We start from the raw sequence: 576,716 nt of genomic DNA, 5'->3' as shown, positions 1-576,716 counted from the left end.
GAAGATAGTAAAATCTAAAAAAAAATTTTTTTTTGATCAGTAAATAATAATATAAGCCATAAATGCTACATCTTCATTGTTTAGTATAGATAAATAACAGGCAATAGTGTCCAATATAATTAAGATTCTCTCTAGTATATTACATTTTATACCATTGGTACATTCCAAAAAATATATAAAACCTATCCCTTTTATCTAGATTTAGTTCATAATCTCCCATTCCTTCATGGTTTTAGAAAATTTAATCTTACAAATGCAAAAAAAACTCAGTCTCCTTTGGCTTAAAATTCAGTTTTTGTACGCTAAGTCTTAGCCAAATTAGGGTTTTCCCACTGCTACTTCTTCTTGCGTCTTCCCTATGTGGCATCTAGATTGGGAATAAGCCTATGTATAGTCTTATGCATGAGTAGGGGAATGTACATTTGAAAATCAATAAAGATCACTCAAATAAGAGCAAGCAAAGGCTATTTATGCAGGGCTTTCTATAGCAAAGGAGCCAGCTATCATCACTTAAATTTGGCAGAGACTCAAATGCAGGCAGGGGATTGGAAAGCTCTATAGGGGAAAAAAGAGAGACTTCAGGTAGGCTATGATTGGAAGGTGTTGGCATAGAGGGGACACAGGGGGGCAGACTAGAAGTGGGGTATCCGACGATTGCTCAGGGAAGCATACTTGCCTTTTTCCTAAGTTAGAAGCAGAGGAGGGTACAAAAGCTAAAGAAGCTGGCAGTTATCAAACCAAATCTTTACCTCTCGGGGCTGATTGCTACAAAGGTTGGGTTTGGTTTCCTTGACTGGTTGCTGCAGAGATTACGGGTCAGAGCTCTTCTTTTATGTATGGTCTGGCCATTGTCCATTTGTACACTCACTATTTCTACATTTAGCCCAGGAGGGTATAGTGCCATTTCTGGTTTCTGCTGAGTTGCTCTTTGTTGCTCTGTTTTGGACTAAGTTATTTACCCCAATGAAACATATTTATGTTTGCCATAGTCCTTAAGCTCCAGCTGTCAGAAACAAGCATGTCATGAGGTCCCTTCCAGGCATCCAGCCCTCCTTCTCATTTCTAAACTCCTCCTAGGAGTAACAATGGACATGGAATTGGTATCTGGGATGCTGCTCTCTGACGTGCTAGATTCTGGTCATCTCAATAAACTCTCCCCTTTAATTTTCCTCTGATTCTTTTATCATTTTTTAATGGGAAAATGAGACTTTTATAGCCTCATAAGTTTCCCCATTCTATAGCTTATGGAGTATATTCTAAGTCCTGGGTTCTCTGGATTTGGTGCTGAAAGTTTAAAGCAAAAATTTTAGAAGTCAAAGCAGGGGCTAACAAGCATATCTTTTCCCAGTACATGGGGCATTCCCATACAAATGAACACCATGGCTCTCAGTGCAGGCCTTTCCTGGAGTTTTCTTAATCTTCTTAATCTTTTTAAAGAATCAAAAGTCAAAAACTTAATTCTTTGTTGACTTTGTACTGTCCCTAGCTGCAGGCCATGAAGAGAAAAATCATCATTTCCTCATTATTGCTTGAATGGAGCGAAGGAGAGGAAAACAGGCCAGAGAGTCTATTGTAAGTAGAAAGGAGAAGAGGTTAATAAGAAGCCCAAAAATACTATATTAAAATCTTTCTCATAGCTCTTTAAAGTACCATTTTTGTATGTGCTTTCAAATATATTGGTTAATTTGATTCTGAAGCAATCCTTCATGGAGATATAGCAACCATTTATACTAATAAAGATAATGGTCCAATGACTTAACCAAAGGTCATACAACTTAAAAATAGCAGTGGAAAGATTAAAATTCCAGGAAAAGAAACTCTTTTTTAGAATATACAACAAGAATACACAGTAATAAAAGTGTTTTGTGTTACAGGCATCTTTCTTTCTTTTTTCCTGCTTTACTGAGAAATAACATACATCACTGTGGATGTATAAGTTTAATATATACAGCATGATGGTTTGGTTTTGATATACTGTGAAATGATTAACACAATAGGGTCAGCCAACAGCCATCTTTTCATACAGATAGAGTAAAAAGAAAGAAAACGAAAAAATTCTCCTTGTAATGAGAACTCACGGGACTAATTCTCTTAACAACTTTCCTATATGTCAGATAGCAGAGTTAGCTTTAGTCATCATGTTGTCCATTATTCCCAGTCCTTCTTTATCTTCTAACTGAAGTTTCTGCCTTTTGACTACCCTCCTCTGCTCTCCCCTCCAGCCTTCATCTCTGGTAATCACAAATCTGATCTATTTTTCTATGAGTTGGGTTTTTTGTTTTGGGTTGCTTTGGTTTTTGTTTTCTTGGGTTACACATGTACATGAGATTAGACTGTATTTTTCTTTCTTTTTCTGATTTATTTCAGTTACCATAATGCCTTCAAGGTCTATCCTTGTCGCAAGTGGTAGGATTTTCTTTTGTTTTCTATGGCTGAATAATATTCCATTATATATACAATATAGATATGTACAGATATACACACACACTATAGTGTAGTATATGCTATAGTAGTATAGTATGGTACTATAGTACTATACACACACGTACAGGCTCACACACACACATATACACAACTTCTTTATCCATTCATCCATCAGTGAACATTAGCTTGTTTCCATTTCCCGGCTACTTAATGCTACCATGAACATGGCCATGCAGATATCTTTTCGAGTTAGTGTTTTCATTTCCTTGGGTATATTCCAGAGGTAGAATTGCCAGGTCATATAGTATTTCTTTTTAAAATTATTTCTGGGTCCACCATACTATTTTCCATAATGGCTGACTCAGTTTATAATCCCACCAACAATGCACAAGAATTCTCTTTGCTCTACATCCATGCTAGCATTTGTTATCTTTTGTTGTTTTGATGAGGGCCATTCTAACAACCTTGAAGTGATATTTCATTGTGGTTTAATTTGCACTTCCCTGATGATTAGTGATGTTGAGTACTTTTCATGTACTTGTTGGCCTTTCACATTTATTTTCTTCGGAGAAAGGTCTATTCAGGTCTTTGGCCCTTTGAAAATCACATTGCTTTTTTTAAGCCATTGATTTGTATGAGTTCCTTATATTTTGGGTACTAACTCCTTACCAGGTATATATTTTTTCCCATCCCATAGGCTGTATTTTCCCATTCCATAGGCTCTATTTTCACTTTCTTGGTGGTTTCCTTAGCTAGGCAGAAGCTCCTTTAGTTTGATATAGTCTCACTTGTTCATTTTTTACTTCGTTGCTTATGCTTTAGGTGTCATATTGATAAAATCATTACCAAGATACATACATAGGGAGTTTACTTATGTTTTCTTCTGGGAACTTGATGGTTTCAGGTCTTACATTTAAGTCTTTAATCCACTTTGAGTTAATTTTTGCAAGTGGTATGGTTCCAATTTCATTTTTTTATATGTGAATATCTATGCCATCACCGTTTACTGCAAGACTATTTTTCCTCCATTGATTATTTTTGGCTTCCTTACAAAATATTAGTTGACCATATATGGTTGGGTTTATTTCTAGGTGCTTGATTCTGGTTTATTGATCTATTTGTTTTTAAGCCAGAACCATATTAATTTGATGTTTATAGCTTTACAGTATATCTTTAAAGTGTGATGCCCCCCGCTTTGTTGTTTTTTTCCCCTCAGGATTTATTTGGCTATTCAGGACCTTTTGTGGTTCCATATAAATTTTAGGAATGTTTTTTCCCTTTTCCTGTAAGTACTGCCATTGAAATCATGATAGGGATTGCTCTGAGTCTATAGATGGCTCTTGCTAGTATTGACGTTTTAGCAATATCAATTCTTCTGATTTTTGAACAAGATATGTCTTACCTATGTTTTTTTTTTATTCCTTTCATCAATGCCTTATGCTTTTCAGACCTCCTTAAACATATTTTAAATATTTTCTTGTTTTAGATGCTATTGGAAATGGATCAATTTCTTTCTCCCTTTTTTTGGAAAAAATTGTTAGTGTATAGAAATGCTACTGATTTTTATATGTTAATTTTGTATCCTATAACTTTATTAAGTCTAAAAATGTTTCTGGTTGAATCTTTAGAAGTTTTTATATAGAAAATTATGTCATCTGCAAATGGAGATAATTTTACTTCTTTCTTTCTTTCCAGTTCTGATTAGTTTTATTTCTTTTTCTTACCTGATTGCTCTAGCTAGGACTTCTAGTACTATATTGAATAGGAGTGCAAGAATGGGCACCCTTATCTGATTCCTGATCTTGTATGAAAGCGTTCAAACTTTCACCATCAAGTATGATGTTAGCTGTGGGCTTGTCATATGTGACCTTTGCTATGTTGAAATATTTTCCTTCTATACTTATTATTTTAAGAGTTTATATCATTAAAGGATGCTGAATTTTGTCAAGTGCCTTTTCTGCATTTATTAAGATGATCATATGGTTCCTTTCTTTCATTCTGTTTCACATTGATTGGCTTACATATGTTGAACCATCCTTGGATGCCAGGGATAAACCCCATTTGATCATCATGCATGATTCTTTTATTGTGTTGCTGAACTCAGTGTGCTAGCATTGTTCAAGAATTTTTCTATCTACATGCATCAGATCCAATGTTCTATAGCTTTTGTTTATGGTGTCCTTTTCTGGTTTTGGTATCAGGACCTCATAAAATGAATTTGGAAATCTTCCATACTCTTTGGGTTTTTTGGAACAGTTTGAGAAGGACTCGTATTAATTCTTGAAGGTTTTGATAAGAGTCACCCATGAAGCTCACTGGTCCTGGGCTTTTCTTTGTTGGGATATTTTTTATTATTGACTGAATCTCCTTACTAGTAATTGGTTTATTCAGATTTTCTATTTCTTCCAATCAGTCTTGGTAAGTTGGAAGTTTTTAAGAATTCTAATTCTTAAAAAAAAAAAAGATTATTCCATTTCTTTAGATTGACCATTTTGTTGGCATCTAGTTGTTCATAGTAACCTCTTAGAATCCTTTGAATTTCTGTGGTATTGACTGTAATGTGTCTATTTCATTTGTAATTGTTAATTTTTATCTTTTCTCCTTTTTCCTTGGTTAGTCTAGCTAAAATTTTAACAGTTTATCTTTCAAAGAACCAACTTTTAGTTAATTTTTTTTCTAAAGATCCTATTTATTTATTTGAGAGCGAGCATGTGTGTGTGTATGAGAGAGAGAGAGAGCATGAGCAAGGGGAGCAACGCAGGAAAAAGCAGGCTCCCCTTTGAGCAGGGAGCCCAATGTGGGTATTGATCCCAGGACCCTGGGATCATGACCTGACTTAGCCACCCAGGCACCCCGTATCTCACTTTCTAAAAGAAAGGTAATAAGATAAATGAATTTAGAAGAGAATTATCTTGAACAGTAATAAACACTTGTTCATAGTTATATGTCTGACAAGTTTTACAAGATAAAGTTAAATATTAGAAATTACAAATATCAACCATTTTCAGTTTTTAAAAAGCAGTACAATGTTACTTTGATTCTTCTTGTATTCTCTCCTGATAATTATGATCCATTTCTCTTTCAGATTCAATTTTATTCTACAAAGTGTGCTCAGTGCAGAGTAAGGCAAAGAATATTAAATGCTTAGTGAAAGAAAACCTTTGTAAACCCATTTTTAAGAAATGGCTGTGGACATGACCAAGATGGCAGTATAGGTTGTTCCTGACTTCACACCCACTCATAAGAGGAACAACTAACAACTACTCAAGGACATGATACCACAGAAAGAATCCTAGGGTGTGGAAAAACCTAGAACCTTCTGTACTACAGAGACTAAGAAAGACTGCATTAGAAAAGTAAAAAGAACACACACCTGTTGACTGCATGCTCTTCACTTGGGCCAGTGCAGCACCATGTGGTGAGGTCTCCCCTGAGCCTCGGGTTCCTCCTGCTACAGTGGGGAAAAAGTAACCCTGGGAAACAACCAACCTCCTCACCTCTCCAGCAGGGCATTTTTTGTGTTGCCTATCTCACCCAAAGATTATTGACAAATTTCTCAACAGAAGCTTTCCAGCCAGGAGAAAATATAATGACATATTTAAAATGTTGAGGGAAAATAACTGTCAACCAACAATTCCATCCTTGGTAAAGCTGTCATTCTGAAATGCAAGAAAGATAAGACTTTCCCAAACAAATGAAAGCTGAGTTTGTGACCAACAGACCTGCCTTACAAGAAATGCTAAAGAAAGTAGTTTGCGTGAAAGTAAAAGAACACTAATAAACATCATAGTTACATTAAAAGATAATATAAATATCACCTGTATATATGTAATATGGTAATAGTGGTGTATAATTCACTTACAACTCTAGTTTCAAAGTTAAAACAAACAAACAAACAAACAAAAGAATGTAGTAAAAGTAACCATAACCACAATAATCTGTTACTGGTTACACAGTGTGAAAGCATATCGATTGTAACAGTAATTACCTAAAATGTGAGGGAAAGACATATAAAAGTATAAAGTTTATGGATTGAAGTTAAGTTGTTATCAGTTTAAAATAAGGTGTTAGAAGTTAAAGATATTTTATGTAAGCTTCATGATAACCACAAAGGGAAAACCTGTAGTAATCAGACAAAAACAAATAGTAACCAAAAAAAAAAAAAAAAAACCCAAACACACAAAACTCAGGGGGTAACTATGCTTACATTAGACAAAAATACACATTAAACTAAAAATGGTAAAAAGACACAAAGAAGGGGATTATAAAAAGATAAAAGGGTCAATGTATCAAGAATGTATTAATATTTATATGTCCAATATTGGAATACCTAAATATATGAAACAAAAACTGACATAACTAAAAGGAGAAATAAACTAATACAGTAATAGTTGGGGATTTTAATACCCCATTGTCAACAATGGTTAGATCATCCAGACAGAGAATCAATAAGGAAATAGCAGATATGAATAACAGTATAGACCGAATGGACCTAACAGGATACACAGAACATTCTGACAGTAGCAGAATACACATTCTTCTCAAGTGCGTATAGAACATTTTCTAAGATAGACCATATGTTAGGCCACAAAGCAAGTCTTAATACATTCAAGAGAATTGAAATTATACCAAGTTTCTTTCTGACCAAAATTGCATGAATCTAGAAATTAATAACAACAGGAAAACTAGAAAATTTACACATACGTGGAAATTAAACAGTACCCTCCTGAACAACCAATGGACCAAAGAAATTGAAAGGGAAATTAAAATATTTCGTGAGACAAATGAAAATAGAAATACCACATATCAGAATTTATGAGATGCAGCAGAAACAGTTCTAAAAGGGAAGTTCACGGCAATACACACCTATGTTAAGAAACAAGAAAGATCACAATAAACCACCTCAGTCTACACTCTAAGAAGTAGAAAAAAGAATAACAAATTGAGACAAAAGTTAACAGAAGACAGGAAATAATAAAGATCAAAGCAGAAATAGGTGAAATAAAGTACAGAAAAAAATAATAGAAAAGATTAACAAGGGGTGACTCGGTAGCTCAGTTGGTTAAGCATCTACCTTTGGCTCAGGTCATTATCCCAGGGTCCTGGGATCAAGTTCCACAATGGGCTCCCTGCTAAACACATAGCCTGCTTCTCCCTCTCCTACCCCTCTCCCCTGCTCATGTGCTCTTTCTCTCAAATAAATGAATAAAATCTTAAAAAAAAAAAAAAGAAAGTGAAATACAAGAGCTACACAACTACATTTTTAGAATTTAATTTCTATTTTAAGGTTCTTCTCTATGAAAATCTTCATTCACACTTTAATCACAGCAATCATCAAATAATTGTAAATTAAATTAATAATTATATAATACTTTTTTTGTAACAGGTTACTTGATTTTCCAAATGATAATATTTATGCCAGGAGAGGAAGATGAGTCAGGACTTAATATGGAACGCTATTGGAAGTGTAAATTGGCAAAAACTTACAAAAGAAAGCTTGTATGTTTCATTGAATAACTATATCCACTGCAGCACATTCTTTTGGATTATCATATTCCATTCTCATTCTTATAGATGTTACTTTGCAACTCTTCGTAAGTTGCATATAGATATATAAATGTTATCCTGTCTGCTAATGATCTGAACTGCCTTACCCCACTCTGTGGAAAAACTAGTTGTCTATTCATCTCGACATTCCTCTATTCCATAGAAATCTGTGCCATTTTGACTTTTTCTTTGAAATGTTTATAACATTTGACTGGTTCCCTCATTTCTTATAAATAATTTGTTTAACATGGGTCCATTTAATATCTGTGTGAAGTCATGATTTTACATTTTCCTGAAAATTATCTTTTAATAAACCTTTCTGAAAGATTATTTGGCAGTAGTTACTAACAGTCATAAAAATCTTCAAACTAAGTGCTCAGATAACTCACTTCTAGGAAATTGTCCTAAAGATTTAGTAAGAGACAAATTTACAATGATATTTATTTCAACATTATCCACATAACAAAAATTTAGAAATACTTATTTAAAAATTAGGAAAACCATCAAATTTTTGTTGCAATATTTATTATAAAAACAATAAAAGTTGCATACTATTAAATAAATTCAGAAAATTAGCAGTGTACCATCTGAAAAGTAGATTAAGAAAATGCATTTACAATAGCATCAAAAATAATATAATAAAAATAAAATTAACCAAGGAGATGAAAGACTTATACATTGAAAACTACAAAATGTTGCTGAAATAATTGAAAGAAGATAAAAATAAATGGAAAAATATGTATGTGCATAGATTGGAAGACTTAATAGTCTGAATATCAAAACTACCCAAACTAATCTGTAGATTTAAACAATTCCAATCAAAATCTCAGCAGCATACTTCACAGAAATAGAAAACTCCATCTTAAAATTAATAGGAATTCTAAAGTGACCTTGAACAGCCACAACAATCTTGAAAAGGAACAAGGTACAGGTCTCACACTTCCCGATTTCAAAACTTATTGCCAAGCTGCAATCATAAATACAGTGTGATACTGGCATAAAGACAGACCACTGGAACAAAATAGAGAGCCCAGAAATAAACTCTCACATATGTGGTCAAATGATTTTTGGCAAAAATACCAATACTATTCAATAAAGAAAGGAAGGTCTTTTCAAGAAATGACATTGAAAAAACTGGATGTCAACATATAAAAAATAGAGTTGAATACTTACCTTAAGTCATATGCAAAAAATTATCTCAATGAATTAAATACCTAAATGTAAGAACTAAGACTATAAAACTCTTAGAAGAAAACATAAAGGAAAAGTTCATGACCATTAATTTTCCAAAATTTTTAGCTATGACTCCAAAAGCACAAGAAACAAAAGAAGAAATAAAGTGAACAACATTGAAGTTTAAAACTTCTGTGCAAATAAGAACGCAAATAACAGAATGAAAGATAAACCATAAAATGGGAGTAAAATATTTGTAAGTCACATATATGATAAAGGTTAATCTCAACAATATATAAAGAATTCCTACAACTTCACAATCAAAAAATCAAATAAACCAATTAAAAAGTAGGCAAAGGACTTGAGCATCTATTTCTCCAAAGAAGATATGCAAATAGCCAGTACACATGGGAAAAGATGCTCAACATCACTAATCACTCAGGAAATGCAAATCAAAATGACAATGTGATAGCATTTTATATCCATTAGAATGGCTACTATTAAAAAAATATGATGTTCGCAAGGATACAGAGAATTGGAATGCTTGTTCATTGCTGGTGAGACTGTAAAATTGTGCAGCCATTATGGAAAATTGTATGGTGGTTTCTCAAAAAGTTAAAAATAAAATTATCACATGATTTACCAATTCCATGGTCTTGAAGAGACATTTGTATGCCCATATCTCTAATAGCATTATTCACAATATCAAAAAGGAAGAAGTGACCAAAGTGTCCATTGATGGATGAATGGATTAAAAAAAAATATAGTATATACATAAAATGGAATATTATTAGCCTTTAAAAAAGGAGAGCGTTCTGATATATGTTGTAATTTGGATGATCCTTGAGGACATTATGTTAAGTGAAATAAGACTGTCATTAAAAAAAAAACCCAAAAAGTAGTTGATTCCACTTATGTGAGGTACCTAGAATCATCAAATTCATAGAAACAGGGAGTATATAGCAGTTGCCAGAAGCTGGAGGGAAAAGGGGGTAGGGAGTTATTGTTAAATGGGTATAGAGTTTAAGTTTGCAAGATGAAAAGAATTTTGGAGTTGGATGGTGGTAATGACTGCACAACAATGTGAATGTACCCAATACCCCCAAAACTGTACACTTAAAAATGGTTAAGATGGTAAATTTCATGTTATGAGTATTTTTTCACAGTTAATTTTTTAAAAAAGAAGCAAACTATTGAGTAAGTATTATCTAATGTATGTTTCCTCTGTGCATTATCCCATTTAAAATCCTTATACGGAGGTGTGCAATTTCAATACCATGTGGCAGTATAATGCCGTTGGTAAAAGAGCACAGGCCATGGAAGCCCACGGTCTGAAGTGTGATTCTAGTTTCACCATTCTCTAACTCTGTAGCTTCAACCAATTACTAACTTGTCTATGCCTCACATTTTTCATTCGTCAAAAGAGAATCATTGATTTAATTTATGTGAAGTGCTTGGAATAGGGAGGCAAATAGCAAACATTCAACAAAGGTGAACCATTACGCTCTCCAACAATTCAATAACTTGTCCAAAATCATACAACTAGTAAACTGTGGAGCTTCAATATGAATCCACATGCATTGGAGTCCAAAAGTCAAGCTATTAAAAATCAAGAGAAGCATGTCAGATGTCATTAAAATAATGTTTTCAAAAATTTGTGATAGGAGTATGTGCATGTATCATTATCACTCATGTGCATTCCTGTTATGTACATATTTACACATCTATTGGAAAAATAGGGAAAATAAAATTCATATTTACGTGAATAGTTTCTTGATAAAAGGCACATTCATGAAATATGAAAGCTTATAAAAAGAGCAGATCAGATGGTGTGAAGTTTCCCTACAATAATATAGAATTTCCCACAGAAAAATTTGATCAAGCACATAATTAGTTTGTATTTTTAATTTACTCTTTATAATATTTTCATTTCACATATAATAATTTGTATTGCATAGAAACAATTGAATGACAATGTATGATTATTGATCATAAATAAGCCTTAGGTTTTTTAGTTCCTTCTTTGAGAGCTTATAGAAATTCTTCTGTCATTTAAATGGAGAGCTCCCATAGAAAGCAGCTGGATTTAATGTTAGTAGTTTTTTGTTGATGTTTTTGGTTTTTAAATTTTCATGTGCTTAGAGCACAGCAAGACCCCAAATGTCTGATGTAGCTATTCCTCCTTTTAAGAGTCATCAGGGGAATGCATGAACATATGGTTGTACCTCTAAAGTCAATTGGTCATTGTTTGAGTCAGAGAAGCATCCAGTCTGTGTCTTGCAGTCATTGTCTCTATAGTCCTATGAGACACAGATTATTTCCAGAAGGTAACTGTGGTTATACAGTCAGAAGAAAGAAATTAAGACATGGGGAACCAGTATGGGAAGAAATCTGATGTTTCGCTGAAAGACCTTTTATATCTTCTGAATTCTATAACACAGTCATCATCAATCTTTTCTAAATAATAAGGTGTTAAAAATTTTGGGAAAAAAAATAAAAGGTTGTTTAATCATGCCAGAAAATGAATTTTTATGCCACAAAATCTTCAACATATAAGTATGGAGAATTACACAGACATATAATACATAATATCTAACTTCAAGAAAATGTATTCTGATTGGAGAGAAAGAAATACATATTAATACAGATTAAAATCACATACAGTGATTGACAATTATGTGCCAGGCACTATTCTAAGTGTTTTAAATGTTTTCATCATCACAATAAACCTATGAGATGGGTACTATTATTAGCCCTAAAGTCCAGATGGGAAAACTATGGCGTAAAGGATATAAGTAACTTAATAGTCACAAAATCAAAAAGTAGTAGAGAAATGTGAATCCAAACTTGGATCTAAAGAAAACTCTTCTATTAGCTAAAGTACTTTCTTACTTCTGAGATGTAAATGTTAGTTGGAATGTCTCTGACATAGGAGAGTTAACTAAGAGACTTTCAATATTCCAGTGTTGTGCCCCTGTAAGACTAGAAACTGTTGTAGATAATTTTTAATACCTAAAGGCTTAGGTTCCTGTGATTCCCTCAAATTCTGGGCTCTAATACCCCTAAATTTTGTTTTGCTCCTTAGCTAACATGGATGCAAAAGGTAGCTCACTCTCAAGTAAGCAAAAAAAAAAAAAAAAAAAGAAAAGAAAGAAAGAAAGAAAGTCTCTAATCAATTTTAATAAGTTAAAATCTTTAACAAAGATATAAGTAAAAGTCTTAGAAAATGCAGTGTACAGGGATCCCTGGGTGGCTCAGCGGTTTGGTGCCTGACTTTGGCCCAGGGCATGATCCTGAAGACCTGGGGTTGAGTCCCACATTGGGCTTCTTCATGTAGCCTGCTTCTCTTTCTGCCTGTGTCTCTGCCTCTCTCTGTGTGTGTCTCTTATGAATAAATAAATAAAATCTTAAAAAATTTTTAAAAAAGAAAATTCAGTGTACAATATTTTCCTTTTTTCTTTTTATTCAATTCTCCTCACTTAATTCTCTCTTTACTCCTGTGTTCCAAGTAGTCATCAAGCCATTTTTATGAAGAAATATTGTGTTTTCCCAAGAATTATGATCATCAAAAATTATCTTCACTCTGCTTTCAGTACAGTGTAAAACAATGCAGAAGTTATTAACACGCATCAAACAAATATTTATTGAGCATCTACTATTGGCCAAGTCAGAAAAATTTGTATTGGTAAGGCATTTAGATTTTGCTGGAAGAAGAAAGATAACTAACAAATAAATAGAAAGAAATCATAGAGTCACCAGGACTTTGCAAAAAAAATTAAAGGGTTCAACTCAGACTGTAAATTGGTACTCAGGTAAAAAAAAAAAAAAAAACCCTTCTCTTAGAAGAAAATATTTGCATTGCAAACCTAACGAAAGGAGTCAGACAAATCCAGCAGAGGGAAAAGCTAACGCAAAACCCTAAAGTAGTAAAGTCATTATGTGTTTTAAGGCCAGTGTGGCAAGAGTGGGGACAAAGAGAAAAGTGCTACATCACAAGGTCAGAGATGGATGCAGAACTATGTTAAAATACATTTTATAAGATAATTTTAACTAGCTTAACTGTAAGTACAGTTTATAGCTAGAGAAGTTTGGTTTTCATATGAAGGTGTATCAGGATCAATCAGAGAAACAGAACCACTAGAAATGATACAGTAAAAGGAATTTTAATGCAATTGTGGGAATTGGTTAAACAGTTTGTCTAGCTGTTGCTTCTTTGTCTGGCTCTGAACTTGAAGTCATCAAAGCAGACATTTGAGAAGAAAAGATAATCAAAAAATAGAAGTGAAAAAGGAAAAACTGGAACCAATGAGGATGAGCAAGGATGAGTTGGCAACCACAAGTGTAGGCTAGGGCGAGAGTATCTGTACATTGACTTTCAGAGAGTAAGTATGACTGTTTCGCTTTCATCTTTCAAGTATCACACAAATTTCTTTTGTGGCCAAAGCAAGCCCAGAGCCATATTGGGAAAGGAATCCTAAAGATAGAATTCCCACTTGGTTGACACAGTACAATGTTACCACAAAATTACAATGACAAGGCATTGGATCATTTTTTTAAGTTTTAATTTAAATTCCAGTTAGTTAACATACAGTGCAATATTAGTTTCAGGTGTACAATATAGTGATTCAGGACTTCCATACCTCACCTGGTGCTCATCAGGACAAGTGCCCTCTCAATACCCATCACCTATTTCACCCATCCCCCACCTACCTCCATTCTCATCACCATCAGTTTGTTTTCTGTAGTTAAATGTCTATTTCTTGGTTTGTCTCTCTATTTTTTCCTCTTTACTCATTTATTTTGTTTCTTAAATTCCACATATGGGTGAAATCATATGGTATATCTTTCTCTGATTTATTTAGCTTAGCATAATACTCTCTAGCTACATCCATGTCTTTGTAAGTGGCAAGATTTCATTCTTTTTTATGGCTGAATAATATCCCAGTGTATGTATGTATGTATACATGAATAACATCCCATTGTGTGTATATGTGTGTATGTATGTGTGTGTGTGTGTGTATCATATTGTTTTTATCCATTCATCAATCAATGGACATTTGGGCCATTTCCATGATTTTTAGATAATGACACTAAAAACATTGAGGTGCATGTATCCCTTTGAATTAGTATTTTTCTATTCTTTTAGTAAATACCTAGTACTGCAATTGCTGGATCATAGGGTAGTTCTATTTTTATCTTTTTGAAGAACCTCCATACTGTTTTCTAGAGTAGCTTAACCACTTTACATTACCGTCAACAGTGCAAGAGGGTTCCCCTTTCTCCACATCCTCATCAATGTTGAGTATAGTATCATCTGTGACTCAGTTTCAAACATCATAAATTCATTTCCAATTAGTATTTTTCATCTCTCAGCTAGATTCTGTTGTGTGCTGTAGCTAACTGGTACCAGCATGTGAGAGCTAATTACTAAATTTTTAGGAATTTGGTGACCTGGTTGCTAAATCATTGCTATCTTGACATTGGCCATGGCGTGTGGTTTTATATCACAAAACGTGGCAAACATACAAATAACCTCTCCTAACAGGTTCTTAAGCCCATTTCAGAATACCATTGGCTAGACTTGACTCCTAACTTGCCTTCCTGCATCCGTCTTTGAACTGCCTCTCCAAATTAATTTATTACCCCTACAATAGTCACGGTGATGATTTTTAAAAATCCAGTTATGTCATTCCACTGCTTAAAACTATCTAATGATTAGTAATTCCACTAACAACTGGAAATGAGTTTCTAGTATTTGAGACTGAGAAATACACCTGATATTATATTCAACATTGATTTTTCTCTATGCCCCTGAGCAAGCTCGTTTACCTTGATTTTGTCTGTCTTGAACATGAGATACTTTCCTGGGAGGTTCCTTCCACATCCCTGAAAATAGATCTCTCATGTACAATTTCAACAGACCTGATAAATATTATAAATCAGCTTCAACTCAAGCAGGATCTCCCACTAGAAAAGATGAAATGAGGCACGCCTTATTATGTTCAGCCATTGCACACTGACTAGATTTGGGAGAGAAAAAAAAAGTCTTTATCTCAGTGCAACAGACATAAGCTTCTCACATCAGTTACTTACCTGCAATATGAACAAACTACAGCCTATGCTTTGGTCCACAGAATCATAATAGGTAATCCATACTCAGAGGCAGCGTTTGAATTAGCAACTTCATATTTGTCCTTGAGACACTATTTTCTGACTAATCTTTGCCCCTTATATCACATCCTCTTGAAATGCAGAGTTCATAGAAAAGCAATTAAATGCAGAGTTGATCTAAGCAACAAGGGTACAATTAAGGTAGGAAGAGAAGTTTCCTATTCTACAAAGAGAAGCAAATAAAATAATAAATATTGTCTAGGACATAGGAAAACATTAATAGTGAATGTCTCTTCACTAAATGACATCCATCATTCTTTATTTTTACTTACCACTTAGAAAAAAAATATGATGTTCTATCGCAGAAAAAGTAGGAAAAAAACGAGATATAACTTGTAATTTTATAGCCGATTTAACATACAGTTCCATCACTTTTCTGTTGGTTACAAAAAATTTCTCTCTCACTCTGAAACAGGAAATAACCCAATCCTGTGGGATCCATGGCTCTTCTTGCCCTCCTTCATCATTATTGCTGATAGAAGGTACATTACTTTAGTGATTTCTATACAGGAAGAAGCCTATTAGAAACTCTTATAGAAGACACAGAATTATTTTTGTGAACTGATTTCTTGTTCGGTATGAATCCTAGTCTTTGAAGCAGAATGTTACACAACAAATCTCAAAGTAAAGAAAGTCATTAAAAGGACATTTAAGCACAAAGAACTTACACAACTCAAGACCAAAAAACAAATATTCTGGCTAAAAAAAAAAAAAAAAACAGGCAGAAAACGTGAATAAACACTTCTCCAAAGAAGACATACAGATAGCCAACAGACACATGAAAAAATTCTCAACATTACTAATTACCAGGAAAATGTATATCAAAACCACAATGAGATATCATCGTATACCTATCAGGATGGCTAGAGTCAAAAAGACAATAAGTAGCAAGTGTTGGTGAGGATGTGGGGAGAAAAGGAACTCTTCTGCACTGTTGATAGGATTGCAAACTAATATAGCCACTGTGCAAAAGAGCATGGTGGTTCCTCTAAAAATTAAAAATAGAAAAACTACATGATCCAATAATTCCACTACTGAGTATTTATCCCCCAAATTTAAAACACTCATTTGAAAAGATATATGCACCCCAATATTTACTGCAGTATTATTTATAATAGTCAAGATATGGAAGCAACCCAAGAGTTCATCAAGAGATGAATGAACAAAAGAAGAGGTGATATGTGTATATGTATATATAGGTATGAATATCATGCACACACACAGACACACACATACACACACTGGAACATTATTCAACCATGAAAAGAATGAGACCTTGCCATTTGTCACAACATGGATGGATCTTGAAGGTATTGTGCTAAGTGAAATAATTCAGAAGAGAAAGACAAATATGATTTCACTTATATGTGGAATCTAGAAAATTAAAAAAATTAAAAATCAGAAACAGATCCATAAATAAGGAGACAAATTGATGGTTGCCATAGGGGAAGGGGATAAAGGGGTAGACAAAATGGGAAGGGGATAGAGGGGTAGACAAAATGGATGAAGGGGAGTGGAGGATACAGGCTTCCAGTATGGAATGAAAAAGTCCCAGGGAGGATAGGGACAGCATAGGAATATACTAAAAAAAGTGGGACATTTAATTTACTACTCCCATCTAATGTTTGCACCTCTATAGAATCTCTCTGTACCCTTGAACATTTTCAAGGCAGTTACAAAGTAAATGCAGGTTTTCCAGTTCCTCACCATTTTTTTTTTTACTACAAGTGTTCATTTACATGTTCTTCATTCTTTAATGGAAATCACAAAAACACACACATAGATACATACACACATAAATACACACATAAATACATACATAAATAGGTAGGTATGTACATACGTACATAAAATTATGGGTAAATGGATACTATGGGTAAATGGATGATATTTTTAAAGCCCTCGGGATGAGGAGTTCATCAAGTCTATGCTACATACTTTGTACACTCGAGGTGAACATGCTTGTGGCAGCCAAACAGTCACACCAAATTAGTTGATTGATGAAGTGGTAAGAGTAAAGTAATTAAGATAATGATCTTGGTAATTAGTCATCCAGTAATCCAGAATTAGTAGACAGATGGCTAAAGAATGACTAAAGGATCAGGAGGTTGCTGAAATTTCTAAGGTCTTTACTTGTGGATACCTCAAATATCAGTCGATCAAAGAATTGAGCTATTGGCCTGTGAATGGAAACGAGATATCCCAGTTACTATAGCAGCAAAACAAAACTCCGCAAACTTAGTGATGTAAACTACCATTGAATTGTGCTCACAGATTCCTTTCGTCAGAGAGGGCAGAGCCAGGACAATGTTCTTTCCCCACCCCCCGCAATGTCTGGTACTTTGACCAGGAAAATTCGAAGGCTGAAAGTAAATAACATAATGTCTGGGAATTGAAATCATCCGAAGGCTTAAAGGCTTGTTAACTCATATATCTGATAGGAAATGCTGTCAGCAGGATCCAATCTTGGCTGGGACAATTTTGTTTAAGTCTTAAAAGCATCAGTCCCCAAAAAACCAAGCTTTCTTGCTTTTTATTACCTAGACTCAGAAGTGACATGCACGTGACTTCTACTCTAATCACAAGTACACTCAAATTCCAAGAAGAGACCACATAGATTCCCCTACTTCTCAGTGGGAGGAGTATTAGGGACATGTCATAAGAAGAGCATGTAAGAGGGAAATAGGTTTGGAACTATTTTTGGGAAACACAATTTCCCACTGTCTGCCCTCTGGTCCCAAAATTTATATATTCATATGGAAAGTGTATTCTTGATTTGCCTCTAAAATCCCTAAATCTAATCCAACTGTAGCATCAGCCTCATGTTAAGAATCTTATTATCTAAGTCAGGTCCAAGTGCAGATGCAGCTAAAAATACTAAATGTGATCACTTGGCTATAGCACCTGTAATATAATTTCTGCCAATCTGAAAAACTGAGAACTAATAAAGTTATCTCCCCAACACATACCCAACAAACAAAGGTAGGATATTTATTGGGTACCTCCTATAGACAGCCCTATTTAAAAGGTGAAAACAGAAGTGCCTGTTCAGTAGGTTAAGCATCTGTCCCTTGATTTCAGGGGGCTCGGGGTTCAAGCTGCCCTGCACTGGGCTTCATGATGGATGTGGGGGGGGATCCTGCTTAAGATTCTCTCTCAGTCTTTCCTTCTACCTGTTCCCATCTTTCCCTATCCGTCTGTATTTAAAAACAAAAAAAGTGAAAACAGGAGACACATAGCAAGTACGGCAATTTTGAAATCCAGCATGTTTCTTAGTTAAACTAAGTCCTGCTGCCTGAGAGTTGATCCCTGTGGCCCTTACCTCTTCCCACTAAGCTCCCTGTTTCACTTTCTGGACTCTTGGATTTGCCTTCTAAGTCTTGCTTCCTTCCTGTCTTCCTTCCTTCCTGTCTTCCTTCCTTCCTTCCTGTCCTTCCTTCCTTCCTTCCTTCCTTCCTTCCTTCCTTTCTTCTTCTTTCCTTTCCTTTCCTTTCCTTTCCCTTCTTTCCCTTCCTTTTCTTTCCCTTCCTTTTCCTTTTCTCCTTTTCCCCTTCCTTCCTTCTGTCCTTCCTTCCTTCCTTCCTTCCTTCCTTCCTTCCTTCCTTCCTTTCTTCCCTGTAAGTTTCTGTAAGTTTCCTATTAGCCTTCTATAAGAGGACTAGTCAGTCCTGTCAGCCTCCTTCCCCATAGCATAGTGACTAGGTTCTGAGGGTGTTTCAAGAAAAAAAAAAAAGGTAAAAACTGTATTGGCTTTTATAACCCAGCCTTGGAAATTGCGTAGCATTATTCATGTTATGGACACAAGTTCTCCAGTGTTAAAGATAAATTTTAAGAAGAACTTGTGGGATTGCACATAATATTTTAGGCTTTTGGAGAAAATATGATCAGCCACCTTGAGCATTTGGGGGATTTGTTTAGCCATTTTAAACTGAATGGTTTTACTGGATCCTTAGAATTTTAATCCAGCATGGCTAATACTAAGCAAATGTAGGTATAGAGGCAGCCTTACTGGGAGGTAAAGTGGCCAGGGACTTCCTATGCACAATAGAAAGCTCTATTCAAAACAAAACAAAACTTTTACCCCTATCCTCTTATATGGGTAAAGATAAGCTAGGATAAAAAAGGAAAAAATTCCTCAAAATATGTAATGTCTAAAATATAGTAATCTATTTCATGTTTTCTTAACAATTCTGAGTGATTGGGTGATTTCTGTCACTACCTCTGTTCCATAGAGTTATTCAGAGACCCACACCTCCAAGAGCAGTCTACCATCCTCAAAGATCAAATTCCAAAGTATTCTTGGAGGAGCAACATTTGATACAGCAAAAAAGTAGAAAAGAGCTTAGGACAAAGTTCATACAAGGTTTAAATGGGCCAGATCCAGAGTGGTTTGAGTTTACTCTTTTTCTGTTGCCAGAACTCTTTAATATGGCATAATTGTAAAAGAAAGTAGGAATAGTAGCACAGTTTGTACCCAGAATGAAAAAGTCTTATGTTTTCCCCAAAAGTAGCATCCAATTTCCTTCCAATACATTCAGCCAACTCTCTACCAACCACCATCTTCCCTTTGTTAGGCTACACTGAATCTCCAACTGTGAAAATCACATGTGCTCCTCACTCTCTCTTCATACCCCCCGTAATCTATAACATACCCTTCTCTGTGCTGGTCTGCGCCCTGAAAGACTGACCTCAGGGCTGTATCCTCCAGGCTTGCTTGCCTTCTGGTTGGGTCTGGCAATTGGGAGATGGACAGAGAGGGTCTAAATGTAGGAAGAAAGAGGTCAATGTATGGATTCCCTCACCCTACACTCTCCCAGCTTTGCCTCTGCTCTCTCGGCTCCATTCTCAGGCGAGAGCTCCTAGAGGATGGCCAGTTTGCCAAAGCTTCAGTCCCTCTCTGGACTCCAAGAACACGATTCTCTTTCCTGGTGCCCTCAAATCTACAGTTAATAACAGCTTCCCACTAAAGTCAGTTTCTTTTTGCTTCACTATCTTCTGTTGGTTCTCATAATTACTCCTGCCCTTCTATAAATGGTTCATTCATGAAAGTGTTCTTAAACTCTCTGAGATGGCATCTATTTCCCACCTTGCCTTTGAATGACACAATCATTCTGTGGACTTAATTTGGTTCAACATATAAAAACAGAGTACCTAGTTGTACAAGTATGGGATTCATAATAGAAATAAAAAGGAATCGGGGGATCCCTGGGTGGCACAGCGGTTTGGCCTGCCTTTGGCCCAGGGCACGATCCTGGAGACCCGGGATCGAATCCCATATCGGGCTCCCGGTGCATGGAGCCTGCTTCTCCCTCTGCCTGTGTCTCTGCCTCTCTCTCTCTCTCTCTCTCTCTGTGACTATCATAAAATAAAAATAAAAAAATTTAAAAAAAGAAGAAATAAAAAGGAATCATCTTGGGGGCACTTGACGGGATGAGCACTGGGTGTTACGCTATCTGTTGGCAAATTGAACTCCAATTAAAAAATATACAAAAATAATTAATTAATTAATTAATTTTAAAAAGGAATCATCTCAGTTATCCATTGTATGTAACAAATTACACCATACTTTAGTTGCTTTTTAAAAATAGTATTTTCTAAGGGTATTTATTTAGTATTTCTGTAGGATAGGTATCTGGAAGCAACTGAGATGGGTTTTTTGGCCCAGGATCTCTGTCAGGCTATAGTCTAAGTGTCAGTCAGGGCTGCAGGTCACCTAAAGACATGACTAGCAGAGGATCTGCTTCCAAGCTCATTCATATGTTAGTCAGAGGCCACCCTCAGTTTCTTGTCATATTGGCCTTTTACTATAACAACTTGTAACATGGGAGCTGGCAACAGTCATAGAAAGCAAGTGAAGGAATAAAAGAGGACAAATAAGACAGAAGGAAGAATATTTTTGAATCCAGTCTCTAAAGAGACATCTTATCATTTTTGCCATACTGTATTCATTAAAAGTACATCACTGGGTCCAGTCCACAGTCAAAGCAAGGGGATCGCACATGGACATGAAGATCAGAAGGCAGGCCCCATTGGGACACAGCTTAGAAGCTGCCCCCATATTCCCTAACCTTGTCAGTGTGCCTGCTAGGTCTCTCCCAACAGCTTGTAAGAACTACCAGGAGAGGGATCCCTGGGTGGCGCAGCAGTTTAGCGCCTGCCTTTGGCCCAGGGCACGATCCTGGAGACCCGGGATCGAATCCCACGTCGGGCTCCCGGTGCATGGAGCCTGCTTCTCCCTCTGCCTGTGTCTCTGCCTCTCTCTCTCATTCTGTGTGACTATCATAAATAAATAAAAATTAAAAAAAAAAGAACTACCAGGAGAGACTTTAGAGAATATAGCCTACACACTCTTCTACCTCTCTTTTTCCACCTCGGGAAATAAGAAAAAGCTAACTGTCCCTTTTTAACACACTCACCACTAAGATATATATCAGTTAGAATTGTACCATATGACTTTTAAGTGAAAGTCACTACATAAAGAAAGGAAAAAGAAAGAATCTGGGTTATATGCAAATATCTCAATGACTAATTTCTTGTTATTAATATTAATTGCTATATGACCAGTTCTACTCCACATTCTAATGGAATGCCTAGCTGTGTGCAGTCCCTTGCTCTGTAATGGACCCCAGTATTTGTGTTGGGCAAAATGATTAACTCATTTGGATATGGATTATTTAGTGGTCCCAACAGAGATTTATGTCCTTAAACACAAAGTTAGAATATTTTTTTTTCCTTTGTTATATTCTACTGTGGACACTTGACTTCTAAAGCTATGTCATCTGTTCCTCGAAAATAATATTTTTGTGATGGAAGGGATTTATTGAGTAAAACTAGATTTTCAAAGGGATCAGCAATAGATGTAGACTTCAAAGTAATATAATTTACGCCACTGAGCTTCTTTTGACCTGTAAATTTACAACATGCCTGCTGTCACTTTCTTGCTCAGTCCTGAAGATGTGGAGCATCAGTCTTTGAAGGAAGACAGATGACCTCACAACACACCAGGCCTCCAGGGCTCCTCAACAATAGGGTATCAAAAGAAATTGCATTTTGGTTTTGCAGTGCAGGCCAATAAATGACTCTGTCCTTCTGACTTCTTTTTTAATTCTCTTAAATCTCAAAACCAGCTAAAATATCAGGACTCTCTTAAGAAAGAAATAGTGTAATATTGAACAGATTATAAATTAACAGCAAGTTTAATGGAGCCCACATTAACCTAGTGAGCCTAATGAGATATTTTTAAAGTACAAAGAAAAAAGAAGAGGAAAAAATTATGCTCACTAGGCCAGCTTTTCCCATCTCTCTAGGCATTAATCTTGTCCTTTTTAATAAGAAATTCCTATTAGTTATTGCATTTTCAAATGATACAACACCACACTCACAAGAGCTCATTTTAGCACTGATTTTTATCTCCTGAGTTCTTAATAGAAAAATTGGATTTAGTCCACAGTAAATCACACCATTCTACAAGAGTGGTAGCTTAACATCACTTCCGATACTACCTTCTTCCCCCTTTATTTTTTCTTAAAATAAATTCAAATTTCTCCTCTATTTAAACATATGCATTATTCTGAGACTGGCCTATATCTCCTAATTCTCTTCTCATGGTATTGACTCCCCATGTCATTAAAGAATTAGTCTTGACTCCCTCTTTAAGCTGCCATTTTCTATTTTATGCTATCATTCTGCCAAAACTCTTAGAAATTTAATGGTACTTTAATCTAAACCAAGTGGAATTTCCAATTTTGCTCCCAATCTTTGATCTTTTCTTTGCATTGATTATACTTTGCCATCTCTTAAAAGGTGCTTTCTCTCAAAGAGCCTTCCTTTCCATTGAGTGGTTTCTTGCTCCACTCTTGCATCATCTCCTGAGCTTTCCTCCATTTCCATGCCTCAGTCACCATTTGGATCCATGCTCTCAATGCTCTGTCTAGAGTAAGAAACAACCTCCCAGAGGATGTCCTTACCATTCGCCCCTCCCTTACTTGTATGCTAGAGCCAGTTTGTAACAATTTATAAGAGCAGTTTATTAACTTTTTAGGAGTTGTGCCAGCTGGTTTTGAACAAAGCAGTAATTACAAATCAAAATATATAAACTTACATAAACATAAATAATTTTTAAAATAAAGGTAATATATATCAATATCTCATGACTTCCTACTTTGCTACCTTTTACTATTTCCTATTGTCTTGAGTTTATTTACATCTATTATATCTGTAGAGTGGAAATATAATGAAACACTACTACATATCTCTTCCAATTCTGCATTAAATCATGTTTGAAATTAGCCATGGTGGGACTACTTACACCACAGAAACTGGAAAATACTAGAAATCAGGACTTTGGTTTTTAGCAGTCTCCTCTGCTTTTATCTTTTTGGAGAAGAATCCATGATTGGAGTGGATGCTAAATCAGTCAGCATTCTTGGTAGAAACAGAACCAATAGGACAGATATAAATATACATATTTGGAGACTTATTATAAGAATTGGGTCGGGGATCCCTGGGTGACGCAGCGGTTTAGGCCTGCCTTTGGCCCAGGGCGCGATCCTGGAGACCCGGGATCAAATCCCACGTCGGGCTCCCGGTGCATGGAGCCTGCTTCTCCCTCTGCCTATGTCTCTGCCTCTCTGTGTGTGTGTGTGACTATCATAAATAAATAAAAATTAAAAAAAAAAAAGAATTGGGTCACATGATAGAGCACCTGGATGGCGCAGTTGGTTAAGTGCCTGACTCTTGGTTTTGGCTCAGGTCATGATGAGAGTTGTGGGATCAACCAACCCCACATTGGGCTCCATGCTCAGTGCAGAGTCTGCTTGAGGTTCTCTCTCCCCTCTCCCTATGCACTCCCATCTCACTCCCTCGCTCTCTCAAATAAATAAATCTTTAAAGAAAAAAAAAAAGAACTGGATAACATGATAATGGAGCCCAAGAAATCGCAGGAAATGACATTTGCAAGGAAGAGAAGGAAGTCTGAAGGTCTGAGAACCAGGCCACCCAATGATAAAAATCCCAGTCTAAGTCCAAAGAGCACTGATGTTCAAGGGCAAGAGAAGATGCATGCTTCAGCCTAAGCAGAGAAAGTGAATTCACCTTTCTAATTTTTGTCCCATTCAAGCCCTCAATGGATTGGATAAGGTCTAGCTGCCTTAAGGAGGGCAAGCTTCCTTACTCCGTCTACTGATTCAAATGCTAATCTTTTGGAGATGCTCTCACAAACACATTTAGAAATAATATCTTGCCACCTATCTGGGCATCCCTTAGCTGGGGCAAGGTGACACATAAAATTAACCCTCACAGTTGCAGTTGGCCAGTCAGTGAAGATTTGAAGGTCCAATACTGACAGAGAGAATGTCTCTGACCTATAACTATGGCTTCAGGTAAAATATCAATACAGAGACAAGAGGCAAGATGGAATAGACGAGGTGATAAAGTTGTAAGTCTGAGAACAGGATCCAATCAAGAAGGCCTGAGTCAACCAAGCTCAATAATTTGGAAAATGAGCTTTCTCAGTTCAAGTAATGACTCTATCTCATCTAAACTGTCATACAGAAGATAAGATAAAAAAATGAAGATGTGTTTATTGGATAAAGGATATACCACTCAGAATATCCAGGGCTTATGATAGAAAAGCCAGAAAGTCCGTGCACTTAGCTCCAAAGCAAGTTAAAGACCTTCTGTGCTAATTTAGACTGCCCCAATTTTTCTTGATGTTATGAAAATTCTCCAGGCATTCTTTTTTCCCCCAACTCCTATAGTTAACTTTAAACAAAATCAAGAAGATAGCTTTAAGTTGTGACTATAATTAAATTAGAAGAAATACTCTGTGGCTGTCTCTTGAAGTAAAATCAGTGATTTGAATTGGAAAATCCCCATTCAATGAGTGTGCTTCCATCTCTTTGATGTTTACTGTATAATTTCTCTGTCTCAAATGCAAGATGGTTAGGACTTTCATCTTTCCTTCTTTCTCATTATTTGTGATTCATAGTTTTGGATTGAAAGTATTTTTAGCAGAACTTTTTAGAAAAGTTTTTTATATTAAACCATAATTCTAGTCATTTGATAGTGATTTTATTACCTAAAGGAATTTCAATAATTCTGAATTGTTATTATATTTCATACATAATGTTATAATAATTCTTTTCTAAATAAAATTACTTATCTAAAAACTATAAAGACCAAGTTATTATTCTGTAATATTTTAATAAATTGCTTTATCAAGAAAAGTAATAATTACATTAAATGTTTTATTAAAAGGGCTTCATACATAGTGTTATTGTTAACTATTGTATATATATTTCCTTTTAGTTTGTAAGCCCTGATGAGGCTATAATATTAATTATATTTCATAGTTCTAAATTCAATATCTGTGTTTTTCCAAATTTTTAAAAAATATATTTTTTTATTTATTTGACATAGAAAGAGAGAACATGCAGTGGGGAGCAGGAAAGGGAGAAGCAGGCAGGGAGCCCGATGGAGGGCTTGATCCCAGGACCCTGGGACCATGACCTGAGCTGAAGGCAGACGCTTGAGCCTGAGCCACCCAGTGCTCCTGTTTTTCCAAATTTCAATACTTATGCTCTAAAATCAATTTTCCTTCTTCTACTTGACTATTATACAAAGAATGAATTCTCCAGAAATAAAGATGCAGAGGGACGCCTGGGTGGCTCGGTGGTTGAGCGTCTGCCTTGGCTCAGGGCAGGATCCCGGGGTCCTGGGATGGAGTTCGGCATCAGGCTCCCCTTAGGGAGCCTGCTTCTCCCTCTGCCTGTGTCTCTGCCTCTCTCTCTCTCTCTCTCTCTCTCTCTCTGTGTGTGTGTGTCTCTCATGAATAAATAAAATATAAATAAATAAATAAATAAATAAATAAATAAATAAATAAGATGCAGAAAGGATGAATACCTACCATTTGCATCAACATGGATAAAATTGGAGGGTATTATGCTGAGTGAAATAAATCAATTGGAGAAAGACAATTATCATATGGTTTCACTTACATGTGAAATATTTGAAATAGTGAAGGAGTACATAAGGGAAGAGGGGAACTGAGGGGGTAAAAGTTAGAGAGGAAGACAAACCATGAGAGACTCCCAACTCTGGGAAACAAAGGGTTGTAGAAGGGGAAGCGGGTGGGGGGATGGGGTAATTGGATGATGGGCATCAAGGAGGGCATGTGATGAGATGAGCACTGAGTGTTATACTATATGTTGGCAAATTGAATTTAAGTTAAAAAATTAAGATGATACAGAAGCAGAAACCATTTGCAATTAAATAGTTGGAGTCAGCAAAACAAAAAATTTTTCCTGACTTATTCAAATTTGTTATAATGAACATGCACCCAAAAAAAGGAATTAAAATGTGATTGCTAAAAATAATTATTATTTAGATAATTATATCTATGATGTATTATTAAGGGATTAGCACTAAACTGGTGGCCTGGTAGCAACCAGAAAACAAATTAGTAGCATATCTCTTTCTGCATTTCTTTCAAAATCTCAGCACCATTTTCTTATTCGTTTGGAGAATTATAGAACTCCACTTTTTATCTCCATCCACGTGCACTTTAAATTTGCTTGCCTTTCATATTTTCTTTAATGAGAACTTGATGTTAGGAAGTCTAACATCTTAGGGTCAATTTCCACTGAAGTTTATTTACACTTATGGCCAGAAGCCTCCCAAGTTCTCTGGACCCATCATCTTGCCACATGCATCTTAAAAAGTTAAACATGGAACCCAGCAAGAGAGTGGAAGTGAATAAATCAACATCCACACATCTGTAATCTAAAAAAGAAAAGAAGGGAAAAGAATGAAAGAAAGACACAAGACACAAAACATGTGCCTTTGATAATGGTTCAGTAGCAACAGAGTGTTATGCAAATACGAAATGCAGCATAGCAAGTAGGGTAAAAATAACCCAGGTGTGAAGCCTTAGATGGGCAGCTTATAGCTTCATGATTTCAAATGAATGATTCAAACACACTGGTCCTTGTTTTAAAATGACATATCTGCCAGGAAGGGATGTTGTGTATTTTAATTTATATAACACAGAAATATCTGCTCCTAATAATAAATGTTAATTCACCCAAACCATATAAATCTCTTATTTCATCCCACAGAAGTTCTCCACAAATGCCACCTTAACTGGAACAAGCCTTTGCTTTATTTCAGGATTTCACTAGGATACAATTGTATGACCTCACTAGTCTATATTAAATAAAAAAATAGAAGACCTTTGTCAGATCTTTAAGAGAGAGATCACTTCCACTTAATGAAGGTAGTGAGGAATAGTGGAAAGAATACTAGACTAAATGTTCTGAAGACAATGAACTTAGCTGCTTTGGATAATACTTCACTAGTTGACCGTATCATTTTTTTCCAATTCATCAAATAATTTTCTGCATCCACCAGGGACTAAGTTATTCTGGGTTCTAGGGATACAATGACAAGTAAGAAAATATATTCCTGGCTTTTCTTCCAGCTTAGAGTCAAATGAAAGTAACAGCCAATTAAACAATTATCTTGTTTCTTATAAAGGTAAAATAAAACCTCCATAAATCTAAAAAAAAAGTAATTATGGTCAAATGTGATATTTATAAAAGAAATAGAGACCATGGTGGGAATGCATAGTGAGGATGCTCAAGAAGGTCCAGCAGATGGGCTGCAAGAAAAATTTCACAAAAGAAGATTTTTCTGGCCAAGCTCCCCATAGCTCACTATGTTCAGCTCCACAGCCTTCTTCATATTCCCTGATCACTCAGGCTTTCCTTTGTGAAGATACTATTATTCTAGTCTTTCCAGGAACTGGCTCCTACTCATCACTCCATCCTCAGCTCATGCCTATTCTTCAGAGTGAACATTCTAAATCCACATCTTAAGCAGTCACTAAACTATCATCCTGCCTTATTCTCATCATTATATGTACAGGGACTGAAATGATCATCACTCAGTATGGGTTTAAGTAGATGTTCTCCATTTGACAGTCGGATAGAAGGTCTAAGGCAGATGCCCCTGTTTAATGTAATCACTGTTGATTTATCAACACTGCTGATATCAGAAAACACTGTGGACAAATTATTATTCATGAATGAATGAATGAATGAATGAATGAATGAATCTGCCTTGATTATCTCACAGAATGTTTAGATCAGATAAATAGCAACAATGGCAAAAGCCCTGATATTTATATACTACTTTTTAAGGCTACAAAATAATGCTATATATAGATGTATATATCATGGCATTTGAATCTCTTGTTATTAATGAAAGAAGGCTGGCAGGACTGAGGAAGCAGAAACTTACGTAAGTCAAGTGACTTCTTCAAAGACTCAAAGATAATATGCAAATAATAGCAAGGCTAAAATGAAAATACAGATCCTCGGTGAACGATTTGACTTTTTCACCACGACACATGGAAATGTGAACATTTTGTAGATATGTTTGTCAATGGTAGACCTGTACAGGCCAGAACCCTAAATAAACACCAAATTAGAAACTCATCAGCCGGCTCTTAATTCAGTTTGACTGGAAAATAACCCCTAGATTTCAATGATGAATTCACGCATTTGGTTCCCGTCCCCCATGCAATGTTATTATATTCTGACAACAGTAACATATTTTTACCACGAAAAAAATTCTTTAAACTGAATGAAGAGAAAAAGTAATTATTCATTAGCTATTAGTCTGCACAATTATGTAGCTGCTTGTTACATGTCAGATGCCTAGATGAGAGTTGGCAGAGAAACACAGAATTGAATCGAGAACTGAAAGAGCAATGTTCTTTATAAATATGTGAAGCTAAGTAAAGGCCTCAGCAGCAAGGCAAACTGATGAAAGAACAATGCAGATTATTATATGAAGAGAGGGTCTTCCTCTCAACTGCTCTTAATTACAAGTAGCATTTGGGACAAATTAATCAATATGCACTCTACCCATTCCCTAGGCATACTCAATTTGAAGCCATTTGGAAATCTAAAAATATAATTCACATTAACTTTCTGAGAAGTAATGCAAACTTATGACTACTGAGCCTTTTCCCTGAGTACATACCTTCCTACTATGAAGATCAGCAATTGCGGAAGGGAAAGAGGAAGGCAGACCTGCAACTCCATCTTTTAATCCATTATGCACTCAGAAACAAGGATAAAACTTTACATAGAAAATACAAAGCTTCTTTTAGAAAAAAAAAAAGCCCTATCTTACTTTGCTAGATTAGTGTTACTAGGAAAAACATTTTCTCTGAATCACTGAAAGAAAATATTCCTCCTGGAGTCAATGAAAAGTCAGACAATTAGTGTGATCACAGCAGAAGCTCATACAAAAATAAGTAACATAAGTAAAAAGCACCTAAATGTATCCATCTGAATCCAGATTTGGAACTCTGCAATTTTTAAAATAATCTTCAAGATCAGTTTATAGCATTTTCATTGTATTTTATGAATATCTCAGTAGTTAACCAATATTGGTCATATTAAACATGAAAATGTAATACAATATTTATTTATCTATTTCCATTGATAATTACCAAAATAGGAAGGAGGCATTTACTCAACAACCATTTAGAAACTTTATTTCTAATATGAAATAAACTATCAGTAAAATTATGTCAAACTTAACTCGAAAGTATACAGTAATACATAAAATATTTTTGATGTCACTATGTTTTCAAAATTCTTTAAACATGGTATACTTTTAATAAAGTTCAGTGAGCCTCTGTAGAAAACATACAATATGCCTGTTATAGTCCTTAGGATACAAAGGATTCGAAGATTAAAAAGATGTTGAAGCTGTTCTCAAACACAAAGTTTAAGAATACCTATAATTACACACAAAGTTGCCCCCACCCCAAAAATGTAATCCTGGTGAAAAAATTTTACCTGGTGAATTTAAGTAAAGACAAAAAGAATCTCATTTTAAAACAGATGCTATCTAGAACCTCCAAAGTTTCCTTGAGATATTTATTTTCTGACTAAAGTTGTCCAGCATAATTATCTTCAGCAATAAATATAATTTTCCTAAGCATATGCTGATCTATCTAAAAGAGAGAAGCTATATAGGTAAGAACACAGAGTGAAGCCAGTGTTTATACATCTGAAAGCATTTCATAGATCTTCTCTAATGGTGTATGCTGTTACTTCCATTTCATACTCCCTCAGGATTTGAAATAAATACACTTATTACAGTATAAGTCTTTTCTAGAGGAAGAATATTAAACCATTATCATCTCTGAATAAACTAGTATAGAGGAATTAAGAAAAGGAAGGGCACTTAAAAAACAATTTGGCCACTTTCCAATTGATCACATGTTCTTATCCACATATCTTAAGATTTAGGTTCTTACACACATGTCTTAAGATTTTGACGAAGTATCAACATTTCATAGACACTCTAACAGATTCCAAACTGCTTTTTAAAATTTCTGTTTAAAATTGTATCTTGGGACACCTGGATGAGCATCTGGCTGTTGACTTCAGGTCATGATCTTGGGGCCCTGGGATTAAGCCCTTTGCCAGGCTTCTGGCAGCAGGAAGTCTCTTTGTCTCCTCCTTCTCCCCCTCCTCCCACTTGCACACACTTTCTCTCCAAGGTAAATGAAAAAAAATCTTAAAAATAAATAAAAATAAAATTGTATCTCGCCTTCCAAAGAATGATTTAAAGTGCTTAGAATAAAACAGAAACATATACACACACATCTATATTTTTAAGTACGTATATATACATACATATATGTACACATAAATACATGTCTAACTATATGGTCACATCAGGCTTTTAAGAGAGAACAAGAAATCTGAAATTCTATACACACGATGGATGCAAAAGATCACTCTCTTGAATTCATATAATTACCAAGATTAAGACTAAGTTTTGAGTGTACTTCCCTATTTATTTCCCCATTCTTAAAGGGGATTATGTATTACATAATGCTATTATCTTAAATTTAGCAGTATTAAATTCTAAAATGAAAGTATTCTATGAATCTTTATACGAGTAACATTTAACACCTAATATATCGTGTCTTGAAAAGTTTTATAGCATATTTAGGTATATTTTTCATAGTGCTGTTTCATGAGTCAATTCTCAATGGGAATCAAATATACAACATTAATACAATTCATTGAGATACTACATTAAGAAGATAATTTTTTAAAGATTTTATTTATTTATTCATGAGAGACACACACAGAGAGAGAGAGGCAGAGACATAAGCAGAGGGAGAAGCAGGCTCCTTTCGAGGAGCCCGATGTGGGACTCAATCCCCAAGTCCCAGCATTAGGCCCTGAGCCGAAGGCAGATGCTCAACCACTGAGCCACCCAGACATCCCAAGAAGATAATCTAAATAACTTCTGGTTTATCCATTTATCCATGTGAGGTTTTTTAAAGATTTATTTATTTGAGAAAGAGAGCGAGCGAGAGAACACAGGGAGGGGCAGAGGGAGAGGAAGAAAGAAACTTTAGTAGACTCCTCTCTGAGCTTGGAGCCCAATGCAGGGTTCCATCTCATAACTCAAGATCATGACCTGAGCTGAAACCAAGAGTCAATCACTTAACTGACTGAGGCACACAGGCGCCCCTAAGGGTAATTTTTTTAGTTTGCAGGGGATATAGAATATATATTTCCTAGTACTAGATATGGTGAAACTGGCAGCTCTTAGACCACAAATAAATAGTCCTGATTTGTCTGGATAACATTTAAAATTGAGAAACTTCACATATCAGTGGTGATTCACCAATGCTCTTGAAAACAGAAGATTTCTACCCCATTGGGCCTGTCTGTGCACCTGCATTACCACCATGTGCTGGAGATCAGTAGAACCTGCACCATTTAGACATTCCTTGGTGCTGTCCCTTTTGTCTGTCACCTGGCCCCCTTCACTCATTTTAATTACCTGCCTGGATCTCATTCTGAGAACATTTAATGGCTCACATTTCAGACTTTCTCTGGCAAAGTACACTTACAGAAGAAAAAGTGTGAACTCAAGTTATACGGCACTCAGGAGCGTTCCAGAATTCACCTATAGCCCCAAACAGACTAGTTTTACACACTTACTTCTCCAGCATCTTGATTGGAGGTAAAGAAATGTTCTTAAAATCACATAATTTTCATAAACTATTACAAGGCATGTCTTTTACCATCTCTGAATGTGTTGTGCACACACATAAAAACAAATCAAAACATGCTGCTAAAATAAAATGGTAATTGCTCGTGAGTGGGCAGGGAAAAAAAAATTTCCTTCACAGGACTCTAATTCATAAGATCATTCCCTGAGTATAATTCAGAAAAGTCCAAATTTATTCATTTTTTTTAAAAGCAATGAATAAAAAATTCTGCTCTTGGGATGGCAAAAATGGAATTTTCACACTTCTCAGAACTTAATGTTTTTAACATAAATTTTTCTGTGTTGTGTTGAATTGAGCAAATATGTTTCTTTTCACCCTTGCTTGCTAATTTCTTAGAAGGTCTCTCTACATGATTCAAATTCCAAGTTGATTGTTATAAAGGACAATTTTAGAGATGGCACAAGAGCTTTAAAGTACTTGCAGCAATTTGGCTATTTTAAAATTACAACGGCATTTCAATAGAATTGAAATCTCTCCTGGTTTCTTTAGCTGAGTAGAAATTCCAAGAGGGAGCCAAGACACATTTCTCCTTCCTTCTCAAAGTGTTTATATTTTTTGTTTAAAAGGTTTATACAAGATACTCTGATTAAAATAAAGCAAAAACAAACAGAAACACCTTTTGTCATAAGCTCAGAAAATGTTTTTGAAAAAACGTATTTCAGGGAGTTTTTCTGTCTTCCAGCGAACATTGATACTGAAAACTTGGCAGATGTCTAATTATTATTGCAGTTTTTCAAATAGACTTTTTATGAGTCACCAAGACTATGAAATCAGTTCCATTAAAAGACTTTTCCTATATGGTTATGTCAGAATATCCTGATTTATATGCTATCTTCTGAGGCTCATTGTGTTCAATCTGCCTTTGCTGCAAACATGGCAATAGATCTTGTTCTCATAACTCGCTCCTGCTTCCCCCTTCCATCCCTTCCTCCATCCACTCATCAGAGCCTCTGAGGCAATAAATATCAATTGTTCCCTTTTAAGAGGTAGATAGAATAACTATATTTCCAGGAACTCCCAGGACAGCTAATGTCACCACTGTCCATTTGTAATAAATGGATACTTCGTTTTTTGATACTTATAAGGCCAAGTACAATGTGTAATGGAGTTTATTCACAGATATCCAATTAAAATATCTAATGAAATTATCCATCTGTAAAACTCAGTTCTGCAATTACCTGTTTCTGTCCTTAGCGTTGGTCTCTGAAAGAATATATATGCTTTTCAAAATAAAGTTAATGCAACTTAAATCTGCTTAAAATGCACAAAATAATTGTTAGAGTTTCAAATGGATTGGAAAGCTGAGCTTAAATTCTCCTCCAAGTATTTTATAATCAAATGGGGAAACTAAAGATTTCTGTTTAAGGAAATTTGGAGAGAAAGAGAATCATGAATTCAGCTACCTTGATAAAAGCCACATACTTTATTATAAATAGCTACAGAAAACTACTGAATTATTCTAAAGTAGCATTTAATCCATACTGCCACATGGGATCAGATTGTCCTATCAAACTTACAAGAATCAGAGATCTTATCCATACAAAATAATATAAAAAATGTTCAGAAGGAGCAGCGGAAGATTTAGAACATTGAAAGCAGTTTCTCAGGTCCTTCTTTCCAGCATCAGATGTTCTCTTTTGGCCCAGAATAGATGTGGTCTCTAAATGAGTTTCTTGAGTTCTTCACACAACTTGGGTTATTTCCCGTAGGTTTCAGTTATAAAACATCTTCATTTTCTACCCTAAAGAATCACATGGCTTACATGGCACTCTCCAGGGACTCGTGTCTTCTAAATCCTGGACTCTATTTCCTATAGGTAATTTTTCACTGAGGGAAATACTGCAAACAGCGTTTCAGATATAAACTCTCTTCTTCCTAGCAAATATCATTAGTCTGTTTACCCAGAGAGCCAGCAGACCTGACATGGACCACATCAACGGACTCCTTTCTGTTCCCTGGAGAAAGGAAATGAATGGATACCAGGCCAGCTACCTTAATGCCCTTCTTCCAGGGACCTAGCTACATATTGCAGAGACTCCAAGTTTTCAAAATTAAATGACTCATGAAAAATTCCCATCTCAAACTTGGTAAGATTTAAACTTTAAAATCATAGGCTCATGTAAATGATGACAACACAAATGTGGAGTTTCAAATGACTACAGCCCAAATCCACATATCAAATTGTGAATTATCACTAAATTAATTTTTTAAAAAGTAGTAAAACATACAAATATTTCCCATAATAAACTTCATTGTCCAATGACTAAGTTGCTTTTATTATCTAGTTTTGTATTCAACAAGTAGATTTAAGTACAGATTGCCTGAAAGTTCATAAGCCCCTAAACTTATCAGAAAGAACCCAGGCAAGTATCTTGCCTTCATTTAGCTTATAATTTAAAATGTCATGGGTATAAATAAATAGTATGCATGGTGGGAGAGGAATTCTGACAAGGGAAGGCTTGAATGCTGTTGAGAACTCATAGCAAGCAACAAGGCCTAACCCAGATTTAATAGTTGAAGAAAAGTCTCATAAGGAAAAACTGATCTAAGGAATTTGTAAAAGAAAGTCAAAAAAGGTTAGATAAATGAGTGTTGAAGATCAAGAAAACAATGGATGAAAAGCCCAGAGTTCATAGAAATACAATGTGTTCAAGAAATTGAAAGCACTTTTGTCTGGCACAAGGCAAGGCTAGAGAACTGGGCAAAGGCTTGATGAGGGGTGTTTTATAAATTGTTAATTTGAGGTTTAGTATAAAAACAATTGCTGCCACTGAAGAATGTTATGCAGAAGTATGATATGATCAGGTATGCCTTTGGGGAAGATAAGATCCAGAAAATGAGATGGGGCAACATTAAAGGTTGAGAAACAACTGAGGATACTGTTGCAGGAATTGAGATGAAAGACGGTAATAGCTTGAGTCAGTCACAGCTATGGTGAAAAACTGACTGGTTTGAAAATCGTAAGAGACTGTGATACAACCAGGATATGGAGATTGAATGGTCACGAGCCATGAAAAAGAGGGAAATCAAGAATAACACTGGAGTTTATGGTTGGGAATTGAGTAGAGGATTTGCTACTGACTGATGCAGAAAACACAGAGAGAATTGCAGAGGAAAACTATGAATATGTTTTGTTGTCTGTTAAATTTCAAGAATTGGACAGAATAACTACATGTAGTGTCTATAGGAAGTTGGATGAATATGAGTAATGATATATCTGACTCTAATGACAAGTATCTGGTTGGAATTATTTATCCGGAAATCCTTAGCATATAGTTGGGAATTAGAGTCATGAAGTTGGATGCAATTTTTTAGGGGAATCCCATCCCCCCGCCAAGAGAGAAGAGAATGGACTATAAAAATTACATTTTAAGTGGAAGAAGAACATGTAAGGACATGGGTTAAGAGCAAAAAAAAAAAATAAAAATAAAATAAAAAAGCTAGTGTGGTGTAATGGAAGCCCAGAGAATAGAGCATTTCATGAAGGGCACACTCAACAGCAGTAAATGATGCCAAAGAGACTGAGCAATATTCACTGCATTTTCTAAAATAGAGGTGGTAACTTTGACAATAGAAGTAGTAATGAAATGTGGGCTTTGGGAGGTTAACAAACTAAAAAAGTAGAGAACTCTTTCAAGAAATTTACATGCAAAGAGAAATAGGGAGGTAGACAATAGGTCAAAGGATAATGTTTCATTTTGCTTAGTTTATTTAGTTTTAGAATAAGAGAGTCCTATATACAGATTAACGCAAAGGAAAAAAGCAGAGGAAGGAAAGGAAAAAGAGAGGGAAGGATCTATAGAACATGGTTCCTAGGACAAAAAAATGGAAGGACTTGGAAAGGAAGAGTGAAAATCAGAGAAATTGAGTGTGTTTGTCATTTCAGTGGTGGAGAAGAGAAAGTTGCAATTTTACATCATCCTGTTCTCATTAAAATAGGATATCCAGCTATCACCAAAATTGAAGGGAGGGATGGAGGATCAGAGGTGCCAGGAGAATGGAGGTTGGAAATAATATTTTGCAAAAAATAAGGGAGAAGACTATTGACTGGAGAAACAAATAGGAAAACAAAAATGTTTGGAAATATTATGAAGCAACCCACTGATAGGATTAAGGAGCAGAGGGATTATTAAACTCAAGAATGAGTCATTCCTCGTTGAAATATTCCTTCTTGGCACCATGAAAAGTTTCATTATCATATTTTTAAAATCTTATATGAGAATAGCCTCATTCTATAGCTCAGGATTTGTGATAACGTAAATTGCAAATAACAGTTTACCAGAACCACTCCTTAGAATTCTCCTGCCTCTACACAAGTAGCTTTCCAGCATCTCAAAAGATCTCTCATAATTCTGTTAGAAATATGGAGACAATTAATTCTTTTCCTTCACAAATTCCTAATATTTGGTGTTCCTGGGTGGCTCCATTGGTTAAGCATCTAACTCCTGATTTCCACTCAGGTCATGATCTCAGGGTGGTGAGATCGAGTCCCATGGCAGGCGTGTGCTCAGCAGAGAGTCTGCTTGAGGGTTCTCTCTCTCTTCCTCTCCCTCTGCCGCTCCCCCACCCGTGCATACATGCTCTCTCTTTCTCTCTCTCAAGTAAATACATAAATCTTCTAAAAATTCTAATATTTACTATGACCCTCTCCACTTTGCTCTGTGCTTTTTAACTCAGTTTTTCACCCCAAAGCTATATAAACTCTTTAATTATCAAATGGCTTTACTTTGTTAGGGTCAAATACAGATTTTGACTCGAAAATGCCTGAGTTCAGACCCAACTTATGCCACCAACTAGTGGGTGAATTATACAAGTTACTGACCTCTTCAGAACCTCATGCTTTCATTTGTCAAAGGGGAAGAATAATATCATAGGAGATTATGAGGATTTAATACATAGGAGGCTCTTAAATCGATGCTTAATACTTCGTGAGCTCTCAGTAAATGTAAATTATTATTATTTTGCCGTATCTGGGGGATAGAACAGGGGTTTATGTTACAAGCTGTGACTGCTCTTCCCTGTAAACTCTTCTTCAGGGAATATATTTTGGTTCGGGCCATCGTTAGGTGCAGCCAAAGTTCCACATTGTAATATTAGAGCCTGTCCCACCAGTTTAATAGGCTAAGGCTTTTCAAAAAGGCTGATTACCAAGAAAACCAAAAGGAAAAGTTCTGGAAAGTAGAGAGAGAAAAAAATTAAATTGTTTTATTCCCTTCCCATTTTAAAAATTAGATCCATTGCCTATCTTTTTCTGGGACCACTGTACCTGGGCCAGAGACTATTTTCAGGGCTGGGTTAAATAGCAAGCAGACCTTACTGACTATAAAGGCTGGCAGGCCTGGTAATGACTTACAGAAGGAGACTGTGGTGCCTACTTGTCTGAATAATTTTAAGGACTTGGCAGATAATTCTTGAGGACTTTTTAATTGTACCCCTCAGAAAGCCAGAAGACACGCTAATGACCTTTGAAGCTCTCTTTCATTCTTGACTCTATGAGAGCAAATTCTTAGTTTACCTTAGTATGATATATTTTACATATAATGTGAATATGATTCATTCTAATTGGACAGAGCATTACTGCCAAGGATGGTCGTCTTCTATATAAGGCAGTGGCCCTGCTGTTGTTTAAATTAGCCTTTCATGCAACCACTAGCTCAAGTCTAGTGCTGATTCAAGCCAGGAACGGTAATTTTATTTATATGATGTCTTGCATAGAGGGCAGGCTAGTAAAAGAAAAACAAATCTGGAACAGACAATGAATTAAATCAAAGCTGCTTTGTACTTGGGATGTACTGCAGGAGAGTACGTTAGAGTCTATCTACGGAGGTTTATAATGACTGCCAATATTAATTATTCACATGCAGCTTACCCATTTTCAAGGAAACCGGGCCATGCTAGTAGACGTAATTCTCAGAGTAATACCTTCCAGCTGAATGATACAGAGCACAACAGCTTTAGCTGTCATGTTACTAGCTGAAAAGAGCATTTTCGAGGCACTATTTCAGTGGATAGAATAAGTTCAGACAGTTCAAAAGTTCATAATAAACATACTTCATAGGTCCATTTGAAATGGCGAAGGAAGGCTTACTTAAGGGAAATACTTATGTCTGATTCCATGGGGATGGCCCAATATACACGGTGGATTAAATATAGTTAGCCTCTGTCTCCTTGAAGCTTTCTTCTCTTGCTCTATACCTATAAATGATCTCACTGACTGAAACTGCATTTTACATTAGATGTAAAATAGGCCGACTTGTTGGTTGGGTTGGCAAAAACATGTTGCCACTTATTGACGGGAAACCAAAAGCCTGTTTTCATGAATGAAGTCATAAGTAATTTTGTTTGATGGGAAGGAGTCAGTTTGAAAGTAGCATTCAAAAAGACTCTGGGTTTTTGATGGATGTTAATAACAGCATGAGAAAAAGTCTCTTCCTCGTAATGTTATATTGCTTTATTCTATCCTCAGGATCTAGCCTTTCAAAATGTGATACATGTGCCTGAGCAGTCGAAAGGACTTCTCCCAAAGAGAAATGCCATGACAGTCTTGTCTTTGTTCATTCAGTGAAATCCTGCTTGGATTGACTGTGGGAATATAGCTTTAGACGTGGCATTTTTACGGTGGAAATAATAATAATGCTTTGTTTTCCTAAAGCCTTTTTCTTTACAACTAACTGTCATAGAGAGCTCCAAAATATAAGTGTGATGATTTTGTTTTTAAATATCTAAGCGAAGGACTCTCTTCCATTAGCTTATTTTTGAAAACTTTAAAATCCTTGGCTCTTTAAATTATCTTGCCATCACTCTGTACAGTTTGAGTGGCTGGATGAAAATGTAAATGAAATTCATATTACATTTCCTGTAGATGGACTTTCACTCATCTTAACTGTATTAACTAATCATCAGGGAGATTCTATTCTTCGAGTCGGATTTGATTAAAACTGTAGGGAAGTCATTCTCAACAAAAAACTAAAAACCATTTCCATGTAAAATATATCCTTGCACCTAAAACAGACATTAAACAGGATACTCTGGCATTATTATATGTTGGAAAGATGTATTAGGAGATAAGATGTTATCTAAAAAGTCAATGGTAAAAGTAAGAAATAGGAGTAAATGAGCTAAAAGGGAGTTTTAAAGATAACTTAAAATTCCTCATAATAAGATGGGAAAAATTAAGCATTTTGAGGAGGAATATTAAAGATATTTCAGTTTATTTCACAGAAAGAAGTAATCTTTAAAATACTACAATTGATACTAAGACCTATAATCATAAGATTTTGGAACAATGGAAATGATCACATTGTCCAAAGATTTTTTTAGCCTTAAAATTCGTGCTGAAAATAGATGTAGGAAATGTAGATATGCATTGGAATCTGTTTTTATGATTTTTTAAGATCAGCTTGCCCATTTTATAAATGCTCAAATATGAAGAAAAAAGATTTAATAATTAAACAGAAAATGACTGTAGTTAAGAGTCCTCAACACCACAATTACCTAGATTTTCCTAATCTGAAAAATATGAACATTTTTGAAAACTCATGCTTTTCATGCATATCCACATGGCTGAAAAGTTATGTAGAATGGAATGAAGAAACAGTCCATATTATGGGATTTGTGAAACTAATCACGAGTTAAAATATTGACTTTGAATAATTTGAAACCTCCTCCACTGACACTCCAGGTCAAAGCTCTGATCAGGCAAGTATTTCTAAACTATCATTGTATTTGACCCCAAATGTATTTCCCTTATCTTCTTTCCTAAGCTAACACACTGTGCCTCACCACGGCGTGGAGGCATGATGAATATACACAAGTGAGACTGATCACTGAGAGCCAACCGGGAAACATTTATCTTTGGGATTCTTTAATATGGCAACGATTAAAAACATTTGTAACACAGTTAAAACCCTGTCAGTCACATCCCAGAGAGGTAGAAAAAGCAAGAGGGCACCCAGCCAGCAATCACAGGAAGATGCTATAATGTTCCCTTTCCATCCTGTTCTTTTCATCCCACCTGCCCCCACCCTTAGCTCCTGCCTTATTCAACACATAGAGCCCCATTCGCTCTTGTACCCATAGATGTGGGTTAATGTCAACTGTTCAGACTGAAGACCCCCAAACAACAAACTCCTGTTTACTCTCTGTGAGGATCAGGAGTTAGCAAGTTACATTGTTTTCAGGTAAGAAGTTGCTTTTTTTTTTCCTACCTATTGTGTTGCAAGTCCACTGGCATTGGGATATAGGCATTACATGCTTTGCAATTTTTTTTGAGACAACTAATCAGGACAAATAACATTTATTAAGTACTTTATGTTATCTTTGAACACCAGTAATGAGAGGGGAAAGAATTGTGTACCATTCCCAAGCAATGGCATATTCTCTTTCACTAATAACTCAGCAGCATTGGCTATAGAAGAGGTGATATTTTATATTACTTAAATACTTAAAATTTCCTTAGTCTATTTCTTACATATTTTTCATGTGCATAGTATGGATTATTAGCACCTACCCATGTGTATCAACTAGAGGCATATAGCACTGTATTAAATGCAATAGAGAATAAGTGCAACGACAAATACCCACCATTTGCTCCAACGTGGATGGACCTGGAGGGTATTATGTTGAGTGAAATAAGTCAATCAGAGAAGGGCAAACATTATATGGTCTCATTCATTTGGGGAATATAAAAATTAGTGAAAGGGGATACAGGAGAAAAGGAGTGAAAATATCAGTGAGGGTGACAAAACATGAGGGACTCCTAACTCTGGGAAACGAACAAGGGGTAGTGGAAAGGGAGGTGGGGGGTTAGGGTGACTGGGTGATCGGCACTGAGGGGGGCACTTGGCAGGATGAGCACTAGATGTTATGCTACATGTTGGCAAATTGAACTCCAATAAAAAAAATAATAAAAAAAAAGAGAATAAGTGCAAGTAGATAATACGATCCACACCTGCAAGGAGTTTTCATCTTCTTAGGGAAACAACAAAACATATCCATGGGGAAAATGATTACCCATCCTGTCAGTAATGATGAATATAAACAGTATTTCTTATCTGATCTGTATACAAACCTGAAATGTTAATACTGTGTAGACACTATAATATTATACACGTAGCAGATTTAAAATGTTAAAAAAAAAGTGAGGACTTATGTCATTTGTTCCAAACAGTTGCCACTAACTTATAAAAATTAGCAGGTAATTCCATTTTCTGAGAAGAGATACATACATTTTCTGTCTCTTACTGTTTTGTTCAAGTTATTAATATACTATGTATATGCATATTCATATCTGTGAATGTCATTAGATGATTCAAGATATTTCTACTAATGTAGTAATGTTCATTCTAGGTTTCTCCACCAAAAGTGAGAGAGAGAGATATCTTTTTTTCAATTTTCCAATTAATTCATTCATGGATTTGTTTGTTTTTTTTTTTCTTTTCCCCCTTATCTACCAAATAAATAAATCAAATTCTTAATTTAAAAAAAAATGGAGCTACTTCTGGGCTTCAGCTTTAGAGTATACCATTGCTGATTTACTGGTGCTCAGATCCAACACACAGCCTCTGTTTTCTCCAACTACTTTTTCTCCAGCTGATGTCTATAGAGCTCCTTTCCTGGAATCACATTTTTAACAATCCTGCCCAAATTCTGAGTGCCAAATTGCCTTTCCTTGAAGAATGTCTGAGGTCTGTATATGTAAGATAAGATAGTGGAAGATGACATAGTCTATGCAATTTGTCTACAGAAATCTTCACCAAATGATCAATGACTACCTCTAATGGAAATATGGTTTCAATTCTCCCTTTGACAGATGGTCTAGCCTACACTCCCAAGAGATATGTTTTCCCTGTCAACCTCTAAAAAAAATAAAATAAAAAGGATACGTGCTGGTATTTGGGGCCAATTTAACAACTGTATTATCCTGTTGGTGTTATTCCGAAGTACCACATCTGCTTTCACACTGAGTTTGTATTTTTCCTATAAGTGATATATATAGTCTTATGCCAGAAAGTATTTTCAATTCAGATTTCATTGTGGTCATTTCAAATCTGGAAGGAAAACATTCAGAGAATTCAATGTGCCTTCTTTTACCACTAAAAACTGCTTTGCATCAACAGTCACGCAGATAGTTTAAGTTGGTTGTTTCAAGAGGATATAATGGTCCTATCTTTAGGACATAATCCGATCAAAAAGCTTTAAGATTATTTATTAGGCTGTCAAAAATCACTTCTCTCCTACTGTCTCTCGACCACAACACTCAAACACCCAATCTGACAATCAAACTAGTTAAACTAAGAATCAGGTCCTGCCTCACGGATCCAGAACGTTACTACTCTAGGACAGAGGGTACTAGTTGTGAAAAATCGTCAGGTTATTGCAGCTGCCTTTCTGGTGATTTATCTTGCTTTATATCTCAGCACCTACATGTCACTTGTGTATCTGCCTAGAATTTTTATTTCTCTCCCAGTTCCCAGCTGTCTAGACTTAGAATCCTCCCCCTCTTCTATTTCTTGGTAGTCACTACTCTTTTACCTGGTGTTCAAAACTAGAATTGCATTTTTGGAAACCAAAGGTAGGGATATGATTTGCACGGTGCTTACTCATTATCAGATACGATATAATTCCATTTAGGGGAGATATCTAATTTAAGGGAGCACCAAGGTGTCTTGCTAATAAGTTGTTTTGTTTCGGTTGTCTGTTAGTTTCTGTGTAACATTAACAGTGGGTGACCAATGGGATGGCTGTAATAAAGTGTGAGGACAGCTAAAGGAAATATAGTACTAGTGTCGATATGAAAAGAAAAATGATCATTCCTCAGATAACTGTGACATAATCAATTGCTGTTTGTTCAATGATATTTAAATCTTCCATAATATCCCTACCTGATCCTTCAAACCTGCCTCAACTTCCCTCAGATCAGCTGCGTGTTCCTAATGGTTCTTACCTCCATGCTTAGAGAGATTCTGGTTCATACACTATACCAGTGGTTTCTCAAGTCTAGCTGAGCAAAAGAGTGACCTCATGAGGTTTTTCAAAAATAGGAGAAGTGATCAGAAACCATGCTAAATCAGAATTTCTGTGGTGGAATCCAGATACCAATATTTTTAAAAGCTCCCTGGGCTTGAGGACTGCTACTCTATCCAGTATACAGCTCTTGCAGCATAAATGACATGACTGCAAGGGAGTTATCTCTCTGAAAAGATGGAATTCAATGTGTTTTTCTACACACACCGAATTTTTTTTTAAATTCAATGTGTTTAAAAAAAAAGTCAGTGACCACTGAGAGACAATTTGGATGAATTTGTTAAAGCATGTACTCCAGAGTCAAAGAAATATGCATTCAATTTTTGGCTCTGCTGCTTACTAGATATGTGGCTAAGAGCAGGTAACTAAATCTCTCAGAGCCAATCGTACCGAGCTGTTGTAAGAATTAAATGAGATCATGTAGGTAGACCTCAGAAAAGTACCTATCAGGAGGCATTAGCCAGCAAATTAGAGACAGTGTAATGTCTATACCAGGAACTAACAAATAGTTATAGTAGAAGGAAGAGTCCAATGAACGCTGTTAGGTGAATGGAGATCTTAATATGATCACAAAGTATGTGGAAAACTTTCCCATAAACTTAACTGTAGCTGTCCCTACCTAGATTTATGGATCAATAAGGCTAACTATTGACCAATTAAGTTAAAGCACCTGCTGAATTGCTATTTTAACAGAATTTACCTCTCAATTGCAGGGTTTTATATATTAACTATGAAGCATACTTTTCCATGATTTTAACTGAAACATTTAAATCACATTCTTGTACAAGGATAGAATTTCAGCCAAATGTTACTGGAAGGGTGACCAGCCATCCCAGTTTCCCTGGAACACAGGGCTTTCAGTGCAAAGCAAACTGGGACTGTTGGTACCATAGATGCTCATCATCAAACTATTGCCTCCTTAATCCAGTTTTCTCCATATAAACTACCCATGATCCAGATCAGGTCCATCAGATATTGGTTCTGTATCCTGCAGCTGAGCTGTGTTTTCTGATTTCTTCAGCTGGGTTTTGGGGACTTCTAAAGATTCTTCCCATCATTCTTCCTTTTCTAATTAAGCTGAATTAGTTTCTGTTACTTGCAACTAAGAATCTTATTAAAATAGCCAAATCAACAAGGAGGATTCTGGAATACTATAATTATTATGAATTTTTCTAATCCCTTCCATGTGACTGCAAGCATGTTTTATGAGGCAGTAATGTCAAATGGGGTCATTGCACATAGTAGGTGCTCTAAAAGCAGCTTTTTGGTGATTAAATAAATTTTCTCATTCAGAAAATTTGATACCCACCAGCTAGGGCAGGACCAAGACTGTGATACATCTTCCTCATGGCAGGGAGGAAATCAGGCACAGAGATGCTGGAAAACAGCCGGAAAAACTCATTATGTATTTAAAAACTAGCTGCATTTAAAATAAGAACCAGAATTTGAAGATTTAGAAACAGCTATGGAAAAACTGAAAATGAAATGCCACTTGTAAGAAAAAAGTCGTGTGTTTCCAGGTGTTAGAAAGATTGCAGGGATGAGTAATAACCGAGACAATCAAAGAAGCAAACTTTTCAAGGTGTGGTTCTTTCTCTAGCTAGAACACTCACTAAATATGCCATCTACCTCCCTGGAGTATTATCTAATCATAAATTCCTGCTAAAATACATTTAGCCATCATTCATTATTATTTTTTTCCCTTGGAAGAATATCGCCTGCCCCTTAACTGTGCTCTATCTTTTACAGACTTATTTGTTCTCAGCCTTTTTTTTTTATTTTTTATGTTTTTTTGGTAATGCTATGGTTCAATGTCCAATCAAGGTTTGTGTCTGTCAGGTCACTTTTATTTTTAAGTTCAACCTTTCAAAACAAGAATGCCAGGACATTTCCATTTTTAACTTCTTTCAAAGCTCACAAACTATTGGAAGTTTCTGGATTCTTTTCTCCTTCAGTGAGTTTATTTTTAATTTACTCATATTGTTTCAATTAAAAATGCTCATACTTTTTTTCCAAAAAAAAAAAAATTGGACAGGATATCTCTCAGTCGTTAGCCAGATGAAATCAAGAAATCCATGTATTCATTCCTTTCCCTAGCAAAGATTGAAAAACAGTATAAACAGCAAATGTAGATTCCAAAGACGCTACTATTGATTGCCGTGAGAGAAGAATGCTTGATTTGAAGGGACAAAGTGGTAGACATGGAAACTAAAAATATATTCTGTATTTTAACTTTATTAACAAAAAGTCACATAATTAATCCAATCCAACTATATTACCCTGATAAATTATCATGCATTTTACCCTGGTTTTAAAATAATCTGCATAGCTACTGTTTTCCTGGTTCAAAATTAATAGTCTCTTTCTTCCCTCCTTAATGATTCAAAGAACCATGAGAGGGTCCCAATCAAGGAAGAAGAAAGGCCTGGCAGGGGGTGAGGTCAGGGGAGCAGCCCATGGGTATTCGGAAACTGAACCAAGAAACAAATAAATTGAGATTTCTCACAGAAAGAGAAACAAGTTACAAATATGAAAAGGGAAACACCTGGATGATATATAGCCGCATAAGCACTGGTTCTGGACACTGAGGAGATCCTGGGAACAGTAAAACCCCAATAGCAATTAGCATATGCATCACTAAGACTTACCAGGTCTCCACCAAAGTTAACATTACCAATGCTAACATTACCAATGTTTTGTCCCATCATTACCATTACCAATGACGGGACAAAACAACCCAAAGTGCCATTTGATGGAATACAGTGAAAAAGGCACACAATCACTACTGTGGCATTAATAGCCTGAATCTAATCAAAGGAAAACATCAGACGACTCTAAATCCTACAAAACAGCCTGTAATTTTTAAATGACTTAATGTCATGAAGGTCAAAGAAAGGCTGAGGAATAATTCTAGAGATAAGGGGATTGAAGAAACCGGACAACTACATGTAACCTATGATACTAGATTGGATCCTTTTGTTGTAAGAGTCATTATTGTAACAGGTACGGAAATACTGAAACTGTTTTTGTAAATCAACATTTCAGGGGAGCTTTCTTTACTTCTAGAACTTTTCTATTGGTTTAAAATTATTTTTTTTAAAAAGCCCAACTTCACATTTTGTGGATGAGGAAGCAAAGGCGAAACACCTGCCAATGTCAAAGAGCTAAATAGCATCTGAGTGTGCATTGCAATTCCAAATCACCATCCCAGTATTTTTTCCACTCTTCTCTCTGTCCTCAAGTAGAAAAAAATATCATCCCTAAGTCCAGAGGCTTTGTTTCCTACCCTGCTGGATCCAAGCGCGCCTACCATTGTGGCAGGCTCACGTTTGATGCTGGCAAATACACTTTGGCTTACCGAATTGCACTGTACGGTACCAAAGGACTGTATTTTGGAGTATTGTGTCTTTAAGCTGTGCTTTTAGTGCTCTAATTTTCATTTCAAAGTTCATATTCCTGGTCATACTCAAACAATAAGGAAAAATGCTCTCCTGCTTTCGATCTATGCAACTTCTGAAAACTAAAAAGTAAAAACAGTTTTCCAGTGTTTTTCAGGAAGCAGAAGTAGATGGTGTAAACAGCCAAAGGTCTTACTGAGTGTTCTCCATCCTCACGCCCACCTCTGAAGGCTATGCCAATCCATTCATGCACTCCACAGATGTCACCCTTTGCCCTTTGCGATCTGCCGTGGCCTCTGAGAGTGAGTCTAGACAGGTTAGCTTTCTCATTCCTTCATGGAGAACAGTATCTAAGCACCATAGCAACTCATAAATGCTTTATGCTAACCCTTATATAACTGCAAAACCAAAACAAACTCATAAATTAAGTATGGAAAGACACTGCATAACCATTAAAATTCAGTTAATAACATCATTTAATGTCATAGATCATGTTCTATTCCTGACACTACATCTCCAATTTTGAATTTTAAAATAGAAAGGTGTATTTATGAGTTTAATTGGTTACCTGTCAACTTGATTCTTTAATTTGGGGCAAGAGAGGCCATTTATCCAAAATACAAATGCTGCTTAGTGAAAATTCTTCTGATGAGTATGATTGACGATGGTAATTTACTGCTTCATTCATCCATCTAACAAATATTTATTTAGTGTCAGTCACTGTTTTAGGTAATGAAACTATTGCCAAAGAAAAAAAGTATATACAGAAATAGAATGTGATAAGACAGCTGCTGATACGCTGAATACGGTGCTGTCACAGGTTCTTTTTGAGTCCAGGGTGCTTATAAGCTTTAGCACCCACTACTTTCATCAAACTATTGCAGAAACTTTATTAATGTCGTACTTCATTAAGTCAATTGGCCTCCATGCTGGGGGAGTTCTACTTTAAGAACAAAAATAAATCCTTGGCTATCATGACAATTATATTTTAGACTTAGTAATGATATATATATATGGCATAAAGTATGGACACATCTTATTCATACCTTAAGTTCCAGCAGCTTACACAGAGCATAACAGATTATTGATAATACTTATTGAATTAAATAACAAAGGAACTAACCAATAAATGCTGTGTCTCTCCCATAGCTCTAATTTCTTAATTAGAAGAGTATATCTAACCAAATTGGAAAGCTGTCATCATATGACTATTTTTGTTAACATTTGCAAATATAAGTGAGGAATCACATTGCTATGTGGCTACTAGTCTCATGACTTTTGAGAAGTTTTTAAGGATACAGGAAACCTCATACTTTTACTAATTTCTTGGGACTGGATTTTTCATTGGCTGGGGCCACTAATTTTAAAAGATTCTTTCCATGAATTACCCAAATTGCCTTTCTTTTTTATTTTTTTGTTAAGATTTTATTTTAATTCCTTTCTTTTGATGCCAAAAAACACATAAAATAACCAACCCAGAGAGAGCAGAGTGGCCAGAGTGAAAGGACTCACAAAATCTTAACACAATTTAAATTAAAAAGGAGACAATAACTGATGGTATTTTTAAAGTCTAAAGTAAATTGTTGTCCACAGTTTAAAGATAAACATTATTTCAAAAGTATATTATATGTTTCATATCAGGAAATCAATTACCCATGTAGATTAGACATAAAACAAGTAGGAGATCTTTTTTTTTTCTTCCATCCTGATGGCTCAAACTCACTTCATTAAAAAGAGAACAGCTTCCAGAAGAGGTTATGGTTTTGAAAAATAACGGTCTCACTTTAGGGCTCCATCTGCTCTCAGAGTAGAACCAATAAGTGGCTACTCTCCAAAGAATACTAATCAGATTTGTATATAAATAGTGTTGTGCTCCAATTTCTGGCAGTTTGGTGACCAAACATGTTACTGGAAGTACTATAAGCTTCTTGGAAGTGTTGGAATGGGGGCAAGGGAGGATGGGTAGGGGAAGCCTTCCTTACAGTAGGAATTATAAATGTCCAAGGTGAAAAGATAAAGTTGCACTTTATCTATTCCACTGTTTTTGTAAGTATCAACCCCCCTAATGCCATCCTGTAAGAGCTCAATTTATGTAGACACTGTATTTTGAGGATCAAAGCACAGGATTTCTCTCTTCCGCCCTGATGTTGTTACAAGTGGTGGAGTTAGAGTAGGAAAGGGGTCACTTTTCATGGTTTGTTGTACTCGAAATGCCAATATAAACTCCAATAAAAATTTTAGAAATCAAAGTCATGTTGATCTTTTCTGTTGGTGATATCTACGTGTTAAGCCAACTACTGCTGTAAGTCAACCTCCTGAGTCACTGAATACTGATTGTATTATAAATACACTGTATATAATATATACATCTCTATATAAATAATAAAAGCAGTTTCTTTTACTCACAGGAGTACAGAACCGGACCAGCCCCCTGACTTTCACAGGTACATAACTATACCAACAGGGGCAGATGGTTATCTACTTGCTTCCTCCTCTTTTATTGTTGAGCTTTCCTCCCTTTAATTTCTACATTGACAATCTTGTTCTACTGCATTCTCTCTTTTTAGCTTTACTGAGGTATAATTGACAAAATATTCTATTGTATTCCTACTACAAGCATAGCCAAGCAATTTCTGGATGTAGGTGAGATGTTAAAAACCAAAATTAAAGGATCATTTCTAAACAGCTTTTGGGACAAAATATTTACTTATTTCCACAGTCACATTTATTAAGCTTCTATTTTGGGTCTGCTACATTCCTACATGTTCTGCTTCCTCTCTCAAAAAACCAGGAAATCAAAAATAATTTTATTTTCTCATTCCACAAAACTTTGTAACAAATTTTAATCTAAGTATAAATCTCCATCAGGAAGTTACATAAATAGGGGCACTTGGGTGGTGCAGTTGATTGAGAAGCTGACTCTTGGGTTTCAGCTCAGGTTATGAGATCAAGTCCCAAGTGGGGCTCCGACCTCAGGAGACTACTTGAGACTCTCTCTCCTTCTCCTTCTGCCCCTCCCACCATGTGCACTCTCACTCTCCCTCTCTCTCTCTAAAATAAACAGACAAATCTTTTTAAAAATAATTTAATATAAAAAGAAAAGCTACACAAATTATCACAGTTTAGGGTACGAACTATAAAAGTGAGTTATAGCTCTAGCGAACACTCAAAATAGTTTGGTAGCATATTGGTGATGTTTAAACTGAAGAAGAAAAAAATAAAATGACACCAGTATTTCCCCTTGTCAGACTATTTCAGAGCATTGCTCATTCAGCCTATAGCGAGATATGTAATATTGAATCTTTTGCATATATATTTTTAAAATCCAGTCTCTCATCTACTTAAATTCAGGTTCTCACCTAGATTGAGACAATAGCTACCTAAATGGTTTTCTGACACCAGCCTCACTGTATTTCAAACTGTTTCTACTAGTGTTACTATCACTAAAAAAAAAAAAATGTTACTTTTATAAAGTGCAAACTCAGTCATAACATAGAAGAAAGAAATGGCCATGAGCTGACAATTTTGGAAGCTGAGTGATAATCAGAGTTCATTGTAAAATAATCAGGACTTGTGTAGATGAAATTTTCCAAAAACATAATTCCAAAACAACCTTCTAACCCTGGTATGAGAAAGTAACAATTCCATATTGCAGACAATGTTTCTCAGGTATACATTAGTGTTAACACCTTTGCAAAGAGTCAAGCAGAAGCAGGTATTTTGTATCCCCGTTTTGATTTCTAATGGCATCCTGGTCATTCATATTACTATATCAAATTTCAACTTTGAGAAAATTAATCACTGATGGGAAAATAGGAGTAGGGAAGAACAAGCAAAATAAGAAGTCAAAACAGAGTTTCTATTTCATCTCAGCCCATGTGAATCTCGAAATGAATTATTTAACCTTTGAGAACAGTCTCCCCATGCATCGAATTATAGTTATTATTTATTCCAAACACCACTGAAAATTCTTCCTCCAGTGGCATCATTATATAAGTGCAAGTTGCAGTTAAATAAAGCAAAAGTGAAACACAGTTTGGTAAAACAAACTGAGCAAATTCTTGTAAACTGGCACATGTTCAGGAGATGACTAAAAAGTACTAGGAAGAACAAGTCAAATTTCTGATAATTTTGCTCAGTTAGCACCTGTCATCTACTTACAAGAATATAAATATTGCTGACTCTTAATTTTGATAATCCTTCAATGATCTTTCATTAGGCTGGTTTAGATGACCTTGGAACCTATAAATGACCTCATGAGGTTATTGAAGGTAATCAATAAAAATAATAGACTTTTATTTTCATCTTGCCTTGCATCCAGTTCCCCTTCTAGCAATAAGAACACCTTTTAAATCTTCTTTAAGAAGCAATTCCCCTCTCAGCTTTCAGTCCATGAGTTCAGGTGGGACCAATCCTACTCTCTCCATGATGTATGTTTGCCCAATTGGTAAATCCCATCCCACTGGTTCCAGCAATCAGTTCAAGGGCAGCATCTATCCCAGAGCATCCTAAGATTTATGTGGCAACTACTGGGGAAGAGAATGTCTCTTTCCACTGAAGTTAAGAAGCTCTAAGGATGTGAATCTAAAGCTATCCAAAGCCACCACCATAAGAGAAGATTCAGGAGATGGCAGTGTGGGGGAGAGCTACACTGAGAATAAATCCAACACACAGGAACGGAAAAGAAGAAATTAATGGTTATATGATCTCACTGAAGAGCCTGAGCTCAGCCATGCTTCACATTCCCTGGACTCTCCCACTCTATGAGCCAATAAGCTTCTGAGTGAGTTTGGCCTTTGTTGCTAGCAGAGTCCTAACCTATAAGCTGTTCTATGGCTTTCTAGGTCTTCATTTTCTTATCAGCAAAATTGGTATAATACTAATATTGCAGAGAGGATCAAATGAATTAATCTATTTAAGGCCTTATTACAATGCTTGCATATAACAAGTGCTTAATAATATTACATATAATCATTATAGTTATTGTTTTTTAAATGCTCACATTTGACCCCCAAAAACAAATTTAAAAAAAAACCACTATTTTTTTACCTTCTTTTTTCTCTTCAATCCTCCATTACTTTTATTCCTCTTCTCATTCTCAAACAAAGGCCTGGCTTCATGTTTAATGGAAAATAGAAGCAATCAGAAGAGAACTTTCTCACTCTCTTAGCACCAAAACAAAAAATCCTACCTCATTTGCATGCAAATATTTAGCCTTCTGTCCTATCACAATGGATGAACAATCCCTGCTCCTATCTAAAGCCTAACTCTCTATTTATGTAATGCATTTAGATGCTTTCCTTCATACTCAAGGAATTTGCTCCTATAATCATTCTCCCCCCCCTTATATTATCAGATTTTCCTTATACTAACATTCTCATCAGTATATAAACTCCGACATAGAGATATCCTGTACCACTGAGAGCAACAGGGTTGGAAGGACTGATTCTGGAGAATGCTATTGATTCTGATGACCTGGGTTGAATTATCACCTGTACACCTTACTAGCTGTGTGATCTTAGGCAACATAGTTAATATCTCTGTCCTCAAATTTCCACCAAAACAGAAATAGCAATAGTGTCTCCAACCTAGAGTTGCTTTATTGAATTAGATGTTTATAGAGCATATAGCAGAGTGTCTGGCATATTGCAACTGATAAATGTGTTTATTAAAATAATAGTAATCAGGTAATAAATCCTGCCGGTAGTACACTGGCTCCAGCTCTTGCTCAATTTATCTAAAGCATTGCACCGTCCTCACTTTCATTTGCTCATCAATTCCCATGACTCAGGCTTCAGTATTCACCACCTCACCAATACCATCCTTACCAAGGCATCACCTCCTCCATGTTTCCCAATCCAGTAGTGAGTTCTGTCTTCACTATACTCTAATGAGACATTTGAATCAAATGACCTTTCCTCCTTTTTTGAAATACTTTCTTCAGTGAGCTCCTGGTATTTGTTCTCTGGCTTCCTACTAACTCAGTGTTTATACCTTCTCAGACTTTTTAACTGGCTCTGCCTCTTTTTTTTTGACCTGTAATCTTTGTGGTGCCCTAGAGCACAGTATTTCTCTGTCTACCCTCATTTCCTAGGTGAGCCCATCCACTCTTGTAGCTAAAATACTACAACAGGGTGATAACTTCCAAATGCATTCCTTCCTCACTGATCATTCGCCAAAACCCAGACTTGTAAACCCTCAACTTAAAATGGCAAAATTAACATGCTACAATTGAACTCTTATTTTTTTTTAAGTCTTCTCTCCACTCAACCTCTTTTTTTTTTTTTTACCATTTTCTCCATTTTAGGAAAGAGAAGCAACTCCATGTTTCTAATTTTTCAAGTCAAAAACCTGAAGTCAGCCTTCACTGAATCTATCACATCCCCACTCAACCTTCTAATAATTACCGTTCATTCAACTTGCAAAGTATATCCACAATATTTTTTTCAAGATTTCCACTGTCACTAACCTACCTAAAGTCCCCACCATCTTTTGCCTGAATTATCACCATAGCTTCTTAATTCATCTACCTTTTTCCGTTTGTTGAAGTCTGAGTTCTTCAGGACACAAACACTGAGATGGAGTTAGAAGTGCAATGAGCATATTGGTGGGGGATGGAGTAACACCTGTGAAAGGAAAAGCAAGGAAGCGGGGCTGGGCAAAGGTTCCTGTTGGACAGTGGTGCCAATCCAGCAAAGTGTCTGCCAGTCCAACGAAGGGCTCTGAAGCCAAGTTTGCCCATGAAAGGGGTCCTGCATTGGGCAGAAACGGTTGTGCTATTATATCACCACCACTTTGCTCAGTGATTGTTTGGGGCCACTGTAGAAACTGAGGCAAACCTATGATGAAGCTTACAACCAGATGCTATCTGCTAACCATACTCTTCATTCCTGGGCAGCAATTCCCTTCTTGAAGGGGACTGGATTGGCATAAATCTCCATCTTCCAGAACATCATTGCTCTTTACCATCTAGTCTTGCCCCTCGACTGTGTATTCTACACACAGCAGCCAGTGTTACTTTTAAAATGTGAGTCAGAGCATGATATTCCTCTGTTCAGAAGCCTCCAATAATCTCTCAAGTCACTCAGAATAAAATCTATGGCCTAGAAAACCATTCACCACTTCTGCCCTCATTCTCTCCCTGACCCCATTTAACCACTTCCTTTTCATTCACTCCCAGTCCAGCTTCATCTCAGGAATATGCTCCATCAGGGCCTTTGCATTTGCTGCTGCTTCCTTCTCAAGCTTCTTTCCCAAAATATCTGCATTTCCTTCTGGTCTTTGCTTAAATGTTACCTTGTTTAGAACATTCTCCTTGACCCTTTGTAATGGCCATAAGTATATGACCATACACCTTTGCCACCTCTTTCTATCCCCATACCCTATGTATTTTTTTCTACATTCTGATGCTTAATAAATCATATGTTTATTTTCACATGAGCTTCAAGAGAACTGGGACTTTTTAAACATTCACTAATGTGAATTTACTTCCATTCCTACAGTAGGCATATAATAGACACTAAGTAAATGTTTTGAAAGAATGAATGTTCTCCTCACTTCCTTCCATACCTTCTAAAAGTCTAGTCTTGACACAGGAACCACAATAATATCTCTAAATTTAAATCAGGTCAGTAGAGATCAAAACCTAATAACTGCTTGCAGTTGAAATAGAAAGTCCTTATGAAGCTCTACAGGACCTAGACCTTGTCCACTAACATAATTACCTTCTGCTTTTCCTTTTTCTTGTTCAATGTCAATCACATGAGCTTTTTGTTGCTTTTTGAGCTCTCCCAGCATATTTGACACTGTTTCAGGGCCGTGGCTCCTCCTCTTTCCTTAGCTAGAATGCTCTTACACAAAGATACTCACATGACTCTGCTCAGGTCTTTGCTCTAAATCTCTACCTTGGGAAGGACTCGTGAATCCAACTACCTATAATAGCACCCACTGCCATCTTCTGGTCCTCCCAGCACTCGTTACTACTTAACTTTGTTCAGACTTGTCACTACTTAATACACACATTTATGCTTATTTGTGCCCTTCCTACTAAAATGTAAGTTCCTGAAGGCAGAGATGTTTTCTGGTATCTAATGATTTTTTTTTAAAGCAAGATATACATTGAACATGTATACATGTCCTCATAAAAAAACATAAGCTTGAAACATCAGTCCAACTTTTGGGGAAATAAAGCCTACTGGTAAGAATTAAGGAGATTAGTATTTGGTGGAATTATACCATCTGAAATGTGTGGATTGTTAAAAAAAAAAACACAATTTTTTTTAAGATTTTATTTATTTATTCATGAGAGACACAGAGAGAGGCAGAGACACAGGCAGAGGGAGAAGCAGGCTCCATGCAGGGAGCCTGATGTGGAACTCGATCTGGGGTCTCCAGGATCATGCCCTGGGCCAGAGGCAGGCGCTCAACCACTGAGCCACCAGGGCATCCCTGGATTTTTTTTCTTTTGATAAATTTTCCCTCCACATTAAGAATAATTAGAGCAAATATTTTATTCTCCCCCAGAAAATAAAGAGGAATCAGCTCACAAATCCCACCTTTTTGAAATTTTGCTATGCCTTTTATATCAACCAAAGGAAGCTAATTCTAGATCTCTTATGAAATTAAATTAATAATTTTCCTTGTGACTCTAATTACCTAACACAATATAACACACTATTTAATCACTAATGGGTTTGAATTGATGTCAGATCTCCAAGACTTTAAAATATTAAAGGCATACATGTATTCTTTACCCCACAGATTTCCGTGTGGAAAGACTTTGCGGGAGTATAATTCATGGTCTTTATCCTTACCCTTTCCTCATTTTTCTGCATGGTGGAAAAATCGCTCATCTGCTCAGGGAGTTTGGAAAAAGGAGTCCAATGTGCTCCTTTGTCTTTCGCTTCTCTTTGTGAGAGGCAGCTGTCTACAGAAAGCACATAATCTATACTCCTCCTTGCCCTAAATTTTACACAGTCAGGTGCCCAGATGGGAGGTCAGTGACTTTGTTGGTAGGTTAAATTCACACATGAGGTAATAACAGGCATTCTTTGCTACAGGCAAAGCCATATTTTTCCAAATATGATTTCCAGACACAATTCTTATGTCTGTTTCTCCGGGGGCTTTCAATACAAGCACAGAGAAAGTTGTGTTCTGCTTTGGCCTACAAAGATACTAACAATCCCATCAATTTTCCTTTCAATTTGATAAATGGTATGGTGGTTTGATTAAAAAATATTTGCATGTTTCCTTATATCAAAGTACTGTGACTTTAAAATACTTAAGGAATTTCCTTTTCCTAATCCAGTTTTTCTTGCTGAAAAGTTCAAAAGCATTTAAATAAAGTAATAACAATGAATTTCGAAGATGAAGCAAAGACAGGATTCGATAACATAGAGGGTAGCCTCTTTAAATACTTGCTTTCTTTTCTTCTATTATAGGTTGATAATCTCCATTCAGAAGAGAATAAAGAAAAGCTGTCCCTCCCATGAAATTCCCAGCTCACCTTCTCTAACCTTGAAGTCCCACATCCCTCATATCAAATCAGTGTGATGAATGACACTCAGCCCTGCTGACTCTTAGTAGAATTTCAATTAATCATACCTTTTAAGTTCCATGATTCTCTCAGTCCTTTCTTGTCCTGTCTCCTAGAAAATTTGAGATACCTCAATAATGCTTAAAAGCTGAATTTTTCATGGATATTTTCACAGTCATCTCAATAAACCTGCCTACTATTTTCAGAGTAGAAGTGTGTCTGGAATTACTGCCTATTGAAAGAAGAATCCATTCAATAAGCATTAATTATAAAATGAGTGATATATAACAGGCCTACAAAAAAAGGTTGGGGGGGGGGGTCATTTGCTACAGTAATGACCCTGGTAGCAGACTAATTTGTCAGTAAAGGCTCGTAGGACATTACAAAGCATCAAATTTCAAACCAAAATCTATAAGAAGGTGAGTAGAAAATGAAATACGTATATATTCTTTTGGGGATGACTACACTTAGGCAAGTAGTTTTAAAATGTGTATTTTTCATGAGAGGCATTAATCCTAGATTAGTTGTGAAGTGACTTGTAGTAGGCTTCATTAGGAAGATGCCCTATAACACAGTGGATGAACACTATATATCTTGAGGTGTTTTTTTTTTCTTCCTCTCCAAAAAATATCCACATTTTTACTGAGTTCAATTTCCCCCAACCCACCACCCAAAAAAAGCTCTGATTTGCCAGGACCAGCAAAGAACGAATATACCAAATTTCAATATGTTATCATAATGAGAATTCACATATATTAGAATTCACGTGTAAATTATTTGGAAAGTGATATACACAGTCATAAAGATATAAACATGAATAGATGGGGAGAGAATTTTTTTTAATTCAAAACTTCAGAAAAAATAAAAACAAATAAATTTAGAAACTGTAAAGCAAAGATCCATGTTTAATAAATACATATTTAATGAGTAAATGAGTGAACAAATGGATGAATAAATGGCATTGAACATTATTAATATTAAAGATTTTTTTTTCTTACCATATTTTATTATGTGTGTGTGTATGTGTGATGGAAGAGAGGATATACATAATGCATATTTTATTGGTGGCTCTAATTCCAAAAAAATTATTTGAAATGTCCTAATAAAATGGCATATAATATACATGCCCTTCATCTATATTAAATATTCATTTACTTTATGAAAAGTATCATAGTTTGATAAATAACTTTTTACAGTAAAAAATGCCCTATATATGTGACTGTCCTACACAGAAGATATTAATTTTCATTTTTTAAATGCCTGTTCAAATACTATGACCAGAGTATATGGAAGTTTCTAATCACATGAATCAGTATCTCATAGATACAGAAAAAATACTGTGTTACTGATTATTTTACAGCCACAAAACAACTGGAAGAATTTACATTTTTCATATCATCAGGACGCTTGCTATCAAATTGATTTTATCACATGAACATGTCTCAAAAGAGCAGCATAAAAGTTTATAGGATCTTATCTGCACATTTCCCTAATTTAACATTAAAGATGATATGGATACACTGGGTCATAAAACACATTCCCAAGGGAGCAAGGCTATTAATAATCAAAGAAAAAACAACCAATGACAAATTATTAAAGCAGCAATTAAACCCAGGAAGATCACATCCAATAGCAATGCAATCACCATAAATTTACAAAAACTAGTTACAAATGTGACCCCAAACCTCCTCCCTTAAATGGGTACTAATTGCTATTTCAGACCACCTTCTCTTCTGTTGGTAGGGGGCAGTAATGAGGCTATAGATTAGTAAGAAATGTTTCCTTAAACTTAACTAATGAGACTTTAGGTTTTTGTCTCACCATATTGAAATATTTTCTAAAAATATTTATAAATTTCTGTAAAATATTAATAAAAACCATAGCATTTGTCAGAGGTAACTTTTGCTTTCTTCTCAAGAACTACACAGTGTACAAAAATGTCCTTTACTAAGATAACTATAAATAACCTGCCAGTGTCACTTTCTACTTCTGGTAGAGCTACTCTGAGTTCTCACAAAAGCAATAAACTACTCCATACTCAGTTATTACAAAATGGTGACTTAAAATTCACATGTATTTTTACCTTTTTCCTAACCACCTCCGATATTAGCTTATCCTGACCTCTGAAGGGCCTTGGAAAGTATATAAAGTGTGTATTTTTATTCCAATGTTAAAGGTTAGGAAACAAACCAATTTATAACTCTCTAAATGGGGCCACTTAGTCAACTGTTTGGGTAAGAAAAATAACACTTCACTGTATGTCTAGATTCATTCCAAATGCAAGGATTCCCATGATTTGGGATTTTTAAAATATGATTTACCTTAGGGGTCTATAGTCATTTTAAAAAATTCTAGTCTTTTTCTATTTCTGATCAGATCAACATAGCTAGCCTGAATTGCTTCTTTTTAATCTGTGTACATCTTAATATTTTCAGATAGGCAGCCCTAAACACAGGTATATGCATGCCAGTTTATGTTTTCCCTCAAAGAGTCACTGCAGTTTTGTGGTTAAGAGACTACCCTGTCCCTCCTGACTCTGTTCCTTCTATCCCTTACGTGTCATATTTGCATACATATAATATTTCTTGCATCCCACTGCCAAGCTGCTTTTCTCGTTGAAAGTCAAATGCAACGACAAATTTCCTATTTTCCTATATATTCTATTTTCCTCCAAAGACATTCCTACTGCATCGACCCAAATGGAAACAATAATTCATTATTTCTAAATTCCTCAACCTATACAGGGTCACAGGTTAATAGCAGAGGAGAAAGAGCATTAGATTGAGAGAGAGCCAAGCCTCCTAGTTCTACCCCTAATTGGCTATGAGACACTTGGCAAGTCACTCAGTATCTCAGTTTCAGAAGGCATTCAGCCAGAAAAACACTAACTCTTCTAGCTCTAACATTTTATGATTGTTCAAAATGAGAAGAAATTGCTTATAGAATACAAGTGTTATTTACCTCTAATATGTAAAAAGAAGAAGAGACAACATAGAGTCTGTGCTAGGAAGAAGTAGGGTGTCATTAATAAAAAATATGATCCTCAGATTGAAAGTCTGTCTCTGCCACTCCATTTATCATTTAGAAGTTTTCATCACCATCTTATCTAACCTAGAGTATAAATCAAGACAAATATCCTAAGTATTTCTAAACTGATGGTCCTAACTGAAAAATTTTAACAAGGCAATATAAATCTATTTGAAATTATCTGTCTATCTATCTCTATATCCACATCATTAAAAATAAATCATTATGTATTGATTGTTCTTTCACTATACCACAGAAAAACCTATGCAGATTGTCCCTCCGAATTGGAGTTTTGAGGTCTGAAAGGTCATGTCTTCAGCATACACAAAATTCTCTTGGGATGTCCATGTTAGGCGCCCCCAAAAGGTAGACAGTTCTTCAGGACACTTAGGTACATAGCAAAAGCAGTACATCTGAACTACCAATTAAAATAAACTTCTCACACATTTTAAGTCAGAGAAAATAAGAGTTTCTATTTTGAGAATCAAGTCAAAATTATAGGGCAGACATTTGAAATTGGGAAAACTTGCTATCAAAATCTTTCTCATACGGGAACTCTTGGTTGCCTCTCAAAAGTTAATAGAAATGTAATTTTATACACTCAGTCAATGATGATTCTTGTAAACAATGGAGAAACAGCTGGTGATCAAATATTAATTGCCCGGAAATTATATAAATTTCATGTCAAAACATACCAGTTCTAGTTTATTCTTCACCAAAAATTTTTGCTTCTGGGAATAAAGTAAGACAAACTGCGTTATTGAGATAGAGAATAAAACAAGATGTGTAATTGTACTTTTATTTTTATAGAAAACTTTACCAACTATGATTTTTATCTCATACCAGAAACATGTGCAAATGAAGTAGATCAATCTGGAGTTTCTTTGGCAAAGCAAGAATATTAGACACTAGAAATGAAAAACAATATAAACATGTCCCTTCAGAAGATTTCATCATCTCAACAACACTGGCTGTGGGTTTAAAACTTGTTTAATGGTCTGAGCAAAAACTCAAATACATTCAGAAACTGGGTCACCTAAGTTAGAGTTATCTCAAAAAATATTCTCAGCAATGACACAAAAAGTAATCTTAATGCAAAACAATAACATCAAAAATTATAACTATTAGAATCAGCTAGAATAACAAGTGACCTAAAATCTCTGTGAGTTATGACAACAATGATTAATTTTCACTCAAGCTTTATACTTGCCAAGGATTATTAAGGCTTGGCTACATGTTGTCTTTTTCTAGAATACAGTCCCCTGTCTGGAATATTGATGATCTTTGGCAGAGAGAAAACAACAACAATGAAAACCACACACAGGCCCTTAAAGCTTCTGCCTGGAACTTACACAGGTCATTTCCACCCATGTTTCTTTGGCTAGAGAAAGTCATGTGACCATTCCTGTGTTCAGCAGGACTGGGGTATCCTCCCATAGGATGGGGACACCACCAAGGGGACCCCAATGGGAAGAAAAGTTGATAAAGAGGCACATCCTATGTAATGCCCATACATTTTTGTATTGCAATGTTGTGTTGAGTTTAGGATATGTAAGCATAAGTTTTTCACTGGCCAAAACATGCTGTACATCCTATAAAGTTGATCATTACAAATCAAAAGGCTTTCTACAAGAAAAAGGTGACCTGCACTGATGTACTACGCCTATGTTTTGTGAAAAATATTCCAAACTACCCCAAAATTCCAAACACATTTCCTCATTTTAACCATTCATACCCTTTTTTCTTTTGTTATGTAATATCAGACCTGAGGTATGTTTGTTTCCTTGCTTGTTTTTAGAACTAGAAAAATACTCAATTTAACATAGGAGAATAAATTGAACAAAAATAGCTAGGATATTCAGGGGGAATAAAAAAAAAGAAAATAGAGGGAAGGTGAAAGTATGTAGCTTTGGAGTATAACACGTTATAAAAATAGGTTGGTTAGTGGCATAGGAAAGAACAGAGATTTAAAAAAAAAAATGAAGATAGGCCCAATCAGTCATACCTATAACTCTGGTTTATTTTCTCTCCAGAGAATTTTGCTTCCTGATGCGAACTTAGAGTTATGTTGTTGAAAGATCATGCAGTTTATGGTAAAGAGCTAGCCACACTTCAGGTTTGAGTAACCAAAGGAAAAAAACCTGTTCCAATTAATATCCTATTAATAAGAAATGCAAAAGAAGACATCAAATTTCCTTCCTTTACCGCTGAAAACCTTAGATATGAAAAATTCTCAAGTTATATGCCAGAAGAAACCCATTGTACAAAAATAAAACGTAGAGATCCAGTTCTGTTCTGTGATCATTTCATTATTGGCTCTAACTGAGCCATTTTGAATGTCTGAGTCTGGACAATCATGCCTACTACACAGAGAGTTGCTAGCAACAAATGCGACAACTTATGTGAAAAACACTGAGCACCATACCTAGAAAACATGAGTGTTCAGTGTGTTGGTTTGCTTTGCACATGGTGATTAATGTCCAAAATAATTCCGATTTTCTAAAATCTGGTGTTTCTTAGAAATGAATTGGACTATATTCCTTTCAGTTTCCTTAGTAAACCAAATCTCAACTCTGATATGTCTGAGTTTTCTTTGGCACATGAAGTTCATTAGTTTTATAGCAAACAGATTTTGATGACAGTCTTACAACCTTCAAATTTTTGACTGAGAATATATTCTGCTGAACAAAAAAATAATAATGCACAAAACTTGTTTATTCAGCAGTATAACATCAAGAAGCTTTAATAGCCTACCGACTAAAGTATAAACCTGTTAGGTTTTACTTATGGAATCTGTTATCACAGCTTCTAGTTATTACTCTCTCAAGAGTCTGGCAAAGCATTGTAGTATGTGATCATGATTCATCTTCCTCTGTGTGAACAGTTAGTGACAAGATAAAAAATATGAGCTTGAAAAAGCAGCTGAATTTTCAGTGAAAAGTTTAGCCTTGTTAAGCATGCAATTGGCATAATTTCAGATAAAGAACAGAACAGTTCGCTTCTTTGCATAAATAATTTAAGAATCAGCCTCTATGGTAGCAGCCACAGTGAATGTAAATTGCCCCATCTGCAGATTTAAAGTTCTCTGGCATCAGTAATAGACTTTCGACCATACAGATCACTTCCAGGCAAAGCTTAGAAAATAAAGTTTCCAAATCAAAAGTATCTCTCGCTTCTTTCAAAGAGTGGTTTTTAAACACTTGGTCTAAATGTTCATATCACAAGATCATTTGTTATATAAAAAGTTAGAGTGGCAGCAAATGTAAGAGGTCACTGAGGGGTTAACAAACATAAAATCAGTTCTGCATGGTTTCAATAAATCTTTGGTTTATTTGGATATTCTTTCCTGATTGTTTTTATCTTTTCTTTTGAATAAGAAAGTGAAAACTAGCTCTCTAGAAACTAGAAGCTTACAGAACTAGAGCAAGAAGTCAAGGTGAACAAACTCTATGTGAAACCAGTTGATAAAATTTAGTAGTACACATCTCTAGTGTAGAAGGGAATGTAATAATCTTGAGTTCATGAAGTATTTTTTCTTTATTCCTTTATGCACCTGTCATTCTGATAGTAGACAAAATCCTAAGGTGATAAATGAATTATGATTCATAAACACACACATACTCTTTTCTTGTATTGTTGAGGGATAGTTTACCCCTATCTTCACTCTACCCCACCGCCAATGGAGGAGCTCTCGGGCATTTTGTGCATTACTGGACTGTACTACACTAAGCTTCTCTGGTCCTTACACACTGACAGTATTGCTCCCCTCTTGGTAATGATAAGCAAACAACAATCCTACACGTTTATAAACAACCTCTCTCCCCAAGAAGGTAGAGCGAGAATCACATATAGCAACCAACTTGTTCACTATTAGATACTGCCTAGAGGGACATGGCATATATATGCTTGGAGCTTCTTAAAAGGTGTCAGCTGTTTCAATGACTGCCATTTTGCTGAGTACTTTAAGGACGAGCAGAAACAAGAATCTGTAGCACTCACACAGGAAAAGAGAGAGATTTATGTTTTCCTAGAGTTTACCTCTTTACTGATCCCCTGATTTCTTCTAACTTGAGAAGATGATGTGGGAATCAGATAGCTGGACCATTTCCTTCCTCTTCTTCATATATCTATTACCTCCCTGATGATTGCCTAAAGCTTCCCCTTTTTAAATCTTTTTTATTATTATGAGACAGTTCAGTCACATAAAAATATAAGGAAAATATAGCGAATTATCACAAACTCACTATTCGGTTTAGAAAACATTACAAGTAAAATTGAAGACACTGTGCCCTCTTCCTCAACCCATTCCCTCCTGCTTTAGAAGGTGGTAACCACTAGCTTACACTTGGTATTGTTATCCTCTTCTCTGCTTTTTATTTTCATTTTACCCATAGTATCTTTTCATACAACAATCATTTTTATCAGTTAAACTCATTAGTCCTTCCCTTTTTGGTTTGTTGTCTTTAAGAAATTCTCTCTTCTAGTATCATAAAGATTTTCTTTTTTTTTCTAAAAAAAAAGTAATAGATACCTTTTTTCCCCTGAGACTTTTAAACTATCTATCTTTAAGAGTAAGAAATAGTTTTCTCATACAAATAACTGTTTCCACATCATCTTTTAAAATATCCTTATTTTTTTGCCAAAAACTTATTGCAATTTTTCTTGAGCTCACCAGTGGAACAATGGCAGAGGCTACATGGCCAAGACTCAGAGAAAGTTGTGGTTTTCATACAGCTAATCATGTCTTGATTTAAACTTTATAAATTTCCAAATCTCATCTTTCATGCTAGAATCCTACATAATGTTTAAGAATAATTATTAAGGATATTATGTGACTAACATCAGGCATATCTGAGTTTGAATCTAAATTCTGAAATTAGCTAGTTAATTCATGTTAAGGATACCACCTAATTCTCTGAGCCTTAATACCTTTGTAAAAAAAGTCAGAATAACAAGTTATTGATTTATAATGAGAACTAAATGAGCTAATATGTGCAAAACACTTGATACTAAATATTGCACAGAATAGGGACTTAATAATTGACAGCTGCTATTATTTTTGTGCTATGGTTCTTATTCATCTGGAGAAAAGTAAGCAGGGATCATTTTTTTTTCATAAACATAGATTTTGAGCCCTCCATCTATCCTGGCACACAACCCATTCCTTGTCTTTTTCATTGACCGTAACAGTTCCTTGTTCTAGTATCCATCTTACGCTTTACAAAAAAGACAGAGAGAGGATAAAAAATTATATGAAGAAAGATCAAAGGAGAAAGACCAATAATAATGAATATTAGCAATAATCATCCCAGGACAATAGAAACTACCCTTAAAAGAACTTTATAGGCATCATACCATCATTTAGTCTTTGCAATACTCTATAAGATAGTTACCATTATATCAAAAGTTAATACGCTTCCTCAAATATGTAGAAAGAAATTAGGAGAGAGAGAGAGCACGCACACGTGCCCTATAACAGGTTTGACAACATAATCCTTGTTCTGATCCTATGTACAATAGTTTACGAAGACAGGATAGAGGATCAGAAGCCATTCCTACTTCCTCAATAATGAAAGAACTCTATTAAACAAAAGTACACTCCAGGCTTTATATTCCCTAATGCCCCTTTCAACCATTGACTTTGATTTAACTGCACCATCAGTTCAGTTAGAACAGTAGTCAACTCCAACACTAGACTCCACCAATTACTTTTTATTTCATTTACCAGATTTGTAGCAAAGTTTGAGTGAAAATAGTACAAAGGGCAGCAAACAGCATTGTGGTTTTGTACTTGGAATCTTTTCACTGTGCTAGAAACCCAAACAGCCTTACCTTAGCCACAAATACACACATATACAACATACAATGAAATAAAAACAGTTGTGTGATAAATGGGAAGTCACTTAAACTCCCAGAATCTTTGCTTTCTCATAAGCAAAATGAGGATTTGGCAGAAGGGTCTCTAAACCTAGGATTATAGGATACGAGAAGAAAAAAAAAATCAAAACAGAAACCTTTCTCCAGTGTCCTTGAAGGCAACTCTACTAGAGAAGGTGGTGAAAAGCTGAAATACTAAAAGGCAATATGTTTGTCACGCTTTTTGTGAGGAGAAAGAAGGCACTTTGATGGATAATAATTATATATTTCATTTGAAGGAATAAAAATGGGGGGCCTGGCTGACTCAGTCAGTAGAGCATGCAACCCTTCATCTTGGGCTTTTAAGTTCAAGCCCCACATCGAGTATAGAGAGTACTTAAAATCTTTTTTTTTTTAAAGAGTAATAATAAGGGTCTTCTATCTTTTTTCCTATAGACATTCTCTAAGTAGAGTTTATCATTTCTTCAGCTCCCTTGGAACCTATAGTACTATATGCAAACAGAGCGGAAAAGTTAATATCACAATAATCTTAACTCCAAAGATCATTTTTATTTTGTTTCAGATCAACATAGTCCTTCACTGGTTGACTTTGTCATTTCAGGAATGAAAAATAACATCCATTTATATAGTTCTTAGAAAATTTTTATTTTCTCTATTTATATACCACAAATTACAACAATGAGATTTCCCATGGAACAAAAGAAAGACCTTTCAGACCTCAGCAATGGCTTCAGAGGATGAACACATGAGAAGACAGCTCTGCACAGTGGAAGTCTCTCCAAGGCCTGCAATGTGATATATGGCAAGTCACCTTCTTCCTGGCATTTTAGAGTCCCTAGATGCCAATAAGGAGTTAATAATGCTTATCACTGATCCCCTTCAGGCAAGGTTAGAAGGCTAACTAGAAAAGACTGTAAACTAGTGAGCTATCAAAAGTATGCTCTGGAGATACAGAGCTTCATGCTACTCTTAGAAATAAAATTACACAGAATGTAGTGCCTATTCCTGGTCCAGCCCTACCCTGTATCACATACGTGCCCCCTGCTAGTGGTGCCATACAATGTCCATGCACAATTACCATCAGACTTTCATACAGAAAAGTCCCTGCAGTATGGTCAGCCCAATCAGATGAGAAAATAGAAGAGTTCAATCACCTATCTATTCTAATTTTTGTAAAGGTATAAATTGCTGACTTGAACATCAAACCATAGGGTATGAAAATCCACCACATAAGCTGATTCTGGTTAGTGGTTTGAACAGATCCAATTAAACTGACATTCTAGCTCCTTGCATCTGCCCTTATATCTCAAAGGAGACATACTCTGAACAGGTATTGCCAACAGAAGGGAGGGCAACTGACTGAAGGAACAGAGTACTCTCTGTTATAAAGTTTACCTGGTGCATTAGTCAGAGATTTCCAGAGAAAGAGAACCATGAGGATGAGTGTATATGTCTAGAGACATATTTTAAGGAATTATTTGATTGGTAAAGACTAGAAGTCCAAAATTTGCAAGGTGAGCCAGCAGGCTGGAGACCCAGGTAGGAGCCAGGGCTGTAGTTCAAGTCCCAAGGCTGTCAGTGGCATAATTCTTTCTCATGAGAGGTCAATCTTTTCTTCCATCAAGACCATCAACTAAACAGATGAGGCCCACCTGCATTATGGAGAACAATCTGCTTTACTCAAAGTCCATTGATTTTAATGTTAATCTCATCCACATAAAACACCATGGCAGAAACATCCAGAATTATTTTTGACCAAATATTTGGGCACCATGGTTCTGCCAAATGGACACATGAAATTAATCATCACATCTTGTAATATGTATTTAATATTCTGTTTCATCTGTTATATTGAGGAAACAAGGGGTATAAAAGTGACTTTGCTGCCTTTGCTTTTTTAAAAATTTTATTTATTTATTCATGAGAGGCAAAGAGAGAGAGGCAGGCTCCCAATGGGAGCCTGATATGGAACTCCATCCCAGGACCCTGGGATCATGCCCTGAGCTGAAGGCAGACACTCAACCGTTAAGCCACCCAGGTGCCCCTGACTTTGCTGCCTTTGAATGTTAAAGTACCTAGTTCTTGATCCCTAACAAGTGCTCAGTAAATGTTTATTACACTGACATACTCTGGGCCTTGACTTTGTACTTTTTTAGACTATTGTACAGAATAATGTTAGGATTTTTCCTTGTACAGTTACCTAGTAAAAGGTATCCATCATTTAGGGACTGAATTGTGTCTTCCCCCAATTCACATTTGAAATCCTAACTCCCCATATGACTGTATTTGGAGATAGGGCCTTAGAGAGACAATGAGGGCTAAATGAGGTCCCCAAAATGCAGCCCGAATCTAATCTAACAGGTGTTCACATAGAGAAAAGGCCACATAAGGACACAGTGAGAATGTAGCCATCAGCTAGCCAAAGATAAAGGCCTCAGGAGAAACCCAGCCAACACTTTGATCTTGCACTTCTGGCCTCCAGAACTGTGAGAAGATACATTTTTGTTGTTGAAGGCACCCAGGCTGTGGTATTGTGTTATGGCAGCTGGAGCAAGCTGATCCACCCTCCAATGTACCCTACACTTCCTCATTTACAAACTATTCCAGACCTGGACCATGGTCAAAATAGAGACCTGGAACAGTGATGGTGAAGAAAGTACAGTTGGTTTCAACTACGTGGAGAAGATATGATGTGTGGGCTAGACAGAAACTGCTATGAGGCCCCTGGGAGGAAACTAAATGTTTAAAAGAGGTGGATGCACACAGATCAGCTTCCTTCCCAAGCCTACAGAATACTAGGTAAGCTTCCATTTTCTCAAAGAAATAAATGGCACTCAGCTCCTTCTCTAAAGTGCTTTTATTTTTTAGATGTAAACACTCTGGGAGAGTTCCAGAAATATCAGTCATCCACTCATCAGTCTAAATTTGTTTTATCTGCTTTCTCAAATAACTGAAATCTAAGGAGTAAGAAGAAGAAGAAAAAAATCTGAATCAACGTTAGTGGGGGTGATTCAGAGGATAATTTCATGCAATCAGAATTCAGAAACCTACTGGGGATTCTAGGCACTTCTTTCAAAATTTATTTACAAGGGTTGGTCTTACTGTCCTCTGCATTCATTTAGAGACAAACTGGAGTTAAAGGCCATCAAAGAAACAAGTTTTCCTGACCATTATATTTCTGCCTTTCAAAATAAAACCAGTGAGAACCTCTATGCTACTGCATCTCCTGTAAGCATGGTTTCTTTTCTCAGTATTTCTTTAAAGTGTATTTAGCTTCTCTGTATCAGCCCATTTGCCATTCATAGTATTTTTGTCAACAACTACTTTTGCATCCCAGCCCTCCTTAGCCACCTAAATCCTGTCATCTTTGAAGATACAGAACTACTAGGAATTCTGCAAAGCCGTCCTTGGTAAGTTCAACTGGAAGTTCTCTTCCCTCTTCAACCTCTTTTGGTCCTTTCCATTCGTTTCACACTTAAAATGTAAACACAAAAGCCTTTGCCTTTTCATATATTAGTCCTAATCCACTGTTTAGATAATAAGTCCTTTTACATCAGGGAATATTTTGTATGTCTAACTGTGCACACCTAAAGCATTGACTGGAACTGAAAACACACGAGTCTTCAAGATCTCTGCACTGATTGATTCGTGGGTGAGTGAGTGATTAAAGAGCCTGCCTATTCTTTAAGCATAATTGTCATGCTCATAATGATGTTTGGTATGTGATGGTGTTATGGCATGTCTGGTATACAAAGAAACAGGGCATCAAAGAATTCATAAAGGTCATCAAACTGCCTTTATTACTTTTGGCTTTTGATTTTATACACGATTTCTGCCTCCAACAGGGAATCCTATGAAAAGCTGATATTCTCTGGAAACAATCCAGTCATTTAATCAAAAAAATTTATCATATAACTATTAGTGCCATTGACTCTAAGATATCCTGGAAATACATATAGTGTGTGTGTCCGGGGACAAGGACGGTGACAAGTATTAGCAGGACATAATATCTGCTTTCATGGAACTTGCAGTCAAAGGAGACCAGAGCCACTAATGAAAAGTCATGTAAATGAGGACAGTAGCCTATGCCGTTCTCTATTGCCTTTTCCTCAATCCATGTAGCAGTGCAATCATGGAAATCCTACAGAGGGAGTTGTAGTGATATGTAAGAGCATGAAGCAGTGGGATTTGTAAGGTGTTTGGCAGCATCTAATGTGGCCCTAGAGGGGTAGCCTGGATGGCTCAGTAATTTAGTGCTGCCTCCAGCCCAGGGCATAATCCTGGAGACCGGGGATCGAGTCCCACATCGAGCTCTCTGCATGGAGCCTGCTTCTCCCTCTGCCTGTGTCTCTGTCTCTTATGAATAAATAAAATCTTTTAAAAAATTTAAAAAATGTTTAAAAAAAAAGGAATAAAAAATAAAACAGCCCTAGTGCTCTTCACCTTTTGGTGTTCATGCCCTGATGCATGAGTTGATCTAGGGACTCGTACCTGATAAAGAGAACACAGCAAGTTTGAAAGACTATGCCTTCCCTCTGACTCATGCTCTTTCTCTGGCTCATCTTGCTTGCTCACTTTGGTGAAACAAGTTGCCATATTATGAGCAGCCCTGTGGCAAGGAATGGAACCTCCCAGTGACAGCAACAGTTGCCCCATGTGAAGAACTGAATCCTACAGAAACCGTGTGGGTGTGCTTAGAGGCAGATCCTCCCCCAGTTGAGCCTCGAGGTCACTACAATCCTGACCCACACCTATATTGCAGCTTTGCCGTAGCCTTTGAACGAGAGGATCCAGCTGGTTTGCACCTGAATTCCTAATCCACACAAGCTTTGAGATAATAAACTATTTTTGTTTTAACCAAGTTTGGGGATAATATGTTATATACATTAGAAAACTAATATGCAACAATGTTAGAGAAGAATTTTCTGAGGATTTCCTACATGTATTTTACCACAGGCCTTAATATATAGACTTCAACAGAAATAACTTTTCACTAAAAATGAAATGATGTGGAGTAAAGAATTCAGGATTCCAGTTCTAGCTCATACCCTAAATAGGTATATGACCTTGGATGGACAAATCATATTGTCCATATATTTCTTTTTTTTAATTTTTGTATTTATTTATGATAGTCAGAGAGAGAGAGAGAGAGAGAGAGAGAGAGAGAGAGAGAGGCAGAGACATAGGCAGAGGGAGAAGCAGGCTCCATGCACCGGGAGCCCGACGTGGGATTCGATCCCGGGTCTCCAGGATCGCACCCTGGGCCAAAGGCAGGCGCCAAACCACTGTGCCACCCAGGGATCCCTGTCCATATATTTCTTCATCTGAATTTGTTCCTTCATAAACTAAAGGAAAGAATTAGTTAAGGCCTCACATTCCTCCCTGAGCTAAAAGTCTTGCTCACATGAAATTTAAAAATTGTTTTACTCACAAAGCTGATTGTGTATTTCAGTTCAGTATATATATTATTTTGAGTTGGACTCTCTTGTCCTGGGTGCTGGTCCAACTTCCTAACTCCATATTCTCCCACAGAGCAGTTTTTGTGGGTCTCATCTTATTCCTTTTGCTTAGTTTTTATATTCACATTGAGATTTCAAACCAACAAATTATGACAAAGAACCAGCATGCCTTGCCACAATTGCTTTCAAAAATAGTTTTAAAAATCCACTAATGTACACTAAATCTTAGAGAGGTGGGTTCTATATTCAAAGCATTCATTTTCTAAAAACAAGAATTTAGATCTTCAGTTGTATTGCCTTTAAATAAAACAGATAATAGAAACAAAGTGGGTGAAATGGCATAATCTACTCACAACAGATGCTTTAACATATTTTAACAATCTTGGTTGATATATCTTTTTGTGCTATTTTAGATAAATGAAAACACAACTGAATTATTATGCTAAAATGCCTTATACCAATGCTTTTGAAAGAAGAAAAAGGTATCTTCTGGGGCTAAAGGTAATAATTTAGATTGATTCAAAAATAGCTTAAGAGAAAACACCTGGGGCACCTGGGTGGCTCAGCCAGTTAAGCATCTGACTTTGGCTGAGGTCATTATCTTGGGGTCCCGGGATCAAGTCCCACCATGGACTCCTTGCTCAATGGGAGTCTGCTTCTCCCTCTCCCTCTGCCTCTCCCACTAGAGCTTGCTTTCTCTCTCAAATAAATAAAATCTTTAAAAAAGAGAGAAAATACCTAATCCTTCAGCACACAGCTCATTCCTTTCTATGTGAAAGGCACTTATTTGTATTTCTGTTTTTTCCAGTACATCAGCTGCAAGATATACGGCAGATGGTTTAATCCAAAGACTTGAATTTATTTATGAATCTTAGTATATAGTTAGGCCAGGAAATTCTGTATACCCAATTCCCCATTAGTGTCTGTACACTAGTTAGAAGGAACTCTGTTAGAACTGGTTCATCTCCTTAGCTGAATAGAATGGAGCAAATTAAAAGTTGATGCTACTACGTCATCATGAAGAAATTAATGTGTCATCAAAATGTCTCCAAGTCTGGATTCAATCCTGGTTCTAATTAGAAGTATTTGCTCTAACCCTTCCTTTCCTCTGCATACACATACACTTCTCTTCAAACTCACAAAGTTTCCGCTGAATTGGCAAGACAGTTCAGTATCAAATGTTATTTTATAAATATTTTTTGAGGGATGCCTGGGTTGCTCAGCGGTTAAGCATCTGCCTTCCACTCTGGGTGTGATCCTGGAGTCCCAGGTTCGAGTCCTGCATGGGGCTCCCTGCATGGAGCCTGCTTCTCCCTCTGCCTGTGTCTCTGCCTCTGTGTGTGTCTCTCTCATGAATAAATAAATAAATTCTTATAAATAAATAAATAAATAAATAAATAAATAAATAAATAAATAAATAAATATTTTTTGAATTGCAATATAAAGAAAAACCTAAGAATGCACTTTGGTTCCCAATTAGTCCTATTATCAAGTCCACATTAAATTTTTGGGCTATCAATTAAATAATGAGTGTTGGGAATATTTTGCAATAATTATATTACATGTGTTCTTTATTACATCAAATCAAATGTCAATTTAATAATGGATTAAAATGGTAAAAATGAAAAAGACCATGGTTCTTTTACAAAGAAACAATGTAAAAATATAAAAGAACAATTTTAGAGAGGTCTTTGTCATACTTCATTAGCTTTGATAATTTTCATGAGAACAGAATTTAAATGGTTTTACTACATAATATGCTAAAAGTTATTCATACCTCCGTTACAGAAATTTTAGGAGCATAAACACTCCATTAAGTGGACTAAAACATGAAATACTTAGAGCAAACAATCTGAGGATCATCCCTCCCCCAAGCCAAAGGAAAAGTTGAATGGAAAGACCTTAGACATGACAAGACATTAGATGCTAGCAACAGATGGTACAGCCCATTTATTTATTCTCTCATCCATACATTCATTTATCCACTTACTCATCAACACTGCCTTTTCTGTACCAAGTACTGAGCTTGGTACCAGGGTTTCAATAGTAAGTCTCATATTTGGTCATAATTAAAGTCTAGTGAGGAATATATGTATTCAAGTAAACCACATTTGACGCAGAAACAATTATAGAGATATTGGAGATATTGGAGAATCTGATAATAATTATAGACTCCCTTCCAAGAAAATACATGTTCTAATTATTCCAAAATTTAGTATGCAATTTCAGAGGTTTCCAGGACCCTCAAACATTCACCCACAGACCACTTAAACGTTACCACAGAGTAAGAACATCTGGTTTACAGAGTCTCACTAATTTGTATCCGTGGTGTCCAAATTCAGGACAGCAGCATAAAAAAGTTTTCAGTGACATGTGAACATTTTCTGTAGGTACAGTATTCGGTGGATAAACACACCCTTGCCATGGCCAGCTGCCTGCCATGCAAGGGAAATTTTAGAGACTCACACATTTAGCCTGAACTTCAGCAATGTTGGCCCTGCTGTGTTTATAGAGTCATCTGTTTATAAACAGCTGGCCCAACAAGTAAAAAGATTATTTTTATTTACCTTATTTCCAAACCAGGTCTTCTACTAGAAGGATTATAAATTAAGAAGAAAGACAGTCAAAAAAAAATTGGCTATTGTAAAGTATCTCCTTGTGGTAGAAGTAAATACTTCATTGGTATTTCTGGATTCATTCAAAGCTAAACTGGGATTTTTTTTTTTTCTTTACAGCTTAAGTCTCTATATTTAGACATATTTAAAGTTGCCAATATGGAGCCCATTAATTTAAAAAAAATAACCAAAAAACGCTTAAATAACTTTTCAGTTATCAATTCAAACCTCCCATAAATTTAGTTAATTTTAAAAAGAAGCTATCTTTGCCTTATTTTCAAAATTAATTTTAAAAATCCAATTGAAATAAATTTAGGTATAGATTTAGTCACTTTTGAAATTTAGCTGAGGTTTCAATCTAAAATATCAAGGAATAACTGATTTAAGCAAATGTTTTTTTCTGAAGGCAACTGATTAAAAGGAGATTTATTTTATAGAATGAGAAATTATGACTTGAGTTCATAGAAGAGGAACCTGAATCTACAGGAAAAATTACATAGTTCCAAAGACAAAGTTACCCAACTCTATCAAGCTTACTATTTTTACTATCAAACATTTTTATCTTTAATTTTATTTAAATTTGATTCATAGGCATAGCGTTAAAAAAATAAATCAAAATATTATTTCATTTTCACACCATTCAATAACTTATCATTCATTTATCCATCCATCAACTTTAACAGGTATTTACTGAGTAACTTCTCTACAATGTGTTCAGGAAATGGCAAGGAGACCTGGCTGGACTAGTGAGCTAAGTAGTCAATCCTAAGACATGAAAGACGTAGTCAAGAGCCCCTCCAAAATGTCTTGCTGGTGTAGAGCAAAGTTCATAATTTCTTACAAATGCAAGACTGACCTATTCAAATGTTTTAAATAAAGAAGTGATACAAATAGACATATTTTAAGTCAATCTACTCTTTTAAAGCTGAACTTTCCGGGGTACCTGGGTGGCTCAGCGGTTGAGCATCTTCCTTTGGCTGATGTCATGATCCCTGGGTCCTGGGATTGAGTCCCGCATCAGGCTCCCTTCAGGGAGCCTTCTTCTCCCTGAAGTCTATGTCTGTGCCTCTCTCTCTGTGTATGTCTCTAGGGAATAAATAAATAAAATCTTCTAAAAATTAAATTAAATTAAAGTTGAACTTCCTACTCTAGTAAAGCTGCTCAAAAGCTCTATCAAAACATACCTTGAGGGGCAGCCCAGGTGGCTCAGTGGTTTAGCGCCACCTTCAGTCCAGGGCCTGATCTTGGAATCCCAGGATCCAGTCCCATGTCAGGCTCCCTGCATGGAGCCTGCTTCTCCCTCTGCCTGTGTCTCTGCCTCTCTCTCTCTCTCTCTCATAAATAAATAAAATTTAAAAAATACATTGAATTTTCCTTTCTCTGTGCTCACAAATTGTTTTGATTGGAAATCCTGATTTTTAAAGCAATTAACCATTTAGTAATATGAAAGTTTGAGGATTGAAAAAATTTTAGCTTTAAAAATAACTTAGGAAAAAATTTATCTGGAAGCACACTGAAGTCAGAAGATTTTAAGAACAATCCCGTTGCTATGACTAAGTAAGTGGCTGTGAAAATTCATTTTATGTGACTGTCTCTAAGGGCCTGTTGAATTGTGACTATCTCTCCAAACTAGCTACAAAGCCATGCTCCTTTAGTTATATACTGTCTTCCTCACACTTCTCCCAGGGTCATGGTATTGTCTTCCTTTGTGCTGCTGCTCCTTGTCTCTTATTACTGAAATCAGCAAATGTTTCATGTAGCCAAATTCATTAAAGAATTTCTTTGTGCTAAACACTATGAAGGATCATGCAAACAGTACAAAGAAAAAGAAAGTCTCAGGAAGAAACAGAGAAAGGAAAGAAGTCACAATTAAAATATAGTTTGGGCAAAGGAGAAGACAAGAAGAAAATAAATGAGTAAAACAATATTTACTGTGTGGCTACCATTGCCAGTAACTTTATAAGGCAGACACTCGTGTGTTGAACACTAAATATATGTTACAGCTACTAGCAGCTAACATTACCCTATAATTACTAGGCACCAAGCAATGTGTATAGTAACTCATGTAATCTTTCTCACAGCTCTGTAAGTCAAAGAGATGGGTACTGTCATTACCCCATTTTATAAAGGAGGAAACTGAGGGAGTCTGGCTCCAGAAGCTGAACACTTCACCTAGACTCTTCTCAAATGTCTGTAAGACTAAAAATCACTTGTATAACATGTTAAACAGAAATATGAGCATTACATTTTTGGTAGATTCTGAGGTGAGGCCAAGGGCCATGAATTTTTACAAACTTCTAAACCACCATCACTACCACCATATTACCGCTACCAAACCATCATGATAATCCAAATTCAATGATTCAGATTCTGATATTAATGGCTCTTTAAATATATTTGAAGAATCCTGTGCTATGATACCCCATATCTTCCATCACTGTGTTAACTAAATTCTATGTGCACGTACTCATCTAGAGATATTGATACATGCATATTCTAATTTAATAGTTCTAATATGGACCCTAAGTGCCTATGTTTCTAACAAACTTAGAGGTGAGGCCAATGTGGCTAGTTCAAGAATCACATTTTCAGTAGCCAGGACCTAGTACGATACCAGAAAATTGAGGATAAAATGATACGGAATATAATTCTTCTCCATAAAAAAATGTATAGTCTCCATCAACAAACTGAAAAGGCAACCTACTATATGGGAGAGAATATTTGCAAATCATATATCTGAGAAGGGGCTAACACTTAAAATATATAAAGAATCCATACAACTCAATACTGAAGAAAACGATCTCATTTAAAAATGGAGAAAGGACCAGAATAGACATTTTCCAAAGACATAGATGGCAAACAGACACATGAAAAGATGCTCAACGTTACTAATCATCAGGGAAATGTAAATCAAAACCACAATGAGGTATTACCTTATCAAATGCCTATAATCAGAAAGACAAGTAATAGCAAGTGTTGGCAAGGATATGAGAAGACTGAACCTTTGTGCACTGTTGGTGGAAATATAAATTGGTGTAACCACTATGAAAAACATTAGGCTAGTTAAAAAATTAAAAATTGAATATCTTATGATCTAGCAATTCTACTTCTGGGTACTTTTCTGAAGAAAGTGAAAATATTAACTCAAAAATATATATGCACTCTGATGTTCTAGGCAGCATTATTTACAATAGCCAAAATATGGAAATAATTTAAGTGTTCACCAATGAATGAATGGATAAAGACAATATGGTGTATATATACAATGGAATATTATTCAGCCATAAAAAGAATGAAATCTTACCTTTGCACAACATGGATGGACCTTGAGAGGATTATACTAAGTGAAATAGATCAGACAAAGACAGACAAAAACTGTATGATCTTATTTTTATGTAAAATAAATAAAAAAAACTAAGCTCATGAATAAAAAAACAGATTGGTGGTTATAAAGAAAGGAGCAGGGCTGGGAGCAGGGCTGGGCAAAATGGCTAAAGGAGGTCAAAAGTTACAAACTTCTAGTTAAAATAAGTCATGGGAATGTAATATACAACATGGTGACTATAGCTAATTATACTGTATTGCATATTTGAAACTCACTGGAAGGATAAAAATATACAAATCAAATCATTGTGTTGGATACCTGAAACTAACAAGGTTACATGTCAATTACACTTCAATTTTTTTAAATAATTTTATCATCTAGAGAAGCAGATGGAGATATAACCATGTTTTGGGAACATGAAGCATATTGAAAGGGAAGTGAGAGGAAATTTACTAGAAAGAAACCCTTAATCTGAGATTTGAGGGAAACAATGTTCAGTTACACGCTCTTCAGGAATTTACTTACTAACATAAGACATGAGACAAATACAAAACTAACTAAAAAAAAAGTAATGTAAGGCAGTATCTCTATAATAGAAATACTGTAGGCCTTCAAGGAAAAAGAGATTACTTCTGTTTCTCTCTCATAAATATCTACTACATTTACCAATGGTTTTATATCTGTTTACCAAGATGTCTTCCCCAGTGGATAGAGTCCCTGGGAAGCAGAAACCATCATAGTAATAATATCATTAAAATCCATCCCATTGGCTCATATATAACACACATTTTATATGTTAAATGATCACTGAAGTCTTCAAGGAGGTAGGTTTGTAATCCATGTGAATATTCCAAATATAAAGGGGCTTAAGCAGCAATATTCCAAATTACAGAAACAGTGTGAGAGGCCATGTTACTACTATAATTCTATTACTTCTCATTCTGAACACTTGTGGATGTCACAGAATGAGACCAAACTCTTTGTGCTAAGCCTCAATAACACAAGTATAGATCAAAGACAACAGCACCGAACTTTATTTGATGAAAGGCCTTAAAAGACCATGCCTTTTGTTGATTTGTAGGACAATTGTATTGTTGTTCAGATAGTTCAGTAGTCAATCCTTTCTTATTCAAGGCTTCAGATAAAAGTATAAACCCTGAACTGGCATTTTTGTTGCAATTTTTTGAAAGACCATAAAGGAGAAGATGCAACTACCCCATATAAATTGTGATATAATAAATATGTATTGTTTTAAGTGACTAAGTTTCAGGCTAATTTGTTACACAGCACTAGGCAGCTAATACAAACGGTTAAGGTATGTAAAGCATATTCTCTTTCCTCATGAATCTCTCTTCATAAGGACTAAGGTGACAAAGTTTCTGTTACTTAAAAAAAATGGTGGGGAGGGGGCTACAGGTGAGACACCGAGAAGAGAGGAGTTATTTCTGCCTAAGCACACACACACACAAAGTTTTTTAAAAGAAAAGGACACTCATATTGGAATTTATAAATAGGTAGAATTTTACCAGGTCAAGGAAACACAAGCACAGCAAACAGAAGAAAGAAAATGGTCAAAAGCATAAAAGTAGTAAGCTTTTCAACATTTTATTCCTTATTATTCAGGAAATGATATATAACCCCACAGTGACAAGAACGGGGGAGAAGCATCAGGAGAATACACTGAAAACTTCAGTTTAGAAATAGGATTTTAACAGCTTTGAGACAGGCTAAGGAGATTAAATGTTTTTGTTTTTGTTTTTTAATAACAATGAGAAATCATTGTTCATGAGATCAGGAAAAGACATTTCTAAAGTAGAATTAGGAGGATTTGCAGTGGATACATTGAGTTAGTAATGCAGTGGGAAGAATTGATGATGACTAGCGGTCTCCAGTGTGGTTCCTGGATATTTGGAACAAAGCCAGCTTTAAAAGGTGGGACACTTTGAGTTTGAAGTACCCATCTAGGTGACAATATCCAGGAAACAGAGAGAGAGATGTTTTTGGTAGTATTGGCATTTCAGAGATTAAGTGAAGATATTAAAGGGGGTGAAATTTTAAAGTGAAAAGAGACAGAGGATGATATGGAAACTTGAGATACACCAGTAACTAAAAATAGATTCAAAATAGTGTGCTGAGGATGCTGAAAATAAGCCAGTATGAGAAGCATGGGTAGCAGCTGTCTGAGGGAGGTCACCAATATAACTTCTGTCAGTGTCAAAAGTATGGCTTTTGAGGAAAGATCATCAGATGCTATAACTGGGGTAGTAGCTTGATCACTGTGAGCAATTTCAACAAAAAAGTAAATTCAGACTTCTGTACAGTGAGGAACGTCTCAGGCACTGAGGTGGGCAGCGGTGAGTGAAGTTAGTTGTTGTTGTTTTTTTTTTAAAGAGGTTCATGATAAATAGAAGGAAAGGGAACTTGCAAACAAATAACTGTAGGGCAAGGGTATCTTTTTTCCTTAATTTAGTTTGTGTAACAAGAGAGTGAGTTAGAGTCTAAATCAGAAGAGAAGGAATCAGCCCAGAGAAATGGCAGGTGTTATAGAAGGGGGCAAAGCCACAGAAGAGATGGGAGTAGATGAAAAGGTCATTTTCTTACATGCACTGATAGAAGTATAGATTGTTCATGGCATAGTTTGGTGTGGTGGATACTGGGAAAAAAATCTGAGCGAGCCCATGTTATTCAACAAGACCGAAAGTTCATCTTTTGACAGTGAAGGTTTAAGAATGGTTTGAAGAAATTAAGAAAAATGGTGACCATTCCTGTCAGAAGCCGGAAAAGAAACTGAACGGGCATAAAATAGCCAAGCAAAAGTGGTTTTAAAATAGATTTTACCAGATTGCTTTACCAGGGTTAGAAGGGAAAGCTTTGCAGACTTCTGGTCCGAAATTAGATAAATCCAAAAGGGCAAATTATTTTAAAATATGAAAATGTCTAAGAATCTTAAGAGCCATGTTTTCTTAGGTCTCAAACACCCTCAATTACAAAGCACCTCATTAATTAAATGACAGCTTTAAGGGATAAAATAAATTTTAATTGTGTCTGGTGAAATTCTTTTGTAATCAGATTCATCCAGGTTATAACAATAAGAAAATGTGTTTGAGGAAATGGATGCATCTCCTTAAAGAGGCATGTCTTCTCCTTGACACCCTTTATATTCTCAGCAGATCCTAATACTGAGTAGTAGCTTTCTAAATTTATTTTGATACATAAGTTCTTGCTGATCCATAATTTTTCATTCTAATAAGACAATCCTGATGGTAAATAACAATGAATAGAACAGAAAAGAAATGTCATTTCTCCTATTTTAGAATGGCAAACAACTGTTTCTAAAGAAGGCTCATGTCGAACTCTAGTAACTGGAGATTTGTGATCATGTACTTAAAGCATTAAAAGAAAGTTGATTTTTTTTTCCACAACAGACAGGAAAGGCCTAACTAAGCAATTGTCTAAATGCAATCACAAGGCAAACATTTTACCTGAGTGGGCACAAACCATTTTACAGTGCCTTCCATGCAATAATGAATATGAAAACACATTATGTTCTAATTACAAATCCATGGCATGTATTCTTTTTTAAAAAAGATTTTATTTATCTATTCGTGAGAGACACAGAGAGAGAGAGGCAGAGACACAGGCAGAGGGAGAAGCAGGCTCCATGCAGGGAGCCCGACGTGGGACTCCATCCTGAGACCTCAGGATCACAACCTAAGCCAAAGGCAGATGCTCAACTGCTGAGCCACCCAGGCGTCCCCATGGCATGTATTCTTAAGATTATTCATAACAGGTTACTATTGGACAATAATTTTGATATCTCAAATTGAGATATGACAACAAAGACTTAAAAGTAATAAGACCATTTCCATTTCCTTACAGTTTACTGTGACTGAGTCTGCATTTTATTTCAGAGGCTTTCCCCCTGGATTATTCTCTATTAATAAGAAGGTGAGTTCTTCCCAGACAGTTCAGTGCCCTGAAAGATCTTTCTCTCTACACACACACGCACGCACACACCTCCACTGGCCCCAGACCCTGTCCCATCTCTATCCTATTGTCCAACCCAAACGCTGCCATAATGGCTGATAACTCTGGCATGGTCTTGTGATCTCATACCTACATTCTGCTTCTCGGTCTTACCTCATTTGTACTATCTTCCTCAAATTTCTTTTTCACGTTTTTGCCCCTCAAAACTATTTTTTAGATCTCACTGGATAGCATAGTCTAGGGTTCTCAAGTTCTGTAGATCTGTCCTGCCTACAAAGGATTCAGACCAGGCTCACTTAGACTGTGAGCTCCATGAGAACACAGACAATGGTCGCCGTGTAAGAGAAACTCAATTAATAATTAATTAGCAAATACATCCTGTCTGGGCCCAGCAACCAGGGTAGTTGCTCGTCCAGGGAGGAAATTGAGACAAGTTCCCCCTTTTCTAGACTACCATGCCCCCTGGTACAAAATCAACATTGACATCTATATTTAGAAGACCACACTGCAATTAGGTTAGCATGATTTCTGGCCCACTTAGCTTCCAATAACTCCCAAACAGATTTAAGGTTTTGATATCTGACGGTGATTAGCAACACAGCTGAATGCCACTTCCAAGAGACAAGAATATCAAAATCCCTGAAAGAGTAGAGCAGTGGGTTAGTCCTTCTGCTCGTATGACCTGAAAGGTTAACTTTGTGGGATGTAAACACTATCTGCTTTTAGATATTCATGTCCTGATCCGCCATTTTAGGACCCAAATGAAACCTTTGAAGCTTCTCCAACAAACGTTTCCTGGAATTTTTCAAACAATTCAGAATGTTAGTGTCTTCGGTGAACTTTATAAAGAGGGAGAGATGGGGGAGTGGGGGCGTCATGTAATTCAGTGCTCAGAAACTGATGAGTGCTGTACTTCAAAGAAACCATATCTCTTCTGATGAGCCTGACAGGAAGCACCAGGATAGTAATCTGGTACCTGGAAATGTGGTTAGTGAAACAGACTTCAACTCGATTTCTTCCCCCAAAGAATGTCGTCTCCATCTGGAGCCTAGAAAAGCAAGCTCTTCGTAGAGAATATCTTTTTAAAGAGCACAACAATCAGGGTAAATGTCATCTTCATTAATCATCCTCTCATATAATACAGTCAACTGTAAAAATTGTATCAAGTCTAATTTCCTGAGGAGATGAGGGGAACCGTGGAGTCTAAGCAACTATCAGACCTAAATGTGAACTAAAGCAGAGCCTTTCCTCATGCATCTCAGATGGGATGGCTCCTGCCATCTTCTCTTTTTTTCTCCATTCTCCTCTCCTTCCACCACACCAACTGGAGGAACAAAAGCAAGGAGAAAATGGACAATCGTCCTTAAATGAAAAGGCCATTTTATTTTATTTTTTTATCTCTTTTCAATTTTTTTCTTTGTAAATTTATTTTTTTATTGGTGTTCGATTTGCCAACATATAAAATAACACCCAGTGCTCATCCCATCAAGTGCCCCCTTCAGTGCCCGTCACCCAGCCACCCCCACCCCCTGCCCAACTCCCCTTCCCCCACCCCTAGTTCGTTTCCCAGAGTTAGGAGTCTCTCATGTTCTGTCTCCCTTTCTGATATTTCCCACTCATTTTTTCTCCTTTCAGAAAAGGCCATTTTAGAGAGAAAAAAAGCAGTCATATATCCTCTATTTTATCAAACAGGATCCACTATTCAGTCTACCAGAACTACTGTAAATTTCAATGTAAAAATAATCTATGACAAATTATAACTTCTATATTATCTTGTGATCTTAACGATAAGGAAGTAGTCTAGCACAACTGCTTGGAACTGGGAACACCTCTTCAAGCCACTGACAGTGTTTTCATGGACAAAAATACAAATTTTATTTAAGCTAATTCAGAGTCATCTTTAAATAGCATCAGGACAGTTACCCATACATTATTAGCTTTTAAGTTCATTGACCAGTTACCAATTGTTTACATAATGTAAAATCAATAGAAATATTAGCATGGAACAGAAAAATAGGTTGAAAAAAATGGACAAAACAAAGGTGCCAAGAAGACCAAACATCTCTCTCTCTCTCTCTCTCTCTCTCTCTCTCACACACACACACACACACACACACACACATACTCAAGAGCAACACCTACAACAAAAATGATTATAGTGCACTAAATAAAAATCTGCGACAGGGACACCTGGGTGGCTCAGTGATTGAGCACCTGCCTTTGGCTCAGATTGTGATCCCAGGGTCCTGGAAGTGAGTCCCCATCAGGCTTCCCGCAGAGAGACTGTTTCTCCCTCTATCTGTGTCTCTGCCTCTCTGTGTCTCTCATGAATAAATAAATAAAATCTTTAAAAAAAATCTGTGACAGACTCAATAAAATGAGTATATACCTAAAGTATATGAGTATATACATACATTTGCAACTTTTTCCTGTAAAAGATCAGATAGTAAATATTTGTGAGTCATAAGCTCTCTTAAACTAGTTAACTCTGCACCGTAATGTGAAATCAGCCATATGCAGGCACCCAAAATTGTATGGCAAGGTTCTAAAAATCTTTATTCAAAAAATAGGCAGCAAGCACATTCGGTCTGGGGACCATAGTTTGCCTATCCTTGATTTATACCCATGCATGAAATTGTCAGGAAAGTAGTACACACTTGGTAAAATCTGAATGAATAAATCAGTACAGTAAGAACTCCTGAACACATACATACATGTATTTCAACAAGGAGGATGGTGTCATTTGTTATAACTAAATAATAGAATCTGACTTTTACAACTGGAAGTAACTTTAGGAATATCTAAATATCAACCCATTAATTTTAGTTGAAACTGAAGCCAAGAGCATTCAAATGGCAGGTATCATGTTACACTTTTAAGTAAGAGCGCATATCAAAAAATCCTAAATAATTATTTTTAAATGCCAAAATGAGACTTCCCTAGATGGAGTGATATGGAACAAGAGAGACATCATTGTCATGGCATTTTTGTTTGTGATAAAGGCAAGCAACAATTTAGTGTCTCTGTTATGTTTTTTAATGACTCTACCACATTTGCTATAAACTATATTACTTAGGGAAATGACTTTTATTTAACAAAAATAAACTGAGCTTCAGTCAATTATCATCACGAGAAAAATTGTCAGACACAGTAGAAAGACAAAGAGGCTCGATTTTATCTGAGTAAGATAGAATCTACTAATGTTTATCACCCATTTTCCCACTTCATGACTGATTTGTTTGGTTATCAAACATATAAGCCATTTTATCTACCATATGTTTGTTCTGTTTCTCTAAAGGGGGTGCTGCATAAAAATAGAGGGATTATACAGATACAGATAACCTGTATCTATAGCAATAAAAGTGTTTATATTTCTATTTAATGACTATCAAGGAAAGGAACCTCAGTTACAGATGAAATATTGGGAGAATTTTAAGGATAAATGCACACGAAAACAATGCTATTCTATCATTGCATTAGTGTTGTATGGTATTTTAGGAAGACTAGAGGAAGATCTAAGGACTGTTTACTAGGGGTGGAACAAAGCCCAGTCTGGTCTTGTTAACAACAGACCGAGGGATATCAGATGTTAACCCTTCTCCTAAAAAACTATCGATATTTCAGTTCCTTCTTTAAAACATTTCATGTTAGAATGTTCATAGGTCGTGGAAAGACAGGGAGGCCAATCAATTAACTAAAAGGAGGTAAACATACTAACAAAGAAACAAATATGACAAAGTCAAGGTTAAGAATATGCATAAATTTAAATAAATCTGCTTCTCTTAAAAAAAAAATCTGCTTCTCTGAAAGAGAAGTAACCCTAAAGATAAAACATCACAATTTGGTAGAAAAACAGTTGTTTTTTTACCAGTCAAGGTAAACAACCTTGAACCAATCACTCATTCCTCCTGTTCTTCAGTTTTCTAGTTCCTGAAATGCAGGTTTGGACTAGATGTTCTGTAGGTTTCCTGAAGGTCCATCTTTTTTATTGTGTGTGCTTAAACACTTTGCATTTTCTAAATAATTACCCAACCAAATTAAACCTTATCTGAACTCCATGGTCATATGAGATCGTGGAACGAAGAGACGTGAGGCCATTGAGCATTTCACATTTTTCTTTCATGAGAAAATGACTTTTAACCAGGATAAAATTCGATAAGAATTTTAAATCACAAACTAAAGGATAACTCAACATAACATTTTAAAAGCTATGAATGAATTAATCATGTTTGGAGAACTTCCTAAAGCCAATGGGTAATGCTTCTTTTTGCAAGGTAACACATTCTTCTGATTAAAGCACCAGACAACGAGGACTGCATGATAATAGAATGCAATTCTGTTAGTCCATTCAGGTATTACATTGTCATCGTAGATTAGAATGCTAAATTTGGGACAGAATAGCTCTGAAAATTTTTAATTGAGTAAGGTAGTGATGTTTTTTCTCTGCAGAAGAGTTACCTCCTATGTACTCTTGGATTGACAGCTCTAAAAACCAACATGTATCTTCCAAAGTTTCCAAAGTCAGACAATTAGTACAGACTTCTAATACTTGCCAAAATCAATAAAATACAAAACTATTAACTAATCTGCCTACCTCTTATAAACTACTATTTCTAAGGGGACTTTCCCAATTGCATTTAATCAAGGGAAGAGTTTTTTATTAATTTTTGTTTTCTCGTTCAGCAAATGTATGTTGAACATAAATAGGTGCCAAATCTGTATGGTTTTCTGATATCTGCTACAATATCCAGAAAACTACTTGGGGAAAAATGGTTTGTTTCTATTAGAACCATGTATTTAGTCACATGATAGGGTTTGTTTTTCTTTTCTTCTGATCACTGGTTTTCTTACCATTGAGCTATGCTTTTGCTTAACAAGGACTTCAATTTACGAGTATCCTTAAGACATAGTTGGAAAACTATACCTCCATAAAGTGGTGAAACAAAATGCCTCATAGTTCCAAGGACCCTCAGTCCTCAGAAATGTGATCCCCTGATGCCCTGTTTCTGGCCTTCAAGGTTCTCATTTTCCTAATCCAAAATCCTTGGATCTCAAAGCTCAAATCCATAGCTGCTTGCCTCAAGACTTCATAGGCAAGAGTTCCACAGAGGATACGATGTGACGGCAGAGGTACAGACACTATAAAAACAGAGATGGTGGTAACAAAAGCCAATGTTAAGTGCCTCTCCTTCAGGCACTATGGTGGTCTCTTTACATACAATATTTCAGGTCATCTGACAACCAGCCCGTGGAGAAGGTATGATTACCCCATTTTGCAAATGGAAAAGCTGAGGTTCACAGTGAGCTCAGAACTAGGTTTAATACAATTCAGTCTGACCCTGAGTCCTCTGCCCCCAATATTCCATAAAATTAAATAGACCAGGAGCAGTGGAGTGGAGGGAAGCAACTCTAAAGAAAGTCACAGATGTACATATGACTCCCTCAACCTGCATCCGGTGAGGGCAGGAACCTAGTTGCTTTTGCTGTTCACAGCACCTCACTGGGGATATTGTAGCCACTTCCTAGACATCATTAAATAAATGATAGTTTATAGGCACATTCTTTTTTCCACCTTTACATGGTGGTGACTTTTATATTTATGATAGACAAAAATCAACAACTAAAATGAATAGAAAGGTTTATATCTGTATTCGGGTCATACATTTATCACAATAAGCAATGTTGAACATTACAAAAGTAGATATAAGAAACTCTGAGTTTGAATAATTTTAAATGACTACTAATTGGCCTCTGCTTTGAAATTGTCAGAGAAGGATCATGTATAAATATGCGAAGCAACAAAAAAGAACAAAGACTTATTGCTAATTATCTCAGAAGATTCTTGGTTAATATCACCCAAATCATGCACAGTTGGATTTATCATTTACATGATCTTTCTCCTTTATTTATTTTTTTAATAAATTAATTTTTATTGGTGTTCAATTTACCAACATAACAGAATAACACCCAGTGCTCATCCTGTCAAGTGTCCCCCTCAGTGCCCGTCACCCATTCACCCCCACCCCCGCCCTCCTCCCCTTCCACCACCCCTAGTTCGTTTCCCAGAGTTAGGAGTCTTTATGTTCTGTCTCCCTTTCTGATATTTCCCACACATTTCTTCTCCCTTCCCTTATATTCCCTTTCACTATTATTCATATTCCCCAAATGAATGAGAACATACACTGTTTGTCCTTCTCCGATTGACTTACTTCACTCAGCATAATACCCTCCAGTTCCATCCACGTTGAAGCAAATGGTGGGTATTTGTCGTTTCTAATGGCTGAGGAATATTCCATTGTATACATAAACCACATCTTCTTTATCCATTCATCTTTCGATGGACACCGAGGCTCCTTCCACAGTTTGGCTATTGTGGACATGGCTGCTAGAAACATTGGGGTGCAGGTGTCCCGGAGTTTCATTGCATCTGAATCTTTGGGGTAAATCCCTAACAGTGCAATTGCTGGGTCATAGGGCAGGTCTATTTTTAACTCTTTGAGGAACCTCCACACAGTTTTCCAGAGTGGCTGCACCAGTTCACATTCCCACCAACAGTGTAAGAGGCTTCCCTTTTCTCCGCATCCTCTCCAACATTTGTGGTTTCCTGCCTTGTTAATTTTCCCCATTCTCACTGGTGTGAGGTGGTATCTCATTGTGGTTTTGATCTGTATTTCCCTGATGGCAAGTGATGCAGAGCATTTTCTCATGTGCATGTTGGCCATGTCTATGTCTTCCTCTGTGAGATTTCTCTTCATGTCTTTTGTCCATTTCATGATTGGATTGTTTGTTTCTTTGCTGTTGAGTTTAATAAGTTCTTTATAGATTTTGGAAACTAGCCCTTTATCTGATATGTTATTTGCAAATATCTTCTCCAATTCTGTAGGTTGTCTTTGAGTTTTGTTGACTGTATCCTTTGCTGTGCAAAAGCTTATCTTGATGAAGTACCAATAGTTCATTTTTGCTTTTGTTTCTTTTGCTTTCGTGGATGTATCTTGCAAGAAGTTACTGTGGCCAAGTTCAAAAAGGGTGTTGCCTGTGTTCTCCTCTAGGATTTTGATGGAATCTTGTCTCACATTTAGATCTTTCATCCATTTTGAGTTTATCTTTGTGTATGGTGCAAGAGAGTGGTCTAGTTTCATTCTTCTGCATGTGGATGTCCAATTTTCCCAGCACCATTTATTGAAGAGACTGTCTTTCTTCCAGTGGATCGTCTTTCCTCCTTTGTCGAATATTAGTTGACCATAAAGTTCAGGGTCCACTTCTGGGTTCTCTATTCTGTTCCATTGATCTATGTGTCTGTTTTTGTGCCGATCTTTCTTCTTTAGAGAGGAATATATTTATTAGAAAAAGGATGCTTATGATTCTCATTCTCTTCAAAACTGAACATTCCCTCACTTTGTTATAATGGGGCAAAGACTACATTTTGAAATAGACCACAAGTTTTGGGTTATATGTATGATCTCCTCACCAAGAGCAAAGGGGCTGAGAAAAGGTCAACAACAAGCAGAAATAAGTAAAAGAAAGAAAATGACTTCCCTACCCAAATATTCAGTTGAGCAGAAGGGTGGAGAATCAGAATATTCGGAGCCTCTGTGAAATAACAGGTACACAGTTTAGTTCTTTGGCATTCTTCTTTCTTCCTTCCTTGCCTTCGTCACAGGAACTTTGTTATGGATGCCGTGCAATATATCAAAAAACAAAACAACAACAACAACAAAAAGCATGGAGTTTGGAGGTAGTCAGTGCTCAATTCAGGCTTTATGACTTAATACAATTTGACCTGAGGAGAGTAATTTCTCCAAAATGCAATTTCCCCATCTCTAGGTTAGAGCTAGTACCATAAGTCACAGGTTGTTGGGGGGGGGGGGTTAAATAATGATTTTAAATGTCAAGAATTGGCATAAGATGACCACTCCTAAATGACGGAAGCTACTGCTATTTTTGTTATTAGCAGTAATACTGGTGGTGGTAATAATAGTTAATAGTAGCATGAGCAGAAAACTACTTAGCTAGTAACATTAGAATACACTCTCCCTTTATTATGTAAAAAGAGACTTCAGTGGGGGCTAATCTAACCGTGTTCCGGCTCTTTCTCATTCCTATATGTGAAAATTATGGTGTCAGAGCCTTGAGTTCATTCTTCTTAGACAAAAACCAAATTCCCTCAGTCTAGCTTAAAACTGGTGACTTAATCACATAGTCCGAGATCACTTCTAGTTACTCTATCCCAGGCGATATGTTGCTCAAACCAGTTCTACTGATAACAAATGGGCTGCTGCATGTTCAGACCCAAGTAGGGCCACACTCCCCAGTGATTCACCTTTCAACTGATAGAATGATAGTGACTACGAGCAAAATTTCAAATTCCATTTTAATTCATGCCTTTTCTTAGGCCATGCCTTATCTTTAAAGCTGCAGAAAATTGTGGCAAAAATAAAATCAAATTAAACATTGATGAACACTATTAAATCTACCCAGATTTAATTTTCTACTTTAATAACAAGTGGTCTTAAAACTTGTAAACCAGGGGCACCTGGGTGACTCAGTTGGTTAAGCATCTGCCATTGGCCTGGGTCATGATCCCAGCATCTTGGGATCAGGACCCCTTATCAGGCTCCCTGCTCCGTGGGGAGTCCTCGGCCCTTCCTTTTGCCTGTGTGTGCTCTCTGTCAAATAAATAAAATCTTTTAAAAATTGTAAAATAATATATATATACTGTATAATGGAATGGTGTACAAGGAAAAGTTTGATTAGAATTCCACCCTCAAATTCCGAAAGTGATAGAAAAAAAAAATGGCCAATACACATTACTGCAGAGGGTAATTTTAAACAGTTGTACAGCACATAAGGTAATTTAAGGTTCATTCCTAACAAGACTGAGAAGCTTGTAAACTCTTATCAGTCCACTGCCTTTGCAAAACTGTGATAGGCAGCACTTCCCACTGAATTAGAAACAGTCTGACCTGATGAATCCACAGCCTCCCACTTTTTTTCTTTATAATTGCTTCTTTCTTTCTGAATTAAACAATCAGATCAAAGGATCTCAAAGAGGCTTCCCCACCCTACTTTGCAATGTGTGCAGTCCTTACTTTGAATTTGTGTCCTTTGATGCTATGGAGAATACACTCCTGGTCAGATGACCAAAATGACAGCCCAGCTTTGTGATTCTTTGGAGAGCAGTGTTTGCTTTCTGTGAAAGGTGAATGGGTCCACCTTACAATCTCCCCTAGTCCTCCTTTAGGATGCATTGTTTGGTTATAGGCATTATTTCTTTCTCTAGATGCTTGAAACTTTGAGATGAGTGGTTCTCAAACCAGGACCCCAGAACTCCTTGGATCAAAACCAGGGGATATTGCAGAATCTGGAGTTATTTCTGATTATCAAAGTAGAGGGTGCTCCTGGGATCTAGTGGGTAGAACCCAGGGATGCTGCTCAACATCCTACAATGCACAGGACAGCCTCCTACAACAAAGAATTACCTGACCACAAAGGTCATTAGTGTCACTACTGAGAAATCATGCAAAAAGGAAGCAAGGGATACCTTAAGCTATTTTCAATAACATTTAGAAGCTTACAAAATGTGTGCTTATCTAATATCACAATGCACAAGCTAACCAGAACTTTCTGTTTTCAGCTGAATTCTTAAGAAATTGGTATGGTGTCACTTTGTACTTCATGTTCATGAGAAATTCTGATGGACAATTGTCTTATATTTAGTGAGATATGTGCTATTATTAATAAATGCAATTGAGTTAGCAATTTTTTTTTCAAAAATATAAGCTCAGTGGAGGAATGGAGAAATGAAGGCAACACTCACTGCTGATAAGCAGATAATCAGTGACACAGGTTTTGGTTCCATAAAAGAATAATCTTACATGAAAGATAAATATTTTCTGAAAAAAATTTTTCCAAATTTCTTCTTTTCCTATCTCGAATTTGATGATAGTTTCACAAAGTAGCTTATACCTGTAGTTTTAGTTTTAATTATTCATCTTCCAGCTCAATTTTTACTGAATGTATGGGTCTTTTTATGAGACTTTGAAACTTGAAAGCATTTTCTCAGTTCTGAGTAGGAAAACCATTTTCTTGACCCAACCATTCCGCTCTCTTACATTTCTCTCTCCCTTTCACTAAACTTTTCAAGTGCAAAGCCTTTTCACTTTCTTTTGATTAGCTCTTTCCTCCATCCTTCTATGGTTTGATTTTGTTATTTCAGATCCAAAAGAACCACTATGACCTAGGTCAACAACAATCTTTCTCTGACCGTTCATGAGGTGTCTTCCATCTCCATTTGCCTTGATACATAAGGCTAGAGAAGAGCAGTGGGAATGGTAAGGACATTTGGTGACCCATTTTTAATACTCACACATGTCAAGCAGCATTATGCTATTTCCAAGTTACCATCTGTGTGTTACCCTTTCTTCCCCAGAGCCTATGTTCATCTTACTCCTGCTGAGACTTTGCTACGTTCCTTTACTTTGTGTGAATCATATTTTTGTAAAATCCTGAAATATATTTTCCTTTTGTCATCCTATTCTCTGGACTATATAAGTATCTTAGAAGAGCAGAGTGGCTACCTCAGCCTCAAAAGAGAATGAAATTCAAGAGGTTTCGTGTCTAGAATGCCTGCAATTTCCTTAGCTTCAGAATCAACACAAAAGCAGCCTTTTGAATAAATGACAAAATCACACGGTCACTATCAGTGTGGTCATTCCTGAAATTTAAAGACCATGGATTATAAATCTTCATTAAATCATTTGAGAAATTGGCTGAATTCAATGCTCCAGGACTTAGCTTCATGCTAGTAAAATAAACATGAATCTCTTTCTGATGCTGCTACAGGAAACCTGTAGGTAAGCAAATGATTGCTAATTCAATGTGACGTGTTATGCCAGAGATATGCACAGATACAGAAATATATACAATATAACGGAAGCATAAAGGGACAATGATCAATCCCACAGAAGAGGAGAAGGTTGAGAGGAAGAGAAACCGAATTGGGTCTTGGAAAACTGCAGACAACAGAGAAAAAGGCTAGGCTCATAACATATTGTATTTAAAATTTTCTGTAATGCTATACTATTCCCTCATTCTCTGTGTAAGGTACAGTATGCTCCCTAAGTAAAAACTGCCCAAGTCTCTTTCTTCTACTTTTTCCTTTTGCTCCTTAGATTCTTTCCCATTTCCTCAATTGCTTATTTTGTCTAGACCCTTTCTTTACTACTCTTCACTTACCCAGAGACATGTTTCTCCATTTCTAACCACATAACTGATATCTCAGTAGCAAAATGCCTGATGGGGTACAATTTGATCTCCAGAGTGCTTTTGCCGAGTTGTCAGAGGAAATAAATTTAGTTTGGAGAGAATTTTATTCTTTAGGTATTAATTCTCTTTGTAGTGTACTCCTCTAGAAGGTTCATAGAGAGGATCCAATTTTCCAGCTGGTTATTTTATCTTTGTCTCAACATGTGTCTTAGGAAATCTTCAGATAGAAGGAAGACACCAAAGCCATAGCTAAGGCAAATTTTCACTAAGAAAATAAGACTTCATGGGAACAGCCCAGCTTAAACTTTGCTTTTATTTTATAAATACATTCAGAAGTCACTTGATCTTCCTTTGAAACTTTCTAGCTAACCCTTTTGCAGAGTCCCTCTGGAGCTTAAGCAAATGGTTAGCACTAATTGTTTTCCACCTTAGGGAAAACGTTTATTGTGGAAGAATTAACTAGATCACCAAAGTAGCCACTTCCTTTCTTATCTTGGACTCCTACCATCTCTAATCCCCACAAGGTCCTGACCCTGAAGCCCATACACACTGGATATTTTCCATATCCGTCCCCAAAATACCCTCTGAAAAGCAGTTTAGTCAATTCAGAAATATATCTGTTACATGTATTTGAACAATAATAATCACATGTGTATACACTCTACATATACACAAATACAAAATTAAGTTAAATTCAAGTTAAAATCAAACAATATAATAGCTTATAAGGAAATTAAGAGAATAATTTATCCTAGCCACACTCTCATTTTATAGATAAAGCAACTAATGTCCAGAAATTTTTAAGTCCAGAAACTTGAAATAACTATTCAAAATCATATAAACTAGTTAATGCAGAACCAGCTTGAACTGATATTAAGAACCCCTCAATACAAATCAAAACCACAATGAGATACCACCTCACCCCAGTGAGAATGGGGAAAATTAACAAGGCAGGAAACCACAAATGTTGGAGAGGATGCGACTCTTGCACTGTCGGTGGGAATGTGAACTGGTGCAGCCACTCTGGAAAACTGTGGAGATTCCTCAAAGAGTTTAAAAATAGAGCTACCCTACGACCCAGTAATTGCACTGCTGGGGATTTACCCCAAAGATACAGATGCAATAAAACTCCGGGACACCTGCACCCCGATGTTTATAGCAGCAATGTCTAAAATAGCCACACTGTGGAAGGAGCCTCAGTGTCCGTCGAAAGATGAATGGATAAAGATGTGGTCTATGTATACAATGGGATATTCCTCAACCATTAGAAACAACAAATACCCACAATTTGCTTCGATGTAGATGGAACTGGAGGGTATTATGCTGAGGGATGTAAGTCAGTCAGAGAAGGACAAGCATTATATGGTCTCATTCATCTGGGGAATATAAAAAATAGTGAAAGGGAATAAAGGGGAAAGGAGAGAAAATGAGTGGGAAGTATCAGAGAGGGAGACAGACCATGAGAGACTCCTAACTCTGGGAAATGAACAAGGGGTGGTGGAAAGGGAGGTGGGCGGGGGGTTGGGGTGACTTGGGTGACGTGCACGGAGGGGGGCACTTGATGGGATAAGCACTGGGTGATATGCTATATGTTGGCAAATCGAACTCCAATAAATTTTTTTTAAAAAAAGAACTCTTTACTTCTGCTCCGGTGGCTTATACACATTACATATTTCACTATCGACTTATGGGGTAGGCAGAGTGGTTTTCATTATCATCCTTTTGCAGATAGAACAAAAAGAAACACACAAGTTTAGGACTTTGAGACATCTGTAATGTAGATAAAATTAAATGACACAATGCTTGTAAAGGATGGTGCTCAGGTTAGAATAAATCATCAATGTCATTGTTGTTGTTGCTATTGTTTTGGCGGTCATTAACACCCAAATGTTGTAACTACTATAAAGATAGGTGCTAAAGAATTATTTATGATCCAATCATTCATCCAGCTTCTTAGACACCAAGGATTTTTTTTTTTTTTAAGACAGAGAAAGAGAGAATAAGCAGGGGAGCCCAACCAACATGGGTCTTGATCCCAGGACCATGAGATCATGGACTGAGCTGAGATCAAGAGTTGGTTGCTGATCTGACTGAGCCACCAGATGCCCCTAGACTAGTATAGTCTTGTTTCCAGTTTTAAGATTAGACAAACCAGGGCAGTGAAGCTGTACCATAAAAATAATCATTTGTAAAGAGGAGTAAGGGCACCTATTTGTGTATGTAAAATGATTTATTCATGTAAGAGAATATTAAAATCTCTACTTGTATTTTCAACTAAAGGAATGAGAAAAATCAATATTTTCTGGTACTTAACTATCAATATGATTTTACACTGCTGTCTCATTCAGTCTATGTCCAAATATATAATTCAGATAATTATGTCATGCAGGATTGCTATACCAAAGAATGAAAGGAAGCTTCGCTCTGCAGAGTTTCCCATAGTGGTCTCACTCATTTATTTGCTTTCAACATAGAGTGCCTTTCAGTGAACAAGTAACCAAAGAGGAGATTTATGTACAATGGTATACAGTTTTAAGTAAACTAATTCTTATTAAATTGGTAAATAAATACAGAATATTTTTGTAAAAAATCATGAGTTGATGATACAGGAACAGGCTAAAATTGAATGATAGGAAAATTGCAAGACTAATTGTTTTCCTATTCTCTAACATATGCTCCTCATCAGCCATATTCAAAGATAAGCCATGATAATCTAATCATACTTGACAATAAGTTGTCCAAGATATTGAAATTATCTAGAAAGCTTTTGAAATATGAATTTTTATATTAATTACAATGAACATTTGTATAGAGAGTAACTTTAATAACATGTGAAATAGTAACTTGTTTCCAAATAACTTCATGTTACAGAGAAAGCATATCAGAGGGGGAAAAAATTGGAAGTATCTGCTTTTATGTGCAGTTACTGCTAAAATTTATGCATATCAACATTGAAAAAGAAAAGTATATATCTGTACACTTTTATCCAAAGGAAGTGTTTTGATAGTTACATTTGTTTGACATCCAGTATTTGTTTACAAGAATAAATTATTGACTCCCAGAGGAGATGAGAAGAAGATGAATTTCATCTACAAGTTTTTGCATGTTGGTGAATTCAGTTTAAAAGTTAATATTGGGGATCCCTGGGTGGCTCAGCGGTTTAGCACCTGCCTTTGGCCCAGGGCGCGATCCTGGAGTCCTGGGATCGAGTCCCGCATCGGGCTCCTGGCATGGAGCCTGCTTCTCCCTCCTCCTGTGTCTCTGCCTCTCTCTCTCTCTCTCTCTCTCCTCTCTGTCTATCATAAATAAAATAAATAAATCTTTAAAAAAATAAAAGTTAATATCATATTGTACTAACTGCAGCAGTGAAGTATTTTTCCCATGTATTTTTTGCAGCACTGTTGAAATATAATTGGTGTATAACATTATATAAGCTTAAGGTGTAATCTGTGATGATTTGATAAACAGATACATTGTTTAATGATTACTATCATAAGGTTAGTTAACACCTCTATCATCTCACATAATTGCTACTGTGTGTTATGTGTGTATGAGGAGAACATTTAAAATCTACCCTCTTAGTGTTGTCAGCTAACCATGCTGAACATTAGATCCCCATAACTTACTTTAACTGGAAGTTTATACCCTATATTTCTTCCATTATGAAAATTAAAACTAAAAATCAAAATAAACTGAACTCTGAACCTGTTAAGTCACTTTATCAGATGTAATTTAAACCAAGAGTTTTAGAGGTGCCTTGGTGGCTCATTTGGTTAAATGCCTGCCTTTGGCTCAGGTCATGATCCCAGGATCCTGGGATCGAACCCTGCAATGGGCTCCTTGCTCGGCAGGGAGCCTGCTGCTCCCACTGCTTGTGTGTCTCTCTTTCTCTCTCCCTCTGTCAAATAAATAAAAATATTAAAAAAATAAAAATAAGCCAATATTTTAAAAAATAATAAAGCATATTCAAATGCAGTGCATTCTCAGAAATGTTATTAATAATTGTTTCATTGGTGGAAGTTTGTCCTACTAATAAAAGTAAATAAAATTACTTTAAGGTGTTATTATTCTATATTAACCTTAAAAACTTCTATTATGAAAATAGCGCATAAAAATTTATTAATAGGGAATTTTAGATATATTGAAAGTATTCTCCAAGTTGTCTACTCATTACAGTGTGTTATCAAAAAAGTTTGGGGTCACTGCCTTAGAGAATATTGCATGCCATAGGTTTATTACTCTCTGAACATGCTTTATGGTACATAATCATTTAATATAATAGAAATAAACCAGCATTTAGTGATCTAGATTCTAGTCCAATTTAAAAAGCTGTAAAATCCCAGGCAAGTCAACTTACCTCACTGGGACATTTTTGCCAATCTGTAAAATAAAATGTTTGGCCTGACTGATCCCTACTAACCCATCCAGTCCTAAAATTCTGGTTCTAAGATGTTCTTTCTGTGAGATTATGAATTTACAGCTTCATATTTTTTAACCATAATCAAATAATAACTCCTCACAGAACAAGGGACTTTAACAATAACAAAGACAATCAGAAAAGCCAAAATGAATTTTGAGAAAATGAATATAAATGTATATTAGATATCTGATCTCAAGAGTGAAAATCTGATTGATCATTTTATAAGCATTATTGCCTGCAAATACTAGGCTTGGTGTTTTGTTTTTGGAGGAGACAGGAGGTTGAATATAATGCTGCTCCTGACATCCCAGAGTTCTCAATTACACTCTACATAATATTTGATAAATAAATAATACCAACACTGGTTGAAAGCTCATATCATTGCTTAATTCTCATTTTACATTTATTTATTTACATTAATTCTTTTTTTTAGTAGAGTTACACCCTCATATGCAAAGGGAAGGCAATAAAGCAACCTATTTAGATAACCTGAACAAAAATGCATTAGAGGATGTTCTTGTTTCTGCGTGAAATGCAAAAGAAGTTTCATGTATCATTTATCTAGGCTCTGTTCCAAAATCACTTCCTAAATCATACCTTTGATTACAAAGAACTAAATGTCTGCTTCTTTTGGTCCTTTAATGTTTTCAGTCTTCCTACTGAGAATGATCAATAAGTAGTCAGGACTATAAAAAATGCCACTCAATAATAAAAGACAATGTGCCAAATTTACTATAGTTTGTATTTGTAAACATACTCTAAAAAGAACATTCACCCTAAAATGTGCATGCCTCTGAGATAGTCTTGGGGAAACAACCTTTTAGTTACATAACGAAATCATTCCTACCATGGAGACTGAGCCTGAGGGCAATTCAATTCAGCAAAAGCAGATGTAAACATAATTAAAATATACAGCTAACCTGATGTACATTTGAAAAAAACTCCATGATTCACTGGAATTACTTTATTCACTCATCAATTCAACAAATACCCACTCTACACCATGCACTGTTGTAAACTAGGGAATCACTAGTGAAGAAGACACAACTCTTGTCCTTCAAGAGTTTCCATTCTGGAGAGAAATAAAGTTATGAATCAAGCAAATCAATAAAAAAATAATCCTTGATAGTGATGAGAGATCTAAGGAAAAATATAGCAAGATTTTAGGAGTTTGAATGGCTATAATGACAATAAGGGATTTTCAATGAAATGATAAAGATAGAAATCTGATGAGCTATCCAGAAGTTTTAGTCATGAAAAGGATTGAAGTCTGGAATTTCAGGTATTTTCAGAGTTCTAGATGATACCATGTAATGAGTAGAACATAGCTTACAGGATTTGGAATAGAATAAGAAATTCTAATGTGAAAGCATCAATCAGTTGGTCCAGCAACAGGAATATTAAATGTTGGGGAGGGATGAAGAGAGAGATTCAGGCAAGAAGCAAAAATCTTGATAAATATGAGGAAGTAACCGTTGTTAGAAGACAGTCACTTTAAACAGTAGGAAACAAAGCTGGACTCTATTAGCCTGGAATGATGAATGGGTTTTACTGAGAAATTGAAGAAGAATAATTTCACTGCAATTGCTTTAAAAATATTTAAAGAAAAAAATATTTAAAGAATGCCTAATTGATCTAAAAATATAGTAAATCTAAAAAACTATGCCTATAGGAGAATGAGCAGTATTTAGTTTAAATGACTTCATGGGCCAAATTGTCCCCAGTGGACGAAGGAGACTAAGTCAGGGAGGAGAAAGAATGTCATAAATATTTTGTGAAGAAGTAAAACAAAAATAAGAGCCATCACAAGAGTTGGGCCAAAGGTTAGCAATGGAAGAATGAATCCTGAGATAGAGGAAAACCCAGAATAAAATGAAGGTTAAAGTTTTTAGGAGAATAGGGTAGGTGTGTCTAACTGGCTTAGTGGGTAGAGCATGCAACTCCTGATTTTGGGGTCTTGATTTTGATCCCCACGTTGTACCTAGAGATTACTAAAAAATAAACACATTTTAAAAACAAGGAGAAAAAAAAAGAGAAAAAACAAAAACAGAATAGGATAATCAGAGGGACTTCTATATTGTGTTCATGAATGATAGGAATATAGAGTAAAGAGATACAAAAATATAAAGTCAATTCAAATCACTTATAGTAGCAAACAAAGTTCTATAATATACAGTGTAATTTATATAATATATATCAGGCATATATAGTGTTATATATGCTGTTGAACACAGGTTTGAACCAAACAGGTCCTCTTATTCATAGAATTTTTTTTTTTACAGTACAGCACTGGAAATGTATTTTTCTCTTCTCTTAATAACATTCTTCTGTTTTCTTAATAACATTTTCTTTTCTCTAGCTAATTTATTGTAAGATACAATGTGTAATACTTGAAATATACAAAATATATGTTTATCGACTGCTTATGTTATCAGTAAGTCTTCTAGTCAATGGTAGGCTATTAGTCATTATGTTTTGGAAGAATGAAAAAAATTATACTGAGATTTTCAACTGTGTGGAGGTCAGTGCTCCTAATCCTCACCTTGTTCAAGGATCAACTTTTTTTCTTCTTCTTCTTCTTAGGACGTTTAAGAAGACCTCATTTATTCATTTACTATTTCAAGAACTATTTTTGGAACATCTACTTACTAGTCAAAACCATAACCAGGAATAGTCAGGTGAACATGAACACACAAAAACATTCGATAACCACAAGTTTCATAACAATTGTGCTAAAACAATGAAGAATATATTCATGCTAAAATAATGACATCATTTGGGTTATTTCCCTTTCCTAACCCAGATCCTTTTACTGCTAGCTGATTGATTTATGGCTGAGAAAGATTGAAGTGTACGCACCTATTCACAGATCTATAACGAGAACTTTTACTAAGTCCTTAAGCTTAGAATCTTACACTTAATGGTAACATAACCAGGGTGGGCATGTGAACTTGTATTGTTAACCAGTATATTAAGTTTAAATCTGTTTTCCCATTTTTTTCTTTATCTTTTAGAAATTATAAGAACCCTTTCTAAACATCTTGATGGTATAAAAATAGGATTGTCCCACAGTCCAAATCAGTCATCCAGTGGCTAAAACTCTTTAACACGATACCTTCTATTTCCTGAGTGTTAAAAACAAGACAACAGGCCCAAAATGGAGCCACTTATATGAGCCCATATCACTAAATCAAAACTTAATTATAATGCTGAGCACTAATCAGGTAATCTAGCTAATAGACTCCGGATCTCCTAAAGGAAAGTGGCTTTGACAGAACCAATCTACTTTTTGCCTCCTTGTTCTGACTCCCTTCTATGAAAGTTTTCATTTTGTACAGCTCCTTGGAGCTGCTAGATGGGATGCCGCAGAGTCCATAAATCACCATAAATCATTGAAAAAAATCATTAGGATCTTTGAAATTTACTCAGTTGAATTTTGTTTTTTAATTGAATAATTTATTAATTTACTAAGTCTATTATCAATAAATTTCTTTTTTCTAGGTTTTATTTATTTATTCATGAGAAACACAGGCAGAGGGAGAAGCAGATTCCCTCCCGGGAGCCCAACGCAGGACTCTATCCCAGGACCCTAGGATCAGGACTGAACCACCCAGCTGCTCCTGTTACCAAGAAATTTCTGTAGAAGTAGTCACAGTTAATATGCCTTAGTACCAATGCTTTTTTCATCTTTAGGTTTTTAACTTAAACATCATGATGTGCTGAACCTCTGAAGGTGAAAACCAGTTTGAAGTACTCTTCATTGAGAGGACAAGACAGATTGTTACCACCAGCCTACTTCCCTGAAAATTCTACAAAAATGATCAGGATAAAATCTGTCCTACACTAAGAAAAAAAAAAAAAGAAAGAAAGAAAGAAAGAAAGAAAGAAAGAAAGAAAGAAAGAAAGAAAGAAAGAAAGAAAAAAGAAAACAAAGAAATGCAGAAAACCAATCAAACAATAGGAAAAATAAAATGAATTATTTGATCATGTCAAACGACTTACATTTTCAGTAAAAATAGCTAATTGTCTCTTTTTCTTTTTTTGAAAAGTTTACCTTTTCCAGTCACTGTCACCAGAATATCTGTAGCAACGTAAACCTGTGTTTATGCTGAAACTGCCTATAGAGTAGTAGCAGTTGATATTACAACTACTCCACAAGGAAATTTCAAGGGATATATTTTTTAGGGGGGAAAAGAGAGACAGAAAGAGAGGCAGAGAGATAATTTACCACAAGAACCATTTCCCCTTTAGCGTAGTCCAGGTAAATAGCTTAAAACTAGTGTAGCGTAACAAACGATCATTTTCTTTTTCTTTTCATTCACTCAGTTTTCACTGAAAAAGAAAAAACTTCATAAAGAAACTTCTCTCAATAAACATCTAAAAAATATATGAACTCTTCAAGGCAACACCATCCTGTAGGCTTATACAGGCTTTGGGATCTTAAAGGAAATTTTACATCTTAAAAGAATGCACTGCTAATTAAATCAACCTTTATGCTACACTCAGGAATAAAGACAGCAAAATGTAAGAAAGACATTTCCCAAGATCACTCTCTCCGCACACAGCAGTTCCTACCATTCTGTTAGCAAATATATCACTCTTTTGTTAACTGCAGATAAATTCTTGGTCTTCCTCCTTGCTTGCTTTTTCACCCTTTTATTCTGTCTAGAGGGTTGGGTTTGTTTTTCCTGACAGCACTTGAGATTTCTAAGCTACCACAGCGGTGCCAGCCCATACTGTGCACAGTAAGTGAAGAAGAAACAATCTGGCTGTTGTTTTAACACTTTGCAAATAGCAGCTTATTTCTCCTGCTTGATTTTTTGCCCCTGGACATCCGACAGAGCAATATTCAACCCACCAAATAAAAAACAGGTTTCCCCTTCAACTTCTCCACATGTAAATTTGGCAATTTGAGATGAATATTTAAAATTCAAAGGAAAGTTTTGTTTTTCTTAATCATGCATTGGGATTCTTTTATACAATAAGAAATCTGTTACCTTTCTCAAAAATTTTCACTTAATTCTAATCACTCCTTGGAATTTATGCCAACTGCAAGAACAAAAGCAAGAGTCTTTTTTTATTTTTTTTAAATGGGACCCAATGACAAGGCCCTTGATCTACATTGCTAAACTTCATTGCAAACAGAGGATAAGAACATCGTTTTCTCCATTTTGTTGAGTGCAACGGAAGTATCAGAAAGAGTACTTATTAAGCTTGCATTTATACACAGGAGTTTTAGTAAGTGTTCAATAAAATAGTTCCTCTGTTACAAACTACTGATTTTCCCCAGCAACTCTTACTAAGTATTTTAGGTTACTATTCTCAATATTTGGTGTTCAAATCAATCACCTGGTCTGATTAAAATTGAGATTTTTGCCCCAAACCTAGAAATTTTGTTTCAGTAAATATGTGAGTGGAACTCTTAAACTTGCATTTGGTCAGATCTGTTGAACAGAGGTGGCTTAGAAAGTGGATTTGATAAACACTGTTGGCTACTCTTATTGGCTTATAAGCTTACTAGGAGACACACAGTATTATGAAGGGAATTGAGCATCCTTCTTTCTCCTCCCCTCTCTACCCAAAAGAAAATCTTATATTGAAGTCCTAACATTCAGTGCGGCTGTGTTTGAAAATGGGGCCTCAGAACACCTGATACCTGGGTGACTCGGTTGTTGAGTGTCTGCCTTCAGCCCAGGACATGATCCTGAAGTCCCGGGATCAAGTCCCACATCGGGCTCCCAGTGGTGAGCCTGCTTCTCCCTCTGCCTGTGTCTCTGCTTCTCTCTGTGTGTCTCTCATGAATAAATAAAATCAGAAAAGAAAAAAGAAAAGAAAAGAAAAAAAAAAGAAAAAAGAAAAGAAAAAGAAAAAGAAAATGGGGCCTCTAAGTAATTAAGGTTAAATGTGGTCATAATATTGGGGTCTTGCTCCAATAGGATTAATGTCTTTATAAGAAGAGACAGACACCAGAGAGGGAGCTCTCTCTCCATGTGCACACTACTGAGGAAAGGCCATGGTGGGAGATAGCAAGAAGGCAGCTATCTGAAAGCCAGGAAGAATGGCCTCACCAAAACCCAAATCAGCTGGAATCTTGAGGTTGGACTTCTTGCCTCCAGAACTGTGAGAAAATTAATTTGTTGTTTAAGCCACTCAGTTTGTGGTACTTTGTTAATGGCAGCACAAACAGATTAATATACACAACTCGCATCAGAAATTAGTTATTCCAGGTCTCTGGAAACCATCTCCGGCCTCCTCCTCTTCACCCCTCTGCCTTTGATAACCTACCCCCTTGGACTAGCCTTAGTATTCCTCAGTGCACTCATTAACCTACCTGGTTCCCTGAATATTTGATTTCATCTTGGGTATATAATACATGGGGTCCAGTTTTTAATACTTTAAATCAGAATAATAACACAGAGCTACAGAAAGACCCAGAGAAGGGGTAAAAACTGCTTAAGTGAATCATTTACTCTCCTTGTAGCCCACTTTTTTCTTTCTTTTGACTTTCAAACTTGATTTATTTGGTATTGGATTATTAGGATATATTGAGCAGAGGTTCTTAACCTGAGATCAATGCATAAATTCCAAGAATACCCAAATATCGTTTGCAAAATTTTGGTTACAGAATAATGTCCCTGGTGAAAGAATTTCAATGGGGTCCACTGATACGACTTCCTTTAAAATGTAAAAACCTACCTACTTGAATTAGAGGATGTGTTTTGCCAGGTTCTTAGTGTATAAATAAAAGTTTCTTTTGCCAAATTAACCTGGTAAAATAACCCTACTAAAAAAGAAATAAAATCACCTATAAATGTTTAAAGGCTTGGGTCTTAACATGGAAAAGAAAAAAGTACAGTAACTATAATAGACTATTTCAAGTCCTATCACTTCTTGGATCTTTCCTGACCTCTCCAATTCAAGCACGTCAACCTTTTCTCAAATCCTCTACCTTCCTATCTGTGCTGCCATTGGTGCTTATACTCTATATCTAGCTATCACCAGTTTATCTTTCCTTAGCAGACATTCTTTGCCTTTTGTAATAACTATGAGTTGTTGATGGAGATTGGAAACCAAGCTGGAATTGCAAATAACACAAAAACAGTCTTTGAGAGAAAACCAGTACAATAGCCATAGAACAGGATTTCTTTTTTAACGCAAACACTAATATATGTTCCCTTTTAATTGGATTTACAGGCACTATTTATAAACTGGTGTGTCTTACCAAGCAACCATCCATACTGTCACGGAAAGAAATGAATGAAATGAGAGAATATAACCTATTAGATCTAAGAAAAAGGAAAGTTTTCAAAAATGGTAATATTTAAAAAGCAATAATTACCTTCTATAACCAAACTGGCAATAGTATTGATGTACATGTCATGAATTTGACAATTTGAGACCACAATAAAGTAGGCTTAAAGAAGATTATACGTCAACTTTTCTTGGTAATTGGAAGAAAAGTAAACTATTTAAAAGCAATATAGAAAGTAGTTTTTAACAATTACAAAATATCAATCTGTTCACTTGAAGAGATAAAAGATACGATTTGAATTAAAAAGACTGACAAAAAAAAGACTGACAAAACTTTAGATCTGCCTTATATGGTACTGATTCTACTCTATAGGAAATGCTTATGGTGAAGTTCATGAAATCAGTCCATAAAAATAGAAAACTTAGGCTAAAGTAATTTTTCCAAATTGAGATTCTTTTAGAAATGTTAAAAACACAAGAGACTTTATCAATCACTGAATTAATGACACTAATTTAGACTTAAAGCTCTAAATGAACTCAATCTGACGTTGCCTCTTAAGGTCTGCAAAAACTGGCAAAATAATTTTAACCCTTTTTTTTTACAACAGAAATGAATTCAACACTCTGAAAATATATAGTTCCAGGTAATACCCACTGAACTTAAAATCGACCATGTCATATTAATCATTTTCCTGAGGAACATACAAAATAATTTTTACAAGTAATTCAAACATTGCATTTAGATTAGTTTATGATCTACAACTATGACAACTCACAATAATAACCTTGGATTTTGACCATTTACCTTAATTCTTAAGTCTTCCTTACTGACAAGAGAACTTTACTTAATTTTTTTTATAAATAAGGAAATCCTAACACTCAAACTATAATTCAACATTTGATGTCTCCTATGTCACTTTGTTTTCATTGGAATGTAGGTGATTATGAATTTATGTCATGTTATCAAATCTTCTTCCTCTCAGACTGAATGTCCCTTTAACTTCCTGAAGGATATCTTTTAAAAGGGAAGAAACAAGAAAAGTGATACAGTAGTGGTCCAATTGAAAGCGGATAAAAGCAGCCCCTTGGAAACTTAGTACAAACAACTTGGTCTGGGAATAACTTGGCTTTCTCATGTGAAATAAAATTGAGAAAGATACGTGTGCTAAGGAACAGGAGCAGCTAGCTATGAGTAGGCGTAACATTTCAGACTCTCAAAATGAGGGAACTACCTAGTTTCTTCCTCAACCTGAGGAGCCACACTAGAATATGAGCTAGTGACTGGGGTCAGAATAGTGTCTCAAACGCTAAAGTTGACTTCCAATTTCTACAATGCATCAGAAATCCTCCTGGTACAGAATACCTAAGAATAGTGCATAAAATGTGCATTTTAAGAAAACTTTTTTAAAAAATGCATTGATGAGCTAGTAGAAAAAGGGGAATTCTCAGAATTGTGAACAAAGTACAAATCCAGCAAGTCCAGAAGCACTAAAACTGGCATCCCCAAGGCTTTGAGTCTAACTGACCACAGACTGATTTAGAAAAGCATTAAAAAAAAAAAAATGGCTAAGTCTCCTGCAAGTTGGGAAATCAGAACATCATGCTGGACACCCAAACACCTCTGACCTTGGCGGATGTGACCCAGACAATATTACACGTTCATCATAACCTTTCCCCTTCCTGGGCATAGAGGAAGATGCTCTTTCCCAGCCTCCCCTGCAGTTTGTTTGGGGCCGTGTGACAGCATTCTGGCCAGTAGAATGTGGGTGGAAATAATGTACTCCATTTCCAGACCTGGCTCTCTGGAGGTAATATGTTCCACATATTAAAGTAAAAAATGTGGGAAAGCAGCCCACTCCACATCAGACTTGGCTTGGGGAAAATAAGCCATCATTTTCTTAAGCCACTGAAATTTTGCGGCTTATTTTAACTACACTTAGTCTAATAATTTTGATTATTATAATCATTGAATCAGGAGGGGAAAAAAACTTTTAAAAAAAACCTTGCTCTGCAGAGAAAAATAATAGGAACACCTGCCTTCAATAGGATATAATGCTGGAATTAATCCTAATAGGTATGATGGGGGGAAAATTCAAGCAAAAAATTACTTCAGAGTGTCCCAAAATTCTTAGAGGTCCCAGGCATGTTGCAGATGAAATGCAAAATTTCCCTCTGGAAACAAACTGTAAATCCAAGATTAAATATTCTCAAAGATACAATTCTAGGATTATATTACAAATAAAAATATCAAACCACAAAAGGAAAAAAGCTACATGCATGAGAGCTGAAGCAATAAACTGCAGAAGCAGAAATACAAAAGCTACATATATTAGAATTATCACAGAGTTTATAAATGTTTATATTAATAAACTACTATAGTAAAAATCATAATTAAGCAGTAACAGAATCCCTAAGTTTCCCGTGTGGATTTGGAAAGAACCAAATATAACTTCTAGAAACTAAAATATACTAACTGAATTTAGAAATTCCAGATTAGACACTAATTACATCATGAAGATAGAACAAATGAACTGAAGGAAATGAAAATAATATTTAGAATGTAGCACACACAGAAAAAAACAGAAAATATAAGGAAAGGCTAAGAAATCTGTAAGCTAGATTCAGCTGTTCCAAAGTAGGCTTATAAAAGTTGATGTCGGTAATTAGAAATAGGACCAAACAGAAATTCTTGAAATTTAAAACTCTTCGAATGGACTTAACAGAATAAATACAACAGGGAAACCAGTAAGCTGGCAGATAGTCAAAAGAAACTATCCCAAATACAACTTAGAGGGAAAAGAAGCAGCAAAATACAGACAAGAGAGTAAAATATTTAGACAGTATGGTGAGATGATATAATAAACATTTATCTGGACTTCCAGAAAGAGAATTAGAGAGAAAGACATCATAATATCATACATAATGACAAAAATTTCCAGAACTGATAAGAGAACTTTTAGATTCAGGAAGCTGAATACATCTCAAGCAAAAGAAAAAAAAATAGTCAAATAAATAATCTATAATCAAACCCATCCAAAGAAACTGAAGAATACCAAATACAAAAGAAAATCTTAAAAGCTCAACAGAAAGGACAGGACCCTTAGAAAGGACTAACATTTAGACCGACAATGTATTTAACAATGGAAGGCAAGAGAGAGTTGAATTAAATCATCAAGGCAGAGAGACAAAATTTTCAGTATATACCCAATTAAACCATATTTCAGGAACTGGAATGAATTAAAGATGCTTTAATGCAAACATTTACCAAGACTAGTATCATCAACAAATGCTCATTAAAGGAATTTCTAAAGAATGAACTTTAAGAAATCGATTTAAAAGGAAAGCTAAGATGAAAAATGCCTTTTAAGGCTAGAAAATGGCAGATATAACAAATCATTGAAAGCTTGACTTTACCAAACAATAATATTAACAATGCGTAATTGATGGAATTAAAACTAATGATGAGGGAACTTCTGTTTTAGAACAGAATAGGTCTATATAGGAAAGGACTGTGGCTGCAAACGGGTCACAACCAGATAAATTATAAACATATTTTTAAAGCATCAGAGAAGTTCATAAGCAATACACTAAAATTCCAGAAAAAAGAAAAACCCTTTTATGTGAGCAAGGATTTTTACGTTTTTTCCCCTACGGGTACTTTCTGATTCGGGGTGTTTGCTCAAGAACTGGCTTGATCAGTGGAGCCCCAGCTTTGGAAATGAGAAGGCAGCAAAACAGTGAGAGGGTCCACATGACCAATAGGACCAACTGGAAACCAGCGGGTTTCCAAATGCACAACTGCTCTTCTTCACAAAACATCTGCTATCTTTTGGTGCTATAGAGGAAGCTGTGGACTAAGCCAAAAGCTTCCAGAAGGTAAAGTGCAATCTCCAGGAGTCTTATAGAAATGGCCTAATTGGGGGCGCCTGGGTGGCTCAGTCAGTTAAGTGTCTGCCTGCAGCTCGGGTCATGAGCTCAGGGGTCCTGGGACCCAGCCCAGCATCAGGCTCCCTGCTCAATGTGGGGAGCCTCCTTCTCTCTCCCTCTTTTTGCCCCTCACCCCTGCTTCTGCTTTCTCTCTCTCTCTCTCTCTTTCTCTCTCTCTCTCTCCCCTAAGTAAATAAAATCTTTAAAAAATAAATTAAAAAAAAGAAGAAGAAAAAGAAGTGGCCTAATTCAAACATACTATCTTACCTTCAGAGAAGTCACTATATTTTGAAGCAATTTTAAGTAGGAGAACCGGAGAGCTGGGCTGATCCCCTCTGAAAGGCAGAGCTGAATTCTCTGCAGTCTTCCAAACCTGAGACAGAGATCCACCAACCTAGAACCAAACCCCCATGCAGGAAGAGAGAGAGCACTGCAAACATGAGCAGGGGGCAAGCAGAAGTGGCCTGAGTTTACTAATACTGAAACCCAACCCCCAGCCTTGATTAGTGTCTGATTGGATTCATGTGCCCCAACCTTCATTCTACTCACCAACAAAGGAAGATGGTAGCCTCTAAAGCCTCTGGTGTAATATTACATACAATGTCTAACATGTATTAAGAAATTTCTAGAGGAGTAACCCAGGTGTGGCTCATTGGTTTAGCATTGCCTTCAGCCCAGGGCCTGATCCTTGAGGCCCAGGATCGAGTCCCACATCCGGCTCCCTGCATGGAGCCTGCTTCTCCCTCTGCCTGTGTCTCTGCCTCTCTCTCTCTCTCTCTCTCTCTCTCTCTGTGTGTGTGTCTCCCATGAATAAATAAAATCAAGAGAAACCACAAGACAGAAAAGAAAAGAAAAGAAAAGGAAAAAGAAAAGAAAAAGGAAAGGAAAAAGAAAAAGAAAAGAAAAAGAAAAGAGAAATTTCTAGAAATGTAGGGATGAGGAAAAATGCCCAACTCATGAAGAAGAAGAAGGAAGAAGGAAGAAGAAGAAGAAAGAAGAGAGATGACCCAGATAATAGAGTTAGCAAACAAGGACTTTCAATCACCTCTGGTTAATATGTTAAAAACAATAGAGAAAAAAGAGAGATAAAACAGCCCAAAGGGTGGAGAATTTGGGAATTAAAATCTATACAAGAGGATCATATGAACATTCTGTAAATAAAAAAGGAAAATATCTGAACTGAATAAATTAAAAATGAGTTGAACAGCAGACCAAGTGTAGCTGAGAACAGTGAACGAGAACTAGGTTCTAGTTTTTTCTCTCAACTAAGAAAAAGGTTTTGAAAAATGGAAGCAAAAAGAAAAAAAAAACTGGGCAAGAAAGCACACACCTGTACAAAAATGTAAAAGGTAGTAGGCCATTGTCTTTGTTCAGGTAGCCCAGAGAACCGACTCTGATGAAAAGACCCGCATTCGGATGTGATCGGTGAGAGCTCTCGGAAAATCTCTGTTGGGAAGGGAAGCGTGACTGAGCGGAGGGAGAAGTGGGAGAGGCCTGGGTCGATGCTGTGGGAGCTCTGGAATTGAGATTGGCCTTTAGAGATGTCCCCGAAGGAGGCAAAGCTGCTGGGCATTTGTACCTCCTCACTGACCTGTCATTGAATGCAGGTGCCTTTGGGGAAGACCTTGGCCAACAACCCTGCGCAGCAGGAGCTCAGCTGTGGGTTGTCAGAGTCAGCATTCCGGGCAGCTGGGGGAAGCAGTGGGGCGTCAGGGGTCCCCCCAGGCCGGTTCACCAGGCCTCCACCAAAGCCCACACGTCTGCGCTTGAACCCACCTGCTTTACACAACTTCACTCACCTGGGAAGGCCTCCAGGATTCTGGTTTCTCTCTTTTCCTGTGTCAGTTTACAAGGACAAAGTTCTGATGTTCATAGTCTCTCTCCTCTGCCAATCATTCCAGACTTTGCCCTGGGCTGGCTCAGGGTTAGCTGGTGTACGTGCTAGGGCGACACAGGCGCTTATTCTGAGCCTCTGTTCACCGAATCTTTCTTTGGCCATGGCTGCCCCCTTCATCGATTTACCATCCAGAGTGGGCAAAGAAATATCCAAGGCAACAGCACAAGGTCATTCGGGTTCTAAGAACATTCTTCTCTCCTTTTACTGTGTAACAGAAGCTCTGTCTTCTCCTAAGGAATAGAGTCCATTATTGTTGCCAATATAACGACTTTTTCTGGCCAGCTCATCTCTTAGAATGAGGAACCATCAGTGATCACATGGCAACTGTGGACTAAAATTTCACAAGACTCTGACTCTGTCCCCCATCGGAAGCGTTCCTTCTCTGGGAATGAGGGTGTCCATGAGTTTACGGTTCCAGGTCCCGGAAATACAAAATCCCAAGCAGATAACCAAGAGGGATGGTAAATGAGGCTGCTCCTATGTCCAGGCCTTGCTTCTGGTTCTTTGTATTCGAGCTACTTGAGACAGAGCATATTTTCATATTTCTGCTCAGGCTGTATGATGCGTTCGAGAGGATGGTGCCCTGTCTTTGCAGGATATCACTTCCAAGCAGGCACTTCGGTTGCACCTTTAAAAAATCCATGCCATTGGGATGCTTGGGTGGCTCAGCGGTGGAGCATCTGCCTTCAACCCAAGGCGTGATCCTGGGGTCCTGGGATTGAGTCCCACATCGGGCTCACTGCAAGGAGCCTGCTTCTCCTTCTGCCTGTGTCGTCTCTGCCTCTCTCTCTCTCTCTCTCTCTCTCTCTCTCTCTGTGCGTGTGTCTCATGAATAAATAAAATCTTAAAAAAAAAATCTATGCCATTACTTTCATCAGACCAGCAGTTTCTGTGTGCTGTGGTAGGTGAGAGGACCAATGGATCCCAAGTCATGTACCTACTGCTACAATCATTTTGATTAAAGGGGCAGAGCAGCAATTCACAACTAACTGGAAATGGTAAAAGATAGAGTCCAAAGCAAATCTTCAGGCACAGGGAAGTTGAATTAATAGATGGCTCAGACAATCCTGCTTCATTGCCCCATCCCCTTGAATCCATACTTATAGCCTAATAAGATTTCCTTACAATCGATTGGCCACGAGAGAAAAACAACAGAGGCTTAGTTTGCAGAAGATGCCACAAGATATCACAGTGAAATGGTTTATGTTTATACAACACTATTCAACACTAAAAAATGAATGAACAATAACTATATACAAGTGACATCACCAAGGTGGTGACATAGGTCATTCCTGATTTTCCATCCTCTTGTAAGAAGAACAACTAACAATGATTCAAGAATAAGCAAATCCACTTGGCGAATCGCAGAACACGGGGGTAAGACTGAAGCGCCCCCTGCATCACAGATACCAAGACACACTGCACTTGAGGTGAGAGGTTGACAGCGTTGCCCTTCTCCCAGACCAGCACAGTGTCACATGGTGGAGAGCACACCCCTGAGCCTGCAGCTCCTTTGGTGGGAAGAGAGAACTGAGACACAACCAGCCCTGCCGTCACCAGCACTGGCTCAGGAGGTGTCACTACTCTCAACTTGCCCCATGGGATTGCAAGGGAATCTGCTGGGCTCAGTCAGTGGGAATCCGGCTGTGATGGAGAAAGGGGGAGAGGTTAGCAACAACTAGCACACGAACTCTGGCAGAGTTTATACCACAGTGTCCAAGTAGAAGGCCCCAGCGGTGGTTTAGCTCATCTGCAGCACCAAATTAGTGGTGCCCTCTGACCAGGGAACTCTGTAGAGTGAAGATCTGCTTGATTCAGATCCTCTAATGAGGAGTTCTGCTATCCCGAGGGCCTGGTTTGCCCACACCCAGGCCAGAAGCTGAGTCACAGCCCCACCTCCTGTGGAGAGTGCCTCCCAGACACATCTGACCAGAAGAGCTATGTAGCAGATCATGCTAAAACCAAGGGGTAGGTGGGCAGAGCTGATCACCCCCAGAGCAAAGCCAGGACCAGGCATGGAGGGTTTCTGTGCTGCACACAGGCTGGGGATTGATTCATACCCAAAGCCATGGGTAGCTAGCTCTTGGATCCTTCCAACTGGAGTGTGTTTGAGAGTTGTCTGGAATGGCCGCTCCCCTTCCCACCCAGGCGAGGGAGCTGAGGCAGCTCCACCCACCCACAGTGGCTCCCCATCCCATCTGCCTAGAAGGGCTGGCAAGAACATCCGGAAGCTGTGTGGCCCAGAGGCGCTGGAGCTGAAGGAAGGGCAGGAAGGGTCAATAGTTTGTAGGGCAAAACCATCGGACCTATTTGGCCAGGGAACTATCATGTCACATGCCTTCAACAATGATATTTCTCAGTAAAACTGCGGGGGGGGGCGGGAGGGAGTCTATATGCATCAAATGGATTCACCTCCAGAAGTTAATTCAGTGAAATATATTATAGAAGACATTTTTTAAAATATTTTATTTATTTATTCATGGGAGACCCAGAGAGAGAGGCGGACACACAGGCAGAGGGAGAAGCAGGCCCCATGTGGGGAGCCCACTGAGGACTCCATCCCAGGACCCCAGGATCACCCCCTGAGCCAAAGGCAGACGCTCAGCAACTGGGCTACCAGGAGTCCCTATAGAAGACTTTTTTACTAGTGGCTCTCAATCTGGGCTGCACAGTACATTTCTCTAAAGAGCTTAAAAAAATAAAAAACAAAAACCGATGCCCGAGCACCAATTTAATTATCCTGAGGTGTTTGTATCAATATCTGTAGGAGCTTCTAATGATAACTAGGCTTGAGAAACATCACTTTGCGCCCTTAATATACCCTTTTGTGAATATTTTGTATTTCATAATTTTTTACATTTTTTTTATTTTTTATTCGTGTTCAATTTGCCAACATATAGAATAACACCCAGTGCTCATCCCATCAAGTGCCCCCCTCAGTGCCCATCACCCGGTCACCCCCACCCCCTGCCCACCTCCCTTTCTACCAACCCTTGTTCATTTCCCAGAGTTAGGAGTCTCTCATGTTCTGTCTCTCTTTCTGATATTTCCCACTCATTTTTTTGTATTTCATAACTTTGTAAATGATCAAAGAAATAGGAAATAAACCAATTCTCTAGCAGACTCGCTCTGATGTATTGACCCATTTTGCTCAGTGCTTCATGGCAGCCAGGTCATGTGTTAGTTTATTGGCCTTTAGAGACAAGCCATATAAATGTTCTCATGAGGTAATGACTGCTCCCGGCCCAACTCAGTCAACTCTGTTTGCTCTTTCTCTTTAGTCACCACCTCATCCATAGATGAAATCCACCCGGGCCTTGCAAACTCCCTGCATCAGAAATACAGGCATTTTTCATTATGCTGTTTGATCTCTGATTTTTTTTATATTTCTCTTTTCTCTCTTCTTGTTGCATTTTCCCCTGACTTACGCCTTCAAGTTCTATCACTTTGGCTTTCTTCTTTCCTTCCTGACAATAGCTTTAGGTACTTTTCTTTCCACTACTTTGCCTTCATGGAAATGTCTACACATTCCCAATGAAGTTGACAATTTTAGATAGAAAAGAAGAATTAAAACTCATTAACTGAGGACCTTGTCTTCTCAACTGGTGAAAGAAAAAAAAAATCTCATGAAATGAGGGTATTAATTCTGAAACCCTACCACAGGTTTTTCTCTACTTTCATAAGTTCCTAAGAATTACACAGGAGTGGGATCAACAGTCAAGTTTTTAGATGTCACTTCGTCAGGGTAGGGCTTTAATATCCCATAGAAACAATATATTTTAAATATCCCTGAATTCAAATCAAAGATATCAAATGTATATACAGGGAAGTAGGATCATCCAAGATGAAACTCAAGGAATCAAATCAAGTCTAGCTTTATTTTTATCATCTAAGCAAAGTCTGAAAACTCAAGCAAGTAACACTTTGGGGACATTTAAGACATGAAACATTTCAAATTCCCATTACCGAATGTGAGATGCTTAAATGTTAATGGTATGCTGAGAATAATTGCAATATTTCATCAGTACTTTAGAGAATTATACTGGGACATAGTAAAGGTTTTTGTTATGCGAGATCTTGCAAATGAATTATTTTTCTAATACCTTTGAAGGGCTGCTTTGTCACAGTATTTAATTAAAAATAGAAAATAGAATATTTTCTGAAATATCTCTAATTTTTCGGGTATTTTAATTTATTTCCAGGAGGCATCTTGAAAAAAATAAGAAATATGCTAGACTTATTCAGATGTTTATGACATTTTCCAAAATATTTTCTTCGTATAATTGTTAATAGAAACAAAGTTTAGAGATCACAATTTCCCAAACATGGTAACAGAAAAAGACAGAAAAATATCAGTTACCAAGAAACTAACATTAGAACTATTATGTAAAAGTAGTTAACTTGAAAGATAAAAACTAATTCATTCAAGTATATTTCAAAAGATTCCTAGCTTCCAAAAAGGAAACTTGCATAGGTCAAAATAGTCTTTTCAGGAAAGAAAGTAAAATTAGGCAATTAACCTTTTAATCCACTTAACATTCTAATTCCCTTCATTTCCGAGTTATGCAGGCAGCACAAGGATAATTGTTGAAATTTAAAGGAATGTGAGAGAGAGAGTATGGTAGGGTGTGTGTGCATGTGTGTATATACAGAGGAATTTGATAATAAAAAGTAAAAAATACAAAGACTATATGAGGAGATTTTAAAACATTCTTCTATAAGAATATATTTTTATGAAGGTCAAATTTGAGGTTATTATTTTTATACCTCAATAACTTAACATGATGATAAGTATTATATCCTGGATTTTTAAAAAAGAAAAATATATATAACGCTTAGAAAAATAAAAACATCTACTTAATACCTAGTAGAATCCAGTTAAGATAATTGTACAAAGCTGACCTAGGGCAGAACTAGAGCACATAATGTACTCTTGGAAGTGACTGTGAGAAGAAGGTGGATTTATCAAATAGGGACAATGAGGAAGCATCAGGATCTTCATGCTTCTATCCAAATGGGGATACTTGAATTTAGCTTGGGTAGAAAGCAAGCAGGAACTTTTCAAATTTATAGAACTTTAAAATAAGCAATCGCTCCCATAATACAGGGGCTAAATTAGCTTAAAAATCTAGGACATAGATTATTTCACAGCATATGACATCCAGAGGAAAAGCAGACCCCATATTGGTTGATTTGTGAGCACAGTTACATTATTCAAGGGTCAATTTGGGATGTAGTTTTCCTAAATCTTTTTGTACATCCATCCTTGATCTTGTCTTCATGCTGGTGCTGGTGGTAGGATAACTGTGTAACTTCTAGGTTTGGGATCCAGATCCAGCAACATGCCTGTGAAGAAGGGAACACACCTCTTTCAGTGGTTCTTCTAAGAGTAAGAATATTTTCCCCAGAATTCCCCAGCACTTCTCACATTTCATAGGTCAGAATAGCCATCCTCTTTTTGGAACAAATCACTGCAAAGGGATAATTTAATACCATGTAACTGGGTCATCAGTGGGGTCATCAACATAGATAGATGTTGAGGCGATAACACCAGCTTGAACTCTATTGTATTGCTCAGCACATACAGCATGTATCATTCCATTTATTTAATAAATATTTCTTAGGTGTCCATCATGTGTCAAAAGAGATATAGTAGTAAACAATGCAGTGTTTGGCTTTGATCTCATGTAACAGTCTACTGGAATTTTGGAATAATTGAATAATTTTTTTAAAATACTATTTTAAAAATACTATGGTACATAACAAAATACGTACCATATGACTAAAACTACAAAACTCTGATACAACAAATTTTTAAAAACTAAAAAATGAAGAGATATTCCATGTTCACGTATAAAAGAGTCAATATTGTCAAGATGTCAGTTCTTCCCAACTTGACCTATATATTCAATGCAATCCCAGGCAAAATCCCAGCAAGTTATTTTGTAGATATCAACAAACTGATTCTAAAGTTTATATGGAGAAGTAAAAAACTTAGAATAGCCAACCCAGTATGAAAGAAGAATAAACTCAGAGGACTAATACTGGCTGACTTTAAGACTTACTGGTAATCAATACAGTGCAGTACTGTTGAGAGAATAAACAAATAGAGCAATAGGACAGAATAGAAATCACAGAAATTTGATCTTTGACAAATGAGCAAAGGTAATACAATAGAGCAACAATAGTATTTTCAACAATGGCGCCAAAACAACTAGACATCCATATGCAAAAAAATAAAAAATAAAAAGAATCTAGGCACAGACTTTAAATATTCACAAAAATTAAAATGGATCATAGACCTAAAGACAAAATTGTAAAATTCCTAGAAGATAATAGTAGGAGAAGGCCTTCATACCTTCATGACCTTGGATATGGCAATGGCTTTTTTTTTTAAGATTTTTTTATTTATTTATTTATTCATGAGAGACACAGAGAGAGAGAGAGGCAGAGACACGGGCAGAGGGAGAAGCAGGCTCCATGCAAGGGAGCGCGACGTGGGACTCGATCCTGTATCTCCAGGATCATGCCCTGGGCTGCAGGCGGTGCTAAACTGCTGGGCTACCAGGGCTGCCCGGCAATGACTTTTAGATGCAACACCAAAGACATGATCTATGGAAAAATAAATGATAATCAAGACTATTAAATTAAAACTTCTGCACTCCAAAAGACACTGTTAAGAGAATGAAGGGACAAGTCACAGACTGGTAACAAATATTTGCAAAAGATATATCTGATAAAAGACTGTTGTCCAAAATGTATAAAGAATTCTTAAAATTCAATAATAAGAAAACAAACATCCTGTCTAAAGAATGAGGCGGACTTTATAGATACCTCACCAAAGAAGATATACAGATGGCAAATAAGCATTTGAAAGGAGGCTCCACATCATACATCATCAGGGAAATTCAAATTAAAACAATGAGATGCCGCTGCATTCCTATTAAAGTGCCAAAATCTAGAACATTGACAACACTCAAAACTGGTAAGGATGTGGAACAATAGGAAATGGAATGCAAAATTCCATTTTAGAAGGCAGTTTGGCAATTTCTTAGAAAACTAAACATCCTACCATATGATCCAGCAATCATGCTCCTTGGTCCTTAGCCAAATGAGTTGAAAACTACGTCCACACCAAAACTGGCACGCAGATGTTTATAGCAGCTTTATTCATAATTACCAATACTTGGAAACAACCACGATGTCCTTCAGTAGGTGAATAGATAAACTGTAATACATCTGGATAGTGGAATATTATTCACACTAAAAAGAAATGAGCTATCAAGCCATGAAAAGACATGGAGAAACTTTACATGCATATTTCTAAGTGGAAGAAGCCATCCTTAAAAGGCTATATGGTATATGATTTCAATGATACAACATTCTGGAAAAGGCAAAACTGTGAGTATAGTAAAAAAGATTAGTGGTTTCAAGGGTTGGGGAAAGGAGGGGGATGAATAGTCAGAGCACAGAAGTTTTTAGGGCAGCAAAACTATTGTTTCTGTATAATACTATGGTGGATCCATGTCATTATACATTTCTTAAAACACATGCAACGTACAAGACCAAGAGTAAGCCCTAATGTAAACTATGAACTTTGGGTGATTATCAACATAGGTTCATAAACTATTATAAATGTATGCACTGAGGCTGTGCATATATTGGGGCAGGGAGTATACAGGACTATTTAATAGACTAAAGTCTATTAAAAAATACTAAGAACCCTAATTAGGTGCTGGGCTAGGAGTATAGAAGTTGGGCGGGGGCAGTCAGAGAAGGATTCCTTAAGGAAACGGCTTCAGACTGAGACACATAAGGTGCTTAAGAAATGCCAGGCAAAGAGGGTGGGTAACACAAGGTGGCAGAGGGAGACAGAGAGCCAGTGTATCCCTGGCTCATGTTTATGTTGTCTATCCATATCCATCTTCTCTTTCTTCTCAGGTAGTAGGATGATTGTCTATATTCTGGAGCAGAAATTTAGACACAACATGGGGAGGAATAATAACCTTTAAAGAAAACTGTCTAACCTAAATTTTTAGCTGCACCTGAAATGAAGATCACATTTCCCAGCATTCTTTGCATCCAGGGATAGCCATCCAATTAAACTTAACAGATGGTATGGATACAGAAATGCTATTTGGTACTTTGTCTTTTTTTTTTTTCCATCCTGCTCCTAAGTCAGAGGTACCACATAGACAGTGAGGTTGAAGACACACATGGTGGAGCATCAAGATAGAAGAGTCATGGGTCTCAGCCAACATACCCCTAGAAGCATACTTGAACTTATATGTAAAAGAGAAATAAACTCTCTTCTTTAAGCCAGGGTCATTGGTCTTTCCATTACACAGCAGACCTTAATTCCAACTAATTTCATAAGCAATGACTTAGGGAGGAGAAGAATATGGCATATGGCAGGAACTGAAAGGAGATCAATGTGGCTGGTGTAGAATAGGCAGGAGACTGGAAAGGGTTCAAGAGGAGGTAGGTAGCATTTATACGAAGCCCTGTAGGCCATGTTTAAAAATCTAGACATGATCCTAGGAGCAATGTGAAGACATTAAAGAGTTTCAAGCACAGGAAGGAAGGGATAAAATTCATGTTTGAAAACGATTTCTCTAGCTATCATGCTAAGAAAGTATAGCACGGGTGGCACACGTAGATGTAGTGAGCCTCATTAGGGACCAATGGAAGTCACCCATGAAAGGGATTTGTTAGCTTAGACTCGGGAGGTGGGAATAGGGATAGAAAGAAAAAAGCTGACTTGAAGAGTCTTGGAGAGAAAGAAAAGCATTGGTGATGGATTGGAGATGAGTTGAGGAATCAGGCATGGTGCCCAGGTTTCTCAATTGAGAGACACCTATGTACTAGGTTAGGGAACCCTGAAGGAAGAATGGCTATGGGATACGTTGCCACTTTTTGAATATGTCCAATTTCACAATCGTTTGAGACATTCAAGGGGGAAAACCGCCAAGTAACTAATATCAGATGGAATCCTACTTATAAAGGAGACTTATAAAGGGGAAAATTGATGGGAGTTACAAACCTGGAAGTCACCGATTAGAGATAATAAGTGAAGTCATGAGAGAAAATAGTGTGGACCTTCGTTTTTTAGTCACAGTGACCTAGGGGTCTCCCCATCTCCTCATTTCCTCAGTTCAGCACAATATGATGTTTATAAAAATATCACATTTTAGGGGCACCTGTGTGGCTCGGTCAGTTAGGTTTTCCACAGTCTAACCTTAATCTCTTCGTGGTGAGTCCCTAAAGTCAAACTAGATTCTAATAACAGCTTAATTAATCACAGAATCTCAGAATTGGAGGAAAACTTAAGTGTCTTGTGCAGAACTATCTCTTCCAAAATAAAACTGTAAACAAATTTAATCTGAAAATTATGCTGTCTGCATTTGTCCAAACATGTAAAATGAATACAAAACAGCCCAGGATAAGCATCAATAAACAAGAAAGGCTCATAAAAAGTCAAATAATTATTTTAGGTCTTAGGTGTAGTTCCATAAGAAAGATTTTTTTTGTTATTTAAAATAAAAAGCAGTGCACAAATGGCATCAACAATTATGCTGAAATATTTTTTCACATTCTTCTGACAAATGTGGGATTTTATATGCAGGACAAATATCCAGTGAAAATACTAAAGGGTCCCACAACATTTCAGGACCTGAAGCACATTATCTCTCGGTGACAGGTATAGAATGGGCTTAAATACATTTATTAAAACAAATGATTATATGAAATATTAATCTTACTCTACTTAATTAACATGCTAATGGATTAGTTCCTCACCTTTCTTCTTATACATAAATTACCCTTCAGCTTGCTCATCATTTTTCATTTCCCCAAAATACATAGTATTAATTACTTGTAGCCAAGATGTAGTCTCTTCTTAACTCCCATAATTGAAGTCATATTCAGACATAGTTCAACCCCTGTATTTAAACAAAGTATATGCTGGATTCAGACAGAGATAAACAGTAAGTACATCTTAAAATGAAAGGAAAAAAGATTTTTGAAATTTAAAAGAATAAATGTTGTATGTTGATTTGCAGCCTGGAAGCCCTAGCCACAGAGAAACCCTTTCTTTAAAGCCACACTTGGATCAGATATGAGACAACATGGTTGTTTCAAGTAATTTCCTTTGAAAAATCCAACTTCAAATATATTTTTTTTCACTACAGTGAAATGATCATGGAAAAAATGATTGTGTTGTTCCGTTCGATGTGAGAGGGATTGCTGATGCTTTGGTACATCTTCTAACTGGACTGTGATGTGTTGACAAGCAAGGGAAGTACCACCTTTGACAAGCCAGGTGTAGTTCGACCAAAATGTTCAAAGAGGAAAGGAGGCAAAGAATGCTGCATAATTCTTATAATCAGTACACTGAAATTTGACTCAGGCTGCCCTTTATTGATTATATGAGCTGAGGTAGCTGATGAAATGATGGAGAAATCATCCAGTTCCTCAGCTTATCTCTAAAAATCAGGCACTGCAGGCAAGCTACAAATAAAAACAAACTGCCTTCCATTTTTCTCTCTTATCAGAATTCAGTTACTAAAACCATGGGTTTGTGAGAATGTGAGAAAGTGCTGCCTCATTCAGAGGGACCTACATCACCCTTGCTTTGTCCTTGAGAAGATCCTCATTTAATAGAAAATTAACATGTGGCTGCCTTAAAATGACCACGTCTTTGTGAATATGAAAATGCATTTAATTAATAGACCTTGACCTTTATGCATATGAAAACCCATATGCATATGAAAACTCATATAGCTGAACCAGGAATATGAATGTACAAAATATTTCAAGGAAAACTCCATTGTTTTAAAGAAAAACTTGCTGTGTCTCTGATCTGCTATTTACTACTGGTTTCAACAAGTGAAAGCAAGGAAGTTTGTCAAATTTTACACGTACATATACATATTTCACTTACTCTAATAACTTCTCTAAGAAAAATTGCCCCCAATTTCTCTTTATTTCATCCTATACTTTTAGAGCTAGAAAGAACATTAGACATCATCTAATTCAACTCCATCTTTTATAATCAATAAAATTGAAAGTAAAGAAAATTGCATATCTTGTCCAGCCTAGAATGCAGGATTCCCAAGTATCAGTCCAATTTTCTACATCTGTAATTTAGACTAATCTGTCTCTTTTTTTAAAATCACCAGTTATCCACTATTGTACTCAAGTTGTTAGAGAAAGAGAATAACTGTCCAGTTGCTCAAACTTATATAAAATCACCACAAACCCGGGGGCCTGCCCTTGGTTTTCAGATTTAAAAAGTCAGGGGTTTTAGATTATTCAGGGGTCACCTCTTAGAGGGATCTTCCTTTTTCTTTTTTTTATTTTTTTATTTTTTTTATAAATTTATTTCTTATTGGTGTTCAATTTGCCAACATTCTAACATCCAGTGCTCATCCCATCCTTTTTCTAATACAAAGCAGCTCACCCCTCAGTAGCAATACCCTTCACGTTACTCTACCCTTTTGCTCGTACTCAGTTTTTTCAGAGCAATTATTAGTATGTAACCTTTATTATTCCAAAGGCTGTTCCAAGGATCTTTGTAAAAGTCTCTTGATGCGCATGTTCACCAGTTTCTCTGATTAAGAATCTTGAATATAATGTATCATAATAATTGTGGTGAACAGTGTTTGTTTAGGTTTCCTCATATGCTTCACCATTTCCTTTGCTCACCATTGGTCTCTGCATATCAATGTTCCTCCTGGTGTGTGTCCCTTATTGTTGAAGTATATGTCATAGGTATTCCTCTAGGAATATATCTCTTATCAATAAAGGCTCTTAATTTTTGAAAATATCTATATTTTATCTTTTCTTCTTGAAAAAAAATTCGCTGAGAATATAATTCCAGAATGGCAATTATCTCTTAATATTTTGACCATTTGCCTGGATTTCTTGATTACGCTAATGAGAACTTCTTCGTTGTTATTGATAACTTGTCTCTTGATCTAATTGTAGTTCCTGTGTAAGTAATCTCTTCCTCTTGTGTTTAAGATCTGTCTATTATTATTATTATTATTATTATTATTATTATCATTATTTGAGATAGAGAAAGAGAGAGAGCCCCTAGCCGGGGCAGAGGCAGAGGGAGAGGGAGAGGGCTCCCAGCCAAGCAGGGAGCCTGATGCGGGGCTCCATCCTAGGACCCTGAGATCATACCCAAGCCAAAGGTGGATGCTTAACCAACTGAGCCACCCAGGTGCCCCTAGATCTGTTCTTTGTCTCTGGTATTTAATATTTTCACTCTGTTGGTTCCAGGTGTGAATTTCTTCTGTTTATCCTACTAGATACTGGAGTGGTGTGGTGCTTCTGGAATCTGGGACAAGAAGTCAAGGACAGTCCTTTTCTAGTTGACCACGCCTTTTTCTAATGCCAAGGACAGTGATGTCATATAACACACACTCAACACAAGTTTAGAATGAATACATGTCAGGCACTGTGCTACTTGCTACAAATAGAACGGTGACCAATACACAGTAAACACAATCCCTAGTTTCAGGGAACTTACAGCTGAGAAGATGAATAATAAAACAGCAATAAATGTGACAAGCAACATGATAAAAGGAATATAGTGTTCAATGCTTTTTTTTTTTTACTTTGTCAATTTATTTTTTTCTGATGCCAGTGAAGCAACTGATTTGCAGTTCGCATTGCTCTATAAATTAACAGTAATGACTCTCATCGTAGTGGACCCCAAAATATTTGATGGTCAATATTATTGTTTGTTGCCTTTCCTATTTGTGGTTGCTCTCACCTCCACACCCCATGTCAGTGTTGTATATACAATACCTGAGACACCCAATAGGCTTACAACTAATGGATCTTACTATTGATGACATCTAAGCAATAACATTATGATGGGGATGTTACAGAGGCCACTTATAGGACCAATGATAAGGATGGGCTTGGCTTCCACATGAAAGGTTGATGTTCATTCAGTTGCTACCATGGTTTTGGTTTCTTTAATTTGATTGAAAACTTGCTCACATGCTACCACTGGTACGTATTAATGGCCTAATGAATATTTGCTAAATAGATGTATTGATACTCTTTTTGGTATCACATTGTAAATACCACCCAAGGAAAGGGGAACTGGATTCAATTCACTTCTGTTATTAAGCACTCCTTTGATTAATAGTGTGCTGCCCAAGTAGCATAATTTAGAGTATTTAATCCTATATTGTTGGCATAATACTTTGGCTGTCTTCCAGTACTTGTGTTCTTCTAGCAAGCTTAAAATCAATAACAGGAGGTTAATTCTGGAATCTTCTCAGTACTGAAACTGAAGCTGACTGCTCTATAATGACAAAAGTCACTTTTGTCCACTTATTTATTTTACCTTTTAGGAAACGGTGCTTCAGAGAGTGTATTTTATATGTTTAGTGTCTACAAAATTTACAACTGTCTTTGCATATGAACAATTTCTTGTACAGCTGCTCAATTTCTTTCTTGTTTGTTTCCATAGAATATTTGTGCCCCAGGCTCAGAATATTTTTCTTCTTTCCCCCTTCATGATACTATTTAGAATACCAAGGATGTTTGCCATGATAAGAGGATTCCAACAAGGACTTGTCATAGTCAATAGCATGCCGTTTGGTTGAGTATGAGGTTGAGTTGTGTGGATTTTGTCCTTGACATAGCATCTCTGCAAAATTACTGGCAGTAGTTTGTGGCTGTTACGACTGTTCGGGAATATCAAGCCCTGAAATATATTATTCTCTTCTTTTTGATGTCTGGAGCACCCACAGGAGACATAATGTATACTTTCTAAATTATTCTTGCCCTTTCAGACCCTTTTCTTGTCTCAAGTGCTCTTTTTTCCTTTCTCATCTCCTTGTTTCTTATTCTCCGCCTTAACTATACTTTTTTCCCCACAAGGAAAGAGGCTTTTCCCTTCATGTCTTTCGTTTGTAATTCCACAAAGACCAAGGGCTATGAGATCGCATTTTCCGAGAATGACCTAAACTGATTTGAACCAGGTAACTTCATCTCTCTTATCTTCTTTTATGTAAGCTTCAGTGGATAGCTTCCTCCAGAAATTTCAGATATTTTCCTGACATTATTCTTAACTTCTTTAGCGCTAAAATGAATGTCTAATAATAATATAATAATTACAACGTATCTTTTCTCCATAATTTTAACAAAAATTATCTGATTTAAGTAAGCACACATGCATATATTATTTTTTTGAAATTTGAAATACAATTTGTATCTTCCTTTTCTTATTTTATGAGTAACTGGCCTTTTAAAAATATTTGCATAAAAAAATAAAAAATAAAAATATTTGCATAGCACTTTCCTAAGTTCAGAAGTAGTTTTCATAATACGTGCTAGACCAGTACTTATCAAACTTTAATGTACATATGAATCACCTGGGAATCTTGTTAAAATATGGATTCTGATTCAGGACGTCTGAGGAGGGCCTGAGATTCTGGATTTTTAACAAGCTCCCAGGGGTTGCTGATGTTACCAATGAGCATTGCTCATCAAATGGCAGAGTGTAGGTAGTAAAAGCTATAAAGAGCAAAGAACCAGACTACCTTGTTCACCCCTACATCTGTTTTATCTACTGTAGTGTCTGTTACATGCATGATTTATTTATTTATTTATTTATTAATAATAAATATTTATTAATTATTTATTAATAGTGAACTCACTGAATCATGCACACGGCACCATGAGACATTCACGATAGCCACCCATTTTACAGAAGTTTCAAAAAAGCAAAGTGGTTTGCCTGTGGGGTTACACAGTAGCAGAAGCATGGCTTAATCTGATTGTTTAGTATGTATTAATGAAAGATGGTAACAGCTCCATTCCCCAATATCTGCCTACTTATTTTTCTCTTGAAAATACTAGAGGTTTCCAGTGATTTTTGAGGTGTGTAGCTCTGCATTTGATTTCCATGAGTTGCAGATGACATGGTCTAGGAGGAATCAAATTTATCTTTGAAGTGCTTCTATACCCCCTCCTGTACAAATGCTCTTGGAAGAGTCGGCCTGCATTTTCCCAGAGACCAGTTGTGCCTTTTGCTCTTTGAAGGTAAAATTTGGGAATATTATTTAGGATGGAGGAAGATTTAAGATTCTAATTTACAAACAGGATTCCTTTAACATCACCACATCACTCCTCCTAAAAAAAATTCACAAAGCACAAGAATTCAAAAATGTAATCACCTTGTTAAATTTGGAATTGCAAAGACATTGTAATCAAGAAAGAACATGAAGCTGTTCTGTCAAGATTGTGATTTAGGAGCTGCTATTAGCAGCTTCTGAAGTGGTGGGAGTAAATCATTTTCAAATGTTGGAAGCCAATTAACTGTAATGAAATATAGTTGAATAACAATTAGTAATTCTACTTCAAAGTATAGTAATGGGTAGAAAATAAACTTTCCAAAGAAGCACATTCGTTGTGTGATTCTTTAAAAAACCACTTTAATTGTCAGGTCCCTTTTGAGTCAAGGTGTTCTAAATCATATTTTAGCAGGAATTCTGACAGCTGGGGAAAATCCACCTGCTGAGTTATTACCTTTTAATTATCCAAATAAAGAACAAAGTAGAAAGCATGACAAACTTGAATAGAAAAAAACGAATATAAAATTAAGAAATATATTACTCATGCATTTCAAGATTAACTTAGCTCTCCCGTGGATATGAGAAGAAAACCAAGTTTATTATTTACAACACTCCTTACACCTTTCCCCATAACTCCCTAAGGAAAATAGATCTCAAGGAAACTCATTTGCTCTGCTGGGTAGAGCGGCAAGATAATTTTGGAGAATGCAGGGGTGTTGAGAGTCAGGAAGAGAAATAAGCCATTGCTAAATTGTTTCAAATGAGAAAAGGAAGTGTAGCCTCTGAGAGGAAGGGTGGAGTATCCCGAAGATTGGAGTTGTGGAAACAGATGTGACAGCTGCCAAGGATAGAGAGTAGGGGCAATTAAGATGCATTTTAAGAAAGTTGACAGGGTGAGCAGTCTTGTAAGCCCCCTTTCCATCCAATCTAGGGTTTCTCAACCTGAGCATATTGACACTGGGGACCAGATAGTTCTTCACTGTGGGACATTCCAAGGCATTTTAGAAGCTTAGCAGCAGGTGTTAGCCACTAGAGACAATAGCCTTCCCCACTAACTGTGACAACCAAAGTGTCTCCAGACATTGCCAAAATGTCTCCTGGAGGGAAAATTACTGTCACTTGAGAATCACTGATCTAATCTCAAACTTTTTTTTCCCTTTATTTGAGGGGTGGGGGGCAGAGGGAGAGCAAGGGAAGAATCTCAAGCAGACTCTACACTGAGCGCAGAGTCCAATGCCCGGCTGGATCTCAGACTCTGAGATCATGACCTGAGCTGAAATCAAGAGTCGGACACTTTATCCTACTGAGCCAACTAGGCGCCCGCGAATTTCAACCTTTTGACAAAGGTCTACATTAGTTTCTGTGCCTTCAAGTTCAGTAGGTATTATATGTGTAATGTATTAATTTACATTAGCATTCACATTTGTTTGTTTCCTTGAGTGTGCGGATTGGTTTCAGTGCAATCCAAAGCAAGGGCAGAGGTTTCCAGGTGGGTCCAAGGTTATACATTAACCCTTGAGGGTTTCTGTCTAGAATATGTGCTCTAAATGAAGGTCCAGCTGCAACTGGAGTTGCAAGTTGAATTATCAACTTAGAATTAAGTTAAAAGTACATCTCTATAATGACCGTGAAGGGAGAGTCAGTGGACATTGAACTGACAAGAAATGTGATGACAGATCATGTCAAACTTAGAATAAGATTGTGGAAAACCACCCCCTCACTCACTTTTTCAGTTTTCACAGATGACAGAGTTAAAATGGTGTTCAACACTGACCATTTCTATTGAAAACACGTATGCATACAATGCCATAAAATATTTCTCTAATGAAGTAATTCAAGAGAATATGTGAAATTCCAGATGAGAAATTGTATTTTTACCCAGTCCCTCCAGACATGGTGTGTCTCAATAAATTATGATGTTTCCTGGGGGTGCCTGGGTGGCTCTAATCAGTTGAGCTTCTGACTCTTGGTTTCAGCTCAGGTCATGATCTCAAGAGTTGTGAGACTGAGCCCTGCTTCAAGCTTTACACTCAGTGAGGAGTCTGCTTGAAGATTCTCTTCCTCTGCCCCTCACCCCACTTGCACACAAGTGTTCTTTCTCTCTCTCTCTCTCAAATAAATAAATAAATAATATTTTTTAAAAATTGTTATTTCCTGGAAAAGGAAGATTAAAAGAAAAAGATCATATATAAGCAAATGTGTGCTGACAAAAATGTTTTATGAAGGAATTCAAAACAAAAGGTACTGATTTGTAACATATATTTGCCAATTTCTGTGGCATAAATACTCCCCCTATGGCCAGTTTCAACTTTGATATTTTCACTACCATGATATCACTAAAAGCCAGGCTGGGAATAGTTGCTCACAATTGGCTCTCCTGAGTCAACAGGTACAGGCTCCGACACACCACTAGGTATGAAGCATGAATGTGTGAAGTGGATCAGAGCCTTGCTCTATTTACCCGCTCAAACAATGATGCATTGGATGGAGAAATATCTGAAGGCCAAGACGTGTATTATCAAGGAAGTTTTGAAAACACTGATCCACCAGCCTCCTTATCATTTCAAAATCTTTCCCTATTCTGTCTCTTATCTTTTATTTTGTAGAATAATTTAGCGACCTTTATCACTGAAATCTCTGGAGGTATTAGGATCTGGCTCAGACTGACTACAAACCTTGAGCCTCGGGAAAATATTTATTTTGGTACGTATCATTTATAATCAGTATGTTAGACACCTAAAAAGCTGGAACTTGAAAATACACACATACATGGAATGTTACCTTCTGTGTCACGATTAGATCCTAAATCTGAGTATTGTATTGGTATATCAAACCTCACAAGTAGACAAGTAACAGAGAGGACTTAGGAATGTATAGGATTTGAGTACTATGATTATATGGGAAGTCAGTGCCCCAAAGCTCTGTGTCTATGGAAGAAAATTGCATTTCATTTAAAAGAGCTTAAAGATGAAGACGTGTAGTTTCTTATATTTATAAGCATGTATAAACACTAGAGAGAGTTGTTCTGAATATTTATACAGAATCAAAAGATTTTTGTAACAAGATTTGGAAGGTTAAGTGGGGTGCAGTTTGAAGGATTGGAAATGAGTGGAACAAGTCAGAATAAATGAAGTATGAGCACATTGGCATGAGTGACTGCAAAAGCTTAGGATTCCCCAGAGCCTACATAGCTCTAACAGAAGTTGATCAGAAAGAAGAGGAAGAAAAGGAGAACGTGTTTGCACTGAAGAAATAAGAAAATCATGCAAAGCACCAGAACAGTAGGCTGATGTAGGCCTGCTTTAGCAGCCCAAGGTTGGCTTCTTGACCACTGAGGTCTCCAGGATGGAGGATCAGTTTCCAACCCAAGCCAAGGGCTCCCCAGAGCCAGCCTGGGCCCTCAGATCTGCATTTAAATATGTTGAAATATGACACAAGATCACCATGATCTCCCAGGCACTATTCACCTAGAACCAAACCACAGACTGACAGGAAAAAGTTTAAAAAGTAACCCAATATTGCTCAACTATTGGGAGATGGAAATTCTCCCCGAATTTCAGAGTCAGAAAGTAACTCTGAGAAAACCATCTGATCCCTATTGAAGATATAGGTGAAGCTAAGAGCTGATGTATGCAGTTATTTCGCTCAGTCCCATTGAAATTCTGATACCAATGGATTTGCCTGAGTCCCAAGGTCAGTATATGCTAGACAATAACAATCCTGGAGGTTTTGGTGATAAAGTGGGGAGTAGTTGGACCATTTGCCAGAATAAATAGTACCCCCCAGCCGAAGGAAGTATAAGAAGATTTTTTTTTTACTAAAGAAACTATTATGGGGAAACATATTTATGTTATGCACCTAAAATTAAAAATACATTTGATTACAACTTAACACATATACACACAACTGAAGCAAAAATTTGTAAAGCTTATTTATTTTCTGATCTATTCTACTTCATTCAAAACACTGGTATTACCCATTACATTAATCTCAGGATCCATTAATGGGTGAATACCTACATTTTGGAAACTATGTTATATAAAACATTCTGTTTCAAGGTGAACTGATCCTCAGGCTAAGTATTTCTATGTGATAAAAGATTATAGATATCTGAAGAGAAAGAAACAAGAAAAATCAATGTAAATAAGGTATTGTAAAGAATATCTCAAAATTTGAAGAGCTTTTCAGCTAATTCAGGGTAATTAAATCTTTAAAGATAAAATAAGGTCTAATCCAATATAACTGGTGTCCTTATAAGAAGACATTAGAACACAGACACATACACAGAGAGGAAAGACCGTGTAAGGACAGAGTGAAAAGCAATCATCTGCAAACGAAGGAGAGAGGTCTCAGAAGAGGCCAACACTTTGATCGTGGACTTGCAGTATCCAGAACTGTGAGAAAATAAATTTTTGTTGTTCAATGGCCAGAAAAATCTAGGCTTGAAATCTGGTTCCAGCACAAAAACGGTTTATAAATTGGCCAATATTTGCTCTAAATATTCAGAGCAAATCTCTCTCTAGTGTTTCTATACGCTTATAAATATAAGTAACCACACATGTCTCCATGTTACCTGAGCTTCCAAATACCTTTGGTTTTAAAGGATCGGTAATAATACCTACTAAAAAGGAGTCATGAGAAAATATACCTGAAGTACTCAGGAAATTTAGTTACTATTAAAAATTGTTATATCTTTTGAACCCTAATTGAACCATATCTGAAATGCATAAAAATATCTCCATCATGAGGTCCAATAATTTTACCCAATAGAAAAATAATGCAGACACAGATATATATCACAAGATACTGATCACGGTGTGTTTCATATTAACTGAGAGTAGAAATAATACAGGTATTTAAAATTAGAGTAATGTAGGTAAATTACGATATAACTATAGATAGAATATTTTGTAGTTTTTAAAAAGTACTGTAACAATATATTACACATTAAGTAAAAACAAAACTTAATATTCTAGTATGATCTTAACAAAATAAAATATACCTAGAAAAAAGATTAAAATGATACAGAGTATGCCAAGTTACTAATAGTGTTTGCCTTTCCCTAAACGTATAATGGATGAGATTTTTCCCTACTTTTCTTTCTTCTCTACTCCCCAGTATCTATATAGTTAAAACTTTAAAAAAACACTTTTTATTAATTTACTATTTCTTTTTTTTATACATGTATAGATAGATATGCATCAGATACAGATATATTTGTCTATCTATCTGATCTCAATTTAAAAGGAAACTCAGTAGTACAAACAAAATTCTCAGTAAAAGTATTGACATGGTCTCTATGCCCTTCCAACATTTGAAGATGTGAGCTCTCCAAAGATAAGCAATATATATTTAATAATCTTCTTTATTTCCTTATTAAAGATTTACTTACTTGAGAGAGAAAGAACATGAGCTAGAGGGGCAGAGGGAGAGGGAAAGGGAATCCAAGCAGGCTTCACACCGAGCGCAGAGCCCGAGGAGGGGATTGATCTCATAACATTCAGATCATGATCTGAGCCAAAATTAAGAGTCTGACTGCACCACAGAGGTGCACCTTAATAATCTCTTTTAAATCACCTAGGACTCAGGGGTGCCTCGGTAGCTCAGTCAGTTAAGCATCTGCCTTCAGCTCAGGTCATGATCCCAGGGTCCTGGGATGAGCCCCACATTGGGCTCCCTGGTAGGCAGGGAGTCTGCTTCTTCCTCTTTCTTACTCCTCCCCCAGCTAGTACATACTCTCTCTCTCTTCCTCTCATAAATAAACAAACAAACAAATAAATATCTTTTAAAAGATCACGCACGATTCAGCTCAGTGAAATATCCTGAGTAGTTGTTAATAAGTGGTTGAATATATGAATATGAATATGACTATTCAAATAAGCAAGTATTTGTGATACAGATCTGATAAAGTACCATTGTAAAGGATTCTTAGAGCTTGCCCTACACTGGTCTTGTTAATCCAAAAGGTAGAAAAGGGATAGATTGGGGCACATGGGTGGATCAGTCAGCTAAGTGAAAGACTGTTGATTTTGACTCAGGTCATGATCTCAGGGTTGTGAGATCAAGCCCTCCATCAGGCTCCATGCTGGGCAGGGAGCCCGTTTCAGATTATCTCTCTCCACATTTGATGTGATGAGCACTGGGTATTATATTACATTTTGGCAAATTGAATTTTTTTTTAAATTTATTTATTTATGATAGTCACAGAGAGAGAGAGAGAGAGGCAGAGACATAGGCAGGGGGAGAAGCAGGCTCCATGCACCGGGAGCCCGATGTGGGATTCAATCCCGGGTCTCCAGGATCGCGCCCTGGGCCAAAGGCAGGCGCCAAACCGCTGCGCCACCCAGGGATCCCTGGCAAATTGAATTTAATAACATATTAGAAAAAAAGATTCTCTCCCTCCCTTTAATGACCTTTAAAAAAATAAAAATAAAAAAAATAAAGTGTATAACTCACTCATTAAAAAAGAGAAAAGTGATAGATTTTGCATGTATTCTCTAGCCTTTGGAGATTTAAACAGTCCTGTGCTAACAGAAATTAAATATTTTCTAAGATTTTTGTGACATTTATAAATTAGTTCAGTGTAGAATATATGTGTGTAGATAATGAACTTCTTCAAATGTTGAGCTTTTAAATGGCTGTTTAAGATGGAAGCCTGTCACTGAATTTTTCTATCAGTGACACATTATGCAGTGATAGCAAATAAATAAGATGAGAAAAATAACATTTGATATGAACTGCAAGTTTTAAGAGATTGGTACATTTTGGGATATGAATTTTCTTATTAAACTGGTAATAATGACCAACATATACTGCATTCTTCTGGTTGATATGAATGTCATTCTAAAGAGGCCAGGAAAAAAATTAAAATCCTCTATAGATCAGTTAGATTTTCTTTGTTCCATGGCCACAGACTTAGTTCATACACTAACAAACACATGCCATTACACCCAAGAAGACTAGGTAAAAATATATGGTCAATTTGCACAGCATCTTTCCTACCCCCTGGAAAACAATTTAGATTTTTAAGCAAACAATGTCTTAAAGCAGTATGACAGATTATATAGGAAATTCAAAAGAAATATAAAAATTATTTCCTCTTGTTTCCAATTCATATCTTACTACATAGGCTAGAAGTCCTAGATCAATGTCTAAAAAATAATAACAGTTTCATCAAATTAACAAATGCCAAAGTTTGGTCCACAATTTCTTGATGAGATAGAGAAAAAGAGAATTTTTATATATTGCTAACCGAAGTGTAAATTGGTGCCATTAAATCTCTGTAGAATTTTCTGTTCAACTTAAAATGCACGCAGCTTTTGACATGGCAATTCTATTTCTAAATATTTTGTGTACAGATATACGTGCATGTGTGAACACGTACATCAATGTTCAGTACAGCAGCGCTATAGTCTCTTTATGTCCCCACTACTTAAAGAAATCCCTTATAGAAGAGACCCCAAAGAACTCCTTTGTCCCTTCTTCTATGATGAGGACACAAGGAAAATTCTACAACCCAGAGGAGCGCATGCTGGCTGGCATCCTAACCTTGGACTTCCAGCCTCCAAAACTGTGATAAATAAATTTCTGTTGTTTATAAGCCACCTAGTCTGGGTGATATTTTGTTATAGCCATTCAGATGGATGAAAATAAGCAGTGTTATAATAAAATATTGAAAACCACCGAAGTATCTATAAATATAGAAGGAGTTAATCCACTATTGCTGCCCCCTTCAATGAGACACTATGTAGTCATTAAAAGAATGAGGAGCTTTCCATCTATTATTATAGATGTAAGATATGCTGAAAAATGATAAAAGCAAAATATCTAACTAGCAGAAATCAAAAGAACATGCACACTCACCTGGATTCTGTAGAATACCTCTGAAGATATGCAAGAAACTGATGATAACAGAAATCCCTGGAGAGGATGAGGTGAGACCGATGCAGCTGGAGAAGAGGTTAGAAAGAAGTTTGCTTTTTTCTGTATACACTTCTATGCTTTTGACTTCGTAACATGTGCACCCCAAACCAAGTAACTCTAATTATAAATTACTAAAGATGTTATTGATTATCCTATTTTCATAATATAAAAAAAGAAATAATTCAGATGTTTTGATAATTCCTACAGCATAAAGCATAAGCATTGCAAGACTGAATAATAACTAGAAGAACTATTTCACTTCAGATCAACAAAATTACATTCGGCTCCTATTAGGTGATAGACTCTTACATACTTGGAATGCTGGAGATGTGTTGTGTCTTCATGGGAGAGCTATGAATATTTCAGGAAATGAGACAAACACAAAAGAGAGACAGCTCTATATTAACAGGGCCTGAGCCTAAGTAATCCACTCTATATCTAATATTGAAAGTATGCTATAATTTATTATTATAATATGTGAACTATCCAGAGCCATATTTCTTAAGGCATTTAACTTGTGTTACCCACAAGTTTTCATTAATTCCAAATGATATGTAAATGAACAAAGATAATTTTTATATCTCCGACCTTCTTTTTAATAAGTGTTTATAAATATAAGATTTATCATCATTATGTGATGCTAGATCTTATATAAAAATAAATAAGATCACAATGTAATAGGAAAGACCAAAACTAAGTAAATTATTTCACACTAAAACTAATGTCAATTTACCAGCAGATTTTAGTACTTAGGCCTTTATGAGTGAAAAATTAATCAAAAGGAATACAATTGTTTATTTTTCAGAGTACAAGAGTCAAAGTTGAATGGTGTGAAAAATTGTTAGTCATTAAACACATTACTAATTAAAATTCTTCTACAACTTGCTATATGAACGACTACTAAAATAGAATTGGATTTGGTCTAATTAAGAATTTCTCCTTTTATGGTTTTTCATAGATGCATGGTTTTAAAGAATGAAGAATGAATATAATAAACAAATTGCAAATTGTTATCTTAATCATGCCAATCTTTGCATAATTGGTAATAGCCTTAGACACATTATTGATAAGAAATGTCAAGACATGCCTACTGCTTTCATTTCCTCAATATTTTCAGGTTGCAAAATAGAAAAAAGTCATAATAACTAGGCTGATTTTTTTCAAGTAATATTTAATGAGTTACACAATAAGCATGAAGATGCTAAGTAAATGAAACTAACAATCTCTTGCCCTTAATAGAGATGCCATTCTAGTGGGTAAGTCAAACAATAAATAAGAGAATAAAAATACGGCCAAACTAGAAGTTCTGGTTAAGTGCTGTGAAGGGAAAAGAGGTGGTAGTAAAATACAAAAAGAAGTGAGAAAGTACAATCTAGAGAGTAAGATAAGTCATCTCTGAGAAAAAGATACTAGAATTAAAACCAGGCTGACTTTATGGTCAGGAGGGAAAGTGTCATGGTGATACTGGGGTTTTGGGAAGGAGCAGATCATGCCGGTACTTGGCTTCCATGTGAGATACTATAGGAAGCCAATAGAGGCTCCAAGAATGGAGGTACCATGATTGAATTTGTGTTTCACACATTACTCTTGGTTTCATTTTGGGAATAGTTTGGAATGGGACAAAAATTAGAAATAGGGAAAGCAGTAAGGAGGTTCTTACAGGGATCCAGGAAAGGTTTGACGGTGGACTAGGGTGGAAGCCTTGGGAATTGAAATCTCTGAATGTAATTTGATCAGCTTGCTGATGGATTAAATGCAAATAATGAAGAAGAGGAAGAAATCAGGCAATATTCCTAGATTTCTACTGGAGCAAGTCGGTGAATGGTGGTGTTATTTCAAAAAAAAAGAAAAAAGAAAAAATAGGTTTTACAGTCATTTGTGTGAGTTTGAAATGCCATAAGATAACCAAATGATTCCATATAGGACATTGGATATGCTACGAGGAGAAGATTGGGATATAGATATTATCACAGGATCACTTGTATTTATTTCAATAATTGACTAACATGTCTGTCTTTCCCGCTACAACAAGAACTGCCCGAGAACTGATACATTTCTTGTTCAACACTGCTCCCCAAATTTCTTATACTCACTATTCAATAAAAGTATGAGTGAATGAATAAATACTATGACCTTAAACCCCAGCTTGAGCATGCACATTTTACATTGTGCTATGTAAGAATTAATAACCTTAACGATATTTAGCCTCTTTTTTTAATGCTGCCAAACAGCTGTATCAACTCCTGAAACTGACATTCAGATCTGGAAAATATTTTAAAAGTCACCTAATAAAACTCCTCTTTTCACGGAATAGGAAACTAGGGCTCAGACAAAGAGTTAGTAAAGGTTATAGTTGTTAGTATCAGAGCTGAAACTAGAACCAAGTTTTCTTACTCCACAACTGGAGATCATTCTATATCCTTCTGACCAAAATCCAGCAAAAATGCTTCAAGTAGTTTGCGTGGCACAGATATAACTAAAAGTTTCACAGAAGATCACAAACGCCATAAATTATAAACTTGCTTATAAAACAAATTCTCAAATGTGGAATACGAACACACCACTTTTTAATTTACTCGCTCAAAGGACTTCATAAATTAAAGAGAAAAACACCCACATACACACTAAATGACTAAATGTTCTTTGGTTTCCAAGGAATTCTCTCACCAGACCTTAGAGTAGAGACATTTATGATGGAAGATGAAGTCACTTTTAAAAAGAAAACATCGGTTCTTTTGAATATATGGAAAACCAAATGTGTGTCAATCTGCTGCTGAGTCAATCAGACCACAGTAACCATACTAGAATATTCCTCGGTGTTCTCAGACTTCTGGATACCTATTACATTTTCCCATATTAAAAGTCTGCCGAAATGACAACAACAATAAAAATGGGTGCAACGTAAACATTGCTACACTCTAGAGGCACATCGCAGATCTCTTATTTCTAGTAGAGCCGATGAAACCTGTGTCACAGTCTATGTAACTGTTCATAAAAAAATGGTACTCTTTTCGTCTCACATTGTCATTTATAGAGAGCTTTGAAATACCCAATTGTTCCTTCAGTGCTTAAGAACACAACAAACTTGGTAGTTCATGAATGACTATGAAACACTTAGAAATAGCTAAGCTTTACACTATCGACATCATATAGGGTTTTCCAACTACGCTGGACACAGTTTAAGAAAATAGTGTGGGTTCCCAGAAACTGACCAGTGCTTTATACTGACTGTAAATTCAGCCATGTGTGGCACATCTGGAAGGGTAGTCTGTCTGTAGGAGAAAATGAAGAGACTCTTGTGCAAGAATTAATCCAAAGAGGATAGAGTGTAGATACACAGTGTGGTCCAAGGAGATTAGCATCACCATAAATCCAAATTCTCCAAACTCAGCTTGGAACTAAACAGTGACAGAAATTCTATGTTGTTTCCCTACCTAACATTCCTTCCAATCCTCCCCAACAACCATTGCAAACTCTGCTTTTCTAAAACCTCTAAGTCCCTCAGATGTTTTTACCTCCCACCTCAGAGAGCTATCAGAAGCCATCAGATATGAAAACCCTCAACTTCCCACTACCCAAATCAGTAAACCTAGTGACCTCCCCAGACATCTCTCTTCCCTTTAACACTGTTTCAGGAGAAATGACATCCTTCTTCACGTTTGTTTCTTAATTAATTCAACATCAAATCATTGTTGAATGATTTGGATTTCACCCTCCAAGTTTTTGGGGAACTCACCCACTAGTTATCTTCTTTGTCCCACATCTTCAGCCCCTCCCTCTTTACTGAATCCTTCCCACTACCACTTAAGTCCAAATTTGTCTCATCTTAAGGAAGCAGATATTTGAAAAAATGAAGCACTTATTCCTTTCATCCTACCTCTTCCTAGACCTTCAGCACCTGCCTATTTTGTCCCTTCCTTCCCAAACTATTCCACATGTCTGTACATCTTGCCTCCATTTCCACTCCTCCATTTAATTGTCAACCTACCCTACATAGATAGCTTTTAGCCCAAACATTGTTTTGAAAATATTCATATATGTGTATATGTATGTATGTATTTGAAGTACGATTAACATTAAAAATGCTCACTTCCAGATTACCAATGACTGGTACATAGCAAATTACAACAGATACTTTTCATCCTTTCTCTTGTTTAAAGTATCATCAGCACTCAAAACTCACAGCCACAGCCTTTTTATGGAAATTACTTATTCCCTTGACCTTCCCGAGTCCATATTCCCCCTCCCTTTTCTCTGATTTCTATGGCCTCTCCTCAGCTTCCATTGCAAGCATGACATCGTAGTATCCCAAAGGGCTCCGTCCTAGCCCATATTTTCTCCAAATCCCGTGTACTCTATCCAATCAAAATTAATTACTTTCCACACTGTATGCTGATGACTCACAAACCATCTTCATTTCCAAATTTCCTACTGACCATTAGACCCAAGTCTATATATCTCTGACATCTCTGCTTGGGGAAAGCAACCCAAATTAATTTTTCAAAAGTTGGTTATTACCTCTGCCCACTCCCAAAGTTGTCACCCCAATCCTTGTCTTCTGTATCAGTAAATAGAAGGGCAAGTGACCAAATTATTCAAGCCAGGAACTCAAAAGTCACTTGATTCTTTCCCATCCCTCACACCCTCATAGCTCAACACCATATCCTAAAAATTCTACTTTTTAAATAGCTCTAGAACCACTCTACTTTTCTCACTAATCAGAGTTACAGTCATTGTTCAACTACCCTACCAAAATAGTTTCCTACCTGGTCTACCCTGGTTATTGCATTCTCAAGCCTATAGCCAGAGTGAGCTTTTAAAAAGCAGTATCTCCCTGCTTAGAAGTTTTTAATGTTTTTATATTTTTACTACATATATCTGCTTCCATAAATAAGAGATACTATTTTTTATGCTTTTAGATTTTTCATACATGAAATATATACTGTGTATTCTTCTGGAACTTGCCTTTTTAACTAAGCATCTTATTTTTTAGTGTTATCCTAATCAATTCATAAGATGTAAGGCATTTTTTCAACTGATGTATAGGATTCTATTGTGAGACTAAACCAGGATTTCTTTATTCATCTCTCTACTGAGGGCTATTATGTTAGTCCCACTTTTTATTGCACTGAACTATGCGGTGTTTAAGTTTCTTGAAAACGTCTCTCATGTGTGAAGGCTTCTCTAAAAAAGATAGCAAGAAGACAAATTGCAGGGTCACATGGATTACATATTTTGAGCTTCACTAGATACCTCATCATTGCACAAGAATGATAAACTCTAATTTTAGGATTGTGGTTATTTGGTAAAAAGGGGAGGGAGGGAGGAGAAAGGATATGGATTTGAGATTTTAGCTGAAATGAAACATTTGTACAAAAAGAAGTGAAGCAAAATAACAAGCTCCATGATGACTAGAGTCATCTAATGCATTGTTTTTCACATTATTTTGTATTTGTAGAATATTTCACAATTTAAAGTTTTTTAAGTAAGGTTTTCAATGACTTCTCATTACCTTAGAACAATATCCAAGCCTTTTACTGTGACTTAAAGGCCTGCCCCTGCCCCCTCCCACCCTGATCTGGTTTTCATTGACCTTTCCAGTCTCATTGAAGAAAGCATACTGCTCTTGCCTGACCTCCTCAAATGGGGTTCACTCTCCGGGGGTATAGGATCTTATACATTTTACCTCTACTTGAGGCATCATTGCTTTTTTCCCAATTTCTCCCACAGCCACTTACCTATTTAATTCCTTCTCATCCTCAGATCTCAGCCTAAATGTTATTTCCTCAAGGATCCTTCCCTGACTTTCTGAGATTAATTTTCCCTCTTTATACCTCCTCATGGCACTCTCTACTTCCCTTTTTGAAACAATGTTTACATTTGTGATTATTTCTTCAATATCTTTCTTTAAACAATAATTTATTGATTGGTTTACTTATTTGTATCTGTCACTCCCTAAGGCCCCTGAGGGCAAAGATGATGTATTGTAAGCCTCCTTAGGGCAAAATGATGTTTTGTCCAAAACTCTGTTTTTAGCAACCAGCACAATCTCTAGTACATAGGTGCTCAATAAATTGTCACTGGAGAATGAAACAGTCAGAGAAACATTTGTGAGTAATGTTAGACAGTCCAGCTCCCAAACCCCAATAGACCAATGGAGATCTAGGGCAAAGGCATGAAAGTTTTAAAAATAATAATAAAATGAAAGTCATATTACCATAGATCCGTAAAAAGCATAGAGCAGCAAGGTGCTGTGACCCATGGAAGTGCCTGTGATTTGAGATGATATTAAGTCAGCTCTCTATTAAGTCCTAATTGCTGTAGGATGGAACAGGGACTGGACACACAATGGTCTAAGCCACAAGCAGGACCAACCAGATCTGGAATCAAACACTAGACTTTTGAGGGGCAGGAGGCATCACTGGGAGAATCAGAGAAGTGATCAGAATGGGAGAATATCATGTCTAGGACAGGAACTCCACAGTTAACAGCCCTTGTGAGAAGGTGTCAATTTATCAGAGTGGGTAGGGGCAAAATCATAGAAATCAAGAAATGTTACTCATATCACTATCCTACCATACGAATATGAGGATTTTGTTCCTAGATCACAAAATAAAGACTTGCTGAGTGAAATATTGTCACGATTCCATGTGAGGTGACAAAGCTGGAAACCATAGGTATATGCTACTTTTTTTTTTTGCATTTGCTATTAGTTGTATCTAAAATGCAGACATGCAAAGTATGTTAGATCTTCAAATAAGGGCAGATCAAAAGCAAAGAGAGGTCAAGCTTTGCAAACGATCTATGGCTTTCCATTAAAACATCTGTCTTCAACTTCGTCTATGCCTTAGCAGTGGCTGCAAACGTCCTACTTCTTAAGAAAACACTTCTCTATGCTACGTTATGTGTGCAGAGCTGAATAACCACGCCTGGAAATATCTCTCTCCCTAAAATTTGATCTTGATAAAATTCGTTATTTTGTCTAGCTGATCCTAAGTCACTGAACGGACTGAATTCCCACACTGTGGCTTCTTGTTTTAGCTATTCTGTTAATTATTTCACTGCCAAAATATTTCTGAATATCCATCTGGCATAGACCATGAAAATGTAAGCAGCCTAAAGAGGCCGCTCTTTAAAACTACCATCTCTCTCACTTTTCTTGTTCTTACCCTAGTGTGGTTATAAAACATATTACTTTCCTGCCCTCCTTAGAAATTCCTTGGGGCCAGTATCCTAGACCCCATAATTCACTCAAAAGCTATGTTACTGTCAAGGCAGCGGTTATATCCCCAAGAGTTTTGATAAATAATTCATTGAATGCATTCATTTCCAGAAGACCCACTCAGCTGTGAACCTGGTTCTTCTTCAAGACAGAGCAAATATTGCCTCAAAATTGAAGAGCCAGTTCAGCATGGACCAACTATTGGGAGAGCTAACGCGGAAAGACAATTTTTAGTATCTAAACATTGAAGTAGATTGTAAATTCCTGTTTACTTGCAAATTTATTGCTGTCTCCCAGAGCAGCATCTGCAAGAACAGAGTGGAAGGGAGGAAAGAATCCTGAGACTGGGGCCAGGGGGGGCGGGGAGGGCAGTTGCAGAATAAAAGCAGTTGCTGGCAATGCCCTGGGGAGAAGCAAAACCCCAGATGGCTGTTGCTTCGAGAGAGGAAAGAAAGATCCAGGATCAGGGTTTCACCTATTCCCTTCTCTCCAGCTGATAGGCATTCACTTTCTTCCTGTGTAGCCTTACTGAAATCAGAGTAACAGCCCTGCTGCCTGTTATTTTTAAACAAGCAGAACTCTAGTCAACCTAACATTTGTCATCTGAGGAACACGATGTATTTCAGCAAAAATGACGGCCATTTGTGTGGCTGTAGCACACCCCCAGCTTTTTCACTGAGCACTTACCTCTTCTTGACACTCCTGCCCATCATCTAAGCTGTGGCATTGATCTTCCCTGGTTACCGCAGAGATACATGCCACCCCAGCAATGTGGTCTCTGGGGTCTGGAGACTTCTGCCTCAGAGTCCCTGCTGGGGTTGGGAGCCCTTTAGAAAGACTAGGATTCCATTTGTGCTGGTTACAAACATCACCAGGAGGGGCACTCAGGTGAAATTTTTGCCTCGTTGTTGAACCTAATACAGTGTCTGTCCAAAGTATCTAATCCATCATTCTTTTTCAGTATTCTGTTTTTTCCCATTTTGAATATAATATAGCAACATAACGGAAGAAACTAAATCTTTCTTGCTCGTTATGTACCTGGAACACGGTAGAGATTTAAGAAGTATTTGTTGAATGAGTAAGTGTGTTGGACGGATGGATGGGGGATGGATAGGTAAGAGGTGGTACTTTCTCATAGATCTTTGGGTCTCATAAAGTTCAGTATTATCTGAAATGAATCACCCTAGTACAGCATTAAGGATGCCGATCCCAGAATGAGGAAGAAAGTCTTTTTAAACCTTCACTTTGACTCCACTAGGCACAATTAATGAAAGAAAAGGAAGGAAGAACACTTAGGAGCTCTGTGTTTATTCAACTCACTAGGGCTCCTAATCTGAATATTATTTGCATTATGTAATCTTAAAATTTTTAATTCTAGCAAATTAATATGTGAGCATGTTGCTAGAGGAGAAACTATTTGCATTTTTGCTGCGATCTGCCCTGCCAATCACATCTCTAAATGCAATTATAATAATTAGTGCTTTTAATCAATTTCCAGACCTCTTTGCTCCATAGACCGTAAAGTGCAGTTAAAGAGCGTCATAAGTGAGACGATGGCAAAGACTCAATATCTTTCCCAGTGGTGGGTGTGTGTGTAAGGCAAGAGAGGGAGGTCCCTCTGTTATTGGGCTTTCATATTCTTTCAGTGGGGCAGCAACATAATTAGAACGATGTCTTTGAAAATCTAAAACATAAATTAGTTCTCTCTCGGATGCCTTAGTGCCACGACAATATTAGCTTTGTGGTCTAGGGAGGGAAAAGAACTTCTAAGGCATTTTATTTTTTGTGAATTTGGGGCTACACATAAACACATTATTATTATTTTTTGATGAGGTGTCCCTGTCAATATTTAATAATGGGACCCTGTGCTATAAAAATAGATTCCTTGGTTGAAGAATGGACATAGGCAACACTCTACACAGCAGGCAAGGCCAAAACACAACTTTCTTTTTCTTCCTTCTCCTCCTCCTCCTTCTTTTCCTTGTTATCATTATTATTTTACCTCATTAATACTGATCTAAGGCAACTGGTTCCATGGGAAATGTGTGTGGACCTGCGCATACACATAAGCACTGCCAGAAAATGGCAGAAATATTGAACATCCATTTAAAGACCATAGAAGATAACTGTTAGACTAATTAATCATATACCACTCAGGGTTACTGCTTCTTGGCAGATTGGCTATTTTAATTTGTTCGCTCTTCTTAGATTTGTCAGAAGTTATGGTGGAGATTCTTTTCCCTGTACAGGGAAAGGGAAAATAAGAATGAAGAAGCAAGGTCTGTATTACCACCTTGAAAAAGAATAGGAAAATTGTGGTCTAATGAAACATGGTAAAAGAATCTGGAAAACTGGGTAGTGTGCTGGAACTTGGTGGCTGTTTTTCCTAAAATGAAATAAAGAATTCACGGAAATGCGAGGTGCCCTTTGACCTTCACCACCCTTAGAGTTCCAGTACACTGAAAAAATCTGTTCTCCTAATTTTGATCTTCATCTTCAAGATTGCAATTGCCTCCCAGGACTTTGTTTTATACATAAAGTTATTATCCCCTTTTGAATCAGGTCTGCTGTAAATGTTCATTATAATCACTGCTGCTTAATTTAGCAGATGGTTGGAACTGAACAATTCTTCTCCGAGGAATTAAATATGGTTATGTCATTTCCCAAGCTGATTTAAAAGAAGTAATCCGAGATCAAGTAATGTTTCATTTTCCCTATTAGTTCAGAATTGTTGCCATAGATGTTTTCTTTTCCTCACATCTATAATTTTGAATATCTGTGATGAATTCCATTGGTCTTGCATTTTTTTTTAGCTCTTGATGTTTTTCAATAAATAAATAAAAATGAATCAGTCATTGTACCCAAATCTCACATTTTGCTACATGATTCATCTGGAGCCCCAAAAGGGATTTTCCTATTATATTTTTGCAGCACTGTTTCTCATCTTTTGTCAGCAAATTCAAGGTGGATAGAAATTATTTCTTACATCAAACTGTTGATACATGTTAGTTCCAACTCCCATGAATACCCTGGACTGCTCTCAAGATATCAGCGATCAAATACAATTAGCATGAAACAGAGAAGCCTCATCTAAAAATATTCTCGGTATCCCCTACCTACTCAAAATGCCACCTATGTTTTTGTTCAATGGATGTTCAATTGGCCAAGGACTGTTTTAGCAGGATCGCACATTTTGAAAGACAAGAAACTAAAAAGGCAGAGATTGCTTGTAGTTTCAGATCTGTATCTAAGTAACAGGGTCACTTCTTTCCACCCTAGGGCTCTTCCAAAAAAAAGGTGGTTTTTCTAAACCAAGATTTCACTATTCATAAGGGCTTATTCTTATATGTAATTCGACCTTTTTGAACTTCCAATTTCTATGCTCTCCCAGCCTCCTACTGTTCCTGTTGATCTTCACTGTGGACGCAGTAGGAAGCCAAGGGAGGGTAATATTTGAGGGTGTGCATAGATGGTTGATTTAGTCAAGGGAGCTCATTACTATGCCATTATGTTTTGTATATAGAAGCTTTCTTCTGAGGAAGTACAGGATCTTAATTTCAAATAGGAAGTAAGCTTCGCAATTCCCCTGTGGAACTGGCAAATTGTATTAAAACAGACAGATGTCTTCCAGGGAGTTTTGAGATTGTAAGAGAAAGTAGTTAGGAGACCTTGGTTTGTGTCTGCGTCTGCACTTGCTAGCTCTTTAGATCCCTCTGTTTTTGTACCCGCTTCACAACCACAAATTATGGGCATGAAGATTAATGGGATTGTGCGTGTGCAAAATACAAATGTATTTAAAATGCATATACATGGATAATCTCTATGAAGCATATACTGGTTGTGTGTAAGTTGTTTTTAACATTATTTTTGGCAATAGCCTCTCTTCTCTCTGCCGAAAGCTTGAGAAAAAGGAGTGATAAGATGCCATCTGCGAGCACCCTTGGGACCTGTTTAAACTGCTTTCATTACTTCCCACCTTGGCATCCCCCTGAGGAGATAGAGGAAGAGATGCAAACTCTTCCCCATGCCTGGTCAGCTAAACCCCTTGTATCCCAGGCCCGAGGGCAGCCGCCCCTGTGGTGGTGATGAATGGCAGCAAGGCTGGCTGAAATCAGTTTGCAGTTGGCTCCCCAAGAGAAACAGCCTCTCAGCCTGGCAGAGGGGAAACGGTAAAAGTTTTACAGTCGAACAAACTCATTTTCTAATCATGGTATATCTACTTATCTATCAGCAGCTGAATCCTGAACAATTACTCAATCTTTGTGGTAGTTCTTGTACTCTCGGCTCCCTCCTGCTAAACTAGAAAGAATTGAACAACTTTTCCAAATGATGAAAGAGTTAAGGGGGAAAACAGAGGGGAGCATCTGACACAGTTGCAGTCACCTAGTAGGTCTTCAATAAATGGTGCATCGTGTCTCTATCCCATCCCCATTCTTCTATTCTGTTGACAGCATCTAGTTTTCGCAGACCCCCTCTCCGTGAACCCGGTACTCCCCACCCCATCCCACAAAGCATCATCTCCCCGAGACAAAGAATTCTGTTTTTCTTCCTATAAACTTCAGTGGTGCTCACTGGAAAAGTTATCCTTTTGTCATGATTTCTTGGCATACAGAGTAGCTTTCTAATTGTTTATTAGAATTATTGTTGCGTTTTGTAAAACAGAAAATGGGAGAAAGAGCTAGAGAGCTCTTATGTGCTTTTCTTTTATACTGTAATATTTCCATTTAAGTTTTTGTCTCAAATTTAGTTTCATCCGAAAACAAGGCAAAGCTTTTCATCCGTAGCCCATTCTTTTATGGGGATTTATGAACTTTTACAGTCAGTTTTGCTGAAGGTTTGTATTTATTTTGCTTTGGTTCCCTAATGGATAAGCCAAGAATGCAATCAGTTGTGTGATTCTGAGATAAGTTCTTCTAGCAAAACTTATAAAAAAGAGTAATTGCTATTAACATTTCATATGATAAATGAGTCAATTGAAAGGATCAGAATTTAGAACCATATGATAACTTAAAGATCCCTTACTTCAATACTTTATTTTTAAACAGCTCCCATTATAGAACATTTTCAAGTGTCATGGAGCGTTCTTCTCAACACATCACATATATTGTTTAAGTTCCACATTATCTCCATTTAACAGATTAAAAAACTGAGGACACAAAAGGTTTAATTGTCCAAGGTTGGATGGCAGGGAAAAATTTAAAGATTATTGATTCTTAACCTTGGCTCTTCTCACTTAATAATGTTGTGTCCTTTTATATGAGAGGACACTGAGACCGAGCGTTCCTAGTTGGTTTGTAGAGGCTTATAGAGCTGGAATGAGATGTTGGGGCTCCTGGAAACCCAGTTCAGTCTTCATTCTGACCATGTTGTCCATGAAAATCATAAGAGAAGGACTTCTGTTATATTTTCTCCTGAGGATTTTCACTTAATACTGAGGAATTAAGCAAAAACTTGGTTCCCAATCTTTTTACTTTGTCTCAATTTTCCATTTGTATTCATGTTTTCTTTCTCATAATTCTTCACTTCAGTTTCCATTGTATCATTTCCTTTCGTTACATACAAAACTTCTTAGACATAAATGCTATTGCACACTTAATAGACTACAGTGTAGTGTAAAAATAACTTTTATAGGAACTAAGGAACCAAAAAATTCATTTGACTCCCTTTATTGTGACATTTGCTATACTGGGATATTTGCTTTATTGCGACATTCACTTTACTGTGGTAGTCTGGAAACAAATCCATAATATCTCATACCTGTGATCCACGAGCAAAATTTTTGCTTCTTATTCTTTCACCTTATGCTTTACTGGCCTGGGAGTTTTAGTTCTAGTGGAGAAATCCTTTTACTAGGGGATATGACAATGACTCCATTGAACTGAAAGTTAAGAATGCTGCTTGTCCACTTTAAACTCCTCATGCCTCTGAATCAACAAGATTGGCTCAGGTGATCGATCCTGACCACCAAGGGGGGAAACTGGACTACTACTCCACAATGGAGGTGAGAGGAGGTCTGTCTGGAATAGAGGAGATCCTTTAGGGTGCCCCTTAATAGGACCATGCCCTGTGATTAAGGTCAATGGAAAATTGTAACAACCCAATCCAGGCAGGACTACGTCAGGGATGGAAGTTTAGGTCACCCCACCAGGTAAAGACCCAAGACCAGCTGAGGTACCTGATAAAGGCAAGAGAATACAAAATGGGTAATAGGGAAAGGTAGCTATAAATACCAGCTATGACCATGTGACTAGTTACAGAAACAAGGACTGTAACTTTCATGACTATTTGCTCCTTATTTTTGTTATGAATATGTGGGTACGTGGCATATATGCATACATACGAAGCAAATATTGCCTTCTTATATGCTTATATAACGTAAGATGCATTGACTTTATATCATGGGATTTCAGTGCTGTTAATTTGCAGCAGAGTATTTAAGTTACGGGCTATCAAGGAGAAGGGTTTAAACGTCACTTAAGGGTCTTACCTTTTCTTCTAGGGAAGGGGTTACTACATTTATGGTCGTTTGTGAGATAGCTGTATCATGTTCAGTGGAATTATGATCTTGTTATTGTCTATATCTGGAGATTAAGTATGGCTTAAGCAGGTGCATATTGCCACCAAGATAACAAGAGGTGGACTTGTGGTGGTTAATTTTATGTGTCAACTTGACTAGGGCCACGGGTTTCCAGACATTTGGTGAAATATCATTCTGAGTATGTCTATCAGAGTGTTCTGGATGAAATTCACATTTGAATTGTTAGACTGAATAAAACAGAGCATGCTCCCAACGTGAGCAGGCTTCATCCAATCCATTGAAGGACTGAATAGAACAAAAAATTGAGTAAAGGAGAATTTGCTCTCTACCTATCCTCAAGCTGGGGCAACAGTCTTCTCCTGCCTTCAGACTCACTCAGATCACAACTTAGGTCATTGGCTCTCCTGGCTCTCCAGCAAATCCTGGAACTACTGGGACTTCTCAGCCTCCATAGTTTTGTGAGCCAATTCCTTATGATAGCTCTATCTATGTATCCGTCTCTCTCTTTTGAATCCATCTCTCAATCTATCATCTATCCTATTGGTTTTAGTTTTGGTTCTATTCCTCTGGAGAATGCTGACTAATCTACCTGCTTATGCCTAATCACTATTTGTGATTAAACAAACAATTATTTGTGAGATCATTTATGGACTGATTACATGTCCTCTGAGTGTAGGAATAGTAATAATAGCTGTGATACTATTATTACAATATAATAATTACAAAATCATCCACAACAACAGCAATAATTATATCCAACCTTTGTTTTACAATTAAAATATTCCAGGCACTGTTTTATTTTTTTTTTTTAATTTTTATTTATTTATGATAGTCACACACAGAGAGAGAGAGAGAGGCAGAGACATAGGCAGAGGGAGAAGCAGGCTCCATGCACCGGGAGCCCGACATGGGATTCGATCCCGGGTCTCCAGGATCGCGCCCTGGGCCAAAGGCAGGCGCTAAACCGCTGTGCCACCCAGGGATCCCCCAGGCACTGTTTTAAGTGCTCTTACAAGCATTAATTCGTACCATCCAGATGGAAGTGGAGGGTATTATGCTGAGTGAAAAAAGTCAATCGGAGAAGGACAAACATTATATGGTCTCATTCATCTGGGGAATATAAAAAATAGTGAAAGGGAATAAAGGGGAAAGGAGAAAAAATGTGTGGGAAATATCAGAAAGGGAGACAGAACATAAAAGACTCTTAACTCTGGGAAACGAACAAGGGGTGGTAGAAAGGGAGGTGGGCAGGGGGTGGGGGTGCCTGGGTGACAGGCACTGAGGGGGGCACTTGATGGGATGAGCACTGGGTGTTATTCTGTATGTTGGCAAATTGAACACCGATAAAAAAATAAAAAGAAATTCGTACCATCCATACAACACTTTGAGTTAGAAATTATTATGATCCCAATTTACTAAAAAGGAAACTGAGGCACAGAGAAGTTTACTAATATACTCAAAGTTATACAGTACATGCTACAACCAGGACTTAAAACCTAGCATGCTGGATTTAAATCTCCCACAAACCACATCTTACACACCTTATGCTATTATGGTTTGGAACCCCTAACAGAGGGTAGTGGTTTTCTTCATACTGCATGTATTCCCTACATGTAGTGTATCAGAGAAGCAACTTGAAAATAGGGTGTGAGAAAATAGGTAGTATCCTGGAACTAGGCCTACTGGATATGAATTCCAGTCCTAACTCAATCACATCATCGTGTGATTTGAGCCAAGGTACTTAAACATCTCAGTGTCTCGGGTTTTTCATCTGCAAAATGGGGATGCCAACAGGTTTATTGTTGGGATTAAATAAATCAATACTTGTAAAGTGCTTAGAAGGTATCTAGCATTTCGTAAGCACTCAATAAATGCTAGCTTTTATGATGATGCTGGTTTTACTCATCACTTTATCCCCAACACCCAGAAAAGGTCATAGAATATGGCACTGAGTAAATATCTGTTAACTTAAAGAATATGCTTGTTGTCTCCACATTGTATTTGTTCATCAAACAATTGGCTGCTGCCTACCGTCCTCCCATTCATTCCTTCATCACCTATAATACATGAGACACTGTACTACATGCTAACATGCAGAGATCAACGAGACATGCTCTTGTCCCTAAAGGCATCCAGAGCCTAGTATGCAAACTGACATAATACACATGAGGTAATGAATGGAAAAGGCCCTCGAACCTAAACATTATAGGAAAATAGAAGGTAGAATGTATAAGTCTAGCAGAGGGGAGGTGGGGACAGGGAGTAGGGTGCCACTACCAACACCCATGTAGATGACCTCCTGTTATGAACTGTTTGTAATGACAAAGGAAAACAGAGTGTTCTCAGTAACCTTTCCCCGGGTATCAAGATAATGCCACTGGGGAAAACCAGTTTGTTAGGATGAGCAAATGCAAGTGTGACTTTACCTGTGGAGAGATTAGGTGGCTATCTACTTACCGCATTTTGCAAAAATACTGGGAAGTGTCCTCTGGCCTGCATGACTCTTCTTATGCAACTGAGAGTGAATAGGTTCTGTCCCTACAGGAAAGAAAGAGGAGGGCCTGTAAGTGAGGAAGATATTTGCCTGCAGGGAGGACGGAATGCCCAATGAAGGCCGCCTTACAGACCAGGGTAATTTTTCTCACATAATGGGAAGTCTGGCAGGAAAGCAGGTATTGGCCGTGGTTCAGTTGTTTAAAAATTTTATCAGGAACTCAGGGATCTTTCCTTTTCTTTTTAGGGTGCTGGCTTTTGCTTTTATATTCATCACCCCATGGTTGCAAGACGGTTGCTCTCATATCCAGATTTCACTTTTATTTTCAAGAGCTGAGGGGCGTAAGATGCCAGCCTTTTATGAAGAAAGCAAAGTCTTTCCAGAATTTCCCCCAGCAGACCTCTGCTTGCATTTCATTGTCACATGGGCACTGCCAGCTGGATTGGAGCCTGGAAAAGCAAGAGACAGGACTATCACAATTGGCTTCGACCGGGGGTCGGCAAACTTCTTCTGTAACAGGCCAGATAGTAAATATTTTAGGCTTCGCAGGCCATACGGTCTCTGTTGTAATCACTCAATTCCACCATTCTAGCACGAAAGCCGCCATAGATAATCCATAAATGATTGAGTGTTGCTCTTTTCCAATAACACTTTATTTACGGACACTGAAATTTGATAGAACTCTCTCATATTATGAAACACTATTCTTCTTTTGATTTTTTTTTTCAACCACTCAAAAACGTACGAACTAATCTCAGTTCCCAGTCCGTATAAAAACAGATGGCAGGCCTGATTTGGCCCATGAGCCCATAGTTTGCTGATCCCTGGCTGGGACCAATGACAACCCATCAATTGGATCTGGGCAGAAAGCTATGACAAAGTTGGTCTTCTAATAATTGTCTCTAAGGAAGAAGTGAATGCTGCATAGACAACTAACAATGCTGCAGTTAAGGGTTGGTTTTATTTTCTCCATGCATGGACTTCATAGAAAGTACTTGGTATTACGATCAGGCTAAAATATTTTCATTCCTTTCTCTTTCTTCCACTTTAATCTAGAATTTTTTTTCTTATTCACAAAAAAAGCTTTTCTCTACTCTTATTAGAGCAGCTGGTATCCAGACCCTGGTTTTTAAGTAATTAATATTAGAAAAGTCTTTGGTAGGGATATCTTTCAATCAATATGAGATTGATTACTCCGTTGCCACACTTTAGGGGAAAGTTGGAGAACCCTAAAATTATGAATTAGAAACTCTGTTCAAGTTCCATAAATGTTTCACTGTTTTCTTCCTGGACTTCCAGTGGTGAGGGAAATGCAAATGGAACCCCAGGATTCTGCTTGGGCTCAATATCATTATACATTCTCCACTTAGGGAGAGAGAGGGGAAAAAAAAAAGATTTGCAGCAAGCAAAAAAAAAAAAAAAAAAAAAGGCTCCCTCTTTATACATTGAATTACAAAGGCAATTTCCTTTATAGCCTACTTACAGGAATCCCTCTTAGCATGTTGCCAACAGTATCACAACTTGTTTATTCAAAGGTTATGTGTGAATGAGAGCTTTTTGATATTAATCAAGTAATTTGCTAGCGTTGCTGGGAAAAGGAAAATGTTAGCTTTATCCTGAAAAATGAAACAGCCCATTAATCAAGTTCACTCTATTGAAGACAATTATGGGGAGAGAGAGGGCAAATAAACCCTTCAGATAAGAAATTCCTAAACTGATGAAACTTTTAATAGGGTTTGGCATAGATGTCTGCACAGAAAGTGATTAACTTTAATCACCTTACAAATTATATAGATCAGGTATTTATGGATTCAAAGTTTTACTGTTTATTATTAATTGAAAACGAATCTTACTGAATGTATCAAATTCAAAAACAAAACTCTGGCATATGGACTATTTTGTCAGTATTCATTTATTATCTCCAGTTAAAGTCAAAAGGTGAAATAGAATATGCATGTTCTTAAGCGACTGTTTCTTTTTTCTTTTTTTGGTTCCCTTAGCAGCAAACTCTTTGTAGGTTTGAGCCTGGGTCTCCATCAATCAAAATTAAATTCTGCAGTAGGAGGCATTTAAAATTATTTGTATAAATGTAGCTGAATGGGATAAGGTTGTGAGATAAGGGATATGAAAAATAACTCTGTTCTGAGGCAATCTGGTGCATAATAACGGGGGGGGGGGTGATGTCTTTTTTCTTTGTTCTAGCATGATGAATTGCAAAAATCCATTAGTCAAATACCAAGAGAGAGTTAAGTTTTATAAGCCAGGCATTATCTGAATTAGTTAATAATATGAAAGCTATGTAGGGAAAGAGAAAATTAGTCTCTTTATCCAATATTTTACAATATTGCCTCTTATTTCCCCAATTCACTTGCAAATTTATTGTTATTAAAAGTTTAAATTTTAAAATGATGTTAGTCATCAGGGAAATGCAAATAAATACCACGATGAGATGCCACTTCACACCCACTAGGATGGCTGTAATCAAAAAAGCAGAAAACATCAAGCGTTGGTGTGGATGTAGAGAAACTGGAATTTGTGTACATTGCCAGTGGGAAGGTGAAAAGCCATGAGAGAACAGCAGAAGCAGGGGGCTCAGAACCTCAGGATGTGAGAGGCAGATATTCACAAAAGCCAGGGAGTAACACCAAACACCCCGTGGAAGATGGGATGGCCAAACATCAAGCTGAGCTCAGCTGACACCTGGATTGCGAGAAAAAGCTTCAAGAGGCCCAACTCTTTAATAAGAAGCAATTAATACCAGACCTCCAGCACCAACAAGTAAAGGTAACAAGGTGTCTGGAAAAAAACTAAATTATTTTTGTGAGCCCATTCATTCTTATAATTGAGAATATAATTGATTGTTCCCCAATCCTCTCACCATATAGGGATATAGATGGAATCGGTCTCCAGTTTTGAGTGAAAAATCTTTCAGATGGAAACACTCCTCAATCCTATCTGAGCCTTAGAGACTAAAAGAATAAGAAACGGGAGCAAAACACCCCTAGTGTATTGATTATGTCCATATCCATTAATGCCTGCCAGGGTTTAGACTAAAGTCATAAGATTAGGAGAAAGACCTCTTTTCCTTCTGAATGTGATCTTGTGCGAGTTATATGGCTATTCTGATCTCTTCTTCCTCATCTGGAGTTTGCATTTGAGGATAATTATGTTTCTCTTGCCAACTTTTCCAACTTGTTTTCAAAGCTAAATGTAAAAAATATGAAGCCTTTTGAAAACTCTAAAATGCTCTGCGTACAGAAAATATAATTACAACAGGAACAAAATATTCAGAATGAAAGGGTGAAATGAAACTCGGTTCATTCTGATTTAGATCTCTGGGCCAGGCCCCAGAGCCCAGACATCTCAAGGAGCAAGCTGAATGGAGTTGCCATGTATGAGACACAATATCACCTGGGGAGGGAAAGCCAAAGAAGGGTGACACAATTTGGAGTGTCCCAGTGGTCACTTCATTTTCATCAGTGCTCAGAATTAGTGTGTGGTTTTCGGTACTAGAAAATCCATACTGTTTGATCATTTGACTAATATCTCCAAAAAGAAATACATTTTAAAATAAGATATTTAAAGATCAGTTTGGTAATTAGTCTTATTCCGAAAATGGAGAGCAACTAATCTACATTTGCCATATCTTCTCTTTATCTGAGTGGCGTTTCTTTTGCAGAATAAGGACAGGAAAGTGCCTTATAAAAAAGAGTGATTTGATGAATCACAGCAGCTGCTTGATCGTGACAGGCGGAGGAAAGTGTGAATAGAGATTTGCTAAGGTGTTTATAACAGTATCTTAAGAAATGTCTGCCCTCATCTCCTTTTGACTCCTGCTTGTCTGGATTTAAGTCACTCACCCAAGGACAAAAGCTTTGATCTCACTTTATTTCCTCTGTTAATCAAAACACCTCAAATTATGTCTCATTCTTCATAATGACTTCCTCTCTAGAGGATCAAATGTTTGGACTTACGTTTAGTTGCAGACTTCCCAGACAGAGTGTGTATGTGTGTGTGTGTGTGTGTGCACATGTGCATAACAGGAAGAAAGTGGACGGCTGAAAGGGAATCAAATAGATTAGCCAATCATCATAAAGGTTTTTAGCAAATACATTTACTGTTGTTATACTGCAATCAGAAGAGGACATGCTTTACAATTATTCTCCGGCCTATAAAGAGCTAGTGTAACTAGTATACTCCAAAATCCTTGAATTTCACATAGAATAGACTCAGTTAAAATAAAGAAAAAAACTTTCTAGTTTCTTCATGATCATCATCCAACATGTTCACGTCTTCTGGAATCTTACACATTGCACCTGCCACAACAGGCACATGAACTTTGGATCACTGATGCACCACGGCTGGGTCAGAAGAAATAACCAAGCACTGTCATCAGATGACAGGAATGGATCTTTGAAAATATTTTAATTTACCCAAATACTTCCGTGTACCATTTTTACTTAGACCAGCTGTGTTTGGTTAGATATGCTTCATAAACTTATTCTAAAATGAAGAGTTCATGTCTTAAACGAGGTACCCAAACTGAATTTAGTGACATAGGCGTTTCAGACAGTAATATCTTCCATGTATGCAATCCATAAAGAATCCATGATCAAATCTTTCCTGGCAAACTTTGTGTCTACCCTCTACTCCAAAGAAGAGATGTTTTCACAAACTCTGGATGGTTGGTTTTGGGCCATGAAAGATGTAACCTGCAGCTGGTACTTGAACATGTTATCTGCTACCCTGGATCCACTGTGAATGTGTTAGTTTAGCTAAGTCATTTGTCTCAAACTATAGCTTTCTCACTTATAAAGTGCAGAGGTCAAATCTAATGTTCTCTCTTGCTCTCTGATGTCACTACTGTAATTTCTACAAGGATGACTTTGTGGCCACTTGAGAAATAGCAGAGGGCTAACTCATCTTCAGCATCATTCACAAAGCAAAATTTTGGAACAAATACAAGTCCAAACAATAATTAGTTCTATAAACAGAAGTGACAACAAAGTAGCCAAAATTTCCTTGACTAACTTTGTAGAAGGAGATAGGCACTGCTGGTATATTCACATTTTATAAATATCACTGACAGGGTAATTGGGAGAGTTATACCCAAAGGCATATAATAAGCATGATATCGAGGTACTACTTTTCCATATCATGTAATATAAAATTATTCAACTAGATATTAATAGAATGCTGTAACATCTAAATATTGGCAGCATAGGACAGATTTCCAAAAATATACTTTGAAACACCATTATTCCCAAGTGAAATTTCCCAAATTGTCATTATCATAAAGTATGGGCAAAGGCACATTTACAGAAAAGTAGCCTATTGCAAAGGAAACATAAACTAGCCAAACATTAAGCATAACAACGTATTTAAAATAACAGAAAATTTTAAAAATGAAAATGGGGCAGCCCTGTTGGCTCAGCGGTTTAGCGCTGCCTTCGGCCCAGGGTGTGATCCTGGAGATCCAGGATCGAGTCCCACATCCGGATCCCTGCATGGAGCCTGCTTCTCCCTCTGCTTGTGTCTCTGCCTCTCTCTCCCTCTCTGTGTGTCTCTCATAAAGAAATAAAATATTTTAAAAATAAATAAAAATGAAAATGTATTGTGATTATTAATTTGTTCTATGTAATTTGATAAGTTGATGCCTGCAGAGTTAAAAAGCCCATTATTATTGTGAGAATTGGTTTGGCCATTACTTGCTAAAGGAGATTAGAACAAAAGGGCCTACAGGAAAACCAAACGTAATTGCACTTGTTTCTGTTCCTCACGCACGTATCCTCATCTCTCTCCTTCCTCGCCAACCCTGATTCTTCTGGTAATGAATGATCTTTTATACTATACGAGAGAAGTATCCAGATGCAAAAGGCATTTTGATGCTTTTATGAGATTTTTGGTATTTCTGAAAACAAACTAACTTGCTTGATTTTTCAGTACACATTTCCAACAACATCATTATAGTCTCTAGCTGCCTAGCGATACCACCAAGAGAAAGTTCTCAGAGGAGTTATTTTACTTGGAGTCTTCTAAGATGAAAAAGGAAGAGACACGATAGAAATTATTAGAAAAAGCATTTCTAGAAGTCTTGAGCTATTACTTGAAACATAGAACTCTATTCTCTCCATCCGACTGGAGACCAGCTGACAGCTTTGTCTTGAATGAGCACAACTCCTGTCAAATCCAAAAGGGGCAGGAGAAAATTTCAATATATTTCAGATAAGAATAGATAGCCAGTTCTGGTCTAGACTTCAATCAGCCGAACCTGTTTTCAGCCTCTGCTGTGGTTGTATTATAAACCACTCTCTTATTTTACCACTTTTTCCCCTTACAATATAGTGATAGATTATTGGGCAACCACAAAGGACACAGTCTCAAGCTGTTCTAATCAGATTCTCCACCTCTATGACAAAAAATTTAATTATTTCCAGTGGCAATTAATGGTCAATTCCCCACGTGTCTATCCTTTCTCTTTCCACCTTGACTTTCTCCTTTTAGGATCTCTAGCAACTTTTCCCAAACACCATTTGAGATCTTATGTTAAATTCTTAGATTCCTATAGGTATATATTAATGACCCCTTCATTCATCTCAAATATTTGCGACTTTTATTCAACCCAACAATTTTCTTGCTAAACAAAAGCTCTTCTGTCCATTCTTTGGAAGTAGACAAATAACATAGTAATGTCAGAGAGCAGTTGTAAAAAACTGAAGAAGTGTTTTGAAAAACTGAGGAGAAAAATGTCACAGAAATTTCAAGTTAATAGAACTTCAAATCCCAGCAGTGCTTCAGGGAGAAAAACACATCCCAAAGTTCTACAAATAACAACAGAAGGCCAATATGTGGTGAAGTGGCAGATGGAATATGAAAGCCGACTCGAAGGCCTCTCTGATTACATCCTGCAGGAAGACCACCCAAAATGACACGGCAAGAAGGTTAAAGTCCTGGTACACATGCCTCTTTCTCTACTACAAAACTAAGCATAACAGAGTTAGTACAATTGCATCAGCCTTTCAGCTTATCCTTTCCTTCTAGTGTGTGGCAGCTCTAAGACTTAACCCAAAATAATCTAGCAATACCCATGAGTTTTAAATAGTAGGAGGCAACTTCTAGAAATTGAAAATATGTAAATTAAGTGGCATCTCATATTCCAAAGGTACAAACAAATGAATTGGAATTACTGGAATTCTTAAATTATCCCTAGAAACCCAGTTTCTTCCCTTGTAATAGCAAAAATGACCAAGACTTAGATGCATCTTTCTTTTGTACTAGAATTGGGTACAGTGAGAAAATACAGCCCTAAGGCGAAAATATCAAGTGAAAAGAGTTGCTGAATTCCCAGTCTCAACTTTTTTAGAAAGCGATTTAAAAAAAAAAATCAGGTTGATCATGAGCAAATAAAAGATGGAGTTCTTTCATTTACAGGGTATTTACGTGCTACTCAGCAACAGTGTGCCAGGCTGAAGCAGCAGTGCCAGAAAGGAAAGACATGGCCATGACGGGTTTTAGAGCAGAGGGCTTTCAATTCCGCTTAAAACTGTGGTTTGAGGGATCCCTGGGTGGCGCAGCGGTTTAACGCCTGCCTTTGGCCCAGGGCGCGATCCTGGAGACCCGGGATCGAATCCCACGTCGGGCTCCTGGTGCATGGAGCCTGCTTCTCCCTCTGCCTGTGTCTCTGCCTCTCTCTCTCTCTCACTGTGTGCCTATCATAAATAAATAAAAATTAAAACAAACAAACAAACAAAAAAAAAACTGTGGTTTGATTTAAAAATAGAATGATGTAATTAGTTCAGGTAGCCGGCTCTCTTAATAATTGACATTTCTACAGCCGGTTATGTAACTGCCACTAACTAGTTCTGGGAGCTTAGTTGAGTCACCTCATTTGAGGGCCTTCTGTTCTTCAGGTTGAAGGTAAATGGGTTTAACTGCCTGTTCACTGAAGTCTTTTCTGGCTCTCACAACCTAAAATTCTAAGACTTTTTTCATGTACTACCTCTGTCTTAGTCCGTGTGGGCTGCTGTAGCAAAGTACCTCGGACGAAGCAGCTTATACACAACAGTGATGTATTTCTTCCAAAGGCTGGGAACCTGGATGAGGGGGCCAGCTTGGTCACGGGAGGAATCACTTCTGGATGACACGCTGCTCACTGTATTCACCTGGAGGGAGGGGTAAGAGAATTCTTTGGTGCCTCTCTTATCAGAGTGTTAATCCCACTCATGAGGGATCTGCCCTCAAGAACTAATCATTGCCCTGATCCCCCACCTCCTACTAACATAATCTATGGGCACATGAATTTTGGGGGGACGGCAATTTCCTTCAATCTTCTTACCTGCAGTGTGAGAGGTAGAGAATGTGATTTGGGGAAAATGGAATAGCTAGACAAATGCCAAGGCGGATGAGAAACTTCATCTCTGGACTTGGGTTCAGAGCCTGAGCACTCACATGACACAAGATATGTGAGCACAGGACACCACGGGGACAGGCTTGCTAGCTTTGTGACCCGGACAAGTGATTTCATACCTCTGAGCCCTGCTTTTCTTAACTATACAGCTGGAATATAACCATGCACATCCATATGATGTTTAAAAGTAAAATCCTTATAGCTAAATTTATCCTTAATAAAGGAATTAGGCAATATGTAATTATGTGGTTATGTAGTGACAATTTTAACAAGACGATCAAATTTCCTGCCAGTTTGCACCTTGTCTAGGACTCAAGATTTTTTTTTTTATAGCTGATACCCGAATGTGCCATACCCATGTCTCTCAACAGAACAGGGTTGTGCTTTCTTCTAAGATCAGAACTAGAGCATCAGGGTCTTCTAGATATGGCCATTTTAACCAAATGACCTATGAAGCAGAGAGAATGGGCTGTGCTTGGGCTATTTCCTGACACTTATCTATAGTCCATAAATAAAACAAAAATTACGTCATCTTTTTCGGAAAGTGGCAAATCTGATGTTATAGGCAACCCTTAATGTCATTATAACTATTACAAATTGATGATGTGTCTCTTTGACTCTTAATCTCCACCTTTTTTAAAAATTTTTTCAATCTCCACCTTTTAAAAACTTTTTCCAATTTCTGTTAAAATCCACGAGAGCATCAAGTATTGTTGCTATAGAAGATGTAAAAAAGGCTTATACGACACATTTGTTATCAATGCTTTATTGTTGAAAACAAAATTGAAATTCTCTGGCACATAAAACAATTATTTCTACAAAAGGAAAGCCTACAAATCTTGATAATTTATACAAATAACAGTTTCTCAAAAAATAAAACTTTAATTTAGTAAACTTGTCTTGTGCTCTATATTTTTAGCACTGTCTGCAATAATCCACCATAAATCCCTGAGCGGAGACATTTTTTGACCGTGTTCTTTAGCGCCCCCCCCACCCCCCCAAGTTGGTCAGTTACTAATAAGCCAGCCCTGTAGTGAAAGGTGTCAGGGTCATTTAGCTATTAAAGATCCATGCATTTTATGACACAGGCCCAATTATTAATGCTACTTGGGAACTGGGTCAACATGAAGTGCCTCTACTGTGTGCAATCAGCGAACCTATTAAGAACCAAGTGTCTGAAAGGAAGAACATTAACAACAAAAAAGACATAAAATGTTAAGACTAGGAAGTCATCATAGGTCAATAACTATTTAAATAAATAAAAAATGTTAGACATTGAATTTATCTCTATATCCTTATATTAAATTCCTTATTTATTTACTTATTATTATTATTATTTTTTTTAGCAATTGCCAATGTGCTAGAAGATGAAAAATACACTTCAACCCACACTTTTGGTTTGACCACGGGTTTGTTGTTGTTAAACGTTAAATATCATTCTGAAAACACAGTGATTTAGTTATAATTTAACTTTTGGCCCTTCCATGAAATGTTTACAAGGTAATATACATATTAGGAGGGCCTTTCTTATTAATGCCATCAACAAACTTCTTTCACTACTTCTGGCCTTCTCACAAAAACACTACTGCCATAGGAATACTACTTTAAATTCTTTATCCCACTTTATTCGGATATGTAGCAACACATATAAGATATGGAGAAAACATAATATGATCCACTTGTATGGCATACAAGTCCAGCTTCCTTTCAGTGGGGATGCTGGTCTGATATTTACAGGAAGTATTAAAGGAAAGAAGAAGAAGCTAATTTTCAGTTCCAAAGAACTGAACTTCATGAATCAGGCGTTTGGTTATTTTACTATGGTAGAATAATAAATAAATAAATATGTAGGGTACAGTCTAGCTACTTTCTCTATGAAGAAGTTGATAGTGAACTGCTTTTTGGCAAAGTTAATATTTAGTAGCAGAGTTTGCAAGTCAAAATAATGTTCAATAAAATGCTTTACTTCATTTTCCCTTGTATCATGATCACTGGAGTGGTTACTAAGTGGTAGAGAAATAAAATATCAATATGCTAGTGAAGGATAGTTTTCAACTGTGAAAAAAAGCACTTGGCAAAAGACCTAGAAATACACAGGCTGATGCTGTACTCCACTGCAGCTTAAAAGAAGTCATTTTCAACGTCTTTTAGGAAGAGCAAAATACAGTAAAAATAATTCCTTAAAAACATCAGCATTGCTGTTTAGGAACCTATCAGAAAGTAATTAGCATTTTATACCAACTCTTTCCAAAATATACAATCACTGGCAGCCGTTATTATACACTCCTTTGTGCAGACTTGATTTTTTAATCAGTAACATCTGGGAAGCACGTAGCATCTTCCCTTTTGTCTAATAGCTGCTGGTTAGTTATGGAACTAGAACACTTTTAAGCTCTTTAGATTTAATCCTTATATAAGCATGCGCATTAACCAGGAATAGCCATTTCCAAAGCCTAAGCATTAATATAATTAATTCTCCTAGGCAGTTTGGGGGAAAATGTTGGTGACATTAAAATTAAAAAAAAAAAAAAATGACTGCCTGACACGGATAAGGTCTCCCCAACCCCTCCTGCAACACCAGTGTGAAGCACGGTTAGCTCAGCTCACATGAGAAGCAAACGTTGTCCAAAAGAAATGAAGACTGTGACATCCAAATCATAAAATGTTATGTGCATTAATCAAGAAACAACTATAGATTGACAGATCCTGATATACTAAAAAAAAAAAAAAAAAAAAAAAAAAAATTCCCTCTAAGTTTCAGAAATTGATAAGCAGGCTGTCCCAAAGAGGGAAGACAGCAGCGTCAGGACAACCGGCCAGCTCACTGGGATTCACACACCACACTTTAATCATTCCCTATTAACACTTGATCTTAATTGTTTATCAGGGCTGAATGGACACTCTGACTTCCTCTCACAGTGTTTAAGGAACAATATAATTTCTAAATTAGCTTTCAAAAATGAACAAAATTTGTAACTTGGATTCCCTCCCTGCCCCCACCCCCCTCCCACCCCCCAATGCCATAAGATCCTGTTTTAAGTGCTCTGGTTTATAGTTCTATGGGTAACAATTACATCCTTCAGGAAGTTTCCAATGTTCCCCTTTTTGGTGTTAACGGCTGTGCCAACAGCAAAGCGAATACTCCCAGAAGTGGCAGTGACCTCAGTGACCTCTGCCCCCGTCCTGAAGTCCTTACTAGCTCTTGTCATAGCACTGCTGGTAAGTTCTGTTCATTAATGAAGCCAGCTTTAAAATATGGAGGAGGACGAGGTACTGCCCTCCTGTGTCAGGTCTTGGAAGTCTTTAAACCTTGCTTTTCCATGATATTCCACAGTTTGCGGAGATTGGACTGCGTGATGACGTCATCAGGCTTGAGCTGCAGAGCCCTCAGGTAGTTGGCCTCAGCCTTCTGGAGGCGCCCATTGAGATGGAGAATAGCCCCCAGGTTCATCAGAGCCGCCGGATACTGGAAACAGAGAGGGAGGAAAATGATTAAGAGGCTTGTTCCAAGCCTTCCTTCCTTCATGGAAGACAAAAATCTTCATCCACTTATGCAAATGATTCCCTTATGTCTGGAGGCATTTTATGGAAGCAATTTAGCAATTTATACAAATAGACCAAGATAACTAGAAAGAAAAAAAAAAGTTTTCAAACAGCTGGTGTACTTTGTGCTTTAAACAGGGCAGGCAGCTAGAAAAATATTCTTCAGTGAGAAAGCATGGGTTACATACAAAAACCTAGCAACCAAGTCAGACTGTACTTTTCGAAGAAAAATAAGTGAGAAGTCCTACACTGTCAGAAAGAACTGAACTTTCTTTTTTCAACTCAATGCCAAGAAATACTAAGTTGGAGAAGTTGACAAATCTACGTCCACCCACTCTTTGTTTCCTCTTCTTAGCAATATTCCAGGCCATTTAGGCAAACATAAGTAAATAAGTTAAGAAACTGTAAAATCTTACTGATGTTTTCAGGGTAAAAACCCTGAAGAAAAATTCAAATGTAACCGCTAACATCCTTTCCAAATCTAATCCAAGTAGCTTAATGAGACAAAGTTCTCATTTTTAAGTCAATTTTTAAACTTCTAATGGCAAATATTTATTATAAATACAGCAAATAAAAACATACCGAAACAGATAAAATGTAGTACAGAAAAATATAACCTCTGTAAGAAAAGTTCTATATTATTTGTTTAAAAGTAGTTGTGATTTCTTGAACACAGATTTTTTTTTTTGTGATGTGTGATATTTGCAAAACAAACTTATCACATGAACGGCCAAGTTAAAAAACAAATTTATGAGTTATGTACCACTAGCTTAACACAAGGGTCTCCAGCCCAAAATTCTCAGACATTAGTTAACAACAGCAGAAGTCTGTTGTTCCTTGCTATCTACAATATGTTCCTTGCTATCTACAAATAAAGGCTGTTCTGCTCTTCTCTTGTTGCTAGAACTTTCTGGCTAACTCAGAACAGCTAATATTTTGGCAGTTATACAAATGCATATTTCAAATATCAGATAAAACTAAAAATGTTTATGCTAAGATTGTGTTTTTGTTTTACAGATGGTGTCAACTGTTAATTGTCCTGGCAACTCTGATGCAGTGTAAAATAATTCACAATTATTTTTAAAATTTACTATTTTCACAAAATGTGTGCATTTTTCAGCTGAGTCCATGTGACTCCACTCTTTTCTGTAAAAACAATTACTTCTGAACCAAAACAATGCTGAGGGCAGGATTGAATAGCTCAGAGTAAACCAACTGTAAAGAGATGATCAGATTTGGATTTTAAGAGGTCTGGATTTGAATTCTTGCTCAACCACTGACTGTGACCTTGGGTGAGGTCCCCTATCATATTTTTCCTCCTTTTTTTTTTTTCTACTTGAGGTATATAGCATATGCATGCTTGTGATTTTTATGCTGTTATACATACTTTAAAATTTTTATTTCAATGGCTACGTAATACGTCTCTGGATGTAGAGCAAAATTCTCTTAAGTCCTCAACTATGGGGTATTATTTTCAAACCTGTCTACATCCTTTTTTCTTTTCCAAAAATAATGTTGCAAATATAAGCTATTCCTGACCTTCAAAAAGCTTTTGGTCAGGATGACTCCATACTTATCAAGAAAAATACAGATGATCAATTTCTAATTTTAAGCCCCAATCCAAATAAACATAGCTCTAAATGACATGTACAATGAAGCTCCACCCTGGAAACCTAAAATAACACCACCTACTCTATGTTCCTAAAAGGACTTTGTTATCATTCCACCCATTACTATCTTGGGTTTCTTGATGCCTAGACACATTTCTGAATTATATTCCCTCATAGAGCTTAGCACAATGATCAGTAAACAGCTACTAAATGGATGGCAAAGTGTGTTCACAGCCTGAATTACTAGAGATGCTAAATAGATAAAATATTCAGACTTCCGCTATCCTGGGTGGGAGGAGAGGATATGGGGAGGGAGGACCACGGTTGGAGACCATTCCTGGCTCACCATAAATAGAAGAGGCCCAGTGATGGGGGCTGAGAGAAACCAGATGGCTCTGTGGGATAGTCATTATTTCTTGAATCACTTTATTATCAAAGTATCTGTGCTTAACTATAATTACAATTCAAAGGGATTATTAAAAACCCTCCAAAGTTACAGAGTCACAATGTCTAGGTACCAGTGTCAGTTCTGCCCAAGATGTGAGCACTTGGACAAGTTGATTGAACACTTGAGACCTCTGTTTATTTTTTTAAGATTTAATTGATTTATTTAAGAGAAGGGAGCCTGATTTGAGGCTGGATCCCTGAGATTATGACCTGAGCTGAAGGTGGACACTTAACTGACTGAGCCACCCAGGAGCTCCGAGACCTGTTTTTTCTAGAAATGGGATGAGAACAGTATTTGCTTCATAGATTTGCTGCTGAGATTATATGAGACTACAACTTTGTTATTGTCCTTTTCTTCTTTTCTTTCTCCTTATCATCTCAAAAACACAAAGGAAAAATCTCCTATCAGTAGGCCTGAGTGACCACTGAATGTAAGCACTGTGGATCTGTGACCTGGCTCTACCTTTCTAGCATTGTGGCCTTTTCTCAGGCTAAACCTGGAAGGAGGAGATGTGAAAACACGTGGTAAAGTATGCCCAGCCACATAAATAGGCTTTACTATTGTTACTGAATGCAGCGCGGGTTCTTCTGTCCTTGGAATACTTTGAAGACACTTTCCTGCCATCAAATGATGAAAAAAGAAAAGTGGATATTGTTCTAAAAAAAACCCCACACAATTAGGAAGTTAAATCTGTCATCAAAATGAGTTCTGAATGCTAATTATAACAGCATTTTTGGAATTACTTTAGTTTCGTATTATCTACCCTTGTATGTAACTCATTAAACAAAAAATAATCAAAAATTGACATTATGAAGTTAAAATGGGATAACAGATCCCATAAAAGTTCACATATATTCATTAGCTGTGTTCTTTAGAATAAAAATCCAACTGAACTAAAAATGTATTTAAGACATAATACATATTTTTGAAGATTTTTATTTTATTTTATTTATTCATGACAGACACAGAAAGGGAGGCAGAGGGAGAAGCAGAAAGAGAAGCAGGCTCCATGCAGGGAGCCCAATGTGGGACTCGATCCCCAGACCCCAGGATCACACACTGAGCCAAAGGCAGATGCTCAACCACTGAGCCACACAGGTGCCCCCAAAACATAATATTTTTAAACCTCTAGAGATTTCTATGTTTGGATGTAACATTTTGGTTTGATATTGTCTAATCCTCCTATCGTAAAAATAAAAAAAAAAGTTTTTTATTTTAAAAACCTACAAACATACATTATTATGGAATGCTTTTCAAAACCTCACTATAGTTTCTTATTTGAGTGAGTGGAAACTGAGGAAATTTGCACGTATGCTCAAACGTAACCTAATTAACAGGTACCACTGCCTTAGGTAACTTAAAGTGTCAACAGTTATTTTGACATAAACAATTTCATGTGTTTGTTAAAAATTTACGAATAAAACTAGATATAGACTATTTTGCTATATGGTTGTTTTTTCTCTTCATAGACAAGCCTTCCCAGCAGTGACCAGGGGGTAGCTTACTGGATGCCCAAGGGACTGAGTGCCTGCAGGTCCCCTAGCCTTGCCTCTAGCTCAGGGAGCGACACAAGCATTCTCTGGAAGCTTGGTAGAAATGTGGAATTTCAAGTGTTAAATGAGAGAATCAGAATCTGAATTTTAACAAGATCCCCAGGGGGTTTTGTACGCTCATTACAAGGGAGAAGCACTGTCCTAGAGGTTTTTTCCTGATCTTGGATCATATTATTTTCCAACTTTTGAGTTTCCTACAGGAGGATGAAGTCCTGTATTGAACAAAGAATGTCAGATCAAATGCCTATTCTCCCACAAAGTCAATTCTTTTGGCCACGCAGTTATTTATAGTAAATGTTCAAATGAAACTTTATTAACAGAAATTGTAAATGACTAAATTTGACAGGAGAGGACATAAAAAGCCTTTTCATAACCAAATGGGGCCATGCAAAAGTTTTTAAACAGAATTAAAGACTACCTAGCTCTGTCACTGAAATGCAAGAAACCCAGGTGACTGTCTGAAGCCACACTGGTGTCCTTGCTCTGTGCCCCCTGTGACTCATTGGCAAAGGAAGAGAAACCCAACCACAGCGGCTGATGTCTTCCCTCACACACACATTCTCTTTTATTAAAGACAGCTGATGAAATTTTCAGCATGTTAACAAAAGACAGTCTGCAGCTTGCAACCCAGTAAAATGGAGCTTGTGGCTCCGCACAACCAATGATACCGCCTCCCACTTCACAGCCCAGAGACGAGAAGCAGATCTTTCTTGTTTCTTTGAAGAGGACAGATGCTTCACATCCAAGGGGCTGACTGGTAACCCTACTGCGGTAACAAATGACGTTTTTTTCAAGTCTCTAAGGAATTATGACTTTATTGTTATTGGACTGTGGTATTTGGCTTCTTTCTCCAACACTGGAGGAAATAAGTAAAATTCAAATAATAGGTATATATTGGGGTGGAGTAATAAGCAAAGGCAAGTTTATGCAGGTCTGATTCTAACCTAACACCTTTGAGGCTCCCAGGGAAATCAGCTGGGCTCACTGGACATCCCAAGCACACAGGATTAGAAGACAAAGTTATTTTCCTGGCCTTTGCCTGGAAAGATACCTATGGAGGAGGAATCGTAAAGCCACAGGGGGAGTTAGGATTGGGCACTCATGTTTCCATTGAGAACAGGACTAAAATGTAGAACTCTGGACAGAGGATTTGGGGAGAGCCTAGGAAAAGGAAAAGGGATTGGCTGAAATGGTCTTGTTAGGCAGGAGTTGGAAATCCACACAGTGTTTGGGTTTTCTTATCCCATTAGTCCTTGTGAAGCACTTCTGTTTTGTGAAGGTAAATCAATAGGCAACAGAAGCTTTGAAAAAATGAAAACAGAAATATTTGATCAATATTCCTAATTTTATGGGGATCCCAGGGTTGCTAGGCGGTTTGGCACCTGCCTTCGGCCCAGGGCTTGATCCTGGAGACCCGAGATTGAGTCCCACATCGGGCTCCCTGCATGGAGCCTGCTTCTCCCTCTGCCTGTGTCTCTGCCTCTCTGTCTCTTTCATGAATAAATAAATAAAATCTTAAAAAATTTCTTCTAATTTTATAAATCTAATTCCATTCAAAGTGTTGCTGAATTTATTGATATAGTTGTATATTTATTGTCATATGAACGAAATAACTTTTGAGGAAGGATTTCTGAAGTTATCCAGCTATTAACAAACACACTACAAATTTGGGGGACATTTGCAAGATAACCACCTTTAACTTCTCTTCTGAATATAATTTGCAAAACTTAAATGACTTTACTCAGTCTGAAGTTTTTAATGGTTTCACACTTTTTTCAAATAGTTACCGAATAAGTTAACGAAGGCAACGTACTGCAGCTCAACTGTATTCAGTTGAAATTGGCTTACCCAATTGAATTTACTGGAGCAGTAACTGTATCACGATGCTTAAAAAATAATGGTAAAAAACTTTGAAAAAATTATTTATGAAAAAGAGTATTTATGCATAAATTTAAAATTCTCTATTGTGCCTTGTACATGGCAGATATTTAATAAATAATTACTGAATGAAAGACTATCTGTCAGGCTTTTGGATACCATAAGAAGTGTACCATGAACTCAAAGCTTGATACCTTATTCCTCCTGTGTTCCAACATCATTCCTCCTCCTTTGTCTCACTGGCATGCTTATCGGTCAATGCCAAGCTAGAATCCTGAGTAAACTATCCTTGATTCCTTGCCCTCCTTCATACACACATATATATGTACATCCAACTATTAAGTCTTGACACCTTTACCCAACTATCTCCCTTAAACTTGTCTTCTAATCATAGTCCCTTTCTTCCTACTTGGTTTATTTTTTTTTTTAAGATTTTATTTATTTATTCATGAGAGACACAGAGAGAGAGGCAGAGACACAGGCAGAGGAAGAAGCAGGCTCCATGCAGGGAGTGCGACGAAGGACTTGATCCCAGGACACCGGGATCACGCCCTGAGCCAAAGGCAGATGCTCTACCACTGAGCCACCCATGCATCGCTCCCTACTCGGTTCAAGCCCTAACCACTATTTCTTGGATTACTTAAATAAAATTAATTTGAGAAAGAAGAATAATAAGTGAATGGGTAGCTGAACTAATTAACAGGTGACAGATTTAATGAATGAATGAATGAACACATGAGTAAAGCCATATGCAGGATTTTTACTATAAATATTGTAGTCATACAAACAAAACTTTCAGCGAATACAAGAAAAACTGTGTACTTGCCTAGCAAATGAAAATTTATAAAGACAACTGAAACCCCCAAATGTCTCTCACTATCCTATTCCTGAACTCACCTCCATTCTCCCAAGAAAACCACTATCCTGGGATGTCTGGGTGGCTCAGTGGTTGAGCGTCTGCTTTTGACTCAGGGTGTGATCCTGGGGGTCCTGGGATCGAGTCCCACATCGGGCTCTCTGCATGGAGCCTGCTTCTCTCTCTGCCTGTGTCTCTGCCTCTCTCTGTGTGTCTCTCATGAATAGATAAACAATATCTTAAAAATAACCCCACTATCCTGAAGTTGGTATTTATTATTCCATCATTCTGCATATCTTACACTTCTGGTTTTTTGCATACCCATAATCAATGTATGATCTTATACATTTACAAGTTTTAATTTCATAAATTTGTCATCACCATCACCATCATGCCAAGCAGGCAGATGAAACTTGGATATTTTGCTCATCATTTTGTCTTTCAGACTTATCCATGTTGATACAGGCAAGGTTTAGTTCTTTTACACAAATTCCATTCAACGACTACCCAATCTCTTAAGGATGAACTTAAAGACTCTTTACAAGAGGGCTTCCATCCATGTTCTTGTCACACATGCCTATCGGGAGAGTTTTGAGGATTGGAAATGATGGGTCACAGAGGATCTGCAACTTTGCAGATATTATCAAATTGCTCTTCAGTGTGGGTGTATCAAAGGCAGCATCAGCATGTAACAGGGGCCCATCCCTTTATTCCATGACCTTAATGACACTTGACATTGTCTGACTCCTTCATTTTTGCAAATTGAAAGTTGTAAAACAGTATCTTATTCTGCGTTTGGTTTCTTTCTCTCTGATTACTACCAAGGCCAGTAACATTTTCATAAGTTTATTAGCTTTTTCCTTTTTCCTTTCAGTGATCCTCCTGTTCTTTAACATCTAGATGGAATAAGTTCTATAAGGGTTGTCATCTACATGGTGGTACTTGAAAGGTAATTACACAGAACTCCTACTACCTCAAAACAGCCCTAAATACAACTGTCTGGCCTAGTGTTCTCCTGGTCAGGCACTTTCCCAAGACAGACAACCAGGTAAGTAAGCACTGTTTCTAAGATGAAAAATCTGTTAAACACAAAATGGGAAAATCCTTGATAGAGGTGGATTTTCAATGTGGGTGGGAGGAGGACAGAAATCTGGGCAGTGGAGAAGGGCAACAGGACCCACGACAACATTTCACAGCCAACGCTGGGGAGTCTTGGATGACTGTCTGTGGGAGAAGGCTGGTGGCTCCTGGTTAGCCCCACACAGAACCGACTTTTCTTTATAGTCTGCTTATCTGTCTTTATCTGTTTTCTGGCTTTCTTCTCATTGTTCTTAGGAACAACAAGAAAATCTGAAATGAACAATATTTTCATATTCTCCCTCTTTTTATCACCCTCCACTTCTACTGGCACTGCCTTGTCTGGAGCATCTCATCCATTCCTAAGTTTTTGTCCATCTCCTTTTGCCCTCCTGTCTTCAACTCCTGCTTTACCTATCACCCACAGACCATCTATCTCTTTTAAAAACACAAATGGGGTTTGGTTTTTTTTTTAAGATTTATTCATGAGAGACACAGAGACAGAGAGAGAGAGAAAGAGAGAGAGAAAGACAGAGACACAGGCAGAGGGAGAAGCAGGTTCCCTATAGGGATCCCAACTTGGGACTTGATCCTGGGCCTCCAGGATCACGCCCTGGCCAAAGGCAGGTGCTAAACCGCTGAGCCACCCAGGGATCCCTCACAAATGGGGTTTCAGAAGGTCAACCTGCACCTACAGAAAAGAATCCAGGCTCTTCTGCTCAATGCTAAGAAACTGATTATTATGTGGCGCCCAAAAAAAAGCCCTCGGTGTGTGTGTGTGCATGTGCATGTGCGTGCGTGTATCTGCATGAGCCATAAGAAGAGAAACCTTCTCTTTCTGCCATGTGCAGTTTTGAGCACTCATCTTTTATCAGACTGTTTCTCTGACAAAGCCCTTCTTCCATTTTCTTTTCAACAAACTTCTGCTCATTTAAAAAAAGGAGTTTAACAATCTCTTATTCATAGCTTACTTCTCTGTGTTCCCACAATACTGTCTACATACATTAATTGCAACACTTACCACAATGAATAACATCTACTTGTTATAAGCATCTGTCTTCTTTACTGGAGACTGAAACAGACAGTGAATTTATTTTAGCTGTCTTTATAGTGCTAGTGCCAGGCTTTGGCATATGAAAGACATTCTCAATGAATGCTTGCTGAAAGAAGAAAAAAATGTTACGATTTAGCAGAAAGAGCTGACCTAGAAGAGGTATATCCTAGCCCGATCTTAAAGTAACTTAATAAACATTTACTAAGCACCTACTATATGTCAAGGTTGCTGTCAGACACTCTAGCTAAGTGCTGAATAAGAACAATATTTTTTCAGTCTGTATATAGTTTTAGCTAACATTAACTGCACGGTTGGCATTTATCACAAACCATTAGGGGGTGTACATACCTCTCATTTATGTGCCTCAAACCTACCGGGTCAGTGTCACTGTTACCCATTCATTGTTCTAGGCATTGTTCTAACGCTACAGGAGAGTTTACAGACGGATTTGCTGCCCCCACGGTGTTTATAGTGCAGTGCATGAATACAAATTTTTCTACTACAGAGAAGAAATCAGACACGTCTAGAAGGGTGAGATGTGGAGGAGAGGAGAGGTTACTTCCTATGGTCATGGGCCTATGAGACACGATGAATTGCCAGGTTGCTTCAAGTCTTTAATTCTTCCAAAATGAGAATGGCATACAAACTTCTGAAATTGGTTGTCACATCAAAATCAGCTTGTTAACTTTTGAAAAGTGTTTTTAGCCAACTGCTGACAACACAGCCAACAATGGACAGAAGTCCTAATAAAGAAGAGTCTGCATTGTGATTAGTTCGGAGATGAAGATGTCCACAGTGAGAGCCATGCTGCAACCCTTTTGCGATCCAATCAAAATAGACCCCCCCAAAAAATCATATTAAGAAATGAAATATTGATACAATAACGGAGAGATGTCGGAGAATCCCAAGATAAAACAAGAGTCCACATGCACTGCAACGGTCTCAATTCAGCAGTGGTAGTTTTTCATAGTCATGTTTTGACTACAGTCATATTTTGAATAAAGTATCTCCGCAGAAAGATTTACCAAATTGTACACACAACAGGGGAAAACAACATGGGGAATCTAGCAATGGCCTGGCAAACTGTGACAGATAATAGAGATGATTCATTGTTATTCTCAGTTTCAACACAGTGTTTGCGTTTTTGAAATAGCCTTGAATAAAACAAAAGAGCTACAGGTGACAAGCAAGACACAACGCTGTATTAAGGGACAGTTTCAAGTTCTCAGTGACACATTTTATCCTGTGTGTTCAATCCTTCTCTCCTACACCTGCCCCATCCCAGAGGCTGTTGCAAGAATGCTCATTTAACTTTTATGATGGGTGTGATCGCCGCAGCGTGGAGTGCTATCCATTTCTATGGTGATCAAAATGCCGAAAGCTGTGGTTTGTGGGACAGCAAACAGTGACTGGAACAGAGTCATTTCAAAGGTGGTAGTTATTTCCAACAGACTTTAAAGTGCACGTACTAAATTAAGAATATGAACTCAGATATTAATCTTTACCGGAGATGATCCTATTTCAAAGACAGGTTTTCCTGATGTCCTTAATTTCATAAGAACATCTCCCACATGATCCAAATGGGGGAACTTAGGTCCCAGGCCACACAAGTGTCCCTCGTAGCTTTTAAGAAAAGGCAATCAGTACACCATTTATCTTGATTTGCAATGAACATGTAGCTCGTCACCTGAAGCAAAACTACAAACAAAAGCTCTACATAAAGTGAGAAAAATACATGACCTAAATTAGTGAATGCAGATTAGAAGACTGAAAATAAGTAGAACTTACTGAAGGTAAGGACATTAAAGGAATGAAATTTAGGTAAGAATCTGTACAACAGGCAAAATCACCTCTATCTCTAAAACACCAAGAGCTGTCTGCCCTTACTACCGTGGATAGCTGCTACAGGAACCTACAGCATCTTCTCCCTTTCTTTGAACCAAATTCCTTGTCTGTTTCCAAATATGATTTAAACAACATAATTCACTCTACACTTTATTCGTTTCTTTCTGGTATGAAGGGGAGGGAAGAACATGTGCACGCTTTCTCAATCATAATCGTATTATGCAGAAGGATTTCCAGCTGTATGAGCCATTCACGTGTGTATGTGTGAAGCATGAGTTTGAATAAAACTCATCTAATAAAATGATGCTCATCCCAAGGAGTTGAAACACGTCCCTGGGATAATCATGGTGTTATTAAAATGTATCTCAGAGATATGCTGGAAGTTGAGATTTGAGTTTATGATATTTAAGAACTTAATTGTCATGGGAGGCAGAGAAAAACATTTTTTTCCCTTTTTTTGTGGGGGGGGAGGGACTGGCCCTTTGTGATGCAAATTAATCATCTTACTTTTTAAAAACACAATGCAGCAAGAACTAAAGGCATACTACATTGAGTGCTGAGTTTGAGAAGTTGATGAGCACTGGGTGTTTGTTATACGCAACTGATGAATTATTGAACATTACATCTGAAACTAATGATGTACTATATATTACCTAATCGAATTTTTTTAAAAAAAGACATACTGCACTGGCGAAATCAAAGTTACCATTGGAGTAAAGATTCAACATATACTATGACAATCAAATGCAGGAAAAATGTTTTTAACCTTATGTATGTATCACTTCTCCAACTGACTTCTGTGTTTGCCAATAAATAGCTGTAATCAGGTGGAGGTCAACTGAGAGACTCCAGTTTGCATATTGTTGAAATGACAGACTTGTTTCTGAATAGGCCTTATTGAAAATAATGATTTTTTTTATGATAGTCACAGGGAGAGAGAGAGAGAGAGAGAGAGAGAGGCAGAGACACAGGCAGAGGGAGAAGCAGGCTCCATGCACCAGGAGTCCGATGTGGGATTTGATCCTGGGTCTCCAGGATTGCGCCCTGGGCCAAAGGCAGGTGCCAAACCGCTGCGCCACCCAGGGATCCCCTGAAAATAATGATTTAAAAAAACATGGACATGAGTATGTTAGAGACCTCAAAGCAGTGGATGAAATGAAATTTAGGGTCAGTATACATGCTTGAAAGATGGGTAAGACATTTTTTTCCTCTGACAATGTGGATGGAGTGAAGAAGTAGGGTTCATTCAAGGGTGACAGTGTCATTTGGATCAATTACACTTCAGCATGACATTAGAAGGCAGCAATTGTCCACCCACGGAACGAATATGAAGAAGCGTGTTTCACAAAGAGAATTCACTACGGGCTTCACACATATATAGCAAGTGGCAACTTTTGCTAACACTGTTAGGATGGACCAGATCAAACATAATGAGCAGAAACAAAGCAATTCCTATAGAAACTACATATCTTTCCAGGGACTAAAAATAAAATGTAAACATACTGTCTGATACATGGCATTCTATTTGCACTTTTATAAGACCAAGACTTTGTTGATACATGCTTGGAAAAATAATGATGCAAGGTCTTCACACATCATTTCAGAAAATATTCCATCAGGACACACCAGTCAAGGTGAAGCCATGCTCTACGCCAAGCCAGTACACTTGACAAAGTGTCACACCTGCTGAAAATATAAAAATAAACAGGGGTTGTGTGTATCTAAACTCATGGCAAATCAAGGGAGGCTTAACGGCAGAACTTTTGCCACTCACACAGTATAACCTCACGTAGTATCCTCAATCTCTCTACATTCAATCACATGTCTTGCCTTTATTTTTGACATGTTCGTACCTGAAATTGCCACATTCAGACTACATCTGTCATCTAATGTAGAACCTGTACAGTCAACATATTTTTATATCTTTAAGCTTTTAAAGATGGGCTTGATGACATTTTTCTACATAATAGCTTCCTCAATTATGCACAATACTGATTTTGTATTGCCTTTACCTACTCTAACAATGTCTTACCTTCTCTCTGAGCAACTCCATCTTTGAAAATGTATACCCTTACTTTCTTGCCTCCCTTCCTTGGTCTCTTCAGTTAATATAAAACAAGGAAGCAAACAAATAACAAGCAATCAATAAAACAATCACACGGACCCAGAGTCCAAGAAATTGCTGGCCTCAGATATATTTTATTGGATACTTATCCACCCATATACCACAAATAACAACCCAAACAAGACTTGAAAAAGAAGGAAGAACAAAATAAATTATTTTGAGCCCAATGATTAATACTCATATGCTAACTCTGATTTCTTTTAGACTCATCTTCAATACTGAGTTAGGGAACCATAATGATTATATGATACGTGTCAACTATGTTTACAAAGTCACACAGAAATACATTTTACCTCCTCACAAAAACATAAGTTTGTACTGGCAATGCAATGGACTTCAGAAAAGAAGTTAACACAGAAAAACTTGACCACATATCACCTCTACCTATGATTCATGTTGAACAAATAAAACAAAAAAGTCTTTTCTAGAAGTACAAGGTACATCTTTTTAATTCTTTCATGTAAGAAATCAGAAACAAGATCTTTTTCTGTTATTATGTATTTGTTATTCTTAAAATAAATTATCTTATTAATACTTCACTAACTAATTAAATTGTAAGCCATTTATCTTATACATGTTTAATGTCCATTATATATAATAATTAAAATCCAGTTCAGTACCTTGAAATGGTTCACAGAAATTAAGCCATGCTCTAATGCCTATAATTTAACACTTGTATTTACTTTAGTCAAAGACAGAAGATCAAGAACATTGTTAATTTCTTTGGTTCATCTAAGAGAAGTAGGAATGAAATGGTAATTATGAAGACAATACTCTTAGAAAATTAAGTTCAGGATTCTATGGAATATGATCACTTATAGTGGCCATTTGAAAAAGCAGCCTGCAGCAGAGAAGCAGGAGTACATGTGGCTAATCTGTAGGTTTATTTGACTCCAGAACCTAAGGAACAATGAGAGGCCAGGAAGTATGGCCATCCCATGAAAAGAGGAATTGATGCATAAAGGTATCTCTTACTAAATAAATGGGATTTAGCGGAAATGAATAGATTATTTATAACAAAGACATAATAATGAAGAATTTAATGAGAAAGTCATGGATGGGCACTGAGGGGGACACTTGACGGGATGAGCACTGGGTGTTATTCTGTATGTTGGTAAATTGAACACCAATAAAAAATTAATTTATTAAAAAAAAAAGAAAGTCATGGATGGAGCCTTTTGCAGGCTGCAAATGGTCAAAATGATATCTCTCCTGTGTTCCTCGAAACTGTAATTTCTAAAATAAATTTGAGTTCTTCAATGATTTCAACCCCCATGGCCCATTTTCTTTTTAAAATATATTTTTTTCATTCATTCAACATTTAATTTTTGAGCACCTACATTGGGAATTCAGCAGTACACAACATGGTTAAAAATCCTGGGCCTCATGGAGCTTGTATCTTGTTCCTAAGACATAGATAATAAGCTCAAAAATATGAGCCAAATAGATAGTATATTATATTGTGATATATAGTATATTAAAAAATACAGCAAAGAAAAGGGTAAAGGGATGTATGAAAGGAGGCCAGTCAACAAACTATAGCCTGGGAGCCATATCTAGCCTAGCCCTTTTACTTAAAAAAAAAAAAAATCACAGCACATGAAAATTACATAAAATTCAAATTTCAATGCCCATAAATAAAATAAATAAATTTTTATGGAAAAAAGCCACACTTAATCATGTATGTATCATCTATGGCTGCTTTCTTTCGTGTTACCACAGCACAACTGAGTAGCTGTAGAGAGACTTCATGGCTGCAAAACCTAAAATATTTACTGCCTGGTCTGCTACAACGGAAGTTTGCTGAACCCTCATATACAATATTAAACAAGAAGATCTCTAAAGGTCTTAAGAGAAGACAGCATTTGAGTGTAGAAATGAAGGAGGCGATGGAGTAAATTGCACAAGGATCACCGCTTGTGATCACTCGTTGGTCCGACATGTTTTGAATGTTGTATCAAAAGCAGACTAATGAAGGAGTCAACTGCTATATTATAGATCAGCAGTGACGGTGATGTCTTTGACAAGGAAAGAAGCAGTGGAAGTTGGCTCATGCAATTAGAAGAATGAAGCAATTTGCTGTAGTGGGAAAGACTACGGGATGAGAAGGTGTGGGAAGAAGATCATGAGTTCCATTCTGAACTAGTAGCTTGAGGGGTCCGTACTAGTACAGATACTAAGTTAAATGCCAGGTAGATTAGTCTGGAGTCCAAAGAAAAGACCCCAGCTGGAAATTTAAATTTGGGAGCCATCAGTATATCAATGCTATTTAAAGCCACGAGAGAGGATAAGATCTCTGAGAAAGTGACAATATAGGGAAAAGAAGGTCAAGAAAAAAGAAAAAAAAAATCAAGGTCAAGAGATTGGATAGATGGGAAAGAACAAGCCAGAGGGATGAAGGTCAGGAGGAACCAGAGCTAAAAATCTGGAAACTAAGTGAAGAAAGTGTTTCCAGGAGGAATGAGTAATCATCTGTGTCAAACACTACTGATAGGACAAGTAAAATTAGAACTGAGAACAAATGGATTTAATGTTGTTGAGTGTTGTTCCAGTAACTTTGACAAGAGGAGCTTTGGTGACATCACTGGAGAAAAAGCCTGCTTGGAAGAGGTTCAAATGAAAATGGAAAGTTATGCTATAAAGGGAAGGAGGAAAATGGAGTGGTAGCTAGAGGCATAAACAGGCTTGAGAGACTTTTTGTTTTTCAATTTGGGGAGTGATAACATCATGTTTAAATGTCGATGGGATATTTCAGTAGGAAGGAAAAATCTGTTAATACAGGAGAGGCAGTGAAAAAGAGGGAGTGAGAGAGAAAGAGAGAGAGAGACAGGAGGCAAGTAGCTGTGGGACTAATGTCCTTCAACAGTTAAGGAATCTAGAGAAGAAATTGAAGAGGCCGCTTTGAGCTAGAAGTATAGACAGTTTATAACAATGGGAAAAAAGTATCATTGGCACAAATGCCAATGGATGGTTAGATGTGAAGATGGAAACTTGTGAAACTTCTTCTTCTTCTTTTTTTTTTTTTACTTGTGAAACTTCTAATCATGTTTGCATTCTCAATGAAAAAGGATGCAAGGCTGTCAGTTGAGCGGGATGACGGGGAAAAAGAAGTTGGAAATTTTAGATGAGTAAAGTGTGAGGTTATCTAGGAAAATATCAGAAAGAATGAGCTAAAAAATGATAACATGATCGCCATCCAGCCCTGAGGGCTCACCTGAGGCCAGTGTTATTGAACTTTAAAGCAAGTTGTGTTTTTCTCTAGCTATGTCTAGTTTCAAGATGCAGACATGGAGCAGGCAAAGATGGATGTAGCCAGGTGTTGATGTGGCTGACAAGTATGATGAGGCAAAGGGACACCTGGGTGGCTCAGTGGTTGAGCGTCTGCCTTTGGCCCAGGTCATGATTCTGGAGTCCCAGGATCGAGTCCCACATCGGGCACCTCGCATGGAGCCCGCTTTTCCCTCTGCCTGTGTCTGTGACTCTCTCTCTCTCTCTCTTTCATGAATAAAGAAATGAAATCTTAAAAAAACAAAACAAAACAAAAAGCAAACAAAAAAAACATGATGAGGCAAAAACAAGCAAAGGAATGATTATCATGACTGATGTTGGCATTTATTTAAATAAGGAGGTATGTGAGGCATAATGTGGTCTAGGACACTGAAACGCTGGTGATTTCTATGGACTGTAGATCTTGGGTGTGGTTGGAGCATTTGGGATGTTGGTGCCACAAGTGGAGACGGCAGTCAGGTCATGGGATGTTTGAGTGAAACTGTGAGTTTCAGGAAACAGCAACCAGGCAAGAGGGCTCCCCTAGGAGACCAAGTCAGTAAAATATTTCAAGAGTTGGAAGGTGATAGTTGATGCAGGCAAAAGAGGGATACACAGAGATTTATGGGGATTAGATTCTAGGCGTAATGGACGACCTGTGAGAACTGGGCTTTTGGGGTGACGCAGATAGTCGTGACAGCACCAAGGAGAAAACAATACGACAATTTTATTAACAAATACTAGTAAAAATGGGCTTTCATTAGGATAACGGTTTTAGTAAAGTTAGAGTTTTTAAAAGATATTCTCCACTTGTTAACAACTCACCTTAAGCACAAAAGTAGCTGCTATTGAAGACTCTGGAACTTTCACCAAGAAAGCAAGCAAGGCACCAAAAGCATATCCTAAGATGTTTCTAATAATTAACACATTTCTTAATTTTGTTATTAGATTGTTCTAGGGGCTTTGCAGTTGGTGTTTTCGAATCTTAATTCTCCTTGTACTTCAGGGGCTAGCTGAAAACAATACTGATCACATTTTATTTGGTGTCCACTAGAATTTAATAAATGAAAACTAAATGTATATGTTAAGTAAATTAAAAGAACCATGGATTTAGCATAATAACCAGTTCTATTATTTTAGAGTTACAAACTAAATTTCAATATTCAGTGTGGTGATTCAAATAGTGATTATCTCTTGTGGGGAGAGACTAGTGGATGGGTTAGGAAGCACAGAGGTAGATGGAAGTTAATGGCAATGGTTAGTCTTAGAAAGTTCCATGATGTTCACAAGCACAGATTTCATTGTTTATTATTATGCATCTTTACTACAAAATATGTTAGTATATTCTATGTGTTTAGGTGTTGTATTTGAAATATATCGTAACACCATGCTTCTGTTGGGCTCTTCTATTAGCAAAACCAAAAAAAAAAAAAAAAAAGTTCTAGATTTCCAGAGAAGAAGTTCCCGCCTGCCATATACCTTTGTCTGAAGTCAAGTAGGCACAGGTGAATGAGATGCCACACCATCCTGTGATCCAACATTAAACACACAAAAATCATCACTGTCATTAGATTACATAATGTTTATTTAGATTTATATCTGTGTTTGCTGTTTTATCTGCTTCCCACTCCTTCTTGCATCTGAGCTTCTCCTTTTGGAACTTCTATTCTTCCTAAAGTAGCTGTTTTTTAGAGGTGTCTTTAGTAAAAGATTATTGACGGTAATATTTTTCAATTTTTGATGATATGATGTGTCTTTATTTTACCATCACTGCTGAAAAATATTCCTGGATGCTAGAAGAGTATTATTGAAATTTTCTTTTAACATCTTAAAGAGATTATTTCATTATCTTGTGTCTTTCAGGGTTGCATTAATTTTATGTGATCTTGGTCAAACTAGCTTTCCTTCATAGGTAGGTTTTCTTTCTGGCTGCTTTTAGGTTATCATTTGCTTCTGGTTTCCTATAATGCACCATGCTGAGCCTGCATATAGGTTTCTATGTATTCAATTTGGGACATATTGTGCAGTGCATCTTCTAATTATCTTAGAAAATTCTTGGATATTCACTATGCTATCCTTAATGTCTGGGGCTCTGAATAGATATTACATATTCTCATTGTATTCTCCAGTTTTCTTAACTTTCGTATTCTTCATTTTCCCTTTTTTAAAAATATTTTTATTCATGAAAGACACAGAGAGAGAGGCAGAGACATAGGCAGAGGGAGGAGCAGGCTCCCCACAGGGAGCTTGATATGGGACTTGATCCCAGACCCCAGGATCATGCCCTGAGCCAAAGGCAGATGCTCAACCCCTGAGCCACCCAGGCGTCCCCCTCATTTTTCTTTTCTGAATGGCAGTCTAGGTATCTTAAATTCCATTAATATTCTCATTTGTGACTAATCTATTTACCCCTTGGGCTTTGAATTCAAGAATTCTTTCCTTTTCAAGACCACCCTATTATCTACTTAAATATTTCATACAAAGCAATCCTGTGTTCTGTTTCTGACATTTCAGTATCTGTAGTCTTTGAAGGTTTAAATATTTTGTTTTTGCGGGCTCTCACTTGTGGTTACTTCCTTGGGGCCTTAGTGATCTTTGAGTTTTCTTTAACTAATGAATTGTTTGATCTTAATCTGAGGAATCCAGAAGGATTGAATTAGGGATGTTTTTCTCTAGAGAGGGCTTGCATCTACAAATAGAAAATACCACCAACCTAAAACTACCACATTCTGCCTTGAGGGTCCTGACTCACTTATAAGCTCTGTTTGCACCACCTTGGTGCAAGCACAAGATTCATTAACCAGAAGGCAAGGCCGCTATTGAACTCCATACTCAGGATAACCCTGCTCCTACAGGTGACTTGCCATTGAGAATCCCAAAGTCCAGTTCAAAGTTTTCTTTCTTCTTTGTTTTTGCTTTGCTCCTTAACCCCTACCCATTACTTTTTTTGAAAGAATGGTTATTCTCGTCCTCTTGAAAGCCCAACAAAGGAAAAATATTATTTTATCCTCTACCTGAGGAGAGAATTGCTGTGGTCTGTTATGCTAACAAGAAGTAGGAATCTTTGTGATTACAATGAAAGTCATTGAAATGTTGACAGTTTTAAGAGTTGGCTTCAAAATTCGAGAGCATATGAATGAAGAGCTGGTTCATGACTATGTAGCCTGAATCCTGTAAATTATACCATTCTAAGTAACAGGGGAAGGAAAGTGGATCTTGCTCTCAGAATGGTTTCAAATTCAAGGGAAGGGAAGAAGTAGCAAATATAGATAAGCAACATAAACAAATAAAAGCATACAGAGAACACTTTGACATCCTCCTGGAATGTTATCCACTTTTGGCAGGACTCTACTTTGTTTAGCTTATAATTGAGAACCACTACACAACCAAAGTTTATTTATCAAAAAATATGTAGTACCTTAAAAGAAGTACATAGTGCTTTTCTTATAAGAACACTTACCATCATGGGAATAAAAGGCACAACATAGGAAATAAAATCAATGGTACTGTAATAGGGTTATATGGTGACAGATGGTAGCTACACTTGTGGTAACCACAGCATAATGTATAGAGAACTTGAATCTCTATGACGTATACCTAAAACTATCGGAATATTGAGTGTAACTATACTCAAATAAAAAAAATTAAAAAGAGCGTGGGGGTACCTGGGTGGTTTAGTGGTTTAAGTGTCCAACTCTTGATTTCAGTTAAGGTCATGATCCTAGGGGTTGTGGGATGGAGCCCCGTGCTGGGCTCTCTTGTGCTGAGCATGGAGCCTGCTTAAGATTCTCTCTTCCTCTCCCTCTACCCCTCCCCCATACAAATAAATATAAATAAATAGCACTTATCACATGCTTGACTACTTTGCATTTTGGCACAATCCCTTTCTTACAGTTCATGGAAATTTTAGTTTCATATTTTGTTGTCAGCAGAGCAATTCTCACTCTTGCTGAAATAAAAACTAATTTCAGACCCACAAAATGAGAACAAGGGAATTTCCTTCATCTATTCTCTCTATCACTAAGCAGCAAATTAGAGTAGCAACTACTGCTACTTCACAGAACACATATATTTGTTCCTTTCTTCACCTACAGAAAGAGTTAAAAAAAATAGCCTACTTCCTGTGCTTTTAGGACTGAGGTTCACAGAATGGATAAGGGATTCATGTCCTACTTCCCTTGCTGTCTACCTCAAATCAAACTTTTTCTCATGTGAGGACAAATGCACCTACAAGCACATATGCACTCTAAGGGACTGCAAGGGGCAAAGTTGTACCCAGGTGCAAAGAACAAATGTCAATAAAAACCAGTCACTTATGGATTACTGTCAGCTGAAATATTTAGGAATTATTCATACAATATTAACTTGTTATCTGCTTTCTACATGTAATTTCCTAAGTGAAAACAGCATTAGCTGGCTGTTAACTTATACATGGAAAATCATTTTCAATCTCAATGCAGCTACTTAGTATGTATTGTACATAAAGCCTCTATATCTTCTTTAGTCTTAGTTTCCTAATGGGTCAGAAAGTCTATCACCATCATCATCATGATGTCATTATTTATACTGCAGGTACTTTACATTTGTTTGCTACTTTTAAATCGTTCAAAGCACATTCACTTCCATGGTTTCATTTCATCCTTGCAGGTGACCAGAGATATTTGGATCTTGAAGGATAAAGTAGGTAGTTCAGGGTAACACACCAGTAATCAGTATTTCTGGGCCCAAGCCCCAGTTTTCCACTCCATTTCCACTCTACTATTCCAATTTATTATGACGGTGCCTGTTTTCATTTTGGTAAACATAGGTAGTTGTTCATAATGCTTGTCATAAGCATATGGGTACATTGGGTTGACAAGACCCTATAACCATAATTTAAGGCCATATGGTTAACTAAAAGATAGAGATAATGACAGACAGAGTATTGACAAATAGAGAAAATCTATTTGCACCAACATGAATTTTGTATGATTTTTCTGAAACATACTAAAAAGCATTTGGGTCATAAAATTATTCTTAATTTAGCTTTTATTTCTTCATGTACTCTGAGAATAAAAATAAATATCTACTTGAGGAAAAAGAAAATATGTATCTTTATAGTCGGTCCACTGTTCACAAACAGTATGGTTAAAATTATACTGCTTAGGTATTGAGAAACAAAACACTGCTGTTCAAGATTATTTAATTATACCAAATATTCTATTGAAGTTTTATCTTTGCAAAATAATGTCACTAGCAATCATGCTAAATGCCTGTTATTTTAATGTACTTATAAATTTATAAATTTGCTTTCCATGATGTCCTATTGAATGAGGATTGATTAAAATGTGATCAGTATTATTAAACATGAATTATAATGCTGCTAAAGCAATTCAGTAACAAAATAATTGATTAATCAATTAGAAGCATCGATATGTGCAGGTAGAACCATGCTTACTTTCTGAGATTAGGTTCCAGAGGTTTTGTAAGAGCTACTTTCAGTGTTTATTAGGTGTTAGAGATGAAAAGATTACCTTAATTGCAGCCTATTCTTACTAGCATTTGTTAGTTAAAAAAAAAAAAACAAAACATTTTCTAGATAGTAAAATATAGAATAGCTCCATATACACTAGTTTAGGGAGCATTAACAATAGGGTTTTTCTCCATGATGTTTTATCTACATAATTACACTTTGTTCAGACAGATCATTCTTGCTGGAAATAGGAGAAAGACCTTAGATTATAAAGGGGTTGATAAATTTATTTCCAAAAGAGGAGGAAATGTTTTAAGATAAATATACCAAAAGCCATATCTATATCTATCTATATAGGTCTATACATATATCTTCAAAATGGCAAGTGGAAACAGCTCTGGATTAGCAATAGAAGATCTGGTCTTTAATCCCTACCTTCCCATTTCCCACCTTTATTACTCTGGAAAAATTACCCAACGTTGCCCACGTCAGTTTCTTGTATGAAAACCCAAACCAAACCAACCAAACAAAAACCCCAGCAGAAACAGCTATCATTTTTCTTATTGGATATTATGAGGAATAAGTAATAGAGTAGGTATGCAAACAATATGCAAATGTGCAAAACTCTACAGAAATGTTAGTTATTATTTTGCAGCATGTTACCAAAAAAAAAAAGCTGCAATATTTCAGTGGTAATTTGCAAACTTTGAGATGGTACTTCCTTAGCATGCATGCACACACTCACACATAAATACATACATACATACATTGTTTATAAGAGGAGGGTAATCTAAAACTGGAAGAAAATCGACAATATTTTTTTCTAGTGATTTGAAGAATATAAATTCTGTTTTGTGAATTCTTCAGTTGAAGAAGAACAGTAATAGGCCTTGAAGAATCTCTTAATCTAGCTTACTCTCAAGAGGCATCTGAGGAAACATAAATATCTGTGCATATATAACTGTGCATAGAGCATATACGCAAATGTATTTCTTTTTCCTTCCTAATGCTGGAGGAATTTGGAATCTAGGAAAAAGTAAAATTTATTAATAGTAGCACAAAGAAATTCAAAACAGCATATGTTTAAATGTTGACTCTAAATCACAAGTGTACACTTAAAATCCAAAATGAGTAGACTGTGTCAATATTGTACACAGTAAGACTTTTATAATAGAAAAAAAATTAAATTGTACTCATTTTTTTGCCTATGGGGTTGTTTCTATTTAGTTTGGAAAATTTCATTACTGTTATAAATCTTTACCATAAATGCCAAAGAATAACACCTACTGTGTAAGAAAAGAGAATGAAATTAAGCTTTTAATCAAGAAATTAGGAGCTCCCTGGGAAATAGTTGAGAGAGTATGTCATATTTCATTCTTTTGCAAAGTAGAAAAGTCTGAAAAAATATTGAACCCTTATAAAAGGATATTGGCTTTAAGAGAATCTGATGATTATGAAGCAAAATCACTACCTCTCAGCAAAAGAAATGGATCTCTCTTCGTAGAGCATATTCATTAAATACATCATTAAAAATTTGACAGTGTCTAATTTACTCTAAATTCATTAAAAAGATATGAAATACCCTAATCTAACAAGTCTCCTCAGTGGGTATTTAGGTTGTTTCTATTTTCCTTGTTAATAGAAACAATACTACAATACACAGAAATATTTGAGATAGATTTTTAAGGATTAATTCATGCAGCTGGAGAAGAGCAGGGCAGGATGTATGAGCAGGAGATGAATTTCAAAGGAATAAAGGGTAAATTATATGGAATTTTAGAGTATGTTGAGTTTTTGGATGGCAAGTAGCACTGGGGGTTGGAAGGTAGTAACAGCTAGTACCTTGTCGTACTATGGTTGTAAGCAGTGAGACAAGGCATAGAACATCCTTTCCTAAGGAGGAAATATGTGCATCTTTCACATATTTGGTTCTGCTAAAACTTTTGTTAGAAAAATGGCTTTGTCTCTAGCAAAAACTATGGGAAAAGATTATCAGCAATGAGAAGTCAGAGAGTACTTTTAATAGTAATTTGAAAGTACTGTGTTTAGAAAGATGCAATTCTTGTCACGAGACTGAAGAATAGATTTGAGGGACTGAGATATGAGGCAGAGAGGGTAGTTAGAGACCTCTTAAAGATTTCATGTAAGGAATTAGGAAACCTAAGCTCAGGCAATGAAAAGAGAAATGAAGAACTATTAGATCAAGTCATTTGGGATTAATCCTAATCTGGTACGATATAGTGATCTGCTTGCTGATCAAGGGTGAAGAAAAGGAAGGAAAAGTGAAGGTAACTGAAGTTATTAGTTTGACCAACTTGAGTGGAGGGTAAATGTGATAACCAATGTGAAGAATCCATGAGGAAGGGATGTTCTGAGACAGGAGAATGGAGTCAGTTATTCTGTATTTTCCATTTTTTTCCATCTCTACCTAGGACCAAACCATCATCATCTATAGCATGGACCATTTCGATGGCCAAACTCTGCTTCCAGCTTGCTTCTATAATTAATTCTCCACACAGTAGCCCCAGACAGCTTTGTAAAATTTATTTTTTAATTATTTTTTTAAACTTCTATTTATTTATTCATGGAGATACAGAGAGAGACGTAGAGGCAGAGGCAGAGGGAGAAGCAGGCTCCCTGCAGGGAGTCCGATGTGGGACTCAATCCCAGGATCCCTGGATCATCATGACCTGAGCCAAAGACAGGTGCTCAACCATTGAGCCACTCAGGTGCCCCCAGCTTTGCAAAATTTAAAGGAAATTATTTTACTCTAATATTTAGATCACCCAAAAGGTTTTCTTCTGTACCTAAAATAAAATTCAAAGTCATCCCTGTCTATCCCTACTTACCTCTCCAATGTCGGCTCTTGCCCTTCCCTCTCTCACTCATATGCTCCCTCCACTTTGGCCTTCCTTCTGCTCCAATCTTCCTTCCATTTTGCTTTCAGGCCTTTAAATGAGCTGCTTCTCTTCCCACATTTTTGCATGACTGGCTCCTTGCAAGATCACTCCCAGATTATATCTCATTTTTTTAGGGAAGCTAAAAAGTGATTATCCAACCTAAAATACGGGTCTTGTTTTCTTACAGCTTATGTTTTATTTTACTCGTAACATGCATCATTCAATAATATTTCGTATTTGTAAGTTCTTTCACCATCAGAAAAAAAAATTCTTTTTATAAACAGAAGAGACCTTATTTACATGGTTTCCTGCTAGTTCCTAATATCTAGAGCAGAGACGCTGATGAATGGGTATTCAACAAATATTTGTTAAATGAAAGAATGCACACTATGCTTGAAATGGCCCGTGGTACATCCATGTAGAGAGCTGGAAACTACTTGTGAGTGTGGGGAAAGATCAAGTCTAGAGAAACAGAGGAAAGAGATACAGCTGTACTACAACCGATTTATATCTTGTAGGCTCAGCTACTATTTATGTTTGCGTGTTGTGTGTGCACGCGCATGTTTGAGAAGGAAGATTTTTGCATGACAATTACTTTTAAATAACTTCAGTATACCCTTTCCAGGACACAGAATCAAACTGAAACTCCTCTATCCCTAATTTCTCTCTAGATGACCAGTAGTCTAAATTGAAACCTTGGCTGTGCCACTAGTTAGGTGTGTGACTTCAGGCAGATCCCTATTTTTACAGATTTATTCAATAACTATTTAGTAAGTGCTCCCCAGGGACAGACACTGCGTTGGTGGAACGGATGCACCTTTGAACTAAACAACCATAGATTCTGTCCTCGTGGAGCCTACACTCTTTCAGGGAAATAAACAATCAAATAATCACACAAGTAAATAAACATCAACTATGGTAAGAACTATAAATATGAAGCAAAGTGTAGGGAGTAAAGTGGTTCAGAGGTTTCCTGATAATGATTGCCAAGTTGAGATCACATAAATGAGAGAAATTAAGAGATCTTCATCAGAGGTGCCTTCACTCAGAAGTAGAAGTTCAAAGCTGTGAGTTGGGACTGTGCATGGCATGTTCAAGACCTTGATAGAAAACCAGGCTGATAGGTGCTCAGAGAGCAAAGGAAAAAGAAATGGAAGATAAGACTGCAAAGATCACTCAAAACCATATCGTAAGGATTTTAGTGAATGAAGGAGCTCCTACATGTGGTCTTTCATTGGGAGCGCCATATCTCTCACCATGGTAAGACCACTTGTACTTCGGTGGATGATGCCAATGGTAAGCTTCCTAAATTGGCATGGAACCTATTATTTCAAACCGTGACTCTAAAAAGTAGGAACTGTAAACTCTCTGATATGTAAAAGACATATTTGAATAATCTGTGAAGTACCTGTAAAGTGAATCGAGTAAAAGCAACTGGTATTTGTGTTGGTTCAAAGGGTCAAATCTGTGACATTTGCAGGGTTTTCATCTCAATCACATACGTGCTCATGATGTCAAATTTTTATAATAGTAAGAAGTCATCAGTTCTGACTTCAGATCTAGAGGCAGTCTTCCTCATCTGAGTTTAAATTTCCATTTCTAATATCTAAGAAGAAAGAACTTGTTAAGCAAATTAATATTGTGAAGAGGGTTTCCTGGAGGCATATTTAACCTACTTGCAAGGCCAACTACTTTATAATGCATGGTTTACATGCAAACGGGAAGCTACTAAATGTAAATTAGTTTGTTCATTACAACGGTCTAGTAAGGCTTTCAAACACATTATCATCAGTTAAGTCGCTGTGATAAAGTTTTAAAGCTGCATTTCTTTTAAAAATCATTCATTCTTTATTTCTTTCACTCATTCACTTACTCAATGAACCTGCTCCTTGGGAAGTCTTTCCCAGCTCAGGATATAGCAACTCCATCCTTCTGAAATTTGCTCAGGATAAAAAACATGGTGTCTCCTTGACTTTTCTCTCTCACACCCTACTTCAAATCCATCAGCCAATACTGCAGGCTCCAGCTTAAACACACATGTACATATGGGCACAGACACATATGTACACATATATGTGTATAATCATCCCACCTCTTGAAGAATATCCCACCTCTTGAATCTCAGTCATCCTTGTTAACGTATCTTCTGAAACTAATATATCAAGTTTGGAAATCAAAGAAGTGCTATCTTTCCAAGAACTCTAGGTTCAGACCATTTATTCTGTGTTCTCTCTGGGTTTTGCCATGACTTCCAAACTTGGATTTCCAGTCCTGATTCTCCCCTAATCTTCAGGCTCATATTTAGTTGTCTATAGGAATTCAGGACATCCAACTTAAATGCATTATCTTGCATATTGATATGTTCATCCTTCAAGATTCCTATTTAAATAAGTGCTGGAATCCACTTGGTCATCCAACCTACAAGCTCCTCTCTCTTCCTTACTCCCATGCCCCTATCAAGGAATCATCAGATACTGCCCATTTGATCTCCTACATATTTCCCAAATACGTCTCTTCTCCCTTCCCTGCTTGCAAGTGCCCTAGTTTTAGGGAGCTTATTAAAGTTCTCTTCATTTCCTGGACCTTAATTTACCTCTTCCTTCAGGCAAGAGGAACAGGAGGGGAGTTTCCTCTGCAGAGATTTAGTGGGTAAAAGCTTAGCATAAACCCATCGATCACAATCCCTTGCTACTTTTCAAGACTCTCACAGCAGAAACAAACCCAACAATAAGCCGACAACTTATTTAATACACAGAAAAAATTTGAAGCAAGAGTTATAAAAATATTTTAGTGCCTTTTCTTCCCTGTTTTATATGATACATTTGGGGATTCATTGGAGGTAGTGTTTCATTTGGTGAACTTGGCAGTTTCAACTCTCAGGCACAAAGGAAATGGAAATGTCTGGAGATGTCTGAAGGGTTGTGTTTTACTTTCTCTTTTCCTTTTCTTCTTTTTCAGGAAAGCTCTGCCACGGTTGAAGATATAAAAATATAATATTTAAAACACAATTTTACAGACTTGATGACAATAAATTTAACTGTGCATCTTACATTTGCAAAGATTATCTTCTGTAATGTTTCATTATTCATTACTTGTTTAACTATTCCACATGTTCCCAAGGTAAAATAGACTTTGATGAATGTGTGTGCGTGCACGCGTGCATGCGCACACACACACACACACACACACACACACACACACACATCCCTACACCCCTGAACTAGCAACAGTTATTCACATGCCTCCCAAGAGACAATGTGGGGATCCCCAAAGCTTTGGTATTTAACACATTTATCTTAAAAATCCTGCCACATTACCACCATTTAATTTCAAGTCAGTCTGCAAATAGCCATGTGCATAGTCATAGAGGGGTGAATGCTTTATGCTTTCACTTAACTTTGCCCCTTATGTATTTCTTGAGACCAGAGAAACCCAAGTTTTTCTTGCCTCTTTACAGTTGTCATAAATACAACTTGATAGTAGTTCAGAGAGATGCCTGATAAGGGATCCAGGATAAAATGGTTCTTTTTTAATCACAGGAATAGCAAAAACATGGATAATATTTTTATTTAAGCAAAACAACCTATTATAAATAGAAACTCGTAAGATAGAATAGCAAAGCAAGAGTAGACAATGAAAATCATGTAAATAATATGGTGATGACTGCTGATTGTTCCCCTAGTACAATCTGGGTTTCCCTTCTTTCTGGGTACATAGTTGAAAGCCACAAGCAATATTTCCCACTTTTGCTCATGGCTAGGTTTGCTCATGTGCTTAAATGCTCATCAATGAAACATGAGTAGAAAGGACATGTATAACTTGCATAAAAAGAAATCCTTACCCTGAACTGCTTTTCTTTTAGGCTCCATACATTAGGGCAGGGGTGTATGTGCAATTAGCTGTGACCATGCAAAAGAGGCCCATGCTCTTAGGGATGGAAGAGCAACAGAATAGAAAATGGAGGCCCTAAGACTCTGTTTGAGGCTGGGAGCTGTTAGTCCTGTTTTTTGTGTAGGAGATATTCTGCAAAAATATTTTTTGCAGAATAGGCTGTAGGGTCATCTCTACAGCATAGCGGCAACCATGAAGACAGGAGGCTCTTTGGGGCTGCCCTGTGAGAAGCGTGGCTCTTTCAGGAACACAAATGTGTTTTTCCAAAGAAGGCTCATAATTTCCATTTTTCCCTTCCCATCCAAACCAATATGTATATGTTACTACTTTTTCTCTCTTATTGACCCTTTTAAAATTTATTTTCTTATTTTCACTTAGTTATCCTTTCATCCCCCTTCCTCTGAGTGTATAAACTGGGGGTGTTAAAATATAGTGACAAATCTACATCTTGCATTTTCACTAATCATATATCTGTTTCCAGATGACATCTTATAAACAGAGTATGTTCTTAATAGCTGTGCAACATCTATGAACTCCGACCCAAAACCATAAAAAAATAAATTCCATATGAATTAAAAATCTAAACTGAAAATTAAAAAACAAAACAAAATCTTCATGTGAGAGAGGCCTTCTTCAGCAAGAGAGGAAACTCACATGTCATGGTGGAAAAGACAGGTATCTTGGTAAGAAGAAAACCCAGCAGAAAAAAATGGTCAAAAGATCTATGAGAGGCAAGTCTCAGAGACTGGTAAAGGATTAATTTATAAATATCTAAGATATGTTAACTCAGTAGTAGTCAGAAAGATGCAACTTCAAACAATGGATAGTAACTTTTGCTCTTCATGCTGATGATGATATAAAAGATGGATATTATTCATATCAGCAATGGTATTGGTGGGAATGTGGATCATAATAACTTCTAAGGAAATATAAAAGTAGCACTGTAACACTGTTTATAACAGAAATTAGGAAGAAAAAAAAAGAGAAACATGTAATGTTCATCAATCAGGTAAAATTTGACAAAATGATGGTAATACCCTGAGTTAATTTTTTTCTTTCAAATGACCTTTGGTCACATTCCAGCACCTCTTACTAAGTTTACCTACAAGTCAAAGAGTAGAGTCACTTGAGCAAAAGGTAGTTAAGGAAGGGGATATGAGGCATGGCATGCTGGGAAAAGAGATGGGAAAGGAGCAGTGAAAGGAGGTGCTGGGCTTTAGTGCAAGGAGGGTTTGGACAGAGAAAGGCTTTTTTTTTTTTTTTTAAGATTTATTTATTTATTTATTCATGAAAGAGAGAGGGGCAGAGACACAGGCAGAGGGAGAAGCAGGCTCCATGCAGGAAGCCTGATATGGGACTTGATCCTGGGTCTCCAGGATCAGGCCCTGGGCTGAAGGTGGCGCTGAACCACTGAGCCACCCAGGCTGCCCCTAGAAAGGCTTATTATAGTAACTAAGAAACCACCCAGAGACTTCTGGAAAGCAGACAACCATTTTATGGGGGAAAACTCTGAAATTATGTGAAAGGTTAAGTTCAGTCATATATTAAAGGAAATGTAACTTTATTTGGCAATCACAGGATTTGAGGTCTTGGGTTATATCTGATATGACTGAATGTATTTGCTGATTTTATGACTATTTCAATAGAGTCTCAGAGTACGAAAGGAAGTCTTGGAGTACTGGGCATAAGAGGAATCTGACAAGTGTGGACTTCGTTCAGGAAATTAATATGACCAGATTTACATGCTAGAAGTACCACTCTCCAAGAACCTAAGAAATAGGTCTAAGAAGGAAGCAGACAACTTGTACAACGGTAGGATCATACTGCGGATCTGTATGAGGGTAGGGTTGGCAGAGATAGAGTAGGGGAAGGCAGATTTGAGAAATGAAAGATGAAATCCCTAGCAAAATGGCAGACTTGGGGCTGCTTTTTAAGTCTCCTGCTTCATTGCCTAGGTAAGATGATGGCACCATTCACAAACTGAGAATTCCAGAGAAAGAGTCTGTCTTAAAGAACCATCTTATTGAAACAGGTTAACTTTTTGCAGACGACTTGTGATATGTCAGCTGCATGACTCTTAATTCATAATAATGGAAATAGAAACTTCAATATTAAATTACAGCAAATGAGTTTTCTCTCTAAAGGGCATGAATGTGACACTCTTTAGTAGGATATGATGTTAGAATAAAGTACTGTAGTGATTATATTTCATTTGATTTCTCCAACTGTAATTGGTTTCTTTCTTTTCTCCTTCACTCAGTGCATGGATTGAAGTAATTTCTTCAAGACACAGACTAAATATAGGGAAGTATACCTACATCAAACCTTCCCCTTCTAACGCTTCTGAAAATTAGATATCTTAATGTCACCCTTAAAACATCTAAACCATGGTAACAATCTTACACTATAGTAGGACTGTGCATAGTCTTTCTAAAATATATTATCAAGAATTTGGTGTGAAAATAAAAGCATAAAAATGCTAAATATGGAGACAAGAAAATGCTTTTTTCTCTACATGTCTCCTATTACAACTGAAGTTCAAGCCCTTGAGCCCATGCTGACTATAATCCTAGTGTATATACATTGAATTCTAGAAAATGTACATAGTAGAAAGAACATATACAGAAACACAAAGCATAAAAATATGTCCCCCTTTTTTTAATATTGACAAGCCAACTCCTTATTTTACCTTTACCAAGTCAAGATATATGATTGCAAACCCCAAGAGTTAGCACTGCCTACTGAAAGGTCGTGACTTACAAGAGGTCAGCATTTGGAATTTCAAGGATCTTCTTTGGCTTGCCACCATGCAATACTTCAAAGTGATTCTCAGGATGAGACTGTAGAGATTTTAAGGATTTAAAATTTAAGGATTTTATGGCTTATGTTTCTGTCCTTATACGTCATAGCTAGGCACCATGATGGCTAAAGAGAGTAGGTGATTAGAACTTGTTTGATTTAGTTTCCGAGTGCTTATTATGTCTATGTGATAGCTTAGTTTGGTTACAAGCACATACAGAATACAAAAATATATCTGCCATACTGTGAATTAGTTGTCTTCTGAGACATCACAGCTAAGAATAGCAATAGTACCTAATAAAAGCAATATAGTAACATTCATTGAGTGCTTACTATGTGTCATTCAATTTTTAAAATTAATTTTCACACAAACTCTGTGCAACAGATATAATGAGAAAATCGAGTTAGTTTGTGCCAAGTCATACAACATTTAACTAAAAAGCAAAAGTTTCAGTGAGTTTTATAATACAGGCATACCTCAAAGATATTGTGGGTTTGGTTCCAGACCACTGTAATAAAGTGAATATCGCAGTAAAATGAGTCAAATGAATTTTTTGGTTTCCCAGTGCATATAAAGTTATGTTTACACTATCCTGCAGTCTATTAAGTGTGCAATAGCATTATGCCTAAAAGAAAAAATAACAATGTATATGCCTTAATTAAAAAGTACTTTATTGCTAAAAAAAATGCTAACCATCACTTGAGCTTTTAGTGAGTCATAATCTTTTTGCTGACTGATGAGGGTGGTGGCTGCTGAAGGTGACTGTGCCAATTTCTTAAAATAAGGCAAAAAATTAAGTCTGCAGTATCAACTGACTCTCCCTTTTACAAATGATTTCTCTGGAGCATGTGATGCTGTTTAATATAATTTTACCCACGATGGAACTGTCTCGAGTACTTGAGTCAATGCTCTCAAGCGGTGCCACCCCTTCAGTTTTATCCACTAAGCTCATGCAATATTCTAAATACTTTGTTCCCATTTCAACAATCTCCAGAGCATCTTCATCAGGAGTAGATGCCATCTCAGGCAACAACTTTCTTTGCTCATCCATAAGAAGCAACTCCTCATCCATTCAGGTTTTATCATGAGATTGCCACAATTCAGTTACATCTTCAGGTTCCACTTCTAATTTTAGTTCTGTTGCTATGCCCACCATATCTGCAGTTACTTCCTCTATTGAACTCCTCAAAGTCATCTCTGAGGGTTGCAATCAACTTTTTCCAAACTTCTATTACTGTTGACATTTTGACTTTTTCCCACAAGTCACAAGTGTTCTGAATGGTATTTAGAATGGTGAATCCTCTCCAGAAAGTTTTTAGTGTACATTGCTTGGACCCATCAGAGGGATCACCATCTATGGCATCTATGAAAACACATCTATGAAATGTGTTTCCTAAATAATAAGACTTAAAAGTCAAAATGACTCCTTGATCCAGAGGCTGCAAAATGCATGTTGGGTTAGCAGTAATGAAAACAACACTAATCCCATTGCCCATCCCCATCAGAGCTCTTGGGTGGCAAGATGTATTATCAATGAGCAGGAGTAGTGTGAAGGAATTTTTTTTTTCTTAAATAGATCTCAACGGTGGGCCTAAAATATTCAGTAAACCATACTGTAAACAGATGTGCTGTCATCCAATCTTGTTATTCCATTCACAGAGCACAGGCAAAACAGAGTTAGCATAATTCTTTTTTTTTTTTTTTAAGATTTTACTTATTTATTCATGAGACAGAGAGAGGGAGAGAGGCAGAGACACAGGCAGAGGGAGAGGGAGAAGCAGGCTCCATGCAGGGAGCCCGACGTGGGACTTGGATCACGCCCTGGGCTAAAGGCGACGGTAAACTGCTGAGCGACCGGGGCTGCCCCAGAGTTGGCATAATTCTTAATGGCCCTAGGATTTTCCTAATGGTCAGTGAACACTGGGAACTACTAAACATCACCAGCTGCAATAGCTCCTAACAAGAGAGTCAGCCTGTCCTCTGAAGCTTGGAAGCCAGGCATTGATTTCTCTTCTCTAGCTATGAAAGCCCTAGAAGGCATCTTCTTCCAACAGGGCTCTTTCATCTATACCAGTTTGTTTAGGGCAGCCACCTTCATTAACTCTCCTTGCTAGATCTTCTAGAAAACCTGTTCCAACTTCTACATCAGCACTTGCTGCTTCGCCTTGCACCTTCACGACCAAGAGATGGCTTCTTAATTTTCTTTTTTTTTCTATTTATTTATTTATTTATTTATTTATTTATTTATTTATTTATTTATTTATTTATTTATTTATGATAGTCACAGAGAGAGAGAGAGGCAGACACAGGCAGAGAAAGAAGCAGGTTCCATGCACCGGGAGCCCGATGTGGGATTCGATCCCGGGTCTCCAGGATCGCGCCCCGGGCCAAAGGCAGGCGCCAAACCGCTGCGCCACCCAGGGGTCCCGATGGCTTCTTTCCTTAAACCTCATATGCAAATCTCTGCCACCTTCAAATTTTTCTTCTGCAGCTTCCTCACGGCTTCTCAGCCTTCAAGAATTGAAGAGAGTTATGGCCTTACTCCAGGTTAGGCTTGGGCCTGAGGGAATGCTGGGGCTGGTTTCATGTCCTCTCCAGACCACTAGAACTTTCTCCATATCAGCTGTGTCACTTTATTATTATTATTATTATTATTATTATTATTATTATTATTATTATTTGTGTTCACTGGAATAGTACTTTTAATATCCTTCAAAAACTTTTCCTTTGCATCCACAACGTGGCTAACACATCAAGAAACCTAGCTTCCAGCCTATTTCAGAGGCTTTCAACAAGTCTTCCAATATACATAATAGAAATCTATTTGGCAAATAAAAAAACTTTGAGAAATCTTTGGCAAATAAAAAAACTATGAGAAAAAGGTAAGAAATCTATATACACTATCCTTAATCACTTTTAGCTTTTGATTTAAAGTGAGAGATGTGTGACTCTTCTTTTTACTTGAACACTTAAAAAGACCACTGTGAGGTTGCTAATTAGCCTAATTTCAATACTGTTGTGTCTCAGGAAATAGATGAAGGACCATTTGAAAGGACCAGACATGAAAGACCGGTCAGTCAATGGAGCAGTGAGAACATATACATTAAGTTCGTCATCTCACAGGAGCACAGTCCATGGAGCCCCCAAAACAATTTCAATAATAAAATCAAAGATCACAACACAGATCGCTGTAAAAAATAATGAAGAAAATGTTTGAAGTATTGTGAGAACTACCAATATGTGACACTGAGGCACGAATGGAGCAAATGCTGTTGGAAAAACGGTAGGCTTCCTCGATGCAGGGTTGCCACAGACTTTCCATTTGTAAAAAATGGCAGAGTGCAATAAAATGAAGGGCAATAAAATGAGGTATGCTTGCATAGGGAAAGCACAAATGCACAGATGTTGCAGAAGAACACAGGTTAAGAGGTATATATAAGGAAGCAATTCAAAGCCTGATTATTATCATTGGCTTTTAAAAACTGAGATGATAATGCTGATGACAGCTAACCTGTATTGCACACTTATTATGTTTCAGGCACTATTTTACACTTTTAAAATTCAGTAACTCACTGGATTCTCAAAATGATTTTATTTACGATTTAAGCAGTATTAGCGCCCTATCCTACAGAAAAGAGAATTGAAAGAGAGGTTAAAGTACAAACCCAAGATCACACAGTAAATGGCTTAGCTACAACTGAATGATGGAAGCAAAGCCTATCAAGAACAGAATGGCCTTTAAACTAGTGGTTCACAACCTTACTACACATTAGATTACCTGGGGAACTTTAAAAACTAGGATGATGAGCTCCGTATTTGACCAATTAAAATCAGAGTATCTGGTAAGACCCAGGCTCAGCACATTACAAAAGCTCCCTTGGTGATTCTAATGGAGGTAGGGCTGAGGCCCTCTACATTACACAAAGGCAAGACTGGTATTTTTATTCTCAAGAAATGACATTTGGGTTCAAGGTCAATGACAGGAGGTAGATTGAAAAAAAAAAACACAACACAGTAAATAATAGAACTGTACCACTGTTGCCTTTGCTGTGGTAGAAAATTTATTAGCATTGATTGTAAGCAAGAAAATTATAGATAACTTAAAGAGTCCCAGAGTGGATGTAGGATCTCAGGTTTATTTAATGAATGTCAAAGCCAACTTTCTTATCAGTTTTAATTGGATAGTAAATTCACCCTGTTGTTTCCAGGAACAGTTCAGGAAGATCATGTTAAGGGAGGCTTTGCAGGATCTTTTGTTAATTGAGCTCAAGCAGATGGTGAATTTCTAAAATGTTCATTTCTTTCTGTGGGTTCCATTTTTCATGCCACATTATTTTTTTTGTTAACTTTTTAATTTTCATTCCAGTACAGTTAATAGTGTTATATATAAGTTTCAGGTGTACAAGACAGTGATTCAACGACTTTACACCGTGCCACTTTATTTTTGATAGATATAGGGGGCAATATTTCAAGGCATGCGAAACATCCCTCTGAATTCAAATAAGTACACACCACTATTTTCCCACTGTTTTATGAATAGGGTTTCAAACAACAAATGAAGTCCCCAAGAGAAGTCTAGGATGTCAAATTGTTTGTAGCATGATGGAAACTATTTGTGACCATAATTAAAAAACTATGTGCTCTTTCTTTGGCAAAAAAAAAAAAAAAAAAAAAAAAACTATGAGAAAAAGGTAAGATAGATGAAGGATAATGGTTGGCAAGCCTTATCTGTTGGGGAAAATGTGGTCAATACTAACCTCGTTAAGACATTTTCTCAAAGTCGTAATTTAAGAAAATGTAACCACATTCCCTGATCCCCATCGTCTTATTTTAGTTTTCATCAATCAGTGGAACTCCCTGGACAACAAACAGCAAATCTAAACTGTGGAGGAGGCTAAAAGTGGGTGCTCTTTTCCAGGGATAGGGTGTTGTTTCAATGATCCCATGAAAGTAAAAACATCACAGCCAAACCCCACAGAGGAGGTGCAGTTAGCGCTCTGGCCCTTGCTTCTGACCCCAACAGACTCCCCACCAGGCTGGCCACAGTAAAGGCAGAAAGAGTCTGGAAAAAGTCTCCCGGGAAAGCACACATTCCAGTTTAGCTGATTAGTTATACTCATCTTTAAAATTATTTCTTGACCACAGTCAGTTTTCTTAAAGCGTAGGCTACTTTTCTTTTACAGACTCTGGCTTTTCTCTCTAAACGGCTGCTGTGAACTCACTGGTCCCCAGGGCCGTGCCTTGTCCTGGCAGGTCCCTGGGGCGCTTCCCCTCTCAGGACAGGTGCCTCACCTGTGATTTTTGTCATTTCCTTCCCACTGGTGTTCTCCTCCCGTTGTGGCGGGAAGATGTTTGACAAACATCAAAACAGTCACCCAGAGTCAGAAGCACAGGGAACTAAATTACAAAATGCAGGGGTTCTTTTCCCTCATAAACTTGACTAATGGGGAGGAACACTTCTTGGCTCCTTAGTCACATCCTAAATTTTCTCACGTACTCTTATTTCCAGCATTGCATTATTTCTGTCCTTTTTTTTAAAAAAAATATTTATTTGTTCATGAGAGACAGAGAGAGAGGCAGAGACACAGGCAGAGGGAGTAGCCCGATGTGGGACTTGATCCCAGGACTCTGGGTCACAACCTGAGGCAAAGGCAGACACTCAACCACTGAGCTACCCAGGTGCCCCACTTCTGTCATTTTTTTAAAAAGAAATCTTTTATAGGGTAAATTGCCTCTTGGGAGGGAGGTATATGCCCTGTCAGGGGTCATTTTTTTGAAAACCATGGAAAATTTTTCAGTCAAGTCTGAACGGATTCAGAAAATGCACCTTATTATCTAGTTTGTGTCTTTCAGAGTACTCTGAGGCCTGCAAAGAAGCCAAGCAGAGAAGTTTAGAGTTATACTGCTTTCTTGATAATACATAGCAAATGCATAAATAAGTTTAGAATGTAGAGCTGAGTAGCAGCTGTCCCAAAGGTTTATTTTATAGGTTTATTCTATTAGGTTTGTTGTCACTTCTATCACAGGCTGAGTTTTAGAGTCTGAATGTATGAACACTTGATAAGACACCCAGCCAGCTACCTAGTGACTCTGAATTTCATGAGAATATGAACTCATTTAAAAATAGAGCTCCCAGGGACGCCTGGGTGGCTCGGCAGTTGAGCACCTGCCTGTGACTCAGGTCATGATCCCGGGGTCCTGGGATCGAGTCCCACATCGGGCTCCCCATGGGGAGCCTGCTTCTCCCTCTGCCTGTGTCTCTGCCTCTCTCTGTGTCTCTCATGAATAAATAAATAAAATCTTAAAAAAAAAATAGAGCTCCCAGGTCACTGTGATCACTGTCTCCAATCCTCCAGTAGAGAGACCGAAAGAACCAAGAGATCCAGGGGGATGCACGTCAGGGATAAGGAGAGAAGATTTCAAGTTTCCACATTCATTGAGAATTCACAATCAACATCATCTTTGAAAATCTCATAAAAATCACTCAAATGGCTCTTCAGCTACCACGCAGCCTCTCAACATGTTCTTGGCATTCAGCCTTATGTTTTGGTTTTAGTTCTAGCATTGTAAAAGATCAACGTGTTTTGTGTGGCGCAGCTCCTGCTGTGGTTGGTCTGCATGTAGAGGCCAGGTTTTACCGGGGGAGAGGAGGACATACGCAACATGTTTAGAACAGGAGCCTCCCATGCAGTGCTGCAAGATGCCCACAACGGGGAAGGACAGGAGCCCCCTGTGAATTCCTTCACACTAGTGACCGAGCACCTGCTGTGTCCCAGGCACCACTTTAGGTCCTAGGGAAAGCATGGCACAGAGAAGAGCACCCCTGCCAGCCTGGGGCTCACGTACTGGAGGGTGGAGGCAGCTGATGCAAATATATCGGAGGGAATACATAGACCATAGTTGATGATATGTGCCAAGGGGAAAAAGCAGAGCAGGATGAAAGGGAGGGCCTGTGAGGGCTGCAGGGCTGTTTCATATTGGGCAAGAAGGGAAGTCTTACTGATAGAAGGCACTATGGGAGCAGGCATTTAAGATAACACCTGAACAGGCCAGGCCACCATCTGCAGGAAAGCAGGAGCGCGGCAGGAAAGAGTAAGCATCAACGTCCTGAGGAAGGAGTGTGCGTGAGCCTGAGATGGGCAATGCCAATCTGCTCACTGTCTACATAGCCTGGCAGGTGGAAGTGACTTCTGTATTTAAAATTATTCTATGTTAAGAATACAGAGATGTATTCCTGTAATGTAAATAATTTAGCACTTCCTATGGACCGTGCAGCATTCTAAGTGCTTCTTTTAAAAAAAGACCTTATTTATTTATTCATGAGGGACACAGAGACACAGGCAGAGGGGGAAGCAGGCTCCCCATGGGGACCCCGACTTGGGATTCGATCCCAAGACCCCTGAGCCAAAGGGATCATGACCTGAGCCAAAGGCAGGGGCTCAACCACTAGCCACCCAGGTGTCGCTCTATGTGCTCTCTATATATTAAGTTCCATAAAAAACCCTCTGAGGTGTTTATTGCTAACTCTGTTTACAGATGAGCATATGCAGATTAAAGATGTAAGCAACATACCCAAGATCCTAGAGCCAGAGGAGGGAAAGCCTGGGTTAGTGTGCTCACCATTTGATCCCGGAGCGCAAACTGCCAAAGGTCTACTGCCTACCAGGGCGTGTGAATAAAACATGATTCCACCACGAGTTGCCTGCAGAGAATGCTCTTCTGAAAGCAGTGAAGTATACAACTTCTTTTTTTAACTGCTGTCATATCATGAGAATACAGTTGATGTCCAAACACTTACTAAATTTTGATGTTATTAATATACATGAAATACATATTCATTATTAAGATTTATACTTTTTTTAAAAAGATATTATTTATTTATTCATGAAAGACATACACACACAGAGAGAGACAGAGAGAGGCAGAGACACAGGCAGAGGCACAGGCAGAGGCAGAAGCAGGCTCCACACATGGAGCACGACGTGGGACTCAATCCCAGGACCCCAGGATCACGCCCTGGGCCAAAGTCGGTGCTAAACCGCTGAGCCACCCGGGCTGCCCAAGATTTATACTTTTGAAATGCAACATAGAAAGGCTAAACTACTGCTATTGCTAACAACATATTAAAATTTTTAAAAATTGATGTATGTTTGTAAAGCCCTGTCTACACCATATCAAGGATCATTTATCATGCACTGTTATTTTATTGTCCTTCGATTGTCAAACTTCAGGGATGGTATGAATTGTAGTGTTCCGTCAGTATTCCTGCCTTTACCAAAGAACCCTGACTTGTTCTGAGGCTCCTGCCAATGCCCATCTGCCAGAGCTTTGGTTATTCCCAGGGCTTAGCATGTTCTAATAGGCACATGTAGTGCTAAAGCATGCACGTGTTTGAACAGGTAATAAACTTCCATTAAAACAGAGCTGAAAATTCAAACCAAATTTTAAAAAGAACTGAGTCATAAAATACCTTCCTGCAGTATTCCTACCAAATAAACATATCCAGTAACTTCAATTTAAATTTATGAGACAAGTGCTAAAATTAGTTAAATTAATAGTAAAGACTAAAAGATCAATTCTGAATTACTTAATAAAAGCTTTTTGCTGTAATACTCTATTGATACAACTTCATTAAATAGTTTAAAAACCTACAATCAATTTAGCATATTTCTAAGGGAGTTATTTTTTTTCTTTTCAAGGTATATATATATAATATATATATAATATATATTTTTTTTTTTTTTTAAAAGAATGGATATTGGGTTCCCTGGGGGGCTCAGCGGTTTAGTGCTGCCTTCAGCCCAGGGTGTGGTCCTGGAGTCCCGGGATCGAGTCCCACATCGGGCTCCCTGCGTGGAGCCTGCTTCTCTCTTTGCCTGTGTGTGTCTCTGTCTCTCTATCTCTCTCTCTGTGTCTCTCATGAATAAATAAATAAAATCTTAAAAAAAAAAAGGAAAGCATATTGCTTTTTTTATATGTAGGGAAATTTTAGATTCTGATGTATTTGAACATTTTTTTTACAGGACATGAAATCACAATAACCTTAATATATGAACTTTTTCTTAAATATATCTCCAGATCATAATAAACATATATAGTACAAATAAAATAAATCTTTTATGATGTACCCATGTCTTTCTACCACAACTCTTATTTTAAAGACCAATTCGGTAATAGCAAAACTTCCCAAAGAAACTGCCAAGAAAGTAAGAACCTATTGTCCAAAGCGGCTTTCCAAATCTTAAAACAACATATCCCTAAATCATTCTGCTTTCTCCAATTTTTCTAAGGACTTACTAAAGAAAAGGAAATAAATTTCTTTTTATGAGAAAATGAGCAGCATATTCTCTGTGATCGTATGAAACAGTCAAAGGCAAAGTAATCAATACATTTCAAGCAATACAAAATAGTAATTTGCTACGTTTCTGGAAGTCCCTAAACAGGCTTTCAACACACAAAATGACAAGGTGATTGAGTTCATGGGTTTTTAGGCATCGTTGGATAAGCTGTAGAAGATGCAAACTTTCAAGCCTCGTAACCTAGATAAATCACTCATGAAAAAAAACTAAGGAAGAATTAAATGCTAAGCCTACATCTGCTACATCTCTAAGAGGGCAGGGATCACAATGTCTTTGTTTCTCATCATAGCCCTGGAGCCTATTTTAGAAACGGACAAATAGGTCTGCTTCTCTACATTTAAAGTCTATACCATTTCACTTCTCCAAGCTTTCTCCAACTGGGATCTATAGGCCATATGAAGAGGGGTGGATAGAAGCATACGTTCAAGGGTCTACAACTGAACTTTAAGAATTTGTCAATTTTGCTAAACAGCACTTTTCAAAATGATTAATACACAAACATTCTAGGTGATTGGAATTACCACATTTTAAATAACTATCCTTTGATCTCAGTGTCTGAGGTTTTATTGGTGGGCATTATTGAATTTTTGGTAGGCAATCTTATAAAAGAAGCAGAAAAGCTAAGAACACAGGTTCTGAAACCAGACTGCCTGGCTTTGTATTTTGGCTCTACCACTAGCTGTGGCATCCTGGACAAGTTAGCCTGTCGCAGTGTCCCCATCTGTAAAAATGTAGTAGAACTTAACTTTGAATGTTTCACAAGTATACATGTCGTTAGGCTGACATTTTCTAATAGAAAAAAAAAAAGACTATTTTCTGGTGTCCAAGTTAGACAAAATTTTCAAATCATTAATAGACATAATACCTAGCAATATGGACCTAGAAGAGTTATCAACTTTAAAACCTCTCAATATTATTATTCCCACTTAGGTGAATGCTCTTTTTTTTCTCCTTTTTACATCATTAGGTGTATGTGAAAAAGGTACCTAAATTCCAAACATGGAAACCCAGTTTATACACACAAATGTAAATAGGTTTAAAGCAATGATATGATGTATAGTGCTTAAGGGTATAATGCATCATCTGCTTTCCATAAAAGTTCCCTAAGAGTAGCAAATGTTTGGGAGTTACTGTGTCAATCAGCATATTGTAAAATAAAATGATAATGTCATATTATTTAACGAAGAGAAAACTCAGCATACACACATGTCTCCAGTAAAGATTTCCAAGACTAATTAAAGTGCATAATTCTTCGGTAGCAAAATAATTCCATCCTCAAGACCTGAGGAATCTACTGCTCTCAATACAAGCCTGATAATGCTGTATCAAAAATGAGATATTAAAGTGGAGTCAAGTAACTGAATATAGGTGAGAAGTTATAAATTCTTAATAGGAATATTTCTCCATAAAAATTAAATTAAAATAGATGTCCATGTATTTTGAATTTAAGTAGAGCAGACCTACCTTTAAGTAGGTCTATCGAAATACATTTTAAAAATCCCTTATCTTTTATTAGTGTCATACTGATATTTTTCTGAGTAGTTTTTTGTAATGTCTGGTATTTTAATAATGCATCTAATCATGGATGAAGAAGTATCAACCCATATTATGGGTTTATTTATTATTGCAGGTCTGATTTGCTGATAGTTTGATAGCACAGTTGTGTTGCAAAAGAAAGCACAGCCAATGAAATCAGAAGAAACCTATGATTAGGGGCACTGGGTGGTATAGTCGGTTAAGCAGCCAACCCTTGGTTGGGCTCAGGTTGTGATCTCAAGGTCCTGAGTTCTAGTTCCATGTCTGGCTCTGTGCTGAGCATAGAGTTTGCTTGAGATTCTCTCTCTGCCCTTTCCCCTGCTTGTGCTCTCTCTCTCTCAATGAACAAATTTTAAAAATCTTTAAAATAAAATCTGTGATTACAGAAACTTAACAGACAGTATAACCCTTTGGGAAAAGATAGTTGAATCTTGTTAAGAGAAAACAATCATTGGTTCCTGGAATTTAGGTGGAAAATGCACTATATTTTTAAGCAAAAGAATTTGTCACACAGGAAAGTAAATTATAACATATGTTGAGGGTTTTTAGGTGTTTCCCTTAGTGGGTTTTATTAGCATTCTTATATAAACAACCAATGAAAATTAAACCACAATTAAGAAATAACTGGTATAAGAATAGATTCCATGAAGAAGATTCAGCTGTCTCTTCTTTGATGAAATATGAAGTAGTTAAGGACAGAGTACCTTAGATCGAGCAATAAGAAAAAAAAAAGTGATGAACAAAGCTAGTAATAACCTTTAACATCCATTCTTGAACTTGTTGAGATCTGTCAAATCACACTTTCAAAAACACAGCAGATTATTGCTGCATATCATTTAAGGACTTAATTTTTTTTTTTTTTTTTAGTCATGGATTGTTAGAAGTAGCTTATATAGATATTTGGTGAATCATTCTAACAAATTTTTTCAAGTTTGCTGATCTTTAAAAATTCAACATTTCTGGGATCCCTGGGTGGTGCAGCGGTTTGGCGCCTGCCTTTGGCCCAGGGCGTGATCCTGGAGACCCGGGATCGAATCCCACGTCGGGCTTCCGGTGCATGGAGCCTGCTTCTCCCTCTGCCTGTGTCTCTGCCTCTCTCTCTCTCTCTCTCTGTGTGTGACTATCATAAATAAATAAAAATTAAAAAAAATAAAAATTCAACATTCCTAAACCGAGCAAGTTACTTTTCAGGTGAAACCAATTTAATCCTCATGTGACCATTTCAAACTATCTCATCACAGATCTCTCATGACACCACACTTGCCCTCACTAACTTGCCATTCACTCTTCAAAAAGAAAACGTGTATACATTGTAGAGCTGCATTTCTGGCTGTTATTTCAGAGGAAATCCTTTAAGAAAGTGAAAACAAAAAAGTGGAGATGAAAACCAGGGATGAACAATGAGAGACTTGGTCTCCCATTCTTAAGAAATTCAGTTCTCTACAGTTTTAAGTTTTGATGTAACCATAATGTGGGTGCAGGATTCTTTTAAAACTCTGGAGTATCACAGTAGCCATTTGTTGGCACTGGATAGTCAAGGAAATAACCATTGATTATAAGATGAAAACTGAAAAACTGTGTAGCATCCACATTTCCCCCCCTTAAAGACATCACTCCTCTCATACTATTCTGCTTATTGGCAAAGACTATGTTACAGCCATATATTTAAAGAAATTCTTCTCAAGTGCTAAAGAGGAACTCTTGATTCTGATACTATCCAGTGATAGGAAACAGCATTTTTAACAACTTGGTCGGGGAGAATGATGTCATCCCAGATGAAAACATCACTCCCTGACCAAAAAGAGACAGGATCCTCCAAGCCCTCTTTTTGACTAAGGCCTCATCCTTGGGCCTTGTCTGTGGCCTGCCGAGCCCAGCTAGAGCAAAAATCCTAAGTTCATTCAGTGAGACTCTCCTTACCTTTGGTATCTGATCAAGTTCTTCATCCTTCCTGCTTGTTGGCTATAACCCCCTACTGTTTTTATTGTTTTTGAGGTAAAACGCCATCTCTCCCCAAATTGTGACTAATCATAATAATCCTGAATAATGTCTTGCTTACCTTTTAAAAAAGTGTTAATAATTGTTTTTCTTTAACAAGGACTTTTCTTTAACAGGGACTTTGATAAGTTAATCTACCCATTCACTAATTTTTCAGGATCTGCCAAACTTTTACTTGTCTTTAGGGTAAAGGATACTATAATTTTATCTGCAGATATAAGTGAGGGTTCTGATAGGTATCAAGGAGTTAGAACTAGAGGAAAAATAAGGAAACAAACAAAAAAAAAGGAGGTGAGGAAAATCAGAAGAGGGAGGGAATAAAGATTCATAGACAAATATAGCTTTTGGTTAATGTTTCAGTATACATTTAGAAAAACATAACCCCATGAGATCAGCCAAGGATCAGAAACCTAGATGCCTAAAAGGATAACAGAAATGGAGGAAACCAGCTGTGAAAATAACTGAAGGGGATTATAAAGAATGTGATGGCTGGGGTGGGGGAAGGGCACATCCTTCCAATGGTGGCACCTCCCAGTCCACCTAGCTGATACTCCCAGGTAGGAATGTGGGCCAGTGTGGTTAGATTAGCTGAGTTTCCCCCCAAAAAAAGCCAGGAATCCAGTTACTCTGGAGAAGGAACTAAATGCAATTTTAGTGTGTGGTCCCACAATTCAAACAATTATAGTTATAAATCCATGCAAAGGATACCCCCATGAAGAAATGTGAGTAAAAATAAACATGCTTGGAATCAGAGAACATAATTAAGTGGAATTGCCCAGAGGTTTTGATGTTCCTCAACCCAAAGTACTCAAGCTGATTTTCTTTATAGCCAAGAGCCACTTACGTTCCTGTCTGTGCCTCACACCTCCTCCCCACCCCATCCTTTTCTGGTTGTGATTCTGCAATGCACACACAGTGCACATACATACATTCAAAAAATACTGTTTGAGGATGATTGCATGTGGATTGTGATGAATAACAATGCCCCGAGTATGGAAAAACTGTAAATACGGCTTCGTTTAGCCCAACTGTATGATCCCAGGCTAGGCGAAAACTGTCACCACAGCAACAGCTAGTAAACAACTGGATTCTACTAATCATCTTTGTCTTCTAAGCATGAAGACTTATACAAGATAATAAACAGAAAAAAAAATAGCAACCACTTCAAAAGTACATTTTTTTTTCTGGCTTATCTAACATTTTCAAAATAGAAGTACAACACAAAACAAACTCAACTGTGCAACTTGTTAGATGAACAGTGCTGCACATCTAAGTGATTTGGGAAAAATCACAGTGGAAAGTTGTCTGAAGACAGGTCCAGGTGGGATAGGACTAAAGGTGGGATAAGTTCCACCTGGATCTGGTGGGATAGGACTAAAACTGATCCTGGAGTAACAAGCTATCAGGGAAGTGAGCATCTATCTTACAGAAATTAGACAAGAGTTAGATACCTTCTTTCTCCTGATGTGTGCATATATATACATATTAATGTGATGAAGCTTGTTTAGGAACTAAAATAGAATAAGTGTTTGTTGACTTAATTGTGTGCCTGTGAATAAACAAGAGTCTCATTTCAATCATATCTCTGGGCCCATTTAATAAAACCAGGTTAAATGTGAGGGAAAACGAATGGCAATTTCTCTCTTGATTGAAACCAGTTTATTCTGGGTTTGTCAACTTCCCTCGTTCCATTTTCTTTTTTTTTTAATTTTTTTTTATTTACTTATGATAGTCACACACACACACACACAGAGAGAGAGGCAGAGACACAGGCAGAGGGAGAAGCAGGCTCCATGCACCGGGAGCCCGATGTGGGATTCGATCCCGGGTCTCCAGGATCGTGCCCTGGGCCAAAGGCAGGCGCCAAACTGCTGCGCCACCCAGGGATCCCCTCGTTCCATTTTCTAACTGTAAAATATAAAGACATATTTGATACTGAAATAAGTAGTGAGAGTGGGAAATACATGTGCGATATTAAAGCACGTTTTACTCATGAAGTCAATGTGGTGATTCTGGGATCCGTATATTATTAACGTCTGAAAGTCAACAGACACATGGTATATAATTTTCCCACATCACAGAAGCCTGTGGAAACTTTCAGAAGAGGCCATATGGTTCCTCCTCCATTTACAAGCAGAAATGTGGTTTAATTGCTTCCCAGACAAATTATTATTAACCCTTCCTTTTCCTCCCCCGACAAAATGACAAGCTCAGTGACCCCCACCCCCCCAAAAAAAAATCTCTTATATGGTCAAATCTCAATCTGTCCTGTTTAACTTAATTTCAAGGTCCCTTGTTCTAATTAAGATGGAACAACAACTTTCCCATCAGTAAACAACTATATTCAAAATATTTTCTATCCCTTCCAATAGTACAGCCCAAATTATTCTTTTTAAGATTTTATTTATTCATGAGAGACAGAGAGAGAGTCAGAGACATAGGCAGAGGGAGCCTGATACAGGACTTGATCCCAGATCGCTGGGATCATGACCTAAACTGAAGGTGGATGCTAAACCACTGAGCTACCCAGGTGCCCCCCCAAATAATTCATTCTTAACTGCTCCCTCATCGCCCAATCCCAGCTTTAGTGGTTATTTCTACTGAGCAGTCATCTCCTCTCATCGTCCCTCTTGTCCCACACTTAGGATAAAAAGGGCAGTCCAAATTGAAAGTGATACATTGTGGAATATGTTGACTATCCCATAGTGCAGCTGCAATTCTTATATAGGAGGCTGATTTCTTTGAATCCCATATTTCTCATTTTATCTGTGACCTAACATCATTGCCAAAGAGCCCAAATAGAGAACACGGACTTTGATTTTATAATAACTCTTCGAAATAATCTACGCTTTAAGTGCCTAGGAAAGTTATAATGTGTATATGACATTTTTTACTGGATAATCTGATCCTTGAAGCAGATTACCCTTTAATTCATATATAATAATTGTCATGATAGAACATTTATAAAATACTATACATCGTAGAGATCTCAATCTCTAATATAACGTCTAGCATAAAAGTCAGAGAGGATGAATCAAAATGAGAATAATCTATTGGTGACTTCGGAACTTCATTTAGAACTATTGCAAAAGGGGGAGCCCAGGTGGCTCAGTCAGTTAGGCATCCAACTCTTGATGTCAGCTCGTGGTTTTTTTTTTTTAATCTTAAGTTAATTAGAATATAGCGTATGATTAGTTTCAGACATGGAGTTCAGTTATTCATCTCAGCTCAGGTCTTCATTTCAGGGTTGTGAGTTCGAGCCCCGTGGTGGAGCCTACTTAAAATAAATAAATAAATAAAAATAAAATGATCACAAAATGACAAACGGCTTAATAACATATCTCACAAAACTGTACCTCTATTGGCATTTATCACATATAGATAGGCCAGACCTAAATCAATTATGACCTACTGTGCGCCTCAGCACATTAGCTGTCCACAGGTCTCTGACCTCAAACTCTCTCCTTCTTCTCATAGCAGCAGCAGATAAGCAAATACCTGGGACAGAAGTAATTTGCTACCTCAGCTTCTGCTCCCTATATTTCTAATTTTTGTTTTTTCCTCCCCTTTATATCTTCAGCCTACTTTCTGTTCTTCAGTCCTTGGGGAGAAAATGATCTTTGAAGATTTTCAGTATTTCTTTGCTCTCTCCTCTATGAAGACACATTCTTAATCTCATATTTAGACACATGCATGTTTCTTAACACCTACCTTTAATATTTAATAAACATATACTTAATATTTCTTTGTAGTTTTCCTATTTCCAAACTTAACTTACAGAATAATTTTACACTCTCTGTTCCCACTTCTCCACTTCCTTAACACAGTACAACTTGTGCCCACATCAACTGCACAAAGGTGTACCAGGTAGCCGAGGACAGCTGATTCTCTGAAGTCACTGGACAGTCTCAGTCTGTTTTCCTTTACCTTTAGCAGCAGTGAAAATTGCTCATTAACACAGACTTCATTGTCTCATATCCTACATTCCACATGTAGAGTTTCCCAGGTTTTTTTTAAGATTTTATTTATTTATTCATGAGAGACAGAGAGAGAGAGAGAGAGAGAGAGAGAGAGAGAGAGAGGCAGAGATGCAGGCAGAGGGAGGAGCAGGCTCCATGCAGGGAGTCTGATGTGGGACTTGAACCCAGGTCTGCAGGATCACGCCCTGGACTGAAGGCAGTGCTCAACTGCTGAACCACCGGGGCTGCCCGTTTCTCGGGGTTTGAAATGGTCTCCCTTCTCTACATCTCTCCCCAGTGATATCTCTTTCTTTTTTTTTTAAAGATTTTATTTATTTATTCATGAGAGACACACAGAGAGAGAGAGAGGCAGAGACACAGGCAGAGGGAGAAGCAGGCCCCTTGCAGGGAACCTGATGTGGGACTCGATCCCAGGACCCCGGGATCACAGCTTAAACCAAAGGCAAGCACTCAACCACTGAGTCACCCAGGTGCCCCTCTCCCCAGTGATCTTAACCACTGCTTTGGCATGATCTCCTTTCTGCAAATAATCCCACATCTCTATTCCTAGCTATGGCCTTTCCCTGTGACTGCCTCCTTGATAGGAATGTCCCCTGGACAGTGATAATATCCTCTCATTTAGAAACAGTTCAGTCCAAACTTAACATTGTTTTTCTTGAAATAAACATGCTCTTCTGACTGACTGCCCTGCTTCTGACTGGGGTCCTTGTTTTTCCTTTTTCCGAGTTACCTATATTCCAAATTTTGGAACATTCATCAGGCCAACCGATTTTCCTATTCACATCCCATCAAATAATCCATTTATTTTCCCTGCATATTCTTTTCCACTCCATTGTGTTTCTGTACTTTCAGATTATACCTTCTGCTTAAACTATTACGGTATCTTTTTATTTGGTTTTCTCAAGGTGGCTTCTTGCAACTCTACTTTCCCCAACGCAACCCACATTCCTCATTACATCTTATAAACGGCCATCCTAAATTATCACTTTCATTACGTCATCCTGTTAGGTAGGAATGCAAACTCTAATTCTTGGGAGGTATGCAATGCCTTTCATCTGGTTTTATCTTCATTTCCAGTTCTATCTTCCCCTGCTTGTCTTCTCTGCCCCTAGCCCCAGGGCAATATAAACTCTTGTTTACTGTTTCTTGAGCCTATGTTCATGTTTTCTCAGCACCATCTCCTTATTCACACATATGCCTCTACCTGCCTCTTCCCCAAATTCTCTTCTCTCCTTCTCTTGCTAAAATCTTCACCTATAAACATTCTATCATCTCGTGATTATCTAACTTTCCTACTCTGACACAATGCCTTCTAGGACCAACCTGTTGAAAGTAATTTTTCTCTCCTGCACACTTTTCTAGCACTACCTTCCATCACTCACAAAGTACTTATAACATAGTATTATTTGCTGGCCTGAATTGTGAGAATTTGGATCCACGCGTTCTCTCCTCCATTCCCTCCCTGCATTTAGATAGTACATTTCCCAAGGTCAGGGTTAATTTTTCATAACTTTGAAATCCCTCTGCACTTGGCATAGAGTCTTACACAAAGCTGCAACCTGATACAAAATAAATTAAATGAAATCAGGCTAAAAACAACTACATCCGGAAAAATACAAGATATATAGACCTAATCATTAGTAATTACCCTAACTTCTAGAGTTCACTAAAAGCCAAGTACAGTGGGGGTGACTTTGTACTATGCAAATTACCCATTCTTCACATTAGAAAAAAAATTAAAAATCTATAAGTTAATGCAGAATTTGGCTTAATTCCCACAGGAGGAACAAAATTGTTTCATTTAAATGTTCCCTCTAGTCCTCAAGAGTCAGCACTTTTTGATGTTCATAAGTGAGAGGGAAGACAAGAGTGTTATCTTTTTAAAGTAACCTCCACAGAGAGATCAATCTTATTTACACAAATGAAAAATGAAAGTGGAAAAACTTAAAATCGCAATTTTGGTCAAGAGTTTTCCCATTATAAAACTGTACTATGTTTTACTGTACTATGAGGAGTAAGTCTAGGGTTTTCCCGTCTACCCCCCAGAAAGTCAAATAAATAGGATTAAAAATTTAATGGTCTCATTTTAGTAACAAATATATTTCTCTAGCTGTATACTTTAATAAATGACAATGTACTGAATATCCCTGATGAAACAATATCATAATCTAACACTGAAAATTATATGTGCATGCTAATTTAGACTTCTATTACTTTAGCATTTGATCACCGGAATTCTTTGCATATAAAATTTTTCAAGGAGTCCATTTGTAATTTTAAAGCAAATTGTATGAAAAAATAGGGCTTTTGTAGAATAAACTAAATAAAGAAATTCACCACGGGATGTACTGAAGAAGTGGAATAGGTTTTTTATTAAGAGAGAAATATATTCCACAAATAACAATGCTTTCAATACGATGATAATAAGTGGCAGTGCACAGGGTTACAGCCGCATATTTTACTGTGGATAGTCACGATCTGACATGAACATTGCTAAAACACCCACAGGGTCCTCCACATACAGCTACTGATTGTGAAAGTTGGACATTCAAACAATAGAAGAAAATGCCCTTTTGAAAAATAAGATTAGATTACTGTGTAGACAAGAGAAATGAAAAGACAGTGAAACTACTGCAATAGAGGAGAATGGAGGTCTGTTTACTAGGTCCTTTTATAAGCAGGGAACTGAAATTTATTCAGCAAAAACACAGAAATAACATAGAAGGTTCTTAGGGCAAAGGGAAGAACAACTATGATCAAGATAAATGTTAGATGGATGCTTTAATTTGGATCAGATGCTAATCGCTAATAAATCATTACGGGGACTATTGTTTAAACAGGTCTCCTTGGTTCAGAACACAAACTTCTATTATTGCCCGTGTCTTTATGAGTCTTGCCACGGTGGCATCTTGCTTATTCTATATACATACAGGAAACCCAAAACACAATTCATAAAAAAGATTAGGGAAAGACCCCATCTGCCCATCGGGTGACCCACAACTGTAGCATCGTTTACTCACTGTTAAATTTGAGCTTCCTAATCTAACCAAATCCATAAAATACTTATTGTTTTTAGATAAAGGAAGTAGCATTTGAATAAACGTGTTTTTCAAAAACAGTCTGCAGCATGTTTATGAAGAAACTTTTTGGGATTTCAGAAAAAATGGCTTTTAATTGGAAGATTAAATGTTGATTTTATGATTTGGCTGGCCATTTAAAATAAACAGTCTCATGAGTCTGGTTTAAATCTGGGGTGCCTCAGTGTCTTTTTCATTTTTTTTTAGGTCAGGTCAGACAGCTCAGATAGCTCTGTGCTCACTATTCTGTTATAATGTGTTGAAGAAGACCATTTGATCAACCACTTAACAAAAATAAAAGTGACATTTAAGTGACTGGTACTCAATGAGTAAAGGCTGAACAGAACGTCATTATATTCATCCATGTGAAGGGAACAACAAAAAAAGGAAAGAAAGACAAAAAACCCTGATTCTTGCCCTCGATGAAGTTATAATAAAGATCTTGGGGGGCTTGGGTGGCCCAGTCAACCGGTTAAGCGTCCTTCTCTTGGTTTTTGGCTCAGGTCATGATCTCAGGGTCTTGAAATCAAGCCCCACACTGGGTTCCATGCTCAGGTACAGAGTCTACTTCTTCTCTTCCTCTCCCTCTGCCCCTGCTCCCTACACAGGTGTGCATGTGCCCCTCCTCTCTCTCTAAAATAAATCTAAAAAAAAAAATTCAAGAACTCATATTCAACCATTGGAAATGCTATACAAAGATGCCCATCTTGGGCATTTATAAAGCTATGCCTCCTGCCTGTCTCCCCACTGCACCTCCTAAGTAAGTCCCTTATCCTGCCATTTTTCCCCAAAGCACTTATCACTGTCTGATACCGTATATGCTTTACTGGTTTTTCTACTTCGTCTTCTCAGACTAGATGGTAAGCTCCTAATGGTCAGGGACTCTAGTTAATTTTGTGCCCTTCCGTGTATGTAGTGCCTGGAATGCTGCGGGCACTTCCCAGGTACTCTAAATATTTACTGAATACATAAATGAGAGGATGATTATTATTTTCGCTTCCCAGTCTTCTGGCTTGCATTTCCTATGATGTAACTGCATTTCCCCTCAAGCTTTCTCTTGTGCACCGAGCAGCCTGAGTTACAATGGGATCCCACTTACCAGCTGGGGTGATGAGGGACTTACTAATTTCTCTGGGCTTGGGCAGAGTGGGGACCACAGAAGCACCTGTGGGTTGTTCTGAGAAATGAATGCGGGAATTCACGTGAAGTACTTAGCACGATGCCTGACGCATAATCAGTGTGCAATAAATTTGAGCTGTTATTGTTCTTACCATTATAACTATTAAATTATTTTCTTCTGTTGCAAACAGCTCACCAATTTCTGAAGTACCTCATAAGTAATGAAACCGGGGACACCAACATTCAGGGCAAAGGTTACATGTGGTTTTATCTGCTTGGGGAAAAAAAAAGCTTCTCCCCCTGTGGATCGGGTTCAGGGAGCATTAATTCTCTTCTTTTGTGTTCCCACAGGACTGTGTATACCTCTGTGTAGGAACTGCCACATCGTATTTCAACTAGTTGATTATTTTCAGTGTTCTCTGCTACATTATGTGGTCTTTTAGGGAATTAAATCTCTGTATCCCATCACAAAGCAGGCACTCTAGATGTTTGCCCAGTGGGATGAGTTACTGTATAGAAATGAGACTTATCCCACTATTTGTAGTCACGTCACACATGCACTTTCATTACTGTTTCAAAATTACATTTCTCAATAGATGGTCTAGACCCAGAGAGTAAGGGGAGAAGGTTTTAGTGTTGGAGGGTGATGCAGAGCAGTGCGTATGAGAATAAAAGCAACGCGCTGGAGGTCGGTGATGTGCGGCAAATAAAAAAGTGCTTAGAAGACAGATATAAAACCAGTTCTGATTTTCTCATAAATGGCTCCTCTATTTCAATAGTAATGATCTAATTTATATCCATCCCACTTTATGGAAGTGTGACTACCCAGGGAAAAATTCTAATAAAAACATACTTGATAAGGTTGAAAAGCATCGTTATTAGAAATGAGGACTGTGGAAGAGGAAAGAAGCCCAACTCGAGGTCTGAGTGTATATAAGGATCAAAAAAAGAAAAGAAAAAAGTGTATGATGTTAGGAAGTCCTGAGGTATTTAACACCACAGCGAAAAACACTTTCAAGGAACTGCTTTGAAAAGCCAACCAAATGCCAAGTATTTGATAATGCTACAACCTGTATTCAAATGATAAAGCCGCATGGTGCTTTTTACACAGGATAGAAAAACAGCAATTTGTACCTCTGCAAAAAGAAAGAAGCTTGAGCCGGGCAGATGTGATTGTTGAATTAGCCATTTAGTGAGTATTCAAGAATAGGAGATCAGAGGGAAAAAGCCTAGTATCATGAGGCTTCTGTATCTAAAGCTATCACCTGCTGTGAATCCATCCCTTTGAGTAATGTTTCTCATTAGAAAAGTACTTACATTAGGTCTTAGTCTGGCTGCCAGATCATAATACTTCTCGGCGGCTTCGTTAAGGCTAGCCTGTCTGTTGAAGAGTTAAAAAAAAAAAATCAAACTCTACCATTTATTTTAAAATTGTACAGCGGTGAACCAGAATCACTATGTAGCAAGCTAATATTAACTTTTAAAAAAATATTACAATCATACCAATCAAACCATAAGTTGCCCCAAGCAGAAAAAGTAGTACATTAAATTGCATGCAAATACTTACTGTCTTTAAGGCATTATAAATAGTAGCTCAACATAATCCTATTCAGTAGTTATTATTCATTTAAATGTACATATTAGGAATTAGAAATGTCATTTTTCTTTTCCAAGCTAACCCAAATAATGCTCTAAGGGTTGGGATTCTCCAGCTTCAACTATATGTCTCAGAAACATCTTGATTTTTAAAAATAAAATGTTAAAAAGTTATATATCTATCTAGAAATCCACTTTCTTTCAAATCAGGTGGGGAACCTTCCACTGTGTATAGCCTACAGGGGAAAAAAGGCTAGATTTGTCCTCTCCCTGCTCTCTTCACCAGGGTACACACACCTATGGCAAAGCCTCAGCTAACAGGATGTTCTTGCTTGGGACTTTCATTGCTGAATAAGGGACAGAAAGTTGAAAGGATGGCTAGAGTTCATGGACAATGGTGGAAGCAATAGGCAATATCCTAGTCAGATTCCTCCTGTAAACAATGCTATTGCATGTCCTGCTTCTAGACTGTTCCAAGGCTACCTTGTTTCCTGCTCATTCAAGCTATGGTCTCTGGAGTTAGCAAATTCTGAAGTTCCCACATCCTTCAAATAGCCAGTTTCTCTTGACTATCACCAAATACCGCAAGTGGTGCAACTGACTTATACAAATAAGATGCACGCTGAATTTTAATAAGTTTATGCATTATCTATTCTTGCAATTCAGAGCAAACCCCTAAATTCAGCCAACTGGGTAGCAGGAAATCAAATGTCAAGGTCAGGTGGAAGCCTGGCCAATTAGCCATCAAAACAGAGTATGTTTTTCAATCATGCCATGCTGCTTTAGGAAACCTTCAAAGATGGTAGATAACAAGGGCTAGAAGCTCTTGCAGTTGTACTGTAATCAGGTGACTATATTTGCAGAGTACTGAGATGCTACACAAAATGTCAAATTCAACTTCAGATGATGTATACAGCATACCTATAATGTGAACAATAACAGTAAATGGCTTGGGGTCTGCTGTTAAAATGGAGTAGTTTCTTTTGAAACTGTGATTTTATGAAGTCTCTGATGGGAATTCCATGGAATATTACTCAGCCACAAAAAAAATGAGATCTTGCCATCTGCAACAACGTGGATAGATCTAAAAGGTGTAACGCCAAGTAAAGTCAGAGAGAGACAAATACCATATGATTTCACTCATATGTGGAATTTAAGAAAAAAAGGAACAAAGAAAAAAAAAGAGAACAAACCACCTCCCACAAACTCTTAAATACAAAGAACAAAGTGGGGGTTGCCAGAGGTGAGATGGGTAGGGGGATGAGTAAAATAGATAATGAAGATTAAGAGTACACTTACCCTAATGAACACTGAGTAATATATAGAAATAGTTAATCATTATATTTGTTATATTGTACACCTGAAACTAACATAATTATGTTGCATGTTAATTATACCTGCATACAAATAGATAAATATGAAAACAGGGTGGGCAGGGGAGGGGGAGGGAAGAAGCTTTTGAGGTGAGAAGATGCAGAGAGGTCAGGAATAAAGAGAAGAAACAAAAATCAACTCTGTCAATTAGAAAATCACATTCAGGTTTTAAAAGAGTAGGTTCACTAGCCTATAAAATTGAATTTGCACTTTGGTCAAGTGCAAATAAAAACTATAAAGACATATACTATGCAACCATATAAATTTTAGGAATAAGTGAAGATAAAATCTCTCTGGAGACCAAGTCATATTTTTCTAATTTTTAAAGGAAAAATAATTAAAAACACTGCTATTTTTAATGGGGTTATAGAGAAAGTAAAAACCCTTGACCTAAGGCTCTACTGGACTCATGACAGTTACAACGTGCTGTTGCAATTTATATTCTCATAAATGTTGGAAGTTCAATTTCAATATGTCAAGAAAAGTACTTTAGTCTGGTATAAAACAGTAAAAATTCCCTTGCCAGGGTATTTAATGAAGGTTCCCTCCACCAAATTATAGAATCACTTTGGTTCAAATTCACTTGGAAATTTGAACCAGAATTCATTAGGTCATGCCCTGGAAGGGTTTTCTCCAGAGGAAAATAAAAGGCAGGGAGGTAGGAAATTAGAGGAACTTAATATTACAAAGGAGTTAAGTTACTTTGAAGCAAAATCAACCAATGGATGTCTAACATGGAAAGTATAGCAAATGTTACTATTCATCTTTATGGACATCCAAATTCATCAGGTAGGTAAGAATCAAAGAGAAACCGAAGAATTCACTAGATGACAAGCCTTTAAAATAATAATCAACACAATTGAAAAAAAAAAGTTTTCTCCCCCAGAAGGGTTGTTAGCTTTTAAAGTCTTCATTGTCTTTAGTGACTTAATCCCCAAAGGAAATATCTAGTTTAGAAGGCTTTGTTTCTTAAGGTAGAAGTAGAATTGATAATAATCTAATGAAATAGAGAAAAAGTAGAGTTTATTAGATTTGTCATATAACTGTGAAAATTAATTTTCAGTCTAGGACCACAGGGAAAAGAGTGTAAATTCTACCCACCAAATGTTCATTTATATTCTTGTTTTATTCTCTAGGCAAGAGAGAAAACTGATGAGGAACTGTCCAATGTCCACTTTACAGTGTATGCTGTATTTCATACTCGCCTCTCAAGAAGCATCATGGACATGCTTAATAAATCTTAACTGCAAAGATGACTGTATCATTAACATTTGAAAACTGAGGAAATTATCAATATTCTGCTAGTTGCTTAGAGGATTCTTGAAGTGTCAAGAACCTCAACCACTGAATTGTTAGGACTGACCGCAGGACTCAGGTTGCCAAGACTATTAGAATAGAATTATTTAAAGAAGCTGATGAATGACTTTTCCTGAATATCCACATCCTTTCTTTCTTCACTATTTCTTTTCTGGGACAGAAAATTTCTAAAACCTATTTGTCACTTATAAAATACCAGGGATTTATTATTCCATGTTCCAACAACACCATGAAATGCTATTACTATCCCCATTTTACAGATGGTTAAAATGTGGTTTAGAGAAGTTGATAACTTCCCCAAGTTTATATAGCTGGGAAGTGACTGATCTGGGAGTCACAGACTCTACAGCTAAGTGTTTGAACCACAAGATCATGCTGATATTGCTGTGTATATGGCAATGTAGTAGAGTGATACATGGTACGTAGTTCTCTGGCAGATGACCCCAACAGTTTCTACATCAAAGACTAAGAAAAGAAGAAAACCTGCCTTTTGATTATAATATTTAAAAACCACAATTTAAGTGTAAGAGATGAGATTTGAAAAGAGGAGGATATGGAGGACATTTGCAATGACAGGTTCTACTTCTTGCTCACCTCCATCTCCCACACTGATAGAAGTGAACTTCACTAGACCAAATTTAGCAGATGACAGTTTTAAGAATGAAATGAAATGCACTACTGTGTTTTGCCTCATGCACCCCCAAAAAGGGGAAGGGGAGGCTTTGAGGGGAAAGGCAAAGAAATAAGGAATGAGGAAAAGTGAGAATACTGCTGGATACTCACTTTCTTACCCTCACCACATCCCAATTTTAGGGGAGGGTCACAATTAGATATGGAGAGCAACCATAAGTTTCCTGTATGTCTAAGTAGAAGACGTGGAAAGTAGGCAAAGGGGAAAAGGTCGGCTCTGCCAAGAAATCTCCCAGGTCAAATGTACACAACCTTGTGTTTTGACAACACACTTTACAAAGCCAGGAATGAATGAGATAATGAGTAATAAAAATCATCATAGCAGGAAGCTACACTAGGTCCAGACAGGTGACTAGCCCCATCTAGAATGCCACCCCTAAGAGTCATCATGAAGTTATGTTCCATATCATCTAGGCCAACAATGGACTTTTCAACTGGAGACTCGGATGGAGGCTCCTATCTCATTGCCAGCTCCTGTCACTCATGTATGTAGGGCCTTCCCCTTCTTCACACTATCTGTGGCTTCTCAGGACCAGGAAAGGTGAGAAGTAAAAAGAGCCTAGATGGTATTTGTAAACTCGACTATGACGTAAACCTTGAACTCCCAAGAAATCACTGAATTGTGCTATCTTTTAAAAGTTTTTAAATTCAGTTTTTAAGCAATCAGTGAAAAGGTGTGTTCAGAATGCAAAACACAATGAAAGTCACAAATGTCATTATTTGACTACCAGAGAACTCTACTTTGCACATGAGACTGAAACATATTTGTTTTTTTAATTTTTTAAAGATTTTATTTACTCATGAGAGAGAGAGAGAGAGAGAGAGAGACAGACAGACAGACAGACAGACAGACATGCAGGGAGAAGGAGAAGCAGGCTCCATGCAGGAAGCCTGATATGGAACTCGATCCCGGGACTCCAGGATCACGCCCTGAGCTGAAGGCAGGTGCTTAACTGCTAAGCCACCCAGGCGTCCCGATTTCTATATTTTTTTTAACAGATATGCATTTTACATATCTAATTCCTCTCCCTGGTCTTATTTTATAATAGAAAAGTATCTTTTGGAACACAGTTTTATGGTCCAATATTCTTAAAAGATATATATATATATATATATATATATATATATATATATATATATATTTGATTTGTCTATATTATATAAATACATAAATATATATATACAGTTATATATATCTAATTTTTTTGGTTCTCCCTCATTTTTTAGGGAGGGAGGCAGTACCAAGTTACATTGAGCTGTAATTAAGGAACATTCTGTATAATTTATGAGACATTTCTATACTTGTAAGAATTCTATCATTTTATGGACATAAGAGAAAAATGCCTTTTTATAAAATTCCATTTTCTGAGGAAAAATATATATCTTTATATATATAAAAAGGAAATTTGGGAACCAATGATATTGTGAAATAACATTATATTCTGTGAAATGTTTGAGGGGAATCTGATTAAGAATCATTTATAATTACTGACATCTGTATGTATCCTGTGAGAATTATAAAATTAAAGGTTGCTAAATTCAAAATTACTTCCTTGAAAATATAAAAAATAAAAATGTTACTGGCATTTAGAAGACTACAGTTATTAGCAGCTGTGAATTGTCAATTTTACATTAAAAGTTATTTAATATGGATAATAACCACTGACTCATACAAAAGATAATTTTTTATTAAAGTCTTGGTGATTATTCTCAAAGATAACTTACAAGGCTTCTTCTTCTTCTTCTAACTAGAAAGCTATCTGTTCTTATATCATGAAAGTAGAATAAACAGTAGCTGAAATGTAGCTTAAGTTACTCAAAACGGCACTAAATTTTAATTTTAATTGCTAAGCATATAGTAAAAATAGAAGGAGAATTGAAATAATCGAGGACATAAAAATGTGTGGAAAATCTTAAAACAGCAAAACCAGTCACACATATATGAAAACAATGAAGCAGAAAAGATCCGTATAATGAAACTCCTAGAAAATATTGTTGATGACCATCAAGCCATCTTAAATGAACATCTGTCAAGACATCAAAGCTAGCTTCATGATCTGCTGGTATCCATCTCCGTTCTAAACACAAAAGATGGTCAGGTAAAGCAGAAATGTAGCAATCACAGAGGAAAAGACTAGGCTGATAGTACAATTCACAAAAGATTCCTCTGAGTTAGAAACTTCTTGATGCCCCATGAGAGTCTGAGCTCATTTTTTTTTCATGGCCCTGAATCATTCAGGGCTGCTAAGGACAGGTTAAGCCTATGTCCAAAAAGACTAAATAACAAACGTACTGGGAAAATGAAAAGGGGGGAAATGTTGATTGGCAATGTCAATTATTATAATATCCATACATAGTGAATAACTCCTCATGTTCCATTTGTGATGCTTGGGTGGGGAGAAGGAGTTGGGAGGGATGGAAAGAAGAGAGGCAAAAAGTAGAACTTGCTTGCAGGAGTGGCCCTAGAACCAACAGTAGAAGTATCACCTGGGACTTGTCGGGAAGCGTAAAACCTTAGACCCTGTTCCTAAACCACCATTTAACAAGATCCCCAGGTGATTCACACGCACAGTGATGTTGGAGAGGCTCTGGGTGGAAGATGCTAACCTTCAACTGCATCTGCCACTGCGCTTTGCTTTGAAAACCTTACAACCATTATAACCCAGCCCTCTTTGGACCAGAAGTTGGCACTAAAGTGCTATTTATAATTGAAAAATTGGGGCGCCTGGGTGGCTCAGATGGTTAAGTGTCTGCTTTCAACTCACATCATGAGCCTGGAGTCTTGGGATACAGCCCCGCATCTGGCACCCTGCTCAGCGGGGAGCCTGCTTCTCCCTCTCCCTCTCCCCTTCTCCCCTGCTCATGCTCTCTCTCTCTCAAATAAATAAATCTTTTTTAAAAATTAAAAGAAAATAAAAATCCAGTGACTTTTCAAGAGGTTTTTGGTGATTTTGGAAGTATTGAAGAAGAAAGGTCTAGAAAACTTTGAAAAAAAAATATATATCCCATACAATGTGTGTGTACATTCCCAATCCGTTTTGAGGAATGATCTGATTTGGTTCCTTTCTCTATTAAGAATTTCAATTTTAAGACACTTCCAGTGGAATTTATAAAGAAATTGGCACACTGAAATTCTCTATTTTTAACATGTTTGATTTTGTAAGATTGTGTCAAGCACAGAGATTTAAAGATAACTTTTTTTTTCTTCCATATATTCACTTTGGAAGAAATCAGAAATCAGGGGAAGCAAAGGGAACCAGTTGGTGCAGTTTTGCTTTCCTTACTACCTTGGGGATCAGTGACAACCTGGGCCCTAAGTCTTGGAAAAATTCTAAGTTTATGCTTAGCTCAGCTTTAAGTGTGTCCTTTGTCAGACTGTACCATGCTAAAAACTCAATATACCTCGAGAGTACAAAGATGGCATTCTCTCTCCTGTCAATGTAAATCTACTTTCTATCATTTATCATAAAGTGGTAATTTAATAATATTGGAAGGGCCTCACTCTTTAGAATTTACACATTTGATAACCTGTTACTCTATAAATCCTTTCTCCAACAATACATTTAAGAATCACAGCCTCTGGATAGTCACCCAGTTGTAAAGACATGAGGGAGCCAATGTGACACAGTGAAAACAGTATTATACTAGGCCAGAAAACACTAAAATCAAATCCCAGCTTTACCAACTGTGGGAAACCCTCTTCTTTAAGCCTAAGTATCTTCAAATATAAAATGGGAATACTGTTGTCTACCTCACATAGGTGTGATTATAACTAAGAGAGTGACAGATACAAGATGCAAAATATAGGAGGCCGACAAGAGATATTTAAATAGATGCTACTTCTGATCTTCCTTTATCCTGTGAGTGGATTAAAAAAAAAAAAAAGATTCTCTGAGAGCCCAGGAATGCTACGAATCAGGTAAAGTTTGAGTGCCTCTGGAAGTCCTCCTGGGATCCAGTATCTTTCTGCTCTATCACCTAGTTTTAGGAGAACACTGAATGGCCTCATTCCTACAAAATGCTAACAATAATTGACTCAATACGTTCTTCTTACAACTCTATAGTTATAACTCGACTGGAGTTCTAGCATTTTTAAATGCCTCTGATATTTTCCTTTGATGATAACCAATCTTCTTTCTTAGAATACCCTCATCTGGAGTATAGTACTCTTATCTAGTACTTTCCCCATTTTATCTGAACTACTAAAAATGTCAACACATATAGTTAATGTCTGTAATGTGAGGCCACTCAACCTCTGTGATCACCCTCTCTATAAATATTTTTGGTAATTAGCCACCATGTGGAGCCCACCTTCTGAAGGCAGAAGCCAGAAATTCCCACTTCTTCCGACTTTCTGGTAGCTGAGATTCCAGGACATGACACCCATTCCACCAATCAGATGCAACCTCAAGACAAGTCAGAAGCCAGCCTAGCCCAGAGGCAGCTGCATCCAAGAGAATAACTGAAGCCATGTGGCGCTTGCTCGGCTTGGTTTCTTGGGAGTGATGGTGATGGTGGTGGGGCTCAGGACTATAAAATCTGCTCACTCCCAGGGAAAGCTAGATAGATGGTTGGGTATTATTTCTGACAGTGTAGAGTGCTCTCAAGCCCGAGAATGAGTCTGTGGGCTATGGAATACTCTTTCATAAATCCTGTTTCTGCTTAAACTGGCAAGGGTGTATTCTTTAGTTGGCAACAAAAAAGTATAACCTGCACATGGAGACAAGTTTAGGAACCAATCTATTTTCAGCAGTTTTGTTTTCAATATGATGATTGAAGGCCTTCATCCTAGCTGGGAAATGTCCTGTATTTGTTGATAATTGCTTACGTGTTCTATGCTTGCCTCCAGAAATTTCCTATTTATATTGATGCTCATATACAAAACCAAAAGAAGCTATATATATGTATAAATCCTAAATATAATTATATACACATATATAGCATGTAAATATGTATTTATGTATATACAAATAAAACTATATATCAGATACTATACCACATATATACATATCTATATATTATATATATAATTATACTAACACATATGTAATGTTGAGTGTTTATATAATGTTCTCAATCTAGCCTCCAATCTTTTATCCTTTCAGGTGTCATTTTGATGTCTTTAGTACTTTCCATTAAATTCTGAGAAGAGATCTACAACTTCTATTTAAATTATCAGCCTCTCAATGATGTCTTGTCTCTGCTGCAGTTACAAACTCAGAGATTCTGTTAATCTCTTAGTAATCTTTTCTAATGTCATACTGTTCCTCTTTCAAGCTCCCTATTTTATTTTTACAGATGTATTCTGTGTCAGTCAGGCTAGGTTAGGGTACACTGTTGTAATTTAAATACATCCTAAGTCTCAGTGAGTTGAGAAAACAAGGTTTATTTCTCACTCACTCAATGCAGATGAGTAGGGAGGTTTGTCCCTCTGGTCATTTCAGAATCTATTTTCACAGTTTCCAAGTCAGAAAAGGAAAGAGCATGGACTCTTATAGCTTTGGCTCAAAAGTGACATACATCATGTTCACACACATTCAACAATCCAAATAAGAACCATGAAGTTCTTCAACTTGAAAGAAGGCAGAAAAATACAATCCTACTATGTTTATTGAAGGTGGAAGGCCTGCACATTTGGTGAACAGCACTGATATTTCCATACCACACAGCATTCTTATGAATCACCTTGATAACAGGAAATACAGATATTCCAAGTGGCTCTTAGGTTTTAATGTAAGTCTCACCTCATTGATGAGGGCTCTTTACTTGGATACATCTGATTTGTCATTCTTATCTGAACTGTCCATTTGAAGGCTTTCTATGTGCTGATTATACAGAGAAAAATCATTCATTATTCACTATTGAGAGTTGAAATGGGTCTGTTAGAAACTTCTCAAATTTCAAGCCTCTTGAAGGTCCAAACACTATACAGATTTGTCCCTTGATGGCTAGCCCCAGGATCTCCTCGTCTCTTCCAGTCTAGTTTTAAGGTGGAAAGCCTTTTTTTTTTTTTTGCATTTGTAGTGAGTTTTTCTTCCTTGATAGAGTCTATGAGTCATTTCACTAGGAATTAGCCAAATCATTTCTTGAACTCTAACATTCCCTCAATTGCCGATTTTGGATATGAGGGTAGCCAATAATCCAGCTTACCAAGACACAACCAGGGAGACAGCTATTCTTTCCCTCATCCCCTGCCTCATACTCTTTACCTCACAAACTGCCAGTTTTGTCTCCTAAGTATCTTACAAAAGAAGTGAGCTCTGAGGGAAGAATTAATAACAAAGTCAATTTACAATAATTTGGCATCCCCAGAGGAAATCACATGTAACAATAAATAAGCAAAATCTTGATAGCTAAGGATTTTGATAAGGTTGCTTTCAAGGTAAAAACCAGTAACCTTCTTACTCCTTTCAGCAAAGTCCTAAATGCTCTTGACGAATAAGGAAAGAGGCTGGTGTACAACTTGCACGGTTAAGTGCTCAAGAAATAACAAGAATTTAATAAAGTCAAAAAACAGAAAAATTAAGGAAAAACATTCATGGGGGCTGCCACCACGTGGAGTAGGACATAGCTGGGCTGCTGTGGTCATAATTGCAATCAAGATTAGGAAAGTGCTGATGGCAGGATAATGAGGAATGTAGACTGCAGAAAGCCAGAAAGAAGGTTCTGAAAAACAAACCCTAAAGAGTTCCACATCGCCAGTGTAGAATAGAAATTTTCCACTGGTTTCCAGCACTATGGTAGCTAAGGAAAAGTTGGAAGTGATCTATTTAACCAGGACTTTGTTTGGTAACTTTCTCCTAATGGGATTCCATTGGTAGACCATGAATTTCAGATATTGATTTAATATGTAGCAAAATGCCTTGTTGAGGAAAGTACCTGCTGTGTTTAAGAGAAGTTGTTAGCCTATAGAAAGTTGTGCATCTCCATCCTGGCAAATAGTTTACTGTGACTAAAAGCACAGTGTTTTATTCACGAAGAACAAAAAGTCCTCTCCCTAGAACAGCACCTACACCTGTCATGCAAATGCGGGATCTTTAAAAAATTATCCTTGCATTAAAGGTTCTTGAGATTGACTATGGTTTGTTTTATAAATATGCCAATAGTTGATTGAATGCTCGTTTCTCTTTGTAGATACCAGCTTTAGGAATGTGAAATGTTAAATGTGGAGTGAGCGCATTCAACTGAAACCTCAGAGTGAACTTTGCTCTCAAACAAGCTTTGAATTTCCTCTTTGAAACTTGTAAACAGTTAAGTAGGAAGCCATTAGGTTATAAAAGGACAACACAAGAGATGCTTGTGGTATTGGAAATAGTCTGTACTCTGACTGGTGATGGATACACAAACCTACATACATGTGATTTAAAAAAGCAGAGAATACACACACACACGCACACATAAGCACATGGGTACAAGCAAAACTAGGGAAACTCATTTAAGACCAGTGGATTGCATCAGTATCAATACCCTGGTTTTGATATTCTGTCATTCTACGATATATTACCATTGGGGAAACTGGATAAATGGTACAAGGGATCTTTCTGTATTATTTCTTACAACTGCACAAAAATCTACAATGATCTGAGAAAAGTAAACAAAACTACTTTTCTTAAAAGTCCATTTGTTAAGGCCATCCAAATGTGAAGAAATTCTTCTGGCATTTTTCTTTCCTTGTAAGAGAAATCTACATAATTACAATCCTATTCCTAAAGCCAAGCACAGAGCCCACAGTGTGGATGTCAGCTAATGAAGCATTTAGGTGGAGATTTAATCGAATGAAATTCAGGTAAGAGTATGGGAGAAGGGGAACACATATGGCTAACACAACAAACAATGCTTAAAAAAAAAAAAAAACAACTGTAGAAATCATTTGAGTTTCTTAGAAACATTCTCCTTTAACCTAAAACATCACTTAAGATGCATTAACTTTCTTCTTATATTCACAATAAAAATTGTTGATCTACCTTTTAATTGTTTTTGCTATTATTATAGTTAGCCTTCATAATATCATTCTGAATACAGAAGTACTAAAAGGTCTACAAAGATGTAGTTTCCATACATAGCAACAGTGCTAAGTACAGTGCTATCCCGAGACTTTGATAGGCTTTAGGTATATTTGTACCTATCAATCCTCTCTTCCACCAAATATAATAAAATGCATTCACATACCACATTCAATATAATTAACATAAAACACAAATACTGAGATGCAGTTGACTAGTCAACCTGTTTTGTTTTAGACATTTACTTAAACGGTTATTAATTTTAATTTTACAATTTCCTTTTTGCATTTTATAGTCATTTCTGAAAGGAAAGGAAAATGATTTTCAATACTTTTCAGAGTCCTGAATGCTTATATGTCCTACATACTGGGCATATAAACTATAACGAATAAAATACTCCTAGTAGATTTTAGCATGGTAAAACAGCATAAATCACTTCAAGAATGTGGAATAAAGCAGTATGACAGGGGAATCAGTCTACCTAACTGCTTTCCCCAAGCCACAATGTCAGTCTTCTACGGTAAGTAGCAAAACTCACCTGAGCATGTGGGCAGCACTGAAGACCACATCAAACTCTGTGCTGTCCAACTCAGCTGCTTTTTTTGCCATCTCAGCGGCTTCTATAAGGCGAGCTTCTTCCAGGAGAAACTGACCTGCAGAGCACAAAACTAAGTGAGCTTCAACTTGGAAACCACTACTTTAATCCTATGAAACAAATAAAGTCACTACAGAGAAAAACACAGAGATCAACATGATTTGAAGCTAAGATATACGTGTGCTGTACATCTACATCTCATTATTTGGTCATATTTTTTATGCCTTTTCCTTCATTGCAGGATATCCCAATGTATCTGTCTGGTGTATTCACAGAGTTGGTTTTGTTTTTTTTTTTTTTTTTCTTTAAAAAAATCTTGCATAGACTATTGAACCAAGAAATAAAGCAGATACAGTTAAACATATATTACAATTAAGAGTTGAGTTGATTTTCATTATTGGTCATTTAAAATAGCTTCTCTCTCTGAAGCACATTAAAAACAAGGCTATCTGTATTGAGATGTATTAATTTCATATATTTAAGCAGCACTAAAAATATTGAAAGAACATACAAAGGTCCATTTAGCATTTGCTTAATTAGACTAATAAACACGGAATAAATATTAACAAGTTCACATCTCTGAGGTTACTTTCAGGTCTGCTTTGCAAGGTTAGAATTGTTGCAGATAGAGCCATACTATTCTTTGAAACTATACTTCAAGAAGTGATATGCAGTGCTATCCCAGAAACATACAAAAAGCCAAAAAAAAAAAAAAAAAAAGAATTGGGTTCAATTTTAAGGCTGTAAATAGGTAAACAGAGCGAACAGCCTGTTTCTTTGTTTTATACAGCTAGGGATTTATTAACAGCAAAAATAATGATGTTAAGCCCTATCTGACATGCATATTCAAATGAAAACCAAATCAACGTATAACAGAGAGATGCTGAAATCATTCTCGTAATTTTTGTTCTTGTAGACTTGTGGTCTAATGATTATTTCTTTTTGCCTTGGGTTTCCTGTTTGCTGGAAGTTCAAGATTTTAACAATATGAAAAAAAAAAGTTATACAAATGATTTGCAAGTCCTGAGCTGCACAGGGAAAAACAAATTTTAAAATGGTAAATGGTAAATCCTCCCTGATGGTGCTGGTTTGAAAGAGCCCATGATTTACTGCTTATCTAATAAATATTACAAATTGCCTTCTAACCCAAAAGGACCAGTCCTTAAAACACAAGAGGGCATTTTCTGTTTTAAGGATTTATGATAAGCCGTAGACTCTGCCTGTATCTAAACTTCAATTGGTAAGAATGGTGAGTAAAGATAAGCCGACTTATTAAAATGAAGTGACAGTTTTTACACCAGGACTAAGAGACTTCTTAGCTATTTCTATAAAAAAATCGTCCAACACTTTCCTAGTTTATCACTCACATTCTGTGCCTTTCTCAGGTCTCAAACATAATCGTTAGGTCAGAAAATTATTAAGAACATTGATTTGTAAATACACTTGACCTTTGGACAACACAGGTTTGAACAGCATGGGTCCCCTCATATATAGTTTTTACAATTTTTTAAATAATTATGGTACAGTACAATAAATGTATTTTCCCTTATGATTATCTTAACTTTTTTCTGTAGCTTACTTTAAGAATACAGCATGTAATACATATAACTTACAAAATATGTGTAAATGGTCTATGTCATGAGTGAGGCTTTGAGTCAACGGTAGGCTATCAGTAGTTCTGGGGGTGTCAAAAGTTAATACACAGATTTTCTTTTTTCTTTTTTTTTTCTAATAATACAAAGATTTTCAACGGTGCCGGGATCAGTGCCACTCACCCCCATGCTGTTCAAGGGCCAACTGCACTTACGTTTATAAATAGAAAAACATTAATTATGAAATTCATGTATATCTAACTATAAATATGCTGATAGGAGATTCAACTGAAAGTATATGCTGTGTTTTTTTTTAAGATTTATTTATTTATTTATTTATTTATTTATTTATTTATTTATTTATTTATTGAGAGAGAGAGAGAGAGAGAGAGAGAGAGAGAGAGAGAGGCAGAGACACAGGCAGAGGGAGAAGCAGGCTCCATGCAGGGAGCCCGACGTGGGACTCCATCCCAGGTCTCCAGGATCACACCCCGGGCTGCAGGCGGCGCTAAACCGCTGCACCACCGGGGCTGCTCATATATGTTGTTTAAAAACAGTTAAACTACAATCAGATACTCTATGGCATGCTGAGAAATTAATATCTCATCATATATATTTTAGTAAAGGATACTAGACTATTCTTTAGTTAATTATTCTAATTATAGGTTTTCAAAATTAAAACATAATATTAATTGCTACCTGCCCTCAAAGAATAATGTTTGCCTAGGTAAATGCATTAATAAATATGTTAATTACTTATGTGATATTTAAACAAAGGATAATGTAGGAGTTTATCGATTGTTCTTCTTCCTTTCCAGACAGCTATTAACTCCGAAATGTGTTCTGTATTAGTAGTTAGGAAAATGCAACAATTAACTGAATAATGAAGGTTATTTAGTAAAATTCATTACTGCAGACTGTAGAGGGTAAAGAAGATATACTAGCTCTGGTAAAAAAAAGAGAGAGAGAGAGAGAGAGAGAGAGAGAGAGAGAGAGAGAGAGAGAAGAGGGACATGGTATCTATACTGTCCACATAGAAACAGGACCATGACAAGAAGCTTATGTGATGAAGATAATGATGCTCAATGGCATAAGAGATCAGTTTATGTGCAATGCCCCAAGGGCAAAGCCTTTCAAGCTTTGTCAATACCCAACACACCTTTAATGCTCAACAACAGCAACAAAGGATAACAACCTTAACTAGTCGCATAAAATCAAATATACAATTTTATCATGATTTTAAAACATTTATGCTTTCTTTAAAACAGCTTTGTCATGCAAAACGATTGCGTACACTTTGCAAGGTCCCAAAACCACATGAAACATGTAATTTTTACTAATCAGCAACAGAAAAGAAATCGCCATATGATCATTTTCAACAGAATTCATTCATCATATTAACATTCAGAAAAACAATATCACAACATATTAGTTAGGTATTTGCATAATTCTCCCCATTCTGTTCTCGACAGGCCATATATCTCAATACTCCAGCATTACTGTTCTGCTATGATAAAGGCATAAAATATTATGCAGTGTAGACCATTTGGTATCTTTTTTTGAACTGAACTTGAAAACGTGAACCAAACTTGAAATTGAATTATTATTCTGCTATGTTACACAATGATTGTTTGTTTGAAATATAGTCCAGAAATGATGGAAAATGGAGCAATAAGCATTTCAAATACAGAGAGCCAACATAAATAGGGAAACAAAGACATACTAGGTTTCTTTTTAATAATGATCCAAAGAGCCTATATTGATATTATATTGGGGGAACAATGAGGAACAAAATTTGCCTTTACTTTTTCTGGAAAACGTTGCCTTAAGTCACTCTGCCACCAGCTTCATCTATTTTTGTTCCCACCAGACACTGGCTCCCGACTTCTTGAACCACTTCATCTTCCCTTAATGTAACCTGCTATTTCACATCCTTATTTATTCTGAACTCTCAGGCTCTAAGGTTTCTCTAGTCTCATCCCAAACACCAGTCCCTCGTGCCTACCTATTGTCACTGGATACCATTTATTTGTAAGCCCTAAAACATTTGCTTCTCGGGGAGTCTTTCTTTGGCCACTTCCCAATGGTATTAGAATTACTTCTGATTTCAGTTCACTGCAATATAATTTATCATCTAAACCAGAGCACTTATGGGATTATTCATGAGGCAGGAATAAAAGGGTATAAAGCAGAATTGTCTCAATCTGGCCATCCCGCTTAGCGCATATGTGACAGGACGTGGGTATCAATCCTCTCACCTTTATCACTACTGAGCAGTGAATCGTTTAATATACTGTCTTTGACTCACTGTTGGCTGAAGTGATTGATAGTAACAAAAGAGACACAGCTGCTTTTTCCTGAAGAATGTACACATCTATAGAGAGCCCACCAAGACTGAGGCAGATGCTCAGGCTCAGTGGGTTGGAGCAGCTGCTTGGGCTTTGACGGGTGGGGGAAAACTACAAGGAGGGGCCAGGGCAGTATGGGGAGTAGACAGGAAAGCAGGCACTTTGAGGAGTCGTCCACAGTGGTTGATTCTGCAAGATGTGACAGGTTACATTTTTCAGTGGTTCATAAGCCTTAGCACACATCAATATCACCTAGAAGATTCGATAGAACAGAGAGCTAGGCCCCATCCCCAGAGTTTCAGATTCAGGGAGTTTGGGGTAGAGTCCATGATTTGCCCTTTTTTTTTTTTTTAATATAAGTGTACTCTTCAATCCCATCACCTATTTCACACATCTCCCCACACCATCACCCCCTTCTGGTAATCATCAGTTTGTTCTCTATGTTAAGACTCTGTTTTCTTGGTTTGTCTTTTTCTTTTGCTCATTTGTTTTGTTTCTTAAATTCCACGTGTAAATGAACTCATATGGTATTTGTCCTCTGATTTGGCTTAGAATTATTCTCTCTAGCTCTAACCATGTTGTGGCAAATAGCAATATTTCCTTCTATTCATTTATGGCTGAATAATATTCCATTATAAATAGACACCACCTCTTCTTTATCCATTCATCTATCAACGGACACCTGGGCTGCTTCCATAGTTTGGCAATTGTAGATAATGCTTCAATAAACACAGGGGCATATACATCCTCTTGAATTCGTATTCTCATATTCTTTGGGGGAAATGCCAACTAAGGTAATTACTGTATCATATAGTAGCTCTATTTTTAGCTTTTTGAGGAACCTCCATACTGTTTTCCACAGCGGCTGCACCAGTTTGCATTCCCACCAACAGTGTAGGAGGGTTCCATTTTCTCTGCATTCTTGTCAATACCTGTTGTTTCTTGGGTTGTTGATTTCAGCCATTTTGACAGGTGTGAAGTGATATCTCATTGTAGTTTTGATTTGCATTTCCCTGATGATGAGTGATGTTGAACATCTTTTCATTTATCTGTGGGCTGTCTGGATGTCTTCTTTGGAGAAATGTCTGTTTTTTGCCCATTTTTTAATTGGCTTTTTTTGTTTATTGGCTTTTGAGCTGTAGCAGCTCTTTACATATTCTGGACACTAACCCTTCATTAGATATGTCATGTGCCAATGTCATCCCCTATTCAGTGGCTTGTCTTTAAGTATTTTAGATTGTTTCCTTTATTTTGATATAGTCCCAATAGTTTATTTTTGCTTTTATTTACCTTGCCTCAGGAGTCATATCTAGAAAAATGTTGCTATGGCTGATGTCAGAGAAATTATTGCTTGTGTTCTTTTCTAGAATTTATATAGTTTCCAGTTTCACATTTAGGTCTCTATCCATTTTGAGTTTATTTCTGTGTATGGTGAAAGAAAATGGTCCCGTTTCATTCTTTGCATGTTGCTATCCAGTTTTCCCAACACCATTTACTGAAGAGATTGTTTGTCCCCACTGTATATTCATTCCTCTGACAAATTCACTTTACAAAGGAAGAATGAACATGATTTGCATTTTTAACAAGTTCCTACTGATACTATTACTTCACTGTCCAGAGTCTGGAAACAGTGTCTGATGGAACTACAGGATTATTATTTTGTACCATATTCTGGATGCCCTGCCTGGGATTGGCTCCCAGTTAGATTAAGCTTTTCTGGTCAATCAACTGCATGTGGCATGCCCTTCCCTATATTACATGGATTAATGATCGGGTTACACATAGATGTGTAGATAGAAAGATACATCTGTATGAATAAGATATATGCAGTAAACAGAAGTTGGCTCTTTCAAACTCTTAAAGATACTTAAGAATTTTATCTCTCATACGTAGAAGAGTTATGAGAAATCACTTCTTTTCGCATATAGTAAACACATTCTTTGTGTTTGGTAATTGAGCAGAATTTCAAATAAAGAAACCACGAAAATCTTAAGTAAAATATATTTTGCTCTCATGTATATCTTGTGCTACCACACTTTCTCATTATTTGTTTGGTTTATAATTTGTCTTATCCAAGTTAATTATCATCATCTTATTTAATTGTCTTCAATCAAAGGGAGAACAAAGGCAAAAACAAGACGAGAAATTACAAAGGGGAAAAAAAGTAATCTGAGTAGAGAAACACAGAGAAGGATATTTAAAGAGAAAGCATTCTCTAGAGGTCCAGACACAAAGAATGTTAAGTCTCCCCTTCCCAAAAAAGGAAGAGGGAAAAACCAGTTGACAATTCTAAAGTTAGTGCTTCTGTATTATAGTTATACCAATTCTTCTCCAGAGAATTCTCTAACTGAACCATTTAACTATGTGGCAGATTTTTACCAACATTTCAATATGACAAGCTGGTGCAAATCAATCCTTCATTAATTCCTGGCTTTAAAAAACAGCCTGAAAGATAGAAATCCATAACGAATGTAAGCTGTCTTTAAAGCCTAGGTTCAAATACTGCTTTGTAAAAATTTTGCATATAAACTCCCCAGATTAGTTGGGATTGGCATTTCTTACTAAAATATATGAAAAATTCACTATTCTGATCAATGCAACTAAATTAAGGAGCTAACACAATCTGTAATAGGTGTCATGATGATACAATTCTCTTTGAGAAAAATCATTCATATGTAGCTTTAAAAAAGTGTTCAAAGACAAATGAAAATCTTACTTGTAAAATAACTAGAACTTAACATTTGCATTAAAATAATTCTCTTTGGCAGAAGACATCAGATCATCTAAATAGATCCAGAATTGTCTATGGCTACCACCTTGTCTCAAGCCATCATGTCACTCTGGATTGTAGCAATAACCTCCCAGCCAGTTTCCGTACTTCTGCCCTTGATCCTACAAGGTATTCTCAACACAGCAGTCAGAATGATCCTATTAAAATGGGACTCAGAGCCCATCATGCTACAGCTGACTTAGGGAAAGCGAATTCTTATACTGGGCTACACAGCCTGATGTAGTCAGCAGGGAGTTCCTCCCCCTAACCTCTTACCTCATTCTCTGACCCTCATCTTCTCGGTCTCCTACTACTCTCCCTCTTGGTCACTTATTCAATGTATACGGGCCTATTGCTCTTGTCTAACACATTGGAGAAACAAAGCCCCCTGCTTCAGAGTGTTTGTCGTTCCCTCCACCTGGAGTGCTCTTCTCCCAGATACCACAGTGGCTCACTCTCTTACTTCTTAGCACACTGTGGGGGTTTAATACATACACATTCAATAACAGGACTGAATTACCTGTATCCCCATGTGGCTACCTTCTTCATCTGCAAAAGCAAGCTAGCATCTAGCCAGCATAGGTTACCAGGCACTTGTCTATTCATATCCTCTCACCTTAGAGTAATTTTAGGCAGGGCTGCAGTAAATGGCCACAACGTGCTGGGTATTACAAAATTTCCAAGGCTGCCCTTTATGGTGAGGTCTCTTTGAACCGTGCCTCCTAAATAAAAGCAACATGGCAGCCCTGGTTTTAGATCTCTACATTTCCCTTGGAATATGACAAATAATCCAGACATCAATCATGACTTCAAAGATACCTTAATTCCAGAACAGTTCAAACTACACAATTTGGCTGAAATCTATTATACCCCATTGTGCTTTGGAAAAAATTCAATAATTTGGGAAAAGAAGAAGAAGAAACTATAGATTAACGTATCCAGCCCAAGAAATGTATATTGTGCCTAATACACATAAGATGTGGTGATACTTGCAGTGTAGGAGGGGGAAGATAAATGCAACATTTACCCTTAAAACAGTTCCAACTTAGTCGAGGAAAGAGAAGATTTAACCACAAAAGACATATACGTTTGAGGAGATGCAAGGTCTCACAGGCTAAGCACATCTTATCTGGATGGAGGTAGATGTTTCTTTGGTTTTGTTCAACTTATAATTAAAATTGAATATACATAGAATAGAGGGCACACGTGAGGGTACCACTCGAATTTTCACAAAGTGGCTATGTGATAAAACAGTAGCCAGGGCAGGAAAAGGAGTATCAATAACTGGAAGCAACGGTCTAAACTTTTTCAAAGATCCAGATGACTGGAGAGGGAGGAAAAACCTGGAGGATGGTGGGGAATATGTGGGGGGATTGTGGTGACATCTGATGGCAACAAGACAGGGGGGAAGGGGGGTAAGGTGGAATGGAAATGTTTTAATATTATTAAGGAAGGTGAATAATGCATGCCTGATGAAACAGGGTAGGGGGTTATGCAACGATCAGGATTTAGACGACCTGCCTCAAGGAGATACTGCTAAAGAGAGGTTGTTAATGTACGTTTATTAGACCTGGGAGGATTAAAAATATGGAGGGGAATCATCTCCTCTGCTTCTCTGACGGGAGGCCTGTTGGATGTCTTTCCAAGAATCCCTTGCATTTTTAGGTATGTTTTTCTTTCTTTCTTTTTTTTTTTTTTTAAAGTAATCTCTACACCCAACAGGAGATTTGAATTCATGACCTTGAGATCAAGAGTCACACGCTCTACTTATGGAGCCAGCCAGGCACCCCTGCTCTTACTCTTTAAAAACAATCTCTCAATCAAACAATCAATCAATAAAACCAATCTATCTCTCTCTCTGTGTTCTTCCCCCACTCCCCTCTCTCTCTCTCCACCTGAGCAGCTCAGTTGGTTAAAGGGTTTTAAGCATATGACTCTTGATTTCAGCTCAGGTCATGATCTTAGGGTCATGAGATTCAGCCCAGAGTCAGGCACTGAGTGGAGTCTGCATGAGACTGTCTCTCTCCTTCTCCCTCTGCTCCCCAACCCCTGCTCCCACACATGCCTTCTCTCTCTCTCTCTCAAAACAACAAAAAAAACCAACCCTAATCTCTCTCTCGTTCCCTTCTATTAGTTTTGTTGCTTTGTGTTTTTGTGCTCTTGGCAGCCTGATTTAATAACAGCTCTGGTTTATTGAGACAAACCCAATGTGATAAACGTGCAGTAGTTACTGGCCAAGAAAACAGGTGGGCCAGATGAACACAGAAAGGATGCCCAGGAGAGCAATCCAGACTGCTCACTTTGAGGCTGGGAAGGCCCGAATCTGTCCCTATGTGAACATGAGACCAAAATTTTGCTCTGAATTGGACAGGTGGCAAGGAAGGTGTCTACCGCAAAGGAGATTAGAGGAATGCAGGCCAGGGCTCTGTGCTCAAGCGAAGAGGAGGTCAAGAAGGCTAGGGATGCTTTATTGCATTTATTTCTCCCCTGACTCTTTCCAGAAGGGTTATGAGATGCCAGAAAACCATTGAGGGAGTTATGAAGACTGTCAGATGGCAGGTGGGAAATAGAGGGAGGCAAGGAGGTCAACGGGGGGGGGGGTGCTGGGGAGGAAGTAAAGACAAAGAAGGGAAAGGAGGAGTGTGGGGAAGGGGCAGGGAGGGAGGAGCAGCCTAACCACTAAAGGTGTCAGTAACCTACAGATTTAATAGAGATAATGTGCACTGTATAAAGGAAAACCAGCTCATGCGAGGCTTCAACCATCTGAAGAGTCTTGAAACATGAAAGGCAAGATGTAACTAGATGAGGAATGGGACCTCATCAGAGACACAGGGATGAGTAGTGTCAGTCCCTAGACAAGGGCAGAAGGAAAGAGCTGAGTAGGCATGCAGCCCAGACACAGGGCAAGTAAGGGAGTGCCTGGGGACTCACTCAGGGTGCGAAGGGGAACCAAGAGCCCATGCTCCCACCCTCTGTCTCAGAAGAGCTCCTAGTCTTCCCATCACCCTCCAACACCAGGTCCTTGGGCTCTTCTGAGGGATTCATTTACGGATCTGTCACTGAGGCACACAAGAGCTAATGACAGGGTAGCGAACTTCTGGGAACAATTGTTTTCAATTAAGTGGAGGGGAAAACATAAACAAGAATCTCAAAGTGTATTCAATTGCTAAATCGAAATAGCTAAGACTGGAAAAACAGTATCTCTTTTTTCCCCTCTCTGCCTTCCTCACTTTCCCTCCCTTCTCCCTTTTCCCCCACCCCCTGTTCCCAATTACTTGTTACTTATAATACTCATTCTTCTTGCAAGCCATTATTCCTTTTCCATTCTCTGTCTGCATGTTGATGGATACAGATTCCTCTTTTTCTTAATACCTAGATTTTTATTGTCTCTTCTTTCCCTCATTTCTGTCTCTTTTTCATATGCCTTATTCAAAACTTTTTCTATAGGATTCGTTCCTCCTCCAAGATAATTCTTACGGGCTCTCTTAACATTTTAAGAATAAAAAATGGCCATTGTGACAACTTACTGAGCACATAGGACATGCGAGTTATTTTATAAAATTGTAAATGAGTCCTCGCAACCTGAGGCAGTAACAATGATCTCCAGATTAAGAAATTGAGGAACAGAGAGGCTAGCAAAAGGTAGACCATGCTCAAGGAGTAATCAACAGAGGGGCCGGGAGAGCCTCCTGCCAAAATCCACTGCACTCTCTACTCTGTAATCTAAAGCTTAACTCAGTTCTTACCCTCTTGCTTTTGTGGCTTCTTGAGTCCTGTACAAAGGCAGATTCAATGTAGGGGCACCTGGGTGGTTGTCAGTTAAGTGTCTGCTTTTGGCTCAGACCATGATCCCAGGGTCTTAAGATGGAGCCCCGAGTCGGTCTCCCTGCTTGATTGGGAGACTTGGTTGAGAAGCTCCCTGCTTCTCCCTCTCCCTCTCCCTCTGCTGCTCCCCCTGCTCATGCTTGTGCGCGCTCTCTCTCTCAAATAAATAAAATCTTTTTTAAAAAATGTGTATATGTAAATTGTCGCTATAGTTTGAATGTTTGTGCCCCCTCCCTTCCCCTCACCCCCAGTTCATGTTTTGAAATCCTGGAGCCCCCATGAATGGGATCAGTGTCCTGATAAAAGAGACCCCGGAGAGTCACCTTGTCCCATCCACCAGAAGCAGAGATGAGAAAGGGAAGGAGTAAAACTAACTAAAGGTCAGTCCATCCTTCTGTAGTCATTCTTTTATTGCCAAAATACTGATGGGCTGTCTTCTTTGTGCGAGGCACTGTGGCAAGTGCAGGAATCATGATTCTTTGATTCTGAGCCATAGTTTCTTCACTTTGCAAACAGGGATAACCTTGCTGTGGATCAGAAGGAGTAAGTGAGACAATGTCAGTGCCTTGGGCGGGCTGAGGTCTGGTGCCCTGTCTCCTCCTGGTTCTTTTCACTCCTCTTTCCATGAGCTCCTTCCCTCCCTCTGTACCATTAGGGCTCTCTTTGTCTTGATGACATCAAGCTGCCCTTCCTTCCTGAGCCTGGTAAGTACTTGATTATGAGAGCTCCATGGGTTTCTCCACCAGCAGTTCTCCAAAGCCTCTGCATTCTGGGTCTTTGCCACCACTGGGGACCCACCAGGCCTACACTGAGTAAGAGTGTATCTTTAAAAGTGCAAGACAAACCATCAACACATCACGGGCTTAAGAGTCAAAGGAGGTTCAAATCCTTCCTCTGCCAACTTGCTGGGCCTTCAATATTGTCACATACGCTCTTGATACCTTAAATCCCATATCTGCAAAATAGGGGCAATATTATTTCTGCACAGTGTTGGATTAGGGAAACGACACAAGGTATGTAAAAGCACCCGGCGTTGGTGCAGAGACGTAACTGTTGAACACTGAGCTTCAGTAACGGCAGTAGCATTAATGAGCACAGATGTGCCCAGCAGGACACCAAACACCTTTTTCATGTAAATTTGTAAAACTCTGGAGTCAGGTCATACCATATTACTTGACTCAGTCATCCTAATATTTAGTCATCCTAATATTGTGAAATATCTTAAAATCCTCGTATATTTTATAATAAGAGTATCAATAGTATTTCTTTTTAGAGTTATGATAAAATACGGTGGGTGGTATGGTCTGAATGTTTGTGCTCTCCCCAAATCCGTATGTCGAAATCCTAACACCTAAGTTGATGGTAATTAAAAAAAAAAAAAGGAGGAATGATTCCCAGTTTTCAGTGTATTTGATACGTCATCTTATGTATCATTAAACCTCCCAACAGAGCATGTATGGATGGAAAACGCTCTCTGTTAATCTCTTCTATTGAATAAGAGACAGTGTAGTGTAGTAGTCAGGAGGGCCCTGGGTCAAGTGCTGCCTCTACTATTAACTGGCACTGAAACCTTGGGTAATTTACCTTACAGCTTGCTGACTGCACTTTCCTCATCTGTGAAATGGAGACCATCAGGTAACCTCCCGACTTGGCTTTTGTGGGGATTAAATGAAAATTCCATGAGAACTGCTCAGGACACAAAAGTCCCATGTAAATGCTTGTGATATTGTTACATTTGATGAGTTCATCATCATGGAATATGGTATTTAATAGAGAATTATTTTTATTCCTTTCTTATTTAATTTTTACATATTACATGTTGAGTTCAGTTAAATAATTTTAGGATAATTATTTGTTTAATTTTTCTGCTATCCTTTCTACAAACTATCTGAACGATAGTTTAAGACATTTTCACATTTTATCAAGTATATATTCCTTTATAATGTACTCATCAAAGAAAATATTAGAAATTAAGCCCGCAAAAAAAAGAGGCTAGAAGAGTCCAAAAAAAGCTAAAACATCCATTATTAACATTCTTTTCTTTTCTTTTCTTTTCTTTTCTTTTCTTTTCCTTTCCTTTTCTTTCTTTTTTTTCCTCAAGAGCATGCATGTGTGTGTGTGGGGGGGGTGGGGGCAGAGGGAGAGAGAGCATCTCAAGCAGGTTCCACGCCCAGCACAGAGGCTGACACAGGGCTCAATGTCACGACTCTGAGATCCTGACCTGAACTGAAATCAAGAATTAGACACTAAACTGTCTGAGTCACCCAGGTGCCCCTTGCTTTGCTTTACTAATGATGTATTTTGTAAAATTTAATCACCCTTCATGTACAATAACATAGGCAGTTGTCTCTGTTATTATATATTCTTTAGAAATTTAGCTTAGGATGTTAAATATTTCATCAAATGGAAATAACAGTAATTTATTTAATCATTTCCCTTTTTCCAGTGCATGTAGAGGTTTTTTTTCCATTTTTGCCTCTAACATTAAATAGCAAGGCTGTACTCCAATTATTACCTTTTGTGGATAATCTTAAACAGAAAAAAAATATTTTCTTAACATACATTTTTAAGAGAATTACTGAGAATAAATGCTAGAGTAACTTCAGGGAATATATTGTTATTTGAATGTTAATTTCTTTATTTCTAATGAAATTCTCTATTTACCTATCTTTTAAATTTTGTTATATTTCCTCTTTGGGGAATTATTTGTTCATGTCCATTGGTCTTTATATTCTGTTTTCCTTGTAGTTTTACAACTTCTCATGTCTTAGGTACACTGATGTTTTATTTTGTGATTTTATGGAAATTATTTCCTAACACTTAACTGTTCTTTAATTGTATTTCTTTTGGAAATACATTAATCCTTTAATTTTTCCTTTACTTTTTATTTATTAGCTTAGAAAAACCCTTTCCTGGTTTTCCCATTTTATTCATGATCGAGTTTTAATTCTAAAAGGCTTTTGAAAATATCTCACATAAAATACACACAGGTGTGAAGATTGAATAATAATAACCTATTATATGCATTGTAGAAATAGCAAATTTTAAAATTGCTAAATTTAATACAAAAAATTGTAGTTAAGAAATGAAATAGTTTAGGTAAGAAATGAAATGACATTTAGAAATATATTCTAAATAAAAGAAATATATTCTAATTACAATCTGTGAACTGTCTGTGCTGTCCTTGGAGCAATAAAGGGACACAAATACTGATATTTTAATAAAATATTTTGGTCTTAAGCATTAAACATAATCGTATCTCAATGTAATTTTTGCAAAAACTCGCCAAAAATGTATTTTCACTTTGAATCAAGGAAATACCATTATTTAGTTCCTGATTTATTTTTTTAATTACTCTTGGGGAGTTTATGACGTGATTAAAACAAAATGTTCTGATACAATCAACCTCAGTTCACTTCCATCTACTGACTAGCTTTTATTATGATAAGAAAAAATAACTACGGACCTCTTACGAATTCATCCTATCACATATTTTCAACTTCTGTTTTTAGTGTTTCTTGACAAAATATCAAATATAACATTTTAATTTTCTTCCTGACCTACTTTTTAAAAAAGTTTTTATTATTTATTTGAGAGAGAGAGAGAGAGAGAGCATGAGTGAGAGAGGCAGAGGGAGAAGTGGAGAGAATCTCAAGCAGACTCTGTGCTGAGTGTGGGGCCTGATACCAGGCTTCATCTCATGACCTTGGCATCATGACCTGAGCTGAAACCAAGAGTTGGGTGCTTGCTTAACTGACTATGCCAACCAGGCACCCCCAGGACTTACTTTTTGAAATGAAATTTAAGAGCATGCTGAAGAAAAACAGACTAAAATATTCATAATAGAAAGTTCTGGACTTAGAAGTTGAAAGAGCTGGACTCTTTGAGTTCTTTTCCCACTATGTATATTGAAAATTTCTGATCCAGGGAGTCATTTGGAAATCCTGAACTTCCATTATTTCAGTCAAATGGAGTTGAGATCTATTCCTACCTCACAGGAGTTACATAATGATCAATAAAGATCAGGATAAATGTAGTATGATATTTTCAGGATTCTAAAATTGTTAAGTAGAGCCAAATAATAATCCAGATAGTCACAATTTTAAAAATTCTATACTTCTCTATGGGTTCAAGAGGAAGTAGGACCAAATGACTGCTCCTCTGTATTAGAAGTGATTTCATGGTTGTCTGGATCAGCCCTCTTCCATTCCCAATGCTTGAATTCTTTCTAACATTCTTATAAACCCACAGTTGAAAGATCTTCAAAGGGCATTTATTTCATAAGCTGGTGGCTCTCATAAGTTGTATTTTCCTCCTTCTATGGAACTAGGATGTACCTTCTGAGTTTCTAGCTATGGTCCTAGTTCTGTCCTTGAACTATCCTCCAGACATATGTTGTGCCTCCTGCATCCAGCACTTTCTGTTTTATTGTTCTCCAACATATCCCCTTGTATCTATAACTTTTTCTGGTGACTCCTACTACTCATTAAAATATAGTTTCCATTGGAGCCATAGGAAATCCATGAAGAATCCCTTGATTTACAGGCCGACATGACATACAAAGGCACCAAATCCTCATCTTTGACATTTATAAACTAAATTCTATAAAGACTTCACATGATTTGTTTTATACGGACATGGGATACACTATAAGCGTGATGACATATGAATATAACATTATACTATTACTGATACCATAGTCTGAAACCTGCTTTCTACACATTCTTTAAATTTTTTGATGAAAGATCAATGAGAAATTTGAGAATATATTAGCAACAACATGAAATCTTAGTACTGAAAAACATTTTAAAAGGCCACATCAACTCTCACACTTTATGGATAAGGAATCTTAAACCCAGAGATTACAGGCACTTAGAAAGCCCTATGTTTAACAAGCTTATTGAATGAGTTTTATAAACCTATCCTCTTTCTTTGTTGCAAGCCAACCTGAAGAAAAAAAAGACAATCTGCCACACATCCCTTCCTCCAAAACACAAATCTAGTGGATTAAATATACAAATAACTGACAGTACTTTTAAACACTGCCTTCTAATGGTCATTGCAGCTAATATAGAGTCTATAATTCCCTGTCTCATCCCAAATGGACGATATTTTTTAAGTCACTTGTATCATTAACAAGTAAATTAAAAGCACATAAACACCCAGGAGAATGAATTTCTAGTAGAACAAAACTCACTCATGCTGGTATTTTCATGGGCATTTGCAAAAGTATTGAAAAAAAAAAGACACAAACAACATGTATATTTTATTTAAACATTTGTTTTTAAGCTGAGAAAGTATTATTATTCATTCAATCTGTGGGTATAAATACCCTAAGAATATCCATCACCAGTAAGTTGATGGAGAACTGATAGGAATCATAATATGTACTTTCTTGGACAAGAAGTAATAAAAATGCTAATGGAACAACTTTTTGGTCTATTTTGGAACCTACATTCAATTCTAAAATGGAAAACATCTCTAACTGAACTTAACCAACATTTATTGCACATTATCCTGAGTAGGTCAATATGCTAGACATTGATAGTGCAAAAATGCAAATCACACTTACAGATTCCAAATATCACCTCTTCACAAATGTTCTCCTTGACTATCTGTTGTCAAGAAGCACCCCATCTCCCATCACACCACCTTCAAAAAATGACACCACCCTATTTATTTTGTACATAAGCACTACTCACTTTCTGAAAACAGAACAGTACCTTGCACCATCAGACACATCTTACACACATTAAAATGAATAAAAATCCTTCCCTAAACATTTTAAGCTGAGTTATGATTTATATGATTTGGAAAGGACCTACTAATCAAAAGTATCTATCTACTTTCCTACCTATGTATCTGCTTGTGTATCTCCTCATGTTGTGAGAGAAATGGAACATATATTAGAGAAGAAAAGGCAATAGCAGTTATCAAGGGACCCAAAGGTTAGTTACTTTCAACTAACTAGGGCAAGCCAATTGTTCCATTCTCTAGGCTTTGGTCGACTTACTTGTACATCAGAGGGATTCTATAAGACCATTTAAAAGAACTTTTCAGTTCTAAAATTCAGTCATTTGAAGTAGATTTCCCCAAATTAAATGTATATTTTTTATAACATGAGCACCAAGCACTTAGTTCTGGGCTTCCTGTCCATTTGTAGATTATTTTCCCTTAACTACTACTTTTTGATACTTCATCTAGAGTCTTTCTTATTTTCCACTCCAGAGTGGGAATAAATATTGAAAATGTTTCATAAAATTACAGGGAATTATATAGTCATTCCTCCCATAGAAGACACGTGTACTTCTAGTAGTGTATGTGTGCTAAAAACTTTAAAATAATCCAGGAGTGCTAAGAAGAATCTGTTTTGCCACATACATTTACAGAGTGTGTGTTATCACTATTTTTCAAATAACCTATACAATACAGAATTTGTTGCACTTTCTGTTAAAACTAAATCCAAAAATTTCTCTCTATGGGAAAAAAATCAGGAGGATGATGTAATATTAAAAAAAAACCATAAATAAAACAACAGAGTGGGTAAAGACAGATAAATGAGAATAATAAAGAGGCAAACTCTAAAAATGAACACGTGATTTTTTTTCCCATTGCAATTAAAATGAAGCAATAATGAAATGTAAAGGAATAGACTGTGAAAAACCTAAAGCATATAATAAAATTATAGGAACAAGATTAGAAGATGTATTAAGTAGAATTAGTTTGAGGTAATGGAAGCGCAGAAGGCAAGATGGGGAAAAAATTCTACTTCAAAAGATTCAATAAGAAGAGGTTCTTTAGCACTCAGAAAAATAATCATGGGCCTACTTTAACGCACAGTAGGGGTGCCCAAAATAGCATGCATGAGAAAATCTAATTTAAAATACTTCATATGAGAAATCCTGTAAAAATAAAATAGATTCTGCAGCAAACTTAAATTAGTTGACTGCCAACTTAACATGGCAATAACTGCATCGTGAAACAAAATCCGGAGTAGTTATGCAATAACCTGTGTGAAATTATAGGCTGCATTATGCTGGAAAGATAAAGCATCCCGACCCTAGGATTATAAACATACATGCAAAATGTAAATAAACAAACGGACCTGTGGTTGGTAACGTGTATCCTCTGTCTTACTTTTTCCATTTTTCCACACTCACAGCCTGTCACTGAATTTAGTTTTCCAGTTGTAAGATGGAAGAAAGAATTATCTTTAAGAAGAAGGATATTAGCTTTATTTCCTCAAGATTTAACTACCATCTATCCTTCAGTTTACTACTTGATGATAACACATCAAAGCTAAGAATGGTTAAAAAATCATTTTTCCCCCAAAGGATCAGTAAAATTAAATGCTTTTTGGTTCCTTGAAAGCCATGCCAACTACAAATCTGGTAGAAATAAGTACATCTTACCCAACATCAACCAGCCATATACTTCACCTCGTTTAACACATGACTCACTACTAATGACAGAGTGGAGTGTGACAGAGCTGTTATTTAAGTTTATTCTGGACTGATTAAGGCCAAGACTAAACTGAATGAGAAAGTTCATTTTCTTTTATACTATTTACAGTTTATCCTTGACCCCAATCTCAGGTATCTAGAGGCCTGGATACATTTTTCTTTTCTACAAAGCAAGGTTATGTGGTCAAAACTTCAAAATGATATGGCCAATGAAAAATACATTATCATTTACAAATAAAAGAGGGCTAATACTCTGGTTCCATACCTTGCATCAGGCAAAGAGCAAGATGCTTTTCTGATGAGACCTTATTTACCCTTCACACTGGACTTGAAAGAAACAGCTGTGAAAATGCCTCTCCTCTCTGAAGTCCTATGAAAACTACTAATGGAAAATATAATGCATAGCCCTTGATAACATGATTGCTTTGAACAAGAAGCTAAGACTACAGCATGAGGCAAAATCTGCAACAATCAAGTCCATGCCCTCTCAAAATGTTCTTTGCCAGCAAATCCTAAAACTTACATCAACATTAACAGTAAACGTGGGGGACATGGAAAAAACACTCAACCACTCACCATAATGCATGTAACAGTTTCCTTTGGTGGGATCCAGCTCAATAGCCTTCAAGAAGAACTTTTCAGCCTCACTCTTACGACCCTTGAAAAACAGAGAAAATGGATGATTCAGCAGTAGATCATGAAGGATTCTTTACCTCCTGGGCCCAAATAACGTAAGTAGACTGAGGTCTACTTAGTAATCATCACACACACACACACACACACACACACACACACACACACACACAGTGTGTTTTTATCTAAACAAGGATGACCAAGGAGAGTATTTGAGACACAAGACTGAAATCAGAATCCTGGGAAACACCAAGATTGGAAGAACAGACAGTGAGAGTGAGTTCACCAAAGAGATCAGAGAAGAGGCCAGGAAGGCAACAGAAAAGAGTTCCACAAAAACCAAAAGGATGAGATAGTTTTAAGCAATGGTGGAAACTATTATTTGCATTTTCTATTTTATTTTCTCCCTTCCATTTGTTTCCTCTTCATTTCTTTTTCCTTATTAAAGAATTTGGAGCATTTTAGCTTTTGACATGATTTGTCCTAATGGTTCACTTTACATATGAAGAAACTAGGTCATGGTTTGTTGAATCTCAAGCAACTACTGCTTATTCTTGCTAATGTCATTCAGGACTAAAATATTCCTAAACCAGGATTTTAATCTGAGGCTGGCACTTCTTCTGAGCTATAGTTTTAATTTTAAGTAAACATGACCATCATCCTCAGAAGAAAATAAGCAAAAAGTGGGGGGGGGGGAGGCTTCTATGCAATACATGGATTTTTCATGAAACATTATCAGTCTTAGCAGATCCTGAAACTATATATTCCTTACCGTGTTATAGCTTCTGAACCAAAATTGCCTACAGAGTAACATAAAAGGGTAGTTTGGGGTAGAAGAGCCCCCAGAAGAACTTTCGTGGGGCAAGTCTGTCTTGTCCTGCAAGGTTGGAATGAAGAGCTATGCCTTCCAAGAGTGGCAGTGAGGCACTGGGTGGCAGAGGTGTCCAGGAGTCATGGTATAGAGTCAGGGAACTCATCTTATCTCCTTGTTCCTTCTAACTTATATACTACCTATCACATGAACTTTAGGCAACATTTTTCTCTTTCTTCAGCTGTATTTCTTAAACCACTGGTACGGAGATAGATCTTCCAAAAGTAGAGGTGTATTGTTAACCTAAGAGTCTACGTTGCATTCAACTTTGACTGATTTTTCCTTCCCCTACTCCTCCTTTTTGTTGATCCACTCATTTAAAAAATTCACTGTTGCTACATCCTTTATTCACCCATTCCTCTAGCCAGTAGGACCCAGTCCCCATACAGCTTCTATCCTCTATAGCAGACAGCAGACACTTGACATCTTCATTTCTTCTTGCATTTTAATAATGCTACTCTGGTCAATAACATCTCTTTAACTAACAAGTCTTGCCAAATATCCAGTAATTAAAATCTTAATTCCCTGCAATATTTTCTCACAATATTTTAACTTCAAAGGAAAAGAAGGAAAGTACAGGCAAAATGCTCCCTGTAGAGACCATACTTTCATAAGTTAGTAAGACTTTGCAAGACTCTTACAAAGGGAAGAGTCCTTAAAATAATTAAATAACTGTGATGAATCAGGGAGTGTAATGATTGTAATGTGTAAGTTCAGATCATAGATTCTAGGCAGGCACAACAGCGACCCTACCGGTGTAACCACGTGACCCTTAGAAAACTGTATCATCTTTTAGCTGTTATGTTCTCTATTATAAAAATGAAGATAGGTGGAACACAGAGAATTTCTAGGGAAATGAAATTGTTCTGTAGGATACAGTAATAGTGGACACATGTCATTCCATATCTGTCAAAACTCATCGACTGTATTAACACAGTGAACCAAATGTAAACTCTAATAAATATGTGTCAGTATTTGCTCACCAATGGTAACAAAGGTACAACACCAATGCAAGTTGATAATAGTAGGGAAACCATGTAGGGTGGTAAGAGAGTAAGGAAGTATATGGGAAATTTTGGCTCAATTTCTAAAAACATTCATTATTTAATTGATCCATTTATTTGAGAGAGAGAGAGAGAGAGAGAGAGAGAGAACGCAAGTGGGGGGATGGGCAGAGGGAGAGCAAGAGAGACAATCCCAAGAAGACTCTATGCTGAGCACAGGGCCCAACCCCATAACCCTAAGATTACAACCAGAGCCGAAATCAAGTCAGACACCGAACTGACTGCGCCACCCATGCGCCCCTCGATTTTTTTCATAAGCCTAAAACTAACTGTTCTAAAAATGAAGTGCAATCTTTTTAAAGAAAAGATAACAATCAAATCTATTTTATAACATTAGTAGATTATTTGAGATGAAACATATAAAGCAGTTAGTATAGTACCTGGGTATACTGTAAGTTTATAAAAATGTTAACTACTGGTCTATACACATATACAGTATGCATTAGAATGTAGAATTATGAATGTCAAAGAATATGTTTTGTTATATATATAGCTTCAGAAACACATGGTCAGCCTTTAAATCATCATCAGAAAATTATGTACAAATAACTTGCAGAAGATAATAAAAGACACAAAATGAAAATTATCATTGGTAAAGAGTCTGTACAAATATTATACGCAAAGATACAAAGGGTCTGTGGACTTTCTTCCACTTAAGTTTTTCAGGAAAAACTTAAGTTTTTCTCTCCAGTGAGAAGAAACTGGCTCATTTATCAGTGTCACAGTAAATGGGGTTATAAAATGCTTGTGTGTAGTCCACTGGCAAAACAATAGTACGTAGTGTTAAAAACACGCATCAGATCTCAAAGGACAATGGTTTCTGGTTGCTCAGTGGACCAAGTTATTAAAGGCAATGAGTCCCAACACCTTCTACATGCAAAATAAACACACTGAAGACCAGAACATTCTTCCTGGGGGGTGCGTGGAGGGGGTAGGGGAGTACCAAACCATCATGCAAAAACCTTTCTTTCTGCTTTGATCACCCTTTAGTCAAATGTCAAATAATGAGGAGGAAAATCAAGTCCTCACAACAGTATTTAAAATCAAGAGTCACCCAAATGCATAAACCAACCATACGCATATATTACTGGGTCTTGGGTAGAAATGCAGTGCCTGGGAGGTTAATACTATGTTTAATCCAATTTATTCTTTCAACTATTACTGTTTTAGAGAGAAGGCAGTTAAGAAAGTGGAGAAGAAAATGTCATTTCTCAGCAAGTTTTCCTTGGTACTTTTTAGATTTTGTCAGCATTTCCTATAAGCAAGCATTATGGAGTAGTCACTGTTTGTCCTAACATCTCACATCAGGCACCATTACTTATTTCGTATATTGGTTGGTGTTTGAACATGTGTGGTGGTTTGGAAAAACCCAGTAAAAGGGACTGTGGTCAGCTGTGACAAATAAGGGAAATGTGAGTTGAGAGGCTCAGTTTCTACCACCATCTCTGTAACTTGTTTATGTGCTTGTTCCTTTGTTTTTGTTGGTTAAAAATTATTTACTGAAGGCCTACTGTTTGCCTTGCACAGTTCTAAGGAACGGCGCTGTAACTGTGAACAACCCAGACTGCTTGGCCTCAGGTCCTAGTTGCAAGAGGCACATAACAAACATATAACCCAATAAGCACTGTGCGCAAACAATTTCTCCAATTCTCATTGAAAGAACTGGCCCAGAGACAACAAGCCTGCATTTGAAATTTGCTGGCTGGACTTATTTAACTGTGTGATTTGGGAATATCTTTTATAACATAACTGAGTCTCTTTTTCCTCACTTTGGAAAAATAAACATAATTAATAACAATTTTGGAGGGTTGTTAAAAAAATCACAAATCATATGGAAAACAACAACCTTCGGACAGATCGTATAAAATTCTGACATCCTTTGATATTTCTTCCTTCGATCTTTTCAAAAGAATTCTTCCTTCCAACCTCAATGCCACTATTTGGTTCCTAATTACCCAAATTTAAAAATCCTTTTCTAAATTTCATGTCATGATAGAAACTAAATTTCACAATTTTTTTTCTGTAAGATGTCTCTCATTCCTAACACGTTCCCCTGCCTCAAATAAAAGCCCCTCTTCATTTCCCACCTAGAATGATACAGATTTCAGGTGTCCTGACTCAATAAACCTCATTTCATCAGATTTAATATTCCTTAAGTGCAACTGTTTTTATGTTTTGTTCTTGCTCAAAATTATTTTAAAAGCTCCTAGTTTCTGCTCATTCTACTTAATAATCAATTTAATTCTTAAAATCTAAAACAATCCTGCTCAAATCTTCCTGGATAAATTCCTATATCTTATCAATTTCCTCATCTGCCTTAACCATAGCTCCCATGTCTCCCCTTAAAAATTATTTCTTCCAGTCTGTAACGTTGCTCACTTTTTATTCATATGCATTTTTTGTTTCAAGTCTTTAAGTGAAGGTTCACTTTTCTATAAAGCTTTCTTTGATGGCCCCAACTGCCAGAAATTTCCTTTTTCTTTTAATTGTGATGATAGGATTACTTTGCAAAAAGTCCTTCCCTACCTTTCTAGCTGTACCACCTGAATGCTAAGATACCAGACCAAATCTTTTACATATAAAGTACTTGGAAAGTGGAGATTTAACTTTTGCAAAATTGTAATTCTAGGTAAGTATTTAGAGTTTGTACCTGTCACTCAGTGTACCAGCACACAAAGTCAGTTAAAACAACAAAAACCCAGTATCCTGGAAAAAAAGAGCAGTCGATGATGCAGATTAAGAAGTCAAAGACATAAAACAGCTAGAGAAATTCTTGGTGAATACTCTTTCTTAACATTTGAACTCAGAATAGTCCTAGATTAGACACTTTGCAGCTAGTACATTAGTGCTACATTCAAGCGTTGTATAAATATAACCAATCAATAAATAGGCTGTCACTATTATCTTTATATAACTTAACCATATTGTCTTTATATAACTTAACAGCTTATAGTTATTCCTTAGTTACTTAGTTCACATATTCACACGTTTTCAGGAAAGTACAGAGCAGTGGACAAAGTAGTAATTTCTTCATTTCACATCTGGAAACTTAACATGAACTGTTGCTTATAAAACCTAAAAACAGGGATGCCTGGCTGGCTCAGTGGTTGAGCATCTGCCTTTGGCCCAGGGCGTGATCCTGGGGTCCTGGGATCAAGCCCCACATCGGAGTCCCTGCAGGGAGCCTGCTTCTCCCTCTACCTTAGTCTCTGTCCCTCTCTCTGTGTCTCTCATGAAATAAACAATAAATAAATAAATAAATAAATTAATTAATTAAAAAACAACAAAACCTAAAAACAGTTCCTCACAGCAAGGCCCATTTGGAACCAAAGATCTACACTGTAACCAGAGACTACCTGTGTCTTCATTGTTGCCAGGAGTACTGATTAGAATAACACAAAGAACAAACCAATTTCCCTTCCATGTCTCTGCTCCTTATTTAAAGGCCACTGTAAGTCTAGTATAGAAGCCTCCTACAGTTGTGTATCTAGTGGGCAGTTCCATGAATTTTAGTGCTCACTCTTGGAGGATGTTTGACAATTATGAATAGTGGTCATTTTTCACAACCAATTACATTCACATCTTCATTTCACATGCAAGTATCTATCTAGATGGACGATACAGAAGAAAGGAAAGCAGCCAAACAGGTCCAAAAGCTTAAGGGTCGTTTGGTAAATGTACTGTTTAAACACGGACTGTGGTTTAATGAGCACAAAAGGAAGGAAAAGCAACCATAAAGATACTCTTGAAAACTTAATTTGTGAAGACCACCATTTACAAATAGAAAGAGCATTACTTGATGGTCTATTTTAGCAGCACTGTGTTTATGTATGAAGTGTCTGTAGGAAATAAAAGTGTCTCCTCCCCAAAAGACAAAAAGAGGCATTTAAAAAAGCCTAACAATTCAACTAATTTTTACAAACCGAGATGATTCATATCAAGCTGTTTAATCTGATATCCCTCATGTCACTGTATATCATCAACCAGAGCTGACTTCAGTTAGAGGCGAAGCAAAAGGGCGGTGGTAACTTCCACGATGAAATATTTCATTTCCATAGGACTAAAATACTTCTCCCACCAAAATATCAGGTATCTAAAAATCTGACCATGACATTTTTTTTTTTAGGGAAGGAATAATATTTCTTCCCAGAAGCTTTAAAATAGAATAAGAAACAAAAATGAATGTGGCCAAATAGCTTACTGAAACTAACTTCTTTCTCCCTGAACTGTCCTTTTAGTCCCCCTTTCTGTAAGTCCAGGCCTTTTGTGACCTCTTTTCCTAAACATCCCAAAGCAGAAGCTGCCTGAACAATACTTGGAATATTTTGTAGAAGGCCTAAACTCATTGAAAAATTGTGTCAAACGACACTGAGGGAAGCCAGCGGTGGCAGGGAAGGCCTCACAATGCTCAGGGGCAGAATGCAGAGTGGGCGTCAAGAACTCCACAGGGAGAGATGCTCTGTTGGCTTGCCTAAGCAAGGCTGCATCCCAGAACTCTCAACCCGATCAAAACTTCCCTGAAACCCAACCCCGGGTCCTCCCCCCAGAGCCATCAGACTTCAAAGTAAAGGCATCAGTTCCAGCCAACGTGACCAGGGCAACCTGTTTCCCAGCTTTTTTGAACACTGTTGAGCTCCTCAGATTTAGGTGAACCTTTGGAAGTGGGGGAGGCCACAGAATTGGCTGAAATTAAATGGCTGACTAAGTGGCATGAAAGACTGCAACAGACTGAATTTCATTCAAGGAAGATAAAGAAGTGGATTCTCCACATATAGTTGAGTTTTTGGCCTGAAAGTGAGCTACATTATATGAACAAAATAGGCATAAAGGAGCAGTTTCAAAATACCAAAAAATAATGACTAACATTGCTATAAAAACATGCAAAATCTACTCAATATTCAATTTATCTAAAACGCAAATTAATATACTGAAGTGTTATTGTTCATCTGCGAAGGAAGTTCCCTCAAAATAAGATAACTCAATATTACTGACGGTTCATAAAAACAAGCACTCATACGGCGAACAGCAAAAATACAGCAAAAGTGTGGTGATATCTTGCTGGGGAGCAATATGATAATGTATCAAAAATCTTTAAATCAGATATAGTTTGGCCAAACAATTCTATTTCCAGGCACTGGTTCTAAGGAAATATCTATAAATACCAAGAAGTGGCTATTCATTTTCATTACAGTATTGTTTATACAAAATCAATATCCATCAGCATGGACTTGGTGAAGCAAATACCATTTCAATGAAATGCTATGTAACTATTAAAATAATTTTGTAAAAAAATATGTGAACCACAGGAGAGCTATGTGATTGTAAATTGTAGTTTATGTCCTAATTACTTTTATTTTATTTTTTTTAAGAGAGGGAGGGGGAAGGGACAAAAAGGAAGAAAGAGAATTTTAATCAGGCTCCATGCCCAGCTCAGAGCTTGACATGAGGCTCCATCTCACGACCCTGAGATCACGACCTGAGCCAAAATCAAGAGTAGAACACTTAACCGACTGAGACCCCTGGGACCCCACATTTAAAAAAAAATGTAAAGAATATCTTTAAGAGGAGCCTCGTCCTTCCTGCATCACTGGTTGTTTTTATTCCTGAGGTTTCAGAGGTGAATGAAAGGGTTGGTTCCTGGGTATTTCAAGACTAAGAGGGAGAGAAGTGCCTATCTATGGAGGCTGTTAAAAAACAGTGCTGCTTTAGAGTCCAACTCAAGTATCTTGAGAACACAGTGCAACTTAGCCTACTAAACAAGGGAAAGGGAAGGTTTCAGAGATGTGAAATGTCACTCCATAGAAATGGATTTAGCTCCTGCCATGGAACAGGCTGTGTTCCAGGTCCTGGTAATCAAGACAATGTTCCTGCCCTCCTGCAGTTCATATTTTAGTGGTAAATGGATAATTTTTATACATCAGGAAGGACGCTGTCTGTTACTCTTAAGAACTATGGTGAAACTTCACGTAAGCTAAGGGAAGAGAGCCATATACAAATGGGGGAATTTTGAAAAATGTTCCAGAAAGGCCATTAGTGACATGTGAGAGGTGATCTAAGTAACGGAAGTAAGCAAACCATGCGAAGATCTGCCATGTTTTGAGAATAAGGACTTAACAAGAAAACCAGTATGGTGACAGTGGGGTAATACCCACAGAGAATCACAGGAAACGAGCGTGAGAGATAGGATGGACGAGATTGAGTAGGGCCTAGGATGCATTGTAAGGAGTTTGGAATTAATTTTCCTCTTCCACTAGTGAAAAATCACAGTTTTGATAGTGGATGCCACATGTTGCCTTGATTCATATCATTTCCTTGGTGTTAACTAGGAAAGGGTCATACAGACTCCGAGAACTCCAAAAAATATGGAACAGCTCATGAGTGTGTAATCCTTACACACTCATTAATCCTTTCTGTATCAGTTCAGTTTTAGTGCAGGGGATGCAGAAACATGCACTGGAATTCCAAACACCATGGATGATTTTACACAAAGGTATAATCTGATCAAACTTACATTTTTATGAAAACACTTCACATTTTGGGTGGAAAAGTGTTGTTGTGGGCCCAGAAGGGAAAGCAGGGAGACCATGTAGAAGATTGTTAATACCCTGTGGGAAAGACTAGGGTGGAAGCAGTGGAGGTGAAAAGATGCAGCAAGATTTGGAATCCCAGGGTGATAGACGGCTGATGAACTAGACCATAAAAACAGAAATCAGAGACAATGCTGCATCCATTGTTTGTGACACCCAGGGGAAGGCAGGTTCACGTATTCAAGTGGGGAAAGTAAATACACAGTAGGGTCATCAAGTTCTACTTGACTGAGATGTCAGGGCAAGAGAGTGTGGAGAACTAATTAAGGTAAGACTGGCCAGAGAGGAGGCCATAGACCAAGCATTGGCAAGAGGAAAGAACACCCATTACCAGGTACCTCGCATGAGAAGAAAGTAAAAGAAAACTTGCAAGAATGCCAAGAGGCTGGGGGGGGGGGGGCTCAGAAAAAGAAAAATGAGAAAAACAAACCAAAAAGGCACTTTTAGATTTTAATATTTTCAATAAAAGAGAAAATACATATCTTACAATAACTGTAAGCAACCTGCTTTTCATAAATATTTAAAATAGTAATTTAAAAGTTTTAAATTATACTTTGCTCTCTATACTGCTTTGATGTTATGAGTAAAAAAGTTAGATTTATAATACAAGCAGCTAATTTCTAAAATATTATGTAACTGAAGGTGTTTAGCTTACTCAGATTTCCTGTTATATTACAAGTGTTCATTTCCTTTCTACATCTGTTCACTTGTGTATTTTCCCTTCAAGCTTAAAGAGGTCATCCACACATACTGCAAGAAGATTTCAGTGGGAGATAATTAATTTGATAGGATACAACCACCTTGTAAGCTCCATCTGGGCAAATTGCTTAGGTTGTTACGTTGCATTGTTATACTAAGGTCAATGTCAAGTTAAAATCAACATATTACCATCATTCTTCCCTATCCATAATATTAGTTGATAAGAAGAATATTCAGATATTTTATTAAAATGTCTGATGAAGTGGTGAGGTAAAAATTTTGTTTGAACCAAGTTTAGAATTATATTATGCATAAATATGTCCTAACATTTTACTTTAACATTTTGCTATTTTTGGGGGGCACTTGGATGGCACAGTCAGTTGAGTCTCTTGGTTTTGGCTCAGGTCGTGATCTCAGGGTTATGAGATGGAGCCCCCCATCAGCATCCATGCTCACTGGGGAGTCAGTTTGGGATTCTCTCTCTCCCTCTCCCTTTGCCCCTCCTCCCTCCTCTTTCTTGCAAACAAATAAAATATTTTAAACCCCCCCCAAAAAAAATTATGCCAATTATTTTAAAATATTAAAACTGGCCATTTTAATTTTATTTATTTATTTATTTTTAAAGATTTTATTTATTTATTCATGAGAGATACAGAAGCAGAGAGAGAGGCAGAGACAAAGGCAGAAGGAGAAGCAGGTTCCATGTAGGAGCCCAATGTGGGACTCGATCCCGGGTCCCCAGGATTACGCCCTGGGCTGAAGGCCGCGCTAAACCGCTGAGCCACCCGGGCTACCCAAAATTGGCTATTTTTAGATATTAGAGTAATGCTTGTAATTTATCTTGAAATCACAAACTAAAACCGAAAAATGTCTGTTTTTAATTAAAATAATGAACTTTTAGCAATTCCTTAAATTTATTCATTGATTTTAATTCGACAAATATTTACTGGGTACCTCTCATGTGTCTATCACTGTGTTAAGTACTAGGATGAAAAAGAATAAAAAAAAGAAAGAAAAGAGTACTAGGATGAAAATGGTGAATAAAAACATAACCTCTGCACTCATGAAGCTTCTGAAACAAGAGGAGTTAGGGGCAGGACAAAAATAATGGCTATGGAATTTCACTTAGAACAGCTGATCTGACCTAGCTGAGTACTCAGAACTAAGTTTCTCAAGGGAATTGCTGCTTTTTCTAAAAATCTGAAAGATGTGTATGATTAACTAGTTGAAGGGGAGAAAAAGTATTCTAAGTGGAGAGACAGCAAGGATAAAATCTCTGTGGCAGGAACACAAATCCACCGTATAGAGAGGCTAGGACAAGGGAGACAGAAAGAGAAAAGGCACCTGAAAACACAAGGAAAAGGAAAGCACACCTGGCTTACGGGTTTTAAAAAGGGAACTGCCATTATCTGTTTTGTAAAAATCACTCTGAGGGCAGCAAGGCTAATGGGTTGGAATGGGAACAGAAGGCATGGGAGCAGGTTAGTCCAGGCTTTTAAAAACAATGATGGGGTTCCTAACGGAGATAAAGATTACTGGATTGACAGGAGAGATATTTAGATACTATAGATAAAATTGCCTGATGGACAGGAGAGGGGGAGAGTAGGATAAGGGAGATGGAAGTAACAGAGATGACCTCTAGGATCCTGATTGTGAAAGCAAAGAAAAAAAAGAAAAAGAAAAAGGCTTGTAAATAATGGAGCAAGAAGAGTAGGATAAGGAAGAAAGATTAGTGTGGAAAATGGTAAAGACTGAGGTACCTTTGGGACGTATGAGATGCCAAGAATGCAGGCTGTTAATAAGGCTGAATCAAAAAGCCAAAGGTAGAGAAAAACAGTATTTCAGGAAAATAGAAATAGTCACTTACGTCAAATGCTGAAAATCATCCACTGGATTTCGTGACAGTGATTACTGGTAACCTCAGTAAGGTGTGTTTTTATGGAATGATGGGTCTTGAAGCCAGAAGGTGGGGGAAAGTTTGATGGGTTGGGGGGTAAGGACATGCATTCTGCAACTGCAGACAACTCTGTCGATAGGAAGAATTCTTTAACCTGAGTCTTTTCCTCCTGAGTGCTCTAATAATGACTTGATTCCTACTTTTGTTGTGAGACTTAACATGAATACTCTAATCATCATTTGTTACCCTCTTTTCTAATTGTAAACCACCTAGGACAATCGTTCCATCAACACTTTGCCAAAGGCCAGATGCATAGTAAGTCCTCATAAATGCATAAAAATGTTTAAAGTCTTTGAAAAGCAAACACTTAAAACACAGTTCTTAGATGCACACTCTCCTTGGGATTGTTGCTTCAGTGATAAAAAGGGCACAGACTCCAGTGGGTCAATCTGATTAAACTGTGAGGCTGGACTGATACCCCAAAGATCACCTGTACTGTCTTGTTGTCAACGACTCCGTTATACCAGGGGGAAAATAGAAATTACAATTTTTACCAGCATTCTGTGGTCAAGATGGCACCAAAAATTCAGAAAAATTGGTTTTCAACAGGAAAATTTACTAGGATGGGTAAGTTGGTCACTGCGATCTGATCTCCTTTTAGGGACTTAGGGCAACTGGAAAGCCCATGAATCTTAGCCATTCGCAACAAGTCCAACCACTTGGCTAGGCTGTCTGTGCACTGAGTGCTTCTTGTTTGTCATGACCAGCTTCAAGAGCAACGGCTGGATCACTCCATTCCAAACTATTCAGCAACATCATGGGAAGCGGCTATGATAATCACCCCCCTCCCCACCACTGTCCCCAATCCCCCCCAGGCAGCCTTGGCTCACACAGCTGAGTTGACACACTTGCTGCAGAAGTTTATATCCCATGGGGATGGTTAGGAAAGCTGCCTTGTGAGAGTGGAAAAGCAGGAGCCTCAAACACAGCTGTTTTGCAGCTGGGTCACAAAGGAGAGTAAGAAATCCCTCGACACCATAAAAGGTAGCGGATGATGGGAAGGCAATCTCAGTACCTCCATTTGTCACTGGCAGGGTGCCACTGGCTCTCAAATCCAAATGCTCTCACAAGAGGATAAAGCCAGATGTAAATAATTCCCTAATTTTCTTTTTTATTTTTTTATTTTTTGCAGAAAGCTTCAGCAGCAAAGGATATAGAGAGTTATTTGATTTATTTAGACGCAAAATTCTTTGATGATTTAACCAGGGGACTGAACAAAACCCTGGATTCAGCAGCAGAACCCTGAATTCCAGTCCGGTTCTGATACCAAAAAGGTGACTAACCAAGGAAAGCCACTAATTTGAATAGGTTTTGTTTTCCTCAGGTGTCAAAGAGCCTAGGTGAACATAACTCTATCGGTTACAATTCCCTCTTTAAAACGTGGAATTCAATTCAGAGACGTAATCATTGGTGGAAAATTCAGAGGAAAGAAGAGTCACGTTCTTAATTCATGTCCCCATCTCTTGCTTCCACTGCTTTCCAGTCAATGAAAGGGAAGAGGTATTGGCCCTCTGCCCCCAGAGCCGGTCAACTGACCCTGGGACTGGGATGGTCACCAAGACTTACAATTGAGTATAGTTTATATACTAACGGAGGAAAATAAATGGAGTTGGGATAAACCATCCATTTTTCTTCTGAAAGTACTTTCGAGATAAAGATGTCTGTCGAAGGCAAAAGGTCCTGGAAAGGTTGCACCACCAGGCCACCATATATATTGGAAGTATATGCTCTGCTTGTAAGTCACTCTGGTTTGCCAGAGATGCCTTGTCTATACCCACTGTTCCAGAGTAAAAATAATAGCACCCCCCTTCCTGGTTTGGATGAATATTCTACAGTTAACCTAATTCTTACTTACCTCTCGCAAGTGTTCACTTAGATTAGAAGAGTCAAACCATGGCTTTTGTGCCCCTGCAACGCCCCACCAGATGGAACCTCTGGGCTCCATTAGCAGCATTAGCGAGGTCTCCCTGTGACCTCAGCTTTCCATTCCTCGACGCACTCCTAACAAAGAAGGCATTAACAAAGATATCCCTTCACAGTACAAAACCATGGGATATTTGTCAGGCATAATTAAGTTTCCATTCATCTCTGCTTCCCAAAACACATTTTTCAAGTAGTCTGTTGTCTCAGCACATTACAATTCTACTTTTATAAGTTACATAATAAGAACAGAAACATGAGAGAGCAGCTCACTCTGTGCCAGGCACCAGGCCAACCACTTCATGTGTGTTGTCATACTACGTCTGAGACAGTATCGTTATCTGTTTTGTAAAACAAGAAACTGAGGCACAGAGAGGTAAGTACCTTGCCCCCAGGGACAAAAAAGGCAGGTACATCTTGCAGAGCTGGGGTCCAAATGGAGACATTCTGGCTGCAGATTCTGTGTCATTATATTATAACGTTGGTCTGGAAGTTTACTACCAAGAATCATGATGCTACTTTAAGGTAAGTTCTACAGAGCAGGGGGCCACCCATCCAGCCCTTCCTCATCACGTTTCCAGGGTACCTACCATAAGCCCAGCATCTTGTTAGTCATGGGATAGGTGGAGATAAAATGAAATCACTCCTGCTCTTAGAAACTGAGTAACATCGTGGTGACTATGGAAGTGCCCCCCCAACCCCCCCACCCCCCCCACACGCCAATTGCAAGATAATACTTAAAAGGGTTCTTGTTAGACATATGCTTAGTACATAAGGAGAAAACAGAAATCAAGACATCTCTCTGCCTGCATGAGTCAGGGGAGGTCTCAAAAAGGAGGTGGCTTCAGCTGGCTCACAGATGGAGGCAAACTTGGCCAGAAACCAAGACAACTGACTATCTGCTTAGTCCAAGTGCTGGTGGCTTAAAAGTTCTCCTTATGAGATTCAAATTAAGAAAATTATTTAGAAAGTCAGTCTCATGGAGAACTCTTTCCTTGCTCTGCCGTAATTCAAAGGACCTGCAGGACTTGCAAAAGTCAATTTGATACCAACTCAAAACACATTTGTTTGATAAAATTGGGTTACTTGGGACGCCCCGGTGGCTCAGTGGTTGAGCTCTTGCCTTTGGCCCAGGGCGTGATCCTGGAGACCTGGGATCGAGTCCCACATCGAGTTCCCTGCATGGGGCCTGCTTCTCTCTCTCTCTGCCTGTGTCTCTGCCTCTTTCTTTCTCTCTCTGTCTCTCATGAATAAATAAATAATTTTTTTTTAAATTGGGTTACTTAACAACAAAACTTAGCAAATATCCACTTTCTGTAAGGCTAGTGATTCTTGAGCCACCTTCTGTGAATAGTAATTTTCTGTAACTTAACAAAAAAAAGATCGAATGCAAAAAGCATTGCTTAACAAACAACACTGATTCACTTTAACGTCTAGAGTGGGAAGGAGCCAGAGGTAGTACCTACAAGATTACAGGAGTCTTTAAACTAGGCAGAAAGGGAACAGCACGTGTATGTGTACACACACACACACACACACACACGTAGCAAATGGTCAGAGGCTGGCACATTACCAGCAGAACGAGTTTGTATGTATAAATGCGCATGACAAGCATATCGCCGAACTGGCTCATTCCCAAGTCCTAGCAGTGCTAGTTGACACATACACACATGGGTTTTGGCATTATTGCAAAATAAAATTCTCTTTCTTTCTCTCTTTCTTATAGTAAGAGAAAAATGTGTAAAATCACAAGAAAATATGGGCCACTAATAGGAAAATTTGAGTGCAGAGGTGACATGGAGATGGAGAATAGAACGTCTTTGCCTCTAGGTAGACAATTTAATAGTAGTTCAGCTCACAGCTAAATTATCACTGTCAACATCTCAGACCCTCTTGACTTTGGTAGGAAAAATGTGTGATGAAGGCTGCACAGAACTCATTAAGCATCAACCTCCTGAACTGTCTTCATCACATTCTGAAGTCTGACATCTGAGTTGGCAGGTTTATCTGTGAGATCCAAGAGGGAATGATTCGACACACCCAATCATATGAGCATTTCTACCAAAGCGATGCAAAGGTATATAGAAGGGCAGTGTAGCCAGCTTGATACCATTCCTTGTACAAGTGCTATAAATACAGAGGAGGCTTTGGGAGAAACATACTGACCTACTCAAATGCTCAAAATGGAAAGGATGTGCACTTTGGGGGTATGTGGTGCCATGCCATGAAAACACAAACATGGTACTTTGAAGACTTGGGGAAAGATACAAGCCATTAAATTACTAAATCTTTGAAAGCTGTTTTTATTTTAAAATAGGCACATATGTGTTATAGTGAGTTGTGAGTTCAAGCCCCATGCTTAAAAAAATAAAAAAATAAAAAATAAAAAAAAAAATAAAACGAGAGAAGCACTGGCATGGAAAGAAGGATACAGGCTTGGAAATCATATAGATTTGAGTGTGATCACCTCAAGAATAATCCCTAATAGCTGGGCTACCTCAGCAAGTTGTTTAATGTGTCCTGAAATTTAGTGCCTCACAGGGGTAAGAATGGTACCTCCTGATTGGGTCTATAACAGAGACAGATCATGCAAAGCTCTTACAACAGAGCATGGTATAGGGGAAATGATCAACACATGCTAGATATTATGATGTTTGTATAACAGGAACAGCAGTAGCTACCCTTCAACTCTTAAAAGGATTAAGTGAGCTAAAATATCTCTTACAAAGCACAGCACAGGAACCCATTGTAATCACTCAAAGAAAAACTTAGTTCTGTTCTTAACTAGAACTTTTATTCCTAAAACCATTTGTTCAAAGGTAAGTCATGGATTTAGATGATCCTTTTTCAACTATTTTTCATAGCATTCTTGCAACACACCCACACGAAGAACTCTGTGACTCAAAATACTATCAACCAAATTGTGTTCTGAATTGTCATAGACAAAAACCGCCACTGTGTTCAGAGAATTTGAAGAAAAGACAAAATAGGGAGAACACCAAAGCTCAAAAATGAAGTTACAGTAAAAATAACTTAGGACCACTTTTGATAAAACTGGGAGACCCATATAAAAAACCCATAAGAATACGTTTCCCCCCCCCATCCAGAAATACATATTTTCCAAAAGGTCCTTTTTCTCTCTGAAATCCTGGCATGATCTGGCAAGTTCAGGTTGCAGCAGTTAGCAATTAACTACTGTACTAACTGTACTGTCTTTTAATACAGCAATTCAAGCTGCTACCCATCTTAGAATAATAAGAAAGTAGGAGAATTACATTTGACTCTCAATATTTCAATATTCAGATGCCTGGTATTTCATGGGAGCCAAATTTTAGTTAACCTGTCATGTCTCACACTTCTTTTTCAAACTTAATGGCTAGAGATATCCATGTTAATATTTCTTTGTTTTTAAAAACAGCAATGAAAAAAGAAGTAGTGGAGAGGCAATGGACAGGTAAGTAAAAGGAAGTCCAGAAAACACCCAGTGAAGACATTACTTTCAGCGGATAATTTTTGTATTAAAGGATAAGCAAGGAACAGACTAGAAAAGGTAGTTCCGCATGTCGCTAGACGAGCTGGACTCATGATCAAATGAAGTTAGAGAAGCATGAGAGTCTAAGCTATGTGCCTACACAAGGCTCACTTACAATAAATCATATTATCTTTAAGAAATATTTTATACAAAAGGATGCACTTTTTTCAGGGATAAAGACTATTTTAGATGTTGATGGCTTACAAGAATACTACTCATCTATTCATTTGACAGATATAAGGAGAGCTACAATATCGTTTAAAAAATTCCTCAGAGTTTTAAATAAAGATTTCTTAAGTGTCATTAACTACAGTAGGCATTTTAATACTTGTTTCAAATTGAGTGGCATTGTGTTAATTGAAAGTTAATACTTTCTAAAGATCATCAACGAACTTCAACAAAACTGTAGCAAAACCATAAAAAGAAAAGCTTGCTTCTTCTGTAATCACCATCAGTGTAAACTCAATTTAATCACTTCCAGTAGGGAATTTGTCATACTGCTCACCATCCTATCAAACTTACATGTCAAGATAATTCTTCAAAAAAATACAAATATGATAATTTCTATAAAAGATAATATTATTCTTGGCTGTCATACATCATACTTAGAAAAAAGAACAGAGGATTATCTGTATTCTATTACACCTGTCAGAAGAACACATATTCATTATCATCACTACCACTGTTCATGAAATCCTACAAATTCCCTCTGAAATGAATGATTTATATTATGCACTCTTCTGAGATTACATTCCAAGGCAAAATATATAGCCAGAAGATCACATCCCACTATGTTATTATAATGGGGGGAAAAAAGGAATATAGCCAATTTTACATTTTCTAATTCCTATCTTTTAATAATTATCAGGATTTCTATATTCATAGGAATACCATATCATTTTTACTGAGACTAAGAGAAGAAAAATTATTTTACACTCCAAAATGTTACCCAACTATTTGACCCCTTTTTAACTCACTCTTCAGTCCTGTTTCACACTAAGGATCTCTGATTTTTTTGTTTGTTTGTTTGTTTCAAGTTTTTGTTTAAATTTCAGTTAGTTAACATACTGTGTAATATTAGTTTCAGGAGCAGAATTTAGTGATTCATCACCTACATACAACACCCAGTGCTCATGACAGTGCTCTCCTTAATGCTCATCTCCCGTTTACCCCAACCCCCTGTCCTCCTCCCCCTCCAGCAACTCTGTTAGTTCTCTATAGTTAAGTCTAATTTATGGTTTGCCTCTCCTTTTTTACCCCATGTTCATCTCTTGTCTCTTAAATTCTACATATGAGTGAAAACATTTGGTGTTTGTCTTTCTCTGACTTACTTAGCATAATACTATCTCCATCCATATCTTTGTAAGTGGAAAGATTTCATTCTTTTTGATGGCTGAATAATATTCCATCGTGTATATGTATATATGTATATATATACACTCATATACCACCTCATCTTTAACCATTCATCAGTCAACGGACATTTGGGCTCCATCCATAATCTGGCTATATTGATAATGCTGCATAAACATCAGGGTGAATGTGTACTTTTGAATCAGTATTTTTGTATCCTTTGGCTAAATATACAATAGTGCAATCGCTGGATCATGGGGCAGTTCTATTTTTAACTTTTTGAGAAAACTCTATATTGTCTTCCAGAGTGGCTGCACCAGTTTGTATTCCCACCAACAGCGTAAGAGGGTTCCCTTTTCCCCACATCCTCATCAACATTCTTTGACATTTTAACCATGGAACGAAATGCAAATATAAATTCTCATATTTTTTACTTATTTACTTACCTTATTTTTGTGTTTTCATTATTCAAACATTTTTTTATTTTTGTCTAATTACTTGTATAAATCACACTGTTGCCATTTATCCTTTTAAAATTTTATTCCTCTTTCTTTCATCCTTTTTCTTCCACCATGCAGCACTGGAATAACTTATTTGTTCAACAAATAATTATGGCTATATAGAATCTTCCCTTGGCTTCTTAAGAAATTAGAATGGCTGAGTTGATATCCTAAACTAGCTTTCATTCTAGTGGGGAAGATGGACCAGAAAACAGTTGACAGTATTAGAAGGTGATGGACCTGCTTCCATGGGAGCACAAATAATGGAAGAACTGAGTCAGCAGGGAAGGATAGTGATGTGTCAGTGCTATGCCCTAAAGAAGACTTTTATATAAAGGGCTAATATCTGTTTTGGAGTAATTTCAATTACATTCCTTCAATAAATATTTATTGAATAACTATGTGCTAAGCATCAAGTCAGTAACAGTAATAAAGAGACAGGGTCCCCACTCTTGCTACTTAAAAGAACCAATATTCAGTGGATGCTCATGTATTCATGTAGTAAGAATTCTAGAAGAGAAGCACTGAGATCGTCTGGAAGAATCAATCAGTTAACTATTTTACAAAAGGTAGTGTTAAAGACAAGACTGGATGGGTTGGTGGGATTTTGCCAACTGGAGACAGGAAAAAGATATTCCAGGCCATGGCAGCAGTGTATTTGGAAAAGACAAAAAAATGAACAGAGGTAACACTTAGGGAGTTATCAGAAGTTTCATATTATAATTGCTGATGAGGCTGAGCAAAAAAGACTGCAGCCAAATAATAAAAAACGTTCTATGTCACACAAAGACAAAGATTTTACTGAATAAGAGTCACGCTATTGTTCTTTCTGCTAATGGCTAACATGTAATGAGTCCTTATAATATGGGTACAGGCAGTGTTCTAAATGCTTTTATGTACACGTATAGGCTCATTTAACTTCTGAAGTCTCAGCAAGGAATCTTCTTGCTTTTGTTATACATACAGGTTGAATGACATAATGAGACATTAAATAACTTGACCAAGATAATAAGTGGTAGAGTGATCTAAACAATCTAGAGGCAGTGTTCATATAATTGCATTCCCTCTAATATGATGGGGTACTAATGGAGAAGGGAAACAAGCTACATCTTCAAATATATTCTAAATATCTGTTCCTATAATTTTAAACTATTAAGAACATATCTACCGAGCATTTGCTATTATACAATACACTACCAGAAAACAAAAATATATACCACAACCCATAAATACCTGTGTGTTTCCCAATATATTCACACATAGATATAGATCCAGACATAGACTCAGATAAAGAAACAGAAACAGAATTAGAATCATAGCTGAGATGTGCTTATCAGACACAAAAACCCCTGGAGCCATAAACTGGTAGGCAAAGTGTAATTTTAAATAATTTTGACGACTTGCCAGAGGCTGGGTGTGAACTAGCTCATGAGTTAGAAAAGTCCCAAAGGCCACAGTCCTTGATGAGCCCAATCTTTCATGGTCTTTACTTCCAGGAACCTGATAAGGTTCTCACAGTGAAGAATCAAAACAGATCCTCTCCTGCGAGGTCAGGGTGAAGGAGAATAATTTTTGTAAAATGTAACCAGAGCCTTTACATTTGTAAAATGTAACCAGAATAACAAAAGCTTTCCTCTCCAGAGTGAGAGACTTCACCAGAGCCTTTTCACAGAGCTGTGGAGGAAGGGCATTCTTCTTTCTTCACCTTCCTCTCCCCTTTTTGTTTCATGGCAGGTGGTGAGAGGTGAGTAGCCATATAAGCAGAAAAATTTGTGAAGGTCATGGGATAGAGACATAGGCTAAATGAAAGACTGAGAATTAATTGAGCGATTACAGAACATTTCCCCCTCCATGACACCTTACCACCATCACAACAGGGCTCAAGTACAATAAGACTAGAGTATGCTCAAAAGCCGCAAGGCCCAGAGCCTCTCTGAGAAACAGTACTAAAGATAGCCTAACACTAAGAGAGAAGATAAAAGCAAGGGCACTAGAAAAATTTAAAGCCTCCAGCTCTAATAGCTAAAACAACACTGAACTATGCTGAACTACCAGTCAGATTAATATAAGTCCCCACATTAGAGGCCTATTAATTTGAATTCCTATTACAAATTCAACATATCTGGCATTCAATAAAAAAAATAACAAGGCATGCCAAAAAGAAAGAAAAACATAGTCCAAAAAGACAAAGCTAGTGTCAGAACCAGACTCAGATGTTAGAATATGAAACAGATGGAATTGTCAGAAAGGGAACTTAAAATAACTATGATTAATATGTTAACAACTCTAATGGAAAAAGTAGACAACATGCAAGAACAGATGCATAATGTAAACAGAGAGAAAGGAATTCTAAGAAAGAATTAAAAGGAGATGCTAGAAATCATAAATGAAATGAAGAATGCATTTGATGGGATCATCAGAAGACTCCTAATGGCCAAGGAAAGAATCAATGAGCTTGAAGATAACTCAATAGAGACCTCCCAAAGTGAACTGCATCATTACACAAAAATGATTGGGAAGTACAAAACATACAAGAACTGTGGGAAAATTTTAAAATATTAACACATGAGTAACTGGAATATCAGAAGGGGAGGAAAGAAGAGAACAGTACTTGGGAAATACTTAAAGTAATAATGATGGAGAACTTTCCAAAATTAATAACAGACACAAAACTACAGATTCAAAACTCACAGAACACCAAGCAAGATAAATCCCCCAAATAATAAGCCTAGGTCTATTACATCTAAACCATAGAAAACCAAAGACAAAGAGAACACCTTGAAGGAAGTCAGTGAAAAACACACACACATGCATACAAACACCTTATATATGGAGGAACAAAGTTTGGAATTACATTGGCCTTCTCATCAGAAACCATCAAGTAGGATGAGAGAAAAGTGAAACATTCAAAATATTGACAAAAAAAAAAAATCACAACACAAATCTAATAGCCCACAAAACTATCCTTAGAAAGTGAAATAAAAATAAAGAATTTCTAAACAAATAAAAATGGAGGGAATTCACATGCTTATCTAAACTGATACAGGAAAAGTATTTTACAAAATTCAATACCCTTTCATGATAAAAAACACTCAAAAAACTAGTAAAAGAAAAAATTACATCAACATAATAAAGGTCGTATATGGAAAAACTCACAGCTAACATCATCCTCAACAGTAAAAAACTGAAAGCTTTTCCTCTAAGATGAGGAACAAGACAAGGATGCCCACTCTCACCATTTTTAGTCAACATAGTACTGGAAGCCCTTGCCAGAACAATTAAGCAAGATAAATAGATAAAAGGAATCCAAAAGGGAAAGAAAAAAGTAAGATATCTGTTAGTAGATTACATGATCTTTTATGCAGAAAATGCTAAAGAAGCCAACAAAAAACTGTGAGAACTAATAAAGTCAGGTAAGTTGTAGGACACAAAATTAGCATGAGGAAATCAAGTGTCTCTTTATATGCTAATTATAAGTAACCCAAAAATAAAATTATGAAAACAATACCATTCACAATAGCATCAAAAAGAATACTTAGGAATAAATTTCACTTAGGAGGCAAAAGACTTGGACACTAAAAACTACAAAATACTGCTGAAGTAAAGAAGACAGAAATAAAAATAAATGAAAACTATTCTGTGGCCATGGCTTAGAAGACTTAATTTTGTTAATATTGTTAAAATGTCCATACTACCGAACACAATCTACAGATTCAGTGCAATCCTGATCAAAACCCAAATGGCATTTTTAGCAGGGGAAAAAAAAGAAAAGAAAAGAAAAAAACCTTCCTAAAATTTACATGGAATCTCAAAGAATCCCAGGTACCCAAAACAATCTTAAGAAAGAGAAACAAATTAGAGGTCTCAGGCTTCTTGATTTTAAAATATTACAAAGCTATAATAATAAAAACAGTGTAGCAGAAGCATAAATACAGAAAAGACAGACCATTAGCCAGTGGAACAAAAATAGAAGCCCAGAAATAAACCTTTGTGTATATGGTCATGGCCATGCAATTTAAGATAGGATACTCTCTTCAACAAATGGTGCTGGGGGGATATCCATGTGTGAAACAAAGAAGATGGATCCTTACCTTACACAATATGCAAAAATTAACTCAAAATCAGTTAAAAACCTAAAGATACAACCTGAAAGCATAAACTTTCTAGAATAAAGCATAAGAGAAAAGCCTTATGACAGTGGGTTTGGCAATAATTTCTTGGATATGACACCAAAAGAATCGGCAACAAAAGTAAAAATAGATAAATGGGACATCAAACTTAAAATAGTTCTGTGTAGCAAAAAAAAAAAATTAACAAGATGAAAAGGCATCCTATGAAATAGGAGAAAATATCTGCAAACCATATATCTGATGAGATAATATCAAGAATATATACTGGGCAGCCTGGGTGGCTCATGGAGACCTGGGATCGAGTCCCACGTCGGGCTCCCTGCATGGAGCCTGCTTCTGCCTCTGCCTGTGTCTCTGCCTCTCTGTCTATCTCTGTGTCTCTCATGAATAAATAAATAAAATCTTAAAAAAAAATCAAGAATATATAAATAACTCCTCCAAGTCTTCAACATCACCAACAAAAAGCAAATAATCTGATTACAAATGAACAGACATTGCTCCAAGGAACAAATATCCAATGAGCATATGAAAAGAAGCTCGGCATCACTAATCATTACAGAGATGCAATCATAACCATAGTAAGATGTCACTTCACACCCATTAAGTTGGCCACTATCAAACAAAACAAACAAAAGACCCCCCCACACACACATAAACCCAGAAAATAACCAGTGTTAATGAGGATGTGGAGAAACTGGAAGCCTTGTACACTGTTGGGAATGTAAAATGGTACAGGGGCTATGGAAAACATGTATAGTGATTCCTCAAAAAATGAGAAATAGAATTACCACATGATCCAGCAACCTCTCTTCTGGGTATATAACCCCCCAAAGCTGAAAATAGGAACTTGAAGTGCTATGTGCAACACACCCATGTTCACTGTAGCATTACTCACAATAGCCAAGAGGTGGAAGCAGCCTAAGTGACTACCAACAGATGAACAGGTAAAGAAAATGTGGCATATCTCCACAATGAAATAGTATCCAGCCTTAAAAAAGAAGGAAATCCTGTTATATTGTATAAAATGGATGAACTTTGGGGACAATTATGCTAAGTGAAATAATCTAGTCACGAAAGGGAAATGTTGCATGATTCTCCCTAAATGAGATATCTAAAGTAGTCAAACTCTAAGAAACAGAAGGTAGAATGATGGTTGCCAGAAGCTGCAGGGAAGAGGGGAGCTATTGTTCAATGGGTACAGAACTTCACTTGGGCAAGACGGAAAAGTTTTAGAGACCTGAATGTGCATATGGTTAGCAATACTGTACTATGTGCTTAGAAATGGTTATGATGGTAATTTTATGTTATATATATATATATATATATATATATATATATATATACATTTTTTTTTTACCACATACACACAAAAAGGCAAGGTGGAAAGAAAAGTAGAGAAGGAAGAAAAAGGGGGGGAGGGGCAAGATGGCGAAGAGCAGGGTCCCCAAATCACCTGTCCCCACCAAATTACCTAGATAACCTTCAAACAATCCTGAAAATTTACGAATTCGGCCTGAGATGTAAAGAGAGACCAGCTGGAACGCTACAGTGAGAAGAGTCCGCGCTTCTATCAAGGTAGGAAGACGGGGAAAAAGAAATAAAGACACAAAAGGCCTCCGAGGGGGAGGGGCCCCGCGAGGAGCCGGGCTGAGGCCGGGGCGAGTGTCCCCAGGACAGGAGAGCCCGTCCCCGTCCCGGAGGAGCAGGAGCTGCACCAACCTTCCCGGGCGGGCGGAAAGGGGCTCGCAGGGAGTTGGAGCAGGACCCAGGAGGGCGGGGATGCCCTCGGGCTCCCGGGGACACTAACAGACACCTGCGCCCCGGGAGAGTGCTCCGAGCTCCCTAAGGGCTGCAGCGCGCACGGCGGGACGCCGGAGCAGCTCGGAGGGGCTCGGGCGGCGGCTCCGCGGAGGGGGCTGCGGGGCGGGAGCGCGAATCCACCAGCGCAGGCCCCGGAGCACAGGGCGCCGGGACACAGCCCAGGATCCGGCCTCCCCCGGGACAGGCAGAGGCCGGGAGGGCCCAGGACAGCGAGGACGCTCCTGCCCCGAGCTGAGCAGATCAGCGGCCCCGCCCCGGAGCCTCCAGGCCCTGCAGACGGAGAGCCGAGAGCCCCGAGCCCCGTAGTTCCTGCGGAGGCTGAATCCAGGCTTCCAGAGTTGCCATAGCAACTGCGGCTGTTCCTCCTGGGGCCCAACGGGGTAAACAACCCCCGCTGAGCCCTGCAGCAGGCAGGGGCAGAGCAGCTCCCCCAAGTGCTAACACCTGAAAATCAGCACAGCAGGCCCCTCCCCCAGAAGACCAGCTGGACGGACCAGTGATACTCCCCGTGTTCCAATACAACTTGTTTTTGGCCACTCTGCACTGAGCAAAATGACTAGAAGGAAAACCTCAACTCAAAAGAAAGAATCAGAAACAGCCCTCTCTCCCACAGAGTTACAAAATCTGGATTACACTTCAATGTCAAAAAGCCAATTCAGAAGCACTATTCTACAGCTACTGGTGGCTCTAGAAAAAAGCATTAAGGACTCACGAGACTTCATGACTGCAGAATTTAGATCCAATCAGGCAGAAATTAAAAATCAATTGAATGAGATGCAATCCAAACTAGAAGTCCTAACGACGAGGGTTAACGAGGTGGAAGAACGAGTGAGTGACATAGAAGACAAGTTAATGGCAAAGAGGGAAACTGAGGAAAAAAGAGACAATCAATTAAGGGACCATGAAGACAGATTAAGGCAAATAAATGACAGTCTAAGGAAGAAAAACCTACGTTTAATTGGGGTTCCCGAGGGCGCCGAAAGGGCCAGAGGGCCAGAATATGTATTTGAACAAATCCTAGCTGAAAACTTTCCCAATCTGGGAAGGGAAACAGGCATTCAGATCCAGGAAATAGAGAGATCCCCCCTAAAATCAATAAAAACCGTTCAACACCTCGACATTTAATAGTGAAGCTTGCAAATTCCAAAGATAAAGAGAAGATCCTTAAAGCAGCAGGAGACAAGAACTCCCTGACTTTCATGGGGAGGAATATTAGGGTAACAGCAGACCTCTCCACAGAGACGTGGCAGGCCAGAAAGGGCTGGCAGGATATATTCAGGGTCCTAAATGAGAAGAACATGCAACCAAGAATACTTTATCCAGCAAGGCTCTCATTCAAAATGGAAGGAGAGATAAAGAGCTTCCAAGACAGGCAGGAACTGAAAGAATATGTGACCTCCAAACCAGCTCTGCAAGAAATTTTAAGGGGGACTCTTAAAACTCCCCTTTAAGAAGAAGTTCAGTGGAACAATCCACAAAAACAAGGACTAAATAGATATCATGATGACACTAAACTCATATCTGTCAATAGTAACTCTGAACGTGAATGGGCTTAATGACCCCATCAAAAGGCGCAGGGTTTCAGACTGGATAAAAAAGCAGGACCCATCTATTTGCTGTCTACAAGAGACTCATTTTAGACAGAAGGACACCTACAACCTGAAAATAAAAGGTTGGAGAACCATTTACCATTCAAATGGTTCTCAAAATATACCCTAAAAACTATAGAACACTTCTGAAAGAAATTGAGGAAGACACAAAGAGATGGAAAAATATTCCACGCTCATGGATTGGCAGAATTAATATTGTGAAAATGTCAATGTTACCCAGGGCAATTTACACGTATAATGCAATCCCTATCAAAATACCATGGACTTTCTTCAGAGACTTAGAACAAATTATTTTAAGATTTGTGTGGAATCAGAAAAGACCCCAAACAGCCAGGGGAATTTTAAAAAAGAAAACCATATCTGGGGGCATCACAATGCCAGATTTCAGGTTGTACTACAAAGCTGTGTTCATCAAGACAGTGTGGTACTGGCACAAAAACAGACATATAGATCAATGGAACAGAACAGAGAACCCAGAAGTGGACCCTGAACTTTATGGTCAACTAATATACGATAAAGGAGGAAAGACGATCCACTGGAAGAAAGACAGTCTCTTCAATAAATGGTGCTGGGAAAATTGGACATCCACATGCGGAAGAATGAAACTGGACCACTCTCTTGCACCATACACAAAGATAAACTCAAAATAGATGAAAGATCTAAATGTGAGACAAGATTCCATCAAAATCCCAGAGGAGAACTCAGGCAACACCCTTTTTGAACTTGGCCACAGTAACCGGAGAAGGACAAACAGTGTATGTTCCCATTCATTTGGGGATTATGAATAATAGTGAAAGGGAATATAAGGGAAGGGAGAAGAAATGTGTGAGAAATATCAGAAAGGGAGACAGAACATAAAGACTTCTAACTCTGGGAAATGAACTAGGGGTGGTGGAGGGGGAGGAGGGCGGGGGGTGGGGGTGAATGGGTGACGGGCACTGAGGGGTACACTTGACGGGATGAGCACTGGGTGTTATTCTGTATGTTGGTAAATTGAACACCAATAAAAATTAATTTATTAAAAAAAAAGAAGAAGGAAGAAAAAGCAGCCTCTGACAATAAATTAAAAAATTGTTACAAACAGGGATAACATTAATTCAAATATATCGATAATCACTGCAAATGTGAATGGTCTCTCTCTATATACCAATTAAAAGACAGAGACTGGCAGAGTTAATAATAATAATAGAGATCAACTATATGTTCATCAAAAAATCCAGTTTAAATATAAAGACTAAGAAATAAAGCAAAGGGATAAATGAAGATAAATCATGCTAACACTAGTCAAATAAAGTTGGAATATTACTTTCAGACAAAGAGACCTCAGAAAAAGGAAAATTATTATAAAGAAGAGCCTAATTAGAAAGTCAGGGGATACCAGGATGAAATACAGAATGCGACAAAAGAATCATAATATATGACAAACACATGAAACAAGCTCACTGAATGGGGTGAGGGACCAAGGTACTAATCTATGTTGTCTGTAAATGAGTGAAGTGTGTAAAAATGAAGGCAAAAGAAATTACACATAAGAACAGTCCTCTAGGGGCACCTGGGTGGCTTAGTGCTTGAGCACCTGCCTTTAGGCTCAGGCCATAATCCTAGGGTCCTGAGATCGAGTCCTGCATTGGGCTCCCTGCATGGAGCCTGCTTCTCCCTCTGCCTGTGTCTCTGCCTCTCTCTGTGTCGCTCATGAATAAATAAATAATCTTTTAAAAAAAGAATAGTCCCCTGGATGACAAAGCTTTTTCCCCTGGCAGTACAGAGGAACAATTCTAAAACAACTACACATGAATAGTAGAGTATGAACAAATAAGAAAATGTACAGTGGATGGTAGAAGCCAGGTTTCTCTACAAAATTTATGACCAGTACTCCTCAAAAAGAAGCTAGGCCTGAGAAATGCCATAGCCAGGTGGAGCTGAGGAGGCAAAACGACTATATAAAATTTAAGTTCTTAGAACAACGAAAGGACCGCAGCAGGGAAAAAAGTGAAGATACCTGAATAAAATATAAACTTTAATAATAATATATGAATATTGGTTCATGATAAATGTACCATGGTAGTACATGATGTTAATAGAGAAAATTGGTTCAAGGGCATACAGGAACTCTCCGTACTAACTTCACAATAATTCCATAATCTAAAACTTGTTTTAAAAATATTTACTTAAAAAATTAGTCTCTTAAAAATCTAATGTAAATGCCACAAAATTTTATCCTTTGGCTTATTTGACTTGAAAAGGGTACAAGTCCAAGGGTATTTGTTACAACATTCTACTTTCCTATATACTTGAAATAATTGGTGACAATAGCAAATTCGTAAGATAAAAATCTTTTTAAATACCTACTATGGTCAAACTGCTAAAGGGGAGGATGAGAATATTCCAGGCAAAAGAAAAAACTCAATCAAAATCAAAACTACTTCTTCTGCTGTATTACTCTTCATAGGATATAAGAAAAAGCATTTAGTACAGGTATGTCAGGAAAGGATCTTAAATAATGCTCTGATCAAATGTGATTTCTATTTGAGAAATAAAAAACAATTAAAGGATAATTTATATCTAGTTGCAAATTAATAAAGTGAATTTTTCTTTCAAAATTACAGCTCAAATTTCACTAAATTTGAAAAACCCTAAAAATAAAGTTGTTTTTCTCTACCTGTATTTTGTAGATTCCAAACACATCCACATTATAACATCGACTGTCCTTCAAGTCATCTGTTTTTGAACTAATTTAGACAAATAGCCATTTTTAGAGTAGTCCTAGCCCCGAGGTGAATAAACGTCTTCTTCCAAAATGTTGACTTCCGTGGCATCTCTGGATTTCTGGAACTTTCCTAACTGTCTACCACCCATTATAGAGGAAAGCAACGAACTGCATTCACTTTCACTAAGTTCTTGGTGAAACTTAAAGCTGAGTGACTACTTAAGAGAGAAATTACTAGGTTAGCAACGTCTCAGGTGTTCTGGCTCCAACTCATTGGTCTACCAGGTAAAGCTCAGTGCCTTTTTCACTTACGTATGTGTATTTCTAGAACTTCTGCACTCTCTCTGTCCCTCCCCCTCTCAGTTCGGTATATCACACATTTCCTCAGAGTTCATTTGCCAGAACATTCTTTTCTCTGGATGATAAGAGATTCATATTTAAAAAAAAAAAGGGATCCATGACAAATACTAAGTACGGTTTTAAATACAAAAAGACTTTCAGAGCCTTTAATAGACACTATGAATATTATTAACATATTAAGAAGGAAATACAGTATGCAGCTTTTCCCACGCTAATTTGACTAAAAAAAATTTTTTTAAGTAACACTTAGATATACTAATGTCAATGGAATACATTTTGGGCATAATGAGTTAATAGAAACTATCAAAATAATAACAGCAGTGGCAAAATTTTGGCACCCTTAAATTTCACTGTATTTGAAATCTCTCTTTTTATTGTAAAAGTATGATCCACCCCCACCATGTAACATTATTTACTGGATCAACTTGTTCATATTTATAGTCACAGCAACGTTACCAAATTCAGTATGTGTGTGTGTATGTGTATACTGAGCAATATATAGAATATTCCAATACTGTCGGAGTGGGGCTGGGGACAGGATGCAAGACCCCTCTCTTCCACATAAGTGAAAATGGAGTGCAGAAGATAACTGCCAGTTATGAAGAATGTGCACCCCAGGTGGAAAAAAACGGAAAACAGACATCCTCAGGAAACTATCTTGAACCAAAATAACCGATTTCAGCTAAATCCTATACCTCTGCTGAGGCAATCTCTGTGAGATATGCAAAGGTATCTTAAAAATATATTTTCTGCCTAAGGTGAGTAAATTTCTGATTCCAGCAGACAGAAATTCTGTTCTTCTAACGATTACTGTTTCGTCTCAAGAAATAAGAAATAGAAAAAAATACTATATACTACACGATATCTTCAGGTGCTATTTTTCAGGGACGAAAATTTCAGATTGACTATCACAGCTAACAACTCCACTACCTATTTCTTTATTATATGACATCATAACACATATAATACATGGTCTGTGCCCACCTTAAACCCAATGCCACATGGCCAATACCAAACTGACCAAAGGGTCCTAACTATGGGGGAATCCTGTATGCGGCCGTCTTCCACCTACAGAATTCTTACAGGGAACATGAGTTACAGTGAACAGCCAAGAATATACCCTATCTTGTCACTTTTGACAAAGAGCCTCAATTATACCACAGAAATGACCGTCCTGCAATGGTAAGCCTTTGAAAAGAATTATGCTTTCCACTAAGAGGAGAAATAAGTATTAGGCAGGTAAATCTCAGGTGTTCTGGCTCCAACTCAATGTTCCACAAGGTAAAGGTCAGCAGTTACTACACCCAGGCATCTGCACTGTCCTTCCTTCAAAAATCTAAAATACGAGAAAAACTCTATGCTATACATAGTGCGCCATATACCACATATACCATATTTAAGTTAAAAATTTAAACTTCACTATTTCCTTGTTACTTTACATACATAGATACCTGAATCCTTTTCACAATAACCTCTATTAAAATCCTTTTTTTTAATTTAACAACATGCACAGAGATTATCTTTTCACTTCAGAACTGCATTATGAGAAAATCTAAAAACTGAATGGAGATTTGTTTTAAAAATAAATTTTTGTGTATTTGGAAGTTAGACATTTATGCACATGAGGTACTGTCTATGCATATTTTATCATAGTAAACAAAAGGCTGGAGAGCAATTTACATAGTACAGCTTTCAGAAAAATCTAAGAGTGGCATACTCCAGTAGGCTTTGGACACTGATGGATTGAACCTCTGGGAACCTCAGCTTTTTCATCTATCTATATAGTGGGTATCTAGATTGTGGCACTGCATGAGGTCGTATTTGCATAGCATATGTAAGAGGTCTAGTTGATTGCAGGATAACAAATATTAGCTAATTGTAGGAAGTACCTCTCAAATGCAATGTGGGTAAATAGAAGGAGAAACACAAAAACTTTATGGGTTTGTGAACATATTCATGGCTTGGCTGGTTCGAACCTATTTATGAGACTGCAAAAATGAAAAAAACTTCCCCATCTTGGAACAGATGTGGCCCCCTTGTGTGTGTGTGTGTGTGTGTGTGTGAGAGAGAGAGAGAGAGAGAGAGAGAGAGAGAGAGAGAGAGAAAGAGAGAGAGAGAGAGAGAGATTGAGAGAGAGAATATATATGTTCATTCCCAGATGCCACGGGGAGTGGGGGGGAAGCAATTCCTTTTTGCAGAAGTGTTGATCTAACTACTTGGGAGAAAAAATACTTGGTTTTGAAAATGTATGCTGTACGTACCACCTTTCCTAAAGATAAACATAAGCTTAGAGCAGGATGTTGTTCTACCAAGGAATGCTACTAGCATTTTCTATTAGGAAAAAAAAAAAACCATCAAGTGAGAAAATGTAACACAAAATATAAGGTGTTTAGCTCACATTAAAATGTTTTCATGCTCTATTACATGACAGCAGAGTCAAACAATAACAAGCTAAGAAGTCATGAAGTCTAATATATGTAGTACAGTAATACATCACTGGAGCTTATTTAAGAAATTAAAGAACTGTAAAGTGGAAGAACAATGACTACCAAGTGGTAGAGAATCCCATGACTACAATAAAAAAGAGTAAGGAAGTAAAAGTAAGGTACCTACATAACTGTCCCTTCTGAAACAAAAGCCATGACGAAGGTTCTAAGCATGGTGGCCTGCAGCTCCAGTAGCTAGGGCTGGCCCTGTTATGAATTTCTCCTAAACAGAATACACTGAGGCCTTGAGGTAAAGGGAATGCCCTGCTGGTCTTCAGATTCCCACTACTTACTACAAAGGTCAGGCTCAGAAAATGTGTGTAAAATGCAAGTTTTAATAAAGGACTGTTTTTTTTTTTTTTTTAAGACTCCTGCAAGGAAACCAAGGTATATTTAAGGGAAATATCACTTCTCCATCTCCATCGCTCCAGTAACGTGGGATGCCAGAGTACTGGGGGATTAGGAGGTCTGAGCCTGCTGGGCTATTTAAATTGCATTAGATGGTAACTATAGACCAAACACAGAAACCAAATCAACAAAATAACAATGCAATGTAAATTGGTTTAAAAGCAATAGAACCTTATTTACACCTAAATAAAAAGCTCACTTTTTTTCTTCAAACACAGCAGCATATAGAGCTATAAAGCAGCTAGAATTATTTCATGTGACCTTTAATGCCTGAGGACTTGATCATTTTAATTTTTATGATTTCTAAGACTCTGGCAAAAGAAAATATCTCTAACAATGACTTCTACTGACATACCAAAAAAAAAAAAAAAAAAAAAACCAGAATAAAAGTCTGGAATATTTTGAGATATCTAGATTCCTGTGTCACTTAGTGGCAATAAGTAATTACATGATTGATTCTAAATAACAAAATGCATATCTTAGAGTGAGTGAGTGGTTTCTGACACAAACTAACTAACTACGAGATTCATTATGCTTTGGAGTAAAGATACTGTAATGCTAACTATATTATCTCCAGAATACTAAATTATGTTTAAATGAGGCAACTGCATATAAAATACTTAGCTGAATACTGCATTAAACTTTCTTCTACATTTCATTCAATATTTTAGCAGCATGATACGTGTGATGTTATGTCTTCTCTTCTCATAGAATAAATTTTGCAACTTGAATTGAACATATCCTAATGATGGTTCAGTCAGAGCCACAGGGAAATCCTGTCCCCATCTCCCTCCAATCTAAACACGGTTGTGCAGTGATTGCATGCAACCCAAGTGCTAGTCAACATACAAAATGAGAAGAACTTGGCTTTAAAGAGGGCCAAATGGAAAAATAATCTTCGATCTAAACAGAAATAATTATTACAAAAGACCCGAGGAAACACACAGCACCGTGCTTCCAGATAGACTACCTCGACACCATCGTGGCCTGGGGAACGGAACATTACCATGGAACCTCAAGTACTTTCACAACTGGAGTTTTATGTAGCCCAATTAACTTTGGCTAGACACAGAAATCTGGCTCTGTGCTTCCATGCAGTAGCCAAAATAAAGGTTTTCTGTATCAAGAATTACTGTCAGAGTCTCCCATATCCTTCCTTCTCTCTTACTAACCCAAACTTGGAAAGTAAGCTAACAGCCAAGGAGCTTTTACTACAATTTAAGTCAATATTAATTTTACTGGCTCACAAAAACCACAAAATATTTGGCTTAAATAAATTGAACAGGACGAAAAGAGAGGAAGACCAAGAAAAATTAAAGTAAGGATGTGCACACAGATACAGAACACACAGCCTTAGAAACAACTATAAAATCATCTGAAATACCAAAAGAATGGAAATGTTATCCCTTCCTTTCTCTCTTAATGCATGCCCAATTTTAAATTCATGGCATTAGCCCTGGGTAACAAAGTTCAAGCAGGGAATAAATCACAATTTTAATGAGAGCTCGTGTTTAGTATTTTAATTGGACATGGCATTGGTATGAAAGTTCCATATATTTTTAAAGAGATGTCACCAGGGCCCAACTATAAACATGGAGGGTACCAGTGACCCTAAGACAGAGCTATTCCCTAGGGTATCCTGGAAAATTTGTATTCTTCTTACAATGTAGGACCTAAAGGTGCCAACAGCCGAAAACAGAAGTCTTAAGTTCATGACCTATGATGTCTAATAATAAAAATGTGTTTAACCACTCAAACCAAACTAGTATTTAGAGGTGATGTTTAAAAATAAGCCCCACATCGGGCTCCCTGCTCAGTGGGGAGTCTGCTTCTCCCTATGAACCTCCCCCTTCCTGTGCTAATAAATACAATCTTAAATAAATAAATAAAACTCCACTTTAAAATTATGTAGTATAAAGTGAAAATTAATGATGCTCAATTCAGAAAACCCCGATGTTGTATCAATCTCTACTATTTATTAGCTAAGTTATTCTTGGACATACTGCTTAAATCTGAAGCTGAGTTTCCTCACTTATAAAAGAACATAAAACTCAGTGTAAGGCATCACAAAATAACACATCAATCACAGGCATTCAAGACATATACACCCTTTCTGTGCTACGTCCCCTTCCAGGGTCTTGGAAGATTACACTGCGTCCACTGTTTAATCATGTTATTCTTGTTCACTTATTCTGTCCATATCCTTGGGAGTAGAGTGATGCCTAGCATGGAGTAGTAAGTTTCAATATACATCCTGGCTAAAAGAAGGGATTAATGGGGAAACAAGGACCCGAGCAGGGAAACAAAAATGTTAAAAAGTCATGTTCCCAGCCCTTAAATAACTAACTTAAAAAATGCAATGCACCAGTTGGGTACAGGGATAGTTACCAAGATAGTGGAATGCCACATACTGAAGTGATAAAAAAAGGTAAGTGAAAAGTTGGTTCCTCCTCCATGTCTACGGTCAAAAGATATAAATTTATGTCTGCCATGCAGTCTAGGAAGGGCTATTACAAAGATACCAAAACCTGTACTACGGAAGTACAGAGAAGGAAAAATATTGAAAGACTCAGGCAAGATTTCACAGAAGTAATAACATTTGAGTAGGGAGAGAGAGGTGAAGGACATTTTTCAGGGGTATAAAAAAGGAACTGATCTATGGAATTTGTCAAAGCATTCTGGGAAACTCAAAATCTATTTGAACTTTTCTAAATATCATATATACTACAAATTCTTAAAGAAAAATTCGTACAAAAAAAACCCCATACTAGCTGTAATAAAACCAATATTCATTTTTTTTATAATTTCTCTTATAAAAATATAATTCTTATATTAAGTCTTATATTACAGTCTACATTTGATTTAACTGCATGTCACTTTTACATATTTCGCCTGTGGTCAGTTTTGACCAAACAGGAAAAACACCACACCCCATTTCTATTCCTCTTCTCTTGAGACTAATAGCCAATTCCGTTTTATAATATGTTTAAAGCATTCAGAAGTCAAAATGTGTGGCATTTTCTACGTTGCCAATTCCATGTTAACTCAATGACATATTACCAGGTCAACAAACTCAAAATTAGAAAAGGCAATCCACTGGGATAAGAAATTTGCCAAATCTTATAATTCAAAAAGAAACTGCTAAAGATGGTTGTGGGGGTTTTGGCACTGTGAGTTGAAGCCCTTCCATAATAAGGCTTGTATTTCAACTAATCAGCTAGTCGGAAACTATAAAAATTTTGTTGGTGGGGGGGAATTAAAATTTGGATTGTAATACACGAGTCTTTCCTTCTCTTCCATATGTTTCAGTAAATTAAAACTTCTAAGTCTTGTTTTTTTTTTTTTTAAATGCCTTTTAAAAAATAAAGCAGCCTGTAAAATCATATTTTTGGTACAGGAAAGTTAAAATATTCAGGCTTGAAATGAAGAAGAAAAAAAGAACACATGGTTTCTATATCCAAAGCAGTGTCATGGTCTAGGTATATCCAGAATTCAGTACATTTGAGCTTTCATCTTTTTTTCCTATGCTAAATGACTTTTTTAAAAAAAAATCAGGCATCTTAAACTTTTATAGATTTTTTTGAAGGTGGCCATTTATCAATCTAAAGATGTTTCCATTTAAATGCTGTAAGAACATCTCAAGGACAGTAGCTGAGGCATGAGGTATATGTGAATTCTGTTCTTTTTTTTTTTTTTGTGAATTCTGTTCTTAAGTGCAACTGTGTGAATTACCATCCTATTAGAATAGGAAAAGATTTTTATAAGGTAAGACAATTTTTTTTCAACTAGTGATCCTGTAAATGGCAGAAAAAGCAACTTATATCCTCCAATTCTGAGTAATGTTCTCCTTTTCCTTTCTCTCTTCTTTCCCTATTGGGCCTTCATATTAGTTTCTTTCATATCTTTTTTTTTCATCTTCATTTGCATATGGAAAGATTTCCTCATCTTTATTCTCCTATCCTTTATTTATTTATTATTTATTTATTTAGTAATCTCTACATCCAATGTGGGGCTTGAACTCACAATCCCGAGATGGAGTCCCATGCTCTACTGACTGAGCCAGCTAGGTGTTCCTATTCTCATATCCTTTAAATGAACATTGTTTGCCATCATATTTTTAATTTCTAAAGGTTGTCTTGTTTTTTGTTTTTTCATTATGTTTTTATAGCATCCTGCTTTATAAAATACTCTGTTACCATCTTTAAGGATTTATTTTTTTAAAAGCTTTATTTATTCGTTTGAGAGAAGGAGAGCGGGCAAGCAAGTACAAGCGTGGGGGAGAGAGAGAAGCTGAGCAACGAGCCCAACACAGGGCCTCGATCCCAGGACCTCGGGCTCATGACCAACTCAAAGGCAGATGTTTATTTTTTATTTTTTTATTTTTTTATTGGAGTTCAATTTGCCAACATATAGCATAACACACAGTGTCCATCCCATCAAGTCCCCCCCTCAGTGCCCGTGACTGGGTGAAAGGCAGATGTTTAACCTGACTGAGCCACTCAGGTTCTCCTACCATCTCTAAGGATTAAATTTTAAAAATTCTTCGTTTCCTCTACTTTCCTTCTCCTAATAATTTGCTTCAGTTCCAGTCTTCTACAGTGGTGGCTTTCTAAACATGATCCAAGATCCTTAGTTGCCCACTGTTATTAAAAGCTACTTAATCAAAGCTGAATGGAGTTCCTCAGCTATAGGTGTGCTTCCCCAATGGCAAAGATCCACTTTTGTGCATCCGGTTTAGGGAGCTAGCTGTTTATAAGTGACCTCCACATGTAGGTATACAGATTTCTTTTCCCTACAGTGATTCAGTTTCTTCAGATAAGAATTCAACAATTTCCTGGGAGGTAGGGTGCCCATGGGCACGTGGGTGGTGCTGGGTGAGTGTAAACTCTGTGCTGTTGGGTTTTCTGCTTGCATTGGGGGGGGGGGGAGGGTACTGACAACCTGTGTACACCACTGGAAGACATGGAATCAACCTTTTCGGTCCTCTCTCCATTTCACCTTTGATTGTGCAAGCTGTTCCTCACTCATGAACCTCTCTTATTCAATTGCTCTGCCACTATAAGCCTTCTTTTCCCTGTGCCTTGGAGGGGAGAGCCTGGTTGCTGGCATCGTGCACAGGAGAGGAGAGACCTAACTGTTCCAGATGGTTTACAGCTGATTAGCCCATTTAACAAAGGCTCCTTAACTCACTCTCTCCCATGCCAGCTGCCATCAAGTCTTGAGTCTCTCTGGGTTTCGAGCACGCAAGATTTCTTTGCATTGTTATCCATTCCAAAGCCTCTTCCTATGGTGGACGCCGTCTGACAAATCGGTAGTCTTTCCACTTTCTGACTTCCAAAAATCAGCTAAATTTCATCTCCCCCACCATTCTGATTGTTCAGGTGAGGCTATTCCCTTCTCAATATTCTATTCAATATTATAAATATTTATAATATTTATGACTATCATTCCTTATTTAGCCACATGATCACCATTTCTTTGTTCACCATTCTGTTTGCAACATACTCAGCAGCTCCTTCCAGATTTAATTGTGTGCCTTTGAAAGACATCTTCAGCAAGAGTTTTTAGTGGTCCAATTTTTATTTAATTTCTTCATCTGGGAATTTCATCATCATGCAAGTAAATTCAAAACTCAAAGCCTGATATAGGGAGGTCAGTAGTGCAGACTCATTCCTTCTCCATTCATATCCCGTGCTGGGGCAGGCAAACCTTCATGTGACCTTCTTAAATCAGTATGCAAACTTATTCTAGATTATTCTTTCACTGAAGGTATAAATTTTCCTCCTTTATTTAGGTATCTAATCCCTGGCCTTCCATTGGGATTCTCTCTTATTCCAGCAAGAATGAATACAAACAGAAGTCCATTCTCCCTGGTGACCACAACTAGTAAACTTTTTTGGGATAGTAAACTATCCAAAATCAGCTGTAGATCAGCCAACTGTTTACTGTTCTGGCATTCAGTTACCCCTCATTTCTGGCTCCTAGGAAATTGTCTCACTCCTTTCGAGCTCAGCTACACATCAAGAGTATATCTATTTTATTAAGCATATCTAGACATATTTTAGTGGTTTATTTTCTGGGGAATGAGTCCGCCTACATAATTTAATAGCACTTTAGGGCAGCCGAAGTGACTCAGCGCTTAGTGACACCTTCAGCCCAGGGCCTGATCCTGGGGTCCCAGGATCGAGTCCCACATCAGGCTCCCTGCATGGAGCCTGCTTCTCCCTCTACCTATGTCTGTGTCTCTGCCTCTCTCTCCCTCTGTCTCCCTCTCTCATGAATAAATAAATAAATAAAATATTTTTAAAAAAATAGCACTTTAGTGGTACCTTCAAATGGATGCATTGTAATTTTAGGTGTTTAGTCTACCATCTTCTGTAGAAAATAAAGTATTATTACTTTTAAATAATTATAAGATCTTTTTCTATGAATTCACTTCAGAGTTACTTTCCTGACCATCTGTTCTATGCTTTTCTGGGAGTCATGTATTTTAATTAATATTGAAGTGAGATTAAGTGATATAACTAAAACAGCACAGATAACAATTCAGATTAGCTTTGAAGGCTAGTTCTACTACTTATTATCAGCTGGATAAACTCAGAAAATTTACTTATTTAGTTTCAGCAATCCCCTAGAGTGCAAAATAAGACAGAAAGATTATTTGAAAACACACAAAGTCACAATGGTAGGATGCCAGCAATTTCTTACGCTTCAGACACACACCACCTCCATGAGAATGCGGCCTCCGAGACTGCTTGTCATGTAGTGGGTGGCCAAATGATGGCTCCACTTCCCTTAAGGAATGATCTCCATTTAGGAGGAATTCCAGGTGACACTAGTTAACACACATGCAAAGCCTCACCTGATGCTGGCTATTAGGAAAGAATCAGACTTTGCTCTACACTGTAGCCGATTTGGGGTTAATGGTGGTTTGTAGAACCTAATCTTTATACAAATATTGTTATTATAACAAATTCATTATGTAATCCATATTTGAGATTCACTGTTTCCATTTTTCCATTAAATTACACCATGGGTCATGACATACCACAGTTTATCTGTGGCAAGCCCCAAAGAAATACACTTTACCACATGTTCTATACGGAGTTCTAACAGTGTTACTACCATCATTATCTCCTAACAGTCTGAGTTAACTGGCTGAGAACCAGTACCTTAACCTCTATCCATCTCAGTCTGCATGGAAAAAACCAGCTTCAAAAGGGTGAGGGAGGAAGGCAGTTACTCACTGTTAGAGCTAGCAGTTTCCCATACGTAAGATGAGCAGGGATGTGGTCAGTCTTGGATCTCAGGGATTCCATATACCAATGCTCTGCTTCAGGGAGTTTGCTTAATCGCATGTATGCTTCACCTGGAAAGAAAGTCACGAAGATCAACCTGAGGACACAGCTTTCCAACAGCTGCAATAGCGTCACATCATTGTGTTTACATTCCATGGAATTTCAGACGCTGTAGCAAGGACTTTTACCCATTATCTCATCTGAATCCCAAAAAGTCATCAGAATTTCCATTTTACAGATAGGAAACTTGTGTTTGGAGAAATTAAGTGAAATGGCTAAATTAAAAAATCTAGTAACTAATAAAGCTTTGATTTTTAACCTAGTAACACTAGACCCACAAGCATAGGTCCTTTGTCTTTTTCTTAAAGATAGGTTTAGGGGCACCTGAGTGGCTCAGTTGCTTGAGCATTTAATGCTTGATTTCCACGCAGGTCATGATCTCAGGGTAGTGAGATCAAACTCCACACTGGGTTTGAAGGGGTGGGCATGGTCTGCTTGAGATTCTCTTCCTCTCCCTCTGCCTCTTCCCCCTGCTGCACCCTCTCTCTTTCAAATAAATAAATCTTAATAGAAAGAGAAAAGTTTGCTCTTTCTTAAGTACAATTTGTGCTTTTTTATTGATATTCATTTATCCCTTTAGATATTCAAGTATTTATAGGATGAATACTAAGAGAGAATTATGAAGACCTTGACAAAGAAGTTTAAGGTCCTGCCAAGATTTACAACACTGTTTGAGAAAATAAGATTAGTTGAAGGAGTTAGAAATATTTTGGATTAAGCACTGGCACTAGATTTTTTTTTAGAAATTATTTGCATTTTATATTTTAATAAAACTTATGAGTATCATTTGGAAAATCCACTGAATGTATGACAATTATTTAGCATGCCCAGTACCATGTACAAAGCTATTCTGAAGATCCTCAGCCATCAGTTATTACTTTCAAGTTATGCAAATTTTACCTGTCAAAGAGCATTTCACCAACAGCCAAGCAAGAGGAAAACAAAACAAAACAAAACAAAAAAAAAAAACAAACTGGAAATAAAGTCAAACGTATATCACTTGTCTACTTATTATTATCATCCCCCCTCCCTTATTTGCTTATACTATGGATGAGTATTTACCTGATAAGAGTATTATATTTTAAGGTGATTTGTGCATTTAAGTTAAGCATTATAGGTTTAATAAGCACTGCAAATACAGAAGCTACTCAATTTCTAAGAACAGATAAAAGACCAGTAACCTGAATTATTTGTCAAGCAGACCTTTATAGCTTAAGTAATCATAATCATGATAGCTTTTGCTGTTTAGAGGCATAATCACAAGCTTTTCCTAAATGTATTGCCCACATTGGCTATACATCTTTGCTTCAAGGAAGAACTAGCTTCCTTTTATTTTAATCAAATTCTCTTTGTATTAGCACAGTGCTATCAATACAAATATGTTTGATAAATTGAATTGATCTGAGTCTCCTGACCTTTTGAGTGCCTTTTGCTTGGCTCGTTAGTAAAAAATACTGTAATATGCACAAAAATGTATATACCACTCACACATATCTATGTGTTTCTACTTCTCAGAACAGTTCTTAAAACTAGCCTGTCATAAAAACGATAGCTGGAATTTTTTTCTCTTAATCTAAAGCTTAAAGTGTATTTGCATTTAAGAAGAATTTGGTTAGATTAAATAGAATGCTCGGGTGCACTGCAAGAAATACTGAAGCAAAGACCAAAGCCTGGAATGGAATACACAAAACACAGTTGTTGGTAGGATTAAGCTTGATTTTTTTTTTAATTTTCCTATTTCTGTAATCTTGTATTATTATATCTCTATAAAAATGAAAACATTGCCATAGATTTTTTTTTCCTTTTTGCCATGTTGAGCTAACAAATGTTTCCCCAAAAAAGCAAACAGCACTTTTTTTCCTAGGGAAAGTGAACCACTTCTTCATTCTAAAACTACACTAGATATGCTTTACATAACAAAGAATGCAATAATCCCTACGGTATTGATACATTTAAAGTAATTAATGACAAGTTACATATTATACCCCAATTATACCCAAATATTGATCTCTAAAGGGGATTCTAAAGCCAGTAGAAAACATAGACTAATTTAGGAGTTAAGCTGAATGATGGGAGGGATTACAGATTCTGACTGGAATCGGCCTGAAATTGTTCTTTGGGTACAGTGCTCATAGGTCAGCTTTTAGAAGCTGTACCATCATTACCTTTAATATAATTTCTACTTTTCATTTATAAAAAATTCAACTAACTTGTAGAATAGTAAACTATAGGCTTTCTGTAACAAAAAATGTGAGAGAATCCCAATTTCACAGTGATTCTGAGATTGAAATCTGTGTATGTAAGTTGTCTGAAAATCATTTCAGAAAGTGTTCTATTTTTTCCAGTCTTACAGCTATTACTAAAAGCTATTTTGAAATGAAATATTAACTTGCTAAATAATTAGTGGCTGGCCCATTTTCTTCAGAAAGGACTCAGAAGTAACTTGTTAATTTGAAAACTTGTGAGATGGGGAAATAAGAAAGGGCTGTAAGGAATATAATAATGCATCATGGCAAGTATATGAAAAATGTAAATGACCAGCCTACTTAGGTCCTACTCATTACTACTCAGAAAAACTTCAGATAACCATTCATTGTGTCTCAGTAATAACAATGACGATCATTCACTGACGATTATGCATTAGGGTAGCAAGCCATAACGGGCTAATGTCTGATTTATGAGCACCTTCTCCTCTCATTCTCTACCTTTGGGCATGTAGAATGTTCTCTCACTCAGTCCCACGAGGAGCCTTCACACATTACTCTCATTCAACCACTACCAAGTAACTGTTCAGATTAGGTTTGCAAGATGAAATCATTCAACATCTGTATTAGTTGCCTTATCCATGACTCTCGTTTTTTATTAAGGAATGTCTTTACCTGGATTTTACAGATGAGGACATTGAGAAGCAGAGTGGCTAGATAAAACACACAAAGTCATAAATGTAGGAAGTGGTAAAGCTGGAATTCAAACCCAGGACAACCTGACCTCAAATCACACTGCTTTAACCTGCTGGTAGGGAACAATCACAAACTTTTCAACTCTCCCGTGCAGGGGAAAATTATACTCTTTCTCATTCCTAGAAAATTGTTTCCTAGCCTTGTGATACATTGACCATCAAGATCATTTCATTTTGCCTTGGGCTTATCTACTGAATTAAAGGAATAAGGGAGAACAATAATAATCTATAGTTGACCTTTAAAAATGCTTCTGCTGCATATGTTACTCAACTCTTAAGAGGGAAATATGTATCCTATAAGATGCACTTGAGTTCTATGGTTAATCTTAACACAAAAAGAGCCTATAAAAACGGTAATAAAATCAAGATGCAAACCCTAAAATGCAAGAAAATGATAATGGGCAAATTTAAATGTGTTTTAAAAATGACTCAATAAAGATATAGGGAAAAAACAATATACGGACAAGAACTGGATATAGTCCTGGCACAGACAAAGTAGAAGCTTCTCATTTCTCACTTCTAATTCATACTAGGGGTCAGAATACTCATTTTATGGCTGAGGAGGGAGGCTCATGAGAGCTAAGTGACTTGCACAAGGCCAGTTAATAATCCTATTCTAGAGCAGCCCAGGTGGCCCAGCAGTTTAGCTCCGCCTTCAGCCCAGGGCGTGATCCTGGAGACCCGAGATCGAGTCCACCACGTTGAAGAGGGAGCCTGCTTCTCCCTCTGCCTGTCTCTTCCCCCCGCCCCCTCTCTCTCTCTGTGTCTCTCATGAATAAATAAATAAAATCTTAAAAAAAAAGAAACCAATTCTATTCTAAAAGGTCAGAATGGCTCTAAAGCCCATGCTTTTCTCCATGGCATCAGGCTGCCTACCATACAAAGTTTATTATTTATCGAATACCTACTAACATCTTGAATATATTTATACTTTTATATTATCTGTACACTGTAATTTACATCAGTCCCATTTCACAAATGAAGAGGCTGTGGCTCATTGAGACTAAGCGATTTGTTCAATATTCAAAACTAAGCAAACTCCAGATTCAGGATTCAGGTTAGAATTCTTTCTGGTTCTTTCTACCATACCATTCTGTCCAAATACTATAAAAAAATAATTAGAGAGGAGATAAAATAACTGTGAAAAGTGCCACCGGTGGATTCAGTTTTAGGAGAGAATGACATATATGTAATTCTTCAAGCTTGATTAAAATACTAAAATCATAAAAATAACATGAAGGAAATGGCCACAGGAAAAGAAAATTTTACATTCAATAGGGAAGGAAATGAAAATACTTGATCAGGAATAGGGTGGAGAAAGGAGGGTTAAGTTATCTTCTCTGGTACTGTAATTCTCCTTGACTTACAAGAATAGAAAAAAAAATGTTTAGAGCACCCAGGAGGAAAGAAGCAATGATGACTATTTTTCCTTCTTATTCTGCAGAAAAAAAAAATGACATAATAGAGGCACTTTCATAAGAATGAGAAGATTTGCTGTGATGATGTAGTGATGAGGTTCATCACCCAGATTTATTCCCGATTCCCTTGCAGACAAAAGGGATTTGGATGTCTCCAGGCCGGCTTCAAGCAGATATAAACCAGTTTCAGATGAAGAACAAATAATGTCACTCTTCCTCCCTAAAAAGCCCTGGGTCTAAATAACTCAGCCAAAGGCTAACTCCTTAAAGGAAGGAATGCTGGATTATTGATGATGTAATAGATCAGATCTCACTGATTCTCATGTTTCAAGTTACTGGACAGCTCTGCTTACAGATAAAGGATAGAGTATGTAACGGGCCATAGTACCCATACTTGCTAGAGTTACCTTTTGTTTCTCTCATCCCTGCTCGATCGTATATCTCTGCGTTAAGATTCAGTTTAGATTCTCCTTTTTTTGTCTTGCCATTTTGTTGAGATATAATTAACCATACAACTCTGTGTGAATTTAAGGGGTAGATCACAATGGCTCGATTACACATGCTGTGAAATGATGACCACATGAGTTCAGTTAACATTCGTCATCTGACATATATTTTTTTAAAAAGAAAAACAAGGGCGCCTGGGTGGCTCAGTATGTTAAGAGTCTGCCTTCAGCTCAGGTCATGATCCTGGGATCCTGGAATCAAGCCCCACGTAGGGCTCCCTGCTCAGCGGGGAGTCTGCTTCTCCTTCTCCCTCTGCCTCTTCCCCTGCTTGTGCTCTCTCTCTCTCTCTCTCTGTCTATAAATAAAATCTTTAAAAAATAAAGAAAAGAAAAAAATTTCTTTTCCTGTGATAAGAACTTTCAAGATCTACTTCCTTAGTTACTTTCAAATATGCCATACAGCTGTGCTAACGGTAGTCATCATGTCATACATCACGTCCCCAGTATTTAAGTATCTTGTACTGCAAGTTTGCACCTTTCCACTGCCTTCATCCAATTCTCACATCTCCCAATTCCCTATTTAAAAAAAACACTAAAACAGGAACGCCTGGGTGGCTCAGTCGGTTAAGTGTCTGCCTTCTGCAAGTATTTAAAAATAAATAACTCCATAATCCCCCAAATGATATAATTATTTTAGATTCACCACGGCCTAGTGTCTTATACGTAGTCATTTCACAAACTTGTGACAAATACCCTAATTAAAAAGGAACTATTATATTCATGGATTTTCTAGATAATCTAGTCAAGACTAACCATATCTAGATCAAGTCCCGTTGTTCTTTTGTAAAATTTTTAATATTTATGTATTTATCTAATTATAAGCTTTATATCTGCTTATGATAAAGTTGGGAATATGATAATTTTATAAAATGAAATGAATTCTACTACTATAGATAGTGGTAAAATTCTGATGTATTTCTAGAATTTATTTTAAATATTGAAAAAATTAATTATCTAATCAATTATTTTGTTAGTTTTAAGTATTTAAGTTCCTTCTGCTGTTTTACTATGTTAAATAAAAATAGGATTATTTCAAAACTTAAACTTTCTCATTAAGCTTAATATTCAATGTTTTATTATTCAAATTTCTCTCCCAATTTTTTATGCAGGTACTTTACTTCAGCAATTATCCACCTGTTTTGTAACTGTCTTCATTTTTTTTTTTTTACATATCTGTTAATATTATGTTAGAATACATATATAGCAGTGGAATTCTTTTTTTTTTTAATTTAAGATTTTACTTATTTATTCATGATAGACACGGGGGAGCGGGCAGGGATACAGGCAGGGGGAGAAGCAGGCCCCATGCAGGGAGCCCAACATGGGACTCGATCCAGGGCTCCAGGATCAGGCCCTGGGCTGAAGGCGGCACTGCGCCACCCTGGCTGCCCCTAGCAGTGGAATTCTCCAGCTAAAAAGCATTAGCAAATTGAATGGTCAGGATACAGAATACCAAGTTAGCTCATCAAAATACTGTACCTATTTCACTTCTACAAGTATTATATAAGATCAACTTTTCTAAGTCCTCATCAAAATGAGATTCTAGTATTTTTAAATGTCCATTTGAAAAAGAAAAAAATGCTATTATTTCGATTTTCCTACTTTAATTCTTAATGAAAATTCATATATTTTTTACAAAGTTTTTCCACAAATTCTTAGCCATGAGTATTTTTTATTTGCAAGTCATTGATTTTTTCCATTTATAGTTTTAAGCCATTTTTCAACTAAGATATATTTTTTCTTTTTGATATGCAAAAGATGGTTAAAAGGGTTTTTCTGTCAACTACGTTAACTTTTATATATGCAAATTAAGTTGACTTTGCCTTTGTAGCTTTGTTACTGTCTTTTATGCTTAAGGAAGTCTTCTTTATCATAGGGATATAAATTCTAATTATATAGTTGTATTACTAAAATTATCTACTTATTCCATATGAAATACATTTGCCATATAATGTGGAATCCAGGTCTAATTTTATTTTTTCCAAACATCATTTAATTAATTGTCCCTGATTAAGAACTCCCTTTCTCTCGCAATATTTATTTTCACATTTATTATCTACAAAAAAACCCCTAAGAATTCTGATCTGTGTGTAGGCTCTCCATTCAGTCCCACTGGTCTGCTCCTCAGTTTTTATACTAATATAACACTGCTATATTATCCAGTAGTTAGTTTCTAACTAATGGAGGTTTTTCTAATATTTTAATATTGAGTAGAGCATGTCTCCCATTATTCTTCTCTAACCCCCCTTGACTCTATTTTCCTGTTATGTCTACTGGATAAATTTTAGAATCATTTTGTCAAATTTTTGATAAGTCTTTCTGAAATGTTTATTGCAAGTGAATTATAATGTATGAATCAATTTGAAAGGGAAATTTCTAGAAAAATGAGTTTCCTTATCCAAGATTAGTACTCAGTTCATGTATTAAAGCTTCCTTTCCCTTTTTTATATACCTATCTTTCCAAGTATACTATTCCTGATCTCAAGCTAGACTGTGAGATGTGTAGAGCCAGGCAGAAAACCCTTTAGTACACTCTTCGTCTCTCCTCTAACCTAAGTTCAGAAAGCCTCTGGTTCCAAAGAGTCTCGAAAAATTTCTGATAAATTGACATACTGAGTATCAACTTAAGATTTCAATGTTGTATTTTTACCAAGACTGTCACTGAAGAGAAATTTCCAAGCAATTCCATTTTCTAGAATCTGTGGTCTGAAAGAACCATATGACATCAGGAGCCTATTACATCAAGAGTTTAACTTGCTGTGATTTTATTCTCACTTTTTAATTCACTGTATTGGCATTAATATAGAAACCTTAGGGAGTCTGGCTTTTTTAAAATTTATATATGTCATAAACTTAACTGTAGGCCATCAAAGTTTGTGAATCTCTTATATTTCCATCCTAATCCTTTCCTCAACCTGATCTTATCCTTGTAAAATAACACAGTTGAGTTGCGTTAGATACGTTAGTTCCGATGGGAAATGCTCAGTAGCTACTGTACAGGGCAGGAAAAAATAAATTAAAATGGTTACAGAAATTAGAAGCTGTTTTGTATCTGACAACAGACTTCAACAATTAAATAACCTCTTCCACTGTGGTGGAGGGATTAGAAGTAAAATGAAATACGAGTCTTAAATTATGGAGGGTTATGAAAAGGTTCAACATGTTAACGCTTCACCAAGTTCTACTGCATCAAACTTAAGAAGAAAGCTGAAAGCCAGAAAGGGTAGTTTTAGAGCAAAAAGAGGAAATGTAACGGAAAAAAAAACTGAATATGCATCTTATTAAATAAAAAACTAATCATCAAGAAAGAGCTTAAATTTTAGTGAAAGTTAAAAAGTTCCTAATTTCTAGTGTAAGGTTATATAGAGGAAACATCTGATGTGCCATCAAAATTTAACTTGGAAAAAAGCCAGGAGCCTGGGTCAATATTTCATTACATGCTACTGGGGTTCTGGACTTGTTTAGGCTAATCAATCCCTTTATGTTTTCACAGAAATAAATCACTGAAAATAGTTCATCAACAAATATTAGAGCCAATCCTGTTAAATGCTCAGAATTTTCCAAAATACAGAAGTTGAGACTGTGTGTTTTCATTTGTATGTTGGTGGAGGTGATGATCTTCTCCCCCCAAAATACAATACTGTCCTCAATACAATACAATGGAGAAAATAAAATGGCTCAATACATCTGGAATAACCAGGGATCACTAGAAATACAAAGAAGTGCTAACCTGGGTTTTAAAAACCAAGGTTTACAACAGAGGAAAGAAGAAAAAATGAATAAATGTTGTACTAGCCTGTAAAGAATTAATGAAAATAATAGTATTCGAAGACATACAACTTGAAATATTTGCAGGAAAATATCAAAAGAGTATAATAAAAGCATTTTTAGTGTTATACATATCTTCTTGGGAATGTATTTCACATGTATTTCTGGATCAAGCAATATGTCTCTATAACATAACAAATACTTTATTTTAAACTGTATTTTTCTATGAATATTACTTGCTAAGATTTATCAGATAATTAAAAATTCATCCTATTTGTAATGATGACTTGAAAATAAGATTTTATAACAAACAGTTCAAAAACACCATGCCCGTAAGTAACATGTTGGCAAAAGTCTTGCAATCTGGAAGAAAACTTTGCATGCTCTTTTTAAATTCTTTATTCAATTTGAGTATAACAGTAGTTCCTAGTCATTTGGGAAGTTAAATGAGATTTTTATGTAGAAAACAGTCTCTCTTTAACCAGTAGGAAAAACAGGTACAAATGCATACACAGTGAAGCACTCACAGTAATGCATTTAATTTTTATTTATTATTAAGTGTATTTATTTGTTTACTTTTAAAGTAATCTATACACCCAATGTGGGGTTCAAACTCACAACCCTGAGACCAAAAGTCAAATGCTCTTCCGAGTGAGGCAGCCAGGTAATGTGTTTAATTTTAAACTTTATTTGTATTACTTTAGATACATGTAACTTACAGTTTCCTTGACACTGATTTTCAAAATTACATCCTTTATAATGAGATTTTCTTCTTACTCAGGATTATATCAATTTTATCTAAATGTTTTCAAAATTGGCAACTTTTAAGAATGCCAGATTTTGAAATCCAGTTAATTTCTCAAGTATAACATATCCATTTTTAAAAGAATAATCTAATCCATATTTACCGCTGAGTAAAAGATTCACTTCATGGATATTGCCCAATAAAAGAGCAAAACATATGCTATTTTTTTTCTCATTTATTTCTACTGAAGCATCAGAAAATATATTTTTTTTCAAGCAGAAATACTGAAACTCTAGAAATCAGAGAATAAGGATATAATTAGGTATTAATTTGAGTATATTCATTTCCTTATAACTCAATTTAAAAATAAAGTTTTGAAACTTCAATCTTTTCTTTTACCACTAAACTGGCAAAAGTATGAATTAATGTAACAGGTGGGCTCATGTGGTTTTAATAGCAATGAAATATAATCAACTGTCTCATATCATATTTCCAGGAAAGCAAGTGACATCTAGACCAAGCATGATTCTTAGCAACCCTACTATTGGCATGAAAGTGTTCAAACTCCCCATAGGGACCATATATCTTCTGGTCCTGGGTTTAATTGAAACTTTAAACAAAATATATTACCTATTTAATGCAGCCGAGCTAGATGTTGGCCTCTGCAGTATACAGACTAATGCCTAGCAAATTAATGTCTGTAACCATAGCACATAATGTAGAATCTGTACCAAGAATGAATGGTGAAAAGAAGAAAATTAAACCACTGCAGTTTTATAATGTAAAATGAACTTTGAGAATCTTAATGATTTTGATTATGAATTTTATATATTTATTCTTTTTGATACACAGCCAAAAGTTCATGATTTCCTTATCTTGTTGGCTCCATATCTTACAAAATGAACTTCTAAAATCTCTCAAATTTACATTTCACTTTTTTGGACTGGGAGACCCAACAATGGTCTCCTGGTCTCATCCTTTCTGATGATGAAAAAAATCAAAGTGCAATAAATAGATTTATCTTAAAAACTACAAGTCAGTAATCTTTTTGGAGGCACATAGATCAATGGCTAACCCAATTATATAGTCATACTCATATCTGTAGGGCTGACTCACTAATTTTCAAGAGTGCCAGTGGAAGCAATAGTAGGAAAATCACCAGAACTCAAAACAGGGGAAGCAGATGGTATAAAAAGCTTAACACTACCAGAGTGTTAATGCTTCCACACTTGAAGGATGTGAAGTTCAGATCTCACACAGTTGAAAACCATCTCTTTCACAGTCAGCATGCAAAATGCCTTGAGCAATACACTTAAGAACAGCCAGTCACAGAAGAAAACATTAAGTATGTGAACCATCAAGTCAAAAACTTATTCTGAGTATCTTGATGCTACATGCATTCTAAAACAAGGTGAGGTAAACACACACACATACGTGTGCGTGTGCTAGAATAATTCAGCAAAAAGAAATGATTGAATTTTTTAAAAAAATACCTAGCAAACCAAAAAACCTACAGAAGGCTGAGAGAAAAACAATCCTTTACGGCCATTCCACCAACTGAATTCAGCATATAATGTACCTTATTTCAAGTAGAGTTAAGGTAAATTTAAAAGAAAGAATTTTTGCATTTTGTTTTCAGGAGGTATATTTGTATATTTGACATCTTGTCATCAGTTCTTACCTGAGAGTAAGGAATCTAGCCATTTATGACACTTGACTCCTTTATTCCACAAGTCTCTTTCTTAAAAATACAATTCTAAAATTTAGACAAGTTTTTACTCCAAAATTGCTCTAATACATTCACTGTGTTTCCTATTTATTGTTTTGTTCCCCATTCTAACTGACTGGCTCAAATAGATTTAAGGAAATCTCTTGTAATTAAAGAACTGAGGTTTTTAATACAAAACTGAAAATTATTATTTTTTTTAAGATTTTATTTATTTTTTTATCCATGAGAGGCACACAGAGAGAGAGGCAGAGACACAGGCAGAAGGAGAAGCAGGCTTCATGCAGGGAGCCTGATGTGGGACTCCAGGATCACGATCTGTACTGAAGGCAGCGCTAAACCCCTGAGCCACCCGGGCTGCCCCAAAACTGAAAATTAAATAAAAAGATTCCTCCCTTACTAGAGAATATAAGGAGAAAACATCTTTTCAATTTCAAATCTACATAAGTAAAAGATTTGTTAGTTGCAGACTGTTGGAGAAAAATATATTTTTCTATCACTGAGCTGGGATTTTAGAAGCAATAGGGATGTGTATTAAAAAGAAAACTAGAAATTTTCAGATTAAGAGAATCAAAATGGTAAAATCAAAATAAAGGCAAATAAGGCAATAAACAGCAATGGATCATCATCATGCCATTCCCCTGGAAGAAAATACAATCTCTCTGTAACATAAAAAGTGTGTTACCCATTGTAAACACACATTTTTTTAAAAGAACAGGAAAATATAAATATGTATGCAAATTGTGACAACTAGTGTCACCTTAGAGATAAAAAAGAGATTTTTCTTGTTTAGTTGGTTTGGTTTGTTTGGTCCAGACCGCATAGCACAAGCTATAGTTATAGACAAAATATTCTCAAGGTTAGATAATATAATTTTCCATCTTATTTATAGGCATTTACATATCAAGGCAAGGTACTGAAGAGCTCCAGACCAACTGTGAAATCACCTAGAAAGTTCCATAAGAACAGGAAACATATGGGCTATTTCCATTTCATACCACTATCACCTTTGTAACTTCCACCCAGCACTTGTGACTTAAAAAAATTTTTTTTTGCATACAGAGTTTTTTCTAAATGGAGCAATTATACACTGCAATGACAAGGCAGTAATAACTCTAGATTCCCTATTACTCCAGGCAACATGTTATGCCCTTTTGTTCTCCTGATATATTAACAAGATGAAATGGCTTAAATTGCTTATATAATTAACCCAACAATTAGTTTGCATTGAGAAAGCCAAGTAATTTTATTTTAAATAGTAAATAGGCTCAAAATGACCTTTGGGATTGGAAGGGCTCAAACTGATAAAAGTAATTAAAAGTTACAGCCTAATTTAGCTTTCCATAATCTCAGGAATATTCAAAAGCAATGTTTTCATATGCATAATAAGGGAAATAAACAATTATAGAGGCAAAAAAGGAAAAATTAAAGGTGGTTAAAAATTATCCTACATTAAAAATTTTTAATATCTTGCATATTTCATTTTTGTAGGTGTTTTCTCATTTTTAGTAAAAACGTAGAGGTTTTTTCATATATATTTGGATGAGGAATAAGACAAATATACCTATATCTACATCTAAATACATTTTGCTGATTTTTTACATAGGTAAATAAAAGCTATATTAACATAGTAAAGAACATGCCAATTTCAGTAACACCCAAGGGTTAAATAGAAAAAGCATTTGAATTTAAATCAGGATACAACCTTTCTGGGGCCCTGGGGCTGGCTTAGTTGGTGGAGCATGCAACCCTTGATCTCAGGGTTGTGGATGTGAGCTCCATGTTGGATGCAGAGATCACATAAAAATTTAAAGATCTTAAAAAACAAAAACAAAACCCCAGAAACTACCCTTCCGGTTTTAACACAAACTATAATCCTAAAAAGATCAACTCAACTCTTTGGGTGTTAATTTCTACTTTGTGAAATAAAAGACATTATAACAGGAGGAATTTTTAAGATAAGAATCTTCCATCTCTAACATTCTAAGACCCTAAAATATAACTATAATTTGAGAAGAGGACAAACCGAGAGTCAATTAAGGCCTACAATGGGTGTCAGAATAAAAAAAAATTATGCCTAAGTGTAGAGGAAAAAATATGTCATGACGGGAAAAGGAGAAGAAACTCTAGCCTAAATATGATGATTTTAATTTAGAGGGTGTTTTTTGTTAATGAAATTCAGTCAACTGGGCATTAACTGAGTATGCTGTTTCACTTTTGGTTAACAGAGTTAACGTAGACAGACCCGAGCCAAACGTGATCCCTGTTGACTATCTGTGATTGCAAGACCATCACTAGGCCAAAATCTTATGTACAAAGAAATCATACGTATGTGGGTAAATACAAAAAGAACTGACATACTACAAGCAAAGACTTTGGGGCTTACAGTCCCTCAGGAAGGACAGTGACTATAATGGAAGGTAATATTATGAAACACTCACCAGGTAGGGCATTTGGTCCAATATGTTGTACTTTCACCACCTAAATCAATCCTCAAACTGATGCTCCTTTTTTTTTTAATAATAATAAATTTATTTTTTATTGGTGTTCAATTTGCCAACATACAGAATAACACCCAGTGCTCATCCCGTCAAGTGCCCCCCTCAGTGCCCGTCGCCTATTCACCCCCACCCCCCGCCCTCCTCCCCTTCCACCACCCCTAGTTCATTTCCCAGAGTTAGGAGTCTTTATGTTCTATCTCCCTTTCTGATATTTCCTACCCATTTCTTCTCCCTTCCCTTCTATTCCCTTTCACTGATGCTCCTAATAGGGCTGTCTTATACTTGGGGAAACTGAGGCTTCCGTTTAGTATTTTGCTCAAAGTCACCTAGCTTAAAGGTCAAAGCCATAGTGTGAGCTGGGGCTATCTGACTTCACACCACAGTGAATCTCCATTTAACCCTACCTGTTCTCTCAAGTGGCAATGGAGACCCACAAAAATAATGTTTATACAACTGGCTAGGATCAATTTTAGTAGTTACTTTGCAATGTGGTCTCTTATTATTTCACATATTCAAATACTTTGCTAATTACAAAAGCCACCTAGGTGAAAGTTCATTTATTTTTAAAAATAACATTTAGTATCTTCTGCTTTGTATCACTGGCTATGTTTGTAATTCACATAATTTTGGATGGCTTCATTCTCAACAGTTTCTGTTACTATCATCTTGATCTTATGAAATCAAAAGAATAATGAAAATATATTTTAAATAGGATTTTTTTGAAGGTTACTTAGAAATTGCCACTAAAAAAAATCAACAGTCTTAGATAAAATATAGAAAAATTAAATTGGGAAGCAAATTAATCAGACGTGTCATTTTCTGTTAATATATAAATGGGAAAAATCTGCTCATGTGGTGTTAAGGATATGTCAATTACTGGCAGGTAGCATACAAAATAGAAGTTTCTCATGAAACGTTCAAAGGAAGGGAAAATATGAGGGACTGGAGAGTTTTGTTTTCTTTTTTTTTTTTTTTTTTTAAAGCCACTGCCATGAATTGAGTCATTAAACTAAAAAGAACACTCAAATATAGTTGTATTTTTTTCACACATACCCCTTTATTTCTCCTAACCTCCAAATAAACTAGAAAATAGGATGGAAAAAGGATAATGTTTGTATGTATAAACACAAGTGCTTGGGCAGAGGTGGGGATGGGGGGGGGTGGTTAGTGGTCCTGAAAGCATCAATGAATGAGCCCTGAGAAAAATGAGTACTTACAGGCTGAATCCAGCCAGACATTATAATCCATCACTGATCCCTAAAGGGCACTAATAATATGTAAATGTGTGAATTAGAAGACACATTCAAGGCTGTTGATAAACTTGATAGGATAATCAGCACATGCTGACAGATTAATGAAACTGATGAACTGATAGGGCAGCTTATCTCCTGGGCCATTTTTTCTCTTGTCAAATGGAGGCTAATCAAAATGTATTAAGAGTTAAGGCAAATACTCAGAGGATTTCACCCATTTGATTAGGAGGTGAACTCACTCTGAGAAAATTATAGTTTCGTGAACAATTGAAACTATGAAACCTGCTCAGCTGATAGACCCTCACCTAAAATTAAACAGAAGGCAGCCACCATAATTATGGAAGGAATCTGGAATTTTAAATTATATTGGGATTCTCCCCTTGCAAACTGTCACAGTGCTTTTCAGAGTCCAGGCGAGATGACCTCTTTCTATAATGAAAAATAAGACAAAGGACTAATCAATAACCCCAGGGACGCACTTATCGTTTGCTGCCTGTGTGTGCTCAGCATCTGTGTAACCATATGAGACACAGATCCCAAGGAACCAGCTGAATTTTCAATCAAATTTATTTGCATAAAATAATAGAATGAATCTTCTAAAATCACTAACTATAGTGAATATCACACTTCCTATTAACAATAAAGATGCCATATGCAGTCTGTTGCCAAGGAGCTGAGTCCTTTCCTCATTTAAAGAAAGACATCTCACTCGATAATTCAGGAAAATTGGGAATAAGGCCTTCCCATGCATTAGTGTTACAAGTAAACTCATAAACTAAAAACCATTGTGTCTCCTTAGAGAAAACTGGAGAAAATAATCCTTTTAATATTAATTCTGACATGAATAATCATCCAGTGTTAACAGAAAAGTTAATTCAATGGGCAAATCGGTCTCTAGGCACACTTTGTGGACACGTACACGTGTGCTGGGTGGATAGACTGATGATGGTAAAGGCTGCAGAGTAAAAGTTACTGCTTTAATTTTCTAAAATTTTTAATTCTTAAGAGTGTGATAGCAAAAGTACATTTAATGAAGCTAGATTTTTACCTTGCAGTAATTATACAAAAGAGAAAAGAAACCACAACTAAAAATACCCCAGGGTCCTCTTTCACATGAGCACTAAATCACTCCATTGTGCATAATTAACTGGGGGTGGGATGCCCAGAGACACGAGATGAAAATATTGACCTCTTCCAAATTATGGGGTTTTTCCTGTTTACTGACCTGTGCCTCATTCTATCTTTCGAAATCTTTTTTTTTTTTTCTCATTTATGAAAAAGAGAAAGTGAGAAGTGAGGGTCTTTGCTAGCCATATATTTTCTAGTTTGGGAAGGTCTGGGATTTTCAAAGCCACACAGCTATGATTTCTCAAATTGTAGAATATAGAAGCATAAAATTATCCTAAAAATTATGTAGTCTCATTTATTTTATATGCATAGAAATAGTAAACAACTTAATCAAGTTAATGAGAAAGGAAAATCTGAGTTTGAAAATTGTGCTTTGGAAATAAAATCTTTGATTTTTCTTCTCTCCCTTAAGCAGAAATAGCAGAGTTGGTCAATCAGCAGGGCATCTTAAACTGTAGGGATTCTTTTCCAAGTCACATAGTCAATAGGTAGTCTTCAGTTGTGTCTACTATCAAATAGATATAGTAAAAATTTACTACAAGGCGGTCACAGGTCAATCACAGGCAATATTTTATCAGAAATTCTAGTTCTTGGTCTCTTACACCTAGAAAACTCCATGTCCTAACTTATACGCTTTCTGACTAATTAAGAGGACAAATTATTCAATGTGGAAAAGTAACGATTGTAGTAGCACATTTACATTCTTCGCAGTACTGTTCTCACTCTAAAATAACACTCTGAAAAACCTATTGTGATCCAAAACCTTATCAATGAAAACCATTACAAGTTGGTTCAGTTATTCTCATCTTTTAGAAGCACCAAAATCATGACTCCCTATATCATGCCATGCTTATTTGGGGGAATCTGATTAAGAAAGTAATGATCAAATATTCTCATGAATTTGATAAATCATTGAGAAAAAAAATATTTATTCACCATTTTTAATTTCTAGGGTCTAGCTAATACTCAATATCCAAATGGGTTTGTAAGAACCTCGCAACAACTCTAGATCAGCTAAGAATCAAGTGTATGATTGCTCTTGTTAGAATAAACGTGCTTTGTCAGGGTCTGGCTGGCTCAGTCAGTACAGCATGCTACGCTTGATCTCTGGGTCATGAGTTTGAGTTTCACACTGGGGGTAGAGTTTACTTAAAAAAATAATTAAAAAAAAAAAAAGAATGAGTGTCTTTTGTGAACATTTGAAAGTATCACCAAACTGTGAATAAGTTTTTATGCGTATGTGTGAGGATCAATGATACGATTTATTTGAATTCTATTAACAGAAGCACAGATTTTAATTTCTCCACGAGTCCCCAAAATGTAAGTTAAAATATTAGATTTTACTTACCCATCATGTTGTACAAGCTCTGTGGAGCAAACTGCCTTGGCATTTTCTGAATTGCTTCCTTGTATACGCTAAGGGCATCCTAATTTAGGAAATGAAAAAGAGACAAAGTACAAGGATATTCACTACAAATAAAATGACAACATCCTTCAAAAATCAAAGCCTTCCATTGCTATTTCTAAATGGCTCATCAGGGGAAAATAATTGAGCTGTCTTGATATCATACTACCTCAATTTCATGAATGAAAATATTCAACCCACTTAGTGAAGAGGGCCACATAAAAATTTAGACTCCTTTAACAAGGAGTCAAATGTTGCCAATGCTCATTTATTTTAAAACAAATTTTCCAGTTCACATAGATTATTTAGTTTTTTTTTTAAAAAAAGGTAAAGTTTACATTTGGAAGTTACCCATAATCATCTAATATCTACAGTTACTTCAAGCCAGGTAACGAATAAAATAAAATAGCAACTAACAAATCTTCTGGCTACTGAGATCCACTGAAATTATGAAATTAATTATTTTAAAAATTGTATCTTTATCCTTATATTGTAGTCTTAGTATACATGGTGTAGGAGTATGGGTTTGAGAGCTACAAAGGGAGGAGCAGTTTTAAATGTGAGAGAAAAAAACCCATGCAGGCAGGCTTCGTGTGACAGAAAGGGTACACACACCTCCCAGTTTCTTGTACAACATCCCAACTCCAGTACTCTTCCTCTCACTCCAATTAAAAAAAATAAATTTTCATTTTATTACTATTACAGAAAGAACCAAAATAAATGGGTAGGATTAACACCAAATTCACTTCCTTAATATCCAGAATGCAAACAATGTATTTTTTTTAAACATCAAACACCGGATATAACACTGTTTCTTGGATCATAAAATCAAAGAGACTAAGCAAATAAGCTTGAGAAACAACGCAGGTTATTTCCCTTTGTAGAAGAGCCACCGGTGCTCTGAGAAATTCATAGGAAAGAAATCTTAAGTTTTATTTAGAAGAGATTCTTTTCCAAATGAATTTCACCATACAACTCTTAATAAAAACTCCTATTAACTTAAGTGAGCAAAGTGTCCCTCAATGAGATCGCAGGGTAGAAAAAAACATGGAGTCTTGGACCAAGAACACAGGAGAAAGAGAAAGGGTGGGGTTTGGGCCTGACCTCGTAGTGTCCCTGCTCATGATAGAGTTTCCCCAGGTTGTAGAGACAGCTGGTAACTGAACTCTTATGTGCATGAGGGTCCTTTAGGTTTTCATCAGGAATCTCAGAACACTTGAGGAACGTGCGTCGGGCTTCTTCTGTCTTTCCTTGGTTCATGAGAATAATACCGGTGTTTAAATACGCAGCTGAGGAGGAAAAAATGGGAAATACAAATGTGAAAAGATGATGTACACTGTGACAACAATAAAGTTATCTTACTCCACTTTAGCTTCTATGGATGATTTCTGATTTATTAAGAAATCAAAGAAATGAAAACTTGGGAAACAAATATATATGGGAACAACAATGAAGTAAGGAGTATAGGTGTCAATGAAAAATGGATGGATGGTTTTGTCCTTGAAGAGCTGAAGAAATTTTGAGCTTAAACTCCGGATGAATAAAAGCTGTATTTATCTTAATATATTAAAAATGATAAATGGGTATTAAAACATGATTGAGGGGATGCCTGGGTGGCTCAGCGGTTCAGCGCCTGCCTTCGGCCTAGGTTGTGATCCTGGAGTCCCAGGTTCGAGTCCCACGTCGGGCTCCCTGCATGGAGCCTGCTTCTCCCTCTGCCTGTGTCTCTGCCTCTCTCTCTCTGTGTCTCTCATGAATAAATAAATAAAATCTTTAAAATAAACAAACAAACAAACATGATTGAATGGAGAGACATGTAATTATTAGAGGCTCACTCATAATCTGATAAGTATTTAGAAATAGAAATAGGAAGGTTTTCTTCCCTCTGAGGCTGTAAGTCAGCAAGATAATTTTCGTGGATAAATAAGGAAAAAAAGAGGTGTTTTGAAAGGACTTGCATATTACTTACAAGCCAGTGTAGGCCTGCTTCCGATCGCCAATTTGTAATAATGTAATGCTTCTGCGAACCTGCTGTTCTCCTGTAGAAGTAACCCTCTGCATGAGGAAAAGAGAAATTTGGAGAAGGACTGTGTTACTATACATCAAACCACAAATTTGTATTTTATACTTCAAAAATAAAAAAATGGTTAACGGGGCTATAAAAATGCTGACCCGGTACAATAAAAATAAATTCTTAATAGAAGGAAATGATTCCTCAGGAGAGAAAATACTGGAGAGGTATCAGCTATGTTTATGTTGCATTAGAAAGTATTAAGAAGTATTTCAAAGAGCCCTTTACCCCCAGTGAACTTTTTCCTTTCCGGCAATTTTTCTCTCCTCCTGGAATGACAAACCACCTGGATTTCTTCTTGGAGCATGCACAGTTTTTCACCAGTTCAGAAAGGAAACTTGTCTAAGGCAGTGATATATATATATAGATATAGATATAGATATAGATATAGATATAGATATAGATATAATATATATTTATATTTATTTATTTATTATATTTATGATATATGTTATAATAATAATTAATATATTATATTTATTTATTTATTGAAACATGAGGACATGAGGTGACTCTCCCCCTAACCATACTACTGGGGAAATATTGGTCAAAGGCAAAAGGTAATCTGGGTCAATAGGATAAAGAGAGTCTGAATTTAATTAGATGCCATTAGATGCCATAAAGGAACAGAGTAAAAGACTAAAGGTTGTCCACATTGTGATTTCCTGGATTTGGTCAAATAAGTCCGAATTTCAGAACACTGGGCAAATCTCACTTCACTATTGTGAGACATGTTTTTGACTACAGACCCTTAGATCCCACAGGCCTCGTGAGGAAGCTCCTCAGGCTGTGGCCACGTGGATTATCCATCATTCCAGACCCCATCCTCATGACCTAAATCAGAATCAATTACAGTCCTATCTATGAAAATACAGTGTCAGGGAATTGGACTAAGTCCAAAAGGTCTCTCAGAGGCTTTTAACCTATGCCTGTTCTGTTGTAATCAGTAGGTATCTCACAGACATTTGGCACCTCTACTAGGCCTGAGTACTTAACAATCTCAAACTGTAGGATCCACTTGCCAGCTGCTGAGGCCTTTGCAAAATGAGAAGGCTACTGATAAAAACGTACCATTTTATAGAATGTTTTTTAAACATTCAGCTTTCTATTTAATGGGCAGCACTGAAAAAATACCTGAAGAAAATCATTCCCAAATTAATGTTTGCTCACTTGTATCATTAGCAAGGATTAATCTCACTATTTCTTTTCTTTTTTTTTTTTTTTTTTTTTGATGGGGGTGGTGGTGGGCAGAGAGACTCTTGAGTAGGTTTCACGCCCAGCGCATGAGCCAGATGTTGGGTTTGATCCCACAACTGTGAGATCGTGACCTGAGCCAAAATCCAGAACGGATGCTTAACCAGACTGAGCCACCTGGGTACTCTAAACTCACTAATTCTAATATTTGTTTAAAAGTCATCTAAATAGATCAAACCATTCCAAAGCACATTAACATCACTTACATAGATACATAAATGTACACTTCTATAAAACATTTTGAGCAACAGTTAATTTGATCATGAAACTGATATGCTTTGCTGTGGAGTATACTTTTTTAGCTGCGAGAAACAAACTTTCCTACGGTACCTGAGTTTGTGAAAAGGTTCAACTGTCTTTAAAAGTAGGTATATACCTGAAACTAATATTAACACTGTATGTCAACTATACTTCAATAATGTTAAAAAACTTTAATGTGACAAAGATATGAAATATTCTTTGTAAAGACCTGATTATCTGTTTTTTAAAAGGTGAAACTGCTAAAGAGAAGGAATACTCACCTGTTTTTCAAAAAAGGAATAATTTTCTTTGTAACAATAATTTTATTGACAAAATGCTGGATTTCCAGTTAACTAAGCTCATAACATTATCTCATTTCAGAAACTTATCTACAACCTTAATTACTTTTATCACTTTCCTTTGAGATTCAGATAACAAGGTCCTTCTCCTTTGATACAAGGCTAATGGCACCAGAGGAGAAATATGATCCAGATATTTAATCCTATTTTTTCTACCTACTTTAAGGAATCAAAATCCTTCTGTGAGCCTCTCTTTGTCTAATATCCTCAATCCCTTTGTCCATTAGTTTCCTTTGCCTTAAAAATACAAAAAAATGTTCATGTGTCTCTTAGCACAGAAAGGAAAAAACCTTCTATAACCTGTATTCATTCCTATATCCACCTTTAACTACAGCTTATTATTGTTCTTCTCATCAGACTCAGACTTCCTTTCAGAACAATCTATAGTGTAAATGCCTAAGGACTCAAATCCCATTTACCCCTAAATCCAGTTATGGCTCTAATTATCAACCCCTCCCCTTCTAGTGTGCTCATATGAATGGCCCATGCAACTACAGAACTCATGACTATGTAACTCCTCTTCCTTCCTGAAACTGCGTCTTCTGCTTCCTTGAGACCAGTCTCCCCTAGTTCTCTTGATCTGGGACCATCCTATAGAGAATAATAAAGGTGTCTCTTGAAGAGCATTCATATAGTCCTTTAAAAGAATTTGGTGCTTCAGAGGGCTTTGTCTTTCTTCTCTTTTCTTCACAAATAGTGTCTCTGTATGACATCACACATATATATGCATATGCGTGTATATGCTGTATATATAATAACTGTTCTTGATTCTTTTTTTTTAAGATTTTATTTATTTATTCATGAGAGACACAGAGAGAGAGAGAGAGACACAGAGAGAGAGGCAAAGACCCAGGCAGAGGGAGGAGTAGGCTCCCGGCAAGAAGCCCGATGTGGGACTCAATCCCATGACTCCAGGATCATGCCCTGGGCCAAAGGCAGACACTTAACCCCTGAGCCACCCAGGTGTCCTGACTGTTCTCAATTCTGAAGCAGGATTGCTCTCCTGACATCCAGATCTCTTTCTGACAGCTTACTGAGCTGCATCAATCTCAGTACTCATTGGAATTTCAAAATCAACACATCCCAAAATTGAAAAGAGCATCTCCTGATCAAGAATAAAAAGATAAACAAATGAAATAAATAAAAGAAGAAAAAAAATCTCCTCAGCAATCAGCACTGTCATCCACCACATTTACTAAAATCAGAAACCTGATTATCATTTTTGAATTTTTGCTCATACAACTCCATGTTTTATAAAGTCTCCAAAACCCAACAATTCTTTTTTCTAACTCTTTACTCTGCCTCTCAAGGTTTATCCTTATGGCTCTGTCAGTCCTTTGTATCTTTACTGTCACCTAAATAACTCCAACAGCCCACTAATTAGTCTCCACATAATTACATTTCTAAAGGGCAAATATGCTGTTAGGCTAGACAGTATTAACATGAGGCGATAAGCACAGATCTTTGACAATGTGCCGGAAACCCATAAACCCTGCAAGCTGATGAGTTCAGCCTCATGGGCTCCCCAACGCAGACGTATTATATTCCTGTCATTTCCCAATTCAAAAAATACACAAAGAGGAGAAAATGATAAATAGCATGATCATCCCACCTAGACAGTCCTGTCCAGCCTGCCTTGTTCTTTGGAGGAACCTAGTCCCATGGAGTGAGGCAGCAGGCGAGTGTCCAAGAGGATCATGTATCACACAGCTCTCTGAATCTGAGAGTCTCACTATGTTCTCTGAATAAAGTTAGCAATGGAGCTAAATCCAAGTCAGACGGCTGCTGGGGCTGATTTCTCATGGCTAAAGATTTTAACTAAGCATCAACTATGCCCTAGCGCATGCAGCAAATGTGAACAAGACAGAGTTGCACTAGCCTGTGGATGCACAATCTATTGGAGGAGGCAAATAAGAAAATAAATGGTGTGGAAAATGACTGTGCTAGAGGAGGAAGGACCAAGGCTGGCCCAGCTCACGAAAGGACAAGTGAATATTCACAGAGTCCAAGTGACATCGGCAGAGGCTTGCGATAAGCAGCACTTAGCCAACAAAGGTGGTATCAGGTCCATGTTACAAAGGAATAAAAGAGGTTCAGAAAATGCACCAAATAACTCTTGGGTTTATGATTAATAAGGGGCAAAGCCAGGACAAGAACACTGTTTCTCTGATAATAAATCCCCCACTCTTCCTAAAAGAAAAAAAGGGTAAAGAAAGTAATTGAATGTGAGGTACATGCATACTAGCTTATGTTCCCCTTTGCTCTAGCACTCTCCAGATTTTGTAAAACACTCACTTGCATCAATGCTCTGAAAAGGAATCCAACACAGTGCTGGCAGTTCAGGATGAAAGTGCATTACTTCTAGCACTGTAATAACCCAAGCTTCTGTTGTTATTGCTGTTTGCCACATTTACAGAACCCATTCTTTATGTACTGAAGAGAGGACCGAGAACTAGAAACTCTTTACATTGTAATAGTTATGGTAAAAATAACAAAAGTCAAACTTATTTGGGGTAATGTGTCAAGTAGGCCACATGCAATCCATTCATTTATTACTCAACAATCACCTGATAAGGTGGGCTATTACTACTAGCCCCGTTTTACAAATGGACTTCAGACACAAAAAAGTTCGGCAACATGCCAAAGGTCACACAACTAGTGAGAAGTGTGCTACAGCTGAAGCCCAGAAATCTGGTGATAAAAGAGGATCCACACTGGAAGAGATCATTCATACCAAAGGCTTTTCCAGAACTGTTTTAAATTGAGGACAAGAAAAAATAAAATAAAATAAAATAAATTGAGGACATGGTTTATTTACATACTGATCATGTCAATAAAATCTTCTGGATCCTACATATATCAAAAATAAAGACACGTTTTAACATACCATCAAGCCAGAATCTGATGAGAAATAATTTTACTCATTTTACATGAGGTTGCTTTATGATTAAGGAAACTAGCTCAGGCCATACGTTAATGTGAAGCTGAAGTGACTTTTGAGAAGAAATTGAAAAAAAAAAGTTACTGATCTCTGAATAAGTGGTGGGGTCACTTTTACATACCTGTGTGTGTAGATGGATATATATATATATATATATATATATATATATATATATATATATAGTTTTTTTAATAGAAGAAAATATTTCACTTCTCATATTTCTCCCCTAATGATTTATCTTTGATAAACAATGAAATTAAGCACCCAGTGAAGAAGACTACAAATTGGGGAAACCGAGAGAATAAATATTGTTTTAGTCAAAGGAAGAAAGTACATCTGAATCTATAAAGTACTATCATTCTAACAGTAAATTTTAGAACTCTTCATTTCCAAACCTCCCCCTACACACAAAACAGCAAAATGCCCTCTCTTAAATCCTTTCAGCTATTTTAAAATCTGTTTGTGATCATACATTCTAAGAATCATCAATGAGTACGTGGAATTTTTTTTCCCTGTAAAAGTTTTGTCCAGCTTTATGCCAGTCTCCCCTAACAACCCTGTGTTTGTGTAAAATGCCATTTTTAAAGAATCACAACAATCTAGACACTTGATAAATGAAAACCAGTCAAACTGATGATAACAGTGGATTGGACAGAGTTAAATGCAAACATTAAATGTAAATAGGCATACAAACCCCTAGCCGGCTCTAAATATTGACAGAGATAGATGGGGAACATTTATTTAGCACAGAATTTCTCATTCAGGGATGACTTTTGTCCTCCCCACACCATCCCCCAGGGAACACTGGGGAATGCCTGGAGACATTTATGTTGTCATATCTCGGTGGATTCTACTGGCATCTATCTAGTGGGTAGAGGCCAGGGATGCCGGTGAAGATGCAAACATGTTAGAAGACATAAGACAGCCCCCAAAATAAAGAGTTATCTAGTACCAAATACCAATAGCGCTGAAGTTAAGATACCACCATATTTTACACCTTGTATGTACTGACTGCAATACATCTCTTCAGAAAATAAGGTCTCCATGTCCTTGCCAATCACATACGTGAACTATGCAAAGAATAGAGAAAAGAAATCAAGCTACAGGGACTGAATTATCTTTCAAGAAAAATCTACTTTATCATCATTTCTACTTTTTTCATTAAAAAAAGGCAAAAGGGAAATGGAATCTTCGAAAATTAAAAAGAAAAAGCATGACTTTCCTACTCTTAGCAGTACATCTGCACAAATGGTCAATGGCTCTTTGTACTAAGACTGCCCTCTATGTAGAACTGTAGACGCATACAGATCTTCAAGCAAAGCTATGTTTTCCCTCAAGCTCTCACAAAGGTCTTTCAAAATGGTTAAAATCTGAGATATTCAAAAGTTGGTACTAATAAAGCCTATCAATATATGAAAAGTGCACTTTTCAAGAATATACGGGATGTCAGTGAGCTAATGTTTATACAGAACACGGGTGAAACAGGATACGGTTTACAGAGTCATGTACCTTTAAAACTAGGGAAATACTAAAAATAGTAACTTCCTTTCCTTTGTTTGATTTCATCAAAGCATAATTTGGGGCACTCCTACTCCTGTCATATTAAACACTGACAATAAGATTACCCCGCCCAAATGAATAAATATTTCTTGAATGAACCATCTCTTGGTGAAGACAGATAAACAAACAGTCCCAAGACAGAGTAAATAAAGTATAAAGTGTTTTGGGGAACACACAAAAGGAACACCTTCCCAAGCTGACAAGTCAAGTGAGGTTCCTAGAGAAGTCAAGGATTCAGGGAATGAAATTCCAGACAGATCAAGCCATGCATATAAAAACTCAAAGTGAGTCTGAATCATTTAAATTTATATCACTTAAATCTGCCAACAGCAATAATGACAGGCTTCATAGAAATTAAATGACAATCTATATAGGAAGCATTCTGGAAAATGAAAAGCTAAAACAACTTAAAATTAAGATTATACTATAGAGAATATTTCAGTAATAAATAGTTTGTCTATTTTCTGGGCAAGCATACTTAGTAATCAAAATAAATCAGATAACTCAGTGTTTATAGGCAATGATTCACAAAATAATTTGCACGTCCTATGGCCCGAGGACGATAGCTCCCCCTCATCCGTGGTTTTGCTGTCTGTAGTTTCAGTCATTCGTGGTCAACCATGGTCAACTGTGGTTGAAAGGCAATCTTACTTCTGATGAATCATCAGAAGGTCAACAGGAGCCTAACACTAGCTCAGAAGGCCTACAATCGTTCCCCTCATCTCATCAGGTAGCTGTTTTATCATCTCACATCATCACAAGGAGAAAAAGAATGAGTATGGTATCATAAGATACCGTGAAGAGAAAAAGAGACTACATCCACAAAACTTTTATTACGGTATATTGCTAAAATTGTTCTATTTTATTGTTGTTGTTAACCTCTACTGTGCCTGATTTACTTTTTTTTTTTTTTTGGAGGATTTTATTTATTCATGAGAGACACACAGAGAGAGGCAGAGACACAGGCAGAGGGAGAAGCAGGCTACCTGCGAGGAGCCTGATGTGGACTCGATCCCAGGACCCCAGGATCACGACTTGAGCCAAAGGCACACTCAACCTCTAGAGGGTCTGGTACTACCCAGTTTCAGGGATCCACTGGGGGTTTTGGAACATATCCCTCATAGATAAGTCCCCCTAGTTGGGACTACTATAGTAACAAAAACATGCTCATCTTAAATTGAGATGTTTTTCTGAATTTTGTTTGCTTGTCCTTTAACACATGTAGGTACTTTGAAACTAAGATGCTTTCCTCAGAGATAAAACATTATCAACTTTAGATATTCAATTTTATCCTAAGGTATTTATGCATTTAAGATTTCCCAATTGAAAATAATTAGCATTGGTTTGGAGACATATTTGAACTTTGCATTAACCCAAATTTCCTAATCAAATTGGCTAATTTAGCTAATGACTCTAATAATGGCATTTTATATAATTTAACTGTGAAATGGCATTACAGTTGCATTTATTATATTTTTTTTCAAGATTTATGCTTAGTTTTAGGCTATGTTTATAATAGGATACTTGGAAAAATAAATCTTTCATCTCTATTATCAAACGGAAGTGACAAGAGCATGTCATGTTCATACACACAAATGCTTTTGAATCTTGCTTGATGAAGCAGATAACAAGCAAAAATCTCAAATGATTGTACCACCAATAAATGGAATCTGTATAGAGGGCAATATTATTATAAAGAGCCGGTGACGATTTGCTCAGATGCACTGATCAAAGCGGGACAGGTATGCTTTTATAATTTTCAGAAAATTCCATTTCACTTTTGCCTTTATAAAAACAGTCAATAGAAATGGTAAGACTGAAAAAATAAACCTGGTTAAGGAAATGAGTATATTCCTACTGTTTGAATCAACTGCAGTAATTCCAAGGTTTAGACTGCCACAGAGCTTGGAAATTAAGTATCTAATAGTACTAACCACTGCATGTATAAAAAGAATGACCAGTCAGAAAGCCGGGCTCGGGAATGTAAGCTCTGTCCAATGAGATGAAAGCACAGTGGTCTGTACCTCTTAGGGAAGGTCCTCGAGGAAGGAGGGCCATGCTCTCCCTTACTCTTCCTCCATCCTGGGACTGAAGGTACCAGTCCTGTTTTGAGGATTATGGGGAAAAAACTAAAAGGAGCCCAAGGAAACAACCTGTCATGAAACTCTTCTATGATCCCTGGGGCTACACCTCTGGATTTCTTTTTTTGTAAGACGGGGAATACAATTTTAACTAGTTTAAGCTAATGTCTTTATGGATTTCTTATCACTTGCATACTTCCCAACTGAAAAAAAAAATGCCACAAGCATCATTTTGTTTTGCATTTATGTGTTCTCTTTTTTAAAAACCATGTAAGACCATAAAATATGTAGTATCAAGTATTGCTCTAGTAGAGGCTTTTAAAGAAAACTTCTAATTATATTTGAATGAACACAAAGAAATGAGTTGTCTGGTTTGGAGTGATAGCCAGAGTAGGCGATTGCCAAGTATGAAAATAGCAATTAATATATTTAATTAAACTTATGTAACTTAAGAGCATAATGAATGCATTAAATTGGAACTCTTACACTAAACTCCCAGACATCGGAGTGGTCAAAGTTATCACTCTTCACTCAAAAGAGTAGTGACATTAGCAGCATTTTTTTTTTTTGTAAAAGCATTTTAATTAATCTTCTCAATTCCCAAATAACTAGAAAGAAGGAAACTCACAGGAATTATCAAGTGAAATGAAATAGCTAGGATTTTCATCTCAGGAAAAAAAAAAAAGATTCAGTGAGATACAACTGATTGAACTGGAGTTCCAAAGGAGATACTACAGACTAAAGTTATATTTTCTGGTCTTACATGGCACTTCTATGGTTTTCAGTTCACCGGAGATAATAAACTTTGTATTTGAGGACCAAACAAAATAATTCTCTCTACTCCTATCTTTTTCCTCAGATCATATACTCAACTTTTTCATTCTCTCTCTTTTTTAAATTAAACTATTTCAATTTAATAGGTAAAAATGATATTTTTCACAAAGATGACTTTGGGTGTAGAAGCACTAACAAGGACGTGGACATCAATTGTTAACATATAACCTCATCTGATGAGAATAATATTTAATACATGTGCTACAAAAAACATTATTGGGTACTTATTTTAAACTATCGCTAAGTTATTATACATGACTATTTTATATCATAGGTACCATTACCAAAATAAAAAGGATGTCCACTGGGAAGGGTAATGAGCAAACTGTTTCCTGGCTCTGAACTTAACTACATGAAGAAGAACAGAAACAGAAATGCAGAGAAAGAAAGTAGCCATGCAACCTGAACTAGACAGATGTGCATGCCTGATTCTATTACCTAGCTCCCCAAAGCTAACCCTGTTTCATTGGGTGTCACTTCTAAGCGTCACATAACTGCCAAGTAGATTTCAGAAAATACAGTCAAGGTTCTTACTATCTTTCTTTTGACATAGACCTGTTTACTTGTTCTAAATTGAATTTTGTTTGGACTTTGATAAATAAAGTAAAATAACGACATGTTATTTCATGAAGATTTTTTTTTTCTAACCTGCCAAACAGGGGGTAGTAGGCAGCCAATCAAAATGATGATTTTTTTGTTGTTAGAGTTCAATTGCATCACCAAAAGTTTTATCAATAAACATTCGGGGACGAATGAAGAAGTTGTAGCTTTTTTTTAAGTTTTAAAATTAGTTTTCACTTACTGTCTAAAGAAAGAGAAATGTATTCTTACTATAGTACTCTGTCTGAAAAATATGTGAGGTCTCAATTAAATGGAGCATTCATTACAAAGGTCCTTCTCCTGAGTAAGAACTGGGACTACAATATCTAAATAAACTTTTATATCCATATAAGCCCATCTGTCTTTGTGACAGGTCCTGAAAACTATGCTTCACGATTATTATCCTTCATAATTCTTGCAATAATTCAATAAAGATATAGCCCCCATTTTACAAATAGAAGCTCCCAAATCAGAACGGTTACTCAACTTAAAAAAAACAAAACTATGCAGCTAATTTATTGTTGGATCTGGGATTCAAAGAACTACATTGCCTATTAATATATGCCTAGTTTGCTTTATACCTGTCTTCGGGATATATAATTAAGGCTATATTTTCCTCTACATGTCATAAAATAATAATAGGTATGAATATACATTCCTAGTTAAAAAATAGTGCTTAATAGGAAGTAAGAAAGAGAATACTGGATGGCTTTATGATAATGTTTTCCATATTATTTCTTTTCATCCTTAAAAGTAGCAATATGAAATATTGCTCTATTCACTTTAGAGATGTGAAAACATCAGGGAGGGAAGTAAAACTACTTACCCACGATAACATAACTGGAAAATTGCAAGATGAGACTTAAATTCAGAGTTGCTAGGTTTCAAATCCCACTGTCTTCCCATTACCCCACATTGGCCCACTGGGAAGAAGTGCCTGTTCTCAATAGAAGTATTAATAATTGCCCTGTCTAGTTCATATACCCAGTGAGTGCTTCTTCAATGGCCGTATTAACAAATTTTTCTCTTTCCTTATTTATATATCCCCATATCAATATAAAAATATAAAATATAAAAATACCTTGGATTTGCTTCAAATGTAGATAAACTATAGCTTCCAGTGTCAATAAACTTTACCAAAAACAAATAGGCTTGTGTATAGCTAATTTTATGTGTCAGCTTCATTGGATCATAGCTACCCACATAGCTGGTTGAACGTTATTTCTGAGTATGTCTGTGGGAATGTTTTAGGAAGAGATCAACATTTTATTCATAGACTGTATAAAGCAGATTACCCTCCCTGGTGTAGGTGGGCATCATCTGAACTGTTGAGAGCCTGACTAGAACGAAAAAGAGAATGGGAAGATTTGCTTTGAACTGGGCACTGACCTCAGACCTCCTTGTTCTCAAGGCCTTCAGAATCAGACTGCTATTGACAAAGGCTCTCAGGCCTCTGAACTACTCCACTGTCCTTCCTAGATCTCTGGCTTGCAGAGGGCCAATCCTGGGACTTCTTAACCTTCATGATTGCAGAAGTCAATACCTTATAATAAACAAATCTCTTTATTTTAAATATCTATCTGTATCTATATCTTACTGGTTTTGTTTCTCTAGAGATCCCTAACACAACTTATAAAAAGGGTTTCCTTAAGTTATTCTTAGGCTGAGGATCCACTCCTCTTCCTAGACATGTGCACCAGTGAATATAGATAGACTGCCACAAAGGCACAGCCATGAATAAAATAAATTAGCAGCTAACAAACTCTTTAGCTTTTATCATTATATAATTCTATCAAGTTTCCAGGCATTTTACTTAATCCTTGCAACAGCGGTAGGAGATATCATAACCCAAATTTGCTGATGAAGAATAAGGATCATGGAATCTAAGGTAGCCATGAGACCAATAAATGGGAAATATGAATCTAAGTCTGCTTAATGCCAAGGTTAATGCATTAAAAACTACTATTTCATGAGTCTGACTCCATGGTGCAAAGGTAGCATAGAGTTAAATTTTTTAAAAAGGAAACATTTCCCTTTTACCCACTCCATTCCTTCCTATGAAAAGAAATGCTATTCTGGTAGGCCTATATATATATTCTGGGATCATAGTCAACTATCTTTCAAATATTACCTCATCCTCTAAGAGAATTTTGTGGTTTAAAACAAACAAATTGAAGAACTAAAAAGCACCTGACACAAATGAAAGCCACTAACTACCAATTTTAACTTTAAATCTATGTACAGATTTGCTATTTATTCTTTGTTATTTACAGGGGCTATCCAACATGGATGACTAATTATTATGTAATTTCTTGTAAAAGAAACATTTATCAGTTGCATGGTAGGCGACCACTGCAGAGGAGCCCCCAAAACTGGGTTATGGGCATAGGCTGAAGCCTGATCTACTCAGTAAAAGTCAAGTCTACTCAGTAAGTAGCCTGCTGATTTGTTCACTCATTCATTCGTAGAAAATATACTTCATAGTACCATTATAGAGATTTAATGACTAGTAGGGATGAAATAACTTAAAAAGCAGTCATAAGGTTGTATATAGGGTACTATGATATGGTGTGATGTGCTATGGAAGCCCAAAGCAAGAAAACCTAACTGAAACTAGTTTGTTCAGGCAGCAGAGGAGAGAAAAATGAACATTTGTGAATTCCGCAGGCATCAACACACTCAAAAAAATATTACCAAAAAAGAAAAAAAAAAAAAGAAAGCTTCAGTTCCTGATTCCTTCTATAGATATGGTTATAATTTGGGCTAGAGATGTTCCCAAGGGCACACAGTGATTTAGTGCAATGCACTCACTTTAAACATAAATGTTCAACAAAGTGGGTGTTTTCTTTGTCCCTTAACAGCAGCGCTCTAACAAAAGTCTGCTGTTGAAGCAATAAATTATGAAAGGGGAAAAGGTATCATGTATCTCACAGACCAGCAGGAATAGGTGCTAGGTCACACAAGCAATTTCTAACTTAAGAACAAGCAAGATGAGTTCCAAAAATGAAAGTCTGAGTTTACCTATATATGTGTATGTGTGTGCACGCATGTGTGTGTGTATATATATATATATATATATATATTTTTTAACTTGGAATAGATTTTGCAACATAAATACAATTCACTCACAGGCTTATACTGAAGTCTCAAAAACTTTGAAAGAAAGCACCATTGAGGGATCCCTGGGTGGTGCAGTGGTTTGGCACCTGCTTTTGGCCCAGGGCGTGATCCTGGAGACCTGGGATCGAATCCCACGTCGGGTTCCTGGGGCATGGAGCCTGCTTCTCCCTCTGCCTGTGTCTCTGCCTCTCTCTCTCTCTCTGTGTGTGACTATCATAAATAAAAAATAAAAAAAAATAATAAAAAATAAAAAAAGAAAGAAAGAAAGCACCATTGATAACAATGCTCCTAAAACTGCCATGGCGGGTTTAATTTTGGTGCCGAGAAGGGATGTCCCTTCACCCCCATCAGGGGTCAAAGAGAGGAACAATCTATTCCTGGCAATGGTCATCATTTCAGGTCTCAGTGTGGGAGCAGGAAGCACACTGGTGCCTAAAGGCTGGCCAGGGAAAAAAGAGCTGATAGTGGAGTGATGGAAGGCTGGGGAGTCAGGTGCTAAATGAAGAGAAAATTGGTCAATACTTTCAGGAACACTTGCTTTTATTTCCTTTTCCCTTCTACTGACTCCATCCTCTTGCTTTAGAAAGAAAGGTACTGGCTTGCCCCAGAGAAATTTCTCAGCCTCTCGGCTCTGAATGTTTCCCATTACTGTTTTTGTTTGTTTCAGAAAGGGGCCTAGAAAACCTGTGTATTTTTTCTTGAAATTAGTTATTGCTTTTTTTTTTTAAGAGTGTGTTATTTTTTATTTATTTTATTTTCTTCAGTAGGCTCCCCACCCAGTGTGGAGCTCAATGTGGGGTCTGAACTCACCACCATGAGATCAAGACCTGAGCTGAGATCAAGAGTTCGATGCCTAACCACCTCAGCCATCCCTCAGCTGTTGCTTTTGATTCAAGCCACACTCTCTTTTCCAAACCTAAATTTCTGGATACTGGGTGTACTTCTGCATCCCAGGTTTGCACCCACCCTTCAATCTGGTCTTGGGAGATTTAGAGATTTTTCCTAAAATTTTTTTACTTCAAACAGGCAAATTTAGAGAAAACACACACACACACACACACACACACACACACACACACACAATCATTAAAACATCAAAAGGCTATTTATAACATATTAATGATGTTAAAAATTAGTCTATCTTCAGAATTCAAGACAGCTCAGATTATTCCCTTAACCTGGATTTTCTGGTCTCTATGAAAGTACCTGCCTGTCATTTCCTGGGTCAGATGTGATTATATTGACCAGGCTGGATCTGGTTTTCCTTCTCTAGATGACTAGTGAGCCTTTTCTCCCCTTGTCTCCTTGTTATCAGAACAGTAAGATGGGATCACTCCACCCACCCCTTTCCTTTTCAGCCAAACCCCATCTAGTTATCTCCAACATCAAAAGTCCCTAGGGGCAAAGTAAGTTTGGGAGCACTATAATTAGAAGAAATGGAAGGGTAAAGCAGAAAGGGCATCCTCAGGTGCTCTTTGATTCTGCAGAGGTAAGTAGGTGGAGGAAGAAAGAAAAAGTGGGAGGGAAAGTTGCTAAAATAATCCATGATGCATATGTTAAAAAAGAAAACCATAAGCCCCAAATGGTGCCACTTAGACCAAATTCCCAAACTGCTTGATACTTCATCCAATTACATAATTAGCCTCCCTCAGAAACTGCAGTCTTAAGCAGTCAGGAGTTTTTCAATCAATACCAATGAGTCAGTCACAGAGGTTTTCTCCTTCCTGCAAGAGGAGGTAATCTGAACGTTTAGATCCCTTTCTTTTCCCCCCAGGGAAAACCACCTTGCCTAAAACAAGACTTTCTTTTCTTTTCCTCTTTTCTTTCCTTTCTCTTTCTTTTCTTTTTCTTTCTTTCTTTCTTTCTTTCTTTCTTTCTTTCTTTCTTTCTTTCTTTCTTTCTTTCTTTCTTTTTCTTTCTTTCCCTACCCTCCCTCTAGGAAGAAGGGTAACCTCCTCCATTTTTTTGCATCTCCTCAAACTATTCCTCTACTGCTAGATGGGATGCTACCCAATTCATGAATCTTTTATAAAGACAATAAGATTTTAAAAATTTACTCGGTTGAATTCTGTTTCTTTAACGTACCCCTCACACATGAAGAGTTTAAGGAAAATGTCCATACATAAATCATGGACACATTGTATAAGTGTACATTTAGCATATATGTATTGAGCTTGTACTGGGAGGTAAGCCTGATGCTGGTCATGGAGGATGTGTGCAAAAATCCTGCCTTCCTGGCCTTACATGGTAGCAATATACAAAATAAACTATATTTTTTTTATTTTAGTATCACTCTATAAACAGGAAATTATATAGTTCACTAGAAGGTGATAAATATGTCGAGAAAAAGGAATCAAGGAAAGGAGAACAGAAACGCGAGTGGTGAAGAGACTAGAATTTAAATAGGGTCAGTTGGGAGGCCTCATGCCATTCTTTAAAGCAAAGAATTAAAAGAAGTGAGTGAGAGGAGAAAAAAATTGGCCATAGAAATAATATACTACTTATATAAATAGCATGTAAGGGAAAAATAAACAGCAGATGATAAGATATTAATTATAAAAATTCATTAACATTTTAATATCCAGATGGCCTCAAACTTCAATTATACTTAAAGCAACTTCTCCATCACATGGGAAAAACCACAGTTAGGTTTTATAGAAGAGAAAAAATAAATTAAATAGAAGATAATATTACTATATTTCCTGGTGTGTCTAAGAAATAATTCTTAAGTCATAGTAATTGGAAATCTGCAGAGGACTGATTGGAACTACACAAATAACAAATTTACATCTGTTCATTTTTCTTCAGGAGCAGAGGAAAAAAAGACACTTTTTTCCCCCATAATGCAAAACCTCCCTCTGAGAAAACTGAAATTAATTTACTTGAAATTCTGCTGCGTATCAGGCTCTACTTTTCACATGAGGGTAATTTTAGGAAAAACACACACAAAATAATCTTCTGGCCATTTCAGCAACTTTCAATCAGTTTTAAAGTTAAACCAAACAAAAGGCATTAAAACAGGATGTGATTATGAACTTCTTTATAAACCTATTTTATGGGCTAATATGTGTCTTCAAGTTTACCTACAGAACTCTGGATGAAAATGATTATAAAATTAAAGGCCATTTTAATGAGATTTCAGAAAAATGTGTTTCATCATTTTCCCAACATGGAAAATAGTTTAACTCTCTCTATACAATTACTCTTGAATGAATATTTCTACATGGAAAACCATGACCCACACAGTGCCACTTTAGAATTACATTTGTAATAGAAAACCTGTAATACAAATGAGCATAGGAATGATTCAATTCCCTTCTTTCTCTTGCCAGACTCCAATTTCTTAAAGGATTCTGATTTCCCCCAATTTTACTTTGGGTTATGGTGGGGAGGGCAAAACTTAAGAGTGAGTTCCAGCAGGCAATCCTAGACACCAATACCACAATGGGTAGTTTCCATTGCTGTAAAAAAAAAATGAGTGTGAAATAATAAGTGATTTGATTCACTTCTATTCAAGAGCATTTATTGAGTACCAGGGAGTTGATGGGACTTCTCGAGGAGTGAAGGAACAAAGACATAAATGACTTACACTCCCAGTGACCAAGGAGCTCTTAGTGTAAAAAACATTTCTTTGGTCATTGTATCCATGCATTTCATAGAATAAAATTATTCTCTGGGATATTCTGTAGCTTTAGGACGACAAAATGCACTTCTCTACTGCATTCAAGATGAGTAGTAAGTCCAACTTTGTAGACCTGTGATATATATCACTCTTTTTTCCCCCATGGGGATATAAAGCCCCAAAGAAATACTTAACTTCTTTATACCAGATGATTTTTGGCCATTTCCCCCCTTTTTGCTATCATATTCATCAGAATTGATGACATCAAACGCCCCAGTCTTCCTTCCTTCTCCTTCAATGTACTTTATGGCTCCTCTTTCTTTACCAAACTCTTTAAATACCCATATTCCACAGAATTCTATCCATGGTTTTCCTTTCATTTACCCTTATAAATATTATATACATACACACACACACAAAATTTCAACTTACATACTTAGATAATTACAACTCCAATGCACTGTATCTCCAAATGCCCTCATGAGCTATAAAAATACGTTCTAAAAAAAAATACATTCTAGCTGCCCTATTGGATGCCCAATAGTTATCTAACACTTACATGGCCAAAACTGAATGATTTTTGCCCTAAATATCTTACTAATTTGTCTTCCTAGTATGACTCTTCTTTTCTTGTCTTTTCTTTATTTTTGCTTTTTGTCCAGGCTGAGTTAGGTCTCTGTCTGTCTTCTCATAATAATATAAGGTTATCTCTTAGAAAAGATGCTATTTTATTACTTAACATATTTTAAAATCCAAAACTACAAGCTACTTGACAGCAGAAACTATTCAGTTTCAGCTTATCCCCACCACTTAATACAATGTCTGCCACTCTGAAGGCATTCAATATTTGTCAAATAAACTAATGAATCCTTATTTCCAACCCACAAATTTGCAAATGTGCTCCTATCTATAAATGCATTGAGAAGATATAATCAATATTAATCAAACTTTAAAACTGCTTATTCTTTCTCAGAAATTTGTGAAAATTAAATAAGTTTGACATAGGTGTTATAAGAACTGGGGATTTCAGAGTGACAAGAAAACGGATTTCACCTGTTGATCTAAACTGTAAAATCAACCCACAATGAATCAGAGAACAGGTGTGCAAAATGAGCCATGGAAGAAAATGGCTAGCAAGTATGAAGTGTTAACTTGTCTAGCTATAATTATAAAACAACTGAATTCACTAAGTGTAAAACTATGCATGGAAGAACAAGGCGATGTGACTTAGAAGAAATGTCTATAAACGGGGTTTACAGAGTCAAAATGTCAATGACACTTAATCCAGCACTTTCCAGGAAGGAGGAGCTTCAGCTAGAGTTTCAAAGCAATAGGCTGTCTTAGAGTGTCATTATAAGTTAATTCTCCCCAAACTCCTCAGCCTGATGCATTTATAAACTGAATGTTTTCATCCTATGGATAGACATGCTCACCAAACCAACTTATGAATGTCATGCAAACCTGACTGGACTCTGAGTCTTCTAGTACCTGTAACAACATAGTGGAGGAAATCCCATGAAAATGCTAGCACACAGGAACTTTCTTATCCTTCAGTAAGCTTGAATAGATAAGTAGGGCTCTCTGGAACTGCATCAGGCACCTGAACAGATCCAGTTTCTTCCCTTAAACGGCTTACAGAAACTTATTGAATACTATCAAATGCTGTGAGTTTTCCCATTACATACAAATTGTAATTTTAACTAATTATCATATATGATGCTTCACCATAAAACCTATAATAAAAATATATATAATTTTGTGCTTCTTTCTCTTTTCATTGACCTGATGTATTATAATTGTAGCTTCATCATAAAGTCATTTCTGACTTCCTCTTTACTATCCTGCAGATGTTCGGGTCATTATATATGAATTCTCTTGTCTTAAACTATTCTGGCATCTGATGAGACAGATGTAGCCAAAGTTCTTCATTATAGTATATCACGACCAAAACTCAAGAATGGATTGTTTTAATGATAAAATATACTCCAGAATTTGCATACACAAATGCATATATGGTTGATGAAATCATTGAGCATGGTTAATTCACCCTAGTATCAAATAACCACTAATTTTTACTTTCAAAAATATTCCAATAAAGGCTACACTTATATTCTTAGCTGATCTATTTGTCCTGCAGAGATGGTTAATATTACACTAAGTTTGCAAATTAGGATTGAAATCACTAAGAGACAAATTTAAATAATGTGTTTCTATTAACAAAAAAAACAGCTGTACAGGCACTTATATATCTCATGTAGGATTTTAAAATGACAATATTTTCAGAACCATGAAACATTTTATCATTGCATTTTTAACAAAATATAAGTATACACTTCATTACTTACTATCTAATTTGTTTTCTAATTAACAAATGAAAATACCAGTATTTGTCTTCTTGAAATGTCCCTTGGCTGCTTATCCAGTTAAGCAACACAGTAACATATTTTCTCTTATTGATTTAGAAAAATAGTTTATTTTCAACATGTTTGTAATAAAAAAAAATATTTCCACGGTTTGGTGAGAGAAAGGGAAAGAAAACTCAAGCCTTGACATTAGATGATATATTCCAGAATCTTTATCCTACATCAGTATGTACATATACTGTACATAATAACAATGGTCTAAGAAAATTTTACCACTCTTATGGTTTTTGGAGAGTGACTTTTCTCATAGACATACATAGATAGAAATTTGTTAAATTGTGCAATAAATCAGTATAAAGAGTCAGGTAAGTGGACCCTGGCAGTGATGCTAGCTGGGAAAGAAGCAGATCAGGTGTAATGAGCAGGACACAGGAGTGCTGTCCAGTAAACTTGAACTTAGTTGATTTATTGCCATCCTTATTTCCAACCCACAAATTTGCAAATGTGCTCATATCTATAAATGCATTCTTTAATCAACTCACTTATTAGTGTATTAATTCATTCATTGGTTTATTAATTAGCATATCCATAGTTTAACCCAATCATTAGCTTGTTAATCAACACATACATAATTTAAAGTCCATGTGCCTGTCATTATATTTGCTATTAGGAATAGAATGGCATCTAGGCATCCTCTGACTTTAAAGAAATTATACTGTAATTAAGGGAAACATGGTATCGTAATTGAAAATATGATCCAGACTAAAAAGACTTGGTATGGTGAAATTTGAAATGGGTACTGATCTTACAACTCTGAAAATGTAAAAAGTATCAAGAAATTTTCCCAGGGAGTGTCACTTAGGCTGAGATCGATTCGGCCAGGTAAAAAGAATATGGGAAGTGTGAAGTAAAGAGGTCAGAAGGGGAGAAAATGGTGGAAAATGTTACATGGAAAAAACAGTATGGGCAGAAGCTTCTCAGCAAAAAATAATGGGACGTATTTGGGAAAGCTCAAAAAAGAACCTGCAACTAAAATTCAGATATGTGATAAAGCCACAAGAACGACAACAAAAACTTGGAATCAGGTATATTTAGAAAAAATAAAATCTAAACAATCAGGAACAACCAATTTAAAATGCAATGAAGGGGAAAAAAAACCAATTCGTATTACCAAAAATAAATTTTAAGAATATTAATATATCATATAAATATATTAATATAAATTGGTAAAGAACAAGTAAAACTTTCACTGTTTGCAGATGACATAATACTATATATAGAAAATCGTACTCTACCAAAAACAAATTGAACTGATAAATGAATTCAATAAAGTTGCAAGATACAAAATTAATATACATATATTTGTTGCATTTCTATACAATAATAATGAATGGAAGAGAAATTAAGAAAACAATCCCATTTACAATTACACCCAAAAGAATAAGATATCTATAAATAAACTTAACCAAGGAGGTAAAAGATCTGTACTCCAAAAACTATAAAGCATTAATGAAAAAAAACTGAAGATGACACAAGCTAGTGGAAAGATATTCCATGTTCATGGCCTGAAGACCCAGTATTGTTAAAATGTCCATACAACCCAAAGCAAACTGCAGATTTAATGCAATCATTATCAAAATGCAACAACATTTTTCACAGAACTAGAACAAATAATCTGAAAATTTGCATGGAACTACAAAAGACCTTGAATCAATACTGAAAGAAGCTGGAGGTATCATAATCTCAGATTTCAAGATACACTAAAAAGCTATGGTAATCAAAACAGTGTGGTACTGGCACACAAAAAAAGTTGGAACAGAATAGGATCCAAAAGTAAACCAATACTTTTATGGAGGCCAATTAAAATACAGCAAAAGAGAGAAGACTATATAATGGGAAAAAGTCTCTTCAATAGATGGTGTTGAAAAAATTGGACAGGTACCTGCAAAAGAATAAAACTGGACCACTTTCTAATACCATACACAAAAATACACTCAAAATGGATTAAAGACCTAAATGTGACACCTGAAACCATAAAATTCCTAAGAGGAAAAAAAGGTACCTGTAGAAATCTTTTTCTAGCTATGTCTCCTATGGCAAGGGAAACAAAAGCCTTTTAAACTATTGAGACTATACCAAAATAAAAAGTTTTTGCACAGCAAATCAAGAAGTGTTAGAAAACAAAAAAAAAAATAGAAAACTGGCCTTTCAAAATATGAAATTTTGTAGAAATTACAGAAAATAAAATTTTGTTCTTTCTGTGGGCTGCCAGAAGACCAAAATAAAGTCCACAAGGATTCCATGTTGACACACCAATTTACTCTATGTGAAAACTATTTAAGGGGCACCTGGGGGGGCTCAGTGGTTAAGCGTCTGCCTTTTGTTCAGGTCATGATCTCAGGGTTTTGGGATCAAGTCCCACATCAGGCTCTTTGCAGGGAGGCTGCTTTTCCCTGTGCCTATGTCTCTGCCTCTCTCTGTCTCTCACAAATAAATAAATAAAATCTTTAAAAAAGACTATTCAATAAATTATTAGGGTGATATAAGTATTCATTAGAAAAAATTATGCCTTAATACAAAAATAATATATCCTGGGTAGATTAAGGACTCCTCCCCCAAACACCTCAAAAATAATTCTAAAAATATTTTTTAAATGTACAGTTTTTTAAATTACCCTAAGAATGGTCTTCATAGAGACACAAAATACAGATGCTTTAAATGAAAGGACTTGTGGCTTTATATATACATATAAATATAAATTCAAGTTAAGTACAATAGACACTATGAGAAAAGTAAAAAGACATGTAAAAAACAAATATTTGCAAAACTGACTTTTGTGCATATGCATGTAAATGCTTGGGGGCGTTTATCTTAAATCCCACAAATCAACAAGAAATGTTGATGTCACCCAGAAAACCAGGCAAGAAATACGAACAATTAGTTCCCAGTAAAATTATGAAAAACCAATAAACATAAGAAAAGCTGTTGAACTCCACCTGTAATTAGGAAAATGGAGAATGAAGCAGCAGTTTTAAAACCATTCTATTGGGCATTTATTAATTCTTCTGTGTACAGTGTCAATAGGAATGATTTAATGTGAATCCGAATGGGGAGGATCATGCAAATTCTGACACACCTGCACACACAGATATTTAAAAATCAATGGTGACACATACATGTAGGGGGAAAATGTTAAAATATATATATGTATAAATGCATGTATAAATGTGAAAAATCTGAAAAGATATATCACAGAGCAGGGAAAAGGTGGGTAAAAAAATGCAATTAGATGGGACGCCTGGGTGGCTCAGCGGTTGAGCATCTGCCTTTGGCTCAGGATGTGATCCTGGAGTCCTGGGATCAAGTCCCACATCAGGCTCCCTGCATGGAGCCTGCTTCTCCCTCTGCCTCTCTCTGTGTCTCTAATGAATAAATAAAATCTTTTAAAAAAAATGCAATTAGAAACGTTTAAGCTTTCCTCCATATTCTTCAGGACTGTTTCAACATTTTACAACAAAATTATATTTGTGTATTGATTGGTGAAAGTTATCAATTAAAACAAAGTATGCAGTTTATGTCAGACCTTGCTCTTGCCAGGAGAGCAAGTGGGTACCTGTAGCCTACCTCATTCCAGGAATCAGTAAAGAGCCAAATGAATGGTCTATCCAGAGTCCTAGTGACCTGAAGCCAATGAAATTTTACCAAAAACTCTCAGGCTCATTTATTTCACAATGGCAAGCACTTTCAGGCACTCCTGTTTGATGGCTTCTCTCAAATTTTCTGTTTTGGAAGGCCAGTCTGCTTACCCAGTTTCCCCTGGACACCTCCCTCCATCCTCAACACACACATACGCCCGCATACATCGTGGGACTTGGCAGGAAGCCCTGTCCTGAACTCCAGCCATTTGGCCAACGGGTCCCTTCCCCCCCATTTCCACCAGTTCTCCTTCCATGGGCTCTTCCTGCCTTATTTGCAACCTTGTTCAAGAACAACTCAGTCTTGTCAGAGAGTCGCACCGCGTCTACTCTGTAATCTCGGATTCTTCTCTCCTCTCAAGGGTTCTCCAAACCTGGCCCTGAATAAACAAATAAATCTCTCACTAGAATCTGATCTATAGTGACAACTCTGCACTCCACATTTCCCTCACTGCGATACCCTCTTAAATTACTTCCTCCTAAGAATTCTTGGCAGCAGGAGATACATAAACTCATTGAAATTCTGTGTAAAAATTTTGGCTTCCACAAGTAACCTTTTACCTGATTGCTCCTCCACGAGAAACTACTGTCTGATTTCTCCCAGACTGAAGCTTTCGATGGGCAGCTGTTTGTGGCTGAATTCTAGCTCTCCTCCAAAAAGAGATGTTGAGGACCAAACCCCCAAGACCTCAGCATATGACCCTATCTGGAGACAGGATCACCGTACATGTAAATTGTTCATTTAACAAAAGTGAACTCCCAATCCAGTAAGACTGGTACCCTTAGGTGAAGGTGGAGATAAAGACCCACAGGGAGAGCACCTGAAGACAAAGGCAGAGGCTGGAGCTCTCCAGAGGCAAGCCACAAAACGCCCAAGAATGCCAGCAAACCACAGGACAGAAGCAAGGAAGGGTTCCCTTACACGTTTCAGAGGGACTATGACGCTGTGGATACCTTAATTTCAGAATATTAGCCTCCAGACCTGTGACAAAATCAATTTTGATTGCTTTTAGCCACCTCCTTATAGTGCTTTATTATGGCAGCTCTAGGAAACTGATACACGAACCAATCATAATATAAATGTGTTTGCTTCTGAAATTGCAAGAAAAGGCAACTCTAGATGTCTAATTCAAGAAGCCTCCTTGTGACCCAGAATCATTTCGTGCTAATGATTAAAATACCCCTTTACAATTCCAATAATGAGGTTATCAAATACCCATTACTGATCTTTATCACTAATACTGATAAACAGGATCTTCTCTGCTCCAATATAGATTTCATAACTCAATTATAAAATCAACAAATACAATAAGAACTGTTTACATATGAAGAGATACGATGACCAGTAAGAAATTGCCACGACCTCATGAAAATGAATGTGACTGGAAATGACCACTATGCTTCAATATTAAATATGGTATTGCTATTAACTTTGGACGGGTATGCTTTACATTACAGAAGTTATGTATTTATTCCTAGTTTATTATAAGTCTTATCTATTTAGAAGTTTATTTGTTATTTATGAAGCAGATGTTGATCAAAAGTCTTCTTGGCATTTCTAGAGATGATCATTCTTCTCTCTTCTGACTTTTTTAAATTGAAACAGTACAATAATTGAATTGTAGTACTGAATACTCCCTATAAATCTTAGAATAAATTCCATCTAATAGAGATGTTTTAATCTTTAATATGCTGCTATACCAACTATATTAATTTTAGAATATGTATACATTTATATTCACAAGTATAACTGGCATTTCTGTTATTTTGTTGTTTGTTTGCTTTTGGTATCTACTTTTGTTTTTTGTTTTCTGAGAGGTTTTTAGTTTTTGATGTTGTTGTTATTATTGTCATTATTCTCCTTTTTTTTTTTTTGGTGTCAAATACAGTCAGACTTGTTGCCATCAGTTTATCTAGCTTCACAAAGATAAATGAGAAGTGTGACTGAGACAAGAAAAATCATTTGATTGACGACTTGATAGGACTCACTTGGCAAAAGCCTTAACTTGTTTCCTTGTGGAGAAAATTCTTTAATATGGTTTTCAATTTTTTTCCAAGGTTTTGATTCAAATTGCCTACTTCTTCTTGAGTTAATGTTGATCACTTACATTTTCTCAGAAAGGCATTCATATCATAAAGATTTTCAGATGTATAGCCAATGTTTTATTTTAAGCTTCCATCATCTGGCTGTGGCTACTGTCTCGTTCTCTATGTTAAATACTTGAGATTTTCTAGTTTGTCTTATATTACCCTTACCCTAGAAATTGTTTATTTTTTTTAAAGATTTTTAAAATTTATTTGAGAGAGAAAAAGAGAGCACATGAGCAAGGGAGGGGCAGAGAGAGAGGGAGAAGCAGACTCCCTGCTAAGCAGGGAGCCCACCATGGGGCTCAATCCCAGGACCCTGAGACCATGATCTGAGCCAAAGGCAGACCCTTAACTGACTGAGCCTCAGGCGCCCCAGAAATTGTTGATCTTTCAAAGAACATTCTCTTATATACTTAATCATTACTTCCCACTGTTTCTCTATATTCGATTTCATTAACATTTTCTTTTTACCTCCTTGAATTATTTTAATGCTCCTTTCCTAGCTTCTCATATTAGATGATTACTTAGGTTCTGACAACACAGAACAAAATTGACAACTTACAGTGGCAAAATCTCTATTATCCACAGAAATGATCTCCTCTGTTTATGTAAGATAATCAAGAATTGATTAAACCACATTAATTTATTATCAGCACTCTGAAATCTAATATCTAATGAAATATTCAATGCTCTATTGAATTACTTGTTTAAATATCATTTGAAACAGACTGCTAGGACAAATCTATAACAACAATGAAAGAACAATGAGTATTTTAGAGGCTAGAAATCAATTATACTTCAGATGTAGTGAGTAGTGCAATTAAAAGGTTGAAAGTCGACTATATATTTATAAAATTTGACAGTATGAATCATCAAGCAATGGTGTATCTACTTTGTCACTGAAATTTATTATACATGAAAAAAGAAACCAACATCATTAACACAGATCTGTTAAACTGGTCTTAAAATTACTTGTGTGAAGTACTGGATTTTAATAAATATGGTGTTATGAATAAAAGGCTGAAAATAGGGCTATTCAATAAATGCACTATATCTATTGCTTTTCCGAGTAGAATGGGAGGATAATGAAATGGGTGAAGGGGGTCAAAAGGTACAAACTTGTGGTTATAAAATATGTATGTCAAGAGGATGCAGTGTACAGAGTGGACACTACAATTAATAACAATGCGTTGGGATCCCTGGGTGGCGCAGCGGTTTAGGGCCTGCCTTTGGCCCAGGGCACGATCCTGGAGACCTGGGATCGAATCGAATCCCACGTCGGGTTCCCGGTGCATGGAGCCTGCTTCTCCCTCTGCCTGTGTCTCTGCCTCTCTCTCTCTCTCTCTGTGACTATCATAAATAAATAAAAATTAAAAAAAAATAACAATGTGTTGCCTATTTGAAAGTTGCAAATAGAAATTTGCTAAGTAAAGGCTCTCATCACAAGAAAAAAATTGTAGTAGTGACAGATAACTAGACTTGTGGTGATCTTTTCAAAATACATATACACACTGAATCATGTCCACCCGAAATCAGTGTGCTATATTTCAATTATAGCTCAATTTTTATAAAGTAGAATTAAGTATGGCTTCAAATTTCATACTACATGATTGTTATCTGTAAGCATGGACTGAAGTGATCAAAACCTTATCACTCACAGATTTAGACAATTTAAAACAATTCCATAGCACTTTCTTCTTGACCTTAGTTCAGTTGTGTAAACTCATGATCCTTCTAACAAAATTCTATAGCAAAAGTTCAGTAAACTTAGCAACTTTCATAAAAAAGAACAACGAACAACTGATACTCTCTATTAGATATAATTTCAAGTACTTTATTTCTCAATGTAAAGGTAGATTGAATTATTTTTTTTCTGGATTTAAAAGATATATACTGATTTTTCTCCCCCTATACTCTTGGTTTATTTCTGCTAACTTGAGAAGAAATACAATTATTGCATAGATATAGAGTCAGAACATTTTATGTTCAAATATTGGCTACTCTTTTATTTGTGTGATCCAACACAAATTACCTGAGTTTCATTTTCCTCATTTTGTAGGTCTTATTTGAAGACAAGCTGTCATAACATATGTGAAGAACTAAGAGTGCTTGGCATATAGAAGTAATTCAAGTAATTGCTACCAGAGAAAAAAATTAAAATTATTCCATCATTTTATAAATAGGAAATATAACTGTATGCAGGCATCTCTCAGATATAACTTGATACTAATTCTGCAGAAAAATGTTCTAAAAGTTTTAAAATCTCATAATGTTCCCTAAACTTCTAATATAACCACATATCAACTGTATTATTGCTTACCTAATATTTTTCCAAATCTTTTTTTCCCTCTCTCCTCACCTAGAACAACATTTAGATTCCTAATTATATTTTAAAATTATAAACAGAAAAATAAAATCATAGGGATTACTTTAAAGATTATTTCTGACCTCTTCGAATCATCCTGTGTCTGGCCAATGGTGGTGGACCTCACTTTACTAATCATTGTTTTGAAGCTACATAATAATGTGCATCTATCTATAGATTATTTTTCTAGTAAAAACTCCTAATAACGTGAAATTTTTTTCAGTAGTTTATAAAGCAAGCAGATTTAGAAACAGTGAATGTGTTAAAAAAAAAACACACACACACAACAAAACCTAGGTTACTGATTAAAAGTTAAGTACAGGATGTAACAGGAGCTTATGATTCCCAAGCTTCTAAAATTCATTAATAAATATGGCTATTTCATACCAACTAATATAATAGGTTCATTAGTTTCAGGCTTTGGTCATAAAACATCTTTAAGAGATGTAACTATGATGATGATTATGAAATGTGATTAATGCCTTCTACTACCATAAAGGAGTATCAGGTTAAGGTTACTGGTAAAACTGAGCAAAACACATTCATTTTCTTTCGGAATTGAAACAGGACAAGAAGCAATTTCTGTATATTAGAGAAAATTACATAGTGAAAATAGCATATATATCTTAAAAGAAAACCTTTTTGTCAGATAGTCTCTAAATGGCCCAAGAATAAACTTGTCTTCGATGCTAACTCTGTAAATAAACAGGAAAAACAAAACAAAAAATAAAAGTTTGCTCATGGGGACATGTGATATCAGACACATTTATAAATATTATGGGATGCAAAACATCTGTCTTTGTGGTATATTTTATTAATAATTGATTAAAAATCAATGAAGAATTCACCTATTTTGAAATATAATTACTTAGTATCAGAATTCTATCAACCACCTGGGCTTTATAATCCAATAGTTTAAAAGCAATGGTAACATTTCTTATGAGATCTAAACCTCTCCATTTGAGCTAATAATTAAGTGTAGTTTAAAAAAACCTGCAAAAAAAATAAATAAATAAAAATAAAAAACCCTGCTAAATTAGTAAAAATATTTAGAACTATTTATGGCATTTATGCTACATCTCATTTATAACTAAGAAAAAACACTGGGTGGCTCAGTGGTTGAGTATCTGCCTTCCCAGGGTCCAGGGATCAAGTCTCGCATCAGGCTCCTCACAGGGAGCCTGCTTCTCCCTCTGCCTAGGTCTCTGCCTCTCTCTCTTTGTCTCTCATGAATAAATAAATAAAATCTTAAAAAAAAAAAAGAAAGAAAGAAATCATCTTGTTAATAACCACTTCTCCAGCAAAGATTTTTTTATTCAGGTTTGGGGAGGTCTATCCATGCCATAATAATTCAAACATATGACCACAGAGGAAGTCATAAGATACAGGTTTTAAGTTACACGTAAAGTGTATTTGTCTAATTGAATAAATTTCTCTTCTCAGCAAAGAGTAAGCCTAGAAAGACACATTTCCTTTTCTTTCAACCCATGCCAGATATCACCAGGAGGTTGGTAACCTTAAACCACTGGCTATTGGTAAGAGAGAGAAAAATAAGCTTAGTAAAGAACTGTGAGTTGAATGGGCACCAGAAGAAAACTGGCATCCCATATTGGAAGACAGGGGGTCCCTTTGACGATGTTACTTTCAGATAAAAAAAAAAAAAAAAGAACAACATCTGTTCAAATTTATCAAATTGATAATGTCCTTTTTTCATGAAATAAAAATACTATTTTTTAATTTTTTTTGAAATGAAAATACTATTAATCAATAATATAATAATGCATTACTTAGATGAAGACGACATAGGGAAAGCCTTTGTAGGAGTATCTAAATATTAGAATAAAAAAAAAGGATGGAAAAAAATTATTTCAGGGAAAATGGTAATACACATGGTGAAGCATAAAACAGCAGAAAGTGAGACTCAGGGATTATTCAAACTGGAGAGGGTGTTTTCCCCCGCTGAAAGCATTCCTGGTAATAAAGAGAAAATTAAACACTATGCAGATCAACACAAAACTCATGCTGATTTAATTTAGACCATAGCCCAGGAGATGGAGATCCTGGTGTTAAAGTCTACGATCTGAATACAAGGTAAATGTAGGAATAGGAAGTTAAAGTGAGCTCATCCTGTCTGCTTTTCTTTAAAATCTACATTTTTAAAATTTTTATTCATTTTTAAATTTTATTTCTATCTGCTCTTTTAGATTTAGCCTACAAAAGATTTAGATGCAACCAGAACATAAACACGTAGTACAAATTAAGTTGCCAAACTAGTTTGACACTATCAATATAACATCCATTAAAACTTAAGCAATAGACTTCTTACTATGCCTGGTCCCTTCCTCCAGGGACTTGTTTCCCTTCCAAACCAGTCCAACTTTGGAGGCCCTGCCAAAGGAGGTGTCTTACTGCCCCTTCTATCCCATGGTTCACTCGAGAGGGCACGTGACCCCAGAAGGGCCATTCAGAGACCTTTCCTGGGATTAAGTGAGATACCAATGCAACTCCTTCTAAGACTGAAGGGTCGGTATATTATACACATAAAGTTATAGGAGTCATCTTCCCAATTGATATAGACAAAATCCCACAGAGAATGGAGGGAACCCAAAGGAAATCACAGACGCAAAATGTAGACAAATTTCTGAAATATAAAGCACCTGCATCTAATCGTGCCTACATTTAGTCAACCCCAGGAATTTTCAATTATAGGAGTTGATAAATTCTCTTTTGTGTTTAAGCAAAGTTAGACCAAGTTTCTATTACTTGCAAACAAAAAAGCATCGTAAATATAAGAGACAAAGGAGAGATCTGGGTTTTGCAGTACTCATTAATACCTTACTGTACTCCCTAGGGCTCTCCAATCAAACAACAGCCAATTTTTCCCGTAGGGATTTTTCTAATCTGACACACACAAATACCTAAATTATCCCATTCCCATAACTTAATTACCAGTACCTTTCGGGGAGGGGAGAGGTGGGAGGTGATGGTGAAACCACATTATCCTATTTGATAACTTCCCAGATTTAGTACACGTTCTATATACACTTCGACACAAACAGTTCTTTCACAGAGGATAAAATCTATTATTAATGAAAATATTAATTACATGAAGTATTATACATAACAATCTTATTTTCTAATTCCAATTAAGTATTAACGGTACTTAAAAAAAAACTAAACTAAAAGCATTCAAACCAATTTTTAGGTTATAGGGCACAGTACATCAAAAACTCAACCATACTACATCAATATACATGGATATTGATGCCAAAGCCCCCAAACAAAGAAATCACAGATACCATTCACCTACTAGTCTCACGGGTGTGATTAATGAAAAGACTATTTCAGAAAAACAGCTATCATCATTTCCATTTCCAGCAGTTAAATCAATAGTCTTTCACCACAGGTTTCAAAGATGAACCAAACCAGAGAAAGTAATGCATACTCACAAATTATAAAGCATGTCAGCCATGTTGCTACGGTAGTACAAAGCATTTCTATAGGCGCTTTCAGCTTCAGAAATCTTGCTCTGACTCTTCAGAACATTTCCAAGGTTACCCCATGCTGCCAGGAAGAGAAAGAAGTATTCAGGCTGAGCGTCAATCCAATTATACATGACATAATATCAGGCCATCAGGAAGTACCACAGGGAGAGAAAACCTTCATAAAACATTTCTAAAATGGAAAATTTATTTCCTTTTTGCTCCAACATTTCATCAAGCCAGGAGATTAAATACAATCAAAGTCTTAAAAAAATTAAAGTAATTATTATGTCTCAAAGCTGATACACGTATGCAGTTCATCATAAGGCCAAGAACAATGTTATCTTAAGATCACCTACAAAGACTTCGTGCTCTTTCAAATTTCGGTAGAGGTCTTTGTGGCCTGAAATTATGGTGTCCTTACTGAACCAGAAACTGTAAGAAATCATCTTAAAGTAAGCAAAGATTTCATTCAAATATGATAAAACTGATAGATGACATAGAAGATCAGGATAAAGAGCAAGATAACTAAGTTCAAAGCAACAAAGAGCCTTAGTGGTAAAAAACATCATAGTGGTAAAACACTGTACTTCTTCAAATAGTTAAATATATATAGTTTATTCAGATATAACGTTCTTTTATACCTTCCCTGCTAATAAATCTATTTGTAGGAAAACCACTCTGTTCGTATTTTCATACATGTTTTTTTTTTAAGATTTTATTTATTTCTTTGAAACAGAGAATGTGTGTGTGTGCACAAGCAGGGGAAGGGGCAGTGGGAGAGGGAGAAGCAGAGGGAGAAACAGACTCCTTGCTGAGCACAGAGCCTGATGGAGGAAGGCTCGATCACAGGACCCTGAGATCATGATCTGAGCTGTTCAGACATTTAACTGACTGAGCCACCCAGGCACTGCCATATATAATGTTTAAATAAGATCTGTAATTTCTGTATACTCTTTATTTTTCACCCCGAATAATCATGATTTCTCAACATTCAAAAGACCAGATACACCATCAGCAACTCTCTGTATAGCATGGCTCTCAAGCCAACCTAGTCCTCAAACCTGGATATTTCTGCTGTCTTCCTTCCTAACCACAAGGAGATGTGTTATCAAGTCCTGAAACCAGAGTCCTTACCAGATAGAAAAGGTGGATGAGAAGGAAGTTTATGTGCATCAAGACATATTTACTTGAGTAATTACTGATTGTATCTGAAGAATGAAAGGGGCTGGGTGAGGTATCAATTTTTAATGCATAAAAATGTATATAATCTTTCAACACCAAAGTTGCCTGTGTGCCCTGCTAATTTAACACTGTGCCTTAATTTCCTCATCTGTAAAATAGGAAAAATAATTAGTATTTCATGGGTTTTGTGATGAGGATTAAATGAGTCAATATATGTGTAAGGTGTTAAGATGGTGACTGCCATGTGGCAAACACTCAACAAATATTTGCTATTATCATCAATATTATTGTGATTGATGCTTTTGCATTTTATAATGTGAAGCATCACTTATAGAATATCAAATATAATGAAAAACTGAATCCCTGAATTGAAATATACAATTTACTTTTAAAATATTGTCAAATTAGTTTAAAAATTCAAATACCAAATTTAATAATAGAAAATACAAAGTAGCAGGGAAAGCATATAGTAAATTATAATTATCTTCAAACTTAATAGGCATAATATCACATGTATCTTCTTCATCACATGTATTTTATATCCATTCAGCCCTCCTTCCCTGTCACCAACATTATCAAATTAATAAAGTATGGCGCTATGGAAACTTCTAATAGCCAGTTGTTTTCAACCCACTTCACCTCTCCAAAAGTTCTGCTTTGATTGTGGCATTAGTAAATGAAATTATACTTACATTAAATATTATTTCATCTAACCCATAGTCTTAAAACACAGATGCTCAGAAAAACATAACAGCCACGAACTTATCTGAATATTTTAAGTCATATTTCCAGGGAAAACAGGTTGACATTTTCTTCGGGTACTTATATGTCAGTTAAATAATGACATAACAAGTGTTTCTCTTTTTAATAGTCAACACAATATAGTTATATTTAGAATATATGTTTACTGAGTTGTTCATTTATTCGCTCATGTACACTTCCAATTATTAAACTAATACTGGCTAAGCATCTATTGGCGCTGGCAACTTCATTAGGGGCCAGGCACTTAGGCCTTGTACTTATATACAAGTTCTCATATAGGCAGAGCTCATGTTTGAAGTGGGAAGTAAAGTGGAGTGGGGTTGGAATGGAACCACACAATAGAATAAATGAGTTAACTTGAGATAACAGTTAAGTGCTAATGGTAAGCGTTAACAAAAAAGTAAGGGGGAGTGAATGTGGCTAATTTTTATAGGAATATTTTAGAAACAGAGAAATGGATGTGATGTCTAAGGACTAAAAGATAAGCCAGCCTTGCAAAGACTGGTAATGCTAGGTAAGGGGAATAGTAAAAGCAAAGGATCTAAGGCTCCTCTGGAACAGGCAGCAGAGGAGATGGTTATTTCAAAGTGAGAATACAACTCAGAATTAAAAATCACTGGCAAGGTTATCTGAGGCAAAGCCACAATGTGATACTAAGTGTCTTATCTTTGGTCCAACTAAAAGACTCTCACATCCTTATGATTTGGTCATTGCCCTGGGTGACTAACAAGCGAAGAACATTCCCAAATTAAGCATGTATTTTAAAAACAATTTTACCTACTTACGGATGAAAGAGGAAGGAAGGAGGAAGTGGTGGGAAGAGGAAGAAGGGTAGACCTTTGATGCTCTGAACTCATCAGAAACTCACCATCAAGCTATCTTTTTTCTACTGTACATCCACTTTCTTACAGACTACCAACTTGGGACAAGGTTACTTTGAATCCACGATAAGTGAGACAAAGCAAGATTACTTCATAATTTTGCCAAATACAAAAAAGAAAAAGGCCACTGTACAACCCACAACATACCAAACATCCTTCTCTCTTGCTGAATGAATGACTCCTTTATCCAGTCATAGAACTGTTCCAGCATCCAATCTAGAGAAAAACTCTGCTTCCTCAGACTCTTTCCCAAATCACCCAAAGTTCAAATTCTATGATACACAATCTCAGAATCCCCATAGTGTCGTGTTCCCTCAAGGAAAGTAGTAATTAAGCCAAATTCTTTTCTATCAGTGTGTTCCCGAATGTCTTTGGCTGAAAGGCATTGACAGAGAGGATTTCATCATATTGAAATATGGAAACAATTCCTTTTCAAAATCCTCCCTGCCTTGTTCTTTTTCCCCTCGCTTCTTTATTACCTTCATACCAGTCTACTCTGTGTTAAAGGGGAACTGGGGCAGATGGCAACTCCCAGGATCCAGCAAAGTATGCAGGTCACTTAGGGGCCACCTTTATCAGCTCAAAAATTGATCTCACATTAGCAGTGAGCATTCAAGTGTCACCCTGAATCATTATTTTTCTTAATCATAAGTTTAAGGCATCAAAATCCCTTTTTTCTCATAATTGTTGATACAAATACAGTATTGCATTTACCAAAATATATCTTGGGTTTTTTTTAAGAGCTGCCAAAACTTAGACTAAAATTGTTGCATACATTTTTTAATTTTATTTTTGTTTTGGTATGAAAACTGCTGTTACTATTTCCTGACTTTCAAATTTAAATGTGATTGATTCTTGCATCCATTCTACAAAAACTCAGTGCTAACATAAAGATCAATTCTAAAAATATTAAACTACCCTACAAAATTATGATCTAAAATTTAAAAATGCCACTGGCAGTCAACTAAATAGTAATTCTTGTTCAAAAAACTATTCATTGGGCAGCCCCAGTGGCGCAAGGTTTTAGCGCCGCCTGCAGCCCAGGGCGTGATGCTGGAGACCCTGGACCGAGTCCCACGTCAGGCTCTCTGTATGATGCCTGCTTCTCCCTCTGCCTGTGTCTCTGCCTCTCTCTCTGTCTGTCTCTATGAATAAATAAATAAAATCTTTTAAAAAAAACACTATTCATTTATCATATTTCAATGAGAAAACAAAAAAGCAAAAAAAATACTGAATTAAAAAATGATTTAAGATTTAGCAACCATACATGTGGTTTAGAGGAAAACATTAAAGTGAATTACAGAAAGTACATCTTAAAATGGCTAATTTCACATATATATAATTATCCTATAGAATTAGTGTGGCTATGGGATTTTTCTTCTATTACTTAAATTTGATCGCATCAACCAACTTTTTTATATCAGATCAATTTTTAAATCTAGTCTACTTGAAAGTATCCAAACAAAAACTTGGAAATATGGAGAAATATCCCAAGACTCATGGGTGGGATAATTCAACATGATAAAGATGCCAATTCTCCAAAATTAATCTATAAATTCTATGTAATTTCAATCAATATTTTCACATTGTTTATTAATAAACTCAAAATTTTTTTCTAAGCACAAGTGAAATATAAAACTTGATTTTTATACCATATTTACCATATACAAAAGATTAAGTTCCAGATAGTTTAAAAAATTAAATGTGAAAAGGTAAAGCTAACAAAACTATGTAGGAAAATATCTCTGTGGGAGGAAAAGACACTTCTTAAAAAGACCTCCAAGTAGAAGTCAAGCGGTTTAAAAAAATAATGAATTTGAGTATCTTAAAATTAAAGACTTCTAGTTATTGAGGAATAATATGAACAAGGTTAAACATGCATTAATACACTACGAGAAGATATTTCAAACATGTAAATAAGGGACTATACTTAGAAGAAAAAACTAACACAGCAACCAGAAAAAGATAAGAAATCCAATGGGGGGGTGGGGGGATGGGCAAAGGATATGAACAAAAATGAAAACAAAATAAATAAGTTAAAGCATTCTAACAAATATTCAAATTCTTTAGTAACCCAGAGAAACACAAGTTATGACAATGAGATTTGAGATTGGCAATATTTAGAAAACGGGAAAATGCCAGGTACTGGTGGGGTTGTGGGGGGAAGGCCCTGTGTACTCTTAGTGGCCCTGTCAGCCTGGGACCCATCCCGTTGTGCCATCTGAGAGAACTCAGTCCAATCAACAAGTCACCAAGCCCCAGATAAGCCCTAACCAGCAATCTCACTCCTAGAGAAATTTTCACCTAAGGGAACATGGAAAAGGGTATTTAATGCAAGCCTCTTGGGGTTGGCTGAGAGTGGGAAGCGATCAACATGTCCATCATGAGAGTACCATGTAGGACATAACATTTTATGGATTACTATGCAGAAGTGAGGCCCCACAAATCCCCTGTAAACAATGTAACATAAATGGACCTTAGATACCTTTAAAAAGACTCACATTAGAGGCATTTTGTGTCACCACACTGACTACAAATATTATGAATTAATTTCCATTCAAAATATCACTACACATTTTACAAAGATAAATTATAAATCTAAGGATGCAAACCAAGTACATTAGAGCAGTTGTCTATGGTGCAAAGAAAGGGGAAATGAAATTAAGAGTAGAAATAAAAGGGTAAGAATAGAGATAAAAGAATAAACACACAAATAAAAGAGAGGAAAGCTGCAGGGATCATCCTGGCCATGAGTGTAGGAATATAATTAATCTAACTGTCTGCAACTGGGTTTGGGGAGGGAGGCAACACAAGGGAAATGGAAGGGAGGGGAGGAAAGGAAAAGAGAAAGAAGAAAAATTAAGGTCACATCCCACATTCTTTTAAAATAGAGTGGGGTTACCCTATATCCCACTTCAGGAATAAAGGGTTTTAAGAGTCCCTAAACTTTTTCTTGTACTAAGACAATCAGAAACAGATGTTTGGGATTATCTTCAAATTTTCACTTGGTAATTACACTTTGAAGCAACAGAACTTAAAGATTTTATATTTTCATTAATATTTAATGTTACTTTTTTTCTTTTTTACATTTTTAGGCCTATACATTTTAGCGATGCATTCATTTCATAAATGTACTTTTTCTAAAGTACAGTTTTACTAGAATAAAATCTCTGAAATTCATCCAAGAAGTGATGATGAAAACTAAAAAAAAAATCAAAGTCCATAGTTTAATAGACAGTGTTTTTAAAGTCCATAGTTTAATAGACAGTGTGAGCACATGAATCCAATTCACACTTTAAACTCTGGAAATAAATATAATAAAGCCCTGATCTAAAGTTCAAAAAAAATGCAATTAGTTTATTCTAAGATCTCGATGTAGTTTTTAAAAGTCCTTCCCTGTAGTGTCTGAAAATATTCAGAGTATTCATTTTATTCTTGTTGTTTTACAAAATTTGTATTTTAAGAAGCTGCTCTCATTTGAGGGCACTGCTATCCCATCTCATGTCCTCACCTTCCAGCAGCAGAAGCCATGGCAGAGGAAAGAGTGGAGAGAGAAAAGTGGTACAGAAGGAATTTTTTTAAAAAAGATACTTTTTTATAATAATAAAAATAGCAATAGTGCCTTCACTTATTTAAAGCTTACTATACTACGCTTGACAGTGTCCAGAACTTAGCCTAATAAAAAACCTTTGAGGTATATGACTATACCCATTTCATTGATGACAAAAACAGAAGTTAACTCCCCAAGTAGCAAAAAGGTACCCACAAGGAAGGTCCAGATTGTTTCCAGGCATCAGGTAAAGCTAACTCACCCTCTCAAAACTGAGTTTGAATACAAAGTAGGCTAGCATATTATTATAACACCCAATATTTTTATGTATTTAATGGAGGGACCAGAGCATAATATGAAAACAAAATAAATTATTCAAATGAGTCATCCCCTCAGAACTGCTAGGGGCAAAACAAAACCAAAAACCTCCAGAAACAACAAAATAATGCTAACCTGTACCCAGATTTCATACTGTATTTTCCCCACCACAGAAAAAGTAATGCCAAACAATATATTACATGTTTTACATTTCTTTGGGAATGTAATTTTAAATGTCACATTTTCCAGTTAACTCATTGGAAATAGAACATACTCTGTATAAGCAAAAGGTGGTTGCTCAGAGATGCAGGGGACTTCAATACATTTATCAAGATCTTGTAAGTGCCCTGAAGATGTCTTGCATGGAAGAGAGATTTCGCAAAGCATTGTTTAACAAGTACATGATTTATTTCCTAAGACAAAGCATGTATGATGATCACATGAAGGGAGAGCAGTTACTGCTACGTCTTACTGAATAAGCTTTGGAAAATCTGATCTATGAAGTTATTTTATTTCCAAAAAGAAAACAATTTTTTTTCTGCTCAAATATCAGGAAGTGAAGTAGTAGGAATAACTCTTGTATCTCAAGGGCCCTTCATACTGATATTCAACTGCATCTAAAAGGTATCCACTTACGAAGAAACTTGACCTTAATTTACAACGAAAGCTCCTCTTGTACTGAGTCCACAATCTGCCACAGTTTATTTTATGTTCTTTGAAAGGCAGAAGAACAATTAAATATTCCCATCTCGCTAAAGTTGTTCTAAAGAGAAAATCAAATGGAAGCTCCCTCTAGAAATGTTAAGTGATCCTACAGCAATACCTCCAACTTTTTTTCAAAGCCCTCATTCAAATACATAGCATGGCTAAGTTCACAGACTAACTTCAAACTTATCCTATTGCAATTCCCTTCCTCTTGCTGTATTTCACAAAATCAATGCAGGGTGATTTGAGCAATTTTTTTTTTCAAGGCTATTTTCACTTTAGACTAAAAGTTTGAAGACATGTGTATTTACCTACTATTAAAGTAATTTTCTTATGATTTTGGAAGAAGATGCTCTTCCAAAAATTAGCGAAGTTGAAGGACTCTCAATATTACTATTTAAATTGAAGCCCCTTAAAATAAATAAATTAATTAATTAAAATAAAAAATGAAATAAATAAAATAAAAATAATAAAATAAAAAATTGAAGCCCCTTACCCTTCAGGTCTACCTAAGCGATCCTGCCTGAGGGTTATCACACCAGCATTTCCATTGCACTGGTGCACTGAATGCAGACACCACATCAGGAAGGACTCTCTCACTTTTGGCTTCTGCCCTCAGTTTTTTATTTTTGCCTTAGAATTTTCATGCAGGCCTTTACTTATATCACCATCTTGAGTTCTATGTAAGGGTCTGGCAATCCTGAAACATCTAACTTCACTAAAAAGGTGATAAATCCTGAATTTTGTTTCCTTCAAACATGAGTCACTTGTTTTAATTAGAATGCTACCACCAAACAAGGGTTCAGAACTGAAATCTCATCAAAGAAAAGAAACACATGCATGCCTAATGTTTTTGTTAAGAATTCTGCCTAATTCGGATTCTAGGCCTTTTTTTTTTTTTAAGATTTTATTTATTTATTCATGAGAAGCACAAGAGGAGAGAGAGAGGCAGAGACACAAGCAGAGGGAGAAGCAGGCTCCATGCGGGGAGCCCAACTCTAGGCCTATTTTAGTCTAAACTTCGTGTACATGTGAATTCTTTTAATCCACATAACACAGGAGATCATCACGCAGCTGACACTAGTTGAGGAAACTGTGCCCCTCAGAGAAGTGACCCATAGAAACCAACCCACAGAAACCAAAAGCAGTGTGTGCCTCGTTCCAAGGCCTTTGGCATCACCTGGACTGTAGATGTGTTCCTGAAAATGGTCTTATCAAAGATATAACTTAGTTATCATTGTTAAATCATAAAGGTTGATTATGTTACACTTTCTCATTTTAATGGAGAGAGAAAAAAAAAAGAAAAAAGTGGAAGGAAAAGGAAAAAAGAGCCGCTAACTTCCTGGAATTTTTTTTTTTTTTTATTTATTTATGATAGTCACAGAGAGAAAGAGAGAGGGGCAGAGACATAGGCAGAGGGAGAAGCAGGCTCCATGCACTGGGAGCCTGACGTGGGATTCGATCCCGGGTCTCCAGGATCGCGCCCTGGGCCAAAGGCAGGCGCCAAACCGCTGCGCCACCCAGGGATCCCTCCTGGAATTTAGGACAAATGAATGTTGTTCTGTTTAACTACACTCCTTCTGTTAGTAAAGCTTGTAAGGGGGTCAACGTTTGTAGCCTGGGCTTTTTGCTAATTATTTGATAGTCACTTCATATGACTCCAGGGATATAAAAGCCCTTATAAACCGTAAGAATTTATTTTTCCTAAAGTAATGAAATCTTGGATTATTACCAAAAAAAGAACATACTGTTAAGTGGGTAAAAGAAAAGAAAGGGTCTAGTTAAAATGTCAAGTGAAATAAGTAGACATAAAGATTATGATTCATGTGATACCAGAATACATATATTATATACTTATATGTAATTCTAATTAGAGCAATTTTATAATATGCAATTACTTCTCTTGGTTCTGTATCTTTGGTTAGTCCAGATGGACTTGAAACTAAATTTCTTATTAAGGAAATTAAGTACTGAAAACGACAAGGTAACACTTGTATGGTAAGGCTGTCTTGGAAACACTGTCACTCACTATAATATCTACGTGCACACTGCAATATCCACATACGCAATTCAGTGCAGGTGTTCTGTTGCTGTTTTAACACATTTGGGGTTCTTCTTCAGCATTTCAGCATCTGTAATCTCTACCATATTCCTGACTTTGACAACGAGCCACCACCACATCCATAGTCCAGAGTCTGCTACCAGTACTGCTCATGATCTGTGGTGTTGGGTCTCCCCTGAACCTGCCTTCATTCATTAACCTCTCATCTGTGGTTGGAATCTTTCTCATGGATTCTCCATTTAAACAAAACAAAAAAATCTGCTCCATATCTCCTTTTCTAACAGCAATATGCTGTCTGCAAAATTTCAGATTAACTAACCCACGGTAATACATAATAGGACAGTAAATAGAACTGCATTTACAGATGTAATGACTGGCCAAGGGGAAACAATTTGGAAGCACCTGTGCTTCTCCTCAAATCCCACAAACAGACCCTTTTCTGCCTATCACACTGTTAAAAGTGGATAATAAGACACTTAGTGAATATGTGAGTGGCATACCGCATAGAGTGACCCTATTTATGGACATACCAATTCAGTGGGGGCTATTTAGAAATTCCTCATTATCTGGCTAATCTCTCACAAAGTCAGACTGAAACCATTAAGTTGTTCAATGGGCACCTTCAGACTGGTGATAAAATCCAATAAGTCACTGAGTTGCTTCTGACTTTACATTAGAAACATACATGTCCCAAAGAATCCCTTGCTTCTATCATGACTGGTTATCATCTGAATGTGGCCTCGCTCTGAAAGATGAAAAATGCTTAGAAAGGCCAAGAGTTTTTATACAAGTATAGTAGGAGTTCTAAACAACTCCAGGGCTGGGAAACAGAGAATCTTTTTTATCATTTTTTAATCCCCGTTGTTCTCTTATAATTCAATCTCATAATCTATCTCACAGTGAATCCCGTCATCAGTGGGAAGAGAATCTGCCCTCACATGGCCCCAAGTTAGTTTCCTACTATGTGTCACTAAAAGGAACTTTTATATGATAATTGAAACAAAGAATGCTGCTTCTCATTTAACACAGATAAATATACAGTTCCAAAAGTTCCACTTCCCAGCAGTGAAAGGAACCTACTACACACAGCTTGGCGTAGAGCCCAACCCAGCACTTGAACTCACAACCCTGAGAGATCAAGAGCTGAGCTGAGATCAAGAGTTAGATGCTTAACCAACAACTGAGCCACCCAGGCACCCCACACTGAAAGCAATTTTGATGTGGAAATGTAAAATAAAATATCCAAAACCTCAGTTTTAGTACCAATTAGCTCTGGATACACTGAAGTAAATTACCTGTCTCTTTGATCTCTTATCAGCAACAGTAAAGGCAGTAATGTAGCAAACATGAGACGTGGGCCAAACCCTGGGCGAGGTGTGCTACACAATCTCTGTGCCACACAGTGGTATTGCACCCTCACTATACAGACCAGCATCTTGAGGCACAGAAGGGTTGTGACAAGACTATAAATAAGGATAATGAAAACGGCTATTAATGGCCTGGGTTAAGATCAGTGCCCACGCCTACCTCTTACTGCAAAGTCTGCAGTCTTTACCGTGCTGTTTCTCCTCGCACCTTCTGCTTCTCCCTTAATTTCTCATCTGTGAAGCAGGTGGAATGATGTTTGCCCAAGTTAAACTCCAGCATAACTGAGAAGATTAAATAACAGATATATATCCTGGAAAGTACATTATAATGGAAAAGGAATGATATTTCATTATCATCCATTAGAAGCATGACCAACTAGATACATACTGTCACGGTACATCCCCTGTATTTGGTATCTCTGGGAGTCCCATTGAGAATTTCATTGCCAAGTAAATCCAGGCCAATAAAAACAAACTCAAAGCAGTATTAAATACTCCTAAAGCCAGTTTTAAGGTAAGAAAAATAATGAAAATCCTGAACTTCACATTTTATTAAAAAAAAATCTGCCTCTAAAATAAAAATATAGTACATCTCAAAAATAGTATATCGGGACACTCTTTACATTAGTCTCTACATGTTAGTTTTTGACAGTCACTTTTATCAACTCAGCAGCTAGAGTTAAACACAGCAAAAGCAGTGTTAATACTAGATAAAAGGGATTGAAAAAATAATCAAGTTTTAAGAATAAAATATGTGAGTAAAAAAGATGTATACAAGCTAATGAGAAAAAAGAACAATTATCTACTGAATAACTATACGAAATTTCTAAAAATAAATATTAATTATCTTCGATATACGCACAAATTTGGGCAACTACCATTTGGAAGTATTTTCTCCTGTACTTTAAGCTATTAACAACAGAAGAAGAGGGAGGTTAATTGCCTTTGCCTTTTTTTTCTGTTACAGGTCATGAGATAAGAATTCTTAGAAAAGGCTACGCAGCAAATACTTGAGGCATTTTTACATCACTTGAAAAACACGATATTGAAACAAAGAATGCTGTTTCTCTTTTAACATAATTAAAATATACAATTCAGAAAGTTCTACTTCCAAACAGTGAAAGGAAGCTACTACCCAGATGGGTAAAATAAATAGGAAGAATCAGAAGGGTCAATGCACTAAAATGACCTTATCACATCAATTGAGCAGCACAAGAAAGAGAAGGGCTGGCTTATTCTCCTGAAGCTCTAATTGTAACTAGATGGGGTCACAACAGGGAATTCTCAGAGGCCATTACAGGATCTTTTGCAACAAACGCATTGGACACGTATTAGTGATCAATGAACATTATCAACCAGAAATTATGATTAGATTATGTGGTTTTAGAGACATGAATCTGTGTATTTCATCCATGCGTCCTAAATAATGATGACATTTGGACTAGCTCCATGTAGGTTGTTTAAAACCCATAGAGAAGCTATATTTTCCTATCAAATAATCAGGATTGAGGTTAGGATACACTTCTCTAAGCCCAACCCTTTAACTTAAAACCTCAAAAGTAAATATCTACTCTAGGTTCATTTTGGGAATGAGAACCAGTAGCCACAACCAAAGCATGGTAGGCCTCTGAGCAAAGACCACATAACCTCCTGCTTCTAGAATCATACCACAGAGCAAGGAGGCATGGCACAAGAAGGACTTTAGTGATCATACTACCTGTCCTCACAAAGTATCTCAAAATTGTTGTCCCAATGCGTAACAGCAAAAGCGATTTTAGAATCCTGTACCATTGCTTCCAAGTAATAGAATTTCAAGGGCAAAAGTAGTCCCAAATATATGACTGTGACTAAAGATAAGAAAAATGCAGAGTACAAAGATTTGTACAATATCATTAGCTGTATGTTCATGCTTTCATTACATTAGCCCAGAAACTCATTTCTACTTTAAAATTGTTTTCAACACTCATACAAATATGGACAGTACTATTCAATCTTAACCACTAGGTTCAACATGACTTGAAGCCATTCTTGGAAAGTACTCAGTTAATTCAAAAATGGAGTTAAGTACATAAATGAGGTACTGTATAGCAATTTTGCAAACCACCAAAGCTTATTTGTTTTTTAAATTTTTATTTATTCTTGAAAGACACACACGCACGCACACACACACACACACACACACACACACACACACACACAGGCAGAGGGAGAAGCTGGCTCCATGTAGGGAGCCCGATGTGGGACTCGATCCCAGGACTCTGGGATCACGTCCTGAGCCAAAGGCAGACGCTCAACCACGGAGCCACCCAGGCGTCCACCAAAGCTTATTTGTAAAACTCAGAGAGTAAGCCGAGTGATAAAGTAAAAACATAATATATTAAAATACCAGAGATCTTCTGCTCTTTGCTGGTAGTCTCATGATAAATAATTTGAGAAATTTACCCCCTTTTCCCAAGAGAAGAGACGAAAGAAAAAAATGACTTATTACATTTCCTTATTATAGAAACTCCCAGTTGCAATATGCAGAGCCCCAAACATTATAAAACTGTGAGTTTCCTCTCCCATCCAGGAGAACTACACTCACAGGAAAAAGTGCATTGACACCTCAGTAATCTATTTTTGTCAAAATATAACTCTCAGCTGGTGTATTGAATATTTCATCCAGTTCTTTCCTTCCAAACTTAAAATCCCTAGAAAGTTTTCCTAATTAAAATGTCTATACTCCTCCCAAAAAAGATATTAATGTTGATATTTTAATATAATATCCCATGGTGCTTTACATAAAAGAATTGAATTAAGCTGTTTAAGATGACTGAATGAACGTTCAGAGTGACAGCTAGTATTACTGGGAATTAGAATCCTAAATGCAAGACACAATAAAGCCTCTAATATAGCTCTGCCCTCCAGAAGGTTTTTTTTTTTTAATTTCTCTCTACAATTTAATCAAATCGGATTATGGTTTCTTACTTGGAAAACAATATTATCATTTTTTAAATAAAAACTTTTAATATGTTTTATCCTTATTTAATTTGTAGTAAGCACATAACATGTATATTCCTGCTAGATCCCCTTGGCTGGTAATATACATATTTTAAAATTACAGACAAATTTAATACCAAAATGCAAAGCAAAAAAGATGAGAATTCTAATTTAATACCTGTATGTGGAAATAGGGTTCGCACTTTGTTTTAACTACCTTCCCAATTGAGTGATATATAAACAGTCTTCTACAGCAAAACCTTTTTCAAAAATTATGATATCACTTGGAACATCTCAGATTTTTTTCATAATCCCTTGAGACTTAACTGAAATTTTCTTTTAAATCCATGATCACTAGTAATAGGTGTACACGTAATAAGGATAAACTAAAAAACATCTATTTGTCTTCTTGAAAATCTGCTCTATCTGCGACATGATCTGTAACTGCCTATTAGAGGAGGAAACAAACATATTTTTACCTTTCCACGTTTCATAAGAGTCAAACACCTTTAATTTCATTTTGTGTAAGATAGTGCTCTAATACACTTTTTAGCTTACGCTAGCAGCTTGGATCTCTTTCGTTAAAAGAGAATTTAAAATTTCAAAGATACTAGCTATGTCTTTATTTTCTTAAGATTTTATTTACTTATTTGAGAGAGAGAGAGAGAGAGAGAGAGAGAGAGAGAGAAGCCTGGGTGGGGGAGAGGGAGAAGCTGACTCCCCGCTGAGCAGAGAGCCAACATGGGGCTCGATCCCAGGGCCCTGGGATCATGACCTGAGCCCAAGGCAGATGCTTAACTGACTGAGCCACCCAGGTGCCCTAGTCATTTCTTAACAGGTGCCAGATCTGAAGGTACTTCTTAACCTCCCTTTTCTGGTACTATGGTGGAGTGCAATGTCCAGACATCCCCTCCATGGACAAGAATCAAAGTGTTAGATACAAAAATAAAAATATTTGTTAATGGAATGTATTCATCGGTAGGAAATTAAGGGGAATCCCTAGGTCTGGAAACTGCTTAAAAGCAGGAATCCAGAAGGGTAAACACCCTCTGAAGAGGGCATTCACTCTGCATATGTGACACTATGATGAACGAGGCCTTGGGCTTTAATCAGCTTGAAGCAGGAGTTCAGATTGCAGAAACCACAGAAACTCAAGCCCCCTGAAAGGAAACGGCCTGAAAAGATGAACTAGAAGCGATCAAACAACCCCCCTGCCAAAAAAAAAAAAAAAAAAAAAAAAAAAAAAGATTCAAAGAAGGAGAAGGCAGATGTAACTGTCAAAAATATCTGGACAAACAGAAAAAAAAAAAAAGGAATAAAAAATTCCCTGTGATTCCCTAAATGTAAATTCATCTTCACAAAGTTTGGGGCAAAACTACATCTGTTGCTCAAAGCATCTCAAATATGTTTTAAAGTATATTTTGCTGGGAGAACATTATGTATAGCTTTGTGCAAATAAATCTGAAGCTGGTTAAACTGAACAAAATCCAGGGGAAAAAAAATACCGAAATTGATCCAAAAGTAAATCTTAATGTTTCCAAAATCATGAAAGAAATTATATCGATAGAAAAAATTAAGCCCAGCCAGGCTTGCAGGTAAACTCTACCAATTAGAGAAGAAAAAGGTAAACCCATTTTATATAAAATCCTTCAGGAAACACAAAAGAGGTATACTCCCAAACTGATTCTGAAAGGTCAACTGATTTTGAAACCAGAATATGACACCAGAAGATCAGAACTGCCCATCTCACTCAGGAACATTGGTGCAAAACAAATTTAGAAAAATATAGAAATGATAATACATTATAAGTAATTCCTGGGTTTACTCCAGGAATGCAAAGTAGGCTTATTAGGAGATCTATTAATATAAGTCATCAAATTAACAGACTGAGTGGGGGAAACTCTGGATCATTATCAATATTAATTCCGAAAAACAAATCTTGAACTAGAAACAAGAAAATTCCACAGGCAAAAGCATCTACAGAAAAACCTGTAAAATGCACATAATGAAATCACATTAACAATGTTAGTTTTTTTAATATTAAAAAAGCATTCATTTTTAAACAAGAATAAGACCAAAAATAATCTGCAGTCACCGTTTCTGTTTAACACTGTAGCAGAGGCTCTAGCATAAAATAATAAAAACAAAGTCCTTAAAAGAAACAAAAGTGAAATAAGGAGAGGTATGGGGGAAGGTCTTTAAAGACACTGGTATAATTTTTTCCTAAGCTGAGAAATGGTTATTTGTTTCAGTAGTATTCTTTAAATGGTACAACTATGATGTATGTGTATATATAAATATATATATATGTGTATATATATATCCATTTCTCATATATTTTTTATATATTTAATAAAAGAAAAGCAAAAAAAGTATTAAGCAAAATATTAAGCATCATAAGAATCAAACAAAAACTAATATGTAAATCAGAATAATTTAACTTCAGACTTGTTTTAATCATATGCTAGTTTGAATTCATTTGAAACATAACTACTGGTAAATATAAATTTCAAGCTAAGGCAATGCTAATTTTAGGTTTGAGGGTTTTCAAAAGCCCATAAAGATCCTAAAAGTTTTGTTACAGATAATTTTTAAAGACAGGGTAAGTAGTAAGTCACCTGCTTCAACTGTACTTGCAGTCATTAGAGCTGAAACAAAAGAAAAGATTTATATGCCACTCCATTCTTAGAGTCAGGGAAACCTGATGCTTTTGAACTTCTGGGACTATTCTATCCCAACCAAAAAGCAACCATATTTAATTTCTTCAAAACTCCAATGTTTAAAATTAAGAGTCTTTATTTAACAGTTTAACATTTATTTTTTAAAATACCTGAGTCTAGTTGAGCTAATGAGACATTTTCATTCTCATCAGCCCCATTATTTTACATTTTATTTTTCTAATCAGAAGAGATGAACTGAGATGAAGCAATGAAGAATTTCTCTCTACCCTATGGAAGCCTGATTCAACTCTGTAGGACTTTTCTCCCAATCAGCCATTACTGGTGCTTTTAGCTAGCTCTTTTCTGCCACATCTCTCTGTTAAAAAAGAAAATCTGTATTTTACAGCTTTTTAACTCAGGCCAGCCAGTTTTAGAAAAAAAAATTCTGTATTTTACAGCTTTTTAACTCAGGCCAGCAGTCTTAGTAAAACGCTACACTGGTCGCCCTTCCTGACTTTAGTGCTCAATTCTATTTTTTAAATAAAAATGTGAATCTCTTTTGAAACTATGTCATCTTCAGAAGTAACACAATAAGTTATCTAAGAAACAATAAAATTTACTGTACAATTTCAATGCTAGCTGCTTAAATGCTAGCACTTCACTACAGTTGAAGACACTCAACTAGAGGTAAACAAAAACTCAGACCATTAAATCTACAACGAATTAGTCAAGTTTCACATGAGTTGAAGGTATAGATTCCACTTAAATTATGAGTTGCTTCCTCCATAAAATGTGACTCCTTCAACATACTCGTTTCTTGAAATCTGAAACTATGAGGTTGAAATACAACTATCAGTTTTACGCAAATCCAGGAAGAAAGAAAAATTGTCAGACTTTGCATGGCTGCAGCAACTACTTTTTCTGCTTTTCTATATCGAAATGGGCTGTATCTGTCATTTGCATAAGGAGGGAATAAGTATAGAATCCTGGGTAATTAATTACCTTTAGAGTTTCAAATATGTGCATCATTAAATATACATCTTTTATATTATTTCACATATCTACACTAGAAAGAGGCATTAATATAAACTTTAGTTTTTTAACAAGTTTTCCTTGGATTAACCCTGTTTAATTAAAAATCATACTTCTATGTTCTATAAAGAAAATTGACAGTTAAGAAACCAACTATTCTAAAGAAATGATTTTTTAATCTATAACTTTAAAAAATTTAAATACCTTTTAGTCTGTACTTATGACCTTAACTAATGAGGAAGCTGGCAAGTAGTTGGTTTTAGGGAAGATGGTGAGGAGTTTGAGATACTGGCAAATCATCCAGGTGGAGAAGTTCCATGCAGATACGAGGTCACAGGGAAAATAACTTAGAAACTCAAGGACACATTTACTGACCTCCTCTACTATCTACAAGGAAGTGTTCTAGAATCTAAACAGAAAGGAAAATAAAGGCAATCTTTGGACAGAACCTTGAAGAATGAATCAATTTAGGAAGGAGGCAAACCTGTAGAAGAGAAAGCTGTTGAAAATGAGAGAAAGAATGACAATGGTGCAGTGCTTTGAAAGCCACAGTAGCAGAGATCAATGGTCCTCAATTGAGCCAAAGATGTGGGGATTTAGAGAAAGCCAGAGGCCAAGAAGGGTGATCATACATTTAACCACTTTTAATGAATTAAAAAATGCTTTTTTTTCCCAAGCAGATACTAATCAACATGGTTTACAAAATACGTCGTTTTAAACACACACCCACATACAAACACTTTCAAATATTATGTGGCTTGTTCATTAAAGCAGTCATCAGAGAAAATTTCCTCTTTCCTAAGCACAAAAATGCAAAGAGTCATTGTGAAATCAGCAAACTACAGTAATCAACTATGTCTAGTATTTTCCTGACATTATCAACCACATAATGAGACAGGACTTGTGGTTTACATAGTCCAAATCAGCTATCATTTCTCCACTATCCAGATTTAAACCATAAATTAGCAGCCCAGTCACTATGACAGGCTTTACCCATCATCATTTGCATCCAATCAGTTAATGACTGGCAGCTGTCTACAGGACCCATTACTGAAGGCAGCAGCTTTAATGTATAATGCTTCAGGAGGCTTAAAATCATATTCTGGTAAAACACGTGGTAGACTGAAGTACTCCAAAATTTGCAAAGGTTTTCAAAGGGAGAGAAAAAGAAAAAAAAAAAAAAAAAACTAACTCAATGAAATAACTGTAATCTCAGACAACCTAGAATGAACCGGCTTTAAAGGGTTTCTAATCTTCTGCTAGACTCAAATAACATAGCAAACTAAGAAAAATTTACCTTAAGGAAGAAGACTACCAGTCGCATAATTGCTAAGGAAGTAACCGTAGCAGGAATTATTATTAACATGCTATAAATAGAAAAAATAAGGAACCTAAATGTTAAGAATTGTGCCTTGTTATCAAAATGGAAGCATATGCATAGAAGCCAGTCATGGGATCCAAAAACTATCTCCAATTCCAATCCTATCCTTCCTATCATGAAGTATCTCTCAGTTCCTTGTATATCAACAGCGTAGTGTTTTACACTTTCACCTTCTTCAATGCATATACATCTTAGCTCCAAACTGATTATAAACTCTTTACAAAGACTATGATTTTAACATTTATTATTCAGGTATTCATGACTACAGCCTCCTCTTCCCTGATAGGCAAGAAAACACAAGCAGAGAGGGCTTTTAGCAATAATCACATGAAAGAGGATGGTGGCATGGGCCATGGTGGCAGTCATAGAGGTGGTAAAAATTGTGTCAAGTTCTGAACATGTTTTTGAAGATAGAGTCAAGAGGCTTTGCTGATGAAATGGACATTGGGTTTTAAAGAAAAAGAGGAGGTACAGATGACTCCAAAGTAGTGGTCAGAGCTGCTGGGAAAATGGAGTTGCCATCAACTGAGATGGAAAAGGCTGTAAGTACAGCAGAGGTGCAGGTGGTGGTGGTGGTGGGGGTGGGGTGGGGGTCGTGGGGTGGGGCAGGGTTCAGGAATTTAATTTTTGATGTTTCAAAGGATCTATAATACTTGTCAGTCACATATTCTTTTAACTAATAATACCTGGAGCACCTAAATACTACAACAATTCTTAGGTTTTAGGAAGGAGACATGAAAATATATTGGAAACCAAGGAAATGCTTAATGATGGTTTTACTGAGTGAAGAATCAAGCATTTTAGCCATGTCAGCAAAATAACAATCAAGATCAGAATAACAACTGTCAAAGTTATTGTAGCCAACTATACCTAGAAACGTATCTGGGAAATATCCTGGAGTTTACAAAATGCTTTCTATCCATGCAGGGACAGAGACTGCTATTTATATTCTTGCATCTGAGTACCTGCCCTCTCCTTCTTCAAGGGTAACAACATTTGGCTAGGGAATTGGCTTCTCAGAATTAAGATAACATTTCCTAGCTTTCCTTGCAGCTAGGTGTGGCCAACAGTCTGTGAGCAAACATGACGTGTGCAATTTCCGTGATATGCTCTTAAAGGGAATGGGTACGCCCAGCGTTTGCTCTTTCTCTCTTTTCCTGTGAGCTGTAGTGCTGATGTGATAATAAGCCATCTCAGACCACATGGATATGGTGACACTACCAAGATGGCAAGGGAACAAAAGAAAAGGAGCCTGGATCCTGAAAACCCAAGGCGCCATCTTATCAGCTCTGGGCTACACATACTTAGAATAAAGCTTCTATCTTATTTAAGCCACAATTATCTTGTCTTGGCTCTTTGTTAAAGGAGCTTAACCTGACGCTTAACCAATAAATTCAATAAATCCTCAGAACCACCTTGTGAGGAAATGAACATGCTGTTTTTTTTTTTAATTCCTTACAATGTACCTGTTTTAAATAGCAGGAAAATAAATAGCAACATAGCCTTGCTTTATATACTTCCATCTACCACTGAAGAAAAAGCTGAAAAGCATTCCCTGGGAACCGACTGCAAAATTTTTTACAGCAAGACTTGGGTTCATGCATTCACTAAACTGCACAGCACTCACTACCCACAAAAGTCACATGGAAAAGATTTTTTTCCCACAAGAACTGAGGAATTCTAGGCTATGCACTAGCTCAATTTTAATGTTTCTACTCCCATTAAAATCCCTGCAAATGGGACTCCTGGGTGGCTCAGGGGTAGAGTCCCTGCCTTCGGCTCAGGTTGTGATCCTGGTCTGGGGATCGAGTCCCTTATCCGGCTCCCTAAGAGGAGCCTGCTTCTCCCTCTGTGTTTCTTATGAATGAATGAATGAATGAATGAATGAATGAATGAATGAATAAAATCCCTGCAATCTATTAAGCATCACAAGTACCAACAATCACTTCCTTAGCTTAAAGAAATGAGTAGTTGCTTGCTGAACTTAAGACTTAATTGGTAACTGAATAAAGATAATACCAGAGTTGCTTCTGGAGTATCTAGATCTTTGGATATATATTCCAGTATTCATCAATAAGTTACTCCACACATATGATACAGTTTTACACTTTCAGTATTTGAATATCAGTATAGAAATGTGTTGGAAAAAGTAGAAAAGGCCCAGTTCAAATGTCATGCAAACAACCATAATTTAAAAGATAAATAACTTTAAAAAGAGGGGGGAAAAAAGGCTTACGAAGAACAGGAAGGACTGGTTGGCACTATTTACTGCAATATATTTCTGCACTTAAAAGGTGCACTTGTTTTCAATGAATTGCTCTCTGGCTTCCGTCATCATTTTGCTCCCTAAACCAGGGAAATTACTCCAACAGCTTTGGATTGTTCATCTACGCTTTAAGGGAGACTTTCTATTCTGACCACAGGTTCTGTGATTTGCTAAAATAGTCTTCCGGATCAGAAACAATAGTGAACAGATGATCAATCTCATTGCACAGTGAAGTTTATTTCTCTACATGACTTAAGAACCCTTAAAGTAAGAATGTGCTAACTGCTTGGCAACATCCAGATTCCTGAGGCTGTGCAAAGCTAAGGGTGACTCACACTTGTATGCGCGCACACTGACACCTAGAGACGTGATGCCAAGATTCAGAGGTAGCGTTACCTCCAAATCTTCAAAAGATGTCAGTGGAAGTCTTAGGGTGTTTCCTCAGGCGATGCTTGGAAAGCAGCAAAGCTAAAATATACTCAAGTGGGAGAGCCTAACCCGTATCACAGGATGAAAGAGATGATGTCTGTAACAGTATTTAAAATATAGAAACCAAGCATCTTTCTACATCCTTAGGACAGTCAGTGCTTCTACACAACCGTCCTGGACCGATGTGGTCTGGGACATGGGAAAACACTTCCCTAGTCCAAATAATGGAATTCTGGATCCATCTCTAGACTGGCTGGGCTGCCCACCTCTTTACAAAATGAGACGAAAGGAAGGTACTGGGACTGCAGAAATACTACGCTCCAGGGCAAGCAGCAAAGGTCGGTCGACAAAGGCAGCCCGAGGACACCGTCCAGGCCCAAGCATAAAATAAAATATTACCTTTAGCTGGGTTTACTTTTATCCCTGACCTATACAGCATTTCCTCATTCTGCCAATCTCCGTTCCTGATCGCAGTCTTGAGTCCATAGAAAACAATCAATGTGGCCGTGGCATAAAAAATCAAGCTCTTGAGGAACCGCTTTTGGACCTTGACATAAAGGGCTCTGGCACCCACTGTAACAAGGAGACAGAAGCCCATGCTAGGGATGTACAGCACGCGCTCGGCAATTACAAAGCCCACATAGAAAAACAGGTTGGTGGCAGGAACAAAGGGTATTATTAACAAAGATAAAGAGAGCACAACAATGTTCTCCGTAGAAGGAAGTGGAGATCTCTGCGCTGCATTATTTTTAATGCCATTTTCTGCTTTGGCTGCAAGGCTGGGCTTACTCTCCGAGTTCCGGTACTCCCCGTCCGAATGGCAGCTATGGCCATTGGCATTCTGCTTGCCATTTGTCACCACTTTCCCGTTGTACTCCCGTTCCACGCCTGGGCTCTTCAAGCCATAGTAGGCGAGGAGCAGGAGTCCCGTGTAGAAGGCCACAGTGTGCAGGTTTCTCCAATCGCAGACTGTTCTGAGCAGAGGCACAGCATCCATTGACCAATCAAAACTGAGTGTATCTGGGCATAGCAGCAGCCACAGGTTCTTGGTTGGCAGGTAGAAGAAAGTGAGCGTCCGGGCCAACAGGCTATCCGAGTCGGCAGCTGGGTTGTCAGAGTTGGAAAAGCTTGGTGGCTTGTTTCCCATCCAGTATAAGCGGGCCCCCAAAAGGGAAGTCCCCCAGAAAGTTAACAAACTAATGCTGAGGAAAAGAGACAAGTTCTTCCTCTGAAACCAAAAGAAAAGGGGGAAAAAATTAGCATCATCGTCAACAGAGCATGGGAACACTGAACATTTAGAGAGGCAAAGACATTTCGAGGTGGACAGGTAAAACCACGTAGGCCTTAAACACATGACTGGTTCTGTCTCCTTTCAAGCATGCTTAGGGAAAATTTAACCTGAAGAAGACACTGTGGGGGCCTACTTTGTATGTAACTTTGGATGAGCATTTTTTTTCCTTCTTGTTCTGAAACACCAGTAATCAAAGCTTGACTTTCTGGACCTCTGTAAAAATGGGTTGGATATATACTCCCTCTCGGAACTGGTGTCAGGTTAAATTGAGACCACGATGTAAGAGTACTCAGCACCCTGCATGGGATGGAGTAGACATCTAAAGACTATCTTCTTTCACTTTATGGTTTAGATTCCAGGGGAAACAACGAGTAGGCGTGCCCCCAAATATGGAGCAGGACAGGATCCTGCTTGGCTCAAAGGAGTAACAGCATTTAGCTACTGTCTATGCCAATCCTCATTTCATTGTCTTGAATTCTCTTGCAGATTTGTCAACCAGGCTTTCATCTGCTACCCCATGCTGTCACTGACATCAGTGACATCAAGCATTTAATAACACTCCTGATGAATCCCAAATTTTCCATGCTGATGACAACTTTTTAAAAATAAAATGACTTTGATAATGTGCTTACTTATTTTAAGAGAGAGAAAATTATGAGAGAAAGGCCAAGGGGCATTCCTATTAATGAGAATTTTCTGGAAAATTCTTTCAACCTGAGTAAGAATTTAGTGACCTCAAACAATCTAAGTCCTGAAGAGGGAAGCTGGAGGGGGAAGGATGGATACTATATCCCAACTTTAATGATTCCTTGGTAATGTGATCTCTTAATGCACACAGTGACACTGTATAAAATTATACATTAGTAACACTCAAAATGGTGCTTGAAACCTGAAAGATATGCCAAATGTTTAGTTTTAAAAAAGAAACCCACAAAAAGCAACAAAATCATAAATACATAAATGGGGCTATATCGAACTAATAAAAAACTTCCATACAGCAAAGGAAATCATCAACAAATACAACGAAAAGGCAACCTGCTGAATGAGATTTGCAAATCATGTTTGATAAGGGGTTAATATCTAAAATATATTTTTAGAAAAAACTCCTACAATTCAAAAGAAAAAAAAATCTTATTAAAAGTGGACATAGGATCTGAATAGACATTTTTCCAGGGAAGACAGGAAAAGGTGCTTAATATCATGGTCATCAGGGAAATGTAAACCCAAACCTCAATGAGATACCACCTCACACCTGTTAGAATGGCTATTATCAAAAAGACAAAAAATAACAAGTGTGGGTAGGGATGTGGAGGAAAGGGAACCCTTGTGCACTGTTGGTAGGAACATAAATTGGTGCAGCCACTACAGGAAACAGTGTGGAGTTGCATCAAAAATTAAAAATAGAACTACCATATGATCCTGCAATTCCACTTCTGGTATTTATCTCAAGAAAACAAAATCACTATCTCAAAAAAATATCTGCACCCCTACATTTATTGCAGCATTATTTATTTAAAATAGCCAAGACAAATTATTTATATTTATTGATAGCAGCAAAGATATTTATTTACAACAGTCAAGGCATTATTTTTTTATAATTGCCAAGATAACCTAGGTGTCCATCTACAGATGAAGGATAAAGAAAATGCACTATATATTTGATGGAATATTATTTGCCCATAAAAAAGAAGGAAATCTTGCCATTTCCAACAATGTGGCCATCCACATCCTGAAGACAGTATGATAAATGAAATAAGTCAGCTGGAAAAAGACAAATACTATATGCTCTCACTTATAGGTGGTATCTTAAAAAACAAAACCCCTGAACTCATTAAAAAAAAAACAAAAAAAACGGTTGGTGGTTGCCAGAGACAGGGACTGGAGAGTTGTCAAAATGGGTGAAGTGGTAAAGGTGGTCTAACGTACAAACTTTTAGTTATTGAGATAAAGATGTTCTGCAGATGCCATACCCATCCTGGTGACCGTAGCCGTATTGCATATTTGAAAGTTGCTAAGAGATTAGATCTTAAAAGTTGTTATCACAAGACAAAAATCAAAATTTTCTTTGTGGTGATGGATGTCAAGTACACTTCCTGTACTGATCATTTGCCATATATACATATGCCAAACCATTATGTTATACACCTAAAACTGATAAAATGTTAAATGTCAATTATATCTTCATTTTTAAAAGTCCAAGGAGCAATGTATCTTGAGCATGTAAAACTTCTATTAAAATAGTCTCAGGGCACCCAGATGGCCCAGTCAGTTAAGTGTCTGCCTTCGGCTCTGGTCACAATCCCAGAGTCCTGGGATGGAGCCCCATGTGGGGCTCCCTGCTGAGCGGAGAGTCTGCTTCTCTCTCTCCACCTATGTCTCCCTCTGCTCATGCTTTCTCTCACACTCCCTTCCTCTCAAGTAAATAAATAAAATCTTTTTAAAAAAGTCCCTATGTATTATATGCAATTGCCACTGGATTCTCTTCCTCAGACTCCTCATTCACTTCACCTTTAATTGCTGGAAGCCACAGAACTGGTCATGGACCATCTCTGTTCCATCTTACTATTAACCCAATGATCTTAGCAAGGTCTGTAACTTTTAAAAATATTAATACATGCTAATGACTCCACATTAACCTTCCCTTATCTCCACAATCATTGATTTAATTGCCTAGTGGACATATTCACTTATGCATCTCAATTCAAAATGCCCAAACCTAAAACCTGACTTCATACCCTCCCGACACTAAACACTTCCTCTTCCAATCATCACCACCACAAAAGATGGTAAAACTTTGTAACCAGTTTCCGCTTCCCAGCCTCCCTCCTTCCCTCCACATTCCAACCATTACCAACTCCTCTCATTTTCACTTCAGAATATATGCCAAATTGGTCCATTTCTCGCCATCTATTCCTTCATCACTTGAGTCCAAAATGCCCACACTTGGATTATCACAATAGTCTCCTCCTCACTGGCGACCCAGTCCTTTTAAAGACAGATTACATTATTCCTAACTTTCAAAATCATTAACGGGATCTTACTCTAAGGTCTTGGAAGTTCTCACCTCTACAAAGAAGATTCTAATTAGAGGGTTCTCTCTCTCTCTCTCTCTCTCTCTCTCTCTCTCTGTGCGTGTGTGTTTAAGAAAGAGAGAGATGTCTTAATTTTACATTTTTTACATTTCAAAATTATTTTGAAAACTATTTTAAATATTTAAAGAGGGGGTACTTCTGGGTACAAAAGAAATGAAGTAAAGAGGAGGAGGTTAAAAATTCAAAATAAAGAAAATGAGAAAAGCAAACAGATGGAAACTGTGACAATTTTAAGACTGTTAATATCAGATCACAGTAATGCTAAATTCACAGAATTAACTGCCTCAGTGTTTTAAAACATCTGTGACAGACTTCTACTCAAAAGTATTTCACATAAGGCTGTACGGGATTTTTAGTGGTAGGGGAGTAGTATGTTCAGTCATCACCAATTTCTCACTTTCAGGTCTTTTCTGGAAAAATAAAATGGTTCAGAATCGATATCATCTAAAAATACTTTTTTTGCAAACCATTCTTTTGCTCCTCTGAAATTCTACCCAGCAAAAATCTTAAAATGTATTGATTTTAGAAAAAAACCCACAAAACACAAAACTGCATATTAGAAGCTGTAATAACTTGATAGGCCAATCACAAAACTGAGTATTCTTTGATTACACAAGAGAGAAACATGTCATTTGGCAAGGATAAAAGAAATAAGATACCATGGAAGAAGAAGACTGATCTTGAAAAAACAATTCAAGGTTACTATTTGTACCAAAAGTCCATTTTGCAACTAAGTATACAAAGTATAACATTCTATTCCAATGTCTTCTGGTGGGGGTGAGAGAAGGGAGAGGCATTACAAAAACTCCCCTTCATCAGTCAAGAAGAAAAGCAAAGGAGTAAGAGAACCACATGAGGAAGGAAGTGTAATCAGGATTCTTTGCAAGTCATGAAACTCCAGAAGAAGTTAGCCTTAATCATTGCATAATTCCATTTTATTCTCAAAACAGAAGTAGAAGACAAAATGCCTTGTCAATTTTTAACAAAGCATCTTTACTAGTTAAATTTTAGTAGATCAAAATAAAATGTAAGATTCAAGATGTGATAAAAATGATTGATTTTATCATCCTCAAAGGATATTTAAAAATAATAAACTACAAAATAAAGATTAATGAAAACTATCCAGTGATAAAATCTAAGAAGTCCAAATGTGGAGCAAATGACAACAAAGAAAAAGCAGAATAATCAAATGCTGACATTAATTTACAAGTTACTTTATATTTTAAAGCATTTTCATATACAGCTCCCATTTAAACAACTAAGATCAAGAGACACCAAAGTTCTGAAGTAAGATGCTCTCATACACTCATTCTAACTTCAAGGTAAGGTCTATGAGGGCTAAATAAATAAATGGCACCATTAAAGGAAAACTCAACAAACAGGTAAAAGAAAATTGGTATTAAAATGTTTGAAGTGGAAAAGCTTCTAAGGCCTCAAGATCGGCTACCACTTTTTACATATTTTATGATTTCTTTGAAATCCTAAGTTTCAAATCTCTTTAATGCCTTCTCACAAAATTTGTTAAAAATGGGTCACCTAGAAAATGGGATTCTAATCAAACCAAATCTCTCTTCTAACTTCATTCATTGCTTCTGTGGTAAGAGCCTTAAAAATAAGACAAAAGAAAAGAAAGCATGGGAAGGCTTTATTTGTTAATCACATTCCCTATGCACTGACTTGTGGATTAAATCAAATGAACACATTTTTATTGAGTTACACCTAGGAGTCAAGTCATATCATTAGCCTCAGCATTCTGCTGTTGTTGTTGTTCTTGGCGCAGTGTATCAAATTGATTCAACACAGGTATTTGTAAGATGAAGCAGGAGAGTTCTGAAGAATTATCACCAGACTTGAAGGTTAAAACTAGTAAAAATCCATACAGAGAGGAGGAGAAGCCTAAGTCTGTGAAACTTAACGTGATTGGAGGATGATCTCTGATGGGTGGCATTAAAAAATGGCTGCAGTTTAATAATGAAAAAGTAATGAATTCACTGAGCATAACATTAAGACCACTGTATGTGGCAGGTGCTCTCCTACTACGCACCTGATGTATACCTGCAAGCTGAGAATGGACAGACCCTATGCTTTTGGAGTTCTGTTCTGTCTAGAAAAACACTGGGAAGAGAAGAATCTTAGTGCCTTAAAAGACAGCTTTCAAACCTAAAGGACCATCAATATTAATTGTGAGCTGCTAAAAATACCAATGCCCTGGTCTGACTAATATCTCCATTGGAGACTCTAATGCAGCCTAAGCAGAGAATCATCACATATTTGTATAAGTCTAATTCTTAACACTGACACTAAAAATACTGTGGGGTTCTGGCTTTCATTTCACAAAGTTTTAAGGCACAGTTTCCTCATTTTAAATGAATAAATCATAATGAAACATAAATAATGCTTTCTCTGAGGTTCTGGGACAAATTGGCTTCTTAGTATAATAGATGAGTGTCACGAAGGTCAGGCTACAAAGGAATTGAGATCTCTGTAATAAGTATAATTCAGAGATGAAATATTCAACTCTCGTTGCAATATACAGAAGACAAAGGATTTTTTTTCCCCAGGGGGAAAAAAAGAATTTAGTCTCCTAAACGTGAATCACAAAAGGGAATTAATCCAATACAACAGATTTAAAATATAGATGGGAAATTCAGAGAAAAGACAATAAACAATTAGGATTCATTTGTTAATAAAAATGAAAGTTACAGTAAAGCGAACATACTTCAAATGAATCTAAGGGAAAAAAGGAAAACTGGGGAAAAATAATTGGCTAAAAAAGTCATTAAAATTATGTTGAAAGAAGAACTATTACATATTGAGAAAATATAAATTAGAAAGTTTGATGAGAAATTTGGAAGTACTTAGGAAAATTAATAATTTGTATAATCTATTATTTGGTAATCTGGATACAGTTACTGTCTAACAAAATCTCTTAGATCTAAACACAAGGATTTCGAATGCAGCATTGTCTATAAAAGTAAAAATAAGTAAATCACTAAAAATTTCATTAGAGCAATATGGAAACAAAATATGGCATACCCACATGTTCTGAATCTATAAAGGAACTAACAGGAATAAACCATACATATAAACTACATTATAGTATATGGAAATAGATGATAGATGACAGATAGATAGATAGATAGATAGATGAGAGAGAGAGAGAGAGAGATGCAGGCATACATCTACAACCACCATAAAAAATACATATAGGAATTAATGCAAATGAACCAAATCATTAGATAGTAACAGGATTCCTAAAACTTTAGGTTGCAAAATATGCATATTATAAAATCATATAGGACACTCAAGAAAAAAAAATCCCATATATTTTTCACAAACGCATACATATATATGTATGTAAAGTCTCCCCTCCTCCCCCGCCAAGTCTAGAAACAATTATACAAAACATCAGATGATGTCAAATGCTAAGGCAGGGCATGAAAGGGAGCTGGATCAATGGTTGAAGAGATAAAGATGGCTTCAAATTTATGAGTGGCTATCATTTATTCACAGCTCCTCAAAAAAATGTATCAAAAAAATCCCAAAAGGTTTGATAATTTGTTATATACATTTCTTAGGTTGAAATAATTTTTTAAAACATATATATAATGTTATCAAATCTAAATTCTGGTTATGGACTTTATCTATTAGTTCTTATACTTTTCCATATTTAGTATTCACTGCTGCTATGATTTTATAATTAAGTTTCTCAACATTAAAAAACACTTTTCCATGTCCCAATTCAATCTATAATAATTTTATAATCCTTACCTTAATTTTGCTAGAAAAATCTCTTGATTACTAAGAAAATCAGATAAAAACACCATGCACCCCAGGGGGGATACAAATTATGATAATATTATCTAAAAATGCTCTTTTAGGTCTGGGATATAACAAATGGCACATCTTTGAATTCTCAGATGTTACTATAGAGCCTAACATTCATAGGCTTTTGAAAATGATTCTTAAACTCTCTCATACCAGAAGTCAATTTTTTACCTGTCATTATGTCACACAGTTTATATATTTTTAAAAAATGTGTTTATTTATTTGAGAGAGTGAGAATGCACATGCAGGAATAGGAGAAGGGGCAGAGGGAGGGAATCTCTAGCAGATTCTCTAGCAGATTCCCCACTAAGTGGGAGGCCAATGCAGAGCTTAATCTCATGACCCTGGACTCGTGACCTGACCCAAAATCAAGAGCTGGGCATTTAACAGACTGACCCACCCAGGCACCCATCACACATTTTCAATCCTGTTTTGGTAAATCCTCACTCCCAATCCTCCATACAAAGGATCAAATGAAATAATATTGCACAACTCCTAGGCTACTACCTTGATTGTCATCAAATACAGAAACTTATTAGCCTTATCACCTTTATATCACAGCATTTTCTGCCTAACTCCACACCTCTCCATGAAAAGTACACATAAAGGCAGTAACATATTCTGGAAGAGCATTTTCCTGACTACAACTTCATTCCAAAACTAGAATAAAAAATGGGAATATGATTGCATCCTTAAGAAGAATTCTTACCACATACATGTCAATTACTGAATAGATAGGTTTCCTTCAGGTTTTAATTCACTATTTATAATAAAATCATATAAATCAGCTTTATGAAAGTCTAATTTTTCAAAAAGTTCAAATATGTTATTCATCTTTTTAAAAACTTCTTAACATTAAAAGGGAAATTAGCTTCAGTCTGTTACTGAAAAAATATATATATTTCTATTATACATATATATACAAATAATATGTATATTTCTAATGATAAAATCTTAGAGGGATTTTTCTGGAACTGTCAGATATAGGAAATCATAGAATAAAAATCAACTAAGGATATCAATTTCATGGTTGACAATTTTGTCTCTAGTCCATGGAAATGCTAATAGAATAAAAGAACATAGCTATAATGAGCAAATAATGTGAATTTTACCATAAAACATCAAAATCATTCCCACACATCACCTGAATATGAAGGCAAACCTGATGAGAAGAACCTGTCATATTAACTAGTGGTGATGCCTTTATAGAAGCCCTGTAGTGCACTATCTTCCTCTGTGAGAGTCTTTGCCTAAAGAAATAGCACAAGAGAAGAGCAAAAATCAACTATAAGAGCTCCCCTCTCTACTATTCAAGGAAAACTGCCATTCATGATGGCAGCTTCAATATTGCCTTCTGATCTCAGATTCTATGGGACATAAAGGAAACTGAAAAGGAATATTTTATACTCAATGAAAGAAAAATGTAAACATTCTGCCTTGGAGTATTAAAACTATCATGAGACTCACTTTTTGGCAAACTAATGAAAATAAATTACTTAAGCATAAGGCTCATTTAATTCCAAATTAAGCCCTTGGCAATGATAGTATAGTTGTAATAATAAAGCAGATAAAAATCAGTATCTGGAAGTTATAAGAATAACTGAGAGAAAACTCTATCCAGACATAACAAAAATCTAGCATCCTTTACTTTGTATCCACTATTCATCATTGAAGTCATAAGCTTTCCTCGTATCAATAATATAGGATTTCTCCTAGCTGCCCTCCTTTCTAAAATAGTTCTCACTGGAGACTCATCCCAAAGCATGAATATAATAAAGGCGTACTTTTCTGAGTATGTGACAAGAAGGAATGCTGGTTAAAAGTACAATTAGAAACTGTTTCTAGAACATATTCATAGGATTTATCAAAGTTTTGCCATCATCAAGTTGTCAGGGTATTTGTTTCTCTTCAAAGAAAAAATAGGTTTCCTTATTAATAATTACCCTGTATACAAGATTAGAAACTTGCTTTCTGCACCAACAAAATAAACAGAAGAATTTTAATGTTTACTATTTCACAAGATATAAAGAGGTTCAATAGATGATATATGCGGTCTCTTTGTGAGAAAAGAATTTAAAGATTAAGGGCATAAAAAATATGTTAGTGAGATATTTAGCACTTTAGACTATAAGGAATTCTTTCACTTATTCAGGCTAACTCTATACTACAGCATAATACTTTCCATTGATTTCAAACATCCATCAGAAGTATCTGTACAGGGGATCCGTGGGTGGCTCAGCGGTTTGGCGGCTGCCTTTGGCCCAGGGCGTGATCCTGGAGTCCCAGGATCGATTCCCACACTGGGCTCCCTGCATGGAGCCTGCTTCTCCCTCTGCCTGTGTCTCTGCCTCTCTCTGTGTGTCTCTCATGAATGAATGGGTAAAATCTTTTTTTTTTTTAAAGAAGTATCTGTACATATCCAGATAAACATATAACAGCCTAATAAATCAGTAATAGATTGAAATCCATGGATGAAAACGTAGGCTTTTTTTTTTTTTTAGGCCAGGTTATAATTTCCCAAAGTTGTCACTAGGGAGAGTATGATTATAAAGAAATCCAAAAAGTATCAAAGCATATTTCATGTTATCCAATACAATGAATGACAGGATATTTATCCAAAATTTAAAATGAAACATAATTGGTTTGATTTAGTAGTAAAAGGTCAGCAGAGACCATAGTTTTTCTTATTTTAATTATAATGACAAATATTAGCCCTTTTGAAATTCCTCATAGTCTTTATTAATACATGCGATCCTGGCTAACACTGGTTAAAAATGGACCTTTTAGAATATTTAAAAAATGTAACATAAAGAGAAGAAACCGAAGATGACCATCTATTCTTTCATTTAATCATCCCTGAAAGAGATTCTTCTGAATCTTATTTAGAAATCGGTGCTATGTATCCCTTAAATGGTGTTATCCAATGTCTACATCTCAACTTTAATACCATTTTCCAATAAAAGGAACCAAGGGTTCCTTGCAGATGGACTCATCCTAAGACTGGGGTAGGATATACACACGATGAGCCTGGTACATCTCATAGTGCCAGAAAGTAGGGTGCGTGCACACACATACCGATGAGGATACGTCAATGTTATCTATGGCACATGGGAGCCTGCTTAAAGAGCTCCCAATGGCCAAAGCTGGGTCAATTTGAATACAAAATGAATAGTACTGAATTATAAACTAAAGTACAAAAACGAATATCCATGAATCTATACTGATAAATAAACGATAGGCAGATAGATAGATAGATAGATGATAGATAGATAGATAGGCAGGCAGATAAGGGAGAGGAGACAAGTCTCCCTTGCAGAAAGAATGTTGAATAATTTATATATTACTCCATCTTCAAGGAGAGGGAGCATAACTCCTCACTCCATAAATACGGCTGTGCATAGTGCCTTCTTCCAAGAGAAAGGAGGGATGTGGGAGGGAGTGACTTTACAGCAGATAAACCTGAAAAACACTATCTCCACCAGGTGATTAAGGTCACCCTTAACAGTGGTAAGTCATGTTGACAGCATGTACCCTTAATCCTCTGATAATATGTGATGAAAATGTCACTTGACCTGTGTTCTTCCTCTCAAAATCCACAAACCCAGCTTAATCATGAGAAAAACATCAGGCAAATTCCAGTGGAGAATGTTTTACAAAAAAGCTGACTAGGAACCCTCAAAACTGTCAAGGTTATCAAAAGTAATGTCTGAGAAACTGTCACAATCAAAAGGAGCCTAAGGAGACATGACAAGTAAATGTAATGTGTTATCCTAGACATCATCCTGGAACAGAAAAAGGACATTAGGTAAAAATGAAGGAAATCTGAGTAGGTATGAACATTAGTTAATAATAGCATATCGGCATTGGTTCATCAATTGTAACATATATACTACACTAATGTGCAGTGTCAGCAAATAGGTGGAACCGGGTGTAACATACCTGGGAACTTTGTTCTGCTCAGATTTTTTGTAATCCTGAAACTGTGCTAAAAAACAAAGGCTATTTAAAGAATGCCTGTAACTAGAACAAAAGCTTTTAGAAACCAAATGAAATCAGATAGGTTTCTGATGGATCCGTATCTTAAAGCTGTGGGCCAAGAAATAATCAATTGAAAATTAACATCAACGTTAAGTGCATATTAACATTTTAACTGTCTTCAAATTTAACCTAAAAAGATGGAACAATAGAATGAACAAGAATTGAGGTGAAGTGACCACAGTAACTTACACATATGAGAGATAACATACTGATTTCAAATCCGGTTTGGTTTTTGTCTGACCCTCTCTAGCAATCGTAGTATCCTATAAACCCCCAAATGAAAAACAAACGTCAAGAGAAGGATGTTTCTAAACCCACTGCTATGGTGCTTTTGTTGGCATGGTGACCCATTCTTCCTCATTAAGCTAACATGGGGAAATCAAGCAGTTAGCAATTTCTTGCATACCCATGGCAGGCTCCTTCTAGAGCTAACGATTAGGGAGTGAAGTACCCAAAGAGTTCAATTACTGGAACTGTAAGGGGTGTGCCACAGACCCTAACCCATTACACTAAAAGCAAGCCCCTGAATGCCAGCCTTCAGAGTAATCTTGTTTAGCTTAAAATAAGAGGTTTAACACTTCCCACCAGGCAGTGCACTATGGTCAAATCCGGTTAGCCATGAAACAATCCAGCCTTTATGAAGAAAATATGTGAAGAAAATATCCTTTTGTGACCTAAGAAACAAAAAATACTTTACACAAAAGAAGACACCTCTTTTTGACCATCGAACCACTTTAGGTTTTTATTAGATTCCTGTCTCTGTACGTTAAGAATACACCTAATGGGGGAGAATCAAAATAAAAGAGCTCAAAATTAATTGAATTTGGAAGAGGAACTCTTTTCTATCCATCTTTCCTCAAGTGGGCAACTGCATTGCAAATGCATTTCCTGCGCCAATGGATTAAACTGCAACATTCTTTTAACTCTGTGTGGCTTTAGTGCGACAAACCAGCCATTATGAGCTGTGTTCCAGTCTCATTAATGAGGTAAGCATGTAAGCCCAGCATTTTGGAAACCTAAAGAGACAAATTATAATGAGACTTCGCTCAGTGGGGAGGCCAAGATATAGCCCTCTTCTCTCAAGATATCATAATGGCCAGCTATTTAACGAGTGTGGAACTTTCCTATGAAGATAGAATACACACCAAAAAGAAAAGGAAGACTTCACCTAGACAAATAAAACTTAATATACATCTCATAGGTAGGTGTTCATTAACAAACATAATTTCAGTGCTTACCGTGTTTCAATGGAAATATGCTCCCCCCCCTATAATTATACAGGTCTTCTAAATATACAATAAATTCAATGTAAAATGACAAATGATTTTCTTCACAGATAAAAATGTAGCCCCTTACCTATACATTTTGCATGCAGATCTTGTCCTTATTCTCAAAATGCCACACTGATATAAAATAACACTTGGGGTTTTTTTGTTGTTTGTTTTTTGTTCTTTGTTTTTATTGGGAAACTGAGGACAAGTAATTAGTGCTTTGAAAAAAAATTTTCACTTGAAGAAACATCCATCAATTTTCTGATTCTGTAACTGAATTTTGTAATTCAATATCAGGTAATTACAACTATTTAGAAATTCCCAGACAACACTGAGGTACATATTTAGGCATCGTAATTATTAGTCATTCATAGCAGAATCAAACAGAACTAGAATCCTCACAAGATCAGTTGAGTAGAACATTCTGGGCACACTGAGCAAGTAAAGGGGTCATTACCCATTCTCCCCCTATTTCTTCTAAAAGAAAAAAGAACAAACAAACAGCCATGCCAAATTTTCAAGTACCTCAAAGTAGTAAAGGGACATACGATTACTAGAATCTGTTACAGAAAAAAACAACTCCACTTCCAAATCTTTGTTGGATGTTGTTTGGTTCATTCCCATTAATACAGGAAGAGATGTAAGAAACAGCAAATTAGTGCTATCAGCAGTAACCAAGAGCTAGTTATTATAACGGAAATACTTTAAAAACAAAAGTTGAGTCTAGGCAAGGGTAATGTGGGAAGAGTCGAAACCCGTAATTTTAGTTTTCATGAAAAGAAGACCCATCCTCCACACCTATACATCTTATCACTCTGAAAGTGAGTTCTTTTTGGAAAAGTAAAATAATAAACCTAGATGGCAATACTAATTACAAATGGGATAACTTTTCTAAGAGCATCATTTAATAATTGTACCACCAAATAAGCATTTTTAAAATGCATACCTTTATTAGCTGGAATTAATCATCCAAAGAGTGACCCTCCAATTATACCTATTTTAGGAATAGTAAGCTAGCTGCATGTTTCATGTTATGCAGACAGAGAAATGATAGATATGGCTGCCAAGTGGCCATGAGCCAGATGTTTGGGAACAAACAAAAATACTAAAGTTTTTCAGTTCAGAACTGTTCTGATACCTTCTCCAAGAATCTCTTCTTGCCAGAAGCGACTTGGCAAAAGCGATTTTTGGAACCTCATGGTAGTGGCTACCAACCTAAACAGATGAAATCTTTGTGTAAATGTAACCTACCACATTTTTTTGTCTTCTTTATTGTGAAATTTGAAATTAAATTTTAATCATACACTAACTTTTAAAGACACATGTGGGAATGGAGGTGTTCAGTAACGCTAATTTCACAAAAAAGATTCTGAAACAGAGATGAATTTGAAAACTGTGAAACCCATAGAATCATAGCAGCATTTGTCCTCCATTTGAATAAGACTTCAACACAATGCAAAAGTTTGATCTTGCTTCAAATTAGTGGCGGGAAAAAAGAATTCTCCATTTATTAAATATCTATATTGAGGGCCATTAAAACCCTCCCCATTAATCTTCCTTCTGAAGCATGTCTAGCCTTCATAGCTATCGTTAAAGTACTAGTTTTCAAATCCTTCCAGACTGGGTTAATGTCTGGTATTTTTTTCATTAAGATGTGTATCTTTGATTTTTAGCATTATCATAAAAAAAATAAAACCCTAGAGTTAAATACGATTTACTGCAAAAATCTCTCAGGAGTCTTCAAAACATATTTGGATAATTCTTTCAGCCCGACATAGCTCCAATTAGCACTAATCATTGCCATGCCCTAATTATTTAAAATTAAATAAATTGAACTTACACGTGCAAACATTTTGCAAATCACCCTGCATCCACTTCTCTTTTCAAGTTAACTCATAAGATTAGACAACTTGTTTTAATAGATTATTATCATTGGATTGGGTCCAAAAAAGCATTCGTCTAATGGGAATTCCGTCTGCTTTAACAGTTGTGGTTTAGTGGACGCTCTCTGACTTAACTGTCAATCATTTTTTTTGACTGGCTCCTGGCCCTCAGAACCCTTCTGGGAGAAAAGCAAGACGTTTTTTCCAGGTACATGAGTGGCACTCAGTAAATCTGGGCTACACAAAGGGAAATGGAAGGGATTGGTTAAAATACCTCATGGGAAGGCTCTGGATTCTTGTTTCCTACTCACTACACTTTAGTTCAAATGCACTAGTAATCCCTGTTCCCTCTTGCTGTACCCTGTTCCCCACCTCAATATAGCAGTGACCACCAGCAATACTCAGAAATGCAGGAAACTCATGCAGCTTATCCCGTGGGCAAGGCAAACATTAATAAAACCAAAAGTTGAAATATCTTCAACACTGTGCTGTAAAGTTTTGACAACGAGAAAACAAAAAATTACAGGATGTGCTAGTCTTTCTTTAGCCTCCATAGCTCCAACATTCCCTTTTAAGCAAGACCAGGAAATTCCATTTTTCAATAGGCTCCATAATAACTCCTAAACTAAACACTTCAGAAATTTCAGTGTGGATACTACTTCACAATAAATTCACTTTTGTTCTATCCTGAACCATTATCTCTAATCAGCCCACATGTCTTCTTGCTTCAACAATCCAAACAAATGCAGGTCATCTGAATGATATGCTAAAGTGAGTACAAATTAAGTTTCATTGTATTTTCCCATGAGAGACTAGATATTATGAGGGAAGAGAGAGTCGTGTCTAATTGCCTAATGAATTCCAACACCTGTGAATTCACTTAACACCTCCCAGATGGGGTCCTGGCTTCTAGTGAAGAGAGTGGTTGCCCAGAAAACACCATTCTACTCTGTCAGTATATTAAACTATGGAATGTGGGGGGAGGTCATGTACTAGTAGTAGTAACACCAATTATGAGTGTTTATCAAACATTTTACAATGTGTACATAATCCCAAGTCATTCTTTCTACAACTCTATGAATCAGTACTTTACAAAAAGACAGTGAGCCTCAAAGATGTGAAGCACGTTGCTCAGAATCTCATCGCTAATGAGAAAAACCAGAACTCAAAGTCACTTGTTTTGATTCTAAGTCCAGGGTTTTAGGCCCCTAACCAACCCCAAACCACATGGTATCCACTTTGTAACTATCATTTCTGGTTCCTGGCCAACCAGGTTCCTCAAACTTAAGGTGGCATCTGACATTAACTTCTACAAGAAAAGTTCATGAAGCCACGGAAGGGTAAATGCTAGAGAGATCTGGAGATCAGGGATTTCTATTTGTAATATTCTGAACTTTAGAAAGCATCTCCTCAATGTGTATTCTGAAGAAACTGCTGTACTTAAAGCTAAAACATGTTCCCCCAAGGACACAGAGCTATTTGGTGGCATTCAGGACCAGAAATTTCATCTTCCTTTGTGCTCATGGCATAGTACCTAATCCCTCTGCTTATCCTTTTAGTCTCTACTCTTCATCAATATCTACAATAATTCTCAATAATGAACAATTTAAAAAAAAAACAAGAATTAGACTCCAATGTCCTTGGTCTAGTAGTCAAAGCTGTCCAAAATCTGGCCCATCTTTTTACCATCTAAGCTTCAAAATCTGCTAAGTATTAGTGATATCTTTACTGTTGGGTACTTCAAATTTCCCGCAGTGATATTGGTCTCATTATTCTTCTCGTTATCAATAAAATCCATATGCATCAACCCGATGTTGTCATTATCTGAAACGTGCTCCCTCACCTTCAGCTTAAATTCCAGTTCTTCCACAGGATTTCCCCAGTTTATCTGGGCTACCTCAGTCCCTGCCTTCTTAAAGCTATCCAATCTTACGCCATCTGAAAGAAATTATACATTGTAAAGGTCAAGTCTGAAGTTGTTAAGGCCCAAAATGACACTAAGCATAAGTAATCTTAATAATTATCATATTCTTCAGAAATGACCCTCACTGTTCTCCTACACAAACACAAGCTCTTAGATGGCAGGAATCTGTCCGTTTTGGTCACGAAGTATGTTATCCACAGCAACTATACCAGCACCGGCCAAAGAATAGGCACTTAATACCAAATGGGCGAATGAGTACATGAATGGCTAAGCAAATGATGAAATGAATGAACAAAAGAACAATGAACTAAGACAGTAGTCTGGAAGGGAGCTGGAGGGCAGTATATGAGGGCAGTGTTAGATATACCAGAATCCTGACAGAGTGAACAAATAACCCAATCTGTTCTCTTGAGTCTATGCACCTACATAAGACAGTATACAGAAAAGCCCCTTCACCCTGGCACTCTCTGAAGTCTACCTGGCTAGGCGATGCTACAGCTGCTCATTTCTTTAACATGCATATTTGTGCGAGTGTCCACAATTTCTTCAATGATTTTATTTTTCCCCCCTGGTGTGCACTGCACTGATGTGGGAGTTAAACAATGGTAAAGCATTAAAGCATTTAAGCCCCTGTGGCAAATAAAGCCTGTCCCAGACTGCAGAAAAAATGTCAAGTGTGCTAAAAGAGACCTGCATTATGAAGCCCAGTCAAGTTTCTAATCCCTGGGTTATATTTAACTAATGAAGAGGAGGAGAAAATCCAGTGTCTTAAGGAAGAGAAGAAAAAAAGGGGATGAAGACACACAGGCAAAGAGGAAGGGACGAAAAGGAATCAAGAAGACAAGACTTACAATGATTAGACTTGCAAGCTCTCCTTAACAAGATGCGACTAATCAAATTATGTAATAACCTCTGGTCATCCTTAGCCCTTAATGAAGAGCCTTGAAATACTGGCTGAGGTCTTTAGGAGGTGATTTGAGGCATTAGAAAGATTTGTAAACAATGCACCACTGGACAAATGTAAGAGATGAGGATACGAGAGCTAGGATATTCTTGAAACAGCAATGTCAGTTCCTCCAAAAGGATGCTATTGTGGGATCTGAGAAACTTCTACATAATTGCATACTTCCAGTGCATGGACACTGTGATTCCAGGGAGGAAGCTATTTTTATCTCATTTCTAAATATCCCGGTTAAAAAGATAGCCACTTCCTAGTTTAGTATTGCAGTGAAGAAAAAAATTTAGTGACTGATGCATATGAAAATGAACCAATATCCTTGCAATATTACATAATAGTATCAGAGTATTCATATTTACTATAATTCGTCTAATGAACTCTGACTTCTAAAAGACATAGCAAAGGGAACAACCAGATAATCTGCATGGTACATATTTTTAAATTAGCCCATTTGCAGAAAAAATGGTCATCTTAAAATAGATTAAAAATTAAAATGACGCACATTAATTGAGCACTTACTATGTGCTGGGTACTCAGATTTCTATGTATTCACCTTCATTTAGTATTCAAAAATCCTAGAGTTGAGATGTACAGAAGTACAAAGAGGTAAGATCAGAATCCCCAGGCCATGATGCTATTAAAGCAGCAGGCACATTTCTTCATGAAACTAGCTAATTAAGAGTGCCTAATTAAGAAGGGGAAGGAAAATATTATAAATCATTGTAAAAAAAAAAAAGAATGAAATGACTTTGAAAAGGGCAAATTAAAGTTGCACTCAAAAGGAACAATTAAACAATACTTATTATAGAATGTATTTACAAAACCTTCAGGATTTGAGATTTTGGCTTGATGAGTCTGGGGGATAAAAAGGAAAATACACGCAAAATTTAGTGTTTGCAGATTTCTTTTCTCTTGGATTTTTAAAATTCTAAATGATTATTTTTTTTAATTTTTTTTTTATTTATTTATGATAGTCACAGAGAGAGAGAGAGAGAGAGGCAGAGACACAGGCAGAGGGAGAAGCAGGCTCCATGCACCGGGAGCCCGATGTGGGATTCGATCCCGGGTCTCCAGGATCGTGCCCTGGGCCAAAGGCAGGCGCCAAACCGCTGCACCACTCAGGGATCCCCGGATTTTTAAAATTCTAAACCAATAATTCTAATAACATGTGACTACCCTAAGTAGTCCTCATTCAGACAGAAGAAAACAGTTGACTTTCAAGGAGCTTTAACACAGTAAATAGTATAACATTGTCAATCTTTCCGCTAGCCCTCAACTGAACTATGCCACAACCACTAAGATATTAAGAAAGAAAATCACTGCCAAAGCCAATCTCTTCATTACGTATTCAGGAGGTAAACACAGTAAAAAACATACCATCACTCCACCAATAGCAACAACTCTAGGCCAAGAAAAAAAGATATTCAATTGGTATTTACTTTTCAACTTTTTTCCCCCAGTGACAGCTCTTCTTCATGAAAAAAGGGTTTGGCCTTTGTATTAAGAGCAATCAATAAATATCCTCAATATGTCTTTCTAAATCACTTGCAAAAAAAAAAAAATCAAGAAAGATGAGGAAAAAGCAAAATTCAAGTACCCTTATATTACAAGCTAAATTTCAACTGAAGATGTATTTTTACAGCTGCTATGAACTTCTAGAGCTGGTTATTCTTGGAAACCACCTTCTGCTTACTTGGCCTTCCTTTAGGGGGGGGATTGTTACCAAAGTTTACTTTGTATGATTATTTTGTATGAATTCGGTATCCAGAGAATAGCCATGGTGTTAAATTTGAACTTGAATTTACTTTCAAAATTCTAGGATACAGGATATCCGAGTAACACGAAGCAAGACTGGAGATAAGTGCTCAATGAGTTCACGAGTACTCCGATAAAATATAAAGCAGGGAAATAAGAGTAAAATCTTATACTCTTGGGGTAACCTTGGACAAACTGTAAAAGTCTATGCTTCCTTGACTATAAATAGTGTCTTGACAGGAGTTCATAGCATGTTCCCTTTATCTCTGAAATCACAACTTCTCTTCAAAAATAAAAAGGAATGTAAAAGCTCTCTGTAAAATCCATGCAACTTGTATGACATTGAATGATTCACCCTACTATAAATACACTGTCCTTGACTTACTCTTTGGAGAGCCTATATGACATATCAGACATAGTTTATCAACTAAGTTACTAGATAGAGTCAGCAAAGGATAGCCTGTGGGCCAAATCTGGTGCCTGCCTGATTTTAGATAAAGTTTTATTAGAACACAGTTACACCCATTTGTTTGCAGTAGGCCAGCAGAGCTGAACACCTGTGATAGAGTCTACATGGCCTGCAAAGCAATAATAATTAACTACCTTGCCCTTTACGCTGAATGTTTACCAGCCTTTCAGACTGAGGATACAGCATGAGAAGTTCTCAGTCCATGTCATAGTTTGACACTTTATAATATTATTTCTTTTAGTTCTTCTTCTTTTTTTAATTTATTTTATTTTATTTTTTTTGTTAAAGATTTATTTATTTATTTATGAGAGAGAGAGAGAGAGAGAGAGAGAGAGAGAGAGAGAGAGGCAGAGACACAGACAGAGGGAGAAGCAGGCTCCATGCCGGGAGCCCGACATGGGACTCGATCCCAGGACTCCAGGATCGCGCCCTGGGCCAAAGGCAGGTGCCAAACCGCTGAGCCACCCAGGGATCCCCTTCTTCTTTTTTTTAAATTTCCCTTGAGAGAAGGCAAATTCATTGGTATTTAAGGAAAACATGCTATTTTCCTTGCACAGAAAATAGGGTCAGAGTCCATTTCTAATTATGTGCATAAAATGATGGCACAGTTAATGTAAAATGACATAAGGCAATAATGATGTAGACTAGAGCAAGAAATTAAGAAAGTAGGATATACTTCTGAAAGATTCCATTTCAGAAAATCAAGTGTTGACTGTAATTAAGTTTACGAGACCATGAAAAAGATAAATATATACCCTCATGATAAAAGAGAGAGGTGGATGTATTTTAATATAGATAGGTTCCTCTCAAAGTTGAAATAAAACACACAGCCCACTTCAGTTTGCAGTGAATACTTGGCCTTCAAAAGACAATACTGTAAGTACTTTGGGACCTAATCTTTTGTTTGTGGGAATGAATGAAGAACTCAGTACCTGCACAATTAATCCATCTTTACAGTCAGATTATCCCAAGGACAAAGAAAGCTATAATTTCTCTTAAACTCAGCAATAAAATTGTTCATTAAATCATGATTAAACATAGTATGATATAATCGCTTCTTGAAGCATCCCCCTAAACTCCCATATTAGGGGAAAAAAACCACTGGAGAAGCTAAAAGCTAAATGACTTGTCCACAATTACACAACTAGCTAGTGGCAGAAACTGTGTGAGAACCCAGGCCTCCTGATTAGAACTGCAGGATTTATGTCATTATGCCATACGGCCATACTTTTCACAGCATGTTCCCTTTATCTCTGAAATCACAACTTCTCTCAAATGTCTAACATTTTTCAGAGGCTTTCGTGTAATTAACTTAGAAAAAGGCTACCAGCTGGACGCAAAGGTGTAGGTTCAAACAACCTTTATATAAATCTGATGTAAATCAGCAAATGTCTTAATGGCATATTAAATTTTTATAGAATCGTTCTCCCATAATTAAGTTTATGTTATTGCTCTTTTAAAATTGCTCAGAAGTGAATTTGCCTCTAGAAAGCAAGCTGGGACATATTTTAGAATGTCCGTTACTTTAAAGGGGAAAAAATAAAAAAACAGATAAAAACCTTCAAATTCAGTTCCATCTTTAAATGTGTTTAGTTTATCTAAAAACACATTTTCTTTTCTTTTTTTTCCAAAGAAGCTCGAAACTGGAAATTGGCTTTATTCTACATTTTACAAGCATCTTTACACTTTGATAAAACTCCTGGTCAAAGCTAAAAACAAGTCAATCATATATACCTAACACAACCTAATTACTCCTGCATGTGTCAGACATGTGTAACACACTGAGAGGCAAATATATGGGGAATAAGAAGTATCCAGATTCCTATTTACACTGTAAACCACCATTCTTCATTCAAGAATCAAGAGTTGCATATACCAAACACACAGCCAACAAAGTAATCAAATACTAACGTCAGATTCTTATTCCAGAAAATTGCATTTATGTAGGGGCCCATGATTCATCATAGTTCAAAAAAACAAAACAAAACAAAATAAGGATCCAGGCATTCTGACATCAGATCTTACCCCAGAAAATTGCATTTATGTAGGGGCCAATGATTTATCCTAGTTTTAGAAAAACACAATAAGGATCCAAGCAGTGTGACCCAAACATAAGCCCGAAGAAGATACCCCCGATTATCCAAACTTCATTACCAATTTGTTAAACAATAAATAAGACACGCAAACAATATTAAAGACACAGTGAAAACATTCAGGGATCTCGGTAAGATTTTAACCAGATTTACTGACCCATGTGGTTTAAGGTCTTAACTTTTTTCTAGAGATCGTCTCAAACTTCAAAACTAAAAAATGAAACCTACATCTTTTTTTAAAAAACACAGTACCTTAAAGTCCCATTACCCTTAATTTCAAAATATGTAATTAAGAATACAGTAATAGTTGCAGAAACTCAGTGAACAGACTCAAAAAACAATAAACCGTACACTTTAAGTGGTCCAATTTTATGATATGTGAATTATATCTCAGTAAACCTGTTAAAAAGAAACAAAACTCCTGATTTAAATTGACATGAGTTTACTCATAGCCTTCCTCTATTCTATATTCATATATTTCCTTTCAGAAACACTAAATGTTTCTTACTTCAAAATGCTTCCATGGGGATCCCTGGGTGGCCCAGTGGTTTAGCGCCGCCTTAGGCCCAGGGCGTGATCTTGGAGTCCCGGGATCGAGTCCGACATCAGGTTCCCCACAGGGAGCCTGCTTCTCCCTCTGCCTCTCTGCATCTCTCTCTCTCTCTCTCTCTCTCTCTCTCTCTCTCTCTCTCTGTCTCTCATGAATAAATAAATAAAATCTTTTTAAAAAATGTTGCCATGTCACACAAACAGTATTTATGAGTCCTATTATTTTGGATAATTAAAAAAATATATCAGAATTACATCTGGCCTCAGGTGTTTTAGGTATTAAATTAGGGAACTTGTAGCTTTCTTTTTAAATATAAATAGAGGAAAAAAGCTCAGATTCTAAACATAGTCTCCACTGTCCACATCAAACAAGACCTGACATCCTGTACAGTTGAGAACCCCCTAAGACACACAGGAACCCTTGGCATCACATTGTTAGTTAATCTAATCTGCCTTATATTTTTAATGAAATTTACAGGAAAGAGAGCTTTTATCTGAATTATAAAACAATCTCTATGGCACAGACTCATCTTTTCCCTTATGAAGCTTTTAGAAATGCGCTGCCTGTCAAGGACACATAAATAAGTTAATGTGGTTGATTAGCCATGATGTGACAATATGAAATTCAGAGCCAAACCAAACACTTCAATGTGAACTGCCTCCCAATAATTTTTTGCATGCTTTTGAGAAATACCATGCACTTCATGGCAGGTAGGAGAGGTTGATAGGAGCTTCAGAAGCAAACTGGATCCAGTTCAACCTCAAAGCGTATGTATACATACGACATCTCTCTCCTAAATCTGATGTAGGGCAAGACCATGGCAGACATGATATGCCCTGCAGACCAATATGATGTTGAGGATCAAGCTCCAAATACCAAGATCTCAATGTCAAGATCGCTGGGACAAGGGGATCTAAAAGAAAAAGAAGTACCCGGTCCTTGGTCTTAAGGAGGTTTCTAAACCAACTACACACACACACACACACACACACACACACACACACAATCAGTCCTACTCATCTAATTCCTTAAATAATTAACCCACTTTTTACTTGAGAGAACTCAACTGAGAGACAATGACCTGCACTGGAAATGATCTGGATTTAGAATTAGCATTGCTTTTGAAATCCAGTCTCATTGCATGTTGATCAATTCGGGGGAGTTCATTCAACTTCTTGTAAAATGGAGTACAGAGTGACCCCACAGGGTAACCGTGGCCGCTAAGTTAGAAAACAAATGTAAATTCCAAGAGAGCTGGAGTTCCACCTGTTTTCTTCACTACTTTAACCTGAACCTCTAGAACGGCACCTCATTATCTAGAAAACAGTTACCTGTATATCAAAAAATGAAAACAAAATGAAAAGATTAAAAGGCATTTAGCAAATTTCTTGTCACATGACCGGGCATGAGGGGGTAAAATATGGAAGTTGACTCTGAACCTAAATGAAACGCACACCATGAAATGATTTTAACTTATAAAAAAATAAATAAATAAAAAATAAAACAAAATAAAATTCTCGATGAGGTGAGCTATTGAGATATCACTAACTTCTCTGTCACTCTCTCAGGCTCTTAACCAGGCCGAATAAATATGCCAGACACATGTGCTTCTCTGGCACTTTCTATGGAATTCTATTAGCACTTAGTGCAGAGTGACATGATCACTGTACACATGTCTTGTACTTCCTAGGGCCTGGGATAAGATATTATCCACCTTTGTATTCTCAGCATCCGTAAAACTAACTGTTGCATGTGGAAGAGCAGATTATTTGTATTTAAAGCTATTGTATGGAAGCGGCATTGGTCCCAGGGCCAAGTCATATGAGAATGGTTGCTTCTTTCATAATACTATTTGGATCTTCCACTTTAGCTAAACTTTTTTTTTTTTCACTTCAGCTAAACTTGTATAAAAACAGTATTATGGAAAGACCATCCACCTTGCAGTCACGTTTGGAATAAGATCTCTTCTCCACTAGGTACTATCTGTGACTCCTTGGGCAAAATTATTTTGCTTCTATAAACCTCAGTTTCCCTACCTGTAAATGAGATTAATAATACTTACTCTCACAGAATGAACAAAGTAATGCACAGACGACACTTTGCTAGCACACAGTAAGCCCTGATAAATGGTGGTTGTTACCATTATTACCACCAGCTCTGGGTATATGCAAATGAAAGCTAATGAATTCAAATGGGTTCTTTCTCTTCCCCTTCAAACAATATGGAAGTCAGCACAGCCCTGGAGAAGATTATACTGCAGAATGCAGGAGAAGCGAAGACTACAAATTATCCTGTCCCCAAACCAGAAACTTTAAGGCTGCTGCTTTGACAACTTAAATTCAGCCCTTTTGTCACTCAGCCAGCCCATTTTTCAATTGGCACCTCTACAGTTTCCCCTTTCTTGCTATTTTATCTCTGAAATATGTTCATTTTGGAATTATCCTCACTTTTTGACATTAGGGTTGTCGCCGATTCAAATACGCTTTACCCAACACTGAGACTAAACTCATATTGTGTAGTCAAAGGAAACTCTGGGCGTCTTTAAGTTACGACGGGTGGCATTTTTAAAATCCCACCAGGGTCCTGGATTAAGTAGGAGGGTAAATAACAACATACCCAGCTGATCTGTCTACTGCTGTTGCCTAAAGTTTCCCCTGCTCCTGAATTAGTGCACGGTGCCTTGGAGAGTAAGAAAAGGGTAGCAACAAAGAGCCACCCCAATATTTTCTTGATTCTCTACTTCTAGAGGGAGCTCAGGCTTCTCATCATCAAAGAGAAGAACCCTCTACTGAGGGTTGGTAAACTACTTCAAACAGTAACACGCTGTTAGTAAAGGCAATTAAATCAGGAAGAAAAACACACTATGTTTTTAGTCTAAGTTTCTGGTAGCTATAAAAGTAAATATTCCATTTGAATGCCAGCTTAAATCAAGCTAGAGACCTAGGATGACAGCGTGCAAATACTTAAGCACATAATTGAAGGTGCTTGGGGGTGGGGCACAGGGGCAGGAAAAGAAGGGGCCTGGGAGGAGGGAAACAGCAAAAAAAAAAAACTCCATTTCAAAAGGTCCTCTAGGGGCACCTGGGTGGCTCAGCGGTTGGGCATCTGCCTTCAGCTCAGGTCCTGATCCCGGGGTCCTGGGATAGAGTCCCGCATCAGGCTTCCTGTGGGGAGCCTGCTTCTCCCTCTGCCTGTGTCTCTGCCTCTCTCGGTATGTGTCTCATGAATAAATAAAATCTTAAAAGAATAAATAAAAATTAAAAAGGTATTCTAGAATTATTAATAGAACACAGAGAACCTAGGGTAAAATAAGAAGGGCCGAATCTTAATTAATGGTGAACTGGAGGGATGGGCACACGGGTCCATTCGATAGTCTGCAGACTGAACCGACAGAAAAGGGCTTCCTTAGTAACAGGTTTCTACAAACCGAAGGCAAAGTACACAGTGATAAAGCATTAGACCCCGGGGAGGAGGCTCTGCTTTCAACCAAGCTGGTGCCTAATTTGTGCAGGCCTCACATTTGTGAAAAGAGTGGGGGTGGCATGAGGCTAGTTTCTACTACCTCTCTCTCTGGCCACAAAACCTTACATTTTAATAAGAATCTATAATGTCTAATAATATTGTATGGGGGTATCAGATTCTCAGTGGACACAGCAGTGGGTCCTGGGCCTACCTTTTCGTCAAAATCAGAGGGAGAGCATTTAAAATGCAGTTTTTCTCCTGCCACCTCTGTACCAGCTCCTGGTCAATCTGTAGCCTCCACAACAAAAAGTCAGCTGACCAGAAGATTCTTATTCGGTGGCTTCCAGGTCTGTGCTACAATCTCTGGTGTAAAACAGTCTCCCCACGGGAGGCTGATGATCATCCCAGTGTGGACTACTCAAAGGCAACACATAACGAAATGAATCCTAAAATCTATAAACAGTCCCCATCCCCCCACCCAAACAACCCCTGTAATCATCCGTCAATGAGAGCAGATTTTTAAATGCTGGATTTTCTGAAATCAAAACCACTTTTAACCTTTTACAGGCTTGTCACCAGCACGCCGAACTTACTAGGATTTAGGTTTCTGTGAAAATAGTTTGGCCTGAATGTTAGTAAGGCATCTAAAACACCTGACAAAAATTTCTGGTAGCCAGGAACAGTACTGCTCTAAAAACAAACCTTTTGCTCTCTATTACCTCCCTAGGAGGTGAGGAAATAAACAGCAACAACCACAAAAACCAGCCTCCTCGCTTCCTTGAAAAAGGTTTGTTATAAAGGAGCCTGGAATCAGCTGCACCAATATTGCCTGCCAGGATTTGGAAAAGACTGGGGCGAAGAAAGAGATTAACATTCACCTTTAGGGAATAACAGTGCTTCCCCCCTTTCTTCAAAGAATGGGACTCGAATGCTGCAAGCTATGGGGGCCACTGAACTAATCTTCCTTACTATAAACCTGGCTAAAGGAAATACATAGGCAACAGGCAGGGGGGCCGGGGGGGGGGAGGAGAACACGAAAGCCAGTCTCCCCTCTATTTTCAGATACATAAGCAACAGCACCATCCTGAGCCTGAAGGGGAAAAAATCAGGCTATAAAAGTACAAGTAGATGGGAAGATCTTAACAGCGAAGGAACCTTAAGGAATGACTTCAATAGACTTGTTTTCAGTCCAATTAAACAAAAGACAAATTAGCAGACTGTGCTGCTCAGAAGAATTATCCTTGAAAAAAAGATTCTTTTATTCCCCCCCAATATTCTTGATGCTGTCAGCAGTGGTTTAAGGGATTGCAAAGGCTCCATTTTTTTTATTGACATTCCACTCCCCATCCCATGAGAAAAGCCACAACTATGCTAATTGAATGCTCTGCAGAAGGACAGAGGGACAGGAGGTGTGCTCCTATTGAAACGCTGCGGAAACGCAGGGACACGCTGATGACCATGATGATATTCCTACAGGAAAGGAACCTGGTGGAAAAGTGTACATTTACTCTATTCATACCTAACAACCCCACAAGGCAAATATTACATTCCTATTTTACAGACCATGTAACTGATGTTCAAGACGTTCGGTCATTGATCCAAGGTCACTGCAACTTAAATCTCAATTGAAACGGTCCAGTCCTATGGCTTTTCCACAAGAGCTACGTGCACTTATGCGTAAGATTAGCCGAACACCAGGTGGTTATTCAAAGTAAACAGCACTTGTGTTTATGCTATTAGATCTATTTAACTTTTTATCACACGATGTCATGAGATCTGAAGAAGAAAGAAGCTACACTCATTGGAACATGGAAACTGGCAAATTTTTGCCTGACTTCAAATGGGGGAAGTTAAAAGATCTATGCAATTTGGAGTCTCCCATTTCATAAAAGTTATGGAAATACACTCAAATCATTCATGAATAACCTTGGTATAATCTCACTACAGTATATAAGCAGGTATTTATGCAGTTTATTCGAATGGGACGCACAACAAACACACATACACATAAACCCTTTTAAAGGCGAGAGGACAGAGTTAACATGTTAAAAACTAAAATAAGGTCCTCGAAAACGCTAGGCTGGTACGACTAACAGGGATAACAACTTAAACTTCACAAAATTAAAATATTAAGTGCTTCCACTTTTATTTTCCATCTTTATGCAAACTATGTTTCTTTTTTTTATTTTTTATTTTTTTTGCAAACTATGTTTCTAAATACAAACTGATAGTGCATATAATCAAGAACTCTATTAAATGTACTTGGTATGAAAAAAAAATAAATGTACTTGGTATGTAGTTATGTTTCGCACTGTTTTAGTGGAAATTCTAAACATTCTTCCATTTCTTCTCTTACTAAAAACTAAGTCATTGGTTTGTAAATGTCCTTCAGTTTTCTCAGTCGTCCCTGCTGTTTGCTCTGAATCTTACATTAATTATAAGCCAAATGACAACCACATACCAACTGCAGGCATTGTGGGTTCCCCTATCATATCAAAGAGAAGTATTATAATCTTTGCATTTTACTTGCTCTCCTGAAATTAAATGAATAAACATGTGGAGAAAGAAAGTGTCCTTTGGAACTGAAGCACTGACTTTACTAATCAAGGCCATAATTATGAAGGAAACATGTATTAAATTCTGAATTCATGCTATTTCACTGGATGCAAGAGTTGTAATCAGACCAACAGAGCATGCAGGAGCCATCTGGGTGCCGCGGAGTTGTAAAGACAAACCCGGAGAGCAAGGGCACATTGACCTTCCCAGCACCACATCGTTGCACACTTTGGCCTGGCTGTTCTCCCCTTCTGATTCCTTGTCATGCTTTTCAAAAAAAAAAAAAAAAAAAAAGGAACGCTGTCATCAGTTGGTATGAAACCGGATGCAAACAATAAAACATCTCACGCCATAAAAGCTTACCATACTATCCCATTTCATAACTACCCTTAACTATCAATGAATCTGATTTGATATGCAGTTTTAGCCACCTCACCTCCTACCCCTATCACGCCTCCTAAGGAATCTCTAATGCTTTCCTAGAATCTGGCTTTCTGTAGCTTAAATTGCATTTGAGAAGTCAACACTAAATTAGCATTCCCACTGTTCCAAGTATTTAAGACAGGAATCGGACTTCCAGGCAGAGGAGTTGAGATTTGCGCAGACAGCGTCGTTTTCTCTATGAAATTGATGGTACCGGGTTGAGTATGAGTAACCAGATAATCACGAGCTCCCCGTCACTCAATCCGATTCCTCTGAGGCAGCAGGTTATCGAAAATTGAGCCGAGTGATGTAATACGGATCCCAGACAGTGTTATGAGAACAGCATAGATGATTTCAACGAGACTCATTATTTATTCATCACAAGGTCCAATTTGCGTGTCATTTTCACTGATGGTATACTGAGGTAACTGGCTGAAATTCAGTGCTGATAGAGTATTTTATTCTGTATTGTAAAAAGGATCATTTTGAAAAATGTTTCTATCTTCCTGTAAGAAGGAGCACCAAACAAAGAGGGATTTTGTACTTGTGGCCGTTCACTGTAACGTTTGAACACCGTTGAGCAACGCTGGAAGGATGGACACAGGAGAAAGCCCTCCAGGACTCCCTGTTTTTCTCATTAGGAGTCTGTAATGATATGCTAGATGCTATAGAGTAAAAAGTAAAATAATCTAGTCTTCGAAAAATAACTACTTTTTTTTTTTTTTTTTTTTTTTTTAATGCTAAAGAACAAGAGAAACCCTGGCAGGAAACACCTTCGCTGATTGAGATAAACCTCCTGAATCTGATTCTTAGTCTCATCACCAAAGGGACCCACTCTCAGGCCTGTTCCCAAGGGAGGACAGAGAAGAAAGTCTCCCCAGTGGCAAGCTAAGCCTGGACTTTCCAGCTCCTCCCATGTAACAGTCCAAGCACAAGCACATTTTAAAACCAAGCAGGGTCTCCCTGGACTGTTGGGGCCACAGAATGCCTTAAGAGGTCCCCACATCGGGATCCCTGGGTGGCGCAGCGGTTTGGCGCCTGCCTTTGGCCCAGGGCGCGATCCTGGAGACCCGGGATCGAGTCCCACGTCAGGCTCCCGGTGCATGGAGCCTGCTTCTCCCTCTGCCTGTGTCTCTGCCTCTCTCTCTCTCTCTCTGTGACTATCATAAATAAATGAAAATTTAAAAAAAAAAAAGAGGTCCCCACATCTTCATACATATTGGGGCCAAAGAATGCCTTAAGAGGTCCCCACATCATCATACATACCGGCTCGCTCAACCTACCTTGCCCATTCATTTCCCTCTGTAAATGCATCACTCTAGGTATTTGCAAAACCACTGCCCAGTGGTGGGGTAACCCCCTGGGAGTCTCCCTCTGCAATGCTCATGCTCTACCCTCTACTTTCCCTCACCTCTCCAATTATAAAGGTCTCCATCTGAACCACCCTTGGGGGCCTTGCTCAAATGTCTCTGCTCCTGAAAGTGCTTCCCAATCTTCTCAGCAGAAAACACACTCCACCCCCACCCCCATCGAAACCGCCCCACCACTCCCCTCCTTTCTGGCCTCACTACTTTCCAGTCTGGATTTCAGTTCTGCATTTACAGGGACTACTGTCAACTTCCTGGCCGACTCTAAAACATCCTTAAGGGCAGAATTTCGCCAATGCATCTTTGAACCCCCCACAGCACCTAATACAGTGTGTTACACAAAGATGAATCTTTAACAACAAAACAACAAGATACCTTGTGAAGAGATCGCTGTTTCAAGCAGCAACACTCTAATGCAAGTATTACATGGACTTATAAGAGTAGTCAGCTTCCAAATTTCACTCAACGTGAACCTAAACTGTACCCAGAATACAGAATCATCTTAAGTCAGCTGAGCAGAGAAGCCAACCTGCAGAATAAAATACCTTATTAATCTCTGACTTTTTGAATTGTAAAATATTTTTGAACCTCGACTTTATTTGTGGTGTTATCTGGTTAGCCGCGTTGGCAGCCGTTCAAAGTTTTAAAGTACTATAGGTCATGAATATTAAATGCTACAACAAGTTTACTGGGATGAAATCCAAATTCATTTGTAAGTACATGACAAATAGTCAGCCCTCCAGTTTCAATAATGCTGGGAAATACTGTGATCAGAATCGGAGTATCTTGCTCGATCTGGATTCTCACAAAGTCAAATGTAAGGCAAGTCAAGGGAAAGAAAATCATAAGAAAGTGGGAACACTACTTGAAGTAGAGTGGCACAGATGTTGACTGAAGAAAATCAGAAACAGCAAATATCTCATATTTCATTCTGCGTCATTTATATGAGAGTCACATCTTGAGTAAAACCACAACCTAGTCTAAAAAGCAAAGGGGCAAAGCTATAAATGATAACATATTCCACCAATGCCATCCCCAGCAGCTAATTGAATTAAAAAAAAAAAAAAAGCACATGTGGCTTCAATGTGCAAATACCTGGAGGCTCACACCTCCCTTCCCATGGCCTTCTCTACAGGGGGAGTCACGCAAAATGGATATGCGGAAGCACCACAATGACTATCTTCAGTGTTCCAATAGTGACAAACCAAAAACCTTCAACAGAACCTAAGCCCCCACCCTCGGAAACCATTCTCAAGGTAAACCCTGCAAATGGTTTGGAAATATATGACTGTTGGTTTGCATCTGATAACTATATCCTTATGTAGAACCAAGCTTACGTAACATCCAAGATAAACTTTTTCACCACAGGCAACCCCCACCATTCACATCCTGCTTAGCATTAAAATAAAAAAGTTATTTCTAGACAGAGATGACTCGTTTTCCAAAAGTGGCAATGCCTCCCCGTTTCCTCTCTCATAATACAGTCTCTTCACGTTGTTTACACGAAATAGAGTTACAAAGCTTAAGTCTAAGAGAAGGAAGTTGTCTACATAATGTACACCTTAAGACCAACTATAGCAAAACAGAGGTAATCATCTTTATAGAAATTCTTAAAAGATCAAACTAAAAGGGCTTCATTTTTCTAAATCAATTTGGGCTATTATTAGAATTGTTACACTGTTTTTCCAATTTCCTTTTTTTTTTTCCACCTGTAACTGAATAAGTGATTATGAGGCTAATAACGGGGGAAAAAAGATGTTTCCACATTAAAACAGTTAACAGATGTTAAATAAGCACAGAAAATGGCCACTAGGCAAGCAACGACTGATGTTTGGTAAGTAAGAAAAATGTTGCTTTTGCTGATTTTATTACCCACGTACCTCCCCGGGGTCATGGGAGACTTGTAAAAAATTTTGTGGGCAGATAAAAGTCAAGCATTTATTTGCAAGGCTAGTTTAAGTGTGTTTCAAGGGTTCTTCACCAACCCCTTTACTTTTTGACCACATAAAACTAAGTGAAAGTCATCTAAGAAAGGCTAAAACAATCGTTTGAGGCGAAGTCAAGAAAACTTATTTTTCAACATTTTTCTGACATGCGTTTCTTCCAATTCTACCCTCCAGACCTCACCAACCAGGAAACAAATCCTCATCGTATAAAGGGAAGAAGATAGGATTTTACTTTAACATTTCAGGCACGTATCTTTCCAAGGCAAATCTGAAACAAGTGTGAATTCAACAATTCCCTGAGCACCTACTATGTGCCAGATGGTATACTAGATGCCAAGGATAACATGGAATGCTGACGCTAAGAACTAGGAACATTAAAGAATCTTGTTGAAGATAGTTATGAACACTCATTTTGTCCATGCACATTTCTGAAGATTTTATATTTGGTGTTTTCTTATAAATCTCCCTAACTACTGACAACTGCATTACTGTACTATTTCATGTCATATTAACCATACTATTTGCTAAGTCATTCTCTCTCAATAAGCACTTATTATTAAGTTAAACACGTCTGTGTTTTTAGCACATTCAGAATAGTGCCTAGCACATAAAGACTATGTGTTTATTAAATACTTATCTACAATACATCAGGTCCTTACTATTTTTCACTTTCTTCAAAGAAACAAAAAACTTTCCTATTTCCTTTGCAGAACCGCGAAAGCCTTTTATATAATATGGACGTGTACATCACCTGCATGAATCTTAGAAGTCAAAAAAATGACAGCCAAGAATTCTGGCCAAATTCAGCCATCCCAAGGACTCAGTCTGGCCCAAACAGGGTTTGTTTCTTTTTTCTTTTTTTTTTTTCAGGGTTTGTTTCTAAAGTAGTAACCAATATTAAATAACAATAAATGTCATCGAAAAATCCAGAGGTCTTTTCTTCTTAGAAAAATCTCCAACTCTCCCAAACTCAAACCTGGATTTTCCTATTGCAACAACAGAATGAAGAGAAATCCTAGAGGTGGGCATACTCTTGCTTCCACCAGCAGGACCCTTCTACCTGACCCCTGTCCACAGTTGAGTTTGGGGGCCAGGATCTTTTAAGAGGTACAGAACTGAAACCAACACTGAAGAAAGCAGCTGAGTGTGATTGCTATGAGAAAAACCATTACTAACAAAACTATCAAAAAGGGGAGCCTTGCCCCTCTGGTCCTAATAATTTCCAGCTTTAAGAGGACCACCATTTTGGGTTTTGAGTTCTTGGCTAGTTCACTGGTTTGCATAACAGAGTTAAACATTTGTGCACTGGAGTTTTCTGTTTTAGTATATAAAAGTTATGTTTTAATAGGCCAGGGAAGTTTATTTCATCTGGCAAACCATGATGTAGAGTTAATTGGTAAGATATTTAAGATGATTTATTCTCTTAAGGTTGAAAAGGACCTTCTAAAGTCTTTTAATTCACTTCCTACAGAGTCTCTTCTAACTCACCCCAGGCATAAAAATCTATATATTATAAAGACAGAAGATGGAATTTTCTATAACTTCCATATGTAATCTATGCCAGTGTTTACAAGCCCCATAGTCATAAAATTCTAAATGAAAGTTTTTGCTTAAATATTCATGCTTCAGTTGACTAAAACTAAAATTCCTAATTCATATGCTTTCAAAATCACACTATGTTTAAAGACTAACATAAGTTTATCTGTTGGCCTTCCCTTCCTTAAAATAAAGAATTACAATTTCCACTGATATTTCTTTCTATTCAACTAATATGTATCAAGTGTCTTCTGCACACTGGGCACCCAGCTCACACTGGACGCCCCAGCTCACACTGGACGCCCCACAATTTCATATAATCTTCACAACATCTCTAAGAGAGAAAGACTAACCATTTCCAGAAAAAGAAACAAGTCACTGACCTAGCCCAAGGCTACTCAGTCAGTGTGAGTTAATATTTGATTCCATACTATTTCCTTCTAAGTAAGTCATCTCACTTTACATCTATTCAATCACCGTCATACCTCCAGATAGTAAAATCAACACCAAACACACACAGATATGTGTTCTAGTTCTAGTGATCCTATCATTTTCTGGGCGACCTTCACCATCTCTGGTTCTCCACACCTTAGCTGGAAATTAAGGGACTGGCATAGATGGTCTCTATGGCCCCAAAGGGACTGGCATAGATGGTCTCTATGGCCCCGTGCAAATCTATACATTCTTTTACCAAAAGGTTCTCATTAAAGCTCATTGGCCCAAAATCTGAGAATGAAAGAAAGAGTGGACTTGAGATAGCAACTCTCAGATGAAGGGTTTCGCTGCCCTGACTACTTCCCCTGCCCATAAGCAGTGGCTGCCAGACAGTCTAGGCAACTTTCCATCTGGAAACTTCTCAGGACACTGAATCTTCAAAGTGTTAAGTCCTTTCCCATGGCACGGACTTCACACTCTCCACTGCTAGGAGTTCCGTTGCTGGTGACATTTCTCATTTTCTTAAGCAGGATGCTGAGTTACATTTTAATTCCAAATAAACAAAGAATACTTTCTTATTAGGGGTATGTCCCAAAGATTGTATGGGACACAGTTATAATAAGGTTCTCTCTTAGCAACTCCGTCCTTGAAAATACACCTAAGTGTATTTAGCTCCCGAAGGAACTAAACATTTCTTAGAAAGGAACTTCGGAAGGTCCCAAAAGCAAGTCTGGAATTGATCTATCGAAATCATTTCCTTATTCATGAGACAGTAAAATGGAAATTCTGTAGGATATCCAACCACATAGTTTATCAATGCACGGTCTTGAAACACCGAGCATCTGCAACCTCAAGCAGGTCTCTCTCCCCACAGGACAAGGACCATGATTTATGTGTATTCCTATCTATTATTTCCAGTAAAACAAGAAACCTTGCTATTGTTGTTGATACAGTTTTAAAACAAAAGATCAAAGATTTCTCTCCCTAAATCTCCCTGAAAGAATAATTAAAATTGATTTGAAATTAAGAGTTTGGCTTTCAAACCATGTTGTTTTTAGGCATCTAACTCGACCTAACCAGTTTTCTTTTTCTTTTTCTTTTTTTTAAGATTTTATTTATTTGACAGAGTGTGAGCACAAGCAGGGGGAGCAGCAGGCAGAGGGAGAATGAGAAGCAGGCTCCCCACTGAATAGGGAGCCTGATGTGGGACTTGATTCCAGGACCCAAGCCAAAGGCAGACACTAAACCGACCCACCCAGGCGCCCCCTAGAGTTCTCCTTTAAAGTTTCAGCATAAAAAATAAAGTTTGAGCATATAACTGAAATCACAGCACTTTGAGCACTAGATACTTGAGTTCTGACTCAAAAGGCTATCCTTTCTTGGAGAACAGAAGCATAGCAGTGATTATCCTGCCAACTAAGTGAAAAAAAGAAAAAAAAAACAGTCATTTAAAAATAATAATAATAATAATAATAATAAGCATGTCTATTTCCCTCCATTTTTTCTTTACTTCAATTTCTTCCCAATTTGATTTTAAATAAAATTGAGAAGTGAGGGCAGGGGTGGGCAGGGAGAGAAAAGCCCAAGCTAGAAAAATTGATGGCATTTCTGATCAGGTTAACTATCCAAAACCATTAATTCCTCACTTAAAGTGTCCAAAAGGAAGGAGAAACTGTCCTGCAACATGACCAAGATTTGCAACACTGGTGGAGTTCCCCCCTTAGACTAAAGGCAAAGCATGGGGTGGGGGGGTTATTATGAATGAGAGAGAGTGGGGAAAACAGGAAGGAGGGGGTTTCTCAACATACCTTTGTCTGCCCAACACCCTCCCCGAACACACTAGCCAAAAAACTGGTGCTCTTCAGGTCTATGGGATCTAAAAGCGCTTCTGTGACCTTCAAACAACATTGCATTTGAAACTACTCAGGGGATACCGAAGAGGAAATATTAAGCCCTGAGGCAAAGGTCTTAATTGGCCTCAGGGCAAAACTTATAATAACCTCTTTCTGTTTTGACTCTTCTATTCTTATTCACTACAAGGAAAAGGTGAAGATGATTCATTGTTGAGGAATCCCAGTCCCCAGTCCACTGCAGAGAAGGGTTGCTTTCCAAAGTCAGATCAGGAAAAGCACTATTCACAAGGGCAGAGGATTTCCCCTCCATAGAGTCACGCATCTGGCTCTATTATCCGCTCTGACATTTTTGCAAATAAACTTTATAGGCGATTTGCCGGATTACAGAGCGTTTGGGCCGAAATAACGAATAAAAAAAATAACCAATAAAGGTGCAAAAACTGTCCTTTTCCCCCCTTTGAAAGCATGAAAATAAGGTAAGAAACCCAAGAAATAAAACAATCGGTTTGTGAGTAGGGAAAGGTCAGGAGGGACGCTTTGCCTTATGGAAGATCAAAATGGAACTTCTTCTTGATTTCTCTTTGAAGAGGAACACGTTTGCTTTTTTAAATGGGGCAGAAGGAGCAGGCCGGGAGGCTGCTCGGTAAAGCCGGTACCCACGTGCCAAGAGTCACTTACTTTGCAGATGGCAGGTAAGATCTGCTTCACTTTCAGCCTGTGAAAGACAAAGACATCATAAACTGCGGACACGGCCAGCACGGTCACCCCCTGCTCCTTCCACAGCATGCTGCATCCTGCGCAGAGGCCCGTCCCCAGGAACCAGCCCCACGTCCTGGCCGAGGAGCCTCTGGTAGAGCAGTGCTTAATGTAGCAGAGCAAGGACAGGAGGAAGAAGAGGCTGGCCCCGACGTCGGCCCGGCCCACGATTCCTGCCACGGCCTCCGTGTGGATGGGGTGAGAGGCGAACAGCAGGCCAGCCATGAAGGTCCAACATCCGTCCCCAAGGAGTGTCTTCGAGAAGCTTGTGAAGACCCCGGTGACGGCTGCGTGCAGCAGGACGTTGACCAGGTGGTAGCTCCAGGGATCCAGGCCCCCAACGGCATGGTTCAGGCGGAAAGAAAGCGTGCAGAGCGGCCGGTAGGACTTGTGGCTGCCACTGTGAGTTAGAAGAGTCCCCCAGAAATCATTGTAGAAAATGTGCGTCCACGGAGTTTCTGGGAGAAGGTCCTGGTTCGTCTTGATAGCACGGCTAAAAAACAAAATGTTTTTTTTAAGAAAAAAAAAACAAAAACAAAATCGAACATAAACTACAGAAAGAAAACAAAAAAGAAAATATAAATAGTTGACCCCTGACCTACCTGGGGGTTAGGGGTGTCGACCCTCATGCAGTTGGAAATCCAAATATAACTGGACTCCCCAAAAGCCTAACAGTCTATGGTTCACAGAAGGCTCACCAACAACATGAATGGTAGATTAATGCATATTTTACTTGTTGTGTTGTATACCACATTCTTAGCATAAGGTAAGCTAGAGCAATGTTAAGAAAAATCACAAGGAAGAGAAAATGCCTTTATAGCGCCGTTATTTGTTGAAAAAAAAAAAAAACCTATGTATAAGTGGACCCATGCAATTCAAACCTGTGTTGTTCAAGGGTCAACTGGACATGACATTGCTAAGACACTGCCTTTCCGGAAGCCGTTGTCCTGTGTATGATGGGATTCCAGGTTAATGCAAATGCGCCTTATGGAAGGCTTTCCATACAGATTGAATTCCAATCCTCCCCCTAATGCTTACTAACACTACAATGAGGGCTGTATTTCTTCTCAAAATCTGTTTGTTTGAATGCAAATGCATTTGAAGAATAACGCAGTTTCTTTCAGACTTACTGCAGCAATTGTCAAACAACTGCCCTAAAAATCATGTGCTACACCAGCTAAAAATGCAGATGACAGGCAGCAGGTTGATGTGAGTTCTGAGAATCTGCATTTTCTAAAAGGCACAGCCCAAGTGATACTATTGATCACGTGGTGCAAGAGATCTGCTTAGAGGCAGCATGAGCTCCCTCCTAGAAATGAACTTTGGATAGACTATCTGGGCCCAGAGCAAAGCTTCCCATACATATAAATCACTGGGGGTGGGGATTGTTAACAGGCGGGTGCTGTCAGTAGGTCTGGGGAGGAGCCAGAGATACCACAACTCTAACAAGCTCCCAGGTGATGCTGATGCTACTGGTCCTTGGGCCACACTCTGCATAGCAAGGAAGAGCTGGAGAGGCCAGAAAGAATGTCTCTCCCCCGATCCAAATGTTTCCCTTTCCCCTTCATTCTAGAAAACTTCAGCCGTTCCCTCCCTGAATTCTTACAGGATTTACAATCATCTCTACCAAGTGCCTTGTGCCCTGCTCTTGAGAATTAGTAGTTCCAAAATGAAAAAAAAAAAAAAAAAAGAAAAGAATTAGTAGTTCCAGGTTTGCATGTCTGGTATCTTCAAACAGACTTCAAGGAAGAATAACCTAGCATTTGCTGAGAGCTTGCTTTCTACCAAGGACTGTAATAGTCTCCTTAGCTTTATCTTCTTTAATCCTTAAATGACAAAGTAGATATTATCTACATCTCTCAAGTGAGCAAATTATGGTTGAGAACCAATAATGATTTCCAAAATCACACAGTTGGCAATAGCAGGGTACAGTCCCCTGGCTCGTGCTATTTCCACTCTGTTGGGATTCCCAAAATGTGATCTACAAAGCACTGCAAGTGTATGAGAAGATACACAGGCAAACCTTGTAAAAATGTTCATGGTTATATTTATTTTAATGCATATTTGAAAGGAAATTTAATTATCAAATCAAAGCTGGATTTCATAGATTTTTGCTCAGAATGAAGCTGTTAAAAATTAAAAAGTCAATGTAGAGACAAATATTAAGGAATCAACAGGGCTAGGATATGTGGACAAGGCACAAATGTTGGCATGGAATCATTCAGCATGACGGGTCCCTGCTCTCTGCCATTAAACCTTCCAGAGAACAGGGTGACATCTTGACTATTTTGTTCCCTTAGGCCATCTCTGTATTTACAGAACACATATGTCAGAAGGACAGAGAAATGGCATAGTCAAGACACCTACTCCATAAAGGGAAACCTCTTGCCTACTCTGATATCAGGGCTTTGGAAGGGGTGTGGGCATCTGTGTAGCTCGAGAGTATATGACAAAAAGCTGTTTGATGACTTTTACCTCTAGCTGCTCCACTAGTTTAGCCTTTGACTGTGAGACAGGTATGGTTAAGGAAATTTCGATCTGAATATGACCAAAATCCAGGATAGAAAAGCCCTGGACTGAGAGGACACATGCCTGAATCACAGCTCTGTAATTTACCTGAGTGTCTTCCAAAATAAGAAAATGCAACAGATTAAGAAACCTATCCAAGGTGACACAGTCAGTAGAAATAATAGTATTCCAGTTGGATAAAGTGATGGGGCAATGCTGGTTTCCATCTGCTTCTCTAAATTGCTTCCCAATTAGCCTCTCTGAGCTTCGGTTTCTATGAGGATAATAGTTGTTTTCTTTTTTCAAAGATTGATTTTATTTATTTGAGAGAGAGAGCATGCGCTCACATGCACACAAGTAGGAGGAGGGGTAGAGGTACAAGGAGGAGGAGAGGGAGACTCCCCACTGAGTGGGGAGCCCTATGTGGGGCTCAATCCCAGGACCCCAGGATCCTGATCTGAGCCAAAATCAGACAGTTCACCGAGTCACCCAGGCACCCCTGTGACAATAATTTTACCTTGAAAGCTGTTAACAAACACTTGTAATTGTTCATTTATCTTCTTTGTAGTAAAGCAAAGAACGCTGTCTTGCCAATACAAGAGTGTTCTGGAGACCTAGTACAAATGACATCTAAGCTCTGTGAGCTGCTGTTGTTATTATTCAAAAAGACTGGGGTACAGTGTTCAAAAACTCTCTTATTAAAATCACCTTGATGGGGCAGCTTGGGTGGCTCAGTGGTTTAGCGCTGCCTTCAGCCCAGGGCATGATCCTGAAGACCCGGGATCAAGTCCCACGTCAGACTCCCTGCATGGAGCCTGCTTCTTTCTCTCTCTCTTTCTCTCTCTCTCTCTCTCTCTGTTTCTCTCATGAATAAATAAATAAGATCTTTAAAAAAATAAAATAAAATCACCTTGACTCACGGTCTCTGAAATTCGATGCAATTAGAGGTCAGAAATTAAAACCTATCAACAGCAGTTGATGACTCCCTTTTTTTTGAGCCAAACACCACGCTAGGCCTTCTACATAAATTATCTATTCGTGAGAACTAGTTGACTCTTCTAGATGCTCAATAAAAAGGCTGAAGTTCTATTAAAATCGTGTCTTAAAAAATATTCAACATGAAAAAAAAAAAAAAGTTCAACATGGCAGAGATAGCTGTTCCCCTCTGTCTGTTCTCCCCTTTCCCAGAATCACAGATCTTTACTTTTCAGCTGGGTATGAGGTCACCTGGAAAAAAAAGGCTTCATTTCCTATCTTCCCTTGCTGCTAAATACAGTCTCGTGACTAATTTTTGACCAGTGGAACATAAGCAGAATGCTATGTACTACTTCTAGAAAGTGTCCTTTAAAAAAAAAAAAAAAAGCAAGCTTAGCATTCTTCTCTCCCTCCATGACTCTCCCTCGTTCTTGCTGAAGCACAGATGTAACAGCTGGAGTTCCAGCAGCCATGTTGGCCCGTAAGGAATCCTTAGGAATGGAAGTCACACCCAGCAGATAACAGCAGTAAGACTGAAGAAAATTGGGTCCCTATTACGGTAGACCGTACCAGCCCTAAGCTAACCTCCTGATTTTGTATGAGAAATAAATCACTATTTTGTTTAAACTGTTGGATTTTGGGTGTCAGGTAATAGCAGCTGAACCTAGTCATCAGTGAAATCCTCTGTTAACAGAAGACCCACTATATCACCGTGGTTTGATTTTCCATATTTATTTTTATTTTTACAAGTCTCCGTGTATCGACTGTGTATTAAATGAATTTCCATATAAATTGGCTTTTAAAATATTAGAAACAGATGTTACTCTGGATCCATTAAATTAAAACACCCTGCTTTGACATTCATCAAGAGTCTAACCCAGAAGTAACTGCTTAAGACTTGATGGGTTATAATTAAAATTTAAAAGAAATATGAAAAACTGCCAAACAGTGTTGTAAGAAAGAGCTGATTTCAAGCAATTCAGAATGAAAAGCCAACTGGCCTCTACTAACCATTAACCGTGATAGTGATGTGAATTTCTCTAATATCAATGCAGAAATGCACACACTGTCATCGTCGGGGCAGTAGAAAGCTCAATAGAGAAGCATTTTGGGAGAAGACTCTGCTAACACAACGAGGAAGGCTGGGGAGCGTATTTTGTTCAGGACCATACCTCACCCTTTCACTGGCAGATCCAGAGAGGATAGAGAAGGCATGTTCCCCAAACCAGAATTTCTACATGCTATTAGTTCAGCATCCTAATCGACTCTGCAAAGACTTTCTCAGGAAAAAAGCACGCCTACTCTTAAAAAGCTATACAAAGTCGCCTGAACTTCTTATATTTATGGCAATGAATCTAGTAATCTGCAGCAGCCAGCAAGCTATACTATACATCTCACTGTCACAAAACAAGGGCTTCAAAACAAAGAATTAACAAATCTCATAATTACACCAGGAGAGAAAACTTCGATGAGCCGCAGCCCTAAATTTATACCGTCGAAAAACAACTTAGAGGGCAGTTTACTGGAACAAAAGTGGAAGAGCAAAGGAACATCTTACCCATGTGCAAAACACATTACACTAAGGGAGACTTTAGCATGAGAAAATTCTGATGGGTGTTATCTGCTTAGGCAGGTTTTTATTTAACCGATGAATATTATGGCAAAAGAACATGAAATAAGACGAAATTGTGCTGGGCTTTAGTATATAAGTCATGTCACACATGCAAGTCAGTGATAAGGGATGCATTACGCATCCCTCACATCATATTATGAAAAATACGAGCCAAGAGGGCTTTAATAGAATCTAAATAATCTGCCGGCAAAATGAGAAGGTAGCCATTCAACACCGAGCATAACAGATTTTCCACCATTTGCATTTTCTTACAAGAGTCCAAAATGGAAAGAGTAAAACCTCTTCTGCTATTTCTCAGCTAATGAAAAACCTCAACTCCAAACAAAACTTCAGGCTGATATAATTCCTTAGGTTACTGCTTGTGAATCGGTGTTGAAAATTCAGGGAGACACTAAGGAATTAGGAAATTTTCCACTCTGGGAAAGGTGAAGAACATCGGAGCAGCAGATGTGAAAAAGAAACAACTGCAGGCAGATCTCTCCAGAGAAAACATGATTGACTGTCTTTTGAAGCCAAAAGATCCAGTCCCTCGAGGCTTCAAGGAGGTCTTAACCTGTTCCAGTCTTGTTCATTTGTGGCTCTTTGTTTTTGCTGCCTTATGATCTTTCCTTTCGGAAATGTTGACGAAGGCCAACACTATTATAAAACTGATGAATGGTGTGACACTGCCCTCCTAACTGTCCTTGGGTGTGTTTCTCTCGCTGCCATTTTTTCTGTCCATTGACCTTTTCAATCACAAACACCATAAATGATGACCATTAGTCCCTCAGTGCAGAAACAATGCTTCCCTTTTTCGAATGTCAAATGGCACACTCTTCCAAAGTGCTTTCAACTGTTCAACTGAAAGGTAAGTAAAGGCCAAACTTTTCATTAAAAAAGAAAAAAGAAAAGAAAAAATTCAACTGATGGGTTGAAATTTGTTCTACAAAAGAGCGAGGGAAAAGAATGGCCTTTGCTTCCCCTGCCCTGCTTCAGGGCCACCCATGGACACCTGTCTCTGCCCCGGAAGGTCAGTGAAATGCAGAAGGTAAGAAAATTGACTCCAGAGCCAATGAAACTAGAATCTTAAGGTGACCTCAGTTTTCTCATCTGTAAAATAAGGATAACTGTGCTTGCCCTATGGGATCATTAGGAGGAGTAAATTAGTAAGCAAAAAGTAAATTGTTCTATGTAATATAACACGTATATGTAACATAATAAATGTAATAGGTTAGCTGCTCTCGTTGTTAGTATTATTACCTTCAACACCAAACAAGTGATGCTACCCATCAGGGCAAGCACTGTGCGTACAACCTTCAAAATCTATGGATCACGGTCATGAGTCTCTCACTTAAAATTCCACTAAGCTTTAATGACACTCTCAAGATAATAAGCATTTATGAAATGTCACCTTTCATCTTTAACACATGAGGCTTCTGCATCTGCTCCTACCTTTTTGGCCACCTCTTTCTACCTCTCCTTGGCTAGCATCTCCTTCACATTCTGGAAGGTGGATGTTTCTGTCCTGGTTCTGTTCCCTGACCTTCTTTCTCTCTACACTTTCCACCTCTATGGCCAATCACCTCCGACACTCCAACTCAAGAGCTACCTTCTCCACCAATGCCTCCAACCTACATGTTGCTCGTGAGCCTCCACCTCCAACTGCCCAGCTGATACCCAGACCTGAATGGAAGGAAGAGTAATGAAATCTTGGTTCCTTTACTGCCACCAGGAGGACTGACCAGCTTTGGCCAGCTGGCCTCTCTAAAGCTCAGCGTCCTTACCTGTCATGGGAAGATAGTAACAATGCTTCTCAAAAGCTGTTGGGTTGAAGATCAAACAAAGCAATGTTAAGCCAAAATGTTTGAAAATTACAGAGCCTTGCGGCACCTTGGGTGACTCAGCTGGTTAAGCATCTGACTTCGGCTCAGGTCATGATCTTGGGGTCCTGGGACGGAGCCCCTGCATCAGGCTCAGCGTGGAGTGCAAAGTCTGCTTCTTTCTTTCTTTCTTTCTTTCTTTCTTTCTTTCTTTCTTTCTTTCTTTCTTTCTTTCTTTTCTTTTTTCTTTTCTTTTCTTTTCTTTCTTGCTCTTTCTCTCTCTCTCTCCACAGCTCCTGCTCACTCTCTTTCTCTCTAATAAATAAAATATATTTAAAAAAATTAGAGTCTTGTATAATGGATAGTTGTTGTTATTTGGAGTCCCTTCTGCCCCTACTTAACAGTGTCCTGGGTTTTGGCTTTTTGTGGGTTTTCTTCAAGAACAGCCCACATTTACTCTCAGTCCATATGGCTAGGGTGAGGCTGCCCTTACCTCCTGATGAAAATCATCAGATGATTTAACCAATAGAGTCCTCTAATCGCCCATCCTCATTCCTGGCTGGAACAACTGATTTAGCAGGAAGCCAGGTCAATCAGAGTCAAATACAGCCCCGACACTCTACTGAGAAAGAACATCTTTTAAGAATGAGATGAAATCCAAGGGCTGCTTAAGAATTCCCTGAAGACAGAGCCTGCCTAAGAACGAAGCCAACACCAAAGAACCCAAATCTAGGAGACAAAGAGGCCATTCCTACTGCAGCTGGATCCTGTAATGCCTGCAGCTAGCACTCTTAAATAAACCAATAAATGCCCCTTACTCATAAGTTAATTTTAATGGCCATTCTGACATCTACAACCAAAAAAGTGCTAAACAAAACTGCACACTGGAAGTATCAATACTGTTAGTTGTCTTTTTAGTATCTTTAGCTTAGTAAGATTGAATCTATGTCATTTTCCTCACAATCCATCCCCTTTTTCATACAAGCCCTTTATTAAAATACCGTTATCCCTCCAACACTGCCATCAAGGTTGTGCATGCATGAGGGCTCCTTCTCTCTTTGCTCCTACATCCATTTTAAAATTGGTTAAGGATATTTTAACACTATTCTGAACCTCAGAGAAAATCCAACTCGCAAGTTTCCATTGAATCTGCCTCTTACTCTGTGCTAGTCTCATTCGGGCTTTTATTATTTCCTGCCCACACCGCTTAGCATGCTTACTAAAACTGCTTGTTCACTTTCCTCTCCTTCGTTAGGCTTAAGTCCCCTCATGGAAGGAACTATGCTCTATGTTTCCTCCCAGTGCCCAACGCATAATAGGTTCACAATAAATATTTGCTAAACTGAAGTAAATAGTCATCCCTGACTGCTTTCTCTCCCTCTTTGATCCACGATACACTTGCTGCAGAGACAGAAACTTCCTGAAATGGAACCTAACACTACTACTCTGCTCCATAAAAATCCCTCATCATGCCCTATTTCTTACCATAATAAACACCCTTCACAGCCCAGCATTCATAACCATCCCCATTATGTCTCTAGGCCAATCTGCCATTACTTCTCCATAGGCATCTTAATGTCATCCAAACTTCCCAGACTCTAGGCCTTTGCTCAAACCATTTCTTCCCTTCTTCTGTCCGGACTGCTCTTCTTCATCCAGCTTTATCTGTCCAAATATGCTTCAGTCCTCCATGATCATTTGTGATGCCACAGTCTCCCCCAAAGTCTTTCCTAGCTATTGTTGCAAATACGCTTGATTTTGACACTGAGTACAGACACATTCCCATTAATCACATTGACTTCTTGCTATAATTAATAGGGATCCTAAATGGGATGATATGTGGAAGACATTTCCGAAGTTGTAGGAGGAAAAAAATGCATTAAAAATGGGGCACAGGTAATTCTAAAAGTCCCTCTTCCATCCCCTATTGAAATCACTGCCCCCCCAAAAAAGGAATTTTGTCATAAGAAAATTAGTTACTCAAAAAAAAAAAAAGGAAATCATTTACTTATTCATATATTCATTTACTCAGTGATGGACTAGACATTATACAGGGCACTACAGACAGCAGGGTGAGCAAAACAGACTCATCAACTTTGCAAAACAGCTTAGTAGAGGAGGCAAATAGGTGTACAATTTCACTATAGTATGAAAATACTCCTCCAATATGAAATCCTGATTGCTAAAGGAGAAGAGAACAAACTCCCAATAGTCTTAGAAGACCCAAAGCTGGGGCACCTGGGTGGTTCAGGTCATGATCCGGGAGCCTGGGATTGAGCCCTGTATGGGGGTCCCTATTCAGCGGGAGTCTGCTTCTCTCTCTCCCTCTTCCCCTGGCTTGTGCTCTCTCATGCTTTCGCCCTCTCTCAAGTCAGAATAAATAAAATCTTTAGAAAAGCAATAACAACAAAGAACACAGGTCCACCTCCCTGAGAAAAGCATGTCTACATACATGGAAGGAGTTATGTGAAGGAGTAAGAGGATATTGCCAGGCTGAAGGTCAATATTTGCAAAGATCGTGAGTCAGACAGGAGGTGGTAAGTTTGGGGTCTGAAAAAATACAATCGGTTAGTTTGCTAGAGTGAATGAAGTTTGAGGGATGGAATCACTGGCATTACTCTGTCTTGTACTACTGACCTTCGTGAGATGTACGGGAATTTGGCTGGATATCAATCTCCCTAATGCTCTTTGGGTTTGATGCAGTCATTGTCTTGGTAGAACTTGCTTCATTTATTTCCCCAACCACTGTTAACTTTTAAGAAATAGAAAAGCATATAATTTATCTTTTGGAGCCTAGCACACAGTAGGCATTCCATGTGTTTCTGATGAACTGAATTCCAACTAGAAATGATTGGGACTGATAAGCTGCACTCATCTTTTAGAAAAATTCTTTGGAAAATTCTTCATTGTTTTATGTATATAGGAAATTATCACTTTCATCTAAAAGTAGTTCACTCACTCTGGGCACTAACCTCTGCTCGTTCAATGATAATTAACTGTGAAAAAACCATCAGGTTAATTGGCTTACCCAAATGTCTTTGGCATCCATTTGCCACTTAACCTATAATCCCTTCATTAGAGTCCCTCTTTAGGGATAAGCCATTATATTTAGAAAGCTCCAGTTAATATGTAAATACTTGTCTAACAGGAGAGGGGAATGAGAAACACCATAACATTGAGAGCCTGTCTCAGTTTGGAGATAAGCAATGTATTTCAGATTCCTTGAGGAACTTAGGGTAAGGCAAGTAAACCTCAGTGTCTGGGTGCTGGACTAGTGGGAGCAGTGTTAGGTTGCAAGGTCCCAGGAGAAATAGTTTTGGGATGAATTTATCATCATACCACATGTAACACATTACTAAACTTGCTTGTTTCTATCTTGATCTCCCCCTACTAGACTAAAATCCTTCCATGGCAGAGATGATGGCTTCCTAAACAACTGGCACTTAAAAAAAAAAAAATTTTTTTTTGAATTGCCACCCTGGAGATATTGAATGAAAAGAGGCTGCTGGGAGTAATAAAAGGCCTGTTGTCAGACATCCAAGGGACAGGGCGCTCGAGTAATTGCTTGCTTTGTGCAAAGTAAGTCTAAGAATGCTCAGCCTTGTTACTAAAGGAACATTCTTCGTGGACCCTTCTTCCATGCCTTTGGGAGTTTTTCCTATGAGCAATAAAGGAGCTTTATGAACTTCATCTAACATAGCAATGCTCCCCTACCCCGCCCCCAATGCTCTCCCCTCAAAAAAAAAAAAAAAAAAAAAAAAAAAAAAAAAAGGAAAGGAAAGGAAAAAAAAAAAAGAAAAGTAAGTTTCTATTTCAAATTAGTCCCAACTGCAAGTGACCTACGCCCAGAGCTGCTGGACATTCACTCTCCTAGACTTTCCTCAGATGAGGTGGCTTCTTCCCCAACCAAATCCAGAGTTTGCCCAGATACCTGTTTCTGTTATGGGCAGAAACTGTGGAGAAGGAAACTTGGTTCAAAATTTTTCAAGTATCTATGATTCCTCAGATAAATCAAAACTGTCATTTTCAGAATTCCTACAGGAAATATCCAAGAAAAAAAAGTGTAAGTGATCCTAAAAAGCTAATTAATAATCCATTTGGAAGAAAGATGTTCATTTCCAAATTAAATGGTCAGTTGCCTAAACATGTTTTTTAAAGTATTTATATGGAAAGCATTTTACGAGATTAGAGCAAAAACTAACAGCTTGAGAGTATCAGGAAAACCACACTCCAAGCATTTCACTTCACTGATTAAAAGAATCCTCTACCTTAACATTAGCTTCTTAACACCTTAAAATATTTGCAGTACCTTGCAATTCGCATGATGAAAATATTAATATTTTTCTACATAATTGTTCACTGTATTCATATGACATCCTGACATAATAAAATATTATAGTCACAACTCGCCTCCTCCACACTGTACTAAATTCAATCAGAGTCTCAACTTTAAAGCTTAAAGAAAATATCCTGATTCCACTTTTTTAAGTCTTGAAATTAGTAGAAGGGTTATTATGAAGGTTTTTTGCTCCAAAAAGTTAATTCAAGTATATGAGCCACTTTAGTACACTACATTATATCATTTATGAATTTCAGTCAGTTTCATAGGCTTTCATAAATTAGGTCTATAAAAAGATGATTAAAAATATTTTTGGCATTTAATAGATCACACACTGTTTCCCTTACACTGGAGTCTTGAGCAGTAGTGATATGTTCCTTTTTTTAATTATTATTTTTTTTAAGATTTATTTATTTATTTATTCATGAAAGACAAAGAGAGAGAGGCAGAGACACAGGCAGAGGGAGAAGCATGTTTTGGAGCCCGATGGGAGACTCGATCCCGGGACCACAGGATCACACCCTGGGCTGAAGGCAAGGGCTAAAGCACTGAGCCACCCAGGGATCCCCAGTAGTGATATGTTTTGAAGGATAACTGGTTTCTTTTTAATTTTTTTATTTACAGAAAACAACAAATGTTTGACTATGATTTAAGAGAATAAATAAGTATCAGAGAATAGATTTTCATGACATTCAAAGCTTTCAACAATGAATGGGCTCTGGGGCTCCTGGGTGGCTTAGTCAGTGAAGCGTCTGCCTTCACCTCAGGTCATGATCCTGGGGTCCTGGGATTGAGCCCCATGTGCTGGCCTCCCTGCTCAGTGGGGGTCTGCCTCTCACTCTTCTCCCTCTGTACTCTTGCTCTCTCTCTCTCTCTCTCTCTCTCAAAATCTCTCTCTCTCAAGTAAATGGAAGAAGAGGAAGAGGAAGAAGAAGCAGAAGCAGAAGCAGCAGCTCCACTGGTTCCCGATTCCAAGAGAAAAAATACAAGTGTAACCACAAAGAGTTCAAGAACACCAATTTTGTGCATGGTCTTGTTTTTTGTGCTTTTACAGAATAAAAGAAGATGCAATCTTTGTCCTTAAGGATTAGATTATCCAAATGCACTCTAAAAATGTAGGAATGGCAAGCTGAGAATACATCTCTTCAGTTAAAACACTTATCTTTTACATAAAGAGTACTTTACAATTTCAGACCAGATATACTAAGTGCTGGTAGTTTCTCCCAATTACACAAATACAATCCTTAAAAAAAAAAAAAAGAGTCACAACCTCAAGGAGAAGTTATAACCTCCACTTAGGTAAACAAGAAAAGTACTTTCTGACTATGACCCCTGCTTGTGCCCCCACTGAGAGCACACAGCCTGAGTACTGACAAACCATAGGAGTCAGTGGACAAAAATTTAAACCAAGAAACTGACTCTAAGAAAACAGGTGATGAGGGAGGAAAGACATTTGTACTGCCCTGTCCAGACATCTGGCTTATCTGTTAGCCTAACTCCCGGCTTCTCCAAATCAAGTCTTAAACCAAATCACCCTTCTTTATCCACGCTTCTCCAGCAGCCAAAGAGAATAGCCAAGAAACTTCTTATGGGGAAATGTTTGCCATGATCCTTTGTCTCTTCCACTTAAAAATTTCCACATGTTGCCATTGTATCCCACACAGGTAGGCATAGGATAATACCACCTTGCATCTGTATCAGACTTTTACATTTTACAGAATGTGCTCATGTTCACGATTATCTTGGATCCTTGTCCCCACCCCATGAGTAAGCGGATGTGGGCAGATATGGGCCTGACAAGAGTCCCGCCTGACACAATGGCATCAGTACATTTCAGAGCCACCCACGCTGTAATGCAAATCTCAATTCCTCATCCACCGCTCTCTCTCTCTCTTATGGGCTAAATGGTGCTCCCGACCAAAAAAAAATAAAAAAATAAAAAAATTAAGGCCTTTAAAAAGGTAATGAAGTTACAATGAGGCCAGTAGGGTGGGCCAGCCCTTATTGCAATCTAACCAGTGCCCTTATCAAAAAAGGACATTTAGACAGACATTGGGGACACTCATACAGAGGCAAAAAAGACCAGAGGAGCCCATGGAGAAAAGGTGGCCTTCTGCAAGCCAAGCAGAGGCCTCAGGGGAATCCCAACCTGCCTACACCTTGATCTCAGACTTTTCCCTTCTAGAACCATGAGTAGATAAATTTCTGTTGTTGAAGTCTTCTCGTTTGTGGTATTTTGTTTCAGCAGCCTTTACAGAAGAACACATCTGACTCTCCCAGGGAGACCATCATATGCAATTACATACACTCTCCTGTTTATCCGTCGGACTTTCAGGGAAACTAGATGGCACACAAAGGCTTATTTCTCCAATACCACGTCTGGTGCTGTGTTTTGATGACAGGGGTCGAACTGCTTTGTAAGTATAAATAGGACTTGAAGAGGTATCTCCTTCTTAGTCCTGCCAGGATTCGTCTATGCTCTCCACCAGAGGGGAAAAAACTCCTGACCATGCCCATGGGGCCCTCATGCTAACTACACACACATCATAGAGTACCAGGGCTGCTCCACCTTTACACGGGGATTGACAAAGCTTGCAGAGCACCCCCGCCCCCCATCTCACTCTGTCCTCCCCACACTGCCACAAAACAGGGAAGCGAAGCTGGACAGGTTAAGTTAGAGAGCACATTTTTAACAAGAGGCAGAGGAAGACCTTGAACACTGCTCTCCAAACTATTCCATTTAACCTTCAAAGCAGCCCTGTTCTTCCACATGTACCATAAATCTCCGACAAGAAGTGTTTCTAAGACGATTTGAAAGTAAAATCCTAGTCTATTATTGCATTTGGTCTGGAATCCATATATCTGCCCTCAAGACTCAATAAAGCCATAAAAAATGCTTTCGTACCATATTCTTTTAATTTCTGCATTTCAAAACGAAAGTCTTCTTTTAACACGAAGGAGTCTTGGAAAACGTGAGTCAAAGGAAGGTGTTAGTTGTCTTCCAGTGACGGGTGAAAAAGGCAGCTTTATGAAAGCCAAAAACGAACCTATAATTTCATATTACAAAATATAATAGAAAACATATCCTGGCAGAAATTGTGCGGCCTGCATCCCTTTTCGGCTATAAAAGCTACACACACACACACACACACACACATCTGAGAAAAATCAGACTTTGAACATATTGCAGCAACATACACACACAACACGGGAAGTTTCACCAGGGTTGCCTGCGATGACAGGATACACAGACATGCCTACAATAAAATCAGCCTCACAGTTAAATCAGAGAGTCTTTTTGGACACAAGAATATATGATCCCTGATGAAAAACAGATAGGCAAGGAGGAAAGCACTCTAATTTAAAACTAACACAGTGAGCCTACTCAAAGTACCCAAACATTTGGTCCACAAACCACCAGCAACTCTCTAATTTGTCATGGAAGGCAGAGAGATATTTCATCCAAGAATGGGGAGACAAGGAGATATTAAGGCCACCATTAAAATTTACTGACATCCAGTACACAGCACTTTCTAATACAGATGTCATTCAGTGACCAAACTTGAATAACCAAGAAATAAATTAAGGAAGCAAACAGGAAGCCCAGACACTTTTCGCTCTGGAGCTCTTTAAATTACAGGGCAGATGCTTAAAATACACATGCTAAATGTTAGATGAAAACTATCAGCTCTCTCAGATCTCATGCTATGAACAGACAAAATATGAAGCACCAACATGTCTCTTTGACAATCTTAAGCATGGTATATTTTACCCCTTTGCTGACTCCCAAATTGTCAAAAGCTGAAGCAGCTGGATATTATGAGTATCTTCTCTAGCACCCCCATCTATGCCTGCTAATTCAGCCAACCTCCACAAAGTTGGAAACTCCAACACCAGACCACAAGATCATTTTCATACACTCCTGACCATCACTGTCTTCACTAGACATAATGTCTGACACATTGGCTGTTGCCTATAAAAGATTTTTTTTTCAGTATGCAAGTAACCAGGCTAAAAAATTCACAAGGCATGAAATGAACAAGCAGAACAAAGTATAAGAATGGAGGATGGTATTCAATCAGAGGGAGCTAGGCACAACAGATCTAATTTTTTACTCCAAGTCAAATTGGAAAAATTAAAATAAAAATCACATTCATCTCTTAACAAGAGAAACTCCTAATATCCATGTCATCCATGTCACATGCTGAACGCATACTCATATACGCTAGAGCCAGGTAATCTTGGTTCAAATTCTTCCTCTTAGACTTACTGGCTGAGTGGTTCAGTCTTCTCATTTGTAAACTACTGTTTCTGATGAAGATAAAATAAGAAAATGATTAAATAAGGAGGTTAACTATTCACACATAGTAGGTGACTTAACAAACAAATGACTGTTACTATAATGAATCACCACTCCTGCCTTTCTGGATTCCACAAAAGAGCACATTTTTTTAAACTTATTTTTTACTTAAGTAATCTCTACACCCAATGTGGGGCTCAAACTCAAACCCCGAGATCAAGAGTCACATGACTTTCCAACTGAACCAGCCTCGTGCCCCAAAAGAGCACTTCTGTTTCCCCTGAAATGTTGCTCATTATCACTAACTACATCTAGTATTCAGCTCCTAGTGCCGTCTATCTTCTCTCTTAGCATATTTTCCAGGACCTGTCTTTCTCTCTCCCCTACTACAGTAATGTGAAATTGTGCCCATATTAATGAAAAGTTAAGCCATTAGCCAATTGAAGAACACAAGAATGATGTTCACAGCAGTCTAACTCATCAGGGAGGATGGATAATAGCAAAGTTAAGTGACGGGATCAACAAGCATAACAGAAAGAAGACTCACAGGATTTATGTCACAGTGCACAACCTAATTAGGATATTCTGGGAAAGAGCTTCATTGGAAGAACAACAGTTGCATACCACCAACGAAGCTGGGCTTGACATTTCTTTTGGACTAAAGAACATCAGTTCTAACAAACCATCTGTAATGTGATCTGCAAACTATTTTTTTAAGCTACCCTTATTTCTTCTTGCACAAAGGAGGAAAAGAATTACTGCAGGCATTTCCAATCACACACACATATCATTATGTTTTTCAAAGACAGTGACTTCTAAAAAGCAGGACAATAGGTATCAAACTTCTTCTATCTTCGCTAATGAAAATAGAAGTCAACACAATATTTGAAAAATCCCCTCTTCACAGTCTTCATATAAGCCAATCCTATGCAGGTGGGCAGGACACAGGCTATAATTTAGGATGGCCTGGAATATAATCTAGAAGAGTTTATGACCAGAAATGTGATCACCTTGTGAAAAACGGTAAAGTCACTCATTCTATCATGGTCGCTCCACTCACAGTAGATGGGATTTTCACATTGAAAAACTAACATTAAAAGTTGCCTTGGTGAGGATAACAGAATAGGCATCCCCAAATGCTCTATTGGTCCTGTCTTCTAATGGTTTCTTTTCTGAGGACATCCTGGAGAGAAGTTCAATCTTTCTAATGGGAATATAACTGTACTGCAACTCTCCAAGGGCATTTAGCACTTTAAAAAGGAACTCCAAACTCTGCTGTCTTTAAAAGGCAGTGGGTCACTGGGAAAAGTCATTTCTCAAAGCTCTAGTGAACTGGCACTCTGCTTTTAGCCAGCCACAGAGATAGAGCGCATAGTCTCAGTAACAGAACTGCCTTTCTTTAATTTTTAATGCTTGTCCATCTCAGGGTTCCCAAGAGGAATCATAGCATCATACATGGCTTGAGCTGTGTATGGCTGTGTGTTTTGACAAAGCAGGTAGGAAAATCATCCATCAACTGTTCATTTCAGATGAACATTCGATAAAGGTTACGAGAAACACAACATAAAAGCATCTTCCCATTCATCCCAAAAGGGGAAAAAAAATAATCATCTCATCATTGTCACCCCTCAGAAATTTAAGTGAAAATAAACCTCCTGGAGGGGAAGGCACATGTTTTTTATTTCCCATTCTGCAAGCGCACACAGGTACGAGCATGTTCAAATGGCAGTGAATTCGTCTGGAATGTGAAAGACCATGGGGTTCACACATATAAAGATCAACAGTTGTTTTAGAAATTAACTACACCACATCTTAAACTCCTACATAAGTTCTAAACTGATCCAGGTGTTATCATCAGGGTAGAAACAGATGCAGTGTGAGCATAGTAAACTGTGAATCCAGCTCCAACACTGCTTAATGGGCTCCACATGCTGAAAGCGATCATCGTGGTAGGAAGTGCACTCAACCAAAAGCTTAACTTTCAAACAAAACAAGAGTTTCATTATCTGCATTATGCTCACCAACAACTACACCGGGATTAACATTGTTTTTACACCACTTACGGTGCCTTAGTGATTTTGAGGGAGGGAAAGGATAGAAGGAGAATGATGAAACAAAGAACAAAGCTATGGTTGCCACAGGGTGATGACATTACGACACCAATGCTGTCACCACCACACAGTCAGCACTGGTTGCACCAGCCTATTTTATCCCGTGACTCCATCTGGATTCCCAGAGTGGCGAAAGGAGGTGAGAAGAACGATGGAGAAGTTTGAAGTTTATATAATAACCGTGATTACTTAATGTATGTCCAGAACTTTCTAGTTCTCAAAATATTTTTAGAGGCACCATGTGATGTCACAAATGCTCTTCCCCCCCCCCCAAAAAAAAAAAGGTTCTTTCCCATCTTTTTAGTGAAGGAAAATAAAGACTGCCATCCAGGATCACATAGTGAGTGAGACACAGAATTATAGGGGAAAAAAAAAACAAAACAAAAAAAAACAACCAACCCAGATCTTTGGACTGGTGTTCTAATGCTAGTTCTACTCTGCACTGTTCCCAGCCCTGTTAGCTTTGTGCCGGAGAGGCCCTCTGCCCCCACTCCATTTATAATGTGTGTGTGTTTGGGGTAGGGGGGAGAGGGGGACTTGGGTATTCCAGAAGAAGAGGAAAGGAGCCTAACTGTGTGTTAGTCCATTCCCTCTGGCCCACACTATTTTGTTTGCAACTAACAGCACTGACTAAATGGTCTAAATGATGCTAAATTAGTACAACATACTGGAAAGCTGTCTGGAGCGGAAGGGATTTCACCAAGGAGTGTTCCACATTTATTGAGTTTTCTATTGACCACAAAGCCTTACAGCCTTTAAATAACAACCTCAAAAACGGGGAATTAAAATAATGCCAAACAATTTTTTTTTTACAGTTTTTCCACTTCCAGAATTCAACTCCGATGAAAACTGAATTTTTTTTAACTCTACTGAGAAGTCATCACTGTATATTTCTTGAGTCATTTAATTTTTAAATCCATCCTCTTTTCCTGAGCTTCAGCCTTAGTACATATTTTGCATGAAGCAGACCTCAGTTGATGGGTAACCTCGAGGCAAGCCAAGTTCCAGTGTAACTCGTATGAAAAATAAAGCTGCTGTTATGACAAGCAGACAACATATGTCCAAATCACATCTCAAGGGGAAGACTTGAGAAGAGGTATTAGTGTTTTTGTCAGAAAATCCTTCTGGAGGGGCGCCTGGGTGGCTCAATCGGTTAAGTGTCTGCCTTTCAGCTCAGGTCATGATCTCAGCATCGTAGGATCAAGCCCTGCTTATTGGGGAGCCTGCTTCTTCTGCTTCTCCCTCTCCCTCTGCTCCTCCCTTCTGCTCATAGATGTCTCTGTCTCTCTCTCTCTCTCTCTCTCTCTCAAATAAATAAATAAAATCTTTAAAACAGAAACAAAGAAAAAAGATCCTTCTGGAAACTGGGCCTCTATATTTTTAATTTAACATGGTCTTAATTTTGTTCTTTTTGACCAATGTATCTACATATACATATTAGAAACTAAGTGAATTAGAGGATAAAGAGGAGAAATATGATAGCAGAATGGCAGTTTGAAACTTTGAGATTAGTGGAGAGAACACAACACAAACTTCTCACTCACCCTTCTTGTCTCAACAATAATTAGAGGGACGGAGGCAGGCCAAATGGTTTTATTTCTTCTGTGTTATGTTGGTACTTACCATTATAGGAACTATTGCTGAATAATCTTAATTATTGGCAAAAAGGGGTGAATTATTAGTTTGGTGTCTGTATCAGTTTCCTATTGTTACTATAATGAATTACCATTTGCTTAGTGGCAAAAAAAAAAAAAAACACAAATTTATCATCTTACAGTTCTGAAGGTCTTAAGTGCAAATGGGTTTTTTTTTCATCAAGTATTAGCAAGATTGTGCTCCTTCTGGAGGCACCAGAAAAGAAGCCAGTTCCCTGCCTTTTCCAGCCGATAGAGGTCATTGGTTGACTTGACCCTTTTTCTCCATCTTCAAAGCCAGCAATTAATTACATCACTCAACCTCTGCCTCCACGGTCTCTTTGATTCTGACTCTCCCACCTCATTAGAACCCTTGTGATTACACAAAGTCCACTCAGATAATCTAGGATACTCTCTCCCCTTAAAATAACTTTAACCACATCTTCCAAGTTCCGTCTTCCAGGAGAGATAGCATATTCACCAGGTGCTGAGGATTAGGACGTGAATACCTTTGGGCCTCTTACGCTGCCTACCATAGCGTCCCACTTAGCTAGGCTTCACCAAGTACATTAATAAGGTTACCAGAATCATTTCCTCACTAAAATACACAAGGACTCATGTCCATAGGCACGCAGAAGTAAGGGTCAACAGTTCATATGTGCATACAAATGAATAAAAACTACCATCATTTATTTTCTACTAAATTACCAAAGGAAAACATGATGCAAAAGACTAGAGCACCACATAGATAAGAGTAAGTGAAGAATAACTTAATGTGAAGAAGAGAAGGTCCTGAAGTTTTTCCTGATTTGAAGGAGAGTACAATTTTCATAGCAGAGCTCCATGTAGCCCTCATCACTCAAAACTTCCTCTAAAATCTCTCCCGTACCTCAAATACAATCTTGAGAATTAGAACTTATAATTAAGGTCAGTGGTCAGCTTAGTGGCTCTGGATTTCATGCATGTTATTTTATACCCAAAGGTGATATTCAAAATATTAGTAACTAATACAGACTGGGTAGTGATCGCAGTACCAGACCAAGGTTGTACAGGGCCGCTGCTACGTTTGGCATTTAAATTTAGGTAGCTGGACCTTGGGGAGCCCAGGTGATCTCAGATGAGAGCACAGGATGGTCAAGGGAGAAGGGAGTCTCTAAAGAGGAGGAAGTAATAGCTCTTTACCCCCCGCAATAGTCCAACCAGTGAGAAACTGGTTAAGTATTTGTGCCCCCACAGAATTCATACAGGGGGCCAATTACTGCTCCAGTGAGTATGCATCACATTCCTAATCAGGGAAATAAAGTAAGATTGAGAAAAATGCCTAATTTGGAGGAAAAAAAAATTAGTGTTGATACCATTCTAAGCAAGGAAGAACATTTTCATTAGCAGAGTGCAATATCCAAATAGATCTTGACAGAATGGAATGACCAACTGAAGTAAACAAAGTTAAGTTTAATAGGGATAAGGATTAGATCCTAAGACCTAAAATTAGGTCCAAAGCCAGAAACTGCAGGATGGGAAGATGTGAGTCAGCAACATATGCATTGAAAAATACTTGGGAGAATTTAGAAGAAAGTAAGACTCAATGAGTCAGTATGATGTAGCCAAAAAAAAAAAAAGAAAGAAAAAAATTCAAATGCAAACATATATTGCATCAGACTGCAATAAAAACAAATACATAATCAAAAACCTGCAGTGTTTAGGATAAGCATCTAATAAACTTGAAACATACCCTCAGTATCATTATGTATTATAGGTACGTAATATCATTATCATTATATCCATCGTAGTAATAATAGAAATGATGATGCTTACTACTTCATGTGATAAGCTCTCTAAAATAATTCTAATGTACCATCCACTTCATTGAAATTAATATATTCATTTTCAGAATAAGTAACTAAATTATCCAGTCACCCAAGTTCAGGAACCATTTGGGAAGATACGTTAAAACTAGAAAGCATTCCAACAAGCAACCAACATGACATGGGGATCCCGGAGCCATGTCACTTTGAGGACTGTCAAAGAAACCGGCTTATTTATCCAGTAAAAAGTGATTTAGAAGAGAAACAATAATAAATTTCCTCAAATTATTGAAATTGCATCACAAGAAAGAAGGATTAGACTTGTTCTATACTTATCATAAAGACAGACTGAGATCATGGAATTACTAACAGCTGGATGATGAGCTATACAGAAGAACTTTAACTATTACATTCATCTAGTGAAGGAACATGCCACCTCAGGGGGTAGTGGTTCTCCATCACTGGAAATCCAAAAACAGGATAGATGGTCATGATAAAATAGGAGAGGAAGGCTACACCACGTAAATTTCGAGAGCACTCCAAATCTTAGGATTCAATGATTCTAAAAAAAAAACAAAACAAAACAAAAAAGGATTCAATGATTCTTTATCTAGAAGCTCATAATCTAGGGTTTCCCACATCATGACATTAGTCATGTAGTAATTTTTTTGCCACACACGTACTCACTGTACTACTAATTTACCTCATATCTATCTTTAAACTGCCTCAGTTTTGTTTTCCTTATTACATTTTGCCTTGTTTTTATTTTTATTTTTATTTTTTTGCCTTGTTTTTAGCAATAGCATCAATGGACTATCTTCCATGCTAATTATGTTTTCAATAATAACTCTTAAAATAAATATTAAAATATTTATGTGTACACCCCTTAAAGATTTATGTATGTATGTATGTATTGAGAGAGAGAGAGCAAGAGAGCTCGCATGCAAGCAGGAGGAGAGGCAAAGGGAGAAACAGAAAGAGGATACCAAGCAAGCTCTGCAATGAGCACAGAGACTGACAAAGGGCTCAATCTCATGACCCTGAAGACCATGACCTGAGCTGAAATCAAGAGTAGGACACTTTACCGCCTGAGCCACCCAGGTGCTCCTATGTGTATACCCCTGAAAATAAGAAGCCCACATGCCACACTTTAAGTAGACTGTTTTGACTTCTTTTTTTTTTTTACAGAAGTATATCACATTTTTTAATTCGATATTTTTCCTCTAATCTCTAAGCTTTGCAAATCACCTTTAAGAGACCTGGTAGGTAATTATTGTATTTTGGTATAGTTCTGGTATTGTTGCTGTGTTTGTTTGTTTTGTTTAAGAGAGGAGAGTAAAACAACATTTTGCAGGCCTCCTACTTACTTGGCTGTATTTGCCTCACGTTTTGGAAACCAATTATTCATATAATGGGGAACAGCCTTAAGTGTCAAGATAGAGCACTGGTTAAAATTAACGTTTCTTAAAGTTGAGCTCAAAAATCTTGAATACATTATTGAATTTGTCAATATTTCAATTAGCTTACAGATTAACAGCTGTATATTTGGCATATTTGTTTGGGAATCTCCATTTTCCTTACAGACTTTTTTGGCAATTTACCATACATTTGAGAGTAAGACAAACTGAATGAATAAAGAGGTATTTTGGGGGAAAGAAATAGATGTGCCTAATTGCCTCTCTTCCACAACTTCCTCAAGAAAGAATCTCAACAAAGAGCAAAGTCTTCTCAGAGCCCAAACGACCAAAATTCTAAAACACAGAAGCTTTTAGTTGACTTTTAGTCGACAGTGCTTTGTAGCCTGACTAGTAATTTTGAATATATCTGCCATAACTTGAAACAAGGCTCTTAACATATGACCAAGCTTCAGACAGGGATTCGAGGCTGGCTTTAGCACCTACTTTAGTTGATAAATATTTGTCCAGCTGGTTTTATTGGTTTATTATGCCACGGTGAAACAAAACATTTTCCATCTTGCTACCTTAAAAAAATAAACAACTCTGTCATTAAAAGACACTCTAGAAAATATGGCAACATCATATGTTCTACTCCATAAAGTTTATTGACATGTTGAAATGAAGACAAAAACGCATAGAGAGGAGAAAATCCTCCACTGAAAGAAGGCGGCCAGGTCTAGCTATAATTAGAGAGAATTTGTGCTCAACTGAAGCTATCTTGGAGAGTCCTGGGACAGCACTAAATCTCTTGGAGGGGGCCTTGACCACAGCCCAAACTTTACATTCAATTTCCATGGTGGGTGGAAGCAGCAGGGAACTGGGGCTGCTAATCTGGAACTAAAACATTTGCTTTTCTTGGGAAAAGACTGCTCTATTACATCTTGTGTCCTCTGTCCCTCTTTCCTCCTTTTAAAGAAAATTGTTTCATTTCTTTGGCTGACAAATTAAGTTAAAGCTATAATTCCGAGAATTTTAAAACTTTCTGCTCAGATTCAAAAGCTGCTTTGAATTAGTAGCTGCCGCTGGCATGCAATTTATTTGTAGTAAAGACTTACGCCTTTCAGTAGACTTTTTTTTTGGGGGGGGGGAGTGGGTGGGAAGAGGGCACTGAGCCTTACAATTCGTAAGACTTTAGTAAAACCTCACCAGCATTTTGCAAAAGAAATCTTGTTGGGATCATAGAAGGTATAGCCCAGGTACTGACGTAGGACAAATGATCACTCAGGACAAGACAGAGAGAGGTACCCTCAGCCCCCTAAGATAACAACTGTGATATAAATAACTGATGAGATGGTCCACAGTAGTACATTATTTATTCAGCCTGAAAATTTGTAGTACAAGTTCCACTTATAAAAGAATTGCACACATAATTAAAAACAGCAACTGTTTCTCAAATAAAATGTACATCAAGTTTGGTCATGGTAAGGACGGGGGGGAAAATGAAGCAGGTTTAAGAAGAAATTTTGCTACATTACCACTTGCTTGCAAAGTTATATTTTCATATATATTTTTTTCTCTTTAACTTCACAGTCAAATGAATTCAGCTAGGTGGTCAGTGTAAGAAAATAAAGACAATGAGCATGTTTAGTTCCATGAAAAGGAGTAAACTAGCCTGATCATCCAGTCTCAGAAGCTCACCCAGATCCTCAGGTCACTTCAAAGGGATAATGGTGGGGTACTTCCCAGATGCAAGATCCAATACAATCCATTTCCTACCGGTTGCAAAGGCAACACTGCGCCTGTATCCATTTTAGTCTAGTGCTGGCCTAATAACAGTGAGGGATGTAAGAGGACTTCTGTAAACATGAGAGACTCCTAACTCTGGGAGACGAACAAGGGGTGGTGGAAAGGGAGGTGGGCAGGGGGTTAGGATGACTGGGTGACGGGCACTGAGGGGGGCACTTGACGGGATGAGCACTGGGTGATATGCTCTATGTTGGCAAATTGAACTCCAATAAAAAATAAAAATAAAAATAGGACTTCTGTAGTCTCAGAAACGTTTCTTAACACATCTTTCAACCTCACCAAAAGTCACTAGTACAATCCTTTAGGAGATTCACAGTGCTGATTACATTCTTTGAGTGTATACAGCATGAGCACTGGAGCAGAAATCAAGGGCTTGGAATTCAGGGGTCAGTACTGCTACACCTGTGTGAACATCTGCTTCCTCATCTGGGAAGAATTAAGAGCTTGAAACCAATCATCTTCAGCTCCCTTTCAGTTCATTAAAAATAGCAGTAATACATAAAAAATAAGCAAAACTATGAAAATTTCTCATTTAACATTTCAGTAAAAGCGCATCACCAATACAGAGTTTCACCTAAAGGTAAAGATCACTCACAAATCCAAACCTCTTCAAATAATTGTGACAACTCCATCCCCCTTTACTAAAAATACATCTACTCAACAAGCATTTATTAGGCACCTACCATCTGCCAGGCCCTGTACTATGAGAGGTCTTAGCTCAGGCTCTGGTGAAGGAGACTCTTCTGGAAAGTATTTTCTCATCGTGGAAAACCATGCCTCATCCCTTCCCAGTCCCACTGCAGTGACTTCCTGTGAGCATGTCTGAGATCTAAGGAGCTATAGCCACCTCACCAAAAGGAAAGAAACTGCTGACAAATGAGGATGGACAGACCCAAGTCCCTAGTATCATGGGTAAGTCACCAAACCAATCCTGAGACCACCTTTCTCCAGAACTCTTATTAAACAAACAAGAAATAACCACATTACAGTTTAAGTCACTTTTAATCAGCTATTATTTGGCCCCTAAGTCAAAGCAAGTGACCATATCCTTATTTCTCTGCTTGAGACCTCCCTCACACATTATCACTCACCATTCAGAACTTCTAACAAATATTCAATGTTTGCATTATTTATGTCAACTGAGCTTTTCTTTTAGAAACAAAAAGTATAGGGATAACTAGGTGGCTCAGCTGTTGAGCATCTGCCTTTGGTGGTGTGGTCCTGGGGTCCTGGGATCTAATCCTGCATCGGGCTCCCTGCATGGAGCCTGCTTCTCCCTCTGCCTGTGTCCCTGTTTCTCTCATGAAGAAATAAAATTAAAAAGCTTTTTTTAAAAAAAAAAGGTATGATTAAAATTAAACCTATCCCTATTCTATCCCTCACCTTTCCTTTCTGACGTGACTATCATCTTCCAGTTAGTATGATTCTTCATCCCATGGGTTTAGATTTTTACTACTCAAGTAGTTTTCCACGTGAAATATATGGTACTGTCCTGTGTATATTTAAAACTTACTAAAATATAAGCTAAGCCTCATTCTGCAACTTAACATTTTTATCTCCCAGCTTACTGAGACTGATCCATATTCATACACCTTTCCTCTTGCAACTACCACAGAGTATGACCGTGAATGAAGATGCCACCACACGGGGATACCGACAGACATTTAGATTGCTTCCAATTTATTGTATGACATGTTTTTTTTTTTTTTTGAACACACAAAACTAAAAGCTACTGATTCATCTTTCAATGATGCATCAAATAGTGAAACATTAAAACTGAGGACACAAAGCACATCTCCTGGGAGACCATCGGGGCATGGTAAAATAAAATGGCACAGTAAGGAAAAAAGGCTTCCAGGACATACTGTTCTTCAGCAAAGAATTGTTATCTAAAGTCCTACTAGTATCATCTCCAGCTTTTTGTAAATTAGTGTATCACCAATAAACTATTCTCAACGCTAAAGGGCCAAGATATAATGCATATCAATGGGGCACTATCCAGTTAGCTCACCTACACTGCAGAGACACTTACACTGGCCAAGGGAAGGGTAGATCAATAAACACTTTAAGGCCACTGTGCTGAGCAGAGACACAAAGGTACTATTATAAAAACGTAGTAGAATTCAATTTGAGACCATGCAATTTAGTTCGTAAAAACGCTGTTTCAGATCTTTCAATTTTGTATTCAACATGTAGAAACCAAACTGATTTCCCTTGGAGAAAGGAGAAAAAAAAGAAAAGAAAAAAAAAAGGCTGCCAGGTAGCTTCTGCAGCAGCACATCTGCAAACCTCATTTTTAATTCCATTCTTTTAAAATGTTCCTAAGTGCATCCCATTGCTCTTGGGACAACAAAGAAAACCTTTAACAACATCGTCTATAGATGGCAGGATTAGAAGGCACTGCTCACCTTCCCAGCTACATCTGAGGCCAGTTCTCCCTTAAAATCAAACCTTCAGACACACCTGATTTTTAGCCTCCCTTCTATGGAGCTCTAATGTCCTCAGGATCTTTGTAGAGACCTCCTAACGCTTTCCCTCCCATCTCGACTTCTTCCCCCTTTACCTTGCTGACTCCCTCTCATCCTTCAAAGTTCAGCTTTAAAGCTGACTTCGGAAACCTTCTAACATTTCTCAGGAAATGAGGCTGCCTTGTTTTACCTTTATAAAACTCAACCCCGTGATAACTATTTACTTAACGAGGGTCTCCTCCACCAGACCATGAGGACTAACGGGGCAGGGATCATGCTTTGGTTCTCTACCATTATGCTCCCAGATCCCAGCATAGGGCCTGAACTGTATCAGGTGTTCCAATAACCTCCCCAAAACAATAAAAATGCCGCAGAGCAACTGTCCTAGGTTTTGACACACGGTACACTCCACAAATGCTGGTTGAAGAGACAAAGCTCAACACCAAACACCAAGTAGGAGACAGTTTAAATCCAAATGCAGGCTTGCCACCTCTATAGGGTACATGTCCTGCAGGACACATTTTGGTTTGTCCTCCGTCAGAAACCTGAACATGGATGGGGCACCTGGGTGGCTCAGGGCTTGAGCATCTGCCTTTGGCTCAGGGCATGATCCCGGGGTCCTGGGATCGAGTCCCGCATCAGGCTCCTCAAGGGGAGCCTGCTTCTCCCTCTGCCTGTGTGTCTGCCTCTCATGAGTAAATAAATAAAATCTGAAAAAAAAAAAAAGGAAACATAAACATGAACATAACATTATGATAATCACCATCGTTAAATAAAATGATTCTTACAATTACTATCATTCATGGATCTGAATGCTTCGTAACTATTCTGTCCTGATATGTGCTTAGTCTGTATTTCCACTGACATTTACTTTTATTCTATTTTCAAACAATATCAGTTGAATTAAACTAAATTAGGAAATGGCCACTGACTAATGAATGGATGAAGAAGATGTGATATGTATACACAATGGAATATTATTCAGCCATCAAAAAAATAAAATATTGCCATTTTCAACAACATGGATGGAGCTAGAGTGTATTATGTTAGGTGAAACAGTCATAAAAAGACAAATACCGTATGATCTCGCTCACATGGGGATTTCAAGAAAGAAAACAGATGAACATATAGGAAGAGGGGGAAGAAAAAAAGGAGAGAGAGAAACAAGCTATAAGCAACTCTTAACAACAGAGAACAAACTGAGGGTTGATGCAGTGAGGTAGGGGGCTGGGCTAAATGGGCGATAGGTATTAAGGAAGGCACATGTTTTGATGAGCACTGGGTGCTGTATGTAAGTGATGAATCACTGAATTCTACTCCAGAAACCAATATTGTACTGTATGTTAACTAACAAAATTTAAAATAAAAAAAGTAAAACCAAATAAAATAAATTAGGGAAGAATAAAGGTTAACGGTGACTACATTATGAAAGATCAACTATTTAATATTTATAAATTACATTTCTCGAGTTGGCAAATCAGAACATTGAGATTTAAAATCCTTTCTCATGTTTCCTGTCCTTAAAAGTACTAGAAAGCATAGAACACGCATCACATCTATTATATATTTAATATTTACTTATTTTTTTAACAATAAGGATCCTACTATAGGGTCCAAGGATATAGCCAGGCACTGTTCTAAGAACTTTACAAATATGAACTTTTGTAATCTTCTTAAAGTTGAAGAGGTTAAATCAAAAAAGCAAAAATAATTATATGTAAGCAGTATTAAGCTGTCTATCTGCAACTTTTTAAAGTAATAAGAATCAATTAGAGCTGACATTTGTCAAGATGAGCTGACGGCATGTTTATTAGTACTAATTTCTGCTATCAAGCTAGGATTGCTTTCATGCCTCTTAAAGTCAATGATCTCTTTACTTGTAAAATATTTTTTAAAATATTCACAAAAAAAACAGAAACTTGGATGGTGTAAATTCTCTTTTAAATGAAAACAAAAAGCCACTCTAAAAACGAAAAACATACAAACAACACCTTAGCAGATAATCCCTGATTTGCTACTCACAAGCTGAGTAGCTTTTCTCCTGTATAAAGGAGGGATCGAGACAACAGATTCTAATTCTCCTTCAAATTCCAGCACTCCGGATTTCCACCATATTACCATGAAAGGAACTCAATCAGGAGGAAATAGATTTGGTTCTCATTGTAGATTTAGGTGAGGACACTGAAACCTTTTTGAATCAACTATGTCCCTGGTTCCTTAAAACACAATAAAAACCAAAGAAAGTTGATAAAACCCCAGCACAGTCCAGAAATTAAAAGTACTTAAGACTTAGTTTAGTGCCTATCATTGACAACACTGATTCCACCTAGAAAAACAACATCAAAATAGTACAACTCTTGGTCTACACTTGGTAGAAGTGTTCACATTGTTGTAATTTGGTTCTATAACAGGGTCTAATTCTTCCCATTTTCATTTTCCTGAAGATTACTAAGAATACTATCACTTTTCAATAAATTAGAATATTTCTGCATGTATTTGAGTCACTATGTTAGATAGTATGTAACCTCCCAAATTTTTGCCCCTACAAATACGAACTTTCTAAATTTCAGCCTCTTGACTGTTTTATCTTAATGTCTAGTTTTCCCCCTTAAGTCGAAACACCTATCATTGCCCTGTGTTTTAGCCAATATAGCAGTTATTTAGACTACGATAGGGTCCAGGATTTTATGGAGTTAATAGTAAACCCCTAATAAGTTGCAAACATCGGAGTCCAGAAATCCTTGATTTCTTTTTTCCTCTACACAATCTTGCAAAGTCTATTATTCAGCATAAATGTTTAAATATTTGCTATTTTACAAAGAATATTTCTCCCCAGAGTTTATCAAGGCCCTACAAAATTCAAAGGATTTGAGATGTTCATCCCTGCACTATCCTAAACACTGACATGGTTACTAGTTGGCCCTGCTCCGTGAGAAGTTCTTTACCTTCTCATAGAACTCTAGATCTCTGATCTATTCTCCCATAATACAATAGGATAAAATTTAACCTGGATTATTCAAACTACATCGTATCTTAAAACTTCACAGCAGTTGCAGATATATCTCCCTCTTGTATTTAAAGGTAGTATCATCTGATGCAAAGAACAAAGGGAGAATGAGACTTGTCCCAGCTTGGTCCCTTACTAATTGAGTCAACTGGGGCCATATGTTTAATTTCTCTGAGCCCCATTTTCCTCAACTGCTTGACAAGGGGTAAGTCATTAATTCATGTGACTTATTTTCCTCTTGCTCACTTACTCATATAAAAGAGAAAAGAATTAGGTATTGCGCTTTTAAAGTTTTTAACTCTACACCAAACAAAACCAGCTTACTATGGTTACTGAATTAAGATATTTTGGTTAGCTAAATTTCAATGTGTTTGCTATTTTACATCTTATTCCTAATACTCCTTTCCATCATCTAGTTTTATCAGTAGACCTAGCTACATTAGAATTTTGCCACATAATAAAAGCATAGACTGCTGGATTCAAGTCATAATGTCAGCAACTTTAAGAATTACTTTATGCAAATATTTAACATCACTGCACTCCAATCTTTGGCATCAGTAAAATAAGGGAATTAGCTCCCTAAAACCTTCGGCTCTAGAAGAGATAAAATTTAAGATGAAATATGTTGATCATAATAAGGAAATTTTCAAAGCAAGGGAAGCCAAATTGCAGACAATAATACTTCACAAATATGGACAGGGCCCTAAGCATTTGGTTTGAAGTCATTGTACAGGTTTGGTCACCAAAAAGATATTCCAATCCCCGATAAGCAAGAGTTCATGTCAGAATCTCAAATAGCTCATCAGGAAGGGCCACAGACATTCAACCAGAGGGGGGAAAAAAATCAGTATATTCAGTAATTAAAAAATACTCTCTACTACCACCAAAGATGTGCAATGATTTGAAGCAAATGTTGCTGCATAATTACATATGAACATAATTGAAGCTCTCCATCTCTGCAAGCCCTTTTATGTGAGTAAATGATTTGAAATGGAATGCAAAATTAAAAATATCTTTTTTAAGCAGACCATTAAAATTATACTTTAAACTCTAAAACTTAGCAGGGAACAAAAAAGAGCTTCAGAGGCATGGCGTAAAATGATGAAAAGGTAACACAAAGTTAAAAACCCAGAAGATTACATATTTAGCACAGCCATTATTGGGGTAACATTAGCATGGTATTCTAAGGTTCTAATACATGAAAACAGAATGCACATCAGAGTGCTGAAACATATGCTTCTACCGTAATTATTATCACTTTAATCTAAAATCTTCAGAAGGAATGAATATGGGATATACAGTACTGTCACGAAAGCTCAGACCACAATGAATTATGTGCTCATTTACCAGTTTCCTTCATTACATGAAAGACATTGAAATAGAAAATAAAATTGATTCGTGAATTCCCTTACACACTTTTTTTTTAAATGAAGTCTGTAGATCAACTTGATATGTACATTTATCCAAATCCAGGATCATCTGACATCTCCTCTCAATTTGCTATAACCATCACTCTCAAGTAAGTTTTATTGAAGCGCTGGTAAAAATTTCAATTAGTCATTAATTATTTATGTGCACTCTCTCACTTATTGATACTCAAGAAACTCAATTACTCTCTACCAACCAGGTGTTTGTGTTTTGTCTTGTTTTTTCCTACAGAATGAACAAATTGTAAAGACATATTAAGGAAAAGTCACAGGAGGCCTGGGTGGCTCAGTGGTTGAACACCTGCCTTGGGCTCAGGGTCCTGGGATCAAGTCCCGCATCGGGCTCCCAGGAGGGAACCTGCTTCTCCCTCTGCCTGTGTCTCTGCCTCTCTCTGTGTGTCTCTCATGAATAAAGAAAAAAAAAATCTTTTAAGAAAAGAAAAAGTCACAAAAATATAAAACCTTAGACAGCATAAACAAAATTTCTCCTCATAGGAAATTTCCCATTTCTTTGTTTTTCCTTTTTTTTTTAAATTTCCCATTTCTTAAAGTTAAGTCTTCCACAAAATATCCCATTTGATCATTTGAATATCTATGTATTCATAACGTAACTGGAAGAGAAGTGATTGGAAAAGGAAGCTGCTACCTAAAAAATGTAGGAAAAGCAGAAAGGAAAGCACCAGTGACACGAGAAACTACTGGTGAAGAACTGAAAACACTGCTGATTTGAGAAAGCGAAGTCACTTTAAAAATAGCAGCACTGGGGCACCTGGGTGGATCTGGGGTTGAATATCTGCCTTCAGCTCAGGGCGTGATCCTGGAGACCCAGGCCACCCCCCCAGCCCCCATCGGGCTCCTTGCATGGAGCCTGCTTCTCCCTCTGCCTGTGTTTCTGCCTCTCTCTCTCTCTCTCTCTCTCTCTCTCTCTCTCTCTGGGTCTCTCACAAATAAACAAATAAAATGTTTTAAAAATTAAAAAATAGCAGCATTGTTCACCCCATGTCTCATGGTTCAACCTTAACCTGCTCTCCACTCCTCTGGCTGACTGAATATAGAAGCCCTGAGGGCCCGTCCCATCCAGGGACAGCAGGAAAGTAAGAAATAAGGATACCGGGGATCCCTGGGTGGCCCAGCGGTTTAGCACCTGCCTTTGGCCCAGGGTGTGATCCTGGGGACCTGGGATAGAGTCCCACATCGGGCTCCTACAGGCTCCTACAAGGGAACCTGCTTCTCCCTCTGCCTGTGTCTCTGCCTCTCTCTCTCTCTCTCTCTCTCTCTCTCTTTCTCTCTGTCTCTCATGAATAAAAAAATAAAATCTTAAAAAAAAAAAAAAAGAAAGAAGGACACCTCACCTCACATTTTCAACTGTTGTGGATCCATTATAAATACCTTCTGTTTCCAGTACTATTACTACAACTCAAAAAATTTTCAAATAAACTTACTTCAGATGTCTACGTTGAATCAATTTAAGACTGTCCTCTCAGTTCCCTACTTCTTCTGTCAAAGGAGAGGCTAAATCATAAGAAAACATTTGTAGTATCTAAACTACTTATATTTTAATAGATTGTTTCCTGAAAGTAATCTCATCGATAGCTAGCTTCTCCCTTACGGAGAAAGCTTAAAATTCAAATGCAAATTTCAATGACCACAAATCACAGAATCTATGGCATTCATTTCTAACATCCTAGTGAATGGTGACTTCCCAGGTCATTTAATTTTACTGAACTTTTACAGACACAAAATCCCTATTAATGTATTTTATTCCATTCTGTATCTTGTCCTTCTACAAAATACTGGCATCATTCCTTTCCTGCTCATACTGATACATGTGATATAAATCAATTTTCATCCAAACATCTAACTAGTATTTCCCTTCTCTTCATTCAACACATTAGCATTGAGTGCCTGCTATGTGCTACACACTTTGATACACGAGTCATAGAACAATCCTGACCCAAATAATTGTAATTAATAGTGTTCAGTTTTACTAGTATAGTAAGGTCACACTCTGACCCAGGCTGGTCACCAAATCTTATCAGAGAGGGCTCTAGATTCTGCTAATGGACTCAGCCTGTTGTATAAATTATAATGCAGTCTTTCTTCAAAGATCAAGTCTCTGCAATATAAATGATAAGATCCAGATACAATAATTGTCTAAGAGACTGAATAAAAACTAGCACTTACATTAGGATTTAATATTTACACATTATTCTCTCTCTCTCTCTCTCTCTCTCTCTCTCTCTCTCTCTTTTTGTAAGGGAAGGTAGAGAGAAGAGAGAAATACTTGGAAGGGATAAGAGGAAGTACAAGAAAAAATTCAAGACTGGAACACAGGTCAAGATAAGAAATATCTACCCTCAGGGGCCTGGGCGGCTCAGTCAGTTAAGCATCACTTTTGATTTCAACTCAGGCCGTGATCTCAGGGTCCTGGGACTGAGCCCCAAGTTGGCCTCTGTGCTCAGGAGGGAGTCTGCTTGTTTCCCTCTTCCCCTGCCTACAGCAACCCCCCCCCGCCCCATCCCACCCCAACGGCCTCTCATGCGCATGCTCACTCTCTAAAATAAATAAATCTTAAAACGTAAAAAAAAAAAAAGAAAGAAAAAGAAATATTTACCCTCTCCCCTAGACAGACAGAACTAGAGAACATAAATAAGAAAAAAGAAAGAAAAAGACAGACCTACAAATCCCCCTTCAGAAACAGGGCTACTTGGGGTTTCCCTGTAGAAATAAAAGAACCAACCAGAAACCACCAATAGATCCAGATCTTAAAATAATTGTATGTCCTCCAACTGTAGATTTTTACCTATCCCTCTTGAAGCCAAGAAAAATATCTATACAAATAATTGTCCACTCACACTTAGAAATACTAACAAGCTAAATAATTCCATTTTGTATTCCACAAAAAATTGGATTTAACAAATCAGGAAATGTGGAAAGCCTGTTACAGTACTCATGAACAGCAAGAACCAACACCTGGCAGCATAATTATGAAAGAAAAAATATTAAAGCTATTTTCTTAAAATATGAAAATACAACTGTAAGTCTGTGGCCATTTTGTACAGGAAAAAAGTTTCCTATACATATAACGAGTTCCTGAATGTGTCTACATGTTACGATAAAAAACAAACAAAAAAAAAATTCAATGATCCTTATGATGGTACTGAGTCATGTAAAAGAGTACATCCAACAGACTTCTAAAGTATGACAGCAAGTATGAAATACATTTTAGAAAGATTTCTCAACAACTCTTAAGTGAACTGTTTCAGGATATAAAATGCTAATAAGAGAATTAATTTATGAAATATATCACTTCCCAGAAAAGACGCTAGAAGAGGTATTACCACAGGTTAATCTCGGTTCCATAAAAGAACACTGGAGTGAAAGTTAAAAAATCCTCAGAATACACTAGCTTTCTTCTAACTTCCTTTCAAAGAAGGCCTTGTAGATGCCCTCACCATCCTCTTTCTTGCCTTTTTCTAGCATTTTCTCCCACCACCTGCTTTCAGACTGTGGAGCTGTCCCAGGCTCCATCAGAATTATGAGGATAATTTGTTCAGTCATGGCTAGGCCACCACACGGAAAACGGACAATACCACATCCTGAGACATGCTCAGCTGTACTAACAACAAAAAAACTACAACCCAGTAGGATGATCATAAGCATTTTTATAAAACTTCAGAAAAATATCACCTATATTTGGTAACATTGTCAAATTCTCCATTTGCTGCTAGGAATTTGAAAGAGATGTTCACTGAAAATCAAGTTTACCACAAAATCACCCAGAAACATTTTACTCAGGATCATAGTAAAATTGCTCACCAAGGGACCAGCCTGTATACCCAGGGTATACTTGTGAGTTTTAGCTTGGTATTTCCTGAAGCTCTTTAGCTATTAGAAACCCTCCTCCCAAAAAAGGGAGAAAACGTAGGCTATATAAGCACACTTTCAAAAACAGAAGTTATTTTCAAAGCAGTTTCAGGTTCACAGCAAAGCTGAGCAGAAAGCACAAAATTCCCATAGACCCACTGGCCCCCAACACACAATGTCCTCCACCATCAACATCCCACACCAGAGAGGGACATTTGTTAAAATCAATGAACCCACACTGACATGTCATTATCGCCCGAAATCCATAGTTCACATTAGAGTTCACTCTTAGTGGTGTCATTCTATGGGTTTGGACAAATGTAAAATGACATGTATCTACCATTATACTGTACAGAATAGTTTCACTGCCCGAGAACTTCCTTGTGCTGTGCTTACTCACCCTCCCCCCGCCCCCAGCAACCACTCATCTTTTTACTGTCCCTATAGTTCGCCTTCTCCAGAATGTTGTATTACTAGAATCATACAGTATACAGCCTTTTCAGGTTGGCTTCTTTCACTGAGTAAGCTGCATTGAAGAGTTCCCTCATGTCTTTTCATGGATTGACAGTTTTTTTGTTTTGTTTTGTTTGTTTGTTTGTTTGTTTGTTTTTAAGTAATCTCTACCATCAACATGGGGCCTGAACTCACAACCCTGAGATCAAGAGTCACATGCTCAACCAACTAAGCCAGCCAGGCATCCCCACAGTGCATTTCCCTTTAGTGCTGAATAATATTCCACTGTATTAAAGTACTTTTGATGAAAATTTTATAGCAGTTTGTAAGAGTTACAAGGCAGAGGCAACATCTATCTTTCAAAAAACTCCCAAGTTCCTATCACTTAGCAGGTATCCAGTAAGTGACTTGTTGAAAGAATGTATTATTGAATAAATCAATATACAAATACAGTTACTTAATCTTTCTAAACTTAATTTCCCTCACTTATAAAATGAGGCTTACTCCTTCCTCATAATGCTGTATGAGAATTAGAAGAATATATTGAAGAGAGAGCTATTATCAATAATCACTATTACTATGAATTTATTTAATTAAAACAGTATTTTCAGGTTGAGACCATGAATCCTGTAGTTTCAGGAAAATAAAAATGGCAAAGGAAGGAGGAAAGTGGGGCCAGAACTAGGGTGAACGCACCTAAGGTACAAAATTTTTTTTTTAATTTTATTGGTGTTCAATTTACCAACATACAGAATAACACCCAGTGCTCATCCCGTCAAGTGTCCCCCTCAGTGCCCGTCACCCATTCACCCCCACCCCCCCGCCCTCCTCCCCCTCCACCACCCCTAGTTCATTTCCCAGAGTTAGAAGTCTTTATGTTCTGTCTCCCTTTCTGATATTTCTCACACATTTCTTCTCCCTTCCCTTATATTCCCTTTCACTATTATTCATATTCCCCAAATGAATGGGAACATACACTGTTTGTCCTTCTCCGGTTACTGTGGTCAAGTTCAAAAAGGGTGTTGCCTGAGTTCTCCTCTGGGATTTTGATGGGATCTTGTCTCACATTTAGATCTTTCATCTATTTTGAGTTTATCTTTGTGTATGGTGCAAGAGAGTGGTCCAGTTTCATTCTTCTGCATGTGGATGTCCAATTTTCCCCGCACCATTTATTGAAGAGACTGTCTTTCTTTCAGTGGATCGTCTTTCCTCCTTTATCGTATATTAGTTGACCATAAAGTTCAGGGTCCACTTCTGGGTTCTCTGTTCTGTTCCATTGATCTATATGTCTGTTTTTGTGCCAGTACCACACTGTCTTGATGAACACAGCTTTGTAGTACAACCTGAAATCTGGCATTGTGATGCCCCCAGATATGGTTTTCTTTTTTAAAATTCCCCTGGCTGTTCGGGGTCTTTTCTGATTCCACACAAATCTTAAAATAACTTGTTCTAAGTCTCTGAAGAAAGTCCATGGTATTTTGATAGGGATTGCATTGAACGTGTAAATTGCCCTGGGTAACATTGACATTTTCACAATATTAATTCTGCCAATCCATGAGCATGGAATATTTTTCCATCTCTTTGTGTCTTCCTCAATTTCTTTCAGAAGTGTTCTATAGTTTTTAGGGTATATTTTGAGAACCATTTGAATGGCAAATGGTTCTCCAACCTTTTATTTTCAGGTTGTAGGTGTCCTTCTGTCTAATATGAGTCTCTTGTAGACAGCAAATAGATGGGTCCTGCTTTTTTATCCAGTCTGAAACCCTGCGCCTTTTGATGGGGTCATTAAGCCCATTCACGTTCAGAGTTACTATTGACAGATATGAGTTTAGTGTCATCATGATATCTATTTAGTCCTTGTTTTTGTGGATTGTTCCACTGAACTTCTTCTTAAAGGGGAGTTTTAAGAGTCCCCCTTAAAATTTCTTGCAGAGCTGGTTTGGAGGTCACATATTCTTTCAGTTCCTGCCTGTCTTGGAAGCTCTTTATCTCTCCTTCCATTTTGAATGAGAGCCTTGCTGGATAAAGTATTCTTGGTTGCATGTTCTTCTCATTTAGGACCCTGAATATATCCTGCCAGCCCTTTCTGGCCTGCCAGTCTCTGTGGAGAGGTCTGCTGTTACCCTAATATTCCTCCCCATGAAAGTCAGGGACTTCTTGTCTCTTGCTGCTTTAAGGATCTTCTCTTTATCTTTGGAATTTGCAAGCTTCACTATTAGATGTCGAGGTGTTGAACGGTTTTTATTGATTTTAGGGGGGGATCTCTCTATTTCCTGGATCTGAATGCCTGTTTCCCTTCCCAGATTGGGAAAGTTTTCAGCTAGGATTTGTTCAAATACATATTCTGGCCCTCTGTCCCTTTCGGCGCCCTCGGGAACCCCAATTAAACGTAGGTTTTTCTTCCTTAGACTGTCATTTATTTCCCTTAATCTGTCTTCATGGTCTTTTAATTGTCTGTCTCTTTTTTCCTCAGTTTCCCTCTTTGCCATCAACTTGTCTTCTATGTCACTCACTCGTTCTTCCACCTCGTTAACCCTCGTCGTTAGGACTTCTAGTTTGGATTGCATCTCATTCAATTGATTTTTAATTTCTGCCTGATTGGATCTAAATTCTGCAGTCATGAAGTCTCGTGAGTCCTTAATGCTTTTTTCTAGAGCCACCAGTAGCTGTAGAATAGTGCTTCTGAATTGGCTTTCTGACATTGAAGTGTAATCCAGATTTTGTAACTCTGTGGGAGAGAGGGCTGTTTCTGATTCTTTCTTTTGAGGTGAGGTTTTCCTTCTAGTCATTTTGCTCAGTGCAGAGTGGCCAAAAACAAGTTGTATTGGAACACGGGGGAGTATCACTGGTCCGTCCAGCTGGTCTTCTGGGGGAGGGGCCTGCTGTGCTGATTCTCAGGTGTTAGCACTTGGGGGAGCTGCTCTGCCCCTGCCTGCTGCCGGGCTCAGCGGGGGTTGTTTACCCCGTGGGCCCCAGGAGGAACAGCGCAGTTGCTATGGCAACTCTGGAAGCCTGGATTCAGCCTCCGCAGGAACTACGGGGCTCGGGCTCTCGGCTCTCCGTCCGCAGGGCCTGGAGGCTCCGGGGCGGGGCCGCTGATCTGCTCAGCTCGGGGCAGGAGCGTCCTCGCTGTCCTGGGCCCTCCCGGCCTCTGCCTGTCCCGGGGGAGGCCGGATCCTGGGCTGTGTCCCGGCGCCCTGTGCTCCGGGGCCTGCGCTGGTGGATTCGCGCTCCCGCCCCGCAGCCCCCTCCGCTGGAGCCGCCGCCCGAGCCCCTCCGAGCTGCTCCGGTCGGTCCCGCCGTGCGCGCTGCAGCCCTTAGGGAGCTCGGCGCACTCTCCCGGGGCGCAGGTGTCTGTTAGTGTCCCCGGGAGCCCGAGGGCATCCCCGCCCTCCTGGGTCCTGCTCCAACTCCCTGCGAGCCCCTTTCCGCCCGCCCGGGAAGGTTGGTGCAGCTCCTGCTCCTCCGGGACGGGGCTCTCCTGTCCTGGGGACACTCGCCCCGGCCTCAGCCCGGCTCCTCGCGGGGCCCCTCCCCCTCGGAGGCCTTTTGTTCCTTTATTTCTCTTTCCCCGTCTTCCTACCTTGATAGAAGCGCGAACTCTTCTCACTGTAGCGTTCCAGCTGGTCTCTCTTTACATCTCAGGCCGAATTCGTAGATTTTCAGGATGGTTTGAAGGTTATCTAGGTAACTTGGTGGGGACAGGTGATTTGGGGACCCTGCTCTTCCGCCATCTTGCCCCTCCAAGGTACAAAATTTAAGGAGGCATTCATTCTCCTGTTTGGGTGTGCCGATATTCCAAATGTTTTCGACAGATGAGAAAAATAATATTTAATATACTTGAATATAAAAACCTAGAATCCAGGTCTACAAATCAATTGCACCAGTAAAGGATGAGAGCGCTCTGGCTTAATAGCAGAATAAAGGAGTGTTTCAATTATTCACAAGGTTGTTAACAATCATTACAATTTGTTTGCAAAAATAATTAATACAAACATAAGTTAATAAACATCTATAGCTTTCTTAGCAGTATGAGTTCATCAGCAGTGTCTAGTTTAGAATACCCCACTTCCAAAGGAACCAGGATAAACTGGAGAATATCGAGAAGAATACAAGAAGAATGAAGTATCTAGGAACCATGTTATCTAAATGGTTAGAAAATGAGATGTCAGCTCTGACAAAAGAGCCATTAATGTTGAAGGTGATAAGAAAATTAACTTTTGTTTTTTTTTTTGAAAATTAACTTTTGATTAAAATAAAAACTAATTATTCGAGTTGTTCAAGAATGGAAAAAATGGTCTCCTAAGTCAATAGTCTTTGGGTTTTTTTTTTAACTTTTTTTAAAAGATTTTATTTTTTAATTAATCTCTACAACCCAACCGAGGGCTCAAACTCACAACCCCGAGATCAAGAGTCACACACACCACCCATTGAGCCAGTCAGACGCCCCACTAAAACAGCAATCTCCCTTGAAAAGAAAGCATTCAAACAGTGGCTAGATGGTCATTTGCAAGCAATGTTGTAAATGCTGCAATTTTAGCATTTTCCTCACATCTAGGATAAAATATATAAAATCCTAAAATCTAAGTGAAATACTACTTAAAGACTGCAGAGTGCCCATTAGACTAATTCTTAGGAATTATTTAGAAAAAGTTAGATCTTAACTTTATGCCTACTGTGAATGTCTTTTCACAGCACAATTAAAAATAATAAAAATACATTATAGTGGTAAGAAAGCTTATCCACTACAACTGTTTCAGATTTGAGATGCAGTCTATAGCTGCATATTTAGCTACCAATAATGCACTTTTTAAATGTTCATATTAATTAGGTTGCAGTTTACGAGGTTTAAAACAGAACTCTTTTTAGGAAAAGTCCCATTCCATCATAAAATTCTAATAGGCTGAACGTGAGGGAGTATACAAATGATGGCCGAACATGCTAGAACACTATTTAATATCACAGAGTATTTGTTAAACAACTATTACTGGGCATTGCTACATGGAATATTACAGAGATTGAGAGCCCTAAAAATGTTGACAATCAAACCAGAGGATGTCTTTCTCTTGATATATTAACCCAAGAAATAAACACAAAGAATTCACCTACAACCACGCTCATTGTTATCAATGACCTGGAGAACCTGGCAATCAACTTTTCTGTTCCATCAGGGTCTGCAGCATGTGGCCAAGCACATGGGAAGAGTTAGGCAAACTTTTGTTGTGTTTGCTTCAGAAGATAGAAGCATTAAAGTTAAGTCATCCATCATTTTTTTAGACCTCCCATAAGTAAGAAACAATTTTAATCCTGCAAAGACTTACATGGAAAGTTTATATTGAGAGAAACAAAACCACAACACGAGCAAAGACAAAAGAAACTACTTTTTTTTAGAGTAGACATCATCTGGAAATATTTGCAATTATATTTTTCTCATTGATTAACTTAAAATCTAAAACACGGCCAGTCAGCAGTTCTATGGCAATTACAAGCATTAAGGAAAAAAAATGAAACCTAGGTCTCAAAGGTCCAGAAGTCAAGACTCCATGTCTAAGAAATGCTGCAGTATTTTCATGAAGAAAAGGTGGGACACAAGCATCGGACGATGAGACACAGGGAAAAATCAGTGATTTTACTCCCATCTTAAAATCACAGCTCCAGCTCTTTTCCTCCTGTAAGGTGTAAATGTAAGTAAAATATGCCGCCTGATGCAATATAGAAAACACTACCAAAGACAGGACAGAAACAAGACTCCTGAAATGTTCCATTATCAAAAGGTCAACATACACATCCAAGAACAACTAGTGTGTGGGCCTCCAAGCCTGAGCTTAGAAGGGAACAAAAGAAGAAACCAGCACTTGAATTACTCCCTAATACAGACTGCCCTACTCCCAAATGAACCGAATTGATTAGATGACCCTGGTAACTGTTATCTTTTAAAATTTTGGCCTTTGGCCTCCCTGCATGTTCTCTCACTGGCAGAGGCTCAAACCTGGTGGCACACATCAGTGGTTCTTGGATGTGCAGGTTGACCTTTACGATAATGGAAAATTTTAGACGCTAATTTCTATCTTGTCTATTGCCGAGAACAAAAGGCAACTGATGCGGAGTTTAAAAAGATAACAGTTATCAGGGTCATCTAATCAACGTGGGTTCATATGGAAGTAGGAAGTCCATATTATGGAGTAACTGATGTGCCAATTTCTTCTTTTATGGCCTCGCTACGCTTCCACTCATTGAGGAATGAGACAAAGTTTAATGACTAAAGACACAAATGACCTGATGAACAACAGTAAAGAATCCGTGTCAAACAAGTCACCAGTAGTAAACACTGACTACACACATACAAAGTGATTCTTTTGTCCTTTGCCAAGGGCAGTAGATTTTTACAGCACAAATGGCCTTCTGTCGTTCCATTGACAAAGACTCACATTCAGGAATTATTACACGACACAGGCCAAATGGCATTACATGCAACTACTGAACTGTAGGCTCAATTCCTAGAAGAATATTATATGACAGTAAAATAAACACAAAATGGTTTTACAAAAAGGAGAACATTTTAGCTACCAGGTAAATGTACGAAATAGACTTTTATAGAAGGAAGAACAATTCTTGGTTCTTCTGACTTATTCCCATGTTCATATACACTCTAGCATCTCTGCTTCAACAGTTCAATCTAAACTATTTCTAGAGTGTGGACTGGAATAAGCAGAAGCAAAGTTTTATTAGCTCGGGTGCCTGGGTGGCTCAGTCAGCTAAGCTTCCACCTTCAGCTCAAGTCAGGGATCTCAGGGTCCTGGGATAGAGCCCCAGGGCACAACCCCTGCTCAGTGGGGAGTCTGCTTCTCCCTCTCCCTCTGCCACTCCCACCTCCATTTGTGCTTGCTTGCTGTGTCTCAAATAAAGAAATAAAATCTTTTTCTTAAAAAAAAAAGGAAAGAAAGAAAGTAAATAAGTAAGTTTGGGACGCCTAGGTGGCTCAATGGTTGGGCGCCTGCCTTCAGCTCAGGGTGTGATCCTGGTATTCCAGGATCAGGTCCCACGTCGGGCTCCCCGCAGGGAGCCTGCTTCTCCCTCTGCCTATGTCTCTGCCTCTCTCTGTGTGTCTCTCGTGAATAAATAAATAAAATGTTTTTAAAAAGAAAAGTTTTATTTGCCTAAGAAAACCTCATCTGATCCTTCTCCTAAGAGAAGATTCCAATCAGAATCTCTAACTTTTTCAATCTCTACTAAATATTTCTGGTAATTGGAAGTTTCCTAATTTACAAACCTGCCCTTTCTGAGAAACAACTATAGGTCAAAAAGTCCTGTGGTCTGTTGAAATAAATGTCAAAACCGAAGAGGAAACTGCTCCTGCATTGGGTGCCACACCAGTAAATCAAAACTTCAGATAACCTGTGTGTTCCTATAAATGGCCCCACATGACCAGAAGCTCAGTAAATCCACTCCCCAAAGCCAAATCAAATCTGGACCCTCTTACCCCAAACAAGGTTGACTCGGTGGCCAATCACATTTTTCCTATTTTTCTCTTCCTTGGTTCTTTATCTTATAAAAGCTACCTGCCTTCTGCTTTCTTTTGCAGTTCTCCTATCCAGTTCCTGAACTGTTAAGGTTTGTTTGCACCACCTAAATTGTCTTCTTTCATCCTTTTTAACAAATCTTAACCTCAGCCTAAAGTTATTTGAAGTAAAAACCAGATTTCTGGTGGTCCTTTGAGGTACACACAGGAAGATAATGGGAGACTATTTTAGTGAACCTATATTCCATCTCATTACAGACTTGCATAGGTCTCAGAAGCCACCTCCTTCTAAAAACATCACCAAGGTACCATCTCTTCCTGAGGATTTTTGGAGATTTCCTGGCCATCCTTAAAACCTCTAAGACCCTCAAGGAAATAAATGAATATTAAAGTAGTGCGATTCTAGGATGATGGGAATAGAGAATGAGGCATTGCATACGTACATCAAATGAATGCCTTTCAATTTTAAATGAAGTGAAGCTTAATTTTACTAAAAGGACTTCAACTACTGCCATGTTTGGTCATTTGGAAATGATTTAGGTTTTCCTAATGTCCTCAGGTTCATACATTTTATAGCAAGTAAAATGTTCTCTAAATGGAAATTTCTATATTCATTTCTAAAGTGAAGAATTAGAAAAAGAATAGCTACCACTGTAACACTTTCAACTTCACAAACATTTTTTAAATGGACAAATCCCCTTTTAGACAAATTCGGTCCATTCGTGTACTTTTTTACAATGATTCAAGATATATCAACTATATAAAGTATCGTGCTCAGTTACGGAAAGGCAAAGATGAGCGTAGTCTGATTATAGAGGGGAGAGGTGTGAAGCTAAGATAGGTCTATTAGAATCTTCAAGAAGCAGAGGAAGGAAAAGATTTTCTCAAATTAAATCACTTCCACTAACCCCAACCCATGCACCTATAAAGAATCATCTGTATAATGGAAGTTAATGAAGCACATTACTCTCTCCAGGGAACCAGCAGTATTATCTTTCAAACGGACTCAGCATGTCAATCTGAAGCACACTGGGCTCTTTATAAATTTGCTGGGTCACACCTTGACTGTGCAGTTAATTCAATGTCTTAGCCTACAACCTTTCATTCCCGCTTCTTCCTGGGATAGAGTAAGCAAAAATATATTTATCTTCAGCAGAACAGTTGCCAACATCAATAAAACTTGAAGGAGAGATTTCCCAGAATGGATTAACTGTTTTGATCCCTTTAAAATGCAAGGATAATAGAGAATCCAATCCCTGACCCTAAATGTCTGGGGAGCTACACTTACCCTTCCCAATGTTAAATATAAGGTCAGACTATGCCCCAAGGGAATTCCTATGTGTTTCTTTAAAATCTGCAAAATTAAAGGGTAGTATTCAAAAGAGGATGATTTTAAATATTTTCAAATGTAATAATCTTACCGCTAATCAGAACAAATTCGATGAGTTGCCAGAGGCATGGAAAGTCATAGATTTCTTAAGACTCTAAAGACCACACAGGAAATCCCAAAGAAAGGATGATCAAATAATATAAAGCAAGCTACATTTTGCAACACAGATAAACTGCAATGCTTTACAGAACCCTCAATGAAATCAAAAGACTCAGCCTACCTGATGGTGAGGCATGCACAGGATTGTGCACCACAAGATGCTAACTGGATAAGAAACATTTAAGAACATGCAATCAGAAGAGACAGTAGAATTTATAGACTACAAAAGGAAAGAGTTCAAAGAAATAACCATGAAGAATTTAAGCCAAGTGATGAAAGAAATGAAAATAAGGCAAGGATTTGGTTGTTAAATGCAAAGTAAAATCTGAAACTTTGGCAAAGATAGTGGAATTAGCATCTGGTCTTACTAATGAAGTGTTTGAGGTTGACCCACTCATGGAATGTAGCATTAAAAAATCAGGAAATGCATGAACAAAGAGCTTAAGTTGAAATTACATGCAAAGTCCTTAAGAAAACAGCCAAGCTGATACGTGTCACATACTCCTTTCACAAAATCCCTTTGGTCATCTCCAAGCTTAGAAGTAGCACCTGCGATGCCCTGTCCTGCCCTCAGGCACCATGTTTTTTACACCTACTCCTTTACATCTAAAAGTGGTTTACAACTACCCCCCTTATTTTTTCTTCCACATCACTGATTCTCAAGTTGCCTACTAGATAGTTCCATCTGGATTTCACAGCAGTACATCAAACTCAACATTTCTAAAGGTCAACTGCTCCTCACCTTCTAAAAAGAAAAAAATCCTCAACCAGATCTGATTGTTCCTGTCAAGAGCATCTTCACGTTCAGTTACTACTTCTTGCTTTTTCCAATATTCATTTGGTTTCAAATTCAAACAATTCAAGCTACGTCCTGTCTTTCATACCTGTTCTTTATGTTCCCACCACCAGTAACTGGTAAATCTGGCTCCCCTTATCTCTAAATTTGATTACTGAAATAGCCCCTAAATTTGTTCTCCACCCGATTGTTATCTATATGCTTCCTTGGTAATCCTCCCTACATGCTACAAGATTGTATTTTTAAGGGATGATATGACCATGGAATATCCCTACTCAAAAAAACATTAATGATTTCCTCTTACTTACCAACAAAACACCCTCATTTTGGCATGACACAGAGAGTATTTAACAATCTGTCTCTAGTCACTTTCCCTATTTCAGCATGCCCATGTGCAAGTCACAATGTAGCCAAAGTGCACAAGCAGGATTCCCTGTTAATACTTTTACTCATCCACCCTCATACCCCTACCTAGTGATAGTTTCTCTGCTAGAAACATCCCCCTCAAAAGCCCGTTTCCTCAAAGAAGCCTTTGCTATTCATGCTGAGAAGCAAAATCTTTCCCTTAAACTCCTACCTTGTTCCTGTCTTGAGAATGGTTAAGACAATAGACGTTGCACGCCATGATCTGGATTCTAGGGGCTAGCTCTGCCAACTGCTAGCTGACCATCAACAAGTTACTTTATCTCTATGAGCTGTAATTTCTTCATCTGTAAAATGGGAATAATAATAGTACTTAAGGTATACCTTACGGATCACTGTGAGAGCTAAATGTACCAGCAACTGGTAAGCACGCAATAATTGCTGGCTATAATCATCATCATCACCATCATTCTCCACTCCCTCTGATGGCATAGTCCTGGTAACATGACACCAGAAGAAATACAATTTGGCACTACATCTTGATCATTATGATCTATCATTCCATATTAAAATATCTGACACAGAGGCATCTGGGTGGCTCAATCTGTTGTCTGATTCCTGATTCTGGCTCAGATCATGATCTCAGTATCTTAACTTGAGCTCTATGGACATGGAGCCTGCTTAAGATTCTCTCTCCCTCTGACCCTCCCCCCAACCCCCACTCACATACTCACTCTCTCTCTCTTAAAAAAAAAATAAATAAGAACATCTGGCACATAGGAGCCCAATAAGGATTTTTTTTAAGATTTTATTTATTTATTCATGAGAGAGAGAGAGAAGCAGAGACACAGGCAGAGGGAGAAGCAGGCTCCATGCAGGGAGCCCGACGTGGGACTCGATCCCGGGACTCCAGGATCACACCCTGTGCCAAAGGCAGGCGCTAAACCGCTGAGCCACCCAGGGATCCCCAGCCCAATAAGCATTTATTGAAATTATACATAAATGAACAGATCTATACAAATGAAATCAGTAAGGCAGACTTAAAACTTAAAGTCTAAAAATCATGTTAAAAAAAAAAAGGATTGCATACAGAAAGGATAACAGAAAGGAAATATAGCTTAAAAGAGCAAGAAGGATAAGGGGAAAAAAAAAAAAACTGACCAAGCCCAATAGTGTAAACTGGCTACAAGAAAAGCTTATGAAACTGCAGAAATACAATTGATAGGTCAAGAGAGTCAGTAGTTTCATGGTTGTGTTCAGTCTAGCGCCGTATATTAAATGTGGCACTGATTAAAGGGATTATGTCAAGAGAAAGGTGATCAGAATAGTTAGGAGTTTAGAAATAAAGTCAAATAAACTTCTGAACAAAGGAAACAGAATGTTTAACCTATAAGAAAAAAAGCTAACGTGAAGACAGAACCATTGGCTGAAAATATTTGAGAGGCTGTCACTGGGCAAGGAGATTAGCTGATTTCTGTGTAGCTTCACAAGACTTAACATGGGAAAATATAAAGAAAAGAGTATTTTGGCTCAATATAACAGAAGAACTATTAAAGATGCCCAGGAATATAGCAGGCTGCTGTAACAGAATAGTGAGTCCGCCATAAACATAAACATTCAAGCAGAAACGAGATAGCATCTAGTTTCATCTGCCAGAGATGATGGGAAATTTTTAAATATACATATTGCCCAAGTACTAAGCAGCTGGGTTCCCACACATTAAAAGGAAAATATAGTGGTAATCATCATTACAGTGAGGCTAGGGAAGATATGGATGTACTGGTCTGATATGTTTTAAAAACTGATTTTCCATAAGAATGAAAATTAGGTCTACAGTACGATTGTAGTCAAGTAAATTTTATATACTATTTAAATCTAATAATCAGAAATGAAATCTGTTATTCCAGGTACAGAGGTTAGAAGTGATTTCCTTGTTTCTTAAAAAAGTCTTTAATCATAAAAAATCATGTTTGATATAAAATTTCTTGTATTAAAAAGAAACCTAATTCTCAGTATTTTTCTATGGGCTTACAAGGGATTTATAAAAGAAATAAACAAGAATAAAAGAAAGAAGTAAAGAAAAAGAAAGAAAGAAGAAAGAAAGAAGAAGAGAGGGAGGGAGGCAAACCAGTTATGGATTTATAATTTAATGTGGCCATTGATTTCAATAAGCCTAGAGACAACCTTTTATCACATTTAAAAGGAGTCTCCAAAATTCTCTTATCTGCTTTTGACATGGCTGTCCCATATGATACAGAAAATATTCAATAGATTGTGTTATTAATAAAACTCCACTTGATTTCCATTCTATCCACATTCCAAATCAATTTCATGTCACTATAAATACCCCTTTCATTCAAGAGTTAGTTAGGTCTGTTGATGTTTTTCATTAAATGGACAAGTTGTACTACATGCAGATTTCCAGTATGTCCATTATTTTAAAGTAATTCCTTCCCACCTATGGGATTTGATTTTAATCCCCAAGAAACTCAGGGATACATGAATCCATTTTCTCCATACAATCACTATCACAGAGAGATGTGGTTAAAATAACAGTCAATGACAGCTAGTCTTTGACAAATGAAAGAACCGATTTTGCTTTTAGTATCTTTTACTCAGTGACCTATAGAGGCTACTAATGAAGAAAAAATAAGGCATTAACATTCTCTTAAAATTTCAGATATGTTAAAATATCTTAGCAGAACATGTTATAGAAAATGTCAAATAAGCTTCAAAAAAATGCACTGATTTACCTATAGTACAGATCTAAAATTAAATAATATTTTTCATACCATAAATGGTTCCATTCGGAAGAATGTATATAAGCTCTTGCCACTGTAACTTAAAGAATTATATTTTGGATTTCTAAAGTAACTTTTAAATATATGAAATTTCAGATCTATCTTTTGTTTAAAAATAACAATTTAAACAATTTTCCTCAAATATTTCTTTAATATACGCATATTACATGGATTTTTTGTATTTTTTTGTCGTACACTATAATTTATGCATAATACTTGGTGGAACTGGCTTACCATGCCACCAAATTCCATTCTTGTGAAATATAAGAAATACTATGCAAAATCTCATTAATTTATTAGAATATAATCTCTATAAGGGTAGATTTTTCTGTATCACAATGTCTACATTTCCCACATAAAATAAATTAAAAAACAGTTGATTTCTGTTTCACAAAAACCTTATTGGAAAATATACAACTTTCCATACCTGAAAGAGGGTCTTAGAGACCCCAATTTGGGAATCAGTATTCTGTGTAATATTTGTTTTGTTTTCTACATAGTTCTTTTATATTAGGGTAAGTTGAAAGTAATTTCTTGTTCAAAATTAAAAGAGCTTGTATGTGAAACAGCTTGTAAACATGGCACCCTTGCCTTTCACATGAAAGACAAATTAAAATCTCATCCACTGCACCTTGAAGAAAATCAAAATCTTCTAATATTTGACAGTAATCAGCATACGCTTCCTTTGGCTACAGCAAAGGGAAAAAACACCCACTTTTACTATGCTTTTAAAGAAAGTGATATGTAAGAATAATTGATTATATTTAAGTCTCTTCTCTCATTAAGCTTGTATAGATTTTGATTGTGAGTGGCATTTACTCTTCGTATCCAAAACAGATGTAAATATCATTACCTAGGAACAAAGCATTCCCAGTTTCTTCAGAAAAAAAGGCTCTGTATATAAATTCTCAGAATTTCAGCTCTTTCAAAATGGACAGAGATTCAGGTGAAATACATGGCAAGGGGATTTAGTGAATATCCAAATTACACAAAGATCTACCCCAAATATTTCTTTCCAATACAAAAGATGGCTCAAGGAGACACTATATGTTCCCAGCATGGTACTCTTCTGTCTCTTCGCAGTCATCTATCCAGGGAAAGTTTGAAAGAAAGGGTTATTTCTTATGTTAGTCACCCCTGACATGATTCGCCAACTTAACCTTACACCCCACTTTCAAAACCACTGAGCTCCAGGCAACTGGCAGGACTGACTACACACACAGAACCTACTCCTGCCTTCAACCCTTATCTATATCTAGAGACTTTAAGTTCAAAAGTAGAAAAAAAAATGTGAATAAATATTTCTGAAAATATCTAAGAGCAGTAAAACTCACCCTCTTTTCCTTGGCACGGCCTGTGGAGGTGGCGCCCATCTCCTACTCAGCATCATGGCCGGCCTCAGATCTCTGGTGAAGCCCAAGATGGTTAAAAGGAGAACCAAGAAGTTCATCTGTCCCCAGTTAGACGGACATGTCAAAATTAAGCACAAATGGCAGAAACCCAGAGGCACAGACAGTAGGGTGCACAGAAGCTTCAAGGGCCAGATCTTGGTGCCCAACACCGGTTATGGGCACAACGAGAAAACAAAACACATGCTGCCCAGTGGGCTTCTGGAAGTTCTTAGTCCACAACTTCAGGGGCTTCAAGTGCTCCTGCAGAAATTGCTCCCAATGTCTTCTCCAAGAACCACAAAGCCACTGTGGAAAGAGCAGCCCAGCTGGTCATCAGAATCACAATCCCAGTGAAGAAAATGAATATGCGCACATATCTGTGCTAATAAAACCATAAAACTACAAAAACATAAAATAAAAGCAAAAAAACTTTTTTAAAAGTAATCTGTTTCTAGCCACATCCATATCCTGTATCTTTATACTATTTCTGTGCTTTTCTTCATCCTGTGGAGCTGTCACAAAATGTCCATTTCCTCTACAGAAATCCCATCCCCTAAAATGAGCTGCAATGCAACCTTCTCATTAAACCTACGAACACCACACCAGGAGGATTTAAGCACTCACTTCTTCTGGGCAGTCGAGGAATTCTGATGCACTTATTTTCTGCCTTTTTGTAATGTTTGCCACATAACGTACTACGGATTTCTTCCCAACAAGGTTACAAGTGCATTAAAAGCAAGATTGAGGCTTTCTGTTTACCTTATAAAGTGCCTAGCATGACACTCAGTAGACTCTCAAGAAAAGTTTATCGAATTGGATTTGCAGTGTATGTGACCAGTGACTAGCTCTAATATACTCCATTTCCTACAACAGATGCTTTCACTATTTTTAAATACTAGTATATTTATAAATAAATAATTTCTGAGTTTTATCATTTCCTCTCAGGGTAGAAAGTTGATTGAGAGAACTTTTTCCATTAAAGAAAAAAATCAATGCAGAACAGATTAAAGAATGTAATAAATCTTTAAAGTGGTGGCTAATACCAAAGAGACAGAGACAGAGACAGAGAGAGAGAGAGATTATGGAAGAGTTTAAGTATAACGTGACATAATAATGGACAAAACTTTTGGCTTATGCAAACTTACACTTGAAAAAGAAGCTGATCATGGAAAACCAATACACTAAAATGTCAACAGAAGAGAAAAATCTCTTAGAAAATAAATTGAAACCTAACTCCAAATTCTGCTTAGTAAAAGGCTTATTATAATATCTAAACAAAATAGACAAGAAGAGATTATTTAAAAGTTGTAACTTTGAACTGAATTTCAGATGTAGCAAATAGCAGTGAGGAAGAACAGGGGACCAGAAAAGACCTGGTGCAAGTTTTGCCTCCAGTACTAGGAGAGGGTCTCCTCTAGAGCAGCATACAGAGGGTGACCGGTAAGTGTCTGAATGATAAATAAATGAACAAGTGGAAGAGAGACTGTATAATGCTTGATTATTAATTTATTTGATCTTTCAGTACAGTTTGCATGTCTGCACGCCAAGAGAAATAATTTCTTCCTTACCTGGCGCTGGTAAAGATCAAAAAAGATTACAAATATAAAAAAGCTTTCAAAACTACAAAGCAACTTATAAATATGTCATTCTATTGCAATTAACATTATTTTACTACATATAAAAATAAAATTATACTGACATTTTTCAAGCAAGCACTATAATGAAAAATCAGAGAAATTCTTCTTTGAAAGGAAACATGTACACTGATTGTATCACCAGCCGTGTCAGTTTTCTGAAACATTTCAAGAGAAAGTTGATGTTGCTTTTAGGAAATTTAGTAATTTCTGAGGTCTCTGGAATTTTAAGGGAATTTCGGTTCAATTTGTATTAATAGTTTCTATTGCTTTTTAATCCCCAGAGAGAGGGCCACAAACCATTTTTTAAAGATTGAATCTAGAGATGCCAACTTATATATCCAAATAAAATTTATCCAGGTTTCAAATGAGACCTGAAATCTCTTAGAGCTCATTATAAGCTAGGGCTAATAACTTTCATATAGCTACAAATATAAATTGAATAATTCTGCTTTTAATCAGCCATGTGTATTTTAAGAGTTTTTACTTTATTTTACTGACTCATATATCCACTTAAATGCTGATAATTGCTTTCTAGCCCATATCTCAAGTTAAATATACAGGTTAGGATGACTTCATCACCTATTGCACCAGTATTCTGTCTCTGATCTATTTATGCTGTCCCAGGATAAATTAATGTGGATATTTTGTATTTCGTAGTTGTTTCAGTGGAGGTGGATTTTGCCTCTTATGGGGCTGACCCACGTACCTGCATCCAAACTGGCTGCATATTCACAGGCCACATGTAATTTCTCTGATAAGATCCAAACACAGATTTATGGAATATTATTTACATCAGCTACAAAACATGCCTTGCCTCACAGATTACCATTCTGGCACATTTGGTGCATTATGTCACAGATGAAACCCACACTTTGCTATCTATTTTATCGCACAGGTAGCATTCACATATGATATGAAAAGGAAGTATTTTCCCAGCAATCAACAGTGAAGGAAACCAGTTATCCTTCTTTTTGCTCCATTATGAACAATAGAGTCGAGGGGCTTGTTCCTAACACTCCGATTGAATCTTCTCTGCCCCTCCAGTCTTCTGTCAAAGAGTTAATGGTCTGGAAACTAACAATTAAATGCACTGGGTAAACTACCAATTAAACGAACCCGTGGTGAATCCTTTTATAAAGAGAAAAATGATTTGGCAATGAATACAATCACTTCCTTTTATGTCTATTTCATAGGTTTACAAATCGTATATGGAGTGAGGTAGCACATTTGTATCCTAGAATATTTCTGAGTATTTCTGCTGATTATTGAGAATTTGAGGATCTACATTCCCTGTCCTGTTTGCTTCAATCAATCTGTCATACCAACTAAATTCCTCTTTTGAACTGAACAGGGTTCTGTGCTAGGTGCCAAAGTTATGGATAGATTTTCTAAGAGCGGATAAAACATGTACACAATCCATATGTTTGAGAATCGTGTATATACATCCATATTCTATATTCTTCTTCCCCTGGGAAATGATATAAATAGAAATGCCAAATACTATCATTTGAATATTTATTTGGCCCTTGTGGGCAAGTTAAGGAGAAATTTAACTGTAGCTGCCATGGAAAATCATCATCATAATGCCTAAGTACTTGACTTTGATAATTTTAAGTGTTACTGTACTTGTGTGGCTGATTGAGTCATTTCTTCTTTCTTTTTTTTTTTAAGATTTTATTTATTTATTCATGATAGACACAGAGAGAGAAAGAGAGGCAGAGACACAGGCAGAGAGGGAAGCAGGCTCCATGCCAGGAGCCCGATGCGGGACTTGATCCCGGGGCTCCAGAATCACACCCTGGGCCAAAGGCAGGCGCCAAACCGCTGAGCCACCCAGGCATCCCCTCATTTCTTCTTTCGTTTTAAAAACAATACTGTTGACAGAAATAGTAAAGGACACTGAATCTTCTGAATCCTTTATGAACCACTTCGGTTGCTGTGAACCAACAATTTTTAACTCAACTGTGCAAAATTAAAGACTTCCTCCCAATTCCCCTAGCTTTTCCCAGTCCCTCTACATGCCCCCACCCCTGCCCCAGACTCTGTTCACATATTATAATGGCTGAATTGTAATTTCTCTGTTTGCTCCTCTGTCTCCCCCACTAGACTACACATGCTTCAAGGATAAGAACTATATGTATCATTCATCTCTACAGTCCTCAAAGTAGCACAAAACAGACCCTCAGTAAAGGAATGGTTAATTTTCTTGATTACACATAGCATCACTGATGACAGCAATGAAAGAAAAGAGCTTAAAAAAAAAAGTAGAAAAGCAAATATACAAAAGGGTGATCGGCTGTGTTTACACAGGGTCCCTGTTAAGTTATAGATCTGGTCAACCTGATATGCAGAGGGCACTGAAGAATGCCAACTTCCGGTGTCCTCAGAGGCAGGATTTCTCATTAAAAAAAAAAAAAATGGAGTTCCACTTAAAGAAATTTCTGGAAAACGGAATAACTTACTCCTTCTGAAAATTAATACTTCAACTTAAACATGAACCTGATATTATTTGATGGGCGCCGAATGAGCCCTCACTTTGTAAACAGTCCTTTTATATCCATGAAGGGAGAATGCTGGGCAAAAGAGGAATTTAAACAAATACTTATTTAAGCACCTAGTATGTCCCAAGCAAAGCTTGCTCTTTATTATTAAACTGAAAATTTAATCATCACTGCTTCATAAGGTTCCCAGGGGCAAAGAAGTAACATCAAGATTTGTCTTTCAGAAACTTCAGTCCCAAGTAATAAAAATAACCCAAGATGTTTCAAATGAAGAAATTCTAGAAAATTTCAGGGGAAAAAGTCAATATAAGCAGCTCTCACTTTTTAGCATTTACAGACTCCTGAGCTCCATATACTTGGATGTGGAGCCCCCAGTTCTTGGGCAAAAGTGCTTTCTGAAAGGCGACCAACCTCCTTAATCTCACAGGAACATTTAATGCTGTCAACTACTGCATTCTCTCTTAAAACTCTCCCCCACACCATTCCGTGATGCTGCACTCCTCTTTCTGCTTTAAGCTTATTTTCTCTTCTGTTTCCATCCCCTCTCCTAGATCAGAAAGCTTTTAATTCTACTGTTTTCTTCAAAATAGCATCTACCCCCTGGAACTCAACTGTCTCATCTTATCTTGTCAATGAGAATGGGTCCAATTATTTGTGAGAGCAACCAAGTCTCTTTATGGTTCCACTTGCCTTGTTAGTTATAGCCAACTGGATGTCATGATGTCATAGTAGCCACTCAAACTCAACATACCCAAACCTTAACATCTTCTTCCTATATTCCTTACATGTACGAATGGTACCCAGTTTTCCCAGAAACTCTGGATCACAACACGGGGGCCATCTTTGATTCCTTCTCATATTCTAACCTGCATCAAGTCTCACAAACAGTACTTTACAGTATTTCCCACATCTTGTCATTCTCTCCACAGTCTAGTCTCCGTTAAGGACATTCTGGCCCTCGTATGTATAAGCCAGGAATACTACAAAAGCTCCTCCAAGGCTCTCCCCCATCACCAGACCATCTTCTCTAAGTATCCTACATTATCAGACTAGCCTTCCCACTGCAGAACCTGCCCAGAGTGGTTGCTCCTATTTCTTTATGTCAGGATCTACACCCCTGAGCCCGCCAATTCTAATCTACAATCCACTCTCATTCAGCTTTTCCAACATGATCTCTAAAACTTTATTCGTCAAACCAGGCACTTCACTTTTGTATATGTCATGTCTTTAAGAATTTTCTTCCTCTTCATCCTATTTTTCTTTGCTAGAATCAGTTCATCCTTCAAGGCACAAAGCTTAAGAAGTTTCCTTGAATTCCCCAACCGGGAATCAGTTCTTTTCTTTCAAATGACGTTAGTCTACTGCCTTATGTCCCTTATTACATTGGAAGCTTTCCTTATCTCCACCCCATCCATACAACCTCACACATAGGAGAGTCTTAAAAATGATGATCAAATATTTTGGAAGTTGTCAAAACCATTGCCTCCCCTTTAAAAATTCTAAAAATAAATATGGTTGATAAAAAAAAATACATAAAAGTCACAAAAATATAGCCTGGTACCCTGAACTTCCATTAACACGCCTTCTAAGCATGCCAATGTGTGTTTCTGATTTAACCCCCTCTTTGTTGTTTAAAAATGATCTACAACCAACAGGGACAGCTCTAAGCCACACACAAACACATTCCATATTTCCAAGTAAACGCTAACGGGAAAAATGTGCTTGTGTAAGATTTGGCTCTACCAGTTAAAAATCAACAAGGACAAACCCTGTTTTCTCCCTACCCCTACAAAAACTGTGGACATGACATCTTTATTATTTCATCAGTGAGAATAAATCATACATTTCCAAGTTCACAGTGTGGGAACACTACAACTACTAGAATTTCGGTGGGGAGGGGTTATTGACTAGCATTTATTACTGAGAAGCTGAAATAAACTCTGTCTATACTTTTTCCCTCCTTTTCCTCCAATAATCTGCTTTAATGACAAAAATATGAGCCCTGCTCTGAAAACACAATGAATGAAACTTGAAAGAGGAGAAAAAAAGCCTGATAGCCAGCTGGGTGCCAAGTGTGGAGATCAAGTACCCAGACACAAGAGTCGAAGGGAGCAGAAACCCTGGAAGAGTCAGGGGTTGCAAGAGACACAGGCGAGGGCCATGCAAGGCAGGGAGCCAGATGTTTCCCCAAGCTCTAGGAAATGCCTGCTTCCCGAGATCCTCAGGAGTGGCGGCCTTTTGGCCTTCTTGTTCTCCTTCATTGAGTGCACTGGGAGCACTGTTCTTAGAATTTCCGTGGTATTATCTCATTTAATCTGGAAGCAATCCTCCGTGAGGAAGATACTATTATTACCTTCAGTTTCTAGGTTAAGACACTGAGGCTAAAGAGATTAAGCCATTTGCCCAAGGTCACACACAGCTAGCAGAGCCAGGGTTTTTGTTTACTGGCTTTATGATTTATCACTGTTAATTTATTATTTATTTCTATCTATGTCTCACAAAAGGCTGGGGAACTTGACTTGGCCTGGGACTCTGTGTGCATGCAGGTGCTTGTGTAGGGGTTCAAAAGAGATTCTCTTTATGTTCTCATAAAAGCAAGAAAGCAGGACATATGAGCACAATTCACTCTCCTGAGACTATTAACCACAGCAATGGAGTTGATGGCAACCGGCAGATTCACCAGTGAGGTCAAATAGTTAGGTGCGTGCCTTCGGGCCTAGGGCTCCTAACAACTCAGGCCTAACCGCTGGCACGTGTGCTGGTGAAAACTCACCGTTGTGCTTCCTCGTGTCCATCACGGACACCAGGCCCCAACGAGCAACTCTCAGAAGTTTATCAGCAGGACTCTGGTTAAGATAACACTGTGTTGTCCCATAAGAGGTATGGAAGTGTCCCAATCCCTGGTACTTCCAAACATGACCTGCAGGAAGACAGGATCTTCATAGAGATAATCTTGACCTTGCTGGAAGACGGGATCTTTACAGAGATAATCGAGTTCTAATGAGGTCACAAGGGTAGGCCTTAATCCAATGTGACTAGTTTCCATAGCAAGAAGGGAAATTTGGACACTGTTACATACAGAAAAAGAGAATGCAATGGGAAATGAAGGCAGAGATGAAGGTGATGTTTCTAAAGCCAAGCAATGCTACAGACTGCGGGCAAAACGCCAGTGGCCAGGGTAGCGTGAACAAATCCTTCGCTCTCGGCCTTTGGAAGAAACCAGTCCTGCTGATAACCCTGATTTCAGACATCCACTTCTGAACAGGGAGACGAGACATCTCTGTGTTTTACCCCTTCCTAAGCTGGGGGTACTCCATCATGCCAGTCCTACCAAACTAACACATCTCCTTCCAAAAACTGAAAGGGCACGAGGACAGAGCAGCAGGTATTTCTATCCTATATATTTCTATTCTACTTCTGTACATATTCCCTAGAAAATGCTACTCTCATATATAAAGCTCACTTCCAAAAAAATTTTTTAAAAAAAAAAAAAAAAAAACATAATAAAGCTCACTTCCCACCTCTGGGAAAAGGCAGGGCACGGCCTTTTCCTCCCACAGTAGGAAGCCTGGAAGCAAAAGAGCTGAGCGATGCCCTAGCAAGGAAGGCCTTTCTACCAGTCTGTAATAATCTGACTTCTGGTTTGCAGGACTGAGTACATTTTTCATCACCAAGTATATTTTCCACCCGGGTTATCAAAAGTATAAGAACCCTAGGTAACTTTTAAAATTATAGAGAGCTACTACAGAGAATTCTCTGGTAGTAATTCTCCCGTGAGAATATTTGATAAACTAGAATATCAGCTAGAATGATATATAGGCTAGCAAAAGGGAATTACTTTATGTTGTAAAGGGGAGTAATGATATTTTTTTTGTTGGAGTTACAAATATAACATAGGCTTTTCTGAATGCATCAAGCAAGATAACTGCCCTTGAAAGCAAATTTTTTTCTCTGCAAATATCATCATTGCTTGAATTTGTTTCAAATGCATATTTTCTTTACCTCTGTTGTTCCTTAGTCACAATTTCTCTGAGTAGCAAGTCTTTACAACTTTGATAATAAAAATGGATCTTTTTATATTAAAAAGAACTATTTAAAAAAAACTACTCTGCCAACAAAAATGTAAAGACATCCATGGCACCTTGGTATTTAAAGCTTCATGGCATTTTATACAAATCACATGATCCCCAATTTCCACATGAGCCTAAAATGACTTAATATTTCCTGGTTCTATCTACCTAAACCCTCAAAAAGATACCATGAATATAATGAATAAATCAGCAAGCTACTGTCAGATAATTCAAAGGCTGATGAACTACAGCCTATTATCTTAGGAACTGATTTACTATATAATTCATGGAATGTGGAAAAGAGAGGCACTGAGCTGTTTTTACCCAAGCTTTTGACATGACTTTTTTGGTTTTTCTTATCTGCCTAGACCTTATTTCATACAGCAACCAATATATATGACACTTGAAGAAAACAGTTCGTGCTTCCTAAAAAGACCACAAATCAGTATACCACAGGGTCATTTCTATGAGAAATTCAGCCAATCTCTTCACTTTCACAACAACAAGGCTTATTCTTCTGAAGTACCAAGAGTGACTTTCTGATTTATTATATATAGTAGTATACGAATTGCCTTTGTAATAAAAAAAAAAGAATGAGATGATAGCCTCCTACCCTTTTATTGAAATTCTAATTAGCAATACATAACCTTACAGTAGCACTTAGGCTATATAAAATATAAGATTTCATAAAATTATTTTCCAATGATATAGAAATACCAAAATCATTTGCAGAGCATCTATAGTGTTCTAAAAATGGCAATCAGTGTTGCAGAAAACAAGGTAGGGAAAATATGAACTCTATAAAGTACGAACAGCATAATATAAACAGTTTCAGGTTTTTTTTAAGATTTTATTTATTTATTCATGATAGACATAGAGAGACAGAGAGAGAGAGAGAGAGAGAGAGAGAGAAAGGGGCAGAGACACAGGCAGAGGAAGAAGCAGGCTCCATGCAGGGAGCCCGACGTGGGACTCGATCCCGGGTCTCCAGGATCATGCCCTGGGCTGAAGGCAGGCGCTGAACTGCTGAGCCATCCAGGGACCCCCAACAGTTTCAGTTGGAAAGACAACTAAAAACCATTATTTCGGGTACTCTGTGACATAAATCATAGCAGCATGAACATTTAGCCTGGTACGACATAGACATTATCTTAAACTTATTTTTTATTATTATAGCTAATTTTTATTATGAGTTGCTTGTATCTACTCATATGATGATTTAAATAGAATTTCACGAAAGCATGAGGCAGACACTTTTTATCCCCCATTTTACAGGAGAGGAAACTATGTCTTCATGGAGTTGAACGACTTACTGAAGGTCATAGCTGGTACACCCACACTTACATCCCAGACTCCCAAGGTGACCTGCTCTTGGTCGTAGACCACTCTGCTTCTTAACAGAAGTAGTCTGGGAGGAAAGGTGCTTGGGCACAAGTTTTAACTGAGGTACAGCCAAGGAGGCTGCTGAGGAGGATACTCACAACCTCAGAAAAGGCCTCTGAAGGAAATGTGGACACTGATGGTGGGTGGCCCTTCTAGGTTTAGCAAGCCTTTGAGCAGTGGGGCACCCCTGGTGTAGCCCCAACATCAATTGGTGGAGGAAACATCCTGAGGTCAACCGAAGAGCTTCCACCACAGGACAGAAAGGCCACAAGAGCAGGACTCGCTCCATGCCTTCGAAATGTTTTCTACTTCTGGGTAACAAAAATATTTGACAATAAAACAGAACGCATATCTTTGGTTATCCTAAGTATTTGGTTACATTAACAGTGCATGTGGGAGGAGGGACTAACAGGAAAAGGAAAGAGACTAAATAAATTCAACATATATCTATACAGCCACATTTATTAAGCACCCACGAAATGCTAAATATTGTGCAAAGTGCTCTCAAATATATATACTACTAATAGAGGAGAGGTAGAGGGAAGTTTTCTCCCCAATGTTTTTTTTTGTTTTTTGGGTTTTTTTTTTGGGGGGGGGGGTGTCAGGTACCATGATGACCAGTTAACAAATAAGCACACCACAGTTCTCAGAGGTTAATCATATTTGTCAAGGTTGCATGGCTTACTAAGAGGCACAGGCTCTAAACGAGGCCTGTTTGGTGTCATCGCCCCACCGTGCCAGGCTAAAGGAAGACAACCACTGCTCAGGACACGAAAGGGTTCTGGATGGCTGTGAGATTTCAAACACCCCATCGTACTTCCCCACCCCCTTGGCTCTAACTCATGAAATGGCCATATTTTTCAAATAATGCTGCATTATTCAATAAACGGCAGTTAACATCGTCCAATTAGAGAAAGGAACAAAGAATGAAAGCTAAATCGTGTGGTTAATGCATCCTCAAAACTAAACAAGAGAGGATGCATCACCTTTCCTCACAAAAGCCACTTTGCCTTCTCAACTCAATGTATACTACTCTTTTAAAATTCTTTGCCATCTACTTTTTTAAAGCCTACTCTCCAGTGGTTGCACAGATTACAAATATAATGTCTTAAAAATTATTTTTGAAGATACACAGGATTATGCCTAACTTCAGAAAAACAGATTAAATTTACCATCTCTCTCACTTAGTACTTTATTAAATACGCTATGCAGAAAAAAAAATATATATATATATATTTTTTTGTTCCTCTAAACTCACCACCCTAACAAAGTTATTCTTAGACCAACTACTTAAATTAAAGTGCTGGAGTAGGCTAAAGTTATTTTTATCAATTCTTTTCACCAATAGATAAAGGAGGCTGTTGAGTAAGTTGAAATATGTAAAGGACCAGAAATAATTAGTTCATTATATATGTATTTATATGTGTTAGGGTAAAGCTTTCCCGGAAATTTTTTCTCTAGTAAAACCAGAAGCCAAAGGGTTCAATTTACCACCAGACCCTTCAGCTGGTGTCATTCTATTGTAAAAGTTATTTTTTTTTACAGCAAATAAAATCATTCTTCAGCCTTGTTTCAAGACACCTTAGTAACCAGCCCCATTCCCCACCTCCCACCCGCACCCCCAGCACTCAATGCCTTCATGGAAATACAGGGTTGTGGAGAATCTTGCCAGTCACCTTGGCTACACACATAGTCTCCTACAAAACACCCCCCACACACCACTAAAATCCAGCAACTCCAAAGGCCCACTGGAGGTTCTCAGCCTCATCACAGATACACATCCTGTGCGTCTTCTATGTGGTTGGCATATGTGGCTTAAGATTCTGGTGTTCAAAAAAAAAAAAAAAAAAAGATTCTGGTGTTCAGGACATATCTGGTATCCTAACACATCGTATGACCTCTGAAAGGCCCAAACTGCTGAAAATACATAAACCTAAACCCACAACGTAAGAGGGGAAAACAGGAAAAACTATCTAATCATGCTTCCAACTATAAACCTGTGAAAATCAACATTTATTTAAGGCAGCCAGTCTCTACCCCTCAGATACAAATACTAGGCTCAGGGCATCCCTGGGGGCTCAGTGGTTCAGTGCCTGCCTTCGGCCCAGGGCATGATCCTGGAGTACTGGGATCAAGTCCCACATCGGGCTCCCTGCATGGAGCCTGCTTCTCCCTCTGCCTGTGTCTCTCATGAATAAATAAATAAAATCTTAAAAAAAAAAAATACTAGGCTCATATGGCATCAGCTGTCAAGACGTGGGTGAGAGTTTTCTACAGTGTACAGAGCTTATGGAAGGAACAGGCTGCCTTCCCATATACAATCTTCTCAACTTCTTTTGGGTCAAGAGGGGCCTTAACAAGCTCTTCCACATACCCACCTACAGGCTCCTCTTTTGCATCTTCTAAAAGGTTTCTCTCAGCATCACTGCTTCCTACCTACTTGTCTCAAATGCTTACTACGAAGCAGGGACTGTTACCAGGAGGCTTCTAGGACTGGTCTCAAGGATCCTGTGACGACCAGCTCTTCCTTGGGCAGATGGAGGAACTGAAACCAAGTAGTTAAGGAACAGGCCCAAGGTCACCCACCAAGGCAGGTCTCTCTGGCTTCCCACTCAAACCTCCTAACGAGGATACTTTCAGGAGGTGGTTAAGGTAACCTGATCGAATTGGAATATCCCGTATTGCGGTCACTGGATTGTCACTTTCCTGTCTTTACAACAGAAGCCTTTACCAAAGGAAGGAGTATAAACACCTCTTGGGACGTCAGACAAAACAAAACCGCAAGCTGCTTCTAAACGTAAAATGCAAAAAGCAAAATTCACAAGAGGTGAAAGGCCTGCCACCTGCCTCTGGTAGCAACACTCTCCACCTACGCAGGGCCTGGCCTGTGCTCTCACCTCAGAGTCACTAACAATATACCCGATTTATTTCCTCCGGCAGAACCCCTTTTTGTGTGTAGGGGGTGGGGTTAGATGTCGGGGAAGGGGGGAATGGGCATCATTTATACCTCTCAAGGACAAAAGAGGGACCACAGCTCAATGACAAGCAGGCAAAAGAGTGAGGACAAAGGCCCAGGGGAGGAGTCGGAAAGAAGGGGTGCGCCCCAGGAGTCCGCACTGGCTGAACAAATTGCGGCCTGTGCCCTGTCCCACACACCGGCTGAGGCCTCTGGCCGCCCCAGGCCCAAGGCACAGGTGCCCTCTTCTCACGCGTCCCCAGACCCCGGGCCAACAACTGAATAGCCACAAGGGAGTGACTAGGGCACCCTGGAGCCCCCCAATTGTAAAGAAGGTTTTCTATCAGAGAGCTGAAAATCAAATATGTGAAGTTTACATTGTGGGGCTAAAGCAGCTGAGGCTGAACCCTTCCCTGGACGTCGGGGAGGCACACAAGTGAAGTCATTTTCCCAAGTCCCATATACAGTAGATAAGCCTATTAAGGGCATTGTAAGCTATGCTAATTGGTTCAAGGGTTATATATCTCTTTTGTCTGTTCCCACTGAGCCTTCACACACTGCAGTGAATTGGGGAGAAAGACAGTGTAATAAATCTATCTGAAACAAAACCGCGTTAGAGTTTGAAAGATGCTAATGAGCACCAGCGTTCCGCCTTGCAAAACCCCCAGCCCCAGCCCCCACACCACATTACTAACTCCCAACCCCCACCCCCACACCACATTACTAACTCCCAACCCCCATCCCCACCCCACACCACATTACTAACTCCCAACCCCCATCCCCACCCCACACCACATTACTAACTCCCAACCCCCATCCCCACACCATATTACTAACTCCCAAGTCACTTCAAACCTGGCAGAGAAAGCAGCAGAAACCTCTCAAGTCCTCAGGCTGTGAATTCCTTACTACGATTAATACTTCTGAACTGAAATCAAGTGGCGTTCCAGGTGGTGACCCTAATTTAGTCATTCGGAATGAAAGCATGTTCTTCTGCATCTAAAATACTAAGGATGAAAAAAAAAATAAAAAAATAAAAAAAAAATAAAATACTAAGGATGACTTGGACCTGTATTAGGTCATTAGAAAATGAAGTCCACATTAATTAGATCACGCTTTTTACAAGTTGTTAGTTTTAAAGTAAATCTGGGCCTAAATTTAGAATTGAGGATTTGTTTTAATGGTAAGCAATAAATAAATAAATAAATAAATAATAAATAAATAAATAAATAAATAAATGAATAAATAAATAAATAAATAAATAAATAAATAAATAAATAAAATAAATAAGTTTTACTGTTGTATTATTATCTGGGGATATAGATCAAATGCGACATATAGGGGCACTGGGGCGGCTCAGTTCGTTTAGCGACCAACTCTTAATTTCGGCTTAGGTCATGATCTCAGGATTGTGAGATCAAGCCCCACATCACATCAGGCTCTGTGCTGGGCATGGAGCCTTCTTCAGATTCTCTCTCCTTCTCCCTCCACCCCCCACCCCACTCCCATATGCCTTCACTGTCTCTATGAAATGAAATGAAATAAAATGAAATGAAATAAAATAAAATGAAATAAAATAAAAGCGACATATAGATAAAAATACACTAAATACAACACCTTTTACAAGGGCTAATTATTATTTTGAGGGCTTAAAAACCTAAGACCTAAAAGGTGAAAGAGAGGGCATCCTGATAAAGAAAGTAACGTTCCATTGCTGCATCACAATAGTTAGGTTTGTGTAAATAACTAGGTAGTAAGGAAACGGTGGAAACTACCCAGAATAATAACTATATCGCTATTGTGTAATTAAACACTGAATTTTGCCTGTATCCGTTCTATCAAAAGGAATCCTGTTAAAGGTAACGGTACAAACACTTCAAGAAATCACAAAAGAATTATAATGACTGTACAACATAGACTAATTTTATTTGGCAAAAATTAACTTTGTAAAAAAAAATTAACTTTGTTTTGTAGTCTGATTTAGATACTCAGCACATTTCAACTTATCATAATTAAAGCACAAATTGTACATATACTGTGAGGGATAAGCACTCTGTATTTAGAAAATCAAAGGTGGGCATGGTTATAATCATCTCCTGACGTATCATGTGAAAAGACCATGTAAGAGTAACACTGAGGAAAGAAGTGGGGGAGAGAGAAAGATTGCTTAATGGGTACTGGGGGTGTTGAAATGTTTGGGTACTAGATAGAGGTGGTGATTGCTCAATATTGTGAATGTACTAAAAGCCACTAAATCGTATACTTGCAAATGGTTAATTGTATGTACTGTGAATTTCACCTCAAAAAAATTATATTGAACCTTCCCTGAGAACGCATGATAGGGGCTTTAAACAGAATATGTTGTTCAGTCTCACAATGACGCTACAGTATCATTATCACTATTTTTAGATCAGAAAAAACAGGCTCAAAGTGGACACACATCCAGTAAATGACAGTAGACAGATTTTTAAATCAAGCCCGTTCATATTCATTCCGCTACGCCTTGCATCTGCGCCTCTCGCATCTGTGGGAATTCACCATACATGGGGTAGGGGATGGAAAGAACATTCTCCATCCGTCAGAAGAGCTCAGCAAAGTACAGGGCATGGGAGTATGTGTCAGGTGCTGAAAATGACAAGAAGTCTAGAACAGTGACAGTTGGGCATGTGGGTGATGAAGATAAATCCTGGGGCATGAGCTACCGAGGCATGAGCCGGTCAAAGGCCCTTCATGCCTGGGAAGGAGGGTAGACTCTGACCCACTGCCCACACAGTGGGCTCATACTGTAGGGGGGATCAGAATCACTGCAAGGCTTCACAGAACAGAGACTTCTGATTCATTTGGTCTAAGGTGGGGTCTGAGAATCTGCATTTCTAACAAGTTCCTAGGGATGTCAGTGTTCCTGGTCCAGAGACTAATTTAAGAACCTCTGGCCTATCGAATAATCACAGGTTTTTAAACAGGACAGCGATCTGATCTTACAAATATATGCACAACATTCTATTTAAGATTATTGGCAGAGAACAGACGAGTGGTTACTGCAGGGTCCGAAGTGAAAAACAATGAAAATCAGCTAGGATGACCACAGAAGGGTCTGGAGACAAAGATGCTCATGATGTACGGTTATGTTAGCAAAGAATAAAACACCCTAGCAACATGGCAAGTTAAAAAGCTCAAGAATTGGAATTTCATAATACAGGAACAAACTTTTTTTATTGAAATGATTAATTCATGTAGAAAGACTAGTCAGAGGCACACTTTCTAGCATTAAGTTACAAAGCAAATGATTAAGGCAGGCACCTTAGTTGGTACTGATATAAGAATCAGATAGAAGAATATCTGATCTAAGAATCCAGCACACTGCTAACACAAGTGGGAGCTATGCTCCTTATCATAAGAAAAGTGGCAAAAAGCTTTTCTTTCTGAGAAATACCAACTTAGAAGGGAAGAATTTAGTAACTTCATGCAGGATAACTTCCAGGTTGTGGCTTCTCTCTATAGCAGAGGCATATGTCTCCTCTTAAAAGCGCTTTCTCATTAGAAAAATCTAATGGTGTGTTAGCTTCTCTCACTGAATGATGCTAAATCTGGGAAAGAAGAACACCATACTATTGAAGTTTAAAACATAAATTCTTAAAAAAAAAAAAAAAAAAAAACATAAATTCTTGAGTAGGCTTCTCTCACCAGGACACAAGCGAAACATATTCATAAGATGACTTGTTTATTGGGCTAGACTTACAGTCTTCAGAGAGGAGCATCTGGCCCCGTAAGACAGAAACCCAGAGATGATACCCATGTCATTTGATTGGCACGGATGGGCTCATTTGACCCGCCCTCCTAACCAGGGGTTAAGTAGACCCTTAGTACCCTAGTACCACTACATTTTGCTTAAAATGTATTACGAAGAAGGGCAAAAGGCAGAGAGGGAAGGAAAAGAGCGGATTTTTTTTTTGAACACACGGGAGTCCAGAGATCTACCTCTCACCAGCAAAGTCAGCATCCCCCCTTCCCAAGCAATTCACAAGAGGAAAAAAAAAAAAGTGCTATCCAATGGCAGTTCCAAACCAAACCAAACTACCGATACTAGAGAAATTTCACAACCTGAGTCTCTCAAATAGGAACAGTACACTACAGTCAGAGAAAAGCAACTCCCACTGGCCAAACCCATCCCTGTACAATTTTGACAAAGCCCTGGGCTCAGCATCAGAAAGCATGGGACTCCGGACTTGACAACATGGCCTTGGGGAGTTGACTCTTCTCTGAGCAGGTTCTTCCTCCATAAAATGTAGGATAATATTAATAAGACTTTCCTTGCCCGCTCCACAGGTTAAATGAGAAAAGCAAATGCAATAGAATGTAGAAGGTATCACACACTCTTATTCTTTGCATTCCTAGCATGATCTTAGAATAGACTCAAGGTTACATTCAAAGAAGGGAAGATGAATCAAATGCCCATCAGTCAAGATTCTTTTTGTAGTATTAACAGCACAAATCTCCTTAGATCTCCTGGCTTCATTTGTCACTGTTGTGTCTCCAGAGGTGATCAAGAACATGAGTCCTTTGCATATCCCAGTAGAGAGCCTGGCTCAGTAGATATTTCTACATGATTTTAAATGAGACATGGCATTGTACTTCACGCCAATATTGTTCACACTAAGCAGAAGGACAAACTTTGTTTAATGAATCTGTGTTACTCATGTTACTAATGCCATTAATTCATAATAGGCTTATTTATTTATAGTCTATGTACCTGTTTATTTATTTTAAGTGTATCTTGACCATTATAGTGCACTTAAACCTGCTCCTCTCCCTCTCCCCCTTCTAGAATTCAGCATACCCACAAGTATAGCTGACAGGTGGCAGTTCATCTTTTTTCCCTGACACGGTTTTGGACAATCCTGATTGCTCAGCAAAGCCCCACTTCCTACACCTGCTATTCATTAGATCTGAAAACCCATTTCACTTTGTTTATCCCATATTTCAGTGGCTGGTTTCAAAAAGACAAAAGGAATCAATCTGGATATCTTAGGAAGCCGTCTGGCAAAAGGAACCTCTTCATCACCTGGAAGGAGTACCTCCTTAGTGAGTTACCTCCTTAGGTAATAGAGGGAAAGCCAGGCTTTCCTGTAAAAGTCCATTCAGAACTCCTGGTTCAGAAAATGAAAGAGAAAAGCTGCTGGGGTTCAGAACTTCAGAGGACTAGGAAAAGGAGACACAGAAGAGGCCAAGAACTCAAGCGCAGTTAAGTGCTTATGGGGCGTGCAACAAGACGTTAGGGACATAATTATAAAATAATTTCCCAGAGACACTAAAGTGCCTACTGGAAAAGATGGGGGACATTAGTTCTTGAACATGGGAAGGGTCTGAGAGGGCAAGCATTGAAAGCAAAGTAAGCTAGTGACCTTTTTTGCTCATCACACTGGGAAGACAGCAACTAAACAAATCACTGAAATGGTAAAGAGACACATGTAAAATACAAAGGAGCTTGTAGGACAGGGGACTGACAGTGGGGTGGGGAGGCAGGGCCACAAAGGGGAAAGGAGACACATTCACAAGCCCAGCACTAACAAGCCCCTACCCAAGCAACCCTGCTATACACATTTCTGCTGTTCCTAGCCTACCAAATATCGCTTAAAAAAAAAATCAGGTAACCATCATAATTGAGCCCTTGGCAAATATGTGTCATCTAAGCTCAATTTTGCCTATAGATACAGGTAGTGCAATGATGGAAAAATTTTGAATATTTCCATTGAATCTGTGGGAAAATGCTTATTTCCCTTATTCCAAGTATCTATATAAAGGGTCAGAAGAAGTACTGTCAATGTCATTTCTTTACTTGAATAATATTGCTATAATAAACTCTCCCCAAAATAAAAAGCACTTTACCCAAAATGCATGTTTCCAAAATGTTACATAAGAATAGAATTTTTTTTAAATCAAGTCATATTTAAAATATAGAAACATCTGACTTTTTTTAAATTTACTTTATGGAAATCCATGAGACACTTTTTGTAAAGAAACCATTGAAATGCTATTGGGACACTGGAAAACCTATTCTTATCTCACACCAAAATGTCATTTTGGAAGGCACATATTACTTTCTTAAAATAGGACACACACTATCGGGATGGAGTGAGGAAAGAAAAGTTTAGTCCACTGTTGGTCCAAGGACATTTAATTTCCAATATCTGTTTTTAATCACCTAAGAGAACTATATAAATACAAATCTGTGTTGATATGATAAAATGAATTAGGTCAAAGATAATTGTAAGGGATAAAGACTGCAAGAAGCAAACCTAGTAAGCAACAGTCTGGGAAGATTTAGCAAATACTAACAAACACTACAGGGAAAAGTGTAAATTCATTTACATATAGATGGGTTCTGTATTATTTGAACCCTTTAAGAGTAAAAATCTAAAACATCATCATTATAAACAATTCCTTAATAGTATCTCGTTTCCAATTCAGGAACAGTTAAAATACAAACAAGCTACTACATTTAAGATGGCAGTTTACCACAGAAAATAAGTTCCAATGACATTTTGTAAATAATACCCCTTAGCCATGTCATTCTACTCACACCATGTAAAAAATACAGAAATACAGAAAATGATAAAAACTGCTTACCTAAATGGTAGTGAAAATATAAACATGAAAAAGATTTTTACCAGTTTTCATTGGGTATGATCATTAAAATGTAAAAGCCCCACTGCCCAACTGAAACATAACATTTGTGTAAAGAAACAGCCTGATGAAGCTCAGTGAGCAAAGGAAAGAGTGCTGGTGCTCAACGCAAACCGCGTTGTCACATAGGCTTCTACAGTTGAGAAAGACAAATAAATCAAGCACTTCCCAGTTTCTCCGGCTTGTAACAAGAAAATAGGAAAGCGTCAAGAATTCATTTTTAAATGCTATATGCATAAATCAACTACACATAACTGAAGCGTAAAAATGTTTACAGAAAGAAAAAAAATCTCCAAGATCCCTTGGAGTTGGGGTTGTTCTCCCTCCCAGGTACTCGCCAAGACTGAAGAAAGCAACTCAGAGTTCTTAAGGACTTCACACACATTACCCAAAGCTGCCAGGCCCAAGTCACTGCTGGAGACAAAGGAGGGAAGTGCAGTTAAGTGATAGTCTACATCAAAAAATTCCCAATAAATGAGTGCTTGCAAAGCCAACATTTGAAGGCTAAGTCACTGGGCGCCTGGGTGGCTCAGATGGTTGGGCATCTGCCTTTGGCTCAGGTCATGGTCCTGGAGTCCCAGGATTGAGCCCTGTACCAAGCTCTCTGCTGGGGGGGCAGGGGGACCTGGCGGGGGGGGGTTCCTGCTTCTCCCTCTGCCTGTCTCCCCATTCATGTTCTCTCTCTCACTGGCTCATTCCCTTTCTCTCAAATAAACAGATGGAATCTAAATAAATAAATAAAGGCTAACTCATCAGCATTACTTCAAAATAATGTTAGATGCTCCAAATGCAACCAAAGATCTATTTCCCTATCAGAAATACCAGGAGGCAAAAATAATTCTCAAAGTACAAAATGGAAGAAATTAATTCGGTACCATCGATCGCTGCATCAACGTGAATGAAATCATTTCAATAAAAGGAATAAAATAATCCCCACTGAAAAGATATATGCACCCCGACGTATACTGCAGCATTATTTGTAAAAGCCAAGATATGGAAGCAACCCAAATGTCCATCAACAAATAAATGGATAAGAAAAGATGGTGGTTGTGTGCAAAATAAATATATAATGGAATATTACTCAGCCATGATAAGGAATGAAATCTTGCCATTTGTAACACCATGGGTGGACCTAGAGAGTATTATGCCAACTGAGATAAGTCAGACAGAGAAAGACAAATACTGTATTATTTCACTTAGATGTGGAAACTATAAAAAAAAACAAACAAACAACAAAACAAAAAAAAGACTTTTAAATACAGAGAAGAAACTGGTGGTTGCCAGAGGGAAGGCAGTGGGGGAATGTGTGAAATAGATAAAGGGGATTAAGATGTACAAACTTCCAATTATAAAATAAATAAGCCACGGAGATGAAAGGTACAGCAGAGGGAAAACAGGCAATAATAGAGTCGTAACGTCATACAGTGACAGATGGTGACTGCACTCACCACAGTGAGCACAGAGTAATATAAACAAACAAAAAATCCCCCCTTCTGAACTGTAAGAACCACTAAAATTTACTGGGCAATATGTAATGTAGCAAACCTTGTGACACCTTTTCATTATTGCCTTACACTATTATTTAATTTTTTTTATTTACTATAGTCATACAGAGAGAGAGAGAGAGAGGCAGAGACACAGGCAGAGGGAGAAGCAGGCTCCATGCACCGGAAGCCTGACGTGGGACTCGATCCCGAGTCTCCAGGATCGCGCCCTGGGCCAAAGGCAGGCGCCAAACCGCTGCGCCACCCAGGGATCCCCTTACACTATTATTTAAATTGGGGTAGAGAGGAGATAAATTTACTTTTCCCAGTGTGTATGTCATTTCTTGACTAGACTGTAATTCCTTTGAAGAAGGAAGACAGAAAGGTAGATATTTCTTTGTATTTTCTATAAAACCTTAGACACATGTACACAGATACATACTGGATGACCTGACCACCACTTTTTAATGGAAAGAAAACCTCACCAAACAAGAGAAAAAAAAAAATGTCGGCAAAACAACAAGCATATTATTGGACAGCTTAACTTTCTGGATTGTTCTACAGGCAAAAATTTTTTTTTAAATTACTAAAAAATACTAATCTCTGCAGTGACCAAACCTTGGGAAGAAATCTAAAAATCAGAGATGGTATAACACAAAATAGACGTGCCTCACTCAGAATTTTAATATGTAAGTAAATTGACATAAGCTTCTATATACTGCCTTCCAATCATGGGATATTTAACTAGCATCTGCTGAAATGAACCAAATCCTCCAAGGGTCAGGGGTCAGCTCTGAGTCCTGATGTCTTGAATCATAAGGACCCAGCATCCTGTACCAAGGAAAGCCAAGCTTCAGGCCTGCCAAATCAGGTTCAATGGAGAAAATCTGACATTTTTTTCTTCAAAATCACTATTATCTTTAGGACATCTGGGATAGTAGAATGAATTGGGTAAGAAATCATCCCTTGAGTTGCTGTCCTGTCTTGTGAAATCTCCTTAAATTATGCAGTCCAGCAATAAATGTTTAGAGACAGAGATACAGGTTTATTTGTATACATATACATATTTGCAACATATACAACCACAAGTATATCTAATATAAAAACTTAAATTCTGGGGATCCCTGGGTGGCGCAGCGGTTTAGTGCCTGCCTTTGGCCCAGGGCGTGATCCTGGAGACCCGGGATCGAATCCCACGTTGGGCTCCCGGTGCATGGAGCCTGCTTCTCCCTCTGCCTGTCTCTCTCTCTCTCTCTCTCTCTCTCTCTCTGTGTGTGTGTGTATGACTATCATAAATAAATTAAAAAAATTAAAAAAAACTTAAATTCTGAATCTTGGAACTTCCCTCTAATGGAAAAGAACAAGGAAGGTGGGGAGAGAGCGAGAGATGGCGGGGGGCAGGGGGTGGAACAGTCTTGCTGGCAATTCTATCCCTCAAGAAAATAACCAGTAAGTTTCCTGCAGTTTTAAATTTATTGAAAAAGTTAATAATTGGTTTTTACATCAATAGTGGCACTTGGCTGGCTCAGTTGGTAGAGCATGCAACTCTTGATGTCAGGGTTGAGTTCGAGCCCCATGTTGGGTGTAGATTACTTAATAAAATCTTAATAAACAAATATAAATAAAAATAAAATTCTATCAATAGACAAGCCATGTAGGAAATGATGCTGATAAAGACAAACTCAATAGATTTTCTTAATAATGGGATTAATAAAATACATGTAGTAACACTTCATAATATTGAAACGATTCCTTCAATTCACAATATTTTTCGGTAGTGAGGGGGAATTTAGTTCTGGGGAGGAGGGGGCTCCCAGCCAAATAGTCTTTCCTTGCAAAATGTATTTTTCTGTTTGAAAACAAGAACTTTACTGCCAGTGACTTGGTAAATTAAATAATATTCACAAAGAAAAGAAAAAGTTAAATTCTTACATCCCACTGTAGGAAGAATATGCTCTGATTTGTTTTGTTTCCTTTTTGGGGGGTGGGGGTGGGGGAGGTGGGAGGGTTGTTTTAGATTAACGTTAAAATAGCTGATACCAAAAGAAGGAATAAGAGGACTCAGGATTAAGAACAGAATAAGGAAATTCCTTTTCCAGTAGCATTTCTCGGTTTTGATAAAAATCAAAGCAAAATGGAGTTTTCCCTCTATGTCTTTCCCAGCTAACGTTTGACTGCTCCCAAAACTCCCCAGCAGCTTCAAGCCCTAAGGAGAGCCTACAAAGTAAAACTGAGTCCTTTCCCAGTGACTTGGGTCTTAATGAATCCTACACCACTATCTTCAAGAGTAGCAAAACCACAAGGAAGGTATAGCACATCTCTTCCCTTCTATGACAGGAATAGCCTTCGATTATTCACTGTTATCATTCCCAAATGGAAAATGGAAAAAAAAAGACATAAAAATCATAATCTAGACTATACACACATACGTATGCAAGCACGCATGCACGCACACAAGGAAGAGAAATCAGTGGTGCTCAGAAAGCTCCAGGGCAGATTTTTGTAACAAAGCCGATGTTCTCCACTAAGGAAATTAATATGCTGTTAACTCCAGCTGAATATACGCCAGGAAAATTAAAAACCAAAAACCGAAAAATGAAGCATGGCATTATCCTGACAAACTGCTAACCCCACTTTCCCTAACCACTTTAGGACTTCCAGAAGGAAGTTAACAGGAAGTCAGCCTCCATCTATAGCTGGAGGGAGGAATGAAGTGAGGTGGCCTTAAGATGGGTGAGAAAGACAAAAGTTACAGTTCTAATGTCCACAAATTCAACCTGGTCCTGCCAGTAAAACAGGAAAATGGTGGCCCGGGATAAAATTGCCGCCCTCTATTAATTTCTGATAGAGGGCAGCCCGGGTGGCTCAATGGTTTAGCACCTGCCTTCAGCCCAGGGCATAATCCTGGAGACCCAGGATCGAGTCCCACGTCAGGTTCCCCTGCAGGTTCCCTGCTTCTCCCTCTGCCTGTGTCTCTGCCTCTCTCTGTTTTTCTCATGAATAAATAAATAAATAAAATCTTAAAAAAAATTCTGATAGAGTAGGAGGAAACACCAATTTTATCCCCATGCAAACACAGTAATTATAACAGATCTAACAAGCAAGTCCACCTAGGACATCTATCAAACAATTACATACTGTGTCAACTTCATGTACCATTTCTACTTTCTAAATATGCGGGTCTTTGGACAACACAGCCCCTCTTCTCCAGGATACAATCTCCCAGGAAGTGCTTTTAAAGAGGGTTTTCATATTCTAAGGGAGGAGAGTTGATACAAGATAATCAACCAGGGTATATCCTGGAAAAAACACACACACACACACACACACACACACACACTGGAATGAAAGAAATATACTGAAGCCTCTATTTTGGTTTCCATTTTTATAGGCTTATAATATAGTATATATGTGTTCTCAAATTTTGTTTTGGGATGATAGGGTAAATTGGCCAAAAAGAAAGAAGAAAGAGAAGAGAAGAGAAGAGAAGAGAAGAGAAGAGAAGAGAAGAGAAAGAAAAGAAAAGAGAAAGAAAGAAAAGGAAAATAACTTCCCTACTTATTTGTATACTGACAGGCCTACTCTACTACATATTTGATCTGCTAAGGGTAATTAATGGCAAATATTGGCAGTACTCAGAATTCTCATATCTTTGTGCATCCCACTCTACAATTTAGAGTACTGCTACAAACATCTCATTTTGATCTACTACAATCCCATGACACAACAGGGTAGAAGATGGTACAGTCCCAATTTTTATCAGCTGAGGAAACCAAGAACTGGAAAGAACCATCTGGGGTTGATCCCTGCTTGAGTCTTCCTCTCCAGCCTGCTCCCCCACCCCCACTGCTTCAACTGCTGCAGAAGCTTATATGCTTGAGACAAAAATCAATCTATGGAGGATCCTTCAGATGTTGGAGAAAATCAGTACACTATACTCCTCATGAAAACGATATCTTGGTAGTGAGCCTCCGTCCCTCAGATTTTCACCACCACATAACCATTCTTCTGGCCAGATTAAGTACCTTGATGAAATCATAAGCATCAGGTCCCCACTTACAAAAATGAAATTTAGAAAGAGAAGAAGAATCAAGGACCTACTAAGGAAAAATACACAATCAGAATCCTACCAGGTGAAACACATTTCTACTCACTGGGCTACAAATATCCTAGTGCCAAGGAAATCAATGCTAAGGAAAGGGAAGGTCTGCCTCCACCCGTTCTCTCCTTGCTTGTATCCGAGGAGACAAAGCTGAGGGACAGGAGACAAAGGAGGATCTCTAAGTTGGCCTTAGGACCACTCAGAGTGTCTGTGAGTCTCTCTGTGACACACACTCGCTCAGAACTCCAACCTTTTGTAGAAAGAGCTACCAAAAAAATTACTTAAAAATTACCTGCCCCACAAGAAGAAAACAGGCTTATCTTCCATGTCATGAATTATTCTAAGTAAGTGCTTCTATTTAAATAACCTGCCTTACTTACTTTTTAGTACCTACTGGTTTTCTCCAAATCCAGTAAATTACTCAAATCCATTTAGGATCCAAACTCATTTGCCTTTAATTGAAAAATTTCTAATCAAAAATTCTAATGTACCTTATTTTCATTGTAAAAGAAACTTCACAAACATGTTTATGAAGCCAAGTAGCCTGTCAACATGAGATTTATGATGCTCGTGAAAGCCCAAATGAAAGCATTTCCCCCCAATAAACTCCACATACTCTTTCTGTGCAAAAAGGGACATTCAATAATTTTTGTTAATTTCATTGCAATAAATATGTCACATTATCAAAATTGGGATTAAAGAAGCTACTCAGAAGTAACGCAAAGCTATTGTAGGTCACACAAGCCTTGAATCCTAATGCTTTACGCAGCCATCATATTGTACTTAGTTTAAGAAAGGTAGAGAATATCAATGTCCATGGGACATGGATTTCTTTCTATTGTCCTCTTGTCGAGGACAGTGTGGTTCAGTGAGTATGACAAACACTGATCCCAGAGGTTCTGTTTCAAAATGGGGCTTTGTAACCAGCTCTCCAAAGCAATCAGAATGAGGTCTTTGACTTAACACTGGCTTCAGTTAACACTTCCATACATGAGAATGTCAGAAAGCAGTACTGGTCAAAGAGTCTGCATCCCTTAGCCAAACACCAGGAAGGCCAGCAGAGCTCTCAGCTGAAATGCAGACACAATGTCTATCAGATAAAGCCTGTAATAAGTTCTGGAACCCATATTTACCAAGGTCAAACACACATCATGCATGAGGTTCGCTGAACTGTTTCTTTTTGTTCAAGCAGTTTCATCAAATAATCAGATTGTAAATAATTCCTAAACTTGGGGTCATTTAGCCCGCCTTCTGCTTTTCAGCCCTCCATCATACCTTTATCTGATGTTCACAGCGGCAGGAGAGGCTGGGATGATCTTTTTTTTTTTCTTTCTTTCTTTCTTTTTTTTTGGACCCTAGAGTTAGGGATTACAGCAGATTCTTAAGAAGCATTTGGCCATCATTAAGAAGCATGAAGGCCAAAGTTTCAGTTCTCCACTATTTGTTTATTTATGTTAATGATGTGGTTGCTAGATATTTCTAAATAAACAGGAACGTAAAGAGGCTTTTCTGTGGGGCTGGGGAGGGGGTCTTCAATCCTACCAGTTCAGTTTAAGACCACCAATGTGGTCTTTGCAGAGGGCCCTTGCTTTCTAAAGCACACAGTTGTAAACAGCAACTGGTTGAAGCCCTAATTAGCATTAAACAGGCCCCGGGAATGAACACCAAGATGACAAGGGTCACTAAACTAAAGAGGTCAAGCTATCCCAGTCCTACGGGACAATGCCCAAGGTACCCATGCAAATTAGGGAAGCGGCCCAGGCATGTAGGGGATGAGCAGCGCTCCAAGCCTCTACCCCTCCTTTCGCTTTCCTCTCCTCAAAAGAAAGAAAACGGAGAACAAGAAAGAAAGAAAGAAAAGAAAACCAAATGACCCACTTCTGCAGTGAGCATGATATGTAATTAGTAATCACTTTGGTCCTAGAGAAACAACAAATAAAAGGCAGCTAAGAACATCGCAATGGCAACCAGGAAGAATGATAGAATACAATTAGCATCTGTGTTAAGATGGGCAGCGGTTTTCTCCCACAACATCCCAGTATTTCTACCACAAAGAGGAAATCTGTACAACCAACTGCCAACTTGTTGATTTTTTTTCCGTTGAAAAAAATAATAAAGAGCAAACTCTATACACATACGCTATTCAAATGTAACAAAGGACCCCTTTCTTAGCATGTACTATAGGACTGTTGGTTTTTCCATTCTCCTAGCTATGAAAACCCTTCCTTCTTTAAATTACTGCAAGATAACTGCAGAAATTTGATTTGGAAAAGTTTAAGAGAGATATTTTCAGCATTTTGAACCCTATTAACTTGATGTGATCATCAACCATAATCCCCCCTGCCCTATTTCGATCTGTTTTCATTTTTTTGTTTGAAATCCCACTTTTGTTCATATCCAACTTGGGAAAAGTTTCAGCTATTCTGAATGAGAATAGACTTTAAATCAGTAATCAAGTTATTAAAGGTCAGAAAATACTTGTAACTGCAAAGGCAAAACTTTTCCCAGATAACTCAAAAGGAAACAAAAGTTCAAAAACTCAATAAAATCTAATATTCATTATCGTAGCTCCACTTTCTAAAATGGAAAAAAAATTGTCTTTGTAACGAAAACCGATCAGAAACATAACCCTATTAAGAAACTTCCTTCAACTAGACTGTGACTTAAAAATGACTGTTTGCAGCCAGAGATCCCATTAAGTCTAAAAAGGAGGGAAAAAGACACCTGATACCTTGAAAAATCAATAATAAAAAAGGAAGATAGAATGTTTTTATTTAGATACATAAGTATAATTTGTGTCCCAATTTTCAGTATTGACCTCTGAGAATACAAACACATTTTAACCACAAAACTGAAAGTGTTAATCCAACTTCTCATGGGGCCAACAATATTTTTTTTTCTGTTTATGTTTCTAAGAGACTTTTTAAAAATGCATTTCCTTCTTGGCTATTCTATTTGATGGTTAAGAGGTGTGCATACTAGGGTTCATAACTTGTCTTAAGTGGTGCTACTCAGGCTTTTTCTATATTCATATCACAAGTTATCAATACAATATACAGGATTTATATCACGTAGTAATTATATAATATAAACATTCAAAAAAGAGGTGGTGATTGCTACCAAAAATCAGTACTGAATCCGCTATTTTATGGAAATTATCTCAAATTCTCTACTCCTTATTTCTCACAAAAGGGAAAAAAAGGAATATTTTATTACTCTTTGAAGCTGGAGAAAACTTTTGTTTTAGAGTTAAAATGGTCAGTTAAACTCATCAGATTAGTGAAAATGACCAAAATATTCTCATTCACTCTAAGATTATGTAAAGCAGATAAAGGCAGAAGTTTTTGCATTAAATACTTAAGGTAAAGGATTAAAAAGCAGATATTGGCAAAAAGCTCAATTCATTAACCATCTTACACTGAGTATGGATTTGCTAAAAGGCAAACAAAAGATGGAGAACAGATAATTAGTAAAAATGATCTTTCCCATAGCCAAATATTTACAAATAAGTGTACACAAAGGAACTTACAAAACATCCATTTTTAAAGGAACAAGCCCTAATAAGAAGTAGAAACCTAACCCCTGAGGCTCCATCAATGCCAGAACTATGACATATAACATCATGAGAGTGTGGCTATTTAACTGCTATGCTAAATGAAATTGCTAAAAGCTCCATCTATTATCACATCTTTACTACTCTTGATTCCAGTTCAATCTACACCTGCTAATATATATTTCCTATATCCTGAGATATTAATCATATGCTTATCCTGATAGGTTTTATAATGTACAATCATGCCTTGAATATCAAGGCTCTAAATTATAAATGTGAGTTAAATCTGAAAGGTTTTATCACATGAAACATTCCTATTTGCTCTCCTTTATGAGTGACCACAGTAGAATAATCTATCTAAGAGGTCCTAGTTGATACTTTACACCCCCAGCTTAACCTCTTCAGTATCTCCCCACTGGCATGGTTACTATAAAGCCCATCAGAACTTGGCCTTTACCAATCTTTCCCACCTGAGATCCCATCACTACCAACACCATCTCCAGCACTGTGACCAGTGCTTTCCACTCTACCGTGATGCTAGGATTCTTTGCCTTTGTTCAGTTAAGCTCTGTGTCTGGAATGTCCTCCTCTGCCACATTGTTTTGCCCAGAGAGCTACTCACCCTTGGAAGTGTCAGGCTGCTCAAGAATTCTTAACTGACCGACAACCACAATAAAAGGCACTCTCTGCTTTAGAACCTAGCAAGCCTTATTTCAAACTTCTTCAGAAGCGTGAAGCTAAAGGCTAGAGAAGATTCTGGATAGACCTGGAATGCTCATTATTTAATAACACATCCATTACAGTTCTGTAGGCATGGCTAGGCAATAATGAAATATTATATGATATTATCACTGCTCTTAAGCTGCAGATAATGTTGTTGAGGTGGTAAGGCTATTGTATGTAAAATAATTAATAGACATTAACAAGATTTGACCAAAAATATAGAGACTGGAATAATAATGAAAATTTACATAGTATTTTACAACTTATAAAGTAATTTCCCTGTATTACAAAATTTAATCCTTACATCTGGGTGAAAAAGTGACTTATAACTAGCTTACTGAAAATAGAGTCAGATGGTTACAATACTCTTCCTAACGATGGATCTGGAACATGACCCCAAGGCACTATACTTACCAACGCTTCACTTTATCCTATGTGGTGCAAACTCCATAGAGAAGCAGGCAGGGGAAAGGGGCCTTGATATAAGCCTTAAAGAATGGGAAGGATCTAGACAGGCAGAAGGGGAGAAAACAGCCAAGTCATGATGGAAAACCATGGGAAAAGCATGAACATCAACAATTTGAGAGCCTTTGAAGAGATAGATCTGTAAGAGGAAAAAAAAAAAATTCAGCTGGGGAGTGGGAAACAGAAGACCTGGTATGTAAAGAGATGCAAAGCCAAGCAAAGACACTTGGAATGAGATGGTACATAAAAGTTTGCGACTGGCAGTTTGTGAGCAAGGCAACATCAGATTTAAAGAATTTTAAAAAGACATTCTTAAATAATACTCTCCAGAACATTTTCTTGGGAAAAGCCTCACTACAATTCAGTGTTAAGTTAACACTATGCAGCAGCTGGAGAAACTTCAACACACATAAGAGAACATTGTGAGTCCTCTGTAAGGATGATTACAAAATAAAAAAATAAATGCATCCTTTCTCGTAGAAAATCCACCGTATAAAAAGAGGAGATCGTTCGTAGGTTTCATTTTGATTGATTCCTTTGTTTCACTGTCTTGCTAGAGCTATTTAGAACTACTTTTAAGAGAAATGCTTCTTTAACTACCTCAATTACCAACCAGGTCCTATACTGATTGCTATACATAGGAGAAACCATAAGTGTCCCCTTTTCCCAGAAGAATAGGAGTTCACGTGTGTAACTCTAGTATAGTTATTTAATTATGACCTCTTTTATTCTCAAAAAGGATCCAGTTTGGATAACAAGAAATGAGAAAGTCATTCTAAGCTATATAGCATACGACAAGTAGTGACATCAAGGCTGTCCCCAGAGACTCCATGTCATACAACCCCAAGGGGCACCATTTACACTGAAATCTATGAATATGGCATCCCCTGGAATCACATAACCCAGACAGGGAAGCATGGAGATCACCTGAACGGGCCTAGTTTCAGGGGAGACTGTCAAGTTTCTTTAACATGACATACATTTGTCCGGTAGAGTTTAGTGTCCAAACTAAATCCCCTCAGGAAATGAAAAGAAATAAAATATGCAGGTGACCCCAAAGCCAACACACACCCAGAGTGGAAAGAGGGTGTGTTAGCGCTCCCTGGGGGCCAGTTACAGTACCGCACCACCTGGTGATCCCTAGGAACCATCAGGAAGACCTACACTGGTCTTTCCTCTCTTTGCTCCGTTATATGTTATGTTTAGCATATGCATGTTTTAAAAACCAAAAATCTAAATATAAAGGAGGCACTCTTGGAAATGCAAACATGAATAAGCCAAGACTTTTTTTTTAAAGCCAAGACATTTTTAACATACATTGGCTAATATTAATATTTATGTGTGTATCATTGGAAACTCAACGGGATACTCTCACATACATACTTGATTTTCTTGGTAAAACCAGAAGCTGGGTTTTATTCACACACGCAGACACCCAGACAACCCACAGCCAGTTTTTTTCTAAATTATATTTCCTCCTAAAAGGAAAGAACACAATCCTCTCAAAGAATGAAAATTCGCCAGGCCCTCAACTAGACACTAAAGAAACTAAAAGATTATAAATGTGTCAGAGAAAAATCAAACCAAGCATAAAAGGAAAATGGGCTGAATTTTGTCTCTTTCCACTAGATATGACTTGGTACATTTACATTCCCTACCACAGCGATATTGAGAAAGGAAGAAATATGAGCATCATTATATATCATAGGCTTTTATTGCTACTAGAGACTAAGGCTGGCCTCAAGCAGAACATTTTTATTCTCCAGTAAAAATATTTTTCTTTTTGAGATTGCAAAAAATTTCAGTGACCATTATTAGTTATCTAGAACTCCATGAACTTCACGAGGCCGAAAATCAGCTATAATTACTTTAAACAAGCTCTTTTAACATTCCTTTTACATGCACCTCCCACGTGGTATATTCTCACAGGCCTTCATGGCTCCTGAGGATGGCAAACCTGTTCCTATCATTTGACACAAGCCCTAGAAAATAAACAGCCCTTTCTTTAATTTCTTCCTTGCCATTAAGTTTTCTAATTAGTAGCAAAATAAACCCTAAAACAAAACCCTGCTTACTAATGGCACTTTGGTCTCTGTCTTACCAAAGGCAAAATTCACAATTTATTTGAACCCTGAATGGATATCATGTAGTTGGTTTGTGGCAGAAGCAACATCTTGTTTCCTGAAATACTTCCCCCTTAATCCTCTAGAACAGAACATTCATTAAGTCTTGGCTGAGAATGGGAACAGTCAAAGACTATTTCTCAGTCTCCCTGGCACCTAGCTGTGGTCATATGATCATTCCAGTAACTGGGACACGGTGGGAGTGGTAAGAACAACTTCCAGGTCTTGCACTGGAAGGAAAGTGGGTGTCACTCACTTCCTGTTCCCCAGTACTGCCCAAATGAAGACCCAATACTGGGAGACAAGACACCCACCTAAGACCTGAGATGAAAGTCCAGTCTTAAGATGGATCGAAGGGGCTCGATCAATTCTAGAGAGGAATTTTTACGTTAGAGAAAAACGCACTTCCCTCACACTGAGGCCACTGTTATTTTGGCTCTTCTTCTTCTTGTTGTTGTTCCTTCATCGCTCTTCATTTCTTAGATAAAATAATAGAGGAGAAAGGTAAAGATATCCTGGATGAAAGAACAACTGGCAGGGCAATATCAACTCTAAAAAATGTCCAAACAACAAGGGATTACTCTTTTCATTCTGACACAGAAAAATCTTAACTAAAATTCTCATCTTTGAAACTGCCAATAAATAAATAAATAAATAAACAAATAAATAAATAAATAAAATAGCATCTGCTTTAAGAAAATGGAAAAAAGGGAAGGGGATCTCAAGAGGCCATTTTAGGGCTCAAGCATTAATATCCTGGCTAAAGAAATATCCCTCCTCATTTTGCTGTGGATAAATTACATGCTAGAGAAATTTTCTTTAGTCCTCTGTACGTAAACCACTACCTAGGAAACTCTAACAGTCCGAACAATATTAATTATTTATCACAAATCAACAGATACTTTATCACAAACTGCAATACAATCAAAAGAACGTTAGGTTGAGCAGTAACAAATCACTGCCAAGCTTTTGACTGTATATAATTCGAAACAAGACTCTAAAACTGCCAGAAAGACATAGAAGCTGGTAGTCCCTGGTGACAACCAAAATAACTAACTCAGGAGTAACTGCAAAGAGAAGCGAAGTGGGAAAATGTTTAGAAGCAGCAAAGGAACATATAACATTTCCACTTGGGCTCACTTTTCCCATCAAAAAACCAACATGGCATATAAATCATATGAGGAAAAAGTATAAGCGACATACATCTCAAAATATCAAACCACATTTGAAAACAAATCAAACAACAACAAAAAAACCAAACAAAACTTCTTTCAAACCTCTGTCAAGAAAGAAATATGGGGACTTTTAAAAAAAAGTAATCAGTAATTATCCTTTGTTTTAGACACACACAGGAGGTGTGTGCCTCAACACTGCTTCAACACTGCTCTCCAGTGTCACAAGCTGAACGATTCCACAGAGCATAACAGAAACAAGAACCTAAGATGGAATTTGAATAGTTGGAAAATCCCAGAATTTCTTGGGGAATTAGCATTATCTGGCTTAGCTTTTGATTCGAGGGGAAAACAGAATTAAATTTATGTGGGTGTGAGGGAGACAGGAAATGCTCTGTTAACTATTTACAGTTCCCCTTAACGAAATCCAAATTTTTCTACTTCCTGCAATGATGCAAACTGCTTCCTGTCTCCACCATCAGCAGACAAGAGGCTGTCAGTAGAACCTTCTGCAATGATAAAAATGTTCTGCACTTGCTGAGCTCTAAAAATGTGTCTGGTGTTAATGAAGACAGAATTTTTTATTTTAATTAATTTTAATTGTCATGTGTGGCTAGCGGCTACCATACTGGATAATGGGGCTCTAGATAGTGTTCCATTTCTACCATCTTTTGAGTCTCCACTCAAATGCTACCTCCTCTATGAAACATTTCCACATCCTACAACCAAAAAGCTAGATCTCTTTCCTCTGGTATACCACAGCAATTTAAATACACACAAAGAAGGTTGCATTGGGATAAGGTCAATACATAAGACAAAAATATAGCTGCATCAAAATTACTCTTAAGAATCCCTTACAAAGGGGATCCCTGGGTGGCGCAGCGGTTTAGCGCCTGCCTTTGGCCCAGGGCGCGATCCTGGAGACCCGGGATCGAATCCCACATCGGGCTCCCGGTGCGTGGAGCCTGCTTCTCCCTCTGCCTGTGTCTCTGCCTCTCTCTCTCTCTCTCTCTCTCTCTCTCTCTCTCTCTCTCTCTCTCACTGTGTGCCTATCATAAAATAAAAAAATAAAAAAAAAATAAAATAAAATAAAAAAAGAATCCCTTACAAAGACCATAATTCCTAAGTTAAAGCTAGGCAGGTTTTTTTTTCCCCCAAGGCAGAAGCAAATTCCGGTTTGTTCAGTTAAACACCAAATGTTTACAGAAGATTTGCATTTAAGGGCCATAATATGAGAAAAATTCACATCTAAATACCCAGTTGACAAGAGCAGAGGGAGAGACACAATGTAATTAAGACCAACCCTGGGAACAGAAGATTCTCTTGGCCGGATAACACTTATTCTGGTGCAAACAGGACCGTGGCACAGAGCCAATGCAACAGCACCTCTTTCTCTTTCTTCAATTACTGCTCCCCCTTTCTCACCAATCCATCTACCTTAACTATTTCAGGTCCCACCTCCCTATCTCTTCTGCAACCATCCTTGATACTCCAATTCACGTAAACTAAACATAGGTATGATGGAATTCCATTAAAATAGCACTTACCACTTTCTACTGTTCATTAGTTATTTATACATAACCTCTCTGTCCTACTCAATTATTAATTTTTGTCTTGCTCAAATGTCAATATAATTTGTATTGTTGTCAAATGCAAAAGCAATGATTTAAGCTACACCATTATTTGTTCTTATTTATAATAAAATTAAGGATTGGTTTGAAAGCAAATGTACCAAACTCAAAAGCTTTCAGAGATCTCCCCACCACCCCCCCCCAAAAAAGAAAGAAAAGGTGCCCAGTCTAATGTGTGATAACCATTACTAATTCCTGCTGGTGATATGAGGCCAGTGTAGCCCGCTCTCTGGAGTTTTCAAAAGAAGCCAGAAATTGGGGTGTTTATTTGCAATTCAATTTATAAATGTTTAACTTACTCAATTAAAAAAAATGATATTGACTATATCAAACAAATTGTTCTGACAGGCCATGAATTTCTGATCTCTGCCCTAAGGGGTAAAGTGCTCTAGGCAAATTCATTGTCTTGCAATAACTCTTTACTATGCACCCAGCCAGGAATACATTGGTGAACAAGACATTTATGTCGCTGGCTCTGGGACAATTGTGTTTTGATAGGCAGCAGATAATAAACAAGAAAACAAATTAATAAGGTAATTTTAGATAATCATAAAGGTTATATCTAAAGTGGAACACAGTGATTAAAGAGTGATAGACTCATTCAGATTAAGTGCTTAGGTCAAATCAACCTTCCCCTTGGCTTTTCTTATATGAATGAAAGATAAAATTACCTCAAGGGAAAGCTCAGCGAGGCTATTTTAGAGGTCAATGGTTGTGTTTATTTACCTTGCTCTGAGGATTAACACATCCTCCTTTGTAGGCTGGACTCTTTGGAAGAACATTATTGAACCCTCAAACAGATGGAAAAACCCGGCTGCCGTTCTTCTAACATTTTGTAACAGAGTAAAATGTATCTGAAAATCTAAAACCCTAAATCTTTCAGATACCCTTATAAACAAATGAGCCAAGAGCTACTAGAAGCAAATCAATTCATCAAATGCATATGTTTAAGGAGTTTAATTGCCTAACCATTTACTACAGTCATATCATATTAAATGGGATAAATTTCACAGACTGGAAGGTTTATTATTTCCTAGGCAAACTCAAGTAAAAGTCACAATTTGACTCACAGTTATGCATTTTATTAAGAGTATAATAATAAATTACTCAAAAACACTTAAATTCTAATGGGATTCACATCCACACACAAAATTAAACTCTAGCAGTAGAATTTTATACTTAGGGTAACATAATTTTCAATAAAAAGTCGGAATATAGTCATCCTGGTTCTTCAGATTTTGATACAACTATATTAAAAGAAAACAAGACTCAGCCATGAAAATAAATGTTCCTACATCACTTCTCACATCTATGCTCCAGAAAACATCTAGGGAAGATGATGGCTTGAGCATATGCAGATTCAGGGTCACCGTCCAAACTGTGGGGTAGCTGCCCTTCACCTCCACCGCTCACGCTGCTGTTCGGGTGACACGGGCAGACTCCAGTGCCCCTCAACTGGTCCTGAGGGAGAAGGACAGACCTGCTGAGTGGTGAGCTGGGGACTGAGCAGGACATACCGACCCAGTCCACCCTTGGCACTCTTTGGGATCTACCTGCCTGTGAGACTGTATAGATTTATGTGTTCTCTAGGCCACACAGCAGCTAAGCAGCCTCTGTCCTTGGGGGAAAAAAAAAAAAGGTCTCTGATGGCCCATGCTGCCTGTGGCTGGGGATGGAAGTCTTGTCTGGAAAAAAGTACTGGTGCTCCCAACTGTCACACTCTCTGCCTCATTCAAAACAGCTTCATTGTGAATCCAGCAGAGTGATCTCCATCTGATGCCTTACACTCTCTCAACTGGTTTGGATCCTAGACAAAAAACTATATACAGACTCTCAGAACCTCAACGCTAATGACCAATAAGTATACAACTGTAGAAAATCCTGCATCAACACCATAAACTAAGGAAGCATCCCTCTCAAGATGCCAGAAATGTTGGGGAATGTATCCTGGATATGTTGCATATGGAACCTAATTAAAAAGACATTAAGAGCCAAAAAAAAAAAAAAAAAAACACGCCTCCCAAAAACTGCCCAGTGTTGTGGGAAGTAAACCAAGCATGTTTAGCAGAATTCCACTAACACATCTTAATTTGCAGAGTTAGGAGCTGGAAGTGCGGACAGGCCATGGGATACTGGGCACACACTACACAGCTTAACTCAGAGCAGCTGCGTTAGAAGGCCTGGTAGACACAAAACCCTTACGACATGCACAAAAACAGGATGCTGGGGCCTCTCCTTTTATCCCAAGCTCAAGTTCCAGACAGGGGGTTGGACACAGCCATAGTACGAACCTGGCCCTCAGATCGAAGCAAAATCCCAGATCCTAAGTGCGAATTCTGTCCCCACAGATACACTAAATGGCAGAAGGGAAGTAAGTCAGCAGTCACAAAACTCCTCCACAGGACTTTGTAGAGCTCCCTCTTGCGTGCTGCCTACCTTCTAGAACCTTCCAGCTCCAGGGTTGATTTTTACCAACTAACTCTCCAGCACAACTTCTGAGAGAAGGAGCCTCCAGGTCGTCCTCTAAGGCTGTAACATAAACTCCAGTTCTGAACAGACAACTCCATTTGTGAAGATGACTTAGTGGAACAAATAAAGAAATAAAAGCACGTGTGCGCGCACACGCGCGCGCACACACACACGCTTTAAAACAAAATATGAAGAAGGCCTATTTCGTGATTTTAAGAAACGAATTCGTAACCTCACCCTTGTATTCTTAATCCAACTGGAGAAAACATAGACTCTATGAAATAGCAGAACTGAGAAAACAGCATGAAATTTTGCAAAGAACAGGGAAGAAGCTGGGGAAGGAGCAGGATTTAAAGGTGTCTGGGTGGCTTTCAGGAAAGTTTACCGATGCTGAAAATTCAACAGCAGAATTTAAATCCTAGGAAGACCAAACAAAGAGCAGAATCAATCGGGATTGAAAACGAACTTCTTCCATTCCAGGAAAAGAAAAAAAAAAATAAGAATCAGAGGAAGAAGGAAAAGCAAGGTATGGAGTAGAAAGAACAGAAACCAATCTACATGTAACCTCAAAAGGTACAGAAAAAAATAACAAGAAAAAAAAAAATCAAACATTTGTGGGCAAGAAATTTCCACAGGCTGATGAAAAGCTGAAGGAACAAGGTAACACTTCAAGTACCAGGTGAAGTAATGAAAATTGACCCAAGTCTGGCTACATCCTAGATCATCTTTGAAGTCTAAGAATTTTTTAAAAATCCTAAAAGCATCAAGACAGAAAAATGTAAAGACTACAAAGGAGGAAAATATCAGGCTGGCTTCAAACTTTCCCAGAAGATAAGGATGCAATATTTCAACTCCAGAATAACAGACTCTCACAAGTTATTCACTTGTGATTGAAAACAAAGAACACTGACAGGCAAGGGTCCTTGAATATTTATTTGTATGTAAAGGCAGCATTCAGGCACACACAGACCCAATATAAAGATTAAAAAACAAGTAGCTATTACTGGGAACGCCTGGGTGGCTCAGTAGTTGAGCATCTGCCTTCAGCTCAAGGCGTGATCCTGGGGTCCTGGGATCAAGTCCCACATCGGGCTTCTTTCAGGGAGCCTGCTTCTCCCTCTGCCTGTGTCTCTGCCTCTCTCTCTCTCTCTCTCTCTCTGTGTGTGTGTGTGTGTGTCTCTCATGAATAAATAAATAAAAATATTTAAAATAAATAAATAAAAATAAATAGCTATTATAATCTGCCATAGAAAGGAAGCAAAGGGCACAAGTAATTTCTAAAAAATATAAATAAATGAAAACATAAAATATAATAATATGCCAAAAAGAAATGGAGGTGGGAGAAGAATGGTAAAGGAGGTAAAACTGTACATATTGTCAGTTTTAAAAAAGAGTATCAGGGGCGCTTAGGTGGCTCAGTCGGTAAAGCGTCTGCCTTCAGCACAGGTCGTGATCCTAGGGTCCTGGGATCGAGTCCTGCATGTGGTGGTGGGGGGTGGGGCAGGTCCTTGCTCAACAGGGAGGCTGCTTCTCCCTCTCCCTCTGCTTGTGCTCTCTTGCTCTGTCAAATAAATAAAATATTTTTTAAAAAATAAAAGAGGGTATCAATGTATCTTATATGAATAGTGAACAGGAAAATATGTTTATGACTCTATAAAAACTTAACGTTAATATTATTGAAACAAAAAGAGGCATTCCTCCCTCTGACATCACATAAAAACTAGTATTTAAAGACAGTGTCTTAGAATGAAAAGATAAGATACAAGCAAAGATACACAGACACACACATATTATATAGTGGGGGACATAGAATGTGAGGGAGAGAGGAAGGAGGAAGGGAGACACACATACATACAATCTATTCTATGAGCAAAGTAAGGACTGTGAAAAGAATATCTATATAATACATTTGAGCATACTAAAATCTGTGGAGTGGGTGTTACCCTTAAACTGTAAACGAAAAATCTGCAAATGAGGGATCTGTAGACAAAAAATAAAGTACTAAATATATACAATAAAAGAGAAATGCAGAAACAGGGTAGGAAATAGAGCTGTCATTCTTTGTCCATTTAAACAGGCAAAAGAAATGGATATTCAGAGAATTTGACTATTATAATTGATACAATTGCTTTCGTGAATATATGTTATGTTAAGTTCTATACGCCACAGAAAGACACCTTTCATTGTTAGGGAGTGCTCTGAAAACTAATCCTCATCATATTTTTAAAAGGAAGCCTTTCTTTTATCAAAACAAAATGATAAAATTTAAATGTATAAATAAAAAACTCACAAGTTAAATATTACTTTATCAAATAATAAAAATAAGTTGAAAGTAGAAACAGAGAACATTAGAAAATCATGATAAAATTAACACCTAGGTTTGGTTGCAAGTAGTAATGAGAGGCAAATTTATAACAAAATGCTTTCATTTCTAAGCACTAGAAGGTAGAAAAAAGGAAGCATTCAATGACATAAGTTAGAAATATAAGAAAAAAACAAAGATACAAAGATCAAGTCAGAAATTGATTATAAGACAAAAAAAATTAAAGAAATGATTAACACATCCAAGAGCATCTGTTATGAAATTAAAGTATATTAAAAACAACCGGGACGCCTGGATGGCATAGTGGTTGAGGGCCTGCCTTTGGCCTGGGGCATGGTCCTGGGGTCCTGGGATCGAGTCCCACATCGGGCTCCCTGCATGGAGCCTGCTTCTCCCTCTGCCTGTATCTCTCCCTTTCTCTCTCTCTCTCTCTCTCTCTGTGTGTGTGTGTCTATCATGAATAAATGAATAAAATCTTTAAAAAAAAAAACAGAACCATCTAGATCACTAGTTCTTAAAATTTACTGCACCTACAGATTACTTAGGGAAATTATTAAAAACATACTGACTTGGGTGATGGGGACGATGTCCAGGACTGCCACTTTAAACGAGCGCCCTAATGGTTCAGATACCTATGGTCTGAGGACAACACTGAGAATTTGAAGAAAAATACTTATACTCAGCTCAAGTCTATTAAAGATAGATAGATAGATAGATAGATAGATAGATAAGATAGATAGATAGATAGATGGAAAGATGGATGGATGGATGGATGGGTGGATAGGAAGATTGATAGATGACAGATGGAAAGATAGATGGATAGAGGGATCGATCGAAGGATGGATGGAAAGAACGAACGAACGAACGAACGAACTCAATAAGGAGACACAAAAACACGCCAGGATTTTTTAAGTTATAAAAAAACACTATGTACCATTTTATCCATACAAATTTTAAACACTCAAGAGATATAAATTACTTTCTAGGAAAAAAAATATTGATTAAAGAAGAAAAATAAAATTGAACAGATCAATAGCCACAAAGCAATAAAAAGCTGTCCATGAAATACCTTGCAAGGAGAGTCAGGCCAACATCGCTACACAGATAAAGTCATACGACCCCAAGGGACAGATACTTGTGTCATATAAAATGTTTCAGAGAACATAAAAGCTCCCCAAATGATTCTATGACGCTAGCTAATCCTGACAAACACAGCTTAAAAAGAGTCCAAAGATGAAACAAGTACAAAAATACACTACTTGCAAATAGACTCTAATACTAGTATATTAATATATCACCCTGTACCTATGTTATTTTTATTCTCAGGTGCAATATTCATTTAGTTACAGGGAAATTATTAGTGTAACTCTTTATATCAATATGTGATGGCAGAAGAACAAATGAGTAACTATTTTTTAATGGAGGCTGTTTGTTAAAAACAGCAAAGTGGAAACACACATTTACCTCTGCTCTCTCACAGAATCTCAGCGAAAAAAGTGAAAAGATTTTTTTCTTCCAAGGGGTGTAAACACTCAAGGACACTTTGTTGAAAGGCTCCACTTTGCACATATACTCACGACACCTTTCGGTATCACAGTATTTAATCATGCATTCAACAAATATGCATTAAAATTTAATCCTAGTCAGTAAGTTAGATCGTTTTAACTTCTCTCCTTCCCCCAGCAAGACCATCAGCTCCCTAAAATAGGTGCCCTGACACCTTACTTATTACCATCTTGTCATCCTTGGTCAGATCATTAGGGCACAAAAAGTATTTGTCCAAAAAAATGAAAAAGAGAGAAAAGGAAGAAAGAATCTATTGATTAAGAGGGGGTATAAGAAATAGTGAAAGGGATTATAAGGGAAAGGAGGGGAACTGAGTGGGAAAGATTAGAGAGGGAGACAGACCATGGGAGACTCCTAAGTCTGGGAAACGAACAAAGGGTTCTGGAATGGCAGGTGGGTGGGTGGAAGGTGTTCTACTGTATGTGAAATAAAAAAAATAATACAATTAAGGGATGCCCGGGTGGCTCAGTGGTTGAGCATCTGCCTTCAGCTCAGGGTGTGATCCCGGGGTTCCAGGATCGAGTCCCACATTGGGCTCCCGATGGGGAGCCTGCTTCTACCTCTGCATATGTCTCTGCCTCTCTGTGTATCTCTCATGAATAAATGAAATCTTTTAAAAATTAAATCAAAAAATAAACACTGAAAAAAAAAAAAGGACTAGATCATCGACAAGATTCTTAATGTAGAACACAAATACCCAAGGGCTACGTGTGCATCCACAGCACCTCGCTGCCAGTACACAGGGCTTCTTTGGGGGAAGACCTCCTAGGGCCGGCCTGGCAGGTGTGGAGAGACCTCCTAGGGCCGGCCTGGCAGGTGTGGAGAGACCTCCTAGGGCCGGCCTGGCAGGTGTGGGGAGACCTCCTAGGGCCGTCCTGGCAGGTGTGGGGAGACCTCCTAGGGCCATCCTGGCAGGTGTGGGGAGACCATCCAGAGCCGGCCTGGCAGGTGTGGGCCAAGGCTCGCCAGCCCCAGGTCTGGGCTCAGGCCCTGCTGGCCCAGATCTCCGGCAGCTTTAGGGCTCACAGCCTCCTGGCACTTGCGATCATACCACCTGGAAGTTCCTCTGCGGCTGGACCTGCCGTGCTGCCACTGAAGATGCCCGGCCCTCCGCCCACCTCCGACATCGCAAGGCCCAGGAGGCTTCAAACATCAGCGGCCCGTCCCCGCCCCTCTGGGCCGCAGGCCACCCGCTGAAGGCTGAGCACCCCACACCCCTCTCTGCGTCTACACCCCGCCCCTCCCTGCCCCTCCCGGGAGGAATCCCAGCGAGCTGTCACTGCACCTCTCCTGATTTCCTGTTTTCCATCAACCCAGTGTCCCTAAGAAAAGATGGTGTGGATTCAGTGCCTCCCCGCTGCTATGATCCTTCTGGAAGCCCCGACAAACATCTGCCCAGGGACGGATCACCAGCCGCATCGTTTCCACTTCGCTCCTGCACAGGGTTTCCTCCTCCTCAGAGGAGCCACCATGAGCAGGGCCGGGCCCTCGGCCCTTCAGCACTTGCACCCCTGAGCTCACTTCTTACAACTGCAATTATCCTAAAACGAGCCCGATGACCCCCTCAAAGGAGGCAAAGGTTCCTGCGTATTAGGATTACGGCCCCTCTGTCACCAGATCCCCTTCCTTTGCTGATTACCCCTCGGGCGACACAGGCAATACTCTTCTCGTAGTTTCCTGGTCCAGATATCCTGGACCCACTGCGGACTCCCCCTTCTCGATCCTCCCATTGGATCTCTCCAGTCTTATCAAGGGAGATGGTGCCTCAGGTGACGGGGAAGGGGGGGAAGAGGTCAAGTGACCACAGCACTCCTCCCAGGAAGAGACCCTGGGGGTGAGGCTGGTGCTAGGTAGGAGCTCAAGGCCAGGGTGCCTCGGGGAATCCCTGGGTGGCTCAGCCGTTTAGCACCTGCCTTGGGCCGAGGGTGTGATCCTGGGGTCCCGGATCGAGTCCCACGTCAGGCTCCCTGCATGGAGCCTGCTTTTCCCTCTGCCTGTGTTTCTGCCTCTGATCTCTCTCTCACCCCCCCCCCCGCCCCGTGTCTCTTATGAATAAATAAATAAAATCTAAAAAAAAAAAAAAAAAGGTCAGGATGCCCCAGGACAAAATGCTTCAACGGCTCTGCAGAAACCGCGCAGCATTTGCGAGGATGAGGCCAAGTGGGTTAAGCAGGAGAGAAAAGATGCCCAGCGATGCTGCAGAAGGCCAGAACCCAAGTAGAGAGAAAGAAGCCACCGGTGAGGGAGGGACGCCTGGGTGGCTCAGTGGTTAAGCGTCCTCCTTCAGCTCAGGTGGTGATCCTGGGGTCCAGGGATCGAGTCCCGTATTGGGCTCCCTACAGGGAGCCTGCTTCTCCCTCTGCCTCTGCCTCTGGGTCTCTCTGTGTGTCTCTCATGAATGAATAAATAAATAAAATCTTAAACAAAATAAAACAAAAAAAAAGCTATCAATGAACGTTCCCCAGTGCAATAATGACGGAGGGGATTTTTAAGGCTGAGATTTCAAAGGGTCCACGTTAAGTTGCTGCTGTACTGCAAAGCCCTGGCTTACAGCAAAGCCTCCTTAACTCCTGGGCAGCCAGCACCATCATCAGGGGGGCCCTGGAAAATCCCAAGGTCACTTCAGCCAAGTAGGGTCCCAGGGAATGGAAAAGAAATCTCACAAGCAGACACACTGTGGGAAAGATATTGATCCAGAACTCGGCAAAAGCAGGAATTAGAGTCGGTGGTGGCCCAGGGAAATGTAAGCCTCCTAGGAACCTCTAAAGACAGAACAATCACAGGGAACTCCACCATATATAGGACAGGAATTCAAGCTAATACCTACTGAAATGTCTGGGGACACAGCTCGGATTGTATGTATCTCCCTGTTGAGCTGTGGGCATTTCAAGCAACACCATACACTCATCCCGACCCATGCAGCTCTGCAACTATCCCCACCCACCTGACCCAGCTCAGGCCTCATCTTAACAACAAACTACTAACCATTATTGAGCAATAGGCCATGCCCGGCAGAAAGGCAAGCAGGTTGCATCAGTTATCTCCTCTCATGTTTAGTACAATGAATGACACACTCCTTTCTGGAAGAGGTTAGAAAATGGTGACCCAGAGAAGCTAACAGACCTGGTTAAGACCACAGTGCTGCTGAGTGGGAAGGATTAAAAACTGAACTCATCCGCTGGAGACAAAACTCATGGTCCTGGGATCCCTGGGTGGCGCAGCGGTTTAGCGCCTGCCTTTGGCCCAGGGCGCGATCCTGGAGACCCGGGATCGAATCCCACGTCGGGCTGCCGGTGCATGGAGCCTGCTTCTCCCTCTGCCTGTGTCTCTGCCTCTCTCTCTCTGTGTGTGTGATTATCATAAATAAATAAAAAATAAAATAAAATAAAATAAAATACTCATGGTCCTTACTGCTCACCCTACTGCACCCTCACACCAAGAGGTGTTGAGGCGAATGCTTAGCTTCTAACTCCCAACTTGCCCCTGAAGGCTCTCCAAGAAGCCTTAGCCACCGGATGAGCTAATACTCAATAAGGAACAGCTTTCATAGATGATTTAATATTCTCCTAGAGCTAAGAAAACAGAGTCACTCAATGAAAATCTGAGAATATGGACACATTTGGTTTTGCTTGGTTTGGTTTTGGGGGGGGTGTTGTTGTTATTTTTTCACACTGGTTGTAAATAGAAAGGTAAGGCCAAATGACTATGAGAAATCTTGCTAGGAAGATGCCACAAATATCTTGGGAGAGATTTGATTAAATGAGAGCTCCTCAGGAATGGTGACTACACATTTTAAGATAGGAATTTAGAAAACAACTCAGTTATTTTCTTCATATAAACTGGCCATTTCCCAAATTTACCTTTCCTAATCCCGAGACCTGACTTTGAACAAAGTTAAGAGCATGACTTAAATAACGAAGAAAGTAAAATGGAGGAAAGGAAAAAAAAATACAGGAAATAATCCAGTGGCATCACTATTCATCAGATAGTTACTTAAGATCCACTTCTCTAAAGCTAGGTTACTGAGGTAAGCCCAAAATCTATTCAGATAATTCTGTTTGCATTCACCTTTGAAGAATTCCAAAGGTTTAAATATGCCACTTTTATCCAAATCGCTTTGTATATCAACTCCCAGGTTTCTAACCTACAGACATTAATTCATCCAAGCACTAACTTGAGTTGATATTTATAAATTATTAACAATTTAAAAACTAGCTTTTTGAGCTGTCACCTGTAAAAGGGGATGGCTTCTCTATGTTACCAGAGCTTGGAAAAACTGTCCATTACTTTTGTTTTTAACTTTTTACATTTCCGGCCTTTGGCAAAGCAAGGTTTTCAAAATATTATCAACAAAGTTTATAATATATCAACCAAGTACTGGAATTTTGTCAGTACTCCAGCTCGAACCCGGTGCTTACAGAGTAATCACATCAGACAGCTACCCACACATGGGATCAAGACTTCAATGTTACATTTTATCCTCTTCACAATAAAAGTGCCTTTGAATCATTCTAGGGAATTTTTTTCGTGAAGAGCAAAGGAAGGATTCAAAATTTACAATTAGAATCTTATCTCTTTCAAGATAAATTTTAGTCAAGCCATTGGAAGGAGGAAACGTTACTTTAAATTCTTGGAACAGCTCTTGGTCATTTTATGTAACAAAATAAAAACAAGTTTAGGTATTCAGCAGGGTTCAAGGCATTCTTTTTGAAAGGCTGTTTTAATATACACCAGGGCACTGAGACACATTCTCTCCATAAAAATGTTTAAAAGATACGATCTGGATTTGCCTCCTAAAGCAGGGTTCTTCCAAACAACAGTGATGATAATAATACTAAGAAACACTCAGCTTATACAGCATTTTATAATTAGAAAGAATGTTCCCGTTTTCCATTTCACAGATTTGACATAGCACAATGGAAGCATCTAACATCACCAACCTGTTTTTACCTCTGATGAAACTGATGCTCAGAGGTTAAGACCAGAAAAGACTCCAGAGGTGGAGCATTACTGTATAGACCTCAACTCTTGACACTCAATCCAGGATTCTCTCCCTACGGCCACACTGCCTTCCAGGGTGAGGCCCTATATAGTGATTTTCAAGTTCACGTAAAATGCTTAAGTAATAGGAACCTCTACTGGACATATACCAAATAATACTAATCAGGGCTACTTTATCGTATCTTCAGGATTTTTATTATCATTCCAACCTACTCTCACTATAAAAGGATAACGTGCTTTGAGTTTAAATTTCTGTTTGAATGGAAAATAATCATTCCAGAGCTTTACTTTCACATATTCGACCTTTTATGCCACACTTACAAAATGAACTCTGTCATAGATCATTTAATAAAATTAATAATTCAAATCTATCATTCCAGATTTAGGATCTATGCCTAGGAAGGAAACTGTATAAACAGCTACATAAATTAATGCCAAACTCTTTTTCAAAGTTTTATACCAAGTTATACGCACACTCCCAATATATAAGAATATATAAGAATTCCCAAATCCATATCAAATCATGGTAGTAGCAGTAATGGTGTAAAATGGTACACAGCAGTATAAATAATAAGATTTATGTATAGCAACAAGAACGAATTTTTAAACACTGAGTTTTTTAAAAGCCAAGTGACAAAAGCCTTGTCAGAGGTCAACAAGTTCAAAACCAGACAAACGTAAAAGAATAAACACACGGTAAAACTTCCTTTTAAAAGACGGTGGAATAATAAACACAAAATTCTGGATGGTTTTTTCTTGGTGAAAGCGTAAATACGGGACTTGGGAGAAGTACTTCCAAAATTCTATTTCACATATGTTCTTTTGTAAGTATAAAATAATGTAAAATTTATATTATTAAAGTGAGAACAGCATCACACAAGCTCTCCCATTACAGTGAAATCTTCAAAAAAACACTTTCTGCCAAAACAGTCAATAATTTTGATCTTCCTAAGAATCTCACCTAGTCCTTTGAAATTTCAATCACGCTCTTTAGAAGGGCCTCTCCTGTCATTATCATGGTGATAATTGCCTGATCCAATCCTGTCATACCTCAATTGTCTACAGGTTTATATGCTGACTCAGATTTTACTAAGCCAGGCTCACTTCATGGAATCCTGCGTCCTTTGCAAGAATGTGCATTTTGCATTGCATTTGCATGTGATTTTGAGATGTTCCCAGAAGACACTGAAAGATTTTATTTACCTGATGCCAAAGAATGGAAATGATGGTAGGATTAAGCAGAGGAGGGACACATGGATAAGGAGTGATTTGACAAATCTTTAATAAATATTCTCTTGTTTTTGAGAGCAACCTCCTAACTGCAGGATTCTGAGAACAAGCACCGTACTGGCTGGATTCTTAAACATGAAGTACACTTCCTGACCTGTAGAGTCGCAGATCACTTTTCAAAGAACCGACGGATGATAACACTAATGAGCTGCTGGTCCCTTGAGGTTGCTATAAAGAACATAAGGGCATTTATATGGAAAACTCTGTAAACATTCAACTTAATTTAATCCTACGTTAATATTTTAAAGAGACTTGATTCCTGAGCAGATTGCAAGAGAAAGCAATTGCAAAAACGAAACAGTATTTATTTCCACTTAGCACCAAAGAAACGAAGCACAAGACAAATAATAAAGGAATACTTCACTAAGCATGTCCCAAAGATCGCTGAAGGAGGCTGTCACTGGTTTCCTAACAGAGTCCCAGTGGATTCTTTAAACTGCAAGCTCTTCAACTAGGTTGCAGATAGGATTTGCTCGTTTTCAACTTTACAGGAACCTATCTGCATTACATAAAATTAAAGCTATCTACATATGTCAGCCAGGCCCAAATGGAGTATATTGGGGTTTGTCATGGATTTTCTTTGTATCCCTGGAAATCAGGGTTTTATTTTAGGAGAAGAAACTGGATGAAAAACGAGAGGTTTAAAGTACCTTCAACATAGCAGTACTTTTATAATTACCACTAGCGCACTGATTTGAATTTTCTTCACAGAAAGAAAAAAGCCCTCGAGGCACGGAGCTTGGTTAGAGCCATTGGGTGGATGATCCTGTAGCAGTGTGGTTCCTGGACTGGTAGTTGCCCATCTGTGTACTGAACCAGCAGGACCATGACTTCCACTATGTGGTAGATTTCCTTTCCAGAAAAAAAAAAAAAAAAAAGGTAAATGCTGCAGAGCCAAAAGAAAATGCTGTCAAAATCCACAAATGCCCCCACATTCAACAGAGCAGGTGATTATTGCTGAATAACTCCTCAAAGCCAAATCTCTCCAGGGTCTCTATCCGCTTACTTTGTTTATATCCTATCACTGTCCAGGATACTCCACTGATGCTCCTGATTCAAAGGCAGGAAGGAGGTCTGGATAGTCCTCTGTCCCATGCTGGGACCAAATCTGGAAGCAGAAAGACCTGCCAAAGCCGTGAAGCCACACAGGTGAGGGGAGATCCTCATACAGCTCTACTGGCAGGACAATTACTCCCAAGCATACCCAACCTCCTCTTTTGTAAAGAAAATGCATGCTTTCTCCTCAATTCTCTGACACTGACTCCACTAACCCAGCTATTCTGCTCGCCAAGAACTTAATCTGTCCTTGAAAGGATTTCAGGTTCCTCAAAGTCCTGACGTTCCTACTCAGGAGAATTAGAAACCATTCTATATGGGAGCAGTATTGGGGTGGTGGGGGTGTGTGTGTGCTAGGGTTATTGATTTTTTTGTATAACCCTACATGCTTTTATTAACAAATAAAGAGAATATACTAAGCATCTAACCTAAGAAGTGAGAAAAACAAAACAAACCCAAAGGAAATATAAGGCAATAATGGTGCATGACTAGCTAGTTTTATAGATAATGTCACCACACAAAGAACACATAACTTGAATCTTATGCAAATTCTTTCACAGAATAGAAAAGGAGGAAATGCTCTCTCAACTCAGTTGTTTTTTTTTTTTAATTTAGTTCTACTGGGGTATAACTGACACAAGAAGTTGGAAGATGTATAAAGTGTACAGTGCATGATGCCCTTTCCACTCATTTTATGGGCTACAGTAGCCCTGACTCCCAAGCTACACAAGAACGGCCTAACATCACTTGGGAGCACAGATGTAAAAGTTGTGTCTCTCTGCTCTATTTCACGACTTTACATTTAGTATTTACTTTTTTATTGGGTAAAACAAACAAACAAACAAAAAAAACATACTCTGTTTAAGAAAAATTAAACTGACAAAAAAAAAAAAGCAATGGTATGTACACAAAAGTTAACTTTGAGGATGAAGATGGACCCAATATTAAAGCTTTAAAAGTATGTCAATTAGGTCTGTTAAAGTTACAAGTGACAGAAACCAACTCAAACTGGTTTACACAAAAAAAAAAGGAGAATGTACTGCCTCACATAAATGATGATACATTCCAACTAGGCTGTCAGGATTCTGTATTTCCAGTTCAAGCCTGGCCTTTGTCTCAGGAATGATGAGAGCCCCCACCAACCACAGGCCATCTTGCTTGCGAGTAGCTAAGAAAGGCCGGGGTCAGGGGGGAGAGCAGGGAAATGGGAATCTCCTCTCCAATAATGCCAACAACAACAACAACAAAATCCAATAATTGGTCTCATTTGACCAATATTAGTTACTTAAACATCTACTGAGTGGGCAGGAGATGGGTCCCTTGGCCATTACAGCAGCCCCTCCCAAACGAGGCAGATGGAGACTCTCTGAGAAAAGGTTTCCCAAATGCAATTCCAGACACTCCAAGGAGGAGAGAAGGAGAACTGATGCTGGAAGAGCACAATCAACAAAATAACCACAATCAGCTCCAGCTCAATACCTGAAAAGAGCAAAGGAAAGGACAAACACACTGAGCAGTTCAGCTCACCTGCCCAGCGCCTCCAACCAGTATTCAAACATAGTCACAACACCAATGAATCTGAAGAATTCTCACCCAAAGTGACTGCAGGTTGGAATGTTGACAGGCATTCAAAATACAAGAGGAGACCGATGGAACTTCGACTGTGAGCTCCATTTCCAGGAAGCTTTCATCTGTGAAGCTGTTCCTGGATGCTACTTGGAAAATAATTATGCCTCACAAGGCACCTTTGCTGGAGATGCGTCCTGCAGCTCATTTAACATAAGCTCAAGCACACCTGTTCACAAGGATATGCGTGAGTTCTTCTGGACTTTGATAACAGGTATCAGAAAACCCCAATTCCAGGCCATGTAAATTCAGGAATGCTTTTCCACACTCCAAAATGATACAGCATCACACGAACTGACTCAGCTGCTATACTTTTTTAAAAGTATAATCCAGGGGCACCTGGCTGGCTCAGTTAAGTGTCTGACTTGCTTTCGGCTCAGGTCGTGGTCTCAGGCTTGTGAGACCCAGCCCTACACCAAGCTCTGCACTGGGCACGGAGTCTGCTTAAGATTCTCTTTCTGCCCCTTCCACCCAATAAAATACATACATACATAAAATAAAATAGAGTTATAATCTAAACATTTAATTTACAAAGTTTTGTTCTAACGATAAATTAGAGCCTATTATTTTAAGTAAGAATGATCTACTTCTTATAATACAAAGTTGTTAAGCGGAACACCCCCGAGTTCTTTTGTTGTTGTCTTAGCTCAGTGAATTAAACTACTAGTGAGAAAAATCAATAGTGGAATATTTGTTTCTAGAAGCCACTAAGAACAGAGTGCATTTAAAACAATGCAATTACTCTTATTATTCTCTAAGAAATGCCTTAATTTCTCCATCTTCTCTCAATTCATTTCTGCCAAACAAAAGGCAGAATGATGGAAGTATCAGCAAATGTCATTCCTTTGGGGTACCTTCTAGAAAAACAGGTGGACTCCCAGCATAAATCTCAATCACCTGATTCTGATGACTTCACAGATGTAAGTAGGATCTCCGAACGTCCCAATACATGGCAAAATATGACCTACTCAGACTCTGGAGAATCTGCTCAATGACGGCTCTAACTCCATCAAGCTTTTCTAATTAACACAGCACAATTTATTTTTACCTGTATTTCCCTAGGAGGGCCAACCACTTTCATCACCATAAGACATGGGCTGACATTTGAAATCAATTAACTTTGGCATCAAAAAACCAGAAATGCATTTTGGAAGATCTTTGAAAATTTAAACAGCTTTACACATTAATCAGTTGGGTCTCCCAGAGAATTTAGTATGCCTTTGGCTATCTCACAAGAGAGACCTAAATTTCAGAAGTTACGTGTAAAGTTTTCATACCTTCTTTGAAAGAAACGCATTTTTGAAGTTTTCTTTCTTACAGATCCTTCTCGATTCAGCAATCAGAAACGAATAATTGTATTCCTCGTCAGGTTTCCCCAGTCAAAATTATTAAGCCACACAGTGTATAAAACACTGGCCCATGTGAAAAAGTGGTTATAAACCCTTGTTATAATAACACTGTATTTACTTTTAAACTTCAGCCCTCCACACTGTAAAGCCACATGTGAGAAATCATTGAAAGGATGTTTACATGTGGTCAATCTTTTTGTTTTTATAAAACTTCCTCCTTCATTAAAAAAAAAAAAAAAAGAAGAAGAAGCTATTTTGTTTTCAGCAAGCAAACTGGCATGAAATATCAAGACTGCTGCCACAGGCAACCTGGGTGGCGCAGTTAGTTAGCCGATGGCCTCGGTTTCCACCCATGTCATGATCTCAGGGTCCTGAGATCGAGCCCCTCATGGGGCCCTGAGCTCAGCATGGAGTCCTCTTGGAGCCCCCTCTCCCTCTGCCCCAACCCCCCCAACCCTGTTTGTTCTCTCTCTCAAATAAATAAACAAGTCTTAAAAAAAAAAAAAAAAAAGACTGCAACAACAAATCATTTCCTCCCTGTACATTTTTTTTTTAAATAAACTTTGCACCATGAATCTATGGAGGTTACTTGGCTCCTGCGTGTAGGAGGGCAAGGGCAGAGCATAGACAAGATAAGCCAACTCTCTATCTGGCATCACCTGAATGCTTCTTTACTGGATAAGAAAAGCCAGGAGGTCAACAAGGTGTATGCCTCTATCTTGTTGGCTTAAGAGGACAGTGCTCATCTAAAAAGACGATGAAAAGACCCAAAGAGAGAAAGTCTCAGTGTAGCAGCCCTCAAGGACAGCAGGTACAATGATGCAGGTGACTGGAGCCTGGTGCCTAACGACAGCAGGACGCTAACACCTAACGTGGGAAGATTCCAGAGCCAGTTATGCCACCTGACAGCGCAGCCATGAGTAGGAATAACAAGCAAAGGCGACGTGTCTCAATCTATTGCTATTACCACCTCCCAAAAGTCTTTGATGGTGATTCATAAAGTTCACTGCTCCTATTTAAAGCCAATCCCTATAAGAGTATTTATTTCCTTTAAAGTGCTCCATCCTAGAGGTTGCTAATTTCTACTAAGGTATAGGCTGGTATCATGGAGTCATACATTCCTAATTTGAAATGAATTTGTGGGATGTAGTGGTTGGTTTTTATGAATTCCTTAAACCAGAAGAGCGGCTAGCTGCAATTCTATGCTCCTTGGAATATAAACAGTTTGCATATTAGTAACTCGGGATAATCCCAGCCATGAGGTTCTTATAACCAACAAGAGAGAACACCAAACAAAACCTGCCAATAAATGGAGAAACTGACCGTCTATGGGGGAGTGTATACAGTTAACAATCCATCTGTAAAAATGTTCAATGTTACTAAAAAAACAGACTGCAGGTTAAAACGGAATGTCCTTTTTCTCCTATAAAAATCACAGTGATTTTGAAAACTAATAGCCAAATATCGGTTGGAATAAAGTACATATTCAAAACATTCTGGAGACACTGGAAATTGGTACAATCCTTTTTGAAATAGCTTGGAATTTGGTTCACCCCTTTTAACACAAACCTTTCCCCTGAAACATCCCAATTATGTGAGTATCAAAACAGTGCCAACTCTACACGACATACTGTTCATAATTCCAGATACTCTTTGTAAAAAAAAGAAAAAAGAAAAAGAAAAGAAAAGCATTACAAAATAGTAATGGTAGGAGCTAGTATCAATAAATTTTGGAAATCTATATTTTAATCATGTATTGTATTTTTTTTTTTATGATAGTAGCACAGAGAGAGAGAGAGAGAGGCAGAGACACATGCAGAGGGAGAAGCAGGCTCCATTCACCGGGGAGCCTGACGTGGGATTCGATCCCGGGTCTTCAGGACCGCGACCTGGGCCAAAGGCAGGCACTAAACCACTGCGCCACCCAGGGATCCCCATGTATTGTATTTTAGAAAATAGTAAACACTGGCAAATTTGTTAAAATCATACTTTCAAGTTTTTTCTTCTCTAAAAGAACTAAAAATGTTATTGAATGTGTCATAGAATTTAATACAGTCATATACATCCATATATTATCATGCATATGGAATATATTCATATAAGTTCATATATATTCATGTACATTTATATTTTCCCATAAACAAGCAATACTCAAATACATGATTTCTTCAAGATCTACCACTCTGACCTATAGCTCTTCCACTAAGAAATGATTTATAACAGTTTCAAAATAAATTTTTGAACAGTTTCCAAGATAACCTTATACTTAATTATTTCATAAACCTAGAAAATTATACATCATTCAGCCTCTAAATTTAACTTTACTGCAGAAATTAGTTAACAAAAAACATAACTCTCAGAGCTCACAGGTAAAAATTACAGGCTCCGGCTAACAGACCCATGAAAGGATGCAACATCATTCATTATCAGGGAAATACAAATCAAAACTACAATGAGCATTCATTCACCTCAACCAGTCATAATGGCTAAAATTAACAGTACAGGAAACAACAGATGTTGGCAAGGATGCAGAGAAAGGGGAACCTCTGCCACTGATGTTGGGAGTGCAAAGTGGTGCAGCCACTCTGGAAAAACAGTACGAAGGTTCCTCAAAAAGTTAAAAATAGCACTACCCAAAGACCCAGCAATTGCCCTACCAGGTATTTACCCAAAAGATACAAAAATACTGATCTGAAGGGATACACTCACCCCAATGTTTATAGCAACATTATCAACAATAACCTAATTTTAGAAAGAGCCCAAATGTCCACTGACCGATGAATGGATAAAGAAGATATGGTCACACACACACACACACACACACACACACACACAAAACCACTGGAATATTACTCAGCCATCAAAAAAGAATGAAATCTTGCTATTTGCAATGACATGGATAGAGCTAGAAAGTATTATGCTAAGCGAAATAAGTCAGAGGAAGACAAATACCATATGATTTCACTCATGTTGAATTTTAGAAACAAAACAAATGAACATAGGGAGGAAAAAAGAGAGGCAAACCATGAAACATTCTTTTTTTTTTAAGAGATCAGAGTAACAGAAGGAAAAGTTTCATTTTTTATTTTTTTTAAGATTTTTTTACTTATTTATTTATTCCTAGAGACACAGAGAGAGAGAGAGAGAGAGAGAGAGGCAGAGACACAGGCAGAGGGAGAAGCAGGCTCCATACAGGAAGCCCGACACGGGACCGGATCCCAGGTCTCCAGGATCACATCCCGGGCTGCAGGCGGTGCTAAACCGCTGTGCCCCCGGGGCTGCCCATGAAACAGATTCTTAACTACAGACAATACACTGAGGGTTGCCAGAGAGGAGGTAGATGGGGGAACGGGTTAAATGGGTGATGGGCATTAAGGTAGGTACCTGTGATGAGCATTGGGTGTTGTTACATAAGTGACAGATCACTAAATTCTACACCTGAAACTAATATACTGTATGTTAACTATCTGGAATTTAAATAAAAACCTAAAATTAAAAAAAAAAGAAAGAAAGAAATTATAGGCTCTTAAGTCACACTTGCCTTGATGCAAATTCCAGCTTCACCATATGACCTTGAGTAAGTTATTTCACTTCTTTTTAACAGTCCCCCCATCAAAGAACTTGGAATTTGTTTATTCATCATCTATTATTTACTAAGCACCTACAAGGTGCTGTACTGGTTGCTATCCTAGGATTTAACCCAGAAGAAAAAAAGCAAAATCACTGCCCCCCTAGAGATTAAATGCTGGTATGGCAATACCTCGGAAGGCTGTGCTGAGAAACTAAAGAAAAAAAATACTTATGAAGCCCTTTGTGAGGTGCTGGAAACAAAGATGCACTCGAAGACATAGGATTGATAATAGTTATTATCTCACAGGACTGTTATGTGAAATAAATGAGCTAATTCACACCAAGTACTTCGCCTTAGGTTAAAAAAAAATCTCTATATCAGCTATTATTACAAGATAATTAACACTATGACCATCTCTAATCAATCTCTATTCACTGGCAGCAGTAGGTGGGGAGAATGAAGAATGCCAAAAATTTTTAACTCCTTTAAGAAATGGTAAACCTTGGGGCGCCTGGGTGGCTCAGTCAGTTAAGCCTTGACTCTTCAATTCTGGTCAGGTCATGATCTCAGGACTCTGCAGGGACTCTTCTTGCTCAGTGGGGGACTCTTCTTGAGATTCTTGCTACTCTCCCTCCCCCACTCATGAGCAGGTGGGTGCGCATGTGCACTCCCTCTCTCTCAGCTAAATAAATATATCTAAAAATAAAAAAGAAAGAAGGAAATTGGCAAACCCAATGCTGCTTCAGGTCACCACTCAAAAACATGAGGAAAAGACATCATATCAAGGTCCATCACATCAATCACACATGCTGGTTTCCAGTATTAGCCCACCCGATTGGTGAGCAATAGGAAGTACCTAGCCTCAGTCATTGTTTAAAATATAACTTGAACTTTTAGAGCTCCATGATAGAAAACTTAGGAGGCACTTAATAATTTGAATTAAAGTACAATTAAAATTAAAGGGAAGGATAAAAACTAAGTGTGCATTGTGCCATCACACAAACATCTGAATTGGCCTACTCTATGGTTTCTCTGCAAGAACTAGTCCCTTGTCCATCCTTAAAAACTGCTTTAAAATAAACAGTTTTGATCTGTTATCACAATCTTAGTCCTTTTTCCTGAGGCACTAGACTCACTTCTGCTATGTCTGCTCCAAGAGGCACAACAAGGCGGGCTGCATGAGCTCCAGAGAAGTGGAGCCCACCTGGGACCACAAGGAATGGAGACATTGGGTTCTTTGTGCTGAGGCTGGGCCTCAAATTCAGGAATCCAGCTACTGCACAAAGAAAGCATCAAGCCTACAAGGTGGAGCTGTACCCATATTTTTAGACTCACATGTGAGAAGCCAAGCAGGTAGACTGTCAGAAATCAAAAAAAAAAAAAAAAAAAAAAAAAAAAGTTTGTCGCTCCTGCTGGAACGTGAGGTTGACGACTTTGTTTTCTCACTATGTGAATACAAATGAAGAATAATAGTGTCTAAAGTTGAACCAAGCCCAACATGAAAGAGTTTGACCTTAAGGGTTCCCAGACTAAAAAAAAAAATGATAATTACGTGATACAATGGTGGTGTCAGCTAATGCTACAATGGCAAACATAATGCAGTGTAAATACATCAAATCAGTATGTTGTATACCTTAAACTTACACAGTGTTGTGTATCATACACATCTCGATTTAAAAAAAAAGAAAAAGTTTGGCACACTCAAGATAAATGAGAGTGATTCCATGGTAACATGGGACCTCTGGGCAGGAAAGGAAGAAACGAAAATAGAGAAGCTCACACTTCACCTCCTCCGCAGTCGACACACTCCAGGCCAACACCACAGAAGCTCTACACAGATTACTATGAAATAAGCAAAGAGTGGAATCCACTGGGGCATCCTATTTCTTGGATTCAAATAAAACAAGAAGCTACCTTTTTCATCGTTATCACTTACCTACCGTTAAAGATAACATTTTAAAAAACAAAGTATGCTTTGGCACAAACGATGTGCCAGGTTTCTATGCATAAAAAAAGGGGGGTCAAATAGCTGCTATCACTAAGGATGCTCAAAGAAAAGTGCTTAGATGTGTCTGAAGTTAAAAAAAAAAAAAAAGCTAATATAATAATACTCCAAATAACAGCAGAATCATTGAGAGAACTCAGCCGACATGGAAGGGAATACTACTCCTCTAAAAGGATCGTTTTCCACTGGCTAACACACCAGTCACAGGGACACACACACCACCCTGTATTCCATGCTTTAGAATCTTCAGGTAAAAAAACAATAATGCTCTCTTAAAATTACCTTTCTTTCCTACTCCTTTCCTTCCTGACGTTTGGAATTATCACAGAGAAACTGCCAATATTTAGCTCTACACTCTGGTTCCAATTTCAAGCTAAAATTCCTCATGCACCACCGAGAGATCCATGGAAACAACATTGCAACTTGAATCAGAATACAAGCTCCTATCCCAGCTCCGCCACTACCTCACGCCAAAACCTTGGACAGAAACCTTAACTTTTCTGGACTTCTATTTTCTCATGTGTACAATTAGGATATTAATGGTCAATCTAAAATTCTGTTAACGTCATCCAACTCTTTTGGGAGGAAAGGAAAGTAGGTCCTTAACCTGGAACTGATGAAGAAGTGTCTCTAACATCTCTTGGCACAGAGAAATGGCCACCCTGTCTATCTGTGTGTATTAGTTTTCCATGGTTACAAAATAAATTACCACAAATGTAGAGTCCTACAAGACAACTTGATTAGCTCACAGCTCTGTAGGTCAGAAGTTCAGCATGACTCAGCCAGGTTCTCTGCTTAGAGTCTCATACAAAATCAAAATCCAGGTGACGGCTGTACTGTCTTCTTATCTGGAGGTTCGAGGCAAGAATTTACTTCCGCGCTCACTAGTCCAACCTTGCTGGACTAATCCTGCTTCCTTGCTATTCTGAGACTGACATCACCATGGTCCTGCTGGCTCTCAGCAAGGAGCTGCTCACAGCTTCTAGAAGCCTCCTAACTTTCCTTCCCACATGGCCCTTTTCCATCTTCAGATAAGCAATGGCCTTGTGAGGAGAGTCCCTGTCAGGGTGCAAAGCTCTCTGACTTCCTCATCTGCCAGTGTCAAAGAAAACTCTCTGCTTTTAAAGGGCTCAACTTTTGGGGTCAGGCCCAGTTACATCATCTCCATACCCTAAAGTCAACTGACTTGGGACCTTAATTACATCTGCAAAATCCCTTCACCGTAGAACCCACATTCATATTGGTTTGAGTGGCCAGGAGATGGGAGCCATCTGCCGAAGTCTGCCTATGACATGAGGTGTTGTCTCTCTCGTTCACAAAGCTGGAAGCTACAGCCCATTTTTACGTGCCCATTACACACAGAAAGCGCTGAAACTCGACAAGTCCCATAATTATCTGTTCAACAAAACACTACCCATTAGACAAAAACACACCTGGTGCCAGATGCTATCCGTCGAGACCTAGAACTCAAGATGAGCTAGAAATGCAACATACCTGCCCCAAAGCATATATTTCAAATACTTTATTGGACCGATGAATGCAATGCTGATGATGTTAGTTGTCTCAACACATACAAAAAAAAAAAAAAAGGCCGGGGACAAATCAAGGGCTCAGGAACTAAGCAGGCGAGGACAAAGGATTTTAAAATTGCACACACGGGAAAAAAAAAATAAATAATAAATAAATAAATAAATAAATAAATAAATAAATAAATAAAAATAAAATTGCACACACGGTTCTTAGTTACTCCAAAATTCTAGTGGCCCATACCTTTTTCTAACAGCTGCGAAAGCTCTTTCTATCACTAGAAGAAACTTCTAATACAAATGAAAAAAACCTCCCCTTAAGAATCCTTAAATATATTCCATAATGCTTTCAGGAGGGCAAACAATGCTCTCTCCACCGCCACGGCCCACAAGTATTACAATTTAGGATCTGCGCCCTCAATGAGTGCCGACAAGCAAACAGACTGCCCATGTAAAGAGCAGGACAAAAGAAACCAATCATTCTGCCACAGTTCCTAATTCAGAAGGCTCCAGCATTTCTGCAGTACTTCTTGAATTTAAAAGGGAGAAGGGAGGTTAAAAATGTGTACTGTATTCCTAGATGCTCTGAATAGGCCACTGAGTTAGTTCATAGCGATTCCATTAATGTATTCTTTAGCAGCTATCTGCCTGTCCTGAAAGTTCATAAAAACAAAATGTTTTTCCCCCCCAAAGCATAAAGGATCCCATTCTTTTGCAGGCTTGATGTGACATCTGCATAAAGATAATTAATTCCTGTCTTGCGCTGTTATCGATTTGTCCCTCACCAAAGGGTAAGTGGTGTTTTCTCTAGGCACCTGTGGGCTCATGTACCACGTTTAGTGGTAATAAGCATTTTAAAGCCACTGAAGAGCAGCTTCAAAAAGAACGTGAAATTAATAAACACGCATCACAACACTGTTTACAAGCGATTTCATTTAGGACCCTATTTCTATTCAGTCAGCACATTTCAAATACTACTAAAAGGATCACTACCTGCAAAGGACCTCAGCCGATCTGATTTAAAAAATACCTTGTAACATGGGGGAGCTATAGCATTCGCAGGGACAGGTGTCTCCTGAGACACTGTGAAAGGTTTTCCACGACAAGTGTTCGCTGTCCACCTCCAGAAGAGCCACCTGACACTGAACCACCACGGCCGCCCGGCCCCAACTGCTTTAACTTGGGGTTGCCTGAACTTGGCCTGAATGATGCAAAAACTCAAGGACACACGCATGAACCAAAGGCAAAAAGAAATCCCCGATGTGGCCTCCAAAATGCTCACTGAGGCCTTACTCTTTTTTTTTTTTTAAATCTTCCAGCAATAAAACAAGATTCATATTCGTAGTACTTCTTCAATCCACACCTGAGACTGCAATAGCTTTTGCAGCCTCTCACAACAAAAGGAAAGCCAATGGGCATCAGGAGCCCCCTCGAATAAGTATAAACTTCCCCCTTCAGGAAGCTAAATTATTAGTTTCATTGGCCTGAAATATGATTTTTTTTTCCAGATATATAGTTGTGGGCACTTTCAGAGTTGGGTTTCAGGTGGGGAAAAGAGTTATTTGAGCTGTTACTTAATATTTGTGTGGATACGGTTTCTGCCCCAACCTTCATCTGCCCTCTGCTCCCAGCCACCTTCCAGAGAGGGGTCACCATGTGGCACTTTTCTACACAAGGAGATGTCAGTAGGTTTGCCAGTGGGTCACCATGTGGCACTTTTCTACGCAAGGAGATGTCAGTAGGTTTGCCAGTGGGAGTCCCGTGAAAGTGTATGTTGCCTCTATAAATAAAAACAATTTCAAAGACTTGATAGATGTGCCCCTTTCTAGGCTTTGCCTGCCCCGCTCTCTTTGCTCCGAAGGTGGACCCGACACACTCACAAGGGGCACAACCACTATGCAAGAATGGTGTGACCCCCCTGAAGATCCACGCCACAATCTGGAGCAATAACAATCATCTTGGGCTATACTAGATCATGACAGCCTCCGCAAGGTAAGCAGTGAACCCAGCACTCTAGGTGACCAAGGAGGGGAAATAGAAATGCTAAGGAAAACATGCACACTATACTGGGATCCAAATAAAGAGATTTGTCCAGATTCTCTAGAAAGGCAGAAACTACTCGCATCTCAGGGATCACCTGTCCTGATCACATCAATAGCAGCCACAGAAACAGATGAGAATTCCAAGGGCTGCGTGCCGACCTAAAGACCCCATCTCCCCTTCTACCCAACGTCCCATCTTTCCCCCATAGACTCATGTCTTATAGACTCATTCTTAAAGAAGAGCACACAGGAAGAAAAACCCTAGAGCCTCCTCCATTTTACCTAAAGATACAATTTAGTTGTGTCGCACTGTTTCTTCTACTTGACTTTGTAGTGGTCCCTTCCCTACCATGCAGGAAGCAGAGAAGGCCAGATCAGTTAACAGAGTAATAAAGAGTTACCATTTTCTCTGCACATCTGGGCCAAGATTAAGTAATTCAACCAAGCACTGAAATTCAAAAGCAGCAATGCTACCCCTAGGAAAGCCCTCTTGAGAGAGAATACAAATAAACAACTTTTATATTTGAAAAGTATGTGTAACTGGATATTAAAATAAGAGTTTTAGTTCAGGCCTCAGATGATAAATAGCAGCTACGCGGGGGGGGGGGGGGGGGGGGGTGTAAACCAAAATGCAAATTTGAAAATAGGCATCACAGAGGTATTTGACCTCTTGCTGATTTAGTGGGTAGAAAAGCATCAGGTAACAGACAGCCCAGCCTAGGAGAAATGTGGTGAGTGCTACCTCTTTCACTTCAACAGGAAGGAACCTCAAGGTCACTTTGAAAGCTTATTATATTGTCTGTGGTTGGAAGCCACAATTGACCAGTGTCCCCAACCTAAGAAATATCAGATGACCTGCTGCCACACAGTAACATGCTATATATCTGGGAACCACTGGACAGTTTCCCTCTCTAAAAGGACATCAAAGATGGGCAAAGATGTGGATTAACAGTGGTTCTGGCAGAAAAGCCAGCTTGCAACCATTCGGAAGCCTGTATGAGAAGGCCACCAGGCAGGGTCACCAATAGAGAAAGACGATGATACAGTAACCCAAAAAACACGGCTGATGGGACAGTGTCAGCCAGAGGGAAAAAACAGTCCAGGGGAGCTGCAGAGGATTCCAGCAGGGAAGGCTCTGATGGATTTAGGGATGCACCTGTAAGAAAAGGAGTCAGCTCTGCGTATCTGCTGCATCCAAAGTGTGCAAAGCCAGTGTGAATCCACAACCCAAAAAAAAGAACCTTCCTGTGGATACTTTATACTGTTCTTCTATGTCAGAAGCATGTAGGACAGCAGCTAGTAAACAGAGAAAAAACTAGTAAGGAAGGAAGAAGCAGCCAGTAGAAGTACGCTCCAAGAAGCAGGAGTTTGTGTCCTGTTATTTGCTATATTCCCCAGCCTAGAACTATGCCTGCTACACAGCAGGTGTTCAGTAAATACTCATTCAATGAATGGAAAGCCTATCACATCTAACATCTACCCTTCCAGAATGTAGGCCGCCTTCTAGAATGTCTACCAGAGACAAAGATTTACTTCCCAACTTCTTTTTTTTTGTCCGACACCCTTTGGCGAGGCTGCAGGGGTGGCCACTGTTCTCCAAGCTTCACCATGCCACACGAGGGTGACAAAAGTCGGCCAAAAATGACAAAGACCCAGTGAACAAACCTGGGGGCAAGGCCAAAAAGAAGAAGTGGTCCAAAGGCAAAGTTTGGGACAAGTCCAATAGCCTGGTCTTGCCTGACAAAGCGACACACGATAAACTCTGTAAGGAAGTTCCCAACCATGAGCTTACAACTCCAGCTATTTTCTTAGAGACTTAAGATTGGAGGCACCCCGGTCAGGGCAGCCCTTCAGGAGCTCCTGAGTGAAGCACTCATTAAACTTGTTTCCAAGCACAGAGCTCAGTCATTTATACTCGAAGCACCAAGGGTGGAAATGCCCCCCAGCTGCTGGTGAAGATGCATGAACGGATCCCACCAATACCACCAACTGTGCATCATGAAAAATAAAACCTTATTAAATAAGTAAATAAATGCTGATTTCCCAAATGAGATCCTAATTGCAATTTAAAGGAATTATGAGGCTTTCCAGTACCAGAGAACTTAGAAAAATTCCAGCAAGTTCTCTGACTTAGGAAAATATTTTTTTATTTTGAATTTTGCTAGAATTTTCATTAGGAACAGGGAATACATTTTTCCCCTCTAAATACATTTTAAACAGAGAGCAGGAAACATGGTTTAAATTTGCACTGTGATAGGGATGCCTGGGTGGCTCATGGTTTGAGCATCTGCCCTTGACTCAGGCCGTGACTCTGGGTCCGGGGATCGAGTCCCGCATTGGGCTCCCTATGAAGAGCTTGCTTCTCCCACTATATCTCTGCCTCTCTCTGTGTCTCATGAATGGATAAATAAAATCTTTTAAAAAAAATTTGCACTGTGGTATCATCCAATGAGTCATACCTATTCAATGTGCTAATTACCCAGAACATGGTTTACAAGGCAAGTCACCATGCATGTTCCATTTTATCTTTGTAACAGTCAAAAGCACCTTTCCTACTTTGAGGAGCTAGGGCTCACTGAGTAGTAAGCAGCAATACCGGTTCAGGCTTTTAAGGCCAACTGCAGTACTCTTTCCAATGCTGTTTTCCTTGAAGGTTTTCAAAGTCAGGCTTCCTGGATTCCTATCTGGTGTCTCGTATCCACATAAAGATAGATAACCCTGGACTCTTGCCTTAATTATACTCCAGCTATTCCTACCAGATGGTCCTTTCATCCATTATTCAATTCACTTAGCCTGCCTTGTTCCCTGACCAACGACGACAATAGGGGTCTCATTAGATTTTAGCACAGGATTAAGTCCAGCAAAAATAAATAGAAATTCCAAAATAACAGGCTCATACACAAGATGAAATTTCATTCCATCTGCATAAATATATTGTCCAGTGCCGGAAATGACAGGTCTCTGACAGTACGGGACCGAGACAGTCTCCTATCTTCTTGCTCTGCTATATTCGACTCATGGCATCTGCTTTTGGGCCCTCCTGGACCCACCATCACATCTACCTTCCAGCCAGCAGGAAAGAGGGAAGAAAATAATGCCTATCAAGTCACACCCATCTCTTTTACTCATATCCCACTGGCTAAAACTCAATCATATGGCCACATCTACCCACAAAGGGGACCGGGAATCGGAGCTCTTATATGGCAGAAATAAGTCTTATTCAACTTTTAGTGTTCAACACAGATCTGGGACTGTTTAAGGCACTGGCCACTATGATTCTTACAATCACTGCCATAATCATCTGCAGGACAAGCACTTGCCAAATACTGTTCCATGTACCATTTTTAATTGACTAAAGAGAAGACATACTAAGGATCATTTTACTCTATTTTTTCATCACTGATCAAAACAGCTACCACTGACATTAAAATAACTAACAATGATAAATGGTTCTTTCCCACAACAGCCTCAAAATGCTTAAATATTTGGTGGTAAATGATCTGGAATTCTCACTTCATATGAATGAGCGCATTTTCAACTATTATGTTTTCCTAGTAGGTCAACAATTTATCCCAAGTGACTCAGAGGAAAATGTTCCCTGTTCCTAAATAAAACTCCTCCTAGAGCATTTAAAACTTGAAAAACACTATAAAAGTACAAAGAACACAAAAGCCAACCTGTTGTTTCTGTCCACTAAAGAAGAAAAACAAGTAACTATTAATGACTCTGTGCATTCATTTGGAATGCAACATCTGTCACTTAGTAAGTCATCACGAAATTTAAAAGGCAACAGATCACCCTTCTTATTAAAAAAAAAAAACACAAGAAATATTTTCCTAAACTAACAGAAAGGCAGGAAAAGAATTCTGATAAAGTAGCTAAAACAGTAAGATAAAAATAAATTCCCCCATGGCATGCACTCTAACAACTCCCCATTGGTAAAGGTTTAGTTTTATGAATAAGGAAGCTGTTTTCATTTGTTTACTAAATATAATATTAGGTTTATCCCCTGGGATGCTATTTTTAAGGGAACATAGCAATTTCTGCCATTTGTCCTTTTCAAACTTGGAAAATGAAGAGAAAGGGAAAAAATACCTAATCCTATGAGATCAGATGATCTATACTAGTTTGTTTCACCTGGAACCATTAGAAATTTCTAAGAAAGACAAAAATAAAAATACCACAGTAACCCAATGACTCTAGCAAATTACTACTGGCAAAGTTGAGAAAGAGTTTAAAGCTTGCTTTGCACACCAATGGGCTTTCTTCCTTTCTCCCCAAATATATTTATTATTCTATCTCACTGCCTAAGATGCTTTCTGTAGAATGTGATCCTTTCAAAAGCATCAGGGAAATACCTCCCATTGGGCACTGGTATTTAGGCATTAGAAAGGTAAAAAAGAAAAAAAAGAAAAAAAATTCCTCTAAAAAGCATACAAAAACCCTCACTAGATTGTTCTTGGCTTACTATGAGTAAGCTTGAGCATCACCGATTTAAATCAACCCCGGATTTCTTTTACAAACAAATTCAAAGTTAGAAAACTCTGAGCTTTTTTCATCTTTCACTTCTATTTATCCATTTATATTTCCTGAAATATTTGCCATATGCATACCAACAAAATGAAGAAACATGCATATTATGTTGCTTACAGTGGCATCTACTTCCTGCTCCTTCCCTGGGATAAACAGAGCTTCCTGCCATTTTAAATAAATAGATTAATAATGTGGCCATTTCTTAGAGATCCCTACAGAGTGGTTGCTTTACAGCGGTACACAGAACCGTGTAGCTTGACGACGTGGATGCTTTGGGTATAGGTTCAAATTCATTTCTCAACAGTGCTGCACAGAACAAGTTTAATTATAACATTACTCTCCTACCAGTGTCATTTCATACCTGACATTAAAAAAATAAAAAAATAAATAAAAACAAACAAAAAACCATGTGTTAGGACTGTTCAGTTGAGGGGCGCATGGGTGGCTCAGTCAGTTAAGCACCCAAACCTTGGTTTCGGCTCAGGTCACAGTCTCAAGGTCTTAAGATTGAGCTCTGCATCCGGCTCCACATCAAGCATGGAGCCTGCTTAAGGCTCTCTCTCTCCCCCTCTCTCCTCCCCATCCCCAACTAAACAAAAGAGGATTCATTTGAAAACATAAGAAACTTGGCTACATTAGTATTATATTGACTGTTACTTAAATTTATCATTGCATCAATGTGATTTAAGTTTCTCAAAGGGATGGAGACTAAACGATAGCATGATTTTCCAATCCTAGTCAAAGTTTTATTAAGGAAAACACTCATGGCATTGTTACTTAACGCTTATAACCACTCAGAAAAATTTTAAATGGAAGCATCAGATTTCCCTCAGATTAATTAATACTACCTCCCCTGACCAACATTTGATTTTATGGTCCTAAATTCCAACTGATTTTTTTAGTTGCTTATATTTTATATGATTTAGGAATATCTGAAATCCTGGGCATATCTGTGTATTAAGCGTGGGACATCTGTTCACCTGTAAGGTAAAGGGGAGATGAATAAATTTTTCTACTATATCGTAAAAGCTGTATAGCTCCAACCTTCACTAAAGTCAAAGGCTTCATTTTAGCTTCTATTAGCTAGAAGCAAAGTTTTCCTTTCCCAACTACCTATTCTTAGGTAAAGTCTATTGGTTGGAAAACATTTGAAATAACAAGTGGCATCTTGGTTTCTCAGAAATGTTAAATTGCTAGCAATAATATAGCCATCATAGGACTAAATAACCATCATGGGAATAATGCCCAGACCATAGAAAATGTTAGCCTTTTCTGACAAGGCTCTGGAAGAGAAACACAATGGAGTACAGATTTGCAATAAAAAAGTCATTCTGATATTATGTGGCAGCTGCCCTAACCATTTGCATTACTGGAAAGCAACCATAATAGAACGCAATCGCTAAAAAGAATGATTATAAAGCCACTGAAATCAGAGAGGAATTAAACAAAAAAGTCAAAACTGACAGAACTGTTATTATATGAACACTCTAGTGGAACTTTACTGAAACTAGAAGATATTTAAAAAGCAACTCCAAAATAAAAAAGAATTCTGTACACAAGACATTAAAAAAAACATAAATTAATCATCTTTACAACTGTTGATCATTATTTTAATAAATGAGGAAACAGAAGAACTACTGAGAAGAATGCCAGGATGCTAACCGAAAAAACAATATTCAAATGTAGCCAAAATTATCTTCAAAGTGAAGTTTCACTCTGATTAAATTTTGTGTACGTTTATTTAATTTCTATGCTCCACTGCTGACTTCCCAGATCCCAGAAAAGGAAAGCTGTATGCCAGGTGAACAGGGCCAGGGCTAGGGTATGGGGAGAAGGGTTTCATCATGAGTACGAGCTTTAAAACTCTGGTATTCAGATAATTAAATAAACACAGTACTTTTAAAAATCAAAGCCAATGCAAAATAATGTTTAAAGACAGGACCAGTATTATTGACTCTTCTTTTGCCTCAGAAATAGCTCTCAGCACAATATGGCTTGGCCCAAGGAGTGCAATCTTTCTGGTGATGCCTGGTTCATCATGGATTTTTTGCATAAATTTTATTTTTAAAATATTACCTCGTGTATAATTTTTCTTACTACTCAGTTTTGAGCACTACCCTTCCCCAACCCCTAAAACTCCCTCACTTGCCCTCATCTCAGCCTCCTATTTAGGATTCTATAAATATCTGCTGAGTGAGGGACAGGAGGTATACATTAACCTCTGTCAATACTCCCTTACCACCTGCAACACATCTCAGACTCTTTCCAATATACTTCTCTTGACAGCACCAGGGATGAGCACCTCTCCTTGCCACGTACTTTATATGACCTCTAATTCTCACAAGAACCCTTCAAAGTAACCCATTTTATGACTGAGAAATCAGTCTCTGACGGTGCCGTGACTTGCTCCTAACACAGGTCCTCCATAAATACTGGTTGGATGATAATGACAAAGCCAGTAAGGGAAGACTTGGACTTGAACCCAAGCGTGTGTCCCCCCTGGCTCAGGGATCACCAACTCCAAGAAGCCATTTTTAAACCTTCTGTTTCCAGTAACAAGTATGGTGGGCAGGATTCTAAGATGACCCTGGTAATCCCCGCCCCCTGGTGCCACTCCTGTGATTATGGCAAACGAGTGATTATATGGTGGACCTGATCTAATCACACGAGCCCTTCAAAAGCAAGCAGTTCTCTCTGGCTGATGACAGAAAGGGATGTCAGAGAGATTCAAAGGACTTGACACACCCCTGCTGGCTTTGAAGATGGAGGGAGCCTCATGAGAGAATGTGGGTGACCTCTGGGAACAGAGAGTGACCACCAGCTGACAGCAAGAAAACAGGAGCCTCAGACCTGGACCTACAGCCCCAAGAAACTGGATTCAGCCAACAACCCGAATGAGCTTGGAAACAAAGCTTTCCAAAGGCTCCAGATAAAAACCCAGTTGATGCCTAGACTTCATCCTTGCTGGATCATCAGCAGAGAACACAACCAAGCCTGCTCAGACTTAGGATAACTGTTTACATGGCAACAGAAAACTTATGTATCAACCCCTGCATCACTCATCATCGTTTTCACAAAGCACAATTCTCTGTTGATCTGAGCTCCTTATTATCAGACTAAGGATTGACCCACACATCTTGGTGTGACCTGCCCAAGGCCGGACACATTATAGGCACATGTTCATGCTGAAGAACTGAATGAATTCACACACTAGTTCTTTAATAAAAGTTTAAGGTACTGACGGCAATGACCAGGAAGAAGCAACCTGTGTCTGACGTGGGCCTGAGTGAATATCTGTGGGCTAAAATTTGGCATTATAGGGGCAGCCCAGGTGGCTGAGTGGTTTAGCGCCACCTTCAACCCAGGGCATGATTCTGGAGACCCAGGATAGAGTCCTGCGTCGGGTTCCCTGCATGGAGCCTGCTTCTCCCTCTGCCTGTCTCTGCCTCTCTCTCTCTCTCTCTGTCTCTCATGAATAAATAAAATCTTTAAAAATCAATAAATTAAAATAATTAAAAAATAAAATAAAATAATAAAATAAAATAAAATAAAATAAAATAAAATAAAATAAAATAAAATAAAATAAAATAAAATTTGGCATTTTATATCCTGGTAGGCAATTGACAGAACACACATTTTTAAAGGTCAGTTCCACAACTATGTAAACCTGAGATGTCTACCTGGATATAAGATCAGTCCCATTGTATAATCTATAAAGAACTAGACAAGCTTACATATAGAATGGCTTTGGCATCGTATATCCCCCCAGAGAAGACAGACAAAATATGCCTCATGTCACCACACTCCTTACTTCTCTGGACTCCAACTGCCCTGTCTTCCAGTGTCTTCTTTGGTATCGGCATGACTTAAATCAAAATCATCATCTCTGAGGAAACTTCCCTCAAAACTACTTCTACCTTCTAAGAGTGGTATTCAAAGGCATGTCATTGACCAGAAGAAAGAATGTGAGGTAAAACCAATCACGTGGGTTGAGTGCCTCTAAGAAGCTCCTAGAAAGCTATACTAACCCCTTCCCCCGACACACACAAGGAAGAAACTGAAATCACTGAATTAGCTGCTGAATGTTGACTTCCATCCATAACTCTAAACTCTGCACAAGGAGAGCGCTGGCACGCACACTGTGTATTTATTCATCTGTGAGCCCAAAACATTCAACAGGATTTTGATACCTGGTAACACAGTAGGTACTCAATACATGTTTACTGACTTGAAGTAGCACCAAAATCTGTGATGACCTGTGGTATCCTTAAACACACATGCTACCCTCACCTCGCAGCAAGGAATTCTTTACTTATAATTCAGCAGACTTAAATGATCTTCTCCACTTTTCATTCTTTCTTAATTGCATCATTTCTGTTCTTCAGCTTGCTTTAACTATATTTATATATGCATAAAGATAAGGAAAGTGCTTCACAAACGGAAAGCATTTTGAAGAAAATGAGATTCTAAGAACAATGAAAATTTTAAAATTCTTCAAGTTTTCTTAAATATCAGTCAATGACTTTAATCGCTATAATTATGTGACTACAGCCCATTAACATCTTGCAGTGATGCTGATATTAGTATCCATGGTTTGGAACTCCTTCCAGAGAGGTCCTCTTAGGGCAATTAACCCTATTCGGATGGCACCCAAGAGGAATCTATGTTTTATCAGCTTCTAAGCTCCAGCTAACAGTGTTTTAGGTGGGTGCTGGAATATTCCAAATTAGAACTATAAAATTACTTAATTGTGTGACCCCTACAGAAATCCAGCTAAACCATGCTTCCACACAGCTGGAAATCTAAATTAGTCCTCATCTGTCTGTGTATAACTACCATGTTCAATTGTTCACTGAGCCTTAAGATCATGAGAACCAAAATGCAGGGAAGTTACAGCTGCTCTTCCAGAAAACAGTAGCAGGGGGGAGGGGGGGAGGAGAAGAAGCAGCAGCAGCTCCACTGAGATGTTTACTCTGACAAGAATCAGTATAAAAATTCATAGTAAAGCACGATGTATAATTTCAAATTTCCTGAAGCAGTATTATACAGCCAGAGTCAACCTGAAATTGCTTTTGGTGAAAAAGGCTGAATGACTTTTTTAAAGACATACATAACTAGTTTTGAAATTTCACACCAGCAAAACATTTGAACAATTCCTAGGTTCCAAAAAGATTGGCCAAAATCATGACCAAATGACCCCCCCTTCATTCTCCCACCCAAACCTTCTCGAAGCAGTTATGCAAAGGAGGGTGGGAAGGGGAGCAGGGCAACAAACAAGGAGAAAGAAGCCCTCATGACTTACAAATTAGGTAAACATCCTATTAATCAAGAATTGGCTCTATGTTGTTTCTGCATATATTAGCACGATCCAAGAACTAAAGCTGGGCCATTTAGTCATTTATTACATAAACCATCCCTTACAAAACAGAACCTTGCCAGCTACACACTTACTTGGTTTACTAGTTCCCGATTACACAGCCATCTAATTGCAGCACACACACATCACTACACTGTTTATGTAAGACATGCCTTGCACTAAATCCTACATTTGCCATTTTTCTTGACTTTGCCCCCCCAAAAAAAAAGCCTATTATTTATCCCAAAGCCTAAAACTTCTACAAATTGATAAGTAAACAAATTAACATACGCATCAAGTATTTAAATGCAGGCTCTGATGCCTGGAGTTTAGTTAAGAGCAAAGAGCTATAAATTTCTAACCAAAAATTCCCACTGTTCTAAAATTTGTATATGGCCTACTAAATACTTCTCATAAATTATGTCCTGACAGCATGTTATTTCTACTCACTGAAAATATTACTGTACTCACTAACGTATAATTTTCTTTCTTTAAAAGATGAGAAAAAACCCTGAACTCAGACATGCCAAGTCTTACCACCGCACGGCCAGACACTCTGGAGCCCCATGCTGGCAACCTACGAAGTAACATTTGCTCAGTTCAGAGATAAGCCCGTTAGGTTACCCAACACAATCTTTTGTGCTACATATTACACAGCAAATTTAAGTGGTGACAACTACCAAGTGGTGTGCTTTGCAAACTCTGAGACAATGCACATTTGTAAAAGTAGCAGCCAATATTAAATAGATTTTTTCATTTGTTGAATATATAAACACCGATAAATCTGGCACTTGATTCTAAATTCGCCAACTGTAATTACAAACACATGTGCACATTACATAGCTACAGATGCACTTAAAATAATTACCTTATTGAAGATGTCTGCTGCTCCACAAGCTACTAGAAAAAGCTGCTAGCTATGCTGAATGCAATAGTTTTCCACGTGCAAACACATTAATCAGAAAAACTTACTTGAAAAGACAAAATAGTTATCTCTGTGCCTCACTTCTTCATTGTTACCTCCCTAGAAAAATGTTAGCCCACGTTTCCAAGTAGATGTCATTTTGCAAGTGCGCCCGTTAGAACTTTATTGTTTTTGTTTTTTTTTTTAATTTTTATTTATTTATGATAGTCACACAGAGAGAGAGAGAGAGAGGCAGAGACACAGGCAGAGGGAGAAGCAGGCTCCATGCACCTGGAGCCCGACGTGGGATTCAATCCCGGGTCTCCAGGATCGTGCCCTGGGCCAAAGGCAGGCGCCAAACTGCTGCGCCACCCAGGGATCCCCCTTTAGAACTTTAAAGGAGAAGGTGCCCACAGTAACGTGCAGGACACTGACACATAGGCACAGCTTTCTTTTCAGGCTGGCTCCTGCAAATTTATCTTCTTATTCCTCTGCCTCTGCTTCTGAGATTGCTTAACCACCTCACTCTTAAACTAGTGCCTTCGCTAGAGAATATTTATGGCTACAAACTGTACAATGTGCCAAGGCTGTTCACCTCTGCAGTGGACATGGGTTAGAGAGAATGGTCAATAGTCACAGGCATTTACTGGAGACCTGAAAATCTGTCTCCACTGAAGTCCCTGTTGCTCAAAGTGGACAGAAGAGCACTGTGGGCTCATCACCACTTCTTTTTTCAAAGGGCACGTAAGTGGTAAGTGGCCTTAGGGCCTCCCTCTTATTATTCCAGTACACAGATACTCATAGCAGATGTAGAGCTCGAAGAGATGAGAGCGGCTGTTCTTGGGGAAACACAGCTCTAAAACGGGGGAGTTAGGAACGCCTGGGTGGCTCAGTGGTTGAGATTCTGCCTTTGGCTCAGGGCATGATCCTGGGGTCCTGGGATCGAGTCCCACATCAGGCTCCTTGTGGGGAGACAGCCTCTCCCTCTGCCTGTGTCTCTCATGAATATATAAATACAATCTTTAAAAAATAAAAACAGAAAAAAATTCAAAAAAATAATAAAATAGGGAGTCAGTGCAGTGGGGTCTGTTTTTCATTAAAGGCCTTGTAATACCTTTGATTTTTCAAATTAGAAGGATTACTTTAATAAAAACAAACTTTTTCTAAAAATTTAGAAAGTTAAATAAACCAATTTTAGGTAATAAAGCTCCTACTGTAACAAGCTCTGGTAGTACACAAAATAAAAAATAGAACAGGACTTCATGTCTACGGGCAACGTTCGCACAATCAGAAGGCCAGCAGAGAACCAGGCATTCCAGGGAGGTGATAGCGGGGAGCCCCGGGGGGCCAGGAGCGCCTGGCCTTCTCAGCTACTCTGACGTGTTGTTGCAAATGCTAGAGACTGCCTGGTACCAGTGGAAGAACAGTTAACGAGGAGACGAAGACCAGATCAGATCCTTAATCAGGGCTCTCAAAGCTCCATCTCAAAAGTGTTAAAAAGAGACACCACCAAAAAAAAAAAAAAAAAAAAAAGGGAGACCCTACAGCACAGACATGAAAGTGCTTAATAGCCAGAACTTGCTCAGCTGCTTAGTATTCTTCTGTCTCATTTTATTCCTTTTTTTTTTCTTTTTTTTTATTTGTTGGACTCTCCTGCCACTGGTGCATTTTCATACCGAGCTGCATCAGGGGTGATGATCTCTTGCCCTCCTCCTCAGGGTTCTGGATGAAGGCCTGAATTAAAAATACGTGTTTTTTTAAGGTGTAGATCCCCCATCTTGGGAATGAGATGCCAGGCATCTCTGGAGAATGTTTTGTCACCCCAATGTAAGAGAATAAAATAGAAAATCCAAAGGCCCGACAAGCAGAATGCGAAAGGCTATGAATAAGTAGTGTAGTTTAGTCTCAGCAGAAATAAATCAAAACGTACATTGAAAACGATTAGAAGAAAACATAACAGGGTTAAGACTGATTCTATACTTAAGATGCTAGCGCTATAATTCCTCTATTTTTTTCTACTTTTGACAATGAAAAATAAAATAAATGTTACAAGTGTTGTTTAGAAAGCCAACGTAAAGGATCAGAATTAGAAGGGCGACAAGGAACACAGACTTTCCTTATTTAACAAGTCACTCAATTGCATATCAGGAAAGAAAAGGGGAGCTTTCCTAAGGATACACAGCAATTCAAAGGCAGTCTGGTATAACTGATTCAAAGCATGCACTCTGAACTCAAACCCGGCCTTTGCACTTCTTAGTTATGTGACCTGGGCAAACTGCATAATATCTGGGGGCTTTCCTTTCCTTACCTGTAAAATACAGGTAACAACAGAACTTTCCTGTCAGGGTGACTGGGAAATCTACAGGGGAACAGTCCATATGTGGAACCTATGAAAAACTCAAGGAATGTTGGTTTTTTTGTTTTTTGTTTTGTTTTGCTGGGAAAAAGAATCACAAGTGTCACTGCCGTCCCACTATCATCACGTGGTGGGCATGCTTCCTACATGCTATTCAGTCATCTATGGTTTTCCCTGTGCTTTTCATCCCAACCTGTGCACACTTTTCACAACTGGAAACCACTTCTAGTTAACAGCAGCAGAGAGACCCAGAACACTTTTTCTTGAAATATTCAAATAAGAATAAAAATCTTGTGGACTACTCATCCTGAAACAGTGATCCATAAATCATAATTCAATTTTCTAAAATGACTGTTCAAAAGAAAATTAATATTCAGTACAAATAAATCCGCCCTTAATGAAAACACCTCCAGGCATTAGGAAGGTGACAGAAAATAAAAAAGTGGAAAAGTGGTGAAAAGAAAACTTATTTTGATTAGACAGATTAGCAAGATATTTTGAAAAAAATATCCTCCCCTATCCCCACCTCCAAATCTGGATGCCTTCCAAAAATATTCTCTACTGATGGCTTAAGAAATATAAAAAAAAAAACATAAAAACTCACAACTTGTAATTAACATTTTTTGAACAAGGAAAGGCCTCTTGCTCTACATCTAGTCTGTAACTCCCCCTTCCTGCTCTCCTACGACTAGAAAGGAACACTCAGGAAATTTTGGATAATTAATAGTAATAGGTCTCAAAAACGTGAGGTGATCATCTCACAGTTACCTGTACGTTCCCTGAACTCCTAATGCTCTATGGTTTGCACGCATCATCTCCTGCGCACCAGGAACAGAGAGGCGTTTATTGTCTAAGCATGAATATTGTTAAAGGTCATGAAGTCACTGAGTATTTTTCCCAGGGACGCACAAATGGATACTGCTATCTACAAGAAATATGATATGAGATAATAACATCACTCAGTAATGGCCATATGTTCTTAGAGAGTCACACCAATCTATAGCTCAAAGATTTACGATGGAATATAAGCTTGACAAGTGATTATCAGTCTCCTTCCAAGTTTCCATACAACATTTTTATTTCCTTAAAGTCTAACAAGTAGCATATTGTTATGTTCCTCCTATTTAAGCCCGACAGATGAGAGGCTCTGATGAAACAGCCAATTTCCCTTCAGTCCTCCTAAGGTAATGATAGATTCTTAAAGCACACCAAGGCACTTTCTAAGACTCCAAAATTATTAATGATTATTTCGGAATTTCCACTTTAGCTTGCACAGTCTCAGTGCCCTACACTCAAACTTGAGCGATATCAGAAGCTACAACATTTTTTGTATCATTCATTCCTACGATAAATTATAAGAATACTAAACTCTTATAAAAAATTCAGAAGGTCGTCTGTATCCTCACTTGACTGATGAGGAGACTGGAACTCAGAGAAATTAAGTGACTTATCCAAGGCCTCTCAGCTCGAAGTGACAAAGTAAGGCTGGCACTCAAGTGGCCTCCTAGACAGGAAGCCTACACTCTGCCTTTCAGTGCACAGAGCATGTTCAGAAGTGCTAGGATGCTCTGTAAAACACTCTAGCCTCTATGTTGGTTTGATAATGCAGAAAAGGTGGTATTAGATCCCATCTCCCAGGGTGCCTTTCACAACCACAGCTAATTGGGAGCAGAAAACTGCAGTGGGAATTTCTAAACTGAAACAAATGGAAACCTCTACTCCTCCAGCCTTGCCCTCAGAACCTCTGCCTCTGAACACCTTAACCGCACCAGTCACTCAGCCTCAACCTTCCCCTGACCAAATCACAAGACTTGAGGTCTAATCATTGTTACAAACTTCTCTTTCAATCTGTGCTATATGGTCCTCCTTCCCATCAGATGATGAACAACCGAATCCTAATTCATTCATTCAGCATATATCTGATGACTGCCTAGCATGTGCCAGTCTCTACAACAGGGTCTATGAGGAAATAATAAATAAGCACCTGCCATGAGAAACCTATAGCCTTACAGATCAATCAGATGGAGCATGGTGACTTGAGACAATTATACCATGAAGCAGAAAGTGAGGCCTGCTCGTCAAGGCCTGCTCGTCACTATATTTCTTAGGATGGATTTTACTGACACTCAATGAAATTGGGGGGGGGGGGGAAAGAACAAGAATCTCTTTAATGGCCCTGAAGCTAATTTTTTTCTTTAAAACTACATTCTACAGCTTAGTACATTACATATTCTTGAGGTGGCAACATTATATGAGATTTCACATTAGTATTTAAATCATTCTTTCACAAACAATTTTAGGGGAAAAGAAAAGCATGTAAGAAGTAGTATGTTTCCATGTGAGAATACTACTTAAATCCAAGTCCTTTGATTTTTCTTTTTTAAGTCAAATGCTGATGCATAATTCATTAGGAGAGTCTTTATAATGGCAGGAGTGGGAGAGCTGGTGAACGTTTTGCAAAATACACAATGAAAAAACCTTAGAGTTCTTCCAGAAGCAATCCAGCAAAAGTGAAGCAGCCACTGAGCGTATGAGAAAAAGTACTGATAATGTCAGTAGACCTAGATTCAAATCTGCAGTCTATCAATAACCAGAAGACAGACTTGGGTGGATCACTGTCATCTTAAGATCGCACTTTATTCATCTCTAAAGTGAGGATACCACTGTTGCCCTATTTATACCACATAGCTCTTGTGAGGAGCCAACACGATACTGGATGGGAAAGCACTCGGAAAAAACATTGCCTCCTATATAAATGGCCACGCATATCATTACGGAAATCTTAGAAATTTGGTCCGGGCAAGGCACTGACTTTTTCCATGAATGTTTAAATAGCCTGAATATTTTAATCTCTATTTCTGTCTTCTCTCACCAAAATTAAATTGGAATTTTTCTCAAAGCATTTGCTAAATCAGTCAGTTATCCTCTTACTACACTATTTTTAGAAATTATCTCACAGTCAACTGTTGGATGCAAAGGGTCTTTTTTACAGACAATAGGTTCATCGCATACTTGTAGACTTAGTCCCTATTCAGTTAGGAAACACACCAAAGAAGACTTCTTTCTTGCTCTTTTTATTTTGATATAGAAGTGACCAAAACAGAAGTTGTTTATTTTGGGAAAGAGAAAACAAAATAAAAACATAATTGAAGCTATCAGAAGCAAAAGCAAATGGAAACTTTTTTTTAACTTTCCCTGCTCCTTTGTTGAAATGCGCATGTTTTCCAGTCCACATGAAAACTGAAAAGTGTAAAAAAAAAAAAAAAAAAAAAAAAAAAGAAAAAAGAAAGAAAGAAAGGAAAACTGAAAAGTGTGCGTTTCTCCCCTAAGCAGGTGGCTGACCACACTAGCAAGTCTACCCAGCAGTCACCACTCACAGACAGCATGGGGGGCAAGCAAGCAAAATGCTCTTCTGAAGAGTGACTTCTATGTACCAGAAACTGGAGGAAGGAGGAGGGATGATAGCTATTTACTGAAAGGTACACAGATTAAACCCCATGACTTAGGTGTCCCTTCAAATTAACTCCATTTAGAAAACCTCTCATTAAATGTAATCTAATTTAAATGCATATCGGAACCACTTATATTTGTTATTCCCCTCTTGATGAACAATTAGTTCCAGCCTTGTTTTCCTTTCCTGGTCTGATAGACAGAAGTGAGAAACAGTTATTAAATCTTTGAGCATTCCAGATGCACGTTAGTCCTTCACCTTCCCCCTCTCCACCCTGGCCACTGGGAGTCGGACAAGACGGGATGGGAGTCGGACAAGACGGGACAAAAGTAAGAGCTTTCTGGCTTATTCAAGAGTCAAAATAACAAGGAGACATATGAAAAGATGTTCGACAGCACTAGCCATCAAGAAAATGTAAACAAAAACCACAATGAGATATTATTTCACATCCACTAGGATGAAAAAAGCTAAAAATATAGTAGCAAGGGTGGGGGACATAGAGAAAATGGGGTACTCGGGCATCACTAGTGGGAAGGCCAATGGGTAGAGCCACTCTGGAAAACAGTCTTGCAGTTAGTTGTCCAGCTGGTAAAACAGAGTGTTCTCATGTAACCAGCAAGTTCACCTCTAGGCATATCCCCCAAGAAACTGAAAGCAGGTACTCAACCAGAAACCTGTATAGGGCTGTGCACAGCAGGACTAAGCATCATCAACAGGACACAGGTAGAAACCACTCAAACATCCATCGGCCGATGAATGCCTAAATAAAACGTGGTATGTTCATACAAGGGAATATCGGGCAGTGAAGAGGAATCAAGGACCAATGCCTGCTACAATATGACAGACGCTGAAAACGTTCTGCTAAGTGAAAGAAGCCAGTCACGGAAGATTACACAGAATTCCATTTACATACATGCGATTATGTCCAGAATTGGCAAATCTATATAAAAAGAAAGATTGCTGGCTGCACAGGGCAGAGGGGAATGAGGATACAGGGAGGGACAGAATGAATGAAGAATGAATGAATGAAGAATGTGGAGCTTCTTTTTGTTTAATTTTTTTTTTTTTATTTATGATAGTCACACAGAAAGAGAGAGAGAGAGGCAGAGACACAGGCAGAGGGAGAAGCAGGCTCCATGCACCGGGAGCCTGACGTGGGATTCGATCCCGGGTCTCCAGGATTGCGCCCTGGGCCAAAGGCAGGCGCTAAACCGCTGCGCCACCCAGGGATCCCCTGGAGCTTCTTTTTGAAGTGATCAAAGTGTTCTCTAATCAGTGTGGTGACAGTTGCCCAGATCTGTAGACACATTAAAAACCCACTGCTGGGTATGTATGCCCAACGCAAGTGAAATCAGGCTCTCAAAGAGATCTCTGCACTCCCGTGTTTGCTGCAGCATTATTCACGATCACCAAGTGCCTTCGACAAGTGGATAAAGAAGATACACACAATGGAATATTACGCTGCCGTGAGAAAGCAGGAAACCCTGCCTTTTGCAACAACACAGATGGGTCTTGAGGATATTATTCTAAATGGTTTTTGTTTGTGTGTTTGTTTACAGGTGATGAAGCACAACATCTTTAGCAAGCTACACATGTCACGGCCTCTGTTACCTGTACACAGTGGGTCACACTGGACCAGAGCATCCTCGGGGCCTGAACCCGGCTTAGACCCATGGGTTAAGGCTCGCTCCCAGCCCACATACACCAGCCTGGGATGCCTCCTCTGGCCAGTCCCACGTCATTCCCAAGTTCAGCCGTGGTCTGCAGAAGAGACGGAGCAGAAGACAAGCTAGCAGTCAGCACAGGCGAGGAAGCAGCTGAGGCATGCTCTCCGTTGCAGGAGATGGCGAGAGGGTCATTCCATAGCAGAGCATTCCCCAGCCACCCAGCCGAAGCTGAACTTGGCTTTTAAGAGAAGGCACAGAGAAAGACAAATACTGTGTGATCTCACTTAAATACAGAAGAAAATGGGGTGACCGAGAAAGAATGGTGGCCACCACGGATAGGGGAGTGAGGCACATGCAGAGATGCTAAAAGGTACAAAGCCCCAGTTATGCAGGACAAAGAAGTCGAGATTCAATATACGATGTGATGACTAGACTCAATAAAACTGTGAATACTGGAGAAATGCTAAAAGTATATTTCAAGTGCACACTCACACAAAAAATGTGAACTCTGAGGAGAGGATACACTGATGAGCTTGACTGTACTAATCATCTCACTTTACACATACTGTTGACCCTTGAACAACATGGGTTTGAACTGTACAGGTCCACTCATAGGAACATTTTCTTAAATACAGAATTGTAAATGGATTTTCTCATGATTTTCCTAATAAAATTTTGTCTCCAGCTACTGTATTGCAAGAATCCAGTATACAATGCATACAAGGTACATGTCAACAATCTGTTTATCAATCAGCTTGCCAGTAGTAGTCTATCAGTAGTTAAGTTCTTTTTTTTTTTTTTTTTTTTTTTTTTTTAGTAGTTAAGTTCTGGGGGTGTCAGAAGTTATACTTGGGATTTTTGACTGTGCACGGAACTGATCATCCACACCCCTGCTGACACCTCTGTTGTTCAAGGGTCAACTGTGTAACAAATCGGGTTGTACTTCTTAAATATACACAAACTTTGTTAAAAATATATAAATAAATGGAGAAATGCAGTAAATTGTACAACTTAAATGGGTGAATCATATGATATCTCAGTAAAACTATGACCAAAAAAAAAGGGCAAGAAGGGCAGAAAGGATGAAACTTTAGAGATCAGATAAAACTAATCACTGTATTTCAAAACTGGAATCCTTGTACAGTATCATATATAAAAAAATCATTTCAACAAACAACAAAAATAGTCATAAAAACTACCATTTATCTAGCCTGCACCATTTACCATGAACTTTACAACCCAATTTCAAACTCCCCTAGCATGCAGACCTTGTCACGTCCATAAATACGAGGTGAAGAGAATTCAGAACTTGCCAGTCGTCACACAGAAAACCAACGGCCCCCGAACGTGTACCTAAGGTTACCCAAAGCCTAGGCTATCTGCTCTTCCCCCTACGTTAGGACATCATGATAAAGAGGAAGAATCACGTGGTCTCTATGGGGCATGTGCTCACAGGAGAAAGCATTCACCCGGTGTTATGGCACGCGCACTGCGTTATATTTTCACTCATTCCTTAAATAAATATTTCCCGAGAGTCTACTATCTGCAAAACAGAGAGATGGTTGTTGCAACTTTCTCAGGGAACATTTTGTTCTTTTTCGATCTTTGCTTAGTCACCTTGTTATTATATTTTGTGATTCAGGCCTACCTAAAACATAATCAACAAAAAGCCATGGAAATGTAGTAAATTCCATAGACTGGCACTCCATATTCTGAATATAAATGCTAAATGGGACCATGCTGCTTCCTGTTTGTAATTAACAGGATTAAACTCTCCACCATGGGCAACAAGCACAGTGTCTTTAAGTCTAAATCCTAGATCCCTAGGCTTCATCTCCTCATCCAGACCCACAATTTCTATCTGCATGTTAATAAACTTAATATACTGCCCAGCTCCCTATTTTCATTTTCTGATGAAAGGTTCAATCTCTATAAACATGCAGCATGACACAGCAAGTGTAATGCTGGTCAGGTGGGCCTCTTTACAGGTACTCACTGAAGTCACTCCACGAAAACGCCGGTCTCCATGTTTTTTCAGATAAAAACAGTGCTGCCTTAATGTTCACCCTACACCGAAGAATTACACAGTTTCTGAGTTTGGGTTCAATATTGAGATCATTAGCCAACCCCTGATCTTCACAGCATCCCCAAAGCTCCAGCACCCGAGGCGAGGGGATCAGGGTTCCAATACAGACACTGTCGCTTAGTAGACTTGTGACCATGTGTAAGTTGTGCTCTGAGCCTCCAGAGCTCCCCTTTCTGAAGGAAATTAAACTCCTGCCTAGATTTACAAGTTTGTTTTGGGAGTGTGCTGCTGTAATTCAGGTTTCATAGATTTAAAGCATTTCCAAATGTAGGAAATATTCGTTTATATCTTGCCTTGCAACCTACGCGAGTGATACTCCGCACTATGGAAGAGTAGAAGGAACTTTTTTTGTTTTTTTTTTTAATTGGATTAGATGAAGTTTGCAATCTAACTCCACAATAGCCTTGTGTCCTTGGGGATGCTACGTAACTGTGTTCCTTAAGTCGTCTCATCTATAAAACTGGTAATAAGGGGGCAGCCGGTCTTTTGCTCCTGCTAATTGGTTCCATGCAGGAATATGAGCCTGCTGCTGTCAAACTCCTTTTAATTTGTTTTAAATTGAGAAAGCTGTAAATATGTATCTGGGAATAAGGTGTCCTAATTCCTAATTTTTAGGCTGTTGGCTACTAACAGTTTTTTTTAATTTTATAAATTAATTTTTATTGGTGTTCAATTTACCGACATACAGAATAACACCCAGTGCTCATCCCGTCAAGTGTCCCCCTCAGTGCCCGTCACCCATTCACCCCCACCCCCCGCCCTCCTCACCCTCCACCACCCCTAGTTCATTTCCCAGAGTTAGAAGTCTTTATGTTCTGTCTCCCTTTCTGATATTTCTCACACATTTCTTCTCCCTTCCCTTATATTCCCTTTCACTATTATTCATATTCCCCAAATGAATGAGAACATACACTGTTTGTCCTTCTCCGGTTACTGTGGCCAAGTTCAAAAAGGGTGTTGCCTGAGTTCTCCTCTGGGATTTTGATGGAATCTTGTCTCACATTTAGATCTTTCATATATTTTGAGTTTATCTTTGTGTATGGTGCCAGAGAGTGGTCCAGTTTCATTCTTCTGCATGTGGATGTCCAATTTTCCCAGCACCATTTATTGAAGAGACTGTCTTTCTTCCAGTGGATCGTCTTTCCTCCTTTATCGTATATTAGTTGACCATAAAGTTCAGGGTTCAGTTTTTTTTTTTTTAATCTTTGTTCTGTTTTCCCTTGGCTTTTTATTTTTTTGTAACACAATTCAGGATAAAAAAAAAAAAAAAAACAGGCTGCCAATTTATAGCTTCAAACCCAGCAAAATGCCTGACACATTGACAGTACTGAGCAATTTACTGAGTGAATGCCCTCTCGATAATTAATAGAGGTCCCTTGAAGATTTCATAGTATTTTGTGTAGTTCATTTCTTGATTTATATTTTCCAACTGCTTCCAATGTTTTAAAAAGCTGGTTTTTATTTGTTCCATTCAGGTGCCTAAGTAAGCCTCTTAAAGTACACAATATAAAAAATGATTCTATCTGTTACTCTTGCAAGTAAAATCAGCAAGCAGATCATAAATTTGTCTTGAGGGCAGGTTCACAACACGGTGAAAAATTTTAGCACCAAACTGCTTGAAGGACCCCAACTTCCAAGCACACCAGGGTGGAGGTGATTAACTCCTTCCTCATGAGCACAAACATCCCAGCAGTCTCAATCCCCCTCTCGTCTTCCCCCCCTAGATTTGTGAGGATTTAAGTGTGAAGATGTTTATTTCTGTTTGGCAGAAGCAGGTAAATATGATCTCCTCTGTACATACATTTCCTTCCCTCGGCCACCCTGTCTCAACGAACTGCATAAAAAGCAAGGCTTGCATGTGACAAGCGGAAAAGGCACACACACGTTTCAATAACCGAGTCTTAGTTTTACGTGTCGACCTTATCATTTTATATTTAATGAAAGATGCAACATGTGGTACTTTGTGAACAGCCTTAGGACATTCTACTTAGATTTGGTGATAAATCCAGGTACCTGACACATGTCTGCCCCCACATTTAACTGGCACTTAGGGAAACAACTTACCAAATATCCCAAAGCATCCAAATACGACTGCACCACTAACACTTGACAAGTGTCCACTAATTCTGGTAATAGCATCATTATCATTTTTAATCCTACTGCCGGCAATCTGTGCCATTCTCTGATGGCACAAATAAGAACAGATGATCAGAAATAAAAGTTTGCTCCTTAGAACACAGTATTAAAACTCACACATCAAGTTGACATTTTGCCCAAACATGTACTCGATTTGCCGAAGATTTACCAGAAAGTTCTCTGTTGCATTCAAAATTGGATTTACAATTTTTTTTTTGCTATTTTACAATAGCAAAAGAAAAAGAAAAAATGATTTAGACACCAGGGGTTTGTAAAACAAATCAAAAGAATCAAAACACCCATTACCTTTCTTCTTTTAAATCTTACATAACGTTGGATAATTTAAGATACTACTGCATAATGAAAAAATCAAAGTAAATGATAATAATGTGACAGGATGGGGGGTTGCAGAGAGGAAGAAGTCATCGATTTTGTCATTACCTGCTTCTAAAGGCAGCACAGCAAATACAGATACAAGGAATCCTTTTCATGGACTATAAGAAAATGGGAACTTTCTACAGAAGGCTGTGCCCTGCCTATGTTCAGGTCCCATGAACCAAAAAACAAAGCCAAGGCAATACACAGAGGAGCAATCCTATAAAGAACCTCCCTTGTCTCCATGAGGGAAGACTCAGAGCCCCACTGAGTCATTTATAATACCTAATTTTAGAATGCCAGTTACATGAGAATGTTTTAATTATTCTCTTTTTTTTTTAATTGTTTAATTCCTTGTCCCTAACACAATTCCTGAGTCTAGAAGGAAGGGAGGGAGCAAAGGAGAGCAGAAAGCAAGCAGAAGACAACTTAGCCATCCTGCACACCTTATCCCAAAGGAGATTAGAAACAGCAAGTTATAAGAGGTAACAGGAAAACGCTTCACAGACAGTAATCAAGTTAACAACCAAAAGACTGGCATAAAAGACCAAACGCCTTTCTTTATTAAGTTACAGAAACAATTTTCAGGATGCCATGAAGCACTCTAACGTGCCTTGATATCTTTAAAAGCATTTTTCTATTACAGCCCAGACAGAAAAACAGCTAAAATAAAATATAATGATCCCCAACTCCACTTTTTTTTTTTACAACTTTGTTGAGTTTTATATGGTAAAATTCATCCATTTCAAGCGTAGAATTCAATGATCTTTAGTAAATTTACTGAGTGGGGCAACTGTCACCACAATTAGCGTTAGAATATTTTTATGACCCTAATGTTTATTTACATCAATCCTAGTTCCACTGCCAGGAAACCACCAATCTACTTTCTCTTTTCTACAGAGATTTGCCTTTTCTGGGCAGTTCATATAGATGGCATCATAGGATACTGCACCACTTTCTAAATATGTAACTTCAGTGAAGTCACTATGACTCATTTTTCTCACAATAATCATACCTACACCTCACGGAGCTATTATAAGGAATAAATGAGATCATCCATGCGAAGTGCTTAGAACCCTGGCCGGCACACACCGAGTGCACCATACACTAACTGTAAAGTAGTGAGGACCCTACTCCTGTTTGCTCGTAACTCTACTACGGCTCCTGTGCCAATGGAGCCCCAAATTCACCATGTCCAAAACTAAGCTCTCTATTCCTCCCTTCGATACTGCTTTTCTCCTATGTCCCTTCACACAGGAAATACTATGAGCATCCAGTCATCAGAAACGTAAATTCTGGAGCACCTGGAAGGCCAGTGGTTGAGCATATGCCTTTGGCTCAGGTTGTGATCCCTGGGTCCTGGGATCAAGTCCCCCATCGGGCTCCCCACAGGGGGTCTACTTCTCCCTCTGCTTATGTCTCTGCCTCTGTCTCTCTCATGGATAAATAAATAAAAATCTTTAAAATATAAAAAAAATTTTTTTAAAGAAAGAAACTTAAATTCTTAAACTCTTTCTCACTCATTGTCACATCCAATCAATAGGTTCCAGAGTCCTCTTTACTCCCCTTTGCTTCCTTCTCTTCTTTCCCTCAGCTTTGGTTACAACTCTCAATTTTTCCACTTACTTAGTGCAAAAGCTTCCTACTTGTTCTACCTTCAACTGGCTCTTCGTCTGGTCCATCCATCCTCTTTCTGTCAGAGGATTCTCTCTTAAAATCCAAGCCTGATCGTCTCTCTCCTTCAAGGGCTCCCCCTTTGCTTTCAGTTCAGCCCCCTAGCTTGTCACCCAGGGCCCAAAGCAAACCACTCTTCTGTATTTCCATCTCTGGCCAGTCTCTGGAATACATCCTTGGACTGGTCACTCTGAACAACCTGTGGATTTCTGAATGTGTGAGCCAGTCTTTGGGCTTCACGCAAGCTAGTCAATCCATATCATCTCCAAGACTGCCATTTGCTTTCCTCCAATCGTAGCTCAAGTATCACTCTGCTTATCAGAGTCCCTGGACCACCTAGCAGAATTTGGAGGTGCCTCCTCTGTGCAGAGCTAAAAGGGATAATATACAAAAAGAAGCTCTCAAAGTGCCATTAGCTCTATGAGACTCTATGAAATGCCCCCTCCCGAGCCCATGTTTAGCATCATTTGAACCTGATGAAGGATGGGATAGGGAAAGGACGGAGAAGGGAGGGAGGGAAGGAGGGAGGGAGGTGAGTGGGAGAGGGAGGAGAAGGGGAAAGAAGAGATGGGCAAAAGATGGACAGGATATGAAAGGATAGGAAGGGAGGAAGGAAGAAGATGAAGGTAAAGATAAAAGGTGCTCTGAAGACAAAGTATGAAAAATAAAGAGGATGAAAGAACAGGACCCACTTCTTGGAGGGAAGGCTTTTCTTTGGGGCATGAGGCTTTAATAAAAAATGTGAACCCTTTATTTTACTCCTACCTGTGATGATAATCATACAATATTTCTCTCTATTCTTCTGTTTCTGAAACACTACCACTCACAGTGATTCTAGCCCTAATGCGGAGGAAAAATTTACACGCTTCCATCTGCTGGAGACAACCTTTCATTTCCTTTCGAAAGCATTCTCCACATTTACTGTCAATCAACCAAGAGTTACTTTTCAGGTTTTCCATCTGTTTTCATTTTTTTCTTTTCTTTCATCAGAATCCATGGAAAACTAGACTTATTTCAATATGCCATAAATATCAAGGATATTTGGGTGAAGGAATCAGAGTTAAAAGAGGTATTAGAGATTATCCAAATCAGCGGTTTCCAACATTTTCTCCACAGGCCTCTTTAAGTATATCTACTGCAACTCAACCCAAGGCTTAGCTTTCCAATAGTTTTTATGCCTCCCTTTGTCTTTTCGCGATGTATTGTCCCATTTAATGCATCAAAAGTAAGCTAATAATCAGATTTTATGACTATAAGCTACCCAGTGCTACCACTGAATTTATAAAACTATTGATCAAAATCCAAGGCAAAACAAACAACATCTCAACATTTTGTTAGCTAATATGATCCTGTATTGGATAACTGTAAGCTCCAGGGTTTTAACACAAGTCAGTGATAGACTCTCATTATGAACTTCCACGTCCCTTCCTAGGCTTCAAGCTACTTACCCCAACCAACCTCCACCAGGTTAGAGAGGTGAAAGTCCAATAAATATTATACCTCTACACCCCTGATTATCCTTATTTTCTGTCTTGTTTCTTCATAGCATCATAATGAATGCCTTCTTGTCCTACGAGGGGTTCTCACCCTGGGATGCACAGAGAGAGTTTTAAGAAGCCCATGAACTTGGATGGGGACAAAAAGTTTATCTTTGCTTTCTCTAGTCCTAAAGGAATCTAGCATTGCCTTTAATTATGAATAGCAGCAAACCATGGCAGTGACTTTACCATCACCAGGAATCACAGATATTTCTCTATCATAATATACTTGCTGTGAATTTCTCAAAAAACAAAACAAAAAAAATCATTTACATTCATCACTACTTTGCTATTATGGCAGCTAATGGATCTGCCACTTGATTTTGTTATTAAACCGATTAACACAGAAGAATATATACTACTATAATGAACTGGAATGTTAGTATCTGTAATGATCTCTCAATTTTTGGCTTCTGTGTGTTTTGTTTTATGCATTTGAGACAATTCTGGGGGAAGAAATCCATAGGTTTCACCAGAGAGCCAAAGGGATCCAGAGGCCAAAGAAAGCTGTGTTAAAAGTAAAATTCAAAAAAAAAAAAAAAAAAAAGCAAAATTCACTCAGCTTCCTCTCAATGCTGCAACAAGAGGGGTAAATACAAAGCAAGCCCTTGTTGAAGTAAATGTGCAAGCTCACACAGTTCATGGGGGAAAAAAACAGGATTCAAACTCAGATCTCCTGAGTGCTCATCTATTTCAATGCTTTTAATAGACTGGAGTCAGGAACCTTAACTTCAGAAACAGGCATGTGTGGCTTTAAATCTGATTCATCATTTAATGGCTCAATGACTCTAAGGCAAGTTATTTAACCTCATGGAGCTCATTTTATTATTCATAAGAAGGGCTTTACTGGGTTGAGAGGATTAACAAAAAAAAAAGAACTTACTGTACTTTACACATAATCATGAAAAAGATACAACAATCTATTTCATTCCTAATTATTTTTGTCCAGTTTTTCATGATACTATTTGAATTTTCATATGGCTGCACTCTTTCTAAAACTTCTTTGCTGTCAGTAGGATACCGCTTCTCCACCCAACTCTCAAAATCAGAGCTTGCTTTATTCTCAAATGAACCCATGGCCTAGGAAGGCCTGAGGCTACAAGCCAGAGCACCCTCTCCCTGTTCCTGTTTCCATCTTCAAACTAACACATTAGAAACTTCTCTAATAAGTCCATCTTTGAACCTCAGCATACGAAGTCCCACTACCTCCTCCTGCCCTCATTATCTGCTAAACCAAGGATCACCATCTTGAGCAGCTTGCTTTTTTTTTTTTTTTCATCTACCATTATCCACACTCAGGACTCAGGACACATGTAAAACTCTGCAGTCACAGTTTTTGATGTTCCACCCTTCTAATGACCTGATATTTCCTCCATGAATCTTTTCCAGTCTCTCCAAGGTAATCGAATTCCTCTTACAGGCCCCCACTGTACATTCTCATACCTCAGCAAAGTGTTCATCGGTGTCAGAAACCAAGATATGTGATGACTGACCAGCAGGTTGTTGAGATGCTTGAGACCAGAGAACATATGATTCACCATTTGCATTCCATTCCACTCACACAGCGCCTGACAGATTAGATGCAAACAATGCATGTAAAGCTGAATTGGATTTCAGGCTCATGACAATCCTCTGATATCAGGAACTACTATCCTCTTCAGAGATGAGCAAACCTAGGTTCAGACGAGTCACTGACTGGCCCGTTCATTTTAATACTTACTGCCCGTGTGAAAAACTAAAGAATATACCCACCAGCACCCATTAGTGAATGTGTCATCCTATTTGGTTCCCTTGTCCTCAACAGGAAACATGTAGCCTAGCTCCTCAATTTCTTATTCCCCTGGAGAATTAAAATCTTCTAAGTTTCTCTTTTTAAATTCATTATTCAATTTATCATGTTCATGTTGATCATAATTTATTCAGATCTAGATGTAGGTACACAGCAGGTGAACTGAAAGCGACCTGAAATGGAAATGCTCAGTTGCCTACAAGTGAAGGAAGCAACCTCACAGAAGCAAGAACCCAAGCCTAAGCTTGTTTACAGCAATCGCCCTGGACGAAGGGAAAGAGATAAACTATGACAGCCAGATCTAAGAGGGGCAACGAAAAGGGAGATCCTAATACACTTTGAAACTTTGTGGGAGAAAACAGGGCATCCACGTTGGAAGCCACGTTTCCCTAGATGATAGCTCAAAATGATCAATGTGATTAGAGCGGAGCCAATAAGATGTCCAGATTCAGACTTGATCCCCTGCCAGAGAGGAACTGTGTCTCAATTGATCACATAGCACCAAGCAAAACCTTTAAACCTGAAATGTGAGTTGGAAGGGAAACTTCAATATAAACACTGATTTTATGGATATGATTTCAACAGTACACATTTTCCTATTACACCCATAAAGTATTTCACTGATATCAAAATACCTCCAAGCCTTACATAATGTAAGTGCTGCCTGGACACGTTCACATATCACCGTATCTTTGGCTCACAGCAACATCAACAATTCACCACTTGCATATTGAAAGAACTACAGAATTACAACAGGCCCAGAAGTGCCGCCAACAAATTTACTGCCTCTGTGTTATTTGTAAATTGATTGTTTCTTCTTTGGCTTATGGCAAGTAGAGAACTGCATATAAATGCATATAGATTACATACCTACTCATAAAATTCAACATTAGGATTGAACTTTCCCCAAACTCAGAACGTTATGATACCCTTTAAACAAGTTAATATATATTTGATAATATATATTGGACTTAACGTGTCTCTTCTAGATGATTTTTTTTAATTCATTACATTACCTCCAGGTCAAAACCTTTCTACTTAAACATCTGCTTTTCTAGAAAATGTTGACTACCTGGCTGATGCATTAAGAATTTTTAATAGGCTCTTACTGAAAAATCAAATAAGATGGTTTGTTGGCACTGTTTTTAAGTAGAACAGGTAGAGGTTAGCTAAAATATATTTCAGTTATTTATCGGGTCTGAGGAGTTTCACGCCATATGCATATGTAATTAGTTATTTTTCAAATTCACTATTGCAAATAATACCAAAGGCAGCTTTTTCCACTCAATAGGGCTGAATCTATATATTATTTCAAATCCGCAAGCCAACCTCTGAGCTACAAATTTCGAAAAGCCAGGGACTACTATTTTGTAGAGCTCACATTTAACCCCGTAAGTTAACAACATTCCTGAAAAGCCTAAGAACCAGCTACAATCCTGCAGTAGGCCAGCCTGGTCCTGACACCAATTTTTCAACCTAGGGGACCATCCAACCTGCAACCATCCAACAAATGGGGACTCTCCTAGAGCTCAAATATGGGAATCCAGTTCAAAGCAAAACAAAAACAAAACTAAAAACAAAAACAAAAAAAACATACGGCCTTTTTCTTTGCCAATACGGGGGGAAAAAAACTCCTATCCTGGCAGTGCATTACCGAACGCATTTTATCAAGGGTGCCCTCCTGGGGAGCCCCAAGAACAAAAAAGCATCAGGACGAGGCTGTCGACAACCAAGCGATGATGCAGAGTCACTTTGCAGGTGTCAAAACCTCAATCACAGAAAATCAAGGCCAGTGGGCAGAGCCCGGGAGAGAATGGAAACCAGAAGAATACCAAACAGCTGCTGGCGCTGAGCTGAAGCAAGGCCCATACCCATGGGGAGGTCAAGCAAAACACTTGGAGCGCAGATTGAAGCCGAGACTGAAACAATGTAACAAAGCAGCAGACAGCTGGCCAACAACTGCTGGGAAACACAGGCTGGGGGGTGGGGGGTGAGGGAGGGGGCGCCAGGTTTCCAAACAGCTACAGCAGCATCCCAGAGGCCTCCACTCGGAGAGGAAGCGGCAGGCGCAGAAGTGGCAGGGGCACACGGCACCAGCACACAAAGACCCACCGTTGCAAGAAACCCACTGCACCCCAACATGCCCAGGACCAGGGCACCAGTTAAGGCAAAACCTGTTAACAGGCCACGGAGATGTGGGGTCCATGCGCTGGTCCGACAAAAATCACCTGAGCGCGCTTACTCTGGCGTCATCTGAGGGCAACATTACATCCCTAAGTCTGACCTCGAGCAGGAGCTCCTAACCATTGTATGTCAGGCCTTGGCTCCCCAACTAACGTCAGGGAACCCCTGAGAGGCCCCAGGGGTGCCCTCGGGGGGGTCAGGAAGATTGCTGGAAGAATTTTAAACGTATGCATTTGTATTTGGATTGAGGGTGGTAAACTTTTTCAGCAGGAGGGCCAGATAGGAAGTATCTCAGGCTTTGCAAGCCCCGAGGTCCCTGCGACAACTGCCACCTGTAAAGAGAAAACCATAGGTGACACCTACACGAGTGGCTGTTTAAAAAACAGGCTGCAGGTGGATTTAGCCCAAAGGCCTTAGTGCCCACTCCGGATTTAGCTGATAACCCAAACTCCACAGACGCACAGAGCTACAGGGACGCTCTGCCTTCTGGGAGTGACCACCTCCTAACGGCGCAAGACCACACGACTTATGAGATTTTATTTATCATCCAGTTGGCACCAAAGAGCGCTGCTCAAATATTCAAGGATAGAATGGAAGTGGACATCTCGGGTCCCCTGGTCTCCCCGTTCCCAGAATACTTTGCCCTTCCTTCTAACAGAGCCCCCCTTTTCCCTATGGTGAACCTATCACATGTAGTGTGAGACAGGCAAGCCTGCCTTCACTCTACTCATATTCCAGGCCATGGGTTCAGGCACACACCTAGGCCTGGCAAAAGCACCCCAATGGCTAGCAAACGTGTTTTATGGACGAGCTTATAACCTAAGTCAGGATGATTAAGGTCCTCCCTGGAGCACTCCTGGGAGAGCCAAGGAGGAGAGTTTGGGTTGCCACTGGCCACGGTAACCATGATGGCCAGACCAAGAGAGGAAAAAAATGAAGTCTTCATAACCTCCACAGGCCTCTTGAGTTTGGACAAGCAAAAGGATCTACCCTCCCTGAACTGGGCTGCTGACACTGACAACCAAGAGTCCTTATTATCAAAATACATAATATGCCAGCAAAAATAAAGGCCCAGCGACAACGTGTTAGCAGCAACTCAGAGCCTCAGTACCGGCATGCCAAACTCCGAAGCCTGTGAGCAGAGATTTTCCGGTGTCTCACGTCTCCTCTTACTCACGGAAGAAAGAAGGCACATCCTGCCACCTCCCTTCACCCCCAGTGGATCTGCTGGGGTTTCCTTTTCCTCCCACTTGCACGAGACAGAAATCCTCTCACCCTCCCTCCACACTGAGCTCCTCACACCAAGTGAGACCAACCTTTCTTCACCTTTCCATTCCTGATACACTCAAATTTCTTTTTTTCACCTCTGTCCTTAACTCATTTTAACACTAATCATCACTAGGAATGCAAATCCTCCAATTTAACCTTGTATCCCCTATATAAACCTAGAGAGCCTATGTGATCCTAGAAGTAGACACTCTTCTGGGTCTCTCTGCTTTGGATTTCACGTACTTCAGACAATTCTCGAAATGTTATCCTGGATCACAAGGACCATGGTAGCCAGCTCCTGCCTACTTTACCAATTCATCATTCCTTTCTCCCTCTCCCGACCCTCTCCTCTGGCTTTATGCCCTGCTCTTTGGACACTATGCCTTTTTCTCTTCCTGTACATTTTTTTTTTCCAGATTGTCCTCCCCCCTCTCATCTTTATCCAGCTAATTTGACTTTTTCTTCAGCAGTAAGTTCTCACAAGTGCCTCCCTCCTAGCCCAGGTCAAGTACCCCTCTTGTGTACTCCCTTAGAAGTGTAAGTATGTCTCTGTTTTAGGACACCGTCTATTTACTTGGTCTCTCCACCAGACTCTAAGAAATGTGAGATGATGGACAACATCTTCTCCTGGGTCAGTGCCCCCATGATTTAACAGGTTCCTGACACAGCTAAGCATTTACAAACACTCGCTAAAGGAATACAGTGGTGACAGGAGTGGAAAGCATCCCATACTGTTGCTTTCCTGGGAGACAGCACATTTCTACATAAGAATGACTTAACACTTTTAAATCAAAGGCCAATCTCTATTTGAGCTGACTTCCTGAATTTAAAATAAACTGCATTCAAATCTCTCTTCCCAACTTTGAATAGAATTATCATAATTTTACACTATAATTTGCAGAAATCAGACTACTTAAATGGTAAACATACCCTTACTATTCCTCTCTTTCCATCACTTCTCATAACAAGAACCAGAGTTCTGGCCTCTGAGATAAGTCCTCAAAAAGTACAACAAAACAATTTACAATGGAATTATTAAATATCGTTGCCTTTTGGTTCACCTGGTATAAAGACGATTACCTCCTTATCGTTGTGTTGCTTTCTTAATTTCCACTCACCTCCGTCTTTTTTCTGATATCAGAAGTTAGTTTATAAAGAGTGCCAACGACTTAGAAACTGATGTGATTTTCTGGGGTGGAAAAAATCCTTAGGATATAAGGAATTTTCAAAAACAAATACAATTAATTTTAAGTGAACCAAAACCAATAATATTTTACAAAAGCAATCATTCATTAGCTCCCATTTACTCAAGATTTTCAGAGAGAATACTACCCCGGTTTTCAATAAAATTATAGCTGCAGTGTTACTTTGGCCTATTTCTACCAATTTCAGCCTGCTCGTGTAAACTCTTTCTGAACACACAAATAGCTTGCAGACATACACAAAAGATTTCCTTCAAATGCAGTAGGTAAGCTGCATACAAAGCATTTACTCTATTTTTATATAGACTTCCAAAGATGCTTGAAGAAAAAACATTTGGGCTAAACTCTGGTTTGTGTTTAAGTTCATACTCAAGTTTAGAGTAAATAATGTCTCTTGTCAAATGTTATGATTTACAAGACATCTTTGAACTTCATTTCCAACCAGTTTTCATAAACGATGACACAAAAAGAAATAGAAATGAAAATTTAAACTCAAGATCATGTTTAGTATTAAAAACAATTTTAACTGTTAAGTATCATCCATGGCCTGCCTTAAATGTACAAGGTTTGTGGTATAGGAATAAACTGTCCAATTTAAACATTAAATTTACCAATTCTTTCAGGCTTTGGTTTGAAGCATAAAGCCCAACTCTCTCACTCAAATAATAAATTCTAAGAATTCAATTTCCAAGTACACAAAGATGGGCTATTTACTATAATGATAGCTTTTTAAAAATATAAACAGCTGCTATTTTATAATACATACTAAAAATTCAGCATGTGATCAAAATCACCACAGAATAAAAAAAAAAAAAAGCACCATACAGTTGTTTCCACAAATAGTTAAATTTGGAGGATTTCCATTCCTAACAACTTGTCTTGATTCCACCTCGAAAAGCAGAAGATCGTGTGCTGCTCTGGTTCCAATGCACAAAGATACCAATCGAAGCTACCCGTCTTCCATTGCAGGGCCTCTGTTTTCCCCCAAAAAGTTCATCCCAACTTCCCCATAATGATCCCTTCCCTACCCCATAAAGGAAAGCACTCTATCATATGCAAGAAAGTGGCAAATCCCTCTTCTTCAAGTCAACTTCCATCAATCCCACTAGTTCATTTACAGGACCGTCAGGCTTCATGCTCTGATCCTATACTACCCTCCTTCATAATAGATACCCACACCTTCCCATCCAACCCTCACCCTGGAGAAATCCAAAGGCTAGTCCTTTGTTTAGTCCTAAAAATCAGCAGCTGAGGCATGTTTAATAAAGTCTTGAATTATTGGTTTCTTGTTCTAATTTTAAATTACTTCCAGAGAGTTAAGGGCTATCCTGCAAAAACCATTTGTTATTTTCCTGTAATAAATTAAAATGGTATGACTGATTCTTTTTAACCCATCAGTAACAGAATCTGGTTTATTAAAATACTGAGTGAATTTTCACCTGAATATTCTAAAAACGTTCTAAGGAACAGATGTGCACTAGAGAAAACTAGGCTGCTATCCAACAAGAACCAAAAGTGTTCTCCTTTTTAGGAGTTTGCCACTTGCTGTTAGAATTTAGTCATCAATAGGAACAGGGTAAACATTCCAACTGAGAATAAGGTAACACATAAGAAACAAAACGATGATTATGGCTGAGGTAAAACCACCTCTGGTTGATACAGTCTGTTGTATTGTCCTATTTTCCACTGTATATGTGACAACAGGGCCAACGTTTTACTTAGCATATTATTAATTACCCCCAAAATGGCCAATTTCAACTATATCTCTTAGGCTAATGAACACAAATCCATAACCTTAGAATTGTGATGTGTTTTAAGCTGGAAGGGACCCCCAGGGAATCATTAGAGCCATATCCTGGCATTAAAAGAGAAAGCTGGTGTTATCAGTATGCTAAACCTTCCATACACCTAGCTTACCTGTGGTTTGGGGGGCAAGGGAGGCCTTTTCCTGAGGAAAAAAAAAAAGGAAAGCAAGATACATTAATGTTATAAGGTTATATGTTCTCTTTCTATAGGAAATCCCTAGAAAAATATTAAGCAAACATATGAAAGATCTGTTTTAATCAAGAGAGAGATCAACACTTTTTTTTTTAGATTTTTTTTATTCATTTATTCATGAGAGACACACAGAGAGAGGCAGAAACACAGGCAGAAGGAGAAGCAGGCTCCCTGGAATCACACCCTGAGTCCCTGAGTCGAAGGCAGACGCTCAACCACTGAGCCACCCAGGCGTCCCCCGAAATCAGTAAATGCAGAGCTACTTATTGGTAAATTAATGCAAGTAGTAGGTCCAGTGTTCCTGGGAGAAAGAATACCAAGCTTCCCAGAAAAGGTCTCAAAAAATAATGAGGTTTTTATTTCCAATTTTGTTCTCTATGAAACAAACGATATATAAGCATTTCTGGGATTTGGCCTAACTCTCAATTCAACATAATCATTCACAAGATGACTGAAAACAACTCCTTATTTTCATTGTTTAAAGTTTTTCACTAAGATACACATCACAGAGTGGGTCAGTTCTTATAAGACGCTAAGAAATCATAATGTTGCATATGCCCCCATGCACAGCATCATCAGACCTAGAGAGGAATATCAATTATGACTAAAAAGATGGAAGACATCATAGTTCTGTTTTTCCTACGCACTTTTAATTGCATCTATCCTACAGACATTTCACTGGCAAAACTTCCCTGTGGGCATGCACGTATGCATGTGCATACATATAATGGTTTAAGTTTCAACGCCATTTTTCCAAACTTAGCACTGGAGATGAAAATTAAATTCTAAAATTCATGGTTAAACTTAATATAGTTCACTGAACCCTTTTAGTTACTCTACATCTATCTGAAATGCTAAGTGAAAGGTTGCTAAAATAAGTTTAAATATTCAATATTCACTCTTAAGAGAAGTTCTCTAATGCTCTACAATATTTGCTATTGTTATTATACAGTAATTTTCAACTCTAAGCAATAGAGTTAATAAATAAGTTCTTGATTACAAGAAATATTTATGAAAAAAAAAAGAAATATTTATGAAGTACCCTAGCCACACCAGACACTGTGCCAGGCACTTCATAAAACTTCATGAAATTCTTGCAACAACTCTATCAAGTAGGTATTATTACCCTCATTCTGTAAAACAGGGGACGGGGGTTAACAGAGGTTAGGTAACAATCTAAATTGTACAATTAACAATTAGTTCTGGAATCAAATTATCTGATGCCAAAATGCTTGCAATATTTTCACCTTTGCCACCCTGTTATTTGGAAAGATCCAAAAGAATGAAATTGTTTCTAATTAGTTACAGAAACATATCACTGGGTTTAGACATTAGATGCTGTTACCCAGCACACTTACTGCAAAGTCTCAATATATCGCTGATTAACACAAACACTTCAACGCAGGAAAACTGGCTTATCTGACATACAGCTTTGTTAATCACCGGGCCACCAGGACTGCTCTGGATCTCAACATATTCCCAAAAGAAAACGGGCTGTCATTGAGGACGGAGACCATGTGTACCCGGTAATAATGCATCCTGCCAAGCATAACCAAAGCACCAAGGATTATTTACACCCGATGCACTGTAATTGGTCCTTTTACTCTGCAGAAGGAAAGAAGTGCTCAGATTGGCCAGGATGTCTATTCAAAATAAGCCTTCATGCACGGAGCCCAGCAACATGGGAAAAGCAACCGAAAAGAAATACAGGAGAGCAAAGAGTGCTTCTGCGGTGAGACCAGCCACTGCTAACCGAAAGGGTGGACAGAGATGAGAAGCAGAGATGGGGCGCAGAGGTGGCAGCAGAAGCTGGGCCAGCAGGAGCTCAAACCCGGACCCAGTGCACACGTTAGCGACATCATGGATGGGACCCAGCTCGGTTCTCAGATGCTGATGGGCAGCGATCACAGTCTTCACCTTCTGGCCCAACACACTCTGTCAAGGGTACAACTATACAACTACCTTGGTTGTACTGTTTCATTTCATCCTCACTCTGCGGTCACCGGTTCTTATTTCCACTTCCTGATCCATTAGAAGACAGTTTTAGAGAGTGGAGGAGCTCAGTACAGTGTGATTACCAGACTGAAATTCCAGTCTCCTATCCTGGCCCGATGTCGATTCACGACACTGTCTCTAGTGCACAGTACAATATTCTTTTAAAAAGAAAGGAATAATCCTTTGCCTATTTTAGAATGAGTTCTTTATTAAAGATGTCTATTAGTAGGAAGTTACAACTTCAGATATATAGGGCAGTCAAGTATCCAGAAAGTCCCCAAAGTACCCAAAGGCTGAGGCATAAGGTATCAGGTAAAAAAAAAAAAAAAAAATGACATGGACCCAAGCATTTCCAATCCTATGTAGATGCTTTCACGTGACAGCCTCACCCAGTGCCTGAATATCATTAATAAATCATCACCTGTCCTACTCTCAGCTGCCTCAACACCTACTTCTTGCTGCCTGCCTAAAGTCTGTGAAGTCTTCATGCAATATAAGCCAAGTTTCCTTACAAGGGGTTGTTCGACAGAAGTACAAACCAGTAAAGGCACTGACTACAGAAACTCAGTGTAGGCATCAGTACTTTTCAAGTCCAAAGCCTAAGGCAACTGCACTGATCAGTTTATTTATCAAAATCAGAACCCAACATCTGCCTCCACCGTAATGCTGCAAAGAGGAGGATATTGTAATACAAGATGGTGACAGATATTTCAATAGGGACCATCTCCTAGAATTTCAACAGGCTCTCTACCTTTTCAAAATCTACACAATACCTCAAATCCATCAGATCAATTTAAAGATGTCGTGACTGAACAAATGTGAAAACAAAACATAAAGATTAAATAAAATGGCTAAGCTCACACACACAGAACAGCCACCTTATCCCCAATCTCATTCAATCCAGGAATTTAAGCAATCTTTCCAAATGTCTGTGAAACAGACCGAGCTGATGTAATATATTTAAATGAAATCGAGCCTTATTACTCAAGGTGTGGTCCGTGAACCAGCATCATCTGTTGCACCTGCGAAAGATAGAAATGCTCTCTGAAGCCCTCTAGGCAGAACCTGCATTTGTTTATTTATATATCTTTCCTTTCTTTTCTTAAAGGTTTTATTTTAATTCCAGATAGTTACAATACAGTGTTCTATTAGTTTCAGGTGTATAATTTAGTGATTCCACACGTCCAGACATCACCTGGTGCTCATCATGACAAGTGCACTCCTCAATCCCCATCCCCTATTTCGCCCATCCCCACCCACTCACCTCCCCTCTGGTAACCATCAACTTGTTCTCTAGAGTTAAGAGTGTGTTTCTTGATTTGTCTCAGAATCTACATTTTCACACTCTAGGTGACTTGCTGGTAGCGGGAATATTGGGAACCACAGACCTGGGAATGAAAATATATATATATATATATATATATATATATATATATATATATATATATATATATATATATATCTGGATGGAAAGAAATCCAACGAGAGGCCCAGCACAAAACGGTTGCTTTAGGAGAATCATAGATTGATCCATCCGACTCAAAGAAACTAGAGATTGAAACTGCATTTTACAAGAGTTTCTAAAAGGCAATCATCCAAGGGTGAGGTCCCACCTGGGTGGCTCAGGGGCTGAGGCATCTGCCTTCAGCTCAAGGTGAGGTCCCTGGGTCCAGGGATCCACCCTCGGGGAGCCTGCTTCTCCCTCTGCCTATGTCTCTGCCTCTCTGTGTGTCTCTCATGAATAAATAAAATCTTTAAAAATCAATCAATCAATCTCAAATAAATAAACCAACAAATAAGGCAATCATCCATATCAAAGGATGAAGGCAGGGAGCAAGTTATGAGTGTGAGGTCTAACACCCCCTTGCCTGTCACAGGCATCCTCAATCTTGTCAGGCACAAATGCAAAAGTAGTTACTCAATACTCCCTCATAGAAATGGTTTACACTTTTTATGTTGATGACACGCAAGAGGTTTAAAACCGTGAAATTTCATTTTCCATTCAAAGGAAGAAAATGCCAACAACACCCCTATCTTTGAAAGAAAAAATACAAAGACTCTTAAATATATATATATAGAGAGAGAGAAGGAAGAAGTAAACCTAGAGATCACTTCTAATGGGATATTTTAAACCAAAGGCTAGATATTTGTGGCAAAGTATAGTTGGTAATTTCAGGCTACACACTGGTGTCTTCACAGATTTCCTTCAAATCTCAAGTTCACATTGGCTTTGCTCAAATCAGTACAGAACACTGCTGGAGTGGGTTAAAGTAGAAAACCTTATTTCTTTATTATAAATTCAGTGACACAATTCAGTACCTTTTTTTTTTTTATCGATAGACTAACCTTCCCATTTTAAATGAGGTTTACCAAATGAATTCCAGGTATACCAGTTTTTCACATCAGCTATAAATAATTGCTTCTCTCTAAAGGGCCTATTTCTGCAAATAAAAATGTCTTTTTGCCTGATTAAACTTCTTCATCATCTGAGAACTTTCCTCCTGCAAATTTGTAGTTGGAAAATTTGTCATTAGAAGCCTGCTTTGTCAAAATGAGATCTTTTCAACTGCTTTGAGAGAGCAGTCCTACAGTTAATTATTTGGAGGAGGAGGGGAGCATCCAGTTCTATAAGAAGTACACTTGACAAAATATTTGGACCCAAGTATTCTTACCTTAAGACATCTTTCACAATCCAAGGCAGCAGACTCAGCATTTACAATACCTTTAAAAACCTGAAGATAGGAAGGCAGAGGTAGCCAAAAACAGTTCATAAAACAATGAAAAAGGTCCCCAGATGAACGTTTCAGCTGCCAGCCCTACCTCAAGAACCACTTCTCCCAAATGGCTTTGTCATGACAGGTGTTTCCCCCAAACTGAAAAAAAGTGGTCAAGCCTATCAAGGTGATCTCTACAGCCACCACCTAAGTCCCCTCCCGTTGAAGACACAATTTGCAAGGATATCATTTCAACAGGCACTGACATTATAAAGAATCAAACTACCGACTTTCAGTATTAATCCAAGAGGTGCCACTAACAGGGTAGGCCGCCGGCCTTCCTGGTGGAACAAATCAGAAATTAACAGAAAGAAGGGATCCCTGGGTGGCACAGCGGTTTAGCGTCTGCCTTTGGCCCAGGGCGCGATCCTGGAGACCCAGGATCGAATCCCACGTCAGGCTCCCAGTGCATGGAGCCTGCTTCTCCCTCTGCCTGTGTCTCTGCCTCTGTCTCTCTCTCTCTATCATAAATAAATAAAAATTAAAAAAAAAAAAAGAAATTAACAGAAAGAAGATGTTTACTTTTTCCATAGTGTTTCCACTGATCTGCTTCTCTCAAAGACTAGTTTTTTAAGCTAGGATTTATAATAGAAATTCAATAATACTATGCTTTATAATAGTGTCCTAAACACAGACATCTAACCCAACTAAGAGATGAAAGCAAAAACGAACAACAAGGCTATGGTCTACATCCTTTCAGTCTCCTAATAGAATACTTATAAGCAATTCAAAAAAGAAAACAAAATTTCATAAGACACAGCTGTAAAAAATTTTACTAAACTTACTCATTAAAAAAAAAACCTTATTTTATAAAAAGTAAACTTGTGAACTGCATTTAAAATTAATACCCAAAGAATTCCAAGAATGCAGGGTTATACGGATTGCCATTCTTCCCACTGGATTTTTAAACAATGCTGAAACACGGCTGTTTGAAATACTTTAGTACCATCATTTAACACTGTTCAAAATGTCAAGAGCCATATTGCGCCCCAGTGGCCACTCTTCAGCAAATAACACATCCTTTGAAGTTAAAATACTCCTAAATGATGCCAAGCAAGAATTTCTAGGAGAGTACAGTCAAAACTTTCTAAAGAAATCAATAATCTGGAACCACAATTAGGGAAAAAACACTTTCCTTATCAAAACTTGTGAATTTTTCAGTTTCAAATGTCAGTAAATTCCTTTACCCCATGGCACTAATTTTTTAGACACTGTTTCCTAATGAAATCATAATCATTAGCCTGCAGGGAACTTGCTGGGTTTTCTTACCATGATGTTTCTGTGGAATCATGACACATTGATTGTAATAAATGCCACAGAAATGAAGGGTAATCATCAAAGACAAAGCAATCTGACAGAAACAACTCATTTGGCCACAACACCTAACACAGAGCTGCTTTGCAAGGGCACAGATAAAGGTTTCATTTGACAAATCATGTAATTTGGTCAATCTCCTTGACTATAACTACATACTGTGCCATGCTTCATACCCCGCCTCACTCTGATATCACAAAATGCCCCAGCAAACAAAATGAGAAACAAAAGCTTACATCAAATTATCAGAAGCTAAAAAAATAAAAATAAATAAAATAAATAAATAAAATATCAGAAGCTAAATAGCATCCCTTTGCGAATACTAAGGTACTCTTAAAACAGGTACTGTAGCACTGTCCTCAAGCAATGTGGCCCGTGTATACCTTTGGGATAAGTAAATGTACGTATGATTTCATTTAACTCCACAATAAAATGGAATCTGAACGTGAAGTTAGAATTTTCAATTCCCATCTCTTTTCCATATTAATTTTTTAGACCTGAGCAAATAAAGATCTCTCTGCCCATCCCATCTTTAAAACAAATCCCTTCTAGTTGTTCAAGTTAACTGGATCTCATGAAATGCCCCTAAAGTAAATACTCTAAAAATACAAGAGCAACTTTTCATGTAGTATCTTGAAAACAGATCATCTCAGTGTTCCTGCCTTCTTCAAAATTTTCCTGAGTAGATAAGTTTACTCAATTCTTTCCTATTTACCTGTAAGAGAAAAAGGTCATAGTTGAACCCGAAACGGTAGTCCCAAAAAGTTTCTAAAATAAATGAACATTTATGCCTTTGATTCTAGGAAACCTTGAGTATCCAGAGGAACTGACAAATATGATTGAAAAGTTAAACTGTCGGAAGAGGAAAAGAGATCAATAGAAATTTGATAGTGCTGCATCTCGATGGAATTATCTGCCTAGAAAACACGGCCAAAAATCTCTCTGAGGCAAAAGTCTTCAATCCCTATGACCAGTCGAGGCAAATCTAGTTAACTCAGAGTTCAACCACTGTTTTCCTCCAACGAAAACAACCAATCCAGACAAACAGGAAGGACACAATCTGGAAGAAGTGTCCCAAAGCTTCTATGTGTTAAGAATACAGGGCCAGCAAGCACCAGACCAATAACAAGGCCAGTTCAAACCATCCACGCGGATCCTCAGCACTGCTGTTCTGGGAAAGAAGCCAACAGAGTCCCAATAAAAGTTTTAAAATATAAGCATCAATCAAAATAAACATAACTAAATGCAAGTGAAATTCTGCTAAAGGACAATCTATCAGCATTTTTATAAGTCTAACATCAGACTCCCAGATTCAAATACTTTACTGTACCAGCTACAGTACAGGTAGGAAAAGGACAGGCAGGTAGGGATGCTTTGTTGACAAGAGCCAACAGCTGCTGTCTGCATTATGCACCATGTGTATGAGCAGCTTAGGAGTATTCGTACTTAGTGAATTAATGAATGTAGTCATTTATTCCTCAAAAGTACATACAAATCCAATCTTCAAAGAAACCATCTAACATGGTGCTGCTGTAATTATTCAAAATAGGGCAGCCCCAGTGGCCCAGCGGTTTAGCGCCACCTTCAGCCTGGGGTGTGATCCTGGAGACGCGGGATTGAGTCCCATGTCGGGCTCCCTGCATGGAGCCTGCTTCTCCCTCTGCCTGTGTCTCTGCCTCTCTCTCTCTGTGTGTCATGCATAAATAAAATCTTAAAAAAAAAAAATTATGCCTTTTTCATCCTATGAAAAACAGAAAGCACACAGTTCCTGGTGATATGCCTCTCCCCTTGTTTTCCAAGCAGGCTCTAAATAAGGACAGCTATTCATAGAGGAAGGGTCTTTATATTCAACAACCCATTTGTCCTTTCCATCAAGGCTGCCACACATGTCACTTTTGTGAAGTCATTAAAGTACGTACCCAAAGCTGATGTAATATTTACCTTACAAGAGGAAATCAAAAAATTTAAAAGGTAAATGTTACTGTGCTAAAAGCATGTTAAGTGAGAATAACAGTGTTGCAAGGTTTGTCAGTCACAAATTTTTCAGAGCGATGAGGGTAAACTTTGTCCTTTCCTAATATTATGAAGGCGTCTGTTCCAGAGGAAATGTACCCTTTGCCTATGATAAACAGCTGTAACATCATGGGCATTTTAAATAGGTGCCTTCAGCATGCAGAACAGCAACGGAGAGATTCAGAAGACAGACTGTGCTCCCAGCTCATGTTGGAACCCAAAGGGTTCTAGCTATTTCAGAATTATAGCATCAGGGAATTCAGAGATCCCATGGGGCCCATTAGCACTAAAAAACCAAATGCAGATGACAAGACAATGTAAACTAGTAATACAACCCCCCAAACCATACATATATGATATATATTATAATGTATTGTATATTATAATGTATATTATGTATATATTATAAATAATATATATGAAAACAATATATGCATTACATATGTGTGTATACTATGTATGTGTATATGCGTGTATACATATATGTGTATATTTGTGATAGATGTGTGTCACATGCATATATGTGTGTGCATATATATGTATATATGTATGTATGTGTTTATATAGATATATATAGATCTATATCTATACACACACACACACACGAAGACAACTAAGAGACAGATGGCTGGCAAGCTGTAATTTTCCCTATGGCATTTATACATGTCCACTCAGTGCTCATATTTGGGTCATTTGCGAGGATAAACCCCATGTGACAGGCTCACTGAAAGTAAGCCAAAGTAGTCCATACTGGCTTCACCTAATTTTAATTTTCTATTAAGAGACGTACTTGTTCAAACAGCAAAAGGAACCTGTTCTGCACAGATTTGACAGATTTGACTATATTTAGTTAGAAAGTAAAATATCATCTTAAAATACTTCATAAACTATAGATCTTATCCACTTGCAATTTTTTCATTGTATCATAATGAAATCAGAGTAAAACAGCACCCTATACACACTCACTTCTTCCAATAAAGAGGTGAGGAGACAACATTTGATACAAAGCAAACTTCTTCCTTATATGCTTTGATTTTACAGTAATTCGTTCGAAACATGATTTTACTAAATACCAAGCAGGACTTCAATGGTTGAACATACTAAAATTTTAAGATAACAATCCCATATGTTATGGGTCTATTGAAGAGAGAGTCTATTGGAGAGAATTTTTTAGAGGGAAGTTAACAGAGTGATCATTTTATAACGGATTCTTATCATACTAGTTCATAACGCAAGCAGACAATAACTTTAAAAGGCCATGTAGAAGGAATAGTTGACTGACTTTAGATTAACTCATGTTTCTATAAAAACAGATTTATATTTATATTCAAATGAATAAATTAGGAATGTGGCTATTAAGAGTTTGGAGTAGTTTTGATTCAAAAATAGAAATTTCATCTGTGGAGTTGTTCCCCCACAAAGTTTACACAATTGTTGTACAACAGTCATGTTAATGATCAAAGTTGGGTTCGACGAATGCAAAATGGGCAATAAGGAAAACAATTTTCAAAGCAGCCACAAACCCATTTGCCACTTCCAAAAAACTCTTTTTTTAAGTAATGCATGATTTTATTCAGACAAGAATAAAAATATGTTTTAGGTGTATTATCTTATTGTTATACATCATAAAGGGCTTGCCATCAATTAGGTGACGTGTGCAAAATGAAATCAGTCTACAAAACAACAGAGATGGCGTCTTTCTACTGCTTTGAAGCAAACTCACTCCTCTTTGAGTGTTATCCCTATGGAAAACTTAGAGTAGTATTTTTAGAGAGGATACAGCGACAATGATGCAATGTTATCCTCAACAAATATGTAAGAGAGCAGAGAACATGGGATCAGCAATTTTTTTTCCAGTGACCTAAACACCAGATTTCTCCAGAAAATAAGAGGGTCCTTCAAGAAGTCACATTCATCATGACTTAAAATTTGGCAAAGACCATATATTTATCATTCCAATTGTACTCTAACCACAATTTAAGATTCAACAGGATCATGACTAGACTAAAGGCAAGGGGGTGGGGGGTGAGGGTGAAGTTGAAACTGTATATGCTTTTCCATCAGATAGATGAATTCTCTTCTTCTGTTTGTTTCATCACATCCTAGCCATATTCTTAAGTTGAGCATAAAAACACTTGTAAAATATTAAGTTTTACCATAGGGAAATCGATTTTGCTATGAAAAAGTTTCAGATTACCACTTAATCTCAACCAAGCTACATCAAACAGTGAAAAAAATTATACATATAGTTTACAAAGTAAACTCGATCACTATATTTAAAAGAAATGATAACTTTGAGAAGTACCACAGCAATAATGTTTAAGCTGAAGCAATATAAAGCCCTCCCACAGCAAATGCCAGATTCTTCAGCTAAAATGCAGAGTCTTGATTTAGTTAAGCAAGTCAAGCGTAAGAGCCATCTCCCTCCTTGGGAGCTGCTCCCAGCACTGGCCTCTCTCCTTCTAGAACTCTGCTGCATAAAGTTCTGAGGGTGGGGTGGGGTGGGGTGGGCTGGGGGCAGTGGAATCCACAGATGCAATTTACACAAGGTTTTAGACCTGAGTCTTTGTAGTCTGAAATGGAGCAGTGGAAGTAAACACATTATTATCATCATCCTCCAGTTTCCACTCGACTTCCCAGCTCTCTCCCTGCTCCACGAAGCAGTGAGTTGGAGGAGGCAGATAAAAAAGTATATCCGAAAAGTCACAATTTACAGAGCACCCTGGCACTGAATCACCTGTGCGTGCTATGCAGACATCCAGCAACTTCGACGGTCCTATTACTATGTATTTCAGGATTTCTAGGATACACGAAAACCAAGTCTGATTCTATTAAGACTTCATACTCTTAAGCACGCAGGTTTGCATATGCAGCGCCGCCACTAAGAAAATAGACTGCTACACAAAATACACTTCCAAAGTGTAGCAGAGTGGACTTCATACGTATAGGCTCTCAACATCCTAATGATAACGTCACGTCTATAGATCACATATCGAGCAAGCTGTCAGTTAGATGACATGGACAACTCATCACATTACGTTCATCTACGTAGCTAAATAGAAGTCAGGGATCCTGACACTGCACCCAACCTATAACGCATAAAGCACTTACAACTGCCCACCATCAAAGTGCAACTAATTCATCATCTCATTCACCCCAACTTCTCCCCAAGTTACAGTCCTAACACTACTTACTGATGATTAAAGAAGACCTAAGCATTACAGCTACAGAAGAATGTACATGAAAATTTGGTCTAGTTCAAGCCTGCATCTTTACAGGACACTTTCTTCTGATAAGTACTTTTTAAAGAACTGGACGGCAGATAAAGGACAGCATACACTGGGAATGCTTAATTGATCACAGAGTCCTACCGTACTTACTGTACCACAGTCACTTACTTTTCTCCCCATGCTCTTTATTCTTAGTTGAAATGATTACCTTCCAAACTGTCCCCAACAGCTCAAGGACCGCCCAGATTCATCCGTGAGCTCATTTTCGTGAAAAGTCACCCATCTTTGGAAAGAAGAGCTTTCTCTTCCCATCCCCTAGAGACAGCAGGTGCACAGTAACACAAAACTGGAAAGAACAGACGCAGCTCACCCCACTCTTACGCCAAGACCGTTTCTTTCTCAGAGTGTGCAGCGTGACTGCTAAAACCTGCACACTGGAAAAGTTGAGGAAAAGTTCAGGTCTTAACAGTGGCTTCCTTATCAGCCGGTCTGATGGACACGGCCTAAGATGCACTAAGAAGAGTTTGCTTTTTTTCCACTGCACCTATTATTGGGGGATTTCCTAAGAGACATGTGGGTGTAAACCCAGAGTCAGGGATTTGAAGCATACATCCAGGGGAGTGGGCACACCAGAGAACACAGAAGATGGCTAATCACCACCCAGAGAAGATCTTGCCTTCACCTCCCCTCACCATCACCCACTTTAGTCCACTCCATTCCCTGCCTTGCCCTGACCCTGGGGATCCATTCCCCTTTCCATAGCCCAGAGAGGCTGCTGAAAAGCTGTCAAAGTAAATCTGTGCTCACTTTTTGGATGGTTTCATTTCAATGGAGCATGAAACACCCCAGGACGGTTAATAAGTTTAGCCAGGCGTGCTGTTCTCCCTAATATATTTTAATTATGCATCTGTTTTAATTGTAATCAGATTAAGTCACCGGAAAGGCACAAATTGGAATTTTCCCTAATGGCTTATTGGAGCTTTTCATCAGTTTCTAAACACTAACAACATTTAAAAAAAAAAAAAAAAGGTAGAGACACGAGCACAACTGTGACATTTTCCAGAAATCGATGCAGTTTCTCTGACAACACAGTTCAGGTCTCATTAGCCACCCAAACTAGCCCAAATGCAGAAGACAACTTCGGTCTCTAGGGGCGTCTTCTTCCCCAATTAGCACAAAAGCATCGCTAACGTCTAACGGGAACCTCCCCAAACAGAAATGATAAGCCCAGACTTTTATATAAAAAGTGCTGCTCCGAAGATGGGGAGGGAAGTGGAGGGGGGGGGGCGGGGAGCCCAGGAGCAGCAGCTTGCATTACCTTGGCCAAAAGGAAAGCATCCTCCAGGTCCAGCAGGAAAGTCGAAGCAGGGTCCTCTCCTCCCCTCCCCCTTCCCCCTCCCCCTCCCCTGCTAACTGTCAAAGGTGTGTTTTTCCCTCGGGAAGTCCAAGGGTCCCGGTCAATAAAAAGGAAACGCTCCGGGGGAAGATCTGCTCAGAGGCGGGGAGCGGCTTCCTTCCAGCCCAGACGTAAAACCGCTCAGGGCGCACCAAGAAATACCTAAGGCTTTTTTTCTTTTCTTTTCTTTTCTTTTTTTTTTCTTTTCTTTTCTTTTTTCATCCCCCATCTAATACGTTCTTGAAACAGCTGCCCGAATTGCCGCGATTTTCCCCTAAGAAACTTAAAAGCGTTCGTCCGCCACCAGCCGAGAAGCGAGAGAAAGGACCTGCTGCAAACTGGGCGCCCCAACTCCGCCCGCCCGCCCAGCGCGCCCGCGCCCCGGCTTCGCTCCGGGGGGGACCTCGGGGGGACCTCGGGGGGACCTCGGGGAGCCCCCGGGCCACCGCGCAGTCCCCGCGCCCCCGCCGCCCCCTTACCTGTCATCGTAGCAGAAGTCGGCGCTCAAGGTGTTGAGGTACAAGGCGAGCCCCAGAGCGCTGCTCACCAACTCTGCGAGCATCTCTCCACCGCCTGCCCCCCGGCGCGGCCCCCAGCGCGAGGGCAGCAGCGGCCGCAAAGCCCGGGAGCATCAATCCCCACCCTCCGCGCCGCCCGCTCCTCCCGGCTCCACTTTTCCCGAGCTCCCGTCCCCCCCGCGGGTCCCCGCGCCGCCGCGCCCTCCTCCGCAGCCCCCGCGTCCTCCGGGTGCGGGCTCACACCGCGCTCCCCATGCCCGGCGCCCGCGAGCGGCCGGCGGCTTCGGGCTCCGCGCCCCCCGGCGGATGCGCAGGGCTGCTCCTCCCGCGGCTCGCCGCCCCCGCCCTACCCCATGGCACTTCGGGGCGCCCTAGGTGAGGACCGGGGCGAGGAGGCGGGGCGAGGACGCGGGCTGCGGGCAGAGGCGCCGGACCCCGCGGGGCTCCGGGACCGGCGGGAGGAAGGCAGAGGAAGGGGGGCGGGGGGCGGGGGCCAGGCGGACCGCCTCCCCTCGCCGCCTCCCGGGCGCACGGCTCCGGGGCCGCTCGGCCTCACTCCGGCCGCCACCGCGGCGGCCGCTCATCCACTGTCTACCAGCGCCCTCCCCGCGCCGGCCCCTTCTCGGGCCGAGTGAGGAGCGGCGGCTGGAGACTCCCGAAGCTCCCGCGTGGGGTTCTCGGCGCGGCCCCCCGCGCCTGCGTGGCCGGCCCTCCATCCCGGCCCCGCCCCGCCCTCGCCACGCCCATCGCCACGCCCTCCATCCAGGCCTGGCCACGCCCCCCACCCAGCCCCGCCCGCCCTCCATCCCGGCGTCGCCCCGCCCCTCGCCCTCCATCCCGGCCTGGACACGCCCCTGGACACGCCCCTCACCCAGATAAGCCCCGCCCCTCGCCTCCCAGCCGGGTCTCGCCCCGCCCCGCCCCTCTGGCTCCGCCCCCCCGCTGCAGTGCAGCCTCCTCCCGGCTCCCGAGGCCCGAGGCCCCTGCTGCCCACCGCGCGCCCCCTTCGGGCTTCTTTCACCTTCTGGATTTCACTCGGGAACGCCCCGGGGTGACCCCAGGGCGGCTGCCGGCGGCCGGCCCAACGGGGTGCTGGCGTGCGCCCTGGGAGGCGCGGCCGGAGGACGACCGAGCCCGGGGGGGACGCGGCCGCGCGGCGTGTGTCCGCTGGGCTGGGGGGGCCCTGGGGCCCGGGGAGGACGAGCGGCTCCGCGAGGGCTGCAGCCTCGCTGGCCACAGCTTCGGGCGGCCTCGTGTGCACGCTCACGGCGCGGGAGCCGAAGCGCGGGGGTCGGATCGGGGGGGCAGGGGGGCAGGGAGGGGCTGGGGGCAGGGGGGCGAGCCGGGGGGCTCCTCAGGAGCGGCAGGTTTCGGCTCTGAGCGCCGTCGCCCCAGGTGTCAACGGGAAGCCGTCTGGGGAGGAAGATGTTCCCGCAGTCGGGTCAAGAAGAAAGGACCCCGAAAGAGGAGAAGCAGCACGGACACGCCGCCGCTGGGGGGGGGGGGGGCTCCGGCGGTGCTGGAGGCTCAGTTAGGGACGCGGCTCCGGCGGTGCTGGAGGCTCAGTTAGGGACGCGGCTCCGGCGGTGCTGGAGGCTCAGTTAGGGACGCGGCTCCGGCGGTGCTAGAGGCTCAGTTAGGGACGCGCCTGCGGCCGGGGCGGCGCTGCCTCCGGGGCGAGGGAGGCGGGAGGCTCATGCCCTTGCCTTTCCGCCCGGATGCAGGGCTGGCTGGTGGAGGGCGTCCAACCTGATACTTCACGGTGGAGGAGAATGGCCGGTGGAGACAGTCCCGGGGACCGAAGTTGCGAGACCGCGGAGGACCGGGGCCGCCTGCCACGCCCCCTCCCGGCGCGGACCCGGTGGGCTCTGCTGCAGCGCCCCCTGCTGCCCGGCGCGCGCGGCGCGGGGAGCGCGGACCGCGGGGCTCCCCAGCCCGCTCCCCCAACCCGGCCTCCAAGCGAGACCCCCCCCCCACGAAATCGAATCCCCGGGATGTCTGGCAGCCGCCTGGAAAGTAAATACTGTGGTTTGGGTGTCCGCGAAACACAGCTCCGTCTTTTCCTCATTTCACAAAATAAAAATAAAAATCTGTGTAGACACAGATGACATGATGAATATTTATTATATCTATTATGCCACGCTCTTAATAGAAATGACGGACCCGTTTTTGTTCCCTGAGACACACATACGGAAGCATGCATGAGAGTTGCATCTTTACAGGCAGAAACTGATCCTTTACCTTTTTTTTTTTTTTAAGCTCCATAAGCTCTGCTCACCATTGAAAAGTTTGAAAAAGCCACTTAGTTGGCCCATCAAGTGCGTCTGTAGCTGTATATTCCTCCACTGCAAATAGGATCCTAATACACTGCAGGAAGAGCACCCAGGAGCTGGGAGTTTCTACTGTGCTTTTATTATCTGAGAAACCTCTGGCTAGTCACTTAACCAATGTGTGCCCCCTTTTTGCTCACCTTTATAAAGCAGTGAGGAAGAGAACACCTCTCTATGGATACCATTATTATGAAGATGAAAGTAATGAACCCGTGAAACACCTAGGAGAGTCCTAAGTGCAATAGAAATGTTAATTATTATAGTTATTCTTATTGCCTCCAACTTTCTCCTTTCCTTTTAGTTATTAACTAAAACCTAGATGCATCCCTACAAAATTACAAAATGTAGACCATGACGTCCACGCTAGTCCAACGCTAGTCCAACTACTGTCACTTCCTGCATGACTAATGCAGTACCTTTCAAAGTGGTCTTATTTCTCCCCGTGCAATTCCCCACTCCCCACAGTCGTAACTTCAGGTAATACAAGATTCTTTTGAAAACCTACAATCTCTCTATTTTAAAATGTTCAATGACTTCCTGAAACCCATCAATTAAAGTGCTGATCCTTACCACGGCCAGCCAGGCCCTCTTTTGGCCTTCCCTGACTTTGTGCCAGCAACACAGACCTCCTCCTCCTCCTCTGGTACTTTCCACTTTCTCCTCTTTCCCCGTGGGATGCCTTCGCAGACCTTCTCCAGCTCCTTCTCAGCATCCCGATCTTAGTTCAAATGTTCTCACCTGAGAGACTTTCCCAGCCCACACTGGGAAGTTGCCTCACTCTCATCAATCTTTGTCCCCTGCCTCTCTTCAGAGCGTGCATTGTGTCTGGAACCCCCACTAGAATGGTGACCCCAAGAGGGCAAGAAGGAACCTTATCAACTTGGTTTTCCACAGAATAGCCAGAGCCTATAACATCTGGATGGGTAGAAAAAACTGAAAACAAGGCAAAATGTTGGCAATAGAAGAACAAATAACCATACTTAGCAGAAACCATCTAGCAACTGAAAATCCACACATTTGCATCATATCCGTGTTAAACAGTGAAGAATTAACAAAGAGAGGGGGAGGAAGTAGGTTAAAAATTCTGAAGAATACATCAGCTCTGCAGGAAAACCTGTGGTAAGTCACACACAGACAGCTCTCTTCAATAATTAAGAGGACTCAGAGGCATGAAAGTAGTAAAAGCTCACCGTGCTAAAAGCTCGTAAGCCTTTCCAGAGCTGTCTCCCATAGTTTTAAATAAATATTTTCTACACCCCTCCTCCAACCTCCTCCTTTTCTCCCTACCTCCAGCTCCTGGGGATTGGGAGCCTGGGAGATGGGGAGAAATGCACAGTTTGCTCTCCCTGATCAAACGGGAGGCTGAAAACCCAGCTTTTAACAGATTTTCTCATTTTAATTCAATGTGGGTCTCAATAGTCTTCCAATGCATTAAATCTTGGTTGCTTTCAGGCTACTCTCCAAGGACTGAGAAGCAACCAATGTCTGCGTTCTCTACCTTCCTTGGACACCGGCCTAGGAGGAGAGGGGAATCGGTTAAGAGGTGTCATCACTATCCTTGGAGATCATTTCAAATCTGGGGACATCGCTCTTTGGTTTATTAAGCTGTACTTACCCATTGTGATATTGCTACCTCCGTTCTGAATATATATATATATATATATATATATATATATATATATATATATACACACACACACACATATATATTCTAGTTAAAGCTACTGTTACTCTCCACAGATGAAGGAAATTAGGCTGGCTGGCTTGACTTTTCTACCTTAGACACAAGACTGGCCAAGAAAGTGCTAAGCCCTTATTTTCCCAAAGTAGGTTCCACACATCTGCTACCTCACCACTTCCTCAATGAATTCTTTTTTATAGTCGCCCCGACCTACCCTGCATTTGTTCTGCATTCCCAGGCCTTTGTTGTATAATTCATACCTTTGCAGTGCCAGGTCCTCGGGGTAAAGATTTCCTTATTTGCCTAAGACATTTTTAGTTTATTGTGCAATACCATCTTCCCTTTGGGTGTTGCATAAATATTAACTAAAAATCCACATCTGGTCTTAGTCTTCATTTCTATTTGTCCTAATATAACTTCTCTTTGAACAATTCATTTGGAAAGTGTGCCAAGGGTGAAATGTGGCACATAAATTCTCCGGCTGCACAGAATGCCTTTTAAAGTGCCCACAGATTTGGTTATTTATGAACAGAAGATTTGCACCTCTTCCCCTGCTCTCTCAATTCTAAAATTGTACCAGGCCAAAGTAATTACAATCTCCCATATGTTTTGTGGAAAAGGTATCCAAGAATCTCCTGCTAAAATCTTAACAGATTGACTAGGAAGCAGAAAAACACTAGCCCAGCAGGTGAAACTGCCTGTTTAGGGAGGTCAGAACAGAGCTCTCGGCTGGGGGACTCATAAGCCCTGGGCTTTACTCAGGAAATAACCCTGCAGGAGAAAAACAGCAGAGCGTGGATGAAATGTGGGTCAGGGAGCTGAAAGAGGCACACGCGCTGCTTGGTTAACTAATGACAGTAAATGCATTGGCTACACATGTTACATTTAGATGCTCCCAGCATACCAGAAAATGCTGCCCTGCAGACACTGCAATATGTGACATCGCTTTGTCCCCAAACTTGTGATCCATTAGGAATATAATTAGGACAATACAGCCACAGAAACAGATCCTGTCACCTCTGTCACAAACCCAGGGCGGTTAAGAACCAGCTGCTACTAAAATAATGATCACTTTAAAAATCTCAGTCTCCCAGCTTGCAATTCAGAGGATGTGGGGGTAGGGGAGGAGGGAGGAGGAGGAGGAGGACCAGGAGGAGGAAGAGGAGGAGTGTAGAATAACATGTTAATGACCAGATATGGATAATTGCAGAGATGTTCAGGCTAATGATAGAATCTAGAAACTCAATCAAGAAAAGCAAAGACAGCCTCCTTCATAGAATCCCTCTGAATGCATTTACATCCACTGGTATAAACAGTGATCAAAAATATTCTAACAGCTTGAAAAATTGCGCACACTCTTGGGTAGCAGAGTTTTGATAAACCTCAGATTCTGTAAAATCAAAGATAAGTTGGGGGGGCGCCTGGGTGGCTCAGAGGTTGAGCAGCTGCCTTTGGCTCAGGGTGTGATCCCGGAGTCATAGGGTCGAGTCCCACGTTTGGCTACCTGCATGGAGCCTGCTTCTCCCTCTGCCTGTGTCTCTGCCTGTCTCTCTGTGTCTCTCATGAATAAATAAATAAATAAAATCTTTAAAAAAAAAGAAGAAGTCCAAGAGTCTCAAGAGAGATGAGTTTTGATGTGGACATTCGGCAAGCCAGTTACTCATAAATGTTGCCCTGGTCCTCATCCCAACACGGATCCTTTAAGCCACTGTTGTCCACTAGAGCTTTCTGCAAAGGTGGCTTTAAGTCTGTACTGTCCAATGTAGTAGCCATCAGCCACATGTGGCTAGTAAGTACTTTGCACATGGCTAGTGTGACTGAGGAACTGCATTTTAAATTTTTTTAAATTAATTTGAATTTACAAAAAAGAAATTGAATTTACATGAGAGCATTGGCTAGTGGCTAGTTAGAAGACAGTACTCATCCAAGCCATTGCCTGTTCTTCCCCCACCGAAACAGCTTTAGTCCTGAACCTCTAGTGCTGCACTGCTCCACACCCACATGCAGCTTGCCTTTATTTATAAAATAGCCACCAGCCATCGAACACTTTTTAGGCATTTCACAGAGCACGTTATGTTTAAGATCTCATTTAAGGCTCACAACCACTCTGGTCGGTAGGTACCATTACTATTCCTGTCTTACAGGTGAGAGGTGAGAGGCGTGGGGAAATTTCATGAATTGTTCATAGCCTCTAGTGGTGGAGCTGACATTTGAACTTAGGACTTTTAACTCCAAAAGCCAATGCTTGACCCACCATGCAAGCCAGTGCTGGTCCTTCTCGCATTCAAACCACCACATCCCCATTAGGGTCTACTTCAGGAGAAGGAACTCTTGGCTGTTGCCAAGATGCTTGGACTAAATTCATATTTTCCTTCTCTACCCTCCCCTCAGATGAGTAGGGATAAGATACTTAAGAACTTTCCTTGTCAAGCACTTTTACTTGATTTTTTTCCTCCAAATCTGGTATCAAAACATGCAAAGACTACACAGACTATAATAGAAAAGTTCCCCTATAAAATACACACACACACACACACACACACACACACTCCACATATATTTTTTAAAATACATGTTTTTAGGGGTGCCTGGGGGGCTCAGTGGGTTGAGCATCCCGACGCTCTTAGTTTTGGCTCAGGTCGTGGTCTCAAGTTCCTGGGGTCCAGCCCCACGTTGGGGGCTCTGTGCTCCGGGGGGAGCCTGCTTCTTTCCTTCTTTCTCTGCCCCTCTCTATGCCTGCACGCTCTCGCTCTCTCTCTCTAAAATAAATAAATCTTAAAAGTAAGATGTATTCAAATCATGTGTAGACATTTTTCCTAACATAATCCACATCATGTATTATACAAATAGCTGAGACAAGTAACGTAACCCAAACTCCAGCAAAATAATGAAAGTATTAGTGCAAATTATAATTTGGAAAACCAAATAAAGCATTTATAATTGTCTTAATATTATGTTAAAAACCCCTCCACAAATTTGCACCTCACAAAGCATTTTTAATCCATTTATTATTGCTATCAAGTGACTAGAAAGTCTATTTGGAGTTTGGTCTATTAATCTAATGATACATGACAAGAAGTCAATATATTTTAAACTTTTGCAATAGATTTAATTAAGTTCCCCATTAAATTAGTAAATATCTTATAATTTGTAATACTATTATTTAATAATTATAAATGAATGGTATATTTATAGCCTTGCATATAAACTTGCACCACTCTATACTTTTTCCAAACACTAGCTTGCTAGTTCTTTCTTTCTTTCTTTCTTTCTTTCTTTCTTTCTTTCTTTCTTTCTTTCTTTCTTTCTGTTCTTTGGAATCTATTCTTTTATTTTTGCATATTTTGCTCCTATGAAAGCATTTAAATTTTTTTTATTAGAGTGTAATTGACACATAACGTTACATTCATTTCAGGAAAGCATTTATTTATTTATTTATTTTAGCTTTTAAATCTTAATGCCAAAAACAACAAAGTCACCCCCACACATGTGAAGGTCTGCCCTGAGAGAGACAAACTATTAAGAAAACAGGTTGTCTGCAATGGTAGATTTGAAGCTAAGACATTTATTTTCTTGGCAGTCGATTTGAAAGTCAGTCCCCAATCGAAGTGGACAAATGATGAAGACATTAGATTCATCAATTCCAAACTGATTTTTGGCCAAATGTCGCTTGTAATTTATATCACAAACATGTGATACAGGCAAGCACTGATCTGCTTTCTGTCACTACAGATGAATTTGCATTTTCTAGAATTTCATATAAATGGAAATAATGCTGGGTACTTTTTTTGATGAGAGGGGCTTCTTTCACTCTGCATAATTATTTGGAGATTCTTCAATGTTTTTGTGTGTATTAATAGTTCATTTATTCTTATCTCTGAGTAATAGCCTATCTGTATGGCAATAGGATTTGTTTATCCATGTATCCGCTGATGAGGATTTGAATTCTTTCCAGTTTTTGGCTACTGCAAACAAAGCTGCTATGAACATTCATGAGAAGTCTTTGCATGGACATAGGCTTTCATCTCTCTTGGGTAAACACCGAGGAGTGGGATGGCTGAATCATGCAGTCCCATTGTGTTTGCCGGACTTTACGTTCCCACTATCAGCTGGTGACAGTTCCAATTACTCCACGTTCTTGTCAACACTTGATAGAGTCAATATTTCTAATTTTAGACATCCCACCGGTGATATCGCATTTTAGTGTTGTCATTCCCTTAATAATAACCATGTTGAGTATCTCTCCATACGCTTATTTTCGACCCACACATCTTTGGTGACAAGTCTGGTCAAATCATTTGCCCCATCTTTTCTGTTGTTGTTCTTGCTGGCTGCCTCTAGCAAATGTAGTAGCTCTCAGTTCAGCAGTCAGAAGCCCAGCACGGCTCAGCGGGGTTCTCATCTCAAGGTCTCACTTGATGGAAGTGAAGGGGTAAGAACAGCTGGGCTCTCATCTGGAGGGTCTGGAGAAGAATCCACTCCCCAGCTCATTCAGGTGTTGGCAGTAAGTTATAGGACTCAGGTCCACATTTCCCTGCCTCTCAGCATTAAGAGGCTGCCCACCTTCCTTTTCACAAATTCCCCTTCATTTGCAAATTAGCAACAGTGTTTAGAGTCCTTCCATGCTTCAAATCTGACTTTTTTGGGGGGGGGGGGCCATTTAAAAAAATGCATTCTTCTTATTATTAAATTTTGAGAGTTCTTTATTTAAAACACAAGTCTTTTATTAGCTACATAATTTGCGAACATTTTCTTTTAGCCTTTGGTTTGTGTTTTCATTCTCTTCATGATTTCTTTCAAAGAGCAGACATTTCTTAACTTTGAGTAAGTCCAGCTGATCTTTTTTTTTATCCTGTTTTTGATGTTGTCTCTAAGAAATGTTTGCCTAATCCAAGGTTACAGACTTTCTCCTGCTTTTCTCTAGAAGCATTACAGTTTTGGGTTTTAGGGTTAGATCTATAATCTTTATTCATGGGATGAAGTATTGCTTAAAGTTCTCTCTCTCTCTCTGTCCTTGGATATTTAATTGTTCCATCATGATTTGCTAAAAATGTCTGTTTTCTCCATTGAATTGCCTTTTCGTCTTTATCTATTGACTTTTATATGTAAGTGATTTCTGGATATATATATGTTCTGCCGATGGATCCCATTGTCTATTTTTATGTCATAATCAACTGCCTTGATTACTGAGTCTTCATAAATCTTGAAGTTGAGTATTGTAATTTTTATGAATTTGTCTTTATTTTTCAAAGCTGTTCTCTTCCTCTATTTAATTGCAATATCTTTTATTGTATTTCCTCTTGCTCTCCTAAGCCCCTATCATTTGACTCTTATTTTCTTTCACTTATTCTTGATTTACCTATTTCTTAGGTATATTTTTTTTTCTTAGGTATATGTATATGTAAGTATGTGATTATGCATATGTGGGTATTTAGGTCTAAAAAAATGTGATCGTGTCTGTTATTTGAGTGAGTTCTCCATATTAGACGTAGAGTGAACACTTATGGCCTAAGGTATCAGTTAGTAAAATGGGCAGGGTAGGATTAAGATATGCAGGTGTCACCCCTTCTAAGCAATATCCTTAAAATATCTGTTCAACTTGTATTTCTCTTTATGTTCAAAATGAGAAAATTATACACATTGAAAATAACACAATACTTTAGCTGGAATTATTGCTGAAATCTGTACTGTCATTTGGACAGCACTAATCACAAACATTCGCAAAAGGTAAGTGATCTTAATGTATATATTTACAAGTTTTTTCTAGCATTTTCAGTTCCTCTTCTCCTCAGCCACCTCCCCCAACCTCCCACTCCGTTTCATGCATTCACACCAGCAAAACATTCCCCTTGCTTTTGTGGTTCTTGTTCTATCATTAAGTTTTATTTTTGTGATGTTGCAGGACAAGACAGCATCTTTGAAAATATCTTATGATGGTTTTTTTTTTTAAGATTTTATTTATTTATTCATGAGAGACAGAGAAGGGGAGGCAGATGGAGAAGCAAGCTCCTTGTGAAGCAGGGAGCCTGATGTGGGACTCGATCCCAGGACCATGGGATCATTACCTGAGCCAAAGGCAGATGCTTAACTGACTGAGCCACTCATGTACCCTCTTATAATGTTTAAACTTTAGTCGTAGATCACTGGTTGTCAGCAAAGAGCATATATCACGTGCTGTAATCAATTTTAACATTTCAGCTGACAGCACCTACAGTCCTCAGTCTTAGGGTTAGTGGCCTGGCCAATTATTGCCCCATGCCACCTACTTACAGAAATATGCTACGTAAACACTCAGTGGAGACAGGTTGATTCTGACCCAGATTAAGTTTTGAGTTGTAATTCAAGGGATCAGTCATCTTTACATATATGAAAAGAGCCAAATATGAATTGTATTTCCAATTTATTTCAGTTATGATTTTATATTCCCAATGTATCAGAGTACTGGGCACTCACCTGGTTGACCCTTCCTTTAACTTGGCTGTAGATATAGGTGTCAATCCCTTGCCCAAATAATACAGCTTAAAGCCACCAGGCATGATGGCTGCCCACAGGTATGCCTGTACATTTGAATACAATGTTTTTCTTAATCTCCTCCCTATCACCCTTATTGTCTCTCTTACCCACAGCCAAAATAAGTAGGGTTTCTGATGTAGAGACAGAGGTAAAAAAAAGGTGTTTATATTTGTTGAGCACCAACCACGTACCTACTGGTACTATACCAAGTATTCTAAATATACTATATAATTTAATTCCCACAATAGTTTGGCCAAATGAATAATATTACTGTCTTTTTACAAATGACAAAACTAAGGGTAACAGTTAAGTACTTGTGATAGATGGGAGTAGTGACTGATGACCAGGATACTGTACCATTTCTGTCTCGTTCCAAAAGCCTTGTATGTTAGATCTTATATAGTGTCCATCTTGTTAACAATACTGAGAACATCTTCAAAATCAAGTGACTTTTAGATTCTCTCTTTCTTTAAGTCTTTCATAAAATGATGAAGGAACAGCTTTTGGGAGAACTTCAAAGTGTCTTCCTTTTTGCTTTGGTGAGATATTTGTGAGACAATGGAAGCAAAGGAGATAGACTCATGGGTCATCCAAGCAAAATCATGTTTAGGTTTTGCATAAATAAAAACGGAGGCAAAGTCCAGGGGGCTACTGAATTTTGGCAGGATATGAAGAATTTGGAATATAAAAGATAGAGATACTAAAGGTAGTAAGTTCCTGCCAAGAACACCAAGAATCTAAGATTCAGGCAGGGAACGAACTATCTCCCACTGTTGGAAATTTTTATCTCCCAATCTGGTTTTGAGAGCCAAGCAAGGGGATGCCACTCTGCACAGATAGACATCAAGAGACATCAAGGAATACCTTTTAAAAATCACTTTGTAGATAGGGAAAAATTAGCCTTTTACCTGAGGCCAGATGTAGAGATAAAAGAACACAATATATACACAAAGATATACACATTCTATTTCCTATCTCTTCATCTTATTCAAAATACCTCTTAAAAATCATGTTGTATAACAGAAACACCAGATAACAAAGAAGTAAAAATTGGCTATCCATCTCTGGAAAGCATTCAGAGATTCTGGAAACAATTATTCAATAAAAACAACTCAAAAATTTCTTAATAATATGTATAGATACTCTTAAAGAATTCTGGAACTGTATAACATTAAATAAAGGATTATTCATTAAAAGTGATGCTAGGAGTGATTGCCAGGGACAGGGGGCAGAGGGGAGGGCTAGGGAGCTCCTGTTCAATGGGTATAGAGTCAGTCCTACAAGGTGAAAAAGTTCTAGAGATTGGCTGTACAAGAATGTGCATAGAGGGGCACCTGGGTGGCTCAGCCAGTTAAGCATCTGCCTTCATCTCAGGTCGTGATCTCAGGGTCCTGGGATTGAGCCCCAGGTCGGGCTCACTGCTCAGGGGGACTCTGCTTCTCCCTCTCACTCTGTCCTTCCCCCACTCATGCTCTCTCTCTCTCTCTCAAATAAATATATAAAATCTTTTAAAAAATGTGCCTAGAGTTAGCAACACTGTACTGTACACTTAACAGATTAAGAGGGTAGATTTCATATTATGTGGTTTCTTTACGTATAATTTTTTTTAAATTGATTCTAGGAAATCAACTTTAAGTGGTAATTATTGAATACTTGTGGAATACCCTCTCTTATGCCGTCCAGATTGTCAGATACCATTCAGATTAAGAACTATTATTCATTTATGTGTATTTTAAAATTACCTTATTAAATATATTTCTGAAATACACATTATGGTACATTTCTGTAACATGGACACTTATTTCAATAAGCTGAGTGTTGGTAAAATAATTTCAGCAAAGTAGGAGCCTATATTTAGAGGTAGATTGTCCTGCTGGCTATTTTTCTAATGGATATAAGCAGGAAATAATATGAAAATATAGTTATAATCAAGGCATTTGCCTGAATATCAACAAAATAGATTTTCCACCAAAGCATTTTCTTAGGGGAAGTGATTTCCCAGCTCAGATCACTCAGTGGAGCTAAAATATTAAAGATAGTACCTTTTTAGGAAAAGAGTCAATAAAAATGATTTCCACTTCCTATTTCACTGATTGCCATGTATTATTAACTTGTAATGCACAGAAATCTAAGTGGCTACTTGGCTCCTTGATTATGCTTCTCCCGTGTCATATAAAGACAAAGTCTTTGGAATGACAAGCCAGTAAGAACAGGTAAATGGTGTATCACCCTTGCCACTGCCTTGAAATTTCTAGTTCCAAATCCAAAACTTTTTTCTTTGAAATCTCATATAATGTCAGTATTACTGACAGCATTGAAAACCATCTTTAGAATGTAAGAATAATCAGGAATTGACTTTCAGGACTGGAAAGAATGTATCTTATCTTCCTGCTGAGATCTTAGGTTCAGAAATTTGCATTTTCAGGGACACAGCTGATCCATGGATCAGCTTTGCCTCCTAATAGAGATTTGTTTTTATACTTGATACTAAAATGCAGTACACATTTTCAGGCATTCAGCATTGTCACAAAAATGATCTATATTAAGGTCATTGCAGAATCACAGGGCCCCAGATTCACTCACAGGGAATACCAGTATCAAGAGTCTCAAGGTGTATATTAAAGACTCCAAAATTCATTTGATATATACATCCACCTAAAATAAGCCAATAAAACCTTGCATAATATTTTAATACAAAATTTACCCATGACTATCAGGTCAAACGTCATCATAGTTAAATTAGATGTCACCAATATATTGGACCTATAAATTAAAATTCTAATAAATAATTTCCATACCAACAATCCCATAAAATGCACTTAAAAATCATGCCATGCCATGGCACTATTTTTAAATTGTTCAGCCTATGTCTTCGTAAGCTCCACTCAGCTATAATCACAAACGCCTTTTCATTCAGATTCAACTTCAACCCAAAACAGAAACTATTCTCACCATGGCAGAAAATAGATCTGCACCATCAGCAAGTGGAAGGGACCTGGGGTCCACATGCTTCCTGTTTGTCTCCCACCATTTGCCTACTGAATCAATGCTTTCCCCCACACCGCTCTTGTGTTGGCTGAATCTATGTATATATCTCCAGACATCTGCTTCGGTTTTCTCTCATCATTTCAAAACCCATCTGGATAGAGAACTTTTTTGCTGCACCCAAGCCCACTTGGCTGGGGCCCTGACATCCTGCCTAGTTTTGACAGGCTTGTCAATGGAGCCTGAACTCTGTTACCTGGACCCTCCTGTTACTCAAGGAGGCTCTGCTATACGTCACTTGAAACCACAGTTCCATCCATCTCTTGACTTCTAGTATAGCCGGATGCCTATGGACACCTTTGGCCGCATTCCCACCAAGCAGATTGAATCTCCTCAGATAGCCATACCTACTGGAATCAAGCCCAAGTTTATCCAGCATCTCTGGACTCTGTATGTTGGACCACAACAGAGTCCCCTCATCAAGTAGCCCAACAGCTGGGGTAGTTTTTTGTTCCACAGTAACCACTTTTTCACCACCTTCAATCTTGTGCTACTTGGGTCCTGGTATACCTCACTTGTTTACATGTTCCCCTTCAGGATTCTGTCCAGGCTCACAAATTTGGTGTGGTATTCTCAACTGATGCACGTGGCAGCTATAGAATGTCGTGGAATATTAAACGATTTATTTCTTTTAAATTTGCACCTGTAGATCTGGTAATAAAATGTGATACTGGTTCTTTACATTGGCATCTACGTGGACCCTGAATGGTAGGGTTATTGATTGACCATTATAAATAATCGATTATTATAAATAAATAAACATTTTAACATACAAATTTACAAACATTTATATACATTATTTATAATAATCGATTAATAACCCTATTTACTAAGATTAATTTATTTTATTATTTTTTAAGATTTTATTTATTTATTCATGAGAGACACAGAGAGAGAGAGGCAGAGACACAGGCAGAGGGAGAAGCAGGCTCCATGCAGGGAGCCCAACGTGGGACTCGATCCTGGGACTCCAGGATCACGCCCTGGGCCAAAGGCAGACCCTCAACCGCTGAGCCACCCAGGCATCCCTAATAAGATTAATTTAAATAATTTTGGTTTAAAGTATTTTTATTTACTAATTATAATTTATATTTTCCTTAGAATGAATATTTTAGAACAATTAGTTCATTTAGTTTGAAACTGAAAGTGTTTGTTTTTTACATAAATTCTTATTTTTGATGAAAATACATTTAAATGTTGTGCTTTGAATATAATTGCATATTATTATTTAAATCATTGCTGTTATCAGAAAACTATATAAAAATCTTGATTTCAAAAACATAATGAATGTACTGAGAGGAACATAAGAAAATAGATTTTATGAAAACCTAGAATAATGTATGCATTATGGTTGCACATATCAAGACTTCTCAAGAGATCACTAGCCCATCAACTGAACACCCAACATAAGCAATAGTAATTAAATTTGTTCAGCTTTGGTCTTTTGCCAAATTAAGTTATATGAAAAAACCTAGCTGTATACTTATTTTCTGATTTTTTTGTTATGAAAGTATATTTGTCACAATAGAAGGAAAGAACCATTTGCTTGATTTAAAAGCTAGATGGTATGTAGGCTTCCATTTATGCTCTTGCCTTGGGCTCTGAAAAAAATCAAGGGTAGGCCTACGAGCTAAACATTAATGTGTACTTAAAAATAGAGTAATAGAACATTGACCTAATTTCTCTTCAGTTAAGTTGTTTTTATTTGCCTGTTCGTGTTGGTGGAGGTGAAAGTGGGAGTCTACTTTCTAGTCTAGTGTTTACGCGAGGCTCTGATTACTGATGTGCGAGGTATTTTGAGCCATTTTCTAAACAATGTCATAGAAATACTCATTTGTTTTGCTTGATTTTTCTGTAGAATACAGTATCTCATATGAGAAGATGATTTCTCTTTCTGAGTAGGTTTCCTACCCTTGAAGCAAAGAAATGCTGTGATTTGTCAGGATGTGATGCAGGTGGAGGGGTTATGTGTGTGTCATAATCTGTGTATCCTCATTTCTTGGCAGCTTTGTTGTCCAGTAGAGAAAAAACTTAAAGAACAGCTGAAATCTGTTTCTTATCATCATATTTTCCAGAGAATGGAGCAAGTCCTCTTGTCATCTGTTGGCTCAGTATCCATTTATGCCGTTTGTTCTGTAAGATTTCCCTTGAGATAAAAACGTTGAAAGACAGCTTCATTCCTTGCGAGCTCCAGTCCTTTGCATAACACCTGCCCCATATATGCACATCACTCCAGTAGGATTGTTAAGTCGTTCTCAAGCGATCTGGTTTAAAATTTTAATTTGTAAAATAAAAATACTGTCTTTAAATCCTTTCGCCATATACCCATACTATCACCTGACTATCATACCCATCCGGTTACTCTGCTTTTCCTGCATATTCTGTATAAATCTGGTGCTTATAAACTATGGGAATGGTGTATGCAAAACATACGTTTTCAGAAGATGGTGTTCATGTCTCATGCAGGGCACTTTTGAATGAACAATCCTACACCAAGGGAAGTCATTATGAGGGGAGACAGAAGATTGGGAGAGAAGGACTTTCCGTTGAGTGGATGGTCGGACTGTGAGCCGTGCCATGTTCCTTGCTCCAGGATGAAGTAGTAGCTCCAGGATTCTGGCTGCATTCCCAATTGGTCAGTGGTATGCCTCCCTAAATTCTGCAGTTTTGATTACATTCACTGTTCTCACGGACTTCCTGTCAGGAAGGGTTGTGGGGATGTGCCAGTTAAAACAGCTGTTGCATCTGATGTGTGAGAAGCTGTGATCAGGAGAGCAAAGAGGCTTTCCTAGACGTTGCCAATATAGAAGTTAGAGAGTTGCCAAACAAACAAACAAATCACATTCTTTTGAAGTATTCCCAACTCCTGCTCATTTGTTTTAATATATTCCTACACCCTACCACAATTTGTTTATTAATTTTCAAAAGACAGGGGTGCCTAGCGGGTTCAGGCAGTGGAGCATGTGACTTTTGATCTCAGGGTTGTAAGTTCCAGCCTTACGTTGGGTGTAAAGATGACTTAAACTCTTAAAAAAAAAAAAAAGACAACCTGTTTATACTTATTTTGAGCTTTTCAGGTTTCCCAGACATTCCAATTAGAACACGCAGATGGGCTCCTCTTGGTGACTACACTAAAGACTGATTGCTTTGGCCAGTTGTATTGTGTAGATAAAAACAACCTCAACAGCCATCGAGTGGACGCTCTTTGTTAGCATGATGCTTCCACCTAATATGTGGCTCCTGCTTTTAGGAACATACAAAAACTTGCTCCCTGATAGGCATTTTGATCACAAAGCAATCTTTACCTTTTTCTTTAAACAGTAAGATGATCTGTTTATTCATTCCTTTTCTAGGCAGTGAAGAAATGAGAATTTTCTTCTCCCCCACTGTTAAGCTAGACATATTGTTTGACCCTCTCTTTTACTTCCACATTGAGCATAAATATTTTTAAAAATTTGAACAGCTTGAAAATATCCAAATAGCTTGAAAAAAAAAAACCAGATTTTTACTCCTCTTGTTATGGTTACAGGCAAATTCTCGAAATAGTGCTGGCACCCAGTGGTGCATAGTAAGTACTTGCTGGACTGAATTATTGCACCCTTTCCCTGCATTTATCTCCGCAAGAGAACGTCTAAAATAAAGTATCACTTTGAACATTGATTTTTTTTAATTTAAGAAACTTGTTTTATGATAAATTCCAACTTAATAGCATATTATGTTAAATTGTTAGTTATTAGAAAATTATGAGTACATACAACAGAGAGAAATATGCTATAGTTATTTATACACACAGCATTCCTATTTTTACACTTTTTTTCAGTTACTAAAATGGAACTATAAACCAGAGGGCAACACATTTTTTTTTCTCTACCACCAGATGCATGTAATGAAAATGTTGCTCACAAAGAGGACATTTGTTATTTCATATGTGACTATCAAGAAACAGATGGAGAGTGATTATGTGGTCCTTGTCCTGCTGACTTAAAGCAAATAAATATTAATCTTTATTCTCTGAGTTTTGATTAATAGACAGTGATGACTTAGAATGAGTAAGGTGCGGCTGCAGAAAGGTATGATTATCATCAATATAAAATGATGTTGAGTGATTAAGCCCATTTAGTTCTGTTACAGAGATCATGGTGGAAGTAATTGGACCACAGCTTAGTGTACAGTGAAGAATCTGTATGAGATATCCAAAAGTTTTTGTATGAAGTAGAAAAATTCATTACATTATTCAATCTATAATGTACTTAGGGAAGTTTTATTCAGTTCTCTATAGTTACAGGATGCTGGGCATATATAAATGAGTAAGATGCAGCAGAGTTCCTAATATTAAAGAACATGAAAAAGAAGTGGCTCTCATTACCCTTCTGGTATTTTGCCTTGGATGGCATAGCTTAAGCCAAGTTTCTAAGAACAAAGGTACTTGGTCAATAGTTGTTCAACAGGTGACTAGTACACAGAAGTTAGGGTGACCCTCTTCAGGAGGGTTAATAAGATTAATAGAAATTCATGACTTTTGCCTTTTGGCATCTAATCTCTTGGTCCTCTTACTCTTTGGTTACAATTTGTCACTCTCTCCTTCTCTCATAGGCAGATTTCTTTCCCCTTCTAATGGTTTACTACGTTGGGCATAAATCACTCTTCCCTCTCCTCTCTCTCTCCCATGCAATTTTAGTAGATTTGAATCTTAGTCCCACAAATAAGGTGAATAAGGAACATCACATTGTTTAATTAATTTAAATAAGAAATCTAACCAGAGTCCTATCTCACCAGGTTGTTTGGAGAGGAAAACTCATTCATTTGGTGGGCAACTACTCTATTTCCTAGGGCTCTCTTGAGCATCCTGTGGTTCGTGTGGCTGAATAAAATGGAAGAAGAGTCCTTCATGCTCAGCCTATCCTGGTTGCTGCAGATAATTCTCATTGTCTAAGCCCAAATGAGCCCTTGAGAGGTAGCAGCCTTTCTGCCATGCTTGGGGCTTCAAGAGTGTCACTGATGATGATGTCAAAATCTCAGGGCCAAGTGTTCAGCCTTCCAGGGTCCACCAAGCATTTTTTTTTAAAAAAGATCTTGCCACTTCTTTCAGGTACCAGGAGGGAATGGGTTGAACGTGACTGAGAATCCCTGCTAATCCGATGAACCTTTAATCTTAGATACCAAACATATTTTCATCTATGAGTTTAGACAGAAAGATATAGTCTTCAGATAGTTTAGCTGTGTACCACAAAGTCCTCTTAAGGCAAGGGAGCCCACAAGCCCTGGATAACTTCTTAGATCTAGGAGGGGCCTAGAAAATTACAAAGAACAAAACGTAAGACAATATTTCATAATTATTTTGTTTCTCTCTGAGGACCTAACCCTCTGCTTCTTCTGGTTTCTTTTTCTTTCTTTCTTTTAACATAATAATGGAATGCTTGTGAGGCGCCAGCCTCACAGAAGTCCTGAGAGGTCAATAGTACTAATCCCATGTGAGAGTTGAAGAAACTGGAGGGTAGAAAAGATAAATTAAGTAGCAGAGCTGAAATCTATGTGTGCTTATCAGTTTCAAAGGAAATATAGTTTAAATGGAGAGAAATGTCCAACGTGGAACTGGAACTCCTGTACTGTTGCCCAAGTGTCTACAAAGTCAGTCGGTGATCTTGACAAAGGTGCTTAACCTCTTAGATCCCTAGTTTCTTATCAATAAATTGAACTACTTGCTACTTGGATATTAAATGAGACGATGGATGATAAACTGGTTGGCAGTCCTGCACAGATACAAAACCCTTAGAGCATTCTATGACATTATGGCTCCACATGTCACACGTCCACGGTGATCAGTATTTGTGGTGACTAGTCAGCCCATGAGATGATTGAGATATCCCCAGGAATTCAGGGAAAGAGAATCTCTATGTGGAATAATAGGGATCTGATTCCAAGTGGGGAGGGAGATTAGGCTGACCCAGAAAGTAACAGGCTCCCCTGAAAGATCAAAATTTATGATAATTCTTAGCAAAGTATGCAGAGCATTAAAAATCATATTCAGTGATCCCAAGCTTTTAAAGTTGTACAAGATAGTCCTAAGCATGACTGAATCAGGAAATTAAGAAATAAACAGAGACCAAGTGAAGAGTCATCTATGGAGAATCTATGTACATTAATTTCAAATTTAGAAATCTAAGCATCTTGACAGAGCGAGTTATAGACTACAAATGAGAATACAAAGGAAGGATGTGTTTGACTAAAGACAAAAGAAAACACAAAAAAAAATAAGGCCTCGAATTGAAGAAAGAACTTGAAAACCTGTAATATTTTCTATTTTCACTATTTCTAGCACGTTCCAGGCACAGCACTGGTATACTTGAAGGTAAATGTCAGATGCTCATTAATGTGCCTCTTATTCCCTTTGCATTCAGTCCAATTGAGAAATTATAGACACTAGTCAAAAAGACATTAAACAAGATTTTTTTTACTAGTAATAATAATTGATCATTTTTATTGAGTATTTACTAAGTGCTTTACAGGAATTAATTAATCTCCTAATAATGATTTGAGGTATGCTCTATTAATATCTGTATTTCACAGATAAGGAAACAGAGAGACACAGACAGAGAAAAGTAATGAAACAGAATGAAACAGAGACCTGTGGTAAGTGGCAGACCAGTGTTTGAAACTAAGAAGTCCGGGATCCCTGGGTGGCGCAGCGGTTTGGCGCCTGCCTTTGGCTCAGGGCGCGATCCTGGAGACCCGGGATCGAATCCCATATCGGGCTCCCAGTGCATGGAGCCTGCTTCTCCCTCTGCCTATGTCTCTGCCTCTCTCTCTCTCTCTCTCTCTCTCTCTATCATAAATAAATAAATTTTAAAAAATTAAAAAAAAATGAAACTAAGAAGTCCATTAAGGAGGGCATGTGATGAGCACTGAGTGTTTACTATATGTTGGTAAATTGAATCTAAATAAAATTAAAAAAAAAAAACTAAGAAGTCCAGCTTCAGAACATGGCAATTAACTAGTCTGCTCTGAAGGTAGATTGGAGAATTTAACTTAGCCTCGAAGTCAGAGACAACTCCTAATATAACAGCCCACACAGAGATCCTTGGATCCACACTTGGTAAATGTGAGCTTATGGAGCATCATACGGAGAATTATTACCTGTCACAAACCCCATCAAGCACCAAGAGGCCAAGAGGCCAAAAACTTGAGAAAGGACTGGAGTTTCCCTCAACTCTCTGTTGTGTGCCATTTTGAACCAAGGCTTTTAAAAATAGGTTTTGTCCCTACATATTATCTTTCCTTTTTTTCTAGTGGGATGCAGATACTCCCAGCGAGGGGACAGCAGAGCCCTAGATGAAATGATCTCAGTCTCTGAATGATGCATGGAGGAAAGGTATTCACCAACCACGAAATACCTGCCTTGGACTGTTACTGGGAGGCAAGTCTTTACACATATTAGGGGCCCCTTTGGTATTTTTAGCCTCACACTAACTGAAATGGAGGAGTAGAGAGAGAGGGTCATAGGTGTACCCCAAGTTTTAACATGTTATCTTGGATTAGTAGGTGAACATAGAGCAATAGATGTCAGATTCTCTTCTTTTCTCCAATTATATAAATTGCTTCTCATCCTGTGGGGACAGCCAGTGAGGAGAGTGAAAAAAAAAAAAAGCAGAAAGCCTTAATTCAATCTCTCTAAAAGGCAGAAGTTGCTATTTTGAGACAGAAAAGTGAGGAGGGTGAGAAAATTGTTTTCCCCATTCTGTAGGTATTATTGTCCTTGTTTGAGAGATGAGAAAATTGGGGTACAAGGAGGTTAAGTAATTTGTCTACATTTGCTTCTATTTATACTTTTATTTGTAAGACATAATTTGATTACATGACAGCAAAACAAAAGGTCCAAAAAGCAAAATGTGTCAAATGTGAACATAATTATGGAGATGTGAACATACATTCATTTACTGAAGACCAAAATTAGGGAAGAACCTTTTGAAGCAAAATGCCTCTGACAATAAAAGTATAAAAACCCCATACCTATAGATTTGTCTGTTATACTTTCCTACTGTAAACATGAGTCCTGTGAAGTGTTTAACTGTGAACTGCTTTTATCTTAAAAAAAGAACATCTAGGGAATACAATAAGAAATTAAGTCTTGACCTCTTCATTTTGAAAAAGAAAGGCACGTAGCAGTGCAGTCCAGGTGTTTTACAAGTTTGGAATCTCTCCCGTAGGTGGGGGCTTTGCTGCCAAGCAGTTATTAACTCAGACCACATTGATAGCCTAGAATTTTGCATGACGCTTAATCTCAACCATTTCCCACTTCCTCAAGATCTGAGTGTCTCCAGAATCTCTACATAGCAAGACTCTACCTTTGGCTCCATGGAGACTGAATGTCGCGATGTAAAAATAAGTTAAGTAGTATGGGAGCTGGAAGTGGGGTCTGTAAGAGAGACTCTGGCTGGATGTGGCCTTCTGAAAGGGACAAAGGCTCTGACACTCTGTCCTGTGGGGTTCTGAGTGACTGATGCATATCTGAAATGACAGCAGAATGGCAATTTATTAATCTGTAATACAAAATTCACATGACCTGTACATCCTCTCATCAAGTACACCCATCCACAAGGACCTATGGCATTATCAGAAACACCTTTGAATTTATTTTGTGAAAGTCCTGGCGCAGAGATGGTGATACCTGACATCCCCAGGACGAGAATTTGTCTTCTTGTGGTCAGGTCACCTCAAATCTGATGGTTTCGTGGAAGCCAGGAACCAGGGATGGGGGTTTGGAATAAATGCTGAACCTTCTCCAGCTTTCCTGCCTGGCTCTCTACCTCTCACTCTATCTCCTTTCCCCAGGCTGTCTCGCCCACACACACTTACATCCCTGAAACGAGGCAGATGACTCACAAATTTGTAGCTCCCGGCCTCAACCTCTTCCTTGAGTTCCAATCCATAGATCTAACTTCCTACTTGACATTTTCACTTGAACATCTCAAAGGCATCTCAAAATAAACATAGCTCCCAAACCAACTCACGAGTTGCCCCCCCGCCCCCAAACCATCTCTCCCACTGTTCCTTCTCAGCGAATGCACTGCATTCATTGGGCTGCAAAAGACAGAATCTGAGAGTCAATCTTGAGGGTGTCCTCTGCCTACCACCCTCAGAATAAGCTTCTTTCCAAATCCTTTTGATTTTAGCTCCTAAAAAACAAAACAACTCACCACCTTTACACTTCAATCCATTGCCAGCAACAAAACTGTGTTCAAATGACCCTGATCTTTCACCTGGCCAACTACAATCACTTCCAACTGATCTCCATGCTTCCATTCTCCAATCTGTGCAACGTATTGTAACCATGGTTTATTTAAGACATTAATCCATACCCCCAACATTTATCCCTACCCCCAGCCCCAGTGACTTCCCACTCCTATTAGGATAAATAAGTATAAATCTCCTATATGACACTTGAGGTTCTGCATGGTCTCTGCGGCCCTCTCCCCAACTTCATCTTCCTCCACGGCCCCCATCCCCACAGTTCCGACCACCCTGGTATTTCTCTTGGGGTTGCCACACCTCCCCTAGCCACAGCAGTTGAGCTGAGAGTGTTCCTCCTGTCTGGCACTCTTTCACATCCATCTCCCTCTTTGTGGAGTTAGCTGCTGCTCATCTTTTAGGTCTTGGCTCTAATGGCATGTCCTCAAGGAAATCCTCACTGGTCCCACCGACTTGGACAAATAGCCCTGGCCTAGGTTTTCATGGCCTCATTTCCCTCCTTCCTAGTGTTTATCACAGCTGCCATTTTATATTTATACGCTCGTAATGGAAAGAATTGTGTCTGCTTTTACTCATGATCGTGCATGTCCATGCTTTGCACAGTTGCCTGAAATAGGTACTCAACAGTTGTCAAATAATAAATAAATAACAAATGATGAGTGGAACATATACTGGAGGCATCAGTATAACAATGGGCATGCATTAAAAACTGAACCCTTGAAGTCTGATAGCCTTGTTCCTTGTCCCAGGATGCCCTCCAATATCGGCACGGACCTGGAGCCACACTGTTTGGATTAGAACTCATACGCTACCAAGGAGTTGTACGCCAGGGCAAGTTATTTAACTGCATTAAGCTTCAGTCTTCTCATCTGTAATGTAGGAATAACTGGTACTTAAATAGGTATCTAAGAGAATTCAACAGTACTGTGGCTGCACACGCTAAGTTCTCAGTATGTGGTAGCTATTAGCTCTTCGACTGTACTTGTAAGTCTGACCAAAGGCTTCATCATCTGACTGACTTAGTCTTTTTGGAGTAACATTAGTGTTTAAAAACCACTCTCCCTAGGTCGTTCCAAAGAGGGCTTATGGGACCAAAATCAAGATCGCTTCATGCTGTCACCAAATATCACTGTTCTTTGTAGGCTGGAATATTGCTATGTTTCCCTGAGGAGATAGAAGATTTAGCCACTCATATCCAGGACTGGTGATGTGGGAAAGTAAATAGATGTCGCCAAAGTTAAAAAAATAATAATAATAAGGTCACCATCCCATCTTCTGAGAGATGGAGGCTGGTATCTGGCATAATGTAAAAGGATAAAGAGGACTCCCCACCCCTTTTGTAAGGGCAAAACCATGCTTCTTACATACAGGAGGATAGCCCTGTGATCTGTGACTTAGGACCTGATGGTCCTTACCACCCCTCCTGCAGGGGGCCAAGGGGACTTTCCAAATCTCTTTTCCAACTCAGCAGCCTCAGTTTTTATCCATGTAACACTATTTCTAAAATCTTCATGACCCCATTCACATCCTAGTTCAATTACATCCAGTCTCGTGAATGATACATTTGGAATTGAGTACAATGCATGAAGAGTGATCTAGAAGAGTGATCTGTCTCACCATTGGCCAATAATAAATAACTTGTGAGTCGGTTTATAGATATAGCTCCACAAATGCAGCTTGCTCGCTCGCCTGCTTGCTTGCTTTCCTTTTTAACTTGACAGAAAGAAAGAGCAGAAGCAGGGGGAATGGCAGGCAGAGGGGAGAGGGAGAAGCAGACTCCCTGCTGAACACGGAGCCCGATGTGGGGCTTGATCCCAGGACTCTGGGTTCATGACCCGAATCAAAGGCAGATGCTTCATCAACTGAGCCATCCAGTCACCCCTGCAGCCTACTTTAAACTGAGAATTAGGAAAGGGGTGTTGGGTTGAATAGTGTCCCCACCAAAATTCATGTTCTTCCCAGAACCTCAGAATGTGACCTTATTTGGAAATAAGGGTCGTGGAAGATGTAATTAAGATGAAGTAAAAAAAAAAAAAAGATGAAGTCATGCTGGTATAAGGTAGACCTTTAATTCACTGTAACAGGTGACTTATGAGAAGAGACATAGACATCGAGAGGAGAATGCCATGTGAAGACACAGAGTCACAAAAGAAAGATGGCCATGGGACAATGAGAGGAGACATTAGAACTATGCAGCTATAAGCCAAAGGATGCCAAGGATTGCCAGCAGCCACCAGAAGCTAGGACAGAGTCATGGTACAGAGTGTTCCTCTGAGCCCCCAAGAAGGAACCAATCCTGCCAACACCTTGCGTTTGAACTGGTCTCTGGAACTATGAGAAAATATGTGTTTTAACTCTAAAAAAAGTCAGTATCTCCTGCAAGTGTCCCCCATTTTGTTTCTCACCAACTCATGTCTCTTGAAGCACCAGACTGCTTTTGGGTGACTTTGCACAACTATGCTTAGATCAACCATGTCTTGGTCTCAAAATTCCCCAGTATTCAAATTCTTGGGACCACTTTGCCTTAGCCCTCAGAGCTAGCCCTTGGACAGATGTTGCTGGATTGTTGATTCTTGCACAGGTATTTGCATTAATACCGCACTTGTCTTAATGACAAATCTAAAGGTTTTTAAAAAATGAAACAACTTCGTTTATGCTCCTCTGACATTACTCCAAAAGCACATATTTAAGGAAGACTGCAAATATGGACAGCTTTGACAAGTTTTAGCCTTT

The 576,716-nt window shown here is 37.9% G+C and overlaps 1 protein-coding gene and 1 non-coding gene across 3 annotated transcripts; both read right to left on the bottom strand.

Moving 5' to 3' along the window:
- Positions 1-160,158: 160,158 nt before the first annotated feature.
- TMTC2 (transmembrane O-mannosyltransferase targeting cadherins 2) lies at positions 160,159-551,333 on the bottom strand. 2 transcript variants are annotated; one of them, XM_055341449.1, is made up of 12 exons: positions 551,130-551,333; positions 393,137-393,707; positions 356,128-356,956; positions 334,119-334,233; positions 303,446-303,531; positions 302,581-302,765; positions 301,420-301,498; positions 283,957-284,078; positions 244,648-244,729; positions 226,017-226,131; positions 213,816-213,879; positions 160,159-160,596 (listed from the first exon to the last, which is right to left on the bottom strand). In XM_055341449.1, exons 1-12 carry the CDS (start codon positions 551,210-551,212, stop codon positions 160,417-160,419), a joined length of 2,511 nt encoding a protein of 836 aa, XP_055197424.1. In that variant the 5' UTR covers positions 551,213-551,333; the 3' UTR covers positions 160,159-160,416. The 2 variants fall into 2 exon arrangements, with proteins under 2 accessions (XP_055197424.1, XP_055197425.1); XM_055341450.1 differs by lacking the exon at positions 160,159-160,596 and adding an exon at positions 187,478-187,703.
- Positions 337,494-337,641, bottom strand: LOC129520943 (U12 minor spliceosomal RNA). Its single transcript, XR_008666711.1, has one exon. It is a non-coding gene; the product is annotated as a U12 minor spliceosomal RNA (small nuclear RNA).
- Positions 551,334-576,716: the final 25,383 nt, after the last annotated feature.

This window comes from Nyctereutes procyonoides, unplaced genomic scaffold, assembly GCF_905146905.1.
Source record: "Nyctereutes procyonoides isolate TBG_1078 unplaced genomic scaffold, NYPRO_anot_genome, whole genome shotgun sequence".
Taxonomy (NCBI): domain Eukaryota; kingdom Metazoa; phylum Chordata; class Mammalia; order Carnivora; family Canidae; genus Nyctereutes; species Nyctereutes procyonoides.
Note: the sequence above shows the minus strand (reverse complement) of the source record. Positions and strands in the feature narration are given on the sequence as shown.

Bases quoted from the DNA above. Each gene is read 5' to 3' on its own strand.
- TMTC2 (XM_055341449.1), bottom strand. From the start codon at position 551,212: ATGCTCGCAGAGTTGGTGAGCAGCGCTCTGGGGCTCGCCTTGTACCTC. The intron at 356,957-393,136 runs GTAAGTGACTCT...TTTTGGTTTCAG, and splicing joins TCTTACCTGCCATCTGCAAA to AGGAAGAACTTGTCTCTTTT. The intron at 303,532-334,118 runs GTGAGTATGCAT...TTCCTCATGCAG, and splicing joins GCTGACATGCTTTATAATTT to AGGGTTACTTCTACAGGAGA.